This window comes from Moschus berezovskii, chromosome 21 (genome assembly GCF_049115385.1).
Source record: "Moschus berezovskii isolate FMDL1 chromosome 21, NW_MosBer_1.0, whole genome shotgun sequence".
Classification (NCBI taxonomy): domain Eukaryota; kingdom Metazoa; phylum Chordata; class Mammalia; order Artiodactyla; family Moschidae; genus Moschus; species Moschus berezovskii.
Window position 1 is genome coordinate 41,810,117 of NC_142480.1, and position 576,716 is coordinate 42,386,832.

Sequence of the window (576,716 nt, forward strand, 5' to 3'; positions counted from 1 at the left end):
TGCCAGTGCAGGGTGTGTAAGAGACATGGGTTTGATCCCTGGGTCAGGAAGATTCCTCTGGAGGTGGAAATGGCAACCCAATCCAGTATTCTTGCCTGGAGGATCCCATGGACAGAGGAGCCTGGTGGGCTACAGTCTATGGGATCACAAAGAGTCAGACACAACTTAGCAACTGAGCACCCATGCTTGGGCAGCTCAGAATACTATCTGTACCCTTATTGCAACAACAGGTCTTTCTCCAGACATGTGAATAATGGCTTTTTAGTGGCAAATCTGTATCACTTGTAGCTGTTGGGCAGCCAGCCATATATTTTGTGAAATAGTTTAATTGGCTCTCAGGTTTGCATTCTGGAAGGACTTGCTTCACTATCTGAAATGTCACTTTACCATTTGCCCCTGAACCCGATTGGAGGAAGTTCCTGATTTTAGGCAGCAAAGGAACTTTTTAGTCTTCCAGACAAGATGTAAAGGCCTCATTTATTCCCAGCTTCGTGTCCCGGGTCAGCACCAGTCAAATGGGAGGACTTCTACTCTGAAGATGCCTCTCCTTCTCATGGTCTCATCTCCCTTCTCATTACTCTCAACAGCAGAAAGTTCTTTCTAATTTTATCTCGCCTCTCTTATGCTGGGTGAGGAAGTGGAGAAGAGAGCCAGTTGGCGTCCGTCCTCACAGCACCTTGCAGGTGCTGGGAGAGTTAACCCTCCTCTCTGAGCAGCTCTATGCCTCTCCTAGTCTCCTCGGCTTTGCTTTCACAGCTACTCAGTTGTCTGTTCCTCTCCAGTGTCGTTGTAAACCTCAGACTGCTAATAAGAATCCTGGCAATTTAAATGGGACAGGGGTTACAGGAGGTGTGGTGGTTTTGGGCCAGCTAGATGCAGGATACTGTTCCTCACGGGACCGGGACAAAGTAAACCTGCAAAACTACTGAGATGGCAGAGCACCATGCTGCCTGTTACTGGGACTGAGCAAACAGTAGTTCAAGCTAAGACCAGCAGAAATACGGTTCCCTCCCCCCCCCCCCCCGTTGCCTTGGGGACGGGAACAGGCATTCTCAGCGAGGGGGAGGCCAGCATCTGCTCTGGGAAAGTCTCCTCCCCACTCCAGTGTGCCCCCCGCCCTTGTTCGAGCTGATGCTGGTGTTTGTGTATCAGAGCAAAGACATCCGCTCCTCCTGGGAGCAGACACAGAAGGAGAGGGGATGTTTAGGGAAAAAACAGCACCCTGCCCTGGGTGTGTCTGTTGTTGTGGCTGTTCAGTTGCTCAGTCCTGTCTCACTTTTGCAACCCTGTGGACTGCAGCACTCCAGGCTTTGCTGTCCTTCACCATCTCCCAGAGTTTGCTCAAACTCGTGTTCATTGGATGTGTTAGTGTATTAGTAAGCTTGGACTGGAGTAACAAAATATAGAAATAATGCCATTTGCAGCAATATGGATTGACCTGGAAATTGTCATACTGAGTGAAGTAAGTCAGACAGAGAAAGATAAATGTCATATTATCTCACTTATATGTAGAATAAAAAAATAATGCAAGTTAACTTATTTCCACAGCAGAAACACACCTACAGGTAGCAAAGCCAAACTTTTTGTTACCAAAGAGGAAAGGAGGGATAAATTAGGAGTTTGGGATTAATATGTATACACTACTGTATATAAAATAGGTAATCAACAAGGACATACTGGTAAAACACAAGGAACTCTACTCAATATTCTGTAATAATCTATATAGGAAAAAATTCTGAAAAAGAATGGATATTTGTATGTGTGTGTGTGTTAGTCGCTCAGTTGTGTCTGAGTCTTTGTGACCCCATGGACTGTAGCTCACCAGGCTCCTCTGTCCTTGGGATTCTCCAGGCAAGAATACTGGAGTGGGATGCCTTTCCCTTCTCCAGGGGGTCTCCCTGACCCAGGGATTGAACCCGCATCTTTTACATCTGCCTGTATTGGCGGACAGGTTCTTTACTCTCTGAGCCACCAGGGAAGCCCGGATATGTGTATATGCATAACTAAATCACTTTGTTGTATACCTGAAACTAACATAACATTGTAAATCAACTATGTTTCATTGTGTTAGTCACTTCAGTTGTGTACGACTCTTTGTGACCCCATTGACTGTATCCCACCAGGCTCCTCAGTCCATGGGATTTCCCAGGCAATAATACTGTTGTGGGTTGCCATTTCCTTCTCCAAAATCCGCTATGCCCCAACATAAAACAAAAATTAAACAAAAAATATCATAGACTGGGTCAACTAAACAGAACTGTATTTTCCTGTAGTTCTGGAGGTGGGAAGTCTGTGATCAAGATACTGCTGTGGTCAGGTTCTGTGGAGGGCAGGCCCTCTTGATGGCTTGTAGACAGTTCACGTCTCTGTGCCTCACGTGGCCTTTCCACAGTACGTACCTGTGGAGAGAGATCCTTTCCTTCTGTTCGTATAATCCTGCCATGCCATCATGAGGTCCCAGTGTAACCCTGATCACCTCCTGAAGGTCCTGCCTCCAGGTACCAGCACCTTGTGGGGTTTGGGGAGACACAGACACTCAGTCAGTAACAATTAATTTTCTTCTGCAGAGCAAATTACCGCAAAATTCACAGCTTAACATGACACCCGTTTATCATCTCACAGATCTCTAGGGTCAGGAGTCTGGACATGGCTTAGCAGGATCACCTGGCCAGGGTCCCACAAGGCTGTAGTCAGGGTGTTACCAGGGCAACATTATTTCAGGATGCTGTCCCTGGGGAGGGTCAGGGGATGGCATACCTTACTGACAGGAGGGGAGTGCTGAGTGTGAAGGGGAGATAGCCCACAGGGGTTCTCTTTGAGAAATGCTGTGATTTTGGTGCCCACAATGGCCAGGACAGGAGTGGAGAGTCCTTTTGGGCAGTGATTGTGGGGAATCAGGGACCGGACTGTGTGGGATTATCTGGTCCAGTCAGGAAGGTGACATACACCTGGTAAAGACATCCAGCAAGGTTCCAGTGAGTAGGGGGCAGAGGTAGGTAAGTGGTGGAGTGCCCCCATCCAGGTAGGTGAATCCTGAGAGCCAGCGCAGGCAGAGGGAAGAGGTGTTGAGAGGAAGAGCAGACCCAGCCTCAGGACAGCGGGTCCTGAACGCACGATGGCTCAGATGAGGATGGCGGGGTTGGCAGAAACGTGGACCCTCCAGAGGAAGGTTGGAGGTGGAGACAAGAGGTCAGGGTCTGCACTCTCGGGCATAGAGTGACAGTGAGTCTCAGCAGCATGTCCTTAGGAGGAATGCCAGCTTACCATCAGAACTTGACCTGGGGGAGTCGTGTGTCCATGGAGGAGGACGCATTGGGCACCAGAGCAGGTTCTGAGAGGTGGAGTGTGTGGCGAGAAGGGACGTGAGCGGCTTCAGAGGCACGTGGAGAGGCGTGATGGAGACCTGGCCTGGGAGAGCCTGGGGGACAGCAGCCAGCAGTTCTGTGATGGAGGGGGCTGGGCTGGGGCATCACGGAGTGAGGAGGTTCAGAGGCGGGAACACGGCTCTCGGTAATGTTTGCAGCATGGGCTGTGTGTGGAAGCGGCATGTGCACTGCAGAGAGGAGGCAGATATGACAGGCTTGGGAGCAGTGCACGCTGAAGCTCTTCAGTTCATCCTTATCTGTGTGTGTGGTTAAGGTTTAATGTTTTTCATGTGAGACCACTGGTCTGGGTGTTGCTGGACGTCTGAGACCAGCGTGGATGGCTGGAGGCTACTGGACATGAGATTTGGTTCTGCTCTGTGCCGAGGTGCCTGGGGTGAACTGGGCTCTGTCAACAATGGGACCTTGTGGGTCCATTCAGTTGCGTGTTCTCCTCCGAGCCTGTGGCTCAGTCCTTTTGGAATTCTAGGGGGCAAGTGCACCCTGGCCACTCCAGCCTGGCCCAGGCCCTCCGTGGAAAGTCAAGGAGGGACGGCCCATCTGTCCCATTTGGTGACCCCCCTGAAGGCAGATTGCAGTGGGTGAGGAGCAGCTGTGTCTCCATGATCTGGTGGCCTTTCCTGGACATAAGGAGACTGGGAATGTGGACAGCAGGAAGCGTGGGTCTAATGGGGGTCTGGGGGTCAGCCCAGGAGAAAGGTGGGCCAGGAGCTGAGGATGGTTCTCCTGAGAGACAGCAGACATAGGGGAGCCTGGGTGGACGGAGGGCTGCGGGGGATGTCCTGCGGGGACATGCTTGGTGGGTCAGGGGGCCAGAGAACGGGCGGGGCCAGGGGCAGGCAGCTCAGAGCCAGGGTGTGAAGTGTGGGAGTCTCCTGGGTGGGCAGAAGTGAAGAAGAGGCCCCTTCAGGGGCAGGGACCCAGGTGATGGAGGGCAGAGGGGCCTGCAGGCTTCCATGTGGGTGGCAAGTGACCAGAGAGTGGGGACATCACCACCATCCCCAAAGCAGTGTGTCCGGTGCCCTGTGTGATGCTGAATCACATGGCACATGTCTCTCAGGACTTGGGGAGAAGGCTGGGGAGGCTCGATCAGAAAGCCTGTCTTCTCTCGACATCCCTGTGAGCCAGTCACCTCCAGCCCTGAGCAGTGGCCTCAGGCATGACTGTAGGAGGGACAAACCCTCCACCGTGACTGCTCTGCCTGCGCTGTGCTCCAGACAAGTCCTGGTGGCTCCTCACGGCCTGCTCTCTCTTCCAGGTGCTGCTATCAGGCCTCATCGGCGTTGTCTCCTGGAAGCGGCCCCTGTCCCTCGTGGTAAGTGGCACCTTGTCTCATGTGGCCCCGGAGCCATGAGTGCTTTCAAGTCATCAGCTTCCCGCCTCTGCAGGTGCTCGCTCATGGGCTGTCCTCTTCTTGTTTGTCTGTGTTGTCGGGCCCTCTTGTAGGACATGTCACCAACACGGGCATTTTAAAGAGTGCGGACACAGGTGTTGTCTCTAAACAGGTAAACACACTCACACACATAAGTGTGATCACATGGCCAGACATAGCTCATCCGAGTTCCAGAAATGTTACCTTTCTGCATGTCTTGGTGATTGTGAAACTTTACCTGGTGATCATATTTATTTGCATAGGTGTTCCTTTGAATGAAAGAAGGAAGAAAGTGGTGCCCCTGGAGCCCTGTCTCAAGGGGGCTGGGGCCTTGTGCTGGGGAGGGGGCGTGCTACACCGGAGGTGGGACAAGGATGAAGGTTTTTCCCTCTGAAAAGTACCCAGAGCGAATTTGTGTCTATTGATCTGTGTGTGTGTGCTTCTCGGTGTGCACATTAATGTATTTATGTGTCCACATCAGGACTAAGCAAAGAGGTTTTCCGGCTTTTGATGGATCGTGAAAAAGACGGTCTCCTCTTTTGTAGTAATCAATTATTTAAAATCTCTTCTTTAAGTGATTAGACTTGGAGATAATGACATGTACTAAATATTAATGGAAATAGAAAAAAAGCCCACAAATCTTGTCTTTGTAAACACCTCCTCCTCCGTGAGAGGAACCATTAATCACATCCTGAAAAGGCGTTGGGAGGGAGGGGTGCTTTCCTTCTGGGGGTCTCCTCTCCTACAGAATATCGAGAAATTTCCCTTAAATTTTTATTTTGACATTTTCAGATATGCACCCAAGTAGAGAGACTATATAAGGACCCCAGTCCATCTCAACAGCATTGACACTGGCTGGTCCTGTTTCATCCAGGCCTGTTGCTGGATTATTTTCAAGTCAGTCTCAGCTTATATATCGAGATGCTAATGCTTTTGTGCAAAGGGAGGTGGCGGCAGACACTGGGTCAGGGGGCCGTGCTGTGAGTCCCCTTCAGGGACACAGGGACAGACTGCCCAGCCCTTCTGACCAGTCCCCTTTGTATGAACAGAGCAAACCCTCCGCCTGGCCTCTGAACAGAGGAAAAGCTGGCCTCCTTCAGGTGGGCGTGGGGGATGGGAGAAAGGCCCATCCTACCCCATCACCACCCTCACGCTTGCCTCAGCCCCGCCTGGGGACAGAGCTTCTCACAGGACTGGGCATCTCACCGTGAAGGATGCACATGCTGTGGGCTCCTGAGTGGTCAGGACTCCTTGTGCAGATGGCTGGGGTATGTCCTAGGTGCAGGTCAGCAGCAATAGGGTGGGTCTGGGGGCCTCATCCCAGGAGGGCGGCCCTAGTGGCAGCAGCCACAACTGAACCTTCCAGATGCTGGCTCCACAGCCTTGTGGGTCCAGCTGCTCTCCAGGTAGCTAAGGAGGAAGGAAGACGCCCCTAGTTTGACTGCTTCACCAACTCAAGGACATAAGGGATTGGATTAGGGTGGTACCAGCTGCTGTCACAGACCCCAGACTTTCAGTGTCTTAACGCCATGCACATCTACCTCCTGCTCCTGTCCGGAGGTGCCTCCCAAGCAGCAGTTTTTTTCTCCCACACAGTGATTCAGAGACCCAACTTGTTTCTGCCAGGGGCCCTACACTCTCCAGACCTATGGAGTCCCCTGCATTTCAGTGAAGGGGAGAGGATGACAGAGAACCATGTGCTTCTTGATTTCCGTGGCCTGAAAGGGACACTCATGTTTGCATGGCACACTATGGGGGTGTGGCGGGGGAGGGGAGGCTTGTCACAGAGCCCAGGGGGCATCTGGCTGGGGAGGAAGCTGAAAAAGATGGTCCCTCCCTGCACAGGTCTCTCCCAGAGGCACCCGTGACGTGGAGGGAGGGCGGAGTCTCGGTGGAGAGCGTACTGTCTCTGCTATAAGAACACTCGTCTATCTGTTGCCCAGGGCGATGAAATCTCTTTATTTATTAGCAAAAAAACTCACTCTCTGAACTATGAGCATTGATGTGATCTTAGCCCTCCTCCCTGCCCAGCCTCACCCCGACACCTGGACCCTCTGGGCTTTCCTGTGTGTGGTCTCCAACTGACACTTCCTCCCAGACCCCTCTGGCCTCTGCCGGGCCACTCATAAGGACTTGCTCGTTGCTACCCCTTGGAAGCCCTCCTTCCCCCCAGGATGTGGGGGTTCCCCTCCTCCAAGCATCTGAATTCAAGCCCCTCATTGTGCTCCACGACATGTAAGGCCCATCCTTAAAATACTGTTAACAGGGACCACGTACCAGGCATTTCCTACGTGCTAAGCCCTGCATGGGAGGGATACCCGAGCTTGTCCACACAGTGTCCCTGTGAGTACGATACTGTTTTTATCCCCATCTTCCAGAAAAAAAAGAAGACTTAGAAAGGTAAGTGCCTTTAAGTCTCAGCTCAAAAATCCTGAAGGCTTGATTTAAATGATTCATTTTTTTTTAAGATTTATTTTTATCAAGGTGACATTGGTTTATAGCATCATATAAGTTTCATGTGAACTCTATATTTGTACTTCCATGTACATTGCAATGTGCCAGTCACCAACAACCTAGTTTCCATCCATCACCACAAAGGTAATAATCTGCTTACCCTCTCTTCTGCCCTCCAGCCAGCCCCTGGAGTAACTGATGTGCTGCGGGGAGTAGGGGGCTTCTGTTGGGGAAAAGGCTGGGCGGGGGCAGCAGGCTGGCTGATGGGGTGGGAAGGAGTCCGCTCTTCCCAGCTGGTGCCTGTTATGTGGGGAGAGGAAGACGTTGTGACTTTCTGCCATTGCATCTTCTAGGAGCCTTTTCCAAAGACCGATGCCTCACGGGTGCTTCACCAGTAGTGTGTGTGTGTTCACACGGCTTTTTTCCACATTCGTTTTTTTCAATATGATGAGTGTCTCCTATGATTGAGATAATTGTCTTCCTTACATCCTTCCATAAAAGGTTTCTCATTGTGCTAGATGCCAATTAGGATTCAGATTATATAGCTCTGATTAGCTCATTTTTTCAGAGATTCAGTGCTATGTCTTGTGATTGCTTATATATCAATACTGGAAACAGTCTCACACATAATCACAGGAATTATAGGAGCCCCCCCATCCCGCCCCCATCCACTGTCCCACTTTACATGGTTTCAATTACCCATCCTCAACTGCAGTCAAAGATATTAGATTCCAGAAAGAAACAATTCAGAAGTTTCCAATTTCAAGGTGTTCTGACTATGGTGATGAAATCCCGAGCCTTGCCCTTGGGATGTGAATCATCCGTTTGTCCAGCCAATCTCACCCGTCCATCACTCTGCAGCTGTCTGGGTTATCATATGGACTGTCATGGTATGTCGGTGCTGTGTTACAGTGACCCTGGAGCGGTGACCATTTTACTTAATGTTGGTCCCAAAGCTCAAGAGTAGTGATGCCAACAATTGGATACTCCAGAGAGAAGCCATAAATTGCTTCTTTTAAGTGAAAAGGTAAAAGTGCTAGACTTCTTAAGGAAAGAAAAAGCGTCTGCCAAATTTGCCAAGATCCACAGTAAGAACAGATCATGTTCTATCTGTGAAATTGTGAAGAAGGAAAGAGAAATTCATGCTACTTTTGCTATCACACCTCAAACTGCAAAAGTTTTGGCCACAGTGCATGATGAGTGCTTAGCTAAGAAGGAAAAGGCATTAAATTTGCACAGTAAGACATTCGAGAGAGACGACAGTCACATAAATTTTATTATAGTACATTAATTTAATTATTCCATTTTATTATTAGTTATTATTGTTAACCTCTTACCATGCTTGACTTTTAAAGTAAGCTTTATCACAAGTGTATAGTGATATATGGGCTTCCCTGGTGGCTCAATGGTAAAGAATCCGCCTGCAGTGCAGGCAGGTTCAATCCCTGGATCAGGAAGATCCCCTGGAGGAGGGCATGGCAACCCACTCTAGTAGTCTTGCCTGGAGATCCCATGAACAGAAGAGCCCGGAGGGCTACAGTCCATGGGGTCGCAAAGAGTCAGACATGACTGAAGTGAATTAGCACACATGCAGGCATAGTGTTATATATAGGATTTGGTACTGTCTGCCATATCAGGTGTCTACCTGAGGTCTTGAGATGTATTTCTTTCAGATAAGAGGGGAGTGCTATATACTTAATAAAAAAAGAGCTTGAGTGGGTAGTATTGACCTGGCCACTAGTTTGTTTGTAATAACTAATACTATTGAGAAGCTAATAACCATGGGTTAAAAACATTTTTAGACTTTTGTTTTTATAAGTAACAAATTACACTTTAGTACAGTTCTTAAAAGTAAATTAGACATATTTTGAAAACTAATAATCTGTAGGAATATGAGTGCCATATCTAGACTGATGTGTTTTTTACTGTTTACATTTTACGTTACAGTGGTTGAGGAGTCTAGCTTTTAATCTACTCTGATAATGATTTAGCTTTATTGCTAAATTGTTTCAGCCCCAGTAGGAATGTATATTACTAGATTAGGGATCAGTCTGAGAGGCAGAGCCTCCAGGAGCTCTGTGAGCTTGACTCCTCGGACCCTGCTCTGACCTCACTGCTTGTCTCAAAACATGCAAATACCAAGGAATTGGAAGTGGATGATGAATGAGCTTCAACCGGCATGAGGATTTCTCTCTCTCACTTCATTGCTATGGTGATCATTTTCCAGTGAAGGGAAGCTTAAAATATGTTAGCTTCTTTTTTAAAGTATCTTTCAATTTTTATACTAGGAAAAATTTCCTGCTGTGCCCATCAGAAATTCAGTCCTGGGCTCACTGCAGATTTGTATGTTTGGCCATATTTTGTGGGGAAAAAAATGTATGAATCACTTTAACCTTTAATATGAATTATAGGAAGCCTGTAGGGCTTTCTTTCAAGCCCATTGAATTGAGCACAAATATAACTTTAATATGCTATTTAAAAATGTAGATGAGTTAAAGGTTAACGTGTTTAATATAAATGTATTTGGAGTCATCATTCATTCAGAAAATTCGCTATAAATTCACTTTGGGGCTTTCTCACAGTCAAGATCATGACCTTTTGAATACAGTCAGGAGAATGTATTTTGCTCAGTCACATTAAAGATGAAGCCTTCGTTCGTTGGTGCTGAGGACAAGAGGAAGTAGGGTATACCCATATTTATGAAGCAGTATCTTACTCTGCTAATAAAGCAGCTGAAGAATCTAAAGCCCCCATCTTGTTTATGAAAATAGACTAGCACACTTGTCTTTAAATTTATTGATGGTATTAAATTTAATCAGGGGAAGATAAGTCTAACCAGAAAGCTGAGACTGAAGTGAACTAATTAAATTATAGCATAATATAATGAAACCACTCAAGGCCAAGTGAAATTAGAAATGGTCATTGCAAAAAAATCATTTTTATTAAAACATGACATTTGTTTAAATCACTTCTTCAGTTCAGTCACTCAGTCATGTCCAACTCTTTGTGACCCCATGGACTGCAGCACACCAGGATTCCCTGTCCATCACCAACTCCCAGAGCTTGCTTAAACTCATGTCCATCAAGTCAGTGAGGCCATCCAACCATCTTACCCACTGTCGTACCCTTCTGCCTTCAGTCTTTCCCAGCATCAGGGTTTTTTCCAATGAGTCAGTTCTTTGCATCAGGTGGCCAAAGTATTGGAGCTTCAGCTTTAGCATCAGTTCTTCCAGTGAATATTCAGGACTGCTTTCCTTTAGGGTGACTGATTTGATTTCCTTGCAGTCCAAGGAACTCTCAAGTTGAGATCATGAGATCAAGAGTCTTCTCCAACACCACAGTTCAAAAGCATTAATTCTTCAGTGGTCAGCTTTCTTATGGTCCAACTCTCACATCCATACATGACTACTGGAATAACCATAGCTTTGACTAGATGGACCTTTGTCAGCAAAGTAATGTTTCTGTTTTTTAATATTCCAGGCCCAAGAAAGTAAAGTCTCTCACTGTTTTCATGGTTTCCCCATTTATTTGCCACGAAGTGATGGGACTGTGGTGTTGGAGAAGACTCTTGAGAGTCCCTTGGACTGCAAGGAGATCCAACCAGTCAATCCTAAAGGAAATCAGTCCTGAATACTCAATATTTTGGCCCCCTGATGTGAAGAACTGATTCATTGGAAAAGACCCGGATGCTGGGAAAGATTGAAGGCAGGAGGAGAAGGGGATGACAGAGGAGGAGATTGTTGGATAGCATCGCCAACTTGATGGACATGAGTTTGAGCAAGCTCCAGGAGTTGGTGATGGAAGGGAAGCCTGGTGTGCTGCGGTCCATGGGGTCACAAAGAGTTGGACACAACTGAGTGACTCAACAGACGGGACTGGATGCCATGATCCTTGTTTTTTGAATGTTGAGTTTTAAGCCAGCCTTTTCACTCTCTTCTATCACTTTCATCACAAGGCTCTTTAGTTCCTCTTTGCTTTCTGCCATTAAGGGTGGTATCATCTGCATATCTGAGGTAATTGATATTTCCCCCAGAAATCTTGATTCCAGCTTGTGATTCATCCAGCCTGGCATTTTGCATGATGTACTCTGCAAATATAAGTTAAGCAGGGTAACAATATACAGTCTTTCTTTCTTTTTTTTTCTGATATACAGTCTTGATGTACTTCTTTCCCAGTTTTGAACCAGTCTGTTGTTCCATGTCCGGTTCTAACTGTTGCTTCTTGGCCTGCATACAGATTTTTCAGGAGGCAGGTAAGGTGGTCTGGTAATTCATCTCTTGAAGAATTTTCCACAGTTTGTTGTGATCCACACAGTCAAGGCTTTAGCATAGTCAGTGAAGCAGATGTAGATGTTTTTCTGCAATTTTTTTGCTTTTTCTGTGATCCAGTGGGTGTTGGCAATTTGATCTCTGGTTCCTCTGCCTTTTCTAAATCCAACTTGAACATCTGGAAGTTCTTGGTTCATGTACTGTTGAAGCCTGGCTTGGAGAATTTTGAGCATGACTTTGCTAGCGTGTGAGATGAGTGCAGTTGTGTGGTAGTTTGAAAATTCTTGGGTGTTGCCTTTCTTTGGGATTGGAATGAAAACTGACCTTTTCCAGTCCTGTGGCCACTTCTGAGTTTTCCAAATTTGCTGGCATATTGAGTGCAGCACTTTCACAGCATCATCTTCTAGGATTCTAAACAACTCAATTGGAATTCCATCATCTCCACTACCTTTGTTTCTAGTGATGCTTCCTAAGTTCACCCTGACTTTGCACTCCAGGATGTCTGGCTCTAGGTGAGTGATCATACCATCATGGTTATCTGAGACATTAAGATCTTTCTTTGTATAGTTCTCATGTATTTTTGCCATCCCTTCTTAATATCTTCTACTTCTGTTAGGTCCATACCATTTCTGTCCTTTATTGTGCCCATATTTGCCTGAAATCACATTCTGGTGTAAATTATTTTGATCCATCAGATACGTTCTTTTTTTAAATTATGGTTTATCACAGGATATATTAATAGAATATAGTTCCCTGTACTATACGGTAGGGCCTTGTTGTTATCCATTCTAGATATAATAGTTTGCATCTGCTAATCCCAAACTCCCAATCCTTCTCTCCCCCGTGGTCCTCTCCCTTAGCAACCGCAGGTCTGCTCTCCGTGCCTGTGAGTCTCTTTTTATTTTGTAGAAAGTTTCGTTTGTGTCCTGTTTTAGATTCCACATATAGGTGATACCATGTGGTGATACCATCTTTCTCTGTCTGACTTACTTTATTTAGTATGACAATCTCTAGTTGTATCCATGTTGCTGCAAACGGCATTATTTCATTCTTTTTAATGGCCGAGTAGTGTTTCATTGTGTATATACACCACATCTTCTTTATCAATTCATCTGGTAATGGGCACTTAGATTGCTTCCATGTGTTGACTGTTGTAAATAGAGCTGCTGTGAACATTAGGGCACATGTATTTTTTGAATTATAGTTTGTCTATATATTTGCCCAGGAATGGGATTGCTAGATCATATGGTAGCTCTATTTTTAGCTTTTTAAAGAATCTCCATACTGTTCTCCATAGTGGCTGCAGCAATTTGCATTCCCACCAACAGTGTAGGAAGGTTCCCTTTTCTCCACACCCTCTCCAGCATTTGTTATTTGTAGACTTTTTAGTGACTACCATTCTGACTGATGTGAAGTAATACCTCATTGCAGTTTTGATTTGCATTTCTCTAATAGTTAGCAATGTTAACCATCTTTTTATGCACCTATTGGCCATCAGTATGTCTTCCTTGGAGAAATGCATCAGACACATTCTTAATTAAAAGTGTAATAAAGCTTACTTTTTGAAAGAGACAGTTAGCTTGGATAGGAAGATTAGAAACAAGGTAGGCAGAGATACCTAATAAAGTACTTGGATGCTTGAGAGCATAATGAATTAAATGCATCATTTCAAACTGCACCTGGAAACAACTATAATAGACTTTTCCCTGGCTGTTACCTCCAAATGACTGTTGAGAATCTTCTCAGAAAGAGTGAACTCTTACTAGTCTTGGGAATGTTACTTTCTCCCAATAGGGCAGAGATCAGAGAGCAGCAGGTTTGTTGGAAGGGCTCTGAGGACATGGGCCATTTTGGGGAGCTCAGGACCTTGTGGGGGGCAGGTTCCATCTGCAGGGGTTCCTGTGCCTGCCTTGGAGGGAGTCCTAGACCCTTTCTGTGTATCTCTACCTATGGCTGGGGGCTTCCACAATGGCTCAGCAGACAAAGAATCTGCCTGCAATACAAGAGATGCAGGTTTGATCCCTGGGTTGGGAAGATCCCCTGGAGGAGGAAATGGCAGCCCACTCCAGTTTCTTGCCTGGGAAATCCCTTGGACAGAGGAGCCTGGTGGGCTATAGTCCATGGGGTCACAAAGAGTCAGACACGACCTAGCAACTAAGAACACACACACACACAAAACATATGGCTTGGGTGGTTTCCTTGTAAGCTACATGCATTTTCAGTCACTTCAGATGTGTCCGAGTCTTTGCAATCCCGTGGACTGTAGCCCGCCAGGCTCCTCTGTCCATGGGATTCTCCAGGCAAGACTACTGGGATGGGTTGTCATTTCCTTCTCCATTGTAACCCATCTTCACGTGTAACTGGATATTCATGACCCAGATAATCATGATTATGTGATCACTCACCTAAAGCCAGACATCCTGGAATGTGAAGTCAAGTGGGTCTTAGGAAGCATCACTAGAAACAAAGCTAGTGGAGGTGATGGAATTCCAGTTGAGCTAGTTCAAATCCTGAAAGATGATGCTGTGAAAGTGCTGCACTCAATATGCCAGCAAATTTGGAAAACTCAGCAGTGTCCATAGGACTGGAAAAGCTCAGTTTTCATTCCAATCCCAAAGAAAGGCAATGCCAAAGAATGCTCAAACTACTGCACGATTGCACTCATCTCACACGCTAGTAAAGTGATGCTAAAATTCTCCAAACCAGGCTTCAGCAATACGTGAACCGTGAAATTCCAGATGTTCAAGCTGGTTTTAGGAAAGGTAGAGGAACCAGAGATCAAATTGCCAACACCCGATGGATCATTGAAAAAGCAAGAGAGTTAAAAAAAAAACATCTATTTCTGCTTTATTGACTATGCCAAAGCCTTTGACTATGTGGATCACAATAAACTCTGGAAAATTCTGAAAGAAATGGGATTACCAGACCACCTGACCTTCCTCTTGAGAAACCTGTATGCAGGTCAGGAAGCAAGAGTTAGAAATGGACATGGAACAACAGACTGGTTCCAAATAGGAAAAGGAGTACGTCAAGGTTGTATATTGTCACCGTGCTTATTTCACTTCTATGCAGAGTACATCATGAGGAACGCTGGGTTGGAGGAAGTACAAGCTGGAATCAAGATTCCCGGGAGAAGTATCAATAACCTCAGATATGCAGATGACACCACCCTTATGGCAGAAAGTGAAGAAGAACTAAAGAACCTCTTGATGAAAGTGAAAAAGGAAAGTGAAAAAGTTGGCTTAAAGCTCAACATTCAGAAAACTAAGATCTTGGCATCCAGTCGCATGGCAAATAGATGGGGAAGCAGTGGAAACAGTGGCTGACTTTATTTTCCTGGGCTCCAAAATCACTGCAGATGGTGATTGCGGCCATGAAATTAAAAGGCGCTTACTCCTTGGAAGGAAAGTTATGACCAACCTAGACAGCATATTAAAAAGCAGAGACATTACTTTGTCAACAAAGGTCCATCTAGTCAAGGCTATGGTTTTTCCCATGGTCATGTATGGATGTGAGAGCTGGACTGTGAAGAAAGCTGAGTGCCAAAGAATTGATGCTTTTGAATTGTTGTGTTTAGAAGACTCTTGAGAGTCCCTTGGACTGCAAGGAGATCCAACCAGTCCATCCTAAAGGAGATCAGTCCTGGGTGTTCATTGGAAGGACTGATGTTGAAGCTGAAACTCCAATACTTTGGCTACCTCATGCGAAGAGCTGACTCATTTGAAAAGACTCATGCTGGGAAAGATTGAGGGCAGAAAGAGAAGGGAACGACAGAGGATGAGTTGGTTGAGTGGCATCACCAACTCAGTGTACATGGGTTTGGGTGAACTCCAGGAGCTGGTGATGGACAGGGAGGCCTGACATGCTGCAGTTCATGCATCGCAAAGAGTCTGACATGACTGAGTGACTGAAGTGAAGTGAAGTGTAACCCACATCCAGTGATTAATATGTCTTGAGGGGAGTTGTAGGTAGCAGGAGCCTCAGACCACGGTCAATGTCTTGATTATGGTAAGACACTTAGTAGGCCAGCTTTTGGACCAGCACAGTTTGAAGATGTTTCCGGAAGAGTTTGTCCCATGGTGACCTTCAGGAGATGACCTTTATATGTGTCACCTGATTCTGACTTGTAGCTGATTCCTTATCATGTCTGTCCAGGACAAGAGATGTGGTCAGCACATAGGAGGTCTCAGAACCGTCCAGTGATGAGGCTCAGAGCCTGTGGTTGCAGTAAAATACCTCGTGCAAGCCATGGAGACTGAGCAAGGAGCCAGACACAAAGAAGCACAAGGTGATGGTCTTGTCTTCAAGAAGTTTAGATTCTGGGACCTTCCCTGGTGGTCCAGTGGTTAAGAATCCACCTTGCAGTACAGGGGACATGGGTTCGATCCCTGCTCTAGGAAGATCCCATATGCCATGGGGCAACTAAGCCCCACAACTCCTGAAGCCTGCTCCTCTTAGAGCCTGTACTCCTAAGCCGCCACAATGAGAAGCCCACCCACTGCAACTAGAGAGTAGCCCTGCTCACTGCAACTAGAGAAAAGCCACGCACAGCAATGAAGACCCAGCACAGCCACAAACAACGAAATAAATTTTTTAAATGTTTAAAAAAGCATCTGTAGTTCACAGGAAATGGAAGATGTCCTGTCCAGTCCCTTCTTGACAAGAACTGTCTGATGTCCATGTTAGACATTCCTGCTGCCTCTGAAGTGCCTCCTCCCTAATGGACTTACTCTGCCCCGGGGGTCTTCATGGTCTCCTAATAGAAAAATGTCGTTAAGGGGGAAAATATCTAATATGCTGAGGTAGCTGTAATATAAGGAAAGTAATAAATGAAGTGTCACTACATTCCAAACGCATATTCTTTCAGAAAGAAGGCAATTACTGTTATAAAGATACAGTGTTAGAAAAATTACGGTGGCTGAGAAGTATGTGGTGTGTCTGTCGGAGGCACAGTTAATTTTAAAAGTATTACCAAGCATACAAATCATAAGAAGAAAACGCTGAACCACATTAATTGAAAGTGAATTTAATATGCAATTCTGAGGAAGTATCTCCACTTACCCAGCTTTAAAGAATTGTTACGCATAGGCTATTAGTTATCAGATTTTCTTTCAAATGTCCAGCCTCTTTTAATGAAGAATATTACTCATGGACTTTATCTCTGATCCCTGAATAATTTTATGTGGTTACAGTAAGTGATGGTAATATTAGAACACCTATATTTTACCGATTTTTATGTGTGTTGAATCAAATTGCTGTAGGTTTCAATTTGTATTAAGATATAGAGATTCTGATTGGGAATGAGAAGAAGACTTAGAGGTTTCAAATTTAATTGTTTTGCTCTTCACTTTATGTGGTTCAAGAATTGGTTAGAAAAATGGATTGCTATTGATTTCAAATAGCACTGTATAGGCAGTATCATCTAATGACTAACAGAAGTTTTTATCAGTTGCATTGATTACTTGGAGATTGACTTTAGGAAGAAATTGTCTACCTGTCTTATATGTGTGGCATCATCACCAAACACAGGTCTCAGTGGTGCCTTTTGCCCTCTGCTGTGCCATGGAAAATTAAAAAATGCAGGGACACGACTGAAAAACACCCCGAGCTCTGTCTCCCCCCACCCCTCACCCACTGTCAGGCTCATCTCGTCTTCGTGTACAAACAGCCATTTGCTTCATGATCCACATGAATATCCTCCACTACAGCTCTGTCTCTGTCAGCTTCTTATTTCCATCACTTCTAACTCTCTTTGGATTTTATACCCTTAAATATACTAGTGTTCGTTATTTGTGGATCACAGCATCTGCTAATATAAACTAGTCTTGTCCCAATTTAATGTTTTATTTTCTTGAAGTCTGCTTCGTCTAAAATTGAAGCACCAAAGTTATTTTCCTTTTGATCAAATTTACCTGATATCTTTCCCTTCATTTTTACTTTAATTTCTCTGTGACATTTTTTATTTTAGGTATGACTCATAGAGATCAGTCTGCCTAAATGAGGGTAACTATTTATTGTGAAATCTCTTATTTATTTGTGAATTATTTGTTATTCTTTTGATCTTTCTGTTTTTAAATGTTTGCTGGTACTCCTGATTTTTAAGTTGTGTTTTTTCTAAAAATACTGCTTTCAGTGTGGTTTACTTTATGCAAATATTTAAAAGGTTCAATTCAGTTCAGTCACTCAGTCGTGTCCGACTCTCCGCGACCCCATGAATCACAGCTCGCCAGGCCTCCCTGTCCATCACCAACTCCCGGAGTTCACTCAAACTCGTGTTCACAGAGTCGGTGATGCCATCCAGCCATCTCATTCTCTGTCGTCCCCTTCTCCTCCCGCCCCCAACTTTTCCCAGCATCAGAGTCTTTTCCAGTGAGTCAACTCGTCGCATGAGGTGGCCAAAGTATTGGAGTTTCAGCTTTAGCATCAGTCCTTCCAATGAACACCCAGGATCGATCTCCCTTAGAATGGACTGGTTGGATCTCCTTGTGGTACAAGGGACTCTCAAGACAACACCACAGTTCAAAAGCATCAATTCTTTGGCGATCAGCTTTCTTCACAGTCCAACTCTCACATCCATACATGACCACAGCTCTTTTTTTTATTCTACTGGCAGTTGCATTTAAAATATTTTTCCATTTAAATGGTGAGATATTTATTAAATATTAACATTGATTTATTAATAAATAAAATGTATTAAATGTAATTAAACATGAATTTATGACCCATGCAATGGAATGTGAGGGAAGCTGTGAAACATAACTGTAATGAACATAAGAAACCTGAGTTGCCCAGGCTGGGGCCTCCCACATTTAATCTCCTGCTTTTCTTCAGAGTAGGGATTCCACATTCATCATTCTTTTGCCCTATATGTGCATGTTCCTAAATAGTATATTATTGCTATTTGTTTTTGAATTTTGCATGTGTGCTAAGTCGCTTTCAGTTCAGTTCAATTCAGTCGCTCAGTCGTGTCCGACTCTTTGTGACCCCATGAATCACAGCACGCCAGGCCTCCCTGTCCATCACCAACTCTGACACTATGGACTGCAGCCTACCAGTCTGTCCATGGGATTCTGCAGGCAAAAATACTGGAATGGTTGCTATTTCCTCCTCCAGGGGATCTTTCCGACCCAGAGATCAAACCCAAATCTCTTACGTCTAACCTGCATTGGCAGTCAGGTTCCTTACCACTAGCGCCACCTGGGAACTTTACAAAGGTGGAATCACAATCTGTATTCATCTATGACTTGCTTTCTTTCAGTTGTGGAATTGTAAGGTCATCCATGTTTGCATGTGCAGCTCTAGATGAATTATTTTGATAATTAATGGTACAGTATTCTATCGTGTTAATATATAACATGTCACAGTATATTTGCCTGTTCTCCTTTAGTGAACAAGTGGGCATTGACGTAATTGTTTGCTATTATGAATAGAGCTGCTGTGAATGTTTTAATACCAATCTCCTCATATATGTGGGCAAGGGTTCTGCTGGTGTATGGGCCTGGACGCGGAAGCACTGGTCAGGGGATGTATTTTCATTTTCATGGAATGACGTCAAATGGTTTTACCAAAGTATTTGTACTACTGTTGATGTCCAGCTGTGTTTCCCATTTGTTCTAGAATTTCCTAGGCCTAATTTTCTAAACAATTTTTTTAATTTATTCATTTCTGGCTGTACTGGGCCCATGTTGCTGGGCAGACCTTTTTCGAGTTGCACAGAGCGGGAGTTCCTCTCTAGTTGTGGTGTGTGGGCTTCTCATTGTAGTGGCTTCTCTTGTTTCAGAGCACAGTCTCTAGGGTGCACAGGTTTCAGTAGTTGTTGTTTCCAGGCTCTGAGCACAGGCTTAGTAGTTGCCCTGTACCATGTGGGATCTTCCTGGAGCAAGGATTGAACCCGAATCTCCTGCAGTGGCAGGCAGGTTCTTTACCACTGAGCCACCTGGGGAGCCTGTACTGAGTACGTGCTAAATTTAACTGTCATCTTCATGCACATTCTGAGTCACTCTGCATGGGGCAAAACCTAGCTGGGTTTAGTCTCATAGAAATAAAAGGTAGAATTCCAATGCTTATGTATTTTGAGTAATAAAATCCGAAAAGCTTCCAAATGACAAGGGCTGGATTGTATCATGTGATAAGAAACAAATGAATAAAATGGTTGTCCCAGGGGAACAAGAAGAAGAAAATCTCAGAAATAATCAAAGGCAAATTAATAAGGAAAAAAGAAGAAAATTATCTGACAAATGAGATCCTCGCAGCTCTCAGGAACAGTCCCGGTTTGTCTGGCAGACAGAGACAGGCGGCAGGCACATCAGGGTGAGTGGCAGCCGGGGTGTGGAGGAAGAGCACCTGAGGACAGGCTCGTAAATGGTGAGATGATGGGTGAGTTAGTAAATCTGTCAGATGATGAATGAGCTGACAGTACACATCGGACGGATGACAGAGGACAGGCCACAAGAAAAAGGCAGCCAGCAAAGACCACAAGGAAGGAGGAAGTTGGCATTCTGCAAGCCAGAGGACTTTGAAGTGTGATACCGTAAGCAGGGAAAAAAGCCATGTAAGTAATCACAGTAGCTGATCTGCTTTGGCAACTGTTAGAAACACAATAGGGCTCCTGTGAAAGATACTAGAACTCTCTACTTGATGTGCTCATGGCTGTTAATAAGTGTTTGCATTATACACCTGCCACGTGCTAGCTGTTACCATCTCCATTCGCAGGGATTCCAGCTGTAAAATGGGGATTATGATAGTAATACCTCCCTTTCTTCCCTGTGGGACCATTTGAAGAATAAATTTCATCTGAAATACTTAGAACAGTACCTGGAACATAATAAGTAATGAAGAAACTACAGTTCTTTGCTGTTGTTCGTGTTGTTGGTCATGTAACTGTCACTTTAAACTTTTACCTGACACATCCTCTGTGCCCAGGTCAGCATGTGGGTCACAGTAAAATTTCCCATGCTGGTAAAATAAGTGAAATTCTGATGAATTCCTTTATCTCTTACTGAATGTTACTAAGTATTGCAAACTTTTTGGAGGGCAGGGAAATTCTAGGTTTGTTTTTTCTTTTCATAGTTCGGTATTCAAACTGTACAAACACCAGAAATAGGTTTAAATTCCTGTCTTTTGTCTTGGTGAATCAGCTAAAGGTTTGTCAATTTTGTTGATCTCTTCAAAGAACCAGCTCTTGGTTTCATCGATCTTCTCTGTAGTCTTTTTAGTCTCAATTTCATTTACTTCTACTCAGATCTTTGTAATTTCTTTCTTCTACTAAATTTGGGCTTTGTTTTAAATTTTCTGTTTGTATTTGTTCATTAACATAAGGTCACAAAAAGAATAAGGTTAAAAGAAAAGTATTGAAATTGATATCCAAGAAATAGTAGTCAGTTGAAAACCCAAAAAATTCTTTGAAAAGAGCTATAAGTACACAAATCTCTGTTATTTTATAGAAAGAGATAAAAAGAGAAGAAACATGAGCAACAGAGGAAAAAATATGTAACAGTAACATAGGGATTTTAGACGTTATATGATTATTAGCGATCTTATGCCAACTATTTGAGAACTTAGATGAAATGACGAATTTTTATAAAAGAGAGTCAAAAACAATGTAAGTTGAAATGGAATAGAAATAGAAAACCCAAATAACGTAATAGCCATTAAAGATTTGAATTGAAATTCAGTACCTCCCTGTTCCCTGACAGTTGCCAGGCTTAGATACAGGTGATTATTAGCAAACCTTTAAGAAACAGTAATAGAAAAAGAGGGGGAAACTAGTCAAGTGATTTTTATTAATCTGGTTTAATGTAATAGCTAAACTAGACAAGGAATGTAGAGAAAAAGAAAATTATAAACCGGTTTCACTAATTAGCACAGATGGCAAAAAAAAAAAAAACAACTATAGCAAATTGTAGGAATTTATGTTAAAATGCATCATAACTGAAGTATAGTTGGTTTTATACATAGAAAATCCTTGAAAACCTCCAGACTACTAGAACCAGTAAGAAGAAAAGATATCAAATTATAAAACAGGAAGCATTTAGGCATAATAGCATAAAGCAATTTGAAAACTGTAACTCAAAAATTTAATAAAAACTTATGACTAAATTTAATAAAAGATACAGAAGACCTTCATTAAGAAATATACAAATCCTGATAAAATGAAGAGAGTGTATTCTAGCTAGGGAAGTTTGGTGTCATAATGATGGAAGTCCTTCTAAACTGACCTGTGATTTAAATACAATTCCTATCAAAATCTCAAGAGAGGTTTTTGTGTGTGTGTGAAACTTAACTAGCTGCTCCCAAAGTTCAGGAGAGTAAAAGATCTATGAATAGCCAAACCATTTTCGAAGTAAATTTAGCAAGTAGGACTCACTGTACCAGATATTGATTATGAAGCCATTATTTTCAAAACAGAAACAGACTCACATACATAGAAAAGAAGCTTATGGTTGCAAAGGGGGAAAGGGGGAAGTGATGAATTAGGAGTTTGGAATTAACAGATACTACTACATGTAAAATAGATAAACAGCAAGGACCTACTGTATAGCACAGGGAACTATATTCACTATCTTATAATAACCTATGATGGAAAAGAATCTAAAGAAGAGTATATATATAACTGAATATATGTATATATAGCTGATATATATATATGTGTGTGTGTGTGTATAGCTGAATCACTTTGCTGTATACCTTTGCTATATATTAGCACAGCATTGTAAATTAACTATACTTCATTTAAAAATGCAATTATAAAAAGGTGTAGTAATTTAAAACAGCATGGTGTTAGTATACAGATCATCAAATGGATCAGTGGAACAGCGTAATGAGTCCACATACACATCATGAATGCTGGATCTGATTTATCTCAGAAATGTTGCTATTTACATTGGCTGGACAAGGATGGACAGCTATTCAATAAAACCTCTGTGTACTGCTGGACATTCCTGTGAAAAAAGATACAGAACAATGTGAGACTCTGCCTTGCATAAGACATGAAATTAAATTCCATGTGAATAAAAGACAAATTTACACAGTAAACCAAGATAAAAAGCATAAGGAAAAGATACACGATGAAGGAAGCTATTAAAGCTGAATGAGTTCTGTGCTTCAGGAAAATACGATAAAGGTAGAAGATGCATCACTGATGGGGTGAAGATGGATGTCAGGAAAAAGTGAGCGGGCAGAATTTTCCAAATAGGACAGGTTAATAGAGAAGAGGCAAATAACGCAGTAGGAATAGTGAAAAAAGTGAAAGTGAAGTCGCTTAGTCGTGTCCAACTCTTTGGGACCCCATGGACTGTAGCCTGTTAGGCTCCTCCAACCATGGGATTTTCCAGGCAAGAATACTGGAGTGGATTGCCATTTCCTTCTCCAGGGGATCTTCCTGACCCAGGGATCAAACCCTGGTCCCCTATACCGCAGGCAGACTCTTTACTGTCTGAGCCACCAGAGAAGCCCACATTATAGACAGATTCTTTACCAGCAGAGCCACAAGGGAAGCCCCAGTAGGAAAAAGGCTGGAGTATCTGGTCCTGAAGAGCTAGCAGGGAGGTCACGTTTCTTGCTCCTTCTTTGCCTCAACTGCCTCTGCCCCTTGAAATGTTGATAATTTGATTTTAATTTTTCTGGTGAGTGTGTCCATGTTACCACATAATATATGACTATATTATCACTTCTTGATTTACCCTCTTTGTTCATTAATACTTTACTTTCTCGCTGATAGATGTTATCTTTTAATGCTGCTGTGTGCTATCTTTTACTTTCTGCTGGTTGGTTACATAACATAAAATACTATACTCGAGTCTCAATTTCTTAATCCCTCAACTATGGACAATATATCTTCACACTTGATTTTGTAAAATGAGTACATTAACTTGGTCTCTTAATTTGAAAAGTTGTATGAAATAATAAATAACCTACAGCTTGATTGGTAGTGTTTGTATTTCCACATGTGGGGAAACCTCAAACGGAGATATCTCTGGTCAGAGATAAGATGGTCTTCAGTGTCTGCAGACAATAGAAAACAGTTGATATTAATTTATTCTGCATTGGTGTGCCGTTTCCTCCCCTCTTGCCTTGCTGTGAGTTAATTGTTATCACTGTAAGTTTTTCATACTCGGGGAAGTTAAAACACTGCCTTCTTCCTGTATATGGCAGCTTGGGATGTTTCCAATTTGTGTTATCGTTTGTATTGCTAGTTTACATTCCGTTTGCCAGAGTGCTGTGTAAATAAGTCCCGTGCATGAAATATAAAATGCCAATATTCATGAATTCATGATGGGTGCCAATTTGCATGCCATAGAGCTTGTAACTTTCCCGATTAAACTGTTCTGTGTATTTCAATAGGTATGTTAATCTGGATTTCACAGGCTGACTCATGTTTTGTCTTTGCAATTGTCTGGGTATAAAACTGAATCTTCCTATTTTACTTTAATACGGGAGTATGGTAAGATTTTATTTTTATGTGTGCCATGTGAGAAGGTGCACACGTTTCTGGTATTTCCTGGTAGGGGCAGGTTTTGCAGGGCAGAGGGAGTTGTGCTGACCAATGTGAGCCCTGGAAAAGCAGACCCTGTAGTGGGACATCAGCCCCAGGCTGTTCTCGAGACTCAGAAGGGGTGCTGTCTAAGATGCTGAATGATCCTGTTTGCTAATGTTGAAGTAGTTGATAAGAACTGTTAGTTGACAATTAAGTGGAAAGGAAAAAAAAATGATTACACTTTTATTTATACCATTCAACTTACAGGAGGCATTTTTCTATCTTGTCTTTAGATTTATATATAATTGAGTTATTCTCCACTCCCAAATTCAATATCACTAAGAAGCGGGTTTTTGTATAGGATGAGATGTTAGTCAGGGTAAGCGTGCAGGAGTTTGTGAAATGGATCACGTTTCGTTCATTCGGCAAACCGGTGTTTTCACTGGAGATGCCTCTGGGCAAGACCCAGGTGTTAAGATGCAGGGATGGACAAGAGAGGTCAGCTCACACTGGGAGGGACAGCTGGGGAGGCCAGACAGAAAACAAGGACACCAGCTAACAAATAATCCCAGGCATGAAGCATGCTGAGGGGCAGAGGCACAGAAGCCCAGAGGTAATGTTGGTCTCATGTGTTTTAGAGAATTGGAAAGAGGCTCATCTGGGAACTTTGGTGTTTTCCAGCTGCTCTCTGCCCTGAGCTGTTCTAGGAAACAGTAAGGACTTAGTGTCACCCCCACCCCCAACACATTTTTCCTCCCCAGGCCCAAGATCTTGGCTCTGTTCCCTGACTCTGGGATCCCTCTGTTAATACCATCTCTTTTTGATTTTCTGGATTTCATAACTGATTTTCTGCTAGTCTGACCCCCAATGAAAATTCTTCTATTTCTGTTCATGTCCCGTAACCTACCTTAATCTACTGATTGGCAGCTACTGCTGCCGTTTAGTTGCTAAGTCATGTGCAAATCTTTGTGACCCCCTGGACTATAGCCTGCCAGGGTCCTCCATCCATGGGATTCTCCAGGCAAGAATACTGGAGCAAGTTGCCATTTCCTTCTTCAAGGGATCTGCACCCAGGGATCAAATACAGGTCTTCTGCTTGGCAAATGGATTCTTTACCACTGAGTTACCTGGGAAGCCTGATTGGCAGCTACTTCTTGGCAGATACATGTTGCTCTCCCAGCCTTTGGAAGGTCGATGTTACTTCTTGCTTGGGTTCAAAGATGACCTAAGTCACATCTCATCATCAATCAGCTTATAGTCTATTAGGCAGGATCAGAGAGACAAAGAAGTATAATTCTAATCAGAAGTCATAAGTTACAAACAAAATGGGTTTCAGTGTAGACTAGCGTAAAAGTAACCCTGATTTGATGTGGTGCTGTTGTTCAGTCTCTAGGTTGTATCGTACTCTATGTGACCCCATGGACTGCAGCACACCAGTCTCCTCTGCCTCTGAACTTCACTATCTCCTGGAATTTGCTCAAACTCGTGTCCATTTAGTCAGTAATGATATCTACATCTCATCCTCTGTCACCCCCTTCTCCTCCTGCCCTCAATCTTTCCCAGCATCAGGGTCTTTTCCAGTGAGTCAGCTCTTCGCATCAGGTGGCCAAAGCATTGGAGTTTCAGCTTTAGTGTCAGATCAGATGTGGCCTGCCCACATTTTCGGAGAAGGCAATGGCAAGCCACTCCAGTACTCTTGCCTGGAAAATCCCATGGACCGAGGAGCATGGTAGGCTGCAGTCCGTGGGGTCGCTGGGGGTCGGACACGACTGAGCGACTTCACTTTCACTTTTCACTTTCACACATTGGAGAAGGAAATGGCAACCCACTCCAGTGTTCTTGCCTGGAGAATCCCAGGGACGGGGGAGCCTGGTGGGCTTCCGTCTATGGGGTCACACAGAGTCGGACACGACTGAAGTGACTTAGCAGCAGCAGCAGCAGCAGCCCACATTTTGGAGGGTTTTCTGCCTTATTCAGAGTCCATTGACTTTACTCTTAATTACATCTAAATAATACCTTCACAGCACCATCTTGACTGGTGCTTGGCCAAAAAATTGAGCACTGTTGCCTAGCCACATTGACACATAAAATTCACCATCACAGTTTCTTTATGAAAATAGAAGCAAGTAAGTACACAGAGTCCCATTTTCTCTTATTTCTTACACAAAAAGTAGCATGCTATTTGCCTCTTTGCCTTTCCCACTTAACAATACATTTAGAAAACTGTGAAAGTATTAGTCACTCAGTCATGTCCAACTCTTTTGTGACCCCATTTCTCCAGACTCCTCATGGGATTCTCCAAGCAAGAATACTGGAGTGGGTAGCCTTTCTCTTCTTGAGGGCGTTATCCTTCCCCACCCAGGTATCGAACCCAGGTCTCCTGCATTGTGGGTAGATTCTTTACTGTCTGAGCCACCAGGAAAGCCCATTTAGAGATCTTTCTGAATCTAAGCCACATTCATTTTCACCAACTCAAATGGTATTCTGTGTAGCTATAAAAACTTTTTTTTTAATGTGATAACATAAAAATAAAAAGCTTTTGTGCAGCTAAATAAATAATTTTAAAAAGCAAGCACACTGAAAGGCAGAATATCAAACTGGGAAAAATATTTCTGTCTCAGATCACAAATAGATCTATCTTAGATCACAATGCTTCATAGACATTGATAAGAAAAGGACCGTGGGCAGAATTCACAGAAAAAAAAGAACATTATCTGCAGCATCAGCCCCAGAACTAGGACTCCTTGGGCAAAGAATGGATTAACCTACGTTGCTATTTAGTCTTTAGAGCTATCTGCACCTTCCCATCTGCGCTCCTGCTTCAGCCACCATCCTCTGCCACCATCTCCTAGGGTACGCAGCCACCACAGTCAGGAACTTGGTGTCCTACAGGAGGGCCCTGGCCAGGGGTCAGGTCTGGGGTCTGCTGCACGATATAGACCAGGGGCCCCCAGCGTTCTTGGCACCAGGCACCAATTTCATGGAAGACAATTTTTCCTCAGACTTGGTAGCGGGGATGGTTTCAGGATGATTTAAGTGCATTACACTTACTGTGCACTTTATTTCTATTATCATTACATCAGCTCCACCTCAGGCATTAGATCCCAGAAGTGGGGAACCCCTGATCTAGAGGAAAGGGAAGACTTTTCTACTTGCTAAGCCATCCTGTGATCTTGGACGCGTGACCAGTGTGCTTCTTTATGAATAAAAATGAGTTCCTATCTTCTGAGACCTTTGATGGTTTCTCATCACCTTGTTGAAGGAAGTCCAGCTCCTGCCCTTGGCCTGCGATGCTTTGCCCAAGCTACTGACTTCATCCAACAGTGCCCTGTGCACCAGCCCGTTGGGCCTCCTGACCATTTCTGGAAATTTCCAAGGACTGTCTTTAAAGTTTTGCTTCGTGTTTTTCCAGGGACTCGTGAACTTGAGGTTAGTTTAGGGGGGTGTGATCTGACTGAGCTTTCCCAGTGATGATGCAAACACATTTGACCAGAAAGCAGTGTAGCATCCTTCCAAACAGTCTGCCCATCACTGCCCGATCCATTTCCTCACTGTGGATCTGGTCCCTTTGCCACCTTGCTTAATGACCTCCTGAGCAGCCTTGCCCTTGTTTAAGGAGAACACCAAGTTTATCAGCAAACACACCCCTGACCAACCTAAAGCACCCTTGGTGTGGTGTTCCATGTCCAGGTTCCATGCATGACCCATTCTAACCTTGTCCAGTAATGCTTCCATGGTGTCAATCCTCTTGGAAAGCTCCTATTTATTCATCCCATAGAAGCCACTGAGACCTATTCCCTGACTCTCCAAGCAGACTTCCTGAGATGTTTCTTCATACTACCACAAAATCTAGTATGTGTATTGTTTTGCATATAGGGTGATTTTACCCTCATTCTGGGCAGGGTTGCAGAATTATGGCTATTTTACTATCTTCTTCTGGTCACTGTGATTATGTTGACTGACAGCTTCCTTCTTAATAATTTTTCAATTAAAAACCTTGAAGTGACCCTTAAGAGAAACTGTTACACATCAAAAGAGAATCTTAAATATCTTATCCTAATATAAATTGTAGTTTAGATATGTACCCAGCTGGAAAACCAGTACACAATAAAGTGAAATAAAAAATAACCTTTTATGGCAAAAATATTTATCTTGCAGCTACATCTAAATGCAAAGGGATGGAGACTTCCCTGGTCATCCAGTGATTAGGACTCTGCACTTCCACTGCAGGGGGCATGGGCTTGATCCCTGGTCAGGGAACTAAGATCCCTCATGCCATGCCATGCAGACAAATTATAATAATAATAAAATAAAGGCAAAGGGATTCGGACTTCCCTGGTGGTCCATTGGTTAAGACTCTGCACTCCCAGTGAAGGGGTCCTGGTTTGCTTCATGGTTGGATAACTAAGATCCCACATGTCACTCGGCATGGCCAAAATAATAATAATAAAATAAAGGCAAACGGGTGGCCATGGCCAAGGACATAAGGGCAGGAAGGACTGAACCAGTCACACACGACACCTTAGCTGCCTTATTCCATCTTCGGGGGATCCAGGACCTCATTGTACGCAGCCCATTGTTTAAAAGCTAATGTTTCCTTGTGTAAATGCCTGACTTTATTTTGATGACAGTACATCTTGACAGTGACAGTTCTTTATATCTGAAAAATCTTCCTAATTAGACATCTTTCTCTGCAAGTCAAAAGATGTCATTTATCTTGAAGTTTTGGGTGAATTGGAATGTGGCTGGGCACTGCTGCCATTGTCATTAAAACATTCTTTGGTAAATTAAATCTGTATTTAGTTCAGACCTAATGATTGAAATATTATCAGGACATGTGGCAGAAAAAGGGCACCGTCACCCCTGAGGTCACCCCCACGTTGCAGCCGCTAGTCGGTCCCTGGGCAGCCCTGCCCTCAGAGAGATTCTCCCATCACGTCCCGTGAAGTCCTTCCACCCCATCCCCCCGCCCCGAGACATCAGAGCCTATTCTTGTGTTTCCTCCCAGTTTTCCCTGTACTTTTCTCCCCTAACCTCATACTGATAACCTCTCAGAAGGCCTATCTCCCAGATCTCAGCAGCACCAGCCCCTTCCATCTACGTGGGATTTTCACCTAGTGCCAGGTGCCCAAGCATCGTTGTAATAAATCAGAGATATAGCCCCAGTTACTGAGGCTTCCGTAGGGATGGAGTCGAGATGGAGCCGGTGAATTAGGCATTGGCCCATTCCTGCTGAAGTCGCAGCACCTCACGGACCTCAAAACAATGACGTAAAGACCTCTGTGCCAGGTACTTCCATGGTCCCAGATGTGTAAGATGGAGCCCAGCTCATTGGCTGAAAATCTGTGTGCTCAGAATCAGTCATTCATTCTACCATTTAAGTTTTAAATATTGACTCTGCCTCTTACAACTGTTTTGTTTGGAAAATGGTATTTTAAAAATATACTGTAGTTAAAGAGGTGGGCATAAGTTTTTTTTGAAAAGCAAAACCATGTTGCTCTGCACAGGAAGTGAGCAGGTATTTAAAGGATATGAGTTCAAATGAACTTACCTGGAAACAAACAGACTCACAGATGCAGAGAACAGACTTGTGGTTGCTAAAGGGGAGGAGAGTGGAGGAAGGATGGACTCGGAGTTTAGGATTAGCAGATGCAAATTACTATATAAAATTACAAGGTCCTACTCTATAGCACAGGGAACTATATTCAATATCCTGGGATAAACCATAATGGAAAAGAATATGAAAGAGTGTATACGTGTGTATAACTGAATCACTTTGCTATACAGCAGAAACTAACACAACTTTGTAAGTCAACTATACTTGAATAAAATAAATTAAAACGAAATAAAATAAAGGGCATGAGTTGAGTGGTTGGGGTGCGGGCTAAGTCACCTGGACCTCAGGGATCACTGATGATTTGGGTACCAGTTTCCTGCAGAAGGCACTTACCGCCTCTGTCTCTGGGCCCCGTGTTTTTGCTCTTGGCCCCGAGCTGGGGGCCGGCGCACTCCACCTGCTCAGTCTGTGTCAGCCAGGCTTCCCAGTCTGTCTCCCACTCTAAGCCCAGTCCCACCTCAGAGCAACCTTCTCTGCACTCCTAATATCCAGAGAGGCTAGGCATGGCTCTCCAGTCTCTGAAAACCACCCTGGGCCAGGAGCTTTGGTGCCATGTTGCTTTACCCTGCTGCACTGGCGGGCATCCCTGTGGCACTGGGGGAGGTGTCAGCATTCCCAGTCCAGCAGCACCCCTCTGCACAGGCACCGTGAGATGCTTTCCATACAGGTGCCTGACAGCTCAGGGGGTTCCTGCAGGAGAAGGGGTGTTCTCACCCACACTTATCAGATGAGGAGAATGACATTCAAAGGGGTTGAATGATTTACTGAAAGTCAACACAACTGTTAGGGTCACAACGTCTTGTGTGTGCACACAAGCTGTGGGCTGACTAGTCACAGCCCCCCCACCCCCACCCCCGCTGACCACCAAGACTCTCGAGGACATTGCTGCTCTGTATGCGCCTCAGTTTATAGTCTGGGGAGGAGGCATGGGATCTGCTGGGGGTGCTGCTAGGCTGGCACGAGGTTGGCACCACCCAGACATTCTTCTCATGGCCTTTAGCATCTGGTAGACCTGACTCTTGAGTAACGTCCTGCCGGAGACCAGCTGCTGGTTTCCATCTCTATGGAAATGGAAATGACATTGGCTCAGTGAGAGGCCCAAGCTGACCGTGCAGCCTGTTTGTGAGCAAGGTCCCTCCAAGGGCAGTTGGACTCAGGCTACTGTTAGCATTCCATCATTTACTTTTTAAATGATTTTGGCCATGCCCTGTAGCATGTGGGATCTTAGTTCCCCAACCCGGGTTTGAACCTGCCCACTCCCTGCATTGGAAGTATAAAGTCTTAACCCCTGGACCATGAGGGAAGTCCCTCCATCATTTACCTTTAATGTTAAAACATATCAGTGGTGGCTCTGTTGTTCACTTGAAAACAATTGGTGCTGGTTATCAGCAAAGCACAGGGCACAAGTCCAAAGGGCCTCCCTGGTGGCTCCACAGTAAAAAATCCACCTGCAATGCAGGTTTAGTCTTTTGAGAAGCCTCCATACTATTTTTCCATAATGACTGCACCAGTTTGTATTCCCACTAACAGTGTAGGAGGGTTCCCTTCTCTCCACAACCCCTCCAGCATTTATCATTGGTAGATTTTTTGATGATGGCCATTCTGACTGGTATGAACTGATATCTCATTGTAGTTTTGTATTTCTGTAGTAATGAGCTATGTTGAGCATCATTTCATGTGCCTTTTGGCCATCTGTATGTCTTCTTTGGAGAAAAACGTATTAGATCTTCTGCCCATTTTTGATTGGGTTGTTGATTTTTTTTTTTTTAATATTGAGCTGCAGGAGCTGTTTGTATATTTTGGAGATTAATCATCGCTTAGTTTGCAAATATTTTCTCCCATTCTGTGGGTTGTGTTTTTGTTTGTTTCTGCTTTCCTCTGCTGTGCAAAAGCTTTTAAGTTAACTGGGTCCTGGTGTGATCAACAGGTCACAGAGGCTGGCCCCTATGTGTGAGGAGAAGGGTGAGCCTTCACTTCTCAGTCAGAGAAAACACCATCCCTAATTTAGTACAAGATGTCAATATGAAAGTATCCTAACAAACTCTATCAAAATTCAACGTAAAGCTCTATTTTAATATTTAATCTTTTGTTCAGGTGCTGAACATAATAGCACAGACTGTGTTAACAGCCCTTAGCATCCTCTGATGACAAAAGCCTGCCTTTCAGCATTGATTTCTCTGAGAAGGGAAGCTGGTGTAGAATTCTTTCCAGCTTGAGAGAGAAGCAGTGTCTGCAGGGGGCCTTTTGCAGCTGAGGGCTCATCAGCCCCGCCATGTGAGCCCTGGTGGGAGACCTGGGAGGGTGGTCGTGAGTACTGCACAGGCACCTTGAAGTGTGACAGTGACCAGGGCCCTTTGTTTTCTGGGTTGTCATGTCCCACAGAAGCTGTTGGAACATCTGTGTAAACCTAAAGATAACCTTGCAAGCTGTATCAGCTTGCTGGATGGGGCCCCCCTAACAAAGCCCTAAACTGGAGGGCTTAAGTAGCAGAAATTTAGAGCCTCACGGTTCTGGAGGCTAGAAGTCTGATATCAAGGTGTCAGGAGTCTTCATTCCCTCCAACAGCCCTGAGGGAAGAACCGGTCCAGGCGTCTCCCTAGATTCTGGGGGTTTGCTGGCATCTCTGGTGTTCCTGGGCCTGTGGACCCACCCCCCATCTGTGCCTCCCTCTTCTCACGGCCCTCTCTCTGTGTGCACGTCCATCTCTGTGTCCAAGTTTCCCCTTCCCTTAAGGTCATACCAGCGTAGGGCCTGTCCTTCTCCCAGGCAACCTCATCTGCAAAGAGCCTGCTTCCAAACAAGGTCGCATTCAGAAGTTCAGGGGTTGGGGCGTCCACCTGAGAGTCATAGGGTGACACAATTCAACCCGTAGCATAAGATAACCTCTGAAAACTAACGGTTTGCTCATTTTTTCATGGGGAACAAGAGAAAATGGGCAATTTATTTGACAAAACACACTAATACATATAAAATAGATAACTAATAAGGACCTACTGTATAGCACAGGCAACTCTATTCATAGTCTGTAATAGCCTACATGGGAAAAGAATCTAAAAAGAATGGATATATGTATAGCTGATTCACTTTGCTGTACACTTGAAACTAACACAACACTGTAAATCAACTGTACGCCAATAAAAATTTTAAAAAAGAGAGAGTAGGGAATGGGCAAAGCTGTAGGGAAAATGTTATCACTAAAAAGTCATACAAATCAGGAAACAGAGCCAAGTCTGCTGGGGGAGCGAGGTGAGATCCTGGTACCTGCAGGCTGCCCAATCCCCGCCCCACCCCACCCCTGCCCCGGAAGTCCACATGGGGTCGGCAGAGGGCGCCAGGTGTCTCCGAAGGAGGCAGACCACCCCCACCTGCCTTGTCTTAGGCCAGGGACTGGATGCCTCTGTACTGCCAGCCACACTGCACTGAGGCCCAGGGCTCAGTTTGCAGGGACCTCTTCTAAGGGTCCTCGTGGGCCCCTGCATGGACCCACTGCTCTCAGCTCAGAACATTGACTTCTTCCTGTTTCTGGTGGCTTTCCTGGTGTCCATTCTCGTTCTGTTCTGAAAACAGACTGTCCTGTGACCACTGTCCCAGGTTCTTCAGTTTTGGGGGGCCACACTGACCTGCATTTCATCTCATCACTCTGCCCCTCTGCCCCCCGCCCCGCCCCGGTCTCATCAGGCTCTCACTGCTTCTTTGGGGCAGTTTCCTAACAGGTGCATTTTTGGATGTTCTCTCCATTTTCTGGACTTCTCAGTTGGCTCAGTGGTAAAGAACCAGCCTGCCAATGCAGGAGACTCAGGTTCGATCCCTGGGTCAGGAAGATACCCTGGAGGAGGAAATGGCAACCCACTCCAGTATTCTTGCCTGGGAAATCCCAAGGACAGAGGAATCTGGTGGGCTACAGTTCATGGGGATCTGTTATGACTGAGCAACTAAAACAATAACAACAACCCCATATTCTAGCAGAGAATCCTGCCTTGTCCCCTGTACACCAAGTAGAATGAATTTTGGAAACTATGTTTTTAGAAAAATGTAACAGCTTGATTTTCTAAAGATGGCAGAAAGCACAGCGTGGCTGTGTGTGGTCTAGCCCTAGCAGCCCTCTGCTCACTGCGTTTGTGTATTTATCGCAGCATCACAGGCTGAAAGGGCTTGAGAAACCACCCAACTCATTCTCCTCCCTTCAGGAAAAACCATCTCAAAGCTCTTTAGCCAAATGAACATTTATTCCTTTCTTTTGCCCCTATTTAAAAAGTGTTGACTCCCACTAGAAGCTACCTGTAATTATCAGTATAAATCACCTAGTGTCAGTTGATCTAGAGGTATCCACAGATTTTGCATTTCAGATTCTTTATTTACATGTAAGATTATGGCTGTAGAATTACATTGGAGTCATGATGTCATCATTTTGTTTCATCTTCCGTTTGAAATTTCTTGTTTTTAGTTATGTCTTTGAGGATGGGATGTGAAATCCAGTGGCTTTCTCTGACTTCTTATATTAGCTGATATTGGTGTAAGTTTTATTAAGGTACATTTTGCTTTAATTGTTAATAGTTTTGCCTGAATGAGCAATCGTTCACTTATATCAGTATGAACTCATGGACATTTGTCTTATACTTTGGGTTAAGGACCAGCATGTCCCAGTTGGCTCCATGTTCCTTGTCAAACCCACATCCCTGTAAGGTTATTTTTGTGTGTGTGACTTTCATATTTTTGTCACTACAAAGTGCTCCAGGGTCTTTTTTTTAAAGACTTTATTGAATTTTTGTTGCAGTATCACTCCTGTTTTATATTTTGGTTTTTTTTGGCCCTGAGGCATGTCATATCATAGCTTCCCAAGCAGGGATTGAACCCACACCTCCTGCACTGGAAGGCAAAGTCTTAACCACTAGACCACCAGGGAAGTTCCCCCAGGCTCTTATACGTTCTTGCCCCAGTCCTAGAATCAGTGACTTTTCTAAGGAGCCCTGGTTCTGCTGACTGGAGAATGGTATTAGAAACCAAAATCAGGGCATGAGATTTGTCCTTGCTTCTCAGAGTCTTTGCTTCTTGGTCCTCTCAGCTGACAGAATGTTACTGAACACGAGTGTGCCTGACATCACACAGTGAGGCCAAATGGAAATGTTGGAGTTTGGAGAAGAGAAGGTTTTATTGTAGGGCCTTGCAAGGAGATGTATGGCTCTTGCTGTGAAAATCTCAAACTCCCCAAAGAGTTTCAGTAAAGTACTTTTTAAAGGCCAGGTGAGAGCGGGGCGAGGTCCCACCCTGGCAGTGACTCACTGGGTTCTCACCATCCAGTTACTGAATTGTTGGTGCCAGGACCCCTATTGCTTTCAGGACCATACCCCCTGGAAGCAACTCTGTCAACTAGAGCTAACATGACAGGCAGTTTCCTTTGCCTCTAGCTTTATAGGCTTCACTCCTTTCCAGCGTTACTCAGGATAGCTCCCTTCTCCCCCACCCCTTTCAGTGAGGTGGTTTCCTATTTTTATAAAACAGGTTGTTATGACCACGTTCTGCATTGCATTCTGGAATCCTCTTACTTCCTAAAAACTTTTTAAATTGTGCATATGTTAAGGCCCACTCTTTGTGCCCTACTGCTCAGCAGAGTATGACAAATGTGTAGTGTCATGTATCCACAATTACAGCATCCTGAGAGTGGTTCCACTACCCTAAAAAATCCCTCGTGGTTATTAAGTTACTTAACCCTCCCTGCTCCCTGCAAACTCCCAGCAATTACTCATCCTTTCACTGTTGCTCAAGTTCTGTCTTTTCCAGAATGTCGTGTAATTGGAATCAGTGTCTTAGTCTGTTCAGGCTGCTGTCACAAAATACGGCACACCAGGTGGCTTATAAACAACAAAAATTTATTTCTCACGCTCGGGAGGCTGGAAGTCTGAGATCCTGGATCCTGCATGATTGAATGAAGTCTCGGCTCCAGGACGCAGACTTCTTGTGTCCCAGCGTGGTCAGAGATCTCCTTTTTCATGAGGCTGGCCCCACTCATGGGCGCTTCACCTTCATAATTAGAGTCCCTCCCAAAGGCTCCACCCACTAGTATCCTCACATTTGAGGGTTAGGATCTCAACATATGAATTTGGGGGAGACAAATATTGAGACCACAGTATATAGTATTCATTTTTTCAGGCTTCTTTCACTTAGCAATATGCATGTAAGACGCATTCATATCTTTTGTGGCTTGATTGTTCATTTTCCTGCCAAATAATATAGCACTGTGTAGATGTGTCTCAATCTGTGAATCTGTTCACCTATTGATGGATATTCTTGGTTGCTTCAAGTTTTAGCAGTTATGAATAAAGCTGCTTTAAACATTCATGTGCAGATATTTTCAAATTAGTTGGGTAGATTCCTGGGAGTGTGGTTGCTGGTAAGACTATCTAGTTTTGTAAGAAACTTCTAAACGCTCTTCCCAAGTGGCTGTATGGTTTTGCATCCCCACCAGTAACATGTGAACTTCCTGTTTGTCTTCAGCAACTTACAGTGTTCGGTTTGGATTTTGACGATTGTGAAAGGTATTCTCTGCTATCTTATTCTTGTTTTAATTTGCAATTCCCTAAATAGATGGAAAAACAGTGGAAACAGTGTCAGACTTTGTTTTTTGGGGCTCCAAAATCACTGCAGATGCTGATTGCAGCCATGAAATTAAAAGACGCTTGCTCCTTGGAAGGAAAGTTATGACCAACCTTGATAGTATATTAAAAAACAGAGACATTACTTTGCCGACCAAGGTCCGTCTAGTCAAGGCAATGGTTTTTCCCGTGGTCATGTATGGATGTGAGAGTTGGACTGTGAAGAAAGCTGATCGCCGAAGAATCGATGCTTTTGAACTGTGGTGTTGGAGAAGACTCTTGAGAGTCCCTTATACTGCAAGGAGATCCAACCAGTCCATTCTGAAGGAGATCAATCCTGGATGTTCATTGGAGGGACTGATGCTAAAGCTGAAACTGCAATACTTTGGCCACCTCATGCGACGAGTTGACTCACTGGAAAAGACTCTGATGCTGGGAAAGGTTGGGGGCGGGAGGAGAAGGGGACGACGGAGAATGAGATGGCTGGATGGCATCACTGACTCTGTGGACATGAGTTTGAGTGTACTCCGGGAGTTGGTGATGGACAGGGAGGCCTGGCGTGCTGTGATTCATGGGGTCGTGGAGAGTCGGACACGACTGAGCGACTGAACTGAACTGATGAATGACCAGTGATGTTGAGCATTATTTCATATGCTTACTTTCCATCCATATATCTTCTTTTATAATAGGTTTGTTTGGAATTTTTGCTCAGTTTTGAAGTCAGGTCTTTTTGTTTTGTTATTGTTGGGCTTTAAATTTCCTCATACATTTCAGATACAAGTCCTTTATGAGACATGTGTTTGACAAATATTTTCTTTTAGTCTATGGCTTGTCTTTTTCCTTCTCTTAACAATATCATCTTCAAGTCTCAATTGTTTTCCTATTTTCAATTTCGTTGATTTCTGCCTCAGCTTTTATTTCTTTTCTTCTGTTGGCTTTAGGCAAAACTTGCTCCTCTTTCTCCAGTTTCCTAAAGTGTGCACTTAGATTACTGATTCTTAGATTTTTCTTCTTTTATATTGAGTGCATTTAACACTATCAATTATCCACTAACACTGCTTTAGCTGCAGTTGACAAATTTTGACAAGCTGTATTTTCATTTTTATTTAGTTCAAAATGTATTTTAATTTCAATTTAAGCCATATGACATTTAGAATTATGTTTTTAGATATATGAATATGTGAGCATCTTCCAGCTGCTTCTCTGTTATTGATTTTTCATTTAATTCCACACTTCGTATGATTTTCACCCCTTTAAATGTGTCCAGATGTGTTGTTTACCCCAGAGTGTGGCCTGTCTTGGTGGGTGTTCCATGTGAGCTTGAGAAGAACCTGGGTTGTGCCCTTTTGGATGAAGTCATCTGTAGATCAATGAGGTCAGATTGATTGATTGTGCCATTCAGTTCAGTTCCATCCTTCCCGATTTTCTGCTGGCCTGGTTTGCCCATAAGTGAAAGAGGGTCAACTGTAATAGCGGGTTTGTCTATTTTTCCGCTCAGTTCTCTCAGGTTTTGCCTCGTTTATTCTGACCCTCTGTTGTTAGATGCAAATAAAGACTGTGCTGTCTTCTTGGAGGACTGACCTGTACATCATTAAGTAATGCGCCTGTTTTTCCCTGACAGTTTTCCTTGTTCTGAAGTCCGCTTTGTCTGAAATTATTCTTGATCCTCCAGTTTTCTCTTAATTACCATAGCATGACATAACTTTCTCCATCCCAATTCTTTTAATCTACCTCAGTCTTTACATTTAAAGTGCGCTTCATACAGATGGCTAATAAACACGTGAAAAGATGCTCAACATCACTCGTTATTGGAAAAATGTAAATCAGAACTGCAATGATGTATCATCTCACGCTGGTCAGAATGGCTGCCATCAAAAAATCTACAAACAATAAATGCTGGAGAGGGTGTGAAGAAAAGGGAACCCTCTTACACTATTGGTGGGAGTGCAAACTGGTATAGCCACTATGGAGAACAGTGTGGAGATTCCTTAAAAAACTGGAAATAGAACTGCCATATGACCCAGCAATCCCATTGCTGGGCATGTACACCGAGGAAACCAGAACTGAAAGAGACACACGTACCCCAATGTTCACTGCAGCACTGTTTGCTATAGCCAGGACATGGAGGCAACCTGGATGTCCACCGGCAGATGAATGGTACATATACACAATGGAATATAACTCAGCTATAAAAAAGAATGCGTTTGAATCGGTTCTAATGAGGTGGATGAAACTGGAGCCTATTATACAGGTTGAAGTAAGTCAGAAAGTAAAACACTAATACAGTATATTAAATCCATATATATGGAATTTAGAAAGACGGTAATGATGACCCTATATGCGAGACAGCAAAAGAGACACAGAGGTAAAGAACAGAGCTTTGGACTCTGTGGGAGAAGGTGAGGATGGGATGATTTGAGAGAATAGCATTGAAACATGCATATTACCATATGTAAAATAAATGACCAGTGCAAGTTTGACGCAAGAAGCAGAGCACTCAAAGCCAATGCTCTGAGACAACCCAGAGGGATGTGGTGGGAGGGTTCAGGATGAGGGGACACTTGTGCACCATGGCTGATTCATGTCGATGTTTGGCAAAAACCATCACAATATTGTAAAGTAATTATCCTCCAATTAAAATAAATAATTAAAAAGCAATAAAGTGGATTTTTTTGTAGACCACATCCAGTTGACTCTGTTTTTGTGTCCACTCTGACAGTCTCTGTCTTTTAATAGGGATGTGTGGGTCAGTCTCATTTAAATGTGATTATTGTTATAGTTAGATTGATACAGTTAGATGCATATCTAACTAACATGATCCATATCTACCATGTTTGTAACATTTTTCTATTTTTTATTTATTTATCCTTTTTTCCCTATATCTTTTCCTGCCTTTTCTGGTTTTAACTGAGCATGATTCCATTTTACCTCCTGTTTTAGCATAAGAGTTATATGTCTCGTACAAGATTTTCAGTGGTTGCCCTAGAGTTTCCAATATACATTTTAAACTGATCTACATTCACCTTCAAATAACCTTATTCTGATTCACACCTAGCGCAGGTGCCTTATAACACTTTCCCAATGTCCTCCTTCCCTCCCTTGTGACACTGCTGTCAATCATTGCATTTATCCATAAACTATAATCACCCAACACTTTGTTACTATTATTAAAGAGAGAGTTATGCTCTTGATGAATTAAACATACAAAAAGTAAAAAAAATAAAAATTACTTCCCCTTGCATTTACAGGATAAATAAATAAAAACATGGAGAAGAAAATGGCAACCGACTCCAGTACTCTTGCCTAGAAAATCCAATGGATGGAGGAGCCTGGCGGGCTACAGTCCACGGGGTTGCAAAGAGTCTGACATGACTGAGCAACTTCACTTCACTTCCCCTTACATCTCCTTCAGTGTTCTTCTTTTCTTCATGTAAATCTGATCAATTTCATTTCACTGAGATGGGGGGTCAGAGTCCTTGCCATCCCCCACTGCATGCAGGCTGATCACTCCTCCTGGTCTTTCTTTAGCTGTACCTTGTTCACGCAGTTTGTTGACGAGATTACTGAAGGGGAAGCTGGGGAGGAGATCTGATAATCGGATAATTACTTATTCTTCATTTCAACCTCTTTGATCTGTGGAAAGAACCAACAAGTTGGGCAAAAAGTTTGGTGTGATCAGAAGATGTGAAAGGGGCAGGAACAGAGACACAGACATAGAGAACAGACTTGTGGACACACTGTGGGGAGTGGGGGCACGAATTGGGAAATTAGGATTGACATACATGCACTCATGTGTAAAATGGCTAGCTAGCAGGAAGCTGCTGTATAGCATAGGGAGCTCAGCGTGGTGCTCTGTGATGACCTAGAGGAGTGGGTTGGGGTGGGTTGGAGGGAGGCTCAAGAGGGAGGGGACGTATGAATTATGACTGATTTCACTTTTTGTACAGCAGAAACCAACACAACATTGTAAAACAATTATACTCCAATTTAAAAAACTTAAAAGAAGATGTGAAAGGTGTGCTTCGGCCTGAGATGAGTAGAGCACAGTGGGAACTGGTTGAAGTTCGTTCAGGAGACACAGGAGCCTCTTGCAGGAAGCTTGCTCTTGCCAAAAGCTGCTTACATCCTGCTTCTTCCTGCAAGATTCTCCCTCAGGTTGAGGATCAGCATGGGTGTAGAAGTGAGGAATAATTATTTTCAATCGCTTTAAACAAATAAAATAAGTATTTTTAGGTGGCGTATGGTTATAGTTGGAGAAGGGAATGGCAGTCCACTCCAGTATTCTTGCCTGGAGAATTCCATGGGCAGAGGCATCTGGTGGGCTACAGTCCGTGGGGTGGCAAAGAGTCGGCCATGACTGAGCAACTGACACACACACACGGTTATAGTTTAGGTTTTAATTTCACATGTGTCTTAGCACGATGGTCTCTCTTGGTATCAGTTTTGTGGAGGGAACAGTAGATGCATGTGGAGAAGGGAGCATCCATCACAGACATTGGTTTCCACCTGATCTTTGTGGGTTCGCAACTGTCGCACTGAGTCAGCCCACGGGCAGACATCATTACTCCTCGTGTGTGGTGGAGAACTTGTCATCAACGCATGAACAGCTGTCTGGAAACGATGAAACTTTACCCCTGCAATCAGAAGTCATGTGCTACTTTGAAAGCCAGGCTTAGGTAGGCATTTGGTATACCTAGAGAGAGCCCATTTTCAACAGAAGGCAGCTGGGAGGGGAGTTCACTGTGCTTTCAAAGTTACTCACCCTCCCAAGGTGAGAAAGGCATGCCCAACACAGCATCTTGGAAGGACACCGGGCCTGGTCCCCTTTACTCACTAGACCTCAGCCTCGGGTCTTTTCTGTGGGGCTGGCACCTTCTTTGTCTCCATGCCGTGCCAGTCACAGGTGTGGCTGTTCTGGACTTCGCTGTGTGACACCCTCTGTCTCTCTGAGTGGTTGCCTCTCAAGCAGGAGAGGAAGTTTTGCATGAATATGTAGCCTTTCCTAGGCTTCCCGGGTGACACTGGTGGTAAAGAAACCGCTTGCCAATGCAGGAGACTTTAAGAGACACAGTTTGATCCCTGGGTCAGGAAGATCGCATGGAGGAGGAAATGGCAACCCACTCCATTATTCTTGCCTGGAGAATCCCATGGACAGAGGAGCCTGGTGGGCTACAGCCGATGGGGTCCCAAAAGAGTCAGACATGACTGAAGCAACTTAGCACACGCATACTCTCCCATTGCCTTATGGTCAAACTCCATGTTTTCAGGGTTAAAAGAGAAACGTTATTGGAACGATATAATAATGAATTTTCCTCTGGTATGTCTAATGCACTTGAGCATTTTAACAAGCCAGCAGTTATGATAATTTTAATGGGAGGTTTGTGTTTCATTTTGCATAAGTGATGAGTTTAAATTTGATTGAGTCTTGGATCATAAGTCCCAGGAGTGTACAGATCTAGTTCCTTAATGCTTTGAAGTCTGTCCCTGACTGTTTTCATTAAAATATTTCTTCATGGTAAATTATTCTATTTAACTGGGTATTTTAAAAGGAAGAATGTTTTGTCTGTAGCTTTATAATTAACCTAATCTGATTACTGTGTTTTTGTTTTTGTTTTAAGGAAACAATAGAGCAGAATATGTCATCAAAGTTTTAGGCACATCAGACTTAGTGTAGCATCTGTGGTCCCAAAAATGTAATATTATTTATGGTAATAGTTGTACATAGTTCTGTGGATATTACTCAGAATTGCTGCATTGACACTGGTATTTTGGTTTGGCAATAATTGAGGGATACAATTGGGCATCAGTTTAGTCCTAGTCTAGCATTGCTGTTTTGTGTAATTATCAAAAAATGAAAGTCTCTCAGTTGTGTCTGACACTTTGCAACACTATGGACTATACAGTCCATGGAATTCTCCAGGCCAGAATACTGGAGTGGGTAGCCTTTCCCTTCTCCAGAGAATCTTCCCAACCCAGGGACCAAACCCAGTTCTCCCGCATTGCAGGCAGATTCTTTACCAGCTGAGCCACAAGGGAAGCTCAAGAATACCGGAGTGGGTAGCCTGTCCCTTTTCCAGAGGATCTTCCTGACCCAGGAAGCCACCCTTGTGGCTCAGCTGGTTAAGAATCCACCTGCAATGCGGAAGACCTGGGTTCAGGACCTGGGTTTGATCCCTGGGTTGGGACAATCTCCTGGAGGAGGGAAAGGCTACCCACTCCAGTATTCTGGCCTAGAGAATTCCATGGACTGTATATGTTGTAATTATCAAACCAAATGCTTAATTTCTTATTTCCCCTTGAAAGCATCCTTTGCAATCTTAATGATTTTGTGTTTAATAAAATATTTGGGGGCTTCTCTGGTGGCACAGTGGTAAAAAAATCTGCCTGCCAGTGCAAGAGACACAGGAGATGTGAGTTTGATCCCTGGGTTGGGAAGATCCCCTGAAGGAGGAAATGGCAACCTGTTCCAGTATTCTTTCCTGGGAAATCCCATGGACAGAGGAGCCTGGTAGGCCACAGTCCATGGGGTCGCAAAAGAGTCAGACACAACTTAGTGACTAAACAACAACAAAATTTGGCAGAATTATATATTTATGTTCTTAAAAATATAAAAAATAACTAGCCTTTTTTCAGTTCTTCTCCATAACTGGCCTTGGTTACATTAATTTGTCTCCTGACTTCATTTTAAGGGTCTTCTCTTAAAATTGAAGGAACTGAGGTTCCCAGAACATAGGATATTGTAAAAAAAATTGGCTATGTGACTAAGTAGCCAAGCTGAGATCTGAACCTACATCTTTCATGTTTTTTTAAATTTTTAATTGTGGATAATTCTGCACAGACATATGCACCAGTAAAGAATATAATGCATCGAACGTTTGCACACCCATCACTCAGCTTCAGCACCTCCTGGCCATTCATCTTTCCCAAGTGCCCCCACCATTGCTCCCCTGAATTATTCAAGCAGTCTTGAGAAGCATAGTGTTTCATTCAAAACACTGAAGTATGTTTTGAAAGAAAATGATTCCTTTCTGAAAATGACATAGTCACAATGTCAATGTCATACCTAATAAATACCAGTGGTGTGCTTTATCATCAACGATGTAACGTTCCTATTTCTTTAAGTGTATCTGTCTGTGTTCCTCTCTCTTTTTGTATATGGCTATTATGTCACTTAAATCTCTCTCTGTCTCTCTCTCTTATCTTTTCTTGCTGGACCAGATGGGCTGTAGGGCCCACACATCCCTTGATTACCCCTCAGGGTGTTTACCACTAGAGAGATAAAGTGAAATTACTCATTTTACAGTTGCTTTAAAACCACTCTCTGCATTTAAGCCACAAACCCAGTATATTGGTTTGCTCCATTTTGTTTTGATCTTTTAGAGATTTATTTTGTTAAGTCGAATTTCATTTCATGATTATATAGAACATTTGCTATTACAAAGTCAAATCTGTACAACGAGGAATTTTGGAAGAGTCTAGCTGTCATCCTGTGTCTCAAATTGTCATCCTGTTGTCATTTCTGTGTCTCAAATCAACCTCCCACTCACACACTGCCACCCTCACCCCTACCCCCAGAAAAGCCATTCTTAGGTTTTGACTTTATGCTTTCATTTTAAAATAATAAAGGTGTTTGTGTACCATCCAGTCTTCCCTGATGACACTAGTGGTAAAATACCCGCCTGCCAATGCAGGAGACATAAGAGTAGCGGGTTCGGTCCCTGGGTTAGGACGATCCCTTGGAGGAGGGCATGGCAACCCACTCCAGTGTTCTTGCCTGGAGAATCCCATGGACGGAGGGGCCTGACGAGCTACAGTCCATAGGGTCGCAGAGAGTCAGACACGACTGAAGCAGCTTAGCATGCACGCAGTCACGGGCATACACACTCATTGCATGTGTGCATGTGTGCTACGTACTCTGTCCTGGCCCTCACTTTGTAACTTCAGGTACATCCTGGGGTTGGTCTAGGGCCCTGTATAGGGACACAGAGCTGTGCAGTCCTCCTTGCACAGAGGACTGGTACTCTCTGGTCCATGATACAAGTTCCACCCTCCTCCCTAATGCATCATTTATCTTTTTTATTTCTGGTGGGTATTTGACATGTAAGGATTTTTATGTTATATAGTTAAATGCATCAACCTTTCCCTATTGCTCTGCAGTATGAATAACAGGACTGTTTCTCCATCTGTAAATCATAGAGGAAGAATCTCTCTCTCTCTCTGTTTCCACTATTTGGAATTAATCTTGCTATAATTTGTGCAAACTGATATATATATTTTAACCTTTCCATGGGGCTATCCAGTTATATCAGTTTGTTGTTGCTGCTGTTTAGTCACATCCAACTCTTTGCGACCCCATGGACTATATATAGCCCTTCAGGCTCCTCTGTCCATGGGATTCTCCAGGCGAGAATACTGGAATGGGTTGCCATACCCTCCTCCAGGGGATCTTCCTGACCCAGGGATTGAACCCTGGCCTTCTGCATTCAGGCAGATTCTTTTCTGCAGTGATTTTAAATGGCAGCTGACAAATGGTCTCTCTGTGAATATTTAGATTCCCTTCCGCTGGTCAGTCAGTTCACCCAGCATCACTGCACTGCTTTGATAATCAGTTCAGTTCAGTCGCTCAGTCATGTCTGACTCTTTGCGACCCCATGGACTGCAGCATGCCAGGCTTCCCTGTCCATCACCAACTCCTGGAGCTTGCTCAAACTCATGCCCATCAAGTTGGTAATGCCATACAACCATCTCGTCCTCTGTTGTCCCCTTCTCCTCATGCCTTCAATCTTTCCCAGCATCAGGGTCTTTTCCAATGAGTCAGTTCTTCTCATCAGTTGGCCAAAGCATTGGCTTTCTTTATAGTCCAGATCTCACATCCATATATGACTACTGGAAAAAACCATAGCTTTGACTAGACGGACCATTGTTGGCAAAGTTGGCCGAAAGTGAACAGAAGAGTGAAAAAGTTGGCTTAAAACTCAACATTCAGAAAACTAAGATCATGGCATCCAGTCCCATCACTTCATGGCAAATAGATGGGGAAACAATGGAAATAGTGAGAGACTTTATTTTGGGGGGCTCCAAAATAACTGCAGATGGTGACTGCAGCCATGAAATTAAAAGATTCTTTCTCCTTGGAAGAAAAGCTATGAGCAATCTAGACAGCATGTTAAAAAGCAGAGACATTACTGCCAACAAAGGTCCGTCTAGCCAGAGCTTTGATAACAGAGGCTTTATAAACACTACAGTATCCAGTAGGGTTACCCTTCCTCATTGTTCTGCTGTGTTTCATTAGCAATCTGGCTTAGTTGTTCTGCCAAAAGGACTGTATAACAATTTGCCTGGCTTCTATGGAAACAATGATGTGATTTTTTAAATTGCTGTGATATTAAATTTATAGATAAACTTCGGGAGAACTGACATCTTTGTGATGTTGAATCTTCTTGTGCAGGTACATGGCATATCTTCCCTCTTATTCTAACTTCTTCATGAGCATTTCACGGTTTTGTTTATATAGCCTTTAGACATTTCTTGTCAAGTTTCCAGTGACGGTGCTTATTTGCCTACCTTGCTTTTGTAAATGTGGTCTTCAGTTACATATTCCAGTTGTTGTCTTCGGTGTGGATGAACATTACTGACTTTATGTACTTACTTTACAACCTGTGGGTTTTGTTTTTTTTTTTTAAAAAAAACTAAGGTTTCTTCCTGTTTTGTTGGGGGTGGTGGTGCTTGTTTTGCACAAGGACTTGTGGCTTCACTCATATATTAATATAATCACATGCTCTACAAATAAGGAAGATTTAACCTCTTTGGGCTTCCCTGGTGGCTCAGTGGTAAAGAACCCATCTACCAACGCAGGAGACTAGGGTTAGATCCCTGGGTCAGGAAGATCCCCTGGAGGAAGAAATGGCAATCCACTCCAGTGTTCTTATCTGGAGAATCCCATGGATAAAGGAGCCTGGCAAGCTGCAGTCCATGGGGTCACAAAGAGTCAGTTATGACTTAGCTACTAAACAACAACTAACATCATTTCTAATAAACCTGGCAACACAGAAAATGACAATAGCAAAAGCAGTAAGCAGAGTTGTACCATCCAGAAACAGTCATTCTTTCCTGTTGGGTGGCTATAAATTCAGAAATCCCTTGATGCCTATACTGGTAAAGGCAGGAGCTATGGAGAAATGACACTGTGTATATTTTAAACAGTTATTTTTATGTGAAATTAGCAGAAGCAGCACTGACGAGAGATCAAAGTTAGTTCTCAACGTGAAGTCAGTGCTTCTTTCTGAAGACCACATTTACAAAAGCAAGATAGGCAAATAAGCACTGTCGCTGGAAACACTCTTGTTTCCAGAGTGAAGGGGGAAAGCTGTCCACACCCCCAGACCCTGCTCACTGTCATTCATCCCCCTCCTTCTCCCTGCACACGGTTTCTGTACTAATCTCACACTTTACCCCCGAGGCCATCACTGTGATTTTCACTCCTGTCTGCTCCATTCCTCACTTTCCAAGCTATTTATTAGCTGCATGGCGGGCGCAGGTCTATTCTCACCCTGGAATTGGATTCATCAGCTCTGACTCTGTCTCTTGTGATCATGGGCCCCCCGGATCAGCTCCAGTTGTCTTGGGGTTGGACTGATGCTCGGACTGGGGTCTGGGGTTCCATGCGGTGCTGCAGGAGCTCCCATTTCTTGGTCTTTGTTTTCTGGCTGGTTGTCAGGCTCTTTTGCAGTGTTTCTGGTCCTGTGTGTTTATCTGCGCTGCGGCAGGGCCGTGTCTGTTGCAGGTGCACCTGCCAGCACTCCATGGCGATGCTCTGGCGTGTGGTTCTGGGCTCCCGCAGGCTGACCAGTCGTGGTCCTCCACCAGCCTGCTCTCTACCCCCAGGAGAGGGTGGGGATGCCAGCAAGCCCAGGGCGCCCCCACAAAGTCCCCAGGGTCATATTTGCCTCCCAAACCCAACGTACTGTCCCTTGGCCAAGCTGGGCAGGCCCACCCTGCGAGCACTGGCCAGGCCTCCATCCTGGCCCCTCGGTCTCTGTGGAGCTCATAACTTGCAGGATATGAGTCTCTATTCCAAAGGCTTTTCCATCAAGTGACTTGCAGTGTTGGGAGAACTCTCAGGATGCTGCCGACCTGCCTTCGTCTCACGGACACTGTGGAAGGTAAGGGAGCGAAGGGGTCAGGAGCCTTCAGAATCTCCTAATTGTCCTCTGTCCCCGATCCCCTCTCAGTTCAGACAGAATGCTGTCTCTCCATCTTCCTTTTTTGATTTGACCTCTTGAGACATCTGCCCTGTAGGTTTCATGAGGAGCCAGGGGAGGGACTTGTGGGCCTATGTCCCACAGGGCAGACCTGGGGGAGGAGGGGTGTTTTCCTGGCACTTGGGTCACCTGCAGAAGCCAAGTGGACATCCATGGAGCTTCATTGTGCCAGGTTTGCTGAGGGCTGAAGGCTACTGTTTTCAGCTCCTCACGTTATCCTGTGTGACAGGCATTCCTACTAAACACCACGGACTGGTGAGTGGACTGAGCACAGAGGTTTGAACCCAGAGTCCTGGTCTAGAGCCTATGCTTTCTGCCTGACGCTGCCTCTGTGAGGAAGGGCGGGAGGGGACCTGGGGCCATGGGGACAAAGTACCGTGGTGGTGATAATGATAGCCCCACAACATGTGAACAGGCGCTGGGACACAAGAGCTGAAGACATTCTTTACAGAATCACTATGGGAACCATTCTTACATCCAGCTCAAATCCAGGACTTCTCTCCCATTGCATTTGCTGCTGCTGTAACACAGTGGGTCTTTGTAGAAATTGCTTCCTATTCTGTGCCAGGAACTGCCCCTGGTGCTTCATGTCTGTGTTGCTCACCTTCCTATTGACCCCAGGAAAGCTCTGACCCTCTGTTATGAGGAAAGGGGGTCAGAGAGAAAGGGAGTGACCCACTGAGTCAGCCAGCTGGTGGGGGCCCCCGGGCTGTGCGGTTTGAGGACGCTGCCTTGCCCAGGGTGATGTCACCGAGCTCCTAAGGCTGAGATGTGAATACTTCTCTGCTTTGCCTGTGACCGGCCTTCACCAGGAATGAACTTAGAAAAGGCGTCAAAACATGTCAGTTCAGTCAGTTCAGTTCAGTTGCTCAGTTGTGTCTGACTCTTTGTGACCCCATGGACTACAGCACGCCAGGCTTGCCTGTCCATCACCAATTCCCGGAGCTTGCTCAAACTCATGTTCATTGAGTCGGTGATGCCATCCAACCATTCCGTCCTCTCTCTCCCCTTCTCCTCCTGCCTTCAATCTTTCCCAGCATCAGGGTCTTTTCCAATGAGTTGAGTCTTCATATCAGGTAGCCAAAGTATTGGAGTTTCAGCTTCAGCATCAGTTCTTCCAATGAATATTCAGGACTGATTTCCTTTAGGATTGACTGATTTGATCTTCTTGTGGACCAAGACTCCTGAAAGTCTTCTCTAAACAGGTCCGGATTTCTGTTCGGGGGTAATTGTTGAGGGGGTAATTGTTGAGGTCATGGTATATAAAAGAAGTGATCTGGAGACAGGAATCTTGGGGAAAGACATTTACTTAGTATCCAACTGTTAGTCTCCCAGAAAAAATGACAGAAATACATGAAAACTTTGTTGCTCATTAGTTGACATTTAACCCAATATATTCTCTCCTAAAACAGAAAACATAAAATCTCCTTAGTGAATGTTGTGGGCAGCTGGGTGACCATAACAGAACACCACAGAGGAGGCAGGGGTGGGGCTTACAGCAGATAAACAGATTTTCTCAAAGTTCCTGTTGAGTTCCAGTGAGAGCCCGATCCCTGGCTTGCAGACAGCTGCCTTCCAGCTGAGTGGCCACACAGCCTGTCCTTGGTGCATGTGGGGAGGCCGTGCTCTCTTGCTCTTCCCTCCTGTAGAGGCCACCAACTCTACAAGGTTAGGGCCTTCCTCTGTGACTTATCTGAACTCAGTTACCTCCTGAAAGCCCTGTCTCTAGGAGCAGTCACAGTAGGGGTTAGAACTTCAATACAAGAATTTGGGCAGGACACACTTCATTCTGTAGCAACAAGCAAGTTGTTTTTTCCCTAAATATCATCTCTCCCTTTTATGTCTTTTTGCTGTGTTTATATTTCATGCAAATCTGGATTATAAAATCAGTAGGAAGAATCTGTGTCTAAATGTCTGACCTGCAGACCACCCAGCTTATTAATCAGTCTTTCATTGCCAAGTGATATTTCCTTTAATTTTTAATTGGAGGATAATTACTTTACAATACTATGATGATTTCTGCCATACATCAACATGAATGAGCCATAGGTAAATGTATGTTCCCTCCCTCTTGAACCTCCCACCCACCTCCCAGCCCTCTAGGTTGTCACAGAACACTGGCTGCCAAGTAATATTTCTGATGCAAGGTAGTGGGAGTGATGATTGGCATGTTCAGATTATTTATTTATTTTTAAGTGTTTTTGGATGTGTTCCATTTTTAAAGTCTTTATTGGATTTGTTACAATATTGTTCCTGTTTTATGTTTTGATTTCTTGGCTGTGAGGCATGTGGGATCTTATTAATAGCTCCCTGACCAGGGTTCAAATTCACAACCCCTGCATTGGAACATGGAATCTTAACCACTGGACCGCCAGGTTCCCTGTCCAGATTATTTAAATATTTCAGTATTTTATTCGAGTTTTATTTTATTCAACTTTCAGTATTTTACATGTTAGCTGAAAACCACATAGGATTAATTTTTACAAGGTGGCTGTTTAAATTTTCGTTTTATCTCATCAGGTAATCATCCTGTATTTTTTGTAGAAAAGAAAGGATAAGGTGCCCTGTGTGGTTTTAGGGATGAGACACATCTAATGTTCTCATTTAGTTACAGAAAGCTAGAGATAACTACTGCTTTAAACAGTTGGGTTCTCAGCAAATGGACTTAAAAATTAAAAAATAGTATTTGCCATTTTTTCCCTATCAGTCTCAGGTCCTTTGATATAACCTGCTCTTGGGGAAAAACATCAGACAAGTATTCAAAACCCGCTCTGTGTGATCAGAAGGGGAAATCTATCTTTTCTGAAATGTGCTGAATTCAGAAAGTTAATTAGAAAGGAGACATTGTCACATGGTATTCTACACTTATTATATTTAGCTTTTCCAGTGAAATAAGATACCTCCTTCTTCAGCTATCTTGGTATTTTCCATCTTCCAGCCATACAGGATCACTGTTCCTTTCACATTCAGGTGAGCAGGCTTCTGCCATAAGACCCCAGATTTGGGGAGCCTTGTGTGCTCTGTCCCCATCTTCAATCACCAAGGATTGCTGTAGTCCTAGAGGTTTTCCTGGTTACCCCGCTTCCAGTTTCTTATTGCACTGAATGCTTACGCTCCCTGAACCCTGGGCCTCCCACAACAGCCTGTACCCCACCACTTGCCCTAGGCCAGGTACCAATTTCTTCCCTGAAGCATCTCAGGCCCAGGTTGTGACAGCAGCTCACAGAGTCCCTGCCATACTGCCTGGCAGTCCTGACACTCTCCCTGGTCCCAGTGATCATCACATTGCCAAACCAGTTGTCATCTGGATGGATGGATGGATTGATGGATGGATGGATTTTTGGATGGATGGAAGGTGGATTGTTGGATGGATGGATTGTTGGGTGGGTGGATGGATGAATTGTTGGATGGATGGCTGAAAGGATGGATTGATGGATGGATGAAAGGATGGATGAGTGGATATGAAGTGTGGTATCACATTGGTGGGGAATCACCAGATGAAAGAGCTGAGCTTAAAGGTCCTGCTGCTGCTATTAGGAAGATGAGTTAAAACTGTTACTGTATGAACAATTACCAAGATTATTATGAGAAGAAGCAAGGTGTAGGGCAGAAACCAGCAAACCCCTTTCCTGTCCACTTAAAACATATCTGTATAGATGAATATGTGTAGACACATAATCATCAATGTTTTGTGGAAGGAGCCAAAAGACAGTGTTCATGATGGGAGTTTTAGAGAGCGGGATTAGAATACAGATAATACAGGAGACCTTGCCTTTTCATTTAGTATTTTTCTGTGAAGTTTGAGTTCTCTAACCATGCTACTCATATTTTTCTTTTAAAACTTCAGAAAGTTTTTTTAGTGGCAAGATTATGGACTACTTAGAGGGTTTTTTATTTGCAGTACTTGCCTCTAATAACAGTTGCTATAAAAATTTTACATAAAGGCGTTTTGTTTAGCAAAATTCAAGAAAAGCAGTGTTCATCTTTAGGGACTTACTTGGAGCACTAAAAGGTCTTGATTCAGCAAATAAAGTTTAGATGCTATTCAGTATTTCCTATTTGATAAGCCAGAAAAACCTTTACCTATGTCCCTAAGATTTTCAGCAACAAAAATCTCAGATAATCAGAGCACTTTGTTTCCCTGCTTTCCTATAATATTACTATAATTTACAGTGTAACAGATTGACAGACAAATTCTTAGTAGTAAATGGGCAAAGTGTTAACAACTGTATATAAAGTTTTATATCTGAGTTGGGCTCTGGGTGTTGCCCTGAACTCAGTGGCGGCATAGGTGTCAGTTGAACTACAGAGCCCTGGGGATCCCTGTGGAAGGAGGACTTTTGAAGCCCTGGGATCTTTGCTTAACTTTGTGTGTGGTGTTTAAACTGTAAACCTGGGTCTGTTTTCCCTGGGTTTTTCCATTTTGACATTTGCTCATATGTGTCATCTTCATTCTCACACTGCAGATATCTGGTATTATTCAGGGATTGCTAGAGGCTTCTTCTTCAATAAGAAAAGTGGAAAGACAAAAATAACTATTTCTGTGAAAACTGAAGAAAGCCATTTTATGACCAAGAAATACATTTGATTACCAACACAAAAAAGAATTATGAAATTCTTTATGATGAACATTTCATCTGTAATTTCATCTTAGAATTTGAGATGGAAAGTCTGCATTCACACTTTTTAAAGTAGAGTGATCCTGGCTTAGGGAGCAGCAGGTCCTAATTTTATTTTTGGTATGTGGGATCTTAGTTCCCCAACCAGGGTTCGAACCCTCACCCACTGCAGTGGAAGCAGAGTCTTAACTACTGGACCTCAAGAGAAGTCCCTTATTATTTTTTTTTTTCTAGTGTTTCAACAGACCTACACAGTTCACTTACACCAAAGACAAGTAGGAATATATTCTACAGGAAGTTGATTAAGTCCATGAACAGGCAGACTACTTCATATTACATTTTCAAATGGATGAGGAGTTAATGAAGATCTTTCACCATAGCTTCGGAATGGGCGTATTTATAACCCTATCCTGCCAAAAATAATTACTTCCCATTTTTTTCCTGCCAACCTTTTCAACACCTTTCACAGAAAATGGGAAAAGGGAGCTGGTGCAAATAGGGGCATTTCCTACAAGAAGGAAGGTAGGTTTTGGAATCTGAGTGGTGTGTACACCTTGTCTGTTCTGGAACATTCTGTCTTGGAATGTTCCCTGTTTTTATGTTGATTTATTTCACATCTCATTTATTCTCTAAGCCAGTTGCACAACATTCCTTTCCAAATACCACAGTTATTAAAGACTGGAGTGGCTCCTTATGGTACACATGGTTGTCTGCTGAGGATCCCCAGTGTGGTTCTGGAGCTGAGCTCATGACCCAGTGGGCCTGATCCTGGGTTCTCTGGGGAAGGAGCAGACCAGTCTGAGCAGCCTTGGGGGTGGAGGTGCTTCTGTTTAGAGCCCTCTTGCTCCTACTTCACCCTGAACCTCCAAGAGTCTCCTCAACCCTCCTGGTCCCCTCCCCAGGGGCTGTCTCATCTTGCCCCCTCCATGCCCCTGCTCCAGGGATAGGAGCCCTTGGCACTGGCTCTTTCCTTCTCTGCCCTCAGGGTAGCCTCTAAAAAGAAGGCAGAGAGAGTCCATTTTTAATGTTATTATTGTCCCTCATTTTTAATTTGTATTTGTGTACAGTTATTTCAGTTTTTCAGAGTTGTATTATGTGTTCCGAACACATATTACTATTTGTTTTTCAGCTCATGCATGGAAATGCTTCATGTTTCTCAGGGATGGTTCCAACTAAAACCGGTCTTTGACTTTAGAGTCTCAGAGTATTTTCAGATGAACTCTGGGCATTCCTAAATTAAGAAAACATGTCTAAATGAAAATAGGTTTAAAAAGAAATTAAAATTAATAACATGAGAAATAATTTTAAAAAGGTAAATGAGCTACCATTGTCAGAAACCATTGTGAATCACCAAAAACAACATACAAAGCAAAAGGGGTGGGTAGGGGCAGGGCTCACTGCATGGAGGACAGAGAGGAGGGAAATTTTATGTTTTGCATATAAATGACAATTTAGAAAGTATGGCTTTCTCAGCTTGGTAATCGAGTTGAAGAAATTGGAGAATATGAATCAGGGTATCCTTCAGAAAAAAATGATATCCGTGTACAACCTGGATCAAATTTCATATACATTTGTCTTTTGTGGCAAAGTATAATAATGTTATGGACACAAATTTTGGATTAAATGCAGCCACGAAATTAAGAGATGCTTGTTCCTTGGAAGAACACCTAGGATAAACCTAGACAGTGTATTAAAAAGCAGAGACCACTTTGCCAACAAAGGAGGTGTAACCAGTCAATCCTAAAGGAAATCAACCCTGAATATTCACTGGAAGGACTGATGCTGACACTGAAGCTCCAGTACTTTGGCCACCTGATGCAAACAGCTGATTCACTGGAAAAGACCCTGATGCTGGGAAAGATTGAAGTCATGAGGAGAAAGGGGCAACAGAGGATGAGATGTTTGGATGGCATCATCACTCAATGGACTTGAGTTTGAGCAAACTCCGCGAGATAGCAAAGGACAGAGAAGCTTGGCTTGTTGCAGTCCATGGGGTCGAAGAGTTGGACACAACTGAGCAACTGAACAATAGAATCATAACATTTGGTGAAAGACAATTTTGCTTCTTCCCAATCTTCAAAATTTTTCTTTCTTTTTATTCCACTGGCTGTGACCTCAAATAAAATGATGAACAGACATGGTTATGGATAGTTTTCTTTATTTCTCACCTCAGAGGAGACACTTTAAATATTTCACAATAAAGTGTGATGTCTAATGCAGACTGTTTGTAGTGACTGTTTAAGTTTCTATTTCAAGACTGCTAAGGTTTGTGTTTGGTCAGTTTTTTTTTTTTTTAATCATGACTAGATATTGACTTTTCTCTTATGATTTCTTGCTGTCTTTTGAGATGACCATATGAGAGATCTCCTTTATTCTGTTAGTATACTGAATTACCTGGATTTGAGTTCTCATGTTGAATCTCATGATTTTGTGTCTTTTTAATTCAGGGGTTTTGATTATTTATTTATGAGGGAGAATGGGCTTTCATCTTGATTTTTCAAAATGTCCACGTCAGATTTTTATGTTAAGTTTATGCTTTCTTCATAAAACACAATGGGAATAGTCCCCCATTTTCTTTTTTGAAAGTATTATCATTTATATTATTTCTGTTTTAAAGTTCAGTAGAATTCACTAGTGAAGGCACCCAGATCTGGGGTTTCCTTCGAGGGGAAGTTTCGAATCAGATTCATCGGCTCCCAGAACCAGTCAAACTCTTCTGTGCTTTTGTATCAGTTTTGATTGGTTGTGCTTTTCTAGGAATTTCCCCCTTCCATCTGTATTCAAAGGTCTTGGCAAACGTAGCAGAAATATTCTCGTTACCCTTTTCCTGTCTGCAGGGATGTACCCTGCTGTTGTTCACACCTTTGGGAGAGAACAGTGAGCTGGTTCAGGGAGAGAGTGGGGGCTGATGGAGGTCACTGCCAGGGCGGGGTACTGCTCGGACCATACTGACCACAGCCCCCACCTCACCCCCAGTCAGGCTTCCCCCATGGCCTCTCCCTGGAAAAACCCAGCAGGAAACCTTCTAACAAAAGAGAAACAGAGCTCCCAAAGACCCCACTCCAACATGAGGGGTCTGGAGCTGAGACATCACAGCTCCCACCTCGGGCTTCTCAGTGTCCTTAGGACCCCACCCCACCTGGAGGAGAATCTGTCTCCCCACTCTTCTTCTTGTTCCTGGGGCGAACTGAAAGTGTTTGGGCCCAGGCTCTTATCAAAATATCCCTTCTTCTGTTTCGAGAATCCATATGAACAACTGTGTTATAATTTACATTATCACTGTCCATTAGGGTTTTTAAATAAATATTACAAAATGTGCTCTCGCTGTTACTCACTTCAGTCTCCCCCTCCCGTGGATCCTTGTTTGATTGCGTTCTTCGGAGTGAGTGGTGGGAGTGTTTTCACAGCGGCCCTCAGGAGGCACACCCCCCAGCCTGCACACCCTGTAATCAGCTCCTTTGTGCTGATATGACAATACTTGGCCTGGCAGAGAACTCTCAGGGAAGAGTCCCATCTTTTCTCTCAGTTCAGTTCAGTCGCTCAGTCGTGTCCAACTCTTTGTGACCCCATGAATCACAGCACGCCAGGCCTCCCTGTCCATCACCAACTCCCGGAGTTCACTCAAACTCATGTCCACAGAGTCGGTGATGCCATCCAGCCATCTCATTCTGTCGTCCCTTCTCCTCCCACCCCCAACCTTTCCCAGCATCAGAGTCTTTTCCAGTGAGTCAACTCGTTGCATGAGGTGGCCAAAGTATTGCAGTTTCAGCTTTAGCATCAGTCCTTCCAGTGAACACCCAGGACTGATCTCCTTTAGAATGGACTGGTTGGATCTCCTTGCAGTCCAAGGGACTCTCAAGAGTCTTCTCCAGCACCACAGTTCAAAAGCATCAATTCTTCGGCGATCAGCCTTCTTCACAGTCCAACTCTCACATCCATACATGACCACGGGAAAAACCATAGCCTTGACTAGATGGACCTTGTTGGCAAAGTAATGTCTCTGCTTTTTAATATGCTATCTAGGTTGGTCATAACTTTCCTTCCAAGGAGTAAGTGTCTTTTAATTTCATGGCTGCAATCAGCATCTGCAGTGATCTTTTCTCTAGTCAGTAACCATTATCTACTAGTTCCCAAGACTGTGATGATGAGCTGATTGTTTCTAGAAAGAACTTGTTGTTTCTGTCTGTGTGGTTTCATGCTTATATGATTTCTGTCTCTTCTTGAAATTCAGAAAATCTGCCAGCACGTATCTAAAGTCTGCCTTTTCAGAACACTTTCAAGCAGAAAACCCGAATTGCTTCTCCTTTGATGTTTACTTCTGTCACTTTTTTCCTCCCCAAACTTGTAAATTATTTAAAATATAAATCATTTACTTGTTGTGCCTCCTGCTTCTACCCTTCATAACTTGATATTTCATTTGTGATTTTCATTTCGTTAACTTTTTGTTCTGTATTATGTGACATGTCTTTCATTTGAGCCTCCTAAAATAGTAATTTGGTTTTCTGCAGGGAATATTCTCTTTTATGGTGCCTCTACTGAAGTTTTAAATGAAAAAAATCAAGCATTATTCTGTTCTAGAAGTAGTTTGTTGTGCTCTAATAATATCTCCTTATGTGTTCTCATTATGTTTCCATTATATGGACTATTTGTTTCCTCCATTAGTTCTGCCCCATGGTAGCCATCTGTTCTAGAATTCAGCTCTCTCCTGCCTTCAAATCACTGTGCATCTTAGGAGATTTCTTTGGCTGATCATTTTTTTAAAAAAAAACTTTAATATATCCATTTATTTTTTATTTATTTTTGGCTGTGATCTTGCTCCACTACCTGATCTTCAGCAGCATCTCAAGCCTACATTCAAATGGCTACAGACCTCAAAGCCAGGTGGAGGGACTGGTACCTTGGGACTCCTACAGCTACAGGTGTCAGTTGAGGTGCTCTGGAGCTGCTTTTAGCCACAAGTGATATAAAAATGAATTCACAAAAGCTGAAACAGCAAAGTAGTTACTGTCTTAACTGATAAACCCAGAGGTGGACTGCTGTAGAGTTAGCTGGGTTGGTAGCCTGGCATAGTTTTCAAAATATGTGCAGGGAGCTGCCAGTGACAACCTTGTATTTTTAAAGCCCTGCCTCCAACTATATAGTCATTTCCAGTCCCAACCAGTCCTCACTTAACAAGCACCCTTGCTTCCTGCCACCGCTGATCCTAATTCTTGACCACTTATGTAACCTTGTCTTTTTCTGCCTTTGTAAAGCCTCCCTCATTTTGTCGTCTGGGGGAACACAATTCAAGTTTTTCTTGGATCTGTGTCTCCAGGCCTGCGGTGCCAAAAAATCTCCAACAAACACCTCTTTACTTCCAGTAGGTCTCCATTCTGGGAATTTTTGGTTACCATAGGTAACGATACCTCATTGAGTTCCGTTCCTATGAAACAAGGCTCATTCTTCAGCACCCTGTTTTCCCTGGCAGAATGGGTTTAGAATTTGCTCAGTTTCGAGTGAGGATAATCTGCTCTCAGGAAAGTACAGCAGATGGAGGGCATTTTACTTGCTTCAGTAACTAGCTCTCCCTGGGAGTCTGACCCTGAACTCCGGATCTCGGGATTCAGACAGCATTATGGGGACTGCTCCTCCATCTCTTAGGTCTCCTCTGAATTGGCTTGCACCTGAGACAGGTGACTCCCTAGCGAAGGCAAAGCTGGCTGGGCGTACATCACCCATCAGCTTGTTCACTAGGAGGAAAGAGAACCTGTGTGAACCCCTGAAAGGACACTGCTTGGACTCCTGACCAGTCACTGAGCCACGTGCAAGAAGGAGAAGAGGGCCTCCGAGAGGTGGAGGACAGATACAGAAAAAAGGGCAGAAGCAAGCAAATAAACAGCAACGTACTGGCCACTAATAAGACCTTATGTGTTTGTAACATTTTAACTTAATAAGCCTTGATGGTTTTCCTACGTAAAAGACCCTGGGTGATTGTAGGATGCATATCTCTTGAAAGTCCAAGAGGAGGCTTCTGGGCCCAATGGCTACAACACTTGAAAGACGCTGCCTCATTGAGCCCACCTCTCCACTCCCTTTCACCACCCATAGAAGGCTCTGTTGCCACTTAATATATTCTTTCCTGAGGGACACAGTGTTATTAGGTAGTCCTATCACATGATTTAACCAGGATGGATCTTAGTTACACGTGAGTACATACAAGGGGTTTCATTAAAAGCATGGAACTATCCGGATTGCTTTTCCTGCCATCTATGCACTGACACAGCATCTGCCTACCCACCCACTCCAGTTACTGTGTTCACATATTGTGCTCCATCCACTTCCTTCCATTGGAAAAGGCAGAGAGACTGCTTATACATGGCGCCTGCATGCTTTTCATTGCTTTTCTTCCCCAAAAGTCTCTACCTGCTTTTCTTTTTAAGTTGTGTTGGTTTTTGCTGTACAATAATGTGAATCAGTCATAAGTATATGTATCTCCCCTCCATCATGAGCCTTCCTCCCACCCTTCCAATCTCACGCCTGTAGGTGATCACAGAGCACTAAGCTGAACTCCCTGTGCTATACAGCAGCTTCCCGCAGGTATCTGTTTTACCCATGGTGGTGTATATATGTCAGTGCATTTAAATATATATATTACCTACCTGCTTTTTGCACTAGGTTGAAGCCATAAACTTTAAAACCTTCTTCTATTTCTGTAAGAACTTCCGCTGAATGAAGAGGAGAATCTAGTAGATAATAGAGATGATTAGAGCTTCTTAGCAGGCATTTGCTACCAAGGAGATGAAATAAAGCAATCAATTACTTAGAGGCATCTAAAGAGCAGTACGTACTAGGCATTTCTTTGTTCAATGGACTTGAAATCTCAGCTAGCTTAGTTTTTGCCTCAAAATTTTTTTTGGGGGGTCAAGTAATAAAAATACTAAGATCATTAACATAAAGTGTTTGCACATGTTTTTCTTTTTTAACCACTTGTTCTTATTCCTCCACTGGCTGAACAAAAAGTCGTACATATCATATTCACTTGAATTTGATGAATTTACTTACAACTTGAATGTATGCAACTTCTAAGGCATGATATCACAATGAAGTTAAAATCACTGAAAGTATATTTTTCATTTATCTCCCAGTCAAGAAAATCAACATTGAATTTCACTTTTTAAAAGAAAATGATTAGCACCTTGGTAATTTTTTCCAAACTTTTCCTGATTTCTGTGTACATGTGCTTCACTGCAGTAAACCTCTTTCTACATATAGCTTTGACAGCCCTCAAATACCGTTAGCCCTCCATAGCCACAGGTTCTGCATCTGTGGATTTAAACAATTGCAGATCGAAAATATGAGAAAAAAGAAAAATCCATAAAGTGCCAAAAAATCAAAACTTAAATTTGCTGAGTGTTGGCAACTATTTACATAGCAGTTAAGTTGTACTTATAACTGTTTGCCCAGCATTTATATCATATAGATATTAAAATAATCTAATGTTTGCTGACGTGCATGGGTTATATGGAGATGCTATGCCATTTTGTATAAGAGCCTTGAACATCTAAGTATTTTCATATCTAGGGGGTTCTGGCACCAGTTGCCAGAAGCCAGGGGAGGACTGTTTAACATAAAACCCCTGAAGGAAACACAGGCCCTGTGCTAGGTGTTTGGCAAACCTCTTACTCTTAGTCCCCTGAAGCCTGGACTAGTAGTCTCATTTTGTTGATTTGGAAACAGAAGGGAGTGTCAGCAGCTTTCCCTCTAATCTAGGTCCATCTGACTCCTGAACCTTTGTTTTTCAAGGTCCTGGTATCTGTGTTCTCTGTGTGCTCAGCATATGGTTGAAAGCAGTCTCTGGAGGTAGGCTGCCTGCCTTAGTTCAGATCCACAGCTTCAGCTTCCTTGCTACAGGTCCTTGTTACAGTTAACATTCTTCTCTGTGCCTCAATTTCTTCATCTGTGTGAAAAGGTCATAAAAGCATAGGCCTCGCAGGGCTGTTGTGGAGATTAAATGAGGTAATACCTAGTCTACTTAGAAGGTTTGATCCAAGATTACCTTTGTGTGATCATTAGCTGCTGCTGTTTATATTTATTACTGTTAATGTTATTACTACCATCCTCATCACAACAGCCTCCAGAGTCAGCCTGAGGTGGAATGTGGCCTGGGTGACATCTCCCTGCAGTGCTTAAAACATCACCCTAATCCTATTAATTTACGTCTCTATTTTCCAGACACTGTGTAGAGAGGTGTTTTAAGACTTAAAACTGGTTATTTTTTTCACCCATTTTAAGTATGACAATCTGTTATCCGGGTGAAGATGTTGGTGATGGACACTGCTGATTTTCATAGTCACAGGGGTCACTAGACCTGTGGGATTACTGGGTAAATAAAGTGACTACCTGAGCAAGACAAAACACTAAAAAGTACGCCAGCCCAGCTGTTGACAACGGCTTTCCTCTTATTTCGCATTTCTATCATCTTTTGGTAGATTTTTTTAAACTCGAGATACAATTGATCTTTCTGAAGGGACCTTTTTCAGGATTCTCAACTGTAGGAGGTTTCTTTGCACTTGAGTTTAAATTTTAATTTGCAAGGAAACTGAAGCAGATGGACTGTCCCATTGTGAAAGAAAAAAATGAGTGCCTTGATGATACATTTGTTTTTCTTAGCAGGCTGCTGCCATTAAGATTGATGCTTGGGGATATATTGTTAGATCTTGTGTGGAACAGAAAGTTATTACTCATAGTTTACCAGATTTTAGCATACTTGCATCACAACATAGAATATCATTTTACATTTAGTATTGCTTTTCCAGCACCATTATCAGATTGCATTTTCATAGTAAATTACAACAAAATTTTATGCTACCAACATTTAATGAAATTTTAATAAGGTTGTGTTTTGATGTTATTATTCAAATAATGTGTTCTGAATTGCTTTCCTTTTAATATATTTGCATTAAAGAGGAAGTCAACTTGATTTGGTTCTTTGAACAGTTTACCCACTTTCTGGTAGCTTTAAGACAAAGAGGGAAATTAAGTTTCGCCTTTGCAAGTCAGTAAATAGAAAAGGAACACATTTGCTAGAATCTGTGGATGTAATGGCAGCAGATTACAGATGGTTTGAGTTAATGAAATGACTCACGTTGGCTACTAAAGAGGCACAATTAACAATATAAAGTAGACATTTCACAGATTATGAGGGATGATAACCTGAAGTTCTTGCTTTCTCGTTGATCTCTAAGGCTAGAGACTCACATGTTAGCAATTCTTGATCAGAGATGCCCCAAATTAAATGGTAGTCTCTTGAGACCAACTTCTCTGTTGGGAGCATTCTCTTAGCCATTTCTGCCAAATTTGTGGTTGTGAGCCCAAGGCACATGCTTTCCATGAGCACGTGCTTCCAAGAGACAAAACTCCCAGGACCAAGCAAAAACCCTCCACTTATCATGCTTTCTGGGGTGACTGTGCCATACCTGTCCGGCTGACAGAGTTGATTACACAGAGTATCAATGCAGAAAGGTGAAGAGACAGGGAGAGCCCTGCTTGCGAGGCTGTGTTTACCATTGTTTCTAAACAGACTCGGGCTTTAGAGAAAGTAACTGGTGGAAAAGGGGGAGAAGGAGCTGGCGAAGGCAACCTACGAGTCCTTCTGCTGCTGCTGCTAAGTCACTTCAGTCGTGTCCGACTCTGTGTGACCCCATAGACGGAAGCCCACCAGGCTCCCCCGTCCCTGGGATTCTCCAGGCAAGAACACTGGAGTGGGTTGCCATTTCCTTCTCCAATGTGTGAAAGTGGAAAGTGAAAAGTGAAAGTGAAGTCGCTCAGTCGTGTCCGACCCTTAGCGACCCCACAGACTGCAGCCTACCAGGCTCCTCCATCCATGGGATTTTCTAGGCAATAGTACTGGAGTGGCTTGCCATTGCCTTCTCCGTACGAGTCCTTGGGGTCTTTTAATTCTCTTTACGCCCAGTTTTGTGTGGAAAGAAATTGCTCTTACTTCTTTCCACGCTCTTCGCCGTATTTTTCTCCCACGTTCATTCTGGGAGTTTCCTTCACCTACAAACAGCCCTGATTTCAGAGCTCTCGACTCTCAAGTTTCTCCAGCCCTGGCCTGGGTGCGATCCTGAGCCAAGCCGCACACTCTCTCAGGAGCTCTGCTTCCTGTTCGCCATCTGCAGGGTTTGGTAATAAGGACGACACTTAGTCATAATAAAACCCGCAAGGCTGCAAGGAGTACCGGCTTCTTACCACCGCCGTCCGCGGCCGCTGGCCAGACAGGAGCGACCCCTAGACCCGGCGCGGCCTCGATGACGCAACGCGCAGCCTCCGTGACGCAAGCGCGCAGCTACTGTGACACAACCGCTTCTTCTTCGGGCCCGCCCACGGCCGCACGGACTAACGGCTAACCGACCCTCAGTCCCTGTCACCGCCGCCAGTTACGGGGAGTCCGCGTTGTTGGGGTCCCGCCGCCGCGACATGTCGCAGAAGCAGAAGAGCCGGGGCCGCCCCAGCTCCCAGATCGAGCGGGAGCCGGGTGGCGGCGGCGAGGAGGCCCCGAGCACGTCCCGCGGGCCGGGCGGCGCCGCGTCGCAGCGGCGGGCCCAGGCCTCCCCCGCGGCGGGGCCGCGCTCGCAGAAGCAGCTGGAGCTGAAGGTGGCGGAGCTGGTGCAGTTCTTGTTGATCAAGGACCAGAGGAAGATCCCAATCCGCCGCACCGACATCCTCCGGCACGTGGTCGGCGACTACAAGGACGTGCTCCCAGAGCTGCTGCGGCGGGCGGCCGAGCGCCTGGAGTACGTGTTCGGGTACCGGCTGGTGGAGCTGGAGCCGCGCAGCAACACCTACATTCTGGTCAACACGCTGGAACCGGTGGAAGAGGACGCGGAGGTGCGCGGCGACCAGGGCACGCCCACCACTGGGCTGCTCATGATCGTGCTGGGGCTCATCTTCATGAAGGGCAATAGCGTCAAGGAGACCGAGGTCTGGGACTTCCTGCGGCGCCTCGGGGTACACCCCACCAAGAAGCACCTCATCTTCGGGGACCCCAAGAAGCTCATCACCGAGGACTTCGTGCGGCAGCGATACCTGGATTACCGGCGCATCCCGCACACGGACCCCGTGGACTACGAGCTCCAGTGGGGCCCACGCACCAACCTGGAGACCAGCAAGATGAAGGTGCTCAAGTTCGTGGCTAAAGTCCACAACCAGGACCCCAAGGACTGGCCGGCGCAGTACTGCGAGGCTTTGGCGGACGAGGAGGCCAGGGCCAGACCCCAGACCTCGGGCCCGAGTCCAGCCACTGGCCTTGCCCCAACCGCTTCTCCTGTCTCTTGAAATCTGAGACACACCCCAGGGCGCGCTCCCTCCCCGGGGGAAGGGCTGGAGGTGGGAGGGAGCATCTTGCTTGTTTAAATGCTGGTAGTTCCAGGACGTATTTGCAAACTTTTTTCCTTGTAATGTTGTAAGTCATTTTAATTCTAAAATTTCATTTAGAGGGTTACTTGTTTTGATTTGCTCCAGTGTCTGTGTTTTTTGGTGTAAAGATCTTGTTAGCTTTATAAAGCGAATTGGAAAACTTCCTACCCTGATCAGGAACTGCCAAGGAAATATAAGCGAACTGGGCCTTGTCCGACCTTTGAACTTCCCCAATCTGTAAAGGAAAAGTCTTTGTAAATTGAAAACGAAAATGTAATTGCCTGTATCCCCTTTTACCTTAACGCAGCTATTTAAAAAATCTGTTTTCTATGCATATAAGCATTTTGAGTCATTCTAAGCAATGTGCGTATTGTAGTTTTCCAAATAATTTTTTACATTGATAATTACTATGCTGTGTGGCTGACCATTTTGTTCAATTTTTTTTTGCTACTATCGTTATAATAAATACTGTATTTTTGAAGCAATTTAGCATTATGCATTTATTTTAACCCTAAGTCATGAGAAATTTCATGACTGAAAACCTGCATCGTAAGGAAAAAAGAAAATTTTTGCTACGTATCATTGAGGTAAATAGTGTTTTGTTGAAGTTGCTTTACTTTTATACGTGTGACATACTGGATCATGATGTAAAATATATTTCTATGGGTCATGGAAAAGTTGATAAGTCTTAGCGATTAAACATGCCTGTTTGGGAATCAGACTACCTCGGTTCAGAGTCTGCCTAACTTACAAATTTAAGAAGATTAAGTTGTACACAGACCTTTCCTCACCTATAAAAGGGGTTGATGCTGCCTGTTACTGTGTATGGTAGTGTGATAATTAGGTATGAAAGTTTATGTAGAATTATGGGCACAAATTTGCTTAAATTTGGCTTTTTTCCCTTGGCTTAGGACTTAAAATTTTTTTTAACTTTTTCTTTCATTCGCTTGTAAATCATGACTTTTTCTGGTACGACTCTACTGTGTAGTTTTTGGAAAAACAGCTCACCATGGAGCCCACATAAACAGAGCAGAAAGTAAGATCCACCCAGGCTTGGAGGGGATATCTGCAGCTTAGTGAACAGGATATGGGGTTTTGAGGTTGTCTGACATCTCAGGACAGTACAGAACCCACCTGCCAATGCGGGAGACCCGGGTTCAGTCCCTGGGTTGGGAAAATCCCCTGGAGAAGGGACTGGCAATCCACTCTAGTATTTGTGCCTCGGAAATCGGAATTCTAGCCTGGTGGGCTACAGTCAATGAAGTAGCAAAGAGTCGGACACGGCTTATCAGCTAAACAGCAGCAGCCTGAATGAACCTGAAAGTTAAAGTGCACGTCGCTCAGTCGTGTCCACCTCTATGCAGCACCATGGACCATACAGTCCTTGGAATTCTCCAGGCCAGAATACTGGAGTGGGTAGCTTTTCCCCTTTCTAGGGGATCTTCCCAACCCAGGGATTGAACCCAGGTCTTCAACATTGCTTTTGGATTTTTACCAGCTGAACCACAAGGGAAGCCCAGGAATACTGGAGTGGGTAGCCTATCCCTTCTCCAGGGGAATCTTCCCAACCAGGAATCGAACTGGAATCTCCTGCATTCCAGGTGGATTCTTTACCAACTGAGCTATCAGGGAAGCCCTAAGTGAACCTGAGGCAAAACTCATTTGACCTGCTTTGGTCATGTAACAGGAGAAAGTATTTCTGCTGTGTTAGGACACCAAGATTCTGGAGTTACTTGTAACCTGTCCTAACCTGAATGATTCAGAAGTTGAGGAAGCTAATACTGGGGACATTGGAAAGAAGTGTGATATAATGGAAAACCATTTGGTAAAAACCCTTTTTGTAGTGATTTGAGCAGATCGTACACCTGATGAACCCAATGACTCTGAAGTTAAGAAACAGTACATTGGTAGCAGAAGTGTTGGTGGCTGTGGCTGCATTTAGGAAAACAAACAGGAAAGAGATGAACTCAGAAAATATTTGACTGGTTTGTATCCAGGAATGAACAGAATACAGAAGTATGTTGATATGTAACTGCATCTGAACCCCCAATTGGTAAGTAAAACTGAGAGAAAAGGCTAATTAAATCACATTCTCAGGCAAAAATCAAATCTGTGTTATAGTTGGTACTCTCATTGTTAAAACATCTGAATGGATTCGAATGGTTTAGGATAAAGGTTAGGTAGGAATTGGATGCCCAATGAAAATTTTTAGAAGAACAATATGACTGAGAGAAGAAGAGTTGAAGTGTGGCCTGTCCACCGAAAGCATGAAGGTCAGAGGGGCACAGTCAAATCAGTAAGAGAAGGATGGAGAGGAGCACAAAGGGAGTAAATATGCTTAAAGCAAACCTGAGGTGTGTGTCTAGAAAAGAAGTACAGGTGTACCTGGTGGCATATGGCACCAAATGGAATCAAATTTTTTTCCCCATTATTTTATAATTTTTATTGGGGTAAGTTGATTTACGGTGTTGGTGGGGGGAGGGATAAATTGGAAGATTGAAATCAAATTGTTTTGAAGAGTTGATCTGTCAAAGAAAAGTTTGCCTGAACTTTCAGAGTCTGACTGCTTGAGGCCTAAATAACCCTTAGGTCTTCACTTTTTATGAGCCAGCACCTATAGGAGGTACTGCAAAGTGTAGAATCCCAGAGTGGGATCAAGGTACATAGCACCCCAAATGTCATGACCTTGCCTAAGTTTAAAAAAGGAAAAACAGGAAATTCCCTGGTGGTCCAGTAGTTACGACTCTGAACTTTCACTGCTGAGGGGCCTTGGGTTCAACCCCTAGTTGGGAAACTAAGATCACAGAAGCTGTGAAGCATGTCCAAAAAAAACTACCTCTAGGAGAAGGGAGGAAGTAGAATGGATAAGGGATGAGATAGAATAAAAGCCAGACTTATTTAAAACTCTTATGGATTTGACTTTAAGATTATTTTATAATTGCAAGCAATATAAACTTAGAAAACCATCCCTAACAAAAGAGACGATAACCCAGGTTCCCAGTTGGTAGAAAACCACACACAAGGGAACCACGGTGACTCTAGGACACCATAATTTGGCTACATATCCTGGTAGAATGTTCTCTAAGGATAAAAGGAAACAGAAAAATCTTTGTTTTCAATAATCATGTTTTTGGTGGTAGTATTAGCATTGTTACTTTGAGACTTGTGGGTATCATGAGATTAAATCAGATGGTTAATTATAATGAAAAGTAAGGTTTGGGGTGTGGTTGAAAGGAAGTGGAAATAGAAGGTTGATGTGATTAAATAAAAACCCTGTAGTTGTGAATTTGAATCCAAGATTGCAGTATGAACACATGATATGTTATACCTAACAACTGAAAACGCTTAAAACAGTGACCATTCAAGCAGCAAGAGCACCTTTAGCATGAAAACTGTGTTATCTAAATGTTCAGTTGATAAGTTGTGTCCAGCTCTGCAACCTCATAGACTGCAGCACATCAGTCTTCCCTGTCCTCCACTGTCTCCCAGGGTTGGCTCAAATACATGTCCATTGAGTCAGTGTTGCTATCTAACCATCTCATCCTCTGTCAACTCCTTCTCCTCCTACCCTCAATCTTTCCCAGCATCAGAGTCTTTTCCAGTGAGTCGCCTCTTCTCATCAGGTGGCCAAAGTATTGGATTTTCAGCTTCAGCATCAGTCCTTCCAGTGAATATTCAGGGTTGATTTCCTTTAGGATTGACTGGTTTGATCTCCTGACAGTCCAAGGGACTCTCAAGAGTCTTTTCCTGTACCGCACTTTGAAAGCATCTATTCTTCAGTGCCATTCTCTTTGAAAGGAATCAAGGCTTACTGGTTAAATGTCTGGTTTCAGGACTAGGGCAAGAAATGTATATGATGACCCTGGAACATGATAACTTTCAAAGTAAATTAGTATTGTGTTAACTTGAATTGAGTCTCTCTTGCTAATGACTCCAGTGACTGAAACATATCCAATGTGTTTAAGTTTATCCTTCATAATGATTCAAATACACACACATTCTAAACAAGCAATACCTTTGAAGAAAGCTAGGGACCCAACTAATTTTTTAATTGTGTGAAAAAGATTGTATTTCACTCATTCTTTAATGAAGGAACCAGTAAGATGTCACTACCTGTCTAAAAGAGAATTCACAGAATGTACACACATAGGCAATCAAGAATGCAGAAATGAATTTACAAAAGATGTAAAAGTGGTCAGCATCCATGGAGAGATAATCATTGCATTCCAACAGACAAAATTCAGTTATATTTCTGTTGTCAAAAATCATTGTATTAGCATGAATATTGTACATCTTATGAGTTGTAAAACAAAGACAGCAAACACAGGCAACTCAGAAAGGTGCACTAGACAGGAGCCAGTATTTTTTTTCCCCATTTCAAAGTATTTTACAAGTTTTCATGTACTCTACCCCTTCTTGATCATATTTTTTTGAAGTTTTGTTTCATTAGATTTAAGTGTGGCAAGAGTATTAACTTACCACATAGACCTGAGTTTATTTTGCAAGTCTGGCAACATATCAGCTAATTATTTTGAAGTCTGGAAGATAAATGAAAAGAATCTAACATGTATCCTTTCCCTATATGAACCTATACTTTAAGGCAAACAGTTGATGAGCAAGAGTCTCCTTCTATATCTTGATTTCCCCGAATAGAGTAGAAATGATGGCTTTAGACTAGCACTAATTTGGAAACCCTAATAAATGAATGGACCTAAGCAATCCTGAGATATGGCTGCTAAGGAATGGTGACACAGATGTAGAGAACAGACTTATGGATACAGCGGGTGAAGGAGAAGGTGGGATGAATCGAGAGGGTAGCATTGATACATATACTACCGTGTGTAAAATAGATCGCTAATGGGAAATTGCTGTATAACAGGGAACTCAACCTAATGCTCTGTGATGATCTAGAGGGGTGGGATTTGGGGGAAGAAGGTTCAAGAGGGAGGGGATGTGTGTATACTTATGGCTGATTCACACTGTTGTAGAGCAGAAACCAACACAACATTGTAAAGCAATTACCCTCCAATTAAAAGCAATTACCCTCCAATTAAAAATAAAGTCTTTTAAATGTATGCTAAGATCACAGAGAGATATTATTTACCATCTGTTAGTCTGAATTTGATCAGCCTCTGGATCTATCAATGAAATTACAAAATTTATAGAAGATGGAGAAACATTAAGTGATAGGAGACAAAGTGTAGGCTATAGAAAACTATAGGATTAGTGAACAGGTTTCAAGGAAGAAAAAGCCCATAGTGGGAGGAAAAGCACATTAATTTAAAAATATATAAAATTCAGAGCCACCAGTTTCAGTATGGAGCTCCTTTGTATCTTATGTAACCTGATTCAAACAAAATATGAAGAAAGGTTGAAACAAGTGTGAACTGTAAATATATTAATGCATTATTATCATAGATGTGATGGCAGCATTTTATGTTTTCAAAAAATTTTATTTTAGAAATGTACACTGAAATATTTAAGGATGAAGTCACATGCTGTCTAATATTTGCTACAAAGTAATTTGGAGGGGAGAGAGTATAAATGATAAAACTGATGGTGACTGGATTAATCACCCCTGATGCTGGATGATGGGTATGTGGGTGCGGTTCATTTTACTATTTTCCTTGGTTTTACAAGTGTATGAAATTTTCCATAATAAAAATTAAAAGACATAGACTTTCTAATAAATACACTTCTATCACTTGATTTTCTTTAGTAATTTATATATCACTTGTTACTTTTGAGAGTATGTATCAATAACACTATGTAGAGACCATGGAATGTATAGTATTTTCAAGTTTAGCTTCTAAAATATTTTTATATTTCAAATAAAATCATGGTTGCTGGTTATGGCTTTTCAGACACTACCTTTTCTATTTGATAGAAGGTAATGGAGATCCAACCAGTCCATTCTAAAGGAGATCAATCCTGGGTGTTCATTGGAAGGACTGATGCTAAAGCTGAAACTCCAATACTTTGGCCACCTCATGCGACGAGTTGACTCACTGGAAAAGACTCTGATGCTGGGAAAGGTTGGGGGCGGGAGGAGAAGGGGATGACAGAGAATGAGATGGCTGGATGGCATCGCCGACTCTATGGACATGAGTTTGAGTGAACTCCGGGAGTAGTTGATGGACAGGGAGGCCTGGCGTGCTGTGATTCATGGGGTCGCAGAGAGTCGGACACGACTGAGCGACTGAACTGAACTGAATATGATTTAAAAAATTTTAACAAATACTGCTTTCCTTGGAAACATAAAAATGTTATTCATGCGATTATTTGATGGTCTGAAAGTTTTTTGAAAGCCAAATAATTTTTCCTCTGATCTCTCTCAGTAAATGATCAATTTCTTATCCGGTTTGTTTCCAGATAACCTTTTTCATGCTGCTCTCGGCAGTGTGTGTGATGCTGAATTTGGCTGGTTCAATCCTTTCCTGTCAGAATGCTCAGCTCGTCAACTCCCTGGAAGGCTGTCAGTTGGTGAGTAATGAAAGGCAAGCCGTTTGATAAAGGTCATGGACTTCGATTTTACATGAAAGTGATTTCAAAACTAATTTTACTGTATCCTTGGGTTTATTCTGATGTTTTAGCATTGTCTAAGGAATTCATGATGATTCATTTCTTAAAAATTCTCCCAAATCAATATTCATTCTACTAATAAATCAGTTACTATTAGTGTAGTACTGTTTTAGAGGTCCAGAGTTTTGCCAAGAAAATGCACTGGTCATAGCAAACACCCTCTTCCAACAACACAAGAGAAGACTCTACACATGGAGGTCACCAGATGGTCAGCACCGAAATCAGATTGATTATATTTTTTGCAGCAAAAGAAGGAGAAGTTCTATACAGTCAGCAAAAATAAGACCAAGGGCTGACTGTGGCTCAGATCATGAACTCCTTATGGTCAAATTCAGACTTAAATTGAAGAAAGTGGGGAAGACCACAAGACCATTCAGGTATGACCTAAATCAAATCCCTTATGATTATACAATGGAAGTGAGAAATCAATTTAAGGGACTAGATCTGATAGATAGAGTGCCTGATGACCTGTGGACGGAAGTTCATGACATTGTACAGGAGACAGGGATCAAGACCTTCCCCAAGAAAAAGAAATGCAAAAAAGCAAAATGGCTATCTGAGGAGGCCTTACAAATAGCTGTGATAAGAAGGGAAGCAAAAAGCAAAGGAGAAAAGGAAAGATATAAGCATCTGAATGCAGAGTTCCAAAGAATAGCAAGGAGGGATAAGAAAGCCTTTCTCAGTGATCAATGCAAAGAAATAGAGGAAAACAACAGAATAGGAAAGAAAAGAGATCTCTCCAAGAAAATTAGAGATACCAAGGGAACATTTCATGCAAAGATGGACTCAATAAAGGACAGAAATGGTATGGACCTAACAGAAGCAGAAGATATTAAGAAAAGTTGGCAAGAATACACAGAAGAACTGTAAAAAAAAAAAGATCATCATGACCCAAATAATCACGATGGTGTGATCACTCACCTAGAGCCAGCATCCTGGAATGTGAAGTCAAGTGGGCCTTAGGAAGCATCACTATGAACAAAGCTAGTGGTGCTGATGGAATTCCAGTTGAGCTATTTCAAATCCTAAACGATGATACTGTGAAAGGGCTGCACTCAATATGCCAGCAAATTTGGAAAACTCAGCAGTGGCCACAGGACTGGAAAAGCTCAGTTTTCATTCCACTCCCAGAGAAAGGCAATGCCAAAGAATGCTCAAACTGCTGCACAATTGCACTCACCTCACATGCTAGTAAAGTAATGCTCAAAATTCTCCAAGCCAGGCTTCAGCAGTACGTGAACCGTGAACTTCCAGATGTTCAAGCTGGATTTAGAAAAGGCAAAGGAACCAGAGATCAAATTGCCAACATCCGATGGATCATTGAAAAAGCGAGAGAGTTCAGAAAAACATCTATTTCTGCTTTATTGACTACACCAAAACCTTTGACTGTGTGGATCACAATAAACTGTGGAAAATTCTGAAAGAGATGGGAATACCAGACCAACTGACCTGTCTCTTGAGAAACCTATATTCAGGTCAGGAAGCAGCAGTTAAAACTGTACATGGAACAACAGACTGGTTCCAAATAGGAAAAGGAGTACGTCAAGGCTGTATATTGTCACCCTGCTTATTTAACTTATATGCAGAGTACATTGTGAGGAACGCTGGGCTGGAAGAAGCACAAGCTGGAATCAAGATTGCTGGGAGAAATATCAATAACCTCAGATATTCAGATGACACCACCCTTATGGCAGAAAGCGAAGAAGAACTAAAGAGCCTCTTGATGAAAGCGAAAGAGGAGAGTGAAAAAGCTGTCTTAAAGCTCAACATTCAGAAAACTAAGATCATGACATACGGTCCCATCACTTCATGGGAAATAGTTAGGGAAACAGTGGAAACAGTGGCTGACTTTATTTTTCTGGGCTTCAAAATCACTGCAGATGGTGATTGCAGCCATGAAATTAAAAGACGCTTACTCCTTGGAAGGAAAGTTATGACCAACCTAGACAGCATATTAAAAAGCAGAGACATTACTTTGCCAACAAAGGTCCATCTAGTCAAGGCTATGGTTTTTCCAGTGGTCATGTATGGATGTGAGAGTTGGACTATAAAGAAAGCTGAGCACAGAAGAAATGATGCTTTTGAACTGTGGTGTTGAAGAAGACTTGAGAGTCCCTTGGACTGCGAGGAGGTCCAACCAGTCCAACCTAAAGGAGATCAGTCCTGGGTGTTCATTGGAAGGACTGATGTTGAAGCTGAAACTCTAATACTTTGGCCACCTGATGCGAACACCTGACTCCTTTGAAAAGACCCTGATGCTGGGAAAGATTGAGGATGGGAGGAGAAGGGGACAACAGAGGATGAGTTGGTTGGATAGTATCTCCGACTCAATGGACATGAATTGGTGATGGACAGATAGGCCTGGCATGCTGCGCTTCATGGGGTCCCAAAGAATCAGACACAACTGAGTGACTAAACTGAACTGATGTAGTGATTATATTCTAACATTTGTTGCATTGATTTTTCTCTGCACTAAAGTTTTGAAAATCAATTTTGTAAGTCTGTTCTAAGTGCCGAGATAACATATAAACTTGATAATGAGTGCATCCAAACAATTTAGTTCTCATTTTCCAATTTAAAAAGAGAATTATCTTTTCCGTCCTGGAAAATTGTTGATGGTGTGCTGTAGATCGTGTCTGGGGACTGAATTTTCGTTTATTGAATGAAACCATTATATTTTATCACGACTTGGCTTTTGACTTGGTTGTATTGAAATGTGCATGTGGTATGTGGTACGTGGCTGGGGTATAGATCAACATGTGTCCCGTGACATTCAGTGCAAGTGCCAAGTGACCCCTGATGTGACCCTGACGGCCGAGTATGGGGCACTGGCATTTGTTTCTTTAACTCAGAGCCATGCCTCTTATTTTCTTGGGCTTCAAAATCACTGCAGATGATGACTGCAGCCATGAAATTAAAAGATGTTTGCTCCTTGGAAGAAAAGCTATGACAACCTAGACAGCATATTAAGAAGCAGAGACATCACTTTGCTGACAAAGGTCAGTGTAGTCAAAGCTATGGTTTTTCCAGTAGTCATGTATGGATGTAAGAGTTGGATCATAAAGAAGGCTGAGCCCCAAAAATTAACGCTTTCGAATTGTCTTGGAGAAGACTCTTGAGAGTCCCAACCAGTCAATCCTAAAGGAAATCAACCCCAAATATTAATTGGAAAGACTGACGCTGAAGCTGAAGCTCCAATACTTCGGCCACCTGATGTGAAGAACTGACTCATTGGAAAAGATCCTAATACTAGGAAAGACTGAGGGCAGGAGGAAGAGGATAGCAGAGGATGAGATGGTTGGATGGCATCACTAACTCCATGGATGTAAGTTTGAGCAAACGCCAGGAGATAGTGAAGGACTGGGAAACCTGGCATGCTGCGGTCAGTCCATGGGGTTGCAAAGAGACAGACACAACTGAATGACTGAACAATAACAATGGCCTCACAGCTGCCCATGCACTGGCTGTCATTTCTGAGAGGTCAGGGGCTGTGCTGAACTGCTGCTGCCATTTTTATAACAATGTCCAGTGTTTTTAGTTGTTCTCAGAAGAATAGGGAAGGGCACATCTCTGTCATCTTCTTGGAAGCCAAAATGCGATTGATTTTTGTATCTTTCATATGTTGAAAATTTTTGTTGACTCTAAAAGTTTTCCCAAAATTATCTTTTAGGTGGACAGCCATATAAGCTAGGAAAATAAAAGTGCTTTCCCTTTGTTACAAATATTATAGAGCATATTTTTTCTTAACTTTTTACATTGATTGATATGGATTTGAATCAGTATTTAGTACCTTGTGATGCAACAGAGCTTTTCATTTTTTAACTGAAGAAAAATTGCCTTACAATGTTGTGTTGGTTTCTGCCGTACTGCAGGACAAATCAGCCATAATTATACATGTATCACCTCCTTCTGGAACCTTCCTCTCCTCCCGCATCCCACCCTTCTAGGTAGAACTTTTTTTATTCTTCCAGTTTTATTGAGATATAATTTATATACAACACTGTATCCATGTGTACAGCATATCAATTAAAAAATTTTTATTGGAGTCTAGTTGATTTACAGTGTTGTGTTAATTTCTGCTGTACAGCAAAGTGCATCATTTATATATATACATATATTGACTTTTGTGGCTTCTTTCCCCATACAGCATTATAATTTGAGTTACATCATGAGATGATTATCATAGTAATAGTAAGTTTTATGAACATCCATCGTCTCACATAGATACAAAAATTTTAAAATAGGAAAACACTTTTCGTGGTGGATAACGAATGAGTAAGTTGAAGCCTATGGACACAGAGACTTAGCAAGAATGGAATTTAAAAATCATCCATGGCCAGTCCTCTTATTTTAGAAATGGGTGAAGAGTGAAAGTCTGTATCAATCAGATAGTTTATATAAACCAGAATCCCAGAAGTCCTTACTTTTACATCCTATCTGTTGGATCTGAAAAAAATCTCTTCTCAAACCCATGTTAAAATGGATACAGAAACTTGTTTTTTATTTAATGCACAATGAACACCTATAGAAATGTCACCCCAAAATGCTTTTATTTCAGAACAGAAATGGAAGAGTTAGGATTCATATAAAATTTTAAAATTTTTCAATTGAAAATTTTTTGTTTTTACTGATATATTTGTGAGTTCACATGAAGTTATTAGAAATAATAGAAATCTTGTTGTTGTGTGTTGTTCTCAGTCCTGTCCAACTATTTGTGATTCCATCGACTGTAACCTGCCAGGCTCTTCTGTCCATGGGATTTCCCAGGCAAGAATACTGGGGTGGGTTGCCATTCCCTTATTCATGGAATCTTCCTAACCCAGTTCAGTTCAGTTCAGTTCAGTCGTTCAGTCGTGTCCAACTCTTTGCGACCCCATGAATCACAGCACGCCAGGCCTCCCTGTCCAACACCAACTCCCGGAGTTCACTCAAACTCATGTCCATCGAGTTGGTAATGCCATCCATCCATCTCATTCTCTGTCGTCCCCGTCTCCTCCCACCCTCAATCCCTTCTAGCATCAGACTCTTTTCCAGTGAGTCAACTCGTCGCATGAGGTGGCCAAAGTATTGCAGTTTCAGCTTTAGCATCAGTCCTTCCAATGAACACCCAGGATTGATCTCCTTTAGGATGGACTGGTTGGATCTCCTTGCAGTCCAAGGGACTCTCAAGAGTCTTCTCCAGCACCACAGTTCAAAAGCATCAATTCTTCGGCGTTCCGCTTTCTTCACAGTCCAACTCTCACATCCATACATGACCACTGGAAAAACCATAGCCTTGACTAGACGGACCTTTGTTGGCAAAGTAATGTCTCTGCTTTTTAATATGCTGTCTAGGTTGGTCATAACTTTCCTTCCAAGGAGTAAGTGTCTTTTAATTTCATGGCTGCAATCAGCATCCACAGTGATCTTGGAGCCCCCAAAAATAAAGTCTAACACTGCTTCCACTGTTTCCTCATCTATTTCCCATGAAGTGATGGGACCAGATGCCATGATCTTTGGCTTCTAAATGTTGAGCTTCAAGCCAACCTTTTCACTCTCCTCTTTCACTTTCATCAAGAGGCTTTTTAGTTCCTCTTCACTTTCTGCCATAAGGGTGGTGTCATCTGAATATCTGAGGTTATTGATATTTCTCCCAGCATTCTTGATTCCAGCTTGTGCTTCTTCCAGCCCAGCGTTCCTCATGATGTACTCTGCATATAAGTTAAATAAGCAGGATGACAATATACAGCCTTGACATACTCCTTTTCCTATTTGGAACCAGTCTGTTGTTCCGTGTCCAGTTCTAACGGTTGCTTCCTGACCTGCATACAGGTTTCTCAAGAGGCAGGTCAGGTGGTCTGGTATTCCCATCTCTTTCAGAATTTTCCACAGTTTATTGTGATCCACACAGTCAAAAGCTTTGGCATAGTCAATGAAGCAGAAATAGACGTTTTTCTGAACTTTCTTGCCTTTTTGATGACTGAACAGATGTTGGCAATTTGATCTCTGGTTCCCTCACCTTTTCTAAATCCAGCTTGAGTATCTGGAAGTTCGCAGTTCACAGACTGTTACTTTACTAGAGTGTGAGATGAGTGCAATTGTGCAGTAGTTTGAGCATTCTTTGGCCTTGCCTTCTTTGGGATTGGAATGAAAACTGACCTTTTCTAGTTGTGTGGCCACTGCTGAGTTTTCCAAATTTGCTGGCATATTGAGTGCAGCACTTTCACAGCATCATCTTTCAGGATTTGAAATAGCTCAGTTGGAATTCCATCACCTCCACTAGCTTACCCAGGGATCATCAAACCGTCATGTCTTGGATCTCCTGCATTGGCAGGCAGATTCCTTACCACTGAGCCACCTGGGAAGCCCAGAGATCTGCTGTACATTTTTTCAAATTCCTTCCATATCACATCCACAATATTAACACTGATGCAATCAGATTTCCCCATCTTTACTTATATTCATTTGTCTGGATGGGTGTGAGAGTGTGTCTATTGTTTTATGCGATTTTGTCACTCATGTAGGTTCACATGTCCACCACCACAGTCAAGACACAGAACTGTTTCAACACTGTGAGGATCCCTCATGCTGATCTTTTTATAACCACATTCATTTCCCTTTTGCCCACTCTTAACTCCCGGAGATCCCGAATCTGTTCACTATTTCTCAAAACAAAAAAAAAAAAACTCATTTCCAAAATGTTGTGTAAATGAAAACATGCAGTATGCAACCATTTGGAACTGGCTCTTTTTATTCAGCATGATTCCATGGAGGTTCATCCAAGGTGTTGTGTATATCGGTGGTCCGTTCCTTTTCATTGTTGGGTAGTACTGCGTGGTACGTAGGATGACAGCATGTTTAACTAATTACCTGCACTACCTCTGGTTTTGTCTGCTATGAATAAGGCTGGTGTGAACATTCATGTGTGTACTTTTGTGTGCGCATAAGTTTTCATTTCTCTGGGATGAATATCCAAGAACACAATTTCCGTATTATAACTGTATGTTTAGTTTTTTAAGAGACTTTTCCAGCCACACTTCCGTACATTTTATATCTTTATCAGAAATGTATGAGTGGTTCAGTTTCTCCACATCTTCATTAGCATTTGGCGTTGACTATATATGTATATATATATTTAGTCATTCTCAGAGATGTGTAGTGAGATGGTTTCATTTTGCATTTTCCTGATGCAAATGATGTTCAACCTCTTTTCATGTGTTTCATTGCCATCCGTATATATACTTTGGAGAAATACATATGCAGCGGCATATCTGAAAAAGGACTAGTATCTGGAGTATATGAAGAAATCTCAACACTGAACAAAGAAGTCAACTAGAAAATGAGCAACACACACGAACATTTTTCTTCTTTCTGGAAGAAATTATTTGGAATTGGTATTGATTCTTCTTTAAGCATTTGATAGAATTTTCTAGTGAGACCATCTAGGCTTGAAGATTTCTTTTGGGGGAGATTTAAAATTATAAAAATAACTTTCTTAATAGTATAAGGCTATTCAAATTGTCTCTTTCCTGTTCTGAGTTGTGGTAGTTTGTGATTTTTAATAAGTTGATTCATCTCATTTAATTGTCAAATTTGTATGTGTAGAGTTCATATTTTTCCGTTACCATAATTTTAATTTCAGCAGAGTCCAAGGCTTCCCAGTAAAGAATTCACCTGCCAATGCAGGAGACACAGGAGTTGTAGGTTCTATCCTGGGTCAGGAAGATCCCCTGGAGGAGGGCATGGCAACCCACTCCTATATTCTTGCCTGGAGAATCCCATGGACACAGAAGCTTGGCAGACTACAGCCCATGGGGTCGCAGAGTCAGACATAACTGAGTGACTAACATACATACAATGATATAAAGGCCAAGGGGACCATCTGATCCATGACTCCTTGAAAATATTCATCAGTCAAATTGTTTGGGGTTGCTGATATTTGAAGGATATTTAGTTATTTAGCAGATCTTGCATTTTTTTCATGTTTGTTATCTCTTTGGGCTTTGAATCAATTTTAATGCCATGAGTATAAATAGGAAATTTGGTGTTTCAACAGTAAAGAACTGCCTGAGTGCAGGAACCACAGGAGACGCAGGTTCAATCCCTGGGTCAGGAACATCCCCTGGAGTAGGATATGGCAACCCGCTCCAGTATTCTCCAGTATTCTGGAGAATCCCATGGACTTAGGAATCTGGTGGGCTAAAATAGTTCTTAGTATTCTTCCACAAATATTGTCTACTATTTTTAAAAGCTTATATTTCTCTATAAGAAAAGTTTTATCTATTATATCAATGGTAACAATGATAATAAATTCTAGGGGCCACTTACATCCTACAGATCCTTCACGAGTGTAGGTGTGGGGAGAACATCTCATCTTGATTTTTTTCTTGATTACATATGTGAGTTCATAATTAAGTGGCATTTTAATCAGCTTATAAAGGTAGAAGTCTTTTCTTCCCCCCCTTTTATTCTGTGGTAAAATACACATAACATAACATGTACCATTTTAACTGTTTGTAATCGTGAAATTCAGTGGCATTAAGTACATTCACACTGTTGTACAGCTGTCACCACCATCCATTTCCATAACTATTTCATCTTTCCAAACAGAAACTGTCCCACTAAGCACTAACTACCCACCTCCCCTCTCCCCCAGCCCCTGGAAAACACCATCTACTTTCTGCCTCTGAAACTTTTGATACCTCTAGGGACGTCACAGGAGTGAAATCATACAATATGTGTGTTTTTGTGTCTGGCTGATTTCATATAGCTTAATGTTTTAAAGATCTCTGTTTCCTTTAATTGGTAAGTTTAGCCTATTTATATTTATGCTTATGAACAATGTTTGGTCTTAATCCTGTTGACCTGTATTTTATGTGGTGTGTTGACATTTTTACAAGGTGCCTCAGAACTGCAGAAACACATTCTTCATTTTTTATACCTCCCTTTGACTTAGCCTATGTCCCCTGATATAGGAAAAATAAACATGACCCTTATCACTGCGTTGTGATATTGGTCTCTTACCAGCTGAGAACAGTCTTTCCAGGGTTAATGTTACCTCATTCCAGGACATATTCAGCACTTCTCCCCTCTCCATCTTCTACTTTTCCGTCCCTGGTGGCATCTGGGTCTGGGGGCCCAGACTGAGCATCACAGCAGTGGAAGTGGGAAGTGGGCGGGGTGGCACTTGCTCTATGCCAGCCCCTGGCCCACACTGCTGTGAGCCTGGGCTGACACTAGCTGCTGAGGTCTGAGATCCTCCCCAGGACCTCCCCTCCAGATCCAGCTGCTGAGGGTTCTCCTAGCTCTTCTAGGGACCACTTGGGGCACAAACGAATCCTAGAGCCCCTCGCACTCTGCATGTCCCTTACAAGTGTAGGCATGGGGATAGCATCTCAGACCCTCTCACCCTGAATGTGCCCTTCATCCCTTTCACCCCCTGGCAGCGGACCCACCTGAACTCCAGGCAACTTAAAGACCAGGCTTCAGACACAGGACACCTGTCCTCAGATGCTCACAGACACTTTGGATTCCTGAAGCCGGGTATCCTTATCTCAGCCTAGTGAGGGTGCTGGGCCTCTGCACAGGGACCAGATTGAGTTCTGAGCGTCCAGTCTGCTTCCTGCCTGCTCAGGGCACCACTCTCTCTTCTTTTCTGGAAACCTTTGTTCTTAGGCCACATCCCTTGTCATCCTCCCTTCTGCCAGTCCTCCAAGCCCTCCAGGACTCCTCCTGGGGTCCAGAATGAGGTTATGGAAGAGACTCAAAGAACGTTTACTGAATGCTGGTCCAAGCAAGGTCTTGATAGCAGACTTAACATTCTGTGTGTGACAGCCCAATTCATTTAGCTGAAGTCATCTAATTAATAGTTTCATGATTCAGTTTTTATTTTTTCTTACTTCTTTAATTTTTTTAACATCGGAAACATTTTGTTTTGTGGTATAGCCAATTAACAATGTTGTGATAGTTTCAGGTGGACAGCAAAGGGACTCAGCCATACACATGCATGTATCCATTCTCCCCCAAACCGCCCCCTCCCATTCCAGGCTGGCACATAACATTGAGCAGAGTTCCATGTGCTATACAGTAGGTCTTTGTGGTTATCCATTTTAAATATAGCAGTGTGTAAAAAGTTTTCTGTTATTTTTGCATGCTCAGTCTCTCAGTTGTGTCCAACTCTTTTGCGACCCCATGGACTGCAGCTTGCCAGGCTCCTCTGTCCATGGAATTCTCCAGGCAAGAATACTGCAGTGGGTTGCCATCCCTCCAAGTGATCTTCCCAGCCCAGGGATCGAACCCATGTCTCTGCATTGGCAGGTGGGTTTTTTACTAGTGAGCCACCTGGGAAGCCTCTACCATTTTATTTCTCATTACTCGGTTTATCAGGACCGCAGCTTGAGATCCTCAATGGTCCATTTTGCAGGAGGACCTTGATTCTATGACTATCTTATTCTTTCCAGAGCCTGTTAGAATTTTTTCATGATGCTTATAGCCGCATTTATTACCAGCACTCTAATCTCAAAATTGAAAGCACCCAGTAACCAAGCCAACACTAATTACGAAGCCACAGACCTCAGAGGAGCTCCACCGTAACCAGGGCAACCCTGATTCAGCTTCATCATGATGAATAGTAAATGAGGAGAGGATGCGGCCTTCGGCTGGGGTTGTTGGAAATGCCCGGCTTTAAAGATGAAAGAAAACTTAGCTGAAAGTACACAGGTTCACTCAGGGTCTCCTCAGCCACAATCTCCTTCCATGTTTCCATTGTTGCCGAGAGCTATAGATTTTATTCTACTAATCATGGGTCAAGAAGAGTCTCAGCTTCTCTTGGCTTCACAGGAAATTTGGTATTGGACTGTTCTTTGCAGTTTGTCATGATGACACAGAATTGTCCCCTCTAGAGTAACACAATTCTCTTTTTGTTTATCTGCCTCTGAATTTGTCATTATCATCAGCAAACGGATGTCATGGCTAACACAGCAATTTGAAAGTCAAGTCCAAATCCCAAAGTTCCCCAGCAAAGAAGAATTCTCAGCAAAACACGAACTGATATATTTAAAGTAAGCCAACAGTTGTTGTTGAGTCACTAAGTTGTATCTGATTCATTTGTGACCCCATGGTCTGTAGCCCTCCAGGCTCCTCTGTCCATGGGGTTTCCCAGGCAAGAATACTGAAGTAGATTGCCACTTCCTTCTCCAGGTGATCTTCCTGACCCAGGAATTGAACCCACATCTCCTGCACTGGCAGGTGGATTCTTTACCAGTGAGCCACCAGGGAAGCCCAGCCGACAGTGGTTCCATATAAATACTCACCTGTCCTGTGTCCATTTCCTCTTACATTGGTTGGATGATATATTTTCACAGAAACACAGAAGCAGAGCCCTATGTCTGAAATGTCCTGGGTGCTGTAACAAGTCAAATGAGTCCTGACTCTGTATCCTCTGTGTGACTCAAATTATAGGCAGAGAGGTGGGTGACAGAGGGGCAAACAGAAGAGACAGGTAACAGGAAGGACTACAAGAAAAGAAGCAGTCTGGTGTGTGGAGGTAGCCCAGTCTTCTCCGAGCAGGTGACAGGTGGGCTGGGGCCTGAGTGATGCTGGGGAGCAGGGGTGGGGGGCTTCTGGGGTGGAGGGCTTCTGGGGTGGGAGCAGCAGAGACCAGGTCTGAGGGTAACCGGAGTTTGAGAGCAGGAAGCCCGGGGGCATGCAGTGCACGGAGCTGGCCATCTCAGCCCTGGCTGTGTGCCCCCAGTCTCCGTGGACTTGGAAGGACTCCGACCCAGGGATTTCTTCCCGCTGGACTTGACACGTGCCTGGCGCTGTCTTCTCATGGTTCTGTTCATGTGACTTCATGGCGGGGACACTTGGGGACCTTTTCACATCCCTCCAGTCTCCAGCCACCACTGGATCATGTTGCCTCTTTCCTATACCTAGATCTGAGTGAAAGCCATGGGCAAGATTGATTCACTGCCCTGCCTCCCAGGACTGCTCATGGAAATGCAGCAGACTTGCTGCATTTCCTGGTAGCTTAACCGTGTCTGTCCTGACAATGGGGACCCTGATCTATCACCCAGCACTCCTCAGGAGACCCCCAAGTATCAACATAATGTAAGCTTCTTCTCCTGTGTAGACCCTTCTGTCTTCTGAGCTGGGGTTGCATGTGTGTCAGGGAACAGGGCAGGGAGGAAGCTGGGAGAGGCAGGTATCAGCTGTGATGAACCCCTCCGGCATCCTCCCCAGTGTGTTAGCCACACCATCTCCAGAGCATGTGCCCTCGGATGGAGGGGGCTGGCCTGGCAGGGAGCTGAGGTCCATGTGCTCCAGGGCCAGCCTCCCAGGTGACTCTTCTGTCCCCCACCCCTCACCCTGGCCCCAGGGGCACCTGCTGCAGCCAGGCCAGCTCAGCCAGTGTCACAGTTAGCAGACCTCTAATATCTGCTAGAGTTGATGCTTTCAAACTGTGGTGCTGGAAAAGATTCTTGAGAGTCCCTTGGACAGCAAGGAGATCAAACATGTCAATCCTAAAGGAAATCAACCCTGAATATTCATTGGAAGGACTGATGCTGAATTGAAACTCCAATACTGTGGTCACCTGATGTGAAGAGCCTAGTCATTGGAAAAGACCCTGATACTGGGAAAGAGTGAGGGCAGGAGGAGAAGGGGGTGACAGAGGATGAGATAGTTGGATGGCATCACTGACTCAATGGACATGAGTTTAAGCAAAGTCTGGGAGATGGTGAAAGACAGGAAAGCCTGCTGTGCTGAAGCCAATGGGATCACAAAGAGTTGGACACGACTGAGCCACAGAACAAGAATGACACCAATATCTGTTAGAAACGTGGTCTCTGGAAGGAAAAACAGTGCTTGAAACTGACCAATTCTCAAGGGTGTTAGTGACTCACCTGACAGGAGCACCAGTCACTCTGGTGACCGCATCCCCCAGAGCCCGTGAGATGCCCACTGTCAAAGCAGAGAGCTCGCCAAGACCAAGGGCATGGGCAACAAGGTGTCAGGTGAGGAGTCTGGCTGTAGCAGATGTAGAGCAGAGGAGAGGGCCCCTCACCTCACAGAAAGGAGAAAACACATCCCCCACCGCCAGCAACTGAGGACGAAGCCAGAAGCAAGCTCACTTCAGCCCAGGACCCAGGAGCCTTGGGAGCCCTGGGAAACTTCAAGCAAAGCCAGAAACTGAAATTGTTATGTGCTGTTCCCCAATTTCACCCTCACACTAAGTGAGTCTCCTCTCCTCCTTGCCCCCACCCCAAGATTAAAATGAAATTTGAAAACATCAATGTCCAGGTGCCCTGCTCATGTCCTCCCATCTTGGTTCTTGTCTGCCCCCGACAGATAAGATATTTTATCTCTACCCCTGTCTGTGGTGTGTTCACACCACTGAAACAATGAGCAGAAGTCGTTCCTTAAGGACTCACCGGGGCTCTGCTGCTGAGGGGAGCTTCCAGTTTCACCCAGAGAAGCACGGTGGGGCTCTGAGCAGGACTTTTTCGTAACTCTGAAGGTCACCACTGAAGGTCACATACTCTTATGTTGGACTAGAGACCAGAAAACAATGAAAATGCTCTTCTTGATGAATGGTTCGTTACGCTCAGAGAATGAACCAACACAAGCTGACAGGCATTTGTGTCTGGAAACACAGCGATCCCGGGGTGGGGGGCTGAGCCTGGGGGATCCCCACCGCCCTGTGGTCGCCCCCACAGCTGGGGCCCAGGAGGGAAAGCAGCCCCTCCACTCCTCCTCCCCCTTTTCTCCCGGTGGCTCTTGGGAGCATTTGGTGTGGACGATGTGACGGATGTTATTTTAGAAAGAAGGAGGGAGGTGGGGGGAGGGAGGACAGGAATGCAGGCAACCCGGGTCCCTGGTCCCCTCCCACGTGGTGGTGACAAGCAGGGGAAGATCGACAGACTGAGAAGACACACAGGAGAGAGGCCATTTCATTTTTGTTTTGTTTTTTAATATATTTATTTATTTATTTTGGTTGTACTGGGTCTTTGTTGCTGTGCCGGCTTTCTCTAGTTTCTGCGAATGGGGGCTGTTCTCTAGTTGCCGTGCACGGGCCTCTCACTGCTGCAGTTTCTCTTGTTGCAGAGCACAGGCTCTAGAGCACAGGCTCAGTAGTTGTGCATGGGCTTGGTTGCTCCGTGGCATGTGGGATCTTCCCAGACCAGGGGTTGAACTTAGCACTGAGCCACCAGCGAAGCCCCTGTTTCATTTTCTAAACCACTATTTCCGGAGTTAATTTGGCCCCAGAACCTCATTTTAGTTCTTTATAATGTTTCTGTTATTCCAAACATCCTCACTTGGGTCTCTGTGGAACAGAAATGCTAAATGTGCCTTGTGTTCCTGTTGACCGTGTTCCGCCCTCTCTCCGCTTCTGCAGGCCAAGTCAGGCTCTGCGTTGATTACAGTGCTAACTAATGACTTCTCAGAGTCTGGCCCCCAAAACACACTTCTGCATGGTTCACAAAAGGCAGGGAGGAGATGAAGTCCCCGCCCCCGCGGTCCAGCTGGCTCCAGGCCTCTCCTGTGGTGGGAACATCTCAAGACCAGCAGCCTCGTTTCCCTGATCAGCAGGGAGGCTGCTGTGAACATTCATAATTTATCAACTTCTGCCGCCCTTGAAAGTGTCATTTGAACAAAAAGATCTTGTAAAGACTCCTAGGATAGCAGAGATTGTTGCCACGTCCTATGGGGACAACTGGCTCCCTGACAGGAAGGTTCCAGTGGCCCCTTCAGATTCTCCACTTGTCGATTAGAGAGGAGATCGCTCTCCTTCTGTCTCTGTTGTCTCTTCTTCTCTGCTTCTGTCTCCCTTCCCCCCTTCTGTATCTCCCTGTCTGTCTCCATCTCTGTCTCTCTGTTTCTGTCTGTCTCTGCCTGTCTCTCTCTCTCGCAGAGGCACTCGTGTGATGAAAAATGTAAAGTCTGTGCCCTCTGTTAGATTTATTATTCCACAGATAATTTGAGCATCTGTTGCAGAGACAACAGCTAAATTAGCAAACAGATAAGACTGTGATGAAATCAAGACCGAAATAAAGGTGAAATGTCTGCTGATCTGAATAAAAAGCAGGTCCTAGTTTTCCCCGAAAGGTCAGGGAAGGTTTAAAGGCTTAATCGTATGATTTTTATAATAAAAGTTCTATCTTCTGGAATTAGATATTGTTTGCCTTAGATGTTTTATACACACACACAATTTTAAAAAACACACAAGAACCTTAGCTCCTCAACAGACTTGGGGTTTAAGGCAATTTTGTCAGTGGATGTTCCCCATTGACCCTGTGATGTGTGTTCTAAAGTGCAGTGAGAACCAGAGAACAGAGCCGCGCTTTGCTGTCATCAGCAGCGTGCCTGTGTTCCAGTGCGCTTAATTATGTGCAAAGTGGGATTCGGAAACATTGGTCCACCGTCACTGTCAAGCTTCCTTGACACAGGAAAGCAGCATCATGAAAGCAATATGAGGACAAAAAATCTGTCAGTTTAAAGATGAAATTTAAATTTTAATGAACTGGGAAGAACTCAAGGACTGATGCTGAAGCTGAAGCTCAAGTACTTTGGCCATCTGGCGCAAAGAGCCGAGTCATTGGAAAAGACCTTGATGCTGGGAAAAATTGAGGGCAGGAGGAGAAGAAGACGACAGAGGATGAGGTGGTTGGATGGCATCACTGACTCAATGGACACCAGTTTGAGCAAACTGCTGTAGAAAGTGAAGGACAGGGAAGCCTGGCGCATTGCAATCAATGGAGTCGCAAAGAGTTGGACTTCGCAACTGAACAACAACAACAGAAGAACAAGCCTAGTGGGAACTTTCAGGGTCCTGGCCTGTTTGAAGCCACAGGTGCTGGAGGAAAACTGGTCAAACCCAGCCTTGAGGACCCCCACCCCACTCAGTGTCAGGCTGGGCATGGCTGGAGCATCGCACACATGGGCCCCTGGGCCCTCCCTTTCCATTGGGCCCTTTCTCCTCCCTATCAGGCTGACAGGCCATTAATTAGAGGGGTGGGGAGGCCAGGCTGGCTTTTCAGTGCTGCAAAGAGATTCATGAGAAATCACCGCAAAGCTCTGTCATGTGGGTCCCGATGACCCGAGCACAGAGGGACATCCTGAGATAAATCTGCCAGCTCCCACACACCGAGACACCGAGGTCACGGACCTCATCAGAAGGCTTCCAGAATTTGTCTCAGAATTAATCATAGCCTCAGTGAAGTAACGGAAGGACAAGATTAATGTCAGCGTCCATCCCCTGGGGTTGATAACGGGTCACTCGATGTGCTGAACCGTCCTTCTCCCCCATCCCCCCAAACCCAGTCTCTCTCTTCTCCCTCCCCAGAAAGCTGTGTAGCCATTTATGTTAGCAGCCTCGGAGTCAATGCCAAGGTGGGGCCGTGGTCATGTGCAATCATTCCTCAAGGCTTTTGAGGTGTGGGGACACAGGCTCGCTCAGGAGAGCCAGACTTTGTCCCGGTGCTAAGAGCTCAAGGACTCAGTGCAGCCCCAGGCGCTGACCCCTGCTTGAGGGTTGTGGCAGGTGCCAGCTTCAGAGGGAGCTCAGGGCCTGTGTGTTTCCACGGGAAGGAGAGAGGAAGACACCTGCTTGGTGCCTTCTTTATGGCTTCATTTTAAAGTTATTTATTTATGTATTTATTTTTGGCTGCACTAGGTCTCTGTTGCTGCCTAGGCTTTCTCTAGTTTCAGCCAACAGAGGCTACTCTCTCATTGTGGTGCGCAGGCTTCTCATTGCAGTGACTTCTCTTGTTGGGGGGCACAGCTCTAGGGTGTGCATGGGCTTCAGTAGTTGTAGCTTGCAGGCTTAGTTGTCCCAAAGGATGTGGGATTTTAGTTCCCTCACCAGGGATTGAACCTGTGTCCGCTGATTTGCAGGCAGATTCTCAGTCACTGGACCAGCAAGGAAGACCCTATGGCTTACTTTTGTGGGTTGATTGGACTCTAAGCCAGAGTAGCTTTTGGAAGGATATTTGTCCTGTGTTCTTGGAGGCAGCTTACTTCCGCCCCGATGTGTGCATCATCATTGCTCAGCCAAGCTGTTCCAACTAGACTTTTCTCTCCAAGTCTTGGTATCTTTACCAGAGTCATCAATGGGTGAGAGAGACCAGGGACCTCAGTCCAGTTGAGCATCTGAAAGAGATGGCAGCTATTTCAAGCCACCTAGATATCCTCAGCTGAGCTTTATGTCTGTTAAGACATCTACTTCCCCGGTTACCATTCTTTCCCAATTTGAGGACTTAATTCTTGAATGTGTATTATTCCAAATAGTCTTTAAAACACTTTTGCACATTCAACCCCCTGGGACTCAGCTTGGATTCCAGAGTGGGTGAGTTCTCAGTCATGTCCAACTCTTTGCGACCCCATGGACTGTAGTTCGCCATGCTCCTCTGTCTATGAGATTCTTGAGGCAGGAATACTGGAGTGGGTTGCCATTTCCTTCTCCAGGGGATCTTCTCAACCCAGGGATCGAACCTGCATCCCCTGCATTGGCAGGCAGATTCTTTACTGCTGAGCCATCTGTGCGTCTCTGGCAAGGACCAGCATTTCGGAGATATCACAGATTTCCACGTGGGAGCCAACTGTGCCCTCCACGGATTCAGGCCGTATGTGTCAGTCCCAGTTCTGAGTTTCAAAGAAACAACTGGAGCTGTTATTCATCTGAAGGAGTTATTATGGAACCCCCTAAACTCAGTCTCCAGGATGACCAGAAATCAGATTTGGGGGCTACACAGCCAGGAAAGGAGCAGTGTTCCAAATCATACTGAGGAGCTGCTGTTGGGAGTGACCATGTGTTCAGCCCTGGGCTTGTGTCTGACCACGCTGACCATGGGCTCTGGATGCTGCCCCCAGAGCCCGTCTCCTGCCCTTCTGGAAGTGGTTCATGTCTCCTACTTACAGAGCCAGGGTGGAGCCGGTTCAGTGCATGCCTCAAGCTCCCACTTAAGACTGCCCTGTAGTTGTATCATGTCCTACAGGTGGAGCCTGGGACACCTGCCTGCTCTCTCTCTCGAGTGCTGGCCAGGGAAGCCTTTCTGGGAAGAGTGGAAGATTCACAAAAAGATTCTCCAGTCTGGGAGGAGGGCTCCATGGTATGGGTGCCAGATAGAATGACCCACATCTCCTGTACCTGAGTTTTTGCCATTTAATAGCATTTTATACATAGCTTCACATAGGTCATTAAATTTTCATGTTTAATCTTCTTGTCTTCTATTTGTTATTGTTACTTTAAATAGAATATTTTTACCATTTTTATTTTTAATTGGTTGTTACTAGTATCATATTTGGGCTTCCTGCGTAGCTCAGCTGGTAAAGAATCTGCCTGCAATACGGGAGCCCCCGGTTCGATTCCTGGGTTGGGAAGATCCCCTGGAGAAGGGATAGGCTACCCACTCCAGCATTCTTGGTCTTCCCTGGTGACTCAGACAGTAAAGAATCCACCTGCAATGCAGGAAACCTGAGTTTGATCCCTGGGTTGGGAAGATCCCCTGGACGAGGGCATGGCAACCCACTCCAATATTCTTGCCTGGAGAATACCCATGGACAGAGGAGCCTGGTGGGCTACAGCCCATGAGGTCACAGAGAGTCAGACAGGACTGAGCGACTAAGCACAGCACAGTATCATATTTATTATAACCAGTGCAACAAACACTCTTTAGTGAAACAAGTAAAGTGTTTGTTAGATGGAAAAAGAGTAGAGTTGTGGATAGACTCATAAGCAGACTCAGAAAGTCGTGCCCTCATGGTTGTTTAAATCACTTACATGGGGCATTTCTTCCGGGTTTTCTTTGAACAAATACTCTTCATTCCCATCATTTTTAGTGTAGTCTCTTAGATTGTTTTTAGATATTTGATCGCATTTGGAAGGACAGTTCTATCTTCTCCAGTATTTACACAGTTCGCAGTCATTTCTTATCTTTAAATTAGCGAGCACTCCTAAAACAGTGCAGAGTTGTGGCCATGGGTGTCGTTCCTGATCTTAGTGGAATTGCCTTCATGTTTCTCCAGTTAAAATGGTTTTTGTGGGTTTCTCTGGTGGTCCAGTGGTGAATCCACCTGCCAGTGCAGATGACACAGTTTCGATCTCTGGTCGGGGAAGATCCCACCTGCTGTGGGGCAGCTAAGCCTATGTATCACAACTACCGAAGGAAGCCTGTGCACAGCAGCAAAGGCCCAGTGCAGTCCTTCACAACAAAGAAATATTTTTTAAACGGTATTTGCTTTTGATATTTGCTGGGTAAAAGCCTTATCAGATTTAAGTCATTTTCTCCTATTCTTAAAAGTGACTGAGAGTTTTTACCATGAATGCCTGCTAAATTTGAGGCACTGTTTTTTTTGGGGGGATCTATTTATAAGCTCATATGATTTTTCTCCTTTGATTTGTCCCTGGAACAGATTTCCTTGATTGATTTACCGCTGTTCCAGAATCCTATTTCTAAAATGAAACTTGGATATTTTTCAGGGTAACCTAGGTTTGGGGCACAAGTAAATATATGATGTTTAAGAGAACTAAGTTTTTCTCTCTCCCTTGTGCTGCACGGCCAGCGAGGCCTGGGGCTGTAGCATTTAGAACACACACACTGACCACTAAGGCTGCTAAGCTTCCAGCTTTTGGACGTATTTTTAGAAGATTCCTTCCGAGCATACAGCCAACCCTAAGGAAAGGGCAGGTGGAGACTAAGAAAGCGCTGAGAATATTTCAGTACCTGCTTGCCACCATGCCTGAATTCCAAACCCTGTACTCTTTTGTTTTATGAATCTATAAATTCCCTTTCTTGTTTAAGGCATTTAGACTTGGGCTGTATAGTTTGCATTCAAGAGTACTTTTTAGTAGAGCAGTGGAATATAATTCCTTTACTACAGCTTTGGATTCAAGGAGCCACTGTTTTGCTTAGAATATTTTCATGTTTGAGAGGAGAAGCTGACCTTTTGGTTTGTGCTAAGAGTGGGGAGCTTTTGTTTTTCCTTTTCAGAATTGTGGGTAAGATTAAGCTAGCTTTATAAGGTAACTGTGGTATTTTCTTCTTTGTCTCTTGCTCTGAAATTGTTTTAAAATATAGGAATTATCTTTTCATTAAAGGTCAGAGCAAACTCAGCCTGAAATACCATTTTGGACTTTCTAATCTCTTTTATGGTTATTGATCTTTAGGTTTACTTATGGACTAGGTATCATAGCTTGTATTTTGCTAGGAAATTATCTGTGTCCTCTAGATTTGCAAATTATGGCTATAGAGCTACCCATATTCTTTTAATCTCTACTATGTGAGTGCACGCGTGGTAAGTCCCTTCAGTTGTGTCTGACTCTTTGCAACCTTATGGACTGTGGCCCACCAGGCTCTTCTGTCTATGGGATTCTTCAGGCACGAATACTGGACTGTGTTGCTGTTTCCTCCTGCAGGGGAATCTTTCTGACCCAGGGATTGAACACACGTTTCCTGCATTGGCAGTTGGGTTCTTTACCACTGCTGCTGCTGCTGCTGCTAAGTCGCTTCAGTCGTGTCCAACTCTGTGCAGCCCCATAGACGGCAGCCCACCAGGCTCCCCCATCCCTGGGATTCTCCAGGCAAGAATACTGGAGTGGGTTGCCATTTCCTTCTCCAATGCATGAAAATGAAAAGTCAAAGTGAAGTCGCTCAGTTGTGTCCGACTCTTAGCGACCCCATTGACTGCAGTCTACCAGGCTCCTCCATCCATGGGATTTTTCTAGGCAAGAGTACTGGAGTGGGGTGCCATTGCCTTCTCCCTTTACCACTGCACCATCTGGGAAACCCTAACTTTATAGCTTCAGTTCAGTTCAGTTCAGTCGCTCAGTCGTGTCCGACTCTTTGTGACCCAATGAATCACAGCACGCCAGGCCTCCCTGTCCATCACCAACTCCTGGAGTTCACTCAAACTCATGTCCATCAAGTCGGTGAGGCCATCCAGCCATCTCATTCTCTGTCGTCCCTGTCTCCTCCCACCCCCAATCCCTCCTAGCATCAAAGTCTTTTCCAGTGAGTCAACTCGTTGCATAAGGTGGCCAAAGTATTGGAGTTTCAGCTTTAGCATCAATCCTTCCAATGAACACCCAGGATTGATCTCCTCCAGAATGGACTGGTTGGATCTCCTTGCAGTCCAAGGGACTCTCAAGAGTCTTCTCAGCACCACAGTTCAAAAGCATCAATTCTTTGGCGATCAGCCTTCTTCACAGTCCAACTCTCACATCCATACATAACCACGGGAAAAACCATAGCCTTGACTAGACGGACCTTTGTTGGCAAAGTAATGTCTCTGTTTTTTAATATGCTATCTAGGTTGGTCATAACTTTCCTTCCAAGGAGTAAGTGTCTTTTAATTTCGTGGCTGCAAATTCTTCAAATTTATTTATTTTTTCATTAATTGCTTTTGAAAATAGGAATTTTAAATAATTCCTAATGGTATTTCCGGTGGGTTTTCTGTTAAAAAATTCATCTTGACTTTATTATGTAAAGAAAATGAGATAGGATGCTTGTCCCGTGTTCCTCATCGTAAGGAACCACACGCCAGGTTCTAACCTTGAGCTCTGTCTGTGTTCCATGTCCAGATCAAGTTCGACAGTGTGGAGGTATGTGTCTGCTGCGAGACCCAGCACCAGGTGTCTGGCTGCAGCAACCTCGGGGAGACGCTGAAGCTGAACCCGTTGCGCGAAGACTGCAATGCTGTGCGACTGACATTGAAGGTAACCCAGGCTTCACTCACTCCCGCCTGCCACCCTATCCCTGAGATTTCTCCTGCAAGTGTTCTTTTAATCGTGTTCTTTTCAATTCTTGGTCCCTGCAACTGGGCACATGCAACAGGGGACATCTTTCTGGAGACCATTGTAAACAGTTAGCGAAAGTCGCTCAGTCATGTCCAACTCTGTACGACCCCATGGATTGTAGCCCTCCAGGCTCCTCTGTCCATGGAATTCTTCAGGCAAAAATACTGGAGTGGGTTGCCATTTCCTCCTCCAGGGAATCTTACTGACCCAGTGATCAAACCCAAGTCTCTTGCTTTGCAGGCAGATTCTTTACCATCTGAGCCACCAGGGAAGCCCCTTAAACAATTAGAAAATTCCACTTTAAAGGTTTTGTTTTTTGAATTTTCCATTTTCACCGTTTTACTTTCTGCCTCCGATCTCTGTGAAGCACTGCTGAATGGTTGAAAGAGGTCGTCACAAATATTGATATGACATGTGTCACTGCTTTTCCAACGTTTTATTTTATTGAACTCTAGTTGACTTATAGTGTTGTGTTTAATTTCTGCTGTACAGCCAATTGACTTAGTTATAGGTACATTTTTTTTCATATTCTTTTCCATTATGTGTTTATCACAAGATATTGAGTATAGCTCCCCATGCTATACAATAGGACCTTGTTGTTTATCCATCTTATATATAATAGTTTGCATCTGCTAATCCCAAACTCCCAGTCCTTCCCCCTTCCCTTTGGCAACCACAAAGTTTTCTGTTTTCTATATCTGTGAGTCAGTTTCTAGATCACAGATATGTTCATCTGTGCCATATTTTAGATTCCACGTATAAGTGGTATCATTTGGTATTTGTCTTTCTGACTTACTTAGGATGATCATCTCTAGTTGCATCCATGTTGCTGCAAATGGCATTATTTCGCTCTTTTTTATGGCTGAGCCAACATTTTTACTATTATACCCATCAGAGAACAGATGGGTACTTATTTTGCCTTTTTAAAGATATTTGGAGCAAAAAATGTTATAGTTTGCCATGGCAGTCTATTCTTATGTACAGCATCTGATTTTTCTTTAATGGCATGGAAAATTGTTTATATCATTTCTTTCTTTTTCTCCCTACAAGTTTTTCCTGCTCCTGAAAAAACTGGCCACTTACACATGCATCTGAACAATGAACCGAGTTCTTCTGCTCTTTTCCCTGAAACTAAACTGCTAAACTTTTTTCTGAAAAATAAGGCTACAGTGCAAGGAGCCCTTGATGGGTGGTACTATGGTGCCTGCATGCTAAGTTACTTCAGTCATGTCTGACTCTTTGCAACCTCACGGACTGTAGCCCACCAGGCTCCTCTGGCTGTGGGATTTTCCAGGCAAGAATACTGGAGTGGGTTGCCGTGCCCTCTTCCAGGGGATCTTCTCCACCCAGAAATCGAACCTGAGTCTCTTGGCGTCTCCTGCATTGGCAGGCAGGTTCTTTACCACTAGCGCTACATTATATAATAGGGGCCCTGTAGTATGTGTATGGGGGACACAGTGTGTGGGGGTCTGGAGGTTCTGGAGGACCACCTAACACCTGGCGGGCACAGAGGGCAGTGTCACTGTCTGGAACAAGGGCCTGTGGTGGGTCCACTGTAGCAGACATTTCAGATGCCAGAAATGGTGGCCAGTCGGTCAGGGGAGCTCTCTGTGAATTCCCATGCTCTGGGAAACTGATTGGCAAAAAGAGCAGTGGCCACAGAGAGGGAGGAGGTGCCTGAGGCCCGATGTGGGAGGGACCTGGCCCCCAGCACCTGCCCTGTGTCACAAGGAGTGTGGTCCCCGATTCTTCTTCCAGTCTGATGAGGAATATCTCTGGAGCCCAGAAGATGATGGCAATGCTACTTCTCTGGTCCCTCAGATTGTTCTTGAGGGTTTGGAGGCTCTGAAACCCCCCTGCTCCCTGGGTCTCTTTGAAGCTTTCCCACCACATCTAAACCCCAGATCACAGGGAGAATTCCACAGACAGAGGAGCCTGATGGGCTACAGTCCATGGGGTCACAAAGGGTCACGACTAACACTCTCACTTTCTTTCATTTCCTAATAATGTCTAGTGACAAAAGATTAAGTGACAAAATAAATGATAAAAAGATGTTTTGGTAGGTTAATGGTGGTCTTTGCCAAGTCAAACCCAACACAAGATTGTGACATATTTTCTGATCAATATTAACAGAAGTTTTAAAAGGTTACAAAAATTGGAATCATAACTGATGGAATGACTCATCATGGGTTGATATATCCATCCCAACTTTATTCTTTGCTATATCCCCGGTTATCATTACAGTTATATTATAATGATGTAATTCTAATTGAAAACAGAGGTAAAGATCTTTGTTTGTTTGTTTGTTTGCTTCAAGTATCTGGTTTAATTTATGGAGCTGTAGTAAAACAAATTATCCAAAGAAACCTTATCAATGGATAAGAAAATAAAACTTTGCAGAAATCAATCAGTTACTGAGTTTATAAGCTTACTTCTCTTGAAGATTCTTTTCTTTGTCTCTAAGGAAGTTAAGGAAAAGGAAAAAAAATGAAACCCGGCAAGACAATTTCCTAAAAACCTAGGGACCTGAAAAATAGACTCATTGTTTAATCTTAAGTATGTCTTTAACCATGCTGAAGAAATAAAGATGCTCCTGAGAATAAGTGAACATTGATATTTTGTGACGGAGTGTGAAGACCGACAAGTCCAGAATGGTCAGGATGGGCAGCAGACTGGACATCAGGGAAGAGCTGATGCTGCAGTTCACCCACAGGCAGAACCCCTCCTCCTGGTGGGGAGGGGAGGAGGATCAAGCCTTTGCCTGGATGAATGAGCCCCTCTCCATCACTTGGTGTTTCTCCAGTCCTCAGACTAGAACAGCCCCCTGCAGTGGAAGCATGGAATCCAAACCCGGGACCACCAGGGATGTCCTGACAGTGGACATTTTTAAGGTCTAAGGCAACATGCTCGTCAAACACAGCTTCAAGATGCACACCTTTTCCTCCCAGACCACTGCCCTGGACCCTCCCCAAGTGGACACCCTGAAGCCATCGCCAGGGAATGTGCTGTGATGTAGCTGATGAAAGTTGTCTTTCTGTTAGCTGGGGGGATGGGGGGGAGGGTGGAGGCTGCAGGGCTTGCGTGCTGGGCCACATGGGTGGGCCCCTCACATGAGGACCCTAGCCTTCGGCACATTCAGATAAAGACCCACAGCAGGTGGTCCCCAGCCCTCTGCCCTCGACTGTGGGATCTTTCGAGGCTCCATGTCAGGGTCTGAGAAGAGGAGGATCATTAAGAGGGCTGGCACCACACTGTTTGGTCTGGGGTGGTCCCAGGATGAATAATAATACACCTGATCTTCACTCTACTCCCCAGACAAAACTCGGGGCTTCAGAGGAGCCCCATTGCCTTGAATGGGGGGCAGAGAGCAGGTTGTGGTTTTGCATACACAACCTGGAGGAGACAGCGCAGAGTCCACTCCCTGAGACCGGAGGTTGTGTTTAAAGCACTTAGTTGTGTTCAGGGCTCTGAATTAGCATCGATATGCTGGAGGGAAGAGGGCATTAAGAGGAAAGTATGCAGGATGGGAAATGTTTCAATAATAGTTGAATGATGAGACCATTTGAAAGAATGTGTAAAACCGGCAGAAGGGACTATGAAGGTAGAGAATTACTGTAACAAAGGAGCCGGAAGTAATCCTGGGGCCGTGGGTAGATTCTCTCCCTTGATCGTGATGGTGGCTGTGCAGGTGTGTACATGTGTCAAAACTCATTGGATTCTGTGTTTAAAATAATGCTCATTCTGTCATTCATCTGTTATACGTCAGTACCTCAAGCTGTTAAATGTCCATGTGACGGGTGGTGAAGACAGACGTGAAAGCAAGACCAGAAAGATGGAGACAGCCCCATGCAGGCGTTCAGAGATGCGTTTAGGGATCTGACTTCATTCAGAAATCAACACACGCTGGTTATAGAAGCTCAAGGAAAGGAGGAGATGACCATGGCTGAGCTGAGTATAACTGTCTGGAGGGGCTTACTGTCCCCAGGCCCTTGCAGAGAGGCCCAAGATCAGAGGGGCCACAGGACAGAATCTTGACTGAGGGAGCAGAATTCCTGCCAGAGAGACGACTCAGTGGAGGAGTGATATCTAACAGTGGTCTTTTACACTTGACCTCAGTGTGGCTTTTCTGGGGGCCATCCTTTCTGACCTACTTTGCACAGCCTTTTTATTTACTTATTATTTTTATTTTTTTGTTGAAGTATAGTTGATTTACTTGTTTAAGTGTATTAGTCACTCAGTCATGTCCAACTCTTTGCAACCCCATCGACTGTCACCTATGAGTCTCCTCTGTCCATGGAATTCTCCAGGCAAGAATACTGCAGTGGATTGCCATTCCCTTCTCCAGGGGATCGTCCCAACCCAGGGATCAAACCCACGTCTCCTGCATTGGCAGGCAGATTCTGTACCACTGAGCCACCAGGGAAGCCTATTATAACAGTGCTAGAATGATTAGTCATGCAATCATCAGCCTGGGCTCACATGCTCTGTCTTTTCGGTGGGCACACCTGCCAGGATGTGAGGAGGGTCCATCTTCCCTTTTACAAAACATCCCATTTCTCTACAAAGGGGTAACATTCTCATGGCCAGTGGAAGAGGTACCTTTGCTTCAGTCTCATCCTTGCCAAGAGTTCTTGCCAGAGATGCTTCTTGACTTGTCTTGTATTATCAATGTATTGGCCATTTGTGTTTCTCATCAGTAAGTCACCTGTTTTGTCTGTCTTCCTGTTGGGTTCTCTGTTCTAAACAATGACCTTAGTCATAAAAATCTCATGCACTCTGGGACTTGTCATTTAGTTTTGTTTGGGACATCATTTCATTTCATTTTGGATGTCATTTTTCAGAGACAAGTTTTCAGTTTCAGTGCAGTCAGATTCATTTCCTGGTGGAAGTGTCCTTTCTCTATTGCATTTAAGAAATATTTTCCCATCCTGAGGTCAGATTTCCTGGATTTTTTCCCCTAAGTTTTAAAACTTTGCTTTTCATGTTTAGTTCATTTATCCACCTGGGTCTTGGTTATGCTTATGGCGTGCGATATGACCTAGTTTTGTTTTTCACTGATAGATCCTTATCAGCTGTTACAGCTCAGGTTAGTGGTCATTTAGTCATGTGGTTATATATTGAGTATCTGTATTTAAAGACATTTATTTCTGGGGTCTCTTCTGTGTTGGTGTATGGCTTGACTCATTGTCAATAGCACTTTATGTTAAATGCTGTTTCTTTATTAAGCATGTGTTCGGTAGGTTCAGCCCCCACTTTGTTCTTCTCAAACTGATCTTGGCTCTTCTCTGTCCTTTGTGGACTCTCTCCTGGCTCCCCCTCCCCCTTCCCCATTTCTCTGTCTGTCTTAGACACACGAAGCCATTCATTTGTAACTGCACTGTATTTTTAGGTTAGTTTTCTGAGAATGGTCATTTTTGGTGTATCTTTCCATTTATTTATCCTTCTCTTGTGTTTTTCAAGAAAACTCATATAATTTTTTAGATACATACCTAGATGTCGTATAGTTTTGTCCAACTACAGGAAAAGTAGAGTTTTTTGAAGTACATTTTCTGATTTTAAAATGTTTGTTTAGAGAAACACATTTACTTCTGCTCATTGGTTGTGAGTCCAGTTACTGATAACTCCGTTTACTCTGACAGTTTGCCCATAGATTGCTTGGGGTTTTCTGTTTAGTGGGTTACCTTATCTGGGAATAATGGCAGTTTGCTTCTTCCCTTCCAGTCTTTATGTTGCTTATTGATTTTTCTTCATTTTTCCTATCTTCCCGAACTGGGAAGGACTCTTCAGCACAGTATTGAATAGGGCTTGAGCCAGACATCTTGTTTTCTTCCTGGTTTATTTTACTTTATTTTTATTGAGGTATAGTTTATTTACAATGTTGTGTAATGTAAATTACAATGTTGTATACAATGTAGTTTCAAGTGTACAGCAAAGTAACTCAAGTTCTTTCAACCCCTATAGGTTATTACAAGATGTTGAGTATAGTTTCCTGTGCTATACATTAGATCCTTGTTGTTTATCTGTTTTATTGCTTCCTAATTTTAAAGGAAGTGTATTCAAATAGTTAGGAATAATGTTTATTGAAATTTTGGGGGAATAAATAGTACTTTCCAGGTTTAGGGAATCCCATTTTATTACTGTTTTGCTTAGAATTTACCATTAAAGAGTCTTAAACTTTAGCAAAAATGCTACATCTATTGAGATGTGTGTATGCTAAAATTTATGTGTATTTATATATTTGTATATACATACATGTACGTACACATATGTGTATGTACAAATACACACATGCATACTTAATAGATGCAGCATTTGCTAAAATTTGACTATTTAATATATAAATATTTATGTATATGTACCCACAGACTTCCATGTACAGTGGTAAAGAATTCACCTGCCAATGCAGAAGACTAGTTCAATCCCTGGGTCAGGAAGATCCCCTGGAGAAAGAAACAGCAATTCCAGTATTCTTGCCTGGAGAATTCCATGGACAGAGGAACCTAGTGGGCTACAGTCCATGGAGTCACAAAGAATCAGACACGACTGAGCCAGCACAAGTTTTATATTTTATGTGGTTCCAAGGATCTCTCATTTTCATTATGATTCTCTTTTTAATCCCTGAGTTATCCCACCGTGTGTTGTGAATTTGTGGAGGTAGAGAGGGTTGTTTTCCTGTCATTCACAGCAAACGTAACTGCACTGTGGTTGGATAACCCCATACGCCTGTGTCTTAGTGTTAGTTTATTGACCTTTGCTTTGCATCCAAGTTTGCAAGCAAGTTTTGTTAAAGCCATGCACATCTTGTGAGTCCAGGTTCTGGCACACATCTGTGAGGCATGGTGTGGGGTTTGGCTCATCCCTGTCATCACTCATTGTCTGCTGGGCGTGTTGGGCCAGGGGTGTGGAAACCTCATTCACTGGTGCATTTGCCCATTTATATGCTTACCGCTCTGGTTTCCCTTCTCTCTGTTCATCCTCATCTAGATCTTCTTTATAGACTTTCTGCTCCGGAATTAGGACCCAGCTCTGGGTTCTCAGGGCTTCTTCTGGTGGCTCAGATGGTTAAGAATCTGCCTGCAATGCAGGAGACCCAGGTTCAATCCCTGAGTCGAGAAGATCCCTGGAGCAGGGAATGGCAACCCATTCCAGTATCTTGCCTGGAGAATCCCACGGACAGAGGAGCCTGACGGGCTATAGTCCACGGGGTCCAAAGAATCTGACATGACTGAACATTTAACACTTTCACTTCATTTTCTGGGTTCTGATTCAGACTCTCATCTCTCCTGGCCGAGCACAGTCTCGCTGGGCAAGTTCCGCTGCCTCCCTGGTGTTGTCCCCACCCCTGCAGTGGTGCCACGCCCATGTCCCAGAGCCCAGCCCAGACCCACGCAGATTCCTCCACGCAGAGAACCGCAGCCCTCTCAGACTCGATGGACCCCACTGAGTCCTTCCACTGTTCCCAACAGTTCCACACCCCATGCAGCCGCCCATCTCGGCTGCTTAGGCCATGGGGTGACTGTTTTCTCTCCTTTACTCCCTCCTGTTAATCACCAAGTCCCCTATCCATCATAGCCTTCTCTGCTTCTCATCCTCACCTGCCTCGTTCATGAAAGCCACCTTGCTGTTGTTGTTCAGTTGCTCAGCCGTGTCCAACTCTTTGCAACCCCGTGGACTGCAGCACGCCAGGCTTCCCAGTCCTCCACTATCTCCCAGAGTTTGCTCAAACTCATGTCCGTTGAGTTGGCGATGCCACTTGTGGCTCCTCAATCCAAATATTTACATATTCAAAACTCCCACAAACTTCTGTGTGCCTCCATTTATCGTTGAACAGATCCTAGAAGGCATTGTCCAGACTGTCTAGTCTGGGCTCATGCGGAAACGTTTTAATATAAGTTAAATGCAGATTGGAAATGTTACTTCTTATTATAAATAGTACCCAACTCCCTAGGTGGCTAAAGGCTAATAAGATCATTTAAATTACTTATGTATGTATTTCCTGAGTGCCTCTTCCTTCTTTTTGGCTTCATTCTTTATATTCCTGAGCTTTAATCAAACTACTGTCACTCAAACAAGTGGACAGAACCCTCCAGAGGCAGAGCAACAGCAGAGCAGTAAAAGGTACATGGACGTCAGAATTTTTCTCTCGCCTCAGCTGAACAGTAGGAGCAAAGATATAGAATTTGTTTAGGCCAGAGAAGGGCATTCTGGAGTGGGCATCCAGTCACTTCTGGGACTGTTTTCCTTAAGCATTTGTGGACGAGGCTTTAAAGCCCTTTACTGAATTCATCCTCCGGTATTTGTGAGCAGATGAAAGTTCCTGGGTGACTGGCCATCCGTCATGGGATCGTAGATGGTGTTTATTGAACCTCATTGTGTGCTGAGCCTTGCTCTGAGCCCTTCATGTTTGTGAACTAATTTCACCTTCACAGCCCTGAGATAGGTAGGTATTGCTATTCCATTTATTTATTTAATTTGACTGTGCTGGGTCTTCATTGCTGCTCAGGTTTTTCTCTAGTTGCAGTGAATAGGGTCTACTCTCTAGTTGTGGAGCCAAAACTCCTCATTGTGGTAGCTTCTCTTGTTGTAAAACACAGGCTAAAGGGTGTACGGGCTTCAGTAGTTGTGGCTTCCAAGCCCTAGAGCACAGGCTTAGTAGTTGTGGCGAAGGGCTTTGTTGCCCCCACGGCATGTGGAATCTTCCGGAATTAGGGATCAAACCCTTGTCTCCTGCATTGGCAGGTGGATTCTTTACCACTGGGCCACCAGGGAAGCCCTGTTACTCCATTTTACAGATGAGGACACTGAGGCACAGTGAAATGAGACAGCTTCCCAAAGTCACGCAGGTCATTACAGTGGATCAGAGATTCTTGGCCAGCTCCCACTATCATCTGCAGTGGACACATAGGCATGCTACCCAGGACCATGGCTTAGCCACAGGACAGTGGATGCACACATTCAGAACAAGCTGAAATCCAGCGAGAAAACGGTTATTAATACCTTCTGAATCACCAAAATTAAACTATATTCACTCTAATTTATGTTCAGTTCCTTTCCAAAAAAATTCTTAGAAAATTGATAAACCAACAATTTGTTGTTCGGTCACTAAGTTGTGTCCAACTCCTTGCAACCCCATGAACCACAGCAGGCCAGGCTTCCTTGTCCTCCACTATCTCCCCGAGTTTGCTCAAATTCATGCCCATTGAGTCAGTGACGCCATCCAACCATCTCACCCTCTGTCGTCCCCTTCTCCTCCTGCCATCATCTTTCCCAGCATCAGGGTCTTTTCCAGTGAGTTGGCTCTTTGCATCATGTGACCAAAGTATTGGAGCTTCAACATCAGCCCTTCTAATGAACATAATCAGTGGTGTGCTGTGTGTGCTATGCTGTATCACCTCAGTCGTGTCTGACTCTTTGTGACCTCACGGACTGTAGCCCACCAAGCTTCTCTGTCATGGGATTCTCCAGGCAAGAATACTGCAGAGGGTTGCGATTTCCTACTCCAGGGGATCTTCCAGACCCAGGGATTGAATCCACGTCTATTAAGTCTCCTGCATTGGCAGGCGAGGTTTTGTTTTGTTTTGTTTTGTTTTTTACCAGTAGCACCACCTGGAGAAGGAAATGGCAACCCACTCCAGTATCCTTGCCTGGAAAACCCCATGGACAGAGGAGCCTGGCGGGCTACAGTCCGTGGGGTCGCAAAGAGTTGGACAGGACTTAGCAACTAAACAACAGCAACAATGGCATGGATGGTTTTGCCATGAACAAGAATAAGGGCTCCTGGTTCCTTTGATCCTCCTTACTCCCCCTTACCCTTCCCATCCCTTTCCTCTGCTGGCTCTCCAGTAAAGTCCTACAGGGATGAACTACTGACACCTGGAACAACTTGGATGAATCTTGAGGGAATCAAGCTGGGTGAAAAGACTCAGTTCTGAAACGTCACATGTTTTATGCTTCCAGTTGTATCCTGGCCTTGAAATGACAAAAATATAAAAACAGAGATCAGTCTCGTGGTTGACAGGGTTCTGGAAAGGGAGGTTGAGTGGGAGAGAGAGGTGAGTGTGTCTATACAGGGCCACGTGGGTGGGGAGAGTGGATCCTTGTGCTCATGGAGGTGTTTTCTCCGTTGACTGTGTCACTGTCCTTCCTGGCTGTGATATCACACTGTACTTTTGTAAGATGCTGCCGTGGAGAAAACCAAGGGAGGGGTACCCAGGGTCCCTCTATGGTTTCTTACAACTGCAAGTGAATCTACAATTTTCTCAAGAAAAGAAGTTTAAAAAACTTGGAATGTTTTTCTTATCAAAATTCTGTTAGACTTTATAATTGACAGAGATGGCCCACCCACTTAAATGTTGGCACTTTGAAGATTTTCTTAGATGGTAACTACCTAATAATTATCAAAATTGTAAAATACATCATTTATTATCTAAATAGATCAACCATGTGGAAGAGTACACAAATGTGTCTATAAAAGACCAGTTTTGATGAAAACAAAAACGAAAGCCACACAAAACAGTTGGCCGCCCTTGTCCTGGACCTCAACGGCAGTGCTGAGGACCCTGCCGTGCTGATGCCCTCTGCGTCTTTTCCCACAGGAGCTCCTGTTCAGTGTGTGTGCCCTCAACGTCCTGTCCACCATTGTGTGTGCACTGGCCACAGCCATGTGCTGCATGCAGATGGTCTCCGCTGACGTCCTCCAGATGGTAAGTGGCCCCCTACCTCTCCCCCTCCCCCCAGCACAGTCAGAATGGTGGGCTCTGGCCCCCTCCCCAACCAGTTTAAGAGCAATGCAGCATGGACACCGCTAGCTTCCCACCAGGACAATGAACCCTGACAGCGCATGGGGCCTGGAGATCCTTAAAGGTCCCTCCATGCTACCCTCTGGAACACAGAAGCCCACACATTCAATGCCACCGATGTATTTATTTAGGTGCAGTTGGAGCTGCTTGCTGATGGGGTCCAGCTACCTCTAGGGAGCCCCAGGTTTGTGCCACTGAGTAACTGTGGTGACCATCCTATAGCCCAAGACATCCTCCCGAGCCATGCAACTGTCTCCAGGCTTCAGAATTCTCTTTTTTTTTTTAATTATCTATTTATTTATTTGGCTGTTCCAGATCTTAGTTGCAGCTTGTGGGATCTTTGATCTTCTGTGGGCTCTTTAGTTGCAGCATGCAAATCCTTAGTTACAACATGTGGGACCTAATTTCCCGACCAGGGATTGAACCCAGGCCCCTGCACTGGGGGTACAGAGTCTCAGCCACTGGACTGCCAAGGAAGTCCCCCAGAATTCACTTGTAATAAAGCAGGATTGTTAAAATATGAGCTCTTCTCAAATTGAAAAACTGCTCCACTGTGCCTTGCACACTTGCTCATTAACCCTCAGCTCGTAATCCAGCAGCAGGTCACTGGTCGGCTATCATTGAAGCCTCCAGCCAGGATCTTAGAAATGAAGAAGTGCTGGCCCCCAGGGGAGGGATGAGGCCAAGAGTGGAGGTCACATGCTGATTAATACACAATCAGTAATAGTGACGGCTCTTCGTTATTTGTGTGAACGGAACACGACCCACTGCTCAGTACATTACCGCTAAAGTCAGCAAGTCAAGAGAAGTGATGAAAAGATGCTGTTCTTCATGCTAAGGATAGGAACCCTCCATCCATACTCCCCTGCCTCCTCCCCAATGTTTCAAGCATCTTATGAAACAAAAGGCAAGTTGTTCTTGTAGGAGCCTGTGTGTTTTGTTCTTCCCCACCCACCCTGTAGCAATTCATCAGTTCACGACGCAGGGCCAGAGAGCATCATTATCAAGGTGTTAAAAATTCATCGACTCTAATCATGTGTGGCCTGTTCTTCCCCATGTACCTCCACACAGCTGTCACAGCCTGCCGACCTTTCTGAGAGGCCGCAGTTTTCCAAAAGACACCTAATTAAGCATTTCTTCAGCAGCAATGAACTCCTGGCCTCGCTCGCTGAGCCTTCGTGTAGACATTTCTCTCCGGTATGTTGTGTGAAGGAAGGTTAAGTGCTGTGGGGGTCCACTCACCTCACAGATTTTCCTGTCAATCTGGAAATATCACTCCAATCAGATCAAAATAACGGAACCACAGGGCTGGAAACACTAAAAGTTTGCGTTTCCTAGTTTTCAGAATTAAAATAGAAATTACCAACCAAATAAGAAAGTCTGTCATAGCTGTAACAGCATGCACACTGGATTGTAACGTACAGTTCAGTTCAGTCGCTCAGTCATGTCTGACCCTTTGCAACCCCATGAACCACAGCACGCCAGGCCTCCCTGTACATCACCAACTCCCGGAGTCCACCCAAACCCATGTCCATTGAGTCAGTGATGCCATCCAATGATCTTATCCTCTGTCGTCCCCTTCTCTTCCTGGCTTTAATCTTTCCTAGCATCAGGGTCTTTTCCAATGAGTCACCTGTTTGCATCAGATGGCCAAAGTATTGGAGTTTCAACTTCAACATCAGTCCTACAATGAACACCCGGGACTGATCTCCTTTAGGATGGACTGGTTGGATCTCCTTGCAGTCCAAGGGACTCTCAAGAGTCTTCTCCAACACCACAGTTCAAAAGCATCAATTCTTCGGCTTTCTTTATAGTCCAACTCTCACATCCATACATGACCACTGGAAAAACCATAGCCTTGACTAGACTGACCTTGGTTGGCAAAGTAATGTCTCTGCTTTTTAATATGCTGTCTAGGTTGGTCATAACTTTCCTTCCAAGGAGTAAGCATCTTTTAATTTCATAACTGCAACGACCATCTGCAGTGATTTTGGAGCCCAGAAAAATAAAGTCAGCCACTGTTTCCATTGTTTCTCCATCTTTTTGCCATGAAGTGATGGGACCGGATGCCATGATCTTAGTTTTCTGAATGTTGAGCTTTAAGCCAACTTTTTAACTCTCCTCTTTCACTTTCATCAAGAGGCTGTTTAGTTCTTCCTCACTTTCTGCCTTAAGGGTGGTGTCATTTGCATATCTGAGGTTATTGATATTTCTCCTGGCAGTCTTGATTCCAGCTTGTGCTTCCTCCAGCCCAGAGTTTCTATGATATACTCTGCATGTAAGTTAAATAAGCAGGGTGACAATATACAGCCTTGACATACTCCTTTTCCTATTTGGAACCAGTCTATTGTTCCATGTCCAGTTCTAACTGTTGCTTCCTGACCTGCATAGAGGTTTCTCAAGAGGCAGGTCAGGTGGTCTGGTATTCCCATCTCTTTGAGAATTTTCCACAGTTTATTGTGATCCACACAGTCAAAGGCTTTGGCATAGTCAATAAAGCAGAAATAGATGTTTTTCTGGAACTCTCTTGCTTTTTCGATGATCCAGTGGATGTTGGCAATATGATCTCTGGTTCCTTTGCCTTTTCTAAAACCATCTTGAACATCTGGAATTTCACGGTTCATGTATTGCTGAAGCCTGGCTTGGAGAATTTTGAGCATGACTTTACTAGCATGTGAGATGAGTGCAATTGTGCGGTAGTTTGAGCATTTTTGGCATTGCTTTTCTTTGGGATTGGAATGAAAACTGACGTTTTCCAATCCTGTGGCCACTGCTGAGTTTTCCAAATTTGCTGTCATATTGAGTGCAACACTTTCACAGCATCATCTTTCAGGATTTGAAATAGCTCAACTGGAATTCCATCACCTCCGTCGACTACCTTTGTTTGTATTGATGCTTCCCAAGGCCCACTTGACTTCACATTCCAGGATGCTGACTCTAGGTGAGTGAGCACACCATCGTGATTATCTGGGTCGTGAAGATCTTTTTTGCACAGTTCTTCTGTGTATTCTTGCCACCTCTTCTTAATATCTTCTGCTTCTGTTAGGTCCATACCATTTCTGTCCTTTATTGAGCCCATCTTTTATGAAATGTTCCCTTGGTATGTCTAATTTTCTTGAAGAGATCTCTAGTCTTTCCCATTCTGTTGTTTTCCTCTATTTCTTTGCATTAATCACTGAGGAAGGCTTTGTTATCTCTCCTTGCTATTCTTTGGAACTCTGCATTCAAATGGGTATATCATTCCTTTTCCCCTTTGCTTTTTGCTTTCCTTCTTTTCACAGCTATTTGTAAGGCCTCCTCAGACAGCCATTTTGTCTTTTTGCATTTCTAACGTACAGGGTCATTGTCACTCCTTCCTGGGGGACATGAGCCGCCTATGTATATTACTCTGTGACTTGATCCTATAACCTGAAACAATCATGGCTGTCCAGCTAAGTCAATAGAGAGAGAGATGTTTGAATGTCTGCATTGGTCCCTGAGATGGAAGTCATGTCAGTTATTTGGCCATCTCTCTGAGATGCTACTTGTTTTTTATTTGGGTCCGTCTCTGCCTTTGCAAATGGTTCTCCCCTCGTACATACAGATGTCTTGGGTCTGAGGTCAGCTGGGTCTGGGTCTGGTCCCCTGACTTCACCTGCGGACCTCCCTCAACCTCAGTTTCCTCACTCTGGAAAGGGCACTGATTGGATACCTAGAATGTGTCTTGAGTCTTAAATGCATGAAGGGAATGTATCCCAGTTTGCTGTCAGGACCTAGCAGCCGTGACCATGAAGGCAGTGGTCCCTGATGTACTTTATCAACCGGAAGTAAAGTAGGGTTGCAGTTACGACAGCTGCCACCAGAGCCCCCGTTTGTCTCCTGGCCAATTACTGGGCTGGTCAGTTTGCTTCAAAGTCCTGGCTTGGAAACAGAAATCCTTGATTCTCCTGCTGGTGAGTCCTTCTCCTTCTGTGACCACAGGCAATGGAACAGACCGGGCTCTGCTCCCCTTGGAAGGCCCACTACACCGCTGACCTGCAGAGCCACCAGGGAGCCCATGACCATGGTGCCCACGGGACCAATGCCTGACCTCGGGCACATCACGGCCTGTTGGGCCCACTTTTCTCTGCTCTAAATAAGACCATTTACATCCTACCATCCTCACAGGGCCACTGAGAGGATAAATCAGATCACACGTTGTCAATGGGCTTTGAAAAAGCTTGGTGGTGACTGTGCCAGTGGGCTGGACCACATGGGTCGTGGCTTGGCCAGGATGGTCACACAGGCTGCATCCTCTGAGAAGTGGGACAGCCTGAGGGGGTCCCAGTTACATTCTGACGGATGGAGGTGAGACTCCGTTATTCTTGAGGATGCCTCAGAAGCTCTTCTCAATTTTTGGAGATGTTATTTTTCCTCCCCACATCTTTATTGAGGTATAATTGACTGTAATTTTCTTACTTCATTTTGTCATATCTTTTCATTAAAGAAGTAACAGGATCATTGAAACAAGGAAAATATAGAGATAGATAAAGTTGACCATTTCCTTAAACCCACCGTATCCTCCTGAGGAGGCTTTGCAGTGACTTTTCCATTTCTTTCTTATTCCTTAGGACTTAAACATATGAGCTTCCCTGGTGGCTCAGCGGTAAAGAATCTGCCTGCCAGTGCAGGAGATGCAAGAGATGTGGGTTCAATCCCTGGATAGAGAAGATCCTCTGAAGGAGGAAATGGCAACCCACTCCAGTATTCTTGCCTGGGAAATCCTATAGACAGAGCAACCTGGTAGACTACAGTCCATGGGGTCACAGAGAGTCAGACAGGACTTAGCAACTAAACAACATGAAAAGTACATGAATATTCTCTCTTCTTTTTTCCTCCCTCCCTCCTCTCTTCCATTTCTCTCTCTTTCCTTCCCTTTCTTCTTTCATTTAATCCTTGTATTTTTGCCCGAACCGGCTCACACCATGTATATTACTCTGTGACTTGATCTTTCAACCTGAAACAATCATGGTCATCCAGCTGAGTCAACAGAGAGAGAGGTGTTTGAATATCTGCTTTGGTCCCTGAGATGGAAGTCACATCAGTTATTTGGCCATTTCTCTGAGTTGCTGCTCATTTTTGATTTGGCTTCTGCTACTGCCTCTGCAAATGGTTCTCCTTGTACATACAGTTACAACTCTCTGGACCAACCTGCACTGAACCACCTGGCCAGCCAGCATGGCTCTCCATCCTGCCTGGAAGATGCTCTGCCTGCTGCCCAGGGTTCCCTCTCCTTCCCTACCCCCTGCCCTGCAGCCTCTACAGTTCACCCACTCACCATTTCTGCTCCCAGAAGTTGGGTCCTCAGCTTTCCTAGGGGCAGTTGTTCAGTTCAGTTCAGTTCAGTTGCTCAGTTGTGTCTGATTCTTTGGGACCCCATGAACCGCAGCAAGCCATGCTTTCCTGTCCATCACCAACTCCCGGAGTCCACCCAAACCCATGTCCATTGAGTTGGTGATGCCATCCAACCATCTCATCCTCTGTTGTCCACTTTTCCTCCTGCCCTCAATCTTTCCCAGCATCAGGGTCTTTTCAAATGAGTCAGCTCTTCATATCAGGTGGCCAAAGTATTGGAGTTTCAACTTCAATATCAGTCCTTCCAATGAACACCCGGGACTGATCTCCTTTAGGAAGGACTGGTTGGACCTCCTTGCAGTCCAAGGGACTCTCAAGAGTCCTCTCCAACACCACAGTTCAAAAGCATCAATTCTTCTGCGCTCAGCTTTCTTTATAGTCCAACTCTCACATCCATACATGACCACTGGAAAAACCATAGCCTTGACTAGACAGACCTTGGTTGGCAAAGTAATGTCTCTGCTTTTTAATATGCTCTCTAGGTTGGTCATGACTTTCCTTCCAAGGAGTAAGCGTCTTTTAATTTCACGGCTGCAGTCACCATCTGCAGTGATTTTGGAGCACAGAAAAATATAGTCAGCCATGGTTGTATGTATCCCCAAATCAGTTTATAACAGGGGTATGTGGATTGTAAGTGCATATTCTACTACTGTGTGAACCAACAAAATATGAGTGCAAAAAGAGAATTATTTCTATTACAATAAAATTGAGTGCTCTTGAAAGATTCTCAAAAGATTTTCCAGTAAGCTGTTTTCCTTCACACTTACTTTACTGCCAGCCACCCAGCCTCAGGGACATCGTCTGCTATTACACGTGTCTCCGTTTGGCACCAGCTTGTTAACTTCGTCTTTTGTTACTGTCATTTATGTAAAAGAGGGTCACTAGATATATTGCCATCAATTTAAATGTAGGTCAGACAACTCTAGGGGGTTGAGATTAAAAACTAAAAAAAGTCTAGGGGTTGTCTGTACACACACTGCTACCCAAGTACCTTTAAGTTCTGACTCTGCTGGAAAAACACAGACCTAGAAAGTTAGAGAATGTTTTACAGGTGCCTTTTATGCAGGAAAAGCCATGGGGCACTCCTGTCAACAGGCTGTGACTCACAACAAGGGCCTTATCCCACGTTGAAGGAGCCCACAATTTTATTCTTATTTCTGTGGATCAACATTTTGGAATAATTAATAATTTGGGGAGAATTCATATAATGAAGACATGCCTACATGAGATGCAAATTGTTATGCCTGTGGTCAGAATTTATCTAATTGAATTCCTATAATACATTTGAAAATCGTGGACCGTTATTTCCAATAGACCATCTGATGATAAAATTCCATTTATTGATATAGTTTCATGGAGAAAGCATTTACCTCCATAGGCCTATAATTGCATGTTTTTAGTTTTATTTCCTACGTGTAATCTCAGTTTTCCATTTTTGCAGTAAGCTGTTTTCCTCCTCACTTGTTTTATTGCCTGCCACCCAGCCTTAGGGATATCGTCTGCTATTACAGGCATCTCCCTTCAGCACCAGCTTGTTAGCATCATCCTTTGTTGCTGTCAGTTATGTTCTCCACTTGTCCTATGCCTTGTTGAAGTGGAGCTGCTTCAGATGCGGCAGGCAGAGTACCGTGCCTTCACAGACGTGGTGCAGTGGGCTTGCCCACGGAGCTAGACAGGGGTGCTGGCCTCCATGTCGGAGGGATAGAGTGCCCGCAGGAGCTCCCAGGTCAGTCAAATTCACCCACCCGGCCCTCCTCAGACCCACAGTGACTTTCCTTGAGGTCTGGGTTCACCACAAAGATCTTCAGGTCCTAGGTGTTACTTACCTGTTAGATGAGGATCGGTGGGTGTCTTGACCTAAAAAGCCAGTTACAGCAGACTTACGCAAAAATGATGCATTTATACCATGGAACATTGTATTTTGACTTAAAAATACAAATGAGCATTTGTCACCCTGCTTGGTGTGGCGCCATGCTCTTCATTTTGACTATAGGTCTCTTAGGTGGATCAGGTTATTCGTGGAAATCACACCCTCTGTGATTTCCAGATTTAGTTCCTTTCAGCTGGACTCAGCCGTGTGAAGCCATCTGCATGGATGTTTTATGATCCTGATGACCGCTTGGCCAAGACCCACCTTGGCAGCAGTTTCTGCTTACCTATGAAGTCTTTTCCAAAGCCTCCAACTCAGTTTTCACAGAACAAGCAAGTTTTCTTGTCTGCATTCATATTTCACTGCAAATTAACGGTAGTAACTAAAACTGGTCTGAGCCTGTTTAGAGGAGGCGTCCTTGCTCACCTGAGGGAGGGGTAGAAGGACCAGAGAGCAGCAGGATGCCTGGGGGCTGTCACTTCTAGGTCCAGAGTGCAGGGAGGGAGAGCTCCAGCTTACTGACAAGAGGTCCATTCAGAAGCCTTTTCCATGGCAATAATCCTGCTTTTTCTACCAAGGATGTGTGTGCATGCTAACTCGATTCATTTCTGTCCAACTCTTTGCGGCCCCATGGACTACAGCCTGCCAGGCTCCTCTGTCCATGGGATTCTCCAGGCAAAAATAGTGGAGTGCGTTGCCATGCCCTCCTCCTGGGGATCTTCCCAACCCAAGGATCAAACCCACATCTCTTCTGTCTCCTGCATTGGGAGGTGGGTTCTTTACCACTCGTGCCACCTGGGAAGCATGTGCCTAACATGGGTCCTTCCCCAGAGCATACATACCCATGAGAACAGGCTTTTCTCCAGCAGAGACTAAAATGCAAAGTCCTCTTTTGAGGATGATGAGAGCTGGGCAGTGATGCTCACGCTAGGTATGTGAACACCACAGTCAAGTACCAACCTCACACTGCTCACCAGGCACAGGTACCCCTTTGTCGTCACACGGACCACCCAAGGCTTGCACAGGTGTCCCAGGGCAAGCAGAACCACATGGGAAGGAAGTGATTCTTCAGGGCTCATTTCCTCCCCAGCACACCCAGCTGCAGGATCGGCTCTGCACCTGGCCATCACCCTGCAGACTTGGGGCCACAGATGAAGTGGTGGGCAACAACCATTTCTGCACGTCCTGAGGATGACTGGGAGGTTGAGGGTGAAAGGAGAAAGGATCCAGGGAGAGAGAACAGACCTTGTTCGGTATTTAGGGTTGATTCAAAGGGCAGATGAAGGATTAGGGGGTACCCATGGGTTAGTGGGTAAGGAGGCTGGAAACCTGGCGGGATTCAGGGAGCAGAGGAACATAAAAGAGTTTTGAAAGGGGGTAACCTCATCTCATTGGATTAAATGTAACTTTTTAAAGCAGAACAAGAGGAAGAAAACCGAGGCAGAGAGGTGAGTTAGATGCTTTCGAAAGGAGAAGATAACCTAGGGGCTGCCTGGAGGTGGCAGCCGGGAGGTATTGTTCACCTGTGAAGTGGATGCTCATAGAGCATCTGCTGGGCCTGGGGTACCAGGTGAGGCTCAGAGATAATACACAGACTGGACCCAGGTCCAGGGAGGGGAAAAGACTCACTCTTGGGATTTCAGCACAGCTCCCACAGGGATCTGGTTACTTCCCAGGGGTAAACGGCGCAGGACAGGGAAGGAGGGGCAGGAGCAGTCTGAGGAACCCCTCCTCCCTGGCTGCATCTTTGTCTGACTTCCTCTCACGCCCCTGTGGGTAGAACCTAACGACACCAACTTCTGGGGAGACCGTGGGGTGCAGCTCTCCGCCCGCCTGTCTCAGAGCAAAATCCAGGGCCAGTGACCCTAGGCTCCCAGATAGACGCTGCCTTGGCAGACAGATCTGAGGTGTGTCAGGGAGATGGGGGGGTTACTCATGGGATTCTCACTGTGGAGGCCGAGGAGCCAGGTGACTGCTGCTAAGTCTGAGATACTTCCTTGAAGACAGGCCAACACCCCCTAGAAAGGCCATCTGGACTTTAGAGCAGAAATGGAGACCTCTGGTTAACCTTTAAAAAGCCTCCCTCGGATGACCACATTGACTCCTTTAAACCTGTTAATAGGATCACCTGGACCTCCTCACCTCTCTCATTCCTGGTGGAATTGGACCTTCCACGGGAAAGCACTTTGCCTTTTGCGTTTCATGCTTGAGGGTGTTGTTGATTTCTCTGATTCCTGAGTCTTCACCCCATGAGACCCCCAGGACCCTTGGCCTCATCCTGTCTGCTCAGCCTCCCACAGTGGCCGTGGGGCAAGTGGCTTTCCAAAGTCAAGGCCAGCAGACACATCCACGCTGCCCTTGACCATGGAAGCACCTCTGTCTCAGATGATTAAATGCACAACCCTTGGCTCACACTGGCTGGAGGGGCATTGACTGGGCTCTGTGTGTGGAGAAGGCAGGAGCCACACGCAGCCTGTTAGTGGCAGAGATAGGAGTAAAGTCTTCCCAGATTGTGCTTTGCCTCAGAAGACACATGTCTGTATAACAGCAGGGGAACGGAGCTCGATGAGGCTCCAGAGGGGAGGGGATCCTCACAGAGCCATCGTTTCACATGTGTGTTTAGCCAGTTCCCTTGAGTAAATAATCAGCCTGCAGTGTGGGCTGATCCCTGGGTCGGGAATGTTCCCTTGGATAAGGAGATGGCTACACACTCCAGTATTCTTGCCTGGAGAATTCCATGGACAGAGGAGCCTGGTGGACTACAGTCCATGGGGTCACAAAGAATTGAATACAACTGAACTAACACTGTTTGACAGGTTGAAGTCCCTGAGTTCCAACTGTGTCATTAAAGCTTCGGTACAGTTAGCTTCATGAGACACGGACCACACCGGCCGACCAATCACTTGGAACCTCTCTGTCTTCCAGTTCCTTCCACAAAGGGCACCTTCTGCCAGCCCGGCCTGCCTGACCCCCCATGGTACTGTGCTCCACCAGACCTTGGATTTCGATGAGTTTGTGCCCCCACTGCCCCCTCCACCATATTACCCTCCAGAGTACACCTGCACACCCACTGCCGAGGCCCACAGGTGGGTGTCTCCGGGGACACCTCCTTGAGGGATGCTGGGGCCCAAGAATGGGAAGCCGTCTGGGGATGGGGAAGGCATGAATTGCTCCTTGTCCATGCAGGTGAGCAGAGGGGAGGCAGATGAAGGCCTGAATGTTGGTCCCGACAGCAGAGCCCCGGGCAGGGTGTTGGTGGAGTGGGATGCTCAGAGACCTGTGTGCTTCCTCTGGCCTCACTGCAGGGTATCTGAGGGGAAACCCAGACAGGACCAGTCCTATTCCACACTCAGAAAACACAGTACAGCTCTCAGGTTGAACATGGATGCATGCTCAGTCGTGTCCGATTGTTTGTGACCCCATGGACTGTAGCCCACCAGGCTCCTCTGTCCATGGGATTCTCCAGGCAAGAATACTGGAGTGGGTTGCCTATTTCCTGTCAGGTTACAGTCACATTTAATTAAAGATGAAATCAGCTGTTAAGATGGTTTTCATTGTCACGGAAAAGGCCATAAAATTGGTGAAAGTACCAGTATCCTTTGAGAGCAATGAAAAACAAGAGTTAGAACCACCTAGTGAATGAGGCTTTTTTCACATACCCAAGAATTCTGCGTGGGAATTGTTCTGATTGCTCTGAGGGCAATGGGAACAGCTGCTCCTTCCCCAGAGGATGACCTTCCTCCTTCTGCTGCTCAGGGGCCTCCACCTGGACTTCGCTTCCTCCCCGTTCGGCACTTTGTATGGCGTCGCTATCAACAGCCCAGGCCTGCTGTACCCCGCTGAGCTCCCGCCACCCTACGAGGCTGTGGTAGGCCCGAGCCCCACCAACCAGGTGAGTCCCTGGCCCTCCAACAGGCCAGTTCCCTGTTCCCGGCCTTTCTGCCTTCTTTGGAATCTCTCCCAGCCATTCAGCAAACCTGTGGGCACTGGTGTCTCAGCCCTGTCTGAGCAGGAGGCAGGGGCAGGGAGCCCTGAGTATGCAGGGGGCTCTGTATCGGGGTCCAGCCCCGATATGACCCAGGGTATCCTCGGGATGAACGGCGTCGGCGTCAGAGAGAGAGAGAGACAGGGGCTGATGATTCCTTGGTTTACGCTGGAAACCAATAAAACCCCAGCACGGGGCTTGCTCTGTTTACATAGGCCGCAGGCGCCCTCTCGAATCACTTGAGGCACCCCACCAGGGCACCCCCTCGAGTGGGTCTTAGAAGCCCAGGCAGATAAGTAAACTCAGAGGGCCCAGCGCTCCAAGGATCTCAACCAGAAAAAGGAGAATAGAGAAAAGGATGGAAAAAGAGAAAGAACGACACGGGGAGACCAAGCTTCAGTGAGCAAGGCCCAAAACTTTATTTTCCAGTGCTGCTTTTATACCCTAAGTTGTGCACATAAAAAACAGAGAAAGAGAGGTATAGAGTCACGCCAAAATCACGCGGGGTCAGCAGTCTTGACCCTTATCAGGATCAGGGCTCATTTTTGTATGTCTCGTGATATACAAAAGTTTTGGGTGGTTTACATCATCTTCTGGCCAGGTGGCCTGCTAACAGTTTATGGCCCTCTCTCCTAACAAAGGTTAGTTAGCTAGAAAAAGGCTTATATTCTTTTAAGTTGATTTTCCTAAAGTCAGGTGCTATACACATGACAAGGTTACATTCCTATAAGGTACAGGTGTAGTGAGCTACAAGAAAGGAATTTATTAACTTAAGATCTGATGTGGTTAAATCAAAGGCTACTACTTATATTCTCTATATGTGATTAATATATTTCCAAGGATACAACAGATACAGGAAACTTTGCAGCAAGCATTGATTCAACAATGAAATCTCTTTTAGTACTATTCTAATGATTTTAACTTCTTCAACAGATTTCTGTATTTTAGAATATCAGACTTTCTGTCCTTGCATGGCTGGGAGGCTATAAACAGTCACACTCATAGTTGTAAGAGCCCGGACAAACTTGTCATGCAAGTTAGAAAGCTATCAGAGGGGCTTGGATTGGAACACTCCTATTAAGCCGAGGAGAACTTTTAAACTACAGCTCTGAATTAATGTTTTCAGAGAAAGGTGGTTGGGGGGAAACCCCCGTAAGTATTAGAGGACTTGGTAAGAGGCGTAAGATAGTAAAGCAGTCAGATTCCGGTTTTGTTTGGGGTAGATGCTCAGGTAGGTCCAGGGGGCTCCTCGAGTCCTGATTAGCCTTTGCCCGTCAGGCCTCTTCCCCAGTTGACCTTTGCCACGGGTAGGATTTCCCTCGCTGGCTCCCGGCAGCTCTGGCCTGTTTCAGCTACAGGCCACTGTCATGGTCAGCCAGACACATGACAGAGCTGGTTTGAACCCCTGCTCCTGCCAGAAGCCTGGTGGCTACAGCCAGAGTGGAACCTGAGCCCAGAAGGCGCACACTCAGAATGTGTGGCCTCGGTTTCCTTATCTGTGAAGTGGGATCATAATAGTACCAAGCCCTTCAAGTGGACCAGGACAGTTGTAATGGACAGGGCTGGGCACATGGCAGGGCCTGACTTGGCAAAAGCTACTTGCACTTCTTTGGTATTGTTATCACCATCCTTGTCATCATGCTGTCATTGCCGAATATCGAGGGTCACTGGCCAGGGCAGACACGTTGAACACAGGGAAGGGTTGCATTGGCCCAAATACAGATGCAGGGATTGGGGGAACTGCAGGGATTGGACAGTGTCTGATGGGGGACACACAGCCATCCAGGGAGCAGGCTGCAGCTACCCCTGGGACCCGTATACCAGGCAGAGGAGACACAGATGGTACCGGGACTTCCAGGGGGCACGGCTGTGAGGCCTCAGCAGCCATGGAGCCACCCCCACCCCCCCCAGAGGTGGTACAGGCTCAACCTCGCACTGTCACCCTGTGAGACGGGTCCCGCGCTGAGGAGCGGCCCTGAGGACCCCCTGTGCTGGGCTCAGCCTCCAGGGATGTGACTGGACACAGTCCTGTCTTCAGGGGATCAAGTCCTACAGGCCAGTGGCTGTGTGACAGGAAGAAAAGGGAAGAGGCTCGGCGCCTGGGGGGCGTCTCTACCACGGGCTGTCCTCGGACTCCTGGGGTGTGACTGCCATCCTCCCAGCCGAGGCAGAGGCTCCTGACACCCAGGGGCCTCTCGCAGGGCCTGCTCCCACCAAGAGGTCCTAAGATTGTCGGCCCAGCAGAAGGACTTGGCTGGGTCTCCTGGCCGTTTTCCTGTCTGGGGGAGGGACAGACTGGGGAACGGCCCCAGAGGGAGGAGGCAGCAGTGTGACGTGGGTGCCTCTCTAGACTCATTAACGACCGAATTCTCTGGCACTTTCCCTTTAAAGCAAAGCAGAGCATTCTGCCTTCCTGAAGTGGTTTATTTTTCTCCTCATGATAAAAATTGATCAGTCAGTATTGTCAAGGGAACCTGCTTCCTGTGAGAGTGGTCAGAGCCCTAAGCAGAGCTCCAGGTACTATGGGGCACTGGGCAGGGATGCTGGTCCCTGGGTGGGTCCAGGGATCCTGGGAGCTGAGGCCGCAGCCATTGGCAGGCCAGCAGGTCAGGGAGGAGGGATGTGCTCTCAGGGGAGGGGGCAGCTCCTTCAATGGCTCAGAGGGAGGGGCAAATGTGAGATTGGGGGACAACAATCTACTTGCTGGTCCTTGCTGGGTACCAGGATCATCAGAACATCCAAGGGAATGTCTGGCTGATAGGGTCTGGACTTAGGGCCTTAGAGAGGTTGGGGTTCGCTGCAGAGGTGGTCACTGAAGCCCTGGAGCCAGAGGGTGAGGGCCGAGGAGAAAGCATGGTTGGGGGTCCCAGAAGCCAGTGCTCAGGTAGGAAGGCACCAGCCAAGTGTTGCCCAGAGGTTGTTAAAGACTGAGCCCCGTCCACCTGGCTCACCATCCAAGAGCTACTGGTGACTTTGGCAGGACCAGCTGCCATGGGGGTGGGGGAGTGGGCAGGACCAGATAGCATCGGGGAGTAGGGGGATGGCATCCGAGGAGGGGAACTAGGAGTTTGGGTACTTTTTCTAGGCTCCAGGGGGCCTCCTGACTCTGTGGAGGGCTTGTCAGTCAAATGCAGATGCTGGGCTCACCCCCAGCGCTCTGGGGGCTGCTGAGAATCTGAGGATCAGCCTGGCTCCCAAATCCCCTCTGCAGCTGCTACACATTTGGGAACCAGGGTCAATGGCTCTGGCAAGATGCGCCAAGAAGAGGCCAGATAGGAAATAGTTGGGGGTGGGAGTGGGGTGTGGGAACAGGGTGAGGGGGGTTACAAAAGGGTTGTGCCAGGGCCTGGAGCATGGGGCCAGGGGCTCCCCAGGGCCAGGGGAGGGAGGGCCCTGGAAGGCAGGAGGGGCTGACCCAGGAGCAGACAGACAGCTCAGCCTGTAACCAGCAGGGGCACTGGGTAGGGTGGCGGGGAACTGGAGACCCCAGGAAGCCCACAGGACTGTGTGATTCTCCTCAGCCACCTTGGGGTGGGAGGGACCCCTGCCACCTCCCCCTCCACATCCCCCTTCGCACCGCAACCCCTCTGCCACACAGAGCTCTGGGCTTCCCTGGCCTACATCTCCATAGTCCCTCCATGTCCAGAGGAGAGGAGCTGAGCAGTGATTCTCAGGTCTGTGTGCACCACCCCGTGGACAGCAGCAGGGCAGGAGCCAGCGAGAAGCCCCAGCCACGCTCCTGCCCTGCTGGGCCTCCAAGGATCCAGTGGGCTGGGAAGCAGCTTCGGGTTTGAGGGTGACATTTGAGGCACCCCCACACTTGGACCTAGAAGGATGTTGAGTGTTTATCACTATTTTACTCTCTTTTTCCTGAAGAATAGACTATATCAGAGGATGATGATGGTAATACCTGTTCTAAGACCCATATGACATCATTTTCTACAAGTATGAGGAATTCTCTAAGTGGAGATTTCTTTCACAGGATCTTGGGGAGGAAATTTTCAAGGGCAAATAACCATCTTACATGAGCTTGCGTTGGCTCAGAGACTGCCAGATTACAAGTGCCCGCACAATTGATTGTTGTCACTGGATGTGGCCCCCCCTTCCCTGGGCCTGGCTGGCAGCATCTGTGATGAAAGGGCCACCGCACCCCTCCTCCTCTCAGTCCAGGGGCCGCTGGCTGATTCTATCTAACCCTGTGGCCTGGCAGCACTTTCCAATTCCACAGACGTCCCAGGAGAGCAGGGGGAATAGCGGGGGCTGGGAGTCCAGGAACCCCTCCCATCCATGGAAGGAACACTGCGCCTGCCAGTTGCCCCCTCTCCCAGGCAGCCCCTCCTGTAACTCGACAGTCAGGAGCAGCTCCCTTACAGCACGAGCTGTAAGAAGGTTAATTACACCCTTGTTAGGACAGATGTATATAAATTGCCTATTTGTGCTCCTTCGGATAAAGAGAGGAAGACAACCACCCCTGGAAAGACAAGCAGAGGCCGTGCAGATCTGAGCAGAGCAGAGGCTGTGCATCTCAATAGATTTTGACTTGGAAAGAAACACGCTGCTGCCCCCCCACTCCGGGCCGCCCCCCCCCCCCCAAACTCTGCATGTTCGTTTTGACGTGTGTTTTGGCCTCATTCAGGTTCCATTCTGACTTGGTCTGCAGTGAGCTCTCTTCTCCATGGCCTGAGCTTGGGGCCGAACTGGAAGCAGGGTTTTCTTTCTACAACAGGAAAGTGGGCAAATTTGCTAGGTTGATGTCCTGCGCGTGTTCCGGGGGGTCTGTAAGACCATGCACTGGTTCACAGTTTCCAAGATCCAGAGGTGAATGGGGTCCCCTTCCTCGGGGTCACAGGACAGGAACGAATGGACTTCTCTGTGGCCTCGGAGGAAGGGCCAGCTGGGCCATCGTGGGTGGATGGGGCTTATGAGCCAGAGCAGCTCCTCGTGGAGGTCTCGGGGGCAGGAAGAGGGTTCACGGGAATAATGTGGATGCAGATTGATGACCCTGAACACCACACTGTAGAGCTTCCTTTGAGCAGCTGGACATCTGGGGTGGATGTGACCCAGCACATCCTTTAGGGATTTTGGTGGAAATACAGTGGGTGGGGCCAGAAGTTGTGAGAACGGCGAGGGACATGACAGAGCTGTGTCCAACCCCAAGGCCTCAAAGTTATTATTTATATTTTCAGACAAAATGACTTTTACATTTGAAGACCTGTAAGTCAAGTATCTTGAAAGATTGTTTTGGAACATGAGCCCAAAACCTTTGTGCCCCTTTTCCTCGATTGCTGATAACTGCCACCCCCCCACCCCCGCCCCAAGGACAGCTCTTTGTGAACCTAGGATACAGGTGCCTGACCTCAGCCAGGAGTAGGAAACTTGTTACAGACATAGGGCAGAGTTGCCACACACGACGTCTTAGCCTCAACTTCCTACAAGAAAGGGAGATGGGGGAACTTGGCATATTTGCCTAAATGCCGATTGACTTTTCAGTTACGATAAGTGGTCAAAACAACACATCTGGGAATAAACAAATGCAGGCATTGGAGCGTCCACATTACGTCATTCATGCAGCCTCTCCTTTCCCAGCCCTTTCACCCTCTGTCCTGTGGGAGCTGTTATGAGCCTTTATTGCTAAACTCAGATTTCAGCTCCAATTCTATGCTGCAAATGTATTTCTTCCACTGCCTCTGTGTTTCACCGACAATGCTTGTTGAAGTGAGCAGCCATTCCCCCACAGCTGAGCTGCGGCCAGGTGGCCTTGGACATGGGGTGGTGGGGGCGGGGCACGTTCAAGTTCAGCCCTGACACCCTGCTCACCAGGGTGATGGATGCCCTGCTCCCAGGAGCTGTCTCCTCTTGACACCAGGTTTGACTGTGAGCCAGAGGGAAGCCGGTGCCGCTTCTGCAAAACATGACATGAATCCAATTTCCTCCTGACCTTGTCTTGCCATGTATTTTACTTCTCTTGTTTTATTTATATTTCTTTATTGCCAGAAGCTTTTTATTTTCAGGCCTGAAGTTGCCACCCACTCCTACAAAAAAGAAAAGAGAGTCAAAAAGGTTAGATACAGGCAAGAGTTAGGAAATGAACCTCTGGGCACTGTTTTTTTGTGATTTTGAAGGGGGCTGTTTTGATGTTGTTGTTTTTTTAATATTTATTTATTTGGCTGCACCCAGTCTTAGTTGCCAAATAAATAAATATTAAAAAAAAAAAACCAGCTTCCTGCAAAAATCACAAAAAAAGGTCTTAGTTGCCGAATGTGGGATCTTTGATCTTCTTTGGTGTCATGTGGAATCTTTTTGTTGTTGTTTCAGGGTGTGGAATCTTTAGTTGTAGCATGAGAACTTTTAGTTGCTGCATGTGGGATCTAGTTCGCTGACCAGGGATTGAACCCGGGCCCCCCTGCACTGGGAGCACTGAGTCTTAGCCACTGGGCCACCAGGAATGTCCCTGGCTGGAGATTCTTGACACAGATTTCCCACACAGGTTACCTGGTTTGGATGTTGTGAATTCACCCCAACCAACCTTCCCCAGCAGAGAGGGAGTACTGAGTGCTGGCTGGTATTATATACACATGGGATCCAAGGGGCCTCTGGGGCACCTCCCTGTCTGATTCCTGTGGGTGTGCAGCTCACCCCTCGTGGTGTGGAGTGGGGTGGGGGCCAGTAGCCCATCTCCCAACCTGCTTGACAGAGGAAAGGTGGGAGCCCACTATAAGCTTTCAATTGAGCATGAGGGAAACAAATGTAATTACTGAGCTGGAACCAGGCCCGCCACAGAGCCCGCCTGAACTTCCTGGCCTCCACCAGCCCATTACTGGCCAGCAGTCCTGAAATACCACGAGGATCCAGAGGTGGTATTCATGAGGGGCACAGGGTCAGTGCACACGGGGTTCACGCCTTCGGATGCATGGCTGGGGAGGGGAGAGGCTGCTGTGGCCTGAAGCAGGGAGGGCATAGATGCACTAGTCTGGGGCGGATCCCAGCCCAAAGGGGGCGGGCAAGGAGCAGATGTGCCCCATCCCTGCCCAGCAGAGGAGGCTGGTCTCTTCCCCCACACTCCCCAGGCCTCTCTGGGTGTAACAGTCATTCAAGAAGAAAACTGCAAAAGTGTGAGGACCATGCACCCTGATTCAAGTTTCACAGCGACCCCCTCCACTGGGCTTGGGGGCCTGCGTCAAGCTGGCACACACTCCGTGTGCACCTGGACCCCTGGCCTTGGGAGCAGCCTCCTGACCCCACATGTGGGCAGAAGGAGAGGAGAAGGCCGGGTGCATGCAGCCCTGGGGATTGCAGAGCGTGTTCAGTGTCTGCCTGTGTGCATACTGCTCGCCCAGAGCACTGCAGTGCCGTGAGTGTTGGTGCCATGGTCCTTCTCTTCCCAGGATGAGGGCAGGGAGAGAGGAGTGGGTGGGGGTGAGGGAAGGGCTGTCCTGTTGCCTCTGGTGAGGCAGGGACCCTGTGTGACCTCCATCAGTCCCAGGCAGTGCCTGTAAGTGGAAGGCGAGTGGGCTCAGGGTGGGCTCTCAGGGTGGGCACACGGTTGAGTGCAGAAGGTCCAAGGAAGGAGCTTCAGTCTTGGAAATGGCGTCTCCCTCCACCCACCCCACACATTCAGGGGAGAAGATTGGAACCCTGCTCACATGTCTATGGAAGACGAGCTCTGGAGTCAACCTGCCTTTCTAGAGGCGGCTGTGATGCACCCTTCAGACAGCAGACCACCCACATCCTGTTTCTCATTGCAGCTCCCAAGCACGGACCCACAAGTGACTGAACCTGGCCCCGGGGACCCCGACATCGCTGTGGGCTTCAGCTCACAAGGTAAGTACACCCTCTGAAAGTAAGTACACCAGTCTGAAACACTTAAGATGGTAGTCTTCCCAGGCGTGTCTCCTCCGCCCTTTTTCTTCTCTTCTCCTCCTGTTACATCCTCTGTCTCCTCCCCCTGAAGGGATGGGAGCTGCTGGAGCCACTCCTGCTAGGTACAGGGGAGGCTCCAAACATCCTCCTCTGTGGCCCAGTGGTCAGACTTGGGAACCTCGTCCTTTCTCCAGGGGACTTTGTCCACCCCCCTCACCCCAGCGCCCTTTCCCTCATTTGTTGTTGTTCGGTCTTTGAGTCGTATCTCCTCTCTTTGCAACCCCATGGACTGCAGCACACCAAGCTTCCCTGTCCTTCACTATCTCCCAGAGTGTGCCCAAACTCACATCCATTGAGTCAGTGATGCCATCCAACCATCTTGTCCTCTGTCGTCCCCATCTCCTCCTGCCATCCATCTTTCCCAGCATCAGGGTCTTTTCCAACAGGCTGGCTCTTTGCATCAGGTGGCCAAGGGATTGAAGCTTCAGCTTCAGCGTCAGTCCTTCCAATGAATATGCAGGATTGATTTCCTTTAGGATTGACTGGTTTGATCTCCTTGAGTCCAAGGGACTCTCAGTCTTCTCCAGCACCACAGTTGAAAAGCATCAATCCTTCAATGCTCAGCCTTCTTTATGGTTCAACTCTCACATCCATACATGACTCCTGGAAAAACCATAGCTTTGACTGTACAGACCTTTGTCAGCAAAGTGATGTCTCTGCTTTTGAGTACACTGTCAAGGTTTGTCATAGCTTTTCTTCCAAGGAGCAAGAGTCTTTTCATAGCCAATTTTGAATGAGTTCACCTGTATCTTGTTGGGATCTTGACAGGAATCACATTAAACCTGTGCAGTTATTTGAACAGAATCACCATCTTTTTTTTTTTTTAACAATATTATGTTAATTTCTGCTGTGCAGCAAAGTAACTCTGTTATACATATACACACATTCTTCTTTCATATTCTTTTCCATTGTGGTTTATCCAGGATAATGAATATAGGTCCCTTTGTCATACATTAGAACCTTCTTGTTTGTCCAGTCTCTGCATACTAGTTTGCATATGCTAATCCCAAACTCCCAGTCCTTCCCGCCTCTGACTCCCTCTCCCCCTTGGCAACCACAAGTCTGATGTCTATATCTGAGTCGCTTCTGTAGTGTAGAATAAGTTCACTTGTTCAGTATTTTAGGGAATCACCATCTTTCTAAAGCTGAGTCTTCCAAGGCACGAACACAGTCTCTCTCTCTGGATTTCAAACTGTGGTTTCACAGTATCATCTTCACCTTCAGATCCTGGGCAGGTTTTGTTGGTGTGCATGTTACATGTTTCATTTTCTCTGGAGCAACTGTCATCGGCACTGAATTTACACCTTTGGTTTCTGCATGTTCATGGTCAGTATGTGTGACTGACTGTGACTCGGGGGATTCACTCATGCGTTCACCTCAAATCGGACAACCTTGCTGAATGCATTTATTGCATGCATGCGTGCTAAGTCGCTTCAGTCCTGTCCGACTCTTTTTGACCCTATGGACTATAGCCCACCAGGCTCCTATGTCCATTGAATTCTCCAGACAAGGATACTGGAGTGGGTTGCCATTTCCTTCTCCAAGGGATCTTCCTGACCCAGGGATCAAACCCATGTCTCTTGCACTGCAGGCAAGTTCTTTACCTTCTGAGCCACCTGGGAAGCCCAAAGATACAGTCACACGACACAAGACAAGGAGTGGGGGATGGTGTGCAGAAATGAGAGTTACCAGTCTTGGACCATGAGTTCTTCCTGCAATGTTGTTCTAATTTTATCAGGTTTCTATTAACGACATATATTCAGAGATAAGTCACATTTGTCTCTCTGTGACTGCATGTCCTTGAGGAACTCAATCACTGGACTTTCACTGACATTGAGAAACTTGGGATCAATTTTTGTGCATATGTCCCATCTCATCAAATTATATACATTAAATAGATACAGGGCTTTTGCATATAAATTATACCCAGTAAAGTGGTAAAAGAGAAGGGGGGAATTGGGATCAAAGAGTACACAGGAATGAATACCATTCAAAAGACTTTTAACACTCTGCTGTGTAATCTTGAAAAGATTTTGATAGTGTTTATGTAGTAAAGTCATGCTCAAAATTCTCCAAGCCAGGCTTCAGCAATACGTGAACCATGAACTTCCAGATGTTCAAGCTGGTTTTAGAAAAGGCAGAGAGGAACCAGAGATCAAATTGCCAACATCCACTGGATCATGGAAAAAACAAGAGAGTTCCAGAAAAACATCTATTTCTGCTTTATTGACTATGCCAAAGCCTTTGACTGTGTGGATCACAATAAACTGTGGAACATTCTGAACGAGATGGGAATACCAGACCACCTGACCTGCCTCTTGAGAAACCTATGTGCAGGTCAGGAAGCAACAGTTAGAACTGGACATGGAACAACAGACTGGTTCCAAATAGGAAAAGGAGTACGTCAAGGCTGGATATTGTCACCCTGTTTATTTAACTTATATGCAGAGTACATCATGAGGAACGCTGGGCTGGAAGAAGCACAAGCTGGAATTAAGATTGCTGGGAGAAATATCAGTAACCTCAGATATGCAGATGACACCACTCTTATGGCAGAAAATGAAGAGGAACTAAAAAGCCTCTTGATGAAAATGAAAGAGGAGAGTGAAAAAGTTGGCTTGAAGCTCAACATTCAGCAAACTAAGATCATGGCATCTGGTCCCATCACTTCATGGGAAACAGATGGGGAAAAAGGAAACAGTATCAGATATTTTGGGGGCTCCAAAATCACTGTGGATGCTGATTTCAGCCATGAAATTAAAAGACGCTTACTCCTTGGAAGGAAAGTTATGGCTAACCTAGATATTAAAAAGCAGAGACATTACTTTGCCAACAAATGTCTGTCTAGTCAAGGCTATGGTTTTTCCAGTGATCATGTATGGATGTGAGAGTTGGACTATAAAGAAAGCTGATTGCCGAAGAATTGATGCTTTTGAACTGTGGTGTTGGAGAAGACTCTTGAGAGTCCTTTGGACTGCAAGAAGATCCAACCAGTCCATCCTGAAGGAGATCAGTCCTGGGTGTTCATTGGAAGGACTGATGCTAAAGCTGAAACTCCAATACTTGGCCATCTCATGCGAAGAGTTGACTCACTGGTAAAGACTCTGATGCTGGGAGGGATTGGGGGCAGGAGGAGAAGGGGACAACAGAGAATGTGATGGCTGGATGGCATCACCTACTAGATGGATGTGAGTTTGAGTGAACTCCGGGAGTTGGTGATAGACAGGGAGGCTTGGCGTGCTGTGATTCTTCGGGTCACAAAGAGTCAGACACGACTGAGCGACTGAACTGAACTGAACTGAACTGATGATGACAGTGTCTAGGTCTAAACTTTTCTAATGAAACAGGAAAGTGTTCTTTCTCTCCTACATTTATACACTCGATTTTGGGCCCTTGCCCAATTATTTTCTTGGGATAAATTCCAGCGAGGAAAATTGCAAAGTCCAAGAGAACATGTGTTTTAGACTTGGGGGTATTGACCACGCTGTGTCCTGGAAAGGTTTTATTACAAGTTCATGTTCCCACCAAGGGTGCTTGTGACAATGCCCCCCCCCAGACATTGTCACTCCTGGGGACCTTAACCACCCTTAAAGGTGAACTTGACACACAGGATTGGGTTTCTATACCTTTTTACATGTTTATCATCAACTTGTAGGTCTGTTTTGGGGTCCATTTTTTTCTCTAGAAGTTTTTTTTAGATTTATAAGAAAAATTGGAGAAGGAATTGGCACCCCACTCCAGTATTCTTTCCCGTGAAATCCCATGGACAGAGGAGCCCAGCATGGAGTTCTTGTTCATGGTTTTCCATGTTCCTGTTCATGGAGTCACAGAGTCAGATACAACTTAGCAACTAAACAATAGCAACAAATATTTGCTAAATAGAAAAGTGAGGAAATGTGTAAGAACAACTGTTTTCCTATTTATGACAGGCTTGCTTGCTTCCCCAGTTCAGGCTTTGTTTCTCAAAGCCTGTTAACAAGGCCTTTACCATACACAAGTTTGCCATCCCTTTTGTTGTCAAATGTATCAGGCTTTTCCTTTATGGTTTCTATCAATATGTTTATAAAATCTTTCTCCACCCCGTGGCTGCAGGTTTATTCTCACATATTTTCTTATTACAGTATCTTAAAGAGGGAAAGTGTTAATGATCCTAAAGAATTTTTTTTTTTTTTTGCATGTGATCTGTGAGGTATGGTTCATCTTTGTTTTTCCAAATGGACATGTGGAACTGATATTCTCAAACCACCTCTTGGGCGGCAGCAGTGGACAGTGGGGCACGGGGTGGCTGAGCACAGGTGCTGCTGGACGGGGTCGCTTCAGCCAGCTCCCATTTGACTGCCTGTCACCTCTTTGCAACCTTCTCTCAGCTGTGTGTCCTTGGCCAAGGACTGGGGGTGACTGGGTGGGCCCTGGGCACAGGATGTGCATGGATGCGGGGCACTTGGGACCTCTGGGAATAGAGAGGCTCCCCCAGCACCCACAGGAAGGAGAGGAAAGAACAGACCCCAAAGCCTCCCCTCACCTCCCTGCAGGAGTTCAAGCTGTTGTGGTTCTTATCACATGTCCCCCAGGTGGGCCACTCAACTTGAACATCCACTTCAGTCAGGAGGCAGGGCAATGAGCTAGTCCTCAGGCCCTGGTGCATACAGGTCTGCTGGGGACCCTGTTGATGGATCCTGGTCCAATCCCTCCTCAGGGCCACCTGTGGAGAAGCAAGAGGTGGAGCCTGGCCTGAGCAGCAGTTCTCACACTTGGGGCGTCAGGGCAGCTTGTTCAGTACCTGGTGCCAGGCCACCTTCAGAGTGGTCAGGGCTGGGCTAACCCCCTGCCTGATGAGGGGCTGCACTCTGGGCCTGTGTGGGGGCAGACAGGTTCTCAGACCCACTGGGACCTGGCTAGGGGTGCTGCTGCTGCTAAGTCACTTCAGTCATGTCTGACTCTGTGCAACCCCATAGACGGCAGCCCACCAGGCTCCCCCGTCCCTGGGATTCTCCAGGCAAGAACACTGGGGTGGGTTGCCATTTCCTTCTCCAGCGCATGAAAGTGAAAACTGAAAGTGAAGTCGCTTCAGTCGTGTCCGACTCTTAGCGACCCCATGGACTGCAGCCTACCAGGCTCCTCCGTCCATGGGATTTTCCAGGCAAGAGTACTGGAGTGGGGCTAGGGGTACTAGGGTCCCTCAACCCCCCACCTCTCTCTGCACAGGCCCTGCCCTTGGAGCAGGAGACCCTTCCTGTGCACCTTCCTGTGCTTCAGACTCCCCACCCCAGGATGCCCTGGATGGGAGGTGCAGCTGGTTTCTGACTTAGTCTCTTGGGGAGCCCATGCCCCTCCTGGGGTGATTCAGGTCCCCTCCTTCCCACACAGAGCACTATCAGCCTAACACAATGACAGGTTTTTTTCCAGGCTTGGGGTTTGGAGGGTGGGCTGTGCCTGACCCTGGGATGACTCTGGGGGACACGCTCCCTAATCGTGGGGAGCTCGGTGGTCACCAGCACTAACTCAAGTCCCTTTCTTTGCAGCACTGGCCAACAGCTCCAGCCTCCTGGCCTCTGAGGGCACCGCTGCTCCTGGCCTGAGCCACCTGTCCCCCGACGACCCCACGGGCACCCCACTGCCTACCCCACATCCCCACCACACGTCCCCTGAGGGCCCCCACAAGGGCACGCGGGTGCGGCCAGGTCCCAGGCGCGTGGCCCGCTCCATCAGTGACCCCACTTCATGCATGTCCAGGGCGACAGGTACAGCGGCCCCAGCCCCTGTGTCCTGGGGCATGCCCGGCTCTGCCTGGACCCCACAGGCCTCATGTCCCCTGAGAGTGGAGTCCTGCCTTGGGCCACGTGGGCAATGTGAACTTGATGTCTGAAGCCTGAAGGGGGATGGCCCGCCTGCAACTTCTGCTGTGCCCCCACTGAGCTTACTGCTCAGTCAGGAAGGAGGGCAGGAGGACGGAGGTTTGGAGAGATGACAGCCTTCTGGGCAGGTCTGCCAGTCTCGGCATTAGCCTGCAGGCTTCACACCAGCTCTGGGGCCCATGAAGGCCTCGGGTCAGGCAGAGCCCACAGTCTGTATACGTCTTTCAGCCTGGGTTATACTCTCGTGGGAAGTGCCTGCTGAGGGGTCTGGTGGGACAAGGAGCCACATAAGACCTGCCTGCATCTCAGTGACAGTGCCGGACGGGGGTTGTCTGCCAGCCAGTGCCGGCCCCAGAAGACATGTCATGGGCACCCTGGGTCGGGTCAGCATTGTCCACGTGACATTAGGTCCCCCAGGATGGGAGACCTGACCCCAGGGTCCTGCACCTTGCAGCCCAACAGCACACCCTAGGGAGTCTCGTACATCCCAAAGTTGGAGGACCCCCACCTCCTCCTGGGTCTGTGCCACTAAAAGTTGGGGGGCCCTTGACCACAAGTACCATCGCTGTGGGGACTTGTCCATACAGGGAAAGAAGTCGGAGGAGGCCAGTGGTGCCTGTACCGGTCAATGGTCTTGTCCAGCTGAACCCCAGGTGGATTAGATCCCATCCTGCCCCCAGGAAAACCCCATCCCTGCATGGAGCCGGTGTCCATCCAGGCCACTGCCTGAGGTGCCCCCACTGGAAAGTACAGGCTGTGCCTCGGCCACTCCTGGTCAGCACCCCTCCCCTCCCTCCCACACCACCCCGCCGCCAGCTCACACCCAGCGCCTCCCCCAGAACCTTCTCCTGAGGACGCACCAGCTGCTCACATACTCCTGGCTCAGATGTTTCTAAGCCCCTTAGGGCTACCACCACCCGATTGGGGTCCCTACTCCCCACCCCTCCAGTGAAGCTCATGCTCTGCAAACCCTGACATGTTAGGGATGGATCTGAAGAGCAGCAATGGCGTGCTTATAAGCTGTCACCCCTGTGTCTGCCTCTCCCTGCTGTCACCTCTGACATAAAGTTACTGTTTTGTTCATCAAAAGTACGTGCCTCCCAGGAGCCTGGACCCCTAGATGTGGATGGGGATTGGGATGAAGGGCTCTGGGCTTGTCAGTGGTGACAGCTGGCTGCCCTTTGCCGAGGCTGTGCTGAGGAAGTGATAGGCCAGGGGACCTCCTGCCCCGGGTTTATGTTCAGGGGTCTCCACTGCTGGCTGTACCTCTGATGTCCATCTTAGACACAGGAGGGTCTCTACAGTATTATCGGGAATTCCTTTCCCCTGGGCTGTGTGTTAACTGAACTCTCTTTGTGGTTAAGGTGATGCCTCTTCACACACCCCATCCTGCAGCCAGGACCTCGAAGCAGGACTGTCCCGGGCAGCACTGGGGACTGGTGAGACACTTTTCTGAAACCCTTTGATAACGTCTGTGCAGGGGGCGGAAGTACCAGTGGTCCTCAGCTGCCTTGTGTCTAAACCCAACCCACCCTGGTCCAGGCATGGACCAGCAAGCCCCAGTCCTCTGGGTTTGGAAGATGGGCTGCCCTCCACCGTTCCCTACTCTCTTGGTGGACTGTATTAGAGGCTACACCTGATTTATCACTGGCTTTAGTGTATTTATGAGTTTCCATTTGGAGGGGAGAGGCCCCCACCCGCCATGTGTGAGTCTTGTACAGTTTCTCATGCTTCATTACCAGGATTGCTCGCTGCCACAAAACACACCCCAGACCACCCAGAATGTGTTCTCTTGTGTGACCTGCGATACAGATGGCGCAGGCCAGGCCTTAGACTGGTCCTTGGCAACTCATCACAGCTGACTGCCTGGAGCTGGGTTTCCTTGACAGGGTTCTTTCTGTGGGTCATCCAGAAAGGCCACAACTCTGCTGGGAGCTGGTGTCATTTCCCCACCCTTGGCATGGGGTCCCTGGGCCCTGGGCTGGCTGCCTCAAGAGCCGTGGCTGCTGTCTGTCCTTGACATGGGGAGGGACTCTCACTGCCCTCTGCCACCCCCAGCTCTGCTCTCCAGGCAGATGTGTATCCAGATGCCATCCAGCCCTCAAGGGCAAAAGTCATGGAGCTGGGGAAGGCTGAGAAGGGGCATCACCCCCCATCCCCCCAGCACACACAATGCTTGCGAATTACAGCAGAGAACTGAGACCTCTGCCCAGCCCCTATCTCTCCAGCCAACTTTGAATCCCACCCTCCCATCCCCAGCCCTTCAGCTCCAGGAGGCTGCAGCCCCTCTAGGTTAACACAGGCTGAACTTAGGGGTGCGAGGGGGCCAAGGACAGAGAGACACAGGAAGTGAGGGCCAGGCTGGGACACGGGAATCTGGGCAGTGAGTTTGTCCAAAGCATCCCTGCGTTTGCTTTTCAGGGACTTCTTGGACGGCTGCCTTCTGTTTTGTGTCCGTTGTTCTCAGATTGTGTCTTTCCCCCAATTTTCAGCCACCCTGTCTCACTCCATCACGGCCGCCTGCGCCTGTCCGCACCAGCTCTCACCTGGGGAACCAGACGCCTGGAAAGCGGACCCACGGTCAACGCCAGAGGCCTTACAGACAGTTTCCAAAGAGCGGCTGCGCTCCTTAGTGGACAGCAAGGCCTTTGAGGACACCAGGGTCTTGGTGGCCAAGTTCTTGGAGCACTCGAGCAGCTCCCTGCCCATGGAAGTGAGGCACGTGGTGGGCTCTGCCCGCTCGACTGTGCCCCCCGAGGAGTGCCTCATGGAGGAGGCTGTCCTCAGCACCCGTGTCCTGGGCCAGCTGTGACAGCGCCTCCGTCTGGGCGTGGACACAGATGCTATTGAACTGGTACCTGAGTCCCCATGGGGGCACCGGGCCTGCAGGGAGAGGCTGCGGTCCAGGGTGGCTCAGGCAGGAAACAGCTGCTCTGCCCTGGACGGGAACCCTGTCCGCTGTTCTCTGGGGGTGACACTTCCTACCTAGCCCAGTGACACAGCAGATGACTCTCCCATGTCCCTCGTGAATCCTTGGTGCTGTCAGGCAGATGGCGCCTTGAATGAGCCGAGCAACAGGAATCCAGCGACAGGGTCATTCATCTAGCTGAACTGAAGTATCTTCAAGGTTGGGGCCGTGGAGGAGCAGGATCCTCCCACCCCTGACTTAATTTAGTGTTTAAGCGGGTCAAGCAGGGCATCAGGCAGTGAGTCCATTTTCCCTTGTGGTTTGTATCCACGATCTACCCAGTCTCAGATGCTGATTGTTAAGGAAATTAAGTAATTCTAGCCCAGATGGCATCCTGGGCTCAGCTTTCTGCCCGAAGGGCAACATGGCCACCACATCTGGTGAACACATACACAATGAGGGACACCATAGTGGCCTGGCCTCCCTGGGGGACAGACGGCTGTGACTAGGGACAGACAGATGGCTCTGAGGGACTCATCACCTTGTCTCCTTGGCAACCCTTCCCTGCTCCACCCCACCAACCAGAGCATCTTCCCTGCTTCCTCTCTGGCAGCCTCTTCGCTGTCTTTTTAACCCGCTTGGCACAGAGCACTTTGTCCTGGAATAGTAAGCCCCTGTGGATACCCCCGGGGCTCTCCCGCATCCGCCTTGGCCAGACTGGCCTCAAGGGATCTCATGACCCAGAGCAGCCCCTTCCCCAGCTGAGCAGCGGCCGCATCTGCTTTGGAAGATGCGGGCTGTCCATCCTTTTCCATAAACCACCCTGAGTGTGCAAAAGCCTCCTTGGGGGCCCTGGATCTTCTTGCCAGCTTCCCAGACCCCTGGCTCTGGTGACCTCAGCAGCAGCTACTTCCCAACCACGGCCCCAGGGCAGCACCATCCTCAACTTTCTGCAGCCACAGGGACACCTGTGTCATCCTGGACTGTAACTGGTGGCCCCTGTGGGGCAAGACAGCTGAATCCAACAGTCCTCAACCAGGAGCCTGCGGGCCCAACACGGGGAGTGTGGGGGTGGGGCCAGGTAGGCGCCCACCACTGCCAGGGGTCCAGCAGCCTGGGGCCAGTGTGCTGGGGTGTGTCAGGGTGTGGGGAGAGGGTGGCTGGGGGAGTGTTCACAGCCCAGACACCCAGAGGAGCCCCTGGACCCTGAGGTAGGAAGCCTGGGTGACGGTCAGCTGTGAACGCTTTGTTTCAGTCACATTATCATTGATCACTGCCTCCCAGAGGTAAAAACTGGACCAATATCTACTCAGGCCTCTGATGACAGCTGGAACTTCTCCACTCAAGACATCCCAGAGATGAATATATGAGCACTTTATCCAGACTGTAAAATGAAAATCTCTTAATTTTTCTCAGCTGAGGGCTTTTGAAGTCCCCAAAGCCACTCTCTCTGTAGGTAAAGTAAATTGATGGTTTTTCCAGGGGGCCTCCGCTGAGCCTCCAGCCTGCACCTCTTCATCTGGGCCTCTGTGGGGTCGCAGGCAGAGCTTTGCAGGCTGCAGGGGGCTCACCTGGGTGGGCAAGGGGGCCCACATCAGGCTTGGGGGCTCACACAGCGGATCCCCAGGCCAAACCTGCAGTTTCAGATGTGGCTGTGGCTCAAGTGAGGCTTGACCTTGTGGGCATTGGAACTGTCACTAAGCAGCCAGACAGGTGACCCCCCAGGAGCCTGGCCTGGTGCTCCGTGTCCTCTGCACCCCTCCCTGCATGGGGATACATCTCCTGCCTCTGGACACCTGACACAGCCTGTGCCTCCATCTGGGTGCACACTGGCCCAAAGCCCGTCATCCAGGTGTTCTCAATGCTCAGTCCTCAGACACATTCTCACTCCCAGTGTTTGTGGATGAGGACTCTGCATTGAGTCCTGCTCCACTGGACTAGCACCTCCTAAGGGCCTGGCGACCACGTGGGCTCCCACAGGGGCTGGCTTCCAGCTTCCAGGGAAGGTCCCGGGAAGAGAGCGGTACCTGGCAGCGGGCTGGGGTCTGACTCCCCAGCCCCAGCACCTTCAACCCCACTCTGCTCAGTGACATCCGGGAATCAGGGTCCCTGCATCGAGCACCCTGAGCCCCAGGCCATGTTGGTGCCTGGCCACAGGGAAAGCTGGATCCCCCGTCACTGTTGCACCTGCGCCCACGCGGCCCTGTGCTGCCTGCCCTAGTTATCGGCCAACAGGCGGGCCGCCAGGGGCTATGCTGGAAGCCGAGGCACAGGATGCCCTCTGCACAGGGTCTGGTGCTGCTGCTCCCTCTGACTCCCTGTCCTTCCCCAGAGGGCCGGCTTACCTCAGAGCCAGAGCCTGTCAGGACACTGCCATCAAACCCCAACCCCCAGAGACCACAGGGATGCTGAGATGGGGGTGTGCTGGACCCCAAATCTTTGTCAAATAGCAGGGAGCTTTCCTTCCCAAGGACTTATGGGCCCCTTCAGCTGGCAACAGTGATACAAATTAAATTCTCGTAACAAACCATGGAAAAGAAGTCTCATTTTAAATGGATGTTTTTCTCCCCTTGGCTGTACCGATCCACAGATGCTGCTATGAAGGCAGAATTTATAGGAAATTGTTTTCAAGCCTGTTTGTACAACTGGCAGGCTGTATTTAATGTACCTCAAGGTGTTTTCATAATGATCAGTGTTTTAATAAAAGCTATTTCTGGCCTCTGTGTCTCTGAGGTCTGACTAGGACAGACAGACTCTGAGAACCATGTGTCACCACTGGTGACCAGGTCCCGAGCCACGGTCAGGCTAGACAGCCAGCAAGGGCGCGTGACCACCCCTGGCCCCCTGACATGCATTTCCTAACATGCTTCTGGAGACATCAGGGACAAGACAGGTGCCTAGACACAGGTAGGTCCCACAGATGCTGGCCTCTAGCTGTCCCTCCGTGGGATATACCCTGGCTTCTGGGAGGGATTGAAGCTGGCTTAAACCCCTCTTTATTTTGTTTTTATGTGTTACTGTTTGATGGGGCACCTGTCCCCAAGTCATTTGCTAGCCATGGGTTTCCCTGCTGCAGCCTGTTCACCTACCTCATCCAGGGCACTGCAGGGCCGGCCCCCTGGGCCCCCTGAGCGGAGGCCTCTGCCCTCCAGCTCTCATTGCATACTGTGGTCCAGCCCCGGCTATCAGCTCACAGCATGGAGCCAGGATCCCAGTCAGAGAAGGGGCCCTGCTTGTCCAGTGTCCCCGGCTAACATGCGGGACACAGAGCAGTGCTTCTGACCAAAGCCCAGGCTCACCCTGCCTCCCCAAGCCACAGGACACCGGGCCCAGGACAATGACCACGAAGTGCAGTCAGCGATGGTCAGTCCTGTCGTTACGCGAGATGGGTTGCAAAGCAGCCGTAGGCAAGGAGCCAGGGCTGCGAGTAGGCCAGCTTCCTTCTCTTTCCACGCACATGCTTCTACAGAGGCGATTCCAATCCAAGCCAGGAGAAGCCCAAGACCCGCCCGTCCCTGCTCTCCCTTGACCAATTCATGCCCAAAGCCCTCACACCCAGCGAGAAGACCCCCTCCCAGAACTGGACAGAGGCGCAGTCAAAAGGAAGCTGGGCAGCTGCGTCCCTGTCAACAAACCAGCCACAGGACAGCTTTCCATCGTGACCTCAGGTTTATTAGTGGTATTAGCGAGTCTTCCCAAGGTCGGCAGCATGCAACACACAGGTCACCCTCGTCCAGTGGTCCTTGAGCTTAGTTACCACATGGTAAGGCTTCTTAAGTCACAGTGTTTTCTTCAAGGCCTGGGCCCAAGAGAGAGACTTCCAGACAGAACGACATCGGTGATTACTGAGCTCTGCAGGCGAGGCTAGACTACGCTGCACTTGATCTACACACAAGAAACGCTGCTGCTAACAGCGAAGAGACCAGACGTGTGGCCCCAGGGACCACAGGTGTCCAGGTGTCTGGTGTGGGTCTGGTGTCCGAGGCGAGAGCGCACGTGTGGATGCGTGTATGCAGAGATTGTGAAGAGGCAGCTGGCCCACAGTGGTGGGAGGCTGCCCAGGGGCATCCAGGGACCAGTGGACAGGTGAGCATGGACAGCAGGTGTGGTCACAGATCGTCGGAAAACCCTACTGTCTGAAGAGCGGCTTGTTGTTGGATAAGAGTCAAAACGGTGATATTGTCTAAGTGTGGAGTCTTGAGGTTGTGGACATCACCCTTTATGTAACTCGGGGATATCTCCTTTCTCAGAAACACGATCACCCGGCTTCAGTGACTGGTCACATCCTGAGATCTGGCCGCCCATGCTCTGCCATTGGGCACCCTCCCTACAGGAGCCTGAGCCCCTGCAGAGGGTGGGGGCACTGCCGCTGCCCCCAGCCTGAGCTCACTGTCCCCCCCGGGGCTCCCTGCACAGCCATGGCCAGAGGTCCCCACGTCCGCCATGCACACTGGCTCCGCACCACATGGAAGTACAGACAAGCCCTCACCCATCGTGGTGAGAAAACTCAGGATGTGGCAAAACACTGGACTGTTCTACAGAGACTGCTTCCTGGGACCCTCCTTGAATACAGACATACCCCTTTTAGTCCAAAAAATAAAAGTGGGTGGGGAGGGCATGCCCTTCAGCAGAGCTGGTGTCCTCGGGTGCGCTGTGGGGTCAGGGGTCAGGTCCTGGGTCTGGCTCCCGCTCATCAGGGTGCAGGCAGGCAGCCTAGATGTACAGCGGGGTCTCCTGGCCTGTGAGCAGTCTGAACATGGCAGCAGGCATGGTCTTCATGTGGATCTGCCGATGATAGAGAGAGGTGGGGGGCTGACCCGGCCCTCCCTGCCTCCACCTCTCCCTCCCCTCCATGCACCCCCAAAAACAAGCACCTCAAGGCCAGTGGTGCCCAAGCACCCTGAGCACATCCTGTGTAAATTGCCAGCAGCCAAGGAAAGGAAGAATGACCTGCCCAAGGTCACCACCCCAGACGGTGACTCAGAAAGGGTTTACTGCCCCTGCAGACGGTGATCTGGGCTCCCATCCGGGTCTTTAGAGGGTTTTCCATGAGGCCAAGGGCTGGTCTTCCCTTCACCTCAACCTGACACCGGCTGGGTAAAAAGCTGGACTTTGCCCACAGGAAGGGCAGGCCCGGGTGCCCAGACCTTCTTAGAAACTGCAAGGGGCGAGTTTTGCCTCAGCAGGAGAACCAGAGGCTCTCACACACAGAGCATGTGTGCTGGGGGTGGGGGGGAACCTGGCCTCAGTGGCTGGCACCAAGGAGGCTGGGCCACCTGCAACACACAGACAGCTGCCCAGGGAGGCCCACCGTGCGGGGCACACACCCCAACTCCCACCAGGGCCTCGGGCTCTGCTCTTGCTTCCTCTGAGCATCCTGCTCCCCAAGCCAGCCTGGACCTGGCTGTACTCAGGCCCCTGTGGGTGGCTGTGGCTCTAGAGGCCGGGCTGGCCGACCTCCAGGAGAGGGGCCAGGGGTGGAGTCCACCCCCAGGTTGGGCAAGCAGCTCTCAGGCCTCGCCTGAGTGACCCTGACAGGCCAACCTGGCTGATAGGTTTTCTGACCACAGACTCCCATCGTCATTGGATCTGTGTGATCCAATTAGCTGTTCCCGCCTTTGTCAGCCTGTGAGGATTTTTCCCATCAGAAGGTTCATTCTCTGCAGAACACCAGCTCTAGCCGATCAGCAGGTCATTTCCCAAACATGTTCAGCAATGATGGGAAACGCGGACAGACACTGTCACTCCCAGAGCCAGCCAGTCCAGCGCGAGGTCCACCCAGGCTGAAGGGCTTCCTGCCCCGGCCCCCGTTCTAGCCTCCTGCATAACCGTCACCTTGGGTCTGGAGAGGCGGAAGCGTTTCTCCAGCTGCCTACCCCACCCCCACACCTGCTCCCTGACCTGCTCCCCACCACCCACTCTCCCACACTCCTGATTCCCTGAGAAGCATAAGGCTGATGGCCGCCCCCAAGCATCTACTTAGGAAAATTGATTCTACTTTCTCCAAAGCCATTTGTAAAAGGCGGCCAGCGATGCCTACCTGGCCCCTCCTTCCTGAGATTCAGCATCCGCCCCTACTTGGGAAGGGTAACTGCCCACCCCAAGCGTTGTGTGCCTACTCCCTCAGTAATGTTTGACTCTTTGTGACCCCATGGATTGTAGCCCATCAGGCTTCTCTGTCCATGGGATTCTCCAGGCAAGAATACTGGAGTGGGTTGCCATGCTCTCCTCCAGGGGATCTTCCCGACCCAGGGGTTGAACCCACGTCTCCTGCACTGCACTCCTGATTCTTTACTGTCTGAGCCACCAAGGAAGCCTGAAGAATACTGGAGTGGGTAGTCTATCCCTTCTCCAGGGGATCTTCCTGACCCAGGAATCAAATCGGGTCTCCTGCATTGCAGGTGAAGACCCTGGTCTGATTGTTTGGATTGTTTACCAGCTGAGCTACCAGGGAAGCCCCCTCCCCCCAGCCCTGGGACTTTCACAAAACCTGAGTGAAACCTGGGTCCCCGTAGCCCCAGGAAATGTGTCCTGACCGATGCGATCTGAAGACCCCCAGGAGAGAGCACCCCACCCACCCACTTACCCCCAGGCTGTGAAGAGGAAGCCATGCCCCACACTGCCCCAGAGCCCTCCCTCCACACATGGCCCCAGGGGTCCCCACCACCCTCAGAATCAAACCCAAACTCTCCGCCCAGCACCTGCCTTCAGACCCGTCCCCTGTGCCACCCACCTCTCTGCTCTGTCTTGAGCTCCCCCTTGAGTCCCCCACCCGGTGCCTATCCTCACACCAGCCTCATGCCTATGCCAGAGAGCAGCAGAAAAAGGCAGGGAGGGATGAAGCCAGCAGAGTGGGAGGGGGCGATGCAGCAGGGCCAGCCTTCAAGTCTCCACCCAGTGCCCACCCATCCTGTTGGCCTCACAGGTAACCAGAGCGAGGAGAGGATGCTGAACCCTGCCTGCCACGGGCTCCCCCAGGAGTTACAGCCCAGCTCAGCTGACTGGCCCCTCCCCGAAGGGCTCTCAGAGGTCCCAGTGCACCTACATGCCCTCGGGAATTTGATGTCAGGTCCTAGAGACCTTTGGGTCCCAAAAGCCCAGTTCTGGCTTCAGGCAGTGACCTCTCACCTCTCCCACCGAGTTGGACAGTGCCTGGACGATCTTCTCGTGCGCGGTGGCCACCACGCTCTGCCCATTGATCTCGATGATGCGGTGGCCGACGCGGACGCCGCCCCGCTCCGCGATGCCCCCACGCATGAGGCTGCAGATCTAAGTGACATGGGTTGGGGTTGGGGTGTTCCGTCAGTTAAGTGTCCCCGCCCTGCCTGCCAGCCTCCTCCTGCCCCCAAAGGTGGGGAGAATTAACCACCGGAAGGGTGAAGCCCCCAGGACAGATGCTCCTACAAATGCTCTGCTGACTCACAAACTGAGAGATTAATGATTTAGAATGTGCTTGGAAATGGCTGTGGGAGAACCTGTCCCTCCATCCTGGGGCTTCTGCTCCTGGATCGCGGTGGGACTCAAGTAAAGCCCATTCTGGAAGATTCTCCAGCAGCCACTCTTTTCTTTCCAGTGAAGATAGTCACTGCTACCCCAGCCAACAAATTTACCTCCCCACACTCCTGCACCAGGTCGTGATGGGGGAAACTGTCTCCTTGGCAGTCCTCTTTCTGGGACGCTCTCCTGTTGTGTTCCTGGGGGGAGGGGACAAACACATCCCCCTCACCTGACACCATACACCCCACAACCTCCTCCTGGGCTGGCCTAAGCAATGTGGAAATGACCAGCTCCTCTCTTCCATCCTCTGTGGCGAAGTCCCAGCCTACTGGGACCTCTGCAGAAGGAACCACCCAGGAAACAGAACTGGTACAGATCAAAGAGAAGGTGGGACTCTGGAGGGAAGAGTCCTGGCTGAGGAACAGGCAGAGTTTCAGCCAGACCAACATTCATTCAACCTAGCCTCATCCCTCCTGTCCTGCCTCCAGTGGCTGGGGTCACGGCTGGCACAGTGCCAGAACGGCATGCGAAGCTCTGAATGGGCGCGTGGATGAATGAACACTGAATGAGCAGGTGTCTTTCGCACACCTGACTCTGACGCTGCCGTTGGCTGCGTGTGGGTCCCAAATGCAGAGGTAGGAGGGCTCTGGCCTCCAATCCAAAGCAGGGGTCGGCAGAGAATACCACCACCGGGACGAGGTGCCCCAGGGGGCTGGAGGGACCCATTCCACCCGCACGCTGGCCCACCCACCCTGCCTGGCCTGGCTGCTGGCCGGGACCTGCTCCATCAGACAGGAGCTGTTCTGGGCCAGGGGGTCGGGGGCACGCAGACAGCTGCCCCCGCCCCCTGCACCAGCCATCCACAGGCACAGCGGAGGCTGCCGAGGGCCGAGCGGACTCACGATGCCGTTCTGCACGCTGAAACCCAGCTGGTATTTGAGGTCCGGCCGCTTGATGAGGACAGTGGTGACTGGCGGGCAGCTGACGATGTTGAGCTTCACCTGTGTCTGGTTCTTCAGACCCTGTGAGCAGGAACATGAGGGTCTGAGATGCTGCTTGGAAAGACAAGCTCTGGGGCCCGGGCTGGGAGTGAGCTGGCTGCAAGGCAGAGTCCTAGGCACAGAGGGACTGACGCAGGTCCCTCTGGGCACCCACGTCCCCCTATGCGTGGATGCAGGCCTCACCCTGACCCGATGCAGGGGTGCCGGCCATCCCAGGTGGCAGTGTTTGTCGGGGCTCCATGTGCTCTGTTGTGCCCTTTGACCTGGGCAAGAATAAGCTGCCCCCAGGGCCAGAGGCCAGGCTCTGAGCACCCCTGTGTACAGCCAAAAAGCTGGCACCTGGTCACCCTCAGGGGTCACAAGAGGGGCCCTCACCAGGCTGCATGCAGGGAACTTCCTGTTTGCAAAGACAATGAGGGCCGCATCCAGAAAACAAAGTGTCCTCCGGAGAAGGACCCTTGTGCTGGGGGCAGGGCAAGGAAATCTGCCAGCGGGAGGCTCACGTCTGCACCGAGACAGGCCAGTTCAAGCCAAGGGCAACCTCAGGCCCCAGGGGACAGTGAAAGCTGTGGCCACAGTCCTGGGACTCAGCGGAGGGAGCGGGAGGGGCCTGGCCTGAACATGGCTGCAGGGAGCTCCTCCCCCATGCATATGCGTGCACACACGCATACACACAAGCCTCCATCGCAGCCCAGGTGAGAAACTGGCCCAGGAGCTTCAGCCTGCAGAGGGAGGGTCCTGGCCGGCCCAGCCTCAGCACCTCTGATGGAGGCCTCTTATATGTCTCTCTGTCTATTTAGCTACATGATACCCACTGGGTCCCCAGGTCCAGAAGCCAGCTCACAGAACTTGATCTGTGGGGGGTCCATCCTCCAGCCCCGAGACCATAGTGTATCATTTGATGAGACACCTGCAGGTCCTCCGGTCAGATGGGGAGAGCAACAGCCCCCTCAGATCCAGGCTGGGGACCCACCTCCTCAGGTGCCCGGGAGGTGTGACTGTCAGTGAAAAGTCCCAGGGAAACCAGGACAACCTGGTCACCTGACAGCTACAGGTCCTCAGGCCTTTCCTGGGATCACCATGGTTCAGGAGCCAGCTAAGTGAGAGCGGACAGCACCTCCCTCAAGATCCCCACTGTAGGGGTTGGGGGCAGGTCCCTCTTTGATGTGTCAGGGACGTGGTGCAGTCTTGGGTTCAAAGTCACTGGGTGGGTCTCTCTGGGCTAAGCCTCCCTATGGGTCAGTGGGGATTACAAAGCATCGAGGATAAAGCGAGGGGCCTCATTCCCACCTTGATGATGCCCTGGCAGGTGGCGAGTGGCAGCCCCACCAGGCTGGTGCCGTTGATGGACATGATCTGATCACCGATGCTCAGCTTCCCCGAGCGGGCAGCCGGGCCTCCATTCATCATGTTGGCCAGGATCACAGTGGGCAGGATAGAGCCCCAGCCCGACTCCACCACCACCACGCCCAGGATTTCACCCTTGTGCTTCTCCAGCTGCAGCTACAAGGGAATCGGCAGAGTAAGAGGGGCCTGCCTGAGACGTGGTTGGGGTAGGCCTCTGCCCAGCACTCACAGAAGGACCAGCCCCACCCGGGCCCTCCAAACCAAGGCCACAAATCCTGGCCCACCCACCATCCCCCTGGCCTCTCCCAGCTCCAGCTCTCAAGCCCTCTCAGGGCCTACCCCACCATCCTGTGAACCCAGAGCACAGACCACCCCCAGCCCCAAGCTTGGCTCCAGTGTCCAGGCTCCCCTCACCCTCCCAGACGCACAGAGGCCAGAGGCACATTCTCAGAATCCAGACGCAAACCCTGCCAGGCCTCCAAACTCATCTAGAAAAGTACTTCATTTTCTCTCCGCCTCTCGGATCACTCTCAGAGAGCTGCCTGTCAAGCACTCATTCACTCAGCAACAAGCCAGGATTGTTTACCGATTCACAAACAGGCAGGGTACAGGCCACCCCGGGATTCACTCCTCTGTCTCAGGAGAACTTTCTAGAGAGTCCTGAGCCTGCCAAGGCCCCACTATGGGAGGCTTCCTAGCCCACTCTCACATGTCTTCCAGAAACAACACCAGCTGCTGAGCCCCCGGCTAAGAGCAGCAGTAAAGGGCACAAGTTCAGAGTCATTAAGATGGACTGTCGGCAGCTCCTCTGCTGTAATAGCACCACACTCTTCACACACAAGTACTCGCTGCGAAGGCGGGAGCCAGAGGGACACTAGCCGCACACCAGCAAGGCTCGCCCTGGCCCCCTGCCCAAGAGCCCCTTCCCGTCCCCGGTCGCCCACCTCCTTGCAGTTCTCCGAGTTGGAGAAGTGGATGAGGTCGTCGTTGTACATCTCCTGGGTGTTGATGATGTCACTGTACTCCTTCTGGCTCAGGTCCTCGGGGTTGATGCCGTTGGCCCGCAGGAACTCCTGGTAGGCCACACTGAAGGCCTGGCCAATGGATTGGGCGATGAGCTGGGCCTGCAGGAGAGGGGAGGGGATGGAAGAGGGTCGGCCACTGGAGACAGGCAGGCACACAAGCCTGGATGGGCTTGGGAGGGGGCCCTGGCTGGGCTCCAAGGAGCTGCAGAGAAATGCGACCCAGGTCTCCGTGGGGGGAGCCCTTCTGCTGCCGGGCACCCTGCCTGCTCCTACCCGAGCTGCTCTAAACCTCAGACATCCTAAGACAAAGCCTGTGTCCAATAAAGTCTGAGGAGATTATGAATTATTTGCTAATGACCATAATTCTGTTGCTTTCCCTGGTGACTGTGTTGTATTTTCTTTCTACTCGTCTTATTCCAAATGCAGCCTGGAGATGCGTCCTGTCAGGGAGCATCAAAGAGGCTGTCAGTCATCCACCCAGTATTTATTTCTCACAGCAGCAGGACCCAGTCCATCGGGGCGGGAGTGGGGGCAGGATGTGTGCCAGTCGCTCTTGTGGAGGTGTGGATGGGCCAAAGTGAGGCCAATGAGAAGCCTGGGCCCTTGGGGACAGGGCACAGGGCAAGGCACAGAGCAACACCTTTCTACTTCTCTTTTTCTTATATATATATGTGTATATACAGAAGGACTGATGCTAAAGCTGAAACTCCAATACTTTGGCCACCTCATGAGACGAGTTGACTCACTGGAAAAGACCCTGATGCTGGGAGGGATTGGGGGCAGGAGGAGAAGGGGACGACAGAGAATGAGATGGTTGGATGGCATCACCAACTCGATGGACATGAGTTTGAGTGAACTCTGGGAGTTGGTGATGGACAGGGAGGCCTGGCGTGATGTGATTCATGGGGTCGCAAAGAGTCGGACACGACTGAGCAACTGAACTGAACTGATATATATATATACATATATATATTATGGCCATGTCACACAGCATGTGGGATCTTAATTCCCTGCTCAGGGATCGAACCCATGCCCCCTGCAGTGGAAGGGTGGAGTCTTAACCACTGAACCACCAGGGAAGTCCCCACACTCCTTTTGACATCGACCATTTCTATGGACTGGGTTGGACCCCTAACCCTGCAGAGGTCTGGACACTGAGCAGCACTGCACGGGTTGACCTGCCACCTGCTGGTGTGCAGATGAAGGGCCTTGAGAGGCGAGGGTAAAGGCCCAAAGAGCTGGGTAGCCAGCGGAGAGCACTGCGACCCTCAGCAAAACCTCAGGTCAACACGACCCAAAACGCGTGGAACTGAGGGTTGGGCCCAAGTTCCATTCTTGCTCCACATGCTGCACAATTCTCAGGCTGCAAACAAATAAGCCTTTGTGAAAACCCGGGCTCGGCCAGGTAACAGAGCCAGAGCTCGGAGCCCTCTGATGCAAGACCGCACGGCCTTCCCAAATTGGGCCCCGAACGGCCTGCAGGAGGGAACTCCATGTCCATTCAATAGGACCCAACCCTGCTCGCCCCTGGCAGTTTGTCCGCTCTGCTCAGGGGGAGGGCTGAGTGTGCTCAGTCGCAGGTGTGGAGCCCTGGGGCCACCAGGTGGCGCCACTGGCCCAGACGTGTGCAGAGCCCAGTGAACAGTGCTTGGCAGAGGCTCAGGCCAGGCAGAGGACCCTGGCCTCCAGGAGGAGGCTGGTCCATGGGTGGAGGGTGAGCCCGCCCCAGAGGCCCAGACCTGCCCTGACCCGCTGGGGTCTCAGGTTTGCCGACAGCGACCACCCCCAGGCCTCTGACTGGGGTCCCCTGACTAGGAAGGGGTTGAGCAGCACTTCGTGCTCCCCTCGCCCACTGCCCTGAGCCTGCCTTCTGAGCTTTACCTGGAGGGCCCCCCACCACCTGGGGAGCTTCTGGGGAATGAGGTGGTACACGCGTGGGCTCCATGGGGCTCACTCCGGGAACCTCAGCATCTTCCCACCAACTGCTGGCTGCAGTCTCCCATCCCCCGTCTGCCCTCGTCCTGGCAGCCCTCCCCCTGAGTCCCAAGGGCCCTCCTTTGTCCCGTCCCCCAGATCACAGCCAGGGCCATGAGCCCAGAAGGTGGGCAGGTGTCGCGGGCCTCCCCGGGGGGTGATGGAGGCTGGCACTCAGAGGGGCCTCCTGCAGGTGGTGAAGGTGGAGGGAGGCTGCCCTGCGCCTAGCACTCACCTCTGCGGCTCATCTGTGCTGGTTTCCACTTAACAGAGGGAAAACAGAGACTCTGAGGGGGATGCCAGAGTCCCAGCAGCCATGTTCCATTTCCCCCTTCCGCTTGCACGGGACCCTTGGATACTTCACTCACCCTGGCAGCCCACCTGCTAGGGCCATCATCAGGGCCCGACTCTTCAGAGGGCTGCTCTATCCTCTCATGCCCCTCCCAGTCCATCTTTCCCACACACTTTCAAGGGCCACTTGGAGCCCCACACACTCCTGCCCTTGCTCTCAGCCTCCTCTCCCAGTGAGAAACCAAGACCACAGCAGCAGCAGGACATGGCAGGCAGCTCGGACGCTCTTCCTGCTCCCGGCACAGGCAGGCTGCTCACCCCACTCACCTGTGTCCTGCCTCACCCTCACATAAACCCCGGCCCTTCTCCAGGACCCATCACAACTCCCCATGCCGAGCCTCTGAGATGCCTCAAGCCATGAGCCACACAAACATGTCCATGCAGGAGTCCACAGACATCTGTGTAAGGTGAAAGGAACACGAGTGTGCCCTAGTGCATCTGTATGTAAACTTCCTCTCCTAGCAACATCATGGCTTCAAAGCACTCACACTTGACTTCAACTTCTTAGCAGAAACATCACTGCCCCAACCCACTCTGCTCAAACCTGAAAACACCGGGACCCTACTCCACTGCTCCTGGTCCTAGACACACCCTCAAGTCCCTTGGTGACTGAGAATGTCCCTTCCAAGTGTCCACGGAGGAGAGAGAATTTATTAAAAATCGTACCCTGGCAACAGCCACAAAAACAGCTCAGCACTGCCTCCGGGGTGGTCCTGAGTCAGATCTGCTCGGGGCGTCCCAGAGACCACTCTCACCTCCTGCCCTCCTGTTCCCTTACCCCGTCCCTTTCTCCCTCTTCTAGGCTCAGAAAGATGCTCTCATCCCACCCAACACAGGAGTCAGTGGGGTCATGTTCTCTTAGTGAGTCTGTAGTATTTTAAACATCAGAATTAGAGTTGACCCCTGAACAAAACAAGGGTTACAGGCACTGACCCTCTGAACAGTCTAAAAAAAATCCATGTCTAACTTCTAGTCAGCTCTCTGTATCCAACCAGTCAATCCTACAGGAAATCAACCCTTAATATTCATTGGAAGGACATGGAGCTGAAGCTCCAATACTTTGGGCACCTGAGGCAAAGAGCCGACTCATTGGGAAAGACCCTGATGCTAGTAAAGATTGAAGGCAGGAGGAGAAGGGGATGACAGAGAATGCAATGGTTGGATGGCATCACCAACTCAGTAAACATGAGTTTGAGCAAACTCCACAAGATAGTGGAGGACAGGGAAGCCTGGTGTGCTGCAATCCACGTGGTCACAAAGAGTCAGACGTGACTGAGCAACTGAACAACAATTTATAATCGGCCCTCTATACCCACAGTTTCCCTGTGTCCGCAGTTTGGGATCCGAGGATTCAAGCAAAACGGCTTGAGCAGCACTGCAGCATCTACAGCTACAAAGGTCCCCGGGTAAGTGAACCCTCATGTTCAAGCCCATGTTGTGCAAGGGTCCCACTGGATTTTCCAGCTTCTTATGGTCTGAAACAGCCATGAGCAAAAGCAGAGATAACTTCCCATTAGCAACCCTTTCCGTGCAGGGGTGTGATCCTCAACAGAAAAGTGAGTTGGGGCTACTATATTTGGAAAGAACAAGATTTTGCTAAAGGACCTAGTCAGAAAGCTCCTCAGCCTATTTAACTAGTGTTCTGCTTACAAACTCCTCAAAAACTCATTTCACGAAGCGAAACAGAGCTGTGTCCATGGTCTCTGCAAATTCCAAGAGTGTTACAAAACTCACTGCTTCTGCTGGGAGTGTCATGATGGTGCACAGGATCCCCACCAGATACAAGGTTTCCTGGGACACTTCGGAGCCTGTGGGGCCCAGGCTGCTGGGAGGGAACATCACACCTGCACGTTTACTCACGTCCTCGGACTCGAACACGTGGCAGATCATCTTATACTGCTTCTTCCCCTCCTGAGCCCCAGGGGTGGTCTCGATACAGTCCTGGGAGGCGGAGCGCGGCATGCGGCGTCTGGCCATCAGCACCACGATGTTCCCGATGTCCGCGATGTAGGAGATGGTGCGCAGGGCGTGGTCCATCATGGTCTCCTGCCGGGAGAAGGGGAGAGGGCTTGCGTTATGGGGAATGAGCCCTAGAAACACCCAAGGTCGGGGATCCCATCATGGTCTCCTGCCAAGAGAAGGAAGGAGGGCCCGGGTTACAGAGATCGAGCCCTAGAAACACCCGAGTTAGGGGTTCTCAGCCTCCACACTCCTGACATTTGGGGCTGGACCATCCTATATTTTGGGGTGTCCTGGGCCTTGCCGGTGTTTAGCAACACCCCTGCCCACCCCACTAGACACCAGTGGCATCCCTGATTTTGGGGGCTGGACCATCCTGTATTGTGGGTGTCCTGGGCACTGTAGGACAATCAGAAACATCCCTGCCCCTCTGCCACCAGACACCAGTGGCATCTCCTCATCCAAAGCTGTGATGACCACCCAGATTTCCAGCTGTAGCCACTGGGCCCTAAGGGAGAGAGTCTCCCTGGTGGAGAACCACTGACCCCACGGACAGAGCACTTTAGTGTGGTGATTCTTCACAGTCAAGGTGATCTGCCTTCACCTTAGCCTCACAGCTTCCAAAATGATGCTCATGGGGGCGAGATGTGGGGGGAGGGGGTCCTGTTCAGGGGAAGAGCAACAGCTGAGGCCAGTCCCCACCCAACCAGAGGCTATCTCTGTCTGTTGGAGGGTCCCCTCCTCGAGAGGTGGGTGCCCAGCCTAGACTTCCTGCTGAGCCGAGGAGGAAGGCTTCAGAGCCAGTGTTGTCCAGGGACACTCCCTCCCATGGAGCTGAGCGGCCCAGGCCAGGCGGAAACCCTGAGGTAGCCCTCCTGATGCTGCTGGACAGGTCTCTGCAGCTCTTCAAGTCTCCTCAGGGCCCTGGAGGGTCCATCGCTCTTGATGGCCTTTGCCACCTGGCAGGAATCTCCATGTCCCAGTAAGGCTGCACATAGAAGCCCTGAGAATCTAACCAGCTGGTCTTTTATGCCTTTGTCCTCTTTCCATAAAAGAAAACAGGGTCCTTCTGTAGCCTCCAAGGCCTCTGACTTCCTCATAGAAGGAAGGCACTTTGCATACCTGCCTCCCTGGCGCCACTGTGATTTCTGGTCAAGGCTGTAGGGGGTAGGTTAAAACCATAGGAGCCCCCTTCCAGGAAGGGACGCTGCAAGGGGACAGGTGGGGGTGGTTCTCGGCATATCTCGATTTCTGGCCACTTTCAGAAACATCTGAATCAACCCCCAGGCATCAGAAATGTGCTCCCCCACCAACTCTGAGTGCATGTCAGCAGCCACCAGAGGGTCCTGTCCGGTCCCTGGGGCGGGAGTGTGACCACAGGTGTCTCAGTCAGCCCTCTGCAGAGTGTGTGGGCAGAGAACAGTGTGGGGTGAGCTGGAGGACAGAAGTGACAAAGCCCCATGCCCTCCGGACAGAGCCCCTCGCCCATGGAAGGAGAAGATGCCAGGAGGCCCACGGTGGCTGTGATGTGGCCAGAACACTAAAAGAGAACTCGAGGATCGACATGGAGAAAATGGGGACTCAGGAAGAGCACAATGGGACAAACATCCAGCAAAGACAGACACTCAAAACCACGGCATGGGCCTGCCCCTTACCCAAGAGGTGGGCCTGACCAACAGTGGTCTGGGCAGAGGCTGCACAGAGCATGGCTACGATGCTGTGGCCACCGGGATGGGGAGCCCATGTGTATTAAGGCCTGACCTTGAGTGAGCAGCAAAGGAAATCGCGACTTCTGGCCAGTCCACTCTCGGGAGCTGACGCCCCGTCCCAGAGCCCCGTTTAGACACCAAAGACCCAGCAGGAGGGAAGAGAGGAGGGATGAAAGGGAGTTCTGAGACTCCCCATCTGTCCTCCATAGGGCCCCGCACCAAGCTCTCCTCTGAGAGTCAACGGGGCTTCAAGATGCTCGGAAATGTGTCCAACCCTCAAGTTGTCAGGGATGGGCCCTGTTCCCAGTCTGCGGAGCTGCTGTCCCCTTCAGGAGCATCAGTGAGAGGATGTGTCGCAAAGAGGCAGACACGACTGAAGAGACTCAGCAGCAGCTTGATTTGTCATAGCTTTCCTTCCAAGGAGCAAGTGTCTCATTGTGGTGCTGGAGAAGACTCTTGAGAGTCCATCCTTTGGACTGCAAGGGGATCAAACCAGTCAACACTAAAGGTAATCAACCCTGAATATTTGTTGGAAGGACTGAAGCTGAAGCTCCAGTCCTTCGGCCGCCTGGTGTGAAGAGCCGACTCATTGGAAAAGCCCCTGATGCAGGCAAAGACTGAGGGCAGGAGGTCAGGGGCAAAGATAGGCTGACACAGCAGGATGGACACCGTCTGCAGAAAGGCCTGCCCACAGGGGGCCCTCGGCTCATCTGGAAACCTGGACTTCAGGAGGGCACCCCACCCAATGTGGTAAGAGGCTCACCACGCCTGAGGCATCTGGTCCAATGAGCTCCAGCCTGAACCCCACTGCTGTCCAGAGTCCGAGACTTTGGTGGGTGGCAGGCAGGACAGATGGCCATGTGACCAGCCCCCATGGAGGACCCTGGGAGCTGACGCTCTCTAGCTTCCTGACAACCCACACTTGACTCGTGCGGTCAGAGCTCGTGGCCAGAAAGTTCGGCTCTTCCTGAGTGACCCCACTGAGAAGGACTGGGGGTTTCCCCAGGCTCAGACCCCAGCATGCTCTCTCTGAGCCCTGGTGCTCAGTGAATCTCTGGCTTGAGTGCAACCATATGCCGAATGCTGGGAGGCCTCTTATCAGCTTATGGACCCCGTGGTGGTCTTGAGGACCCTGACAGGTGGGTGGATGAGGGATGGGGCCCGAAGGAGGAGCTAGCCCAGACCGTTCGCCCACGAAACATCAGGAAACAAAGTCCAAAGCGGTGAAGTGTCCTACACCTGACCCACTCAGGGAGCTCCCTGTTGTTGTTTAGTTGCCAAGTCATGTCTGACTCTTTGCAACCCCATGGACTGCAGCATGCCAGGCTCCTCTGTCCTTCACCATCTCCCAGAGTTTGCTCAAACTCATGGCCGTTGAGTCAGTGATGCCATCCAACCATCTCATCCTCTGTTGTCCCCTTCTCCTCCTGCCCTCAATCTTTCCCAGTATCAGGGGCTTTTCCAATGAGTCGGCTCTTCACACCAGGCGGCCAAAGGACTGGAGCTTCAGTTTCAGTCCTTCCAATGAATATTCAGGGTTGATTACCTTTAGTATTGCCTGGTTTGATCTCCTTGCAGTCCAAAGGACAGACTCTCAAGAGTCTTCTCCAGCACTACAATGAGACACTTGCTCCTTGGAAGGAAAGCTATGACAAATCCAGCTGCTGCTGAGTCTTTTCAGTTGTGTCTGACTCTTTGTGACCCCATGGACTGTAGCCCACCAGGCCCCTCGGTCCATGGGTTTCTCCAGGCAAGAACACTGGAGAGGGTTACCATGCCCTCATTCAAGGGATCTTTCTGACCCAGAAATCGAACCCGAGTCTCTTATGTCTTCTGCATTGGCAGTCAGGTTCTTTACTACTAGGGCCACCTGGGAAGCCCATGACAAACCTCGACAGTGTATTAAAAAGCAGAGATATCACTTTGCTGATAAAGGTCTAACTAGTCAAAGGTATGATTTTTCCAGTAGTCATGTACAGATGTGAGAGTTGGACACTAAAGAAGACTGAGCGCCAAAGAATTGATGCTTTCAAACTGAGTTCTCGCCAGGTGGAAAGACCCATGGGGAAACTTGGACTCTAAGGGCAGAGGGACAAGGCCCAGGTCTGGCCACCCGGGGACAGACCCATGAGGAGGAAGGGCCTCCATGATCAATCGGCAGGGGAGGGCCGTGGCAGAAGCCACATCATGGTGTCACTCCTGCTCAAGACACACAAGACACATTTCTGTCCCCAGACATCCATCAGGTTGTCCCACCCACTGGACCTTGAGAAGTTAAACCAGCTTATCCACTGTGTAAGAGCCATACTATGCCCCTCTCAGCTTCCCAGCACGGACATGGTCCACACTAGGAGAGAGCCTGAGGGTGTTGGGAGCTGTGATCCACACCGTGGACCGAGGCTGTGTGCAGAATCGGGAGCCAGTGAGCAGGACCCTATGGAGCTGGTCTCCAATATGAGGCACATGTGTAAACTCCTGGCTCTTAAAAAGAGTACTATCCAGCTCGGTTCATTTCCAGGGCCCAGGATCGATGGGCTCTCAGCATCGACAGGCACAGCCAGCACCCAGGTCTCATTTCTGTATGTCACTCCCCAGGGACATGAACCAAGGTTCCTTGGAGAGTGGCCAGTTCCAGGCCTAAAGTGGGAGCGCAAGGAGGCCTAAGAATATCTCAGTGGCTCAGGAATGCCACCCGAGACCGAGGGCAGGGCTCCAGGATGGCGCAGGCAAGCACCCAAGAGAACAACAACGGTGGGGTTATGTGAGGTGAAAGTGTTAGACACTAAGTGTCCGACACTTTGCAAACCCCATGGACTATAGCCCCCCAGGCTCCTCTGTCCATGGGATTATCCAGACAAGAATACGGTACAGAGTTGCCGTTTTCTTCCCCATGGGATCTTCCCAACCCAGGGATCGAAGCTGGGTCTCCCACATTGCAGGCAGATTCTTTATCGTCAGAGGCACCAGGGAAGCCCACGGGGGAGGGTGGTTATAACACACGTTTAAGAAAAGTTCAGAAGTCCACAGTGAGAAGAAAGAAAAGAGGGGAAAAGAAAAAGGAAGCTCTTACACACAGAGCACATTAGATAGCAAAATTCAGAACAGAGTGAGAAAATCACTAGTTTGCGTTTCCGACATTATAACCGAGTCCCACAAGGTCGTCACTGGATCCAACACCACCGGTCACAGGGAGCTGGGAATTGGCTGCCCACACACCTGGTGTCACCACCCGGACCACTTGCCAAGGGCAAGAAGCTGGGGGCCGTCACCCCGGCATCTGGCCAGCCTCTCCCGCTTGTTCCCAGAGTAAGCCGGGCCCTCCACGTCTGTCCACAGCTGCCACTCTCCCTCCCTCCCTCCCTTAGGCTCCACAAAGCTCATCCACCCATGGCCCCAGCTCCCCCAGCTCCCGGCCCCTCCATCTGGCTTTCCTGTTCCCACAACAGCAGGCTCATGCAAAGACTCAGGCACAGGAAGACTAGCAGAATTGAGTCAGACACAAGCTGGGCACAGGGTTCACAGGCAGGAGATCTCAGGACCCTCCCTGCTGGAGCACCGCCACGCTGGGGACCAAGGGTGGCCCATGTCTCCGCCCTCCAGCTTCATCTCCCAGCCTGGTGCACAGAGGCCACGAGAGGGCTGTTGGGAACCCCGAGGGTGAGCACAGGACTCCTGCTCCCCCACCCCCGGCTCCCCTTCATCATGTCTCTATTTCATGCCCGCTGCTGCTACAGCTGATCACCAGCCTGACCTGCCCAGCCCGAGGCTGCTGCCCACCCCGCAGAGCTCACTCTATATTCCATGGCAGGGGCCAGGGGACTGTTCCGGGGACGTGGTCTTAGCCCCGCAGAGAGGGTCTGCAGCTCAACCTGGCTCTCCTGGGAGTTCCTGAGTACGATTTTAAAGCCCCCCATCTCCTCAGGCTCACCTGTGTGTCCGCATTTAACACCTTGATCCTCTGGGTGGAGATGAAGAGATCCACTTCCGTCAGCGTCTGGGCATCTCCCTCAGAATTCTAAGAAAGGATGGTGGAGACTGTTACAAACCTTAGAAAAAAAACTAACTCAGACAAAGGCCTGACAATCTCATGCAGGACCCCGAGCGCCCCTAGAGGGAGAAGCTCGTCGGCAGAAGCAGCCATGGGAGTCTAAACGCGGGCTTCCGAGCCCATCTCCGCTAAGTGAGCTCTTGGGGCGGTTTGCACAGGATGGCGGGGGGACTGCTTCCAGGAGGATGAACAGGAGGGGGCTGGATGCCGGGGGGCTTGTGCGGTAGCATCCAGAGCACAGCCCCCCACTCCAGGAGAAGCGAGCCTGACAGCCCAACCTCTGGAACACAGCAGAAACACCAAATCTGGTACTAGAGCTACATTTCTTGGATTTGGGATTACAAGTTTCTCCAGGAAAGTGGGAGGCGTGCGGATTTTCCACATTGGTGGATCAGCATATCAGCGTTTCTTCTGGTTTAAAGGCACAGGCATGTCAATGACTGTGTCAACTCCCCCATCCTTCCCCCAGCATCTTCCAAAAACCCTAAGAGGGCAAGATCTCTACCGGACCAGGCGCTGTCCTCCCAGGACACTGGAGAAGCTGCCCCACAAATGCCCATCCTCTCCTGGGTATGCCTACTGTATGGCCGCTAGTGATGTGTAAAGAAATGTTCTGGAAGCTGAGTGCATGCTCAGGGGCTGGCCCAAACCAAGACAGCCGGTCACAGGGGATTCTTAATTACTCCTGTGCATGGTGACTACACTGGCAAGTCCCTGGGGTGGGGACTCTCTGCCGGGGATCCTGCTTCCTCACGGGGACCTTCCCGTTGTTGTTGGCCTGGCAGCTGCAGGCGGACCAGTGAAGGGGCCCTTGGCAATGACCCTGAGCATCTTCCTGGCTGAGAGAAAGAACAATCCTTCATGAAGGTCATCGCTGACCTTGGCTGGCCGCTGATGTCTGCTGTGCCTATGCCCAACCCCTCTGGGTTCTCTGAACCCAAAGAGAAGGCTGGGGTCCACACTGACCATCCTACTCCAGCTGCCCGGGGCGGGGGGCATCTCCTCGGGGGAAGTACATCCCACTGCAGGTCTTCAAGGCCAGGCCTACTCTGCTGTGCCCGGGGGGCACCCAGCACGAAGGCGGCTGGAGCAGAGGGGTATGTGTGAGGTCCTGCCTTTCCTGCAGCTGAAGGAACCCAAGGAGGGGTCACTGGGCAGACAGCAGGCATCACGGGGTGGGAGGGACAATGTCTCACTGCAGCAGAAGGGAGCCCCAGGCAGGGTCCTTGGCCATGTCACCAGAATGTGGCATCCAGGCGGGCACAGGGGACTGACTCTCCTGATGCCCAAACAGAGCCAGTGCCCAGTCAGCCCCTTGGACATTGAGCATGGGACACTTCCTGAAGTGGGAGGATGGTTAGAACACATCCAGCATTTACTAACCGACCAGACTGCTGAACAAAGAACTGAAGGTCGACCCGAGATTTTTAAAAGCCTGCCCACGCTCCAGAAACTTTCTCCATAGAGAAAGGGTCCCCTGGGCAGACAGCACTTCTCTTTATCCCGATTCAGTAAATTAAACTTAATGAGTCTTTAAATATCAGGGCGATTTAATTAACTCTGTACAGGGGGCCTAGGCACTAAACGCATCACACGGTAACATCAGAGCCACACTTTACAATGTCTACACAAACCAGCCACATCACACATGGCAGTGACCATGCTCTAGCTCACAGAGACTCGAAAAAGGGCAACAATTAAACGCTTCTGTGAGTGGGTGGTTTTTCATTCAAAAGTCTAAAGCTCTGACCTACCAAGAGAACAGAAAATGGGTTTGCCACATCATTTCTGCTCCGAGGGCCCCCCGCCCCCTCCCAGTGCCCAGGACAAGCCATAGACACACACGCAAACACCACATCCTACACACCGCTTTCTTCTTGATTTTGGCAGCCTTTTGCATCCTCTGAGCAGCATGAAAGAGAAAGAAAAACAGGTGGGCACAAAGTGAAGGGAAGCTGGGTTGCTCTGTCCCCTCCTGACCAGCACAGGGGGCTCACATCTGGAGCCCCTTTCCCTCAGTTGAAGAGCATGACCAGGATGGGGAGGGTGAGCTGCAGGGGCACAGACGTCCACAGACCCCCGAGTGCCCAGAGGGGAACGTCCTCAGAGCACCCCTCCTCTCTCCGGACCGCGTTATCTTTGTTGATGAGGTCCTTCCCTCCTGCCCCTGAGCCTGGCCACACCCACACTTCAAACCCAGGTGATCCAGTCGACGGCCACCCAGAGCTGCAGGTACATCAGAGCTTTTCTTGAGGACATAAATTTAAATAAAACATACGATTTTGTTTGTTTGTTCCCCTTTCTGCAAGGACTTTGGCACTATAGATACACAGACTATCAAAAAGGAACTAGAGGCTCCACACACACGTGACTGGAACACTTCAGAACAATCACATTTTACAAATCACACGTTCAGGGGGCCCAGTGGCAGGTCCTCGTTAAGGAGCCTCTGCACCCCCAGCCCCCATCTCCCTCAGCCTCGCCAGGCACCTCAGACGCTCCCGCTGTTGCACCCACGGCTGGCGGGCGGGTCACAGCTGGATAGAGGGCCATGTCGCCCACCCCCTCCAGTGCTCCCTGTAGGGAACCCAGCTGTCCTGGGCCTCCCATACCTTGACCCGGCTGACAGCCTCCTGTGCCTGCATCATTCTGATGTTTTTGGACGGGTTCCGCTCCGAAAGCAGCTGCGTGGAGCCCAGGTAGTTGGCTGCAAAGATGATTCCATCGATGAGGTCTTCTGGCTCACAGGGCCCTGGAACTGAGGGGGGGACAGCTGTCAACTTCTGAGAGGACACAGGGACAAGGCAGCAGGGCCAGGGGCCTTTGGGGGGGCAGGAGTCCTGACCCCATCATAGGGAACTGAGGGGGGACAGTTGTCAGCTTCTAAGAGCACACAGGGGCAAGGCAGCAGGGCCAGGGGCCTTCAGGGGGTGGGTGGGGGTCCTGCCCCCATCACCCCACAGCTCACAGAGCAAGTAACTACACCCCAGCCAGGAAACCCTGCATGCCCCAGGAGGACAACGCTGGGCCAGGCAGCTGTACCTCAGACACTCAGGCCTCCAAGGGGATAACGGCGTGCTACAACCCCAGGGCGCCCTTTCCCAAACATCTCCTGATCAGCCCCAGAGCCCTGGGACTCCAGACGGCCCACCAGGTTTCAGTGATGGGAATGCCCACCAGGCTCCAGTTGTGTGCCCTGGGGCTCCCACAAGCCTGCAGCCCCTCACAAGCCGGTCTGGCTCCTCCTTCTCCACGCACCCCAGTCCAGGCTGGGTGACGTGGTCTCTGTTTCACTGGCTGCCTCAAGACCAAAGCTATCAACAGCAAGATCTGGAATATTCCATCTCTGAGCTGTTTAATGTGGGAACCGGTGGACTCACCTGGCTCTTAAGAATTTGAACGTGTTGTCTACTGTGACAGAAGAACTGAATTTTAAAATCTATATGCAATCTGAATTAACTGACATGTCAACAGCCACAGGAAGCTGTGGCTTGCATCTGGGACAGGCCACTCCTGGAGGGGTTCCAGCTTCTGCCGGTGTCTCCACCCCAGATACCCAGGGGCTGTGGACTGAGTGCGGGGGGCACTGAGCAGGTTGTCATCCGAGACGAAGGTGCCACATCGCTGACCCGACCTCAGGCCAACATTGGATTCAGGGCAGGTCTCCACACTTACTCTCTGCAACGTTTGCTCTCTTTAAACTTAGGAGAAGAGCCTGCATGTGTATCTGGGATGCCTGGAGGAAACCTGTAAGTTTCATTCTCACTCCAACAAACCAGCTCCATGGGCTTGAGATCAAAGCTCCAAAACTGGTCCCACTGAGTGCCCACTGGCCTGAGGACCCATATCTAGGCTCACCCAGCTGACACACACACTGGGAAACCACGGATGAAAAAGGGACGACTGTCTCTTCACACCAGAGCAGCAGCTCCTGCAATAAGGCTGATTCTACGATGCACTTCAGAACAGGTGAGGGTTCTGAAGTCTAAGAGGAACCTAATGTTAAGAGGGGGTTTTCTGGGTGGTGCTAGAGGTAAAGAGCCTCCCTGCCAATGCAGGAGGTGCCAGAGATGTGGGCTCGATCCCTGGGTCGGGAAGATCCCCTAGAGGAGGGCATGGCAACCCATTCCAATATTCTTGCCTGGAGCCTCCCATGGACAGAACCTGGCAGGCTATAGTCCATGGGTCGCAAAGAGTTGGACATGACTGGAGCAACTTAGCATGCACACATGCAATGTTATTAGGTCCTGACTCAGGAATGCCCCAGGTCAGTTTCCATCCTGATGGCATAGAACTGGGGGCCCTGGCATCATGACACACCAGGGACCCCCTTTCTCCCACTGACCCTGACATCTTCCCCTCAACAGCCCCCAGAGGATGCACCTAGGGGCCCCCATGGCTTCCTCCAGAAAGCTCTGATTGCCTGTGTGGAAGCCTCAACCAGACCCTCTGAGAGCGGCTCCACAACCAGGGGTCAAATCAGGCTGCTTGTTCCATCTCAGGTGCCTTGGGCTCTACTCTGAAGTTGAATAACCTCCCAGATGGGCAGGCTGGGGGTTCCAGGGGAGGGGTGATGGGAGGGGGAGGGGTGGTGGAAGGGTGTGATGGCAGAGGGATGGGGAGATGGGGGAGGGGTGGTGGGAGGGGAAGACACTGGGAGAGTGTCCATCCATCAGGCACCATGGTCCTTGCTCTGCAGATGAACAACCTTCTCCCAGTTGGGCAGGGCTGGGGGCTGCAGGGGAGGTGTAAGGGGAGGGGGAGGCACTGGCATGTGGGGAGGACTCTTCCCTGTCCATCCATCAGCCACTGGGTCCACACACAGGCACATCAGGCCTGTCATGACCCAGGCAGAAGCAGAAGTCACTTCCAACAGAGGGAACAGGGCATCCAGCTCGGCCATTAATAGCAGCCTCCGCCCTGACCCTCAGTGCTCCTGACTGGGGCACTTCCGTTTTTACCACCTCATGCCTCCTGTGCCCCAGTAAGCATGGTCCCCAGGGTCCATCTTATGGGTGAGTGAAGTGAAAGTCACTCAGTTGTATCCCACTCTTTATGACCCTATGGACTATACAGTCCATGGAATTCTCTAGGCTAGAATACTGGAGTGGATAGACATTCCCTTCTCCAGGGGATCTTCCTGACCCAGGAATCGAACCGGGGTCTCCTGCATTGCAGGCAGATTCTTTACCAACTGAGCTATCAGGGAAGCTGGCGACCCCTCCCAAGTCACTCACACTCCCTGCAGTGACCATTGAAAAGTGAAAGTGAAAGTTGCTCAGTTGTGTCCAGCTCTTTGTGACCCCATGGACTATACAATCCATGGAATTCTCCAAGCCAAAATACTGGAGTGTGTAGCCTTTCCCTTCTCTGGGGGATCTTCCTAACCCAGGGATCGAACCCAGGTCTCTCACATTGCAGGCAGATTCTTTACCAACTGAGCTATCAGGGAAGCCCTTGCTGACCAGTAGATGGCATCACTCTGTTCTCAGGGAAAGTCCAGGTGGTCCCAGGAGCCCTGGGGTCATGCTTGGCCAACACCCTGAGACAGTGCTCAGGGTCTGGTCCTCAGCAAGTGTGGGGTGGGTGGGGGAATCACATGATACTCCATGCCCCCCCATCCCTGGAGACGGAGATAGACCTGAAGTCTCTGTCTTTAATGCTCCACTTGCCAGTTCCCCAGGGTGGTCAGCTCCCAGACCTTTTCTGTCTCACCCCACATCCCAGAGTAGCCTTATTAAACACTGGCCCCACCTGGGTGCCCACCAGATCTGGGGCCCATCAGGGGGCACAGACTTCTGATGTGAAGGCACCCCACTCCAGGCTGCAGGGTCCACCACCCACACCCATGGTCACCTGCTCCCCAGGAAAAGGCCAGTGAAGGACTGGGGGCTTTGTTACAAGGCCAGCAGACAGTCCCCCTCCATGAGGGGGGGTCATGTCACTCCTGCTCTTTCTTTGCTCTTTCTTCAAATAGGAAACACTACACACAACAGTGCCTCCCACACCTGCCCACTATTCAGACACCCACCCAGCCCCACACGCATTAGGAAGCATTAAGGAGTGACCAGTAGGAGGGGCGGTATTTCAGCTTCACAGACACAGCTCTCAACTCCAATCACCAAACGCAGGAGCAAGGATTAACCAGCTTCATTCCAAGGCTGAAGCAGCTGGCCCTGCGTGTTTGAGTATAAACTGTCCTTATTTTGTTCAACTCCTGAACGAATATGCAGCTGAGCCCACTAGAGGGAGACAGAACAACACAGGACCAGACAAAATCTGTGTCCCCAGAAGGAATTTCTCCTACTAACTCCCTTTGCATGACGCACACGTACACGGGTGTATCAGAATGCTGCTGCTCAGCCTGGATATGAGAACAGGTGCCCGTGTGCTCCCTGCTGGAGGGAGCCTTCGTGTGAAACACCCGCTGGGGAGCCAGAGGCCCCAGTGGCTTCTCTGAACAGGGAAGGGGTGGGAGGTGCCCAGAGCCATGTCTTGGAGCCCCTGGCCATGCTACCTTGGAGGGATTATCCTAAAGCGAGGGGGTGGACAAGGCTTCCAGGGGCATGGCCCCAAGATGTCTCATTCAGCTGTGCCTGCTGCCCCCGGAGGTCGTGGAGCGGGTGGCTGGGGAGGCCAGAGCACAGCCTCAGATGGGAAAGGGGGTGTGAGCACAAAAAGCCACCAAGTGCAGCCCCCAGCCCAACACACTAGATCCCCTGCTCCATCAAGCCCCCATCAAACCTGTGAAGCAGACTTCAGTGTTCTAGTTTTACAAAGGAGGACAGTCTACGTGGAGTCAATATTTTCCCAAGATCACTGTCACTGATCCGGGCACAAAGCATTTCTAAGTCCCTGTCCACAAGGCCCTGTGCTGTGACAGAAGACACGGAACCCACAGGCTGACAGCCACACAGTCACAAGGTCGGTGCCTCAGGATGGCCCAGAGGGTCTGAGGCAGCTTTCCTCTGAGTTGAGCTCTAGAGCGGGGGCGGGAATCAACAAGCCACAGAGGGAGAGGAGAGAGCTCCTCAGGTTGAGGCTAGAGCAGGTGCAAAGGCCCTGAGGTGGCAAAGAGATGTGCAAGTTGCTGGAGCAGGGGGTGGGCCAGTGGTTAGGACAAGTGGAGATTGTAGAGCAAGTACCAGCCAGACGTGAGACCTCTGGGGCCACACTCAGGACTGTCACTACAGGGTATCAGTCAGGGAAACTTTGCAGAGTAACTAAGGCAGCAGATAGGCAAACAGCAGAGGGGAAGGAGGGAGGAGAGCTGGGAGGTTACTGCAGGAGTTCTAGCAAGTAAGTGATGACAATGATGGTGATGATTATAGTGGTGATGGTGGTCCTGGTAGAATGAAGATGATGATGGTGGTGGTGGTGGTGATGATGGTGGTGTAGAATAGGACAAACGGACAGCAACAGACTGATTCACCCAGGAGGTTCAATCAGCAAGACCTGGAAGGGGCCTGGAGGAGGAAGGCTGGGAAGCTGGCTATAGACAAGGCTGGATGGATGGAGCTGCTATTACTCCACTGAGGAGAGAGCCCTGGGAGAGGGGAGCGGGGCTTCTGAGGAAATTTAGTGGCAGGAGCCCAGAGGCCCCGAAAAGAAACTCAGAAGTCCTGGAGAAGTGCATGTAAAGTGCTGGGGAAGTGCCAAGTTAAGCTGCAGGCATGCTCTGTCCAGAAGTCCTTCTCTATCTAAAGTAACACACACTTGATCACCAGGACACACCCACAAGACTGCTCGTTGCTGTGCCAACCATAAATCCCAAACTGAATAACCATCAATCCATCAATCCAGGGGTGCTGATTAATACCCCATCATACAGCCACATCACTGACATCCTGTGTTGCCACCTGAATAAGAGCTACAATTGCTGTCTCTGCCAAGAAATGAAATCTACCAAGAAGTGAGGGAGGAAGTGCAGATCCAGGTGGCCAGTGCAACATCTAATTTAAGGAAAAGGTCTTAAACTGGCAATCAACAACACGTCAATAAAATATTTTTTAAACTTCTATATATAGACTTACATGGGCTTCCCCGGTGATGCTAGTAGTACAGAACCCACCTGCCGACACAGGAGACATAAGAGATGTGGTTTCAGTCCCTGGGTTGAGAAGATCCTCTGGAGGAGGGCATGGCAACCCACTCCAGTATTCTTGCCTGGAGAATCCCATGGACAGAAGAATCTGGCAGGCTATAGTTCATGGGGTCGCAAAGAGTCAGACATGTTTGAAGCGACTTAGCACATAGACTTACATACACCCAGGAAATTTCTGGCAGGATTCATAAGAAATTTGACAGTGGCCTCCAGCACAGAGAGGGATTAGGGGTCTGGGACATACAGATAGAAATGGCAAAGGCACACAAGGATTTCCAGGGTAGAAACAATTTTGCATTCTTATGACACTTGGCATGGACCAAGCACTATTCAGAAAAAGCTTGACAAACCTCTACTAGTAAATAAATGTCCCAGTTTTAAAACATGTCCAAACCCCATTCACACTGACCAAACGGAGTCCCGGAGACAAGATGTAACATGGTTTTGTCTGTTTCTAACAAGGACAAGTCTTTTCGGTCTTCCTAAGCCCTGTCTAGGATGCTCTGCTCCCTCCTGACTTCCATCCTTCAGCCAACAGCACTCTGGACCAATGGGGCCCCCGTGTCCACCCAGGCCTGCTCTGGGCTCAGGAGCACTGCCCTGTCACAGGCTAATGGGGAGGAGGTGAGCGCTGCCTTCGGCTGAAGAGTCTTATCTGGAAAGGTTCACCCCAATTACTTATTTTAAGAGCAAATCAAGGCTCAGATCTGAAGTGCCCACTGTATGAAAACACCCAAATGGCTTTATCACCACCATGAGGACCCCTTCAGTTTCCCAGGATTTTTAGTTCTTTACTTAAAAAGAAAACCAGGATACCAAAGGTTTAAGTTATTTATTTCTGACAATCAATTAACCTTGCTCACATAAACATTCATAAAAATAAATTACCAGCTTATTGAAAGAATTAATAAAATTGACACCATTGATTGTAACCCTCTAGCAAGAGCAGGAATAGGCCTCCAGGCAAAGAGAAAGATCCTATTTTTAAGAGGTTCTTCATGTGGTTGGTCAGAGGGTATCCTAAAGGTGTTGCAAGGGGTCCCCTGATGCCCTTCAGACAAGAGCCAAGCAGGTATATTCCAAACATCAAAACTGACACAGAACAGATCAGCTGGGGGTTTTCATTGAATATTAAAATGCAATTGTAACCTCTTCAAAAGAGATAGGAGAGGAGAAGGAAATTAAGAGTCTTAAAAAAAAACAGCAGCATGAATTTGGATGCAATTATATCCACCCTAATCAGAGTGTTAGATCACAATTAGCTGCTTATAAAGACACATTTCAATCTATTAATTTAATCATCAGTGTCATGTGTGAGGCCATTACTGAGGGTGTAATTAAATGGGATTTTCTATGTGTGTGAGTGCTAAGTTGCTCAGTCATGTCCAACTCTTTGCGACGCTATGGACCCTAGCCCGCCAGGCTCTTCTGTCCGGGAGATGTTCTAGGCAAAAACACTGGAGCAGGTTGCCATGCCCTCCACCAGAGGATCTTCCCAACCCAGGGATCAAACCCATGTCTCTTACATCTCCTGCATTGACAGGTGGCTTCTCTACCACTAGCGCCACCTGGGAAGCCTGAGCTGTTCTACTGTTTCCGAACCAATTGGACCTCCCACAGATGATGTGGGCCCTCGCACCTTGCCTTGTTACAGAACTGCTCCCCTGGAAGGGGTCCTTTATGCACAATCTTTGTAGGAGAAATCCAGAAGTCAAAGTCCCATTCACATGGACATAAAAATGCAACCACCCCCTCAGAGAGAAAATTCAGTCACTTACCAGCCACAAAACTGGGAAATGATGCCACCTTCTTTGTCTGTTAGGAAATATGAAAACACACACACACAACAGTTGTAAGCAGTTGGCCCATAAAATCTAAGCTGACACCATAATGTGACAAGTTTGATCCCATGAGTGACCAGTCTCCCCAAGAAATTAGCTCCTTATAGCAAAGCAGTGTCTTTCAAGCTCTATGATGTTTGAGTGGGGTGCCTGTTAACAATTCTCATGGGAAAACCTGGGGTACAAAAGGCCATCAGCTGAGACCTAGGGACCCCCAGACTAGCACATCACTGCTAAAAGGAAAACACCTAGTGGTTCTCCAACTGGTGGGCATGAGAATTCCCAGACACTTCTGTTTATCTTTTGGCCACATCACACAGCATGTGGGATCTTAGTTCCCTGATCAGGGATCAAACTTGTGCCTTCTGCAGTGGAAGATCAGAGTCTTTACCACTGAAGGGAAGTCCCCACAGGCACATCTTTAAAAGCAAGATGAACGAGGGACTTCCCTGGAGATCCAGGTTAGGACTCCCCACTGGCATCAGTGACTCAATGGACTTGAGTTTGAGCAAACTCTAGGATAGTAAAAGACAGGGAAGCCTGGTTGGTGTGCTGCAGCCCAGAGGGTTGCAAAGAGTTGGACATGCCTTAGTGACTGAACAATAACAACTTCCATTGCAGGGGGCGCACGTTGATTCTTGGTTGCGGAATCCAACCAAGAATGGCTTGGGTGGAGCAGCCATAAATAAATACATACTTAAAAAAATTCTTTTAATAAAAGCAAGATGAAGGAGATCAGATCCCACTGCATGAGTGACCATAGTTATTTCATCCAAGTTACAAAACCTCATCCAAACCGTGCTTTCCAGATAAGGGAAACAACTTGCTTGAGGCCTCATTCTAACAACCTCCCCAACAGGGCAGTGGGAGTTTACACAGGATTGTTTTTAAAATCCACATAGTTGGTTTAGAACAGTGCTTGTGGCGATTTCTGTAGACATTTCTGGTTCTCACAACCTGAGGAAGAGGGTTACTACCAGCACCAAGTTGGGAGAGGCCAGGGATGCATCTAAAGATCCTGTGGTGCCAGGGACATCCCCCCACAACAAAGAAGGATCTGGCCCCAGATACCCATCCCTTGAGTAATCCTGCTTTAGAACGTGATGGTCAGTGGGGTGGACTGAGCCTCCATCAAATTGGGGAGCACCAATGAGCCCCATGCACCAGAAGCAACACAGGAGCGCATGGTGGTGGGGGCCTGAGTCAATAGAAAAGGGACTTCCCTTCCTCCCCCGGGGCCGCCTCCTCCAGCAGGGCCACCTGGCTTTGCTTGTCAGGACCCCCTTCTCCTAGGCACTGGGTGGGATGAGAGCCCTGTTCCACCCACATGGGATGGTGAGCCCATGGGGACAGGGCAGGCAGCTCCCATGTCAAGGTCCCCAGTCAGAACTCTCACCTCCGGGATGTTGTTATTGTCAACCGGTCCATTGAGATCAGAGCGCTGTTGTTTTCTTGGCTGCTCCAAACCATTGCAAACCTGGAAACCGGGAAGTTAAAGATACAGATTAGGTCTTCACATGTTAGAAAAAATTTTAAAATGGCTTTTAAAATACTTGAATAAAATAAATAATTTTTAAAAAAGAAACCAAAATTCAAAACTGGAGATATGATACAATTTTGTAAAATGTATGTGTACATAGGTATGTGTGGGTGCACACAGATACAATTTAACTTTTGTCAATAACATGTAGACTGTCATACATCTCAAAAGTTATGTGAATCATAGTTTCTAATTTTACTGTTTATTATTCTTTTCAATTGTGGCAAAGCGCATATGACAGAAAATTTGTGACTGTTCAGTTCAGTTCAGTTCAGTCACTCAGTCGTGTCCGACTCTCCGCGACCCCATGAATCACAGCATGCCAGGCCTCCCTGTCCATCACCAACTCCCGGAGTTCACTCAAACTCATGTCCACAGAGTCGGTGATGCCATCCAGCCATCTCATTCTCCGTCGTCCCCTTCTCCTCCCGCCCCCAACCTTTCCCAGCATCAGAGTCTTTTCCAGTGAGTCAACTCGTCGCATGAGGTGGCCAAAGTATTGCAGTTTCAGCTTTAGCATCAGTCCCTCCAATGAACATCCAGGATTGATCTCCTTTAGAATGGACTGGTTGGATCTCCTTGTGGTATAAGGGACTCTCAAGAGTCTTCTCCAACACCACAGTTCAAAAGCATCGATTCTTCGGCGATCAGCTTTCTTCACAGTCCAACTCTCACATCCATACATGACCACGGGAAAAACCATTGCCTTGACTAGACGGACCTTGGTTGGCAAAGTAATGTCTCTGCTTTTTAATATACTATCAAGGTTGGTCATAACTTTCCTTCCAAGGAGCAAGCGTCTTTTAATTTCATGGCTGCAATCAGCATCTGCAGTGATTTTGGAGCCCAAAAAAATAAAGTCTGACACTGTTTCCACTGTTTTTCCATCTATTTCCCATGAAGTGATGGGACCAGATGCCATGATCTTCGTTTTCTGAATGTTGAGCTTCAAGCCAACCTTTTCACTCTCCTCTTTCACTTTCATCAAGAGGCTTTTGAGTTCCTCTTCACTTTCTGCCATAAGGGTGGTGTCATCTGCATATCTGAGGTTATTGATATTTCTCCCAGCAATCTTGATTCCAGCTTGTGCTTCTTCCAGCCCAGCGTTCCTCATGATGTACTCTGCATATAACCATCTCTAAGTGTCCCAGTTCAGGAGCAACTAAGTACTTCCACCTAAGTGGGCAGCATCACCATCCATCTCTAGAACTCTCCTCATCTGAAAAAACTGAAACTCTGTCCCCATCAAACACTAACTTCCTATTCCTGCCTCCCCCAGCCCCTGGCACCCACCAGTTATCTCCATGAATGTACTCAAAGGAACTCATATAAGTGGACTCATACAAGATTTGTATTTTTCATGACTGGTTTGCTTCACTGAGCATCATGTCCTCAAGGTTCATTCCTGATGAAGCAGGTGTCAGAATGCCCTTCCTTTTAAAAGCTGAATAATATTCCACCTTTTATAAAGACCACAGTTTGTTCATCCATTCATATGTCCATAGACACCTGGTTAGATTCCATCTTTTGACTTATTGTGAATAATGATGCTACAAACATGGGTATACAGCTACCTCTTAGAGTTCCTGCCTTCAGTTCTTTATGTATATGTGTGTATATATACACACACACACACACACACACCCCCAGAGGGGCTTCCCAGGTGGTGCTAGTGGTAAAGACTCTGCCTGTCAATGCAGGAGACGTAGGAGATGCAGAGACACAGGTTCAATCCCTGGGTTGAGAAGACACCCCTGGAGAAGGAAGTGGCAACTCACTCCAGTATTCTTGCCTGGAGAATCCCATGGACAGAGGAGCCTGGCGGGCTACCGTCCATGAGGCTGCAAAGAGTCGGACACGACTGAGCCTGGGCATTAGATGTGACAGATTAGGTACCAGCAGTAGGGACTATAGGATCATACAGCAAATCTAATCTAATCTTTGGAGGAACTACCATATTGTTTTCCACGGCAGCTAAGCGATTTTATATTCCCAGCAAGTGTCCAAAGGTTAAAATTATGTTTCTGAAAAAACCTTAATTCTTAGTTCAATGCAAATTCTAAAACCCAAATTCTTTAGTTAGAGCAAAATAATCTACTGCTGAAGGGCAAAAAATGCCCCAAAGACATGTCATAAGTCTTCTCTTACAGAAGACACCCATCCAAAATTCCACTTAGTTCAATGAACAAAATTTAAAGTTGAGGTATATTTTCTCTACTTAACACCCTGTGTTTACATGTGTGCTAAGTCACTTCAGTAGTGTCCAACTCTTTGTGACCCCATGGACTGTAGCCCACCAGGCTTCTCTGTCCATGGGATTCTCCAGGCAAGAACATTGGAGTGGGCTGCCGTTTCCTACTCCAGGAGATCTTCCCGTCCCAGGGACCGAACCTGCATCTCCTGCATTGGCAGGTGGGTTCTTTACCACTAGCACTACCTTTGGAAGCCCTTAGTGCCCTGTACCATCCAGAAAATCTCCCCAGATCCAAGAACTGAAACGGCTGTCCAAACCCCGAAGCATGCTCTTGTGAGCCAGCGTCACAAGTCAAGTTCCAGAACTTTCCTGAAATAAATTAACAAGCATCACTTCCCTGGTGGCTTGGCAGTAAAGAATCTGCCTACCAGTGCAGGGGACATGAATTCAATTCCTGGTCCAGAAAGGTCCCACATGCCATGGAGTAACTAAGGCCCGTGCACCACAACGACTGAGCCTGTGCTCCAGGGCCCGTGCTCCACAAGAGAAGTCACTACAATGAGAAGCCCACACACTGCAGTTAGAGAGGAGCCTCTGCTCGCAAAAGCCTGCACGCAGCAACAAAGACCCAGCGCAGCCAAAAATAAGTATCAAGCAGTAGCAATATCATGACAAGACAGTAATAAGTTTATTTACAAATAAATTTATACTATGAACATACACATACACTATACTTACATTTATTTCTGAATAACTATCTTCTTTTTTTTTTTTTTTAAAGGAAGACGGCTGTTTAGGAAAGTGGGTTCTCGCCAGACACCTAGCCTGCCTGCATCTTCATCTTGGACTTATAGCCTCAGTCTCCAGATCTGAGAGAAATAAATGCATGTTGTTTCTAAGCCCCCTGGTTTATGATACTCTGATTTAGCAGCCTGACGGGACTAAAAGATAACACTTCTTCCATGAATGTTACAGTTTGGTCTAGAACCTAATTTTTCTGGCAGGAAGAGGACCATCATGTGGGGTAATAGACTCTCATCAAGGTGCCAGATACATGGTGGGGAAATACCTCCAGGACTGCTCCCCGCCTTGTGTCGGGTGCCTCTGAGAAATGGAAGAGGTCTCCATTCTGGGGGACGCAGTTTGGGCTTGGCCAGGGAACCCAGGCTGCCTGGACATCAGTGCCTCACACCATCCCACCTCCACCCCAACACCTAAGCATGGGGCCACAGCATGTGGTGACCACAGGCGACACGAGGTCTCAGGTCCACGTCTAAGGGCAATTTCTCCCCAAAGCTTCCGCAGCCTGGACCCTTCCCTCTGGAGTAACATTTCCTTTAACTCCCTTGGACCTCTCATCACCATGGCAACCGCATCTCATGGAAAATAGCCAGAGTTGTTTCCAGAGAGGCAGGGGGTGATTTCTGCTGCTTCTCCTTGGGAAAACCCATCTGGTGCTCCTATCATCATCTCATGGCAGGGGTGGAGGGCTTGGCAGCAGGTGACACAGCATCCGAAATGAGCATGGTCAGAGGCCCACGTGGATGTGGGGTCCTGGAATCTTTGAGGAAGATGCTATTCAATTCTTTGTGCCTTTCCCATGGCAGAGAGTCAGGTGCACCTCAAAATAAAATGCCAACCAGGGTTATCTCTGACTTTCACAGCCAACATGGACAGCTGGGCCATATCCCTCATTAAGTAACTCCAGTGGGCATTCTTTGTGCCACCCTCTGGAACCCCTACCAGTCATCGCTGATGAGGAGAGGCAGGTAAACTGAAACATGCTAATGTAGCAGGAACCCCCAAACATGTCCATGGAGACCTGAGAGCAGAACACTATCTGGTGGCACAGGCTGGGCACAAAAATGCCAGGACCAGGACCAGCTTTTCAGGGCAGAGACAACTTGCTTGTAAGAAGAATACACTCATTTGAATAAATGAATAAATACACCCAGGCTTCCTGGGTGGCTCAGGGGTAAAGAATCCACCTGTCAGTGCAGGAGACATAAGAGATGAGAGTTCTATCGCTAGGTGGGGAAGATCCCCTGGAGAAGGAAATGGAAACCCAATCCAGTATTCTTGCCTGGACAACCCCATGGACAGAGGAGCCTGGTGGTCTACAGTCCATGGGGTTGCAAAGAGTCGGACATGACTGAGCACACATGCATGCAAACAAAAAACATCCTGGCTCCAGTTGGTGAAACTAAAGCTAGAGCTTTTTAAACGTGTTAATTCTGATTGTGCCTGCTGGATTAAACTGAAAATCTGGTGAAATAACCCACGTGACGTCGGATGGAATAATGGCAAACAAGCACACACCCACTCATTCTCATGTCATCTGGAACAAAAGCCAAATGTCTCCAAACGTGGTCCTGGATGACACGGTATGGGAGACATGGAGGGGAGATCAGTCAGGGACAGAGAGCACTGACACAAGGCCAAGGAAGCCACTGCTTCCCACTGGACTGTCCCATCTCCCCCCAGACAGGACTCAGTGCCAGAGAAACCCCAGTGCTGCGCTCAGCGAAGGGAGAGCCTTCTCCAGGAATCCTTTCTTCTTTTCAAAGGCATCGGTCAACTGACTCATCAGTCATTCCATCCAAGACATGCCCTCCTCCGTCCTGCTCAGGAGAGTGGGGGAGGTGCAGCTAGGACAGCAACACTGCAGATGCTCCTGTGGGGCCAAGCTGGGGGCATAACCCACAGGGCTGCTGATGGTCTGATCACTGACGGTCTCATCAGTGCCCTCATTTTCTCTCAGAGGCCCTTCAATCCATCCCCTGACAAATGGTGGCTCAGAAAAATAACAATCTGGTTCTGTTCCTCCCATTCCTCTCAGCATTCGGGCCACTCCATGATCTTCACCTGGAGGAGGAGAAGCACTTGGATAAAGTCTTCACTCTTATCTCACTTATCCCTCCGCGGACGATCACATCTTCTCAAAGCCACCATTGCTACCTCTTAGTTGCTTTAGTCGTGCCCAACTCTGCACCACCCCAAGAACTACAGTCCGCCAGGCTCCTCTGTCCATGGGATTCTCCAGGCAAGAATACTGGAGTAGGTTGCCATGCCCTCCTCCAGAGGATCTTCCTGACCCAGGGATCGAACCCAGGTCTCCCGCAGTGCAGACGGATTCTTTACCATCTGAGCCACCAAGGAAGCCAAATCTCTGGCTTAAGAGAATCATGACGAGATCCACTGGGGAAGCCACTGGGGGCCTGGCCTTACTCTTTGCCACTTGTCTAATAAAACTTCCTCCACCACCAACACTGGGCCCCTCTGGCACTTCTCCACTCCATCGTTCACTCTCCTTTCACAGGTGCCCCCAGGAAGGGGTGGAGGGTACCCTGGGGACAAGACTTTCTGAGCAGAACCATGTTTTCCTAAACTAGCCTCTGTGTCTCCATCCTCACTACTATTTCAAAAATACACTTTGTGAGGCTGCCATAGTGATTTCTCTGATTGATCTGGGCAAAGTAGATTGAAACAGTCTGTAAAGGATTCACCATTCTAGATGCCATCAAGAACATTCATGATTCACAGGAAGAGGTCAGAACATCAACAATGACAGGAATTTAGAAGTTGATTCTGACCCTCATGGGTGACTTTGAAGGATTCAGACCTGAGTGGAGGAAGTAACTACAGATGTGGTGGCAACAGTAAGAGAACTAGAATTAGAAGTGGAGCCTGAAGATGTTACTGAACTACCGCAATCTCATGATACAATTTAAATGCATGAGGAATTTGCTTCTTATGGATGAACAAAGTGGTTTCTTGGGAAGGAATCTAATCCTGGTGAAGACACTGTGAAGATTGTTGAAATGACAACAAAGGATTTAGAATATTACATAAACTCAGTTGATGAAGCAGTGGCAGAGTTCCAAAATTGGATTGGATTGACTCCAATTTTGAAAGAAATTCTGCTGTGGGTAAAAATGCTCTCAAACTGCATTGCACGATACAGAGAAGTTGTGAAAGGAAGAGTCCATCAATTGAGGTAAATTTCACTGTCATCTTATTTTAAGAAATTGCCATGGCCACCCCAGCCTTCAGCACCCACCAGGCCGACCAGTCACCACCAGCCATCCACACCGAGGCCAGGCCTTCCGCCTGCAAAAAGGATGACAACCTCAGAAGGCTCAGATGATGCTTAGTATTTTTTTAGCAATAAAGTACTCCTTTATAAAATAATTTTTAAATTTTACTTATTTATTAATTTTGGCTATGCTGGGGTTTCATGGCTATGCGGGTCTGTCTCTAGTTGAAGCAACGGGGGCTACTCTCTAGTTGAGGTACTCGGGCTTCTCACTGCAGTAGCTTCCCCTGTTTCAGAGCAGGGGCTCTAGAGTGCCATCTCAGGAGCTGTGGCACACAGGCTTAGTTGCCCCAAGACATGTGGGATCTTCCTGGACCAGGGATCAAGCCTGCATTCACACGAGGATTCTTATCCACTGGACCACCAGTTAAATCCTAAAGTACTCTTAAAGTATGTACATTGTTTTCTAAACGCTATTGCACACCTAATAGATGACAATATAGTGTAGATATAACTTTTGGATGCACCAAGACATCAAAAAATGTGTGCGACTCACTTTATTGAGATATTCACTTAACTGCAGTGGTCTGGCATCAAACCACAATATCTCAGGGGTCCGCTAACACAGAAAGAGAGCAAATTTGTTATTACCAGGGGCTACAGGGAGGGGAAATTGGGGGCTGACTGCTTGGTCCAATGGCTAAGACTCTTCACTCCCAATGCAGAGGGCCCGGGTTTGATCCCTGATCAGGAACTAGATCCCAAATGCCCCAACTAAGACCCAGTACAGTCAATAAATACAAATGAATATTTAAAAAATAATAAGCATGGTCTCCTTCAGGGTTGAGGAAAATGTTCTAGGACTGAGTGGTGGTAGTTGTACAACATTGCAGTCGATGTCACTGAATTGTACCCTCTAAAATGGTCAAATCGGTAAATTTCATGTTATCTACACTATTAAAGTAACAGGGAAAGAAGGATTAAACAGAGCCCTCAAATGATCAAAAACACACTGACTCTGCCTTTGACACCCTTTCAACTCAGCACTAGATTCCTGCATGGCGGTCACAGCCAGCTGGTGCAGGACTAGCCTTCACCAGGGACACAAGGGCCAAGGGGAGGAGACGGGCACCCCAGATACAGTGACAGGATCACAGACACTTCTCCCTCCCAGACACCTGCCCCCGACCCTGGATGTCACAGTTGGATTCCAGATTCCTTCCTGGGGAAGGAGGCGTCCCAACACTCCAGGCAGAGTTACAGGACCAGAGAGCATCACATGTGATTTAGCTCAATTCTAAAAGGAGAAAAGCCCCATGACCCCCAGGGGCCAGCAGGCTGCTTCTCCCACAGGTTTCATAAGTTTGCTACAAACACATGCCTCCCTGCCAGTAACTGTAAGGTAAGGAGCCCTGTGTGAGCAGTTTAATGACAGCTTAACGACAGCAGTTTAATGACAGTTTAATGACATCAGTTTAACGACCCTCCAGGGTGAAGAGCAATCTTTTGGTACTACAGCAGGTTCAGGCCAGGGGTTCTAGTGAGCCTGGAGACCCTCCCTGCTCCCCCAGCCACTCCCCTTTCAGCATAGAGCCCCTCACACATCCTGGGAAAGTGAATGTGGCATCAGTTAAGCGGATGAAACCAAGGCACCCAGGTCAGAAGAAAACCAGATGAGGATGCTAAGTCAATGTTCAAATTCCAGCTCCAAGACACCTCCCATATTTAACTCTTGCTTGTCCGTAGAGACTGCCATTCCCAGCCTAGAAGTGCCCAAACCAGCTCTCTGTTCTCAGAACACGAGAAGGAATTCTCTGTTCCAATCAATACTTTTAGTCCTGGACTTTCCTGCTGGCCTGCCAATGTAGCAGATGTGAGTTTGATCCCTGGTCCGGTAAGATCCCACATGCCATGGAGCAGGCCATGGAGCAGCTAAGCCCGTGTACCGCAACTACCAAGCCTGTGCTCCAGAGACCGTGCTCTGCAACAAGAGAAGCCACCACAGTGAGAAGCCCATGGACCATCACTAGAGAGTAGCCCGCACTCACCACAACTGCAGAAAAGCCTGAGCAGTGATGAAGACCCAGCACAGCCAAAAACAAATAAATAAATAAGTCCTAAATAATACTGTTGGCATGTGTGTGTTCAGTTGTGTCCAACTCTTTGCAACCCCATGGACCTTAGCCCGCCAGGCTCCTCTGTCCATGGAATTTTCCAGACAAGAAATACTGGAGTGGGTTGCCATTTTCTTCTCCAAATAATACTACTAGTCCTAAATAATAAACAACTCAATGGAACTACCTACAGCTACCTATACTAAATCCTGTGACTCCTAATTTGAAAAGCAAGTTTAACCAGGATATCCCAATGATCTAGTAAACTTCTATTAAATCTACTGTTATGAATGTGCTGTACAGAACATGTGGTTTTCTTAAAGTTGAGGATGAGGAGACAGTTTTCATAGTAAATTTGATAACATATTTTTCTTTTAATGATACCAACAAGGTACGACCTCAATCATTTCATGTAACCCAGTGGTCTGCATGATCTATGTGAAAGCCCAGCAGGAATTATAATCTGGGGTCCACCCCTCCTCTGCCCTTCCACCCCTGCCAAGGTGGGATCACGTGTTACTGGACAAGACCCCAGAAGGAGAGAAGGGAAGATGCCCTTCTCACTCAGGATGTGGTTGTCTACTCATGGTTCATCTTAATCCTGAATATCCTGACACCTTCCAGAGATGTGCAGATCCAGCCGGTGTCCACAGGCCCACATGAGTGTGGTCAGCTATTTCTCCTGTGGTTCCACTGGTCCTTCGGATAGACAAAGAACGTTTTGTTTGTATGATACAGGTTACGGTGGCTCAGATTGGCTCAACTTGGTTTCAGGTGATTCAAGTTGGCTCGGGCCAGTGAATGGGACAAGAGCCTTTTCTTGTTAGATATACATAAAATAAAATGTATCATTTTAACCAATTTTAGGTGGACAATTAAGTGGCATTAGGTGTATGCACACCGAAGTACAATCATCACCACCATCCGGCCCCAGAACTTTTCATCATCCCCAATGGAAGCTCTGTCTCCATTATACACTAACCCCATCCCCTCCAAATCCCACCAACCCCCAGGCTGCCTCCATCTCTGTGAGTTTAATTAGTCTAGGTACTTTACTTGCATGGAATCATACAGGATTTGATTTTTTGTGAGGCTATTTTCACTCAGCACAGTGGCCTCAAGGTTCATCCCTGTTGTAGTATTTCCTTTCTTTTTAGGGCTGAATAATATTCCATTGTATTGTATGTAAAAGTCTTTCTTAGATAACTGTAACTGTGGCTCAGAAGATAAATCAATCTTCCCACAAATACTGAAAAGAATGACCAAGCTGAGATCTCTGAATTGGTGCCAAGCAGCCCATATTTTAGGTGACTTAGAATCCTTTGGCTTAATTCCCTGTTTCATTTTTCCTCACATTTAGAAAGGGGGTTGTAGATTAAATAAGGTATCGGGCAAGAAAAACCTCAGGCAGCAAGTCCACTTCATGACATCTCCCATTGCAAATTTGCAAATTCAATGCAACAAGAAAAACTCTAACCCACCACCACTCTTGTGTCTGGAGTAGGTTTTGAAGACCAGTGAATGACTACATTACCCTCTCATTTCTTGAAATTAACATTCACATTTCTAAAAGTGACCAGCATGCTATGTTTTATATTCATGGGTCCCCATGAATGAACAAACAAATGAATGAATGCAGAAGGGAATCAACAGATCACAGCAAGGAAAAGCATCTATTTTCAATGGCTTGCCTGGTGACTTAGATGGTAAAGAATCTGCCTGCAACGTGGGAGATCCAGGTTAGAGAAGATGTGGGCTGGGAAGATCCCCTGGAGGAGGAAATGGCAACCCACTCCAGTATTCATGCCTGGAGAATTCCACAGACAGAGGAGCTGGGGGCAGGGGTGGTTACAGTCCATGGGGTCGCACAGTTGGACACGACTGAGCTGACACACAGAGAAGGAAGAAGCAGCCTCAGTGGCCAGAGTTCCCCAGAAGCACCCGGAGACCTGGCTCAGGTAGGAGTAGTCTGGGTCTGAGCCCATCTGAGGAAGACCCTGGGGTGGGTGAGTCTTCAGCAGAGTATAAGCGTCCACAGTCAGAGATCCAGAGGCTCCAAGAGTCAAGGTCAGGGACATGAGTCTCCCAGCTGGCACCCAGGGCTGCTTTGAGGGGAAGCCTGAGACCCAAAGACTAAGAGGGAGGGGTCAGGGTGGGGCAGGGCTGCACCAGCAGTCAAAATGGGCAACGGAGGCAGAATCTGAGGCCATCTTCAAGTGTTCGGGCTGATGAAGAGAGGACTGACCAAGGAGGCAGTCCCCAACAGCAACGTCCCCAACAGCAACTTCCCTCCAAGTTGATGTGGTGCCCCCCCAACACTGTCCTGAGCCACAGACCCTCGTCCAAAGTCTAGCTCAGGCTCTCTGACCTATCCAGCCTGGCTGCACCCAGCACAGGGCAAGTGGCCAGCAGAGGGGCAGACCCGACATTTGCGTCAGTACCAAGGACAGCGCATGATCAGCTCAGTCACCATTCCTGAAGGACTGTCTGTTTGCTGCTAGAACCAACCAGAGGGACCCGACCAGCCCAGATCCAGGCATCCGTTCACTCCAGCAGTCTGGGCCTGGGCTTGGTCCCCGGTGGAGAGACCAGCTTCTTTCCTGTGAAGGCTGACGGTGGTCTTGGCAGGGTCTGGAGTCCATTTTCGGTCCTGAGGCGCCCTCCTATGCCACACCCCTTTCTCAGCCTTTCTGAGCTGTGCTGAGTTCTCCTGAGTTGTCCATGGCATGTGCTAATGCAGGGCTGGGAGCTATTCTTGGTTAGCTTCCTATCACTACAGGGCCGTGTCTTTTTTAGTCACTGATTAGCACTGACCACGATCTGAGTGCTTTGGGGTGCAAACCCCGTGACTGTCTCTGCCACGCTGTTCCATCTCCAAATCTCATGCTCGGCAATGTGGTCTTTCTCCCTGAACAGAAGCTGTTGTTATATATTCTCCTATGGAGCCCTGCACTTCCTGGGGGATGTCATGAGAATAACGGATCCCCTGGGATGTGTCTTGAGTTCCTGGAACTTGTAGGGGATCCTGACGGTGTTTAGGGATGGAAGTTGCAGGAGGGCCAGCACCCTGCCACAATCCTCCACCCAGTTCTCTGTTGCTGAAATCTGCCCTGGACACATACTGCTGGCCCATCTATGCCATTGGAGTCAAAGCAGTGCAATTCCAGCTCCACACATGGCAGGCGCCCTCTTACTTGGCACCTGTTCTTATAGATGCTGCCAAACCCTCCCCTCTGTCCCTTACACAGGAGCATCTGCCCTGGCCATCCCCACCTGAGATGCTCAGGGCCTTCCCGACATCCTGCCCCTTAGCCCCCTAGAGGCTCCCAGCCCCCTGATGGCCCAGCTCTGTCCCTCTCACACCACTGTCCTCAAGCCAGGTCCTTCACTTCCACTTGTCCTCCTGGCCTCGTCACAATCCCCGACCCTGCTGTATGCTGAGGATACCCACGACCTCTAGGTTCAGCCCTTCCTGGTCAGCTAGTTTCCCAAAGCTCCCCTCTAAGTCCCAGGGCCACCCCACTTATCACCCACAAGGGAGCCTGTCCCCAGGAAGCCTGCTGGGACTCGTGGGCTGGGCGGGGACTCTGCTAGGCTCCCAGTCACACCCAGATGGACAGAGAGTCTCTCCCTCTAGAATGAGGTTCTCCATGCAAGCTCAAGTCACTTTCGTCTCTGCACCCCAGGGCCTAGCATGTGGCAAGGGCAATTTTCTTGCGCCATGTGGGAGGGTTTGCAGATGCAGCCAGCCCAGATCAGGACTGGCCTTAGTGGGAGAGTAGGCTCTGAAGGAATGCCAGTTTGGAAATTCCAGAGCCGGCCTCTCATGGGGGGGCGGATCCCCCACATCCGCTAATGCAACAACAGTTTCTTTACAGTCCAAAGCCCACAGTGAATACACAACTGCCTTGAATGACAGGGACACTTCAAAAATGAAGTCAAATTATGCTTATCCATCTTTAAAAAAAATCAAAAGGCATCAAAGGGAAGTTCTAGAAACTTAACAGTGAGTCAATAGGACATTTTGCCCAAACACAAGCTCTCACTTTATATATTTCTCAAATGCATGAACTCTTCTGGGGAAAAAATATTAATGAGGGCATTAAAAATATGAAAGCATATATACACAATGGAGTATTACTCAGCCATAAAAAGGAAAAATTGGAATAAAAAGCCAAAAATGGAATATTACTCAGCCATAAAATGTCATAATAAGGAACTCTTTATTATCCATAATAAGGGGTTCATGATCTGAGCCACAGTCAGCTCCCGGTCTTGTTTTTGCTGACTGTATAGACCTTCTCCATCTTTGGCTGCAAAGGTCCATCTAGTCAAGGCCATGTTTTTTCCAGTGGTCATGTATGGATGTGAGAGTTGGACTGTGAAGAAAGCTGAGCTCTGAAGAATTGATGCTTTTGAACTGTGGTGTTGAAGAAGACTCTTGAGAGTCTCTTGAACTGCAAGGAGATCCAAGCAGTCCATCCTAAAGGAGACCAGTCCTGAGTGTTCACTGGTAGGACTGATGTTGAAGCTGAAGCTCCAATACTTTGGCCACCTGATATGAAGAGCTTACTCATTTGAAAAGACGCTGATGCTGGGAAAGATTGAGGGCAGGCGGAGAAGGGTACAACAGAGGATGAGATGGTTGGATGGTATCACCGACTCAATGGACATGGGTTTGGGTGAACTCTGGGAGTTGGCGATGGACAGGGAGGCCTGGCGTGCTGCGGTTCATGGGGTCGCAAAGAGTCAGACACAACTGAGTGACTGAACTGAACTGAACTGAAAAAGGAATGAAATTTGGTCATCTGTAGATAGAGATGTGGATGAACCGAGACAGAGGCATACAGGGCGAAGTAAGTCAGAAAGAGAAAAACAAATACTATATATTAACACATACATGTGGAATTGAGAAAAATGGTACAGATGAACCTATTTGCACAGCAGGAATACAGATGCAGACATAGAGAACAGACTTGTGGACACAGGGGTAAAGGAGAGTGTGGGATGAATTGGGAGACTGGAATTGACATATATACACTATCATATGTAAAAGGGATAGCTAGTGGGAAGCTGCTGTATAGCACAGGGAGCTCAGTTCAGTGTTCTGTGATGACCTAGAGGGGCAGGATGGGGGTAGGGGGAGGCTCAAGAGGGAGGGGATATAAGTATATGTATAGCTGATTCACTTTGCTGTACAGTTGAAACGAACAACAATGTAAAGCAACTATCAGTTTAGTTCAGTTCAGTTCAGTCACTCAGTCATGTCCGATTCTTTGCAACCCCATGACCTGCAGCACGCTAGGCCTCCCTGTCCATCACCAACTCCCGAAGTCCACCCAAACCCATGTTCATTGAATCGGTGACGCCATCCAACCATCTCATCCTCTGTCGTCCCCTTCTCGTCCTGCCCTCAATCCTTCCCAGCATCAGCAACTATATCCCAATAAAAAATATATGAAAGCAATTCATTTTCATTTGTCCACAGAATTAGCCAAATAGAAGTTCCTTTACATGTATCTAATAATCACGTCTTTTTATATACGCAAGGTTTTTTTGAAAGGCAGCTTTTCAAAGGTGTTTATTACAATATAATTAAAAGGAAATACAGTTACGCTTAAATCCACTGGCCTCATTAGCATGCATTTCTTCTCCACGTCTCTGTCAAACCTTCAAATAATTATTTGCAAAATGGTTATTTACAGCGAATTTCCGATTACACCAAGGCCCCCAGGTTTTCAGAGAAGTGTCACCAGATTCAACTGCCCCTGTGAAATGCACTTGGGTTGCTGCCCCTTGCCACTGGTCTGTCCCAACCATTGGCCACAGCTGTCTGCACTTGCCGGCAATACTAGATCCCTGTGACTGACCAAAACCACCCAGGGAGGGGCAACAGTCTCAGGGACCACACCCACACACGCAGATCCAGAGCAAGCCGGGAAAGGACCCAAGCTCTGCTGGGGTCTGGGTGTCTGCTGGGAGCCCTGGTTGCCAATCAGCCTCAACAAGATCTCCTTGGCAATTACTACAGTACCTGATGGGTGAACAGGAGTGGCTGGGAAGTCCACGCAAAACTGAACACATGGAGAGCTGGCTCATATTCTGACACCTTTGCTCTCAGCCCCTCCCTCCGCTTCCCCAGGGCCAGCCAGAATCTTACCTCCTCTTGGGGCCACTTGGGCCTCTCCTCCGGGGTCCTGGTCTTGGTCTTGAAGCTCCTCTGAGGTTCGGCGGGGTGCTTGGCCTCAGGAGGGAGGTTCAGCGACTTGGGCCTGCCCTCGTGTCTGCTGGGGCCGTGGCTGGCCTCAGCTGGCGGGCAGGCCTCAGGGGAGTCCCCGGGCCCCGGCTCGGGCCCCCGCAGCGCACGCTCGGGGCTGGCCTCGCAGCCGCTGGTGATGCTGCTCATGCTCAGGCTCATCTTGATCTCAGCCACGATCTGGTCGATGTCCTCCTCCTGGTCCTCTGGGTCCCTGTCCCTGCGCCTCGGGCGGTAGGGCGACGTGCTGCCTGCATTCCCATTGGCCTCGGCAGGGTAGTAGTCCTGGTAGGCCTCCTCGCCGGGACAGTAGTGGACACCCTCTTCCTGGTCCCGGGAGTCCAGGACCGAGGCCTCGTCCTCGGGGACAGAGAGGTGGCCATCCCGGTAGCCAGGGCTGCCCGGGTCGCTGTGGCCATGTGCGTGCGGGCCCGTGGGCTCCGTCCACTCCTCCACCGCCTCCTGGCACTCGTCTGTCTCCAGGTGGCGCGTGTCGTGAGCCAGGTAGCCCTGCCCGTCGCAGTCCGAGCCCTGCAGGTAGCTGTCGTCCTCAGGGCAGTAGCGGATGTAGTAGGTGATGCCCTCCTCCTCCTCGGGCAGCCCCTCATCATAGTCCTCCTCCTCTGAGGTGTTGTTCACGTAGTCGGAGCTGGAGTCCCCATCAGGGCTCTGGTCAGGGCCACCCTGCTCAGCAGGCGCTGGGCTCTCGGGCCGCAGGGCCGCCAGCTCCAGGTCGGTGGGCACGTACTCCTCCAGGGCCAGCTCCGCATCCTCACTCTCGGGCTCTGGGCCCGGCCTCGCCCTGTGGTCCAGCAGGCTGCTCGCCACACTCTGACGCTTCCGATGGGCCATGGTGGGGCTCATACGGCCATCATCACCAGGAGGCAGCCACTGCAGGGAGGAAGGGGGACAGGAGAGTCAGAACCCGGTCCGAGGAGCACGCCCAGGAGATGTAACTCGTGTCCGTACAGATGACAGGACACCCCACCTCAGCTGACTCCGGTGTCAGGATCATTGCAAGCCCTGCCAAAGAAATAGGAGGGCACCAGGGCTGGAGGAGGAAAAGGGGACCCTGGGGACTCCCCAGGACACCTGCTGCTTCCCCCCAACTCACCACTCTTGATTTCTCTGTTTCATATAATTGGAGTACAGTTGATTTACAATGTTGTATTAGTTTCTCGTGTACAGAAAAGTGAGTCAGTTATACATGTATAAACATATATATATATTTTTTTTCAGATCCTTTTCCATCATAGGTTATCACAAGGTATTGAATATAGTTCCCTGTGCTATACAGTAGGTCTTTGTTGATTATCTAGATTATATATAGTAGTGTGAATGTGTTAATTTCAAACTTCCAATTTATTCCTCTCCCAACCCTTTCCCCTTTGGTAACCATAGTTAATTTTCCATGTCTGTGAGTCTGTTTCTGTTTTGTAAATAAATTCATTTACATCATTTTTTGGAGAAGGAAATGGCAACCCACTCTAGTATTCTTGCCTGGAGAATCCCACAGACTGAGGAGTCTGGCGGGTTACAGTCCATGGGGTCACAAAGAGTCGGACAGGACTGAGTGACTAAGCACAGCACAGCACATTGTAAGACAATTATGCGGCAATTAAAGTATTTACAAAGAGTTTATTGCATAAAATGAGATGCTGCAATTTATTCACCACCCAATAAGCAGAATAAACTGTGAAGAAATGCATTTAAATCCCAGCAGAGGTTTGATTTGAGGGATGAGACAGTGTTATTCACTTCCCTCCTTTATTCATTTTTGAGTATGATATTTCTGGGGCTTCCCAGGTGGTGCTAGTGGTAAATAACCCACCTGCCAATGCAGGAGACATGGATTCAATCCCTAGTCGGGAAGATCCCCTGGAGGAGGGCATGGCAGCCCACTCCAATATTCTTGCCTGGGAAATCCCATGGACAGAAAGCCTGGCATGCTATAGTCCACAGGGTCGAAAAGAGTCAGATACGACTGAGCAACTTTCACTTTCACTAAAGTGGCATTTACCTGTGTCGTGGGACACAGGAACACCTAAAGACCTTGCAAGCCCCCCGCCCCAGAGTCTCGACAAACCCAATGGAGAAACCACCCAGGTGATCATTCACACCATCAATCCTTCATTCACACCATCCTTCCTGCAGTTCTCCCCAGGCTGTCTGCCAGCCCTGCCCCCCACCCAGAACATTCTGTGACTTTCTGCAGGTGGGGGGTGGGGGTGGGCACACCCTCCAGTGATGGCAGCTGGAAGGGTGTAAAAGGAAACTCCAAAAGCTGAAAGGAAACTCCTGAGATAAAGGGCAGGATGCTCCATCACTCTGTCAAATGATTATCTTCTGAATAAAAGATCTCTCTGGGGATTTCTTTGAATAGCCAGCCTCTCCTGGCTTATTTAAAATGATTTAACTCTACTTGCATGTCACTTCCTCACAAACGTTTCCTCTGGGGGAAGCATGGAACTCTGGGGTATTTAGTGGGGTGGTGGGGGCGGAGGAGGGATTACAAAAGAGAAGACGCAGGAATTACCTGTGGCAGCACCCCCCTGGAGCAAACCTGGGTCTCTGTACCCCTGAATTCCCCACACACAGGCTCCCTCGTCCTTGGCTGGGGAAGGGCCAGCCCCTGCTAACGGGCAGCTCCCCACCGCCCCTGGGCTCAGCTATGTCCTCCCCACTGCTGCTAACAGTATGCACAATTCTCCTGGCAGGAGACCTGGCTGTGCACACGCACGCATTCAAACACACGCGCGCATGCGCGTGCACACACACACACACACACCCTCCCCTTCGCCCCTACATCCCCATCTCCTAGAAACCTAGAAACCTCTGACCCTCGAAAAGTCTGAGGGGATACACTGCAGGTACTTAACAAATGAGGGGTCCTTGACTTCTCAAGACAAAAATTCAAAAGGATGCTCAGGCTGTCAGCTGGCAATCGCTGATGTGTGGCTGGCAGCTGACGGAGAAGTGGGGAGCGGGGTGCCCCTGTGCAGACTGAGTGAGGGATGAGACCAGGCAGCCTCTGGCAAGGATCCCTGGGCACTTCTCTAGCCTCCTGGGGCCTCACCTGCCCCAGAGGGTGTGGCCAGCGCCAATTTTGGGGTGGGTTGGGGTGCTGTCACCCACAGTCTCTGGTCTTGGCCTCCAGCTGAGGACAGAGATCCCAGAGCTATCTTGGGTCCAGGGTAGGGACCCACTTAGGGCCCGGTTATCCATAGTCAGTCCCAAGGCCCTGGCCCTTTGGTCCCCTTGTGGCATCTCTGACTGGCTTTGCATCTGGCAGGTCCTTCACCAGTCAGTCCCCACACTTTAGAGCCTAGAGCTCAGAACTCCGGGCTACGCCCTTGGAGCTTCTGATTCAGGAAATCTGGGTGGGGCTGAGGGTGTGCTTTTCTTCTCTCTTTTTTTTAGACCAGTTGTTTATTTTTTCTCATTTTTCTGAGCAATTGTCTGATTTTATTATTTTTTTAATTGAAGTACAGTTGCTTTACAATGTTGCATTCATTTCTGTTGTACGATGTGAATCAGCAGTGAAAGTGTTAGTTGCTCAATTGTGTCCAGCACCTTGTGACCCCATGGACTGTAGCCCACAAGGCTCCTCTATCCATGGGATTTCCCAGGCAAGAATATGGGGATCTTCCCAACCCAGGTCTTCTGCACTGAAGGTGGATTCTTAACTGTCTGAGCCACCGGGGAATCAACTTTATGTATACATACATCTCCTCCCTGTCGGCCCGCTCCCCACCCCTATCCCGCCCCTCTATGTCATCACAGAGCACCCAGCTGAGCTCCCTGTGCTATACAGCAGCTAGCTTCTCACTAGCTCTCCATTTTACACATGGTAGTATATACGTCGATCCCAATCTCTCAATTCATCCCACCCTCCCCTTCCCCCATTGTGTCCACTCGTCCATTCTCTACATCTGTGATTCTAACAGGTGTCAGAATTGGGCCGCTGCTGCTGGTCTGAGATCAAATGTGGACCACCACATTGGACAGGGAGCCAGCCACCTGCCCACCCTCCAGCCATCATATCTTTGGAATCAAGAATAAAAGTCCCAGGACTTCTTGGAAAAACAGGTTTTCAGGTTTCAGATCTGAGAGACTAAACACAATTCATCGCAGCTGCCTTGAGGCCCCTTGATGGCCCCCTCAGTTCTTTCATGAACAGGGAAGAGAAAAGCAGATTTCAAGGCCAGATCTGAGCAGGATGGCTTGGATAAAGATGGAAAATGCTCCGTCCAGGAACTGGCAGGTCAGACCTCCTCATGGTCCCACCTCATCACAGCAGCTGCAGAGTGCCCACTGCCTGTGTTATGGTCGGGCATCTCTCTGCGGGTGCTGTCTAACCTCTCTGCAAGGCCCACTGCAGGGTGAGCGGGCTGCCAACCCAGGGTCCCTGACCTCAGGGCTCCAGATCTGGAGATGAAGAGCCTAAAGAGACAGATGGTTGGTCTCTGAAAGTGAAGTTGTCCCAACACAACATTGTAAAGCAACTATACTCCAATAAAAATTTTCTTAACATGGCCATTATGGGCTGACAATGAGTTTGTGAAACTCACCATGTTTCCTCTCTGAGTAGACATGTATGATGGTGGGCAAGGGAGACCCTAAAGAGAGAGAATACACCTGAATTTCAACAAGACACATGACAAGTCTTTCCTAACTTTCCTGTGGCTCAAACTGAAGTATGCTGAGTTGGATATGGCAAAACGAGATGGATTAGTGGCCAACTGAATGATCAGACTAAGAAGTCATCAATTCATGGATAAGCATCCATCTGTGGGGATTTTCCAATGATCTGGTTGTGTTCAACCAGGGATGATAACGAAGACTGCAGCTCTTCAGAACTTCAGTTGACAGAAACCTCGAAGACATCAAAAGTATAGGGGTGGCAGAGACGAGGTTTAGCTATATCACACATGGAAGATCTTACATATCCTGCTCGATCCAGTTAAAGCTGTGCTTTCACAGCCAGACATGCTTACATGAATCACAAAGCTCAGCCCTGAAGCGGTGCTCTTCTGCAAGCCCACTCTTAACGAGGCAGAGAGGCTTCATTTCTCTAAGGAAAAAACAAAATCTTGCACCAATAATTGCACTGGCCCTCTATCCCCAAGACTGAAAAGCCCATTTCACACAGTTCTCCCATCTGTTCCTTTCATCACAAGCTTATAATAAAGGCTATTTTCTTCCAAGATCATTATTTTTTCCCTTGCCTTGAAGAGGAGGTGGAAGACAATCCTTTTATAGCCCTTGTGACAAAGGATAAGAATGAAGGAAAAGCAAAGAATGATTTATGACATATAAAATATGCACTACAGGGACTTCCCTGGCAGTCCAGTGGTTAAGAGTTCATCTTCCAATGCAAGGGGCACAGGTTCAATTCCTGGTAGGGGAGCTAAGATCCCACATGCCTCATGGCCAAAAGAAAAAAACCCAAAACATAAAAATAGAAGCAATATTGTAACAAATTCAATAAAGACTTTAAAAGTGCTCCACATCAAATAAATAAACCTCTTGAAAAAATATAAATAGATAAATAAAATGTGCATTACTTGGGATATCTGATGTATGGCTACAAAGCATGTTTCAAGATATCATCACCCATGACACAGTAGGGAGAATAAAAAAATGTTGGGCCCGAGAAAGTCTACTTCTGATGATGGTGCACCAGCTTGTACCAGTCTAATCCCCCCACCAGTAACAACTAGTAACTTTTGATGTTTTGTTTTTTTTTTTATTTCTATGGAAGCATCAGAGAACTGCCAAAGCAGCTAGGACTTGAGGGGCTGAGATCCCGACAAGCTAGAAAAAACACTGAAATCATCTCAGCATCCTGTGTGGCTTTTCTCTCCAAGGCAGCTGTGCACCCATAAATGGTTGAAAACTAGCAGAAAATGATGGTTGCCAGGCAACAAGGCCAAGCAGAAAAGAAAGTGAAAGTCGCTCAGTCATGTCCAACTCTTTGAAACCCCATGGGCTGTAGCCTGCCAGGCTCTTCTGTTCATAGGGATTCTCCAGGCAAGAATACTGCAGTGGGTAGCCACTCCCCTCTCCAGGGTATCTTCCCAACTCAGGGATCAAACTCGGGTCTTCTATACTACAGGCAAACTTATTGCCATCTGAGCCACCAGAGAAGTCCTACTCCACGCTCTGTGGTGACCTAAATGGGAAGGAAATCAAAAAAAGAGGGGATATATGTATCCATACAGCTGATTCATTTTGCTGTACAGCAGAAATTAATGCAATGTTGTCAAGCAACTATACCTCCAAAAAAATTCATTAGGAAAAAAGAACTTGAGGTGCCAAATTCCTGGAGAGAAAGGAAACAAGAATCTGACATTTTATATTAGACAAGAGTGAAAGTTGAAACAATCTGAACAATAAATAAAATAGTACTGTATAATCCGAAGTATAAAATAAATATCCTTGAGTTCACACAATGTAAACAATAAACAAGAGAAAAAGCAGAAAACCCCTGTGCAGAATTCCTCCACATAGTTTGTGCAAACACTGCCCCCTACTGGAGATGAGGCATAACTCCCAGGTGATCAAGGCTAATATTAACAGTGGTCAGCTGCACTCTGATTTGATAGAACAGCACTGCTCGCTATGCAGTCTCCTGACCCAAAGTTTATAAGCCCTGCTAACCAGAAGGAGAGTATCAGACAAACCTGAGCAGAAAGATAGTCTAAAATACCTGACGAGTACTTCTCAAAACTGTCAAAGTCATCAAAAACAAGGAAAGCCTAAGAAGCTACCATAATCTAAAAGCACACTGCTATACTTAAAATGGATAACCAATAAGGACCTACTGTATAAACACAGGGAACTCTGCTCAGTGTTACATGGCAGCCTGGATGGGAAGGAAGTTTGGGGGAGAGTGGATACATGTATATGTATGAGTGAGTCTCTTCATTGTCCACCTGAAACTATCACAATACTGTTAATTGGGTATACTCCAGTACAAAATAAAAAGTTCAAAAAAATAAAATAAAAACTAGATAGTCAACAAGGACATACTGTAGAGCACAGGGAACTCTGCTCAATGTTATGTGGCAGCCTGGATGGGAGGGGAATTTGGGGGAGAATGGATACATGCACCTGTACAGCTAAGTCTCTTCACTATCCACCTGAAACCATCACAAAATTGTTAATTACCTATACCTCAGTACAAAATCTCTTGTTTTTCCTGTTCTGTTGTTTTCCTCTATTTCTTTGCATTGATCGCTGAGGAAGGCTTTCTTATCTCTCCTTGCTATTCTTTGGAACTCTGCATTCAGATGTTTATATCTTTCCTTTCCTCCTTTACTTTTCGCTTCTCTTCTTTTCACAGCTATTTATTTGTAAGGCCTCCTCAGACAGCCATTTTGCTTTTTTGCATTTTTTTTCCATGAGGATGGTCTTGGTCCCTATCTCCTGTACAATGTCACGAACTTATTATGCAGAGTACATCATGAGGAACGCTGGGCTGGAAGAAGCACAAGCTGGAATCAAGATTGCCGGGAGAAATATCAATAACCTCAGATATGCAGATGACACCACCTTATGGCAGAAAGTGAAGAGGAACTCAAAGGCCTCTTGATGAAAGTGAAAGAGGAGAGTGAAAAGGTTGGCTTGAAGCTCAACATTCAGAACACAAAGATCATGGCATCTGGTCCCATCACTTCATGGGAAATAGATGGGGAAACAGTGGAAACCGTGTCAGACTATTTTTCTGGGCTCCAAAATAACTGTGGATGCTGATTACAGCCATGAAATTAAAAGACGCTTACTCCTTGGAAGGAAAGTTATGACCAACCTAGATAGCATATTAAAAAGCAGAGACATTACTTTGCCAACAAAGGTCCGTCTAGTCAAGGCTATGGTTTTTCCCGTGGTCATGTATGGATGTGAGAGTTGGACTGTGAAGAAAGCTGATCGCCGAAGAATTGATGCTTTTGAACTGTGGTGCTGGAGAAGACTCTTGAGAGTCCCTTGGACTGCAAGGAGATCCAACCAGTCCATTCTAGAGGAGATCAATCCTGGGTGTTCATTGGAAGGCCTTATGCTAAAGCTGAAACTCCAATACTTTGGCCACCTCATGCGACGAGTTTACTCACTGGAAAAGACTCTGATGCTGCGAGCGATTGGGGGTAGGAGGAGGTGGGGACGACAGAGAATGAGGTGGCTGGATGGCATCACCGACTCGATGGACATGAGTTTGAGTGAACTCCGGGAGTTGGTGATGGACAGGGAGGCCTGGCGTGCTGTGGTTCATGGGGTCGCTAAGAGTCGGACACGACTGAGCGACTGAACTGAACTGAACGTACAAAATAAAAAAGTTTTTTAAAAAGTACCTAAAGAGACATGAAGATTAAATTTAATTCGGTATCTTAAATAGAACAATGGAACAGAAAAAGGACAATAGGTAAAAATTAAGAAAAACTTAATGAAGTATAAACTGTGGCTAATAATTATGTACTGATACTGTTTCATTACTTGCTGCAAACATACCATGTGAATGTAAGATGTTAACAACAGGGAAAAGTCAGAATAGGATATATGGGAACTCTCTCCACTATCTTTTCTACTTCTCTGTAAATATAAAAGTATTCTAAAGTAAAAAAATTTACCTAAAAAAGAAAGTTGGTGTAGTTGCATTAATATTCACAGTAAGAAAAGAGGCATTATTAAAGGAAAAAAATTAAAAATCTTGATAAAAAAGGGCAACCTGCTAAGAATAAATTGTAAGTTTACATTTTAAGTGTATGCATACTACATACATATACATTTAAGCTATATGCTCTCAAACTTTATAAAGGGAGAAGAAAACCAAACTCAAAAAGACTAATCTGAAATCACTATGGGATACTTTTTAATATGCTTCTTTCAATAAATGATTTAAAATAAACAAACAAAAATCAGAGTAGAGTTAGATTTGAACACCATAGTTGCCAAAAATGTCCTCATTAACAGGTAAAACTTACTGCAATGAGGAAATACATACAAGTGCACATATAAAATTGTGTCAAAATTAATCACATGGTAGATAAGACTAAAATGAGTCTAAACAAATTTCAAAATGTTGAAATCACAAAGAATATGTTTCTGATTACAGTGTAATTACACCATAAATAAATAAAAATATAACTAGAAAATATGCAGATATTTGGGGATGAACCACTTCAAAATAACCTATAAACAGAACAGAACATAATAGATAGAACATAGGAAATGGCTACCCACTCCAGTATTCTTGCCTGCAGAATCCTCTGGACAGAGGAGCCTGGTGGGCTGCAGTCCACAGGGTCACAAAGAGTCAGGCATGAATGAGCAACTAACTAAAAAGAACATAACTACAAAACTTAAAAACATTTTGTACTGGTTAATACTGAAAATGCCACACGTCAAAAAATAGTTACACACTCATATTCACGGCTGGACTATTCACAGTATTCAAAAGGTGGAAAGAACACCTGTCCATTGATGGATGAATGGACAAAGAAAATGTGGCATATCCTCACAATGGAATATTATTCGGCCTTTAAAAAGGAAGAAAATTCTCATCCAAGCTACAATATGGATGAATCTTGAGGACATCATGCTAAATAAAATAAGTCAATCACAAAAGGACAAATACTGTTATGATTCCACTCATAGGAGGTTTCTAAAATAGTCAGATTCATAGAAACACAAAGTAGAATAGTGGTTGCCAGTGACAGGGAATAAGGGGGAAAGCGGGGAGTCATTTTTTAACAGGTACAGTGTTTCAGATCTGCAGGAAGAAAAAGTCCTGGAGATAAAGTTTCCAACAACGTGAATATAGTTTACCCTATTGAACTGTACACTTAAAATTTTTTAAGATGGCAAATTTTAATGTTTTGTGTTTTACCACAATTTTTTTTAAAAAATAGGTTACTGTTAAAGGAGGCTTATAAGGGAATGTATAAACTTAAATTCCTTTTAGAAAACAAAAAACACTGGAAAAATAAATAATCTAGATATCCATTTACTAGGGCTTCCCAGGCGGTGCAGTGGTAAAGAATCTTCTTGCCAATGAAGGAGATGCAAGAGACACGAGTTCGATCCCTGGGTCAGGAAGATTCCCCTGGAGAAAGAAATGGCAACCCACTTCAATATTCCTGCCTGGAAAATCCTATGGGCAGGGAGCCTGGCCGGCTATAGTTGATGGGCCACAAAGAGTCGGATGCAACTGAGAAATTGAGCACACAGGCACTTTGAAAAGACCAACAAATTAAGCCTCAAATAAAGGTAAAGGAAGAAAATGAATGCAGGGCAGGTAAAAAATAAAATAGAAAACAAATGTGCAACAGAGAAAAATCAACCAAGCCCAGATGATGACTTTTGAGTGGGGAGATTAAATATATAACGCCTTAGCAAGACTGATAAAAGGTGAGAGAGAGGGAAAGTACACAAATTACAGTATCAGGAATGAAAAGGTGGATACCACTTGTAACCTATAATAATGGATATTATGAACAACTTAACACTAATAACTGCGACAATTTTTATGAATGAACAAGCTACTGAAACAGAACTTAGCAAATCTGACACTAGAAGAAACAAAAATCCAAACGGTCCAGTATTTACTAAAGAAATTGAATCTGCAATTTAAAATCCTCTTTCCGCTTATCAAATAACTTCAGATCCCAGTGGATTCCCAATTGAATTCTTCCAAACAGTTACACAACAACAAAATCAAACAACAACAACAAAACACCAGTATTAGCCAAAATCTTTCAGGGAACATCAAAGAAGATTCACTTCCCAACTCACTTTAAGACAAACATGACCTTGATACCCAAACCTGAACTTGATGTTACATGAATACAAAATGAAAGGCAAGTCACTTTGAAACAGTTTACAAAGAAACAATAAAAAACTGTCAAATCAGTTTATATATAAAAATCATATGTCGCAATTCAGTTGCATTTAGTCCAGAATGCAAGGTTGGTTTAATATTCAAAAATCAATCACATAACTGAACAGTGACACCACACACATATCAAGAAGATGTGAACTCAGAGAACTCAAACAGGGGCTCGGTATCAACCTAGAGGGGTGGCATGGGGAGGGAGGTTCAAGAGAGAGGGGACATAAGTACACCTATGGCTGATTCATGTTGATATTTGACAGAAGACAACAAAATGCTGTAAAGCAATTATCCTTCAATTAAAAAGTAAATAAATTTTTTAAAAAAGAAGGTGTGAACGAAGGACAGTTGCACACACACACCTATACACACATACACACACACACACACTCCATCCCTGTAAAACTACCCTAGACAGCAGCTGGGCCAGACTGGAAGGACAGAGACAGTGACAATGACACTGGGGGAGATGAGCAAGAAGGGCTGGAAGCCAAGTCCCAGAGAGGCGGGGGCGGAAACTCACAGCATGAACTGTGGGGAGAATCTATACGCACCGACGTCTCCATGGCCGGGCCTGTTCCACGAGTGAGTGTTTACTAGCTACGTGCTGTGTTCTTTCTCTCTTTTGTTTTTCAAACTGTGGTTAAATAAACACAACATAAACCTTACCATCCAGACCACTGTCGAGTACACAGCTCAGTGCCATGAAGTGCATGCACACCATTGTGCTACCACCACCCCATGCATCCCCCGAGCTCCCTTCATCTTGAACAAATGAACCCTGTACCCACTAAGTTTCCCTGCTGCCCTACCCCAAGTCCTTTACAGGATGAGAAAACAAAAATGCTTCAGGGGGCAAAGCAACTTTCCATCAGAGCAGGGCTGGACCCCGGATCTCTCTGGGCCCCCTCCCTCCTAGGAACAGTAACCGTGACCTTGGGCAACCATAGTTGCAGGTGTTGGGTGCCTTGAAACCCACCTGGGAGGCCTGCTGCAGGCTCCCCTCATTACGCCACGCCCGCAGAGCCAGCTCAGCCCGAGTGTCTAAGACCTCATGTCCATGAGCCATCTTCCTTTCTGGAAAGCAGGGATCAAGACCTCCACTCACAGAACTGAAGAAGCTCTGATTAAGCCTACTTCTCTGTCTGCCTGGCACAGAGCTATGCCCAGGAGAGGGGCGCACTGGCTGCCTCTGGACCAGCCAAGGGGAGGAGGGAGGAAGAAACAGCAGAGAGAAGGGGAATCACAGCCAAGGGGGCTGCTCCCAGGCTGCTCTGTGCCCACATAGGACCTCACGGAGGAGCAGAGGCCATGAGGGCTTCCAGAGCCCAACAGAGTCATTGCAATTAACATGGGCACAGCTGGAACGCTGCAAACTCCAGCCCAATCTACAACCACCCCCCCAACCCCCACAGAAACTTGACAGAAGGAGAGGAAGTCAGGATTTGTCCCTAAGCTAACCAGTCCACATAGCTGATGGATTTTTCTGAAGTGCACTCTCACAGTCTCCCAGGCGAGAGTTAATTTTCTTTGGCAAGGGACAGGTCTCAGGCTGGCAAGCTTCGCTGCACTCCCACCACGCGATGCCTCTGCTTGGCTGCAGGACCCGAAGTGGGGCTGGCAAGACTGGGTATCGACAAACAAAAAACAGACACACTTCCCAAAGAGCGTCGCTCTTCCTCAGCCAGGACTTGGGGAGGTCGCACAGATACGCCGGGATCTTCATGGCCGAAAATAATACTGGCGGTCATCTCTGGGGACAACTCTCATGAGCAACCCAAGGTGAGTCACAGCACTGTCCCAAAATGCCCTGGCCATGCCTGGAGACATTCATTCAAAAGAGGAACACAGGTGCTGGATGTATTTGCATCTCAGGGATTCCTTTCTGCTGTCTTGGGCTTAGCTCTACTTCCCAGAGAGAGGCAAGATCACAGCTAGAAACCCCTGGATTCTCTCCTCACCAGTCTCCTCTCCCTCCACCCTCCTCACCGTGTCCTTGCACCCACCACTTCATCCCTGGACCACACTGAACATAATCTTCCATCCTCACTGAAGAATATCTTGTTCCCACTGTTCACACTCTCTCCCCTCCCCGGCTTCTTGGGCAGTTTCCATGCAGAAAAAAAGCCTACATTCACTGTGTTTTTTATAATCCTCCTCAGTCTCCGGGCAGCCACCACCCGGACACAGCCAGAGAGTCCCAAGCCCCCTCCTCCCTCCTGGTTTCCTTGCACTTTCTGGTTGGTCCCCTCAGGCTCTCACTGAGACCACCCCCACTCGTGGCCTGACTCTCTGCTTCCACCCACCCTTCAGAAACTCCCCCATCCTTCCTGAAGCTGGAATCCAACAATCCTGTCCCACCTCCAAGGTGACCTGCTTTCCCTTGAGGTCCCACCACCTGCCCTCACTGACCACTCTTTCCCTAGGACCCTCCGCACACTCCTCCCCAAGAGGCTCCCCTCGGGCCCTTCCTCCACCCCAAAGCCTTTCTTTCAGCCACGTCGTCTCCCCCCGGGGCCACAAGAGGCGTCTCTAGGGCCAATTCACCCTGGCTCCCGTATTCCATACTCATCACAAGCGTTGGCTCCTGGTGAAACCCTGTCAGGTTCCGTGTCCATCTAAATAGGGCGGTCTGCCCTGCTATCTCACCTTCCTGCTCCTCCGTCCTGTCAGGCCAGGTTCTGCTCCACCTTCCTCCCTCTCTGTCCCAGGAATGTGCTCTCACCCTTCAAGAGGAGCAATCAATAGGCACTTCCTCCTGCACAACCAGCTACACTGACTGGTCACCTCCCCAGGGGTCCTCCCCCGGGGTCCCTTCTTCACCTCCCTAACACAAAGGCGCATGGCCACCAGAGCACCAGACATGTCCCCCAGCAGTTGATCACCAAACAGAGGGCAGGGGCTCCCTTTGCCTCTCCCAGGAGGACCTCCCCAGGAGCTGAGTCCCAGCTCTGAGCCCCGAGGCCAGGGCATGGTTAATGACGTGGCCTTCCCTGGAAGTGAGGGTCTCTGCCACAGAGGGGCCCAGGCAGGAGTGGGGAGGCACATCCAAGAACTACTCTTCATCTTGACAGCCCCCATGAAGGGCTGATGTGCCATCCCCACATCCCCACGTTTCCCTGCACATGTGTACACAACTGAAGGACAGTACATGACAGTCTTAGATGAGTCTGTGGCAACCATGACTGTATGAAAACACAGCTCTTTGCAGGACAACCTGCCCCACGGGAAGACCCCAGCAGTGTTGGTTGGGGAGACTGAAGGGTTGGCTCCATAAGCATACACACTCTGGGGACTTCCCTGGTGGTCTAGTGGTTAAGAGTACTCCTTCCAGTGCAGGGTACAAGGGTTCGATCCCTGGTCGGGGAACTAAGATCCCACATGTCACGGGGCATTTAAACCCTCGTGACACAATAGAGAGTCCGTGTGCTCCAGAGCCTGTACACCACAAAAACAGACGTCTGCAAATAGAGAAAGCCTGTTTACTGCAATGAAGACCCTACATAAACAAAATTTTAAAAAATATAAAATAAAAAACTTAAAAGGAAATTAAAACAAAAACCAAACAACATATAAGTTATCAAGCAGTCTGAGCCCAAGCTAGGGTGTTAGAATTGTTCTGACTTTAAATAGCATTTTCTGGTGGATCTAGGAGTGCAAGTGGTATAAATAAGTTTGGAAAATGATGCATTAGGCAGAATTTAATGAGTTGCTTTCTTGCAAGACTAGTCAAGGCTTTTAATATGGCTCTCTGGGACCCGGGGCGGGGGCAGGGTAGGGGTAGGGGCATGGTACACACACAGTGTGTCCCCAGTCAGATCTGAACATGGGCCACTATTTTGGGGACCATCTCCTGGGACTCCACTAAGCACAATTAGAGAAGGCCAGTGCAAACACTCATGTAATTAATTAGAAGTGGATATAATTAGCTACATCTGAACATCATTAATAAAAATTACATACAGAAATGGCTAACTTCCTTTCATTTAATCACACAAATTATGTTGGGCTCTGAGTAGCGGCTCAGAGTGCTGTTTTCTTGAAACATTTTTCATCTTTTAAAAAAAGGTGTTGATGAATTATCTCCTAACGTGCAACTTAAAAAAAAAAGGTTGGTGTCAGAGCAGGCATTTCCAAGTGCTTGAGAACACACACACCAAGCCGGGGAAGCAGTCGTAGCGGCTGCTCTCTGCCTCCTCTGAGGAGGAAGTGGCCGCAAGGGGAGCTTTCATGGGCTATGCCCTCCCCATCTGTCATGCGGTTCTTTCTCAGGACTACGCCCCCAAGTCATGAGTCCTCACTGAACAGATGAGGACAATGAGCTTCTGAAAGTGTCAGAGACCAGAGCTACATGCAATCACAGACTTCCTGACCATCTATGATCCACGAGGAATTGGGGTGGACATTGCAAAGGGTCAGACCAAGGGTTACTCTGCGGTGAGCAAGCCCACAGAGAGACCAGCGGTCAGGCGGTAAAGCGCAAGGCAGGCTTCAATGTGGCTTAGGACTTCCCTGGTGAACCAGTGGTTAAGAATTTGCCCGCCAATGCAGGGAACAATGGTTTGATCCCTGGTCTGGGAAGATCCCACATGCCTCGGAGCAATTAAGCCCATGCACCACTATTATTGAGCCTGTGCTCTAGAGCCTGGGAGCCGCAACTACTGAAGCCCAAAAGCCTAGAGCTTGTGCTCTGCAACGAGAAGCCACCACAATGAGAAGCCCTTGCACCACAATGGGAAAGTAGCCCCCACTTGCCTCAACTAGAGAAAGCCCTCTCAACAACGAAGACCCAGTGCAGCCAAAAATAAATAAAGAAAGAAAAATTTTAAAAAAACTTTAGTGCCAATTCTCTTAAAGAAGTTGCTAATATTAATGGTCTTTTCTGACGGACCTGTGCACACATGTGTCTTACCTTTTCCTACCTCAAGGGCCTGTTGTATAAGTATCATAGGAATAGTGAGGCCCAGAATGTAATTCTCCAGGGGAAAAAAAAATAGAACACAGCCCCTTCTATTTGAGTGGAAGCACATTCACAAAGATATCTGTGAAAAGACAGCAGGCATGCTCTGAGAAGTAGTATTCTAAAGTTACAGACAGGATGGTTCCCTTGCAGTAGAAAAGTAAATACACCCAAGTCTCTTCTCTCTACAGATCTCCTCCCAGAAATTAATTCTGGTGTAACTATCAGTTAAAAATATCCATCTCATTGTACTTTTCTCTCAAAGAAGAAATATACTTTTCTGCAAAGAACACTGATCAGTCAATTCACTTAAATGACTGTCCTGCACACTGCAGGTGGGGGAATGCAATCGCTAAGAGAGCTCAGCTTCCTGTCAATTGTCAATATCATCGATATTCTAATGATATTTCAAGATACATAAATATTCTACTAGGTCATTTATTTTCTTCAGTTCTCCAGCACTCAGAAGGCTGAGCACCGAAGAATTGATGCTTTCGAACTATGATGCTTGGCGAAGACTCTTGAGAGTCCCTTGGACAGCACAGAGATCAAACCAGTCCATCCTAAAGGAAATTAGTCCTAAATATTCATTGGAAGGACTGATGCTGAAGCTCCAATGTATCGGCCACCTGATTTGAAGAGCCAACTCATTGCAAAAGACCCTGATGCTAGGAAAGATAGAAGGCAGAAGGAGAAGGGGGTGACAGAGGATGAGATGGGTGGATGGCATCATGGACTCAATGGACATGAATTTGAGCAAATTCTGGGAGATGGTGAAGGACAGAGGAGCCTGGTGGACTACAGTCCAAGGGGTTGCAAAGAGTCAGACACAGCTGAGGGACTAACACTTTCACACTTCACACACAGACCCAGCTACCCAGGAAATGAAGAACCGGACAACTGTACAGCCCCACCTGCAGCAACCCTTCAGTAAAACGACTCGGTTTCACACAGATCAGAAGCCAAACCCCACACACACCATGCCAGGTAACCTCTCAATTCTTACCGAAAACAAGTGGTTTGGTAAGGTCCTGAAAACCCTCCTGGTGATGAAATGTTTCTGGAATAAAACAGAAGAAAAGAGAGGAAATTACTTTGGTTTCAGAAATGACATGGGTGCCCCTACAGAGCACTCCTTTGGATATAGAAATTTAAATGAGTGAGAGGCTTTGAATACCTGGGAAAGTGAACTGATTCTAATTCTAATGAGATGATCAGAAATCACCCTGAAACAAATAATTAAAATGTTTCTTTGGCCATTCATCACATGATCATTGCCTTAACATCGTGTTGGACAAATAAAGCGATGGCTTATGTATCGCTCTGGCTGGAGAGGCTGTCAGCATTTCAATGAAGCTCCTCAAAGCCCTCATGAATATGTATTTTCCCACAACAAAGCTTGACCCCACTAGTTGGCAGAAGCAGTATTCTGGGACACTCTCAGAAGAGGTGGGTGTGCAAGTGGGGGCTGGAGGGGGATGAAAGGAGATTAAAGGAATAAGAGAGAATGCAGGCCACCTCTCCTCTCCCCTGCCCGGCTTCCCAGCCCACCCTTCCTCCTAGGCAGCACAGTTTCAGGAAGAGAACAGGAAAGAGGACTTCAGGTTTCACGGTCTCCTTGAACAGAGGGTGCTTTGCAAGTGCGAGCTGGAGAAGAAATCCAAAGAGTCAAAGGCGTCAGGACTGCCAGGCCATGGGTTGGATGGGAGTTCATATGGGGCAGGAGATGGGGAGCCTGGGGTGGGGCAAGAGGACGGGTTTCCCAGTCTGAAATGTCACATCCAAATGTCTTTTCTCCCTCTCATTTGGCTGAAGACAAAGTAAGTAATAAAGGAATTTTTTTGTTCCTTCCAAAACCATGGCAATGGCGGCTTCCTCCCTGGCACCCCATCTCCGGGTAGCATCTTGTGAACAGCTGTGCTGGTCAGGGAGTCTACCTTCACCTTGACCCCAGGTCTGCAGTCAGGGGATAGTGTCCTTCTTTGGGGAAAACAGAAGGTCTGGTCAATGGCTAACTGGGGATTCTGGGGGTCACCCAAAACTGGTCCAGTGCAGATGCCTTGGTCTAGATGTAAAAGAAAATGATGGGCCAGCCCTGAGAAGGGTGCAGATGCTCCAACTGTGACCAAGATCCGCAACGTGACCAAGCCACACGGTGATCAAGTCACATGACCATAAGCTGCTAGCCTCCACTCTGTGCATGCATGCATGCTAAATCGCTTCAGTCATGTCTGACTTTTTGCAATCCCATGGACTGTAGCCCACCAGGCTCCTCCATCCATGGGACTCTTCAGGCAAGAATACTGGAGTGGGTTGCCATGCCCTCCTCCAGGGAATCAACCTGACCCAGGGATCGAACCTGCGACCCTTACATCTTCTGCATTGGCAGGCGGGTTCTTTACCACAAGCACCACCTGGGAAGCAAGGATGTTTGCCTCCCTAGTTTGTTTCTTCCCAAGGGCAAGTGCTTCTGCTGCCTCTCAAGTCCCTTCACAGTGTCAGCCTCAGCTCCATCATGTGTTAAATGGGGGCAGTGGGAACCACCTTACAGGAGGGATGAAGGTGAAACCCCACAAAACCTGGAGAACACCACCTGGGGCCACGGAAGCCTCAACAGCCTGCCCTTCCTTCTGCCAACCCCACCATCCAACCCCTCCAGGAGGAAGGGACTTGATGGTTGGTGCTCGTACTAAAGGTCATGTCCAGGGACTTCCCTGGTGGTCCAGCGGTTAAGACTACACTCTCCCAACACAGGGACCCTGTGTTCAATCCCTGGCCAGAGAACTAAGATCCCATGTGATGCATGGTATAGCCAGAAAAAAAAAAGTCACTATATATTATGTCCAGCAGCAAGAACCCTCCCTGGGAGTCAGGAGAGGGGCCTCAATTCCTTGGTGTGTTCCAGGTTTGCTGTGTGACCACAAGCAGGTCACTCAGAAAGGTCACAGTCCTCCCTGGGCATCCCCCACCCCAGCTCTGGGCAGTTGTGACCAAGGAGGACAGAGAAGCGTCCAGAAGCCTCCAGCACAGGCTGGAGTCCCCTGCACCCATCCCTCCCTCCCTTCCCTCCTCCAGCCACCACCATCCCTGACACCACCGGCCATGGAAGGGCCCCTCACCCAGAAATCCAGCATCTCCTATCCCTCCAGGCCCAGAAGTGCCTGGGGGACCCCAGAGCCCAGCTCTCTCTCCACTGTACCCCTGCCTCCCACCTGTGAGTCCCTCGAAAGAGCAGTGTCATCCACCTGTAGCCTGAGCACCCTGCCTGCTCCCCAAGCTTCCCTACAAAGACACCCAACCATCAAAGCACTTTGGAAGGACAGTCGCGGCACCCGGCTTCTTACGTAAGGAAGCAGGCCCACATCTTAGCTCAATTTAGCATCCAGTTTTAACTATCTATTTATAGGCCTCACGCGAGTACCCCTCGCGGATGGTGGGGTGTCAGGGCTCCGGGCTCCCAGCCACCGCTATTCATTAGCATTCCTTTCATGTTTGTCTTCTCTCATTTTCCCAGCAGCATTGTAACTCAGCAGCAAGGTCACCTATAGCCTGGACCCAGAGTCACGTCTCATCTTCTCTAAAGAAAATATGAATTTTCTTTCCCCTGCGGCAGTGCCCTCTTCCCACCCTCCGGGGGCCCCTGGCTTGTGCCGGATATAGCAGAGCTGTGTTATTTTCATGACCTGCATCTCCCGACAGACAGCTCATCTCAAAGACAAGTCCAGCAAAGTCGTGGGTGGGGGCATCCAGGAAGGCCTCAGGCATCCACTGTCGCCTCCCTGGTTTGCTCTTAGTCCACCCATCAGCTGGCCAGGCACAGCAGCCAGAATGAACCCAGAGGTTTGGAACATTCAGGCTCTCCTCAGCCATGTATGTATGAGCCGGCCACTCCTCCTTGTACCAAACACATGTCCCGGGTCTCTACCCATCCCCTCGAGATGCAGCCAGCGCAGGTCACCTGCTCTGTCCCTTTTGGTCACACGTGACTGGACAGAACTACCAGAATCTGCTATTCTGGTAACTCACAGCCATTCCTGGAATAACCACCTCATCCTCTCATGTCACCAACCTCCAGGCTGGGAACTCAGGACACAGTTCTGGGAACTCCCCATGAGATTAAAACACGCAGCCACTCACTGTCTACATGGTCAGTCCAGGCACAGGCTGGTGGGTTTTTAGGTCATCCGGAGCCCAGCTTCCCTGGTGAGACTGGAAACAGGAAGTCCCAGGAGACTAGGAGACTCTGCGGAAATACTTCCTGTCCACATGCTAATGACCGGATCCTCTGGGGCCAGGCCCCCTGCCCTTGGAACCAGTGCAAAAGGAAAGGCAGGCCCTCTGTCCACCAGCTCTAAGCCCACAGCAGAATTCAGGCACAGACAACACTGCCAACCAAAGCCCTTTAGCCACCTGACTTCAAACACCACGAGATTTGATCCTCCGTGAATACTGGGGCTGCAGCCATTGGTATCTGGTTTGAGAAGTAATTAATTTTCTCACAGATGCCACCTCACTGCCCTCAAAGGGTCCCCGTGATTCCACGTGCACACTTCTGATAATAAATTGGATCTCTGATCAAACAGGGCATATGAAATGTCACGTTTCCAGATGCTAGGGAATAAACAAATTCTAAATATTCCTGAGACTCGATGGTTCACAGATTTGTTGATGAAGGTGATCAGCCACTTTTGATAATACGGCAGGGGAATCAGTGGGAGAGTCCGGGTCCAGAAAGATCCTGGAGGCCTGCTGCTGGCCCAGGCGGTTGGGAAAGGGGATCTGGAAAATGGCCATGGCCCTAGACAGGCCTTCTCACAGGAACCTCCCCACCACAGCAGGAGAGGCTGCCTTGGGAGCCCTAGAAAGGGCAGTGCTGGTGGGAGAAGGGTCAGAACCAACCTTCATAAGCTTTTTCTTGCAAAGTTAACGCAAATTCCACAGCTTCACAGACTCCCAGAACTGGGAGCTGTCCTGAGGCGCACCTGGGGACAAGGAGCAGGAGACGGAAATCACCTGTCCACAGCAGAAATGAGAAGTCTGCCTGGAAACATCAGCACAGCAGAACCACTGACCCACCACTGCTGCTGCTGCTGCTGCTGTTGCTAAGTCACCTCAGTCGTGTCCGACTCTATGCGACCCCATAGACAGCAGCCCACCAGGCTCCACCGTCCCTGGGATTCTCCAGGCAAGAACACTGGAGTGGGTTGCCATTTCCTTCTCCAATGCATGGAAGTGAAAAGTGAAAGTGAAGTCGCTCAGTCGTGTCCGACTCTTAGCGACCCCAGGGACTGCAGCCTACCAGGCTCCTCCGTCCATGGGATTTTCCAGGCGAGAGTACTGGAGTGGGTGCCATCGCCTTCTCCAACTGGCCTATCTACAGACCTCTTATTCGTTTGAAATTTCCCCAACTTAAAATGGATGCAAACAAGCCAGGTGTGATTCCAACAAAAGTGATCCTGCTAGTCCCTACTGACTTCTGCCCAGAATCAAATTTCTTTCTCCAGCTGACCCGTGAGCTATGGTTGAATGAATTTCCTTGAGTTAAACTGGCAACATTGGGCTTTGTAATGGCACCCCACTCCAGTACTCTTGCTTGGAAAATCCCATGGATGGAGGAGCCTGGTAGGCTTCAGTCCATGGGGTCGCTAAGAGTCGGACACGACTGAGCGACTTCACTTTCACTTTTCACTTTCATGCATTGGAGAAGGAAATGGCAACCCATTCCAGTGTTCTTGCCTGGAAAGTCCCAGGGACGGGGGAGCCTGGTGAGCTGCCGTCTATGGGGTCGCACAGAGTCGGACACGACTGAAGCGACTTAGCAGCAGTAGCAGCAGGGCCTGGGCACCCAGGTGCAGGGAGACCTGGGACGCTGTGGGGAAGAACAGGTGGGATGTGATGAGCAGCAATAACTCAGGCTCCAGGAATCACTTGCTGACGAAGGACTCCGGCCACACTGAGCGGAAGCCCTGGGTGGGGGATTGGGAGGGGTGTGTGCAGACCACCATGGCCACGGTCAGGTACATCAGAGGCAGCACACCACTGTCAGCTCAGGTGTGACTCCTGCGATCCCAGCCTGGTGACTGCAGCAGCCCTTAAACTCAAGTGTTTGTAAGACTAGCAGGACCTTTGCATGAGGGAAAGCCTGGGATGGAGGTTCACACTTGCATTGCTGTCTCAGGCCAGCCCACGTGAACACAGGACTTGCCTATACTCAGCTTCCTCGAAGAGCCGACAGTCAGCTGGCAAAGATTAGCATCTGGCAGGTAAGCCATGGCTCAAGGTAGCCTCTGGGACCTAGCTCGGCAGCTCAGCTAAGCTGCCCCGGGGTAAGCAGCGAGATGGCCCATGTTCCCTTGGGTGTGACTGGAACCACAGGATGGAATTGGGAAGTGGGGCCCGGGTGGGACCCGGGGGTCTGCTGCTTCCTGGGGGCAGTGTCAGTCGAGCACAGCAGTCTCATAACAGGGTAGGGAAGGAACTGGGGCCCCAAGAACCAGCCACAGACTAGTGGCTGTGGGGAAATAGGGGACAACCTCAGAGAGGGGCTCCAGGTCCTCTAAGCCAGATGGACGCAGGGGACATGGCCCGGGTCATTGTACAAAGAGGACTCAGGGCTGGGAGAGAGTGATGGTAAAGTTGAGATGCTCCATGGATGGGCACCAATGGGATGTTCACAAGTAAAAATCTTAAATTGTAAATTACGGAGTCCTCTAGTGAGATGCAAGGGAAAGTCTTCAAATGCTAATAATTCTATTTATTGATATAAACACCCACAGGTATTACTTTGCTCCTTCTGGGCAAGAAGTTGTGTCTTTAGAATCAAAGTTCAAACCTTAAGATTCTCATTTGTACAAATGTCTCAGGAAGAGACCGGCTTTGAAATTCAACTTCGATGGTCTCCAAGTTTGAAAAGCAATTGTTTTGTTTGAGAAGGTGGCTTCTAAACACCCTCTTAAAATACTGAATTAAGGATAACACACAAATCAATACCATTGAAATAGTCACACCCTCCACTCTTGAAAGTTTAGTTTTCGAAGCCTGGAGATGGCAGGCATCACGGATGCTAACATTCTGTCCCCAGATTCCTTACTTCCTGCTCCGGATTCCAACATGGAGACTTTCTATGTGATGAGAAGGGACTGTTCTCTCAAGGGGGCTCTTGTTTCCCCTCCTGGGGCCTGACAGACCACCCCAAAGGCAGAGGTGGCAGCAAAGATGTGTGGTGGTTCTATTTGTGTCAAACTCCAGAAATCTGCAACAAACCCAAACTGGCTCTGATGTTCAGTATCTCTTTCTCTATGTTTGCTTTATGTAAAATCCTCCCTCGGGGTTCTACTAAATAAACCTGGGGGCTCCTTATAGTCTCGAGCTAACTGGTTAACATTGGGGTTGAATCAACATGTCCTGACCCGACAGCACCGTCATCCTCCATAAAGTTGGCCTTAAGCAGTAGATGGCGACCTGAGGACTGCTCTTCATGGTAGGGGTGTTTACAACTCTGTAATCCTGACACGTTTCCCTAGTGATGCTTGATATTAAACCAGTCCTGTGTCATGGATTCCTTGCCTGGCTTTGGGGAAGGAAAGGACAATTGGACACTAAGGTATAAAAGACCAGAACTCAGTGCCAAGGCAGAAAGCAGTCCGCCAGGTCTGCACAGACCCTGGCTGGCGTAGGGTGGGAGCAGGGGATTGAAACAAGCCTTCCCAGCCTGTGTCAACCTGGCCCTCCTCACTACTATTCCTTCCTAAGCAAAAGCGGCTTCTATTTTTGCTGCAAGGCGCTTGATGCCTTCCAATCCCCTGACAGCAGTCCCCTGGAGGGATGCTGGGATTTCATTTTCTATTCAGGCAGCTCAAGGATGCTGGGCGGGTGGGGGTCGGGGGTGGTCATCCAGACGCCAGGAGCCAGAGACAAGCACTGCCTGCAATCATATCAGAGGACACAGCACTCTGGAGGGCTCCAGGCAAGATGCTGGGATGTCCACACGGTCCGCGGGGCCTGGCGCAGAAAGGGTTATTCCATCCATCCTACGCTCACCAGGACAGGCATTCATGCTTCACAGGTGGGGACCTTTTAATCCTCCCAGCACCAATGCAAGGTAGTGAACATGATCATCAGCCCCATTTTACAGGTGGGGAAACTGAGGCTCATAAAAATGATTGAGGTCACACAGGAAGTGCTGGGGCTGGGGTTTAACCCTGGCACTTAGCCCCCGAGTCCATACTCAGCTCCCACATTATGTCAGCAGGAAGAAAAGGGGAAGACATTTATAATACATAAACCCAAAGAAGAATCATTAAGAAATCAGTAAGAATCCAAAAATGGGGACTTCCTTGTTGGTCCAATGGTTAAGATTCTGCCTTCCAATGCAGCAGACCCAGGTTTGATCCCTGGTCAGGGAACTAAGATCCCACATGTCATAGGGCAGCTAAGCCTGTGAGCTGCAACTACTGAGCCCATGTGCTCTAGAGCCCACACGCCACAACCAGAGAGTGGCCTGAGTGCCACAACGAAGAGCAAGTGCACTGCAACTAAGACCCAACACAAACAAATATTTTAAAAAGAATTTGGAAAATGAGTAAATGGCATGAATCAGTAATTCACAGAATAAAAATACATGAAACATACATATATATATATATATATAATTTCACATAAGTATATGAAAAGATGTTCAACCTCACTGGCAGGCAGAGAAATGTAAACTAAGACCCTTTAGAGATACGACTTTCCCCACTAGACTGACAAAGATTAAAAACATCTGACAATAGTAAGTGTTGTCAAGGAATAGGACAAGCAGGATGCACGCACACACATGCAAAACTGGCCGGACTGCTCAACAGGAGACACTCTTCAGAAAACAAATTTTGCTGCTTTCAAAAAATAGGAAGACTCGTGTACTGTCTCCTGAAATAATTACCAGCCTCGCTAAATATCCTAGGCAAATCTGGCTCATGCTCATGTAGAGACACACTGGGTATTCTTAACAGCCTTGTCTGTAACAGCAAGAACCTGGGAAGCACCTGAACATCCACCAATGGAGAACAGACAGGTTATATCACGTTCCTACAATGAAACTCCACGCACCATTGAGAAGGTCCAAAACGACAGCTACACGTTTTCCCAGGGATGAATCTCACACACATAAGATGCGGCAGAAAAGGCAAACTACAGAAAAAAAACACACACTTTGATATCAGTTACATCATACTGCAAGACAGGAAAACTCACAGGCATGGCTGTGCTGACAAACACAGTGAGTGTAAACATCTAACTCTCACAGCAGTTACCTCTGTGTGGGACAAGAGGGTGCCAGCAGGGAGGGGCTCTAGTTGCACAGCTCATTGTGGTGGATTCAAACATTCCACAAGTTCTTGCACAATCTCCTCAAAAGGTGGATCCCATTTCACCTTCCCTGGGCTGTCTCTAGTGAACAGGTCCTGAAAGGCATGCACTATTCTTACATCATTCACTCAGGGGAAAACCGGTCACCATTAATACTTTCCATCTTAAGCTGTGAGGTCATCCACACAGCACCACAGACAGGGCCACACGGCAAGGAACTGAGGATCCTGCCAATAGCCACATGGATCCTCCAAGGACTGCAGCCCCAGTCCACATCTTGATCTTGACCCTGAGCTCAGGGACCCGAGCCCGGGGTCTGAATTGCTCCCAGATCCCTGACACACAAACTCTATGCAGAAGATAGTAAATTGGTGGGGGGAAAAGGGGGTTGACATGGAAAAGAATCACTTTACTGCTTTGCCAGGCAAAAGGGGACACAGCAGGTTCATGCCCTCAAAACTGTATGTCCCAACCCGGGGAGGATCTGGTGAGGAGTTTTATAGCAGTGTTTCAAGGGCAGAGTTGCTGATAATGAACAAGGTGTGTGCAGGACCTGCGTTCCTTCTTTTTTAAAATTAATTTTTATTGGAATACAGTTGTTTTATAACGTTGTGTTAGCTTCTACTGTACAGGAAAGTGAATCAGCTATATGCATACATATATCCCCTCCTTTTTGCTTGTTTTAAATTTCTTTTTAATTGGAGGATAATGGCTTTACAACGTTGTGTTGGTTTCTGCCATACAACAACATGAATCAGCTACATGTATACATATACCCGCTTCCTCTATAGCCTCCCTCCCACCCCCTCACCCCACCCCTCTAGGTCATCCCCTCTTTTTTGGATTTCCTTCCCATTTAGGTCACCATAGAGCACTGAGTAGAGTTCCCTGAGCTATGCAGTAGGTCTCATCAGGTAACCATTTTATACATAGTGAAGATAACAAATGTTTATTGTTTTATACCACTACATGTTGGCATGAATGTTAACAGAAATAGATAATTGATACAGTAATACTTTCCATCTTAAGTTAAGTAGGTTGTGGGTATACAGGTGTTCATCACATTATTCTTTTTTACCTTTTCGTATGCTGAATGCTTTATAAAAAAAATTTAATACCAAAGACTTGAATTAAGTCAATGTTGGTTAATAACTGCAAACGATGAATCGTAAAAGACAGGAAACCATGACAGGCACACCCTTCTTCCTTTTAGGTGACTAAGGAAAGGGGTATCTTCTGGGGAAATAAGTGTTAGTTGCTCATCTCCAACTCTTTGTGATCGCATGGACTGTAGTCCACCAGGCTCTTGTGCCCATGGGATACCCCAGGCAGAATACTGGAGTGGGTAGCCTTTCCCTTCTCCAAGGAATCTTCCCAACCCAGGGATCGAACCTGGGTCTCCTACATTGTAGGCAGATTCTTTACCATCTGAGCCACTAGGGAAGCCCACTCTGGGGACATAAGGAACTTACAAAAGCCCCCTAGAAGGGGTGGAGAGTCACGGGAAGTCGTGACTGGGCAGGGGAGGAAGGGGCTAAGGATGTGCTCTATTAACATATTAAAATAGGGAGACGTTTTTAGCTAAGAGAGTATGAGCCTGAGCCTAAGAGATTACGCCAGTGGGAATGAAGGATCAGGGATGTCGGCAGCACTAGAGGTGGCCCACCCCCTCACCTGCTCTCCCCACACCTTTCAGCCATCAGAGGACAGGGCTGCCAGAAGCCAGGATCTGGTCATCAACACACCCTCTCTCCCCTGTAGGTCCTAGATAGCAGGACACTTCGCTTCTTAGACATGGTTGAGCTGGTCAAAGTCAACTGGTACAGTTAAAGCATCCAGACCAGTCATGTCCAGCAGACCCATTCTGTCCCTGAAGGACCACCATAGAACTACTTGAGACCACTTATTTTATTTTTATTATTTAACTCATTAATTAATTTGGTTGCACCAGGTCCTAGCTGCAGCGTGTGGGATCTAGTTCCCTGATCAGATTGAACCTGGGCCCCCTGGATTGGGAACTCGGAGTCTTAACCACTGGACCACCACAGAAGTCTCAACACCATTTATTTTAATCCTAATATTTAAGGGCTTAAATTCAAAATCTCACACATACTCTCTTCCTCAATTTGCTCATTCAAAGAAGAACTATGTCCAAATCCATTTAAATTGAAACAACCACTTTTCCTGTCATAAAGTGATAGTGGAAGCAACAGTAATGCCTCATATATCCCGAGCTTGCTTTCCTCTTTCGAGAAAACACTCAGTTGAGGTGACAGAATAGGTTAAGCTATGCTTTTAACGTTCTCCTTTTGGCTCTGACGTGTCAGGAAAATGACCCCTGAGAATTTGGATCATTTGTGTTTGCTCTCATCACTCATGCTCTCTGGCTGGCCCCTGAGGACAAGAGGAGGAAAAGCACAGGATGAGAAAAGCAAATAGGGAGGGGGACCGTGTGCAACATCGGGGCTCTGCAACAGCACCAGAGGTGGTGCAGGTGAGGCAGAAGCCCCGCCCCTGGCGACGCTCTGTCCTCACCTTGCAGGGCAGGGCCCAGACAGCCACACTCGGCCACTGGGGACCAAGATACCTGACCTCAACCAGTCAGGGTCTCCCAGCCAGTCAGAGCCCCCCTCGGACACAAACCCAAAGGACGTGATGTCGGCAGACTTGCTTGCCGTGGTCACCTGAAGCTCGGACAACGTAGGTCCTAGAGAGCCAGGACAGGAGGCAGCATGAAGCTGGACGGCACCCCCCCACCCACCAGCAGTTCATCCAGCCCTGGAGATGGGGTATGCTAACAGAAATGCTGGGCTTCCCAGGTGGCTCAATGGTAAAGAACCCACCTACCAATGCAGGGATCGATGTGGGTTCGATACCTCAGTTGGGATGATCCCCTGGAGAAGGAAATGGCAACCGGCTGCAGTATTCTTGCCTGGGAAATCTCATGGACAGAAGAGCCTGGTGGGCTACAGTCCATGGGGTTGCAAACAGACACAACTTAGCGACTAAACAACAACTAAAGCCAAAGAAAAAATGAGAATGGTAAACAACAGCCAAACTCACTTCTAAACAGATGCAGAAACCCTAAATAATACATTAACCAAATGTACCCAGCAGTTTCTAAGCAAACACATCACAATGAAGTAGGGGTATATCCCAGGGATGTCAAGTTGGTGCCAGAATAGCTATTAAAGCAATTGTTTGTCAGCACGTGAACAGATTATCTCAGTTGATGTGGAAGAATCACTTCATAAAATTCAACAGGATTCATAACTAAAGGGAGAGGGACTTGTGAATGGATCAAAGAAGGATGCCTAACCGACAGTGGGCATCTACCACAAGCCTGCAGTCAACATCCTCCTGTCTGGGAGACCACTAGATACTCCACAGGAAGGAACAGGACAAGAACTCAGAGCACGGCTGCTTCTGCACCGAAGCTGTTCTGTCTACCCTCAGCCAAGAAATCAGAAAACAAAAAGAAATCAAAGGATGATAATTGGAATCGACAAGTTCCAACTGGCATTATTGCAGGGGACACGCTGTCCCCAGAGAAAATCCAAAAGATTCTACAAACAACCCAGCAAGAGATTAAGACACAAATTCAACTATCACAAAGGGTCATTTTCAAAGAGACACCCCCTGGATGGTAGCCAAAAATAGACACCAAGGAATCAATCTAATATTTAAAAAAAAAGCAAGACCTTTTCAGAAAAATACTCCATGAAGAAGACTCCATAAAAAACTCAAACATGTGGGGTTCCAAGAGGTTCCATGTACCAGGAGGGTGATGTACCGCCTTTACAAGAAAGGAAGCTCCTGCACTCAGGACCCCTCATACCTCACCCTACACATCCCTTCATCAGGCCATTCACCTGCATCCTACATCATATCCTTTAATACACGGGTAAATGTAAAGATGTATTCCCCTGAGTTCTGTGAGTGGTTCTAGTAAATTAATTAAGCTCAAGAAGGGGATCATGGGAACCTCATATTTATTTACAGCCCATTAGTCAGAAGCACAGGTGACAACCTGGACTTGGAGCTGGTGTCTAAAGTGGAGTAGGAGCAGTCTTGTAGGACTGAGCCCTCACCCCATGGGATCTGATGCCCTCAAGTAGATGGTGCCAGAACAGAATTAAATTGTACGTCACCCAGCTGGAGTAGCACAGGGTGGTTCGGTGTGGGGACACTGAACACATCTGGTATCAGAAGTGCTGTGAATGTGGCAACAGCGTGAAGGTAAAAGAGAAACCAGTTCAGCCATCAGCTGTCCCAAGACAGCTTTTTGTGTTGTTTTACTTTTCGGCTGCACCACACGGTGTGTGAGATCTTAGTTCCTCAACCAGGGATTGAACCTGCAACCCCTGCAATGGAAACATGGAGTCTCAACCACTGGACCATTTTTTAAAAGGTTCTCCTTACTAACATTTTATTTAGGAATTTTCCATCACTCTTCCACAGTGAGATTGGCATGTAGGTTTCTTTTATTGAATAATCTTGATGTTTCTATCTCTTTCTATGCTCCACAGTAATTGAAGTAGCATTGAGAGTATACATTCTTCACAGATTTGATGGAATTCTCCTGGGAAGCTATAGAGGTTTGGAGATTTTTCTATTTGTTTCCATGGAAATTGGTTTGTTTACACTTTATTCATCCACTGGGGTCAGTTTGGGTAATTACATTTTCCTAGGAAAGTACCCCTTTTTAAATCCAGATGCATTTATTTGCACAGCAATGTAAAAGGGGCTTCTAATGATTTGTCTAACAGGCTCTGTTTTGTTGGTTATTTCCCCATTGTCATGTTTTATTTTGTGTCTTTGGATTCTCTCTCTCTCATAATTAGGATAGTGGTTTGCCCACCTGATTTTTCTCCTAAGAATCAGGATTCATATGTTTTTTAATAAGTTTTTTAATGTGGACCATTTTTAAAGTCTTTATTGAATTTATTACAATATTGCCTTGTTTTATGTTTTGTTTTTTTGGCCCCAAAGCATGTACAATATTAACTCCCTGACCAGGGATCAAACTCACATCCTCTGCACTGGAAGGCAAAATCTCAACCACTGGGCTACCAGGGAAGTCTCGGGATTCATATATTTATCAGTTCTGTTACTTTTCTCTGTTCTAATTCACACATTTCTGCCTCTGCTCTCAGCCAGTTTACTGGGTTGTCTCGTCCAACATTTTGAGTTGGATGTTGAATTTATTCATTCATTTATTTTTTATTTCAAGGCCATAACCACAGCTGTTCAGCATCCCCTAGATGGATGTATTTATTTTCATTATCATCATATTCTAGAAATTATGCAATTTGGTTTTATGTATTTCCTTTTACCCAGGAACATATTGAATAGACTATAATGCTCTAAATTCCCAGGCTGAAGGGGCTTTGTGTTCTCTATCATATGTTAACAGTGAGTTTCAATGCATTGTGGTGACAAAACGTTGTTTGCACCGTTCCATGTTATGGAACCTATGGAGGCTCTCTTTGTAGAGGAATCCACGTCAACTTTCATAAACGTTTCACATATTCTGGGAACAAGGGCTTCCCAGGTGGCACTAGTGGTAAAGAATCTGCCTGCAATGCAGGAGACGAAAGAGATGTATGTTCCATCCCTGGGTTGGGAAGATTCCCTGGAGGAGAAAATGGCAACCCACTCCTGTATTCTTGCCTGGAGAATCCTGTGGACAGAGGAGCCTGATGGGCTACAGTGCTTGGGCCGCAGAAAGTTACAGAGTCTGGTGTGCTGAGGGCATGTTTCACATGTCTCCATGGTGTGTCTGGGATGAAGAGTGGCTGCCTGGCCTCTGGAAACATACACATTTCTCTGCATGCCTCCTGCCCCATGTGGTCTCCACTTCAGGGACAGTCTGTGAAGCCCTGTATCAAGGGCTTCCCTGGTGGCTCAGATGGTAAAGAACCTACCTGCAGTGCAGGAGACTGGGTTTGATCCCTGGGTCAGGAAGATCCCCATGCCTGGAGAACCCCATGGACAGAGGAGCCTGGCAGTCTACAGTCCATGGGATTGCAAAGAGTCAGACACGACTGAGCGACTAACACTTCCACTTTCACCAAGGTCACAGGACAAAAATCTCTGGAACTGACCAAGCCACATAGTACCTGTTGGAATGAGCCTCTGGAGCTAAGCTGGCCAGTTCCTTGACACCATATTAGGTAAAATATCCACACTAATAGCCACCCTCTAGCATCCTAACCTGGAGAAGGCAATGGCAAGCCACTCCAGTACTCTTGCCTAGAAAATCCCATGGATGGAGGAGCCTGGTAGGCTGCAGTCCGTGGGGTCGCTAAGGGTCAGACACGACTGAGCAACTTCACTTTCACTTTTCACTTTCACACATTGGAGAAGGAAATGGCAACCCACTCCAGTGTTCTTGCCTGGAGAATCCCAGGGACGGGGGAGCCTGGTGGGCTTCCGTCTATGGGGTCACACAGAGTCGGACATGACTGAAGCGACTGAGCAGCAGCAGCAGCAGCAGCAGCATCCTAACCAATCACTAATGCTACCCTTCCGGTAAGAATTTTCCTCTTTGTTTATTTCTAAATCTACTATTTATTTATTTTAATATTTATTTTTATTTATTTATTTGGCCAGGCTGGGTCTTAGTTGTGGCATGTGGGATCTAGTTCCCTGACCAGGGATTGAACCTGGGCCCCCTGCATTGGGAACATGGAGTCTTACATTGGACTGGTCTTACATCCACTTACAGTGGACCAGCAGGGAAGTCTCCAAATCTACCATTTAAATGCAGGAATATGTAGTCCCACAGAAGGAGCCTGTTCATGAGAGCAGCTTGAATGATTCTGAACTTCCCTGAACAGTGATGAACTTACTCTCCAAACATACGTGTACTTTAGTCTATATATATCGAGGATGACTGTGAAAATGGCAGTTATCCAAGTTCACTACCCTGTGGGACTCAACGTTCACTAAAGCATAAGTAAATGCTGGAGGAGGACACTGAGAAGATGTGGCTGCCAAGAGACCCAAGAACTGACCTGGGGCAAACACCCAGCTCCATACCCCTCCCCACTGTTCCCACCTGGGAGCTGTTTCAAGGACCCAGCCTTGAGATGGTAGTTTCTGTTGAGACCATCTGGTCCGTACCCTTGACTGAACTCCTCGAGGGCCCCCGTACAAACTTGAAGGTTCTGGTGGACGAGCGTGGAGATCTACTGATTTTTGGCTGCCCAGGACAAAGGACAAAGGACAAGCCTTCTGTGTCAATTCCCTTGTCGTTAAACCTGCCTCCTGCACACCTGAAGTGTTCGCCTCTTTCTTGGTCTCTCCCCGTGTGCAAGGGGAGGCTGGTTTCCCCTTACACCTCGGGAGCTCCCAAGGTTATGAACTAATCATTGTCATGTCAGCCAGGAGATGGAAGAAATGGGTCTCAGGAAAGAGGCATGAGGGGGTGGGAATCCCAAGGTGGGTATGTCCAGAGGTCTCCAGGTCCAAGCTGAAGACACTTCCACTGGCCAAAGCTAGGACCATTTGAACTTCAACGAGGATCATGACTACAATGGTTTGAAATCTGTCAAGTATGTTCAAGCCCCTGAGTTCACAATGAGGGTTTAAATTTTAAAAATCGTACTGGAGGATCATGGGAAACACATTCATCTTTGAAACTGATGAGGTAAATGAAGTACAATAAGGATGTGTTTGCCTGCCTTTCCTCTGTGAAATGTTGCCCTGGGAAACCCTACAGGAGGTGCAGAAAGCATCCATAGAAGCATTCCAGTTGATAAGTGGAAAAAAGAAATGACAATCAGAATATCATTTCATTTTTTAAAACTTTTTAAAAATTAACATCTAGGGGAAAGAAAGTCGCTCAGTCGTGTCTGACTCTGTGAGCTCATGGACTATACAGTCCATGGAATTCTCCAGGCCAGAATACTGGAGTGGGTAGCCTTTCCCTTCTCCAGGGGATCTTCCCAACCCAGGGACTAAACCCAGGTCTCCCACATTGCAGGCAGATCCTTTACCATCTGAGCCACCAGGGGAGCCCAGGAATACTGGAGTGGGTAGCCTATCCTTTCTCCAGAGGATGGACCAGATGGACCAGAAATCACCATCTCAAGGCTGCGTCCTTGAAACAGCTGCCAGGTGGGAACAGTGGGGAGGGGTATGGAGCTGGGCAGTTGCCCCAGCTCAGTTCTCGGGTCTCTTGTCGGCCACATCTTCGGTGAGCAGCATTTACTTATGCTTTGGTAACTGTCATGTCCCACTGGGCAGTGAACTTGGATAGAAAAGGCTGGGATAAGCTGGGAGACTGGGATTGACCTTCATGTAAAACAGCCAATGAGAGCCTGCCGGATAGCACAGGGGGAAGAAAAGAGAAGGCACCATCTGTTTGCAGGACATACACTGTTGTTGTTTTAGTAGCTCAGTCGTGTCTGATTCTTTTGTTGACCCCATGGACTGTAGCCCACTAGGCTCCTCTGCCCATGGGATTCTCCAGGCAAGAATACTGGAGTGGGTTGCCATTGCCTTATCCAGGGGATCTTCCCAACCCAGGGATCAAACCTGCATTACCTGCATCTCCTGCTTGGTGATGGATTCTTTACCACTGAGCCACCTGGGTAGCCCAGACACATATTAAGTCAACCTTAAAAATGCATTCCAATATATAGTAGGTACAGATGAATACTGTTTGATTCCACTTATATGAGATACCTAGAATAGTCAAATTTATAGAGTCAGAAAGTACAGTGATAGATGTCAGGGGCAAAGGGAAGCAGGTGGTGGGGAGAAGGGGGAGTTGGTGTTTAATGAGCACAGAGTTTCAGTTCAGGAAGATGGAAAATTCAGGAGATGGACGATGGTGAGAGTTGCATAGCAACAAGAATGTACTTAGTGCCACTGAGCTGTACAGCTAAACATGGTTAAAATAGTATGTTTTCTATTACGTGACTTTTACCACAATAAAAAAAAAAAAACATTAAAGGATAAAACAAAAACTTATGTCTGAGATCTACCCAAAACTAATTCTATTCAAGTCTTCAGGAATGGGTCACAGACTTCTGTGTTTTAGAAATGTTCTCCAAGAGGCAGGAATGGGCAGCCAGGGTTGAGAATTAGTGAGTATTCCTTCAGTGTCCTTATGTTCTCACCTGCAACAATCTCCTTCCTTCCATCTCAGCCACCCTCCCGCCCCTCCCCTAGGATGGTCGGGGTTCCTCCAGTTGGAATTCCCTCCAGCTGGAATCCCCTCCAGGGTGGAAGCCCCTCCAGGGTGGTCTCTCCAAGGTGGTCCCTCCTTAACCAAAGGAACTCCATCCTTCACATCCAGCTCAGAGCCTACTTCCTCTGAGAAGACCCCCATGGATTTCCATGGTGCTGAAATGCATGTTTTTCTACAGCTTCATGGAGGTATAATTTACATACCACACAATTCACCCATTATAAGCAGTGAGGATTTTCAGTGAATGCATTCAGATGCTCAGCCAGTGCCACAATGCAGTCTTAGAACATCTCCATCACCCCCAAGCAACACTGCCCTTCCAGCCAATCCCCACTTCCATCCCCAACCCTGGGCACCACGAATCTGCTCTCTCTCCCTATAATTAGGCCTTTTCTGGAAGAATCATATAAATGGAACTGTACAATATGTGTCCTTTTGTATCTGGCATCTTTCACTCAGCACAGTGTTTCTGAGCCAGCTGGGTATTTTTAAACGTACATGGGGATTTGGTATTTAAAGGAATGCTGGCTGAATCCAGCCATAAGCAAATGAATCACTTCTCAATGTGACTCCTCCTCCCCCTCAAATCTTTATCTTGTAAGAACGGTGTTCGCATCTTGGTCCTCTCCAGCCAGGCTTGCTCTAGAAGTGGCCTGACTCCCCAACTCTTATGCATGTGACACGTTTGGCTTGACTCTGCCATACTGCATTTTTTTTTTTGGTAGGTTTTTTCTTCCTATAAGTCAGATGCCATAAACACTCAAATAACCCACCTTTTTAAAAGCACGTTTACAACGTCAGAAGAATTCAGATGAAATGTAAACCCTTCTATTTACAATGTTTATACACAGAAACCAAATCACAAATACCACAAATAAATGTGGGCTTCCCTGGTGGCTCAGATGGTAAGGAATCTGCGTACAATGCAGGAGACCCGGGTTCAATCCCTGGGTCAGGAAGATCCCCTGGAGAAGGAAATGGCTACCCACTTCAGTATTCTCACCTGGAGAATTTCATGAACAGAGGAGGCTGGTGGACTATAGTCCATGGAGTTGCAAAGAGTCGGACATGACTGAGCGACTAACACTTTGACAAATAAATGTTGTTGTAGCAATACATCGAATAAACAGATGCTTAATAAAATTTTACTTTATTTGTTGTTAACTTACCATTATACTAAGTAATCTATGTAGAGTTTTGAGGTACAGTACTTCCATTTTCCTCCATTTACACAGACCTATCTCATGCCTAATGCCTTGGACCCAAAACCAGGAGCCCAGGGGCACAGAATGATCCAAGGCTCGGAGAAATCACCCACTTGCCCAGCACTGTTGGGGGACTGATTGTGTTACGTTTCCAATCCTGATGTGCACAGAAGCCCTGGGTCTTGTTGACACGCAAGTCACCAACAGACAGAACCACCACTCACAAGGTTCTGTCCCAAGAACACCAAGCAGAACAGGAATGTGACCCGTGCCCACCAGGGCCCCACCCTTGGGGCGCCATGTGGGAGCTGGCCCAGAGTCACACAAGGACAAGCACCCTTCCCCAGGCACCTGGGGGGTGCTTTGGTGAATACCTCTTCTAATTCAGATCATTCATAGGCCCTGGCAAATAGAACTAGCTTCTTTATTTAAATTCATTGTTATCTACAGTTAAATCAGTGACTGTAAAACTGGCTTCTCAGACCTTCTTAATTACCCAGAAGAAATCCCACAAAAGATGCATTTCCGTGAATAGAGCAGGTGGGCAGCCAGAATAAAATTTCTCTAATAGAGGTGATGTTCCTCCTGGGGTAATTTAAATAAGCCACAATGGTACAATCATTAAAATTAATTATGAGAGCTTTAAAAAAAAGCCACAGGATGGGAATCAGAGGACCGAGTGCTCATCTTGGCCCTTTGGCGAGTTAACTGATACAACCTTGGCTAGACCTGTAACCATCTACGGCCCAGGCTCCTGACACGTAAGATGTCATGCATGTTGCAGAGAACTGTGGCTTACCCATTGCTGGGGACTCACGGGCAGACCCTGACTAGTCACCAACCAGCATTTTAAAAACAAAATAGAATACTATAAAGAAGGCTGAGTGCTGAAGAATCGATGATTTCCAATTGCAGTGCTGGAGGACTCAAGAGTCCCTTGGACAGCAAGGAGATCAACCCAGTCAATCCTAAAGCAAATCTATCCTGAATATTCACTGGAAGGACTGATGCTGAAGCTGAAGCTCCAATACTTTGGCTACCTGATGCAAAGAACTGGCTCACTGGAAAAGACCCTGATGCTTGGAAAGACTGCGAGCAGGAGGAGAAGGGAGCAACAGAGGATGAGATGGTTGGATGGCATTGCTGATTCAATGGACATGACTCTGAGTAAACTCTGCTGCTGCTGCTGCTAAGTCACTTCAGTCGTGTCCGACTCTGTGTGACCCCATGACGGAAGCCCACCAGGCTCCCCCGTCCCTGGGATGCTCCAGGCAAGAACACTGGAGTGGGTTGCCATTTCCTTCTCCAATGTGTGAAAGTGGAAAGTGAAAAGTGAAAGTGAAGTCGCTCAGTCGTGTCTGACCCTTAGCGACCCCACGGACTGCAGCCTACCAGGCTCCTCTATCCATGGGATTTTCTAGGCAAGAATACTGGAGTGGCTTGTCATTGCCTTAAACTCTGAGAGACAGTGAAAGAAAGACAGGGAAGCCTGGCGTGCTGCAGTCCATGGGTTTGCAAAGAGTTGGACACGACTGAGTGACTGAACAACAACAAAAATACTATACAGAATGCACCTCCTCAAATGAGGGTAAAAATTGTTTCCTGGAACTTCTGTTTGAGATTTATTTTATATATATATATATATGTCTTGAGTGGTGATGTAAAATGTCTTCTTTACTGTGATTTAAAATCAAACTGTCTGGACTTCCCTGGTGGTTCAAGGGTTTAGAATCCGCCTGTCAATGCAGGGGACATGGATTTGATCCCTGGTTCAGGAAGATTCCCCCATGCTGTGCACCAACTGAGCCTATGAGCCACAACTACTGAAACCTGAGTGCCCTGGAGTCCCTGTTCTGCAACAAGAGAAGTCAACACAATGAGAAGCCCACACACCCCAACTAGACAGTAGCCCCCACTCACTGCAACCAGAGAAAGCCTGTGTACAGCAACAAAGAACCACAGCAACCAAAAATAAATAAATTTTAAACATCTTTAATACTTTTAAAAAATAATAAAATTAAAAGGTCTGAGAAAGACCTACAAGTCTACGTTCTGGTCAATGCAACAAACATTCACAGAGAAGGCCAGCGTGAGGAAGGCCTGGGGACCATGTCAACCATTGGTGACAGGGGTTGGTGGTGGGTGGCAGTGCCTATGGCCCATCTGTCTGGAGAAAACCAAGCTCAGCATGCCACCCTAAAGCCAGAATGAGACCCTTTCCCGGTACAAACCCAGAGAGGTCAAGCAATCTAGACTTGGCAAGGTCCTGGGGTCCTGAGGACATGGTGGGGAGGTGTGGCAGAAAGTTGCCTGATTTTGCTCCTGGTGGGGCCAGGACTCGAATCAGTTCTAAGTGGGCCATCTGCAACAGTACTGCAGACAGAGTATGTGTGGATCAACATGTGAAGCAGGTGATGATATTGACAGGTATGTTCCACAGGGAAGAGTTTTAGGAGGTAAAGTCAGGTAAGAAACAGGCGAGGAGGGGCCTCTGGCTTTACTCAGTAAGACCAAGGCAAGGGGGAGAGGGCACTGGAGGGTTCTAGAATGAAGTGACATGATCTAAATTAAGTTTTAAAGCAATCATTGTAAATCAACTATACTCCAGTAAAAGTTTTCTAAAGATAAAAGGATGGAGACAGAGATTATCATATTAAGTGAAGTAAGTCAGAGAGAGACAGATATCATATATCACTCACATGTGGAATCTAATTTTTTTTTAAATGATACAAATGAACTTATTTGCAAAACAGAAACAGACTCACAGACATAGGAAAAAAAACTTATAGTTACCAAAGGGGAAAGGTGGCAGCAAAGGATAAATTAGAAGTTTGGGACTAATATATACACACTACTATGCATAAAATAGATAACAAACAAGGACCTACTGTATAACACAGGGAACTATACTTGATATTCTGTGATAAATATGGGAAAAGAATCTTAAAAGAGAATGAATACGTGTATATGTGCAACTGAATCACTTTGCTATACACTTGAAACCAATACAGCATTGTATATCAACTATACTTCAATAAAATTTTTAAAAAAATAGCAGTAACCCAGCTACTATATGGACATAGACCTGGGTGGAAAGGTGTAGGTCAAGGTAGAAAGGGGAAGCGTGGATGTGGGAAGCCAATCCAAAGAGGAGATGACGGGGCGGTGTGGGCGGTGACCAGGGAGGGGATTCCAGAAGATCAGATGTAGGATTTTCGAGGAAGAGAAGAGACAAGGCTGACTTCAAGATTATGATCCCAGCACCTAGACAATGGGGAACAAGTTGGCACCTGTTGTGTGGGGTTCATTGGACCTCACAGGGAGATGACACACAAGTCTAGTGTTCAGGAGAGAAGTCAGAAGGAAAATATGAATTTGGAATGTTTCAGCACATGATGGGTTTAGCACCACAAGACTGGGTGAGGTTAACAGGGAGTAAGTGTGGATCAAGCAGAGGAGAGATCCACAGGTGGATGACAGGACCCTCCGGCACTCAGAGGTCAGCAGAGGGACTGAGTCAAGTGGGAAGAAAATCCTGGCCAGATGGCGCTCTGGGAGCCAAGGGAAGAAGCAATTCCCAGGGAAGGGAGAGGACAAATGCGTGACAAGCCTAAGGAGAGGGGACTAGGAGGTCCTTAGTGACTGTGATGGGCAGTTTCATCAGAGTTTGTGGAGGCGTCAGCAGAGCTGGGAACGTCGACCGGGGCAGGTTTCAGAGAGAAAGGGAGGGGAGGAACTGGGAAAAGCCAGTGGAGATGACTCCTCCCAGAATTCTCCAGGAAAACAAAGCAGGAAAATAGGACAGAAGCAGGAAGAAGAAGTGGGAGCAGGAGATATGCCTCTTTTCTCAAATGGGTGATAAAGCAGTGTGTGTGCACGTGCAGAAGAGGATCCAGTGGAGAGCAGGAAGCAAAGCTGGGGGGCAGGGGGAGTTCCAGGGATGGCATCTGGCACTAAAACAGGGAGGGGGTGGCTCAGAGCCGGATACGTTATTTCCAGTTTCGGGAGGAGTGTGAAGGATGCAGGCACAGATGCTGGCAGGGAGTGATGTGATGCTGGCGGGAAGTAATGTGAACTACGTAAGTCCTCCTTTCTTCAGAAATTCCGGAGCCTGCAAAACCTGAATGAGGGCTGGGATTCCAGGCTGATGAAGAGGTCAAGTCATCCAGGCCAAGGGAGGTAATGGGGTCGTGCAGTGACCAAGAAGACTAGTTCATCTCCCCTTTCCCAATGAACCTCAACATCTGCATTAGGAAAAGACCACAAACTTCGGCTCTGACAATAAAAATTGAGTCCTTATTTTTAAAAATTGATTTCCAATGTTGTGTTAATTTCTGCTGCATGGCAAAGTGATTTGGTTATACAGATACGGCTTCCCTATCAGCTCAGACAGTAAAGGATATGCCTTCAATTCAGGAGATCTGGGTTCAATACCTGGGTTGGGAGGATCCCCTAAAGAAGGAAATGGCAACCCACTCCAGTAGTCTTACCTGGAGAGTTCCATGGACAGAGGAGCCTGGCGGGTTACAGTCCATGGGGTTGCAAAGAATTTGACATGACTGAGTGACTAACACATACATTCTTTTTTAATATACTTTTTCACCAAGGTTTATCATAGGATATTGAATACAATTCTCTGTGCTATACAGTAGGAGCTTATTGTTTTATTATCCATTTTAATATCCATTTTATTATCCATTCTCTACTTAAAAGCTTACATCTGCTAACCCCAAAGACCCAGTCCATCCCATTTTTATTAGCTGCTTAAAGTTGGAAAACAAATCATATAATTGCTGCAAGTTCTCAGTTTCTCTATCTGAACACCACAAGGAGTTACTTTTGCTTTTACTTTTGTATTTTCTATAAATACATATAGAAGTTCTCAGCTAATGAAAATTCAAGTTTCAGGGACACCATAAAATATAATTTTTATAGAGTTAGATACCATGCAAAACAGAGTAAAAATACTAACACGTGCCCCAAATACTAAACAATAAGTTTATTCTGACAGGTTTTACCAGTATGATTGGGAAGGCCATTTATGGCAGCTTGAATCATATTTGTAGATCTTACTTCTTAAACTGGTGGTAATTACCCAGATTTTCCTCTTGTTGATGTCCTATGTATTTTCTGTATACCTTGAAAATATTCTTTCACCCTTTTGAGTCTTTTGTTGCATCCTGCTCTACACACTCAAGTGTCCAATTTTTCCTTTCTACCCTGGAACATGTAGGGCTGGGTCTCCTGAGTGATCAGGGGGCTGGATCCAGGGCTTGGCTATCAGATGGGGTCACATGAAAAAAACCAAGGAGATGGGGATTTCCCTGGGGGTCCAGTGACTAAGACTTTGCCTTCCAATGCAGGGGGTTGCAGCTTTGATCCCATAAGCCTCATGACCAAAAAACCAAAATATAAAACAGAAGCAATATTGTAACAAATTCAATAAAGACTTAAAAAAAGGTCCATATTAAAAAAAAATTTTTTTTAATCAATGGGAAGATACATAGTTGTACATGGTTGATATACATTCTGCTTCTTGAGTCCATCTCCTGAGGGTCTATCTAGAAACAGTGCCACGTCAATCACAATAAGCACTCTCAGCACACAGACCTTGGTCTCTAAACACCATTCTCTAATAAAAGGAACCAGGGATTCTTGGAGGAACAGTAGATTCCAGGGCTGGGCAGGGAAAATCTAAGTTGAGCCTGGAGCATCTGGTTGTAACAGAAAGTAAGGAAATACTCAAAAGACTAAAGGCTGGGGGCATGTCAAAGAAACACAGGAGCCAACTGAAAGAGCTTGCAATGATCAAAGCTCAACAATTTAGGCAGCAAAATAAATAATGTAGGACTGTATTATAAACCAAAGTATAAAATAAACATTCATGAGTCATACTAATACAAATAAAATTTGAATAAATAAATCAGTGAGGGAAAACAGACAAGTCTCTGATACAGAAAAGTTCTACATAATTCATGTAGATATTCTCCCGTCAAGGAGGTTGAATATGACTGCCCACTCCTTAATGTGGACTGTTCATCTGACTGCTTTCCAGAGCAGAGTATGGAAAAGGCAACCTTACAGAAGAGAAACCGGGCAAAGACTACATCAGCCAGTGATCAAGGCCAAGGTCAACAGTGATCCATCATGGTGACAGCTATACCTCTGCCATAGGTTGAGAATGGCTCTTCACTTCTGTGGTCTTTCTCCCCAAAACCCCAAATCCAGTCTAACCGTAAGTAAAACATCAGATAAGCTGAAATTCAGGGAAATTCTACAAAATACCAAGCCAGTCCTCCTCAAAATTATCAAGGTCATCAGAAACAAGGAGAGTCAGAAACTGTGCCAGTCCAGAGGAGGTTAAGGAGACAAGACGAGTAAATGCAATGCAGGTTCCTGCGTGGGATCCTGAGACAGAAAGAGGACATTAGGTAAAAACAAAGGACGGAAGAGGGCTTCCCAGGTGATGCTAGTGGTAAAGAACCCACCTGCCAATGCAGGAGATGTAAGAGATGCAGTTCGATCCCTGGGTTGGGAAGATCCCCTGGAGGAGGGCAAGGCGATCTACTCCAGTATTCTTGCCTGGAGAATCCCATGGACAGAGGAGCCTGGCGGGCTACAGTCTACAGAGTCGCAAAGAGTCAAACATGAATGAAGTGACTTAGCATGCGTGCAATAAGGACATAACAGCACACGGGGGTGGCCTGTGTGATGAGTAGGGTCTCCGGGTAAATCTCTGAACCTCTGCAAGCCTCAGGCTCCTGCTGTGTTCAAACCAACCCAGGACTGTTGTGAAGTGGATTCAACACTCAAACACCACAAACACAGGACAATGCTACACATGGAAACCACCATGTTATCACTTCTCCCCAGCGTGTAGAAACCCAGATTTCCATGCACCCATCCAGAGAACTGTGCTCCCTGGCACCTCATTTGGCCATGCAACTCATTGTACTAATTATTCTTTAAATCTGCAGATGTTCCTTGAAAAGCTGCTTTATTTATAAACAAGTTGCCTGACAGCAAACCTTGGAGCGGAAGTATTAGCTTCAAAAGCCGCCAATTCAAATATCAGCACTTCAGAGGAAAAACCCATAAATGGCCTAGCACCTAATCCCAGTGCTGAATAATAAATCCATCATTAGCTCGCAGCAATATCTACGACCAAGCTTTCTAATCTCTGGAGGCAAGTTTCAAAGGCAAAAACAGATAGGATTTTAAGGCAAATTTTATGACGCTATGGAGCCAGGAGGTCTGGTCCCAAGGCGGCTGTGAGGCCAAGTCTTTCCAGCCTCGATGGTGGGGCCAGGCTACCGGACACATTGCTGCCCGGCCACGGAGGTGGAGCTGGTTGGAAGAAGTAGAGAAGCCTGCAGAGCCCAGGCTCAGGGCAGCTGGCTCCTCTCAAGGCTGGGGGGCAGTTCCAGAGGCCTGGGTCTGGTGCAGGAGAGATAGCGGAGGGGGAGCGATGACCACTCCCTGATGCTCTAAGGAGAGAGCACAGCCCCTCAGGAATAGCCTGGTCCTCTCTGCCTCTGCACACACACCGGGCCATACCCTTGAGGATGGATGGGCAGTCAAATCCCCGGGGCGAACACACAAATGGGGTGCCCACTCATCACTCCCTGGGGAGCTGCCGTGCATTTCAGCAGATGTTTCCTGCTAACAGTACCGTGTGGATTGTTCCCAAAGAGCAGCAGGCAGAACACTTACCTCCCAAAAGCTGCCAGCACGCTGAGCCAGGGAAGAGAAGGTCTGGTTCCCCAAACAGGCTCCCATTATTCACCACAGCGCCCCCAACACCAAGTGGGTGAGCGAGGCAGGCAGAGGAGGCCAGCGGATCCATAAAGAGCCCATGGGCTTGCCAAGCAAGGCCTTCGGGTTTGGAATGGGAAGCAAGAGAGATGGGTGGATGGAGTGAGGGGTGCAGCCACGCCCAAGGAGGGGGTGAGGGAGGTTGGGAAGCAGATGAGATCTCTGGAAAAGCTCCTGACTGGGATGCAGGGAGCCTCACCCGTATGCCCAGCCCTCCACCAGATGGATGCTCTCGGGTCAGGATGCAGTGGACTGTTTGCAGTGCTGTTTGCAGGGCTGGACGCTCACCTCCCAGCTGTGACCCCCAAAGCCTCCCTCCCATCAGGACTCCTAACCCATCAGACAGGACTGATGGTGCCACCACTAAGGTCTCATCTGGAGAATTCACAGGACACGTGGTCCCTGTAAGACACCAAGACCAGCCACAAAGTAGTAGGGGCACCTGATCCAGAATGGAGCCCGCATGAGAGGTGTTCCAGCCACCGAGCGTCCACCTGGCCACATGGGCAGGCCGGTCGTCTCCTTTGGAACTGAAACATCTCAAAACTCGAGGAGAAGCGAGAGGGAGAAGAGGATGTATACATTCTTGATTCCATTAGCTCTGCACTATAATTCTGGATGAGTCACAATATTTACAAATTTGAGAGCTGAGAATGGTGCAGAGACTCCAGCAGCAGCAGCTCTGTGTGATGGGTCCGAGTGCCCCGTCCCCCTCCCCCACCACCAGTGTTCTGGTGGGTCCTTCAGCATCCCTGTGCCAGGCTGAGCCAACCCAGGCCCACTCAGCTATCCGACATGCCCGGGGCCACGCAGCCAGGATTCCAACACACCACCTACACCACGACCCAGGGGGAGTTTCTGAAAAACCTCACCATGAGCAAAAGTCTACCCACCCACCCAAACCAGTGTCTCAGGGCCTCACGCTCAAGGTGAGAATCCACAGCACGTCCAGGGGGCTGAGAGCAGCAGGGACTCTGATGCAGACCCCACCCTCCCTGGGAGACACGGGCCCTGCGTGGGCACCTCCAGGCAGCTCGGCCTTCCTTGTCGTTGCTGCTGTTCAGTCACTCAGTTGGGTTAGACTCTTTGCAACCCCATGGACTGTATGCAGCACGCCAGGCTTCCCTGTCCTTCACCACCTCCCAGAGTTTGCTCAAACTCATGTCCATTGAGTCGGTGATGCCATCCAACCATCTCACCCTCTGCCTTCCTCAGGCTGCACCTGAGGCCTCCTCCCAGCCCCTCCCTCCCGTCTGACACTCTCCCTCCCCAGCTTCCTTGCAGGCTGCTCCCTCAACAAGGTCCACACATATTTAATCCAGACTTAGGTCTGCTTCTCAGAAGACCTGACCTAACCCAGTTCCTTACAAGAAAGAAAACAGAATAAAACACACACACACACACACAAACCAAACTCCAGTGCACCCTTTAGAAAGCACAGAGCCAAACACACAAGTCTATTTATAGATAAATTTACAATAAAAGTTCTAAGAAAATATGAGAGACAGACACTACTGCCGCAGGAAGGGGAGAAGCTTACACCCCTAGGACCAGGCTGGCTGCTCACTCTCATGGCTTCTACAACTTCTTTTAATTTTTATTATCAAAATAACCTTCATACAAAACAGCAAAGCATAAGCAAATAATTGAGCCTAATACATGACTATTAAACACCCTGGAAACCCCAGCTTGGTAAGAAGACAGACTGTGCCAGCCACCCCTGAGGCCTCCTCGATGCCACTCAGAGACCAAGCACCCACTGTGTGCACCCTGAACACCTCGACTGTGTGGTCATCACCGCCTCACTTCTCCTTAACCATTTTCCACTGAGCACCCAGCCCTCAACATTGCGTACATCACTTTCAATCCATCGGCTTCTACTGCTCTTTTTGTGTGTGTTAGTCACTCGATCGTGTTCAACTCTTTGTGACCCCATGGACTGTAACCCACCAGGCTCCTCTGTCCATGGGATTCACCAGACAAGAATACTGGAGTGGGATGCCATTCTCTTCTCCAGGGGATCTTCCCGAGCTAGGAATAGAACCCAGGTCTCCAGCATTGCAGGTGGATTCTTTACCATCTGAGCCACCAAGGAAGCTCCTTTATAGCCTTGCAATTTATTAACCACAGACACTGAATCATTTGTTGGAGAGCACTTCCCCTAACTGAGATTTTGATGACTGTCCCTACAGCTGAGGAGAACATCGTCCTCTGTCCTCTGCACTCCAGCAGATTGGTGGTGAGAAATTGGATTCAGGTTAGAATTTGGAGGCAAACGACTTCCCTGGCAACATGGTGCCCTTCCTCAAGAGGCAGGAGCTCCAGACGCCACTTTCTGCTACGTCACCTGGCATCAGTACCACCACCCAGGCTGTCCGTTCATGCAGCCACGTGCTGGACCCCTTCTGAAACTCCCTCACCTGCCACTGGGCTGCCCTGCTATAGCTCATACAGGGAAGCAAGATAAACAATTGTCTTTTCTGTTATTTAACAAAGTTCAAAAAAATCATTCTCCTAAGGTGAGCAATTAGGTTGTTTTGTCTTTCTTAGTATCATTCAGAAATCACAGAAAACTCGAATTAGAAAAGATACACGCACCCCAGTGTTGACTGCAGTGCCAGTTACAAAAACCGGGACATGGAAGCAATGTAAGCGTGCATCAACAGAGGACTAGATAATGAAGATGTGGTACATACGCACAATGGAATATTACTTGGCCATAAAAGGAATGAATAAATGAAACTTGGAACAACATGAATGGACCTAGAGATGATCATACTAAGTGAGATCAGACAGAGAAAGAAAAATGCCATTTGATATCACTTATACGTGAAATCTAACACATGGTTCAAACTTACTTACAAAACAGAAACAGACTCAAAGACACAGAAAACAAGCGTACGGTTACTAAACGGGAAAAGGAAGAAGGATAAATTAGGAGTCTGGGATTACTACTTAGACACCACTACTCATAAAATGGATAATCAGCAAGGACTTCCTGTACAGCACAGGGAACTCTACTCAATATTCTGTAATAACCTATAATGGAAAAGAATCGATGTACGTACATGCAGAACTGAATCACTGTGCTGTACACCTGAAGCTAACCAACACTGTAAATCAACTATACTTCAGTTTTTCAAAACAAAGAACTCCAGATTTAAACACCTTAAATGCATTTCCATCTGCTGCAGTCTTTCCTCTTACTGATGTTCAAACTGTCCCATCTTTGGTCTCTTCAAATCCCAGGTCCTTTTAATACCATCCCAGTGGGTCTAAAGGTTCCTCTGCTCTGACAAAATGTTCCAGGTACAACTTGTACAGTTTCTATCCTTGACCCAGAATCTGCCATTTGTCCAACGAGTCCTAGTTTCTTTTAGTAGAAAATTGAATTTCAAGACCACCATCGGGGGCCTGGGTATCTTCCTGCTGTTGGCAAGGCCACCATTTCCAGGCCTCTCTGGGCAACACAGCTGGTTAGAGGAGCTAATGTTTAATGGGAAGAGAGTCTCAGTTTCACAAGATGAAAAGAGTTCTGAACATGGATGGTGGTGATGGCTGCAAACAAGATGAATTACTTAATGTCACAGAACTGAACACTTAAAAATGGTGAAAAAGGACAATTTTATGTTGTGTTTATTTTACCATAGTTTTTTTAAAAGCACTGAATATAACTGATTTATACAATTTTCACACAACAGTAGGATACAAATTCTATTCAAGTTCCCACAGGCTATAAACTAGGAGACACTGGAACATATCCAGGGGCATAAGACAAAGTGCAAAAAAATTATGCTGAATTGGTTCATAGTGTTTTTTAGGTCTACTATATCCTTCTACTTCTCTGTATATTCATTCCACTAATTATTAAGAGTTTGATATTGAAACCCCAGCTAAAAAATCTTAATTTATCTACTTAAAAAATAATTGTAATATATAGTAAAACTATATGTAACTTGGCTCTGTATTTTCCAAGTCCCCTGTAAATGTGTTATCATATTTTCATAATTTAAAAATTAAAAAGGAAAGAGAGAAAAATAAATAAAAAGCATTGAAATTTTTTTTCAATAATCAAGTCCCACACAAAAGTCAACACTGACCAGGAAATCGGATGTACATAAACACTTCTAACAGACTCTTGTTCACTAGTGAGCAACTGTGGGTGAGGATGAATTAAACCTGTTTCAGTGTTATTTTTCAATCAACTTCAAAGATTTCAGGACATAAATACATCATTCAGCCCTAACTATTTAATATGCAGAGCTAGACACTGTGAAATTAAGGCAACATTAAGTGTGCTATGATCTGAGAAAGTTTAGAAACCTCTAAACTGGTGGATCCTCAGGAAGGTTCTGGTTTCTTCTAATCACAACTAACTCCATGGCTGTATAATCTAGCAACCCCACTCCTGGGCATATATCTAGAGAAAACCATTCTTCAAAAGGATCCATGCACCCCAATGTTCACAGCAGCACTATTCACAACAGCCAGGATATGAAAGCAACCTAGATGTCCACTGAGAGATAAATGAATAAAGAAGATGTGGTACATATACACAATGGAATATTACTCAGCCATTAAAAAGAAAGAAATAATGCCATTTGTAGCAACACAAGGGATCTAGAGATTATCATGCTAAGTGAAATAAGTTAGAGAAAGACAAATGCCACATGATATCACTTGCATGTGGAACCAGGAAGCAACAGTTAGAACTGGACATGGAACAACAGATTGGTTCCAAATAGGAAAAGGTGTACATCAAGGCTGTATATTGTCATCCTGCTTATTTAACTTATATGCAGAGTACATCATGAGAGATGCTGAGCTGGAGGAAGCACAAGCTGGAATCAAGATTGCCGGGAGAAATATCAATAACCTCAGATGACAGATGCAGATGACACCAACTTTATGGCAGAAAGTGAAGAACTAAAGAGTCTCTTGATGAAAGTGAAAGAGGAGAGTGAAAAAGTTGGCTTAAAGCTCAACATTCAGAAAACTAAGATCATGGTCCCCATCACTTCATGGGAAATAGATGGGGAAAGACTGAAAACAGTGGCTGACTTCATTTTTCTGGGCTCCAAAATCACTGCAGATGGTGATTGCAGCCATGAAATTAAAAGACGCTTACTCCTTGGAAGGAGAGTTATGACCAACCTAGATAGCATATTAAAAAGCAGAGACATTACTTTGCCAACCAAGGTCCATCTAGTCAAGGCTACGGTTTTTCCAGTGGTCATGTATGGATGTGAGAGTTGGACTATAAAGAAAGCTGAGCGCAGAAGAATTGATGCTTTCGAACTGTGGTGTTGGAGAAGACTCTTGAGAGTCCCTTGGACTACAAGGAGATCCAATCAGTCCATCCGAAAGGAGATAAGTCCTGGGTGTTCATTGAAAGGACTGATGTTGAAGCTTAAACTCCAATACTTTGGCCACCTGATGCGAAGAGCTGACTCATTGTTAAAGATCCTGATGCTGGGAAAGATTGAGGGCAGGAGGAGAAGGGGACAACAGAGGATGAGATGGTTGGATGGCATCATCGACTCGATGGACATGGGTTTAGGTGGATTCCGGGAGTTGGTGATGGACAGGGAGGCCTGGCGTGCTGCGGTTCATGGGGTCTCAAAGAGTCAGACACGACTGAGTGACTGAACTGAATGGAACTGAACTAATCTACAAAACAGGAAACGACTCACAGACATAGAGAACAAACTTGCGGTTGCCAAGTGGGAGGAGGAGGCAGGGAAGGTATGGAGTGGGAATTTGGGGTGAGCAGAGGCACACTATCATATATAGGATGGATAAACAGCAAGATCCTACTATACAGAATAGGGAATTACATTCAACATCCTATGATAAACCATAATGGGAAAGAACATGAAAATAATGTATCTGTATTAATATAACTGAGTCACTATGCTGTACAGAGAAATTAACACAACGTTGTAAATCAAAAAATACATCAATAAAATTTAAAAATCTTAATAGTAATAACTCCCTATCCTCTGTGGTTTCAGGACAGTGGCTCAGTTTTACTGAGATTTATGTGCGGGACCCAGGACAGTGTAGCTCCAGGACCTAGTGCAGTGCCCTCTGGGGAGCAGCCCTCCCGGGGCCCCCACGCTTCATCCAGCCAGCCAGCAGTGGGCAGAGCCAGGAAGCAAACCCACTGTGTGACATGTGAGTCCAGCCATGGCAGAGTTGCCTGGAGGGGCTGCCGTCCTGTGGAGGCCAGTGCACCTGAGCTTGACCATCTGGACGCAGCCTCAGACCCCAGCCCACGCAGCTGGGGAAGGAAACAGAATGTACCAGACAGATCCCAGCCCAGGTCCCCCACACCCCTTGTGACACCCCTCCAGGCAGGACCCAGCTGTCCCCTTGGCTGGACACACTGGGCACAGGCTCAGATGGCCTCGAGGCCAGTGCCCGGCACACGCAGGTGTGTCCTATGCACACCGGAGCTTGCTCTCCTGCAGGCATAGCCAGGAGGAGCTGAACAGCACTTGGCCGTTGATCAACTGCTTCCTCTTTCTGCATAAACATCCCTGTCAGATGTACACTGCCATCATGCCCATTTCACAGGCAGGAAGGAGGGGAGACTGAGGTTCAGAGAGGTGGAGGCTCCCAGGGGTCACCAGAATCAGTAGCCTGACAAGTCAGGATCTGTCTCCATCTCTGGTCCCCCCATTCTAGCTCTGCCACCAGTTCCCCACCCCCGCTGCTACCTGCCCAGACTCATCATCACCTGATCCCCAACCTGCCCCCACCCAGGTCCCTCCCTGCTTCTCTTTCACTCCCCTCGGCATCCACCCACCAGCCCAAGGGCTCTGTGAACACCGGCCACTCCCGCCCCCTCTCTGCGCCCTGGCTCTTGTCCCCAGGCACTGAGCTGTGGAGAGGAATTCAGAAGGCATCGGGTGCCTGCATGTGCTGACCCGTGGGTGTGATTACCTTGTGCTGGGAGCCACTTGGGACCCCAGGGGACGAGGTGGCCTGTGCGCTGAGCCAGTCACCCACCATGTTGACACAGTCCCGGGACCGGCTGGGGTGCTCTGCTCTCCAAGACACAGGATCCTTCTCCTGCATGGTTTTGTGTCCCAAGGGAGGGGAACCCCAGCCCCCAGCCCCCAGCACAGAGCCGACATGGAAGGTAATAGAAGGCCAGCTGCCTGGGGCCCAGACCCCATGGCTTCTACCTGAAGCATCTTCCTCAAGAAAAAACTGCACGGGGACGGTGGGGGGAGGGGTGCGGGGCGGGCGGCGGTGGGGGTGGGGGGTGGGTGGTTGGTAGAAAGACAGCCACATGGCAAACTTGGAGGGGCCCAGTCAGGACACTGCATCCCCGTCTTACATGGGGAGGCTCCAGCAGACCCACAAGGATGGGTCTGCTGCCAGAGATGCCAGGATCTCTACAAAACCAAGTTCTCTATTTCCAACTAGACTGAAACACCTCCCAGGAGGAAAGCACTTCCCTTCATTTCCCTACAGGCAATCAGATAAACAGACAGCAGGCCAATATCAAGACCTCCAAACTGACCTGAATGCATGCCATGCACAGCAGATCCTGGTCTGGGAACAGAGGCTCCCGCATCATGTGGGGTTAACAGAGCCGTGCTCGGCGTGAACTAACGAAGCTTTAAGATTACACAGGGAACTTACTTACAAAACAGAAGCAGACTCAAAGACTTAGAGGATGAACTTATGGTCACCATGCAGAAGGGTGGGGTGGAGGGACAGATTGAGAGTTTGGGACTGACAAGTACACATGGCTTTATTTAAAATGGATAAACAACAGGACCTATTGTACAACACAGGGAACTCCCCTCAATGTTATGTGGTGGCCTAGATGAGAAAAATATTTGAAAAAGAATAGATACATGTATATGTAGAACTGAATCACTGTGCTATACACCTGAAACTAACACAACAGTGTCAATAACTCTACTCCAATGTTAAACAAATTTTTTAAAAAATCCTATGGCAAACCATAATGGAAAAGAATGTAATAAAAAAGAATACATGTATGTAGAACTGAATCACTTTGCTGTACAGCAGTAACTAACCCAACATTATAAATCAACTATCCTTCAATTAAAAATTTAAAAGCTATTACATTTTTTAAAAAACCATATGATCTAACATGGTATCAAACTAAACTAAACAGAAATGACGCTCTTCTCTTGGATAAGTGGGGGGACCTGAACAAGAAACACCTGGCAGGCTCCCACCCTCAGCAAAGACCATCAGGGTCTCCTGCGGGGGCCTGTCCACATGGGAATCTACCTGAGCTGGACAGAGGCTGTGAGGACTGCTGACTCCCCCACATCTCCACTCCAGCTCCACCTTCAAGACCCTGTACTGCAGCCTTGACCTTCAGCCCCCTCTGCTAATGACCCCCAGGAAGGCCTCCGCCTGTGCCCAGAGAGGGTCACAAGGTGCTCCTAAGCTTTGCTGGCCCTAGAATCCCTCAGGGACGATTTCAAAGCCACCTGCCTGCACCCCAGGCTGCAGGTTCCCAACCTGACTGTGCAAGCGAGACATTATAGAGTCTACAACCAGCAGGGCCGGGCACCATCCACACCACACCTGCCAGAGTCCACAGATGAAGGTAGGCAGGCTTGGAGGGCAGCAGGGCCACAAGGCAAGTCAGATGACAGAAGCCCCAGGAGTCCAGGCCACCACACAGAGCTCTGCTTTCCTTAAGGAGACACTGATGTAGGGAAACATCAACCAACATAAAGGGTTTCCCTGGTGGCTCAGACAGCAAAGAATCTGTCTGCAATGCAGAAGACAAGGGTTCGATCTCTGGGTGGGAAGATCCCCACCCAGAGAAGAGAATGGCAAACCACTCCCGTATTCTTGCCTGGAGAAGTCCATGGACAGAGGAACCTGATGGGTTACGGTCCATGGAGTCACAGAGTCAGATACAACTGGATGACTAACACACACACACACACACACAAAACCAACATAAAAGTTCAAAGCAATACAGAGTTGGAGACCTACGTCTTCCTCCTTCCAACTCAGCCTGCATGGGGGAATAGAGAAATACTGCTTTCTTCCTTGATGATGACAGTGCTGGGACTGCGTGGGGCACGGCCCTGGATGACCCACTCGACACCTACCGTGCCCTGTTAGGACCTCACTGTGTGAGCAGCTGTCAGCGCAACAAGGAGGTCACACCCCCATCTTCAGCCTCCACCCTGTTCAGAGGCCTGCCTCCCCGCCACCTGTTTTTCTGCTGGGGACACACCATGGACCAGCCACAGCAGCATCCAGGTAGCAAAGCAGGTGTGAGCCAAGCCCATGGGATCCGTGATTCCTCTTAGTCATATTCATCTGTGACTGCCATTCCCAGTACATGTCTGGGGAAGAGAAGGGGAGGAAGAAAGGCAAGCAAACAGGCTGGCTTGCTCCAGAACCCACAGCACAGCCAGGCAAGTGTTCTTGAAAGGATTATTATTGCGGGGACTGCTTCCCCATGTCCATCTCCACTATCTTCCTTACAAACAGAACTTGGATTTTAAGGTGAACTACACCTCCTCCCATTCACCTAGTTGGGGCAGTGTAACTAGCTTCTGACCAAAAAGATATAAACAAGACTCCCCAAAACAACCCTTAAAGGCAGCTTGCTCAAGTTGGAGACAGACCCCTTTTGCTCACCTTTCCTCCTTCTGCTGCCTGGAACACAAATTTGATGGCTGGAGCTCCAGCAGCCACCTTGAGCCACAAGATGCTTTGCAATGAAAGCCATGTCTTAAGACAGTGGAGCAAAAAGATACAACAGGTCACTATCAATAATAATCTCATGAAGCTGCCCATCTCTGGGATTCTTTTAAGTGAAACATTAACTTCCTTCCTGTTAAAGATACTGTTACTTTGTACCCAGATTTAATCCTAAGTGATATAACAGAACAAGCCTTCTATTTCCCAGAAAAGGTCCTATTTCCCAGAAAAGTAGGTTAGGGCACTCTGCTTGGACATTTCTTTTCCCTTTCCTCTGGCCTCACTCTCTGATAGAAACACTGTGACTGGACAGCCCTTGGCAGCTCATCCACCAGGTGCAACTTGGAGCAGTCCTGCAGGTGTGACCATCTTCTACAGTTCTGGGGGTGCCTCTGGGGACAAAGCCCTGAGGCTGACAGGTGACAGCTCTGAGCCACCATGGGTCCCAACAAAAAGACTCCCTGTCAAGGATGAGCCCACACAGGTACCCAAGAGACCATGCCCATCTGGGCCCTAGGGACTTCACTGGTCACTGCATGGCCTTTATTTTACCTCAGAAAAATTTCCTTCTTCCTTATCTCATCAAGATCAGCATTTCACCCACCAGTCCTTAACAACAGGGTCTACAGAGCAGACAAGGATGGCTGGACTCCAAGTATGTGGGCACCTGCTTTGCACAATTAGAGCCAATCACTAACCCCCGGTCCTCCCCTGTGGAGGGCTGTGCATGGCTTCTGGTACACCTCCTACCCCATGTGTGTTCCCCACACTCAGAATCAAAGGGCAAGCTTCGAACAGCCTCCCCCTTGCCCAAAACACTGCCAAGACCCCAGTGCTCCAGGACACAGTCCAAGCTCCTTATACAGAGCTGGCCACCTGCCTGTCCCACCTGCCTCCACTCCCTCACTTTTCCTCAGCACTGACTCTTCCCAAGTTCATGGGCCCTGCCTGGTCCCAGCACACAGGTACATCTCTGCCCACCCAGAAGCCACTGCGTCCTGCGTCCCTCCAGGCTGGTCTCCTCCTGCATATGCCTCCGTGCATAATCAGCTCTTCCAGAACCTTCCCTAGTGCCCTGTGCTGCAGCCCACATAGGACCCCCTCCCTGGGCTCCAGCATCAGATCCCAGGTTTTGGGCTCCCTGGGGGCGGGTACTGTCTGTCAGTATTACCTCCTGTGCAGAAGATGGGCTGATACACAGCTGGGAGGGGCAGGTATGCTGGAGAAAAGGGCCCCACAGGCTGACTGTGTAACCTGTCAGCCCCACCACGGGCCCCAGGCCAGTGATCTGTGGGCTCACAGACTCCTGCAAGGTCAGCAGACATGAGGTCTTCACAGCTGAGGCTATGGGCAGGGCTTGCGTTGCTCCAGACACCGTTTCCCAGCAGACAGGGCTGCCCCAGGCATCCCCTCGCCATTCCCTCTCTTTCTTTGTCTGAAGAGGCTTCATTTTCATTCCTGCTGCAAGCAGGGGGTGCCTGGCCTTACTGTCCAGTACCGAAAGTCACAGCTCTGCCCCTCAAGGATGTCAGTCACTGCTGCTGGGATGTCCACTGTCCTCCACCTCCAGGGAACTCTGGTCCTCCTGCCATAGGCCCCTTCAAGAAGCTGAGGCAGGTCTTCCCTGAGGGATAGAGAGAGTGTCACAAAGCCCAGGTGCACTTCCATGGCCATAGCGGCAGGCCCCGGACCTTCAAGGTCCCAGATAGGCCCTCTGCCATCACCGCTGCACGCTACATGGTCCAGCTGCTGTCACAGCCGTCCACATCTGCTCACCTGGGGTAGGAGCATCTGCGCTTTGAAACCACCCTCAGTGCGACGGGGCTCTCAGCCTGCAGCAGGGAGGCAGGGGCCTCTGCTTCACCCTCCATGACTCTCAGGCTCCTACCCAAGAGCAGAGTCCACCTGCCCGGATCACTAGGCTCCAGACATGGGCAGTATCTCTGTGCCTGGCCCAGCTCAGCCTAGATGGCCCGTGAGCCGAGGTGCATCCTCAGTGATGCTGCTCATCAGCGTGTCTGATAAAACACCTTGTGCCCGGAAGTGCCACAGACAAACATCTGCAAGCGTTACTCTGAGTCCTGCCTGGGCCACCGCAGCCTCGGGAAGGACCAAGCAAGTCTTGCCTCAGGCTCGGGCAGGGGCCTCCCCTCGGATGAGCTGACCCTGCCCGGTGCTCTGCAGGATGGAAGGAGGAGGGATGGGCAGAGACCCCCCCAGGATGGCCAGCTGGAAGTCAACAGGGACACTGGGGAGAGGCCCACTGGGAGGCTGCAAAGGCCCTTGGGTCACTCCCCCACCGCAGGACAGCAGACCCCGTGCATGCTGGTCACGGTAGCCACTCTCCCTCATGCCTGCCCACGGCTGGCAGGTACCCACAACCAAACCTGCCCCAGGGGCTAGTTCTTTCTCCACCCAAATGACCCTTCAGGGAGGCCGTGAACTTTTTGCTGTTCCAAGACAATAACGTGTTCTTGGTGACTTTTAGCACTAGGAGCTGTCTCATTTCAGGAAGAAAAGGGAGTCATCTTGGGCCCTCTGGAGCATCTTCCATCTCTCTGGAGCCTGATCTGTCGTGGGAGTGGGCAGTGCAGGGAGGGCCAAGTGTTCCCTTCCCACAGAACTGTTGCAGGAAGGGGACCCCTTCCAGTGTCCGAGAACAGACTCTTGTCCAACACTCGGAAAGGCATCATCTGAAGGGTGGATCAGAAGAAGCATGGTGCCTCTGCTCAGTGACACGGACCAAAAGGGGTGACCTCGCACCCTTGTGTGGTCGGGTTCAGGTCATCACCAAACAGCAGCACTGCTGCTTCAGGAGATGACTGGAGAGACACCCTCACTTTGCAAAGTTGGACAATTAAGACAGTTTCTGGAGTTTGCTGAGGGAGTATCATGCATTCCAGAAGCTGTTGCTCCCTGTGAGAGGCCAGAGTGGTCATTTCTGGGGTCTGGTGGTGCCTAAGAGTCAATTGGGATGTTGTTGTTGGCTTGGAGATGAGAAAGCTTTGTGTTTCTTCAAATTAGCACTAATTTAAAATTACAATTTTAGTCTTAATTGTATGTATTTGGGGATCCCATTTAAGCCTCTGGAAATAATTGCAGGGTAATATTTTGGGAAGTCATATTAAAATGCACAGATGTTGTCTGGAGACAGGCCTCTGGGGGCTGGCAGAGCCCTGGTAAAGAAGGGTCCGGGGCAGCTTTCACGGCTGGTCCATGCCCCCTCCCCCCTCCCCAGTCTGGCTCTGGGAGGGGCTGCAGGTAGAGCCCTTCTGAACGCAGCATGAACCGAATCCATCCCTCCTCACTGAATCTGGCACTGCCAGGACCCAGAAAGCCAAGGCCAGGTGGTCACCATGCCACACCCTGAGCTGCTGGCATCAGGGTTGGGGGAAGGGCTGGAGGGATGGGCCGGCAAGGTCCTGGAGCATCCCCTGCCCACAGGGTGCAGAGGTGGTGCTGGCAGGTGTGGGTGTCATATTCACTAGGAACCCTTCCAAACCCTGGGGCTCTGGGTAGGCCCCATGTGAGCCCAGGCTCTGTGCCCAGGGTCGGGCGTGCAGGGAGGGGTCGAACCATCGCAGAGGGGTTTATGATCTGAGAGTGGTCCTACCTGCCCCCCAACCCCGGGAATGTCTGGAAAGAGCACAGAGGGCCTCTCCCCTCTCTTGCAAAGGATGTGGGCACCTGCCAGCACTGCATTTGTCCTGAAGACATACCCTGAAAGCCCCTTTCCTCCTGTGCTGGTGGGGCTGGAGGCTGGGCCCTCAGAGAGGTGGGGGACAGGGTCTTTCGGGACACTGTAGCACTTCCCCCTCCTCCTAATTCCTTGTTCTACAGAATACAAGTGGGCCAATATTACCCTGTAAGTAAACAGCCGACATAAATGCTTCCATTTGAGCAAAGACGCAACATCATCTTTAGCGAGTGGGTGGTGGAGCCAGGCTGCCTTGTACAAGAACTCCGGTCTTTAGGAATACATATTTTTTCCCTTCCCCTGATGCAATTAGGAAAATAATATTTTTTTACACTTGCAATTAAGAGCAGAACAGATGGCAACGGTTTAAAAATCTGTTCATGAGACTTGATACTGAGGCGGGGGCGTTGTTGACAAGACATAGAGGACAGGGCGACTTTGTTTTTCTTGCTGCATGGAAGGCCCACTATTGTGATCCCCAAAACAAAGTACCGGGGACTTAAGGAAAGGGGTGAGAAAGAAGGTTCATCCATAGTAAGAGGGCAAAACAGCTAGCAATTTAGAACTGACAGCAGGAAAGCCCACCTGCTTCTGTGCAGCTGGGCCTGCCCTGCTGCCCAGCAAGGCTGCAACCCCAGGACCCCCACAAGCACCATTATCACCTGGTGTTCCTCATGGCAGTGCTGGGCCATTTACTCCATCCACTGAGGATTTGCAGAGCCTCCTAGACATGGCTTCCCTCGTCTGTGCTTCAAATTCACCAAGACCACGACACATGAGAGAAACCCTACAAACTAGCAATCACTGTGGCCAGGTGACTTGGCCTCTTGGTCACCTTTGGTTTATTCATTCAGAACCTGCTGAAACCAAACTGGATCCTGTGGGGCTCCTGGGCACGGAAGACTTGCTCTGTCCCCCATTTCTTGATTATAGGAATTAAGCTTCATTCAGCCCCCATGACCTTCTCTGGGTTCCAATGGACAGGTTCAAGCAGTTGCTAATTAGGGATGGGAGGGGAAGAGGAGACAAGGGAGAAGCAGTCAAGAAACAATAGTGCAGGGCCTTCTCTGGTGGCCCAGTGGCTGACTGTGCTCCCAAAGGAGGGGGCCCAGGTTCAATCCCTGGTCAGAGAACTAAGATCCCACAGGCCACAAGTCAGAGTTTTCATGCCATGACTAAAAGATCCCCCATGACACAGCAAAGACTGAAGATCCCTGTGCTGCAACCAAGACCAACACAGCCAAATAAATATATTTTTTAAAAGAATAAGAAAGCAGATATTAAAAAAAAAATAAAAGAACCAGTAGTGCAGCCTTGGGGCAGGGTCCTGGTTCCTCAGGGGATACACATACTATTACCCCTTTGAGTTCTGCAGGAATTAAGTTGCCCCCCACCCAGATGGGGGATGCAATGAGGATATGGACCCTCGTGACTTCAGTTAACTAAAGCTTGGACTCTGTTGATTTTTTGCCCCAATTCTATGCTGGATTCCCCTCTGCTCAAGCTCCCTCATGAATATGCATGTACCCTTAGCTTAAAGCTTCCCGTTTTATGGAGATGCTGCTTTGGGAAAGATCCCCGGGGTTCTCCTCGCTCGCTGCAGGTAATAAGTCCTTCCTTCTCTCGATCGTTGGCTTGGTTGGGCCTATTGGCTCAAACCCACCAAGAGGTGAACCCAGTTTTGGGGTGACACTCCCCCTCCCCCACACCTTCTCACCACACCAACAGGCTTCCGCTGATAACAGTGGGTTCCAGCTGAAAGAACTCCAAGACCAGATTCTCTCTGAGACGCAGGGCTAAGAGAAGCTCAGTGTCCAGAGGGGAGGCCAAACCTAGGCCTCTGTCACCTACAACGTCAGGAGATAGGACACACAGCCCAGCTCCTACTGCATACTCAATCACTAAGTTGTGTCTGACTCTGCGATCCTTTGGACTGTAGTCCACCAGGCTCCTCTATCCATGGGATTTCCCATCGAGAATACTGGAGTGGGCTACCATTTCCTACTCCAGGGGATCTTCCCGACCCAGGGACTGAACCTGCATCCTCTGCATCTCCTGCACTGCAGGTAGATTCTTTACTCACTGAGCCATCAGGGAAGCCCCAGTTCCTAATGAGATTTACACAAACTCGCACAAGGAAGTCCTTTTACCTCAGTTCCTATTTTCCATTATAACATATCTGACTTTCAACAACAAATTAGAAAGCATGTCAAAGGCAAAAAAAAACAATTTTTTAAAAACCCATACTCTAAAGAGATAAAGCAAGCATCCTATCCAGACTCAGATACGATACAGCCTTTGGAATGAATAGACTGGAAATTTAAAGTAACTATGATTCATATGTTACAGGCTCTGATGGGAGAAGACAGCATGCAAGAACAGATGGGTAATATGAGCAGAGCTATGAAGAATCTAAGAAAGAATCCAAAGGAGATGCTAGAAATTTTTAGAAAACTGGTAATAGAAAGGAAGAATGTCTAACTGGTAATAGAAAGGAAGAATGTCTTTGATGGGCTCATCAGCAGAGTTAATACAGCTGAGGGGAAAATCAGAGAGCTGGAAGACAGGCCAATAGAAACTTCCCAAATTGAAATTTTGCAAAAAAGGACAGTCCAGGGGTGAAAGCAGAGACAGAACAGAGCATCCAAGGATCATGGGACAATATTAAAAATATAACATACATGTAACTGGAAGGCCCAAGGGAAATAAATGAGAGAATGAGGAAGCAAACATATCTGAGGTAATAATGGCTGACAATTTTTCTAAAATTAACAGATACCAAACCACAGATTCGGGAATCTCGAAGAACACCAAGCAGAATAAATACTTTTAAAAGAAAAACAACATGTGATTAACAGATGCAAACTATTATATATAGGATCGGTAAACAAGAAGGTCATACTGTGTAGCACAGAGATCTATATTCAATAGTCTGTGATAAACCATAATGGAAAAGAATATAAAAAAGAATACACATATAACTGATTTCACTGTGCGGTACGGTAGAAATTAACACAACACTGTAAATCAACTATACTTCAATAAAATAAGTTTAAAAACAACAACAACAAAAACTACACCCAGGCATATCATACTCAAACTGTAGCAAACCACAGACAAAGAGAAAATCAATACATCAATACCTGTTTTAGGAACTTCCCTAGTGGTCCAGTGGTTAAGAATCTGGATGCCAATGCAGGGGACATGGGAACTAAGTTCCTGGTCTAGAAACTAAAATTCCACATGCCATGGAGCAACTAAGCCCGTCTGCCACAACTACTGAGTCTGCACGCTGCAACTGCTGAAGCCCAAGCACACTCGAGCCCGTGCTCTGCAACAAGAGAAGCCACTGCAATGAGAAGCCTGCGCACTGCAACTAGAGAAAGCTTGAACACAGCAACAAAGACCCATCGCAGCATAAATAAATAGAATAAACAGAAGACAGAATTTGTCAGAGCGAATAAAAACACAAGACCTAACTGGATGCTGTCTATAAGAAACCCGTGTTAAATATAAAGACTCTGATAGGTTGAAAGTAAAGAGATGGAAAAAGATATACCATGCTAATTACAGTTGAAAGAAAACTGGAGTATCAATACTCTTTTCAGACAAAGCAGACTTTAGAACAAGGAAAACCATCAGGGATAAAAAGGAGGCATTACAATGAGATGCATAATTCAATTCAGTTCTCCAACAAGAGATCAAAATCATAATGGCTATGCACCTAACAGAGCATCAAAATATATGAGGCAAAACTGATAGAACTGGGAAGAGAGATGGGCAAATCCATTATTATAATTGGAGACATCCACATCCCCCATCAGTAACCAATAGAACAAGTAGGCAGAAAATCAGCAAGGATGGTTCCCCTGGATAGTACTACCCATCAGAATGGAATTAAACTAAAAATCGATAAAGGAAGATGGGTGAAATCCCCAAATATGTGGAAATTAAACAACATCATTCAAAACAACACATGGGTCAATGAGGAAATACCAAAAGAATTTTTTTTAGTTTTTTTAACTAAATGAAAATAAAAATACCACTTGTCAAAATTTCCATAGTGTAACAAAAGCAGTGCTTATCAGAAATATATAGCATTAAATGTACACATTAGAAAAAAGAAAGTATAAAAATCAATAACCTAGGCTTCTACCTCAGGAAACAAAATGAAGGGAAAATGATGCCTAAAACAAGCAAAGGAAATATCATAAAAATTAGAGCATAAATCAATTAAGGTGAAAACAAGAAGAAAAGAAAGAAAATCAATGAACCTGAAATCTGTTTTATTGACCAGTTGCTTAGCAGCTCAGTCGTGTCTGATTCTACGCAGCCCCAAGGACTGTAGTCTGCCAGTCTCCTCTGCCCATGTAATTTTCTAGACAAGAATACTGAAGTGAGTTGTCATTACTACTCCAGGAGATCTCCCCGACCCAGGGATCGAACCCATATCTCTGACGTCTCCTGCACTGGCAGGTGGGTTCTTTACCACTGTGACACTGTATTGACCAGGCTAACTAAGGGATACAAGATACAAACTACCAGTACCAAAAAAGGAAGAGGACTCATCAACACTGATCTCATAGAAAAGGATAACAATATAACATTAAAAGGATGATTTGATTACATAAAAGAGTACTACAAAGAACTCTGTGCCCCCAAATTTGATAATCTGGATAAAATACACCAATCCCTTAAAACACATGTACTGGCAAAACTCACAAGAAGAGAAAGAGACAAAACAGAACAGCCATATGCATTTTTTAAATTTAATAAATAATTAATAAGCTTCTTAAAAGAAATCGGCAGGCCCAGATGGTTTCTCTGCTGAACTGTATCAAATGTTTAAGGAAGGGATGATACGATTCTCTGCAATCTATTTCAGAAATCAGAAGAGGAAGAACGTGTCCTAACTCATTCTCTGAGGCCAGCATTCCCCTAATATCACAACCTGGCCCATCACCACCCTAATAGTAAGGAGGCAGGCAGCAGTGCCACTCAGACAACCCCACCAGCGGAAGAGGACCCAGCGGGACTGAAAGGAGAGAGAACAGGTGACAGGACATGCGTGTCTGCTCTGTGTGGCCTGTTCTCTGGGAACGCCCAGAACTCGTCTTTCTCATCAATATGTCAAAACAGAAAATAGTGAGAAACAAGTGTCGCTGTCCTGGAGCTTTTGCTGGAGAAAGACGGCAGGGAGGAGGCACCTGGCTATCCCCCCTGCCCTCAACGGGCACATGAGCACAGACACTCAGATGGGCTGGCACGTGGGACCTGGCAGGCAGCGTGGTGACCCTACTGGTCCTACTCACCGAGAAGCTACAGGCACCCCTGGACCCTGGGCCATCCGCAGGTTGGTCCTGGCCTCGCCGTGGGCTCCCCCCACGAGATGCAGAGACGATGGATCCTCTGGAGACTGAAATGGAAGAGCACATGGGCATCAAACGGCTAAGCGCACACACAGACTGCTCGCGTGTAAACAGAAGGAGGTTCTCCAACGTGGGTGCCAATCATGACCACACACTCGATAAAGCGCCCTGTTGTTGTTACTGCTCAGCTGTGTCCAGCTCTTTTCGACCTGACAGACTGCAGCCCGCCAGGATTCTCTTTCCATGGGATTTCCCAGGTAAGAATACTGGAGTGGGTTGCCATTTCCTTCTCCAGGGAATCTTTCCAACCCAAGAATTGAACCCATGTCACCTGCATTGCAGGTGGATTCTTTACCACTGAGCCACCAGGGAAGTCCTCCAAAGGATACTCCTTAAAACAGGAAGAAGCCAACCAGACATGGACACAACCAATGAACCAGTAAAATAAAAGGTTGGTAGTCTATGTCATTATGCTTTGGTCAAGACCCACAGAATGTACAATGGAGAAAGTGAACCTAACTCTAATTCAGTTAATAATAATAATAGTGCATAAATATCGGCTCATCAGTGGTAACTAACTCACCATACTAACGTTAAGATGTTAATAACAGGGGAGATGAGGGGGGTAGGCATTACAGGCCATCTGGAAACTTTCTGCTCAATTTTTCTATAAAACTAAAACTGCTGAAATAATTATGCCTCATTGGAAGGACTGATGCTGAAGCTGACACTCCAATACTTTGGCCACCTCATGCGAAGAGTTGACTCACTGGAAAAGACCCTGATGCTGGGAGGGATTGGGGGCAGGAGAAGGGGATGACAGAGGATGAGATGGTTTGATGGCATCACCGACTCGATGGACATGAGTTTGAGTGAACTCCGGGAGTTGGTGATAGACAGGAAGGCCTGGCGTGCTGTGATTCATGGGGTCGCAAAGAGTGGGACACGACTGAGCAACTGAACTGAACTGAACTGAATTTTTAAAAATATGCTGGTTGATGGAAAGACGGATATAACTGAGCAGCCAATGGGTAAACTGGAAGATGGAGCTAAGAGATTTTCCCAGAATGCAGTGCAAATAGACAATGGGCCGCAATCCCAGGGCATGTTTCTCCTGACTTTGATGACAGCCACTGGGCTCCAGGAGCATCCTTCCCTACTCCCAAGGGCTCTCTTTCTCTCCAAATTGGGGAGCTTTAGCAAATTCTCAGGCTTCGGTTGTTCATCTCATCTTTCCCCAAGACTGCTCTGGGGGAGGCGGGGGGACAGCACAGGAAACCTTAGAAACCACGTCAACCTTTGCCTGGGTCCTCCGCCTCTCCCAGGCTTCCCTAGTGATTCAGATGGTAAAGAGTATGTCTACAATGAAGGAGACCCGGGTTCGATCCCTTGGTCAAGAAGATCCCCTGGAGAAGGGAATGGCAACCCACTCCAGTATTCTTGCCTGGAGAATCCCAAGGACAGAAGAGTCAGATGGGGTACAGTTCAGAAGGTTGCAAAGAGTCGAACATGACTGAAGGACCAACACTTTCACTTTTGACTGCTCCCAGACTGTGGTCTTCCCAGTTCATGGCCTGAGGGAGAACCACTCTCTCTTTATTTAGTTATTGGTGGTGAATTATTTCTTTGCTGGTTTTGACTTAAAAAAAATTATTACTTTAGAAGGAGTCCTAGTAAAGTCTTTCAAAAAAGCAATTCTGCCTTCTCTATCAAAATTTAAATATGTATATCCTTTTACCCAACAACTTCATTCCAGGAGGACTCATATATATATGAAATATGTGAGTATAGGGATTTTCCCTGCAGCAATCTTTTTAAAAACTGGAAGCAACCTAAATGCCCATAAACAGGAGAATGGTTAAATAAATTAGAGCAGGGCCCACAAACTGGAGTACTCTGAGACTTTTTTTAAAAGAGGTAGCTAATATGCACCTACCCAGAGAAACCTTAAAAGCTTAGAACTGAGTGAAAATGGCAAGTTAACTGAAAAGTATGTGCTGTGTGTGTGTTTCTGTTTGTGTCTGCATGTGTCTGTGTGTGTGGGTCCCAGTTACAGATGCAGCAAGCCAGCTAGACAATGTATGCACATCTGCAAGTCCAGGTATGGACACAAAGGCAAACAGAACAGCCCAAAAGGGCTTCCACCAATGCTCGCCAGCACTTCCTCTATGGGCAGTGGCATGGACACAGGAGACGAGGCCATATTGGCATCGCTTTTACTCTATTATACACATGCTTCCTCGTTGGGTCTTTTACCAAGACGCATTTCTCATCCAGAAGCATTCAGAGTCTGTGCGTTTGAGAGTTTCATATTCTAGCTGGGAGGTGCTGGCACCAAGAAAACCGACCTTGGGGAAGGGCAGCCAGGAGGGAGAGAAGGAAGCAGGACTTCCCAGGGGGATGGGCGAGGAGCACACAGGCACCCAAGATTTCTCGGGAAGGAAGGTCACCCCCTGTCAGCAGGGATGAGAACACACACAGCACAGAGGCCGGGAACAGAAACACAGGGCAGGCAGGTGGGGACCGAAGATAGGCAGCATCCTCTACCGCTCTAGATCCAAGCACCTGTAGCCCTCACACACCAGGCCCATCATCCTGTGCCCTGCCCACCCTTCAGCGTTCCCCACAAAGGGCAGAGATGCTGTCCCAGGAGGGGTGGACCCATGGGATTTAAGCCTGGCCTCTGAGCAAGTGAGCAGAGCCCAACCTTATGTCTGGAAGGTCCTGCCTTCAGTCCTGACCCATAACACAGCAAACCATAGTGTGAAGCATCCAATTTATACGGGATGAAACTCAGCAGTCCTGCCCCCAACAGTGCTGATGTGCTAGGTACCAGAATACTAGCTCCATGGCGCATGGCAGGTGGTGGCTGTCACTGTGGAGCGTAGTGTATGGTAGGTGTTTCAGAAGCACTTGCTGAATGATGGGTTAATGGATACATGGATGGATGTTACATGTCTTTGAAACCTTACAAAATACCTAACATATATTTTAAAAGTAAATGCACACACAAGATACTCAAGTACCTCTGAGCAAAAAGAGAACAATGGATAAAGATCCAGAGACACTGGGACCGAGGGCCCATCCTCTGACATCCCTGCAAACTGGGAGGACTGCCCTGTAACCGTATGAGGGTGCCCAGATGAAGTGAAGCCGCCCCCCAGTCCCCAGAAATCGGAAGAGTAAAGAGAAACAGCCTCCAGAGGGTCCCAGACAGGAGTACCCCACCCACCCAGCTACCCAGACTCCTCACCCACACCTGCCTGGGTCACTAGCCGTCAGCTGGAACTCGGGCTTCTTATGCAGCTTCACCTCTGCGATGCCGGGCGGTCTAGGGTCGGACGTGAGTTGTGAATGAAACCGAGAGCCTGGCCTGCCCCCTCCCAGGTTCCAAATCCTTGTGTCCCTGAGGCCACAGCTTCTCCCTTCAGACTTCAAAGAGCAAAGGACAGATCTGTGCATAACCCATGCTTCCTAATCTGGGGATGTTCTCAGAAATAGCAAGCCTCTTCTCTGGCCTTTCCTGGAAACAGCCTGGCTCTTACATGTGACAAAAGGATGCAAAGTGGTGTCTCCGTGATCTGAATATGAACACTGGAAATACTTCCGGGTCTTCCAAATGGCAATAAAAAATATTTTAAATAATTTAATGTCAAGTCCATTTAACAGAATTCGAGATAGCTCAGGCAAATACATGAGGAGAGGAAAGAGATAAGCAATGAAAAATTCTAATGGATAGAGCGATATAAGTAGGACTGAGGGGAAAATCACTGCATAGCCGCAGAGGATTCCCAAAGATGACACCCTTGAAATCTCTTTTAAAACAGTATGATCCCAGCATCCCATGACTCCAAAATACTCTAGCAAGGCCTGTCTTCAGCAACTTGCAGAAAACATACATGCTTATTATCTTCCTTGGAATGGCAACAACAAGGGAGCTCTGATTCTCTTTCCAGCACGGGAACTGCCAGGAGTCTCCCATGCACACCGCTGACAGCTCCCTTTCACATGAGAAGCAGCTGCTGTTGTTGTTCAGTTGCTCAGTTGTGTCCACCTCTTTGCGACCCCATGGATTGCAGCACACCAGGCTTCCCTGCCCTCCACTATCTCCCAGAATTTGCTCAAATTCCTGTCCATTGAATTGATGATGCCACCCAACCATCTCACCCTCTGCCACCCCCTTCTCCTCTTGCCTTCAATCTTCCCAATATCAGAGTTTTTTCACAATGAGTCAGCTCCAGTGAGAAGCAGACTCACATCCAGATGAGCTCAGGGCAGCAAGCAGACTGCCCACCAAGCTGCAACGGTGTGGGGTGGGCAAGGGGACCATCGTGGCAGCCATCTTTTGCTTTATAAAGTGGGAAACATTTCTGAATGGCTTAAGCAGGATGTATTCTGATGTTAAAAGCTCTATTAAATTGAAGAAAGAGAAAGAATCCATACCCAGCTCTATACAGAACAAGGGAATATCACTAGCCCCCAGATTGTCGATGAATTAAACTCCTTCCTTGATCCTGCAGAGCAGCCCTGAGTCTGGGGATCTTATCTCTGTCAAGCAGGCCGATGGGCAAGCCGCTGCCACACGGCCCCACATGAGCTGCAGATGTCAGCAACGCGCTATCTTCTTTGTTCAGGGGACAGAAAGCAGTCCAGCACTGGTGGCTGTGTTCTTTCTTCCCAACAGGACCTAATTGGCACTGTCCTTCTCTGGTGTCTGGTCTCCCTGGACAGAGCAGGAATGCAGCCAACAGAACCCAAACTAAGCAGCTCACAGGCTCCTCCCTGGCTCAGTCAGGCCTCAATGCACTAAGCTCCCAGCTCAGGATGCAGAACCTGGGCACAGAGGGTCTTCTGCATCTAAAGGTCTTTATATGAAGTCATAATTTTTATTTTTTTGGCGGCACCACATGGCATGTGGGATCTTAGCTCCCCGACCAAAGATCAAACTCACATCTCCTGCATTGGAAGGCAAAGTCTTAACCACTGGACCTCCAGTGAAGTCCCTAAAGTCAAAATTAAAATCACATCTTTTTACAGTCCTATTAAAAAAAAGTCAGTGATTCTCACTGAAAAACCAGAAAATGCAAGTTATTCATTTAGTGACTTCGTTTTTAGAAAAGAATCACATATATGAAACTTGAGATAGTCCCTAAAAATCAACATATATGATCCCTGAAACTCTAAATATCTGAATTTGAAATCATTTCCTCTCAAACCCATTCAATAGAATGCAAACTATCTCAAACATATACACTATTGTTAGTGTATAACAGATAGAAGGAATATGAAACTAAAATTTCAAATACATGCAGTTCTATAAAAATGAAAAGAGAAACATTGTTTCATTGCTATATGCAGAATCTCCAAAGATGATGTTTTGGAAACCAGACATGGTTTGACATTTATGTAAACAAATCAGTGATTTCTGTGGTAGTCCAGTGGTTAAGACTTCACATTTGCAATGCAGGGGGCCCAGGTTCAATACCTGGTCAGGGAACTAGATTCCACATATTGCAACTAAGAGTTCACATGCTACGCTAAAAAGATCCTGCATGCTGCAGTTAAGACCTGGCACAGCCAAATAAATAAATAAATAATTTTTAAAAAAATAAAACAAATCATTGTGATGTATTGGAACAAGGTCTATGAGAAGATAACGATGGAAAAACACAAGACAGAAAAATAAACTTGGAAGACTCGTGCTGCCTGGTTTCCAGAGTTACTGTGAAGCTACAATAATCAAAACAGTGTGGTGCTGGTGAAAGAATAGACAGATAGATCAATAGACTAGAACAGGGAGCCCAGAAATTGCCCCATATAATAATAATCTACTTATCTTTGACATAGGACCAAAGGGAATATGATGGAGAAAAGATGTAGTTTTTTCAACAGACAGCGACATGCAAAAAAATGAACCCAGACACAGACTTCAGATCCTTCACAAAAATCAATGGATCCAAGACCTAAAAGTCAAAAACCAAAGCTCTAAAGACTCCTGGAAGACAATGCAGCAGAAAAATCTAGATGAACTTGTGTTTAGCAATGACTTTTTTAGATATGACACCAAAGGCATGATCCATGAAAGAAGGAATTAATAAACTTGACTTCATTAAAAGGTAAAGTTTCTTCTCTATGAAAGACAGTTAAGAGAATGAAAAACAAGCCACAGACTGAGAGAAAATATTTGCAAAAGACACATCTGATAAGGGATTTGTTATCCAAAATATACAAAGAACACTTCAAAGTCAACAATAAAAAAAAAAAACTCAATTATAAAATGAATCAAAAATGTGAAGACACCTCACCGAAGAAGGAAACAGCCAATAACCATATGAAGAGATGCTTTTAATTTGGGCAATGCAAATTAGAACAGCAGTGAGAAGACACAGAGAACAGACTTGTGGGTGCCAAGGGGGAGGGGTGGAGAAGGAACGAATTGAGAGTTTGGATTCAGCAGATGCAAACTTTTATCTATAGGATGGATCAACAACAAGGTCCTACTGTGTAGCACAGGGAACTATATTCAGTATCCTGTGATAAACCATAATGGAGGGACTTCCCTGGTGTTCGGTGGTTAAGAATCCACCTTCCAATGCAGGAGACATGGGTCCAATCCGTGGTCGGAGAACCCACATGTCACAAGGCAACTGAGCCTGCATGCCCCAACTACAGATCCTGCACACCAGAACTGGAGAGAAGCACGAGCGACAGATACAACAGAGATCCTGTGTGCCGCAGCTAAGACCCGACGCAGTCAAATAAACAAATATTTAAAAAACAAAAAAAGAATGTGCGTGCCAATGCAGGAGACACGGGTTTGATCCCTTGTCTGGGAAGATCCCACGTGTCACAGAGCAACTAAGCCCGTGCACCACAATTACTGAGCTTGCGCTCTAGAACCAGAGGATCGCAACTATTGAGCCCACATGCCACAACTACTGGACTGCGTGTGCTCCAGAGCCTGAGCCCCACAACAAGAGACGGCACCACAGAGAAAAGCCCTTGCATCACAGCTAGAGAGTAGCCCCCGCTCGTCACAGCTAGAGAAAGCCCACACAGCAACAAAGACCCAACACGGCCAAAAATAAATGAATGGATAAAATGATTCTAAAAGGAGACAAAAGCTGTTGTTAAATGAATAAATCACTTTTACCACCGCCATCAACAAAAAAAAGCCAGCAACGAGATACTGCTGCATATCTAACAGAATGGCCAAATCCAGACGCTGACGACACCAGGTGCTGTTGAGGATGCAGAGCGACAGGAACTCTCCGTCACTGCTGGTGGGGATGCACGATGGTGCAGCCACTTGGGAAGACAATGTGGCAGTTTCTTAAACAGATGAACTCACTACTCTTACCACAGATCTAGCAATCTTACTCTTTGATATTCTACTTCCCAAAAGTTGAAGATTTATGTTCACACATGTGGTGGTTTACAGCAGTTTTATTCGTAACTGCCGAATGTGAAAGCAAACAAGATACTTCGGTAGGTGAGTGGATAAAGAAACTGAGGTCCACCCAAGGCAATGGAATATTATTCAGCACTAAAGAGTAATGAGCCATCAAGACATCAAGAGCTTCCCTGGTGGTTCAGCGGTAAAGAATTCACCTGCTATGCAGGAGACCTGGGTTCAATCCCTGGGTTAGGAAGATCTCCTGGAGAAGGGAAGGGCAACCCGTTCCAGTATTGTTGCCTGGAGAATTCCATGGACAGAGGAGCCTGGCGGGCAAGAGTCCATGGGGGTCACAGAGAGTCAGACTCAACTGAAGTGACTGAGCACACAAGCACGTAGCTGAATCACTGTACTATACACCTGAGACTAACACAGTGTCAGTCAACTACACTTCAACTAAAAAAACAAACTAATACATGTATTTTTCAAAGCCAGACCTGAAGGGAAAAAAAGACTGGTAACTCTCTTTCCCAACCAATGTGAGTGGTGTGCTGTCGAAGACTAGAGCGCAGTCCAGGTGTCCCTGATGGAAAGTTCCTTCACAAGCAGCTCTGTGGACAAGGAAGAAACACACACACACACCCAACCCTCTTTCTTTTGACACAAAAGACACTGATGGCTGCTGTTAAGATGCAAGTCACATAGGCCGAGGCAGTACTTTAATTTACTGCCTACCATTAAGGTTTCAGCGGGAATTACCGTGCCAGACACTGTTAACCTGCCACTGTTAGCTCTTCTCATTTCCTGCCGGGTGTCATTGGACACTTTCTGCTGCAGCTGCCACCCCCGCCCTGCTCATGGGAGGACAGACACCTCCAACCCCACCTATCACATAACTACACAGATCAGTCACCAGCTGCTGCCAAGCCCTGAAGAAATGAGACGAGTCTTTCACTCAGACTGAGTAATACACTACTGCAGGGGCTTCAGATGAAAAACCACATTCCCTGACCCTGACTTCCTCATGCCACTGCCCAGTCTTTTTCCTTATTTCTGACTTTAATCTTTGGGTGAGGACTTACCTGGTGGTCCAGTGGTTAAGAATCCACCTTGCCATGTGTGGTATGTGAGTCCAATTCCTGCTCAGGGAACTAAGATCCCATGTGCTGCAGGGCAACTAAGCCCGTGCAGCCCAACAAGAGAAGCCACCACAATGAGAAGCCCATGTGCCATAACTACTGAGCCTGCACACCACAGCTAGAGTCTGTGCGCTGCAACAAAAGATCCCACTGGATGAAACAAAGGTCCCCAAGTGCCACAACGACGCAACACTCTATAATAACCTATAAGGGGAAAAATCTGAAAATGATGGATTATATACATGTATAAGTGAATCACTGTGCTGTACGCTGGAAACTAACACAACACTGTAAATCAACTATACTTGAATTTAAAAAATAGGACAAACCCGGTAGGATTCTGCTTATACAAGGTCTCTAGAGTAGTCAAACTCGGAGAGACAGGATGTAGAACCTTGGATTCCAGGGGCTGGGGGTGGGGAAAATAGGGAGCTGGTGTTTATGGGGACAGGGTTTCAGTTTGGAAAGATGGGAGCAGTTTTGTAGGTAGATGGTGGTGATGGCTATATAATAAAGTGAATGTACTTAATGTCACTAAACTGTACACATAAAAATGAAGTGGTACTTCTATGTTATGTATATTTTATCACAATATAAAAAACCAAAACAATAGATACCTTTGATGTCAGAAGACAGAAAGGGCCCATCAGCCATCTCATCAGCTGATTCTCACAGGATGCTTCTTCTGCCCATGGAGAAGCCCCAGGCCGGGGGTAACCCAAACAGAAGCCTCTGTCTAAACAATAACTTTGGTGGAATTAATACCAAGCAGGGCCCTGTGGGGCCCCTGGACACAAAGACTTTCTGTGTCCCCCATTTCCTTGATTATAGGAAACAGCTTTCATTCAGCCTCCATGACCTTCCCTGATTTCCAAGGGGCATATTCAAGCAGTTGTTAGTCAGGGAAGGAAGGGGATGCAAGACCAGGAAGAAACAATCAAGAGAAACAGTAGTGCAGCCTTGGAGCAAGGCTCTGGTTCCCCATCAACAGATACACATGACAATATCTTTGAGCTGTTCTGCAGATACTGAAATCCCTCCAGGTGGGAGAAGTTAACAGTTAATGATGGTACACTGCCCACAAAAGCATGTAAACTCCAGAACAGTTGGGACCTAAAGGCTGATGAGGCTGATTCCTGCTTACCTCACCACCAGCCCATCAGAAGAATGTCCAGGAGCTGATCACACCATCTCTTACTATAAAACTTCTCACTCTCCTCTCCAAGTTGGGACACATGGTTTTGACAGCATGAGCCTGCTGTGTCCCTCTTTGCCTGACAAAGCAATAAAGCTCTCCTTTTCTACTTCACCCAAAACTATCTCCAAGACTCAATTCAGCACTGGTATACAGAGAAGCTGAGTCAAGAAGCATCACTGTCAATGAACAAGGAGCCAGAGTCATTCCAGGAGGATGAGGTGGGAAGCAGAGCTCTGAATGGTGAGGAGCCAAATTTCTTGCCAAAATCAGGAAGAACTAAAGAATCTCACAGGAAGCACCATGCAGGGTGTTCCAGAAAATCCAGGAGCTTCAGCCTCATTCAGGGGCACAGTCCTGCACTCACGGGGCACCTGAGAGAGGCCAGGCATGTAATTTATTTATTTTTCATATTTATTTTTATTTACTTATTTACTTGATTGCTCTGGGTCTTAGCTGTGGCATGAAGGATCTTTAGTAGAAGCATGAGTAATCTAGTTCCCTGACCAGGGATCAAACCTGGGTCCTGCATTAGGAGTGCAGAATCTCAGCCACTGGACCACCAGGGAAGTCCCCAGAGGCATAACTTATGAATGCACCGGAGGATATTTTTACCAGTAGTAAAGTGGATTTTTTTAACAACATTAAGAATTTTTTAACAGACTTGGAAATGAAAGGGTTCCTGTCTATACAGGTCAAGACAAGATTATCTTTCTGACACTTCTGAGGCTCCATCAGGATTGGTTCAAAGAGAAAACCACCACCGTCTCCGGCATCTGCTCCTCAGGAAAGGCAAATTTTATGGCTGAAAGGGCCACAAGGCTCTCCTAAGTTGAGACACCAGGCAACTCATATATGCTTTAACCCTGGAACATTTCACGAGCCCGCTATGGGGAGAGACGGCGACCACTGACCATGGGATCAACGGTTGACCATGGGATCCCTATGCCCCAATGTCAATGAAAGAAACAGTTTTGTTACAGAGAATGGTCAGGCCCTGCCAGCTTCTCTGGGACCTGTGCCTCCATCCCACCTTGCCCCCGCCTGCCTCCGCATCCCCACCAGCATCTCTGGCCATCACAGCAGCCCGTGAAATACCGCCCTGCCTGGCCAAATCAAAACAACTTGGCCCTGCACACAAAATGTTTCTGGACAAAATGCAGCAAAATAAAAGCTGCACAGGTCCCAAGTCCAACCCAGGCCCCTCCTTCACCCTCCTTGCCTGGGCCACGGTAGGCCTTTCCCTCAGAGCACACAGGTGGCTTCAGACCTAAGCCAGGATACACCATAGGGCCAGGAACATGAAGCAGGCTTCAGCGACACATTTTCCATTAAGTGAAAGAAAAGTGGGCAATTGTGAGCAGCCATATGAATGTAGTGAAATGCTGTCACAGTCCAATCATTGGAAATAAAACCCATCCTGTTAGGAGCACTGTAATTGCAGCCCATTCTGCTCCAGATAAGGCCAATCGTCAGAAGATAAGGGCTTAAAATTGAAAATCAAAGAGCTGCTCCTCAGTGATTCCCAGGAAACGAGGTGCATACAAGAAGGTTTTACACCCACCCAAAGACCTGTCCCCAACCCACACACAGAATCCCAAAGTCACCTTAGATTTCAAACTTTCAAGTAACACACAACGATACAAGTAAGTCCTTAACAGTATTGCACTAGCTGAGTTGCTGTCATTCAGTAGTCCAGTCATGTGCAACTCTTTGCAACCCCATGGGCTGCAGCTCGCCAGGCCTCCCTGTCCCTCACCATCTCCCAGAGTTCACCCAAGTTCGTGTCCACTGCATCAGTGATGCCATCTAGCCATCTCATCCTCTGATACCCTCCTCTCCTTCTGCCCTCAGTCTTTCCCAGCATCAGGGACTTTTCCAATGAGTTGGCTCTTGGTATCAGGTGACTAAAATACTGGAGCTTCAGCATGAGTCCTTCCAATGAATACTCAGGGTTGATTTCCTTTAAGATTGACTGGTGTGACTGAGTTACCACACTTTAAGGACCCCACCTCTTCAGGTCAGGGGGGGATCTAACAATAACCCCACCACCATGAAAAGCTGCCTGCCCCTTTTCATCACTCAGAATACAAGTTCCAGGGATTTCCCTGGTGGTCCAGTGGTTAGGGCTCTGCACTTTCACTGCAGGGGGCATGGGCTGGATCCCTGGTCAGGGAACTAAGATCCTGTAAGCTGAGTGGTGCCGCCAAAAATAATAATAACAGCTAGAATACAAATTCCAGAACCCATCCTAAATTGGAAAGATCCCAACAAAACAGAACTCCTATCCCACTAAGCAGGGAAACACACTGTTCTCAAATAACTAAAGATTCCACACCCCACAACTAAGACCCAGCACAGCCAAATATATAAAATAAATGAAAACAAATAAATAAATGGAGAAAATAATTATTTTTAAAGAATCTTCGAAGTGACAGAGACGCTCACACTTGTTTACACACAGTGCCACAGACCTGGAGGAAGGGAACCACGGCAGAGAACAGCAGGCATCCTCAGCCTCCCCCATTTGGACTGGACCTCCATCAGGCAAATTCTTTAGGTCTTTTAAGACTCTCAGGATTTGAGAATGAGGCTGAGTAGATGAGCACTTTAAAATTCATTACCAGGAGGTTCCCACAGACTTTGCTTTCATACACAGGAAACAGTCCACTTTTCCAAGCCCTTGCCTAAAAGTCCAGTTTGGGGGAACTGATGTAGATTGTTCCATTTTGGGTTCTTCAACCGGAGGAAATTTTAAAATTCTTCCTTCCAGCTCAACAGAGCGAATCCAGGAATCTGCTGCCTCTGAGAAACGAGGACAAACAGCCCCTGGAGCCTCAGAACTGGGCAGAAGCCTCTCCCCGGATTCTCAGGGCGGCCAACAGCATCCGCGGGGACAGAGCATAGGCCAAGCATCTCGCAGCGGTGATCACCCTGACCCATGCACTGGGCCGGTCCCGGGTGGTTCAGGAAGAGGGTATGGCATCAATCCAACTCGCCAAATCAACAGAAAAATAAGACTTTCTTTTTTAAATTTTTGGCCACATCCTGCAGCACTGGGGAGCTTAGTTCCCAGACCATGGATCAAACTCACACCCCCTGCACTGGAAGTGTGGAGTCTTAACCACTGGACCATCAGGGAAGTCCCCAAAATAAGATATTTTAAACATAAATAATGACTTGTGGACCCGGAACAACAGGCTAGTTCAAAATCGGGAAATAAGTACATCAAAGCTGTATATTGTCACTGTGCTTATTTAACTTAGTATGCAGAGTATATCACGAGAAATGCCAGGCTGGATGAATCCCAAGCTGGAATCAAAATTTCTGGGAAAAATATCAACAACCTCAGATATGTAGATGATACCACTCGAATGGCAGAAAATGAAGAGGAACTAAAGAGCCTCTTGATGAGGGTGAAAGAAGAGAGTGAAAAGCTGGCTTAAAACTTAACATTTATAAAACTAATCACAGCATCCAGTCCCATCACTTCATGGCAAATAGAAGGGGAAAAAGTGGAAACAGTTACAGATTTTATTTTCTTGGGCTCCAAAAATCACAGAGGATGGTGACTGTAGTCATGAAACTAAAAGATGCTTGCTCCTTGAAAGGAAAGTTGTGACACTTCTAGACAGCATATTTTAAAAGTAGAGATATCACTTTACCGACAAAGGTCTGTATAGTCAAAGTCATGTACAGTTTTTCCAGCAGTTATGTACGGATGTGAGAGTTGGACCATTAAAGCAGGCTGAACACCAAAAAATCGATGCTTTCGAACCAGTGTTGGAGAAGACTCTTGAGAGTCCCTTGGACAGCAAGGAGAGCCAACCAGTCAATCCTAAAGGAAATCAAACCTGAATGTTCATCGGAAGGACTGATGCTTAAGTCGAAGCTTCAATCCTTTGTCCACCTGATGCAAAGAGTCGACTCACTGGAAAAGACCCTGATGCTGAGAAAGATTGAGGGCAGGAGGAAAAGGGGTCGACAGAGGATGAGATGGCTGGATGGCATCATCAGCTCAATGGACATGCATTTGAGCAAACTCTAGGACAGTGAGGTCTTCCCTGTAGCTCAAATGGGAAAGAATCTGCCTGCAACACAGGAGACCTGGGTTCAGTCCCTGGGTTGGGAAGATCTCCTGGAGAAGGGAATGGCAATCCACTCCAGTATTCTTGCCTGAAGAATCCCATGGACAGAGGAGCTAGGAGGGCTACAGTCTGTGGGGCTGCAAAGAGTCAGACACGACTCAGCGACTATCACTACCACTAGGAGACAGTGAAGGACAGAGGAGCCTGGCGTGCTGCAGTCCATGGGGCCATAAAGAGTCAGACAGGGCTTAGACACTGAACAACTGCCACAACTAATGGCTTGTAAGCCCAGGGTTCCAGTCCCTGCCTATGGGGTCAGCGCCCCAGCACCCCCTGCCTGTGGTGAGGAGCTCCCAGGGAAGGGATTTCTCTCCGGAAGAACATCGTCACACCTCAGTATCAGCCTGCATGTCCTGGGGAAGCCTCTGAGGTTCTCCATAGGCTTCCCCCTTGGTTCTTGGTTTCCTCTCAAAACCCACAAGCAAACCCTGGACAAGGGTCCCCGGGGAGCCTGTGAGCTGGGAGGCCCCAGACAGGTAGCTGGCGCGGTATTTGCTGGATGCTGCTTAATGGGGCAGCATCACAGGAGGCAGCAGGGATGGGGAGGAGCAGTGTGAGGGCAGGGGTCGGGGGAGAGGACAGAAAAGGGGGAGGGAAGGGAAGCAGGCCCCCCACACACACCGTCTGTGGGCATCCAAGCCTTTCTAGAGGTCAGTCTGCAGTCTTCACCTTCAGCCCAGCCATTCTACCTCTGGAAACGTATCATAAAGAATCAGGGATCTGACAAAAGAGAAGAGCAGAGCTACAGGGTATTTATCCCAGCATCCTCCAGGGCAGAAAACACCCTAAACAAGCCCAGTGTCCAAGTAAGGGGCTGGTCAGTGCCTGATGGACAAACTCCCATTGCAGCAGGTGGAAGAACAGCCGAGAGGGAGGCGCGTGCCAAGCTCATGGAAGAATCCCTCCCCCATCCCCACCATTAAAGGTGCTGTCTGTATCACAAACACCTGCCACGAGACCAGTGAGAGGCTGACCACAGCCGCAGAGCCTGCTGTGCCAGGCCAGCTCCCAACAGGCCCAGAGGGTGAGGGCAGCACCGATGCACCCATGCCCAGACCACAGCCTCCGCCTGGAAAAACACACCCCTCAGAGCACACAGGAGAAACCGGCATGCTATCCCAGCAACAGGTCAGGGATGAAAGTCCATCAGGGTGGAGCCAGAAGCACGCCCAGAACCGCTGAGGCCACATGGTGCCACCCCGCCCCCTTTGCATCTCCATGGACCACCTCGGAAGAGACCACTGTGCTGTGGATCTCATCTATTTCAGACGGAGCAAGAGTAGAGACCACACGGGCCCAGGGCAGATGTGATGACCACACGCAGGATACAGCCCATGAAGCCAAGTGGTCACTGCGTGGGCAGCTGATGGACAGTCTCCCAGCACAGCTGGAGGGGTGTGAGGGGCCGGGGAGAGTTGTGGGCACAGACAGAAAGACCTCTAGGATCTTGGGCAGGGTGGCCTGAAAAGTGCCAGGCAGGGGGCCCACAGAACACCCAACTAAAATTTCTGGGCTGACCCAAAGAAGTTGTACACACACACACACACACCGCTGACCCAAAGGAGTTGTACACACACACACACACACACACACACACATCCTGGTCTCTTCCTAAAACTCTGGTTTTCCACTCACCACAGAGCACGTGACCCTCAAATGTTCAGGCCGTTTGTGTCCGGTTTTCCCTAAGGGCTCAGCTCCTTCTTTATGCATAAGGAAAACTTTCATGGAGAGAACGAATCCGCATCAACTACTTGAGCGGAGATCTCAGCATCCTACTTGCGTTTATGAACTCTGATTTCATTTTGAAAACACAGTGTGCATATTAATAAGCACTTGTTGGAATGGCCTCATTTAATCATCTCACATTAAATTAAATATAATCTTGATTTTTATATTATTGTTCCAGCAGTAAAAGGAGCCATGAGTCAGTCAATTGAAAGTTCTCCTTGAAGATTCCAAGATGCTATACTGCTCTTTTTTCCCCACTTTTCACTGAAGTTTAATGAAGGTACTGAAAAGGTCCTTATCATAAATTTGAACCAACTCAGGCAAACCACACACAGAACAAGAAATGAGACACTGTTTTTGCAGCAATACAGATGATCACACTAAGTCAGAAAGAGGAAGACCAATACCATCAGATATCACTTACACAGGCTCACAGACATGGAGAGCACACTTGTGGTTGCCAAGAGGGAGGGGTGATGCAGGGAAGGATTGGGAGACTGGAATTTGCAGATACGAACTAGTATACAGAGGGTGGATAAACAAGGTCCTACTGTACAGCACAGGGAAATATATGTGATATCCTAACTGCTATATTTAAACTGGGTAACCAACAAGGACCTACTATACAGCACAGGGAACTCTGCTCAAAGTTATGTGGCAGCCTGGATGGGAGGGGAGTTTGGGGGAGAACGAATACATGTATATGTATGGCTGAGTCCCTTCACTGTCCACCTGAAACTATCACAACATTGGTAACTGGCTAGACCCCAACACAAAACAAAAAGTTTTAAAAAGATTTCTATGTTCTCTTCATATGATCATAAGTAAAAAAAAAAAAAATCCTGCAATAAAAAATAATGGAAAAGAATTAAATAATTGCATCACTCTGCTGTACAGCGGAAATTAACACAACATTATCAATCAACTCTAATAAAATTTTCAAAAAAAGAAAACAAAGAAAAAAAGAAATGGGACATTGTCAGCATCCCCTAGAAGTCCTCTGCCCTCATGGTGCCCCTCTAATCACCATCTCCCAAAGGGCACCCCGACTTCCCACCCCACATGGATAAGCAGCCTGCTGTCCTTCCCATCAGTGGAGCCATGCGGGAGGAACTAAGGGCTCTAACGTCTGGGGTTTTGGCTCAGCGTTATGTGGCAGGACTCCTTCAGGCCACTGAACACGTGCAGGTCTGCAGGACGGTTTCGTGTGTGACAAGCCTTGGTGCAAGGGGAGCAGCTGCTGGGGGACCTCGGATTGTCTGCAGCTTGGGGTGACAACTACCTGCCTTGGACGCTCTGGTGTGCGTGTCTTGATGGCTCTGTTAGCCTCCTGTGGCCCCTGGAACAAACGGGCCCCAGATACATGGCTTTAAACAACTCAAGTTCAGGAGACTGGGACTCTGGAAGCAGATTCAATGGCTGAGGTCAAGGCGTCGGCAGGGCTGCTCACCTCCTGGAGACTCCAGGGGTGATCACCTCTGCTGACAACCCTTGATGTGTGGTCACAATTTTTGACAGTCTCTGCCTCCGTTGTCCCCACATTCTCCTCTGCTTCCACTCTCCTCTGCCTCTCTCTTAGAAGGACCCTTGTGGGAAATTCCCTGGCAGTCTAGTGACAAGGATGTCAAACCAGTCAATCCTAAAGGAAATCAACCCAGAACATTCACTGGAAGGACTGAAGCTGAAGGTCCAATCCTTTGGCCACCAGATTCGAAAAGTTGACTCACTGACACAGGAGACCTCATGACTGATGCTGGGAAAGACTGAGGGCAGGAGGAGAAGGGGGAGACAGAGGATGAGATGGTTGGATGGCATCACCAACTCAATGGACATAAGTCTGAGCAAGCTCCAGGAGAAAGTGAAGGACAGGGAAGCCTGGCGCGTTGCAGTCCATGAGATTGCAGAGAGTCAGACACAACTCAGTCACTGAACAACAACGAACAATAACACACACACACACACACACACACACACACACTATTGGTTCTGGTTCTACAGAGAATCCTAACACAGTTACAGTCTATATACATTTCCCTCCTTGATGACTAATGGAGTTGAGGACTTTCCATATGGTTATTGGGCCTTTTTAAGGGGTGAAATGTCTTTGGGCCCTTTTTCTATTTGGTCGTTTCCTTTTTCTTGGACGGTGCATTATTTTAAAACGAGTAATCTGTTAGAACATTTTCCACTAAATACGTGTGTGGAGAAGAAACGTGTTTTTGGTGTCAGGCCATGAGACGTGAGGTCCAGGTGGGTGCGAGCGACAAGTGGCCATGAATTCTGGACACTGAACACCCACCACAGCCTCCAGGCCCCTATCAGCCTGGACGGTTTCCAGAAGGAAAGCACACGAGAGCCTGAAAACCACTGTCAGTAACCGGGACGAGCAAGACAAAATTCAGTCCCAAATTAATGTGCTATGCCTCCACTCACTTCCTTAAAACAAGAGCTAATGTCATTTCAAGGAAGTGCTCATTACTTGGGACATTAAATACTATTTATATTTATACAAATGCACGTGTTTATGGATTCTTCTGCATTGGTCAGCAGCAGCTGCTGACCAGGTCTGCACAGTGACGGCCCGTCGATGGCTATGGGCACCACACGTGGCTACCATGGAGAGGAAGCCATGCCAACAGCATGACCTCTGGCTTTCTGCCATGAAATACTGGATGTTAAATACACCAGGGACTTCCCAGGGGACTCAGTGGTAAAGAATCCACCTGCCAATGCAGGAGACACAGGAGACGTGGGTTCAGTCCTTGGACTGGGAAGATCCCCTGTAAGAGGAAATGGCAACCCATGGACAGAGAAGCCTGGCAGGCTACACAGTCCATGGGGGTCACAAACAGTCAGACACGACTGACTGAGCACACAAACACACACACACACCCACAAATACACCTAAGTCTGACTTCTCTTTATCACTGTAAAGGAAGAAAGCTGGTTTGAGACATCAGTCAACACAAACTGCAGCATACTCTTGGTATTTGATGAAAACCACCAGGAGAGCTAGCGCGAGACCTGCTCCTCCTGCAGCAGCAACCCCCACCTATAGCAGCCACATGGGCCTTGAAGGCAGAAAGGTCAGCACACAGAGAGCACCCCTCCACAACAAATGTATCTTTCTCCCAACAAATCTTGACTCCTACAATAACTGCCCTGCAACTAGCAGGCAGTTTCCACTGCTGGCGCAGGGCAGTAAGCCATGCAAAAGCCATTCGCCAGCATCTCAGCTGGGTCCCCCCACAGCCAGGAGCCCTGGAGAGGGAATGATACCTACCCCGACCTGTGCCAACGCAAACAGCAGGCTGACTAGAAAGGGGAGCAGCTTTAAGACATGTTTTCTTTCTTTCTTTATTTTTGGCTGCCCTGGGTCTTCGTTGCTGTGCAGGCTTTGCTCTAGCTATGGTGAGCAGGGGCTGCTCTCCAGCTTTGGCGCACAGGCTTCATTGCGGTGGCTTCTCTTGGTGTGGAGCACAGGCTAAGTAGTTGTGGCACACATGCTTAGTCGCTCCGCAGCATGTGGGATCTTCCCAGACCGGGGATCAAACCTATGTCTCCTGCATTGGCAGGCAGATTCTTTACCACTGAGCCACCAGGGAAGCCCTGAGACTTTCTTCTGACCCTTCATTACCCAGAGGATGAACAGCACATCAGAGTCCAAAAGAGGAAGAGAAGACAGGAGTTGTGAGTGCCCTGGGTTTCTGGGCCCCACAGAGAAGCCCTTCAGGACACCCCTCCATAAGCTCACCAGCCTGCAGAGGCCCCTGGAGCCCAGCTTCCTGACCTGCAGCCTGGCTCCCCCCTTCTTCCCCCTGCCCTTGCCCTCTGCACAGCTGGTGCAGGACTCGGTCCCCCTCCCTACAGATGTCAGAAACTCCCCAGAAGCCTTGGCAATGGGACGAGGACAGTCGCCTGCTGGGCAGGACAGCCCCGTTACCTCAACCTGGGTCCCTCACTTTCACACTTGCCAACAACTGGACAGAGGCCTCCCAGCCATCCATCTCTTGTCCTTCCAAATAAGTCAGCGGGGCCATGGAGTTTAACTCCATGTGAGCAAATTAATAACATGACTTATGGTTTGTCAGGGATTTTGTTGTTCTTATAGAGGAACAGTGGCAATTTAATCTAGAAAGTCTATAAATCTCTAAAGGGTAAAATTAAACATCCGAGCTAGCAAGGCCGGGATGTGGACACGGCAGCCTCTGCCCACATCAAGCAGGGAACTCTGTCCTTTCCCACTCCCCAAGCCTCCCCCACCCATCCCAGCTCTCAGCACACCCCCCTTCCTCATCCTTAACCACCCCTCCCATAGTCCACTGGTCCCGAAGCTGAGTGATGGAAACACCTCCTAGATGTTTCTAGGGGTAGAGTACGTGTCACCCCACCTGTTCTGCCCCCAACCACAGTGAGATGCCCCCACACATCCAAGGCTGCTCAAGACCCAGATGGTCAAGACCTACCATCTCCTGCTCTGACCTGACCAAACCACGTTATCCCACCACCAAACACTCAGCCCCCACCCCCATATTGGGTACTCTCTCCAGACTGGCCCCTCTGGCCTGAGCCCTAGATGTGCAAATCCACCCACTCTTTCAGGATGGGGTGCCTAACCCAACTCCCCCCTGCCCCATGCTGGGTGCTCACACCTTCCAGCCTGGGCTACTCTGGGGGCACTCTCGGGCCAGAGTCACACTCGGCATCTGATCCCCCCATAGCCTCCAGTAGCTCCCCTTCACTCCTCTCCTGACTACATCCAGCTCTAGACAGGGATCAGAATAATGGAACAGAGCTGGCACTCAGGAAATACCTGTTGGATGGGTGGAAGGGTGGATGGATGGTTGGATGGAGCCCCCGGCAAAGGGGCTCAGGAGTAACTGAAGAGAAGGCACCTGTCCCTGCACTAGCACTGCAGAGACCTCACAGATGAGAGGTCTGGGAGGGAATGCTGCTGCTGCTGCTGCTAAGTCGCTTCAGTCGTGTCTGACTCTGTGTGACCCCATAGACGGCAGCCCACCAGGCTCCCCCGTCCCTGGGATTCTCCAGGCAAGAACACTGGAGTGGGTTGCCATTACCTTCTCCAATGCATGAAAGTGAAAAGTGAAAGTGAAGTCGCTCAGTCGTGTCCGACTCCTAGGGACCCCGTGGACTGCAGTCTACCAGGCTCCTCCATCCATGGGATTTTCCAGGCAAGAGTACTGGAGTGGGTTGCTAGGGGCTGCCATTTAAGTGCCTGGCACCCATTGTTTCCATTATCAGACAAGTCATCTCATAATGGATGAAAGGAGCAACACATGCAGAGTGAAGGAAGGGTTCCCAAAGCTGGGAGTGGAGAGAATGCTGCCATATCCAGGAGCTCCCAGGGCAGCTCCCTCATGAAGTGGATGCAGCAAGAGATGTCTCTGCCTCTGGGGGGCGGGGGGGGCGGGTGTCACAGCCACTGAGGCAGCACTGTTCTCACTGTTGATTAAGCACAGACCAGCCTGTGATCAAGAAGAAAACCATTCCTTGAGGAAATGCAATTAATTGAAAAGCCGAAACCTGCAAAAGCCCAAAGGAGGCACACAATCAAGAGTTCTCGGTCTGGAGGGGCTCCTGCTCTGAAGAGTTTCAGCTCAGGGACGTCCCCCCAAGAGCAGAGAGCTGACAGCACGTCCACCCTGCCACACGCCAGCTCCCTCCTGTTTGCCCCTCAAAGGGCAGGGAAAGGTCAGGGGCAGAATCTTTGCTGCACACGGATACAGAATCTTTGCTGCACACGTCCAGGCAGGGCTGCGGTCAGACCTGCCTCAGGGACTCGCACTCAAGCGGTCAGGCCAGGCGGGCAGCACCAGGACCAGCTCTCCAGTGGTCAGCCGCCAGGGCTCACTGCAACCAAGAGGGGTCCAGCTAGAGACCCAAGGTAGCACCTGGTGTCTAGGCCTGGCAGGTGAGCTGGGACACACACACACACAGAGCACACCCGGCGACTGGCACCAAGCGGGCACTCTACTATAACAGACGCTCACACACACACACATCTGGTCTCGCTCCATCCTTGCCGCAGTGGCCAGCTGACGAGGAAGAAAGAGCAGGCCTTGATGTGCCCCTCTCAGGAGGAGGCCCTCGTTGGCCAGCAGCTGCTGGAGGCTTCCTGGACCTCCCGATTCCCCACCCCTGATAGCTGTCACAGGCTCCGGGTGACACGCACAGATGTCAGAGCACACAGCCCGTCATCACACCGGAAGACCCAGGAACACAAACCGAGTTTCACTGGAGCAACTTGCACACCTGCTGCCTGGCTGGGGAGGTGGGTGAGAAATCATCATCACTAAACACAGGCACCTGCTCAGCAAACAGGTCTCCTAGTTTCCAAAGAATGGATTCTTCCAAGACTTTGACAGACCAACAGGGGAAAGCTACACAACATTTCTTTTTCAAACTTTAAACTTCTTATTTTAGATTAGGGTATAGTGGTTAAAAATGTTGTGATAGTTTCAGGTGGACAGCAAAGGGACTCAGCCATACATATACATGTATCCACTCTCCGCCAAATTCCCTTCCCATCCAGGCTGCCGCATAACATTGAGCAGAGTTCCTTGTGCTATATAGGAGGTCCTTGTTGGTTATTCATTTTAAACTACATTTTTAAAATGAAAATTAGCGATGCACATGACAGCTCAGAGGAATTCATGTTTAGAGCTGCCTTACCGGAGAATGAATTCCATGAATGTAAAACCAAATCATGAAGAAATAAATAAACACATATTTTAAAAAAATACTATCATATATAGGGTTATGAACAAACTCAGACACAAGTGAGCAACTGGACAACAACAAATCACACATAGATACATATCTATCTCCCAACTGAAAATTCTAAATGCCACTAGTGGTCTCCTACTCCCTGACTGTTGACTAATTAGAATTTGTTGAGAACAAGTGCCTAAGTATTTCACAGCTAAGTATCTTTTAGCTGAGTTTAGTCCAGGGGCAGAAGTGCAAAGAACCCATGGTACCTCCAAGTGCAAAGAGGAAAACACCTTACAAACCCAGCAACGACAGTTGCGCTGGGCGGCAAGCTCCCAGACCCTCTTGCTATCCCCATGAAGGCCCCTGGGTTACCCGTGATGTGTCCATAACTCTCCAACCTCCAGCCAGAGCTCAAGGTCCACGGTTCACCACCACCAGATTATCTAAGCACAGGCTGAAAATGAGCTCCTGAACTGTATCTATCACACAGGCTTCCCTGGTGGTTCAGCAGTAAATGTGCCTGTCAAAGCAGGAGACACAAGTTCAATCCCTGGTTTGGGAAGATCCCCTGGAGAAGGGAATGGCAACCGATGCCAGTATTCTTGCCTGGAGAATCCCATGGACAGACAAGCCTGGCGGGTTACGGTCCTTGGGGTTGCAAAGAGTCAGACACGACTGAGCGACTGAGCACATGTGCACGCCGATCACATAAGCGGTCTCAAGTCCTAGTCACGCCCACCCAGTTTAAAGACAAACCTGATGCAAACTGGGCTCCAGTGAGATGTTGAGGGGGGAGATAGGGAGGATGCAGGTGATAGGGGATTGTGGGGGAGCCGCATCACGGGCTCTGAAGGCTCACCAACCAATCTCAGCAATGCCTGAAACAGCAGCAGACTCAAGCAAGTCACCACTGCCTGGTCCTAGGTCACCTCGCTGCCAGGTGAAGACGTGCCTCTCACGCTTGGCGAGGAACTATTTAAACAGCACATAGAAAGGAAGAGAAGGCAACACACAGAAGTGCCCGATGAGGGACTTCCCTGGAGGTCCCTTGATTAAGACTTCACCTTCCAATGCAGGGGGTGCAGGTTCAATTTCTGGTCAGAGAACTAGGATCCCACATGCCTCACAGCCAAAAAACCAGAGCATAAGCAACAGAAACAACATTGTAACAAATTCAATAAAGACTTAAAAAAATATCTCCACAACAAAAGAATCTAAAAAAAATAAGAAGCGCCCAGTGATGTGTATTTCATCCCAGTCAGTTTCTCCATCCAAAACCACCTTCGAATGCCAGAGCACTTCCATTTTCAGAAAACCCACAAGATGCAAATATCTGTGCGGTCAGGAGACGCCCGCATCTCAAGCCTGTATTTTTTCTCTTTAATTTTGATCCTTCATGCACAAAACCACAGATGCAGCCCCTTACATCAGAACAGCACCTGAGAGTGTAGCAAGCATGACAGTCTCCCACTAGGCTACATGTAAAGCCAGCAAAGCCGACTCTTCAAACTCCCAGTAAAATGAAAGAAGCCACAGCCAGCCTGTGGCCGCCGGCATCCATGAAGCTCTGGCCGAGCACCAACCTCTCAACTCAGTTCAGTGCTGGACCTCTTCTGGGATCAAAACCAGCCCAGCAAGTGCTATCAGGAACCTGTGACAGAGGCTGAGAAAGGCGCCCAGGGCTGGTGGCTCACCCAAGGCCCCAGAGATTAGTGACAGAGTTTTCCTCCTTATAAAACCAGTGGCCCCCTCCAGTGGGGCCAGAACACAGGTAGGGAGAATCAGGTAGGGTGGGGAGGCTTCAGGAGAGGCAGGCTGGCACACAAGGACAGGAGGAGTGGCCAGGAGCCTGGAGACACGAGGTCCGACATAAGGGGAAAGACCAGTTTAGAAACTTCCAGGTGAAGAAGGTAGGGAACCTGAGCCAGAGGAGGTCTTGTTCCCAGCACATCCATAACCGACCAAGGTGAGCACAGGCACTGCCTGAGAGCCGAACATCCAAACAACCGAGAATCCCAAAGCAGTTTCCGTGGAGGATCAGAACACCCACTCCCGGGGCTGGATGGACTTCCGGTCACGTGACATCTGGCCTGCCCGCCCCACCTCCATCACTCTCTCCTGCCGATCCAGTGCAGGCAAGGTTCTGCTGAAGGTCTGGGAGGGACCAGCTGTGAATGCAGCTGTTTTTAGGTGTGGGGTCTGGGGAAGGGAGCAGCAGGGCACCAGGCTTGTACTGGAAGGAAGCACGATGCTCCTGGGGTTTCATTCATTCCTTCATCCATTTAACAAGTTGGGCTGAGGCTCAACCAGGTGCCAAGCACTATTCTTGTTCCAGGGACACAGAAGTCAACACAGTCTCTATGTTGGAGTGGTAAGAGACAGAATAAACAAAGTATATAAATCATAAATTGTGTTAGGTCCTAAGAAACACAAAGCAGGGTTAACATGAAAGGCAAAAATGATGCTAATTTATGTAGGGAGCTGAAATACAGAGAAATGAGTGAGAGAGCAAGCCAGGTGGGCATATGGAGGAGGCACATGCCAGGGAGATGGAAAGCAAGTGCAAAGGCCCTGAGGCAGGCAGGAGCTCAGCAAACTTGGCAACTGACAGAGAAGAAGGGAAAAGTCCATATTCATCTGGGATGATCAAGGATGGACACGGGCCAAGGTGGCAGGTGGGGATGGGGTGGGGATGACACAAAGCAAGCCTGGGCAATGAGCCTGCCTGACGGTATGGCTGGGAGCGAGGAAAAGAACCTGCAGAAATAAAAATTAGGCTGAAGGTGTGGAGAGGGCCCTGGGGAGCTACTGCGGGCTTGAGTGAGGGACACCAACCCAGCCCAACCCGGGACACCCTGCAGCTAGCACAGAAATCACAAGTCAGGCAGCAACAGCACCTGACGAAACTGGGTTGGGGGGTTCCCAAGAAGACTCATGAATCTCAGCCCCACCGAGACAGCCTGGCTGTGTGATAACAAGGTTGCTGTCCTCCCTGGCTCCCTTGTGCATCCGAGAGGACTGGGAGAGTGGAGGACTGCCCACAGGAGAGGCAGGGAAGAGGCGCCCACAATGGCTGAGTCAGCCCATGCCTGCAGGCTGCTCTGAGGCACCAGCTGGAGCCAATCCAGGTGGCTGGCAGAGCCTCAAAAGGGGCCAGAGAATCCCCCTGTGGGCACACAGCCAACTACCAACCACCAACTGAGCACCTGGGCCCCACTTGGTGAACAATAATCTCAGACATGACCAACGGGATGGAGTCACCCAATCGTCAGTGTCCATGTCACTCCCCATCCCAGCCAGGTCAGGGCTCAGGGACCCCAGCTCTCTGCCACTCTCTCAAGGCAGAACACTGCTTTCTGCCACTTGTTCTGGAAGGAAGCCCTCCATGCCAGCTCAGGGCCTCCCTCTATGGCCACCTGCTCCCAGTCCTCCAAATTTCCCCAACACAAACGTCTCTTCAAGACTTCAGACCCCAGTGTGACCAGAGGCCCTGACCTGCTGAGTCCCTGGATCAGGTGGTCAGGGCTTAGGATGGGGAGGAGTGCCCAGGCAGAGCTGAGGCCTGGGGGGGTTGAGCTTGTGCCCCAGGGCTCCTGTCTCTCCACAGGCCTCAGGGCTGCCCAAGTCAAACAAAGCCCAGCCCGAGGCAAACCTCCCATCACATGAGCTTTTCCTGAGTTCCTCAGTTGTGTCTAGGAAACATTAAGGTGTTTTGGCACTCCCTCTCAGCTCCAGGGGTGCGACTGGTGTCTTTTACAATTATCTTTTATTTTTATCCCGCATTTCTTAGCTCAGGTGGCAAATTGGATTATTTATGCGCCTCCATTTCACAATCTATCCCCACCAATTATCCCTGTGAAACTAATTTTTTTTAAAGGGTTAGAAGTACCAAGGAAGAGCCAAGTTAACAGACCACAAGTCCAGCCCAGGGCAACCGAGATCATAAGCAAGAGGCCAAAGATTAAGAAAGTGACCACACAGGCTTCGTCCTCCGGCCAGTGCTCACCCCACCTCTCATGCTCACACAAGCAGGCAAGCGCACGCACACACACACACACACACACACACGCACGCGCGCACACACCCCATCTGGTTCAGCCCACACTTCTCCCAGGCAGAGAAGCCCAGTACCCTGGAGATGAGAAGGCAGGCAATGGGGGAGGGGCCCGACCATGCTCCCCAACCAATGAGCAGAGGTCTAGAGAGCCAGGCCCCACAGCAGACTCTCAGGGCGCCTGTCACTAGGGCCACTACCCAGAACTAGTGCAGCTCTAGAGACCCATCCAAGGGTCTCTCTGCCAGTGCCACGGGGCCCACCCAGGAGGCGGCCCACTCAGCAAGCTGACTCCTCAGCAAGCTCCAACTCGCTCACTAACACCCTGGACACCATCCTGAGTGCCAGCAGGCTCCATGCCAGGGTCATTTGCTGCTCAGGAGCCACCAACCCCCTTTCTTGAGTGCAGATGGAGGCAGGACGGACAGCCCCCAAGCAGTGATGGCACAGGGCAGGGCATCCTGGCAGGAGGACCCTCAGTGTCCCCTCAAGAATGGAAGCCACCCAAGAGAAGGCAAGACCCTCCCCCTCACCTCACCTCACCAGAAGGACCACTAACCCAGAGGCTTGAGAAAGGAGCCACCCACCAGGCTGTGGGTACCCTGCAGAGCAAACTAAACATGCACCTCAGGAAAAGCTGTGTGGTTCCCACCCTGGAAGCCTTCAGGTCATTATTCCCAAAACCACTATTTTTCTCAAAGAGAAAGAAGGAGGGCACGTGGGGGCCGGGGCGGGGGCGGTATTCTCAGAAAGGGGACAGAGGCTGAAGAGGTCAGGGACAGCTCAGCCCACGGGATGAAGGGCACAAAGGAGATTCCCCACTTTGGGGTTGACCGTCCCCACGCCATTTATGAGTTGGCTTAACCACCAGATTTGAGGTTGGCCCCTATCAGGCCGGATCCAAACATATGTGAAAAAATTAAGTCTTCCTTCTGCAAGTAAATACTAAGTTGAGACAAGCAGGTACAATCTCAGCCTCCATGCTCGGCGAGGCTCAGGAAGGGTGGGCCCCTCGCGACCTTCCCTCGGCACCGGGTCCAGGGCAATTTCGACCCCCAAGCCCCCAGCCCCGCGGCCTTGGCACACCGAGGCCCGCTGCCCGGCCCGCCCGGGGCACAGCCCGGCTCGGGGGCGGGGGCCTCGCCCTTCGCATAGACCATCAGTAGCAGCCAGGCCAAGGGGAAAGGGGCTGGGACGAAGGGGCAGGTTTGCGCCGCGCCCCCAGCCCAGCGCCGGCCGCCCAGGGGAACCCGACTGTGGAATTTTTAACTGAGGAGTTTCTCCCGCTGGGCCTCGTTATAAAAGGGTGGAGGGCTAGAAAACCGGGGCTCAGCTTCCCGGGTGACAGGGAACCCAGAAAAGACCCCAAACTCGGGAGTTGCCGCCCCTCACAGGGACTCAGTACCAGCGCCGAGAAGGGCCGCGCAACACTCCAGCGGCCCGGCCAGCCCGGCGGGACCCGAGCGGGCAGCCGCCGCGGGTCTCCGTCCCTGGTCTGCGCCTAGTCGCCCCTCGCCGCCGCGCCCCCGCCCGGGATGCGCGAGCCACCAGCTCGGCCCCGCCGCGCCCGCCCGGTCCGTACCCCTGATCCCCGCGGCGCCCCCCGCCCGCAGCGCCGCCCGATCGCGCCCCCCGCGCCCGCCCCGGCGCCCCCAGGCTGCGGCCGCTCTGGGGAAGGGTCGGGCGGCCCGGACCCCCGTTTACCTGGCCCGAGCTCCGGGCCGTGCGGGTGCACGGCCGCCGCCGCTGTGTCCCCAAGGCCGAGCGCGGGGCCGCCGCCGCAGCTCTTTGTGAGCCGCGCACCGAGATGCTGCCGAGCCCGGGAAGCTGGATAGCGGCAGGCGCGCCCCGGACGCGGCGTAAGGCACGCAGGGCCGCCCCAGCCCGGCCCACGCAGCGGGGCCCGCGGGCGCACCCCGCACCGGCCTGCGGCTGGACGCCCGCGCCCCGCCCCGCCCTGGCCTCGCCAGCGCCCCTCGCCGGGCGAGAGCGCGCGGCGGGAAGACCAGGAGGAGGACAAAGATGCGTGCGCGCCCAGCCCCCTCCCCGAGCCCTCGCCCCGACTCTCGGCGGACTTGCGGGGGGCGCACCTGGGGCCCAGGTCCTGCGGGGCCGGCCTCGGGGCTCTGGGGAGCACAGATTCCCCGGCGCGCCCGGCACCTGAGGATGAGGAGACGCGGGGGTCTGGTCCTCCGGCGGGTGGAACAGGTGACAGCTAGGTGCCCCTGCGCCCGCACCTGCCCCGGACGCCACGCTGCCCCCTGGCGGGCTCCCGAGCGCATGTGACCGAAAGTCCTGCCCACCGCGCCCTGTTCGGCCCTGCGCAGAAGTCGCGGGGAGATCGCGGCCTCTGAGAGCCCCTTCTGGAGGGCAGGCCCCCCAGCGCCTCCCCGCCACATATCGCTGGCTGCGTGCCAGGCCCCTGGGAATCATCCCATCACCCGGTTCCCAATATCCTGTGCTGCCCTGGCCTGACCACTGGCCTCCCCTCCCCCAGGGCCTCGCCCCAGCCCTTTCCCTCCTTGGCGTCCTAAACAGAGGACCTAAATCTATATACTATACTCTAATAAAATTGAAAAGAACTCGAGTGACTCGATTCTGTCCACCCAGCGACCCTTCCCCACATCTACGAAGCCTCTTTTTCCTGTAAGGTGGATATTCAGTGTCCAGAGGTTAGGATGTGGGCATCTCGGGGTCATTGTTCTGTCTAACAGACGTCTGGAAACGTCTGTTCCGAGGAGCAGTGTGCATCGTGGCTGAGGATCCCAGCCAGGCCCGCGCTCAGCCGGGGCCTCTGACCTGGGCTGGTGTCTCTCCTCTGCACAACTCACTTTCCTCCACTGTTAAGTGGGGAAATACCATGATTTGCCTTCAGGGATAGTCACAAGACTTGGTGGCACGTGCACACCTCTGAACCCAGGGTGTAAAACGCGCCAAATCATGCTGGTCACCATTTCGATCACAGATGCTGTAAGATGTTGACGTTCTCCAGTGACGGCTTTTGTCTGCTTGGTGTTCTCTGGAAATCTCCCACCTAACCCCAGCTCCATCCACGTGGTTCAGGTGAGGCTGAGATGTCCCAACTGACAAACCGGATCCTTGCTTCTTCAGAAAGTGGTTGTGAGAACTGATTTCATCATTAATCATTTATCTTTTTAAAAAAAAAACCCTGTGTCAGACACTGAGAAAACTGTAATTCAATGCACCCCAGTGTTCATTGCAGCACTATTTGCAGTATCCAGGAGAGGAAGACAACTTAAATGTCCAACAACAGAAGAATGGATAAAGAAGATGTGGTACACATACACAGTGGAATATTACTCAACCATAAAAAGGAACAAGACAGGGTCATTTGCATATGTGATGGACCTAGTCTCTCATACAGAGTGCAGTAAGTCAAAAAGAGGAAAACAAACATCCTATATTAATGCATATATGTGGAATCTAGGGAAATGGTGCTGATGAGCCTATCTGCAGGACAGCAGTAGAGACACAGAAGCAGAGACTGGACCTCCGGACACAGCAGGGGAAGGAGAGAGTGGGACAAAATGAGAGCATGGCTCTGACATAAATACATTACCACGTGTGAAGTAGATAGCTGATGGGAAGCTGCTGTATAGCACAGGGAGCGCTGCTGGGTGCTCTGTGCTGACCTAGAGGGGTGGGCTGGGAGGATTGGGTGGGAAGGGAGGGACGTCTGAGAGAGGGGATATATGTATACAAAAGACTGATTCACTTTGCTGTACAACAGAAAATAACACATTGTTAAGCAACTATATTCCAATTTTTTTTTTAAGTAAAAAGAAAAAAATTCCAGTGGCAGATGCTGACCTGGGCCCTGGGCTGTAGCAATGGCAGACTGGTTGGAGCCCCGCTCCTGGTTCATAGGCAATAAAGGCCCTTGTAGGGCAGACAGAGGGGCAGCCTGCACTGTCAGGGTCACTGGGGGAGCAGCCTGGGAGGGTGGGATGAGACTGGACTGAGCAGGTGAGACATGATAACACCAGTGCCCTCGCCCAGAGCTTGGCCACAGCCGCAGATATGATTTAATCATCAGCTAGTTTGGCTCACTGAGTCCTCCGATCCTGCTGAAATAATTCTGTGTTTAAATCTCTCTGTTTGAAAACAGCCAGTGTGGATTGTTTCCCCGCCTGGACCCTGATTCACACAGCACAGGTACCAATCATGGTCCCTGGAAACAGACCTTCTTAGATAGATTCTGGGGTAAGTGTGATCATGTCCTGGGCCCTGGATGCAGTGCTGAGCTCTTTTTTTCTTTTTTTCCCCCACTTTTTAAAGATTTTTCTGTTGTGGACCATTTTTAAAGTCTTTATTGAATTCATTACAATATTGCTTCTGTTTTATGTTTTGGTTTTTTGGCCACAAGCATGTAGGATCTTAGCTCCCGGACCAGGGATCAAACTCGCATCCCCTGTGCTGGAAGGCAAAGTTCTAACCACTGGACCACAAGGGAAGTCCCACGCTGAATTATTGATAATGGGAAATGAGCTGCCAATAATCCAGGCCACAGGGCTTGCCCGGTGACTCAGCAAGGGAAGAATTCGCCTGCCAATGCAGGAGACATGGGTTCAATCCCTGGGTCAGGATGATCCCCTGGAGGTAAGCATGGCAACCTACAGCAGTATTCTTGCCTCGGAAATCCCATGGACAGAGGAGCCTGGCGGACTACAGTCCTTGGGGTTGCAAACTGTCAGACATGACTTAATGGCTGAACAACAACAACGATCCAGGCCACGCTGGGCATTACAGCTGGTCAAACTGCCACCTGCAATTGCTTTGGACAACGTCCTTACTAAAGCCAGAACTCAGGGCAGGGCAGGGGATGAGTTGGGGAGGGAGAGGCAGGCGACTTCAGCCCTTAAGGTCGGTAAGGGTGACATCAAGGACTGTGGGGTGGGTGGCCAGTTCCTACTACACCAGAGACCCGGCAGAAAGAAAAACTACATATTCCAGGTTAAAGCTTGGAGCTTACAGAAAACCAGAAAATTTTCATCACCCCCGCCCATAGAATCTTTTATTTGCCGTAGCCATAGAGATAACCTTGCCAAAAGTCAAACGCGGGCTTTGTGAATATGGCAGAATTACAATTTCATTTGAATTCACAGGCTTTACAAGTGTCCTATGTGGACATGCTTTGGAAAGGAGCAGGACCCTGAGGTCTGGGATTCACCATCTGAGTAGAGGCCAGGGGCATTAGGAACCTTGACCCTTGAGTCTGTCTGGAACGGGTTCTGTTTCTGGCTGATGGGAACGGCCAGCCGGTCTGGGTCTCGGAAGACCAGCAGCCTCTCTTGCTTAAAGACCCTGTGCACGTTCTCCTCTGCGGACTGGGTCTGCCACTGGGAGAGGTCACTGTTGAGTTGATCCTGGTGTCCTTGGTGATGGTGGGATTTCGTGGTGGTAAAAACCAAGTGGCGTGTTTCACTGCCAAAGACAAGGGGGTGCCTGTATTGTGATGAGCAGGAAGACGGGTGTAGCCAGAATGCTTTGATCCATGTGACCTCTGGTAGTGGCTAATGGACCCCAAAGAATGAAATGAGCAGCAGTCACATTTCCAGACTGAAGTCAGTTTCCAGACCCAGAGGCCCTTGATGAAAGGGGAGGCTGGGTATTCTGAAGATGGGTCCTGCAGAGTTGCTGCAAATACATGCTGTAAATCTTCCTTTGACTCCTCCCCAGAGGAGCCCTGGAAGGTCACATATGCTCTGGGAAAAAGGAAATGCCGAGACCTTTGAAGATGGCTGGACGTTGTCTCTGAAGTGACGTCCTTTCCTAGGAAATTTTTAGAAAACCCTTAAGAAGCAAAATATCCCTGGGCTCTAGAATCAAAGTGGGGGCTCGTGGTCATCAGGAGAGGGAAGTCTGGGCCTGAATCTGGCCGAGGTGGGTCTAACAGGCCTGCAGACCCACCCTGTGGCTCCTCCCAGTGGCACAGACACCCAGGGCCCCTCGCAGAGTCCCCAGATGGGCTCCCCGACACAAGGGACGAGCACTGTCATCAGAGGAAAAGCTAAGGAACTGACCCTCACTCCCGGGATGGTAATCAAGAAGGGATGCTCTGTCCAGGGGGAGCTGCGGAGCCTGCAGCCCCCGTCACAGCCTGCAGGGAGGTGGAGGGCACAGCTGTGCCGGCCCCTTTTGACTTGCCTCTTGGGCCTGTGCAGGTGGCGTTTGAATCTTGGGAAATGACAGCTTGTCATAAACGTAATCTGGTGGCAACTCCAGTTGCAGCTGCTCCCCCAGATGTGGTTGAGAAACACTGCAGATGTGCATCCACACAGAGGCAACTAACACCCTGCTGGCATCTGGTGTGCTTCTCACTCAAACACTCTCTCTCCCCAGTTTTCCCCAGTTCTCACAGGAGCAAAGCCGGTTAATGTTTTCATTTCCAAGTGAGACCATGACTGAGTGGACATGATCATGCACTAAGCTGGTGGCCAGCAAAGGACAGGAGGAGACTGTGGGCAGCGTGGGATGAGCCCCACGTCCCCATTCGCCCCTCGACCCACCCTCCAGCCTCTCCCACTGGGCTCTGGGCCCAGGAGCCTGGTGTCTGTGGACCATCTCTGTGGGCTCCCTGGCTCCCGGTTCATTTGCCCAACAGAAGGTACTGGCAGGAGCCTGAAGGGATGAGGAGGGCAGTGCTGGTGGATCTTTCTGGGTCCCTTCCCCACACGATGCTAAGAATGGCCATGTCCTTCCAATGAAGCCCACAGCCTCCGCCTCACTGGATTCCAGCAGTCGTCCCTTGACTAGCCTGGAGGTGCTAACAGTCCTCCTACCCATGCGAGGCTGTTGATTTCCCCTCACTCTGCCCTACCTCTGTGAATAGTTCTTTTCCTGAACTCTCCTCCTTTACCTCTTTGGAAAATATCCTCTGCTTCTTGCTGGGACCCTGACTGATTCAAGGAAAAGGATGACTTTATCCACCTACTCTGTATTGAGCAGTTACCATGTAATCAGTGTCTGGTGTTACGGAGAAACCAGGGAAGCAAAACCAGACATACTCAGGTAGAAGCTGTCAGAGCTTCTGGGAGATGCAGGCATTCGACCATCAGTCACACAAAGAGACTGGACAAAGGCTACAAAAGCTGCTAGTTGGGGAGGGAGCTGGGCTTCCCTTACATTCCAACCAATGTTTCAGGTGGTGGGAACAGCATGTGTGGAGGCTTTAGAACTGGCAGGAGCCCTATGTGTTTGGGGAACTTAAGAAAGGCTTGTGCAGAGCCTTTATCATAGATGGACATTGGATTTTATCGAAAGCCTTACCTGCATTTATTGAGATGACCATATAGTTTTTAATCTTCAGTTTGGTGATGTGATCTATCACACTGATTGATTTGTGGATATTGAAAAATCCTTGCATCCCTGGGATAAACCCCACTTCATCATGGTGTGTGATCCTTTCCATGTATTGTTCGAGTCAGTTTGCGTGTACTTTGTTGAGGATTTTTACATCTATGTTCATCAGTGGTATTGGCCTGGAATTTTCTCTTTTTGTGGTATCTTTGTCTGGTTTATGGATCAGGGTGATGGTGACCTCATAGATTGAGTTTAGAAGTGTTCATTCCTCTGCACTTTTGGGGAATAGTTTCAGAAGGATAGGTGTTATCTCTTCTCTAAATGTTTGATCGAATTCTCCTGTGAAGCCAGCTCGTCCTGGACTTTTGCTTGTTGGGAGTTTTTTCATCACAGTTTCAGAAGATGTGGTACATATATACAGTGGAATATTACTCAGCCATAAAAAATGGATGAAATAATACTATTTGCAGCAACATGGATGGATGGACCTGGAGATTGTCACACTAAACGAAGTAAATCAGGAAGACAAATATCATATGATAGCACTTATATGTGAAATCTAAAATCTGACACAAATGAACTTACAAAATAGCAACAGACTCATAGACATAGAAAACAAACATGGTTACCAAAGGGGAAAGGTGAAGGGGAGAAATAGATTGGGAGTTGGGGATTGACATAGGTACTACTATATTTAAAACAGATAATCAGGGACTTACCTGGTGTTCCAGTGTTTAAGACTCCTTGGTTCCAATGCAGGAAGTGTGAGTCCCCTAGTTGGGGACCAAAGATCCCCCCTAAAATAGAAAACAAATAAAAAATTTAAATAAAGTTAAAAAATAAAATTTTCATACAGCCAATAAATAGAGGAATTAAAATAATACAGAAATAAATAAAATTATTCCAAAATGAAATGTTTAAAAATAAAATAGATGATCAACAAGGACCTACAGTATAACACAGGGGACTGTACCCTTGAAGCTAATACAACATTGCAAATCAACTATACATGAACATTAAAAACAAGTTATTTAAAAAAGAAAGGCCTGTGCAGAGGAGATTGGGGGGTGGTGTCCAGGAGCGGGTGTTCAGGCTTCAGGTCAGCCCTATGAGGCCTTGTCGGAAACTATTTAGGATGAAGAAAGGTGAAGCCATCGGAGCGCATGCAGGTGGCCTCTCAGCCTAGAGGACACACACCTCCTAAGACTCACACCCGCTGTGGTCTTGTCCCTTTGCGCGTGGACTGGACTGGCTGACTTGCTTCTGATGAATGGAACTCAGCAGCCATGATGGATTTCAGCTCGGAGACTGGAGCACAAAGGCCGTGGCTTCCACCCCAGATGTCCTCTTTTGTTCTCTCTCTCACCTCAACAGCTGCCTATGAAGTGGCCTGAGCAGTGAGGAATCACGTCCACATTCATGAGACCGCAGCAGGTGCCCCAGTCCCAGCCAAGCCTTTGGGGAACTGCAGCCCTGAGAGTTCAGTGACAGCCTCGAAAGAGGCCACGACAGGGGCCCACAACTAAGCCATCTGCAGACTTCTGATCCATAGAAACTCGGGGGAGGGGATAAATGTTTGTTATTTGAAGTCACCAAATTTTGAGGTAACTTGATCAAGCAACAGGTAACTAATTCAGAGTGTACATTTTAGGGGGCTGGCATGTTTAATTTACTCAATAAAGAATAAGGAGCTACTATATGCTAGGTATGTTGCAGGTGCTGACATAATGTACTTTATAAGTTTTTATGTAGTTATTTTTTGGGTGAGTAACACTGCAACATGATTTGAAACTATAGTTTCAAAACAGAGGATAGAGGGGAGAGCCTCTCCTCACAGACACCCAGTCCCTCACCAAGGGCTCAGAGTTCAGTTTGGGGGAGGAGTACAATTCCAGAGAGACCGTGAGGCTCATACAGACAATTGCACACAGATCCACAACACTGTTCTGCAACTTGTTTTTGTCACACAATCATTTTCCTTAAAAAAAAATTCTGTGTCTGTACAGAGAGAATTTCCTGTTTTTCACAGTTATATACAATGTCATGATATGAATATACCCTTACACATCTTAAAAACCTGTCCCCTATTGATAAGCCTTTAGGTTATTTCCAATCCTTTGCTGATTATCATCTGATAATTATTTGTTGCTCCACTGTCAGCAAGAGCAAAGGATTGGAAATAACCTAAAGGCTTATCAATAGGGGACAGGTTAAGATGTATAAGGGTATATTCATATCTTGACAAAGAATCGGACACGACCAAGCGACTGAACTGAACTGAACTGAACACTTGGCTGGCCCTCTAGGGTACTTCTCTAAAATTGGTCCCAAAGTATGCAAATGTACAACTTTGACAAACATTGTCAAACCACCATGACAATGGTTACACAGACACTTCCTAATGTCACAGCCATCAGCAACAGAGGAGAATGCCTGCTTCCCCCCGAGCTGTCACCAGGTGTTATCAAATGTGTTTGTCTTCCAGGACGACCTGGGGCCTGGAGTTACCCTTCCAGTTTGATGAGTGTGCTTGCAACTCTTTTGACATGTTCAATGGCTGTTGACACAATTACAGGTGTGGTTGTAAAATAATAATAATACAAGTAAATGAACAAACACATCCTCTGGCTGCCAAGTGTAGAATGGACAGTGGAGATCAGAGACCAAAGCCCAGGCGAGAAGCACAGACGAAGGGGATGGAGCATAGCAGATGGTCCAGAGCTGTTTAAAAGACTCAATAAAGGAGCCTTTGTAAGGGCAGTGAGCGCGCGCGCACGCGCACTGGGGAGCCCGCGGAGAAGGGGTGGGGTAGGAGGAGGTGCCAGGATTTGTCTTCAGGCTCCGGCTCCCGCAACTTGAGGAAGATGCTGCCCTTGGCCAAGACAGTGATACTGAAGGAGGACCAGGTTTGTGCCGGAAGTACGAAGGTGGTTTTCACCGTTGCTAGGAGACCATTAACTTCTTGCGCTTACTCTACGCTGTGCCTTCCTCCCACACCTTACCGGAGCTTTACATTATAACATGTATCTTGGATTTCACATATTTAAAATACCACGGTAGTAAATCGCATATGCAGAGAGCTCTGTCAACCCATCTATGAAACGTTACTTCTTCCTCTGAGCGTCTGCAGCGTGTTGAGGGATCACGTGGGCCAGCAGGCAGCTGGAGTCGCGTGTTCAGGCTTGAACACGTGTTCCCTGGACGCGGCTGCAGGGAATGAGGGTGGACAGGGCTCCCGGAGACTGGCTTTCTTCCGTCTGTCAAGCCAGTGGAGGGGGGCATCGGAAGTGCTTCAGCTTTCTGCTCCGGGGGCGGCCCTCTGATCCAGGGTGTGTCGTTTAAATGTTCTCCAGGTGGCTGTGGTCCCAATCGGTTCTCAGAGCCTCGCACAGAAAGGAAGGAACAACTATGATTCTTTACCACTAGCATCACCTGGGAAGCCCTAAGAAAGAGAAAAACGAGTGACTTTTGAAGTTATCTGTGTGCATAGCTTCTTGGAGAGAAAAAGACCAGCACTTTAAGATACCAACGAAATAGACAATTTGCCTTCACCCGGTTACCCTACCCTTCTCCCAGCGCTTCAGTGGTGACTCCTAGCTGAATTGTACCCAAGCCAGCAAAGTCAGAGGAGAATTCAGCCGCATTCCTGGCTTTAATACTTCAAAATCAAGGTCTGGGGCAGGAGAGAAAGGGGAGCACAGCCCCTGCTCTCTGTCTGGGGCCATGACTCTCAAATTGTGGTCTCCCACCAGCCTGACCCGGAGAAGGCAATGGCAACCCACTCCAGTACTCTTGCCTGGAAAATCCCAATGGGCGGAGGAGCCTGGTAGGCTGCAGTCCATGGGATCGCTAAGAGTCGGACATAACAGCGACTTCACTTTCATGCACTGGAGAAGGAAATGGCAACCCACTCCAGTGTTCTTGCCTGGAGAATCCCAGGGACGGAGAGCTTGATAGGCTGCCATCTATGGGGTCGCACAGAGTCGGACACGACTGAAGCAACTGAGCAGCAGCAGCAGCAGCAACCAGCCTGACCTGGTTAAAAGTGGAAACTCTCTGGGCCTCACCCAGACCTGCAGAATTGGGGTTTCTAGAGACAGAGCCAAGAAACCTGTATTTTAACATTCTACAGGTGATCCCTTTTTTTAAAAAAACTTTTAATTCTATATTGCAATGTAGTCAATTAACAATGTTGTACACAGCAAAGGGATTCAGTCATACATAAACACATATCCATTGTCCCCCCGCCAAATCCCCTACCATCCAGGCTGCAACATAACATTGAGCAGGGTTCCCTGTGCTGTACAGTAGGTCCTTGTTGGTTATCCATTTTAAACATAGTGGTATGTACATGTCCATCCCAAACTCCCTAACTATCTCTTTCTTCCTTCCTTCCCCCTTGGTAACCACAGTTCCTTCTCTAAGTCTGTGAGTCTCTTTCTGCTTTGCAAAGAATTCATTTGTATGTTTTCTGTGTATAAGGCTGTCATAGGATATTTCTCCTTCTCTATTTTCCCTTCTCTGTCTGACTTACCTCACTCAATATGACAATCTCTATGTCCATCCATGTCACCATTAGGTGATTCTGATGCACAGAGAAGCTTGAGACCTGCCAGCTGAGGGGGTCCCCAGGCCTCGATGTGCAGCAGTGAAAGAAGGACAGGTGAGGGGCTTCCTAGGCTGAAGGGCTTCACAAAGCTCCCTGGGGGAGCAGGTCTAAGGGAGGCAGACAGTGCACCCAGCTAGGGGACCTGGGCCTAGGACAACCTGAGCTGAGACCTGGAGATTAACCAGCGATCCAGGAATCACAGGCCCCCCAGCAGACGCCAGTTAGGGGGAGTGGAGAGCTGAGCAAATATGTACGAGAGGAGACCCTCAAGGTGGTGCCATCCTGAGACAGAGCTCCCCTGCCCCCATGAGGCCGGGACGCCGCTCCAACACTGCCATCCACACTGCTGTCTGCAGCCAGGTTTGACTCCTGGCCTCTGAAGTCTTACTACTTAATGGGTTCAACAGACCAAAAAAAGTCTATTGTCAAGACAGCAGCTTGACCACATGCTAGAATCTCAGCTCTACTAGTTACAGGCCCGCCAACTTTCTGTCGTTCAAGTTGGATGTCTACCAGTACTGCGGCTGTAAGGGCTTCCACGACACTTACTTTTCAAGCTCTCTCCCTTGAAAAATCTTATGGAGTCTGACTGATCACATGCATGTGCCCTGGATGCAAGGGAGGCTGAAAATGTGTGTTTCTGATTTCTCCCTTGTGGGGACATGAGCTCAAAAGATGAGAAATTCCTCCAAACTTAGGAACTTACGAAAGGTGTTAAGAAGATGCTGAATAGCACCCCCAAAGCATGAAAATGTTCTGCTATGGGCAGGAAAAGAAAGTTTAAGAAGAAAAAGACAAAGTGGAATAGAAAACACAAAATAAGATATCAGAAGAAAGTCCGAACATAACTGTAATCACAGTAAATATGAATGTGTTAATCCACCTGTTACTACATATCACAGGAAAGATATGCAAATGTTAAAAAACGTGAAAGAATATACTTCCAATTATATTAAAAGTAAACAAGATATATAGCTACAATGTAAAAGATGTTTGCCAGGATGTGAATCCAAAGGAGCGCTCATACACTGTTGGTAAGAGTATAAACTTGTGCAGCAATTTTTGGAAACCTTTTGGCAATACCCACTAAAGCTGAAGATTCACCTTGTAACTCAAAACCAAAAACATGTGTAAGGATGTTCATGGTAGTACTATTTATAATAGATATTATCTAACAGCAACCTAAATGCCCATCAGAAGTAGCACAGATAAATAAATTTTAATATATTTATACAATAAAATATGATAAATAAAAATAAACAAGTTATAGCTTCACCTGATAACACCTGAAATTAATGGGAGATGAGCCCCACAAACATATTTATGACCAAATGAAGCCAGATCCAAAATGGTACATCCTGTATAATTTCATTCACATAAAGTTCAAATTTATGGAAATCTAACTATAAAGAAAGCTGAGCACCGAAGAATTGATTCTTTTGAACTGTGGTGTTGGAGAAGACTCTTGAGAGTCCCTTGGACTACAAAGAGAGCCAACCAGTCCATCCTAAAGGAAATCAGTCCTGAATATTCTTTGGAAGGACTGATGCTGAAACTGAAGCTCCAAAACTTTGGCCACCTGATGCTGGGAAATATTAAAGGCGGACGGAGAAGGGGACGACAGAGGATGAGATAGTTGGATGGCATCAACGACTTGATGGACATGAGTTTGAGCAAGCTCCAGGAGTTGGTGATGGACAGGGAAGCTTGGCATGTTGCAGTCCATGGGGTCACAAAGAGTCAGACACAACTGAGGGACTGAACTGAACTGAGTGTTTTAAAACTGTAAGACAAAAAGCTGTCATTCGTAGCCTGAGATTAAGTTTGGATCAGGACTGAGTTTTGTGGTCTCATTTTCGACCCACTTTAACCATACCTTCTGCTACAAAATCTTAGACAAATACAATTACTGGCCAGACTCAATCGCTGGGTCACTGATGCTAGTCTCTGATGGTCTTTAAAACAATGCAAGAGGAAGAAATCAAGATCCTATCCCCTTTGTTCCTCATCATGGACTCCTGACTGTGACCCCTTGCCTTATATAAATCCCTAGACTCCTCATTAAGGGTGGGCACAGTTCTTGAAGCATGAGCCTTCTGTGTTCCCCTCTCCGCCGACTGAGAAAGCCACCTTTCTATTTCCTCATATTTTTTATTCGGCTTTGGTGGGCAGAGAAGGGCAAGATTTTGACCAGTAGCAATTTGGGGGGCTCATCCGGGATCTGATCATGGGCAAGCAGCCCTGCAGGGACCCTTGGCTTGATGGAAAGCTCAGGATCTCTCCCCATGCCAGCCTCCTTTGGGAGAGCAGAAGGTTGAGGGATTTCTCTAAGGCTGTGACGCATCAGACCCAACTGCTGGCTCAATTTCAGAACTCTGGGCTGTGACAGAGAATGGGAGAGAGGTTACCGTTTGCAGCTGCCCAAAATCTCTTTCACCTGGAGGACACCTTTTTCTTCTCTCATCTGCACTAGCCTGAACTTCTACTCTGAGAAACACTAAATACTGAAGGATCAGGAAGACAGCGTCTGGCCCATCGTCTTGACACCTGCTAGCATTTTAGTAAGTCCCCCTCTCGAGGCCTCAAGTTTTCCATTTGGGGAACAGATGCAGTTCCAGTTTGGGGGTTTCTCCCCTATGGAAGGGGCGGGCCCAGTTTGTAAGGCGCCGATTTAGAGAAGCGTCCCAGGCTTGATGGTACTTGGAAGTCACTTCTGGGGCGGTCTTGCCATTTGGTTTTTGGATTTCTGTGCATCTCTTTGCCATTTGCTTTGCTTTTGGTGACTTCCTGCTAGCATGGTTTGATTTGGTTTGTGCACACAGACTTCTGACAATAAGTACTCAAGCTAGAATAGGAAGTACTTCCTCTAAAGTTCCATCTCAGAGTCCCCTAGGGAAAATCCTAGGGGACTGGTCAACCTATAATTATGACAAGTATCTACTTAATTGGAAGTTAAAGATGATCACATGTAAAATATATTTTTTTTTTCCAGAAAGCTCTATTTTGTTGCCTATGCAATTAATTACCGATGTGATTGACATGAGTTTGAGTAGGCTCTGGGAGTTGGTGATGGACAGGGAAGCCTGGCGTCCCTGCAGTCCATGGGGTTGCAAAGAGTCCGACACGACTGAGCGACTGAACTGAACTGATGTAATTAATTATGGTGATGAGAAAAAAAAAAAGCTGGCTTGGTAACTTTAAACAAAGACCTCCAAGGGGGAAATTTACATTTCTCTGTGTTTTTGAGATGTGAATGTTCTATCTGATCTACCTAAATTGTTCTATTTTGTGTTTGTTCGAGTTAGGCCTATAAGAGGTCCTTTTGTAATTTATTAGTGGCCAAGTGATGGATCCTTCTAAAATTAGAGAAACTAACAAATGATTAAATCTAGAGCCTTCTCCTTGTAAACAACTGGTTTTTTTTCCCGTACCTATCAAACTGAAGTTAAGTTAACCTGAGAACAAGAAAAACTGGTGTGGGAAGCCTCACTGTGATCTTCCCCTTAATGTCTCTTACAGATGCTAATAACAATTAAGAATATCGGCAGGAAAAAATCTGGAAGGAAAATCTAGCTATTATTTCCATGAGGTAAGTTTTCTTAAAAAAAGAAAAAGAATATATTTGCCTCAAATATATAAATTTTTAAAAATCTTTGGATGGTTATTTGAAATGGGATAAATATGGACATTTATGCGATTAAAGTAAGATTTGACATTACTACAGTACTTTTTTTTTACACTACTTAAAGTTAATGAGCCAAGAGGGATTCCCTTGGTCGTTCAGTTCCTCAGTCACGTCCGACTCTTTGTGACCTCATGGACTACAGCAAGCCAGGTTCAACTCTTCCATCCCTACAGGACTACTGGAAAAACCATAGCTTTGACTATACAGACCTTTGTTGACCAAGTAATGTCTCTACTTTTTAACACGCTGTCTAGGTTTGCCATAGCTTTTCTTTCAAGTAGCAGACGTCTTTTAATTTCATGGCTATAGCCACCATCTGCAGTGATTTTGGAGCCCCCCAAAATAAAATCTGTCACTGTTTCTATTTTCCCCCTCTATTTGCCATTAAGTGATGGGACCGGATGCCATGATCCTTGTTTTTTGAATGCTGAATTTTAAGCCAGCTTTTTCACACTCCTTCACCTTCATCAAGAGGCTTAATTCCTCTTTGCTTTCTTCCATTAGAATGGTGTTGTCTGCATATCTGAGGTTACTAATATTTCTTACAGCAATCTTGATTCCATCTTGTGCTTCATCCAGGCTGGCATTTTCACATGATGTTCTCTGCATAGAGTACATTTTTCCACCTTCTGACTGGTGGGATTTGAGTTCTCATTTTGATTGTTATTCCTGAAGTAATTACAGATGCTGTCTTCTCCTGTGGTGGAAATATGGTTGTTTTTTCTTTTTTTCCTCAAATTGTATAAGGAAAATTTACCTGTCCCAAGTGGCTTCTAGAAAGTTGGTTGTGTTTAGAATTTATTTCAGAAATACCTGCCCCAGGACATTTCTTGAGGGCAGCTGTAACGAATAGCCCACCAGACTTTCTAAATTGGAGGAGCCAGTAAGCACTGGTGGTCAAGTTGAAGTTAGAGGAAATGTCCGCAAGGGGGCAGCCGTTTTTCACACCCACCTCTGGACCCTAGAGAAAGTTGCCTTCCTGGGATGTGAACTGGAGTGGACTGTTCCTGACGAAACACCTAAGGGCTGGTGGCTCAATACTTCTCCCTGCTAAAGCTTCACAGCCCTCCGTTCACACTGTCCCATCCGGGGCCACAGCAGCCTGCTGAGGGTGCTGAGGTACCTAGGAGGCAACACTCTCAGGAAGGAGGCTTGATTTGGGAATCCTAGCACCAGGAAACATGGAGGCTAGGTGTCTGTTGCCTCCAAGGTCCTCCAGCCCTTGATCCCACTCGGGACTCTGGTCTTAGCCAGAACACAGCAGACAGTAGGCTTTTAAAAAGGGTTCACTGAAGGGTACCATGCCAGGCTGTGTGGACCCTACCCTAGTCCAGCAGTAAGACCCAAGCCTGCTCAGCCTCCCAGGATGAGATAGCATCCCAAGTTGAGATAGCATCCCAAGTCAGGGAGGTCAGAGATAATAGAGTAGGCGCTGCTTTTCTTTCCTTTTCTTTAACATCTTGTTGATGCTACCTTGCAGTATAATTGATTTACAGTGTTGTGATTGTTGTTAGTGTACAGCCACCTGGTTCAGGGAGGATGGACGTATGGAGAGTGTACTTGCTGTTTTTTGGATTCTTTTGCCACATAGCTTATTGCAGAAGGTCGAGCAAGGTGCTGAGTATTAAGTCCTTGTGGATTATCTATCTCACATGCAGCTGCTGTGTATAGGAGGAAGGACAGAGATAATCCTTGTGGAGTATCTCTTAGAGATACACATATCTGTGTAGGGGTCAGAGACAGAGATTTCTGTGTGTATGCAGAAGGAAGGAAGCTGATAATCCCTCTGGATTATTGATTACAGATACAGATTTGTATCTGTATTAGTCAGACAATAATTAGGGAAGTTTGAACCTTCAAACATCACTGGTGGGAATGTGAAATGGTGCTACCATTTTGGAAAACATTCTGGCAGATCCTCAAAATGTCAAACTTGGAGTTAGCACATGATCCAGCAATTCCACTCTTATGTATAAACCCAAACACTTGTGCACACATGTTTACAGCAGCACAATTTCCAGCAGCCGAAATGGGGAAACCACCCAAGAGACTATCAACAAGCGATCAGAGAACTGATACATACAATGTGGTCCATCCACACAGTGGAATATGACTCAGCCATGAAAAGGAGTGGAACTCTGACACAGGCTGCAGTGTGGATGAACCTTGAACACACGACACTCAGTGAGAGAAAGAGACACAAAAGGATACACAGTGTGTGATTCCATTTATAGGAATCGTTCAGAACAGACAAATTCACAAAGAATGAAAGTGTGCTTGGGGTGTCTAGGGGATAGGGGAGGGGAGTGGGTGGATGGATGACGGATGGGTACATGGTTGGATGGATGATGGATGGATGGATGATGGGTGGATGGATGGAAGAATAGGTAGCAGAATGTGGTCCATGCTCACAGTGGACTATGATGCAGCCATGAAAAGGAGTGAAGCTCTGACACAGGCTACAATGTGGATGCACCTTAAACACGTGATGCTCAGCAAGAGAAGCGGATGCAAAAGGACGCACTGTCTTAGTCTGCTTGGGCTGCCATAGCAAAACAGAAGCAACAGATATGCATTTCCTACAAATCTGGAGGCCAGACATCTGGGATGAAGGTGTCAGGATGGTCAGGTTCTGGTGAAGCTCTGTTCTTGGTGGGGGGCGGTGTCTTCACTGTGTCCTCACAAGGAGGAAGGGCTGAGGTGGTTCCTTGGGGGTCTCTTTCGTAAGAGTATTAATCCCATTCATGAGGTCTTTATTCTCATGACCTCATCACCTCCTCAAGGCACCCCCTCTTCACACCATCACCTTGGGGGTTAGGTTTCAACAGGTGAATTTTAGAAGGATACCAACATCCAGCCCAGAAAAACCACAAACTGTATGATTCCATTTAAAAGAAACATCCAAAACAGTCAAACCCCGAGACAGGAGGTGGGTGAGTGGTACCAGGCGCTGGGGGAGGGGAAGGGCAATGGGAGGACCTGAATAAACCCTGCGCCTTAGGATGCTCAGGAGTGCGCCATTCCTGACTCCGTGTTGGAGCTGTGTCTCAGAGCTGCCCTCTGTTCCTTTTGTTACTATCGTCACACATAACGGCCCGCCTCAGAGAATCCTGCCCCTCTGCCTGACTGTTAAACTAAGGTGCCTTTGTTCAGAACCCTGTCCACCTGTGGATAGCGTGAAGGAAGACATTAACACATCCCCTGCCTAAGGCTTGCCCTTGTTCTACAAGATATTTGTAAGATTAACAGCCTTTTTTGTTTGTTTCCTTACCTCCTCCATCTCTAATTCATAAAAGAACCTGGCATCCAGGCCCCGACAAGATGGTTATTTGGAGACATTAATCAGCCATCTTCTTGGTCAACTGGCCCTCAGAATGCAGTTGTATTCCTTGCCTCAACACCTCATGTCATGCGGGAAGCATAGCAAGGTTGGACTTCTGTGTGTCCACACCCAAGGGACCCCGATCCTGCTCCCGACCTCTACCCTCGGCCGATTTTAATCTGCATCCTAAGCAACTCTGTGCCAGCTGCAAAGAGACGTAGCCTATTCAAATACCCCTCCCAGGGCACGGGGCTCACATGGGCAGACCCCTCTCAGGGCAGGGGACCTGTCTGGGCAGGACTCAGCACACAGGAACTGTGCACAGAGCCCTCATTGCAGAGCACCCCTAGCCCTCTACCTGGTCAGAGTTGGCCTGAGCATCTCAGAGCAGGATCTGGACTAACACTCCTGGACAGGTCAGTGACCCTGGACTTCACACTATGCACCCTCCCTCCACCAGGTCTTCCAGAGGCTTCCACTGCACCCAGGCACTGGGCCCCTGTCTCCGCCCACCTGACTCCTGGATTTGTCTCCTTAGGAGGTCTTCTTGAAATTCTCTCCCACTCATGGGTCAGAAAAAATTATTAGAATTCAAGCCAGAGCTGCAGTTCCATGTCCATCCTGACCCTCAGGACCATACTTCTATTCCTTGCACCTGGTCGGCACAACAAGGCCCATTTCCTACAAATTTGAGCCACTAGTGGGTGAGGATTGGCTGACCTGGACGAGCCGGTCAGCCCTTCCCAGCAATGCCTGGTTGAGGTCTTTATAAACACCAGCCTCCAAGCAGCAGGGCTTCCTTGGCAGCTCAATTGGTAAATGACTCTACCTGCAATGCAGGAGACACAGATTCGATCCCTGGGTCAGGTAGATCCCCTGGAGAAGGGAATGGCAACCCATTCCAATATTCTTGCCTGAGAAATCCCATGGACAGAGGAGCCAGGCAGGCTACAGTCCATGGGGTCACAAGAGCTGGACACAATTTAGCAACTAAACCACCACCATCACTCCCTCCAGGCAGCAAGAGTGCCTGCAGCTGCACCTGACACCATCTTCTCTGCCCCTTAGGAGCACAGCTGGGCTGGTGACAAGAAGTAAGGGGGCCACACTTTGTGAACTGATTTCTTATCTTTGGTTTGTTTTTTTTCCCCACTGTTCTAAGAGGTGGATCCTAAAAGAACTTGCTGCGATGAATGGCAAAGCTTCTGCTGCCTATATTTTCCTCAAGAATTTAATAGTATCCAACCTTACATTTAGATCTTTATCTTGAAAATCTGTTGCTTAGTTGTGTCTGACTCTTGCGACCCCTTGGACTGCAGCTCACCATGTTCCTCTGTCCATGGGATTTCCCAGGCAAGTATACCGGAGTGGGTTGCCATTCCCTTCTCCAGGGAATCTTCCCAACCCAGGGATCCAAACCCGAGTCTGTGGCATTGACAGGCGGGTTCTTTACCACTGAGCCATACTAAGATGGGGTCTTTATCTTATTTGGAGTCTATTCTTGTGTATCGTATTCGGGAATATTCTAATTTCACTCTCATTTTCACTGTTCAAGGAACCAGTAAGGGCTCCAGGTTGGAAATTCACAATCAGCCAGCCTCCTCTCTGCGTTTCCTGAGGCAACATAGGTGGGTTCCAGTTGAGGAGTTTACAACCAGCCCCATTTGCTCTCAAAAATTGAAGTCACAATAGAAACAGAGTAAGTAGCCAGCCTTTGTCTCCTGTAAACACCTCAAGGGAATAATCTTGGCAAAGACAAAGAGAGGCAAAACCCTGTCTAAGTGAAGGATTGGGGAGAACACTACACATGCGCAGAAAGGCTCCTTGGAGTCAAAAGTCAGAGGATGATTCCAGGCTATAAAGAGTCTTGCTCCTCCCAGAAGCCTCCCACTTCAATATCCATCTTGGCTAAGGTTTGTGTGTGCACCCCAGGGGAGGGTCCTGAGACAAATAACCGGTGGGGGGTTGGTTATAAAGGTTACAAAGCGAGATGATTGGCCTGAGGGAACACAAAGCCCTGAGAACTGGCCTCTTGTAAAGGATACGAGCTTCCAAAGGCTCGGCTCTCTCTGAGCTCACCTGTGCACCTTTCCGCATGTGCTTTTTTTTCAATAAACTTTTTACTTTACTCTTTACCTTCTGCCTCCTCACCTGAATTCATCCTTGACTAGGCAGGCAAGACAAGGGACCTTAGCCCTGACTGCTGGCTCCTGTGGTCAGTGGTTAGGACTCCCGGTCTGGAGAGCTAAGACCCTGTTTCCAGCTACCGCTCACTGCCGCTTAGAGCTGGGCACATCGGGAATGACCAGCACACTGTCCTCCAGAGTGGCTGTCACCAGTTTGTATTTCCAGCAGCAAAGGAGGAGGGCTCCCCTTCCCTCACAGCATCTGCAGCATTTAACATTTGTGGAGTGTTTAACAATGGCTTCTCTGACTGGTGTGAGGTGATTCCTTCTTGTAGTTTTGATTTGCATTTCTCTAATATTTAGCGATGGTGACATCGTGTGACTTTTCTTAAAGGATGGGAGTTAAAGGTACCTGCTGAAATCGGCTCCCTGGACATCTCCCCAGTTTTGAATTCTTTTTTGGTGACCACCCCCCGGGGACTTCTGGAGGACACTTGTTTACTTCCAGCCCCAGGTCCTTGGGAATATAAAGGGCCAATCAGTGCAGCTTTTATAGTTGCTGTTACAAACAACAGCACAAGGAGGTGGCATTTCTTCATGTTCCACTTTCCTTTTTCTTTTTTCTGGACATTTATTGTTATTTTACTTTGGAGTAGAATTGATTTCTGTTACTGTGTTTGTTTCAGGTGTATGGGCGCTCGATTCACTTAGACACAGATGTTTATCAGTTCTGTTGAGGTTCTCTTTCTCATATAAATGATTAAAATGTGTTCCATAGACTGCCCTGTACTATTCAATGGAATAGTTGATTGTATGAAACAACTATATTAATGATATATAGTTTGATATATATTAATTAGCATAGGTTATTAGCAAGTCTTAATTTATCCCTTAATTCTAAGATTTTTTTCATAATCATACATTTGTTTTCTAAGTTTGTGGGTCTGTTTCTATCATGTAATATCCGACATTTGCATTCAAGAATACAACTGTCAGTGATAGCCTGTGATATTTGTCTTTCTCTGTCTGACTTCCTTTACTGAGTGTGGTGATCACGCTGTGCATCCACACTGCTGTCAATGGCGTTATTCTGTTCTGACTCGCGGCTGAGTAGTGTCAAGTGCAGAGGTGCACCACTTGGTCCTCGTTTTCCTGTCGATGGATTTCTTGGTTGAATTTGTTGCAGTGAAAAGGGAAAAAGGAGGAATGACTTTTTTTCTCTCTCTTAGGAACAAAGAAGATGAAGAAACAGTGAGCAGACCTGAACGTTCCTAGTTTTTTACTTTAATGCTCCTAACTCTGCGTGTCTGTGACTAAGTTTGCTCTTCTGCCCCCTAACTCTGCAGGAGCTACACTTTGCACCCATTTTCCTTTGACTCTGTGCTAAATACACCCCCTATCTGGTGTTTACTCTTACAACACCCTTCGCCTTGTAGTTACACATCAGGAAGAAGGCCATCGAACTGCTGACTCAATTACTGGGTTACTGATGCCAGTTTATGACTGTCTTTGAAACAGTGAAGAGGAAGAAATCAAGATCCTATCACCTTTGTTCCTCATCATGACTGCGAGCCCTCATCTTATATGAGCCCCTGAACTCCTCATGGGGGACACAGCTCTTGAGGCACGAGCCTACTGTGTTCCCCGCTTCACCAGCTGAGAATTAAAGCCACTTTCTATTTCCTGCAAACTCTGCCTCCATATTTTTTATTTGGCTTCACCTGGCAGAGAAAGCCAAGATTTTGGCCAGCAACAATTCTAGTTCTTGGCCATTGTCAACCGTGCTGCCCTGAAAACAAGGGTGCATGGGTCATTGTGAATTCTGATCTTCTCTGGGTCTAAGCCCAGACGTGGGATTGTCAGATCTTACGGTTTCTGGATGTTTAGCTTATAAGGAACCTCCTTGCTGGCTTTTATACTTTCTACACCCGTTTACATCCACACCAAGAGTGTAAGAGTATTCCCTTTTGCCTCCATGCTCTGCCAGTCGGATTCTCTGTAGATGTTTTAGATGGTGGCCATTCTGATCTGTGTGAGGGGACTTCTCATGGTAGTTTTGATTGGCCTGGGCTTAGTAGTTAGTGTGGAGAAGGCAATGGCAACCCACTTCAGTACCCTTGCCTGGAAAATCCCATGGATGGAGGAGCCTGGTAGGCTGCAGTCCATGGGGTCGCACAGAGTCGGACACGACTGAAGCTACTTAGCAGCAGTAGCAGCAGCAGCAGCAGTAGTTAGTGAGCAGAGACCCTTTCCCGGCGCTTTTTGGTCTTGTGCAGCGTGAGTACAGTTTGCCTCTTGAAATCGTCTTCTTGAAAGATGGCCCTGTTTGAATTCCTTTCCCATGTCTTCCAATATAGGGCAGGTAACTAAAGGGCAGGTGTCATTTACAGACCTCCAGGCCTTGTGAATATTCAGAACCTGACAGCACCTGTTTTAAAGTTGTCTGGAAAGCAGTCCTGAGGAAACAGCATTACTTCGTGCAGAACTCTGGTACTTAGCCAATGAGTCTTATGGAAAACTCTGCTCCTGGATCATCAACAAAGGGGAATGTGCCAGAAGAAACACCCAAGTCTTAGGTCTCCTTTCTCCTCCCCCTTGCCCTTTATCTCCAGGACACATTCCAGTGTTTGGAATACCACTCTTCAGAGGATGCTATCGTCTGTCAGTGGGGCAACCCTAAGGACAGAGGCTGGAGTTGGGAAATCCAGCCTAGGGGACATATGGTGCCCAGGGGACCATGCAAAGCTTTTCCAGTCCAGAGGCTCCACCATTTTTGGGGTGAAGTAGGTGTGGTTTCTCTGCAGGTGGGCCCGCCTGGATCTGGAGATTGGGTGCTCATGCAGATGGCAGGAGGCCCTCCAGGTTCATTGTAGGAAACACGTTTCCTGCCACATGCTCCCAGCTCTGTCTGCCCCGAGACCCTCCAGTCTTGAGACCAGAGCCTGCTCTAAGGGATGTGACACCAGGCCAGGTTACTGTAGCCTGAGGACAAGAGTCACCATTCTTTATTTCTTTTCTTTTTTGTGTTTTTATTCCCTAATTTGAATTGGAGTATATAGCTGAATGACAAGGTTGTGGGTTTTTTTTTCCTTCCATTTTGGATCTACAGCAACTAGATTCACTTACACATAGATGTACATATGTTCTTTTCCGTGTTCTTGTCCGGTGCAGGATATTACAGAGTGTTGAATGGGATTCCTGTGTTACCCAGTGGTTCCTGGTGGCTTCTTTTTATAATAATAGAGTCCCTATATTAGACTGAAACAGCTCTTTTCTCCCTGATCCACACTTACCTTTTCTGGGGACCGTTGTTTCTTTTCTCAATCTGTGAGACTGATTCTCTTTGGTAAAGAAGTTCATTTGTATCCAGTTTTAGATTCAGCTAGAAGTAATATCATATGCTAACATGTCTCCCTGTGTCCCTCACTTCACTTGGTGTGGTCATCTCTGCTTTCTTCTCTAAGGCTGGACCTAGCATTACGCTCTGCTTCCTTGTGGCTGAGTGACATTGCTTCGCGTCTGTGTTCTCCCCTCTGCCTTACCCATTCATCTGTCCTTCCACTCCTGGGCTGCTCCTTGTCTTTGCTGTGGCACCTAGTGCCGCCACAATCACAGGGGAACCGCTGTCTTTCAGAATTTGACTTTCTCTGGATGGATGCCCAGGCGTGGGATTGCTGTGTCCTCAGGTAATGTTATGTTTATATTTATTAAGAACCTCCATGGTGTTTTCCCTGTTGCATGTACCATTTCACATTCCCAACAGCAGTGTAGAAAGGGTCCCTTCTCTTCACACCTTCTCCAAACTTATTTTTGGAGACTGGTGTAAGGTGATACTCATTGGACTTCTGATAGGCCTGTCTGTAATAATTAGTGATGCTGAGTATCTTTTTATATGCCTAATAGCAACTTGTATGCCTTCCTGTAAGAAAGAACCATTTTGATCTTTGGCCCATTGATTTGTTGGGTAGTTTATCTTTTTGATATTAAGCTACTGGGCTGTTTCTATGTTTTGGACACTAATTCTTTGTGGATATCTTCAATTAAAAATATATTTTCCTATTCTGAGCGTTGTCTTTCTCTTTTGTTTAGGGTTTCCTTTGCTGTGCAAATGCTTTTAAGGTTAACTTGGCCTCATTTTTCTTACATTTTGGTTTATTTTTCATTATTCTGAGAGGTGGATCCCAAAAACATTTGGTGGAATTGATGTCACAGCATGCCCTGCCTATAATTTCCTCAAGAAGTTCATAGTATCCATCCTTACACGTAGATCTTGATCTTATTTGAAGTTAATTCCTGTTTATGGCTTGAGAGATGTTCTAATTTCATTCTTATTTTCATTGTTCAAGGATCCAGCAGGCTATCCTCCATATTGGCGCTTACCTATTTTCATTTGTAGAATCAGAGGAGAAGGGTTCCCATTTCCCCACAGCATTTAGTGGATTTAACCGTTGTAGAGTGCTTGATAACGTCCATTCTGACCGATTTAGGGTGATACCTTGTTGCAGGATTGAATGCACTTCCCTAATATTTAGCGATGGTGACATCTTTTCATATGATTTTTTTTTTAAGATGTGAGTTAAGCGTACCTGTTAAAATCAGCTTCTTGAAGGTCTACCCAGTTATGAATTCTTTTCAATGACCAACCCTAGGAGACTCCTGGAAGGCAGTTGTTGTTTACTTACACCCTCCTCCCCATCCCAGACCTTGTGAATATTAAGTACCAGTCAACACAACTTTTATAGTTGTAGTTGCCAATATGGCCACAAGGCGGCAGTATTTCTTAGTGCCCCACTTTCTTTTTTCTATTTTTTTAACCTTTTCCTGTACTTTCATTGTTATTTTATATTGGAATAGGGCTTCCCAGGTGATGCTACTGGAAGACCCTGTCTGCCAATGCAGGTGACATACCTTTTTGTAGGTGTTTTGAGATGGCCATCCTGACCTGTGTGAGGTGATACCTTGTTGGATTTGCTTTGTGTTTGTGTAAGAATGAGTGATGCTGAGCATGTTTTCATGTGCCTAATCACAATCTGTGTGTCTTCCTCCAAGAAACTCCCATTTCTGTGTTTGGCCCATTTGTGTCTTCGGTTGTTGTGTTTTTGATACTGAGCTGTATGGGGCTCTTTGTATGTTTTGGAGATGAATGTCTTGTAGGTATCTTCATTTGCAAATATTTCTTCCCATTCCATGTTGCGATTTTCTTTCATTTTGGGTTTCCTTTGTTATGCAAATGCTTTTAGTGTTAATTAGGTACTGTTTTCTTTATTTTTTGTTTATTTTTCATTCATCTAAGTGAAAGTTAAAGTCTCTCAGGTGTGTCTGACTCTTTGCAACCCCATGGACTATACAGTCTATGGAATTCTCCAGGCCAGAATGCTGGAGTGGGTAGCCGTTCCCTACTCGAGGGGGATCTTCCCAACCCAGGAATCAAACCCAGGTCTCCCACATTGCAGGCGGATTCTTTACCAGCTGAGCCACAAGGGAAGCCCAAGAATACTGGAGTGGGTAGCCTATCACCTTCTCCAGTGGATCTTCCTGACCCAGGAAGCCAACCGGGGTCTGCTGCATTGCAGGCAGATTCTTTACCAAATGAGCTGTCAGAGGTATACCCAAAAAGACCTTCCTGAAATTTATGTTATCCTGTGTCCTCTCTGTGTTTCCTCAAGATTGTCAAAGAATTCATCCTGACATTTAGATCTTTTGTCTGTAGTTTACTTTGTGAATGGTGTTAGGGAGTACTCTAAGTGCATTCTCCTTTTCCTTGCATCAGTATCCATCACACCATCCTTCGCAGTGTCTGTCACCAATTTATATTCCCAGCATCAGTGGAGGAATGCTCCCTTTTCTCCACACCTTCACCAGTTGTTACAGTTTGTCAAGTTTCTAGAAATGGCCATTCTGACTGCTGTGAGGTGATACCTGGCTGTGGTTTTGATTTGCATTTCTCTGATGTTTAGCCATGTTGACATTTTTTCGTGAGATTTATTTTAAAAGGTGTGAGTTAAACTTACCTGTTGTGGTGGGCTTCTTGTATGCCTTCCCTGTTTTGAATTATTTTTTGATGACCATCACGAGGACATTTCTTGAAGTTAGTTGGGTTTTACTTACGACAAAGGTCCAAATAGTCAAATTTATGGCTTTTTCAGTTGTTATGTATGGATGCGAGAGTTGGATCATAAAGAATGCTGAGCACTGAAGAACTGATGCTTTCCAATTGTAGTGCTGGAGAAGACTCTTGAGAATCCCTTCAACAGCAAGGAGATCAAACCAGTCAGTCCTTCAGGAAATCAAGCCTGAATATTCATTGGAAGGACTGATGTGGAAGCTGAGGCTCCAGTACTTTGTCCACCTGATGCAAGGAGCTTATCATTGGAAAAGACCCTGATGTTGAGAAAGATTAAGCGCAGGATGAGAAGGGGATAATGGAGGATGAGATGGTTGGATGGCATCACTTACTCAGTGAACATGAGTTTTGGCAAATTCTAGGAGACAGTGAAAGACAGGGAAGCCTGGCATGCTGCAGTCCATGGGGTTGCAAACAGTGGGACACCACTGAGCCACTGAAAAACAAGGACCTGGTTGGTGAATATTAATTAACCACCAGCCCATTTTTTCAAGTTGTTGTTACTGACAATGGTCACAAGGTGGCAGCATCGCTTCATGTCCAACTTTTTTTTTTCTTTTCTGTCCTGTGTTTCTTTTCACTTAGTATTGCAACAGAGGTGATTTCCCATGTGGTGTTTGTTTCAGGAGTAAAGGAACTTAATCCAGTTATATATATATAGTTTCTTTAGGAATTAGTGATGCTGAGAATGTCCTCATGTGCCTAATCACAGTCTATATGTCTTCCTCCAAGAAACACCTATTTCTGAAAGAAGCATCTATTCTCTTTCTCGTTCTTTTTCACACCTAGGTTACTACAGTCTGTTCAGTTAACTTCCCTGTGGTATTCAATAGGTACTTTTTGATAATCTATTGGATATGTATCAATGTATATATATTAATTCAAAACTCTTAATTTTCCAACCTTTGTCTGGAGATTAGGGGCTCATGCAGAGGGCAAGAGGCACTCCAAGGACATCATGGGTCACCCTGCCTGCCACATCCTCCCAGGACGCTGAGCCCCACCACAGTCCAGCCTTGGGAGCCACGCCTGCCAGTCTCCAGAGATGTGAAACCAGTCAAGGTAACCATGGGATGAGGGGAACAGAATCAATTTTTGTTTTTTCTTTTCTTCTTTTGTTTTTATCCTCTAATTTGCACTGTAGTGTACAGCGGAATTGGGGTTTCCCTGGTGGCTCAGACAGTAAAAATCTACCTGCAATGCAGGAGACCTGGGTTGGAAAGATCCCCTGGAGGAGGGCATGGCAACCCACTCCAGTATTCTTGCCAGGAACAGAGGAGTCTAGTGGGCTGCAGATGGCAGGTGTACCCGTGTCTTTTAAAATGGTTTTCTCTGGATGTATACCCAGGCATAGGATTGCTGGGTCTGAAGGTACTTCTCTATGTTTTTTAAGAACCTCCATACTGGTCTCCCTAGTGGATCTCCATTGTACATTTCCAACCACAGTGCAGGAGCATTCTCTTCTCTCCACACTGTCTAGAGCATTTATTTTTGGACATATTTTGAGATGGCCGTTCTGACCTGTGTGAGGTCATACCTTGTTGGATTTGCTTTGTGTTTGTGTAAGAATTAGTGGTGCTGGGAATGTCCTCATGTGCCTAATCACAGTCTATGTGTCTTCCTCCAAGAAACACCTATTTCTGTGTTTGGCCCATTTGTGTCTTGGGTTGTTTGTGTCTTTGATATTGAGCTGTATGAGCTGTCTGTATGTTTCAGAGATGAATTCCTTGTCGGTATCTTCATTTGCAAACATTTCTTCCCATTCTGGGTTGCATTTGTCTTCCATTTAGGGTTTCCTTTGCTATACAAATGTTTTATGGTTAATTAGATCCCCTTTTCTTACTTTTGATTTTTCATTCATCTAAGAGGTGTATCCTTAGAGACCTCACTATGTCTGTGTGTGTCCTGCCTATGTTTTCCTTAAGTGTTCACAGTATCCATCCTCACACTTAGATCTTTATATTCTTTGGAGTTTATTTTGTGTATGGTGTTAGGGAGTATTCTAACCTCATTTTCTTTGCCTCAATAACCACCACACCATCTTCCACACATCCTCTGTTACCAGTTTATATTCCCAATATCAGAGGAGGAACATTCCCTTTGCTCCACACCTTCACTGGCAGTTAATATTTGTAGAGTTTCTGAGAATAGCCACTCTGACTGGTGTGAGGTGATTACTTGCTGTGGTTTCGATTTACATTTCTAATATTTAACAATGTTGACATGTTTTCATGTGACTCTTTTTAAAGGGCCAAAAATTACATTTGACATTCTATGAAAAATGGCAGAATGATCTCACTTCATTTTCAAGGCAAACCATTCAACATCACAGTAATCCAAGTCTATGCCCCAACCACTGATGCCAAAGAAGCTGAAGTTGGACAGTTCTGTGAAGACCTACAAGACTTTCTAGAACTAACAGCAGAAAAAAAGAGGTCCTTTTCATCATAGGGGATTGGAATGAAAAAGTCAGAAGTCAAGAAATACCTGGAGCAACAGGCAAGTTTAGCCTTGGAGTACAAAATGAAGCAGAGCAAAGGCTAACAGAGTTTTGTTAAGAAAACACACTGGTCATAGCAAACATCCTCTTTCAACAACACAAGAGACAGCTCTACACATGGACATCATCACATGGTCAATACCAAAATCAGATTGATTATATTCTTTGCAGCCAAAGATGGAGAAGCTCTATACAGTCAGCAAAAACAAGACCATGAGCTCCTTATTGCCAAATTCAGACTTAAATTGGAGAAAGTAGGGAAAACCACTAGGTCATTCAGGTATGACCTAAATCAAAGCCCTTAGTATTATACAGTGGAAATGACGAATAGATGCAAGGGATTAGAGCTGATAGGTAGAGTGCCTGAAGAACCATGCATGGAGGTTCATAACACTGTACAAGAGGCAGATCGAAACGACCCCCAAGGACAAAGATATGCAACAAATCAACATGGTTGTCTGAGGAGGCCTTATGAATAGCTGAGAAAAGAAGAGACGCAAAAGACAAAGGAGAAAGGGTAAGATACACTTAACTGAATGCAGAGTTCCAGGGAATAGCAAGGAGAGATAAGAAGCCTTCATTAGTGATCAATGCAAAGAAATAGAGGAAAACAATAGAATGGGAAAGACCAGCGATCTCTTCAAGAAAATTAGAGATACCAAGGGAACACTTCATGCAAAGACAGGCACAACAAAGGAAAGAAATGTCAAGGACCTAACAGAAGCAGAAGATATTAAGAAGAGGTGGCAAGGATACACAAAAGAACTATAATACAAGAAAGATCTTAACGACTTGGATAACCACGATGGTCTTGTCACTCACCTAGAGCCAGACATCCTGGAATGTGAAGTCAAGTGGGTCTTAGGAAGGATTACTATGAGCAAAGCTAGTGGAGGTGATGGAATTCCAGCTGAGCTACTTCAGATCCTAAAAGATGATGCTGTTAAAGTTGCACTCAATATACCATCAAATTTGGAAAACTCAGCAGTGGCTACAGGAGTGGAAAGGGTCAGTTTTCATTCCAATCCCAAAGAAAGGCAATGCTAAAGAAAGTTCAGACTACCATACAACTGTACTCATCTCCCACGCTAGCAAAGTAATGCTCAAAATCCATCAAGTAGGGGTCAACAGTACGTGAACCAAGAACTTCCAGATGTACAAGCAGAAGAACTGGAGATCGCTAACCTTCATTGGATCATAAAGAAAACAAGGGAATTCCAGAAGAACATCTGCTTCACTGACAGCACTAAAGCTTTTGATTGTGTGGATCAAAACAAATTGTGAAAAATTCTTAAATAGTTGAGAATACCAGACTACCTTACCTGCCTCTTGAGAAACCTGTATGCAGGTCAAAAGCAACAGTTAGAACTGGATATGGAACAATGGACTGGCTCCAAATTGGGAAAGGAGTATGTCAAGGCTGTATATTGTCACCCTGCTTATTTAACTTATATGCAGAGTACATCATGAGGAACGCTGGGCTGGATGACTCACAAGCTGGAATCAAGATTGTCAGGAGAAATATCAACAACCTCAGATATGCAGTTGATACCACTCTAATGACAGAAAGTGAAGAAGAACTAAAGAACTTCCCGATGAGGGTAAAAGAGGAGAGTGAAAAAGGTGGCTTAAACTCAACATTCAATAAACTAAAATCATGGCATCTGGTCCCATAACATCATGGCAAATAGATGGGGAAAAAGTGGAAACAGTGACAGACTTTATTTTCTTGGGCTCCATAATCACTGCAGATGATGACTGCATTCGTCAAATTAAGAGACACTTGCTCCTTGCAAGACAAGCTATAACAAACGTTTCTTCAGTCATTCAGTCATGTATGGCTCTTTGTGAACTCATGGACTACAGCACGCCAGCCTTCCCTTTCCTTCACCATCTCCCAGAGTCTGCTCAAACTCATGTCCTTTGAGTTGGTGATGCCATCCAACCATCTAATCCTCTGTTGTCCCGTTCTCCTCTTGCCCTCAATTTTTCCCAGCATCATGGTCTTTTCCACTGAGTTGGCTCTTCGCATCAGGTGGTCAAAATATTGGAGCTTATTTTCAGCATCAGCCCTTCCAATGAATATGCAGGATTGATTTCCTTTAATATTGACTGGTTTGATCTCCTTGCAGTCCAAAGGACTCTCAAGAGTCTTCTCTAGCACCACATTTCAAAAGCGTCAGTTCTTCACTGCTCAACCTTCTTTTTGGTGCAACTCTCACATCCATATATGACTGCTGGAAAAACAAGTAGCTTTTACTCTCACATACGGGATATCAAATTTGCTTCACACATTGTCTGCTATATTTAGACTCTTGGTTCATACTCCATGTAACCACATACTGTGGTAATTAAATACAATTAGAAACAAAGCTTTATTTTAAGGATATGGTTTGCCTACCAGCAGCATAGGAATGTTCCATTTTCTCCAGACCCTGTTACCCTGGTATGACATCTCAAAACTCAGAAACTTACTTGTTGATATGATTATCAATTTTGTTTTAGCTCAGTTTGAACAGAATAGCAAAAAATGAAGGGGCCAGTTTTATCAGGTTTCTTTAGGGAGAGAAAGGAAATCTATTAGAAGACAAAGTACATGCAGCTTGTGGGCTCTTTGAGTCACTCATTTCTTGCAGGAATTTTCTTGTATTTGTTTTCAAGTATGATCTTCATTCATATAATAACCAGTAACAGAAGAAACTAATTTGAAACGATGGCTTCCTTCTACTCAGAAAATCTGAACACAAAGGAACCAATGTGAACTGCAAAGATCAGGGTGCCAAACTTTTAAGAATATTTTAGGTTTGAAAATAATAACTAGTATTGTTTTTTCAAGAGTATATTTTTACCCTAATAAATAATCTTTTCCAGAAAGCTTCTAGTGTTGCCACCTCCTGCTGGAAGCCTGGGATGCTGGAATCAGGCAACTTCCTGTCTGTCTTTACAGGACACTGGGCTGCACTCTAAGAATATCTTGGCTCTCCCCAGGATCTGGACCATCACAGCATAGAAATTGGTAACAGTTTTGTTTTGCCTGTTGAAACATTTAATGACAAAAGTTCCTGATGTGGCTGAAGTGTGGAGCCCAATGATGATTTCTTTAAGAAATGTGCATCCTAGTTCCCCACATGAAGGTGAGCCCTCAGTCCAACGATCAGAGACCCTGCATGTGTGTGGCCTGGGCCTGCTAGGAGAGCAGCTTTCAGCTAGTTTAAACCTGACCAAGTTCTGTCTACATGGTAGACTGAGACCTCTCCAATTCCTGTCTAGGGGTTCCCTTGTGGCTCAGATGGAAAAGAATCTGCCTGCAGGAGATCCAGGTTTGATCCCTGAGTTGGGAGGATCACCTGGAGAAGTGAATGGTTACCAACTACCAATGGACAGAAGAGCCTGGCAGGCTACAGTCCATGGGGTCACAAGTGTCAGATGCGATAACGTTTTCATTTCAATTTTCAAGTCCTGTCTACATTGATTATGTTTAGACAAGACCATGTGGTTTCTGCAGTGAGAACATTTAGACCTGACCTGTACTCTGTGCACTGGGACGTGGAGACCCGGGTGGAGACCTGGCCTGGCCTCTGTCCTGGAAAACTCCGCGCCTGCGTCTGAACGTCAGTGCTCAGATGCCTGGGGCTGGGGCTGGGGTGGGCTTCTCTGGGTACCGTGATCCACTCTGAGTGGGCTCCATGGTCCTCCCGGGGGTCAGTGCTGCGGTGGGGCTCCTAGTCTGTCCCCTGCCAGGTTCACCTCCCTGGGGCTCCTGGAGACCCCTCAGGGGGCTTCCTGGTAATTGTTCCAATTTTCCAGCACATTCAGGTTGAGTAGGGAGGCAGGTTCACCTGGTAAATTGGTTCCAGGGCGCAGGGATCGGGCAAAAAGTCAGTGGGCAACAGGCAGCTGTGGTCTCCTCCAGTCGACTCTCTCCTCCGAAGAGAATGGAGCTGCCCCTCGTCTCTCAGCCCAGCTCCCCTGTTTTCTCAGCACCTCAGCGGGACAAGAGAGACAGAGCCTGCCAGAACCCAGGTAGAGTGTTCACCTCTAGCATGAGCTTTCACACCAGCAAAAAGTCACACAGAACCACAGTGAAATCAGGAGGGGCCTGACTTCTCAGGGACAATTGTGGGGAGAGGAAATGATCCCTACACTTCTTTCTAGGATCCTTGGGGGTCCCAGAGACCTGGCTTGTTTACATATTGGGGGCCCTCTGACCACAGTCATGGTTTCCTTGTCCTGACTGAGGGAACGTGTGACCCCAGGTGGGAGCGTCTAGGGACTGTGTGAGTCTCACGCTAGCTACATGGGTCAGGATCACGTGTATGGGGAGACCAGACACACACAAAGCTAAGAAAAAGGGAAGAATACATGAGAGCTTCACTTGCATGCAAGAATTAATGCTTTATGGTGTTCACTTTACACAGGCCTGTGCCGTTTGCCTGTTTACCCCTGCGAGGTTCACCCTCTGTGGGGCTCCTGGGGCTCCCTCAGGTGGCCACCTGGTAATTATTCCAATTTTTCAGCACATTCAGGTTTAGTAGGGAGGCAGGTTCACCCTGGTGAATTGATTGCAGGGCACATGGATCCAGCAAAAAGCCAATGGGCAGCAGGTGAGGTCGCTGCTGTGATCTTCCAGTCAACCGTCCATCCTGAGCAGACAGCAGACCTGCCCCTCATTTCCCAGCTCTGCGTCTGGCATGTTTTCTCAATGCCTCAGTGGAACAAGAAAGGACCAAGCCTGCCAGAACCAAGGTAGTATGTTCAACATTATCATGACAGCTGTAAAAACAGTTAATATCACGCAGAACCAAACGGAAGAGAGGAGGACTTCTCTGGGAAAAGCATCGGGAGAGGAGACCAACCCCACACTTCTTTCTACCATCCTAGGAGATTACAGGAACCCACTTGTTTTCACCTTAGGGGCCAAGCAGAGACCTGGTGTCCTAACCAAGGGTCATGCTACCCCAAGTGCAGGGTCTGGGGTCTGTGTGGGTCTCACCCCATCCACATGGGTCAGGATCCTGTGTACATGGAGGCCACATATCTGCTCTTTGCCTGCAGTGTGTCCTGTCCCCTCGGAGATTCCCAGCGTCTGAATTGAGGGTGCTGCCCTGACTAACCTGTGGTCCTTTTGCTTCTCTTCACCTTGTCGCATCCACATGAGGTCAGGCAGGTTGCTGCTCTGTGTTCTGCCGAGTGAAAACCTTTGGTAGTGTCATATTAATATCAGCATATCCCGAATCTAATCATAGGGGTCACCACTGTCTGGTGTCCCCTGGACCGAGCTCAAGTAATTTAATTTGTTATCTTTTATTGGAGCAGAGTTGATTTCCGGTGCTTTGTTTGTTTTAGGTGTACATGAACTTCCTTCAGTTATACATAGACATATATCTATCCTTTTACTGGTTTTTCCCTCATATAGGATATTGCCATCTTTTTCAGTAGAGTTGCCTGTTCTACTTATTCCATAGGTCCTTTTTCATTATCAACTTGCTATATATCAGTGAGTATATTTTCACACCAAACTCGTAATTTATCCCTCCCCTCTAACTTTGTTTTGATAATCGTAATTTGGTTTTCTCAGTCTATGAGTCTGTTTCTGTTTTGTACTCTAGTTTATTGGTGTGAATTTAAAGATCCCACCTGTCTGTGATATCTTAGGATAGTAGTCTTTCTCCCTGACTTACCTTACTTAGTATGAAATGTCTTGGTATATCTATGCTGCTGCCAATATCATTACTTTTTCTGTTTTACGACTGAGTAGTATTCCAGTGTATAGACGTACCATGTAGTCTTCATTTTTCTGTCACTGGACATTTTGGTGGATTCCATGTCTTGGCTGTTGTAAATGGTGCTACCTTGAAAACTGGGGTGCATGTGTCATTTCAAATGATCTAAGTCTGGGAAGGGATTGCAGGATCATATGATACCTCTATGTTTAGTTTTTCAGAGAACCTCCTTGCTGTTTTCCACAGTGGCTTCACCATTTACATCCCCACCGAGACTGTAGGATTCCCTTTACTGTACATTCTCTGCAGTGTTTATTCTTTGTAGATGATGGCCACTGTGACCAGTGTGAGATGATACCTCATTGTAGTTTGATTGGCATTGATTTAATAATTGCTGATGTGGAGCATCTTTCCTTGTGCTTTTATTATTTTATACCTTATGAGTACAATTTACCTCTTGAAACTGACTTCTTCAAACTTGGCCCTGTTTGGAATTCTTTTCTCATAACTTACCCCAGGACATTTCTTAAGGTCAGATTTCATTTACAGCCTTGTCTGACTTGTGACTAGTAAGAGCCCTTCAGCATCTGTTTTATGGCTTCCTAGGTGGCTCAGTGGTAAAATATGCGCCTGCAATGCAAGAGACTTGCAGGAGACACGGGTTCAATCCCTGTGTCAGGAAGATCCCCTGGAGCAGGAAATGGTAACCCACTCCAGTATTCTTGCCTGGGAAATCCCGTGGACAGAGTAGCCTGATGGGCTACAGACCATGGGGTCCCAAAGAGTTGGACACAACTGAGTGACTAAACAACAACAGCACCTGTTTTAATGTGTATATATTGATCTGAACCAGCTAATTACTCCCTGCTCCCCCTTTCCATTTTGGCACCTATAACTTTCTTTCCTAAGTCTGTGATGTTTCTCTTTTGTAATGAAGTTCATTTGTATCTATTTTCAGATTCCACCAGAAAGGGTATTCTATGATATCTGTCTTTCCCTGTCTCACTCACTTCACTTAGTATGGTTACCTCTGGTTTCTTCCCTGTGACTGGAAACGGCATTGTTTCATCCTTATGTATGTCTGAGTAATGCTGCACTGGCTATATGTGCCCCGTTTCCTGTATCCTTCCATCTGTCCTAGTATACTTGACTTGCTTCCTTGTCTTGGCTATTGTACCTAGTGCTGCCATGATTTGGGGTTGCAAGTGTGTTTTTAAATTTTGGTTTTCTCTGTATCTAAGCCTAGGTATGAAATTGTTGTATCACTTGGTACTTCTATATTTAGTTTTTTAAGACCCTCCATAATGTATTCCCTAGTGGGTGTACCATTTTATATTCCTACCAAAAGGGTAGGAGGGTTTCCTTCTCTTCACACACTCTGCAGAATTTATTGCTGTATGTTTTTTGATATGGCCATTCTGATCAGTGTTACGTGACACCTCGTTGTACATTTGATTTGTTTTTCTCTAAGAACTCGTGACGCTGAGCATCTTTTTATATGCTTTATGGCCATCTCTATGACCTCTCTGGAGAAATGTGCATCTAGATCTTTGAGCATTTTTAATTGAGTTTTTTGTTGTTGTTTATGCTGGGCTGTACTAGTGATTTGTATGTGTTTGTTTCAGGTGTACAGGAACTTGGTTCAGTTATATTAATACGTGATATATATCTATTCTCATTTGGGTTCTTTTTTCATATAGGTGATTAGAGTGTGTTCAATAAACTTCCCTATGCTATTCTGTAGGTACTTGATGATCATCTATTTGATGTATATTAATGTGTATATGATTTCTGTTCATTTCCAAGGCAAACCATTCAATATTATAGTAATCCAAGCCTATGCTCCAACCAGTAATGCTGAAGAAGCCAAAGTTGAACGGTTGTATGAAGACCTACAAGACCTCTTAGAACTAACACCCAAAAAGATGTCCTTTTCATTATAAGGGACTGGAATGCAAAAGTAGGAAGTCAAGAAACACCTGGAGTAACAGGCAAATTTGGCCTTGGAGCACGGAATGAAGCAGGGCAAAGGCTAATAGAGTTTTGCCAAGAGAACGCACTGGTCATAGCAAACACCCTCTTCCAACAACACAAGAGAAGACTCTACACATGGACATCACCAGATGGTCAACACCGAAATCAGATTGATTATATTCTTTGCAACCAAAGATGGAGAAGCTCTATACAGTTAGCAAAAACAAGACCAGGAGCTGACTGTGGCTCAGATCATGAGCTCCTTATTGCCAAATTCAGACTGAAATTGAAGAAAGTAGGGAAAACCACTAGACCATTCAGATATGACCTAAATCAAATCCCTTACAATTATACAGTGGAAGTAAGAAATAGATTTAAGGGACTAGATCTGATAGATAGAGTGCCTGATGAACTATGGACAGAGGTTCGTGACATTGTACAAGAGACAGGGACCAAGACCATCCCCATGGAAAAGAAATGCAAAAAAACAAAATGGCTGTCTGAGGAGGCCTTACAAATAGCTGTGAAAAGAAGAGAAGTGAAAAACAAAGGAGAAAAGGAAAGATATAAGCATCTGAATGCAGAGTTCCAAAGAATAGCAAGGAGAGATAAGAAAGCCTTCTTCAGCGATCAATGCAAAGAAATAGAGGGAAACAACAGAATAGGAAAAACAAGAGATCTCTTCAAGAAAATTAGAGATATCAAGGGAACATTTCATGCAAAGATGGGCTCAATAAAGGACAGAAATGGTATGGACCTAACAGAAGAAGAAGATATTAAGAAGAGGTGGCAAGAATACACAGAAGAACTATACAAAAAAGATCTTCACGACCAAGATAATCACGATGGTGTGGTCACTCACCTGGAGCCAGACATCTTGGAATGTGAAGTCAAGTGGGCCTTAGAAAACATCACTACGAACAAAGCTAGTGGAGGTGATGGAATTCCAATTGAGCTATTTCAAATCCTGAAAGATGATGCTGTGAAAGTGCTGCACTCAATATGCCAGCAAATTTGAAAAACTCAGCAGTGGCCACAGGACTGGAAAAGGTCAGTCTTCATTCCAATCCCAAAGAAAGGGAATGCCAAAGAATGCTCAAACTACCGCACATTTGCACTCATCTCACACGCTAGTAAAGTCATGCTCAAAATTCTCCAAGCCAGGCTTCAGCAATATGTGAACCATGAACTCCCAGATGTTCAAGCAGGTTTTAGAAAAGGCAGAGGCACCAGAAATCAAATTGCCAACATCCGCTGGATCATGGAAAAAGCAAGAGAGTTCCAGAAAAACATCTATTTCTGCTTCACTGACTATGCCAAAGCCTTTGACTGTGTGGATCACAATAAACTGTGGAAAATTCTGAAAGAGATGGGAATACCAGACCACCTGACTTGCCTCTTGAGAAACCTGTATGCAGGTCAAGAAGCAACAGTTAGAACTGGACCTGGAACCACAGACTGGTTCCAAATAGGAAAAGGAGTATGTCAAGGTTGTGTATTGTCACCCTGCTTATTTAACTTGTATGCAGAGTATATCGTGAGGAACTCTGGGCTGGAAGAAGCCCAAGCTGGAATCAAGATTGCTGGGAGAAAAATCAATAACCTCAGATATGCAGATAACACCACCCTTATGGCAGAAAGTGAAGAGGAACTCAAAAGCCTCTTGATGAAAGTGAAAGAGGAGAGTGAAAAGGTTGGCTTGAAGCTCAACATTCAGAAAACGAAGATCATGGCATCTGGTCCCATCACTTCATGGGAAATAGATGGGAAAACAGTGGAAACAGCGTCAGACTTTATTTTTTTGGGCTCCAAAATCACTGCAGATGCTGATTGCAGCCAGGAAATTAAAAGACGCTTACTCCTTGGAAGGAAAGTTATGACCAACCTAGATAGCATATTAAAAACAGAGACGTTACTTTGCCAACCAAGGTCCGTCTAGTCAAGGCTATGGTTTTTTCCGTGGTCATGTATGGATGTGAGAGTTGGACTGTGAAGAAAGCTGATCGCCGAAGAATTGATGCTTTTGAACTGTGGTGCTGGAGAAGACTCTTGAGAGTCCCTTGTACCGCAAGGAGATCCAACCAGTCCATTCTAAAGGAGATCAATCCTGGGTGTTCATTGGAAGGATGGATGCTAAAGTTGAAACTCCAATACTTTGGCCACCTCATGCGATGAGTTGACTCACTGGAAAAGCGTCTGATGCTGGGAGGGATTGGGGGTGGGAGGAGAAGGGGATGACAGAGCATGAGATGGCTGGATGGCATCACCGACTTGATGGACATGAGTTTAAGTAAACTCCGGGAATTGGTGATGGACAGGGAGGCCTGGCGTGCTGTGATTCATGGGGTCACAAAGAGTCAGACACGACCGAGTGACTGAACTGAACTGAATGTGTGTATGTTAATTCCAATCCCTTAAATTATCCCGCCTGCATCTGGAGGACAACAGGCACTCCAGGTCCATCGTGGAGGCACATGGCCTGCCACATGCTCCCAGCTGTCTCAGCACCAGGACACTCCAGCCTTGGGAACCAAGCCAACCAGGCTCCAGGGATGTGACACTAGCCTTTCTTAAAAAAAATTTTTGACCCTTTCCTACTTAAAGTCTTTTTTTTATTTTTAAAAATTTTTATTAATTAATTTTCGTTGGAGAATAAGTACTTTACAATATTGTGATGGCTTTTTACATACATCAACATGAATCTGAGTTGTCCCAGAGTACCAGCTTTGGGTGCCCTGCTTCATGTATCAAATTTGTGCTGGCTGGCTGTTTTCCATGTGCTAATGTACATGTTTCAATGCGATTCTCTCTCTCAAATCATCCCACACTTTCCTCCTCCCACTGAGTCCAAAAGTCAGTTCTTTACATCAGTGTCTCTGATCAGAGTCCGCGTTTCTTTTTAGTTTTTTCTGTTTTTTCCATCATTTGAAGTGGAGAATGTAGGTGAATTACTATCTTGTGTGTGTTTTTTTTTCCTTCTACCACAACTTGTTTCACTTCTATTAATACAAAAATGTGTATATATTTTGGGTTTTTTCCCATATAGGTTATTACAGAGTGTGGAGTAGGTTCCTTGTGTTATATAGTGGGTCCTGGTCATTTATTTTATAAGCAGCATTGTGCATATATTAGTCTGAAGTTGCTCATTTCTCCATGCCCCACATCTTTATAGCTTGGTGACTGGAAATTTCTAAGTCTATGAGGCAGTGTCTCCAGGCAAGAAATTCATTTTTATGCATCTTTAGATTCCACCTAGGAGCAATATCATAGGATACTCATTTCTCCCTGTCTGCCTTAATTCACTTGGAATGATCATCTCTACTTTCTCTCCCATGGCTGAACGTGGCATTATTTCCTACTTCTTTATTATTGAGAAATATTGTATTATGTATATGTACCCCATTGTCTGTATCCATTTATCTGTTCTTCTACAATTAACTTGGTTCCCTGTCTTAGCTATTGTACGTAGTGGGGCCAAAATTGCAGGGTTACCCATCTCTTTTAAAATTTTGGTTGTCTTCACCTGGCATTGTCGATGCCATCCCAGTCCAGACATGAGACACAGCCTGCTCAGTCTCCAGGGATGGGATAGCAGCCAAGAGAGGGAGGTTGCAGGGAATAAAGTAGGCATTGCTTTTTTTCTTTTTCTTTTCCTCATGCCAATCCTGTGTTGGAATATAGTCAATCTGTAGTTTTGTGTTTACTGTCAGTGTAAAACATTTGATTCAGTATTGACATATACATAGAGGATGTCTGTTCTTTGGCTTCTTTTTCCATAGAATTTACTGCAGAAGGTCGAGTGAAGTTCCATGTGCCTATATGGACCGCATCTTCCTTAAGCTTTAATCTGTCAGTGCACATTTTGATTGTGTGTCTCAGCTATTTTAAGTAGTGCTGCAGTGAACACTGTGTGTGGGGGGGTGTCATTTTGAATGATGGTTTTATCAGGATACCAGGCCCAGGTGTGGGAATGTCAGGTCCCAGGCGTAGTTCTCTTGAAAGTGTTCTTTTTTTGGCATGTCTGTCCCTTTCTAGTGACTATTGCCAATGTCCCTTCCAACCAATGGTGTAGGGAGGTTCCCTCTCCTCCTGGCCCTCTCCCCCATTTATTGTTTGTGGACTTCTGAGGGTGGTCATTCTGACTGATGGGATTTGATTTCTTGCTGTTGTTTTGACTGGCATTCCTCCTGTAATAATTCGGGATGCTGAGCATCTTGTCCTGCGAATGTATGGTTTTTTACTTTTTTTTCTCCTTCATGGTTGTGTGGAAAATATACCTGTTGCAGTTAACGTTTTGATAGTGGGTTGTGCTTGTAATTTATTTCTGGAATATTCCTAGGACCTTTCCTGAAGGCAACTGTCATTAACAGCCCCTGAAGTCTTGTGAATTGGAGCTGCCAGTAAGCACAGGTCAGGCTTCCCTGGTGGCTCAGATGGTAAAGAATCCAACTGAAATGCAGGAGGCCCAGCTTCAATCCCTGGGTCTGGAAGGTCCCCTGGAGAGGGGAATGGCAACCCACTCCACTATATTCTTGCCTGGAGAATCCCACGTTCAGAGTAGCCTGGTGGGTAGGCACAGGTGGTCAAGATGTAGTTACAGAAAATGTCCACATGGGAGCAGCAGTTTTCATTCCCGACTGGTTCTTGGGGCAACCAGAACCTAAGAAAGAGTTGGCTTCCTAAGCTGGAGTGGAATGTGCCTGAGCAAACTCCCAAGGGCCTGTGTCTCACAACTCGTTCCCCCTAAAGCTTCACCCCTTTCCTCAGACTTTCCTTATCTCAACTGGGGCCACAGCACCCTGCTGAGGTGCTAGGAGGCTGCACTCTCAAGAAGGAGGCTTAAGCTGGGAACCCCAGCCCCAGGAGAACTGAAAGCTAGGTGGCATTTCCAGGTTCTTGAGGCCAGACGGTCGTCACATCCTTTGGGTGCACTAGGGACTATGGTCCCTGTCAGAGCAAACCAGAAGGTGTAAGTTTAAGAGGGGGCTCAATTAAGGGCACCCTGTCTGGTGGTTTCAATTCCACCCCAGTCCAGCCTTTGGACCAAAGCCTGCTCAGGCTGCAGTGATGGGATAGCAGCCAGAATCAGAAAAGCCAACAGGAATAAACTAGGCAAGGTTTTTCTTTTTTTATTCTTTTCTTTAATTTCACGCCTATGGCATGCTAGAGTATAGTTGGTGTGCAATGTTGTGTGTGTTGTCAGTATCCAGCTACCTGATTGAATTATGACATATATGTAGAGCACATTTATTCCTTTTAAGATTCATCTGCTGTAAAAGTTATTGCAGAAGGTGGAGTAAGTTCTCTGTGCTGAATATTGTGTCCTTGTGGAGTATCTATTACATGTACAGATTTCTGTGGATATGGTAGAGATATGGATTTCTGTGGAAGGAACAAAGGGGAAGGAGATAATCCTTGTGGATTATCTATTACAGATATACATTTCTGTGTATATGTTAGTCGTGACTTCCTAATTCATCTTTGGCCCTTTGGGCTTTTTACGTTGTAATTGAATTCCTTTGTATCTTTTTTCTTTTTTGCCTAGAAGGGATATCAGTTGCTGTACTCTTCCTCTGTCTGTCTGACTTTAGTGCTTGATCCTCCAAGATATATCCCTGTGGCCACCAGTGGCATAATTTCATAATTTCAGTAGTAGTTTTTCATGGTTGAGTAATAGTTCATTTTCATCATTCTTTTTAAGCTTTAATCTGAAGGTGAACATTTTGCTGGGTCTGTGTTCAGGATATTTTAACTAGTGCTGAAGTGAACGTTGGGGTGCATATGACTTCTTGAAAGATGGTTTTCTTGGGATATAGGCAAATGTATGGAAATGTCAGATGGTAGGCTTAGCTCACATTTATTGTTTGTAGACTTTTGAGGATGGCCAGTCTGGTGAGTTTCTTGTTGTCATTTTGGTTGGCATTCCTCCTGTTATAATTAGGGATGCTCAGCATCTTGTCCTGTGGCAGTAAGTTTTTCTTTTTTTTTTTTCTCCTTCATGGTTGTGAAGAAAATTTACCTCTTATTGTTGATTTTTTGAAAGTTAGTTGGATTTGTAATTTTTTCTGCAATACTCGCCCCAGGACCTTTCGTGAAGGCATGTGGTGAGGAAGTCGTTCAGTTGTGTCTGACGCTTTGTGACCCCATGGATGTAGCCTCTCAGGCTCCTCTGTCCATAGAATTCCCCAGGCAAGGATACTGGAGTGGGTTGCCATTCCCTTCTCCAGGGATTGAACCCGGGTCTCCTGCATCGCAGGCAGATTCTTTACCATCTGAGCCACCAGGGAAGCCTTCCTGAAGGCAGCTGTCATTAACAGCCCCCAAGCTCTTGAGAGTCCCTTGTACTGCAAGGAGATCCAACCAGTCCATTCTAAAGGAGATCAATCCTGGGTGTTCATTGGAAGGACTGATGCTAAAGCTGAAACTGCAATACTTTGGCCACCTCATGCGACGAGTTGACTCACTGGAAAAGACTCTGATGCTGGGAAAGGTTGGGGGCGGGAGGAGAAGGGGACGACAGAGAATGAGATGGCTGGATGGCATCACCGACTCTGTGGACATGAGTTTGAGTGCACTCCGGGAGTTGGTGATGGACAGGGAGGCCTGGCGTGCTGTGATTCATGGGGTCGCGGAGAGTCGGATAGGACTGAGCGACTGAACTGAACTGAACTGAGGTCTGTTGAATTGGAGGGAACAATAAGCACGGGTGGCCAAGTCGCAGTTACAGAAAATGTCCACAAGGGGGCAGCACTTTCCCACACCCAACTCAGGCAACCAGAGCGTAAGTTTGGGCTTCCTAGGCTGTGAATTAGAGTGGAATGTGCCTGAACATGGAACAATAGACTGGTTCCAAATGGGAAAAGGAGTATGTCAAGGCTGTATATTGTCACCCTGCTTATTTAACTTATATGCAGAGTACATCATGAGAAACGCTGGGCTGGAAGAAGCACAAGCTGGAATCAAGATTGCCGGGAGAAATATCAATAACCTCAGATATGCAGATACCACCACCCTTACGGTAGAAAGTGAAGTAGAACTAAAGAGCCTCTTGATGAACGTGAAAGAGGAGAGTGAAAAAGTTGGCTTAAATCTCAACATTCAGAAAACTAAGATCATGGCATCCGGTCCCATCACTTCATGGCAACTAGATGGGGGAACAGTGGATACAGTGGCTGACTATTTTGGGGGGCTCCAAAATCACTGCAGATGCTGTTTGCAGCCATGAAATTAAAAGACGCTTACTCCTTGGAAGGAAAGTTATGGCCAACCTAGACAGCATATTGAAAAGCAGAGACATTACTTTGTCAACAAAGGTCCGTCTAGTCAAGGGTGTGGTTTTTCCAGTGGTCATGTATGGATGTGAGAGTTGGACTATACAGAAAGCTGAGTGCCAAAGAATTGATGCTTTTGAACTGTGGTGTTGGAGAAGACTCTCGAGAGTACCTCGGACTACAAGAAGATCCAACCAGTCCATGATAAAGGAGATCAGTCCTGGGTGTTCATTAGAAGGACTGATGTTGCAGCTGAAACTCCAATACTCTGGCCACCTGATGCAAAGAGCTGAGTCATTTGAAAAGACCCTGATGCTGGGAAAGATTGAGGGCAGGAGGAGAAGGGGACGACAGAGGATGTGATGGTTGGATGGTATCACCGACTCAATGGATGTGAGTTTGGGTAAACTCTGGGAGCTGGTGATGGACAGGGAGGCCTGGCGTGCTGCAGTTCATGGGGTCGCAAAGAGTCGGACACGACTGAGTGGCTGAACTGAGCTGTGCCTGAACAAGGGCGTAGGCTTAATATTTCTTCCCCCTCAAGCTTCACTCCTTTCCTGCAACTAATCCCAGCCTGGATCACAGCACCCTGATGAAGTGCCTAGGAGGCTGCACTCTCAGAAAAGAGACTTAAGCTGGGGACCCCAGCACCAGGAGATGTGGAAGCTAGGATACTTTTCCAAGGTCATTGAGGCCAAAGTGTCAGGACACCATCAATTGTGTACCCTAGGGACTGTGGTCTGTGCCACATCAAACCTGAGTACAGATTTCAGAGGGGCCTTAATGAAGAGCAACCAGCCTGGTCGATTTGACCCCACCACAGTCCAGCCATGAAAACAACCTGCTGAGGCTCCAGGAATGGGATGAAAGCCCAAGTCAGGTGAATATTTCATATGTGAAAATAGAATTTTCTGTATATACTATATGAACACATGAGTGCAAATTTAATTAATGAAAATACAATTTTCTATATTTCATATATGAAAATATATGTGCATATTTAATGTACAAATATATAATTTTCTATTTCTTATATGAAAGTGATACATGTGTGAATTTTCATGTATCAAAAGATGAGTGCATATTTTATGGATGAAAAGTAGAATTTTTGATATTTCATATATGAAGAGATGGGTGCATGTATTACAAATGAAAATATACTCTTCTATATTTCTTATATAAAAACATGGGTGCATAGATGAAAATGGAATTTTCCATGTTTCATGTATAAAAACACATGTGAGTATTTCAAAGATGAAAACAGAATTCTCTATACTTCATATATAAATCATGGGTGCATACTTCAAGGATGAAAATAGAACTTTTATGATGTCATGTATGAAAACATGGTGCATATTTCATGGGTGAAGATGGAATTTTTAGTATTTCATATATGAAAACATGGGTACATAGTTCATGGATGAATATAGAATTTTCTATATTACATTTATGAAAACATGGATGCATATTTCATATATGAAAACATTTTTGATAGTTCATATATGAAGCTATGGGTGCATATTTCATATGAAAATAGAAGTTTTTATATTTCATATATGAAGCTATGGGTATGTATTTCATATGAAAATAGAATTTTTTATATTTCATATATGACACTATAGGTGCATATTTCATGTATGAACATAGAATGTTCCATATTTCTCATATGAAAATATGGGTGCATGTCATACATAGAATTTTTTATATTTCACAGATGAAAATATAAGTGTATATTTCATATATGAAAATTTTCTGTATTTCACAGATGAAAATATGTGCATATTTCATATATGAATAGAGAATTTTCTATATTTCACAGATAAAAATATAAGTGCATATTTCATATGTGAAAGAGTATTTTTCTCTATTTCATAAATGCAAAGATAGGTGCAAATTTCATACATGAAAGTAGAATTTTCTGCATTTCGTATAGGATAGTATAAGCCCAAGTGTGGTAATGTCAGATCCTAGGCTTGGTGTCTTGATAGCTTTTATTCAGGTGTGCCAGCATCGTCCTTAATTGTGGTTGTTGCCAGTGTACGTTCCCATCAACAGTGTGGGAGGTTTCCATTTACTCCAGACTCTCTCGTTTCTTGTTTGTAGACGTGAGTATGGCCATTCTGACTGGTGGGATTTGATTTCTCTTTGTCAGTTTGATTGGCATTGCTCCTGTAATGATTAGGAATGCTGAGCATCCTGCCCTAGGTGGAGGTATGGGGTTTGTTGGGGTTTTTTACCCTTTAAGGGTGTCGGGGAAATAGACCTGTGGCAACTGGCTTCCTGAAAGTCGTTTGTGTTTGGAATTTATCTTGCAGTACCCAAGACAGGACATTTCCTGAGGGCAGCCGTCAAGAACAGTCCCCCAGCCCTTGTGAATTAGAGGCGCCAGTAAGCACTGGTGGTCAGTTGTAGTTACAGGAAATTTCCACAAGGCGGCAGCACTTTTGATGCCCACCTCCGGCTCTTGAGGCAAACAGAGGCTTCGGGAAAGTCGGCTTCTCAGGCTGTGAAAGAGTGGAAGGTGCCTGAGCCACCAGTGAAGGGCTTGTGTCTCACTGCGTTTTCCTCTTAAAGCATCACACACACACCCTTCTTGATAGCATCACTTTTTCCACCTTTGCCCTCTTGATAGTTTTTTGTGAACATTCAGAGACTGTCCACATACTGGTTGTAGTCATTGTGTATTTCCACCCACAGCTTAGGGGATTCTTTTCCTTCCATGCTGTCTCCCATAGTTATAGTTTGTCAAATTTTGACAGTGGCCTTTGTGAGTGGTGGGATCTGATTTCCCGTTGTCGTTTTGATTGGCATTCCTGCAGCCATTAGGGATGCTGAGTATCTTGTCCTGTGGTGGAAGTTTGATTTTGTTTTGTTTTGTTTTGTTTTCTTTAAAGGGTGTGAGGACAATTAACCTTTGGCAGTTGGCTTCCTGACAGTTGGCTGGTTTGGGAATATATTTCTCCAATACCTGCCCCATGGCATTTCCTGAGGGCAGCTATCATTAACAGAACCACAGCCTTTGTGAATTGAGGTGTCTGTGTGCACTGGTGATCAAGTTGTAGTGACAGAAAATGTCCACAAAGGCCACAGCACTTTTGTGTGCCAAAAGTTGGTTCCTGGTGCAACCAGATCCTTAGGGCCCGTTAGCTTCCTGGGCTGTGAAATAGAGTGGAATGTGCCTGAGCAAGCAGGAAAGGGCTTGAGACTGACTACTTCGTCGCCCTAAAGCCTCACACAAGCTAATGTCCAGACTAATGCCTTCCAGGTCCAGAGCACACTGCTGAGGGCACTTAGGTGCCTAGAAGGCTGCCCTCTCCGGAAAGAGGCTTGAGCTGGGAACCCCAGCACCAGGAGAGGCCGAGGCTAGCTGAATCTTGTCTTCAAATTCCTGGAGGCCTTCATGCCATGTGGGACTCTGGTCCCAGCCAGAACATAACAGATAGTAGTCCTTTAAAAACTGTTCAACAAAGGGCACCGTGCCAGGCTGTGCCCACCCCTCCCCAGTCCAAAGTGGGACCCAAGCTTGCTCAGCCTCCAGGGATGGGATAGCATCCCAAGTCAGGGAGGTCATTTATAATAGAGGAGGCCCTGCTCTCCTTTCCTTTAACGTCTTGTCAATACTACATCGCAGCATAGCCGAGTTACAACACTGTGATTGTTGTCAGCATACAGCTGCTTGATTCAGGTATTTCATATCTATGGGGAATCTCTATTGTGTGTTTGGACTTTGTACAATAGCAAGTTGAGTGGAGTGCTTAGGATCAGGTCCTTGTGAAAACCCCCTATTTCCTGCAGCAAAAACATGAGCTCTGGTTCTCCTGCATGAAATACAGAATTCTCCATATTGCCTTTTCCCTGCACCTTCATCAGCAGTTATTGTTTGTCAAGTTTCTGATGATAGCCATTCTGCCTTCTGTGGGGTGATACCTTCCTGGGGTTTCAATTTGCTTTCCTAATATTTAGCGATGTTGACCTCTCTTCATGTGCTTTGTTTTCAAGGGAGAGTTCAACTCACCTCTCCAGATTAGCTTCTTCGAACTCAGACCTATTTTAAATTTTTTCTGATAACCACCCCTAGGACATTTATGGAGATCAGCTGTTTTTTACCTCCAGACTCTCTAACTCTGAGAATACTCAATGCCCAACAGCATAGCTTTTCAAGTTGTTGTATGGAAAATGGCCTCAAGGTGGCAGCTTTATTCAGCCCCACACATTTTATTTCCATGTAATTTCCATGTTATTTTATTTTAGAAAAGAGATGATTTCTGAATTTATATGTGTTTCAGGTGTACAGGAACTTGATTCGTTAGTGTTTAGGCGTTTATCTCTTCTCTTTCAAGTTCTTGCTCCCATCTAGGTGATTACAGTGTTGAGTAAACTTCCAACTACTATTCAGTAGGTCGTTTCCAATCATCTGTTTGATACATATATGTTTGTCCACGTTAATTCAAATCTCTTAATCTATTTTACCTATGTCTAGGGCTGGGGACTCGTGCAGAGGGCAAAGGGACTCCAGGAGCATCGTGGGGTCACATTGCCTGCCACATCCTCCCAGGATCCTGAGTCCCACAACAAGCTGTGGGCCCTCAAGCCTGCCCAGTCTCCAGAGATGTGATACCAGCCAAGGTAACCATGGGATGAGGGGAATACAGTCAGCATATATTTCTTTATTTTTTGTGTTTATCCAGTTATTTGAACTTGATATATGGGTTAATTACAGCATGGTGAGTTTTTTTTAATTCATAGTAATTTGATTCACTCATATATAATGTATATTTGTTGTGTTTTGAGTTCTTTTCCTGCGTAGGTGTTACAGAGAGTGGAGTATCATTCCTTTTGTGGGTCCTTGTGATTGATTTATTTTCTAAATAGTAGTGTGCATATGTTAGTTCAAGTGGCTCGTTTCTATGGACCCAATGTGTTTCTTCTCTGCTAATAATAAGTTCTTTTTTCTAAGTCTGTGGACTGTGTATCTTTGCTCAAGGAGCTCACATGTTTCCATTGTTAGATTCCACCTAGAAGTGATATCATATTATATTTGTTGCTCACTGTCTCTCTTACTTCAGCCGCTATGATCATCTCTACCTTCTTCCCTGTGCCTGAAGATGCCATTGTTTTTGCTCTTTATGGCTGAGTAATAAGCATTGTGTGTGTGTGTCCCATTTTCTTTATTCATTTCTGTGTCCTTCCACACTTAGGTTGCAGCAGTGTCCTTGCTGTGGAAACCGGTCTGGCCAGGATGGCATGGGTACCCTTTGCCATCTTTGAAAATGTCGCTTCTACCTGACTGTCCCAGGCATGCGACTGCTGTTTCTGAACACAATTTTATTTTTAGTTTTAAGGAACCTCCATATTGTTTTTTGCTAGTGGATGAACCATGAACATTTTTAATAATCTCCAGATTAATTTCTAGACAGGATCTTTATTTTTAAAACTTTCCCATTTCAATTTTACTGGTTTCTTCTTGATTGTTTTCTGTGTTTGTAGCTATCCATTCATTATTTCTTTTCAAACTGAAGTACAGTTGATTAATATTACTGTGTTTACTGAACATAGAGATTCAGTATTTTAATGGAATACACTCCACTTAAGGATATTACAAAATTGTGGCTATATTTTCCTCTGCTGCATACTATATGCTATTAGTTTACTTACATTATTCATAGTGTTTTTATCTCTTAACCTCTACCCCAGTCTGGCAATTCCCACAAACAAATCCCCACAGGTGTCCATTTATTTCTCTATTTGTGATTCTCTTTCTGTTTGGTTTTTGCTGTTGTTCAGTCATTCAGCCATGTACGACCCTTTGCAATCCCATGGACTGCAGCATGCCAGACTTTCTGTCCTTCACCATCTCCTGGAGTTTGCCATCCAGCCGTCTCACCCTCTGTCATTCCCTTCTCCTCCTGCCTTCAGTCTTTCTCAGCATCAGTGTCTTTTCCAATGAGTTGTCTCTCTGAATCAGGTGGCCAACGTATTGGAGCTTCGGTAACAGTCCTTCTGATGAGTATTCAGGGTTGATCTCCTTTAGGATGGACTGCTTGGATCTCCTTGCAGTCCAAGGGACTCTCAAGAGTCTTCTCCAGCACCACAGGTCGAAGGCATCAGTTCTTCAGTGCTCAGCCTTTTTTATTGTCTAGCTCTCATATCTATACATGACTACTGGAAAAACTACACAGACCTTTGTGGGTAAAGTAATGTCTCTGCTTTTTAATATGCTGTCTAGGTTTGTCATTGTTTTTCTTCCAAGGAGCAAGAGACTTTTAATTTCATGGTTGCAGTCACCATCCGCAGTGACTTTGGAGCCCAAGGAAATGAAATCTGCCAGTTTCCTTTATTTCCCCATCTGTTCTCCATGAAGTGATGGAACCAGATAGCATGATCTTCATTTTTTGAATGCTGATTTTTTTCACTCTCCTCTTTCACCTTCATCAAGAGGCTCTTTAATTTCTCTTCGCTTTCTGCCATAAGGGTGGTGTCATCTTCATATCTGAGGTTATTGATATTTCTCCTGGCATTTTGCATGATGTACTCTGCATAGAAGTTTAATAAGCAGGGTGACAATACACAGCCTTGACGTACTCATTTCTCAATTTGGAACCAGTCCATTGTTCCATGTCTGATTCTAACTGTTGCTTCTTGACCTGCATACAGGTTTCTCAGGAGGCAGGTAAAGTGCTTTGATATTCCCATCTCTTTCAAAGAATTTTCCACAGTTTATGGAGAAGGAAATGGCAACCCACTCCAGTATTCTTGCCTGGAGAATCCCTTGGACAGAGGAGCCTGGTGGGCTACAGTCCATGGGGTCACAAAGAGTCAGACACGACTGAGCGACTACACTACACTACTGCTACTAGACTGGGGTTCAAACTACAGTCAACTCTCACCTCCAAGGGTAGAGGAGAGAAAAGGTGGAGCTCAAATGGGCAATCAGCTAACAGTGCAGACATTGCTTGAGATTGGACTTTGGAGTGCAGGGGCGCACACTCAGGTGTGTGTACATACACACTGCATGCACGTCCACAGTGACTTCCTTCCGGACCCTTACTGGAAGACAAGTTTGGTTAATTGGCAAATAATTAGAAAGTGCTTAGAACATATGTTCTGCTCACTCCAAGAGACCTAAATGTGTTACTAAAAAGTAATGAGGCTGGGACTTCCCTGGTGGTCCAGTGCAGGGGGATGCAGGTTTGATCCTTGGTCGGGGAGCTAAGATCCCACATGCCTCTTGGCCCAAAACATAAGACAGAAACAATATTGTAACAAATTCAATAAAGACTTAAAAAAAAAAATTTTCCACAGTTTGTGGAAATTGATTTTCCACAATCAAAGGCTTTACTTCTTTGAAAGTTTTTAACTTTATGAAAGTTTTTAATTTTATGATTTAAAAATATATACCTGTATTTTATATATGACATATATACCTCTTTTTATGTATGAGCTATGTACCTATATTGTCATATAAGGGATATATACTGATATTTTCATAATACATATGTATTTATATTGCCATATATGAAATATATACCTCTATTTCCATATATGAAATATATATTTAATACTACTGAGCAAAATAGCAAGTGAAAATTGGAAAGTTTTAAAAATAGAAGATTCTATCAAGAAAAACTGATTTTGAGATTTTTAAAATCACATTAAGTAGTTTTACTCTTTTAATTTATGCTTTACAAAGAACTTATCAATGAAGTCAACGCAACTAATCTAAAAACAGGATAACCTTCTTATTTTCACTTAAGATGCTTCTGTCAATGTTCTCTGACAAAACATTTTATTTTCATTATTTCTGATGTCTACATATTGATTTAAGTTTACAGTTCCCTATAAATAGAAGTCATTCAGCAATCGTCTAGTTTCAAATTAAAACTTTTGTATGTATAAAGATGTAAGACTGTGTACTTGATTAGAAGGATTATCTTAAGTCTCTGAAAGCATTACTTAAAAGGCACAATGATTTTCATTATGGTCCATGGACTGGTATTTGCAAATCTACTAAGTCAGAAGCTCTGGAACTGCCATCTGATAATTTTAGTTAATAAGCCCTCCAGGTGATTCTGAAGCACTGAAGTTTTAGAACTATAGCCCTGGAAGTCCTGGCAAAACTCACATTTTACCAAGCCCAGGTTGTACGAATTAGTATCATTATATGTCACAGTAAAATTTTCATTCTTTTAGTTAAAGAACAATTGCAAATGAGTGCATTCTGCAAATATATATGTATATTTTCATATATGAAATACATACCAAGGTTTTCATATATGAAATAAATGCTGAACACTACTCAGCCATAATAAAGATTAAAATATGGCATTTTCAGCAATATAATCCTAGAGATTATCATAAGTGATATAAGTCAGAAAGACAAAGAGAAATACCATATGATATCACTTATATGTGAAATCTGAAGTATAACACCAATGAACTTATCTATGAAATGGAAACAGACTCACAGATACAGAGAATTAGTGTTTACCAGTGGGGATAGGCAGTGGGAGGGTCAAGATAGGTGTAGGGGATTAAGAGATAGAAACTACTTTGTATAAAATCAATAAGCTATAAGGATATATTATACAGCACAGGGAAATATAGTCTTTATTTGTAATGCCTTTCAATGGAGCATAATCCATAAAAATAGTGAATCAATAATGTTGTATACCCCAAACTAATATAGTATTGTAAATAAACTATACTTCAACTTAAAAAATTGTTGATGGCTATCTACACAAACAATAAAGTAATCAAAAAGAATAAAAATAAGCAAAATAAAAATGTAAAAATTTTAAAAATAGAAGATTCCATCAAGAAACTAATTTTGATGAGAATTTTTAAAAATCACATAAAGTAGCTTTACTCTTGTAATTTTTGCTTTCCAAGAACTCATTAGTCAAGTCAAGCCAACTAATCTAACTAACATTAAACCTTACCAAGCTGAGGGCACTAAGCACATTTTGTCACCAAATTTTTCCAAGATGCCTCTCATTGGCACAGGTTTCTTTAACCTTTCTTGTCACTGACAGCAACATCACGTGGTCTAATAGGTCCTAAGATCACATTACCAAGGGTTTTCTTTTTAAATGAGCAATTAAAAAAAAGTCATGCTGTACTTCATCTTGTCAATGTTAAATTCTCATTGGAGAGGAAGTCACTTGTGAAGCTCTTCGCCCCAAAGCCTTCTATTCTCAACCCAAGATGCTCCTGTCTTGCATTATTAGGAATTTGGGAACTACAAAATGAAGAGATTATTGTGTTGAAGGAGCTGGGAAGTGACCAGTTTGAAGCAGTCTCTCTGGGCAGGTGGGAGGGGCAGTATGATGTTCTGTTAAGATGATCAAGGAGGGCTCCATGCCAGATGATTTATTCCAGGAAGCCCAGACCATCAGGTAAGTTTCTTCTGGGGAATCGTGGTTTAGCCCTCACCATGAGAGGACATTCATGCTAACAGGTCTGTGTGTAACATCTGTAAGGCCTGAATCAAGAATCCACATATCATAGAATATATAATGGAATATTACTCAGTCATAAAAATGAAATAATGCCATTTCAGCAACATGATTGGATGTAGAGATTAGCACATTAAGTGAAAACCCAGAAACACAAGTATCATAGGACATCACTTATGTGTGGACTCCAAACTGTGATGCACATGAATTTCTTGACAAAACAGAAATAATCTCAGAGAAAACAAACAGAACATTTCCAAAGGGGAAAGAGATGGGGGATTAATTAGGAATTTGATATAAACAGATAGATAGATACTGAAGTAAAGTTGCTCAGTCCTGTCCGACTCTGCGACCCCATGGACTGTAGCCTACCAGGCTCTTCCCATGGGATTTTCCAGGCAAGAGTACTGGGGTGGGTTGCCATTTCTTTCTCCAGAGGATCTTCCCCCCCCAGGGATCTGACCCAGGTCTCCCGCATTGTAGGCAGACGCTTTACCGTCTGAGCCACCAGGGAAGTCTAATTAGATAGATACTACTATATATATATATAAAATAGATAAGTCCCTCCTGTATAGCACAGGGAGCTATATTAAATATTTGGAATCACCTAATAACCTGAAAGCATGTATGTGGGTATGTTTTTATGTATTATATATGTTTATATATAATAAACATAATGTACATTATATACTATATACATGTAATATATCTAACTGAATCTCTTTGGTATACTCCTGGAACTAACACAGCAACATGAAACAACTATTCTTCAATTAAAAATGTACCCATTTTTAATAGAAAAAAGAAGAGTCCGCATATCATTGATACAAATATTTGAAGTTTATATCAATTTAAAACACCATTACAAAATGTACATCTTTAAAACTGTTTAAAGATGCATAACTGAGCTTATCGCCTTGAGTAACATGGTAACACGTGTCGCTATATTAGACTAAGAAGAAAGGAAATAATTAAATATCTAATAAATCCTTATCTGTGAAAAAATTGTCAAGTTGACATGTTAATTTATTTTATACATCTGAAAAGTAAAGAATTTATCCTGTAATGCTCCTCGTTGTTAATTATTTGAGAAGTGCAAATCAAAACTTCAATGAGGTACCACCTCACACTGGTAGAATGGCTGTCACTCTTCAAATAACAAGAGTTGCGGAGGGTGTGGAAAAAGGGGAACCCTCCGACACTGTTGGTGGGAATGTAAATTGGTGCAGTCACTCTAGAGAACAGTATGGCAGTTCCTCAAAAAACTAAAAATAGACAGCACATGAGCCAACAATCACACTTCTAGCCATCCTGCTGCTGTTAAGTCGCTTCAGTCGTGTCTGACTCTGTGCAACCCCATAGACGGCAGCCCACCTGGCTCACCCATCCCTGGGATTCTCCAGGCAGGAACACTGGAGTGGGTTGCCATTTCCTTCTCCAATGCATGAAAGTGAAAAGTGAAAGTGAAGTCACTCAGTCGTGTCCGACTCTTAGCGACCCCATGGACTGCACCCTACCAGGCTCCCCCACCCATGGGATTCTCCAGGCAGGAACACTGGAGTGGGTTGCAAAGCTCTAGTTCAAAAAGATGCGTGCAATATTCTAAAGAATGTGTGCATACCAGCTCCAGATCTGACAAGAAACCTTATTCTCACATCTGAGAAATGAAATTTGTTTTCACATATTGTCTACTATATTTAGATTCTTGGTTCATACTCCATGTAACCCCATAGTGTCATCAGTTCAGTTCAGTTCAGTCGCTCAGTCGTGTCCGACTCTTTGCGACCCCATGAACCACAGCACGCCAGGCCTCCCTGTCCATCACCAGCTCCCGGAGCTTACTCAAACTCATGTCCATCGAGTCGGTGATGCCATCCAGCCATCTCATTCTCGGTCGTCCCCGTCTCCTGCCACCCCCAATCCCTCCCAGCATCAAACTGTTTTCCAGTGCGTCAACTTGTCGCATGAGGTGGCCAAAGTATTGCAGTTTCAGCTTCAGCATCAGTCCTTCCAATGAACACCCAGGATTGATCTCCTTTAGAATGGACTGGTTGGATCTCCTTGCAGTCCAAGGGACTCTCAAGAGTCCTCTCCAGCACCACAGTTCAAAAGCATCAATTCTTCGGCACTCAGCTTTCTTCACAGTCCAACTCTCACATCCATACATGACCACGGGAAAAACTATAGCCTTGACTAGACGGACCTTGGTTGGCAAAGTAATGTCTCTGCTTTTTAATATGCTATCAAGGTTGGTCATAACTTTCCTTCCAAGGAGTAAGCATCTTTTAATTTCATGGCTGCAATCAGCATCTGCAGTGATTTTGGAGCCCAAAAAATAAAGTCTGACACTGTTTCCACTGTTTCCCCATCTATTTCCCATGAAGTGATGGGACCAGATGCCATGATCTTCATTTTCTGAATGTTAAGCTTCAAGCCAAACTTTTCACTCTCCTCTTTCACTTTCATCAAGAGGCCTTTGAGTTCCTCTTCACTTTCTGCCATAAGGGTGGTGTCATCTGCATATCTGAGATTATTGATATTTCTCCCGGCAATCTTGATTCCAGCTTGTGCTTCTTCCAGCCCAGCGTTCCTCATGATGTACTCTGCATATAAGTTAAATAAACAGGGTGACAATATACAACCTTGACGTACTCCTTTTCCTATTTGGAACCAGTCTGTTGTTCCATGTCCAGTTCTAACATAGTGTCATAATTAAATCCAATTTGAATTTTAGCTTTATTTTTCAGATGTGGTTTCCCTCCAGCAGCATAGGAGCACTCCCTTTTCTCCAGGTCCTGTGTCCCTGTTATGACGTTTCAGATCTCAGAAACTCTTACCTGCTGATATGAATATCAATTTCATTTTAGCTTAGTTTGAACAGAGAAGCAAAATATCAGGGGGCCTATGTTTTCTGTTTTCTTCTTGGAGAAAAATGACACTGTTAGAAGAAAAAGTCCCTGCAGCTCATGTACTCTTTGAGTCACTAACTTTTTGCAGGAATTTTCATATATATATATTTTTTAAGTGTGACCCTCGTAGCTCAGTTGGTAAAGAATTTGTGTGCAGTGCAGGAGACCCAGGTTCGATTCCTGAGTTGGGAAGATCCTCTCAATAAGGAAATGGCAACCCACTCCAGTATTCTTGCCTGGAAAATCCCACGGACAGAGGAGCTTGTCTGGTTACAGTCCATGGGGTCACAAGAGTCAGACGGGACTTAGTGACTAAACCACCACTAAACCACTGTCATAGAGCTAATTACAATTTTGTGGGTGGTTTGTTTTTCCCTCCTATCACAGCTTGTTTCACTTTTACATAGAGGTATAAATGATTTATTGAGGTTTTTTCTTTGTAGGTTATTGCAGAGCATTGAGTAAGTTTCCTGGTGTCGCACGGTGGGTCCTGGTCACATACTTTATCAATAGCAGTGTGCATGTCTTAGTCCGAAGCGCTCATTTCTCCATGCCCCACATCTTTATATCTGGCAACCAGAAGTTTGCTTTCTCAGTCTGCGAGGCTGTGTCTCAGGCAGTGAGCTCATTTGCATCCATCTTCAGTTTATACCTAGAAGTGATGCCATAGGATACTTGTCTGTCCTTGTATCCCTTACTTCACTTGGGATGACTCTACTTTCTTTCCTGAAGCTGTACTTACTCATGGTTGGAAATATTGCATGTGTACATGTGCCCCGTCCTTTGCTTCCATTCACGTGCTTCTGTAATTAGCTTGCTTCCCTGTCTTGGTTGTTGTACCTAGTGGGGCGAAAATCATAGGGTCACCCATCTCAGTGAAAATTTTCTTTGTCATAACCCAGCTGCCTGGAGCCCAGCCTAGTTACAGGCATGAGACCCGAGCCAGCTCAGGCTCCCGGAATGGGAGAGCAGCCCAAGTCAGGGAGGTCAGAGGGAGTAAAATAGCCGTTACTTTTCTTTCCCTTTTCTTTAATCTCATGCCGATGTTCTGTTGAAGTTTAGTCAACTTGCAGTTTTGTGCTTCTCAGTGTCCAGCCAACTGATTAAGTTATGAAATATATATACAGCATATTTTTACTTTTTATCTTTTGACATAGTTTATTGAACATGGTCGAGTAGAGCTCTTGGTGCTGAATATCAGGTCATTGTGGAATATCTATTACAGCTATAGATTTCTATGTATATTGGAGAAAAATATTTCTGTGAATATGTGCATGAGGGAATTATCTAAATCAGATGTACATTTGTGTTTGAATCTCAGAGTCTCTTTTTGTGTTGTAAATTACTTCCCCTGTATCTCTTTCATTTTGCTTAGAAGGGACATCATCTGCTATTTTCTTTGCTGTTGCTGACTTCGCTTAGTGTATGATCCTCCAAGGTCATCCTTGTGGGAAAAATTGGCGTAAATTTATAATTTCAGTGGTGGCTTTTTATGTCTGAGTAATAGCCCATTGTATATGTGTACCACATTTCTTTAAGATTTCACCTGTCAATGAACTTCTTGGGTCTGTATCTTGAGTATTGGAAGTAGCACTGCAGTGAACATTGGATGCATGTGTCATTTTGAATGGTGTTTTTCATAATACAGGCCCAGGTGTGGGTATTAAAACCTTAGGTTTAGCTCTCTTGAACTTTTTTGTTCTTGCCTGTGGAGGCTTTCCTTTCGAGGGCCTGTTGCCGATGTCCCTTCCCACATAGTGTCTAGGGGGGTTCTGTCATCTCCCGGCTCTCTCTACCATTAACTGTTTTCAGACAGTATGGCCATTCTGTCAGATAGGATTTGATTTCTTGTTGTCATTTTGATTGGAATTCCTCCTGTAATAATTAGGAATGCTGAGCATCTTGTCCTGTGGCTGTTTGCAGGGTTGTTTTTTTTTTTTGTCTTTTCTTTTGGCTTAAACAATGTGAGGAAAATTTACCTGTTGCAATTGGTTTCTTGAAAGTTGAGTATGGAATTTATTTGTGCAATACAGGCCACGGGACCTTTCCTGAGGGCAGCTGTCACTAACGGCGCCCCAAGGCCTTGTGAATTGGAGTGGAGGTACCAGTAAGCGCCTGTGGTCAAGCTGCAGTTATAGGAAATGACCACAAGGCAGCACTTCTTCATGCCCAACTCTGGTCCAAGCAACCTTAGAAGTAGTTGGCTTCCTGGGCTGTGAATTCGAGTGGAATGTACCTGAGCAAACACCCAAGGGCTTAAGTCTTACTACTTCTTTCCCCTAAAGCTTTACCCCTCCCCTGCAGACTCATGCCTACCTGGGGCACTGCTCCCTGCTGAGGTGCCTAGGAAGCTGCACTCTCAGGAAGGAGGCTTCAGCTGGGGACCCCAACACCAGGGCCCGGGATACTTGGTGACTTTACCCTGGGCCTTGAGGCCAGAGGGGTCAGGCCACCATCGTTGGGTGCACTAGGGATTCTGGCTCCAGCCAGAGAAAACCCAACAGCACCAGTTTAAGAGGCATCTCAATGCAGGGCACCCTGTGCGGCTGTGTTGGCCCCACCCTAGTCCAGCCCTGGGACTCAAGCCTATTCAGGTTCCAGGGATCAGAGAGCACCCCAAGTCAGGGAGGTTGGAGGGAATATACTAAGTCTTACTTTTCTTTCCTTTAATCTCAAGCTGATGGTATATGTTGAAGTATAGTTGATTTGCAATTTTTAGCTTGTTCTCGGTGTACAATGGACTGGTTCAGTTATGCATGTGCTGTGCTTAGTTGCACAGTCGTGTCCAACTCTTTGCAACCCATGGACTGCAAACAGCATATTTGTACTTTTTAAAAATATGTTTTGTCATAGAGGTTATTGAACAAGGTGGAGTAAATTTCTCAGTGCTGAACATCAGATCCTTGTGGAGTATCTATTAGAGATACAGATTTTTTGTATATGTGCAAGAAAAGAAGGAAGGAGATATTCCTTTTGGATTATCTATTACAGCTACAGGTTTCTGTCTATATGTTTGAGATAAAGATTTCTTTGTATATGTGCATGGAAGGAAAGAAGAAAGAAAAGGAAGGAGGAAGGCAGGAGATAATCCTTGTGAATTACCTAGTGAAGATTTCTGTGGGTATGTTAGAGATAGATTTTAGTGCTTATGTGGAAGGAAGAAGATAATTCTTGTGGATTATGTATTACAGATACTGATTTCTGTGTATACATTAGCACCAACCTCCTAATTCACACCTGGCCCTTTCCTTTTTTTTTTTTTTTTCTGAAAGCTTTGTGTTTGAATCTTAGTGTCTCTTGTTGTATGGTAAATTACTTCCCCTGTATGTCTTTTTTTAAATTTTGTGGGGAAGGGACACCATCTGCTATGTTTTGTCTATGTTGCTGACTACACTAAATATATGATCCTCTAACATCCACCCTTGTCTGGACCAATGGCATAATTTCATGGTGGTTTTTCTGTCTGAGTAAAAGCCTAATGTATATATGTACCATATTTCTTTAAGATTTAATCTTTCAGTGGAACATTTCTTTGTTCTGTGTCTTGGCTATTGGAAGGAGCACTGCAGTGAATGTTGGGGTGCGTGTGTCATTTGAATGATGGAGTTTTGTAATACAGGCTCAGGTGTCAGTCTTAGTATCTTAGACTTAGCTCTCTTGAAATTTTTCTTGGTTGCCTGTGGAGGCTGTCCTTTCTAGGGGCTGTTGCCAATGTCCATTCCCATGGAGCATGTGGGAGTTTCCATCATCTCCCAGCTCTTTCCCCAATTTACTGTTTGCATACAGTCATGGTGGCCATTCTGTCAGATGGTATTTGATTACTTGTGACTTTGATTAGGATTCCTATGGTACTCATCAGGGATGGTGAGTATCTTGTCCTGGGACATTTGGGGTCTTTTATTTTATGTTTTTCCTTAAATGGTGTGTGGGAAATTTTATCTGTTCCAATTGGTTTCTTGACAGTCGGTTGTGTTTGGAATTTATTTCTACAATACTGGCCGCACGTCTTTTCCTGAGGGCATCTGTCATTAAGAGTTACACAGTCTTATGAATTGGAGGTGCTAGGAAGCATGCGTCTGCCTGCAATGTGGGAGACCTGGGTTCGATCCCTGGGTTGGGAAGATCCCCTGGAGAAGGGAAAGGATACCCACTCCAGTATTCTGGCCTGGAGAATTCCATGAACTTTATGGCCGAAGGAGTCCCAAAGAGTCAGACAGGACTGAGTGACTTTCACTTTCAGGAAGCAAGCATGTCAACATATAGTTACAGGAATTGTCCACAAGGGGGAAGCACTTATTCAGGCTCAACTGTGATTCCATGCAACCAGAGCCTTGAGGAAAGTAGCCTTCCTGTTGGGTGAATTAGAGTAGACTGTGCCTGAACAAACACCCAAAGGCTTAAGTCTCACTATTTCTTCCCCCAAAACTCCATCCCTCCCCTCCAGACTCATCCCACTTCTCCCTGCTGAAGGACCTGGGAGGCTGCCCTCTCAGGAAGGAGGCTTCTGCTGGGGACCCCAGCACCAGGGGCCCTGGATACTTGGAGACTGTACCCTGTATCCTTGAGGCCAGAAGGTCAGGCATCATTGTTGGAGTGTAGTAGGGATTCTGGTTCCAGCCAATGCAAACCAGGTAAAACAGTTTTAAGAGACATCTCAATGAAGGGCACTGTTCTGGCCCCAGTCTAGTCATGGGAGTCAACACCACCCAGGTTCCAGGGATCAGATACTATCCCAAATTAGAGAGGTTGGAGGGAGTCAACTAGGCTTTTCTTTTCTTTACTCTCGTGCCGATGCTATTTTGAAGTATAGCTGATTTGCCTTTTTGTGCTTGTCCTCAGTGTATGATGGACTGATTTAATTATTACATATACATACAGTGTATTTGTACTTTTTTAATTCTTTTGCCATAGAGGTTATTGAACAAGGTTGAGTAAAGTTCTCTGTTTTGAACCTCAGTTTTCTCTGGAATATCTATTAGAGATACAGATTTTTTTGTACATGTGTAAGTAACAAAGGAAGGAGATATTATTGTTGGATTATCTATTACATATACAGATTTAGATGTATGTGTTAGAGATAAGTGTTTCTGCATATGTGTATGGTAGGAAGGAAAGAAATCAAGAGATAAACCTTGTAGAAAACTCATACACATACATATTTGTGTGGGTATGTTACGGATATAAAATTTAGTGCCTGTGTGGAAGGAGAGTGAAAAAGCTGGCTTAAAACTCAACATTCAAAAAACAAAGATCATGGCATCCAGTCCCATCACTTCATGGCAAATAGGTGGGGAAACAATGGAAACAGTGACTTATTTTCTTAGGCCCCAAAATTACTACAGATGGTGACTGCAACCATGAAATTAAAAGTCTGTTGCTCCTTGGAAGAAAACTATAACAAACCTAGGCAGCATATTGAAAAGCAGAGACAATACTTTGCTGACAAAGGTCCATCTAGTCAAAGCTATGGTTTTTCCAGTAGTCATATATGGATCTGAGAGTTGGACCATAAAGAAAGCTGAGTGCTGAAGAATTGATGCTTTTGAACTGTGGTGTTGGAGAAGACTCTTGAGAGTCCCTTGGACTGCAAGGAGATCAAACCAGTCAGTCCTAAAGGAAATCAGTCCTGAATGTTCATTGGAAGGACTGATGCTGAAGCTCCAATACTTTGACCACCTGATGCAAAGAACTGACTCTTTAAAAAAAGACCCTGATGCTGGGAAAGATTGAAGGTGGGAGGAGAAGGGGATGACAGAGGATGAGATGGTTGGATGGCATCACCGACTCAATGGACATGAGTTTAAGCAAGCTCCAGGAGTTGATGAAGGACAGGAAGGCAATGCTGCAGTCCATGGGCTCACAGAGTCAGACATGACTGAGCGACTGAACTGAACTGATGTAAAAGGGAAAAAGGAAGGAGATAATCTTTCCAGATTATCTGTTACAACTACAGATTTCTGTGTATACATTAGTACTGACCTCTTAATTCACCCCTGGACCTTTTGTTTTGGGGTTTTTTTTGGAATTCTTTGTGTTTGAATCTCAGAGTCATTTTTTATGTTGTAAATTACTTCCTGTGTATCTCTTTTTTTTTTTTTTTTATTTTGCCTAGAAGGGACATCATCTGCTATTTACTTCCTCTGTTGCTGACTTAGCTTAATTTATGATCCTCAAAGATTCCTCCTTGTGGGAACCATTAGCATAATTTCATGGCAGTTTTTCAAGTCTGAGTAATAGTCCATTGTATATATGTACCATATTTCTTTAAGATTTAGTCTTTCAATGGAATGTTTCTTTGGTCTGTGACTTGCCTATTGGAAGTAGCCCTGAAGTGAACGTTGGGGTGCAAGTGTCATTTGAATGATGGTTTTTCATAACATAGGCCCAGGTGTGGGTATTAAAATCCTAGGCTTAGTTCTCTTGAAATTTTTCACTGTTGCCTGTGGAGGCTGTCCTTTCTAGGGGCTGTTGCCAATGTCCATTCCCATGGAGCATGTAGGGGGGGTTCCATCATCTCCCAGCTCTTTCCCTCATTTACTGTTTGCATACAGTCAGGATAACCATTCTCTCAGATGGAATTTGATTTCTTTTTGTCGTTTGTATTGGTATTCCTCCTATAATAAATAGGGATGCTGAGTATCTTGTCCCATGATCATTCAGTAGTTTTTCTTTCTTTTTTCCTTAAAGGGTGTGAGGAAAATTGACCTTTGAAATTAGCTTCTTGAAAGTCGGTTGTGTTTGGAATTTATGTGTGCAATACCTACCGTAGAATGTTTTCTGACGGCAGCTATCATTAACAACCCCTTGCGCCTCGTGAATTGGAGATGCCAGTAAGCACCAGCGGTCAAGTTGTAGTTATAGAAAATGTCCACAAGGCGGCAGTACTTCTTCATACCCACTCTGGTTACATCTGCAACCAGAGCCCTAGGGAAAGTAGGTTTCCTGTTGGGTGAATTAGAATGGAATGTGCCTGAGAAAACACTCCAGGGCCTGTATCTCACTACTTCTTCCTCCTAAAACTTCACCCCTCCTCTCCAGACTCATCAGTACCTGGGGAACGGCTCCCTGGTGGGTCCCTAGGAGTCTGCCCTCTCAGGAAGGAGGCTTCAGCGGGGACCCCAGAGCCAGGGCCCTGGATGCTTGGTGACTTTACCCTGGTCCTCAAGGCCAGAGGGTTGGGCCACCATCGTTGGGGTGCACTAGGGATTCTGGTTCCAGTCAGATCAAACCAGACAGTATAGCTTTAAGAGGAGTCTCTACGAAGGGCCCTCTGCCAGGCTGTCTTGACCCCACCCCAGTCCAGCCCTGGGACTCAAGCCTACTCAGATTCCAGTGATAGGATAGCAGCCCAAGTCACGGTGGTCAAAGGGAATAAACCAGGCATTACTTTTCTTTCCTTTAATCTCATGCTGATGCTACGCTGAAGTATACTCGATTTGCAGTTTTGTGCTTGTCCTAAGTGTACAATGGACTGATTCAGTTATGACGTATATATACAGCATATTTGTACTTTTAAAAACCCCTTTCACCATAGAGGTTATTGAACAAGGTCTATTAAGGTTCTCTGCTGAACATCAGGTGCTTGTGGAACATTAAAGCTTTTTTTGTTCATGTGCAAGGAATGAAGGAAGGTGATAATCCTTGTGGATTATCTATTACAGCAACAGATTTTTATATATATGTTAGAGATAAGTGTTTTTGTGTACATGCGCATGCAAGGAAGGATGGAAGGAAGGCCGCAGATAATTCTTGTGGATTACCTGATACAGATGTTGATTTCTCTGGGTATGTTAGAGACAAAGATTACTGTGCATATGTGGAAGGAAGGAGGTAACTATTTTGAATTATCTATTACAGATAGAGATTTCTCTGTGTATGTTAGAGACAGAAATTTCTGTGTATATTTGGAAGGAAGGAAAGAGAGAATCCTTCTGGATTATCCATCACAGATACAGATTTCTGTGTGTGTGTTAGCATTGATCTCCTAATTCATCCTTTTACTCTCACTTTTTCTTGGAACCTTCTGATTGTGTTTGAGTTTTGAGTCACTTACTGTGTTGTACATATGTTCCTTTGTATCTCTTTTTTAAAATTTTTCCTAAAAGTGGCATTATATGGTATTTTCTTTATCTGTCAGGTTGACTTCACTTAGTCTATAGTCATTCAAATTATGATAGTTGCATAATTTAATAATTTCAGCAGCCATTTTTCATGGCTGAGTAAGAGTCCATTGTATGTATGTACCACATCTTCTCTAACCTTTCATCTTTCAAAAGGCGTCTTGCTGGTTCTGCTTCTTGACTGTTGTAAGTAGTGCTGCAGTGAGCGCTGGGGTACATGTGAATTTTTGAATGATGGTTTTCTCAGGATATAGGCCCAGGTATGAGTATGTCGTGGCTGAACTCTCTTGAAATTTTATTTTCTGGCCTACGGAGGCTGTCTTTTCTATGGCTGTTGTCAATGTTCATTCCTACGACCATTTAAGGGAGTTCCCTCTTCTCCCATCTCTCTCCCACATTTAATATTTGTACACTTGTGAGGATGGCCATTCTGACAGGTAGGATATGATTTCTTGTTGTCATTTTGATTGGCATTCCTCCTGTAATATTTAGGGATGTAGAGCATCTTGTCCTGTGGCCAAATTTTTTTTTTTTCTTTTCATTAAAGGGTGTGAGGAAATTTTAGCTGTTACAGTTGGCTTCTTGAAAGTCAGTTGTGTTTGGAATTTATTTCTGCAATACCCACCCCAGGACCTTTCTAGTGGGCAGCTGTCATTAACAGCCCCACAACCTTGTAAATTGGAGTTGCTAGTAAGGGAATGAAGGGGTGGAGCCAAAGCAAAAACAATACCCAGTTGTGGATGTGACTGGTGATAGAAGCAGTGTCCAATGCTGTAAAGAGCAATATTGTATAGGAACCTGGGATGTTAGGTCCATGAATCAAGGCAAATTGGAAGTGGTCAAACAGGAGATGGCAAGAGTGAACATAGGCATTCTAGGAATCAGTGAACTAAAATGGACCGGAATGGGTGAATTTAACTCAGATGACCATTGTATCTACTACTGTGGGCAGGAATCCCTTAGAAGAAATGGAGTAGCCATCATGGTCAACAAAAGAGTCCAAAATGCAGTACTTGAATGCAATCTCAAAAACAACAGAATGATCTCTGTTCATTTAAAAGGCAAATCATTCAATAATACAGTAATCCAAACCTATGCCCCAATCAGTAATGCTGAAGAAGCCAAAGTTGAATGGTTCTATGAAGACCTACAAGACCTTTTAGAACTAAAAGATGTCCTTTTCACTATAGGGGACTGGAATGCAAAAGTAGGAGGTCAAGAAACACCTGGAGTAACAGGCGAATTTGGCCTTGGAGCACGGAATGAAGCAGGGCAAAGGCTAATAGAGTTTTGCCAAGAGAACGCACTGGTCATAGCAAACACACTCTTCCAACAACACGAGAGAAGACTCTACACATGGACATCACCATATTGTCAACACTGAAATCAGATTGATTATATTCTTTGCAGCCAAAGATGGAGAGCTCTATACAGTCAGCAATAACAAGACCGGGAGCTGACTGTGGCTCAGACCATGAACTCCTTATTGCCAAATTCAGACTGAAATTGAAGAAAGTAGGGGAAACCACTAGACCATTCAGATATGACCTAAATCAAAGCCCTTATGATTATACAGTGGAAGTGAGAAATAGATTTAAGGGACTAGATCTGATAGGTAGAGTGCCTGATGAACTATGGACAGAGGTTCGTGACATTGTACAGGAGACAGGGATCAAGACCATCCCCATGGAAAAGAAATGCAAAAAAACAAAATGACTGTCTGGGGAGGCCTTACAAATAGTTATGAAAAGAAGAGAAGCGAAAAGCAAAGGAGAAAAGGAAAGATATAAGCATCTGAATGCAGAGTTCCAAAGAATAGCAAGGAGAGATAAGAAAGCCTTCCTCAGCGATCAATGCAAAGAAATAGAGGAAAACAACAGAATGGGAAAGACTAGAGATATCTTCAAGAAAATTAGAGATACCAAGGGAACATTTCATGCAAAGATGGGCTTGATAAAGGACAGAAATGGTATGGACCTAACAGAAGCAGAAGATATTAAGAAGAGGTGGCAAGAATACACAGAAGAACTATACAAAAAAGATCTTCACGACCAAGATAATCACCATGGTGTGATCACTCACCTAGAGCCAGACATCTTGGAATGTGAAGTCAAGTGGGCCTTAGAAACCATCACTACGAACAAAGCTAGTGGAGGTGATGGAATTTCAGTTGAGCTATTTCAAATCCTGAAAGATGATGCTGTGAAAGTGCTGCACTCAATATGCCAGCAAATTTGGAAAACTCAGCAGTGGCCACAGGACTGGAAAAGGTCAGTCTTCATTCCAATCCCAAAGAAAGGCAATGCTAAAGAATGCTCAAACTACCACACAATTGCACTCATCTCAAGCTAGTAAAGTCATGCTCAAAATTCTCCAAGCCAGGCTTCAGCAATACGTGAACCGTGAACTCCCAGATGTTCAAGCAGGTTTTAGAAAAGGCAGAGGAACCAGAGATCAAATTGCCAACATCCACTGGATCATGGAAAAAGCAAAAGAGTTCCAGAAAAACATCTATTTCTGCTTCATTGACTATGCCAAAGCCTTTGACTGTGTGGATCACAATAAACTGTGGGACATTCTGAAAGAGATGGGAATACCAGACCACCTGACCTGCCTCTTGAGAAACCAGTATGCAGGTCAAGAAGCAACAGTTAGAACTGGACATGGAACAACAGACTGGTTCCAAATAGGAAAAGGAGTACGTCAAGGCTGTATATTGTCACCCTGCTTATTTAACTTACATGCAGAGTACATCATGAGGAATGCTGGGCTGGAAGAAGCACAGGCTGGAATCAAGATTGCTGGGAGAAATATCAATAACCTCAGATATGCAGATGACACCACCCTTATGGCAGAAAGTGAAGAAGAACTCAAAAGCCTCTTGATGAAAGTGAAAGAGGACAGTGAAAGAGTTGGCTTAAAGCTCAACATTCAGAAAACTAAGATCATGGCATCCGGTCCCATCACTTCATGGGAAATAGATGGAAAAACAGTGGAAACAGTGTCAGACTTTATTTTGGGGGGCTCTAAAATCACTGCAGATGCTGATTGCAGCCATGAAATTAAAAGACGCTTCCTCCTTGGAAGGAAAGTTATAACCAACCTAGATAGCATATTAAAAAGCAGAGACATTACTTTGCCAACCAAGGTCCGTCTAGTCAAGGCTGTGGTTTTTCCCGTGGTCATGTATGGATGTGAAAGTTGGACTGTGAAGAAAGCTGATCAACCAAAGAATTGATGCTTTTGAACTGTGGTGTTGGAGAAGACTCTTGAGAGTCCCTTGGACTGCAAGGAGATCCAACCAGTCCATTCTAGAGGAGATCGATCCTGGGTGTTCATTGGAAGGACGGATGCTAAAGTTGAAACTCCAATACTTTGGCCACCTCATGTGAAGAGTTGACTCACTGGAAAAGACTCTGATGCTGGGAGGGATTGGGGGCAGGAGGAGAAGGGGACGACAGAGAATGAGATGGCTGGATGGCATCACCGACTTGATGGACATGAGTTTGAGTGAACTCTGGGAGTTGGTGATGGACAGGGAGGCCTGTTGTGCTGTGATTCATGGGGTCACAAAGAGTTGGACACGACTGAGCAACTGAACTGAACTAAGCGCCAGTGCTCAGCTTGTAGTGATAGGAGATGTCCACAAGGTGGCAGCACTTTTCATGCCCCATTCTGGTTCCTTAGGCAGTCTGATCCTTAAGGAAAGTCAGCTTCCTGTGTGTGAATTAGAGTGGAATATGCCTGAGCAAACCCCCAAGGGCTTGTGTCTCACTACTTCTTCCCCCTAAAGCTCCACACCTCCCTTCCAGACCCATCCATACCTGGGCCAGAGCACCTGGTAGAGGTGCCTGGGAGGCTGCACTCTCAGGAAGGAGGCTTGAATTGGGATCCCAGCACCAACAGACTTGGAGTCTAGGTTAGGTTACTTTTCCAGGGTTCGAGGCCAGATGGTCAGGCAACCATCCTTTGGTTGAACTAGGGACTCTAGTCCCAGCAGGTGCAAACCAGACAGTACTCAATTAAGGACACCCTGCTCAGCTGTTTGACCCCACTCCAGGGCAGTCATGGGTTCAAAGGCTGCTCAGACTCCAGGGATGGGATAGCAGCCCAAGTTAGGGAGGTGGGAGGAAAATAACTAGGCTTTGACTTTCCTTTTCTTTAAATCCAATGCTATATGGTAATATAATTGATTTGTCATTTTTTGCTTGTCATCAGTATACAACCACCTGATTCTGTTATGATGTACAATTATATAAAGCATATCTGTTCTTTTTTGGATTGTTTTGACCTAGATATTATTGCAGAATTTCAAGCAAAGTTCCCTGTGCTGAACATCAGGTATTTGTGGAGTATCTGTTAGATATATAGACTTCTGTGTAAATATGGATGGAATGAAGGTAGGAGATAATCCTTGCAAATTGTCTATTACAGATATAGTTTTCTCTGTATATATTAGAGATGCAGATTTTGCATTTACATGGGAGGGAGGAGCAAGGCAGGAGATATTCCTTGTAGATTACTGAAGATACGGATTTATGTGTATATGAGGAAGGAAGGAAGGCAGAAAAGAAGATAATCCTTGTGGATTTTCTATTATGGATACAGATTTCTGTGTCTGTGTTAGAGATACAGATTTCTTTGTATGTATGGAAGAAAGGAATGAAAGCAGGAGAGACTTCCTGTGGATTATCTATTACAGAGTCATATAGCTGTGTATATGTTAGTCACGAATTTCTAATTCATCCCCGGCCCTTCTCTTTTTTGTGGCAGGGTGGGGAACACTTTGTGTTTGAATTCTCAGAGTCTCCTTTTGTGTTGTAAATGAGTTCCTTTGCATCTCTTTTATCATCTTGCATAGAAGAGAAAGCACTGGCGACCTACTCCAGTACTCTTGCCTGGAAAATCCCATGGATGGAGGAGTCTGGTAGGCTGCAGTCCATGGGGTCACTAAGAGTCGGACACGAGTGAGCGACTTCACTTTCACTTTCATGCATTGGAGAAGGAAATGGCAACCCACTCCAGTGTTCTTGCCTGGAGAATCCCAGGGACGGGGGAGCCTGGTGGGCTGCCGTCTATCGGGTCACACAGAGTCGGACACTACTGACGCGACTTAGCAGCAGCATTGTCTTCCCTTGACTGGCTGACTTGGTTAGTGTAAGTCAGACCTTCATCATCCATCCCTGTGGCAACCAGGGGCATAGTTTCATAATTTCAGTGGCCGTTTCTCATGGCTGAGTAATAGTCCATTGTGTACATGTACTGCATCTTCTTGAAGCTTTAATCTGTCAGTGGACATTTTCCTGGGTCTGTATTTTGTTGTTGTAAGTAGGGCTGCAGTGGATCTTGCATGAGGGTGTTTTGAATGATGGTTTTTCAGATATAAGCCCAGGTGTGGGTATGTCAGAATTTAGGCTTAGGTTTTTTTTGAAGATCTTTTTCTAGCATGTGGACTCTGTACTTCTCGGGCTATTGGTAATTTCTATTCCCACTGACTGTCAGGTAAATTCTATCACTACCTGACTCTCTCCCACATGTATTGTTGCAGGCTTGTGAGGATGCCATTCTGATAGGTGGATTTGATTTCTTGTTGTCATTTTGATGGCATTTCTCCTGTAACAATTGGGGATGATGAGCATATTGTCCTGTGGTAGTCTGGGTGTTGTTTTTTTTTCCTTAAAGGATGTGAGGAAATTTTACCTTTTCCAATTGTCTTCTTGACAGTCTATTGTGTTTGAAATGTATTTCTGCAATATCCGCTGCAGGACCATTTCTGAGGGTGTGCATGAGTGCAAGGTAAGTCACTTCAGTTGTGTCTGCCTCTTTGAGACCCTATGGACCATAGCCCACCAGTCTCCTCTGTCCATGGGATTCTCCAGGCAAGAATACTGGAGTGGGTTATCATGCCCTCCTCCAGGGGATCTTCCCAACCCAGGGGTCGAACCAGCACCTTTATGTCTCCTGCATTGGCAGGCAGTTCTTTACCACTTTTGCCACCTAGGAAGCCCCAGTAGAATCGTAAAAAGTCAGTAACAATTCACCTAGACATACAGAAAGAGGTCAAGCTGTATCACCAGGGCAAACTGTTACACCTCAAATGGAATGGTCAGACTGAGGCCTGAGATGTGGGAAGCATCCATTGACGTGGTGGTCTCACCATGTGCCCCCTTGGCTGTGACTGTATTGGCTCAAGGAACAGCTTTTATTGGGTAGTGGACCTTGGTCCCACCAGAAGCCTTCCCTTTGAAGGGAGCAGTGCACATCTTTAAAACTGCTCAAAGATGCAAAATGGAGCGCATCGCCTTGAGTAACATGATATTGCATGTCCCTGTAGTTAGACTGAGAAGAAAGGGAATAACTAAATATTTAATAAATCCTTATCTGTGAAAAAACTGTGAACTTGAGATATTAAACCTAATTTACTTTACACATCTGAAAATTAAAGAATCATCCTATAATGCTCCTCATTGTTAATTGTTAGAGAAATGCATATCAAAACTTCAATGAGATACCACCTCAAACTGGTCAGAAAGGCCATCATTTAAAAATCCCCAAATAACAAGTGTTGCAGAGGGTGTGGAGAAAGGGGAACCCTCCTACTCTGCTGCTGGGCATGGAAACTGGTGCGGTCACTGCAGAGAACAGAATGGCGGCTCCTCAAAAAACTGAAAGCAGAGTCACCATATGATCCAGCAATCCCACTTCTAGCCATACATCCAGACAAAGCCATAATTTGAAAAGATACATGAAGTATGTGCATACGAGCTGCAGATCTGGCAAGAAACCTTACTCTCACATCCTAGATATCAAATTTGTTTTCACATATTGTCTGCCATATTTAGTCTCTTGGTTCATACTCCATGTAACCACATACTGTCATAATTAAATCCAGTTTGAATTTTACCTTATTTTTAGGATGTGGTTTCTCTCCAGCAGCGTAGGAAGATTCCATTTTCTCCAGGGCAGCACTTCTTCATGCCCAACTCTGGTTCCACCTGCAACCAGAACCTTAGGGGAGTCAGCTTCCTGGGTTCTGTATACGTGCATGAGGGAGAGGAAGCAGGAAGGCAGGCAGAGGAGAATCCTTATGGATTAGCTAATAGAGATACATATTTCTGTGGGTATGTTAGAGATACTGGAGAAGGAAATGGCAACCCACTCCAGTAGTCTTTCCTGGGAAATCCCATGGGCAGAGGAGCCTGGCGGGCTACAGTCCATGGGATCACCAAGTGTCAGACATAACTAGCGACCGAACAACAACAAGCATGTTAGAGATACAGATTTTAGTGCATAGATGAGGGGAAGGAAGGAGATAATCCGTGTAGTATATCTATTACAGGTACAGATTTCTGCGTATGGTTAGCAGCAACTTCCCAACTCACCCCTGGTAGTTTCCTGTTATTTGTTTTTGGCTGGGAGGAATCCTTTGTGTTGTAATGTCAGCCTCTCTTTTTGTGTTGTACATTACTTCCCTGTACCTCTTCATTATTTTGCCTTGGAGGGACATCATCTGCTATTTTCTTTGTCCATTGCTGGCTTCGCTTAGTGTTTGATGCTCTAAATTGCATCCTGCGGGGATCATTGGCCTGATTTCATAATTTCAGTGGCGGTTTTTCAAGTCTGAGTAATAGCCCTTAATATACCACATTTCTTTAAGATTTCATCTGTGGATGGACCTCTTCTCACGTCTGTCTCTTGGCATCTGGAGGTCCCACTGCAGTGAATGTTGGGGTGCATGAATCATTCTGAGTGATGGTTTTTCGTAACAGAGGACCAAGTGTGGATATTAAATTCCTAGGCTTAGCTCTCTTGAAATTTTTAGTTCTGGCCTGCAGAGGCTGTCCTTTCTAGGGGCTGTTGCCAATGTCCATTCCCACAGCACTTTTCGGGGGTTTCCAACATCTCCCTGCTCTCTCCACCGTTTACCGTTTGCCGACAGTCAGGATGGTCGTTCTGTCAGATGGGATTTGATTTCTTGTTGTCAGTTTGATTGCCATTCCTCCTGTCATAATTAGGGTTGCTGAGCATCTTGTCTTCCGGCTGATTGGATTTTTTTTTTTTCCTTAAAGGGTATGAGGAGAATTTACCTGTTGCCATTGGCTTGTTGAAATTTGTCTGTTTTGGGAATTTATTTCTGCAAAACCTGCTGAAAGACCTTTCTTGGGGGCAGCCATTGCTAAGGGCATCAGAGGCCTTGTGAACTGAAAGTGCAGATAGAACCGGAGTCACGCTGTAGTTAAAGGAAATGTCCACAGGCGGCAGCACTTCTTCCTGCCCAACTCTAGTTCCAGCTGCACCCAGAAACGTAGGCGAGTAGGCTTCCTGGGCCATGAATTAGAGTGGAATATGACTGAGCAAACACCCAAGGGCTTGTGCCTCACTACTTCGTACCCATAAAGCTTTACCCTTCCCCTGAAGACTCATGCCTACCTGGGGCACCACTCCCTGGGGAGGTGCCTAGGAGGCTGCACTCTCAGGAAGGAGGCTTCAGCTGGCGTTCCCAATGCCCAGACCCTGGATGCTTGGTGACTTTACCCTGTATCCTCGAGGCCAGAGGGTCAGGCCACCATTGTTGGTGTCTACTAGGGATTCTAGTCCCAGCCAGAAAAAAACAGACAGTACAGGTTTAAGAGGCGTCTCTATGAAGGGCACCCTGCCGGGCCATCTCGACCCCACCACAGGCCAGCCCTGGGACTCAAGTTTCCTCATGGTTCAGGGATGGGATAAGAGCCCAAGTCTCAGAGGTCAGAGGGAATAAAGTAGGCATCTTTTTTCTTTTCCTTTTCCTTAGTCTCATCCCTATGCTCTGTTGAAGTCTAGCCGATTTGCAGTTTTGTGCTTGTCCTCAGTGGACAATGAACTGATTCAGTTATGACAGATACATTCTGCATATGTATAGTTGTTTTTATTTTTTTCCATAGAGTTTATTGAACAAGGTCCGGTAAAGTTCTCTATTCTGATCATCAGGTCCCTGTGGACTATTAGAGATACAGATTGTTTGTACATGTGCAAGGAACCAAGGAAGGAAATAGTCCTTGTAGATTAGATATTCCAGTGACAGATTTCTATGTCTATGTTAGAGATAAATATTTCTGTGTATATGTGCAAGGAAGGAAGGCCAGAGATAAGCCTTGTGGATTAGCTCATACAATAGCAGATTTCTGGGTATATGTGGATATACAGATTTCAGGAAGCATGGGAGGAGGAGATAACCCATGTGGATTATCTATTACAGACACAGATTTCCATGGACACATTAGTACTGACCTCCTAATCCACCCCTGGCTCTTTCCCTTTTTATTCCCCCCTCTTTGGAATTCTGGGTTTGTGTTTGCATCTCAGAGTATCTATGTTGTAAATAACTTCCTCCTTTTTTCAATTTCTCCTCCCACAACATCTGCTATTCTCTTCCCTTGTTGCTGATTTCTCTTCGAATACTTTCCAGCAAGGTCCATCCCTGTGGGGACCGTTGGCCTAATTTCATAATTTCAGTGTTGGTTTTTCAAGTCCACTTTAATAATGATATATTACTATATAATAATAATATAAAAATAGCCCATTTTATATATGTACCACATTTGTTTAAGATTTTATCGGTCATTGGCCCTTATCTTGGGTCTGTGTCTTGGCGAATGGAGGTACCACTGCAGGGAACGCTGGGGTGCATTTTTCATTTTGAATGACGTTTTTTCATAATATAGGTCCAGGTGTGGGTATTAGAATCCTAGGTTTAGCTGTCTTGAAATTTTTTCTTCTTGCCTGTGCAGGCTATCCCTTCAAGGGGTTGTTGCTCATGTCTGTTCCCAGGGAACATGAAAACGGGTTCCTTCATTTTGTCTCAGGGAGAAAGCCAATTCTGACTCCATGTTGAAAACTGTTTTTTTGACTTGCTTTTCATTCTTTTAATTATTATAATCTTACTCAATGGCTTGCCTGGAGGTCCCTATCCCCCTGATTGACTAGAAAGTGTCTTTGCTCAGCTCAGGGAGAGATACTTTGTCCCTGCCCACCTGGAAATAGAAGAGATTAGCACACCCCTTCTGAAGGCTTTTCATTCCCTTTCGCAAGACTGAACACCTTCTCACTTTACTTCCCCACTGCATCTCCCTCTCCTTCTGGCTTTTGACGTTAATTCCTCATTGCTTCTTTCTCTCTGATCTATAAAACAACCTGGCATCCAGACCCCAGAAGATGGTTAATTTGAGGCGCTAGCCTGCCATCCTTTCCATCTGCTGGCTTCCCAGTTAAAGTCCCTTCCTGGCCTCAACACCTCATCTCTCGGATTCATTGGCCTATTGTGCGGTGAGCAGGATGAGCTTGGACTCAGGAACAATTTGGCTTAGCCAGCCAGGAGCCTTGCTGCTTGTGGCTAGCTGGCCCCAATCAGGGAATATTGGGGTAAGACCCTAGCAGCTACTGGGACCATTTGTTGTCCTGAAGTTCTTTCCTTCAGGATTCCCTGAAGTGGCACCGGCTAACCCCAGCACTTGGCAGCTGAGACAAGGAACCGAAAAACTTCTAGAGTCCAGGGACTCAATTTCATTTTAGGGTAAGTATATGCAGTTCGATAGCTGGTTCAGCCAGTACGATGTTTCATGTGTCCTTCTGTGTTAAGAGCCGACAGGCTTGATTTTGGAGGGCAAGTTGCTCTGGGGTGCACATGGGAACATATTTCCCCTTCAATCTGGGCTTTCCCTTTATGGGATAGGAAAATTTGGTTGGGCACCCATTTGCAGAGAGGAGGTGGTGGGGGACTCTACCCTGAACCAGTTCATTGGGAACTAGTCCTAGTGGGGCATGCCCACCCTAGTTGCAGTTAGCTCAACTGTATGGTAAATTATAGGGTAAATGGGCTTCCCTTGTGGCTCAGCTGGTAAAGAATCCGCCTGCAATGTGGGAGATGTGGGTTTGATCCCTGGGTTGGAAAGATCCCCTGGAGAAGGGAAAGGCTACCCACTCCAGTATTCTGGCCTGGAGAATTCCATGGACTGTATAGTCCATGGGGTTGCAAAGAGTTGGACACGACTGAGCGACTTTCACTTCACAGGGTAAATTTATTTACCTGATTTGGGAACTGGTCTAGTTGGAACGGGTTCATTTGGGAGGTAACTCTTGTTGGGGTGGGTAGCCTAGTTAGAATTAATTCATTTGCTTTATAGGGTAAATTGATTTACCCAATCTGGGAATCAGTTCATCTGGATGCATCAATGCTGAAATCTGTCTGGATCTTCTGTGTTTGGCATTATACAGCTGATAAAAGTGGGAAAATTAGATATGTTAAGATTAGAAGAACAAAGTCCCTGAATGATTCAGGATTAAACAATCTGGCCTCATAGTCACCCACGAGCTGAGCATCTGCCTAGAGGCCTCATCTCCACACAAGTGGAATATCTCTCCAGAGGCCCAATATACACACAGGAGCTGAGCATCTGCCTAGAGGTGTTTAGATATACACAAGCTTAGCATCTGTTAGAGGCCTCAAAGACACACAGGAGCTGAGCATCTGCCTGAAAGTGTAAAGTGTAAGTCGCTCAGTCGTGTCCAGCTCTTTGCAACCCCATGGACTATATACAGTCCATGGAATTCTCTAGGCCAGAATACTGGAGTGGGTAGCCTTTCCCTTCTCCAAGGGATCTTCCCAACCCAGGGAATGAACGCAGGTCTCCTGCATTGCAGGTGGATTCTTTACCAACTGAGCTATCAGGGAGCGACTGCCTAGCAGCCTCATAGACACATGCAAGCTGAGCGACTGCCTAGCAGCCCGACACAATTGAGATGAGTGTCTGACTAGAGGCCTCATAAACATGTGAGCTGAGCGACTGCCTAGCAGCCCCATAGACACAGAGAAGCTGAGCATCTGCTTGGAGGCCTCATAGACACACATGAACCAAGTGTCTGCCTAGAGACCTCATAGACACACTGAGCTGAGTGCATAGCCAGAGGCCTCATAGACATAAACGAGCTGAGCATCTGTCTAGAGGCCTCCTAGACACAACCTGAGCATCAGCCTAGAGGCATTTAGATATATACAAGCTTAGCATCTGTTAGAGGCCTCAAAGACACACAGGAGCTGAGCATCTGCCTGGAGGCTTCCTAGACCCCCCAGAGGTCATATCCTGTCACAGCTGCCCTCAGGAAAGGTCTTGCCACACATATTACAGAAATGAACTCCAAACACAACCAACTTTCAAGAAACCAATTTCAAAGGTCAATTTTCCTCACACCCTTTAAGGAAAAAAAAAAGAAAAAGAGAACCCAAATGGCCAAGGACAAGATGCTAGTGTCCCAAATTATTACAGGACAGCTGCTGATAAAAATGACAATAAGAAATCAAATCCCGTCTAACTGAACGGCCATCCTGTCTGCCAACAGTACATGGAGGAGAGAGCCAGGAGATGATGGAATTCTCCTTCATGTTCCCTGCAAACAGACATTGGCAACAGTTGCTTGAAGGGACAGCCTGCACAGGTCATAACAAAAAAATGTCAAGAGAGCTAGGACTCTGATACCCACACCTGGACCTATATTATGTAAAACCATCATTCAAAATGACAATACGTACGCCAACCTTCATTGCAGTGGTACCTCCAACTGCCAAGACACAGAAAAAAGAAAAGGTCAACTGACAGATTAAATCTGAAAGAAATACGGTACATATATTCAAGGTGCTATTACTCAGACTTCAAAGATCGCCATGGAAATAATGAAATTATGCCGATGGTCTGAACACAGATGGACCTTGGAGGAAAATACACTAAGTGAAAGTAGAGGAAGAAAATAGCAGGTGATGTCCCTTGAGGGTGAAATTGAAAAAAGGATACAGAGGAAGTAATTTACAACAGAAAAAGTGACTGAGGATTAAAAAAAAAAGTGCCAGGGATGAATTTGGATGTTGTTACTAACCTATACATGGAAGTCTGTAATAGATAATCCACAAGGGTTATCTCCTTCCTTCCTTCCCCATATGCACTGAAATGTATATCTCTAACGTCATTGTTGTTTGGTTGCTAAATTGTGTACAACACTGTGAACCCCACGGACTGTAGCCTGGCAGGCTCTTCTGCCCATTGCATTTCCCAGGAAAGTGTACTGGACTGAGCTGCCATTTCCTTCTCCAGGATCTGAACATACACACCGAAATATCTATCGGTATTAGCTAGTACACAAGGAGTATCTTCCACCATCCTTCCATCCACATATACAGAAAAACATTTGTCTTGAACATATACAATGAAATCTGTAGCTGTAATAGATAATCCACAAGGATTAACTCCGTTCCTCGTTCCTTGCACATGTACAAAGAAATTGTACCTCTAATAAATGTCCCATAGGGATCTGAGGTTCAGCAGAGAACTTTTACTTGACCTTGTTCAATAACCTTAATGGCAAAAGAATCAATAAAGAGTATTAAAGCCTGGATGCGTATGTCACAGCTGAATCAGCCAATTGTACTCTGTGGACAAGGACAGAACCGCAGATTGACTAGATTTCAACATAGAATTGCCATGAAATTAAAGGGAAGAATAGTAATGCCTAGTGTATTCCCTTCAACTGCTTGACTTAGGATCCTATCCATATCCTGGAACCTGGTAGGCTTGAGTTTCAGGGCTAGACTGGGGTGGAGTTGAGACAGCCGAGCAGGGTGTCCTTCATAGGAGCCCTCTTAAACCTGTACTATCTGGTTTGCCCTGGCTGGGGCCAGAATCCCTAGTGAACCCCAATCTTAATGGCCTGACCCTCTGACTTAGAGGAACATGGAAAATCACCCAGACCCCCAGTCTCTTGTTACTGGGGTCCCCAGCTGAAGCCTCCTTCCTGAGAGTGCAGCCTCCTAGGCACCTCCTCAGGGAGCGGTGCCCCAGGTAGGCATGAGGCTAGAGGGGAGGGAAGGGTGAAGCTTCAGGGGGGAAGGAGTAAGTGAGACACAAGCCCTTGGGTGTTTCCTCATTCAAATTCCACTCCAGTTCACAGCCCAGGCTCTGGTTGCAGGTAGAACCAGGGTTGGATATGGAGAGGTGCTGCTGCCTTGTGGACAACTTGCCCACTGGGGCTGCCTGGCACCTCCAATTCAAAAGGCCTCTGGGGCAGTGAATGACAGTTGCCCTCAGGAAGGGTCCTGCCACAGGTATTGCACAAATGAATTCCAAACACAACTGATTTTCAAGAAGCCAATTTCAGAGGTCAATTTTCTTCATACCCTTTAAGGAAAGGAAAAAAGAGATAAAAAGAACCCAAATGGCCCCAGGACAAGATGTAGACAAGAGCCAAGAGTCTTTCTAGATGCCCAAAGTCTCACACAAGTTGAGCAAGAGCCCTGAGGCCTCTAGACAGACAGGAGCTGAGCGTCCACCTGGAGGCCTCATAGACACACACAAGAGGAGCATCAGTCTTGAGCCCTCAAGATAGACACGAACTGAGTCTCTCCATACAAGCCTTATAGTCAAACACAAGGTGAGGATCTGCTTAGAGGCCTCATACACACAAACGATCTGAGCAACAGGCTTGAGGCCTCTAGATAAATACGAACTGAGTTTCTGCCTAGAGGTCTCATAGACACAATGAGCTGAGCTTCTGACTAGATGCATCGTAAGCACACACAAGCTGAGCGAGAGCCTTGAGGCCATAGACATGAGCTGAGCATCTGCCTAGAAGCCTTATAGTCAAACATGAGGTAAGAATTTGCTCTGAGGCCAGTCACATATGAGCTGAGGGTCTGCCTAGAGGCCTCAGGCGCATACAAGCTGAGCATCAGCCTTAAGGCCTATAGAGAGACATGAGCTGAGCGTCTGCCTGGAGGTGTCATAGATACAAGGAGCTAAAAGTTTGCCTCAAGGCCTTATAGTCACACATGAGCTGAGCCTCTGCTTAGAGGCCTCATAGACACCATGAGCTGAGTGTCTACCTCGACGCCTGTTCTTGCCTGGAGGCTTCATGGAAAGAGGATCCCAGTGGGCTTCAGTCCTTGGGGTCCCATAGAGTCAGAATAGATACTTCAGGACTCCCTGTTCAGCACATGGAGTTTACTGGACCTTGTTTAATAACCTCTCTGGCAAATGATTAAAAAAGAACAGATATGCTGTATGTATATAAGGAGCCTGTATACAGCATATCTGTTCTTTTTCAAGGTTGGGGGCGGGAGGAGAAGGGGACGACGGAGAATGAGATGGCTGGATGTCATCACCGACTCTGTGGACATGAGTTTGAGTGTACTCCAAGAGTTGGTGATGGACAGGGAGGCCTGGCGTGCTGTGATTCATGGGGTCGCGGAGAGTCGGACACGACTGAGCGACTGAACTGAACTGAACTGATACTGACAATAAGAACAAAACTCCAAGTCAAATATCTGGCTACATTGTATCAGCGTGAGATTAAAGAACAGAAAAGAGTGATGCTTATTTTACTCCCTCTGATCTCCCCGACATGTGCTGTTTGCCATACCTGGAACCTGAGCAGGCTTGGGTCCCATGACTGGACTGGAGAGGATTTGAGACAGTAGGGCCAGGTATCCTTAATTTTGAGCCCCCTCTTAAATCTGTACTATCTGGTTTTCCCTAGCTTGGACTTTAGACCCTAGTGCATCAAAAGAATGGTAGCCTAAGCCTGTGACCACGAGAACTTTTGAAAAGTCACCTGGCCTCCAGGTCCCCTGCTGAAACCTCTTTTCTGGGAGTGCAGCCTCCTAGGCGTTTCAGCAGGGAGCAGTGCCCCAGGTTGGGATGAGTCTGAAAGGGAGGGGTGAAGCCTTAAGGGGAAGAAGTAGTGAGACACAAGGCATTGAGTGTTTGCTCAGGCAAGTTCCACTCTAATTCCCAGCCCAGTAAGCCAACTTTCTCAAAGGCTCCGTTTGCCTGAAGAACGAGTTGGACATCAAATAGTGCTGCCACCTTGTGGCCATTTTCTGTAATAACACCATGAGGAGCTGTGTTGCTGCTGCTGCTAAGTCACTTCAGTCGTGTCCTACTCTGTGTGACCCCATAGATGGCAGCCCACCAGGCTCCCACGTCCCTGGGATTCTCCAGGCAAGAACACTGGAGTGGGTTGCCATCTGGACATTTAATATTCACAAGGATCTAGGTAGGGGCTGTAAAAATATAAATAAAACACATGCTCTCAAGAAGTGTCCTAGGTGTAGTCATGAACAAAGAACTCAAAACAAGGCAGGCATTAAAGAAGCCAATTTAAAGATGTAAGCTTAACTTCCGTTCCGTTCCGTCGCTCAGTCGTGTCCGACTCTTTGCGACCCCGAACTTACACCCTTTTAAAAAAAAAACACCACGTGAAATGATGTCAACGTCACTAAACATTGAGTTCAGTTCAGTCGCTCAGTCGTGTCCGACTCTTTGCGACCCCATGAATCACAGCACGCCAGGCCTCCCTGTCCATCACCAACCCCTGGAGTTCACTCAAACTCATGTCCATCGAGTCGGTGATACCATCCAGCCATCTCATTCTCTGTCGTCCCCTTCTCTTCCCTCCCCCAATCCCTCCCAGCATCAGAGTCTTTTCCAGTGAGTCAACTCGTCGCATGAGGTGGCCAAAGTACTGGAGTTTCAGCTTCAGCATCAGTCCTTCCAATGAACACCCAGGATTGATCTCCTTTAGGATGGACTGGTTGGATCTCCTTGCAGTCCAAGGGACTCTCAAGAGTCCTCTCCAGCACCACAGTTCAAAAGCATCAATTCTTCGGCGATCAGCTTTCTTCACAGTCCAACTCTCACATCCATACATGACCACGGGTAAAACTATAGCCTTGACTAGACGGACCTTTGTTGGCAAAGTAATGTCTCTGCTATTTAATATACTGTCTAGGTTGGTCATAACTTTCCTTCCAAGGAGTAAGCGTCTTTTAATTTTATGGCTGCAATCAGCATCTGCAGTGATTTTGGAGCCCCCAAAAATAAAGTCTGACACTGTTTCCACTGTTTCCCCATCTATTTCCCATGAAGTGATGGGACCAGATGCCATGATCTTCATTTTCTGAATGTTGAGCTTCAAGCCAAACTTTTCACTCTCCTCTTTCACTTTCATCAAGAGGCTTTTGAGTTCCTCTTCACTTTCTGCCATAAGGGTGGTGTCATCTGCATATCTGAGGCTATTGATATTTCTCCCAGCAATCTTGATTCCAGCTTGTGCTTCTTCCAGCCCAGTGTTCCTCATGATGTACTCTGCATATAAGTTAAATAAGCAGGGTGACAATATACAACCTTGACGTACTCCTTTTCCTATTTGGAACCAGTCTGTTGTCCCATGTCCAGTTCTAATTGTTGCTTCCTGACCTGCATATAGGTTTCTCAAGAGGCAGGTCAGGTGGTCTGGTATTCCCATCTCTTTCAGAATGTTCCACAGTTTATTGTGATCCACACAGTCAAAGGCTTTGGCATAGTCGATGAAGCAGAAATAGATGTTTTTCTGGAATTCTCTTGCTTTCTCCATGATCCAGCGGATGTTGGCAATTTGATCTCTGGTGCCTCTGCCTTTTCTAAAACCTGCTTGAACATCTGGGAGTTCACGGTTCACATACTGCTGAAGCCTGGCTTGGAGAATTTTGAGCATGACTTTACTAGCGTGTGAGATGAGTGCAATTGTGCGGTAGTTTGAGCATTCTTTGGCATTGCCTTTCTTTGGGATTGGAATGAAGACTGACCTTTTCCAGTCCTGTGGACACTGCTGAGTTTTCCAAATTTGCTGGCATATTGAGTGCAGCACTTTCACAGCATCATTTTTGAGGATTTGAAACAGCCCAATTGGAATTCCATCACCTCCGCTAGCTTTGTTCATAGTGATGCTCTCTAAGGCCCACTTGACTTCACATTCCAAGATGTCTGGCTCCAGGTGAGTGATCACGCCATCGTGATTATCTTCGTCATGAAGTTCTTTTCTGTACAGTTCTTCTGTGTATTCTTTCCACCTCTTCTTAATCTCTTCTGCTTCTGTTAGGTCCATACCATTTCTGTCCTTTATCGAGCCCATCTTTGCATGAAATGTTCCCTTGATATCTCTAATTTTCTTGAAAAAATCTCGTTTTTCCTATTCTTTTGTTTTCCTCTATTTCTTTGCATTGATCACTGAGGAAGGCTTTCTTATCTCTCCTTGCTATTCTTTGGAACTCTGCATTCAGATGCTTATATCTTTCCTTTTCTCTTCTTTTCACAGCTATTTGTAAGGCCTCCTCAGACAGACATTTCGCATTTGAGCATTCTTTGGCATTGCCTTTCTTTGGGAATGGAATGAAGACCTTTTCCAATCCTGTGGCCACTGCTGAGTTTTCCAAATTTGCTGGCATATTGAGTGCAGTACTTTCACAGCATCATCTTTCAGGATTTGAAATAGCTCAACTGGAATTCGATCACCTCCACTAGCTTTGTTCGTAGTGATACTCTCTAAGGCCCACTTGACTTCACATTCCAAGATGTCTGGACTACTCAGTCATAAAACAAAATGAAATAATGACATTGGCAGCAGCATGGATGAACCAAGAAATTATAATTGTGTGTGAGGTAAGTCAGAGAGACAAATATGTGATACGTACAGGTGGAATCTATAAATTCATACCAGTGAACTAATGTACCAAACAGACTCACAGCCTGAGAAAACCGAATTTCAATTATCAAAAGAAAGTTAGAAGAGAGGGATAAATTAATAGTTTGGGATGAAAATATATGCACTAATATGTATCAAGTTGATAATATATCAAGTTTTCTGAATAGAACAGGTAACTGTACTGGAAAAATTGTAATAACCTATATGAGGAAAAAAAGCAGAAAAAGAATAGATATACATCTAGGTATAACTGAATCAAGTTCATATATACCTAAACAAACAAAACAACAGAAATCAACTGTGCTCCAATATAAAATAACAATTAAATTATGAATTAAATTATCTGAGCTCAGTGCAGGGGACACCAGGCAGTGGTGACCCCTATGATTAGATAAGGGATATGCTATGATATTAATATGACACCACCAAAGATTTTCACTCAGCAAAACACAGAGCAGCAATCCACTCAAAGGTGCCTGACCTCATGTGAATGTGACAAGGTGAAGAGAAGGAAAAGGACCTCAGGTTAATCAGGTCAACACCCTCAATTCAGACGTTGGGAATCTCCGAGGGGACAAAACACACTGCCGGTAAAGAACATATATAGGGTTTCCATGTATAGGATCCTGACCCATGTGGATGGGGTGAGACCCACACAATCCCCAGACCCTGTACCTGGGGTCACATGACCTTTGGTTAGGGCACCATGTCTCTGCTGGTTGGGCTCCTAAAGTGAAACTAGTGAGTTTCTGTAAATTTCTGTGATGGTAGAAAGAAGTGTAGGATCAGTCTTCTCTCCCCACAATTTTCCCAGAGAAGTCCTCCTCTTCTCCCTTTTGTTGTGTGTGATAGTAACTGTTTTTATAGCTGTCATGATAATGTTGAACACACTTCCTTGGGTCTGGCAGGCTCGGTCCTGTCTTGTTCCACTGAGGTGTTGACAAAATACACACCAGGCGCGGGGCTGGGAGACGAGGGGCAGGTCTGGTCTCTGCTGTGGAGGCATTGTCGACTGGAAGGAGATCACAGTAGCAACTTCACTTGCTGCCCATTGGCTTTTCACCCGATCCGTGTGCCCTCCAATCAATTCACCAGGTGAAACTGCCTCCCTTCCTGCCATGCTCGTGCTGGTGAATTGGAGTAATTCCCAGGTAGCCACCTGAGGAACCTCCAGGAGCCCCAGGGAGGGTGAACCTCCCAGGGGTAAAGAGGCACAGGCACAGGCCTGTATAAAGTGAATACCATAAAGCATTAACTCCTAAACACAAGTGAAGCGCTCATGTATTCTTCCCTTTTTCTTAGTTTTGTACATGTGGTCTCCCCATACACATGATCCTGACCCATGGAGATGGGGTGAGACTTGCACAGACCCCTGACACCCCACCTGGGTCACATGTCCCTTCAGTCAGGACACCATGGCTGTGGTTGGTGGGCCCCGAATGTGTAAACAAGCCTGGTCCCTGGGGCCTCTGAGACCCTAGAAAGAAGTGTAGGGACCGTCTCCTCTCCCCAAAACTGTCCCTGAGAAGTCAGGCCCCTCCTGTTTTCACTCTGGTTCTGTGTGACTTTTTGCTGGTGTGAAAGCTCATGCTAGAGGTGAACACTCTACCTGGGTTCTGACAGGCTCTGTCTCTCTTGTCCCGCTGAGGTGCTGAGAAAACAGGAGAGTTGGGCTGAGAGACGAGGGGCAGCTCTGTTCTCTTTGGAGGAGAGAGTCGACTGGAAGGAGAGCACAGCAGCAACCTCACCTGCTGCCCGTTGACTTTTTGCCCGATCCCTGTGCCCTGGAACCAATTCACCAGGTGAACCTGCCTCCCTACTCAATCTGAATGTGCTGGAACATTGGAATAATTACTAGTGAGCCCACCTGAGGGGTCTCCAGGAGCCCCAGGGAGGTGAACCTGGCAGGGGACAGACTAGGAGCCCCCCCGCAGCACTGACCCCCGGGAGGGCCGTGGAGCCCACTCAGAGGAGAGCATGGTACCCAGAGAAGCCCACCCCAGCCCCAGCCCCCAGACTTCTGAGCACTGACGTTCAGACGCAGGTGCGGAGTTTCCCAGACAGAGGCCAGGCCAGGTCTCCACCTGGGTCTCCATGTCCCAGTGCACAGAGTACAGGTCAGGTCTAAATGTTCTCATTACACAAAGCACATGGTCTCGTTTAAACATCAGTTTAGATGTTTAGACTTGGAGAGGTCTAAACCTACCGTGTAGACAGAACTTGGTCAGGTTCAGACTAGTCTAGGGCTGGTCTCCCAGGAGGCACAGGTCACACACATGCAGGGTCTCTCATCATTGGATGGGGGGGCTCACCCTCTTAGGGGAGCAAGAATGTAGATTTCTTGAAAAAGAAATCATCACTGGGCTCCACACTTCACCCACATCAGGAAACTGAAAGAATCTGTGTCATTAAACATTTCAACATGCAAAACAACAATGTTACCAATTTCTCTGGCCACATGATGGTCAGGTCCAAGGGAGATCCAGAAACTTCTCACAGTGCAGTCCAGTGTCTTGTAAAGACTGACAGGAAGTGGCCTGATTCCAGATCCCAGGCTTCCAGCAGGAGGTGACCAAAATGGAAATATTCTGGAAAAATATATTATCAGTATAAAAATATATTGTTGAAATTGCAAGCATATTAACTATTATTTGCAAACCTAAAATATTCTTAAAATCTTGATCTTTGTGCACCCTGATCTTTGTGGTTTCTATTGTTTCCTTTGGTTCAGATTTTCTAGGTAGAAGCCAGCCATCATTTCAAACTACTTTCGTCTGTTATTTCTTATATGAATGAAGAATCACACTTAAAAATAAAATTCCTGCCAACAATTAGTGGCTCAAAGAGCATATGAGCTGCAGGAACTTTTTCTTCTAACAGTTTCATTTTTTTCCATGAAGAAAACAGAAAATATAGGCCCCCTGATTTTTTGCTTCTCTGTTCAAACTGAGCTAGAATGAAACTGATATTCGTATCAACAGGTAATATTTTGGAGGTTAGAAATGTCATACCAGGGTAACAGGGCCTGGAGAAAAGGGAATGCTCCAATGTTGCTGGAGGGAAAGCCTATCCTAAAAAAAAAAGCTAAAACTCAAATTGGACTTAATTATGACAGTATGTGACTATATAAGAGTATGAACCAAGAGTTTACATATAGCAGGCAATATGTGAAAACAAATCTGATATCTCAGATGTGAGAGTAATACTGCATGTATCTTTTCAAATTATAGCTTTGTCTGGATGTATGGCTAGAAGTGATATTGCTGGATCATATGGTGACTGCAGCCATGAAATGAAAAGACACTTGCTCCTTGGAAGAAAAGCCATGACAAACCTAGACAGCATATTAAAAAGCAGAGACATTACTTTACCAACAAAGGTCTATCTAGTCAAAGCTATAGTTTCTCCAGTAGTCACGTATGGATGTTTGAGTTGGATTATAAAGAAAGCTGAGCAACGAAGAATTGATGCTTTTGAACTGTGGTGTTGGAGAAGACTCTTGAGAGTCCCTTGGACTGCAAGAAGATCCAACCAGTCCATCCTAAAGGAAATCAGTCCTGAATATTCATTGGAAGGACTGATGCTGAAGCTGAAGCTCCAATACTATGACCACCTGATGCAAAGAACTGACTCTTTAAAAAGACCCTGATGCTGGGAAAGACTGAGGGTAGGAGGAGAAGGGGATAACAGAGGATGAGATGGTTGGATGGCATCACTGACTCGATGGATATGAGTTTGAGCAAGCTCCAGGAGTTGGTGATGGACAGGGAAGCCTGGCTTGCTACAGTCCATTGGGTCGCAAAGGGTCGGACACGACTGAGCAACTAACACACACACATGTGCATCTTTGAGCAGTTTTAGAGACCTGCATTGCTCCCTATAAAGGTCCCATTGTGTTGGGACTAAGGTCCACTTCCAACTAAAAGCTGTTCCTTGACAAATTCAGTCACTGACCAGGTGGCTCACGGTGAGACCATCATGTCAGCTGACATTTCCTATATCTCAGGCCTCAGACTGACCATTCCATTTGAGGTGTAACAGTTGCCCTGGTGATACAGCTTGACCTCTTTCTGTTTGACTAGGTGAGTTGTTAATGAAGTTTTAGGATCCTGTTGGATTAACAGCCCTCTGATAGCAAAATATATGTCTTAAAGTTACACCAGGACACGGGGATTACACCATGAGCCTAAGGGAGTTTTTCATGAAAATTACTTTCTTGATGGAATCTTCTGTTTTTAAAAATTTCCCATTTTTATTTTGCTAATTTTTTTGATTATTTTGTGCAGATAGCCATCAACAATTTTTTTTAAGTTGAAGTACAGTTTATTTACAACACTATATTAGTGTTGGGTGTACAACAGAGTGAATCGCTATTTTTATGGATTATACTCCATTTAAAGTTATTACAAATCGAGTACATTTCCTTGTGCTGTAGAATATATCCCTATAGCTCACTGACTTTATACCTAGCAGTATCTGTCTCTGCCCCCGACACCTGTCGTGCCTCTCCCTCCTCCCTCTCCCCACTGCTGACCATTGCTCTCTTTATCTGTGAGTCTGTTTCTGTTTCATGGGTAAGTTCATTGGTGTCATGTTTTAGATTTCACGTAGAAGTCATAACATACATGGTACTTCTTTTTGTCTTTCTGACTTACATCACTTACTATGATCATGTCTAGGGTTATATTGCTGGAAACCCATTATTTTAATCTTTTTTATAGCTGAGTAGTATTATGTATCTCATATATGAAAACCTATGAAAGCTAGGTATATATTTCATATATGAAAATATGAGTATATATATTTGGAGTATGGAATCCTTTGCTATTGTTCTTTAACCAAAAAAATCAAAATTTTACTATAACTTATAATGATAATAATTCTTACAACTTGGGCTTGGTAAAATATGTTTCACTGGGACTTCTACGGCAGTAGTTTTTAAACTTCGGGGTGCTTCAGAATAGTTGGAGGATTTGTGAACCCAAATTGTCAGACTGAAGTTCCAGAGCTTCTGATTTAGTAGACTTGCAAATACCAGCCCAGGGACCATAAAGAAATTCACTGTCTTTTGAGTGATGTTTTTAGAGACTGAATATAACCCTTCTAATTCAAGTATACTGTCTTACATCTTAATACGTACAAAAGTTTTACTTTGAAACTAGAAGATTGCTAAGTGATTTCCATTTATAGGGCATTGCAAACTGAAATCAATATGTAGGTATCAAAAATAATGAAAACAAAATGTGTTTTCAGAGAACACTGACAGAGGAACTTAAGTTTTAAAAAAACATATTTATCCTGTAATTAGATTCATTGGCTACACTTGACTGATAAATTCTTTGTGAAGCAAAAATTATGTGATTTTTAAAATTCTCATCAAAATTAGTTTCCTAATGGAATCTCCTATTTTAAAAAATCTCGCCCACCCTCGTACAGGAGCCAGTCCTGAGTAGCCCAGGAGACAGAACCCGGAAGCGAGGTTCCCGGCGGCGATTTTCCGACTCTGAGATCTTGATGAATAAAATAAAGCAGACATAATCATCTCTGGAGTGATTATTTATATCTTGATGGTTGAAATGATTTATATGTAAAATAGTAGTAAAAATGGAAAAAGAGAAAGTAAATGATGAAAAATCAGACTCAGAGAACTCCTTGGACTTTTCCGAACACTTCAACCAACTTGAACTGTTGGAAACACATGGACACCTTATTCCCACTGGTACCCAAAGTCTCTGGGTAGGGAATTCTGATGACAATGAAGAGCAAGATGAAAAAACTGAAGAGTGGTATCAGCTGCAAGAAAAAACAATGGAAAAGGATCCAAGCAAATTGCTTCTTTGGGCTGCTGAAAAAAATCGGCTGACCACAGTGCGGAAACTGCTTTCAGAAAGGGCTACCCACGTGAACACTCGAGATGAAGACAAGTACACACCGCTCCACCGAGCAGCCTACAGTGGGCACTTAGACATGGTCCGGGAGCTGAATGCACACGGGGTGGATGTCCATGCGGTGACCGTGGATGGCTGGACACCCCTGCATAGTGCCTGTAAGTGGAATAATGCCAGAGTGGCTTCTTTCTTACTGCAGCATGATGCAGATATCAATGCCCAAACGAAAGGCCTCCTGACCCCCCTACACCTTGCTGCTGGGAACAGAGACAGCAAAGACACCCTGGAGCTCCTCCTGATGAACCGCTACATCAAGCCAGGTCTGAAAAACAGCCTGGAGAAAACGGCATTTGACATCGCCAGGAGGACCGGTATCTATCACTACCTCTTTGAAATTGTGGAAGGCTGCACAAATTGTTCACCTCAGTCTTAATAACAGTTCTAATAATTTTCTTAAGTTTTTAAGTCCGAGTGCCTGCTTTCTGTGAGATGTGAAATATCCCCATTGTACAAAGTTGACATCAGAAGTCTTAGGACAGTAATTCAGTGGTACTCACGATACTATCCCTCCAAGTGAATTGCCTGACCTTGATGTCAAAATGTATTTGAAAGTTGTTTGGATTTATCTTTAATGATTTCCATGGTGTTTGTGATTTTTACCAAATCATTTTAAATTGTCTATATTGAAAAACTTGTCCGAGGTTGTACAGAAAACTAATGATATTTTTGGTGCTGATCCAAGAGAAATGTATTTTTACATTTACAATATCCCCCATCCTAGAGCTTTGTGGAGTATTTAGTATATCAATATGTATTTTTATAAGGTCAGGTAACTCAGAATTTTATTTAAAAATCTTAAATATACTGGTGCAGTTCAGCTGTCTTCTCTGCATCACCATAGCCATTTGCTTTCACTGTAAACTGTAAGAATGAACATATTAATGACTTGAATCTTCATAAGTTTAAAAAAAATTGAGAAACCTAAAAAAAAAAAACTCCAACTTTTATTTTGCTATTTACTGAGTAATATCTATATATCTGTCATATATGAAAAGAGGTATATATTTCATATATAGCAATATAGATATGTATGTCTTATATGAAAATATAGGTATATATCTCTTATATGACAATATAGGAACATATCTCATATATGAAAATAGAGGTATATATTTTTATATCATAAAATTAAAAACTTTCATAAATTAAAATTTTTCAAACAATTAAAGCCTTTCATTGCATGGTTCCCAACAAACTGTGGAAAATTTTTAAAGAGATGGGAATACTAGACCACCTTACCTGCCTCCTGAGAAACCTGGATGCAAGTCAAGAAGCAACAGTTAGAACCAGACATGGAACAATGGACTGGTTCCAACTGGGAAAGGAGTACATCAAGGCTGTATATTATCACCCTGATTATTTAACTTATATGCAGTGTTCTTGTTGTTCAGTTTCTCAGTCGTGTCTGACTCTTTGCGACCCCATGGACTGCAGCACACCAGGCCTCCCTGTCCCTCACCATCTGCCAGAGTTTTCCCAAGTTCATGTTCATTGCATTGGTGATGCCATCCAGCCATCTCATCCTCTGATGCCCTCTTCTCCTTCTACCCTCAATCTTTCCTAGCATCAGGGGCCTTTCCAGTGAGTCATTTGTTTGCATCAGATGACCAAAATCCTGGAGCTTCAGCTTCAGCATCAGTTCTTCCAGTGAATATTTAGGGTTGATTGCCCTTAAGATTGGAGAAGGCAATGGCAATGTACTCCAGTACTCTTGCCTGGAAAATCCCATGGATGGAGGAGCCTGGTAGGCTGCAGTCCATGGGGTCGCGAAGAGTTGGACACGACTGAGCGACTTCACTTTCACTTTCATGCATTGGAGAAGGAAATGGAAACCCACTCCAATGTTCTTGCCTGGAGAATCCCAGGGATGGCAGAGCCTGGTTGGCTGCCGTCTATGGGGTCACACAGAGTTGGACACGACTGAAGCAATTTAGCAGCATCAGCAGCCCTTAAGATTGACTGGTTTTATCTCCATGCTGTCCAAGGAACTTTCAAAAGTCTTCTCCAACAGCCCAGTTAGAAGGCATCAATTCTTTGGCATTCTGTCTTCTTTACAATCTAGTTCTTGCAATCATATGTGACCACAGCCTTGAGGTCCATTGCCTTGACTGTACAGATCTTTGTCAGCAGAGTTAATGCCTCTGGTTTTCAACACACTGTCTAGGTTTGTCATCATTTTCCTGCCAAAGCAATCGTCTTCTGATTTCATGGCTGCACTCACCATCCACAGTGATTTTAGAGCCCAAGAAGAGGAAATCTGTCACTACTTCCACATTTTCCCTTTCCCTTGGACTGCAAGGAGATCCAACCAGTCCATTCTAAAGGAGATCAATCCTGGGTGTTCATTGGAAGGACTGATGCTGAAGCTGAAACTCCAATACTTTGGCCACCTCATGCAACGAGTTGACTCACTGGAAAAGAGTCTGATGCTGGGAGGGATTGGGGGTGGGAGGAGCAGGGGACGACAGAGAATGAGATGGCTGGATGGTATCACCGACTCGATGGGCATGAGTTTGAGTGAACTCCGGGAGTTGGTGATGGACAGGGAGGCCTGGCGTGCTGTGATTCATGGGGTGGCAAGGAGCTGGACACAACTAAGCGACTGAACTGAACTGAATGGGGCTGGATGACATGATCTTAGATTTTTAATATTTAGTCTTGCGCCGGCTCTTTCACTCTCCTCCTTCACTCTCATCAAGAAGCACTTCTGTTCCTCTTCACATTCTGCCATTAGAGTGGTATCATCCACATATCTGAGGTTATTGATGTTTCTCCCACCTATCGTGATTCCAGCTTGTATCTCATCCAGCCTGGCCTTTCTCATGATGTGCTCAGAGTACAGGTTAAACAAACAGGGTGACAGCAGACAGCGCTGTCATACTTCTTTCTCGATCTTGAACCAATCAGTTGTTCCATACAGGGTTGTAACTGTTGCTTCTTGACCCACATACAGGTTTCTCAGGAGACAGGTAAGATGGTCTGGTATTCCCATCTCTTTAAGAGCTTTCCACAGTTTGTCATGATCCGTACAGTCAAAGGTTTAGCACTGTTGATGAAACATAGGTAGATGTTTTCCTGAAATTCCCTTGCTTTCTCTATAATCCAGTGAATGTTGGCAATTTGATCTTTAGTTTCTCTTCCATTTCTAAACCCAGCTTGGACATCTGGAAGTTCTTTGTTTGAATAATGCTGAAGCCTAGCATGCAAGATTTTAAGCATGACCTTACTAGCATGGGAGATGAGTTATCTGATGGTTAGCACATTCTTTGGCACTACCCTTCCTGGGAACTGGAATGAGTTTTTTCCAGTACTGTGGCCGTTGTTGGGTCTTCCAGATTTGCTGACATAATGATTGAAACCTTCATGGCATCATCCTTTAGGGATTTGAATAATTCTGCTGGAATTTCATCACATCCACTAGCTTTATTAACAGCAGTGCTTAAGGCCCACTTTTCACACTCCAGATTGTCTGGCTCTGGGTGACTAACCACACCATCGTAGAAATCCAGTTCATTAAGATCTTTTTGTATACAGTTCTTTCACGTATTCTTTCCATCTTTTCTTGATCTCTTCGGTGTCTACTAGGCCTCTACCATTATTATCCTTTACTGTGCCCATCTTTGGGCAGAATGCTCCCTTGATGTTTCCCATTTTTCTGAAGCGATCTCTTGTCTTTCCCCGTTTGTTGTTTTCTTCTGTTATTAAGCACTGTTCACTGAAGAAGGCCTTCTTATCCCTCCTAGATGTTCCTTGGAACTCTGCGTTTCATTGGATGCACGTTTCCCTTTTCCCTTGCTTTTCGCTTCTCTTCGTTCTTCCTCTATTTGTAAAGCCTCCTTAGATAATCACTTTGCCTTCCTGCCTTACTTTTTCTTTGGGATGGTTTTGTTTGCCACCTCCTGTACAGTATTATGGACCTCTGTCCATAGTTTTTCAGGCACACTCTTAACTAGATCTAGTCCCTTGAATCTATTCATTACCTCTACTGTGAATCCATGCAGGATTTGATTTAAGTCATATCTGGCTGGCCTAGTGTTTTTCCTAGGTTTTCTTTCATTTAAACCTGAATTTTGCTATGAGAATCTGATGATCTGAGCCACAGTCAGCTCCAGGTCTTGTTTTTGATGACTGTATACAGCTTCTCCATCTTCAGCTATAAAGAATGTAATCAATTTGATTTCAGTAATGACCATTTGGTGAGGTCCATGTGTAAAGTCATCTCTTGTGTTGTTGAAAAAGGGTCAACAACATGAAGGATCCCCTTCATGGATCACTGTCTTGTCGTGGCGAAGGGGCTTGCATAACTCAATGAAGCTATGAGCCATGCTGTGCAGGGCCACCCAAGATGGACAGGTCATAGCAGAGAGTTCTGACAAAACCATGATCCACTAGAGGAGGGAATGGCAAACCACGCCAGTATACTTGCTGTGAGAACCTCATGAACTGTTTAAAAGGCTATATGCAGAGTACATCATGTGAAATGCCTGGCTAGATAAATCACAAGCCAGAATAAAGATTGCTGGGAGAAATATTAACAACCTCAGATATGCAGATGATATCACCCTAGTGGCAGAAAGTGAAGAAGAGCTAAGAGCTTCTTGATGAGGGTGGAAGAAGAGAGTGAAAAAACTGGCTTAAAACTCAGCTTAAATCATGGCATCCAGTCCTATCACATCACAGCAAATAGATGGGGGAAAAATGCATGTTTGGCAGATTTTCATCTCTTGGGCTCCAAAATCACTGGGCTTCAAATTTCATGATGACTGCAGCATGAAATTAAAAGACATTTGCTCCTTTGAAGAAAACCTATGACAAACTTAGACAGCATATTAAAAAGCAAAGACATCACTTTGCTGACAAAGGTTTGTAGAGTCAAAGCTATGGTTTTTCCAGTAGTCATGTATGGATGTGAGAGTTGGACCATAAAGAAGGCTGAGCACCGAAGAACAGATGCTTTTGAACTGTGGTGCTGGAGAAGACTCTTGAGAGTTCCTTGGACAGAAAGGAGATCCAACCAGTCAATCCTAAAGGGAATCAACCCTGAATAGTCATTGATGCTGAAGCCTCATCCACCTGATGCAAAAAGTTGACTCATTCGAAAAGACCCTGATGCTGGGAAAGATTGAGGGCAGGAGGAGAAGGGGGTGACAGAGGACGAGATGGTTGGATGGCATCACCAACTCAATGGACACAAGTTTGAGCAAACTCCAGAAGAGAGTGAAGGACAGAGAAGACTGGCGTGCTGCAACCCATGGGTCACAAAGAGGTGGACACAACTTAGCTACTAAACAGCAACAGCAAAGTATTAAAAATGTTCATAAAATGAAGATGTCTCTGAAAATTTAAAACCATGAAATAAAAAACTACTTCATCAAATTAAAAACTTCCTCATAATATTAAAATTATAAAATTACTTATAAAATTAAAATTTTCTACTCCATGAAACACCTGATTCAGAAAATCAAAAGATGAACCACAGACTGGAAGAAAGCATTCCAAAACACATATTGAATAAAAGATCTGTACTCAAATTAGACCAAATTTACATTTGGTAAAGACTGAAAACAGAGAAGGCAATGGCAAGCCACTCCAGTACCCTTGCCTAGAAAATCCCATGGATGGAGGAGCCTGGTAGGCTGCAGTCCGTGGGGTCGCTAAGAGTCGGACACGACTGAGCGACTTCACTTTCACTTTTCACTTTCACACATTGGAGAAGGAAATGGCAACCCACTCCAGTGTTCTTGCCTGGAGAATCCCAGGGACGGGGGAGCCTGGTGGGCTTCTGTCTATGAGGTCACACAGAGTCGGACACGACTGAAGTGATTTAGCAGCAGCAGCGAAGACTGAAAAACACATCTTGCCAAAGAATATAAACAGATATGTATATAGATATTTTTATCAAGATACAACTTTTTATATCTCTGTGTTGATGTTAACATCTCTGGGTAGATAGATATTTATATATCTCAGTAGATAAATATATATATGTAGATATCCATAAAATTAAAACTTCCATAAAAATAATAGTTTTCATAAACTGAATAACTGGTATAAATTGAATAACTTTCATAAAATTAATTACTTTCATAAATAACATTCATATTACTCACTTCTTTCAATTACTTTCATATGAGTAAAAAGTTCCTCAGAAAAATAAAACTTTTAAAATTATTTATAAAACTAAAAACTTTTACTCTATGAAATACCTTATTCAGAAAATCAAATAATGAACCACAAACTGAAAGAGACCATTTCCAAAACAGATAAAGGATTTATACTCAGATTATACCAAACAGCTCCATTAAAACTTGGCAAGGATTGAAACACAAAACCAGGGGAAGAAAGATAAACAGATAATAAATAAGGAAGGAAGAAGGACTAGGGTGGGATAGAGACTGCCCCTTGAGACAGCTAACCCTAGGATCTGATGTTCCCTTACCTGGGTCAATGTCCTGAGAAAACCATCATTCAAACAGGCATGTGCACCCCCACCTTCATGCTACTGCTACTTACAATAGATTAAATCTTAAAGAAATGTGGATATATACAATGGGCCATTACTCAGACATGAAAACTGCCACTGAAATTATGAAATTATGCCACTGGTCGCCACAAGATTGAACCCTGGAGGATCAAACACTAAGTGGAGTCAGCAACAGAGGAAGAAAATAGCAGATGATGGCACTTCTAGGGAAAATTAAACAAAGAGATACACTGGAAATAATTTACAACACCAAAGGAGACTCAGAGCTTCAAACACAAAAAAAGAATCCAGAAAAAGAAAAGGGCTAGGGATGAATTAGGAGGTCAGTACTAAAGTAAACACAGAAATCTGTTTCTGTAATAGATAATCCACTAGGATTATCTCCTTCCTTCCTTCCTTCCACCTATGCACTGAAATCTGTATCTTTAACATACCTGCAGAAATCTGTATCTGTATTAGCTAATCAATCCACAAGGATTATCTCCTGCCTTCCTTCCTTTCTTCCATTTACATATACATAGAAATACTTATATCTAACATATAAATAAATACCTGTCACTATAATAGATAATCCACAGGAATATCTCCTTCCTTCATTCCTTGCACACATAAAAACATTTGTATCTCTAATAGTTCCTCCACAGGGACCTGATATTCACCACAGAGAACTTTACCTTGTTCAATAACCTCTATGGCAAAAGAATCAATGAAAAGTACAAATATGCTGCATGATTACATCATAACCGAATCAGTCTGTTGTACACTTGTTGCAGTGAAAGGGAAAAAAAGGAATGAGTTTTTCTCTTTCCCTTTCCTGAGAACAAAGACGATAAAGAGAACAATGAGCAGCCTCAACATTCCTACTTTTTTTTTACTTTAACTGCTTCTAACTCTGCATGTCTCTAAGTTTGCTTTTCTGCAGCCTAACTCTGCAGGCGTTACAATTCACATTTTTCTTTAGACTCTATGCTAAATACATCCTCTATCCACTTACAACACCCTTGCCCTTGTGTTACACATCAGAAAGAAGGCCATAGGGCCACTGAACGGCCAGACTCAATGACTGAGCTACTGACTCCAGCCTGTGACTGTCTTTGAAATTGTTAAATGAAAATATCTCCTGGCATATTAATGAACAAGAAATGTCACCGCCATCAGTGACTTCTGGCCTCCAAATGTGAATGAAGGCTCCCCAAATTGTGATCCAGGGGATGCTGCCACCCCCCCGCCATAGTGATTGCTGAAGAGCTGGGGGAATGCAAGCAGCAAAGGTGAACAAGGAAACAGGATTGGCCCCAGATAGCTGAGGTGCATGTGAAGGGAATGAATTCATTGAGCCCAGAGGCTTGCATCTTCCCATATACAGATTGCTAAATTCCTTAACTTGATACCTGATCTCTGATGTGCAGACTGCCTGCTATCTTTGTTGCAAACTTGTATATAGCCTGACTTACCCTCTGCCTCCTTGAAGCAGTTTTCTCAGAGCTACTGAGATGCTGTGTCCAGAGCTTGGGGTCCTAAACATCCGCACCAAATAAAATAACTCTCTATTTTCAGGCTGTGACTATATTTTATAGTTGACAAAACAATGCATGAGGTAGAAATCAAGATCCTGTCACCTTGGTTCCTCATCTTATATAAGCCCCTAGGCTCCTCATGGAGCGGGGGCACAGTTTTTGAGGCATGAGACTATTGTGTTCTGCTCTTTGCCAGATGAGAATTAAAGCCACCTTTCTATTTCCTGCAAACTCTGTCTCCATATTTTTCATTCAGCTTCAGTGGGCAGAGAGGCCAAGATTTTGGCCCTCAACACCTTGAGGACAAGCACAAAATTGCAAATTGACTAGACTTCAAAGTTGCATTGGCATGAGATTAAAGAAAAGAAACTAATGTCTAATTTATTCCCTCTGACCTGCTGGACTCAGGATGCTATTTGATCCCGAGAACGTGATTAGGCTTGAATCCCAGGGCTGGACTGGGGTGGGGTTGAGACAGCCAGGCAGGGTCCCCTTCATCGAGATCTGTTTCAATCCTGTACTCTGTTTTTTTCTGGCTGGGACCAGAATCCCTAGTACACCCCAACGATGGTGGCCCGACTCTCTGGGCTTGAAGGCAAGGATAAAGTCACCAAGTATCCAGTGCCAAGCTAAAGCCTTCTTCCTGAGAGTGCAGCCCCCTTGGCACCTCAGCAGGGAGCAGTGCCCCAGGTAGGCATGAAGCTAGAGGGGAGGCTGAAGCTTCAGTGGGAAAGAAGTGGTGATATATAAGCCTTTGGGTGTCTGCTCAGGCGCATTCCACTCTAATTCACAGCCCAGGAAGTAGACTTTCCTTAACACTGTTACAGGTGGAACCAGAGTTGGGCATGAAGCAGTGCTGCCATCTTGTGGACATTTCCTGTAAGAACAACTTGCCCACCGGTGCTTACTGGCACCTCCAATTCAAAAGGCCTGTGGGGCAGTTAATGACAGCTGCCCTCAGGAAAGTCCTGTGGCAGATATTAGAGATAAATTCCAAACACAACCGACTTTCATGAAACCAATTTCAAAGGTCAATTTTCCTCATACCCTTTAAGGAAATAAAAAAAGAAAACAGAAAAAAAGAACCCAAACGACCACAGGACAAGATTCTCAGCATCCTGAATTATTACAGGAATGATGCATATCAAAACGATAACAAGAAATCAAATCCCATTTGACAGAACGGCCAACCTAACAGTCTGCAAACAGTACATGGAGGAGAGAGCTGGGAGATAATGGAATCCTCCTTCAAGTTCCCTGCGAACAGACATTGGCAACAACCCCTTGAAGGGACAGCCTGCACAGGGCAGAATAAACCAGTCGAGAGAAGTAAAGCTAGGATTCTAATACCCACACCTGGGCCTCCATTACAAAACACCATCATTCAAAATGACACAACCATCCCAAACTTCGCTGGAGTTGTACTTCCAATTGCCAAGACAGACCCAAGAGAAGGTCCACTGGCAGATAAAAACTTAAAGAAACGTGGTACATATATACAAGGAGCTATTACTCAGATTTCAAATATCGCCACTGAGATTATGAAATGATGTTAATGGTTCCCACAAGGATGGCCCTTGGAGGAAAATACACTAAGTGAAGTCAGCCACAGAAGAAGAAAATAGCGGATGATGTCTTTTGAGGGCAAAATTGAAAAAAGATACAGAGGAAGTAATTTACAACATAAAAAGAGACTCTAAGATCAAACACAAACAATTCCAAAGGAAAAAAAAGGAAAGTGCCAGATATATATTAGGAGGTTGCTACTATCTTATACACAGAAATCTGTATCTGTAATAGGTAATAAAGGAGGATTATCTTCTTCCACATATACAAAAAAATCTATATTTCTAATAGATATTCCACAAGGACCTGATTTTCAGCACAGGGAATTCTACTCAACCTTGTTCAATAGCTTCTATGGCAAAAGAGTTGATAAAAAGAACAGATATGCTATATATATATATATATATATATATATTTTAACTGAATCAGCTGACTGTACACTGAGAATCACAAAACTGCAAATTGACTACAACATAGCACTGGTATGAGATTAAAGAAAAGAAAAAGAAAGAAAAGTAATGCCTATTATATCCCCTCTGATCTCACTGACTTGCACTGCTATCCATCCCTGGACTCTGAGTAGACTAGAGTTCCAGGACTGCACTGGGGTGGGGTCAAGACAGCCGAGCAGAGTGCCCTTCATAGAGACTCCTCTTAAACCTGTACTGTCTGGTTTACCCTGGCTGGGAACAGACTCCCTAGTGCACCCCAATGATGGTGGCTTGGCCTCGAGGGCCAGGGTAAAGTCACCAAGTATCCAGGGGCCTGGCGCAGGGGTCCACAACTGAAGCCTCCTTCCTGAGGGTGCAGCCTCCTAGGCACCTCAGCAGGGAGCAGGGTGCCCCAGGCAGGCATGAGTCTGGAGGGGAGGGGTAAAGCTTGAGGGGGAAGAAGTAGTGAGACTCAAGCATTTGGGTGTTTTCTCAGGCAACTTCCACTCTAATTCACAGACAGAAAGTCGACATTCCCTAAGACTCTGGGTGTAGGGGGAACCAGAATTGGGCATGAAGATGTGCTGCCACCTTGTGGACATTTCCTGGAACTATACTTGCCCACCAGTGCTTACTGGTGACAGCTGCCCTCAGGAAAAGTCATGCAGTGGGTATTGCAAAAATCAATTGCTAACACCACCGACTTTCAAGAAGCCAGTTGTAACAGGTAAATGTTCCTTGCACCCTTTAAGGAGAAAAAAAGACCCAATCAGCCCAAGAACATGATACTCTGCATCCCTACTTATTACAGGAGGAATGCCAATCAAAACAAGAAGTCAATTCTCATCTGACAGAATGGCCATCCTGACTATCGGCAAACAACAAATATGAGAAAGACCCTGGAGATGATCGAACCCTCCTCCATATTCCATGGGAATGGACATTGACAACAGTCCCTAAAAATGACAGCCTCCACAGGCCGGAAAGAAAATTTCAATAGAGCTAAGCCTAGAATTTCAATACCCACACCTGGGCCTGTATTACAAAAAACAGTCATTCAAAATGACCCATGCACCCCAACATTCACTTCAGTGCTATTTACAACAGCCAAGACACAGATCCAAGAAAATGTCCCTCAACAGATTAAATCTTAAGGAAATATGGTACATATATACACATATACAATGGGCTTTACTCAGACATGAAAAGCTGCCACTTAAACTATGAAATTCTGCCAATAATCCCCACAAGGATGGACTTTGGAGGATCATACACTAAGTGAAGTCAGCAGCAGAGGAAGAAACTAGCAGATGTTCCTTGTAGGCGAAATTTAAAAAAGAAATAAGGGGGAGTAATTTACAACACAAAAAGAGAGTCTGAGAATTGAAACACAAAGAATTCGAAAGGGAAAAAAAATAAAAGAAAACCCAGGGATGAATTAGGAGCTCAAGAAGATAATGGCAACTTACTCCAGTATTCCTGTTACGAGAATTCCATGGGCAGAAAAGCCTGGTGGGCTACAGTCCATGGATTCGCAAAGAATCAGACACAGCTGAGCGACTAATGCTTAACACTAAAATATATCCAAAAAGCTGTATCTGTAATATATAGTCCACAAGGATTATCTCTTTTCTTCATTCTTCCACATTTATACAGAAATCTGTATATCTAACAGATACTGCACAGACACCCAGTGTTCAGCACAGGGAGTTCAATTCAGTCACTCAGTCATGTCTGACTCTGCGACCCCATGGACTGCAGCACCCCAGACCTCCCTGTCCATCACCAACTCCTGGAGCTTGTTCAAACTCATGTCCATTGAGTCAGTGACGCCATCTAACCATCTCATCTTCTGTCGTCCCCTTCTCCTCCTGCCTTCAATTTCTCCCAGCATCAGGGTCTTTTCAAATGAGTCAGTTCTTCGCATCAAGTGGCCAAAGTATTGGAGTTTCAGCTTCAGCATGAGTCTTTCCAATGAATATTCAGGACTGATTTCCCTTAGGATTGACTGGTGTGATCTCCTTGCAGTCCAAGGGACACTCAAGAGCCTTCTCCAGCACTACAGTTCAAATGCATCAACTCTTCAGTGTTCAGCCTTTTTTATGGCATTTTTATTGTTTAGCACAGGGAACTTTATTTGAAATTCTGCAATAACCTCTAGGGCTGCTGCTGCTGCTAAGTTGCTTCAGTCATGTCCAACTCTTCGCGACTCCATGGACTGCAGCCTACCAGGCTCCTCCGTCCATGGGATTTTCCAGGCAAGAGTACAGGGGTGGGTTGCCATTGCCTTCTCCGAACCTCTAGAGCAAAACAACCCAAAAAAGGACAGTATGTTAATACATGCTAAGTCACTTCAGTCATGTCTGACTCTTTGCAACCCCATGGACTGTAGCCCACCACGCTCCTCTGTCCATGGGATTCTCCAAGCAAGAATACTGGAGTGGGTTGCCATTGCCTTCTCCAGCGGATCTTCCTAGAAGATGTTAATATATGTCATTTTAAATCAGGCAGCTGTATACTATAATACTGATGACAAGCACCAAATGGCAAATCAGCCATATTCCCGTATAGCATCATCGTTAAATTAAAGAAAACCAAAGCCTAGTTAATTTCCTCCCACCTCCCTGACTTGGGCTGCTATCCCATCCCTGGAGTCTGAGCAGCCTTGGATCCTATGAGTGGCCTGGAGTGGGACTGAACAGCTGGGCAGGGTATCTTTAATTGAGTCCCCTCTTTAACCCATACTGTCTGGTTTGCTCTGGCTGCGACCAGACATCCTAGCTCAACCAAAGGATGGTTGCCCGACCCTCTGGCCTTGAGCTTCGAAAAGTAATCTAGTTCCCAGATCAGTCCTCTTTCCTGAGAGTGCAGCCTCCTAGGCACCTCAGCAGGGTTCTGTGGGCAAGGCAGGGATGAACCGAGATGTGAAGAGTGAAGCTTTGGGGGAAGAAATAGTGGGACACAAGCCCTTGGGTGTTTACTCAGGCACATTCCACTCTAATTCACAGCCCAGGAAGCAGACATTCACTAAGGCTGTGATTTCTCAAGAAACCAGAGTTGAGCATGAAGCTACAAGTTAACCAGCAGTGCTTACTCATACCTCCAGTTCACAAGGTCTGTGGCGCTGTTAATGAAAGCTGCCCTCAGGAAAGGATCTGGGGCTGGTACTGCAAAAGAAAATTCCAAACACAGTTTTCAAGAAGCCAATTGCAAAAGTTAAATTTTCCTGACATCCTTAAAGAAAAGAAGAAAGGGAAACAAACAAAAAACTCCCACCCTGCAACAGGATGAGATGCTCAAGATTCCTAATCATTACAGGAGGACGCAGATCAAAATGACAATGACAAATCAAATCCCACCACTCAGAATGGCAATTCTTACATCACAAAAAATAATGCTGGAGTGAGTCAACAGGAGAGAGAACCCCCCCTACACGGGAATGGACATCAACAACAGCCACTAGAAAGGACAGCCTCCCATGACAGGAAAAAAAAACAAGACCTTTCTGACATTCCCACATGTGGGCCTGTATCCCGAGAAAAACCATCATTCCAAAACACACATACACCCCAATGTTCACTGCAGCACTACTTATAGTAGCCAAAACACAGACCCAGGTAAATGTCTACTGACACATTAAAGTTTAAAGAAGATGTGGTCACACATACAATGGACCATTACTCAGCCTTGAAAAACCACCACTGAAATTATGAAATTATTCCACTGGTTGCCACAAGGATGGACCGTGGAGGATCATACACAAAATAAAGTCAGGCAGACAGAGTAAGAAAATAGCATATGCTGTGAATTCCAGGCAAAATTAAAAGAAGAAATAGAGGAACACAAAAAGAGACTCTGAGAACTGAAACACAGAGGGTTCCAAAAAAGTTGAAAGAGCAAGGATGAATTAGGAGGACGGGACTAACATATAAACAGAAATCAGTATCTAAAATAGATAATCCAAAAGGATTCCCTCCTTTCTTCTTTCTTTGCCCATTCCTCCCACAAATGGGTTTTCCTGGTGGCTCAAACCGTGAAGAATCTGCCTGCAATGCAGGGGACCTGGGTTCAATCCCTGGGTCAGGAAGATACCCAGAGAAGGAAATGTCTACCCACTGCAGTATTCTTGCCTGGAGAATTCCATGGACAGAGGAGCCTTGGTGAGCTACAGTCCATGGAGTGGCAGAGAGTCGGACATGACTGAGTGACTAGTACTTTCACCTTTTTTTTTTTAACTTTCCTCCCACAAATACAGAAATCTCGGAATCTCTGAAAAATACACAGAAATGTATATCACTAACATATACACAATTCCAATACTTTGGCCACCTCATGTGAAGAGTTGACTCATTGGAAAAGACCCTGATGCTGGGAGGGATTGGGGGCAGGAGGAGAAGGGGACAACAGAGGATGAGATGGCTGGATGGCATCACTGACTCAATGGACATGAGTCTGAGTGAACTCCGGGAGTTGATGATGGACAGGGAGGCCTGGCGTGCTGTGATTCATGGGGTCGCAAAGAGTCGGACACAACTGAGGGACTAAACATATACACAGAAATCTACATCTGTAATAGATAATCTGCAAGGACTATCTTCTTCCTTACTTCCTTCCTACACATATAAACAAAAATCTGTATGTCTAACATATATACCAAAATCTGTATCTTTAACATATACACAGAAATCTGTATCTCTAATAGATACTTCACAAATACCTGATGTTCAGCACGGCGAACTCTAGTAGACCTTCAGCAATTACTCTGTGGTAAAAGAATCCAAAAAAAAGAGATATGCTGTATGTATATGTTATACTAAATCAGGCAGCAGTACACTGAGATAAGCAAAAAACTGCAAATCAACTATACTCCAACATAGCACTGGCATGAGATTAAAGAAAATGAAAAAAAATTCAATGACTGGTTTATTCCCCCTGACATCCCTGACTTAGGCCGCTGTCCCATTCCTGGAGCCTGAGCAGGCTTGGGTTCAATGACTGACTGGGCAGGGTGTCTTTCATTGAGTCCCCGCTTAAACCTGTACTGTCTAGTTTGCTCTGGCTGGGACCAGAGTCCCAGATGCACCCAAAGGATGGTGAGTAGACCATCAAACCTTGGAAAAGTAACCTAGCCTCCAGGTATTGTGATACTGGTATTCCCAGTTCAAGCCTCCTTCTAGAGAGTGCAGCCACCTAGACAGCTCAGTAGGGAGCAGGACCCCATGGTAGGAGTCTGGAGGGCAGGGGTGGACTTTTAGGGGTAATAAGTAGTGAGACACAAGTCCTTGGGTGTTTGCTTACATTGCACTCTAATCCACATTCCAGGAAGCCATCTTTCTCTAGGCCCTGATTGCAAGGGGAACCAGAGTTGGGTATGGATAAGTGCTGCCACCTTGTGGACATTTCCTGGAACTACAACTTGCCCACCAGTGCTTACTGGCACCTCCAATTCAAAAGGCCTGTGGGGCTGTAAATGACAGCTGCCCTCAGGAAAGGTCCTGCGGCAGGTATTGCAGAAATAAATTCCAAGCACAATCAACTTTCAAGAAGCCAATTTCAAAGGTCAATTTGCCTCACACCCTCTTAGGAAAGAAAAAAACAACCCAAACGACCACAGGACAAGATACTCAGCATCCCTAATTATTACAGGAGTAATGTGAATCAAAACGACAACAAGAAATCAAATCCAACCTATCAGAATTGCCGTCGTCACAAGTCTGCAAACAATAAATGTGGGAGTGAGCCAGAGAGTGATGGAACTTACTGATATAGTCAGTGGGAATGGAGACTGCCACAGCCTAGAAAGTACAGCCTCCACATTCTAGAAAAAATCTTCAAAAAACTAAGCCTAGAATCTGACATACCCCCATCTAGGCCTACATCCAAGAAAACCATCATTCAAAAAAGCATGTGCACCCCAGCATTCACTGCAGCACTAGTTACAAGAGCTAAGACACAGAACCAGCAAGATGTCTTTTGACACTGAAGGTTAAAGAAGATGTGGTGCATATATACAATGGACTCTCATTCAGCCATGAAAAAAGGCTATTGAAATTATGAAATTATGCCACTGAAAGTCACAAGGATGGAACTTGAAGTATTATGGACTAAGTGAAGTCAGCCAGGCAGAGAAAGAAAATAGCATATGCTCTCCCTTGTAGACAAAAAAAAAAAAAAAAAACAAACAGATACAAAGGAACGAATTTACAACACAAAAAGTGACTCTGAGAATTCAAACACAAACAGAAGTTTCCAAGAAAAAGTGAAAGAACAAGGATGAATTATGACATCAGAGCTAACATAGACACAGAAATCCGGATCTGTAATAGATAATTCAGGAGGATTATCTTTCCTTCCTTCCTTCAAATATACATAGAAATTTGTATCTCTAACATGTACAGAGAAGTCTCTATCTGTAATAGATAATCCAAGATCATTATCTCCTTCCTCCCTTCCAGATATGCTCTGAAATCTGTATCTCTAATACACTCACAGAAATCTGCATCTGTATTAGGCAATCCACAAGGATTATCTCCTGTCTCCCTTCCTTTCTTCCAGCACAAGTACACAGAAATACTTCTCTCTAACATATACATGGGCTTCCCTGGTGGCTCAGAGGTTAAAGCGTCTGCCTCCAATGCGGGAGACCTGGGTTCGATCCCTGGGTCGGGAAGATCCCCTGGAGAAGGAAATGGTAACCCACTCCAGTATTCTTGCCTGGAGAATCCCATGGACGGAGAAGCCTGGTAGGCTACAGTCCACGGGGTCGCAAAGAGTCGGACACGACTGAGCAACTGAACGGAACGGAACATATACATAGAAATCTGTCACTGTAATAAATAATCCAGAATGACTAAGCCTTGAGTAAACAATGTTTAAGAAATAGAGGAAAACAATAGGAAAGACGAGATCTCTGCAAGAAAATTGGAGATACCAAGGGAACATTTCATGCAAGTTCAGTTCAGTTCAGTTCAGTCGCTCAGTCGTGTCCGACTCTCTGCGACCCCATGAATCACAGCACGCCAGGCCTCCCTGTCCATCACCAACTCCCGGAGTTCACTCAAACTCATGTCCATCGAGTGGGCACAATAAAGGCAGAAATGGTGTGGACCTAACAGAGGCAGAAGATATTAAGGAGAAGTAGCAAGAATACACAGAACTATACAAAGATGGTCTTAATGACCCAGATAACCACGATGGTGTGGTCACTCACCTAGAGCCAGACATTGTGGAGTGCGAAGTCAAGTGGGCCTTAGCAAGCATCACTACGAACAAAGCTAGTGGAGGTGACGGAATGCCAGATAAGCTATTTCATATTCTAAAGAATAATGCTGTCAAAGTGGTGCACTCAATATGCCAGCAAATTTGGAAACCTCAGCAGTGGCCACAGGACTGGAAAAGGTCAGTTTTCATTCCAGTCCCAAAGAAGGGCAATGCCAAAGAATGTTCAAACTACCACACAACTGCACTCATTTCACATGCTAGCAAGGTAGTGCTCAAAATCCTTCAAGCTAGGCTTCAGTGATACCTGAACCAAGAACTTCCCGAAGTACAAGCTGGATTTAGAAAAGGCAGAGGAACCAGAGATCAAATTGTCAACATCCAATGGATCACAGTATAAGCAACAGAATCCCAGACAAACATCTACTTCTGCTTTATTGACTATAGTAAAGCCTTTGACTGTGTAGATCACAACAAACTGTGTAAAATTCTTAAAGTGATGGGAACACCAGACCACCTTACCTGCCTCCAACAGTTAGAACCGGACATGGAACAACAGACTGGTTCCAAATTGGGAAAGGATTATGTCAGCTGTATATTGTCACCCTGCTTATTTAACTTATATGCAGAGTACATCATGTGAAATGCCAACCTGGATAAAGCACAAGCTGAAATCAAGATTGCTGGGACAGAAGCAGAAATATAGACCAATGGAAAAAAAGAGCCCACAGATAAACCCACTAACCTATGGGTACCTTATTTTTGACAAAGGAGGCAAGAATACACAGTGGGGCAAAGACAGCCTCTTCAATAGGAAAACTGGACAGCTACGTGCAAAAGAATGAAATTAGAACACTTCCTAATGCCATACACAAAGATAAACTCAAAATGGATTAAAGACCTAAATATAAGACCAGAAACTATAAAACTCTTAGAGGAAAAACATAGGCAGAACACTCAATGACACAAATCAAAGCAAGATCTTCTATGACCCACCTCCTAGAGTAATCTAAATAAAAACAAGAATAAACAAGTGGGACCTAATTAAACTTAAAAGCTTTTGCAGAACAAAGGAAACTACAAACAAGGGAAAAGACAACTCTCAGAATGGGAGAAAATAATAGCAAATGAAACAACTAACAAAGAATTAAATTCCAAAATATACAAGCAGCTCATACAATTCCAGAAAAACAAACAACCCAATCAAAAAGTGGGAAAAAGACCTAAACAGACATTTCTCCAAAGACATACAGCTAGCTAACAAACACATGAAACAATATCACTCATTATTTAAGAAATGCAAATCAAAACTTCAATGAGATATCACCCCATACCAGTCAGAAAGGCCATCATCAAAAAGTCTACAAACAATAAATGCTGGAGAGGGTGTGCAGGAAAGGGAACAGTCTTGCACTACTGGTGGGAATGTAAAATGATACAGCCACTATGGAAGACAGTATGGAGATTCCTTAAAAAGGTAGGAATATAACCACCATATGACTCAGCAATCCCACTCCGAGGAAACCAAAACTGAAAAAGACACATGTAGCCCAATGTTCACTGCAGCACTATTTACAATAGTTAGAATATGGAAGCAATCGACATGTCCATTGACAAATGAATGGATAAAGAAGCTGTGGGTGTGTGTGGGTGTGGGTGTGTGTGTGGGTGTGGGTGTGTGTGTGGGGGGGTGTAATGGAATACTACTCGACCATAAAAAGGAATGAATTTGAGTCAGTTCTAATGAGGTGGATGAACGTAGAGCCTATTATATAGAGTGAAGTAAGTCACAAAGAGAAATATAAATATTGTATACTGATGAATATATATGGAATCTAGAAAGATGGCACTGATGAATTTATTTTCAGGGCAGCATTGGAGAAACAGACATAGAGAACAGACCTATGGACATGGCGTGGGGGGAGGAGGAAGAGGGTGAGATGTATGGCGAGAGTAACATGGAAACTTACAATACCATACGTAAAATAGATAGCCAATGGGAATTGCTGTATGACTCAGGGAACTCAAACAGGGGCTCTGTGACAATCTAGAGGGGTGGCTGATTCTTGTTGATGTTTGACAGAAAATCGCAACATTCTGTAAAGCAATTATCCTTCAATTAAAAAAAAAGACTGCCAGGAGAAAATCAACCACCTCAGATATGCCGATGATACCACCCTCATGGCAGAAAGTGAAGAGGAACTAAAGAGCCTCTTGATGAAGGGGAAAGAGGAGAATGCAAAAGCTGGCTTAAAACTCAACACTGAAGAAACTAAGATCATGGCATCCGGTCCCATCACCTCACGGCAAATAGATGGGGAAACAGTGACAGACTTTATTTTCTTGGGCTCCAAAATCACTGCAGATGGTGACTGCAGCCATAAAATTTCTTGCTCCTTGGAAGAAAATCAGTGATGAACCTACATAGCATATTAAAAAGCAGAGACATTACTTTGTCAACAAAGGTCCATATAGTCAAAGCTATTGTTTTTCCAGTAGTCATGTATGGATGTGAGAGTTGGACCATGAAGAAGGCTGAGTGCCAAAGAATTGATGCCTTCAAACTGTGGTGCTGGAAAAGACTCTTGCAAGTCCCCAGACAGCAAGGAGATAAAACCACTCAATCCTAAAGGAAATCAACCCTGAAATTTCATTGGAAGGACTGATATTAAAGCTGAAGCTCCAATACTTTTGTTAGGGGAAGCACACTGGCTGAAACCACCCACCCTGACCAGGCACCATAGTAACTATTTGCAAGGGTTGTTTTATGACAGGAGGTCCTGGTAAAAAACATGGAACTAATAAGCTACCACCAACAGGGAGAACTCAGGAAAGATCAAAACGTGACACCACATGTTCAACCACCTCCCAGAATCCTTCTCGCTGGCATCCATCTTAGCTGAACAAGGTGTGCACCACGAGGAAGGACTCTGAGTCAGAATAATTGGCTAAAGACAACCTGGAAACTAATCCCATCACCATAAAAACCGAGACTGTAAGCCACGTGGCAGAGCAGTTCTCCTGGGTTCCCTTATCCTACAGCTCTCCGCCGGGTGCCCCTTCCCAATAAAATCTCTTGCTTTGTCATGTGTCTCCTCAGAAAATTCATTTCCGAGTGTTAGACAAGAGCCCATTTTCAGGCCCTGGAAGGGGTCCCCCTTCCTGCAACATTTTGGTCACCTGATGCGAAGAGCCAACTCATTAGAAAAGACCCTGATGCTGGGAAAGATTGAAGGCAGGAGGAGAAGGGGACAATAGAAGATGAGACAGTTGGATGGCATCACTGACTCAATGGACAGGAGTTTGAGCAAACTCAGGGAAACAGTGAAGGACAGGGAAGCCTGATGCTGCAGTCCATGGGGTCACAGAGTCGGACACAGCTGAGCGACTGAACAACTGTTGATAAAACAAGTGACCAGGACCCACCATGTAACAAAAGGAAACGCACTCCACACTCTGCAATAATCTATAAAGAAAAAACCCCAACAAATCACATATACACCTACATAGATGCGAGACAATTTGCAGTAGAAAGAAAAGGAAAAATCAAAACACCCACAGGGTTGTAATTCACTGTGCACTCCAGTTCAAAAGATGGGATTAAAACAGAAAAAACTAAAGGAAATTCTGATTCTATTCCCATCAGGACCTACTGGTGTCACATCCCTGGAGCCTGACTTTGGGTCCCAAGTGGTGGCTCAGATGGTAAAGTGTCTGCCTACAATGAAGGAGACCTGGGTTCGATCCCTTGGTTGGGAAGATCCCCTGGAGAAAGAAATGACAACCCACTCAAGTACGCTTGCATGGAAAATTCCATGAATGGAGGAGCCTGTAGGCTACAGTCCATGGAGGCGCAAAGAGTTGGACACGACTGAGCAACTTCACTTTCTTTCTTTCTGAGGGGCTGAGGGAGCTGGGAGCATGTAGCAAGCAGTGTGCCTCCAAAATGGACCTGGAGTGCCTGTTGCCCTCTGGAGAGCCCCCAACCTCCAGATACAGGCAGGAGAAATTAATAGATTGGAATTAACATATGCATATTAATATGTATCAAACAGATGATAAAAGTACCTACTGAATAGTTTAGGAAAGTTTACTGATGCTGGGAAAGGTTGGGGACGGGAGAAGAAGGGGACGACCGAGGAGATGGCTGGATGGCATCACCGACTCTGTGGACATGAGTTTGAGTGAGCTCCGGGAGTTGGTGATGGACAGGGAGGCCTGGCGTGCTGTGATTCATGGGGTCGCGGAGAGTCGGACACGACTGAGCGACTGAACTGAACTGAACACACCGTAATCACCTACATGCAAAACAGAATTCAAAAAGAATAGACAGACATCTATGTGTAACTGAATCAAGTTCCTCTACACATGAAACAAACACAACATCAGAAATTCACTCTATTTCAACAGAAAATAACAAAGAATTTACAGGGGGAAAAAAAAACTGGCATGAAGTAGTGCTGCCGCCTTGTGAGCACTGTCTGTAATAACACTATAAAGAGCTGTGCTGTGGGAATTTAACATTCACAAAGGTCCAGGGGCTGTAAGTAAAACACACCTGCCCTCCAGAGATATCCTAAGAGTGGTCATCAAAAAAGAATCCAAAACAAGGCATGCATTAAAGAAGCCAATTTCAAGATGTAAGTTTAAGTCACACATTTAAAAAAATCACATGAAAAGATGTCAACACTGCTAAACATTCAGTTCAGTTCAGTTCAGTTCAGTCGCTCAGTCGTGTCCGACTCTCCGCGACCCCATGAATCACAGCACGCCAGGCCTCCCTGTCCATCACCAACTCCCAGAGTACACTCAAACTCATGTCCACAGAGTCGGTGATGCCATCCAGCCATCTCATTCTCTGTCGTCCCCTTCTCCTCCCGCCCCCAACCTTTCCCAGCATCAGAGTCTTTTCCAGTGAGTCAACTCGTCGCATGAGGTGGCCAAAGTATTGGAGTTTCAGCTTTAGCATCAGTCCCTCCAATGAACATCCAGGATTGATCTCATTTAGAATGGACTGGTTGGATCTCCTTGCAGTATAAGGGACTCTCAAGAGTCTTCTCCAACACCACAGTTCAAAAGCATCGATTCTTCGGCGATCAGCTTTCTTCACAGTCCAACTCTCACATCCATACATGACCACGGGAAAAACCATTGCCTTGACTAGACGGACCTTGGTCGGCAAAGTAATGTCTCTGCTTTTTAATATACTATCAAGGTTGGTCATAACTTTCCTTCCAAGGAGCAAGCGTCTTTTAATTATTAGAGAAATGCAATTCTAAAATACAATGAGGTATCACATCACACTAATAGGAATGGCCATTGCGAAACACTCTACAAACAATAAATGCTGGAGAGGGTGTGCAGACAAGGGAACCCTCCTCCACTGATGCTTGGGATGGAAATGGGTAACAGCCACTCTGGAGGACACCGTGAGGATTCCTTCAACCATGAAAATGAGAATGAAATTAGAAAATATCCTAATGCCAAACACAAAATAAACCCCAGAGAGTATAAATATCTAAATGTAATGATGGATACTATGAAATTCTTGAGAAAATATAAACAGGACACAACTTGACATAAAATACAGCAAGTTCTTTATAGATTCACCTCTTAGAATAATGAGAAATAAACCATAAATCACAAAGTGGGACTGAATTAACCATAAAAGCATTTGCATACCTATAGCAAACCCTCAAGGACAATCGTCAGAATAGGAAAAAATATTTGCCAAGATACCCACAAGGTATTCATCTCCAAAACATACAGACAGCTTGCACAACTTAATATCAACAATACATACAACCAAGAACAAAATGGGCCAAAGATTGAAACGGTTATTTCTCTGAGGAAGGTCTACAGATTCACTTAGGCACATGAAAATGTGATCAGCGTCACTAGTTTTAGAAAAACACAAATCAAAGTCCAATGAGCTAAGCACTCACATTGGTCAGAATGGTCATCTTGAAACATCTTAAAGAATAAATGCTAGGACTTCCCTGGTGGTGCAGAGTTAAGAATGCGCCTGCAAATGTAGGAGACATGGGTTGGAACCATGGTCTCAGAAGATTCCACTTAAGTAGGGCTACAAAGCGCCACAACTACTGAGCCTGTGCTCTAGAGCCCTTAAACTACAAAAATTGAGGCCTCCCACCGCAACTCCTGAAGCCTGGTGCTCTAGAGCCTGCGTTCTGCAACCAGAAGCCACCACAATGAGGAGCCTCATTCTGACAGTGAAACTAGAGAGTAGCCCCAACTCACTGCAGATAGAGAGAGCTGGATTTCTGCAACCAAGGCCCAGTGCAACCAAAGACAAATGATTAAAGAAAATTATTTAGAAAAGAATAAGTGCTGGAGAGGGTGTAGAGACAAGGAAACCCTCCTGCCCTGTTGATCACAATGTACGTAGCTTCATCCAGTAGGGAGAACAGCATGGAGGGTCATTTAAAAAAAAAACCACAGAAGTATCTTGGACTCAACAATCCCATGCCTGGGCATAAATCCAGAGAAAATTTAAAATGTAAAAGACACCCCTGCAATCTTGGCCCACAAGGGGCAATAGCCAAGTCTGGGAAGCAAGCTAATTGTATAAATTTCAGATGAATGGATACACGATCAGGTACAAATACACAATGCAATATTTCTCAATATTTCTCATAAGGAAGTAGGAAATAATGCCAAGACCTGTCACAGAAAAGTTGAGATGATCATTCAAAGTAAGGGAAACAGAGACAGACAAGCATCATACAATATCACTTCTACGTGTAATCTAAAAATGGATGAAAATGAACTTTTTTCTTAAACAGACATAGCCTCACAGACTTAGAAAAGTAACATCTGCTCACCGACATAGAAAGCTATGGGTGAGGGAGAAATGAGTTGCTTCAGACTACTACTCATAAGTCACCAGGATCTACTGTGTAACACAAGAAAACTTATGAAACACCGTGTAATTACCTATACAAAAAAACCCACACATACACTCAAGCAATGTCTTAGGAGTGGTCATTGGAAAAGAATTCAAAACAAGACAGGTGCTCAATTTCACCTGTCAAATTGGTGGCCAATTTCAGGTGGTAAATTTAACTCATATCCTTTAAAAAAAATCACATTAAAAGATGTCACCATCACTAAATATTAGAGAAATGGAAATAAAACTCCAGTGACATATTTCTTCACATGATTCACAATCACCACTGTGCAAAAATCGACAAACAGTAAGTGCTAGAAGGAATGTGGGAAAAAGGGAACCCTCCTACATTAGCGAGAAGGTAAATTAGTAACAGCCACTATGGAGAATAGTGTGCAGGTTTTTAAAGAAATGATAATGAGAGTGCAATTAGAATACTCCCTGATGCATACACAAAAATAAACTCCAAATAGATTAAGGACCTAAATAAAAGGATCAGTCAGTTCAGCTCAGTTGCTCAGTTGTGTCCGGCTCTTTGCGACCCCATGGACTGAAGCACACCAGGCCTCCCTGTCCATCACCAACTCCCAGAGTTTACTCAAACTCATGTCCATCAAGTTGGTGATGCCATCCAACCATCCCATCCTCTGTCGTCCCCTTCTCCTCCCACCTTCAATCTTTTCCAGCATCAGGGTCTTTTCAAATGAGTCAGTTCTTCCATCAGGTGGCCAAAGTATTGGAGTTTCAGCTTCAACATCAGTCCTTCCAATGAACACCCAGGACTGATTTCCTTTAGGATGGACTGGTTGGATCTCCTTGCAGTCCAAGGGACTCTCAAGAGTCTTCTCCAACACCACAGTTCAAAAGCATCAATTTTTCGGTGCTCAGCTTTCTTTATAGTCCAACTCTCACATCCATACATGATGACTGGAAAAATCACAGCCTTGACTAGGCGGACCTTTGTTGGCAAAGTAATGTCTCTGCTTTTTAATATGCTGTCTAGGTTGGTAATAACTTTTCTTCCAGGGAGTACGCATCTTTTAATTTCATGGCTGCAGTCACCATCTGCAGTGATTTTGGAGCCCCCCAAAACAAATTCTGACACTGTTTCCCCATCTATTTGCCATGGAATGATGGGACCAGATGCCACGATCGTAGTTTTCTGAATGTTTTCAGTTTCATCAAGAGGCTCTTTAGTTCTTTGCTTTCTGCCATAAGGGCAGAAATCCATAAAAGTAGGAATACAATGAAACTCCTGAGGAAAAGCAGAGAACACACTTTGACATAAAATGCAGCAAGCCCTTTTCTGACCCACCTCTTAGTTAGTTAGTTAGTTCAGTCGTTCAGTCGTGTCCGACTCTTTGCGACCCAATGAATCACAGCACGCCAGGCCTCCCTGTCCATCACCAATTCCCGGAGTTCACTCAAACTCATGTCCATCGAGTCAGTGATGCCATCCAGCCATCTCATTCTCTGTCGTCCCCTTCTCCTCCCGCCCTCCCACCTCTTAGAATCATGAAAAATAAAACAGAAATAAATAAATGGGACCTGCTACTAAGTCACTTCAGTCGTGTCCGACTCTGTGCGACCCCATAGGGGGAAGCCCACCAGGCTCCCCCATCCCCGGGATTCTCCAGGCAAGAACACAGGAGTGGGTTGCCATTTCCTTACCCTTAAAAGCGTTGTAACAGCAGAGGAAACCATTAACACACAAAAAAAGACAACCCTCATTATGAAAGTAATATATGCAAAAGAAGACACCCTCAGGAATTTATCTCCAAGATGCACAAATAGCTTATGCACCTCAATAACAAAGAAACAACCCAATCAAATAGGGGCACAAGATTTAAATGGACATTTCTCCAAAGAAAACATAGAGGTGGCCATGAAGGACATGAAAAGATGCTCAGCATCTGTAAGTATTAGAGAACTGTGGACCAGTTGTTACAATGTGGTGTCGCCTTACACAGGTCAGAATGGTCAGCATCAAAAAATCTACAACAATAAATGCTAGAGAGGGTATGGAGAAAAAATAACCCTCCTCCCTGTTGGTGGGAATGAAAGTCAGTAAATCACAAAGGAGAACAGGACAAAGGTTCATTAAAAACTAACAGAGAAGCAATCCCATTACTGGGCATAGATATCTGTCAGGGGAAGCACACTGATTGAAACCGCCCACTCTGGCCAGGCACCATAGTAACCATTTGCATGAGTTGTTTTATGACAGGAGATCCTGATAAGGAATAGGGAACTAATAAGCCACCACCAACCGGAAGAGTTCGGGAAAGGTCTAAAGGAGACACTGGGTGTCCGGCCAATTCCCAGAATCCCCCTCGCTAGCATCCATCTTGGCTGAGCGATGCCTGCGCCACCAGGAAAGACTGAATTAGAGTGATTGGCTAAAGACCACCCAGAAACTAATCCCATCACCATAAAACCCGAGACCGCGACCCACGCGGCAGAGCAGTTCTCCTGGGTTCCCTCACCCTACTGCTCTCCACCCGGGTGCCCTTTCCCAATAAAATCTCTTGCTTTGTCAGAACGTGTCTCCTCGGACAATTCTTTTCCGAGTGTTAGACAAGAGTCCAGTTTCGGGCCCTGGAAGGGGTTCCCTTTCCTGCAACAGATCCAGAGAAAACCATAATTTTAAAGACAGGTGCCCCCCAACGTTCATGGCAGTACCATGTACAATATCCAAGACTTGGTAGGAACCTAAGTGGATAAGGACAGACGAGTAAACAAGATGGGGTGCACGCACACGGCACATTATTACTCAGCCATTAAAGGATGACATCATACCACATCCAGCAGTAAGGAAGTGGAGACCATCATAGTAAATGAAGTGAGACAAAGAAAGACAATCATATGATATCACTTAGTGGTGAAGTTCTAACAACGGATACAAATGAACTTCTTTACCAAACAGAAATAGCCCCAGGCATAGCAAAGCACCTTATGGTTACCAAAAAGGAAGGGTAGTGGGCAATGAGAAATGAGCAGGTGTTGATGAACACACACACACAGTACTCTTTATAAATAAACAACGAGGACCCCTAATCAACACTGCATAATAAACTAAATGGGAAAAGAACCCAAAAAAGCACATGTACCCATCTATGCATAAGTGAATCATGTTGCTGTCCACCTAAAACAAAAAAAAATAAACAGACCCTACAACACTGTACGTTACCTATACACCAATATAAAATACAAATTACAAAGAGTGAATGTCAACTCTATTCCTCTCAGGCCTTGGTGACCTGGGTTGCTGTCACATCCCTGAAGCCTGGGCAGGCTTGTTTCCCAAGGATGGACTGTCATGAGGGTGACGGAGCTGGGGAGGGTGTGCCAGCCAATGAGCCGTGCCCCATGGACCTGGTGAGCCTGCTCCCCTCTGCTGCAACCCACAACCTTCAGATCCAGGTGGGTCCTCCTGCACTAAAACTACGCCTACTGCACCCAAAGGATGTGGAGCCTCTGGGCTGGAAGAGCTTTGAAAAGCCCCATGGGCGCCATGTCTCCTGGTGCTGGGGTTCCCACCTTCAGCCTCCTTCCTTAGGGTTATCCCACCTCTGGATGAAAGCACCCTTCCCAGAGTGGTGTTGCAGGAACTGGGATTTGTCTAGAGGACAGGGGTAAGGAAGGAAGAAGGAGTGGGACACAAGCCTTAAGTGCTTCTTCTGACACTTTCCACTCTGACAATCCAGGAACAAGACTTTACCCAAGGCTCTGGTTCCTTCGGGAGAAGGCGATGGCAACCCACTCCAGTACTCTTGCCTGGAAAATACCGTGGATGGAGGAGCCTGGTAGGCTGCAGTTCATGGGGTCGCACAGAGTTGGACACAACTGAAGCGACTTAGCAGCAGCAGCCGCTGGTTCCCTCAGTAACTAGAGTTGGGCATAAAGACATGCTGCCACCTTGTGGGCATTTCCCATAACAACAACTTTGAAATCAAGGCTCCTGGGCACTTAACACTCACAAGGCCTGAGGGGCTTAAGGAAAAACACACCTGCCCTTAAGAACTCTCCTAGAGGAGGTCATTGGAAAAATATTAAAACAGAGAAGTCACTCAAGAAGCCAATTTGAATAAGTAAGTTTAACTTACACTGTTTAAAAAAAAAATTTATATGCAAAGATGTCAACACCACTAAATATGAGAGAAATGCAAATCAAAACTTCAACAAGGTATCACCTTACATCAGTCACAATGGCCATAGGCAGAAACACTACAAACAATAAATACTGGAGAGGGTATAGTGCAAAGGGAACCCTTCTACAATGATGTTGGGGATGGAAACTGGGAGCAGTCACTGTGGAGGACACCAGACAGATTCCTTAGCAATGAATATGAGAATGAAATTAGACTATTCACTAACACCATACACAAAAACAAACTGCAAATAGATTAAATGTCTAAATAAAAGAACAGATACAAGGGAAGTCTTGAGGAAAAAAAGCAGAACACACTTTGACATAAAACCCAGCGAGTCTTTTTTGATCCACCTCTAAGAATCAGGACATAAATAAAAATAAACAAATGGGACCTAATAGACATTAAAAGCATTTGCACAACAAAGGATACCATCAGTGGAAAAAAAAACACAACCAAGAATGGGAAAAGTTCATGCAAACAAAGATAGCCACAGGGAATTTATCTCCACACATACAAACAACTTGTAAAACTCAGTATCAAAAAGCGGAAACTATAAGCAAGGTGAAAAGACAGCCTTCAGAATGGGAGAAAATAATAGCAAATGAAGCAACTGATAAAGGATTAATCTCCAAAATACACAAGCAGCTCCTGCAGCTCAATTCCAGAAAAATAAATGACCCAATCAAAAAATGGGCCAAAGAACTAAGCAGACATTTCTCCAAAGAAGACATAAAGATGGCTAACAAACACATGAAAAACTGCTCAACATCCCTCATAATCAGAGAAATGCAAATCAAAACCACAATGAGATACCATTTCACACCAGTCAGAATGGCTGCTATCCAAAAGTCTACATGCAATAAATGCTGGAGAGGGTGTGGAGAGAAGGGAACCCTCTTACACGGTTGGTGGGAATGCAAACTAGTACAGCCACTATGGAGAACAGTGTGGAGATTCCTCAAAAAACTGGAAATAGAACTGCCATATGATCCAGCAATCCCACTCCTGGGCATACACACCGAGGAAACCAGAATTGAAAGAGACACATGTACTCCAGTGTTCACTGCAGCACTGTTTATAATAACCAGGACATGGAAGCAACCTAGATGTACATCGGCAGACGAATGGATAAGAAAGCTTTGGTACACATACACAATGGAGTATTACTCAGCCATTAAAAAGAATGCATTTGAACCAGTTCTAATGAGGTGGATGAAACTAGAGCCTATTATACAGAGTGAGGTAAGCCAGAAAGAAAAACACCAATACAATATACTAACGCATATATATAGAATTTAGAAAGATGCAAATGATAACCCTGTATATGAGACAGCAAAAGAGACACAGATGTATAGAACAGTCTCTGGCACTCTGTGGGAGAGGGTGAGGGTGGGATGATTTGGGAGAATGGCATTGAAACATGTATATTATCATATGTGAAACGAATCGCCAGTTCAGGGTCGATGCATGTTACAGGATGCTCGGGGCTGGTATGCGGGGATGACCCAGAGGGAGGATAAGGGGAGGTGGGAAGGGGGTTCGGGAGGGGGAACTCATGTACACCCAGGGCGGATTCATGTCAATGTATGGCAAAACCAACCAATATAATATTGTAAAATAATTAGCCTCCAATAAAAATAAAAATTAAAAAAAAATCTGTAAAAAAAAAAAAAAATTGGCCAAAGATCTAAATGCACTTTACTCCACAGAAGGCATAGAGATGGCCATAAAGTAGAGGAAAAGATTCTAAAATCACTCGTTCTTAGAGAAAGGGAAGTCAATTGTCCAATGACATATCACATCAATCAGAATGAGCATCTCAAAAAATCGACAACAATAAATTCTGCAGAAAGTGTGGAGAGAAGAAAATCCTCCCACCGTGGGTGGGAATGTAAATGGGTACATCCACTAGGGAGAACATTATGGTGGTTCTTTAAAAAACTAAACACAGAGGTACCAAGTGACCCAGCAATACCATACCTAGGTGTAGATCCAGAGAAAACCAAAATATAAAAAGACACCTGCACCCCAACAATCACAGCAGCACTAGGTACAAGAGCAAAGACAGGGAAGCAACTTAGGTGTACGAGGACAGATGAATGGACACAGAAGATGTGATATATACATACACACGACGCAACATGACTCAGAAATAAAGAGGGATGAGATGACGCCATTTCCAGTTACAGGGAAGAAACTAGAGATGATCATACTCAGTGAAATGAGACAGGGAAAGACAGGTATCATAGGATATCATTTCTGGTGGAACCTAAAGATGGATACAAATGAACTTTTTACAAGAGAATCAGCCTCAGAGACTTAAAAAAGAAACCTGTGGTTACCAAAGAAGAAAGTTGAAGGCGGCAGGGGGCAATTAGCTGGTTCAGATTAAAATAATACCATAAAAAATGTGCTAAATAGCCCAAAGTCTGACAGGGCTGTAAATGATACCTGCCCTCAAGAAATGTCACAGGGTAAATCATCGGAAAAGAATTCCTAACTGGGCCAACTTTCAAGAAAGCAGATTCAAGTCATAAATTGTACTCACAAGGTGTAAAATAACAAAAGCACATGGGAAGATACTCCACATCTGTTAATTATTAAATCAATATGAATCAAAACTACAATGAGGTATCACCTCACACTGGTCACAATGGCCATCATTGAAAAACTCTACGAAGAATAAGTACTGCAGAGAATGTACAGAAAAGGGAATCCTCCCATAATCTTGGTGGGAATGTAACTGGTGAAGCCACTATTGAAAACAGCATGGAGTTTCCTTGAACACTAAACATACAGCTATCATATGATCCTCCAATCCCACTCCCAGGTTTAGATCTGGATAAATTTATCATTCGAAATGACATGTGTACCCCAATTTTCAGGCTAGCACTATTTACAACAGCCAAGACATAGAATCCACCAAAATGTCCATTGACAGAAAAATGAAGACTATGTGCTATATCTATATACTGGAATACTACTCAGTCATTAAAGTGAATGAAATAATGATACTGGCAGCCCCATGACTGGACTGAGAAATTTTCATACCAAGTAAAGTAAGTCAGAGAGAAAAAGACAAATATCCTAAGGTACCATGTACAGGTGGAATCTATAAATTCATACCACTGAACTAATATACAAAACAGAAAAGCCTGAGAAAACCAAATTCTGATTATCGTAAGAAAGTTAGAAGGGAGGGATAAATTAAGGGTTTGGGATGAAAATATACACACTAATATATATCAAGTTGATAATTAAAAAGGATCTATATAATAGAACAGGGAACTCTCCTTAACAAACTATAATAACCTGTATGAGAAAAAACAAAACAAAACAGAAAAAGAGTAGATGTCTATGTATAACTGAATCAAAACAAAACACCTAAAACAAAACATCAGAAATCAACTCTACTCCAATATAAAATAACAATTCAATTACAAATTAAGTTACCCGAGCTCGGTCTAAGGGAAACCAGACAGCCGTGACCCTGTGAATTATGCATGTGATATGCTATGATATTAATGTGACACCACCAAAGATTTTCATTCAGCAGAACACAGAGCAGCAACCCACACAAAGGTGCCTGACCTCATGTGAATGCAACAAGGTGAGAGAACAAAAAGGACCACAGTTTAAACAGGGCGACACCCTCAATTCAGATGTTGGGAATCTCCGAGGGGACAAGACACACGGCAGGCAAAGAATAGATACGTTGTCTCTGTCTACACAGGATCCGGACTCAGGCAGATGGGGTGAGACCCACACAATCCCCAGACTCTGCACCTGGGTCCCATGACCCTTGGTTAGGACACCACGTCTCTGCTGGTTGGGCCCCTAAGGTGGAAACGGGTGCTTGCCTGTAACCCCCGGGATGATAGAAAGAAGGGTAGGGTCAGTCTCCTCCCCCCATACTGTCCCATAGAAGTCCTCTTCGCCCTTTGGTTCTGTGTGATATTAACTGTTTTTACGGCTGTCATGATAATGTTGAACACACTACCTTAGTTCTGGCAGGCTCAGTCCTTTCTTGTTCCACTGAGGTGTTGAGAAGACACGCCAGAGGGCTGGGAGATGAGGGCCAGTTCTGGTCTCTGCTCAGGATGGACGGTCGACTGGAAGGAGATCAAAGCAACAAACTCACCTGCTGCCCATTGGCCACTTGTCTGATCCATGTGCCCTGCAATCAATTCACCAGGTGAACCTGCCTCCCTTCCCGCCATGCTTGTCCTGGAAAATTGGAATAATTACCAGGAAGCCACCTGAGGAGTTTCTAGGAGCCCCAGGGAAGGTGAACCTCACAGGGATAAAGAGGCAAACAGGCAAGGCCTGTATAAAATGAATACTGTAAAGCATTAATTACTAAACATAAGTGAAGTTCTCATGTATTCATCCCTTTTTCTTAGTTGTGTGTGTGTGTGGGGGTCTCCCATGATCCTGTCCCATGAAAATGGAGTGAGCCTCACACAGTCCCCAGACCACCCACCTGGGGTCACACGTCCCCTCGGTCAGGACACCATGGCTGTGGTCAGCAGGCCCCCAATGTGTAAACAAGCCAGGTCCCTGGGACCTGCTGGGACCCTAGAAAGAAGTGGAGGGTCCATCTCTATTTCCAGTTGTCCCTGAGAAGTCAGCCCCCTCCTGTTTTCACTCTCGTTCTGTGTGATTTTTTGCTGGTGTGAAACCTCATCCTAGAGGTGAACACTCTACCTTGGTTCTGGCAGGCTCTGTCTCTCTTGTCCTGCTGAGGTGCTGAGAAAACAGGAGAGCTGGGCTGAGAGACGAGGGCAGCTCTGTTCTCTTCCGAGGAGAGAGTCGACTGGAGGAGAGCACAGCAGCAACCTCACCTGCTGCCCATTGACTTTCTGCCCGATCCCTGTGCCCTGGAACCAATTCACCAGGTGAACCAGCTTCCCTACTCAACCTGAATGTGCTGGAAAATTGGAATGATTACCAGGCAGCCACCTGAGGGGTCTCCAGGAGCCCCAGGGAAGGTAAACCTGGCAGGGGACAGACTAGGAGCCCCACCGCAGCATTGACCCCCTGGAGGGCCATGGAGCCCACTCAGAGGGGAGCACGGTACCCAGAGAAGCCCACCCCAGCCCCAGACCCCAGACATCTGAGCACTGACGTTCAGACGCAGGTGCGGAGTTTCCCAGGACAGAGGCCAGGCCAGGTCTCCACCCAGGTCTCCATGTCCCAGTGCACACAGAATGCTGCTGCTGCTAAGTCACTTCAGTCGTGTCCGACTCTCTGTGACCCCATAGATGGCCTCCCACCAGGCTTCCCCATCCCTGGGATTTTCCAGGCCAGAGTACTGGAGTGGGGTAACACAGAATCAGTTCAGTTCAGTCGCTCAGCTGTGTCCGACTCTTTGTGACCCCATGAATCACAGCACGCCAGGCCTCCCTGTCCATCAAAAACTCCCAGAGTTCACTCAAACTCATGTCCATCGAGTCGGTGATGCCATCCAGCCATCTCATTCTCTGTTGTCCCCTTCTCCTCCTGCCCCCAATCCCTTCCAGCATCAGAGTCTTTTCCAGTGAATCAACTCTTCGCATGAAGTGGCCAAAGTATTGGAGTTTCAGCTTTAGCATCGGTCCTTCCAAAGCCTACTTTTTCACTCTCCTCTTTCACTTTCATCAAAAGGCTCTTTAGCTCCTCTTCACTTTGTGCCACTAAGGGTGGTGTCATCTGCATATCTGAGGTTACTGATATTTCTCCCGACAATTTTGATTCCAGCTTGTGCTTCTTCCAGTCCAGCGTTCCTCATGATGTACTCTGCATATAAGTTAAATAAGCAGGGTGACAATATACAACTTTGACATACTCCTTTTCCTATTTGGAACCAGTCTGTTGTTCCATGTTCAGTTCTAACGGTTGCTTCCTGACCTGCATATAGGTTTCTCAAGAGGCAGGTCAGGTGGTCTGGTATTCCCATCTCTTTCAGAATGTTCCACAGTTTATTGTGATCCACACAGTCAAAGGCTTTGGCATAGTCAATAAAGCAGAAATAGATGTTTTTCTGGAACTCTCTTGCTTTTTCCATGATCCAGCAGATGTTGGCAATTTGACTTCTGGTGCCTCTGCCTTTTCTAAAACCAGCTTGAACATCTGGAAGTTCATGGTTCATGTATTGCTGAAGCCTGACTTGGAGAATTTTGAGCATGACTTTACTAGCATGTGAGATGAGTGCAATTGTGCGGTAGTTTGAGCATTCTTTGGCATTGCCTTTCTTTGGGATTGGAATGAAAACTGACTTTTTCCAGTCCTTTGGCCACTGCTGAGTTTCCCAAGTTTGCTGGCATATTGAGTGCAGCACTTTCACAGCATCATCCTTCAGGATTTGAAATAGCTCAACTGGAATTCTATCACCTCCACTAGCTTTGTTCGTAGTGATGGTTTCTAAGGCCCACTTGACTTCACATTCCAAGATGTCTGGCTCTAGGTCAGTGATCACGTTATCGTGACTATCTTGGTCGTGAAGATCTTTTTTGTACAGTTCTTCTGTGTATTCTTGCCACCTCTTCTTAATATCTTCTGCTTCTGTTAGGTCCATACCATTTCTGTCCTTTATCGAGCCCATCTTTGCATGAAATGTTCCCTTGGAATCTCTAATTTTCTTGAGGAGATCTTGTTTTTCCTATTCTGTTGTTTTCCTCTATTTCTTTGCATTGATCACTGAGGAAGGCTTTCTTATCTCTCCTTGCTATTCTTTGGAACTCTGCATTCAGATGCTTATATCTTTCCTTTTCTCCTTTGCTTTTCGCTTCTCTTCTTTTCACAGCTATTTGTAAGGCCTCCTCAGACAGCCATTTTGCTTTTTTGCATTTCTTTTCCATGGGGATGGTCTTGGTCCCTGTCTCCTGTACGATGTCACGAACCTCTGTCCAGAGTTCATCAGGCACTCTATCTATCAGATCTATCAGATCTAGTCCCTTAAATCTATTTCTCACTTCCATTGTATAATCATAAGGGATTTGATTTAGGTCATATCTGAATGGTCTACTTTTCCCTACTTTCTTCAATTTAAGTCTGAATTTGGCAATAAGGAGTTCATGATCTGAGCCACAGTCAGCTCCTGGTCTTGTTTTTGCTAACTGTATACAGCTTCTCCATCTTTGGCTGCAAAGAATATAATCAATCTGATTTCAGTGTTGACCATCTGGTGATGTCCATGTGTACAGTCTTCTCTTGTGTTGTTGGAAGAGGGTGTTTGCTATGACCAGTGCGTTCTCTTGACTTCATTCTGTGCTCCAAGGCCAAATTTGCCTGTTACTCCAGGTGTTTCTTGACTTCCTACTTTTGCATTCCAGTCCCCTAGAATGAAAAGGACATCTTTTTTGGGTGTTAATTCTAAAAGGTCTTGTAGGTCTTCATAGAACCGTTCAACTTCGGCTTCTTCAGCATTACTGGTTGAGGCATTGGCCTGTATTACTGTAATATTGAATGGTTTGCCGTGGAAATGAACAGAAATCATTCTGTCGTTTTTAAGATTGCATCCAAGTACTGCATTTTGGACTCTTTTGTTGACCATGATGGCTACTCCATTTCTTCTAAGGGATTCCTGCCCACAGTAGTAGATATAATGGTCATCTGAGTTAAATTCATCCATTCCAGTCCATTTTAGTTCACTGATTCCTAGAATATCTATGTTCACTCTTGCCATCTCCTGTTTGACCACTTCCAATTTGCCTTGATTCATGGACCTAACATTCCAGGTTCCTATGCAATATTGCTCTTTACAGCACCGGACCTTGCTTCTATCACCAGTCACATCCACAACTGGGTATTGGTTTTGCTTTTGCTCCATCCCTTTATTCCTTCTAGAGTTATTTCTCCACTGATCACCGGTAGCATACTGGGCACCTACCGACCTGGGGAATTCCTCATTCAGTATCCTATCATTTTGCCCTTTGATACTGTTCATGGGGTTCTCAAGGCAAGTATACTGAAGTGGTTTGCCATTCCCTTCTCCAGTCTAAATCTACCATGTAGACAGAACTTGGTCAGGTTCAGACTAGTCTAGGGCTGGTCTCCCAGGAGGCACAGGTCACCCACATGCAGGGTCTCTCATCGTTGGACAGGGGGCTCACCCTTCTGTGGGAACTAGGATGTACATTTCTTGAAGAAGAAATCATCACTGGGCTCCACACTTCACCCACATCGGGAAAGTGAAAGAATCTTGTCATTAAACATTTCAAAACAACAACGTTACAACAATGTTACATATTTCTCTGGGCACATGATGGTCAGGATCCAGGGGAGATCCAGGAATTTCTTAGTATGCAGCCTAGTGTCCTGTACAGACAGACAGGAAGTGGCCTGATTTCAGCATCCCAGGCTTCCAGCATGAGACAGCCACAGTGGAAACCTTCTGGAAAAGTATATACTTTATGAGAATAAAAATATATTGTTGAAATTGCAAGCATACTAGTTATTATTTGCAAACCTAAAATATTCTTAAAAGCTTGGCACCCTGATCGTTGCAGTTGTCATTGGTTCCTTTGTATTCAGATTTTTCTGGGTAGAAACAAGTCATCATTTCAAATTAGTTTCTTCTAATTATGTTATTTATTCTTACATGAACAAAAGGTCACAGTTGAAAAAAAGTAAGAATTTTCAATACAAAAAAAGTATTGAATTTGCAAACAGCAGCCTGGTAGGCTGCAGTCTGTGGGGTCGCTAAGGGTCGGACACGACTGAGCGACTTCACTTTCACTTTTCACTTTCACACATTGGAGAAGGAAATGGCAACCCACTCCAGTGTTCTTGCCTGGAGAATCCCAGGGGCGGGGGAGCCTGGTGGGCTTCCGTCTATGGGGTCACACAGAGTTGGACACGACTGAAGTGACTTAGCAGCAGCAGCAGTGACTCAAAGAGCTCATAAAGCTTCATATCCTTTGTCTTCTAATAGTTTCATTTTTTTCGCTGAAGAAACCTGAACAAATAGGCCTCCTGATTTGTTTGCTTCTCTGTTCAAACTGAGCTAAAATGAAATTTATATTCATATCAAAAAGTAACAGTTTTTTAGTTTTGAGATGTCATACCAGGGTAACAGAGGCTGGAGAAAATGGAACGCTCCTATGCTACTGGTAGGCAAACCACCTTCTTAAAGCTTTGGATGTTTGTTCAAGTATGTGCCAGAATATCTTCTGAAGTGTTATTCGTTCAGTTGTGTCTCTTTGTGACCCCATGGACTGTAGTCCACCAGGCTCCTCTGTCCATGGGATTCTCCAGGCAGGAATACTGGAGTGGGTTGCCATTCCCTTCTCTAGGGGATCTTCTCAACTCAAGGATCGAGCCTGGCTCTCCTGCATTGCCAGCAGATTCTTTACTGTCTGAGCCACCAGAGAAGCCCAGAATATTGTATGGACCCAAATTAAGGCTGCCTGAAGCTTTCTTTGGCAGGGTCACCACCTTTGGGCATGATGATGTCCTGCAGTCGTCTGGCAATTCCCCACAACAGCAACCTTAAAGGTTTCGCTTTCAAGTACTTAATATTCACCAAAATTGCTGGGCTCTAAATGACATTTGATGTCAAAAAGACTCCAGAGCTAAAGAATAAAAGATGCAAAAATGGTCAAACTGTCAGAAGAAGATATCAAGAGGTAAATACAGTCTATTAGGTTTTCTTAAGAAAGCACAGGAAAAGGTTCTCAATTAGGTGAATAATTAGACACAGGACAATCAAAATGACAACGATGTATGGCCATAGAGAAGTCCAAAAGACCACTCTCAAAAACTCTAAGAACGCGAGAGTGGGGTGAAGATAAAAGACCCTTAGATAGCGCTGGTGAATATTTATTGGTAACTGTTGCTATGAGGACATACTGAGATGTGTATTTTAATGGTTGAGATAGATGAACCATATAATCTGGCAGTCCAACTGCTGAGAGTGTATGTGGAGAAAATCAGATTTTGGAAAACCCATGCATACAAGCATGCACCACAGCAGATTGCAAAATAGCCCAGATATGGAAGTAGCCAAACATACATGGACAGATGAATGGATAAAGAAAAAGGAATACATGCAAAGAAATATGGCTCTGACTTTAAAAAATGAGACAATGTCAACTGCAGGGACACAGATAAATATAGAGGTAATATCATTAGGTAAAGTCAGTTAGATGGAGAGAGAATTATTATATGATATCATGTACAGGCAGGAAAGAGGTACTCATTGCGTGCGTGTGTGCGTGCTAAGTCGCTTCAGTACTATGAGCTTACTGATGTGAAATAAATAGTCTTAGGCAACAAAGTTATGGTCACCAAAGAGGAATGGTGGGAATAAGGCATAAATTAGGAGGAAGGAATTAACTCATACCCACAAATACATAAAAAATAAATGATCAATATGGGCCTACTTGAGAAAGGGTGTTGGACTAAACACACTCTAATAACCTACATATTAAAAAAAAACCCAAAAGATGAATAGATATAGAAGTAAGTATAACCGAACAAGATTTTGTACACCTACAACAAACACAACCTTGTAAGTCATTTTTACTCCGATTAAAAAATACGTATTACTAGGAGAAACAAAAGTATTAAAGAGACACAAGCTTTGGGTGGCTTCTTCTCACATACACCACTCTAGTTTATAACTGGGCTCTAAGGCTACAACTCAGGCCTTGGATCCCATAGTAACAAGACTTGGGCATGAAGGCGTTCCTCTGCCTTGTGCCCATTTTTCAAAATAGCAACCTAAAAATATTGCTCTAAGTTACTTCGTATTCACAAGCAGTGCTGGGGTCTAAATAATACATGAACTTAAAAAACTAACTCTGTGTAAAGCCCCAAAGGTCTGTTACTTATTTTTTTTTTGACATCTTTTTTTTCTCTTTTTTTTATTGGAGGCTAATTATTTTACAATATTATATTGGTTGGTTTTGCCATACATTGACATGAATCCGCCCCGGGTGTACATGAGTTCCCCTTCCTGAACCCCCCTCCCACCTCCCTCCTCCCTTTATCCTCCCTCTGGGTCATCCCCTCACACCAGCCCCAAGCATCCTGTAACATGCATCGACCCTGAACTGGTGATTCGTTTCACATATGACAACATACATGTTTCAATGCCATTCTCCCAAATCATCCCACCCTCACCCTCTCCCACAGAGTCCCAAAGACTGTTCTATACATCTGTGTCTCTTTTGCTGTCTCATATACAGAGTTATCATTTGCATCTTTCTAAATTCCATATATATGCATTAGTATACTGTATTGGTGTTTTTCTTTCTGGCTTACTTCACTCTGTATAATAGGTTCCAGTTTAATGTTACTTATTTTTATTTTATATTGTACTATATTTCATTTACAGTGTTGTGTTTGTTTCAGGTGTATAGCAAAGTGATACAGTCATATATATATATATATATATATATGAATTAACAAAAGCAGTTCCCGTCTTTTGATGGGGTGCTCATGGTTTATAATATAAATGGCATTATTTTGAGAGAGGGATAACTTAGGTATGGCATTGGGTTTTTTTTTCTTTTTGCAGCCTGAGGCAGTTGTAAAATAACTTAATGTAGCTTTTTACAACTGTGTATTCTATAGTAGTTTTTATTTTGGTGAAATTTTAACTGTTAATGTTTTTGGCATTGTGTTTTGTACCATTTATTAAATAAAAATTTTAGAAAAATTTTAAAAATAAAAAACTTTCAAGGGAATCCCATCAAAACAATTTAAAAATTGGCAGACTCTCAAGAAAAATACTTTCAACCAAAAATTCTCATCACGCTGTTTAAAAAAATAGCCAAGGTGCTGAACATCATGATTTATAAGAGGCATGAGAATCAAGAGCACAATGAGGGATCATTTTGCACCAGTGTGAAAGGCACCCTGAACATTTTGCAGAGACGAAACGGTGAAAATGCACAGAGAATAGGGAACCCATTTATGGTGCTCATAGCATGTAAAAGATAAAAACAGTATAGAGATGAAAATGGAACTGCCTTAAAGAAATAAGGGAGCTTCTCTGGTGGCTCAGACAGTAAAGAATCTACCTGCAATGTAGGAGACCTGGGTTCGATCCCTGGGTCAGGAAGATCCTCTGAAGAAGGAAATGGCAATCCAGTCCAGTATTCTTACTGCAGAATTCCATGGACAGAGGAGTCTGGCTGGCTACAATCCATAGGAAGGGTCACAAAGAGTCAGACACAACTGAGTGACTAACACACTTAAAGATATAAGATTTTGCGGAAGTACTCCAAGGAATATTTGAGAAGACACACGTGCAACCAAACATTCACTGGATGACACTGCAATAGCCCCGAAATGGAAATAAACATTGTTTATGGGGAGATAAATGAATAAAGAAAAAGAGATCCATGAACACAAAGGAACATGACTCTACCAGAAGAAAATGAAATAATGTGATTTTCAGGAGCACTGATAAAACTAGGGATGATCAAACAACATGAAGAAAACCAGGAAAAGATATATATCTTTAGATATCATTTATGCTGGAATTGATAAACACACAACAATTTATTCACTGAGAAACATGAAGACCTGGCAACCTAGAAAACAACCTTCTGATTATTAAGGAGAAAGCAAGTGCAAAGGGATAAAATAAAAGGTTCAGTTCAGTTCAGTTCAGTCACTCAGTCGTGTCCGACTCTTTGCAACCCCATGAATCTCAGCACACCAGGCCTCCCTGTCCATCACCAACTCCCGGAGTTCACCCAAACTTCTGTTAGAGTAAACAAATATAATAATTCCATGTAAAAAAGGTAATCATCAAAGACCTAGGTATAACAAAGGATTTCTGTGAACACATTGTAATGAACTCCACATGAAAATGCAAATCTGAATACATGTATATATATGTATATGTAAAACTGAAAACACATTCGGTTCACCCACCACACACAGCACATTGTGTATCAGTGTTACTACAATACGGAATAAAGATTAATTTAAAAAAGAAAGCTAGGGAAGAACACACAAGCTTTTGGGTGTTTGATCAGGTACATTCCACATTAAATTTCAGTCCTGAATGAAAACTCTCTTAAAGCGTTCATTTCCAGGGTAACCACAATTGGGCATTTGAAAATCCTGCAGCCTTGTGGCCATTCCAGCAACAGCAACCTGAAGCTTTCCTTATGAGCACCTTGTTGTTCAGTCGCTAACCTGTATTCAACTCTTTGCAACCCCATAGCCAGGCTTCCCTGTCCTTCACTGTCTCCCAGAGTTTGCTCAGACTCATGTCCACTGAGTCGGTGATGCTATCTAACCATCTCTTCCACTGTCAACCCCTCCTCCTTTTGCCTTCAATTTTTTCTAGCATCAGGGTCTTTTCCAATGAGTCTGCTCTTGGCATCAGGTGACCAAAGTAATGGAGCTTCAGCTTCAGCAACAGTCCTTTCAGTGAATATTCAGGGTTGATTTCCTTTAGGATTAACTGGTTTGATCTCCTTGCTGTCCAGGGGACTCTCAAGAGTCTTCTCCAGCACCACAGTTCGAAAGCATCAATTCTTCAGCGCTCTGCCTTCTTTACTGTCCAGCTCTCACATCCATACATGACTACTGGAAAGACCATAGCTTTGACTATACAGACTTTTGTCGGCAAAGTGGTATCTTTGCTTTCTAACACACAGTCCGGGTGTGTTATAGCTTTCCTGCTAAGAAGCAACTGTCTTCTAATTTTATGGCTGCAGTCACCATCCACAGTGATTTTAGAGCCCAGGAAGAAGAAATCTCACATCCATGCATGACTACTGGGAAAAAAAAACATAGCTTTGACTATGTGGACCTTTGTCAGCAAAGTAATGTCTCTGCTTTTCAACACGCTGTCTAGGTTTGTCAAAGCTTTTCTTCCAAGGAGCAAGCGTCTTTTCATTTCACACCTGCAGTCACCATGATCTTAGTATTTTTTAATATTGAGTTCTAAACCGGCTGTTTCACTTTCCTCCTTCACCCTCATCAAGAGGCTCTTTAATTCCTCTTTGCTTTATGCCATTAGAATGGTATCATCTGCCTATCTGTGGCTGTTGATATTTCTCCTGGCAATCTTGATTCCAGCTTGTAACTCATCCAGCCAGGCATTTCTCATGATTTTCTCAGCATATAGGTTAAAATAAACAGGGAGACAGCAGACATCCCTGTGTACTCCTTTCTCAATCCTGAACCAATCAGTTTTTCCATACAGGGTTCTAACTGTTGCTTCTTGACCCGTATACAGGTTTCTCAGGAGACAGGTAAGGTGGTCTGGTATTCTCACCTCTTTAAGAATTTTCCATAGTTTGTTACAATGCACACAGTCAAAGGCTTTAGCGTACTCAATGAAACAGGTGTTTTTTCCTGGAATTCCCTGCTTTCTCTATGATCCAGCGAATGTTGGCAATTTGATCTCTTGTTCCTCTGCCTTTCCTAATTTCAGCTTGATTGTCTGGAAGTTCTTGGTTCACATATTGCTGAAGCCTAGCGGAGGATTTTGAACATAACCTTACTAGCATAGGAGGTGACTTCAATTGTCCAGTGGGTTTGAACATACTGCCCTTCTTGGGGATTAGGATGAGGATAGACCTTTTCCAGTCTTGTGGCCACTACTGGATTTTCCAAATTTTCTGACATATTGAGTGCAGTACTTTAATAGCATCATCTTTCAGGATTTTAGATAAATCTGCTGGAATTCCATCCCCTCCACTAGCTTTACTGGCAGCGGTGCTTCCTAAGGCCCACTTGACTTCACACTCCAGGATGTCTGGCTCTGAATGAGAGACTACACCTTCCCGTCATGGTTATCCAGGTCATTGAGATATTTTTTGTACAGTTCTTCAGTGTATTCTTTCTATCTCTTCTTGATCTCTTCTGCTTCTATTAGGTCATTACCAATTCTGTCCTTTATTGTGTCCATCTTTGGATGAAATGTTCCTTTGATATTTCTAATTTTCTTTGTCTGCCAACTTAAAAAAAAATCACTTATCTGTGTACCCACTAGATTAGGCACCAACTTTGCCATGAAACTTCCTGTTCATACTCCAGCACTAGCCCCCAACATTAAGGAAATAATGAACATGTGCTACTGCAGAAGAACAGAAATTCTGAGGTCAAGACTCCTTATCCTTAAACAGTTTGCTCTAAAAAAACTCTCCGTGACATCCTTAGGAAGCCCTTCGTCCCAGATACGTGGCCCAGAGGCTGTCAGCTGTCCTCTATGCTTCATCCTGCCCCCACTTCCACACAGCAGGCACATTGTACTCAACCACCCCATTTCAGAACAGGAGTAACTCATTTCTACGGATATGATTTTAATATATTCAGTAAGTAGTCAATAATCAAAGCTTTCTCTAAATCAGGAAAAAAGAATCCAAAGCAATCAGCAAATATTTTGTGTGTATATATATATATGTATATACACACACATAATTTTTAAAGTCTCTTTCCATAATTCAGTTCTGACTTCTAAGTGACGGAAGCAGTGAAGGACTCGATGTTGAAGCACCCTGTGATAAGGTTTTTGCAGGGTGATCAGTTTCTTGTGAATTATTCATCATGCTTGCTCCAATTCCATGAGGACTCCACCACAGTCACTAGGATGGAGAAAGATCACTGGTTTTCCAAGTCCTTCTATTTTGGCCTCTTCACTTAGAATATGAATCTTCTTTTCTTTCAAATCCATCACAGCTTCATTTATATTATCTGCCTTGAGAAAAGGAAATAAACAAGAACACTTCTGAGATCACAAAAAACACCAAATTATAGTATCATAAGACTTAGAAGAAACTTTGCAAACTCATGTGTCTAACTCCTCTGCTTTTGGGCAGAACAAGTCTTTAACCATCACAAAAATCAGCTTAACACTTCTAGAGACCAAATAAGAGGTTACTAAATTTTCCTAGGTGAGAAACCACAATGCTTAAGAATTTTCTCCATTAGTAAACATTTTTCCTTAGGACCTAAATGATGTCTGCTCCACTCCATAGCATGTTCCTGTGGCAGCACTATTGATGATTCTTCACAAATTATTCTTCCTAAGAGCCCTGGGTTCCTCATTTACAAGAGGGAGATGGGGCCTGCCATATAAATGGCCAAGAGATCAAAACGAGATAACGGATAAGAAGTTCTTAGCACAAGGTACAGAAAGTACTCAACAAATATGAGTGCTTCCCTCATCTCCAAACCTCCCTTCTGCTCAACTGTCTGATTATTACTCTTATTTTGGCTGTGCAGTGCAGCATGTGGGATCCTAGTTCCCCGACTAGGGAACTGTGAGCATTTCTAGGGAGTTACTGAGCATGAGGGTGGGTTTGGAAATCCCTAAGTTTGCAGATGGTACCGAGGGAGGATGGTCTTTGGAGGACTGTCTGTCCTCTAAACCTGAATTCTGTGGTTGTTGTTCAGTCACTCAGTCATGTCCAACTCTTTGCAACCCCATGGACTGTAGCACGCCAGACTTCCCTGTCCTTCACCATCTCCCAGAGCTTGCTCAAACTCATGTCCTTTGAGTCAGTGATGCCACCCAACCATCTCATCCTCTGTCACCCCCTTCTCCTCCTGTCCTCAATCTTTACCAGTATCAGGGTCTTTTCCAATGAGTCAGCTGTCCGCATTAGGTGGCCAAAGTACTGGAGCTTCAGCTTCAGCATGAGTCCTTCCAATGAATATTCAGGATTGATTTCCTTTAAGATTGACTGGTATTGATCTCCTTTTAGTCTAATGGACTCTCCAGAGTCTTCTCCAGCACCACAATTTGAAAGCATCAATTCTTTGTTGATGGCTGACTTTGCAGCTAGCCATCTGACTGCAGTCTGACTAACAGGCATCATATTAATTAAAGTTTACATATATATGTATGCTGCTAAGTCACTTCAGTCATGTCTGACTCTTTTTGACTGTAGCCTGGACTACAGGCTGTAGTCGACTGTAGCCTTGCAGGCTCCTCAGTCCATGGGATTCTCCAGACAAGAGTATTGGAGTAAGTTGCCATGCTCATATATATATACACACACATATATACATATATATGTGTATCATATGTATATATGTGTATGTGTGTATATACATATATACATACACATACATTGTGTGTATGTACAGGTGCACATGATGTCTACTGTATGCATTATTTGTGTTTCCTTTTTCATTTAAGATGTCTTAGCAATTTTTCCATGTCAGTATATACAGGTCAACAACTTTTAACCTACTACATAGTATCCTAAATAATTATTTTATAGAAATACTAAAGGTGACCTAATCCTTCCCATACTAATAAACCTTTGGGTTATAAGAAGGGAAATGGGCTCTTCTCAATGGTTAGGTGATAAACTATTTTTCCCTGGTGTTGCCTGTTGAACAAGAGTTTGGTGCAAGTTTGTGGACAACACTCCACTGGCACCTGAGGCCACATGCACACAGCAGGGATTGGTGGAGACAGAAAAAATATACTAGAATGAAATTAAGTGATCTGGTGTACAGCTTCAGATATTCTAACAAACCTGAGGTAAAGAAAAAGGGACCAGATGGAGTAACAGTAGAAGTATTTGAAGAGATACTTAATAATTCTACATAATCAAAGAGAGATATGAATTCTCAAAGTAAAAATGCACTTGAGAATGAAGCAGAATAAAGACAAATCAATACCAATACACATAGTAGAGAAACTGAGTAACATCAGTGATACAAAGAATATCTTAAGAGCTCTGCAAGGCAGGAACAGAGGCACAGACATGAGAATGGGTTTGTGGACACAGGTAGGGGAGGGGAGGGTGGGAAGAATTCAGAAAGTAGCATTGACATTACACACCACAATAGCTAGTGGGAAGCTGCTGTGTAACACAAGGAGCTCAGCTCCGTGCTCTGTGATGACCGAGAAGGGTGGGATAGGTGTGGAGGGTCAGAGGGAGGCTCAAGAGGGAAGGGATACATGTATGCACACAACTGATTCACACTGTTGTACAGCAGAGATTAACACAGCACTGTAAAGCAATTACATTCCAATAAAAAAAGGAAAAAACCTATATTTAAAGCAGACATTTTCCCAATTGCTGATGAAAAAGTACAGCTTAAGCTTGTTGTTGTTCAGTCACTCAGTCATGTCCAATGCTTTGAGACCCCATGGACTGCAGCACGTCCAGCTTCCCTGTTCTTCACTATCTCCCGGAGTTTACTCAAACTCATGTCCTTTAAGTCAGTGATGCCATGCAACCAACTCATCCTCTGTCACCCCCTTCTCCTCCTGCCTTCAATCTTTCCCAGCATCAAGGTCCTTTCTAATGAGTCAGTTCTTCACATCAGGTGGTCAAAGTATTGGAGCTTCGGCTTCAACATCAGTCCTTCCAATGAATATTCAGGATTGATTTCCTTTAGGACTGACTGGTTGGATCTCCTTGCAGTCCAAGGGACTCGCAAGAGTCTTCTCCAGCACCACACTTTAAAGCATCAATTCTTCAGTGCTCAGCCTTCTTTCTGGCCCAGCACTCTCATCCGTATATGACTATGGGATAGCTTGGGCTGGCCGAGTCAAATCTTTGTGCATCCCTTCATGTTGTTCACATGTGGACCTGATCTCAAGGCCTCTTTCAACATGCTTACTTGTATGTTCAGGATAACAGTTGTTGTTCATTCACTCAGTAGTGTTCGATTCTTTGTGACCCCATGGACTGGAGCACACCAGACTTCCCTGTCCTTCACCATCTCCTGGAGCTTGCTCAAACTCATGCCTATTGAGTCAGTGATGCCGTCCAACCAACCTGTCCTCTGTCATCCCCTTCTCCTCCTGCCTTCAATCTTTCCCAGCATCACAGTCTTTTCCAGTGAGTTCAATCTTCCCATTAGGTGGCCAAAGTATTGGAGCTTCAGCATCAGTCTTTCCAAGGAATATTCAGGGTTGATTTCCTTTAGGATTGACTGGTTTGATATCCTTGATGCCCAAGGGACTCTCAAGAGTCTTCTCCAGGACCACAATTCGAAAGCATCAATTCTTCAGGGCTCAACCTTCTTATGGTCCAACTTTCACATCCATGCTTGACCCCTGGAAAAACCATAACTTTGACTATATGAGCCTTTGTAGGTAAAGTGATATCTCTGCTTTTCAATACGCTGTCTAGGTTTGTCACTGCTTTTCTTCCAAGGAGCTAGAAATTTCATGGCTGCGGTCACCATCCTCAGTGATTTTGGAGCCCAAGAAAATAAAGTCTCTCACTGTTTCCACCGTTTTCCCGTCTATTTTCCATGAAGTGATGGAATTGGATGCCAAGATCTTAGTTTTTTGAATGTTGAGTTTTAAGCCGGCTTTTTCACTCTCCTCTTTCACCTTCATTAAGAGGCTCTTTAATTCCTCTTCCGTTTCTGCCAGAAGGGTGGTGTCATCTGCATATGTGATGTTATTGATATTTTTCCCGGCAATCTTGATTTCAGCTTCTGCTTCATCCAGTCTGGCATCTTGCATGATGTACTCTGCATATAAGTTAAATAAGCAGGGTGACAATATACATCCTTGATGTACTCCTTTCCCAATTTGGAACCAGTCCATTGTTACATGTCTGGTTCTAACTGTTGCTTCTTGACCTGCATACAGGTTTTTCAAGAGGTAGGTAAGATGTTCCCATCTCTTTAAGAATTCTCCAGCTTGCTGTGATCCACACAGTCAAAGGTTTTAGTGTAGTCAATGGAGCAGAAGTAGATGTTTTTCTGGAACTCTCTTGCTTTTTCTATGATTCAACCAATGTTGGCAATTTGATATCTGGTTCCTTTGATTTTTCTGAATCCAGCTTGTACATCTGGAAGTTCTTGGGTGACATACTGTTGAAGCCTAGCTTGAAGGATTTTGAGCATTACCTGGATAGCATGTGAAATGAGTGCAATTGTGTGGTAGTTTGAACATTCTTTGGCATTGGAATGAAAACGGACCTTTTCCAGTCCTGTGGCCACTGCTGAGTTTTCCATATTTTCTAGCATATTGAGTGTAGCACTTTAACAGCATCATCTTTAGGATTTGAAATGGCTCAGCTGGAATTCTATCACCTCCACTAGCTTTATTCATAGTGATGCTTTCTAAGGCCCACTTGACTTCACACTCTAGGATGTATGAATCTAGGTGAGTGATCACACCATTGTGGTTATCTGGGTCATGAAGATCTTTTGTGTATAAGTCATCTATGTATTCTTGCCACTTCTCCTTAGTATGTTCTACCATTTCTGTCCTTTATTGTGCCCATCTTTGCATGAAATGCTCCCTTGGTATCTCTAATTTTCTTGAAGAGATCTCTGGTCTTTCCCATTCTATTGTTTTCCTCTATTTCTTTGCATTGTTCACCTAAAAAGTCTTTCTTATCTCTCCTTGCTATTCTCTGGAACTCTAAATTCAGATAAGTATATCTTTCCTTTTCTCCTTTGCCTTTTGCTTCTCTCCTTTTCTCAGCTATTTGTAAGACCTCTTCAGACAACCATTTTGCCTTTTTGCATTTCTTTTTCTTGGGGATGGTTTTGATACCTGCCTCCTGTACAATGTTACGAACCTCTGTCCATAGTTCTTCTGGCACTCTATCAGATCTAATCCCTTGAATCTATTTGTCACTTCCATTGTATAATCATAGGGGATTTGATTTTGGTCATATCTGAATGGCCCAGTGGTTTTCCCTACATTCTTCAATTTAAGCCTGAATTTTGCAATAAGAAGTTCATGATCTGAGCCACAGTTGGCTCCCAGTCTTATTTTTGCTGTCTGTTTCGAGTTTCTCCATCTTTGGCTACAAAGAATATAATCGATCTGATTTTGGGATTGACCATCTAGTGATGTCGATGTGTAGAGTCACCTCTTGTGTTGCTGGAAGAGGGTGTTTGTTACATACATATACATTATACCTACACTTACTTATAAATAAGTAACATTATTTTTAATATATTATTTTTTTAAAAGGAAGATATCTGTTAAGGAAAGAGGTTCTCACCAGACACTTCATCTGCTTGCACCTTGACCTTGGACTTAACAGCCTCCAGACCTGAAAGAAAGAAATACTTGCTGTTTCTAAATCCCCTGGTTTATGATACTCTGGTTTAGCAGCCTGAAAGAACTAAGAACTCCTTCCACAAATGTTACTGCTTGGGCTAGAACCTAATTTTTCTGGCAGGAAAAGGACCATCACGTGGGGTAACAGACTCTCATCAAAGTGCCAGAAACACTGTGGAGAAACAGTACCTCCAGGACTGCCACCTGCCTTGTGTCGGGTCACTCTGAGAAATGGAAGAGATCGCCCTTCTGGGGGACGCAGTTTGGGCTTTTTCAGGGGAACCCAGGCTGGCTGGACATCAGTGCCTCATACCATCCTACCCCCACCCCAACACCTAAGCTTGGGGCCACAGCATGCAGTGACCACGGGTGACACAAGGTCTCAGGTCCACATCGAAGGGCAGCTTCTCCCCAGAGCTTCCACAGCCTGGACCCTTCCCTCTGGAGCAACATTTCCTCTAAATCCCTTGGACCTCTCATCACCATGCAACCGTATCCCATGATAAACAGCCAGGGCTGTTTCCAGAGAGGCAGGGTGCAGCTTCTGCTGATTTTCCTTGGGAGAACCCATCTGGTGCTCACATCTTCATGTCACGGCTGGGGTGGGGGGCTTGACAGCAGGCGACACAGTGTCCAAAATGAGCATGACTGGGGGCCCATGTGGATGTGGGATCCTGGCATCTTAAAGGAAGATGCTATTCAACCCTTTGTGACCTCCCCACAGCACAAAAGCCAGGCACACCTCAAAATAAAATGCCGGCCAGGGTTACCTCTGACTTTCACAGCCAACACAGATGGCCAGGACACATCTCTCATTAAGTAACTCCAGTGGGCGTTTTCGGTGCCACCCACTGGAACTCCTGCCGGCCATCACTGGCTGGGGAGAGGCGAGTGAAATGTGTGAACTGAAACATGCTAATGCGGCAGGGACCCCCCGAACCTGTCCTTCATGGAGCCCTGAGAATAGAACACTATCTGGTAGCACAGGCTGGACACAAAACACCAGGAGCAGGGAGCACTGTTGAGAACAATGACAACTTACCTGTGAGAAAAATACACTCATTTGAATAAATTTGTTCTAATAAATGGCCTTCCCTGGTGGTGCTAGAGGTAAAGAACCCACCTGCCAAAGCCAGAGACATAAGAGATAAGAGTTCACTCCTTGGGTGGGAGGGCATGACAACCCACTTCAGTATTCTTGCTTAGAGAATCCCATGGACAAAGGAGCCTGGGGGGCTACAGCCCATGGGGTCCATGGTGTTGCAAAGTTGGAAACAACTGAGCTGACAGACACACACAGGAGGAAGAAGTAGCTGCAGTGGCCAGAGAACACCAGGAGCACCAGAGACCTGGCTCTGGTGGGGGTGGTCTGGGTCTGAGCCCTTCTGAGGAAGACACTGGGGTGGGTGAGTCTTCATCAGAGCATAACCATTCACAGTCAGACCCAGAGGCTCCGGGAGTCAAGGCCGGGAACACAGGCCTCCCAGCTGGCACCAAGGGCTGCTCTGAAGGGAAGCATGAGACCCAAAGCCTAAGTGGGAGGGGGCAGGGGCAGGGCAGAGCTGCACCAGAGGTCAAAATGGGCAACGGAGGCAGAATCTGATGCCGTCTGCAAGCGTTCAGGCTGATGGAGAGGAGGACTGACCAAGAAGGGTAAATAGGCAATGCCCCCAACCCTGATTGTGAAGTCTCTCAGTCATGCCCGACTCTTTGCAACCCTGTGGACTGTAGCCTATCAGGCTCCTCGGTCCATGGGATTTTCCAAGCAAGAGTACTGGAGTGGGTTGCCATTTCCTTCTCCAGGGGATCTTCCCGACCCAGGGATTGAACCCAGGTATCCCACATTGTAGGCAGATGCTTTACCGTCTGAGACACTAGGGGAGCCAACAGCAACATCCCCCAAGCTGACCTGGTGCCCAGGACTGTCCTGAGCCATAGCCCCTCATCCAAAGTCTAGCTCAGTTTCTCTGACCAATCCAGCCTTGCTGCACCCAGCACAGAGTGGCCAGCAGAGGGGCAGACTCCATGGTGCATTAGCATCAAGGACAGCGCACGGCCAGGTCAGTCACCATTCCTGAAGAGGACCATCTGTTCGCTGCTGGAACCAACCGGAGGGACCCGGCAAGCCCAAATCCAAGCATTTGTTCACTCCAGCAGTCTGGGCCTGGGTTTGGTCTCCGGTGGAGAGACCAGCTTTTCTCCTGTGAAGGCTGGCAGTGGTCCTGGCAGAGTCTGGAGTCCACTCTCATCTCCTGGAGTACCCTCCTGTGCCATACTCCCTTCTCAGCCTTTCTAGACTGTCTGTGGCATGCTCTAATGCAGGGCTGGGAGCTATTCTTGGTTAGCTTCCTATTGCCACATGGCTGTGTCTTTCCTAGTAACCGATTAACACTGACTGTGATCTGAGTGCTTTGGGGTGCAAACCCCATGACTGCCTCCACCATGCTGTTCCATCTCCAAATCTCATGCTCGGCAATGTAGTCTTTCTCCCTGAACAGAAGCTGTTGCTACATATTCTCCTATGGAACCCAGCACCTCCTGGGGAATGTCATGTGAATAACCAATCCCCTGGGATGTGTCTCAAGTTCCTGGAACATGTAGGGGATGCTGATGGTGTTCAGGGATGGAAGATGCAGGGGGGCCAGCACTCTGCTCCAGTCCCCCACCCACCTCTCTGTTCCCTGAAATCTGCCCTGGACATACACCGCTGACACATCTGTGCTGTTCAAGCCAAAGCAGTGCAATTCCAGCTCCACACACAGCAGGCACCCTCTTCCTTGGCACCTGTTCTTATAGACGCTGCCCACTCACCCCCTGGTGCTCCCACTCAGGAGCCTCTGCCCTGGCCATCCACCTGAGATGCTCAGGGCCTTCCTGACGTCCTGCCCCTCAGCCCCCTCAAGGCTCCCAGCCCCCTGATGGCCCAGCTCTGTCCCTCTCTCATCACCATCCTCAAGTCAGGTCCTTCACTTCCACCTGTTCTCCTGGCTCTGTCACAACCCCAGACCCCGCTGCACACTGAGGACACCCATGACCTCTATATTCAGCCCGCCTGATTGGTGGATTCCCCAAAGCCCCCCTCAAAGTCCCAGGCCTCCCTGTTTATCACCCACAAGGGAACCTGTCCCCAGGAAACCTGCCTGGGACTCATGGGCTGGGCGGGGGCCTCCACTAAGCGCCCAGCCCCACCCAGATGGACGGGGAGTCTCTCCCTTTAGAACGAGGTTCTCCATGCAAGCTCAAGTCGCTTTCATCTCTGCACCCCAGGGCTTAGCACGTGACAAGGGCAACTTTCTTGGTCCACATGGAGGACTTGCAGATGCAGCCAGGCCAGGAGATCAGGAGTGGTGTTGGTGGGAGAGTGAGCTCTGAAGGAAGGCAAGTTATGTTCAGAAACTCCGGAGCCACCACCCTCATAGGGAGGGGGTTCCCCCACACCCACTAATGCAACAGCAGTTTCTTTACAGCCCAAAGCCCCCAGTGCACACAGAACTGTCTTGAATCACAGGAACACCCTGAAAGTGAAGTCAACTTATGCTTAACAGTCTTTAAAAAAAACCAAAAGACATCAAAGGGAACTTTCAGAAATCTAACAGTGAGTCAACAGGGCTTTCTGCCCAAACACAAGCTCTCACGATCTAAACTTCTCAAATGTACGAACTCTTCTGGGGAAAAATAATATTCATGAAGGCTTTAAAAAATACGAAAGCACATATATGAAATGGAATATTACTCAGCCAATAAAAAGTGATTAAATTGGGTCATTTGTAGAGATGTGGATGGACTTATAGCCTGTCATACAGAGTGAAGTCAGAAAGAGAAAAATAAATATTGTATATTAATGCATATGTATGGGACCTAGCAAAATGGTACAGATGAACCTATTTGCAGGGCAGGAATAGAGACAAGGATGTAGAGAACAGACATGTGGACACAGTGGGAAGGGAAAGGTGGGACAAACTGAGAGAGTAGCACTGAGGTACATATGCTACCCTGTGTAAAACAGCTAGCTGGGGGAAGGTGCTGTACAGCACAGGGAGCTCAGCTCCGTGCTCTGTGATGACCTAGAGGGGTGGGATGGGGGATGGGAGGTTCAAGATTGAGGGGGATACATGTATACGTATAGATTCACTTCATTGTTCAGCAGAAACTAAGACAACATTGTAAAGCAACTATACCCCAATAAAAGGAACATGAGAGCAGTTCATTCTCATTTGTCCATAGAATTAATCAAATAGAAGTTCCTTCACACACATATAATAATCATATCTTTTTATACACATGTAAGTTTTATTTTGAAAAGCAGCTTTTCAAAAGTGTTTTATTACAATACACACTTACTTTGCTATAATTAAGAAAAAGCACACTTAACGCTTAAATCTACTGGCCTCATTAGCATGCATTTCTTCTCCAAGACTGTCAAACTTCTAAATAATTATTTGCAAAATGGTTATTTACAGCGAACTGCCAATCACGGCCCCCAAGCTTTCAGAGAAGTGTCATCAGATTCAACCGCCCCTGTGAAATGCACTCAGTCACTGCCCCTTGCTGCTGGGCTGCCCCAACCACTGGCTGCAGCTATCTGCACTTGCCGGCGGTACCAGATCCCTGTGACTGACTGAAACCACCTGGGGAGGGACAACAGTCTCAGGGACTACCCCTACCTGAGCAGATTCAGAGCAAGAGGGGAAAGGACCCAAGGTCAGTTGGGGAGCTGGGTGTCTCCTGGGAGCTCTGGCTGTCAATCAGCCTCAACAAGATTGCCTCAGCATTTATACAAGCATCCAATGGGTGAACAGGAGTGACCAGGAAGTCCACGCATAACTGAACACGTGGAGAGCTGGCTCGAGCTCTGACCTGCAGGCTGCACAGACACCTTTGCTCTCGGCCCATCCCTCCGCTTCTCCAGGGCCAGCCAGAATCTTACCTCCTCTTAGGGCCACTTAGGCCTCTCCTCCAGGGTCCTGGTCTTGAAGCTCCTCTGGGCATCGGCAGGGTGCGTGGCCTCAGGAGGGAGGTTCTGCAACTTGGGCCTGCCCTCGTGTCTGCTGGGGCCGCGGCTGGCCTTGGCAAGTGGGCAGACCTCCGGGGAGTCACTGGGCCCTGGCTCCGTCCACTCCTCCACCACCTCCTGGCACTCATCCATCTCCAGGTGGCGTCTCCGGGTGGGCCAGGTAGTCCTGCCGGTCGCAGTCCATGCCCTGCAGGTAGCTGCTGTCCTCGGGGCAGTAGCGGATGTAATAGGTGGTGCCCTCCTCCTCCGAGGTGTTGTTTATTCTAGTTGGAGCTTAAGTACCCATCGGGGCCGCCCTTCTGGGCAGGCAACGGCCTCTCAGGCCACAGGGCCGCCAGCTCCAGTCCAGTGGGCACGTACTCCTCCAAGGCTAGTTCCTCCACGTCCTTGCTCTTGGGCTCTGGGCCCAGCCTCATCCTGTGGTCCAGCTGGCTGCTCACTGCGCTCTGATGCTTCCAGTGGGCCATGGTGGGGCTCATACGGCCATCGTCACCAGGCGGCAGCCACTGGAGAGAGGAAGGATGACAGGAGAGTCAGAATCCAGCCTGAGGAGCACGCCCAGGAGATGTAACTCGTGTCTGTTCAGATGACAGGTCACCTCACCTCAGCTGAGTCTGGTGTCAGGATCATTGCAAGCCCTGCCAAAGAGACATGAGGGCACCAGGACTGGAGGAGGAAAGGGGACCCTGGCGACTCCCCAGGACACCTGCTGCTTCCCCCCCGCTCTGGTCTGGCAATTCCAAATCTAGGAATGTACACTAGGTAAACAATCGTGTATATGCACAAAGATATAGCCTAAAAAGGATGTCTATCTCACCATTACATTGTTTAAAATAAGGAGAAGCAAAATTATTTAATGTCCAATAACATGTAATTTGTACATTACAATAAAATAGTTTGATGAGTATTACAGTCATTAAAAATATTACAACCATTTCATGAAAAATACAATAAGTAAAATACACAGGTTGTAAAATACTATACTCATTTATGAAAATACATATCTATATTAAATAAATGCATTTGTGTAAAAAACAAAATGAATCAAAGTTACAGATGGTGGCCAGACCTACCCACTCCAAGGGGACACGTCCAGTTCCTCTCATGGGGAGTTTGCATTCCTGGCAACTGGGGCGGTGGCGCAGCTCACAGGCCAGGGAACTTCCGACTGAATACTTCCTGCCCCCCAGGTGGTGTGCACATTGTCCCCTGAAACAAAGAGATGTGGCCTAGAACAGTCCACCTCTGCCCACATTTAAAAAATAGAAGCTCCTTCCTTCTCCTGCCTCAACAAAGAAATCCAAGTGGCCAAGTCACTGCAGCCAGTCTGCTGAAATATCATCCTGCGCCCTACTTCATACTGCCCAACAGTAATGGCATTTTATACACATGACATCAGGTCTTTTCACTCCAGATATGTCTCCCTGTTTATTCAAGCCTTAAATGTCAACAGCACTGTGAGTTTCTACATAGCTATAGACACAGGAAGCTTATTCTAAGACATGTTTTTGTAGCCATGGGGAATGGATTTTTCTCTTATATACCTGTTGCTGGTACATAAAAAAAAACAACAACAAAGAAAAACTCTGATCTTGTATCAGTCTTTTTATTTATTTATTTTTGACTGTGCTGCATCTTACTGCGAGGGCTTTTCTCTAGTTGCAGTGCATGGGCTTCTCACTGCATTGCAGTGGCTTTGTTTGCTGGGGAGCACGGGCTCTAGGGTGCATGGGCTTCACTAGTTGAGGCATGTGGGCTCATTCGTTTTGATTTCCAGGCTCTAGAGCACTGGCTCAGTAATTGAAGAACATGGACTTAGTTCCTCCACAGCATGTGGGATATTCCTCGATCAGGGAACAAAGCCATGTCTTCTGCAATAGCAGGCAGATTCTTTACCACTGGATCACCAGGGAAGCCCTAAAAGCCCATTTTGAAATTCTGATACTTATAGTTGACCATTTCTCTTTTCCAGCATTCTGTCTGGCTGCCCTGACCTTTCAGTTACATGATGGAGGTACTGGGGCATCCCTGACTTTTTCCCAATTGTAATGAAAATGCCTTAACTTTTTAAAAATTTTCATTGTAGTTGCTTCACAGTGTTGTTAGTATCTGCTGTACAGCAAAGTGAATCAGCTACACGTTTACATATACCCCCTTTTTTTGGAATTCCTTCCCATTTAGGTCACCACAGAGCACGGGACTGTCATACAGGCTTCCCAGGTGGTGCTAGTGGCAAAGAACTCATCTCCCAGTGTAGGAGACATAAGAGATGGGAGTTCGATTCCTGGGTCAGGAAGATCCCTGGAGGAAGGCATAGCAACCCACTCCAGTATTCTTGCCTGGATAATCCCATGGACAGAAGAGCCTGGCTGGCTGCAGTCCACACAGTCAGAGAGTCAGACATGACTGAAATGACTGAGCACTCACACAGAGTGAAGTGAGTCAGAAAGAAAAAAACAAAAATCTATTAAGGAAAATGCCTTTATTTTTTAACCAGGGCTGGTCCATGCTAAGGTAGGCATGACCCTCACCTTGGGCGCAAGATTTAACAGGGTGTCAAAAAAACTCAGGAATCAAAACAGATACAATTTTAATGCAAGACTTTTTAAAAAAACTAAAAATTAATGCAAAAACATCCATGATGAACAAGATATTAAAATGTTCAAGACAAGATTGATTATTACTGATTTGTTTCTTTGGGCCTCAGGCTCCAATAGGGCTTGGCTGGCCTCTGTGAATGAACCTATTTTTTTTTTTTTTTTTTAAGTTTTCCCCATTACAGACTTCCCTGGTGGTTCAGTGGTAAAGAATCTACCTGCACAATGCAGGAGACACAGGTTTGATCCCTGATCTGGGAAGATCCCACCTGCTGCAGAACAGCTAAGCCCAGAAACTGCAACTACTGAAGCTTTAATGTCCTAGAGCCAGTGCTCTGCAACAGGAGAGGCACCTGCAATAAGAAGCCCTCACACCGTACTGGAGAGTAGCTCCTGCTCATTAACAACTAGAGAAAAGTCCATACTGCAATGAAGACCCAACCCAGCCATAAATAAATTACTAAATAAATAAAAGTATATACAAAAAAAGAACCCACCTTCCAATGCAGGGGACTAGGGTTCAATTCCTGGTTGGGGAACTATTAATAAGATCCCATATGCCAAGGGGCAACTAAGCCCGTGCCCCACAACTAGAGAAAGCCCATAAGCTGCAACAAAGACCTGTCACGGCCAAAATTAAAAGCAAAGTTTTCCCCCATTAAATACAGTTCTGTTGTCGGCTTTTCCAGTGCTTGATGGTGCAAACCATTCTCTTGTCCATGGATACAAATGGAAGGACCCAGGCTGGCTGCCCATGACGGAGGTCGCATTGTTGAAGGTCTGCAGAATAAACCTATGGCACACTTGTGGTGTAAAAGAAAGTCTCCTATTAAAGACGAAGACAGGAGGTGCTTGTTTCAGTTCAGACTTCCATTTACTGTCAGCCCTGAGCATTATATTTAATGAACAAATGGATGGCCTTCCCATCCTGGGAAACTGGAAAAGATGGTCCTGACTGCTGGGCTTGAACAGGAGTGAACAGGAGAGCAACCCACACTGGCCTCAATCCCATGAACGCTTTTTTTTCCTACTATATACAAGGAGGGGAGAAACTTTTTTTTTTTAAATCTCTCAGCCGCACCACATGGCATATGGGATCTTAGTTCCTTGACCAAGGATTGAACTCAGGCCCCCTGCATTGGCAGCACTGTCTTAACCATTGGACTGCCAGGGAAGTCCTGAGAAACATTTTAAGTGAAACATGAAGAAAGAGAATGCAGTAGAAATCCTCTATTATTTAATGGCTACATAATGTTTCCTGCCCCAATAAATGTTATCTGACTCTTCCCCTATTAAATACATGAACTGTATTTTTGTGTAATAAACAGTGTCTTGGTGTTTCCGTAGGGATACGCTCCAGGCCTTTCGCTGCCCTCCAGGACTTTAACCAGGACCCTTAAAAAACTTTTTTTTTTTTTTCAATGCAAGGTCCGGTCCTCAGAAAAGGCCCAGAAGGTATGGGGCCAGGAAAGTGTTCACCACCTCTGTGGTGGGGGCTGTAGGCTAACATGTCGAGGGTCTCTACTTATATATATAATTGAAATACACTTGATTTACAATGTTGTATTAGTTTCTGCTGCACAGTAAAGTGATTTAAGGTCTACATATATTTTTTCATATTCTTTTCCATCATAGTTTATCACAGGATATTGAATACAGTTCCCTGGGCTATTCTGTAGGACCGTGTTGTTTATCCATCCTAGATACCATAGTTTACATCTGCTAACCCCAAACTCCCAACCCTTCTCCCCCCACCCTCCTTGGCCACCACAACTCTGTTCTCTGGATCTGCGAGTCCATTTCTGTATTGTAGATAGGTTCATTTGTATCACAGTTAAGATTTCACATATACGTGATATCATATGGAATCTGTCTTTCTGTCTGACTCACTTCGCTTACCATGACAATCTCCAGGTTCATCCATACTGCTACATGCCCATGGGCCCTGTGTGGGCACATTCAGGCAGCTCTGCCTTCCTTATTGTTGTTCAGTCGCTCAGTCTGGTCCAACTCTTTGCAACCGCACGGACTGCAGCACGCCAGTCTTCCCTGTCCTTCACTATCTCCCAGAGTTTGCTCAGACTCGTGTCCATTGAGTCAGTGATGCCATCTAACCATCTCAGCCTCTGCCTTCCTTGGGCTGCAACTGACACCTCCTCCCTCCCCCTCCCTCCCTTTGGACACTCCCCCTCCCCAGTTTCCTTGTAGGCTGCTCCCTCAAAAACATCCACACATATTTAATCCTGCCTTGGGTTTGCTTCTCAGAGAACCTGACCTAACACAGTTCCTTACAGGAAAGAAAACAGAATAAAAGTTACATACACAAAAGAACAAACTCCAATACCCTTTAGAAAGCACAGAACCAAAGATACAAGTATATTTATGGGTAAATTTACAATAAAAGTTCTAAGAAAATATGAGAGGCAGTGACTACTGTTGCAGGAAGGGGAGAAGCTTACATCGCTAGGACCAGCTGACTGCTCAACCTCAAGACTTTCTGAACCTCTTTTTTTTGTCAAAATAATCCTCAAACAAACAAACAAACAAAAAAACAGCATAAGGCAAATAGTTTAGCCTACTATGCTACATCACTTCAGTTGTGTTAGACTCTTTTGCAACCCCATAGTACATAGCCCACCAGGCTCCTCTGTCCAGGGGATGGAGTGGGTTGCCATGTCTTTCTCCAAGGTATCTTCCCAGGCCAAGGATTGAACTCATGTCTTTTTATGTCTCCTGCACTGGCAGACAGTTTCTTTACCACTAGCACCATCTAGGAGTCCTGATACATCACTATTAAACACCCTGGCAACCCCAGACAGGTAAAGAGATAGACCTTGCCGGCCACTCAAGGCCTCCCCAATGCTGCTCAGACACCAAGACCCCACCGTGTGTGTCCTGACCACCTTGACTGTGTGGTCATCACTGCCTCACTTCTCCTTAACTATTTTCCACTGAGCACCCAGCCCTCAACATTGATTACGTCACCTTCACTCCGTCAGCTTCTATTTCTCTATTTACCCTTGCAATTTATTCACTGCAGACACCACATCATTTGTTGGGAGGGCATTTACCTTGATTGAGATGATGACTGTCCCTACAGCTGAGAACACCATCCCCTGACCTCTGCACTCCAACAGACTGGTGGTGGGAAATGGAGGCTGAGTTGGGTTCAGATTAGAATCTGGAGGCAAACAACTTTCCTGGCAATGTGGTGCCCTTCCTCAAGAGGCAGGAGCTCCGGACACCACTCTCTGCTACATCCCCTGGCATCAGCACCACCACCCAGGGTGTCCGTTCATGCATCCACATGCTGGACCCCTTCTGAACACAGAAACCCCCTCACCTGCCACCGGGCTGCCCAGTGCTGCAGCTCGTACAGGGAAGCAAGACAAGCAATTCAGTCTTTTCTGTTATTTACCAAAGTTCAAAAAAATCATTCTCCAAAGGTGACCAATTAGGTTGGTTTTTTTTTCCCTCAGTATCATTCAGAAGTTACAGATACATGCACCCCAGTGTTTACTGTAGCACTAGTTACAAAAGCCAGAACAAAGGAGCAATGTAAGTGTCCATCAACAGAGAAATGGGTGAAAAGATGTGGTACATATACACAACGGAATATTACTCAGCCATAAAAAGAATGAACTAATGCCACTTGCAGCCACATGGATGGACCTAGAGATGATCACACTAAATGAAGTTAAGTCAGACAGACAGTCAGAGAAAGACAAATACCATATGATATCACTTATACAGGGCTTCCCAGGTAGTGCTAGTGGTAAAGAACCTGCCTGCCAATGTAGAAGACATAAGAGACAAGGGTTTGATCCGAGTCAGGAAGATTCTCTGGATGAGGAAATAGCAGCCCACTGCAATCCACCTGCAAAGCAGGAGACCTGGGTTCAATCCCTGGGTTGGGAAGATCCCCTGAAGAAGGGAATGGCTACCCACTCCAGTACTCTGGCCTGGAGAATTCCATGGACAGAGGAGACTGGCAGGCTACATACAGTCCATGGTGTTGCAAAGAGTCGAACACAACTGAGCAACTTTCACTTTTCACATTTTTCTAATATTCTTGCCTGGAGAATCCCATGAACACAGGAGCCTGGTGGGCAACTATCCGTAGGATTACAGAGAGTCAGACATGACTGAAGCAAAGTAGCATGCACAAACACATGACTTATATGTGGAATCTAAAAAAAGTTACAAAACTTATTTACAAAACAGAAACAGACTCACATACATAGAAAACAAGCTTATGCTTACTAAAGGGGAAAGGGAAGAGGGATAAATTAGGAGTCTGGAATTACCATATACACACTGCTGCTGCTGCGTCACTTCAGTTGTGTCCGACTCTGTGTGACCCCATAGACAGAAGCCCACCAGGCTCCCCCATCCCTGGGATTCTCCAGGCAAGAACACAGGAGTGGGTTGCCATTTCCTTCTCCAATGTGTGAAAGTGAAAAGTGAAAGTGAGTCGCTCAGTTGTGTCCGACCCTTAGCGACCCCACGGACTGCAGCCCACCAGGCTCCTCCATCCATCGGATTTTCTAGGCAAGAGTACTGGAGTGGCTTGCCATTGCCTTCTACTATATATAAAATGGATAATCAGCAAGGGCCTCCTGTATAGCACAGGGAACTCTACTCAATAATAACCTACAATGGAAAAGAATCTGAAACAAAATAGATACATGTATAACTGAATCACAGTGCTGTACACCTGAAACTAACACAACATTGTAAATAATCTATACTTCAATTAAAAAAAAAATCAAACTCCAGATTTAAACTTCTTAGATACATTTCAATCTGCTGCAGCTTTTCCTCTTGCTGATGTTCAAAGTGTCCCATCTTTGGTCTCTTCAAGTCCCAGATCCTTTTAATACCATTCCAGTGGGTCTGAAGGTTCCTCTGTTCTGACAAAATATTCCAGGTACAACTTGTACAGTTCCTATTCTTGACCCAGAAACTACCATTTGTCCTAGGAGTCCTAGTTTTCCTTAGCAGAAAATTGAATTTCAAACCCACCATCAGGGGCCTGGATATCTTTCTGCTGTTGGCAAGGCCGCCATTTCCAGGCCTCTCTGGGTAACAGAGCTGATTAGGGGAGTTAATATTTAATAGGGAGAAAGTCTCAGTTTCACAAGATTAAAGAGTTCTGAACATGGATGGTGGTGATGGCTGCAAACATGAATGTACTTAATGCCACAGGTATATTATATCCTTCTGCTCTGCATGTTTATTCTATTAATTATTGAGAGTTTGATATTGAAACTCCAGCGAAAAATCTTAATTTATCTACTTAAAAATTGTAATATACAGTGGAACTATATATAACTTTGTTCTGTATTTTCCAAGTCTCCTGTAAATGTGTTATCATACTTTCAAAATTTTTAAAATAAAAGAGAAATAAATATAAAGCATTGAAAATTTTTTCCAATAAGCGAGTCCCACACAAAAGTCAACACTGACCAGGAAATGAGAGTGGTACCCAAACACTTCTAACAAGATTCTCCTTTACTAGTGAGCAACTGTGGGTGAGGATGAACTAAATTTGTTTCAATGTTACTTTACAATCAGCTTTTTAGGACAAATACTAAATCATTCAGCCTAACTATTTAATAAGCAGAGCTGTTAGGTATTTCTTTTGTCCTGAAGACTATGTGAAATTAAGGCAAAATGAAAGGTGCTGAGATCTGAGAAAGTTTAGGATCCTAAGGAAGGTTCTGGTTTCATCTTAACTAACTCCATTGCCATACGATCCAGCAACCCCACTCCTGGACATATACCTGGTCATAACAGCACTATTCTCAATAACCAAGACCTGTATAGCACAGGGAACTACATTCAACATCCTGTGATAAACCATAATGGAAAAGAATATGAAGAGAATGTATACATTTGTATAACTGAGTTACTCTGCTGTACAGCAGAAATTAACACAGCATTTGTAAGTCAACTACACATCAATAAAATGGAAAAAAACCCAACCCCATACCCTATGTGGCTTCAGAAAAGCAGCTCAATTCTACTGAGATTTATGTGCGGGACCCAAGACAGTGTAGCTCCAGGACCTAGTGCAGTGCCCTCTGGGGAGCAGCCCTCCTGGGGCCCCAACACTCCAGCCAGCAGTGGGCAGAGCCAGGCAACAAACCCACTGTGTGACGTGTGAGTCCAGCCATGGCGGTCACCTGGAGGGGCTGCCATCCTGTGGAGGCCGGTGCACCTGAGCTTGACCATCTGGACGCAGCCTCAGACCCCAGCCCATGCAGCTGGGGAAGGAGACAGAACGTGCCAGACAGATCCCAGCCCAGGTCCCCCGTGCTGGCCACACCACTTCTGACACCCCTGCAGGCAGGACCCAGCTGTCCCCTTGGCTGGACACACTGGGCACAGACTCAGATGGCCTCGAGGCCAGTGCCCGGCACATGCAGGTGTGTCCTGTGCACACCAGAGCCTGCTCTCCTGCAGGCACAGCCAGGAGGAGCAGAACAGCACTTGGCCGTTGATCAACTGCTTCCTCTTTCTGCATAAACATCCCTGTCAGATGTACACTGCCATCATGCCCATTTCACAGACAGGAAGGAGGGGAGACTGAGGCCCAGAAAGGTGGGGACTCCCAGGGGGCGCCAGAGTGAGCGGGAAGACAAGTCAGGATCTGTCTCTGCCTCGGGCCCCCCTTGTCCTCGCTCTGTCACCAGCCCTCAACCCCTGCTGCTACCTGCCCTTGCTCATCATCACCAGATCCCCAACCTGCCCCCGCCCAGGTCCCTCTCTGCTTCACTTTCACTCCCCTTAGCGTCCACAGCCCACCTGCCCAAGGGCTCTGTGAACACTGGCCACTCCCACCCTCTCTTTGCATACTGACTCTCATCCCCGGGGGCTGAGCTGTGAAGAGGAACTCATTGGCTCCTGGCGTGCTGGGCCATGGGTGTGATTACCTTGTGCCAGGAGCTGCCTGGGACTGAGGTGGCCTGTATGCTGACCCGGCCACCCACTGCATCCACACAGTCCCAGGACCAGCCGGGGAGGCTCTGCTCCTATGCATGTGTGACCCCATGGACTGGAGCCTACCAGGTCCCTCTGTCTGCAGGTTTCTCCGGGCAAGAATACTATAGTGGATTTCCGTTCCCTCCTCCATCTTCCTGATCCAAGGATCAAACCTGAGTCTCTTGCATCTCCTGCAATGGCAGGTGGATTCTTTACCTACACTAGTCATCTAGAAAGCATTTACTTAAATATGGATGTACATGTGGTTTTTCCAGGTTCTTTTCACATTTAGTTTATTATGGAGGGCTGCACAGGATCCCTTGTGCTATACAGTGGGTCCTTTTTTATTATAATTTTATAAATAGTAGGCAGTGTATGTTAATCAGAACCAGCTAATTTCTCCCTGCTCCCCCATCATTTTTCCTAAGTCTGTTAGGAAAGCCTGTTTCTGTTTCTGGGAGCATGTTTCTGTTTAGGAAATTTGATTTATATCTATTTTTAGATTCTATCTAGAGGTGACAGCATCCTTGCCTCTCCTTCTCTTACTTCACTTAGTATCATCTCTCTAATATGTTCCTGTGGCTGGAAACGGCACACTTTCATCTTATTCATGGCTGAGTAATACTGTATTGTGCACACGTACCCCATTTTCTTTATCCACTCATCAGTCTTTCTACTCTTAGGTTGCTTCCGTATCTTAGCTAGTGTACACTGCTGCCATGATGGCTGGGGTGCAGGTGTCTTAAAATTTTGGTTTTCTCTGAATCTATGCCTAGGTGTGAGATTGCTGGGTCACACGGCACTTCATGTTTAATTTTTCAAAGAACCTTGGTATTGTTCTCCCTAGTGGATGTAAATTCCCACCAACAGTGTAGGATTCACTTCTCTTCACACCATTTCCAGCATTTATTGTTGTAGATTTTTTGAGATGGCCATTCTGACTGGTGTGAGGTGACACTTCATTGTACTTTTGACTTACCTTCCTCTAACAATTAGTGTTACTGAGTATCTTTTCATGTTTTATGGCCTTTTTGAGATGGCTGGATGGCATCACCGACTCGATGGACATGAGTTTGGGTGAACTCCGGGAGTTGGTGATGGACAGGGAGGCCTGGCGTGCTGCAATTCACGGGGTCGCAAAGAGTCAGACACGACTGAGTGACTGAAGTGAACTGATGCCTTCTTCGGAGAAATCTTTGACTCATTTTTTAAATTGGGTTATTTAAAGAAAAAAATATATTGACCTGCACTAGCTGTTCGTGTGTTTTGGAGATGAATTCCCTGTGGGTATCTTTGTTTGCAAATGTTTTTTCCCGTTAGGAGGGTTGTCTTTCTCTTTCAATTATGATCTTTCTGTGCAAACGGTTTTAAGGTTAATTGGGTCCCAAGTTTATTGCATTCAGAATTTGCTATTTTTATCAAAGCATGTTCTGCTTGTTTTTGAGTTTCATGGTATCCATTTTTCCATTTAGATCTTTAATTTGGAGTATATTTTTGTGTATGGTGTTATGAAGTATTCTAATTTTATTCTCGTTTTCCTCCTAGAAAGAACCTGCACACTATCCTCCACAGCGAGTTGAAAGTCACTCAGTTGTGTCCAACTCTTTGCGACCCTATGGACTATACAGTCCATGAAATTCTTCAGGCAGATTACTAGAGTGGGTAGCCTTCCCCTTCTCCAGGGGATCGTCCCAACCCAGGGATCGAACCCAGGTCTCCCACATTGCAGGCAGATTCTTTACCAACTGAGCTATCAGGGAAGTCCTCCACAGTAGCTGTTCCCAATTTCCATTCCAGGAATCAGTGTAGGAGAGTTCCCTTTTCTTCTTCCCCTCTCCAACATTGTTTGTAGTTTTTCAGTGGCCATTCTGACCCATGTGAGGTGATACCTTGTTGCAATCTTGAGTTGCATTTCTCTAATATTTAATAACGTTGACATCTTTTCATGTGATGTTTTTTAAAATGGTGTGAGCTCCATCTACCTCTTGACACTGACTCCTTGACCATCTGCCTTGTTTTGAACTCTTTTCTGCTGACCCCCACTAGGATGCTTCCAGAGCAGGTGTTTTTTTAACACAGCAGGGGGAGCCTTTTGGGCTGCCGTCTATGGGGTCGCAGAGTTGGACAAGACTGAAGTGACTTAGCAGCAGCAGCAGCAAAGGCCTTATAAGTACTAAGGGCCCATCAGCACAGGCTTAAGTTGTTTTGGAAAGTGCCCACAAGGTGGCAGCATTTCTTCATCCTCTTTTTTCTTGTAATTTGTTATTTTATATTGGAGTAGAGTTGATTTCTGATGTGTCAGTTTTAGGTGCACAGAAACTTGATTCAGTAATCTATAAACATCTATGCTTGTTCGGGTTTTTCTTTTTTCCCATATAGGTGATTACAGTGTGTTCAGTAGAGTTCACAGGGCTATTCTTCAGGCCCTTTTTGATCATCTATTTGATATGAATTAGTATATATGTCAGTTTCAAACTCTAAATTGATGCCTCCCCACTAACATTTTCTTATGAATTGGTTTCCTACATTTGAGCCTATTCTGTAAGTTAGTTCATCTGTATGAATATACAGCTTCCACCTGTAGTAATACAATATTTGTCTTTCTCTGACTGACCTCCTTCTGTTGCTGGCCAACACCTTGGCCTTCTCTGCCCACCGAAGCCGAATGAAAACCAGAGAGGCAGAATTTGGAAGAAATAGAGCGGTGGCTTTTATTCTCAGGCGGTGGAGAGGGGAACACAGTATGCTCCTAGGAGCCTCAAGAGCTGTGTCCCTGAGGCAGGTGCTCACAGTCAGGAGCAGTCAGGAGTCGGTGATGAGGAAACAAAGGTGATAAAATCTTGATTTCTTCCTCTTGCATCATTTCAAAGACAGTCATAAACTGGCATCAGTAACCCAGTAACTGCATCTGGCAGTCGGGTGGCTCTGAGGCCTTCTTTCTGACATGTAACTGTAAAGGTAAACATCAGATAGAGGATGTATTTAGCATAGAGTCAAGTGAAGTGTAGCTCCTGCAGAGTTAGGGGGCAGAAAAGCAAACTTAGTTATAGACATTCGGAAGCAGTAGCAGTTAAAGTAAAATAAACTAGTAATGTTCAAGCCTGCTCACTGTTCTTCTTTATCTTCTTTGCTCTCAGAGAAGTGAAAAAGAAAAACTCATTCCTCTTTTTTCCTTTTCACTGCAACAATTCCCCTGTCAGTTTATTCCCTCCTAATAGTGGAGGAAGGGAAATACATCATTCTTATCTGGCTGAGGACAAACTTCAGTTTTGCTCCGTTTGAAAATCACCAGCTATTCAGCCCAGGGACCATCTATCTCCTACTTCAAATTTTCCTTGAGACATGAACCCCAAGAAATCTTTATTGGGGTGATGAGGGACAGATGGTCAGTCTTCTGTAACTTCTTTAATGCTGACACGGGACTCATAGACCCTACCTAGTTGGGGTCATGGAGCTCTCACCCTGTTCTATTAAGGGGCCCCAGGGTGACTTTTGTGGTTATTCCCGCTGGATCTGTTTGGAGGAGTGGCTGTAATCTCTTTGGGGGCATGGGTTTTCTTTGCACATGATCTTTATCTTGATGTTAATATGTGTCATCTGGATAGACAAAACGAAACAGGCATTTAGAAAAGAAAAAAACAAAAACAAAACAGAGGCACAGATCAGTAAAAGTGTTACTGCAGCTAGGGATCAAAATAGAAGGAAGAACCAAGTCTTGCTTGATGACAATTCTGATTGTGGTCCAGGCAGAATCAGTGCTTGGGTCATCCTGTCCAAAGGAATGGAGCCATTTGGACTCAGAAGTAGTTGGAGAAATGACAACCTCAACATTAACAGACAAAATAGAAAAAACTAAGCTGAATCCTAATTTAGATTTAACACTTCAAGGAGACTTGTAGCCAGGTAGCCGGTTGTCTAGGTTTATTTAAGTAGGTCTTAACCTTTAAAGTGGCTATTGATCATTACACAAGCATTTTTTTCTGTGTAACATACGGTCCAGAGCAAGTTCTCATTCTGCACATGTAAGAGTTAAAAGAAGAGACCTTTAAAAAGTGGAGTGCTTCCCTGGTGGCTCAGACAGTAAAAGCGTCTGCCTGCAATGCAGGAGACCCGGGTATCAATCCCTGGGTCAGGAAGATCCCCTGGAGAAGGAAATGGCAATCCACTCCAGTATTCTTGCCTAGAAATTCCATGGAGGAGCCTGGTGGGCTGCAGTCCATGGGGTTGCAAAGAGTTGGACATGACTGAGAGACTTCACTTTCTTTTTCTTTCTTTAAAAAGTAAGGCTGTAGTTATCTGCTGCTTTTATTTTTCGAATGGCTGATGGTATCCTAAGTCAGAAAACTCAAGTTGTTAACAATACAAGGACTTGTCTGAAATCACACCATAGTGTCACCTAGTCAGTTCCATAACTACTCTATGTTGATTTTAACAATAATTTTTCCTTAAATAACCAAAGCGACTGTCACTCTCAATGATGTTAATGCTTCTCTAGGTACAAGAAGATGCAAGACTCAGGGCTTACAAAAAATCTCCTCCTGAAAGTATTTAACTATCTGAAGGCCTCTTCTGCCAATTTTTCCAGAGCACAGAGTGCCTCATTCCTAATTTCCACCCAGGAGGTATTGAAGGTCAGCAGCTTTAGTGGCCATGATTTAATTTCTGTAGAGATAGATGGCAAGTGCCAATTGGCTGAGCCCCTTCAGGTTCATGACCATGGTTTGAGGGCATTACATGACCATTTTGTCCCTTGGTGCTAGGAATGCTCATTCCCGTCTTATGAAGATTTTGTTGATAGGTCACTAAATGTGGTGTCACTGGACTAGGCCATAAAACAGGATTCAAAATTCTCTGGACTACCCTCGCTTCTGAATCTCTTGTGGTCCAGGAAAATATTCCCCTTTTGTTCTTTTCCCATATCTAGAGTTACACTGTTGCAATTACTGACCTTATATGGGACTGTATACTATCTTTTTATCAGTGACACAGTCGAATACTTGGTAACGTAAGGGACAACATGTTATGAAACAGGCAATACACCAAACAATATGAAACAAAATAGCTAGCAGTTAATAGTAAGGCCATAAATAAGAACTTAAGAACTTCCATTAGGTGTAGCCCAGTATATACCAAAGTCATCTGACTTAGTTTGTTCTGTACCAATCCTTATTTCTTAGGGAAACTATATATATTGGCATTGTCCATGAGGCACCCAGCCTGTTTTCTAGTATTACTAGACTGATTATCCTTAGTATGATTTAACTGTTCCCAGCATAGAGGAGGCTTTAAAATGTAAATTACCATAGCCTGATGTTAATAGCCTCATGGCTTCATTTAAATGCTTATTTATGAACCAGGTATTACAATATAAACTTACTAGTTTATAACCAGTTGGTATGCATCTTGTTCAGATGACCAAGGCCTGCTATGTGTAAGTCTGACTGACAGACCTTTACAGCATTTAGATTTAAGAGCCTCAGACAGTTTTCTGTGTCCAAGTTAGCTATGCTCGCTGCATGACAGGCCAGTGAATCTGAGAGATGAGGTGTTGAGGCAAGGAAGAGAATTAAATCCGAGAGCCAGCTAAGAAGAGGCTAGCACCTCAAAATAACCACCTTCTCAGAGCCTGGTTGCTAGGTTTTTTTATTGGGTGGGGGGAGGTAAAGAAACACAGTAAAGTGAAAAAGACCATTCAATGCTTGCAAATATGTTCCCTAGAATGGGAAGGTAGGGGAATGTGTTAAGTTTCACTTCTTTACAGTCCTTCACAGGTGGGTGGCTCAGGCTGCAGGCCATACATAATGCTTACAATAACAAAAAGGGTTAAAGTCACAGAAGCAGACCCAGTATAAATTTAAAATTAACCCTTCCAGGTTACAATTCCCCCTCTCAATGTCCATGTCACAATCTTGTGGGAGAAGGGGGGCCATTTTGCTTGCCAGATGGATCTTGCTGGGAGTGCCTGCCATTAGTGCTGGTGTTTTTAAAGGTCAAGACTAGTCTTCCTTTGTTCCTCTTGGAAAAGAAAGAGAAGTTTACACCTGCAAATTTAGAAATACTGAACTTCAAACATAAAAGGCAGCACCTCAAGCTAAGAAATTTAGCATCTTTCTATGCATGGGAAGATGCAAGATTCTGGGCTCATTAAATCATATTTTATATACCTTAAGTAACTGGGGCCTGTAATCCTGCATTCTCAGTTTCCTCTAGGTTCACCATAGGGAGTGGCTGGAGTGGCTGTAGCCGAATGAAGGCCAGGGGGCAGGCATTCCCCTTTCTCAGGGCTTGCTGACTCACACTGAAGGGTTGCAATCGCTCATTCCATGTCTCAGGTCTTTCCTTCTTGGTCATGAATGACCATTATCTGGAAAACATTTCATGATCAACTTTTGTCCCAAGGCACTGGAAGGTTCATCCCAATCAGTAAAAAAAATTCTTGATGTCACACCAGGTGTTAAGTTTTGGACCAGGCCCAATCAATAATTAAAATTTTCTGGATTCTAACTGTAATCCAAGAGACATCATCCCTTGCTGTTTCTTCCCATACCTAGAATCACACTATTACAATTATTTTCTCAAAATGTTTAGTCATATTAGTTTTGTTGGAGGCCTGATTTACACACTGGTTACTGTTAAGAGACAATCTTACAAATTAAACAGGATATAAGTCATACAGACAATGACACAGTACAGCATAGACACACAAAGCACATTCTGAAAACAAAGAACAAATTTCACTAATGATTGGTGTAACTAGTTATAATCCAGTTATAATTATTGAGTGACCAAAGGAGCCGTAACTGATTTAATGAGCTATCTGCAATTTCACTGTACTGACCACGCACGCTTATGCACGACTTAATCTCTGAGACAAGCATATGTTACTAGCACGATCAACCAGGTACAGAGAAAAAGACAGATGTTCCAAAAGGTATAATCTACCAAACTACTGCAAGTCATAATTAATTGAAGGAGTTTTACATACACCTGGAAAACACAGATTTAAACCAATAATTCTTTAAGATAGAAACCATATACAACCGTATTTAGCAGTTTACTCAGTTCTATGTAACTAATCCTTTTCGTTAACAGCTTTATGAAATCATCAGTTTTCTCAATAGAATTCTTCAATTACTTTTACTCAGTTCACTAGTATGTTCTAAAAGTCAGAAACTTGTAAAGTCCTTTTTATATGAAGAGGAAACATTTTGCAAAGACATTAGAGTAAAACCATAACTGTGTATATTAACAAAAGACTTAAGGAAGCAAGTTTAAATCTGATTACTGCTGTGACACACAACACCTTCATAACAAAAATTATGACTAATAATATTTTATCAGGACATAACAGATTCTTAGGAACTCCATACAATCTCTAGAATATCTGTACCATTTACCATAAAACTTATTATTATTTATTGGAAAACATTTCCTTTATAGTTTAACATACCAAATGAACTTGATTAATATCTCCCTTTGGGGTCCCTCAGGGGCCATTTGAAGCACCCCAAATATAGTTAGAGGTCAAAGGAACTTTATTATAATTTGATCTTGGAAGCCCTGTCAAAGGAATACCCAAACATTTTAAAATACAGCAGGGCCATAGGTTACTGTGAAACTTAGCCAAAGTGACAATAAAAGATCTCATAAGCAAATACAGATTATTTAAAATGTAAATAAATTTGAAATCTGTTATCAAAGGCAGTTTAGTATCTTCAGAAAACTTGTCTGTTTTAACAGAGAAAAACCGAATTTCCGTTTTACACCAGCTTAAAGGTTCATTTTCTGGAACACTCTTGCTTTCTCCATGATCTAGCGGATGTTGGCAATTTGATCTCTGGTGCCTCTGCCTTTTCTAAAACCTGCTTGAACATCTGGAAGTTCATGGTTCACATATTGTTGAAGCCTGGCTTGGAGAATTTTGAGCATGACTTTACTAGCGTGTGAGATGAGTGCAATTGTGTGGTAGTTTGGGCATTCTTTGGCATTGCCTTTCTTTGGGATTGGAATGAAGACTGACCTTTTCCAGTCCTGTGGCCACTGCTGAGTTTTCCAAATTTGCTGGCATATTGAGTGCAGCACTTTCACAGCTTTCAGGATTTGAAATAGCTTTCAGGATTTGAAATAGCTCAATTGGAATTTCACCACCTCCACTAGCTTTGTTCGTAGTGATGCTCTCTAAGGCCCACTTGACTTCACATTCCAAGATGTCTGGCTCTAGGTCAGTGATCACATTATTGTGACGATCTTGGTCGTGAAGATCTTTTTTGTACAGTTCTTCTGTGTATTCTTGCCACCTCTTCTTAATATCTTCTGCTTCTGTTAGGTCCATACCATTTCTGTCCTTCATCGAGCCCATCGTTGCATGAAATGTTCCCTTGATATCTCTAATTTTCTTGAAGAGATCTCTTGTTTTTCCTATTCTGTTGTTTTCCTCTATTTCTTTGCATTGATCACTGAGGAAGGTTGATTGCAGCATATTAAAAAGCAGAGACAGTACTTTGCCAACCAAGGTCCGTCTAGTCAAGGCTATGGTTTTTCCAGTGGTCATGTATGGATGTGAGAGTTGGACTGTGAAGAAAGCTGATCGCCGAAGAATTGATGCTTTTGAACTGTGGTGCTGAAAGAAGACTCTTGAGAGTCCCTTGGACTGCAAGGAGATCCAACCAGTCCATTCTAAAGGAGATCAGTCCTGGGTGTTCATTGGAAGGACTGATGCTAAAGCTGAAAGTCCAATACTTTGGCCACCTCATGCGAAGAGTTGACTCACTGGAAAAGACTCTGATGCTGGGAGGGATTGGGGGCAGAAGGAGAAGGAGACGACAGAGAATGAGATGGCTGGATGGCATCACCGACTCGATGGACGTGAGTTTGAGTGAACTCCGAGAGTTGGTGATGGACAGGGAGGCCTGGCGTGCTGTGATTCATGGGGTCGCAAAGAGTTGGACACGACTGAGGGATTGAACTGACTGAACTGAAAGGTTCATTTACTGAATTAATAACTTATTTTAGGCTTAGTCAATCCTGACTGATCACCTACAAATTCCTTTCTGGGGTCCATTTTCTACAAACCTTTCATCACTTATTTCAGCACCACTTTAAGTTTTAAGTTTTAGAATATCTGGAAAGACCCTAAAACATATTTCTAGAAGTTTTTTTTTAACATTTAAATTGGGCCTCCACCCACTTGTGGGTGTATCACTTAGCTTGCTGATGTGTTACAAAGAGTGCATTGAGGCTCAAGGTCTGTTGGAAACTGACTAGTCCACCATCCTGAACCTATTTGATTATATTCAGCCTGTGTAATGTCCTTGGATTATGTCCTTCTTTAAAAGATTGTGCCCCACCCCTTTTCTTCTGTTTCAATTTCCCCCTCAGATTTTATTCCCATATTCTCATGGGAAGCAAAGGGGTGAAGGGCTACCTCCTGTAATTGCTTTAAAGCTGACTGACCCCCAGAACTCTTCTCTAATGGGGGCCCGCCCTCGTGTCCATGGTGACGGCCTGTAAGACCTGTTAAGACCAGTAAACCAGAGGAAGAGGATAGTGAAGAGGCTTCCCAGGAGGAATGTATTGAAGGGGAAGGTACCATTCCTTCCAACCCTTCTAAGGAGGCACTCTCAAAAGCAGACTATAATTCCTTTAGGAATGGAGTTCCTTTATCCATCGTACCAAGAAAATCCCAAAGAAAATCATAACCCCACCTGAGCCAGATGATTCAGAAGGTGGGAGAAGAAAGAGAAGGCCAAAACACAGGTAACCATCTCCTTGACCCCGTCACTTGCCCATCTCCAGAGGGTAACCCTCTGCCCTTCTGCAGCTGGGCTGGGATTCAAAGTCTTCTCTTTAGCCAAGGAAAGAGGACAGGAAACAGAGATCATTAGCCTTTTGGTACAACAAAATCCAGAACCATTTGGGCTGGCTTGGTTTAGTATTTCAGCACATTTTATATCATCCTGGTCTTTCCCAGGTGGTGCTAGTGATAAAGAACCAGCCTGCCAATGCAGAAAACACAGGTTAGATCCCTAGGTCGAGAAGATCCAGCGGAGGAGAGCACGGCAACCCACTCTAGTATTCTTGCCTGCAGAATCCCATGGACAGAGATGAGCCTAGCAGTCTATAGGGCTGCAAAGAAACACAACTGAAGCCACTTAGCACACAAGGTCTTTCCTTTCAGTGGTTTCCAGAGAACATAAATTGCACTGTTCATCTGTGCGTAATCTCTTCATCTGGGTGCCTGGCACCCCAGGGTCCTTTTCTCCCTCTGCCTCCATTCCACATAGCTGGCCATGAATCTGAATAACTGCAAGTGTGAAAGTGGTAAGCATCTAACTCATCACTCACACCACTGGGCATCAGAGGATATTTTGGGCTGCAGCTTTCACTCAGAAGATGTCCTCACAATTTGTGCCCAGCCCCTAGATCTCGTTAGGCTGACTTATGACCTGGACTGAACCGCCTGGCTCAGTTACCAACAGCTGAGACATCACTGTTCCAATTACTCTCAGCGCTAGAGTGGGAACCTCCAGTTAGCCGACAGGGAAAAATAACAAAATCACCATCGCCCCCACCCCCTTCATAGATTTTATCAGCGATGCAACAAGACCAGGTTAAAACTGTGTTTTCAAGTCAGGTTTTGTGGGGGCTTCAGCAATTAAAAAAAGAAGAAAAATCAGTCATAAAAAATTAGTCATGTCCTCCTCCGTTTATCTCCAATGGCATCTGGGCAAGGAGTCCCCAAAGTACTAGGCCACTAGTGTGACCCCTTCCAAATGTCAGCTCCCCAAGCCGGAAACCCTCTTACTTGAGAGAACTGACAGAACAGAGAGCCAGGCTCTAGTTTTCAGAACAGATTTTGGAAGGGCCCCAACAGCCTCACGAACTTGGAATTGTCACAGTGGTAACTAAACAGCAGAACTGCGATAAGAACTGCCTGCCCTGTTCATCCCGCTCTCCAGTCAGGTCTGTTCCTTCCCTGAGCCAGCTACATTCCCACGGCTTGCTGCCAGCAGCCAGTCTAGCTCCACTAACCTCCCTCTCTCCATAGTGTGTTGGGCAGTCCAAATGTGTGGTCTCAAGGAGGTGGGGAAGGACGAAGTGTGGCCTGTGTGCTAAATAGACTGCTCTGTCTCTGGAACGATTCATGGACATGAGGAGGTTTCAGGTACAAGCTCCCTAATCAGTACTTTGAATCTGACCTTTTGGAGCAGGAGATGCAAAAGTAGACAGCAAAGGGAACCTTCCATAAAGGTCAGGGACAGGACAGAGGCAGAGGGGGCAGGATCCTTGCAGATGACAGGGGACTCATCCATGGAGATCCGGCATTCATCTTTCATGTACCTCATAGCTGCTACCAGTACACCTGGACGCTATGGAGTTGAAAGAAACTGAGGAAGAGGAGGAGCTGGAGCACAGGAAGGCCCTGCTTCAAAGGGAAACTCTCATCTGGGGAGTGTACAGCAGCTCGCCTGCATGCTGCACTTCAGGCAACAGGGCCAGAAAAAAAACCCCGAGTGTCCGGTGACGGTCCCTGCACAGGGTCTCCCAGGACAAGGGAACAAGAGCTGTAGCAGCACATAGTGGTGGCCACAGTCGAGGAAGCTAATGGGATGGTTTGGCAGTAGAGTCCAGGAAAAGCCGTGTATCCTGGGCCTTGCAAAAGGGTTTCTTGGCTCCTTTTGCATCTGTTCCAAAGCGCGCTTGTTTCTAGTTAATGACATCCAGCCAAGGGCTGTCTCACTTACAAGACACAAGCTCTCTATATTCCTAATCTTGCAACAACGCCAAACTCATGACCGACAACTAGTATGTTCAAACTACCGCACAATTGCACTATTTCACACACTAGAAATGTAATGCTCAAAATTCCACATCACTCCAGGTGCCATCTGCAGAATGTCACCTGGCTAAGAGATCCAGCAGCCATCGATCCCTGCTCACTGTCAGTGAAGACATCTGGACATCTGAAAGCCGGAGTCAGGCTCCCAAGCCTTAAGTATGCCAAACCAGCCTTGGTCACTCTGACCTGGGTAAAGTCCCACTAGCAAACATTACAGCCGGGGTGCTCCCCAAATACTCTATGATGCTGCCAACACTGTGGGTACAGGGGAGGGAGTGGAACCATTTATTTACCTCCTTCTATGTACTAACCCTGGTGATGTAAATTGCAGAAAGAATCCTAGCAGTCAACACATGTAATGGGGACATGGACAAGTAAACACACCAATTACAATACTAAACAGTAAAGACACTGGGGGAACGCATGTGATGGCATTCCTGTGTTGGTAATTGGGCAAAAGGTTGGGAAAGAGGTGATTGTGTCTCTGCGAATACCAACTCAGGGGGGACCCATGTTTCCACTGCAGAAGGCCAAGCCAGCAGAAGGCCAAAGCCCAAATCCTGGCAGGATCTGTGCCACCCTCTTTAACCCTGAGCCAGGCTATCTCCGCAACAGGAAAGAGTTGTTAAGTGGCTCGTGGACTGAATACACTTTGTCCTCCATGCTGGACTCTGGACACAGAGCAGCCGAGGTCCGAGCTCTCACTCTCTGCCCTGCCTCTGCACGCCTGCTGCAGCACACACCCCTGTGCTCCTTGCATCAGGCAGCAGGAGTGACTGCAGCAAGGAAGGCCAGCACTCAAGCTCTCCTGGAGAACCACCCCACCTCGGGTTTCCAAAGGGGCAAGCTCGCTCTGCTCGCCTAATGACAGGCCAGTGAATCCGAGAGACGAGGTGTTGAGGCAAGGCAAGGAAGAGACTTTAATTGGAGAGCTAGCAGACCGAGAAGATGGCAGGCTAGCGCCTCAAAATAACTGTCTTATTTAATACGTTGATGATGAGACATGTCTATATTATTATAATTAGATCAACAAATGTATATCAGGTACTAATTTAAGATTAAGTACTTCCCAGTTCACGTGAACCTGAAACTCCTTTAATTTCTCTTGTATTTAGAATTGTTTGGTTTATAAGCATTTATTACTGTTACTTAAGCCAATTAAACAGAGCTCTTTTTACAGATGAACCGCACCAATGTTATTCAAATATACATATATATAAAAACACACAAACAGTGAGGCCTCCAAACTGGCTTGTCCCGTAAAGGAAAAGCCCAGATTGAAGGGGGAAATGTTCCCAGTGTGTACACTGGGGCAACTTGCCCTCCAAAATCGAGACCCTCGGTTCTTAACACAAAAGGAAACAAAACAAGCAGACTGGCTGAACCAGCTATTAAATTGGGCAGACTCATCCTACAAAATAAATCGAATCCATCAACTCCAGAAGTTTGTCCGTTCCTCGTCTCAACTGCTAAGCACTAGGGGCGGCCAGTGCTGCTTCAAGTGTTATGCCCTGAGTCTGGTCCCCCCATACTGGTAGAATAAGACACTCGCAGCAATGCAAAAGCAAGAATGGGGTTTATTTCTAGCTCGAGCTAGGGCTCATGCCTCCTCCAGCGCAGTGGAGTGGGACAAGAGCCCCGAGCCCAGGTCACAGCAGTTTTTATAGTCTTAGATTACATAAGCACCTATTTTTGTTCAAAAGATCAAGCTGGCAGAAGCTCATTGGCCAGTTCATGTGCACGCAGAAGCTCATTGGCCAGTTCATGCGTGCACGGGGTTTTCCTGGGGGATTTCCCTTTTTCCTCTGATTGGCCCGATTTTTGGCGCCAGCGGGACTTTTCTAGGGAGGAGTTTCTTATTTTTGGCGCCAGCAGGATCTTCTTAGGGAGGAGTTTCTGTGAACTTAGCCTCCACCCTGTCTCCAGGAAATCGAAACTTAGGCCTAAGCAAGGTCTCAGGCCTATCCTGGCTACTCAGATGTTAGGGCTCCTAACATCTCCCTCCTTTTCTGTTGTTCAAACGGAGGAATCTTCCTCCGTGGATAGAGTTTGATCCAAGGATCGTTATACAGCCTTACTCAAAAACAATTCTAGGAATCTTTACTTAAAAACAACCTTATCTAAAATGGAGTAACTTTGGTTCTATGAGCAGCAAGCAAAGTACAGAAGCAAAAATGCATTACAGGAGCATTAAGTTCTACATTACGTTACAGCGTCTAATCTGAAATCACACCCATAATATCATTTTTCAGGATATCTGGGAAATAGTTATTTCCCAGGATGTCTGAACCATAGCTACTCTATTTTGACTTTTAATTGTAAAAAAAAAAAATTTTTTAATAGCCAAAGCAGATGTCACCATTAATGATTCAGTATTTTTCTAGGTATGAGAAGATGCAAGAATTGGAACTCATAAAACCTTTTTCTGAAAAGATCTGACTATCTGAAGGCCTGTTCTGCCAGTTTTTTCAGAGCACAGAGTGCCTCATTCCTGATTTTCACCCTGAACTTCTTTCAGGGGGTGTTGAAGGTCAGCAGCTTGCAATGGTCATGATGTAATCTTTGTAGAGGCAGCTGGCAAGTACCAACTTCCAGTCAGCAGGGTCCCTTCATAGCCACATATCTGACCCTGTGACACCATTTTATGGCCATTGTGTCCCGTGGTGCTGGGAAGGCTCATTCCCAGGTCTAGGAAAGCGATGGGCCACTCAGTGTGCTAAAACTGGCAGGCCTTGCAAGTAGCAAAAGTCTCTGGACCACTGTCTTACTAGCCTCCTGGTCCAGGAAAATATTCCCTCTTGTTGCTTTTTCTCATACCCAGAGTCACAGTATTACAATTATTGATCTCATATGGAACTGCATATCAGCATTATATCACAGGCTCAGTAAAACAAGTGACATAGAAAATAATATAGCCATAGCTAGCAGTTATTAGTAAAATAAGAATTATAAGTCAAGAACTTTTATTAGATAAAGCCTTATTTTTGGGCTCCAAAATCACTGCAGATGCTGATTGCAGCCATGAAATTAAAAGACGCTTGCTCCTTGGAAGGAAAGTTATGACCAACCTTGATAGTATATTAAAAAGCAGAGACATTACTTTGCCAACCAAGGTCCGTCTAGTCAAGGCAATGGTTTTTCCCGTGGTCATGTATGGATGTGAGAGTTGGACTGTGAAGAAAGCTGATCGCCGAAGAATCGATGCTTTTGAACTGTGGTGTTGGAGAAGACTCTTGAGAGTCCCTTATACTGCAAGGAGATCCAACCAGTCTATTCTAAAGGAGATCAATCCTGGATGTTCATTGGAGGGACTGATGCTAAAGCTGAAACTGCAATACTTTGGCCACCTCATGCGACGGGTTGACTCACTGGAAAAGACTCTGATGCTGGGAAAGGTTGGGGGCGGGAGGAGAAGGGGACGACGGAGAATGAGATGGCTGGATGGCATCGCTGACTCTGTGGACATGAGTTTGAGTGAACTCCGAGAGTTGGTGATGGACAGGGAGGCCTGGCGTGCTGTGATTCATGGGGTCGCGGAGAGTCGGACACGACTGAGCGACTGAACTGAACTGAACTGAACTGATACCCCAAGTCACCTGACTTCATTTGTTAAATGACTATAGCCTGGTGTTAATCTCCTGGTTGTACATTATGGAGCATCTGACCTTTATCTGAAGATTGGTTACTGAGATAAGCGTTAGAAACTAACCTAGAGTGTCCTTTTTAATAACTTAATTAAATCTTTTAGCAGTATCACGTAACAAGGAACTGTCTTAGCAGTGAGTCTTAGTAAACACTAGACCTTAATTAACAAAACTAGAAACTTAATTTAACAATTTACAAACTTAATATTCCATGATTTTTCATTATGGAGGCATTAACCCTGTAGCCAGGAAGGCTTTAACCCATCAAATAAAAAATGAGGTTTGTCAGGGAGCTGGGAAAAGCCAAGCAGCCATCTTGGATTTCCCATAGCCTTGACTCTTGATTTCCAGCTATTTTTTTAATTTTCCAATTTAGAAGCAGACTGTTGCCATGGTTTAAGGACATCAGGATGGCACAAGTCTAACAGAGTTTTTGTATAAGCAGAATGAGCTTTTACATGTCTACAAACCCGACAATTGGATTAATTTCTAAAACTAGCACAGGATCAGGCCTATGGTAGAAAAGCATTTGATTTATATGCAGAGGTCTAAGAAGTCAAGAAAACATTATAAATGATCATACGAGTCAGGTCCAGCATCTTGGGCAAGCTGTCTACCTCTGATGTTGTCATCTTCTCATCCTGGTGTAGTGTAGCTTCTTCTGAAAAAAGTCCTTCCATCCAGGTTGGAGACAGTCCCTTAAATTATGTCTTTTTCTAGTCCTGGTTGCAGGTCATGAGGCATCTGATCTTCATCCAAAGATAGATCACTGAGACAAGCTTCAGAAACAAACCTAGGGTGCTCTTCAAGAACTCAACCAAATCCTATATTATTATCACATAACAGCAAAGATCCATTCAGGAAATGAGTCTTAGTAGAAACAGACTTCCATTAACAAACTGGGATTTAACACTCATTGAAACATCATTTTTTCCCCAAAATTACTCTCATTTTTATCAAATATAACCAAATTAAGACTTGTTTACAAAATAGATCTGTTCTCAATAAACTTGACCTGATTATTTATATAACCATAGACTTTTTTTTTTTTTTTGCTTTGCTGAAACTTTTATGGAGTCTCAAACTTAACTTTAAAACCTTTCAGGGCTAGGAAAGTCATCTCAAAGGCTTATCACAGATTTTGCCTAACAGATGTGAGTGAATTCCTCCCTTTCTTAAGGTCTCCAAAGCTGAGATTTCTGTACCTGTTAGTGAGATAACCTTCTTAGTTTATCTGATAAACTTACTGGAAGCCTAAGAGTTTCCAGTCTCTGAAGGGGTCAGATAGAGAAAAATGTTAAATGCTTCAATTTGTCTATTAAATACCATTTTACCAAATTACTGTTAAGTCATAATTAGTTTGAGGGGAAGGCTTCCTAAAATCTGGAAAACACAGATTCAAACCAGTAATTTTTCAGAAACCATAAAAGTTATAAGCATATTTGCCAGTTCATTCGGTCCTTTTGTTAACCTTTGTACAGTCATCAAGTTTCTCACTAGAATCTTTTAATTTCTTACCCAGTTCAGAAACTTGTATTTATCCAAAAGTCCTTTTTATAAATCTTCTGGAAGAGGAAGCATTTTCACAAGAAACTTGGTTAGTGCTGTGACAACACTTTAAGATAGTAATCAGAATTACGGCCACATTTTACCTGAATATATCAGAATTTATATATAAATTGTTTCTAGGATATCTGTATTAGTAACATTTACCATACAATATACCCGAGACTTATTATTCACTTGACAGTACTTCCCATGTAATTTAACATGGAAGTTGAACCCAATTAGTGTAATATCTCCCTTTGGGATGTTTCAGGGGCCCTCTGAAGCATCCCAAAGTCAGCTAGAAGCCAAAAGTGCTTCATCAGATTGATTTAGGAAGTTTTGTCAACAAATATCAGAAAGGTTTAGAGCACTCGGTCAGATGGGATTATAGGTCACTGTGAAACAATAGCTATTCACTCAGCCATAGTAACAATATAGGATTTCAGAGGCAAATATAGAACAGACCACTTAAGAGGCAAATAAACTTAAATCTATTGTCAAATGAAGTTTAACATCTCAAGAAAACGTTTATTTATACACAAAACTCTTTCCTTGGGGTCCACTTTCCACAAAACCATTTTATCACTTTCTGTACCCATTTGTTCTCCCATTCTGGAACAGCCAACTGTAAGTCAGACCTACTACCTTTTTCCTTCATAAAGTGTAACTTCATTCTTCATACCTTCTTTACTGAACACACACATCTTACTTCCCTTAAGCAACCAAGAATTGACCTTTATATTAGCATTCTATAGATTGGTGAACATAAATACCACTGATAACTTAAAAAATTTTAGTGAACATCTCAGGGTGGCATCAAACATTATTTATTAATAGTCTAAAATCTTTTTTCTGTAAGTTAGTATTCAGTAGTGAATGTTTCAGAATCTTATTTTATTTGGAAATGACCTAGCTATTCAATAAACTTTTGTTACTTAATTTAGCACAACCTTAGAAATTCAGGTTACCAAAATCTAGAGAAACTGTTTTAGACAGACATTTTTAATCTTAATAGAGTTTATCTAAAAGCTCATGTCTCATTTATATTTCTTAGAAGTTTTTTTTTTTTCACTCAAGGTAATTTCTTTGTAGACAAACTTGTAACAGATATGATATTTAATTTATATTGAACCTAGGTGCAATGAAAATATTCTACTTAATGTTAATTACTCTAAGACATGTCTATATTAGATAGATCAACAAACATTAATATCAGGTATTTAATACTGAATATTTTCCAGTTTACTTGAACCAGGAATTTATTATTTAATTTAGAATTATTTGATTTGTAAGTGCTTACATCTTGGAATGTGAAGTCAAGTGGGCCTTAGAAAGCATTACTACGAACAAAGCTAGTGGTGGTGATGGAATTCCAGTTGAGCTATTTCAAGTCTTGAAAGATGATGCTGTGAAAGTGCTGCACTCAATATGCCAGCAGATTTGGAAAACTCAGCAGTGGCCACAGGACTGGAAGAGGTCAGTCTTCATTCCAATCCCAAAGAAAGGCAGTGCCAAAGAATGCTCAAACTACCGCACAATTGCACTCATCTCACACGCTAGTAAAGTCATGCTCAAAATTCTCCAAGCCAGGCTTCAGCAGTATGTAAACCGTGAACTCCCAGATGTTCAAGCAGGTTTTAGAAAAGGCAGAGGCACCAGAGATCAAATTGCCAACATCCGCTGGATCATGGAGAAAGCAAGAGAGTTTCAGAAAAACATCTATTTCTGCTTCATTGACTATGCCAAAGCCTTTGACTGTGTGGATCACAATAAACTGTGGAACATTCTGAAAGAGATGGGAATCCCAGACCACCTGACCTGCCTCTTGAGAAACCTGTATGCAGGTCAGGAAGCAACAGTTAGAACCGGTCATGGAACAACAGACTGGTTCCAAATAGGAAAAGGAGTGCGTCAAGGTTGTATATTGTCACCTTGCTTATTTAACTTATATGCAGAGTGCATCATGAGGAACGCTGGGCTGGAAGAAGCACAAGCTGGAATCAAGATTGCTGGGAGAAATATCAATAACCTCAGATATGCAGATGACACCACCCTTATGGCAGAAAGTGAAGAGGAACTCAAAAGCCTCTTGATGAAAGTGAAAGAGGAGAGTGAAAAGGTTGGCTTGAAGCTCAACATTCAGAAAACAAAGATCATGGCATCTGGTCCCATCACTTCATGGGAAATAGATGGAAAAACAGTGGAAACAGTGTCAGACTTTGTTTTTTTGGGCTCCAAAATCACTGCAGATGCTGATTGCAGCCATGAAATTAAAAGACGCTTGCTCCTTGGAAGGAAAGTTATGACCAACCTTGATAGTATATTAAAAAGCAGAGACATTACTTTGCCGACCAAGGTCCGTCTAGTCAAGGCAATGGTTTTTCCCGTGGTCATGTATGGATGTGAGAGTTGGACTGTGAAGAAAGCTGATCGCCGAAGAATCGATGCTTTTGAACTGTGGTGTTGGAGAAGACTCTTGAGAGTCCCTTATACTGCAAGGAGATCCAACCAGTCCATTCTAAAGGAGATCAATCCTGGATGTTCATTGGAGGGACTGATGCTAAAGCTGAAACTCCAATACTTTGGCCACCTCATGAGACGAGTTGACTCACTGGAAAAGACTCTGATGCTGGGAAAGATTGGGGGCGGGAGGAGAAGGGGACGACGGAGAATGAGATGGCTGGATGGCATCACCGACTCTGTGGACATGAGTTTGAGTGTACTCCGGGAGTTGGTGATGGACAGGGAGGCCTGGCGTGCTGTGATTCATGGGGTCGCGGAGAGTCGGACACGACTGAGCGACTGAACTGAACTGAACTGAACTGACCCTTTTTTAAGCCAATTAAATAGAGCTCATTTACAAATTAACTTCAAAAATATTACTCAAAGACATACCAAGACATATTAAGACAGACACAGTGCGAGTCTTTAGTCATGAATTAGATATTACAATATAAAATTTACTAGTTTATAAAAACAGTTGGACCGATTCTATAGGAGGTCGGCATAAACAATAAAAGGGCATAAGGAAGGAGAGTTACCCAGTCCCCGCCAGTCTCTATTGCCAATTTTGCCAATGTTTCTTTTGGGGTCCGATTCATCCTTTTTACTTGACCCGAGCTCTGGGGATTGTATTCGCAGCGTAATTTTCATTTAATCTCCATAGCCAAAACCAATCCCTGAACAACTTTATCTTAGCCAAATTCCTTGGTCTCCGGGCAGCTGCTCGGAGGCCTGACATAAGAGTCTGGTGGTACACTCGGAGATGCTTCCTACCTTCTGCGCGCTCGAAGTCCCACTGGGGCCGGGTCAATGAAAATCCCTCATCAATTAGGTTCGGCTGCATGGTGTGCCTCCCATCCACACCCGGGACATGTTTCCGAGCTTCCGATAGAATCCGCTCCAGTTCTTCCGTGGTGAAGAGCACCTGTAACAGCTACTGACAGTCATCCCAGGTGGGATTATGGGTGAAAAGGATAGAAACAAAAGGCTTTATCCATGCTGGTGGGTTTTCCACCAGATCTTGCCAGACCAGGATATAGGGCATCTGGTACAGGTGGCCGGAAGGGCTGGGCGTGAGAACCTTCCCCCAACAGCCCGGATGGTGGGCAGGCTGAAGGTTCCCTCTCTCGGCCACCCGACATGAAAAGTGGGCCACTCCGAGGAGCAGAGCTTCACCAGGTTATTCCTCTTCACTAGCAGAGATAAGTCTCGCACCCTAGATTTAAAGTCAGAGAAATGATCCATCATGAGGGAGAGCGGGGTAGAGTTTCCTTGACCCAGGACCACAGAATAGATTTCGGGAGAGAAAAGACACAGGAGAGAGACAGAGACGATGCCGGCACACACGATAACACGACAAACGGAGGACAGACAAACGTCGGCCGAAAACACACTACTAGGTCTCTGAGACCTCTGAGGCTTCCTGCAGTTTAAAGTAACCTTACCGAAGGGCGTCCACTGCCCACCAGATTCCGGATCGGGAGAGACCTCCTCTCTCCCACAGAGCCAGCTGCCTTCCAGCGCGAACGCTGGGCCTCGGCCTTACGCTGGCTACGGCGATCAATTTGCCCCTGATCAGACCTGGCACCGGTGCTGTTATCAGCCCTCCTCCGGGCTGATGAACTCCTTCTTCCGAGAGAGTGTTATTCTCCCCAGTCAGAGGTATCCCGGACGAGCCCCCAAATGTTATGCCCTGAGTCCGGTCCCCCCATACTGGTAGAATAAGACACTCGCAGCAATGCAAAAGCAAGAATGGGGTTTATTTCTAGCTCGAGCTAGGGCTCATGCCTCCTCCAGCGCAGTGGAGTGGGACAAGAGCCCAGGTCACAGCGGTTTTTATAGTCTTAGATTACATAAGCACCTATTTTTGTTCAAAAGATCAAGCTGGCAGAAGCTCATTGGCCAGTTCATGTGCGCGCAGAAGCTCATTGGCCAGTTCATGCGCGCGCGGGGTTTTTCTGGGGGACTCTGATCGGCAGGATTTTTGGCGCCAGTGGGACTTTTCTAGGGAGGAGTTTCTGTGAACTTAGCCTCCACCCTGTCTCCAGGAAATCGAAACTTAGGCCTAAGCAAGGTCTCAGGCCTATCCTGGCTACTCAGACGTTAGGGCTCCTAACACAGGGAACCTTGAAGCAGAGAACCTCAGGACAACAAATGGTCCCGACAACTGCTAGGGTCTTACCCTAATATTCCCTGATCGGGCCGGCTAGCCACGAGCAGCAAGGCTCCTGGATGGCTAAGCCAAATTGTTACCAAGTCCAAGCTCCTTCTGCTCTACGCACCACACGCCAATCAATTCCAGAGACGAGTTGCTGAGGCAAGGAAGGAACTTTCATCGGGGAGCCAGCTGGACAAGAAGATGGCAGGCTATTGCCTCAAAATTATCACCTTGTCAGGGCCTGGTTGCCAGGTGCTTTTAAGGATCTGAGATGGAAAGGTGGTGGAGGTGGGTGAGAAAATAAAAGTAAAAAGACTATTCAATCCTTGCAAATGTCCCCAAAGTGAGATGCCTCAGGCAGGAAGTTTCACTTCCTGACAGTCTTTCACAGGTGGGTGGCTCAGGTTGCAGGCCATTATGAATGTTTACAGTAACAAAAAGTGTTGAAAGTCATAGAAACAGACCCCAGTGTAAATATAAAAATTAATCCTTCCAGGATACTCTTATTCTCCCTGGGGAACATTCTCATGGTCCTTCCTTGACTCACCCGGAGCTTGCATTCCACAGGTGAGAACATACCCACTCGATGACGCTGCACCAACAATGCTATGAGGATTCCCACCTGGGGTGATATCAGCGGATCCACCTGGGGATCTACCCACATACACGGGAAATTCAACCCTTCTTTAAGCACATTGGCTCCCTCTTCCAGAAAAGCTGCTTCCAAGGCCAGGGAGTAGTGTGCCAGGTACTGTGCCCGACCTCTGTCTGCCTTGTTGGGGCAGATCCCAAATCTGAATTGCTCCTCAGAAGGGTAGAGGGGAAGCCCAACACTTGAGGAAAGAGGAAATGAGGTTATCAATTCTACCAGACTCTTTTTTTTTCACATTTTGAAAAACCAAAGTTTTTTTTAATTGAAGTATAGTAAATTATAAAGCTGAGACACCACACCCTCCCCCCCTCCCCCGGCAAATGTCACAGCACCAAATGTCAGGTTGGTTTAATTCTCTTCCTTGGTTCTTGTCTAGTCGCCACAAAAATTGAGAGCTATGAACCAAAAGGTGTAGAACAACAAACAGATTATAGCTCGGTTCAGCTCAAGCAGACAGATCTTTTATTAGTCCAACACAACCAAAGAAGTCCTCCTCAACCTTCCTACCGATCCCTCTTGGCTTCCCCCTTTAACACTTCCAGTCTCCTCCTGTTTATGCACAGTGCCAATTACAAGTTATATAACTGCAAGTAATGTTGTTTATGTCTTCCCATAATTCCATCTGTTATAATTAGATGTAGGATATTCATGTCCCACTTCTATCCACCATGTGCTTAGGGTGCCTGTGCAAGAGTCAAAAAGTCCCTGTGGTTATTTTGCAGCATATCTGTGAGCTCTCCTGGGTGTGTCTGGGATGGAGTTTAGAGATGGGTTTGCATCCCTTTCAGCCAGGCCTCTCCTTGTTGCTTCTACCTAACTTCCTACCTATGAGTTCTCTCCCCAGTGCCCTGAAACAACGGAAAAAAGCCAACCAGTTCCAGAAAATTCAGAGATGAATGGAGGTGCCAGGTGCCCTGCCCAGGACCCAGTCGTGGGAAGCCATGGAGCAGCTCCAGGACAGGCTAAGTTTTTTGTTTTGAATACATAATACATTACATATGGCTCAAAATTAAAACAGTATAACAGGGCATATGCTTTGAGAAGTGTTAACACTCCTAGTGTCCTATGGATCCTCTTTTTAATAATTTTTTGGTGTCACTTTCTAGGTTTCCTTCTGCAAATACAAGCAAGCTCATAATATAGAATTTTTTCACTTTCATAGTCTGAAACAGAATCTATAAATACTTTTCTATACTGTGCTTTATTCACTCAATGTATTCCATTCCACTTCTCCAAAGAGCGCTCCTCATTCTCTTTTGTAGATGGTTAACAAACTGTAGTTTATTTTCCTGGTCTTTTATGGAGGGCACTTAAATTGTTTCCACTCACTCGCTGTAACAAATAGTGCTCTGGTACATAACTGTGTACACAGCAATCTACATATCTGCCAGAAGCATCTATTATTCACATTCCCAGAAGTAGGGTTGCTGAAGCCAAAGGTAAATGGATTTGCATTTTGACAAATATTGCTAAATAGTCCTCTTTAGGTCATGTTCCACTTTTCATTCTCATCAGAGTAACTTTGGGGTTGAGATTTGGAATAAAGGGTGTTTCAAAGAGATGATCAAAATCTTATGAGCCTGTAACACATCTCTTCTATCAGCTTCCTCTTGTGTACTGAATACCAGCCTTTTCAACTCTTCCAACTTCTTACCTGTCAACTCCCCTTTGGGGATCAGTAGATAACTTTTTCTTTTGGCAAAAAGTCAGGCCATTATGTAAAAAGCTATTAAAGCCTCTTGACCTCCTCCTTACCTTCCACTCTCTGTCTTGTACTCTGTCCACATCACTGGGGAAGGGGCAGTCCTTCACTTGTCTAGGACCTGTCCTCTGGGTGCTCTAGGTCAAACTGCTAACTAATTTCTCACAGACCTCCATCTGTCAACTTAATGTTGTTGGTGTTGTAGGTTGGGCTTAGTCTATCAATAACCAGTGCTGTGGCTGGACCAGCCCTTGTGGGTCTTAAGATTATAAGATGCCCTTCAATAACCATCATGAAACTATGGTGGTGGGTGGGGGAAGTTTTAACTTACAGGACCTGGAAATTACATGGCAAACCTGAGGCCACACCGCACGGTCATGGGTAGAGAGAACAAGGGCCTGGAATTCTATTTTTATTGGGGTCAATCGCTGGGCCTGGAGGTTGTTATTTTGAGGGGTGGGTCCTATGGTTTTGAGGCCTCACTCTTTATTGGTGAATTTAACAGGAATTTAAGGCACAGGAAGAGAAAAAGCAAGTGGCCCAAGTAGTTAGTGGTTATTGTAGTCAACCATAAATCTCTAAAACAAAGCTGCCTCAGTGTGTGTGTGGAGGAGGTGGGCGCAGCACCCAGTCTTTTATCTGTCGTATGCCTGGCAGTGTATTTACTGAAGACAGCCATCTTCGAAGAGCAGGCAGAGCTTGCAAGCAAAGCTGAAGTCAGTCACTTGGATTACAAAAAACAAAAATGAAACCCAGCTGTCAAGGCTACACCATACTCCCTCCTTTAGTTCCCTCTTGGCTGCCTGCTCTCATTTTTGTTTCATCATGACAATGAAACTGCTCACAAATATACCAGTGACTTCCTCAATGCTAGGCATAACTGACTCTTAACACCTGAACTTGCCTAACACTTCTCAACATTTGACCTTGTTGGCATTCTTGAAATTCTCCCTTAACCCAGGGGACCACTCACCTATTTGTAGGACTGGTTTCCTGTTTCCTCCCTGGGCTTCCCTTCTTCCTCCTATACCTGCAGTTTTTTCAAGCTGTGTCCTGGGTTGTTTTATCTCACTCTGCCTGATGTCAGGTGGCTTCAACCACCTCTGCTGTTGGCTTATTGTAAGGTCGGACCCTGGTGGCCTTCTTGGCTTCCCCTTCCCGGTGGCTATCTTGGCTCCTTCTTCCCCTCTCCAGTAGGGAAAAAGTCTCGCCAAACCGCTGAGGAATTTCTGACATAATAACCCTCTGCCGAGATCTATCCCCCACTTCCTGATCTCCAGAGTGACCAACCTGGTCTAGCTGACCATTCACAATCTCGCATTCCCGAGCTTTACCTTATCTTAGGCCTGTCCAGGTTATATGATACCACTTCCTGCCCCGAAGGCATAAAAATCGCACCCTGCCTTTGTTCGGGGCAGAACTCCTCGTGGCCATTCTTGCGGTCAGTGGGTTCTGCCCGGGAGCGCACTGCCAAATAAAGCCTGTTACTTTCCCTTGGTGTCTGGGTTATTTCCTTACAGCTTGAGACGCCCGTTTCCGCGACCTTACACTTATGACTTCCAGATCCGTCATGTCCGGGCCAAGTTGTTCTGAATCTACAGTCAGCTGTGCACTAGACATCACTGTTTGGCTGTCACACAAGTTCCTCATACTCAACGCGTACAAAAATAGAAATCATTCTTGTTTCCTGACAATTTCACTCTGCTCCTGTTTTTGCTATATCCCTGAATGGTCCCACCAATCACCCACGCTAAAAATACTGACTGTCAGCCTATTTCTTAACCCAATATTTAGTTCCTTACCAAGTACAACCATTTGGTCTTCCTAAAATATTTCTCAAGTCTCTTTTTTCCTCTGCTTTTCTCCTCTCTCCCGCCTCAGTTCAGACTGCCTGAATTACTGACAGCCTCTTGCCTGATCTTTCTGAAAGGTTGTTGCTGAATCATGCAAAGACACCAGGATCCTTGGCCTCCGGAGGAGAAGAATTCTGATCACTCAGAGCTTTTGTGTAATGAAGTTTTATTAAAGTATAAAGGAGATAGAGAAAGCTTCTGACATAGACATCAGAAAGGGGTAGAAAGAGTACCTGCTTGCTAGTGTTAGCAATGGAGTTATATACTCTCCAATGAATCCAAAGAATGTCTGGAGGTTGTAAAGACCAGACCTACTCCCATAATTTACATTTTAAGATAACAGGATTAGCTAGAAGGTTTAATCCAGAGACTGCCTTCAGGCAGGATACATTATTGTTATATAATCCTTGTAAAGACCAGACCTACTCCCACAATTTACATTTTCAGATAACATGATTAGCCAGGTTTAATCTAGAGACAGGTTTAATCTGTGTGGATCACAATAAACTGTGGAACATTCTGAAAGAGATGGAAATACCAGACCACCTGACCTGCCTCTTCAGAAACCTGTATGCAGGTCAGGAAGCAACAGTCAGAACAGTACATGGAACAACAGACTGGTTCCAAATAGGAAAAGGAGTGCGTCAAGGCTGTATATTGTCACCTCGCTTATTTAACTTATATGCAGAGTACATCATGAGGAATGCTGGGCTGAAAGAAGCACAGGCTGGAATCAAGATTGCTGGGAGAAATATCAATAACCTCAGATATGCAGATGACACCACCCTTATAGCAGAAAGTGAAGAGGAACTCAAAAGCCTCTTGAGGAAAGTGAAAGAGGAGAGTGAAAAGGTTGGCTTGAAGCTCAACATTCAGAAAACAAAGATCATGGCATCTGGTCCCATCACTTCATGGGAAATAGATGGAAAAACAGTGGAAACAGTGTCAGACTTTATTTTTTTGGGCTCCAAAATCACTGCAGATGCTGACTGCAGCCATGAAATTAAAAGACGCTTACTCCTTGGAAGGAAAGTTATGACCAACCTTGATAATATATTAAAAAGCAGAGACATTACTTTGCCAACAAAGGTCCGTCTAGTGAAGGCTATGGTTTTTCCCGTGGTCATGTATGGATGTGAGAGTTGGACTGTGAAGAAAGCTGATCGCCGAAGAATTGATGCTTTTGAACTGTGGTGTTGGAGAAGACTCTTGAGAGTCCCTTGTACTGCAAGGAGATCCAACCAGTCCATTCTGAGGGAGATCGATCCTGGGTGTTCATTGGAAGGACTGATGCTAAAGCTGAAACTGCAATACTTTGGCCACCTCATGCGACGAGTTGACTCACTGGAAAAGACTCTGATGCTGGGAAAGGTTGGGGGCGGGAGGAGAAGGGGAGGACGGAGAATGAGATGGCTGGATGGCATCACCGACTCTGTGGACATGAGTTTGAGTGAACTCCGGGAGTTGGTGATGGACAGGGAGGTCTGGCATGCTGTAATTCATGGGGTCGCGGAGAGTCGGACACGACTGAGCCACTGAATTGAACTGAACTGAATCTAGAGACTGTCCTCAGGCAGGATACATAATCCTAAGAAATGCAGAGGGAAAATAAGTTTGTCCTTTTCTCCTCCTTGAGAATTCCAGACCCCTCTCTCCTTGGGGACCCCTAGACTTCTTATCAACCTGCCTAGAAAATGACTCTCTCATTTCCACCTCTGGTCTTGAACAAAACAAAAAAACAAACAAACAAAAAAAACCAGTTACTAAACCAGGTAACTGAACCACATTCGTTTGCCTGATGCACGGTTATTCATAGGCAACCAAGCAGGGAGACAGGAGAACAAATCTTAAATTGGCCTCCCTGAAGGGAGAGGCTTAGGATATTTATGGGGTAAAGAAGCAGCGTGCAGGGGCTTCCTGGTGGTCCAGTGGCTAAGACTTCACGTTCCCAATGCAGAGGACCTTGGTGCAATTCCTGCTTGGGGAACTAGATTCTGCATGTCACAACTAAGACCCAGGGCAGTCAAATAGATAGATATTAAAAAAGAGAAACAGGGTGGTTTGAAGTTTCAGGAAAGGTTATTGACATTGATAGGTCATTCAATGGACACTTGTGCAGGCCCAGGTGAATGGTCAGTGGTCTCAACTAGTTTGAGCTGGGCAACACTAGCCCCGTGTCCTGAATAACAACTTAAGCAACTATTACTACATCGACCCCTTGGCTGAAGTGCTGTCTACAGGGGGCAGTTAGAGGAGTTGTGTGATATATTTTCTAGTCTGTGAAGCTAGGAGGGTATGCAGTTTGTAAGAACAATTAAAGCACTCTTGGTCAGTGAAAGCAAGTTACAGGTTATTATTACTCATTAATATACAGATTACAGTTCAAGGAATCTAATTAATGACCACCCCCTATTTGACTTCACTGGGTTGAGCTTCAAAATGAAAATTTGCTCATGGCATTCTGCTGCTTAAAATTCTTCCTTTGTTCACTGTTGCTCTGAGATAAACTCCAGAATGCCTAAGCAAGGCATGGTCTTCCTGTGGCTCCCACTGTCACACAGATTGAGCTCCTTCCAGCAAAGGTGATGTGCTTCACTGGATTTCACTTGCTGCCTACTCTACCATCAGTTCCTTTGACCCCCTGTTCCTCTCCTCCCATCTGCCAGCTTTTTACAACTACTGGTTTTCAGACCAGCTCTAGCGTGGACTTCCTGAAGCAATTCTTGGGCCACCATGCAGGTGTGGTGCTAGCTTTTCCTTCCCCAGTTCTCTCACAGCATCCTCTGCTGGGATTCTTCTCATAGTGTTGCCGTGTGTTAATACATCTGTCTCCACCACCAGATTGCATGTTTTTTTTGGAATGTCTACTTAGGGGTAGGCCCTGGGCTGGATATTTATTATACATTGTATCATTCAATCAACACAGCAGTCTTTTTTGTGTTTTTGTTTTTGGGTGCTTAGTGGGGCCGGCAGGCAGGATCTTAGTTCCCCAACCAGGGATCAAACTCACCTGCACTGGATCTTCCAGCTCCCTGCATTGGAAGCACAGAGTCTTCATTACTGGACTGTCAGGGATGTCTGAATCATATGTTCTTTGAAGGGACAGACCATCTTCTTGCATCCCCAGGCTCTAACTGGACCCTGCCATGCAGTGAGAGGAATCCAGCTGATATGAAATGAAATGAATAGGAGTAGTGGGTGCTGCTGTCAGCACAGAAGAATGGACTTTAGCCATTTAGTGGCACAAGACAGAGACAGCATTTGCAGTTTTTCCAAGAGTTCTTCTTTTCATGTATTTATCACAAGTGTCACATTATTCGTTAACTGTTCTGATAGTGGACGTCTTCACAGATGGAAAACCTGCTTTTTTTTTACACAGGTATTTACACAGGGAATCTGCAGTCTTGGTCAGTTCCCAGACTGGGTGAAAGCTGTGATATCAGCACCATTGTGATCCAAAGGGTTTTAAAAAATAAGTTTCTACCCACATTCGAACAGAAACTGAAGCAGGATCAAAATGTTCTCAAGAAAATCGGACTTGCCCACTTGCTGTGGTAATTCCCAGGCCCAGAGGATTGCTCCAAACTACTTTCTGCAAGCCAGTCTATATTGGGGCTCTTTGCTGATGCCCAGGGATGAAGCCTCATCCAAGGGCCATGGTCACAGCACAGCTTTGAAAGCTATACAATTGAACACTCAATGATCACGGAGACAGAAGGAAAGGAATAAAGGAGTCCAGGGCCTGGAGGAGAGAAGAGCTTTATGCCTGTTGCTGTTGCTCTAGGTCACCCCACCAGTGACTGTGGGGGTACCAGAGGAACTGCCCAGTGACAAGAGGTTGGAAGAGCTGATTTCAGGGGACCAGATCTTCAGCAACAGAGTCGTGCAGAGGAGACGAGAGTTCTTTGACAGCAACAGCAATGGGAACTTCCTGTACAGAATCTGAGTCAGAGACGTGCCACGTGACATACAACCAGGCAAGTATATTTGGTCTGCCTGGGTTTCTGTGTATGGATTATCTACCTTGGAAGTGGGGGAAACGATGAGCATGAAATGTGGGATGAAAGGTTTGAATGTGACAAAGGGCAGAGGACTTCACAGGGCAGATGTGCCTGGGAATGGGGCAGTGACCGGCCAGGTAGAGTCCAGCCTACTGGAGCACAGCCCCTGCTCTGATCCACATGGATCCTCAGGACTCACCCTTCTCCCTTGGGCTGTTTGTTGAAACCAACCTGTACTGCACCTGTTGTTACATGTTTCCATGATACCCGCAATATGTTTGGGAGGAGATCACCTCTTCTTCTTGATTAATGAACACTGACAGTTCTGGAACTGCTTAGTCAATCGGTTATCTTCATTATGTGCAAAATAAAGCAAAATGTAGCAGTCTGTGTTGATTGGTACTCTGTGGGATTGAGAGGGTTTACCTGGGAAGGGAAGGGAAGAGGCACAGAGTCCCTAAATGTAGGGTGAGAGATGGGGCCAGAGGAATCACCAAAAAAGGGCTCTGTACTTATCAGCCTGCTCAGTGACGGACTTTGACACCTAAAAACTGGGTATTAGGCCTCCCCTAAACACCCAGTATAAAGCTGATCCTCCTTTAATTGCTGGGGCTCTGAAAAAGATTTGGGTGTGGGAGTCTGTCCAAACACAAAAATTACAGGGCAGGCACAGGCTTTACAGATTCTCAGCATAATCTCCTGCTTCCAAATGCTTAAGCAGAATCTTATTTTACAGTTTTTATCAGATTTTTACAAGGCTCTTGTGATCGAGGCAGAACAGATAATAGATTACTTTTACAAATTCAGTCTCAAGGGTTTTTGGATATACCCACAGCCATGCAACTGTGAGTGTGTGACAGCACTGAGACTTGAACCCAGGTCTCACTCTTAATTTAAGGCTTTTAAAATTCCAGGAATCTTGGAGTAATTTCTGTTAATTTACTGATTCTTTTAGAAATACGTAATGAATATAATCATCAGAAAGTGATTTATCAAAAGACAAATAGAGACATATTCAGGCAACATAAGAGTCCAATGACAGTTCTCAACAATGTCTCATTTTAACAATTTACCAGCAAAAACAGGCTAGTCAGAATTTAATATATATGCATTAAATATATGCAGAATGCTTTCTAATGAAAACACTGGTATCCCAACCCTGTCACTAATAGTCTGTTCATGTATCTTGTTGCTATTTCAAATGTCATTAATAGCAATTATATTATCACTGACTGCTGTTAACTGGAGCATTTGCTCAGTGTAAGTGGGCAAGGCCCTGTAACATGCCAGTCAAAGGAATTCAGGTTCTGGTAACAGAGCAGTAGCCACACAAGGCCTTTGTTCTCACCACTCTGCCGCTTTCATGTAACTTACAATAAAAACAACAGTATTTGTATGATGTTAGAATGTAATCTGCCATTAGAACCTTAGAGCGGCAAGATGCTATTTGACTGCTTAAATAGGCATTTCTAATTCCTGCACATCATTTAACTTGCCCTTTCCTAAGGGACTACAAAAAATAGAAGCCTTTACCACTACCTTAGATATGTTTTCCATTTACCTCATCCCCTACCATCCTAATGCTCACTAGCTTAAATCTTTTGTTCTCCAGCTTCCCTGGTGGCTTAAAGGGTAAAGCGCCTGCCTGCAATGTGGGAGACCCAGGTTCAAACCCTGAGTTGGGAAGATCCCCTGGAGAAGGAAATGGCAACCCACTCCAGTACTCTTGCCTGGAAAATCCCATGGACGGAGGAGCCTGGGAGGCTGCAGTCCATGGGGTCACAAAGAGTTGGACACGACTGGGCAACTTCACTTTCACTTTCTTATAAATGCTTATCTCAGGCTTTTGCATTACTAGTTTGTTGTTCTCAAATTTTCACTTGGCTGGGTCCTTACCACTCAGGTCTCCGATCAAATGTTACTTTCATAGGCCTTCCCAAGTACACCCTAGTCTAAAACAGCTCCCTTCATGGTCTTAACTATCACCACACCCAGATTAGTTTTTCCCAGTATTTGAAATATATTAGTAATGCATACGGAGAAGGCAATGGCACGCCACTCCAGTACTATTGCCTAGAAAATCCCATGGATGGAGGAGCCTGGTGGGCTGCAGTCCATGGGGTCGCTAAGGGTCGGACACGACTGAGCGACTTCACTTTCACTTTTCACTTTCACACATTGGAGAAGGAAATGGCAACCCACTCCAGTGTTCTTGCCTGGAGAATCCCAGGGACAGCGGAGCCTGGTGGGCTTCCGTCTACGGGGTCACACAGAGTCGGACACGACTGAAGTGACTTAGCAGCAGCAGCAGTAGCAGTAATGCATAATTCATCATCACCTTCCTTGCCCCATTAGAAAGTAGATCCCAAAAGGGCAGGAGACCTGTTTCGTTGCTGTAGTTCCACCCCCAATATAGTTGTGTTTGTTTTTTTTTCCCCCCATCTTTAAGAATTTTTTTTTTTTTAGCTAAATGGCCAGTGGGATCTTACTTTCCTGACCAGGGATTGAACCCATTTCCCCTGCAATGGAAGCATGGAGTCCTAACCACTGGAGCTCCAAGGAATTCCCCCAACACAGATTTCAATATTGGTTGAGTGAATGAAGAAATGGCTGGGAAACCTGATGTGTGTGCTCAGTCACTTCAGTCGTGTCCTATTCTTTGCAACCCTATGGACTGTAGCCCAGGCTCCTCTGTCCATGGCGATTCTCCAGGCAAGAATATTGGAGTGAGTTGCAATGCCCTCCTCCAGAGATCTTCCCAAGGCAGGGATCCATCCCATGTCTCTTATGTTACCTGCATTGGCAGGCAGGTTCTTTTCCTCTATCTACACCTGGGAAGCCCAACCCACCAGCCAATCCACAATGGCAGAAAGCCCTGCCTTTTACCTTTGCCAGTCAAGGTGGCCTACACTTCGTGCAGGTTGACCCGTCCCTACTCTATACGGTCAGAGTCTCAGATCCTAACCCACTGGCACTGAGGTGTTGGGGATACTGTCATTCTCTCCTCCCTGGTCCCCCACTGCCCCAGCCCAAGCTGGGAGGCTGGACAGGGGGATAGGGACTCACTAGGCAGGGGTCAGAGGACTCCATGGTGCCCTATCCCCATCACTCCTAGTTCCTGACACCATGAAGGACTTTCACATCACACTGGATGGGGCTCAGCCGAATTAAGAGGACACAGGTGCAGCATCTGCTGGAGGAGGCAACAGATGACAAGATCACCGAAGCTGGAGTGAAAGTGACTCTGGACGGAATGGGCAACTCACAGCAACCTTGGGGCCACACTCAAGAGGCTAGCAAACTTAGTGACAGAAGGGACTCAAGTACTCAAGTCCCTGTGATCTGGAGGATGTATATGTTATTCATCTGCAAATCGCAGCTTCTTCCTTTCTGTGCAGGTGAGATTTGATCTAACTAAAGGGAAGAGACATAAATTGTGGAGAATTCTGAAAGAGATGGGAATACCAGACCACCTGACCTGCCTCTTGAGAAACCTATATGCAGGTCAGGAAGCAACAGTTAGAACCGGACATGGAACAAGAGACTGGTTCCAAATAGGAAAAGGAGTACATCAAGGCTGTATATTGTTACCCTGCTTATTTAACTTACATGCAGAGTACATCATGAGAAACGCTGGGCTGGAAGAAGCACAAGCTGGAATCAAGATTGCCAGGAGAAATAGCAACAATCTTAGATATGCAGATGACACCACCCTTATGGCAGAAAGTGAAGAGGAACTAAAAAGCCTCTTGAGGAAAGTGAAAGAGGAGAGTGAAAAAGTTGGCTTAAAGCTCAACATTCAGAAAACTAAGATCATGGCATCTGGTCCCATCACTTCATGGGAAATAGATGGGAAAACAGTAGAAACAGTGTCAGACTTTATTTTTGGGGGTTCCAAAATCACTGCAGATAGTGACTGCAGCCATGAAATTAAAAGATGCTTACTCCTTGGAAGGAAAGTTATGACCAACCTAGATAGTATATTAAAAAGCAAAGACATTACTTTGCCAACAAAGGTCCATCCAGTCAAGGCTATGGTTTTTCCAGTGGCCACGTATGGATGTGAGAGTTGGACTGTGAAGAAAGCTGATCGCCGAAGAATTGATGCTTTTGAACCGTGGTGCTGGAGAAGACTCTTGAGAGTCCCTTGGACTGCAAGGAGATCCAACCAGTCCATTCTAAAGGAGATCAATCCTGGGTGTTTATTGGAGGGACTGATGCTAAAGCTGAAACTGCAATACTTTGGCCACCTCATGCGACGAGTTGACTCACTGGAAAAGACTCTGATGCTGGGAAGGATTGGGGGTGGGAGGAGAAGGGGACGACAGAGAATGAGATGGCTGGATGGCATCACCGACTCGATGGACATGAGTTTGAGTGAACTCCGGGAGTTGATGATAGACAGGGAGGCCTGGCGTGCTGTGATTCATGGGGTTGCAGAGTCGGTCACGACTGAGTGACTGAACTGAACTCCTTGGAAGGAAAGTTATGACCAACCTAGATACCATATTAAAAAGCAGAGACAGGGGAGACGCCCGGCTCCGGCGGCGCAGATGCGGGAGACGCCTGGCTCCGGCGCAACCGACCACGTGCAGAATCGTGGCTGAGATGAGCTACCCCGCGCCCAGGGTTAGGGCGGTGGCCCAGAGGAGCTGTACCACGTTCAGGAGGCGGTGGCTGCTTGGGCACCGGAGGGCCGAGAGGAGCTGATCTACATTCAAAGCAGGAGGCGCGGCCTTGAGGAGATACCCCTCGTCCAAGGTAAGGTACAGCGGCTGCGCCTTGCTGGAGCAGCTGGGAAGAGATACTCCACGACCAAGTGGAATATAAGAATCCAGTGTTCTGGGGAGGAAGGAACAAGATGGCGGAGGGATAAGATGGCAAGACCACTTTCTCCCCCACAAATTCATCAAAAGAACATTTGAACGCGGAGTAAAGTCCACAAAACAACTTCTGAATACTGGCAGAGGACATCAGGCTCCCAGAAAAGCAGCCCATTGTCTTCTAAAGGAGAGAGAAGAAATCCAGCTCCACCCACCAGAACACCGACACATGCTTCCCTAACCAGGGAACCCGGACAAGTCACCCGTCCAACCCCTGACACAGCGAAGAAACTACATAATAAAGAGAACTCCACAAACTGCAAGAAGAGGGAAAGGCCACCCCAAGCAAAGCAATATAAGCAAGATGAAGAGGCAGAGAAATACCCAGCAAGTAAAGGAACAAGATAATTGCCCACCAACACAAACAAAAGAAGAAGATATAGGGAATTTACCTGATAAAGCATTTCAAATTTTGATGGTGAAAATGATTCAAAATCTTGAAAGCAAAATGGAGTTACAGATAAATAACCTGGAGAAAAGGATTGAGAAGATGGAAGAAAGATTTAATAAGGACTTAGAAGAAATAAAAAAGAGTCAATATACAATGAATAATGCAATAGATGAGATCAGAAACACTCTGGAGGGAACAAACAGTAGAATAACAGAGGCAGAAGACAGGATAAGCGAACTAGAAGATAGAATTGTAGAAATAAATGAAACAGAGAGGAAAAAAGAAAAACGAATTAAAAGAAATGAGGACAATATTAGAGACCTCTGGGACAATGTTAAACGCTCCAACATTCGAATCATAGGAGTCCCAGAAGAAGAAGACAAAAAGAAAGACCATGAGAGAATACTTGAGGAGATAATAGTTGAAAACTTCCCTAAAATGGGGAAAGAAATAATCACCCAAGTCCAAGAAACCCAGAGAGTCCCCAACAGGATAAACCCAAGGCGAAATACTCCAAGACACATATTAATCAAATTAACAAAGATCAAACACAAAGAACAAATATTAAAAGCAGCAAGGGAAAAGCAGCAAATAACACATAAGGGGATTCCCATAAGGATAACAGCTGATCTTTCAACAGAAACTCTTCAGGCCAGAAGGGAGTGGCAAGACATACTTAAAGTGATGAAAGAAAATACCCTACAGCCCATATTACTATACCCAGCAAGGATCTCATTCAAATATGAAGGAGAAATCAAAAGCTTTACAGACAAGCAAAAGCTGAGGGAATTCAGCATCACCAAACCAGCTCTCCAACAAATGCTAAAGGATCTTCTATAGACAGGATACACAGAAAGAGTGTATAAACTTGAACCCAAAGCAATAAAGAAAATGGCTACGGGATCGTACTTATCAATAATTACCTTAAACGTAAATGGGTTGAAATTTTCAAAAAGGCTAGGAAACAATTCTCATAGCCATCAATAGTTCAGTGTTGAGTTCATGAATAGTTTTTAAAGTTTGGGACAAACTGTAGTATTTGCTATTTGAAGTACTATTTGTAATTGGCATATTACGATGTAACATTGGTCTTCATTTCCATCTTAAAACGCCTAAAAATGCCTAACAGGTTTTTAGATTTGTGAATTTTAGTTGAAATGTATTTTACGATGTTACTAAACCTGCAGAAATATTGAAATATTTCAGAGAACTTATTCACTGTACATTTATTTTATTTATAAAAGTTATGAACTGTAAAAAAAAAATAAAAAGCAGAGATATTACTTTGCCAACAAAGGTCCATCTAGTCAAGGCTATGCTTTTTCCAATGGTCATGTATGGATGTGAGAGCTGGACTGTGAAGAAAGCTGAGCGCCAAAGAATTGATGCTTTTGAACCGTGGTGCTAGAGAAGACTCTTGAGAGTCCCTTGGACTGCAAGGAGATCCAACCAGTCCATCCTAAAGGAAATCAGTCCTGAGTGTTCATTGGAAGGACTGATGTTGAAGCTGAAACTCCAATACTTTGGCCACCTGATGCAAAGAAGTGACTTATTGGAAAAGACCCTGATGCTGGGAAAGATTGAAGGCAGGAGGAGAAGGGGACGACAGAGGATGAGATGGCTGGATGGCATCACCGACTCGATGCGTATGACTTTGGGTGAACTCCGGGAGTTGGTGATGGACAGGGAGGCCCAGCGTGCTGTGATTCATGGGGTGGCAAAGAGTTGGACACAACTGAGCGACTGAACTGAACTGAAAGGGGAGGAAGTGAGAGGAAGCTCAGTAAAAAATACTCGATGAGCATAGAAGGTTTGTTGTTTTGTTTTTGGTTAATCTATTATAGAAGTTTTCAAACAATCAAAAGCAGATTATTGGAATGCAATGAATCCCTGTGTACCCATCACCCAGCTTCAATATTTAACAAATGGCCAATCTTTCTTCTTAACATGAATCCTAATCAACTCCCATATTTCCCAAAGGTCACTCAGGACTTTCTGGAGACATACCATAGACTCCTCTGCCAGGACCTCACTAAAAAGCAAAAGAGAAGACAGCTACAGAAGCCACTGTCTCCAGTCTAAAAAGCAGTATTTACAGAAACCAAAAGTAGTTTCTCAGTGGGGTCAAGCCTAAAAAACCTGGAAACAGCATTCAACTTAACTCATCTTTAATTACCCCCCTATCGTTCCCTCTCCAACAAAACAACCCCAGCAAAGCAAAGTATCATGTTATACTGTGGAAATTCAGTATTTTGAATAACACTCAGAATCTGGACTTTAATGATTCTACCTACAGCAGTACAGTACAGAATTTTAAATGCTTTTATTAAAGAAAACACTGACAAAAATGTCAGTGCCTATAAAACAGCTGGGAGTTTCTTGTGATTTGTTATTCATTCTTTTCCCTTCCAGTTTTATTGCACTCTGATTGATATACGGCACTGTGTAAGTTTAAGGTATACAGCACAGTGATCTGATTTACATACATCATGAATGTATCACATGTTTAGTAAACATCCATCATCTCATCTAGGTAAAAAATTGAAGAGATAAAAAATTACTTTTCTTATGATGAGAACTCAGTATTAATCTCTTAACAACTTTCATAAATAACATACAGTCATGCTATGTTTATCATGTTGTACATTATATTCTTATTACTTATTTATCTTAAAACTAACTTATCTGAACTTCCCTGGTGGTCCAGTGGTTAAGAATCCGACTGCCAATACAGGGGACATGGGATCAGTCCCTGCTCTGGGAGGACTGCACATGCCATGGGGCAACTAAGTCTGCGCACCGCAACTACTGAGTCCACGAAGCCTAGACCGCACTTTGCGAGAGCCCGTGCTTCTCAAGAGAAGCCACTGCAGTGAGAAGTCTGTCCACTGCAACTAGAGAAAGCCCACGAAGCAACGAAGACACAGGGCAGCCAAAAATAGATTAAGAATTAAATTTTAAAAACTTTCAAAACTGACTTAAAACATTTTGACTGCCCTCATCCAATTCTCCCTTCTCCCCACCCCCAGCCTCTGGTAAGCTAAAACCCTAATCTCTTTGAGTTTGTTTTTGAAATATAATTGACTTATAACACTATGTTAATTCTTGCTAGAGAACATAGTGAATATTAGTGAACATATTTCTATACATTTCAAACTGACCACCAGCATAAGTCTAGCTACAGTATGTCACCATACAAAGGTATTACACAGTTAATGACTACATTCTGCACACTGTAACTCATTTGTTTTGTAACTGGAAGTTTGTACTTTTCTTTTTTTTAATTTGGCTGCACTGGGTCTTAGCTGCTGTGGGATCTTCGTTGCAGCATGCAGGATCTTTCAGTTGTGGCATATGGGATCTCAGTTCCCCAACTAGGGATCAAACCCACAGCCCCTGAATTCCAAGGCAGATTCTTAACCACTGGACGAACAGGGAAGTCCTTCGTAGTTCTATTTTTAATCTTCTGAGTGATCCTCAGCTTTTCCATTGTGGTTACTCCAACTTACATCCCCACTAACACTGCAGAAGACGTCCCTTTTCCCAGCATCCTCACCAACACCTGTTATCTGCTGTCTTTAACAACAGCCATTTTGACAGTTGTGAGGTGATTATTTCATTGTGGTTTTGATTTTCACTTCCCATTTGATTAGTGATGTTAAATAAGCATCTTTTCATGTGCCTGTTGACAATCTGTATGACTTCCTCGGAAAAGTGTCTATTCAGGTCCTCTGCCTATTTTTTAGTCAGGTTGTTTTCTTAATATAGAGTTGTGTAAGTTTTTTGTATATTTTGATTAACCCCTGATCAGTGTTGGTGATACAGAAAAGCCAGGACCATCATATACTACTGGTTGGAGTGAAATAGTACACCACCTTGAGACTGCTGGCAGCATCTGCTAAAGTTAAACTCTGACTGTGTTTTGCTACCAGTCAGCCAGGAGGCCTAGAACAAGTTACTGAAGCTCTTCGTGTGCAATAGATGAGGCGAGAAGCTCTCACTGGCCCCCTATTGCAGCATTTTCAGGGGTTCTGAATCACCAGCCTAGATCTATAGGATCATCAGTTTCTGCAAAGTTTTAATATACTCATTTCCAAGACATTTTTTCCTAGCTAAGAAATCCCAATGTAAAGGCTGCCTGTCCTAGCTGAAGAAAAACTTTTACACAAATACTAGTTACCTATACCAGACGGCAATATCAATATCCACATAATCAAGAGTGTTTAAAAGAATTTACTGAGACTTCCCTGGTGGCTCAGTGGCTAAGAATGTGCCTGCTAATGCAGAGGACATGGGTTCAATCACTGCTCTGGGAAGACTTCACATGCCATGGGGCAACCAGGCTCGTGCGCCACTACCACTGAGCCCACGCTCTAGAGCCTGTGCTCCACAGCAAATCATTGCAATGAGAAGCCCATGCACCACAACCAAGTAGCCCCTGCTCACCACAAGAGAAAGTCTGTGCGAAGGAATGAAGACCCAGTGCAGCCAAAAATAAATAAATAAAGCTGCATGGTTCTCATGATGCCTAAGTGCAATCATTATGCCAGAGAGTTAAGAGGCATTAACTCTCCCAGACTTCAGACAACACTGCAAAGCTACAGTAATCAAAACAGCATGGTACTGGCACAAAATTAGACACTTGGATAAATGAAACAGAATACAGAGACCCAAAACAAACCCATACATCTATGGACAATTAATCTTCAACAAGGGAGGAAAAGACAGTCTCCTTCAGTAAGAAGTTGAGAAACACTTCCTAGATATGTCACTGGGCAGTGTGTGTCACCCCACCTGTTCTGCCCCCAACCACACCAACACGCCCCCATGTCTCCAAGGCTGCTCAAGCCCCTGACAATCAGGACCCACAATCTCTGGCTCTGACCTGCCCAAACCACATTATCCCACCGCCAGACATTTGGCCCCCACCCCCATACCAGGTGCCCCCGCTTCAGACTGGCCGCTCTGCCTGGAGGCTCTTCTGGCCTGAGCTCTAGATGAGCAAATCCACCCACTCTTCCGTACCAAGTCCCCCTGCCCCATTATAGGTGCTCACACTTTCCAGCCTGGGCTCCTCTGGGGCCAGAGTCACACTCAGGGTCTGATTCCCCCCACACCCTCCATCAGCCCCCCTCCACTCCTCTCCTGACTCCACCCAGCTCTAGACAGGGATCAGAATGATGGAACACTTGGGAAATGCCTGTTGGATGGATGGATGGTTGGGTGGATAGACAGGTGCTGGATTGATGGATGGATGGATGGATGGATGGAAGGGTGGACAGATGGCTGGCTGGATGGTTGAATGGATGTGTGGATGGTTGGATGGATGAGTGGATGGCTAGATGGATGAACGGTTAGATGAGTAGACGGGTGGATGGATGGATGGATGCTTGGATGGACAAACAGCTGGATGGATGGATGAGTGAAGGGGTGGATGGACAGATAGATGGATGAGTGGATAGGTAGGTAGGGGGATGGATGGATGAATGGACGGATGGATGAATGGATGGATGGAGCCCCTGGCAAAGGGGCTCAGAAGTAAAGAGAAGGCACCCGCCCCAGCACTGGCACTGCAGAGACCTCACAGATGAGAAGGCTGGGAGGGAATGCTAGGGGCTGCCATTTAAGTGCCTGGCATCCCTTTTTCCATTATCAGACAAGTCATCTCATAATGGATGAAAGGAGCAACACATGCAGAGTTAAGGCAGAGTTCCCAAAACTGGGAGTGGGGAGAACATTGCCATATCCAAGAGGCCCCAGGGCAGCTCCCTCATTAAGTCAACACAAGTGAGAGATGTCTCTGCCTCTGGCGGTGGGGAGGTGGGGGTGTCACAGCCATTAAAGCCACACCATTCTCACTGCTGATTAAACACTGACCAGCTTGTGATCAAGAAGAAAACCATTCCTTGAGGAGACGCAATTAACTGAAAAGCCGAACCTGTGAAAGCCCAAAGGAGACACACAATCAAGAGCTCTCAGTCTGGAGGGGCTCCTGCTCTGAAGAATTGCAGCGCAGGGACATTCCCCCAAGAGCAGATGGCACCGTCCACCCTACCACACACCAGCTCCCTTGTGTCTGCCCCCTGAAGAGCAGGGAAAGGTCACGGGTAGAATCTCTGCTGCACAAGGACACGGAAAAAGGCACGTCCAGGCGGGGCTGAGGTCAGCCCTGCCTCAGGGACTCACGATCGAGCAGTCAGGCCAGGTGGGCAGCACCAGGACTCGCTCTCTAGCTAGAGATCCAAGGTAGCTCCTGGTGTGTGGGCCTGGCAGGCAAGCTGGGACACACACACACAAAACATATGACTGGCGGGCACTCTACTGTAACAGACGTTCATGCACATATTTCTGGTCTTGCTCCATCCTCACCATAGCGGCTGGTTGGCAAGGAGGAAAGAGAAGGCCTCAATGTGCCCCTCTCAGGAGGAGGCCCTTGCTGGCCAGCGGCTGCTAGAGGCTTCCTGGACCTCCTAATTCCCCACCCCATAGCTGTCACCAGCTCTGGGTAACATGCACAGATATTAGAACACATGACCCATCATCACACTGGAAGACCCAAGAACACAAACCGCGTTTCATTGGAGCAACGTGCACCCTTGCTGCCCAGTGGGGGTGGGGTGGGGTGGGTTGAGAAATCCATCACTGCTAAACACAAGCATTGGCTCAGCGAACAGGTCTCCTAGTTTCCAAATAATGGATCTTTCCAAGACTTTGACAGACCAACCTGGGAAAACTACACAACATTTCTTTTTCCAACTTTAAACTTTTCTTTTGTATTGGGGTATAGCCAATTAACAATGTTGTGATAGTTTCAGGTGAACAGCAGAGGACTCAGCCATACATAAAAATCTCTCACAGTAAATGTTACAGGCTACTCAATTACAAACACCAAAAATGAGTAAATTATCAGATGTGGTATTTGTGGGCCCCAAGAAGAAAGACCCATCACAGACAAAGAGCTCCACAAGCTGAATATCATAGACTATGTTCAGCCTACAATCACTGTCGACACCCAGCAACATCAATATACCACTGCTTTATTAAAAAAAAAAAAATAGCTCTTTGGAGTGGAAAATTAGGTCTGGAATTAAATTTCTGTACCTGTGTTGAACAATATGCTAAGAGTGAATTTTGTAAGTATTTAATTATGCTTCCAGAGTTCAAAACCTGAGTTGGTCAATACATCTGTCAAACAAATCAGGCAATTTTTAAATCTTTCCCCCCTTTCTTGGCAGGAAAACCCACTGAGGTTTGAGTATCAACTGCTTGAAATACCATTTTTAGTCACTAACTTTGTGTTAAGGCAAAAAACTCAATCTGTCATAAAATGTACCAAAACCAGAAAATAGCTGGGCTAATGCCTTATTAGTCATGAGTTTGAGCAAGCTCAGGGAGTTGGTGATGGACAGGGAAGCCTGGCATGCTGCAGTCCACGAGGTCACAAAGAATTGGATGCGACTGAGCAACTGAACTGAATAACTATTACATATTATACCAGAACACAAGAAATATTCCAAAGAATGTAAAACAAAACAGCTGTATACCCTAGTTTCTATAATACTTTCATCATACTCAAACGGTTCAGCTTTGCTCCAATATGTATTTACATTACAACTGTGCAATAACTAAGAAGCATATGCTTCTATCATTTTATGACACAAAGCCACCTTGTAAATTATAAATAAAAATTCCTTTAAAAAATCTAGTACTTTTTATTCCAACCACTGAAATTTTAAAAGTATTTCACTTGTTTATCCTTTACGGCAACCTTTACAAACGGAAATAAAAAAGAAAAAGTTAACTTAGAAATACTGAAGAAAAAAAAAAAAGACTACCCAAGTACAGTTATCTTTCAAAGACAAGCTCTACACGGAAACTCTTTTGTGGCCAAAATGAACCTAATGAGCCTCTTGAAAAGAACATCATTTAAGCCTTTAGACCACTTTAGTATTCAAAGTTATACTGCCGAACAGTCATAACGTCACTTGTTGGGAGTTACTCCAACAAATCTGAAGAACCATAAGCATAGAAGCTCACCCTAAACCTTAAATCGATGGGCTAGATAAGCGATCCAAGAACAGCTAACAAAAGTTGTAGCTGTGCTTTCTCAAAGTCCAACTAGTCAAAAGCTACAATGCAAAAACAAATTCAGTTAAAGAAAAATACTTATACCACATTATTTTAAAAGTTCATTAGTTTACACAAGGCAATAAGCTATTCTGCTGCAGATTATCAGCAACTAGCAAAGTGACAGATGAAAAACATCTTGTCTTCTTCTCATGGGCTAAGTTGTTTCAGTCGTGTCCGACTCTTTGTGACCCTATGGATCATAGCCTGCCAGGCTCCTCTGTCCATGGAATTGTCCAGACAAGAATACTGGAGTGGGTTGTCATGCAGTTCTCCAGGGGGTCTTCCCAACACAGGGACCTAACCACATCTCACATCTCCTGCACTGGCAGGCAGGCTCTTTACCATGAGCACCACCCGGGAAGCTCCATGTTCTTAAAAGCAGCCAAACAAATTAAACTAAATTAATAGAGGAAGTCATTAACCATGAAAAAGTGATGACCATCTGGTTTTGGATTTTAAAAGTTTTTATCAGAGGCAGACCAAGAGAACCACAATAGTTTAAGTTATTCCAATCGCTATTTAAAATTGTTCCCCAGTGTGTTTCTGCTGCCAGAGCAGAAAAAAGTTACCAGTTTAGTAGAGCCTGCCAGGAGCTGGCAACAACAGAAACAACTTTTAACGACACAAATGATCGATGGGACTTAAAATGCATTTATAAACTATACTGGTATTATACCATTAAGATATATGCACATACACATAAAGTTCTTGACCATCTCCATCAATCCAATTTCAGCCATTTTAAAACTTTAAAAACATACATCTATTATGTATTCAAAATAAGTAAAATGGTTAGCAACACTGACACTTTACAATTAAGACTATTTTTCACAAAAACTATTCACCAAGCACACATATAGAAATTGCCTTTAACTAAATATTACACTGTTTATTATACCGCTTATTTTTTAAAAAACTACAACTGTCAAATATAGTTTACACGTCTCAAATATCTGTGCCAGAAGTTAACAGAAACAAAATACTAAGAATATTAAATAGTAATATTTAATATTAGCCATTTATCTCTGGCTAAATGTAAAATCAGCTTTTATTACCTGAACATAACATCAATACACAGAAAAGGAACCTCCCAGGATTCAAACTTTGCCAGACAATCCAACAAATAAAAGTTAAATGTACTCATTTTAAATGTTAGCTTTATCTTTAACGTAATTACTCAGTGCTTACTCAGCAAACTATCAGGCAGTTAGTTCAGTCGCTCAGTTGTGACCCCACGGACTGCAGCACACCAGGCTTCCCAGTCCATCACCAACTCCCAGAGCTTGCTCAAACTCATGTCCATCGAGTTTGTAACGCCATCCAACCATCTCATCTTCTGTCATCCCCTTCTCCTCCTGCCTTCAATCTTTCCCAGCATCAGGGTCTTTTTCCATGAGTCAGTTTTTCGCATCAGGTGGCCAAGGTATTGGAGCTTCAGCATCAGTCCTTCCAATGAATATTCAGGACTTATTTCCTTTAGGACTGACTGGTTTGATCTCCTGCAGTCCAAGGGAGTCTCCTGAAACACCACAGTTTGAAAGCATCAATTATTCGGCGCTCAGTTTTCTTTATAGTCCAACTCTTACATCCATACATGACTACTAGAAAAAAACCATAGCTTTGACTCGACGGACCTTTGTTGACAAAGTAATGTCTCTGCTTTTGAATATGCTGTCTAGATTGGTCATAGCTTTTCTTCCAAGGAGCAAGCGTCTTTTAATTTCATGGCTGCAGTCACCAGCTGCAGTGATTCTGCAGCCCCCCAAAATAAAGTCTGTCACTGTTCCCATTGTTTCCCCATCTATTTGCCATGAAGTGATGGGCCTGGATGCCATGATCTTAGTTTTTTGAATGCTGAGTTTTAAGCCAACTTTTTCACTCTCCTCTTTCACTTTTATCAAGAGGCTCTTTACTTCTTCGCTTTCTGCCATAAGGCTGGTGTCATCTGCGTATCTGAGGTTATTGATATTTCTCCCAGCAATATTGATTCCATGCTTATATATGTTGTACCATTGTTTAACAAGAGAAACTTTCAAGTTTAAAAAAGAATCAAGAAAAAAGCTTTCCCATCATTCATATTTTCACCATTACAGAAGCTCAATTCTTCTTCAGTGTTTTAATAAAATTGTTAGTTTCAAAAGAAAATTCCTTTTTCCTTACGAGAAAGGAACTAACTAACTTTGCGATCCCACGGATTGCAGCACGGCCAGGTTTCCCTGTTCTTCACTATCTCCTAGAGTTTGCTCAAATTCATGTCCACTGAAGTCTGTGATGCTATCTAACCATCTCATCCTCTGCGGTCCTCTTCTCTAATTCACTGCTGCAGCAGCACATGGATACACCTTTATTTCCTCTCCCACTAACATTCTGCCAGTTTAGAAGTAAAACACTTCCTCCAGAAAGCCATCCTTAACTATCCCAAATCTGTACTATCATTTTCCTTTGATGTTCTACAGTGAGGACTAACTTTTTGTGCCATGGATCCTTCACAGGTTGTCTTTGGGCATTTACCCAGAATTTTTCTACAAACATGTAAAACAGTACTACAAAAGAAACCAACTGTATTGAAAAAGTTATAAAAACATTTAGAATATCATGTGCTGTGGTATTCTATGAGCTCCTTAATTGCTACAACATTTAGCTGTTGATCCACCAACTACCACAATTCTGAAATAACAGCATATATTACACCTGAATGTATCTCCCACAACTTTATGCTGAGATGTGAAAACATACAGCTAATACTACTGTGGGAGGGTTGTTTTGCTTTTTTGTGGGGGAGGAAACCTGGTCATAACTGAACCACAAATTTTAGTTAGAAAAGAGCAAAAAACTTTCTCCCGTCAAAGTTCAAGGTGTGTTCTGAATTATAAACACCGTACATCAAGAATCCTTGCTCTAAAACATCTGGTTTAAAAAAAGCAATCCACAGAAAAGCTCTAAAACATCTGGTTTAAAAAAAGCAATCCACAGAAGTAGTCACATAGCTTCTCCGAGTGGGAGAAAGCTGAACTGAACTGAACTGAACGGGGGAAAACACCCTCAGCAACCTCTTAAATATTCCATAGTTACAATACGCTTGGGTTTTGTGTATATGACTAAAAGTAATTCTAACGCACATCAAAGTATGAAAATCCCTACAATTTTTTGCAGACATCTTGACATCCGTGGTAACTAACACGTACAGCCGTAATAATGAAGGAGAATTTTAAAGTTGCTTGCCTTACAAAACTTTACTTCCACTTTAGTTTACTGTTAAGTCTCCACTTCAACGTAAATTAATAGATGCAGTAATTGTGAAAATTACAGAGCTGTCTTCCCCTGGAAATCAAGCTCTCTACAGGCAGCCTACACGTTGATCGGAGACAGTAAAAACTCACCTTTCAAATCACTGTTGATCAAATATTACCGCAATTAGCCAAACCACTGCCGTACTTAAAAGGCTGACATCAAGGCAACGGGACTTCTAAATGAAAACATATTAAGGCAGTTTTCAGTTATTGTTTTACAAGCCACAGCGCGCCGAGAGCGCGCTCTCGTTCCCATAGGACCTCGGCACTCGGCTTCTCGGACAGCAAAAGGATACCTTCGGGCGACACAAAGCCGACTTGGACGCTCGCGCTTTTCTCTCCTGTCCCCACGGCCCCCCACCCCCGCGGCCACTGCGGAAGAGCCGGTTCCCGCTCCGAGGCGCGGGAAGGAGGCACTCCTCTGCTCTAAGGCCGCGTGTGCGGCCGCGAGCCGGGCACCCCGGCGCCGGCGCCCATCTTACCCGCAGCGCTCCCACCCGGGGCGCAAAGCTCTCGCGCCCCGCGAGGGACCCCGCCTCCCGGCTCCCGCCGCCCCGGGGCGCCAACCCTCGGGCGCCCACGCGGACGGGGCAGCCTCGCGCGGCGCCCGAAACAGCCGCCGCCGCCTCCTCTCCCCCACGGCACATCCCTTCCCCGGATGGCCGCCGAGGCGCGCCCGCCGCCTCCCTCTGATAGGTCAGCTTCTCCGCGCCCTCTTCCTCTCAGCGACAACCGGCACCAAGGCTGTGCCCCGCGGCAAGGGCTCCCTCTCCCACTCTAACGCCGGCCTAACGCTTTCGCCTCCCAAAGTACTGTTTTCCTCACGACGCACAGAAATACCCCGCCGCGACGCGCTTTCCCCGCTCAAAGCCCTGCCCGCCGCGCCCCAGAGCGCGACCCCCGCCATCCCCGGCCCCGTCTCTCTCCCGCGCCGCTGAATGCCTTTCCCCAGCGGTTCAGACTCACCCTCCTGAATTTAGTCTCCAGGTCCTGCTTAGGACTCATTTATGATTCACCGCCGCGGCCTCCTTCTCCCACCTGCCTGCAACGACCGCCCTCTACTCTCTACCCCACCAGCTTCGTGTCGGAGGCGCAGTCAGGCACCGCCAACTGCCCGGACTTGCCGCCGCCCGCGGAGTCCATCTCCACAACCCAGGCAACCGCCGGTCCAGCCAACGGCTGCCCGCCGCGCACGGGCCCCTGCGCCCGCTCCGGCCCGGGGCACGCCGGGATTGGTAGTTCCCACGGCCTCGAGGCGCCCCGGGGGGCGCGGGCGGGTCCGAGGCCTCTCCCACCACCACCCTTAATGCCCAACCCCCACCCCCGCCCCCGAGACGCCGGCGTTTTTCATTTCAGTTCAGCTCAGTCGCTCAGTCCTGTCGGACTCTTTGTGACCCCCATGGACTGCAGCACACCAGGCTTCCCAGTCCATCACCAACTCCCAGAGCTTACTCAAACTCATGTCCATGGAGTCAGTGATGCCATCTAAGCATCTCATCCTCTGTAGTCCCCTTCTCCTCCTGCCTTCAATCTTTCCCAGCATCAGGGTCTTTTCCAGTAAGTCACTTCTTTGCATCAGGTGGCCAAAGTATTGGAATTTCAGCTTCAACATCAGTCCTTCCAATGAACACTCAGGACTGATTTCCTTTAGGATGGACTGGTTGGATCTCCTTGCAGTCCAAGGGACTCTCAAGAGTCTTCTCCAACACCACAGATCAAAAGCATCAGTTCTTCCTTGCTCAGCTTTCTTTACAGTCCAACACTCACATCCATACATGCTGCTGCTGCTACTGCTGCTAAGTCTCTTCAGTCGTGTCCGACTCTGTGCGACCCCATAGACGGCAGCCCACCAGGTTCCCCCGTCCCTGGGATTCTCCAGGCAAGAACACTGGAGTGGGTTGCCATTTCCTTCTCCAATGCATGAAAGTGAAAAGTGAAAGTGACGTCGCTCAGTCGTGTCCGACCCTTAGCGACCCCATGGACTGCAGCCCACCAGGTTCCTCCATTCATGGGATTTTCCAGGCAAGAGTACTGGAGTGGAGTGCCATTGCCTTCTCCTCGTCCATTAATGACTACTGGACATACCATAGCTTTGACTAGATGGACCATTCTTGACAAAATAATGTCTCTGCTTTTTAATATGCTGTCTAGGTTGGTCATAACTTTTCTTCCAAGGAGCAAGAGTCTTTCAATTTCATCTGCAGTGATTTTGGAGCCCAAGAAAAGAAAGTCTGTCACTGTTTCCATTGTCTCCCCACCTATTTGCCATAAAGTGATGGGCCTGGATGCCATAATCTTCCTTTTTTGAATGTTGAGTTTTAAGCCGGCTTTTTCACTCTCCTCTTTCACTTTCATTAGAGGCTCTTTAGTTCCTCTTCACTTTCTGCCAAAAGGGTGGTATCACCTGCGTACCTGAGGTTATTGATATTTCTCCCAGCAATCTTGATTCCCGCTTGTGCTTCATCCAGCCTGGCATTTCGCATGATGTACTCTGCATATAAGTCAAATAAGCAGGGTGACAATATACAGCCTTGACATACTCCTTTCCCAATTTGGAACCAGTCCATTGTTCCATGTCCGGTTCTAACTGTTGCTCCTGACCTGCATACAGATCTCAGGAGGCAGGTAGGGTGGTCTGGTGTTCCCATCTCTTGAAGAATTTTCCACAGTTTATTGTGATCCACACAGTCAAAGGTTTTGGCGTAATCAGTAAAGCAGAAGTAGGTGGTTTTCTGGAATTATCTTGCTTTTTCAATGCTCCAAAGGATGTTGGCAATTTACTCTCTGGTTCCTCTGCCTTTCCTAAATCCAACTTGAACATCTGGAAGTTCACGGTTCATGTACTGTTGAAGCCTGGCTTAGAGAATTTTGAGCAATACTTTGCTAGCTGTGAGATGAGCGCAATTGTGTGGTAGTTTGAACATTCTTTGGCATTGCCCTTCTTTGGGATTAGAATGAAAACTGAGCTTTTCCAGTCCTGTGGCCACTGCTGAATTTTCCAAATTTGCTGGCATATTGAGTGCAGCACTTTAACAGCATCATCTTTTAGGATTTGAAATAGCTTTGTTCATAATGATACATTTCTGTCCTTTATTGTGCCCATCTTTGCATGACAGTTGGGGGCTGTTTGTGCAAGCCCCCAACTGTCCCTCCAGGCTTTATTCTTATCCTCACAGTTTTCTAAACGTACCTGTGAACAGGCTGTGCACCCCATGAATTCCAGACCCCTCTTCATTTATCTGACTCCAGTTTCTCCTTCAACTTTCCCGTAATACAACTCCGACCACAGGAAACCACAAAGAACCCTCACTCCCTTTTTCTGTACTGCATCTGCTCTGCACTACTGAGAATATCTAAAAGAGACAGAGGCCTCCTTGCAACCCCACCACCACACCAAAACTCTGAGGTGCATGTCTTGTTTTAACATTTTGAATACAAAATATTTTAAAATCATTGAAAAAGTGAAAGTTGCTCAGTCATGTCCGACTTTTTGAGAACACATGGACTATACAGTCCATGGATTTCTCCAGGCCAGAATACTGGAGTGGGTAGCTGTTCCCTTCTCCAGGGCATCTTCCCAACCCAGGGATTGAACCCAGGTCTCCCGCATTTCAGGTGGATTCTTAAACATTAAACACCTTCCTATTCTCCCTCTGCCCCTGGTAACCACCATTCTACTTTTTAAATATTTATTTAATATTTATTTATTTGGCTGCACCCAGGGCTTCCCTGGTGGTTCAGCAGTAAAGAACCCGCCTACAATGCAGGAGACCTGGATTCAATTCCTGGGTTGGGAAGAGTCCCTGGAGAAGTAAATGGCAACGCACTCCAGGATTCTTGCCTGGAGAATTCCACGGATAGAGGAGTCTGACAGGCTACAGTCCATAGGGTCACAAAGAGTCGGACATGACTGAGCAACTAAAACCATCACCACCTATCTGGCTGTGCCAGGTCTTAGTTGAGGAACACAAGCTCTTCCATCTTTGTTTCAGCATGTCAAATCTAGTTCCCTGACCAGGGGTTGAACCCAGGCCCCCTGCATTGTCAGCATGTAGTCTTAGCCACTGGACCACCAGGGACGTTTCCTGCTTCCATCTTTTGACTCCTGTGAATCATGCTGCTCTGAATGTGGTGTACAGATATCCAGTCGATTCCCTGCTTTCAGTTCCTTTGGGTGTCTATGCAGAAACGGAATTGCTGGATCACGTGGTAATTCTATTGTAATCTTTGGAGGAAGTTCCTTTGGAACTTTACCCTCTATTGTAAGTCACCTCCATAGTGCTGGCCTCTGTTTCTTCTACAAAATATGAGGCGGAGGGGAAAGATGAGATGAGAGGGGAGGCTGAGATAAGGCAGGGCTTAAGGAGGTCTAAGAAGCTCAGGGAGGGGCTTCCCTGGTGGCTCAGAGGTTAAAGCGTCTGCCTCCAATGCTGGAGACCCAGGTTCGATCCCTGGGTCGGGAAGATTCCCTGGAGAAGGGAACGGTAACCCACTCCAGTATTCTTGCCTGGAGAATCCCATGGACAGAGAAGCCTGGTAGGCTACAGTCCACGGGGTCGCACAGAGTAGCGACGGAATGGAAGAAGCTGAGGAATTCGTGAACATCTGGGAAAGTGAAGTGAAAGTGCTAGTTGTTCAGTCACATCTGACTCTTTGTGACCCCATGGACTGTAGCCCACCAGGCTCCTCTGTCCATGGGATTTCCCAGACAAGAATAATGGAGTGGGTTGCCATTTCATCCTCCAATGGTACCGATCCAGTGATTGAATCCAGGTTTCCTGTATTGCAGGCAGATTCTTTACCGTCTGAGCCACCACAAACATGCTGGTTGCCCTTCCTTGAGTCTCACTGAGTGTAAGGAGGAAAGCTTTCCTTATTACAAAAAAGCACAACTTGGTTTCCACTGGATATTGGGCCTGGGGACCCCTAGAGTTAGAGAGTGGAGGATGGGTGGCCAAGGTTGCAACAGTTGGCCTGGCGGCATGGCTGGAACCCATATGCTTCACTGTGTCCCAGTCCAGCATTTCCTTGTCTCCTTCCTCCAATTCTCAGTTTGCCTGTCTGTTCAGAAGAGGGTGAAGCAAGGGTTGAGGTGTGTCTGCAATCCAAACACTCTTGAAATTGTAATAAGGAAATTGCCTTGAGAAGAACTGTAGCGTCTTCCAGTGTCACCATGGAGATGGCTGCGATGAGCACTCTGAAGACCCTGGTACTCCCATCTTCTTTTCTCCTCCCGCTGGGTGTATCAGCCAAAGCTAAACCCCACTCCTTAGTGGTCTCTCGAGATCTTTGTAGCCAGCACCATCATCCTGCTATTTCCTTTAAAACTCTCCAAGGTCATCCACTGCCTCAGGATCAAGCCTCAGGTGCAAACACCTTAACAAGACCTGTCTGGTCCTGACCTGATCTTGCTTCAGTCTACCTCTCTGGCCTTGATTACCCATCCCCTCCTGCACTAGATGCTCCAGACACATTGGGCTAGAAAGAGCAAAGCCCAGTGCACTTTCAAGCTTCCAGGATGCCACGTGCACTTTTTGTTTTTCTTCTTTTTTTCTTGGCCATGCTGCTCAGCATGCAGGATCTTAGTTCCCCAACCAGGAATCAAACCTACACCCCCTGAAGTGGGAGTGCAGAGTCTTAACCACTGGACTGCCAGGGAAGTCCCTCACAGTTAACGTGTAAAGACACTGAGAGAGATGGGAGGTCCAGAGATGATGGCCCAGCATCATCCTCAGTCTTGGTTGGCTGAAAAGGAAATAAGTATCATCGGAAGAGCTTGGTGCTCCAGGGCCAGGTAGACATATGAAGGGACCAGGGCTGCCTGAGACACTAGAGGTCTGACCTCAGGGGAGCCGCTGCTGGGCAGGCAGGCCCAGCACCACCAGCTCTTCCGACTTTATGTAAAAAGGAACCAGAAATCTGGATTTTAAGCAGAAAGGCCTGATTTACAAATGTTGACAACTCTTTTAAAATGCTAAGATGTGTCAGCTGAATAAAACCCACCTGTGGGTCACTTGTAACCTGCAGACTGCCAGTCTTCACCTCTGGAGTGGACTGAGTCAGTCCCTGAACCTTGCAGGATAGGTTCAGTGCATGGGGACAGGCCTCCATGCCCTACTGCTGTCTCAGATCTCGTGGGAAGAGTCCTGCCACCAAGGGTGAGAGCAGGTGCCATGCCTGTCACCAAAGACACTCTTCCCTGGCAGCCAGCACCTCCCACCCTGAGTCCCCCATTCCTCAAGGAGTTAGCACCTGATCTGGTGGATCAGACCAGGATGCCAGGCTAGGACATAATGAGGGTGGTGGCTCAGGCAGTGATGGGAGGCGAGCAGGTGGCAATAGTGAGGGCAGAGTCAAGTCTAGAGTCCAGCCTCATGTCCCCGTGTCCCTGGGGGTTATTCTGAAGCCCTTACCCTTTATCTCTGTGGCCAATGTTTCTCATAATAGTGTCAATTTGATCTCTTGTGTCTGAAATTCGTAGTGTATGTTATTGACACTTTTATCTGTTTTCTTTTTTACAGTATGAAAGTGAAAGTGTTAGTCACTCAGTTGTGTCCGACTCTTTGAGACCCCATGGACCCACCAGGCTCCTCTGTCCATGGGGTTCTCCAGGCAAGAACATTGGAGTGAATAGCCATTCCCTTTAGGGGATCTTCCCGAACCAGGAATTGAACCTGGGTCTTCTCATGGTAGGCAGATTCTTTACCATCTGAGCCACTAGGGAAGTGTCTTTTACCAGGGAAGAGTCTTTTACCAGTCTTTTACTAGGGAAGAGTCTCATTTAGTTTTCCAAGTGAACATTAAAGTCAGCTTGTCTGACTGCAAGAAGAAAATAAAGTGCTTCTATTTCTTATGGGATCATGTTAAATCTACAAACGAGCTTAGGAAGAAACAATGAGTACAAAGTCTTCCACATTTAGGACATAGTGTGTGAGGTTCTACTTGTGTGCCTTTGGGGGATAGTACCATTTTCCCATATATGTGTTTCACACATCTCAAGTTCACTTCTCAATACTTTTGCTTTAATTAACATTATAAATGAAATATGCTCTTTCATTATGTCTTCTAACTTCCTTTTGTTTCTTGTCATTGTTCAGTCATGAAGTAATGTCCTACTGTTTGTGACCCCATGGTCTGCAGCGTGTCCATATCCTTCATGTCCTTCACCATCTCCTAGAGTTTGCAAACTATGTCCATTAAGTTGGTGATGCCATCCAACCATCTCATCCTCTGTCATCCCCTTCTCCTGCCCTCAATCTTTCCCAGCATCAGGGTCTTTTCCAATGAGTCTGCTCTTTGCATCAGGTGGCCAAAGTATTGGCCAATGAGTCTTTTAGCATCAGTCCTTCCAAAGAATATTCAGGGTTGATTTCCTTTAGGATTAACTGGTGTGATCTCCTTGCCAGTTCAAGGGACTCTCAAGAGTCTTCTCCAGCACCACAATTCAAAGCATCCGTCTCTCATTTCTGCATGAAGGCTATTTTTCATGTATGTCAATTTTACATCCTCTTTGTTCATGCTGTTCACAGACTATGCCTGGCCGTCTGCCTCCACCTTGTGGGTACATGGGTGTATTGCCCATTCTGGCCCCTGTGGTTGGATGCACCCTTTGTCTCAACTGCCTTTTAATAAAACTCCATTCGTTCTTGACTCACCAGAACTCATCTTCTAGTAATCTTCTCATGAAAGATCCATCCATTTGACTAGTACTCCCAGAACTCATACATGTTTTTCAATGATGTGTCCGTAGCCTTTATCCATGAAGAAATAGCCTCAGTTCAGTTCAGTTCAGTCGCTCAGTTGTGTCTGACTCTTTGCGACCCCATGAATCACAGCACGCCAGGCCTCCCTGTCCATCACCAACTCCCGGAGTTCACTCAAGTGTCCATCGAGTCGGTGATGCCATCCAGCCATCTCATTCTCTGTCATCCCCTTTTCCTTCTGCCCCCAATCCCTCCCAGCATCAGCGTCTTTTCCAGTGAGTCAATTCGTCGCATGAGGTGGCCAAAGTATTGGAGTTTCAGCTTTAGCATCAGCCTTCCAATGAACACCAGGACTGATCTCCTTTAGGATGGACTGGTTGGATCTCCTTGCAGTCCAAGGGACTCTCAAGAGTCTTCTCCAACATCACAGTTCAAAAGCATCAATTCTTTGGCGCTCAGCTTTCTTCGCAGTCCAACTCTCACATCCATATATGACCACTGGAAATAGCCTGCTGCTGCTGCTGCTGCTAAATCACTTCAGTCGTGTCCGACTCTGTGCGACCCCATAGACGGCAGCCCACCAGGCTACCCCGTCCCTGGGATTCTCCAGGCAAGAACACTGGAGTGGGTTGCCATTTCCTTCTCCAATGCATGAAAGTGAAAAGTGAAAGTAAAGTCGCTCAGTCATGTCCGACTCTTCGAGACAACATGGACTGCAGCCTACCAGGCTTCTCCATCCACGGGATTTTCTAGGCAATAATACTGGAGTGGCTTGCCATTGCCTTCTCTGAGCCTTTAGTTTGTTACTCTTCTATTTTATTCACTTTACTAATTTTCATTTTTTACAGTCCTTACTTTGCTGGCTGTCCGCGTTCTTTCTCTGCTCCCTTATAACCGAATTTCATCTCTGAAATTATTTTAACCTTTTTTTTGTTTGCTTTTCCCCTAAGTTTAGTCAACTCTTGTTTCACATCTCTTGTGGGCTCATACATTTCTGCTTCAAGGTTTTCCTTCACGGATAGGATGCTTAAGTGTAAATTAAAGCATGATATACCCCTTTGAGAGACAAATCAAAACACATTGTTTAACTTGAGGTCGAACCCCCTTGATGTTCCTTTAAAGACAATACAAAATAAAATAAAATAAATTAGAATTTTAAAACACGCCACTAGCAAACTGTGCTAGAGGGTAAAACTTGTACCTGCTGCCCCTGGATCACCTGCCATGCATGACAGTCACAGACCCATGTGGAACCCACAGAAACTGCTCCTAACAGATGACTGTTCTAGAACAATGTTTCCCAGATTGGCTTGATTTGAAGATCCATGGAGAATGCTTATTTAGAGTACTTGGCAAGGAACTCTGCTCAATGTTATGTAGCAGCCTGGATGGGAGGGGAGTTTGGAGGAGAATGGATACATGTATATGCAAGGCTGAGTCCCTTCGCTGTTCGCCTGAAACTGTCACAACATTGTTAATCGGCTAGACCCCAATACAAAATAAAAAGTTCAAAAGAAAAAAAAAAAAAGAGTCCTTCGGTCCGTTTCCTAGACACTCTGGTTAGGTTGTCTGCTGCCTGCAGTGGGCGCCTTTACCAAGCGCTCCAGGGAGCCATGCGCCCGGTCTACAGAGGGAGCCTCTACCCCCTGCTCCCACGCACGGGTGGGATGCTGGGCCAACCCTCTGTGTTGTCCTGTTGACTCTTGGAACTTTGGGAGTAGCTCCTGGGTGTGGTCCAAGGGCGGCTGTTTGGGAGCCAGCCCGCAGTCTCCCTGGGTGTTGACTCGCCGCAGCTCAGCCCTGGGAGGGGCAGCCTGTGTGTCACACCACACCAAGGCAGGACCTAGCCAGTCTGCGGCCGAGGAAGGGCAAGCCGCCCTTGTCTCCCAAACCTGAGCACAGTGCTGCCCAGCTCCATCCACCTGAAAAGGAAAATCCAGGGGCAAACCGGTTTTTCCCTTATGGGGGGAGGGGCGTGGGGTGGGGATGAATTGGATGGAGTTGGTGAAGAGGATTATCTGTGTACCTTTGTCAACACTAGAGGGCAGCACTGAGCCAGTGTTTCCGATTTACAAGAAAATCCACTGTTCATGGTATTCGATCTTGGATTTTTATGTATTTATTATTTACTGATTTGCCTTTTTATGCTATGACACCCTTGCCATGAATCTTGGGGAAATAACACCAGACTCAAGGTTAGCCCCTGGGGGTGGGGAAGGGGAGGAGGAGTAAGGAAGAGAGCCCTGTCTCCGGCTTCCTGGAGGGTGCCTGGAGGCTCTGTGTCAGAGATGGGGTTCTTGGTGCCAAAGCAAGCAGCATGCAGGAGACCCCAGGTGCTCAGTCAGGATGGGAGAGAGGTGCTCTAGGGCAGGAACAGGTGAGGGTGAGCCCGAAACAGGGAGTCCCCCTCCACCAGCTGTCAGCTCCTCATCCACTCCCCCAGTGATGAAGGGGCCCAGCCACACCTGCCGCCTGAGCCAGTGGGACAGCAGAGGTGAGACCTCCTGGTGGAGGTCCCAGCAGGGTCTGTGTGAGACTGCAACAAGACCCTGCACCCACGTGTACCATCCCCAGAAGAACTTCACACCCAGTTCTCCCTCCACCAGTGACTGGCACAGAGCTGGGAAGCCCGCCTCCAGCAAACCAAACAGTGGCCCGGCCAGGCCCCGGGCTGTGCTGCTCTGCTGGGGCTGTCGTGCAGGGGGTCTGCAGGGCATCTTAGTGCAGCCTCCCCCCCATGCCCCAGCGAGGCTGCCGCTCTGTCCGAGGACAGAAATGGGGTGACTCCCACTCTCTCTCCCCATTCTCTCTGCCCCTGACAACAGGGGTCAGCACATCACTAGGGTGCTGATCTCACCAGGCCCAGAAGCACCCCGCAGATCCCAGACAAACCTGCAAACCCGGGCCTCCGCCCCAGCCTTTCTGGTGTGGGCCCAGATTCCTCCCTCCAACCTAAATCAATCCATCGCGGCAGAGAGGGGCCCATCTCTTGTCATCACTGCCTTGTCCACCTACACATTCTCTCATGGGAAGGCTTGCTGGCTGGCCTGCCCTAGAAAGGCTTGCCAAAGCTCCCTAGGTCTGCAGTTTACCACCTGACAGCTGAGCAGTGTGCCACCTGTCTACCCTGTCCTGGGTACAGGATGTGAGCTCCTCTCGCCAGGGTCCCTGGATCCCTGGGTCCTGCACCGACACACATTTGCTGAATGAATGAATGTAGGAGCAGGTGGGCCGCCAGCCCTCTCTCCCCTTCTTTGGGAGGAGATAGGCAGGCCTGGCCCCAAGCCCCCTCCTAGGTGACCGTGTGTGGTACCCCATCTTTCCCAGGTCCTTCCTCAGAAACTGCAGCAGCAGTAACAGCTTTTTTGATCTGCTGCTCGAGGAGGGCACCTGCTTTTCAGCCCACGTCTCAGCCAGGTGATGTCTCCAACTGTTCTTTAACGTCCACAGCAAAGAGGAAATACTTAAAACTGTTCATGGTGGTTTTGAAAGCTCCAGCCACAATGCCCCTATGCGTGCAGAGGTTCTGTGTACACCTCCATTTGGTTTCCTTCTTATTCTTTTTATTGGCTGTGCTGGGTCTTCCTTGTTGCACAGGTTTTTTCTCTAGTTGTGGCAAGCGGGGGCTACTCTACTTGCAGTGGTAGGGCTTGTCATTGTGGTGGCTTCTCTTGTTGCAGAATACTGGTTCTAGAGCATACATTCAGCAGCTGCGGTTTGGGCTTAGTTGCTCCACTGCATGTGGGATTTTCCCAGATCAGGAATCGAATCTGTGTTTCCTGCATTGGCAGACAGATTCTTTACCACTGAGCCAACATGGAGGCCCTTTCTAGGCCTTCTTATCTTCTGAGATTGAGCAATCATTCAATTGGAAACCTAGCATCACTTAATGAAATTTCCCCTTTAAATCAGTGTGTGTGTGTGTGTGTGTGTGTGTGTGTGTGCACTGTTCAATCATGTCTGACTCTTTAGGAATCCCTGGACTATGGCCCACCTGACTCCTCTGTCCATGGGAAATCCAGGCAAGAATACTGGAGTGGGTTGCCATTTCCTCCTCCAGGGGATCTTCCCCACCCAGGGATTGTACCTGTGGCTCCTGCATTGGAGCTTCCTCCGGAAGCCCTCCATACAGTTTTGTTAATCACGGAGACATCTGGTCCCTGTGGCCCTTTCCTGTCCTCGGTGAGGGTTGCAGGGTCTCTGAGTCTCCGTCTCCTCCCGGACCACCTGGCACAGGTCTCTCTCTTTTGCGTTCCAGCCGGGATCCCTCTGAGCGACTCTGCACTTTGCAGTGGACCCTGGGAAGGACTAGGGGTGGGATAACGCCCGCTGGGCGGGCCTAGTAAGATCCTACACTCTGCCGCCTCCCCGAGCGCCCTGCAGGGCCGCAGGCTGTCGCCGGTTTCCGTGTAGAGGCTGGGGGCGGTGCCTGGGGCTGGCCGTCCTGCGGGCGGGCGGGGTACACGCGGAAGAGCTGGGCTCCTTCTCACTCGGTGTGCCTCTCTACAAACACCGATCCTGATCCTGTCGCTAGAAGCTAAGCTGGACCTTCTTCGCAGCTCCATGAATGTGACTCGGTTATGGATTCCTTCCGAGACCGGGGAAGCCTGGCGCGCGCCGGGACGGACCGGCGGGCGGGGCGCATCCTCCTCCACGCGGGGCCTCCCAGGCCTGCCCTGGGCCGCCGCCGCCCGGGCTCCGTCTGGAACACGTGCCTGTGCGCGTGTGTGCCGGCGGGTCTGGACGTAGGCGCGCTCTCCGGCGAGGGGAGTTTTTGTCCTCTTAATTTCTCCAGAAGGAGAGGCATAAACACGCCTCCGCAGAAAACAAACCGTAGGCAAGTCACAACACAAAACTCTCTCTGCCGAGATCGGAACACGATATGCTGCCACGGAGAGGAATTCATTATAACACTGTGTGGGTCCTTGGGAAAAGCTGGGAACCGAGGGAGTAGTTCTTGGGCACACCTTCTCTTCTCCTCCTCCCTGGAGGGGAGGGTAGTGAGAAAGGTGCCTCCCACCCCCCTGCACCTCCACCCCTCTACCCTCAGGGAGGACCCATGTTCGATCTGCCTCCCGATGCTCTAAGTACCTGACTGATTGTGTGTGTGTGCGTGTGTGTGTGTGCGCGCGAGCGCGAGCGATCTCAATAGTAAAGTCCCAGGAAAAGGGATTTACTTAAAAAACAAACAAAAAGGAAGCTTACAAATAATTGGTCTCCTACCCAATGTTTTTAAAAATATTTATATTTGGCTGCACCGTGTCAAATATAAATGAGATGATGTGATGGTTGGATGGCATCACCGACTCTATGGACCTGAGTGTGAACAAGCTCCGGGAGTCTGGGATGGACAGGGAGGCCTGGCGGTGCTGCAGTCCACGGGGTCGCAGAGTCGGACACGACTGAGCGACTGAACTGACTGACTGCGCCTAATCTTAGTTGCAGCAGGCGAGATCTAGTTCCCTGTCCAGGGATCCAACCAGGGACCTCTGCACTGGGAGCTCGGACCACAGGGAAGTCCCACAACCAGTACTTTTTAAGTTTCAAGAGGAAAGCAAGTGAGGGGCATGGCTGGCACATAGTCAGTACCCAGGACAGGTTGGCACTTCCCTGGGGCGCTTTCCTCCTTAAGCATTTTCGTGTATCTCGTCTTCACAGGCTCCCAAGGCAGGTCCCCGTGTTACTGATGGCACAAGTGTCAGCCGGTGGCAGTGTGGCTCCAGAGTCCAGACCTGGGCTATATCGTTACGTGGTCGTGGGTGTCCTTAGAGAAGACCGCGCCGTCGCCCACATACAAGGCGACGGGCCTCGCGGCGACAGCTGCAAATACAGCATGGACGTAAAGCTGAGCTCAACATCCTGCGCGCCGCGGTGCAGGGCGAGCAGAGGTTCATCTTCGCGGGCCTGCTGCTCACCAGCCACCGGCACCAATTCCACGAGGAGGTGATCGGCCACTACCAGATCCGCGCGCAGGAGCGCTTCAGGAGCAGCGGCGCCGCGAAGCCTCCCCCGCTGCATCCAAGATCAAGAGGCTGCCAGGTAGGCCAGAGGCCAAGGGCTCGCGGGGCCCGCGGCTGCCCACCGAGCCGGTGCTCAAGCTCAATGAGTGCGCGAGCCTCGGGCCGGCGCGGGCATTCGGGCAGCGACGGCCAGGTCCCCATCGCAGCCTCCGGGCGCCGGGGAGCCAGAGCATCCCTTAGGTGCAGGCGGTGGGTGCGCTGCGGCCGTGCGCCGCGTACCGGCAGCAGAATCGCTTGCAGCCAAGCACCCGGGCGGGGGTGGCGGGGGCGGAAGAACCCAAGTCGCAGAGCTACACCTACGGCTTTGGCGGGGCGCTGGCCGGCCTGGAGTTCACCGATGCCAACGCGCCGGCAGCGCACTTGAACGGTGAGGGTGGCGGGGGTGCGGGGTCGGCGCAGCGGCGCTGCCAGGGCAAGGACTGCTCATTCTGCTGGCACCCGAGATCCTGCGCTGCTGCTCGCACTGCTACCGCGGGGAGAGGCGGCGGCGGCGAGAGGAGCCTGCGGCCCGGATCCTGAGCGCGCGCCGCGGCCCGGCCTGCCCGGCTGTCCTCTCCACGCGATCAATGTCTCCTTTGCGGTCTGGTCCACCCGAAGGCCAGCGATCCTCCGTCCGTGCTGTGTATGCGTTTGGTAACGGTTCCTAGTGCTGCTGGAACCTGCACTGATGCCAGCCACCCAGGTACTAAGTACACAGATAGGACGCAGTCATGCTGAGGGAAGTAGTGTGACAGCTGGCTTCTGCCTCGTGCATGTGGGAACTCAACAGCCATTGAATGGGTAGAGAAATAAAAACATTTACAGCCCTTTGCTTTTTGATGCATATGTTTTACATACTTGGCGGGGGGGTGGAGCTTTTCCCCCCTAACCTTGACAACTGACCTCTTCCATGGAGCGGTCACCTGCGTGCCATCGGGCCCACTCAGGGTTTTGAAGCGAACTTGCCTCCCTGGGATGCTGGTGGCGGCTCTGCCCTGGCCTCCCACCTGTGCCCCCACCCCTCTCCCCCCTCCCCTTGAGGAGAGGGCGCTTGGATGCCCACTAGCGCCCTGGTGGTCCCGGTGGCCCCTTTAGGAGCACTGGGTTCCATCTCATAAGCAAAACCTCCTCCCACACCCTCAACTCAACAGCGACACTCACACAGCATCAGAACTGCCAGCGACTGCAGAATGGGCACCTCCGGACAGCCTACCGCTCAGGTTGAGGGCCTCTCAAACTGTAGGACGCACACAAGTCCCCTGGAATCTTTAAAGCAGATTCGGACTTAGGCGTGGGGCAGCCTGACATCTCTGCATTTCTTTCTTTAAAAAAAAGAAAAAAGAAAAGAAATTGGCCACCTGGGCTTGTGGAATCTTAGTTCCATGACCAGGGATGGAGCCTGAGCCCCCTGCACTGGGAAGTCAGAAGTCTTAACCCCTGGACCACCAGGGAAGTCCCTGAATGAGGTATTTCTAATGAGCATAAACATGGGACAGGATATCTCCATATGCTAAGAGAGCTGTCTACAGACATCTTCCTTTGTCACCACATCTCCTGGTCACAGATCTTTGAATCCTATTCTTTTCAAGTTCCTGACCATCCCGTAAACTGTTTGCCCCTGCCCATAAATCAGTGTGGATTGGGATTTCTTTTTTCTCTCTCTCTCTCTTTTTTAAACCTTATTTTTTTTTAACACCAAAAACATTTTCTATTGGGGTATAGCCAATTAACAATGTTGAGTTAGTTTTAGGTGAACAATGAAGGGACTCAGCCAACATATATATGTTGAATCAGGATTTCTCTACAGTGGCGCTAATCATATTTGGGGTTAGACCATCCTTTTTTTTAGGGGAAAGCCCTGTGTGCATTATAAGAAGTGCAGCAACATCCCTGGCTGACCTCTACCCCCTAGAGGCTAGTAGCTCCCTCCACCTAAATAGGACCAACAAAAATGTTGCCAGACATCGCCAAAAGTCCCCACAGTGGTAGGGGAAGGGAATCACTCATGTAGGTGAATTCTTCTGGCCATCTTTCAATCCAGAAAAGCAATAATCAGTCATTCTCCTCAAGCGCCATCCATGGGGATGGTTTCCCTTCCCCACTGTCTTCCAGGGACACTCGACATTGGAGCTGTCATGCCCTCATAGCCCGCTCTCAGCAGAACCAGTGCATCACGGAGAACAATCTGAAATCAGGCTGCCTTGACCATCTGGTTCCTGGGAATGTCCCAGGAGGTGTCAATAGAGGGAAAGGAGTTCACAAGCAAGAAGACATGTTGCAGGGTCTGAGCTACCTGTTCACTCAGCTGACATGTGCCTTCTGGGTTTTCTCAGGCTCCTACACATCACCTCCGTGAGATGACAGAATACAGCCATGTAGACCCGACTTCATGGAAGGGTGGGCCAGCTCACACTCAGTCCATCATGCACTGAGATGAGGACTACACTTCGCTGACATCCCAGACAGCTGTTCAGTCCCCACCAAGACCCAGTAGTAGCCAGGAGCTGTTTCTTGGAAAGAGGAATTGTCACGTGCAGAGAGGAGGGCTTGGCTTTGTCCAGAACCCTGGCTCTCTGCTTTGTGCTCTGCCCCCTGGGCTCTCTGCAGCCTTGCTACTGGCCTCAAACACTGAGTGCCATTGGGTCTGTTAGGAGATGAGGTCAGGGCCCCCCGCCCATACCTGGTGGCCTTACAGGTTCCTTCTTAAAGGCTTTGGGAGGGCACAGCCAAGTGGCCCACATGCATGTGTGTGTGCTAAATTGCTTCAGTTGTGTCCAATTCTTTGCAATCTCACAGACTGTAGCTCGCCAGGCTTCTCTGTCCATGGGATTCTCCAAGCTAGAATACTGGAGTGGGTTGCATTGCCCTCCTTCAGGGGATCTTCCCGACCCAAGGATAGAACCTGCTGTATTGGCAGGCAGATTCTTTACCACTAGCGCCACCTGGGAAGCCCAAATGGCTCACAGGTTGCCTTCAAAAATCCCAAAAATGGGGACTTCCCTGGTGGTCCAATGGTTGAGACTTCACCTTCCAATACAGGAGGTGCAGGTTAGATCTCTGGTCAGGGAGTTAAGATCCCACATGCCTCTGGACCAAAACAAAACAAAACAAAAAACAGAAGCAATATTGTAACAAGTTAAACTACAGTTGGGCACAAATGTCTACTTCCTGGACACTACCTGGATAAGCTCTTATCCAGGCTGTTCTAGATTTGCTCTGTCCTTACAAACACACAAAGGGAATCCAAATATGTCCTGTTTGGGGCCAGTTCTCATTTGTCACATGGGTTTTGGGGATTCACCCAGACTGGTGTGGGCCTTGGTTATTTGTCGCTGTTTTATTGCTGGACAATGTGACTGTACTACAATTTGTGTATCCAGTTTTCTGTTAGTGAGCAGGTTACTTCCAGTTTGGGATATTATGAATAAAGCCACCATGAGCTTTTGTGAATGTTTTGTGAACACTAGGTTTCATTTCTTCTGGATGAATACAAAAGAAGCAAAATTCCTGGCCCACAGAATAAGTATATTTTTCACTTTATTAGAAATTTCCAGGGACTTACCTGGTAATCCAGTGACTAAGACTCCACGCCTCCAACACAGGGCGTGTGGGTTCAATCCCTGGTTGGAAAACTAAGATCCCACATGTTGCAAGGCCAAAAAAAGAAAAAAATTCCAAACAGTGTTTCTAAATACGTTTATTGGATTTCCAGTCCCACCGGCAATGGTTTTGGTTACTTGAGACATGAGCATACCCTGTCCATCTTTTCTGGCTCCCTGTGCAATAGCCCCCTCGACCTTCCAACCAGCCCCCATCCCTGGAGTAGCCCGGGTGGACATGGACTTTCCTGGTATATACAGACTTTTACACACCTGAGTGGGCATGTGTGTAGAAGCACAGGGCTGGGCAGGCCCCGTGGTGTGTTTGCACAGAGCTGTGCCATCTGCCTTTCCTGCCTCTGCCCTCTCCCCATGGCTCCCTTTCTCCTGGAAGCTGAGCTCCGTCTGTTCTCTGCCCTGGCCACACTCACACAAACGCATCTCCTTGCTTGCATGTTTGGCTCTGGCACATCAGGACTTCTGTCTGATTTTTCCTGATGCCCAGGGGGCACAACCCATGGATGTAATGGCACCTTTCCCCTCTATGTGAAAGAGGAGCTCTCCCCTGTGTGCCAGGTGAGCCCAGCAGGCAACTACCCAGGGAATGGGACTGAGGACCTTCTCTGCATTTCCCAGCGCCCGGCTGGGCTCCAAGCAGGAATCTCTGGCTAAGGAGTGGAGCGTTGCATCAGATGGAGAAGGAGTTAAGGGCATTCAGGCAGGTGGAGTGAGCATTCCTTACAGAAACACTGACCTGACCTGACCGGGAGACTGCTCTGTGCTGGGCACGCCCATGCTGTGGACCCACCTGGGAAGAAGACAGACCAGCTTCCTGCCCCTGGGGTCAGGAAAGGGGCAGTAACCGATTACTGTAGAAGCTCCTGGCAAGAGGATGGACAATGACAATTGCCTCATGGCAGTGGCCACTTCCACCCTGGGTCCCAGGACCAGGGGAGGCTTCAGGGAGCCCCTGCAGGAGGCTTGGGGATGTCCTGGCATGGCCTGGCCACTCTTACACCACTACAGAGGATCCTCATGGCAGCTTGTTGACCAAGAAATCGTGGGCCAGTGAGAGTAACAACATCCACCTTGGGCTGCACACAGCGCCATCCACCGGCCCTGAGTTCCACATTTGTCCCAGACGTGCCCACAGGGAGAGGGGAACCTGGGGGTCTCAGACAGGCCATGTGCCCAGCAGCTGGCGGTGCTGGCCTGCACTGGAGGCGGGGGCCAAGAGGAGCATCCTCTCTGGGCTGATGGATCTCCACCTGTCAATGACACACCTGCTTGGGGACCCCAAAGGCAAGTCTTTGCCCCAGCCCAGGCTGCCCCCAGGAAGACAGCATGGCCCATCCTGCACTGAACTCCACTGTCTCTGCCCCACGCCTGTCCGAGCAGAACACACACTATTATGCATAGCGCTGTCTGCACTCTCTACCAAGAGCCGGCACATGGTCCCATTCTGGCAGGAGAGGTGCCTTAGAACAAGCCCCAGGGAAGTGGTCAAGGCCCCCTGGCAAAGTGATGGGGATAGTCCTGCCTTCCAAGGCCCCCTCTGCCCTGGCAGAGCCTTGATATCCAGTAGGTCCAAATGTGTGGTCTGAATGCTTGGACTTGCAGATCTCAGTAAAAGCAGCACAGCTGGTGGAATGACTGCTCAGTGTGGAAACAGGGTCAGGAGCGTGTGGGACTCAGGAATGTACGGGATTTGTGTGTGCCCTTTGCCTCTAGAAGCCTGGCCACCTGAGGAGGGACGTTGGGAGGAGAGGACAGAGAGCCCAAAGGACAAGCAAGCGACTCAGAGACGGTGATGAGTCCTACGCATGCTGTACTAAATCGCTTCAGTCGTGTCTGACTCTTCATGACCCCATGGACTGTAGCCCACGAGGCTCCTCTGTCCATGGGATTCTCCAGACAAGAATACTGGAGTGGGCCGTCGTTTCCTCTCCTCCAGGGGATCTTCCTGACCCAGGGATCAAACCCTCATCCCCTACGTCTCTTGAATTGGCAGGCAGATTCTTTATCACCTGTGACACCTGGAAAGATTTCTGGTAAGTGTAAATGACACTGCCCCAACAGGGGGCTAAGGTATCTTTTGGATTGGTGACTAATTCTAAATCTGTTGGTTGATCATTTTAAACATCTACAGTAGTAAACGTATTCATTCTGCCCTTCACAGGTGACCCAGCTGGAGATTACATGTGAGTTTTGTATTTGCTTCTAGGAAAGAGGGAAGGTAACCTGCCAGCCTCCCTGGGGACAGACTAGGTGGCGCATGCCCAGCCCTGCCCCCTGGTGGTCAGGACCTGAGGCTCCCGGGAGGCTGTGAAGGAGGGTCTCTCAGGCAAAGTCTCCTTTCCTGAGACATCAGGCCTGCCAGAAGATCCACAGCAGGCTTTTCATCCTTTTTGTTTCCTATACACAGAGGGGGACAAAAACCTCTGCAAGTTGTCTTTAGCAAACCAACCATGCACTTCTTTCAAACCTAATCTTTCGGCTGGTTAATTCTGTAGGTCTAGATTTTGCTGCTGTTTGTGCTCTGTGATCTGAAATATGTAACGGATTGTGGTGCACCCAACAGTAGTTAAATCAGAAGTTTGGACTCAACACACAATTTTTTAAAGATTTTTTTTGATGTGGATTGTTTTTAAAGTCTTTATCAAATTTGTTACAATTGTTGTTTAGTCTGTAAGTCATGCCCGACTCTGCGACCCCAGGGACTGTAGCACGCCAGGGTTCCCTGTCCTCCACTATCTCCTGGAGTTTGCTCAAATTCAGGTCCATTGAGTCAGTGATGTTATCTAGCCATCTCATCCTCTGCCGTCCCCTTCTCCTCCCGCCTTCAGTCTTTCCCAGCATCAGGGTCTTTTCCAATGAGTTGTCTCTTTATGCTTCTGCTTTTTATGTTTTGATTTTTTAGTTGCAAAACATATGAGATCTTAGCTCCCTGACCAGGGATCAAACCCCTACTCTCTGCAATAGAAGGTGAAGTCTTAACCACTGGACCACCAGGGAAGTCCTCAGCGTTTTGTTTATGATAAAACAAAAACCAGTCTCTTTGCCACCAACAAGAGGGTTGGGGGTATTCCCGATCCATTTATTTCCCTGCTGAGAAACAAAATGAATAATGACACCAAGCAATCCACTTCAAAAACAACTTTTTATTTAAAAATGATCAACACCATCAGTTAGATTTTTTGATACCGTGTGTTTAAAAGTTCTTCTCTGGGTGCCTGAAAGAGAGATGCAATAGATATAATCACAAATCACTGCTTCTAAAGGAAAAATGTTTTAAAATTAGCTTTAACTTTTGAATATTTTTTGAAGGCTCCTCTCCACCACTTCCACCCTCCATAAAAACCCCTAGGTCCCTTTCCCACTTGGCCAATGCTTGTGCTTATTTCCAGCTGCAGGTATTGTGATTCTGGCAGCCATATGGCAGGTGCTTTGTGACCGTGGATGAAATCCATTGGGTTTTATCTCTTGTGGATGCCCTGGGCTCCTAGATGCCCAAGGGTGGATGGTGAAAATCGTGCCTCAGGAGAGGGCAGTGGGTCCCTGGGCAGAACCTGGCTGTGAAGAACGTTTGCTGGGGATCCCTGTCCCCTGAAAGTGGTCGGGTAATAGTTGCGATGCTCCTTTGTCTTTGCTTTCTGTTACAGATGGTGATGAACAGAATATTTGGGTCCCCATCAAAATTCATATGTGGAAATTCTATGCCCCAATATGATTGCATTTGGAGGTGGGACCTCTGGGGTGATTAGGTTATGGGGGTGGGGAGCTTGTGATGGGATTAATGTCCTTATAAGAAGAGGCCAGAGCTGCTTCTCTCTCTCTCTCTTTCCACCTCCCTCCACCTCTCCCCTCCCCCATGTGAGAACATAGCAAGGAGAAGGCCCTCTGCAAACCCTGTAGATGGCTTGGGCCCTGGAGTCCTGCTTCCCCGCACTGCTCCCCCACTCCACTTGGCTGAGATACTGCTCGGTGAACCTCTGCTGGAGGAGAGGCCCAGAGAGGGTGGAGGAACTGGAGCCAAGGCCAGGGGACAGCGGGGACAGAGGGACGGCTAGGGTGCACACCTTTCAGGAGCACTGGAGGCCAGTCCCCGGAGGCTCAGGGCGGGAGTGGGTGAGGAGGGCCAGCTGGGCAGAATGAAGAACAGCAGGGCTGGGAGGACTGACGAAGGGGGAGGACCCACGAGGAGCAACCCCTGGCAGGGCAGAGGGCCTGCGGGAAGAGGCCTGCACGCATCCCCCAGTCAGCTGCTTCTTGAAGGAGAAACAAGCCTGACAGAAGGTCTGGGTAGAGTGGCCAGATTAGAAAGAAAAAATAAAATGTGGGATACCCAGTTGAATCTGAATTTCTGATCAATGATGAAGACAATATTTAGAACATACACTAACAACAACTTTCCGTTGACTTTCCACTCAAATTTAACTGGTGTAGGAGTCTGTTGGGGCTGCTAGAATAGAATTCCAGAGCCTGAGCAGCATATAAACAGCAGAGATTTGTTTCTCATGGTTCTGGAGACTGGGAAGTCCCACGATCAAGGTGCTAGCAGGTTCATGTGTGGTGAGAGCCCACTTCCTAGTATTTTATTTATTTATTTATTCTTGGCCACGCCGCACGACATGTGGCATGTAGGATCAAACCACATTCTCTGCACTGGGAGCCAGATTCTTAGTCACTGGACCACCAAGGAAGTTCCTCTGGGTTATCCTTAAAAGACACCAATCCCATTCATGAAGACCCCACCCTCATGACCTCACAAAGGCCCCCACTTCATCCCATAACCTAGGAGATTAGGGCTTAAGGTAGGAATTGTGGGTGCAGGGTTGTCACAGCATGTGGGCATCAGGATTTTCTCTGGCAAGCCCAGCTTAGTGACCTGAGGGACAGGTGTCCCCTTCAACTACCCAGGCACAGAGGTGGGAGAAGTACCATCTCTGCTTATGTTGATGTTAAACCATCATGAAAACTCCGTTCCTAGAATTCATCTCTCTTCCTGTCTGAATCCTCTGAATCTTGGGACTTCTCTTGAGATGGAAACCAACCTGGGAGAAAGGAAAGAATTGAAGAGAAACTGCCACTGCTGATCACCCATCACTGGACCACTCAGCTGGCCACAGGCCTGTGGGTGAAGTGAGTTTGGTGGGACTGGGGGCATGGGGGACCCAGGACGCATGCTGGCTGAGAGCCCTGTGGCTCCCTGCTCCGAGGGACTATCTACCTTCTGGCCTCCGCAGCCCTGGACTATGGAGGCTGCTCCCTCCTGACTGTGGAATTACCTGCTGAAGTCTGAGAAATAGCAGAGCAGAGCAGCAGGGGCTCAAAATGGGCTCAGAGGCCACAGGCAAGGGGAGGGGCAGCAGCAGGGAAGGGACCAACCCTCCCTGCAACCCTCTCCCTGCCCCCAGGTGGATTGTAGGGGTGAGGCTGGCATGTCTAATGGTCTTGCCTGCAAGCCTCCGAGAAAAAAGACTCCCAATGTCAGGCCTGGCAGGGCAGTCACAAGCCTGGCTGTGATGTGGCCTTCACGGAAGGAAGAGGAAGTCAGTGTACAGGAGGCCTTGGCTGAGGGGAATGAGCGCCACTGTGCGTGCGTGCGTGCGCATGTGCCTGTGCATGTCCATGCCTGGTAGCGTGTCTGCCCGGGGAGCTGTCTCTGGGGATCTCCTGTGCACACATTATACCCATCTCAGGGGCACGTTTCTCTTTTTCTCCTTTTTTAAATTATGAAAGTATGATAGCATTTACAGGAAACTTGGAAAATACAGAACAAAGTCACATATAGTTCCACTACATGTTACAATTCTTTTTTAAGTAAATAAATTAAGATTTTTAACTGGATTTTCAATATCAGACTCACAAAAAATTAATAGAATAGAGAAGTAGAAGTATATAGTTAGATTTGAAAAGCACCAGGAACCAATTCAATATAATAAAGATCTATACAATTTTCACACAACAGCAGGATACAAATTCTATTCAATTTCCCATAGACTATAAATCAGGAGACACTGGAACATATCCAGGGGTGTAAAACAAGGTACAAAAATTTCCTGGTCTAAAGGTGATGAAATCATACAGAGTATGTTTTCTTATCACAGTGGAATTGTATTGGAAATTAATATCAAAAGATATTTGAAAATAACCCACATATTTTCAAGTGCAACGTGACTGTTACCAAGAGAGACCGCTGACTTAGTCATTGAAAGAGGGTCACAGTCCTTCCTCCACAGCTACCCCCAATTCTGCTGGAGGGAGGACAGAGGGGGACAGGCCTGCTCTGTTCCAGGCTGAGATCCGGTTGTCTCCTCTCTCTTGCTGGAAGGTGTCCTGCGGGCGTTTCCCTCTGGTCCCAGGTGCCCGGAGCCTCCATCTGCTGCAGCCCACGGTGGGCAGGGGCCGCTGGGGTGGGCAGGGTTGAGGTGAGTCACTCTTAGCTCCCCGGCCCAGACATCTCCTTGCGCCAAGTTGATTGCTGTGGGGGGAGGCGGGGCCGGAGTCCCGGTTTGACTGGAAGTCTGGGTAAATAAACAGGAAATTCTCAAGCAGCTCGTGAAAATGACTCTGCGTCCAGTGGGGGGTGCAGATGGAGAGTCTTTTGGAAAAACAGGACTCAATGTTCACACTTTCTTCCCCGGGCTCACTTTTTCCCAAAGAGATGTTTTGATTAAGTTGTGAATAGATTTTACATATGCATGATAGAAGGACGTAGAAAGCAATGTGAAAAGGGGTGGAAACCAGATTTAGGTAAAGGGAACAGTGAGGCAGGGAACTGGGGTCTGGTCACCCACACTCCAGGGCAGCATCCGCCGGCCTGCAGAGTGTGTGTGTTGTTTGGGTGTCCCGGCTGGTGTGAGCCTGGATGAAGATACCCGGTGAGAACTTCTGCACCCATGGGAGCTGACTGTGTGCATATCAAATACAACATCAAAAGCAGAATTCTGGGAACTCCCTGGGGGTTCGTTGGTTAAGACTGCCTTCTGGGTGTCCCTGGTGGCTCAGTGGTAAAGAATTCGCCTGCCATTCAGGGAATATGGGTTTAATCCCTGGTACAGGAAGATCCCATATGCAGCAGAGCAACTAAACCTGTGTGCCACAACTACTGAGCCTGTGCTCTAGAGCCTGTGCTCTGCAACAAGAGAAGCCCATGCACCACAACTAGAGAGTAGCCCCTCCTTGCTGCAACTAGAGAAAAGCCTGAATAGCAATGAAGACTGAGCGCAGCCAAAAATAAATAGTAATAAAAATTTAAAAGACTTCACCTTTCAATGCATGGGGTGCAGGTTCGATTCCTGGTCAGGTAACTAAAGTCCCACATGCAGAAGAAATATTGCAACAAGTTCAGCAAAAACTTCTAAAATGGTCCACATCAAAAAAAATATCATTAAGAAAATGAAGCAGAATCCTGCTTTCCGGCAGCAGACATGGCCCACTGTGTGAGTGGACAGCCCTAGCCTGCAATTGTGCTTCTTGATGAGCGGTAGGTGTTTCTTTGGCCACAAGCCCTCCTTTGTCACTTGCCTTCTCTGTTTTGAGTCCCTTTGCAGGATCACATCCTCAGGAAAGAAGCACTGCATCAGGTGTGAGCAAAGAGCTGTTGAGTGATGCTGCTGGTGCCATAGGATGTGGAGGTGGGCAGAGCCAAGAGGGGCTGGACACCAGCCACACAGTCACTGACCTCAGCCACATGCCCCAACGGGGACCAGAGGAGAAGGGCCAGTGTGCCCTGAGAAAGGGACAAGTGTCGCCATACCTCCAGAGGCTGAGGGGTGGGGGCTGGAGAGGCACTCGGCATCCGGATGAGGTCACATTGATGCCCACTGGGCTCTGCTCAGCTGAGACTAGGCTGAGGGGACTGGAAAGGACCTGGATCTCATCTCCCTGCTGACCCACCGGCCTGAGGAGGATGCAGTTGCTTAGGGTGGGAAGAGCAGCGTTTCCCTGCACTTAGAAACCAATCAGAATCAATGTGGCGCCCGGTTCAAGTGTGATTCTTCAGCCTCTGTGTTTTTCCCCTTGAGCTCTGCTTCATCCCCCCCAAAGTGGGCCCCAAACCGACCCTGTCTCATGTTCCATACCTCTGCCTGGGCCAAGACACCCAGGACAGGGGTGGCCATGAGTGGGGGTCCTAGGCCATCAGGGTGTGGGACCCACCTGCAGACCTAGAAGGTTGTGGAGGCCTCCAGCCAGGACCAGAGTGCCTTCTGCTGCCTCGGGGCCTATGGGTGGGCTCCTCCCAACTACCGACCAGGGTTCTTGGCCTCCTTAATCAATAGAAATTGATTAGAGGCCAGACAAGAGATTTAAGCAAGGCTTTACTAGGGTCTCTGCTACAGCAGTGGGGGGCAGGTAGCGGGCAGTGAGAATAAACAACAGGTTCCCTTACTTGCTCCCTGAGGTGTGGGTGGTGGTGAACTGGTTTCTTATATGGGATGAGGGTCAGGGTGGGTCCAGGGGTGGGGCCGGAGTGGGGCTTAGGTGATTTATGTTGAGTGGTGCTGTGTGTGCAGGGGGCATGTACAGTACCCTGCTTTGCTCCAGGCTCTTCCGAAGTAGCAGTTGGGCTTTTTTGTTTTTTATATCTTATCTGTTGTCCATAATTTGCCCCAACTGCTTAGGCACACAGTATATGTGTATATATATATATATGCATATGTGTGTGTGTATATATGTATGGGGGCTTGATATATATATATACATATATATAGGCTTCCCTGATGGCTCAATGGGTAAAGAATCCACCTGCAATGCAACAGACACGGCAGACACGATTCAATCCCTGGGTTGTGAAGATCCCCTGGAGGAGGGCATGGCAACTCGTTCCATTATTCTTGCCTGGAGAATCCCATGGATAGAGGAGCCCAGCAGGCTACAGTCCAAAGGGTCTCAAAGAGTTGGACACAACTGAGCGACTAAGCACACACACACATATGTATATATATGTGAATATATTGTTTAGATGTGATTAACATTTGAATCAGTACACTTTGAGTAAAGCAGATTATCCTCTGGAAAGCAGGTGGGCCTCACCCAACCAGTTGAAGGCCTTTTGGTTGTTGAGGTGTCACACAGTATACAAAAATTAACTCCAAATGAAACATAAATCCAAATGAAATACCTAAGACTATAAAACTCTTAGGAGGAAATAAATCTTCATTACCTTGGGTTAGACTAGATACAGCACCAAACACAAAGACAACAAAAGTAAGAAGACAACCCACAGAATGGGAGGGAAAAAAATGCAAATCGTGCATCTGATAAGGAACTTTCATTCAGAATATACAAAGAACCATGACATCTCAACAACAAAAACTCAAATAACCCAATTAAAAATGGGCAAAGGATCTGAATAGATATTTCAACAAAGAAGTCATAAGATGTTCAACATCATTAACTGACAGGGAAGTACAAATCAAATCCACAATTGGCTACTAGTTCACATTTACTAGACTAGATCCAACTAGAATAAAAATCAAATTACAACAAGTGTTGGCAAGGAGGTATGCCTGACTGCATGGAGTGCAGGTGCCAGGGGATTGGGTACGGGACTATGAGGCCCACCAACACAACCACTTCCCTTTCAGTGCTTGCCAACCATCGACACATCAATTGTGATCACTAATGCATGGACACAGTTCAGTGGGAGACAGCTGGCAGAAAATGGGGTGGATCACACATCAAGTGTATCACACACAGGGCGAGTTGATGTCTCCTAAATTTTGCATCAGTTACAGATTCACATTTGTGTTTGTGTGTGTGCAACTATACAGAAAATGTGCATGTATCACCAAGAGGGTGAGTGTAGGGCACACACAGCCAGTGTTTCTTGTGAAAATTGTCTCCGTTATAGATAAACATTTGTCTACACGTGTACACATGTTTATACACACATGCATATATACATGTGTACAACTGTGTGTGTTTGTGTGTGTGTGTGTGTATGGGGTTGCCACGTGAATTGTGTCATCTCCCGTGAGTCACAGCCAAGGATGTTGGAGAAACCCCTTTGTATTCTGTTTACCTAAAGAGAAAGGAACACTAGCAAGCCAAAGTTCCCTTGATCTCAGGAAACCATTAGCAGACACATTTAGCAGAGCGGGGCCAAGGGGTGGGGGAAGACCGGGTGCCCAGCAGTACAGACACTGGAGGGAATGTTGACATGGCCCATGGATGTCCAGGAGCAACTTGGACTTAAGATGCAGGAAACAGTGGCTCCAAGATGCGACCACAGCTTCCCTGGTCCTCACATTCCTTACCTGTCTTACCTGCATCTTGAGGCCGATTTGAGACTAAGCATGATGTCACCTGTGAAGGTCCTTACCTTTGGCCCTCCTTCCTTTTCATTCTCACAAGCAGAGGCTTTTCACTTGCAGAGAAAACCCAAGTCATCTCCGACATCCGCTTCAGTGACAAAGGCCTCTTAGGACCAACCCCACCCCTCTCGCGTGCAACTCAAAAAGGAACAAGACGGTAGACATAAACTTAAAAACAAGCAACAACAACACACCCTGAACCCGCCCGGTCCCCCAGCCAGTGTGCGTAAGACACACACAGGAAGGAAGTGGCAGAGTGATTCAAAGAGTCTGAGCTTCGATGTCTCAGGAAAGGAATATTTTCCGACCAACCCGCCCCATCTGTGGTTGGGAACAAGGTCTCAGATGTAGCTTTGGCCAGCGTCCCTTCCCCCACCCCCTCCAGCACTGTAGACAAAACACAAAACAGTGAGGCCAGGTCCTGCAGGAAGGCACCCTGCGGCCTAGCAAACCTGCTCCCACTGGTCCTTGGGTCACTGTGGTCCTGGCCGTCCAGAAAGCAGGCATGGGCGGCCACCCGGTCTGCAAGAGCTGAGGGAAGACCTCTAAGATGCCTATTTCTCTGTGTGTTCCCAGCTACTGACTCACCCATAAACCTGTTTTTGATTTCTCTTCATAACCAGCTTCAGGCCCCGGCAGGTCTAGCCCTATGGAGGGAGTCACTACTTAGCAGAATACCTTCCACACCCCTGCGACCTGGGGTGGGGGCGGTACCCAGATCTGAGCCCATCCTGCCCCTGCCACACACCCCAGGGCCAGGCTCAGTGGATGGCCAGCACCCTGATTCGTCTATGACCTTTGTTCTCTGCCCTTCCTCTCTGTTCTCCATCTGGAAGCCCAGCCCCGGAGCCTAGGTCAAGGCCACCTCCTCTGTGTACCCTCCCTGTCTCTTGCTGGAACTGATCTGGCATTTTACCGTGTCGGCCGGCACCCGTCTGGCTGTGTGAGTCTGAGCAAGCGGACAAACCCTCTGAGCTTCCTTCTCCATCTGCAGAACGGGGATGATCAAGATGCCAGCTGGGACAAGATCACAGCTGCAAGGTACTGAGCCGACACGCGGTACCCCAGGCTCCAGTACCAGCCGTCAGGAGGATACTGGTGTTCCATCCTCTGACAGGCATAATCTCCTGCAGTAGGACTCATTGGGCCTCATTCCATCTTCCCTTAGTGCCTATAGCATCTTCCCTGCATGCAGCAGGTACTCAAAAGAGAAAGGTGAGGAGCTGTGTCTCCTAGCTGTCTGGGGCCTGGGAACCCTGCAGGGTGGAGGGCAGCTGAGAGGCAGATTGTGGTGAACAGCACCCCCCATGGAATGGGAAGGAGCAGCTGGGGTGGTTGCATCCCTAAGAGACTGGCTCCGGGCCGAAGATGACAATCAGCGTCAGCCCTCCTCCAGCCAGGCCAGCCTGCATCCAGACTGAGGGCTTGGGAAGACCTCTCAGGCTGAGCATCCAGTGTGGCGTGTCTTAGCTGATGATCCCTGGGGCCCTCAAGGATTCTAGAATCCAAGCATACCCAGCAGCAGGGAGAAGCCAAGCACACTCACCGGCAGAGGCCAGTGCTGACTGGGACACTGGGCTGTCACAGCCCCAGTGAACATGGGGCGGCCACCATCGGCAGAGGAGCCTGGATGCTTGTCTTCGTCCTCTGGAGGCCAGCGAAGGAAGGAGGATGGAAGGCCGGCATTCCTGGACCCTGCAGTATGCTCAGGCCAAGGGAAACCCCAACAGGGAGGCAGTCTCGGCCTGGCATGGTGGTCTAAGGAGACCAACAGCCAGACACATGTGTCCAGGGAGAATAGGGGCTGGGCCCTGTCCCATGTTATGGAAGCACTAGGAAAGAAGCCAGGCCACCACCAGCAGAGGCTGAACTCCCCTGTGGGCCAGACTTCTGCCTCAGCACAGACAGCCCTGCACGTCCTGATGAAGTTCAGAGAAAGGTGGGGGCCGGTGGTCTGTGTGGTTCATTTGAATATCCTACTGGTGCTGGGGGGCTTCCCTAGTGGTAAAGAACCTACCTGCAGGAGACATAAGAGACCCAAGTTTGATCCCTGGGTAGGGAAGATTCCCCCAGAGAAGGGAATGGTTGCCTACTCCAGTATCCTTGCCTGGAGAATCCCAGGGATAGAGGAGCCTGGCAGGCTACAGTCCACGGGATCACAAAGAGTTGGACACGACTGAAGCGACTTAGTGTGTATGCACGCATTGGGTCGAGGGTTTCGTTGCTGAAGTCACTCAGATTTTCCAGGCAGAGGCTCAAGTTAAAAACAAACATGTTCTTCTTGAGAATTTCAGGATAGAGAATTGTTGAGGGTTTATGGCTTTACCCAAACAAACGGACTGTTCTCAGGCTTGTGAACTAGAAAGGTCGGCAGGACCAAGGCCGAGAGGCTGGCCTTGGATGGATTGACCCAGCCCTGGGGCCTGAGAAGAGGGGTGCCTTTGAAAGAAGGGTTATGGAGGGGAATCTCAGTGGGGTGGACCCAGGGAATCATGCTTCCCTGGTGACCAAAAGCGAGGACCTGGTCACCCCACTTAGGCATGGACCACAGCCTGAATGCCTGAGCTGTGCTGGGGCTTGCCTCACCCTCTGGTCAAGGGGCTTCTGGGCCTCTGTGCTGCTGACATCACGCAGGGTCCCCTGATCCTCTGGCTCTCCTCTCTCCCCTGCACTCTCTTCTCTCCTCAGGCCTCCTCCCTCCCCAGCTCCTTCCTATGAAAGAAGGCAGCAGAGAGAAATTCTGAGACCCCTGCCTGCCCTGTGCGCAGAACCTTCTCTCCTGTTCCACCCGTGGTACAGCCCACCCCGCCATGGGTGCACCCAGGATGGAGCTGCAGGGGCCAGATTTACCCTCCCTCCCAAAACTACCAACACAACCAGACAAGCTTGTGAACAACAGGACATTGGTCAAGGAAGGACGGTGGTCCCTGGGAGATGGGAAATGGATGGGTGAGCCCCATGGTAGCCCCACTGACTGCCCGAGAGGTTTATGGGCTGCAGAGCACACAAGGGGCCTCCTGGATGAATAGAGAGGGCTCCCCAAATTCAGAAGATGGAGCTGGACATCCAAGGAGTTATCTCTAGGCAGCTAGAGGTTTTAGGACAGAGGACCCCAAGGGGACTGCTGCTGAGACAGAGCCCTGGGGGTGTGCAGAGTGCTCCCTGGAGGCATGCGCACATGCCTGTGAAGAGCACTGTAAGGAGCAGAGACCAGGGCCGGGTGTTCACACGGGGCTTCACCCCCACCAGCCAGACTGGAACCTCACATTCACTGAGTAACGGATTCACTGAATAGCGGGGGTGGGAGGGGTGCTCAGGGTTAAACCAGACTCTCCGGTCTAGACTGAGCTCAGCTCTAAACTCACCTGACAAATCACAAAAGCAAGACCAAAAAAGATCAAAAAGTTTCTGAGTAACTTAGGTGCATCTTAGAATAAAAACCTCAAGAATATTTCTCAAAATACAAAAATATCAAGCCTCCATTATGGTAAAATCCACACTACCTAACATCCAATTAAGATGAACTTACGAAAAAAATTTTTTTTCAATTTTAAAAACCAAGGGAAAAAAAAAAAAAAACAAACAAGCAAAAAAACCAGGATGACTTTGCCTGAGAAGAGGCCGGAAGACGTATGTCTAAGGAGGACAGCTGGGCATGGTTGTCCGGCCAGCACAGAACGTCTTGTTTGGGTCAGAGGCTGTGTCTGCCTGGGCGGCAGTGATGTACAACCAATGTTTAAGGGGACCCCCTCTCCTGGGGGATGATGATGATGAGGTGGGTAAGGTGGGGAAGAGGTCTTCAAATATGACCACGAACCAGGGAAAAAAGTCTCAACTCCACATCTGCCTCCAATAACATGGCATGGAAGGGTTTCACACTTGCTCTCATCTCTCTCCTCCTATTTTCCCTCTTTATTGTGAATATAATATAACATCCAGAAAAACACTTAAAATGTTAAGTGCTCAGGGACTTCCCTGGTGACCCAGTGATTGAGACTAAAGACTTCCATTGCAGGGGGCACAGATTCGATCTCTGGTTGGCTAAGATCCCACATGCTACATGGCCAAAAAAATAACCCCCAAACAAAACAAACAAAAAACTATAAGCGATCAACACCAGTCAGAGGCATCCCAGCAGTCTCTCCTCCCTCCCTGGATTTCTGGCCCCACTTCCCTTGATTTCTTTCCCTGGCATTCCCAGGAAGCACTTCCTGAAATGGTTTTATGGTTGACCAGGCATTCTTATGTCCAGTGATGACAGCTACACAGCTCGGTCTCCAGCACACTTTGAATAAACGTGGCAAAAGCAGTCTTGGTCCTGATCTGAGGAGTAAGGGTCCAGTCTTTCACCAAGTACGATGCTACCTGTGGGTGATTCACAGATGCCTTTATAGGGTGGAGGATATTTCCTTTTGTTTCTTAGCTTTGTGAGTAATTTTTATCATGAAGGGGTGTTGGATTTTGGCAAATGATTTTTTAATAATTTTATTTATTTATTTTTTGGCTGTGTTAGGTCTTCGTTGCTGCGAGGGCTCTTCTCTAGTTATGGCAAGCCAGGACTACTCTTTGTTGCCATGCTGGGGCTTCTCATTAATGATGGTGGCTTCTCTGGTTTCAGAGCACGGGCTCTAGAGCACAGGCTCAGTAGTTGTACGCACCTTAGTTGCCCTGAGGCATGTGGGATCTTCCCAGACCAGTGATTGAACCTGTGTACCCTGCATTGACAGGCGCATTCTTAACCACTGAGCCCTCTGGGAAGCTCCATCTATTTCTTTTTAAGTCAGTTTTGGTAATTGGTATCTTTCTAGGAGTTGGTTGATTTCATCTAAGTTTTCTAACTTGCTGATATAGAACCGTTCATAGTATTCCTTTACGATCCTTTTTATTTCCATAAAGTTGATAGCAATGTCCTCTCTCTCCTTTCTGAGTCTAGTAATTTGAATCTTCTCTCCTTTTTTTAGTCAATCTAGTTAAAGGTTTGTCAATTTTGTTGAACTTTTCAAAGAACCAGCTTTTGGTTTCACTGAATTTTCTATTGTTTTTAGATTCTCTGTTTCACTAATTTCTGTTGTAATCTTTATTATTTTTTTCCTTCTGCCTTGTTAAGATTTATTTCTCTCCTTTCTTCCCCCAGTGTTTTTAGTTGGAAGATTAGATGTTAGATTATTCATTTGGAGGTTTTTCCTCTTTCTTTTTTTTTTGGCCTCTTGGCATGTGGGATAGAACCTGTGCCTCCTGCACTGGAAGCACAGAATCTTAACCACTGTACCACCAGGGAAATCCCTCTCTTTCTTAATGTAGGCATTTAAAGCTATAAATTTCTCCCTAAGCACTGCTTAAACTGAATCCTATTAGCTTCTGAACTTCTATTAGACATATTTTGGATATCCTGGACTGATACCACACAACTCTTAACTGTCTCTCATATTTTTCATCATTTTGCCCTAGTCTGGGAAGTTTCCTTAACTCTGTTTTCCAGTCCTTTTCCTGATTTTTTGTATGACAATCACATTTTTAATCTCTCTGAACTTTTTCTTGTTCCCTGACTTTTCCTTTTTCTGGCTACCTGTTCTTGTTTTGTGAATGCAGTACCTCCTCAAACATCTCTGAAACGTTAACTATGATTTCTAAGTTCTGCTCGTCGCCTTTATTATCTGTCTTCCCGAGATGGCTCTTACTTGGTTAATCCAGGTCCTTCTCTCTTGTGGTGACTATTCCTCTCAGTTGCCAGTTTGCACATCCGAGACCGAGGCATTTGGACAGCCAGCAAGTTTCCCCCTGTGGTCTAGGGCTGTTTCCTCAGCAGGCCTCACCCCTTCCCGGGAAGGTTGGCTCCAGCTCCGTCCAAAGACAGACTCATTGGTAATATGTTATCCGTAGCCTTCAGTGGAGGGGGTTGGGCCTCTCCACCCCAGAGACCTGGCCAGTGATAACCCCAGGGTCACTTCCAAGCCCAAACCAGACAATGCCAGCCTTCTGGTGGAACTTCCAAGCAAGCGGAGTGCTCATCCCGAGGCTCTGTGGACAGTCCCTCCACCATCACTCCCCTTCCCTGCAGGAAAACCCCAGCCAGTCCTGTTCATCAATTGCAGACTCTGAGCTTGCAGCCTCCCCAGGTGCTGGGGAGCCTAGCACATCTACCCGGGCTGCCTCCTGCACTCGGGCTGAGCTGCAGTCTCCTCTACCTTGGCTTACAAATCTATACAGTCATGTCTGTTTTTATTTTCTGAAAGTATGTCAGGCAGGAGACCACTGTTACTCACCTGTGCACCTCGCCCATCCCTCGGGTCTGCTTGGGATGGTGCTCAGTTGCCATTTCCGGGGGGGGGGGGTGGAGAGGGGAGGAGAGTAAAAGGGTGCTTCATCTCCCCCTGGACACCTGAGCTGGTTTCCTTCTCTTGAGCACCTGTAAGTCCCAGAGTTGGACCATAAAGAATTGATGCTTTTGAACTGTGGTGCTGGGAAATACTCTTGAGAGTCCCTTGGATTGCAAGGAATTCAAACCAGTCAATCCTAAAGGAAATCAGTCTTGAATATTCATTGGAAGGACTGATGCTGAAGCTGAAGCTCCAATACTTTGGCCACCTGATGCGAAGAGCTAACTCATTGGAAAAGACCCTGATGCTGACAAAGACTGAGGGCAGGAGGAGAAGCCTTATCCTCTTGACAGAGGACAAGATGGTTGGATGGCATCATCGACACCATGGACAAGAGTTTGCGCAAAGTCTGGGAGATAGTGAAGGACAGGGAAGCCTGGGGTGCTGCAGTCCATGGGGTCACAAAGAGTTGGACACGACTGAGTGACTGAACAAGACACAGACACACACCATTGTCACCACAGTCATGGTAACATGGCCATGTGTAGGAGGCCTTGTCCCTGACAAGACCAGGGTCATCCCTAAGTAAACTGCCTGAGCTTAGCTACGGTGCTCCTGTGCAGTGAGCTCACTTGTAATCACTGGCTGACTTTTTTCATGAGAAATGTAATTCACTCTAAAATCTCTGAAAGTGGTATAGCAGCTAGGACTGTCTTCAGCTGTGAGTGAAAGATATCCTAAAACAACAGTGACTTAAACAAGACACCAGTTTCTCCATGTGTGAGAAGGAAGGTCTGTGAAGGAGGCTGCAGCATATTGAGGCTCTGGCTCCACCATTCCCAGCCTCACCTATGTGCAGCTTCCATTCCTAGGATTATCTCATGGCACAACGTGACGGCTTCAGCTCCAGTCATCATTTTGACATTCTAGCAGCAGAATTCCTGGAATGGAAGTTATTCTTGGTGATGCCACTCATACCCCATTGGTCAGAATTGGTTCAGATAGCCATGTGCCACTCTCAAAATCAAAGGTTCCATTATTAGAAAAGAGTAGATATAATGGGGCCCACTGAGGGAGCCCAAGCAGGCAACACATCGCCACCCTGAGTTTACTCTCCCAGTGGCCTGCATGCCCCGGGCACTTGGGAAGACAGCCAGTCTACTGTCTGTAGCTCAGGTGGCCCAGTCACCCCCCACCTCTGCTATGGTCTGAGCATCGTGTCCCCCACATGTTGGAATCTGTATACTCAGTGTGATGCTTTATTTGGTGGGTGCTTAGGTCGTGAAGACCACATCAATGGGTTTAGAGATTGTTCATTAGAGATTATAAGAGCTCCTTAGACTGTCCCTTCTGCCTTTGTGAGGACACAGTGAGAAATCTGTCACCCAGAAGAGGGCCCTCACCCAACCCTATAGGCACCTCAATCTCAGACTTCCAGCCTCCAGACAGTGAGAAGTATATTTCTATTGTTCATCAACCACCCAGTCTGTGCTGCTTTGTTACAGCAGCTGGAAAGCGTGATGACACCCTTTCTGGGCCTGTCATTCTCTGTCTGGAGACAAGAATTCTGGGGCCAGGGTCTTCCCTGGTGGCTCAGTGGTAAAAAAAAATCCACCTGCCAGTGCAGGAGACATGGGTGTGTTCAGTCCTGGATCCAGGAAGATCACACATGATGCAGAGCAAGTAAGCCTGGGTGCCACAACTACTGCGCCTGTGCTCTCGTACCCAGGAACCACAACTACTGAGGCCCGTGTGACCTAGAACCCATGCTCTGCAACAGCAGAAGCCACCGCAATGAGAAGCCCACGTACCACAACCAGAGAGCAGCCCTAGATCTCAGCAATTAGAGAAAAGCCTGCACAGCAGTGAAGACCCAGCCCAACCAAAATAAATAAATTAATTAAAAAATAATAATTATTATAGGGCCAGAGTTAATGAGCCATCACTTGCCAGGCACCAGGTTTCATTGCAGCCTTTGAAGCTTTGAAGACATTACCAAGCCCGAAGCGGAGGCTCTCCCCCAGGGTGGTTCCCAGCAGAAGAAGCTCTAAGAGAATCAGGGACTCCTGTATCCCCAGACATCACGGGGGCCAGGGGAGGCCGTCCGCTGGAGTTGACGACAATGCTGTGCAGAGAAAATAAACGGAAAACCACCCACAGCCACCTTTCCTCCCGTCCTTGGGGTCTGGGCCCTGTGCCTTGGTTCTGGTGGAGCTGGACTTGCAAGGGCCCCCAAGAAAGAAGGGATGGGTCACGGGGATGCTGGCCCGACCCCCAGTGCAAACTTTTTCCACAGCAGCTTCCCCACATTTCCCGTCCCTTGTTTGGATGAGGCCCTGTCAATGCTGTGGGCTGGGCTAGAGCGTTTCTTCCTTCCCTGGGAGGCCTGCCCTGCAGAGAATTCCAGATAACATGCTGTCTGGTGTCTGCTTCCCCAGCTCCACCCTGGGCTTCCTGCCGTGGGGGGTACAGCTCCTATCCCAGGCTGATTGTCTGGAACATGTGCTTGCTGGCTGGGGGAGGGAAGCACTGAGTCCTGCTGCCTTTGTGCTCAGCCCCCTCCACCCCCAACTACCCCCCACCCCGTACTGAGCCTTTCCACCTCCTCTGACTGAAGCTGCCTTTCCAGGGCCTTTGTTATCTGTGGCTACCTAGGGGAACCTGGGCCCGTATTGTCTGCCCAACATCTCTGTCTGTACCACTTCCCTGGTGGCTCAGACAATGAAGAATCCATCTGCAATGCAGGAGACCCAGGTTTGATCCATGGGTTGGGAAGACCCCCTGGGGAAGGAAATGGCAACCCACTCCAGTATTCTCGCCTGGAGAAGCCCATGGACAGGGGAGCCTGACGGACTACAGTTCATGGGGTCACAAACAGTGACATGACTGAAACAACTTAGCACGCATGCACAGGACTGTCCCAGAGGCATGGGAGGCAGTCAGCTCTTCAGAAGACTCAGTCCCAAGCCCAGGGTCCCCTCCCATGTGCCAAGCAAGATGATTGGCCAGAGACAACCCAGACCCTAACCCCATCACCATAAACCTTAAGACTGGGAGCCACATGGCAGAGCAGTCCTCCTGGGTTCTCTTAACCTCCTTCTTTCTGCCCAGGAGCCTCTTCCCAATAAAGTCTCTTGCTTTGTCAGTATGTGTATCTCCTTGGACAACAGCCTACTCTTGGGCCCCGGAAGGGGTCCCCCTTCCTACAACAAATTTAATTCCCTCCTGAAATCATCTACCAGGAGAGAGCACCAGATGCCACAGGTTAGGGGTTCAGTCCTGCAAGACAGCCCCTACTTCAGACACTCCCAAGCCCAGGTTGTCATCTGTGCTTCTGACCAACTAGCTATAAATTGGAGGGGCTCGAAACCTGCTCTTCAGCTTCAATTAATTTGCTACAGCTGCTCACAGAATTCAGAGGAACACTGACTTACAAGCACCAGTTTAATGTAAATGGCGTTTAAAGGACACAGGTTAGGAGGTACATTGGGGGAGGTCTGGAGGGGTCCAAGAGCCAATGTTTCTGTCCCTGTGGAGCTGGGCTGCATCACCCAGCTACGTCCACCCCGACAGGTGGACATGCTCACTCACCCTGAAGCTCATCTCATCTCCTCGTTAAAGAGTTTTTATAGAGCTTAATCTGTAGCCCCAACCCCCTTCCCAGGCTTTCCTGATAGCTCAGTTGGTAGAGAATCCGCCTGCAATGCAGGAGACCCCGATTCGATTCCTGGGTTGGGAAGATCCCCTGGAGAAGGAAATGGCAATCCACTCCAGTATTCTTACCTGGGAAATCCCATGGACAGAGGAGCCTGGCATGCCTTTGTCGATGGGGTCACAAAAGAGTGGGATACAACTTAGTAACTAAATAACAACAACACACATAGATGATGATGCTGTTTCTTGCCTTCTTCCCACTCCTCACCCCGCATCATCCCACCCCTCTAGGTCATTAGGGAGCACTAAGCTGAGCTCTCGGTTATACAGCAGCCTCCCACTACTTATTTTACACATGGTGGTGTGTATATGTCAATGCTATTCTCCCAGTTTATCCAACAGTCCCCTCCCTGCCCACGTTCACAGGTCCATTTTCTATGTCTGCATCTCTATTTCTGTTTCACAAATAGGTTCATCAGCACTATTTTTCTGGATTCCACATATATGGGTTAAATATACATTATTTGTTTTTCTCTTTCTGACTTAACTTCCCTCCATGATAGTCTCTAGGTCCATCCACAGAGACTAAGTCACGAGTCTCTACAAATGACCTAGTTTTGATCCTTTTTATGATTAAGTAATAGTCCATTGTATGTATGCACCACATCTTCTTTATCCATTCCCTAACCCTAAGACCAGAAACATTTCTTCTTAGCCCATGGGCCTCGTCACCCTCTGCCCTCCTCTCACCAGCCTCATCAACCTCTGCAGCTTGCCTTTGCCCTTCTCTATTTGGAAACTCTGCCCAGTCATCTGCTAGGCTCCTTAGCTCACCTGGTCCAGGTCCTTATTTAAACATCCCGTGTTGAGGGAGGCCTTCCTGATCAACCCCTTTATGGCTGCTGAGCCCCCTCCACTCAGGTCCCCTTCTCTTCATTATTGTTTCCTTTTCATCCTAATCACCACCTGAAATGCAGGCTTAGAGGTTTACTGCCCCTTCCCCAATTAAAATACAAGCATGAAAGTGGAGGTAGGGGACTTTCCCAGTGGTCTAGTGGTTAAGACTTTTTACCTTCCAAGACTGAGGGTGGGGTTTCAATCCCTGGCGGGAGCTAAGATCCTACATGCCTTGTGACCCCCCCAAAAAAAACCCATAAAACAGAAGCAATAGTGTAATGAATTCAATAAAACCTTTAAAAATGGTTCATATTTTTTTAAGAAAACTTAAAAAGAAAAAGTAATGGGAGCAATTAAAAAAAAAGTGAAGGTGACCCTCACTCCAGCGATGCTGGGAGAGAATGACTGTGAAGACATCCCTTTCTCAGTGAGAAACCCCAGGCAGAGGGAGGGGAGGGTGGCCTGGGAGTAGGACCACCCCTGGTAGGTACTGAGAACCACTTGAGCGGTCTGTGGGTCCAGGCCACACCGATGGATGCTCGGTGGTCTGAACCACCCTCTCCACAGGCAGCACAGTAGAACACAGGGATAATGAAAGCTGTGAAGGTCATCCAGGAAAAGGCCCGTTGAGAGGACCAGGCAGGGAGGTATGGGGCTCAGAGCCAGGCTCTCAGCTCCTCCCAGCCTGGTGTGCCGGGACAGGCCAGGCCTGAGGCCTGATGATTGCCTGGGCCACAGGACCCTCCCTTCCAGTGGCCAGCACCCCTGGGCCGTGCAGCCGGCACACCCCGCATATGCACAGAGGTGAGCCACTCTGACTCAGAGCTTACCCCTGTCTGGCACCCAGCCCGTGGACGGCAGTTAGTCTTCAGCACCTTGGGCCAGGTCTGGGTATAAAGGCAGCAGGCCTGGGCCTGGACCTGGGGCGGCAGTCCTGGTCCAGGACCTCCTGGGGCCAGCCCGGCACCTGTGTGGGCCTGCTTCTCTGATGGTTTGGCACATGGACTCCAGAAAATGCAGGGGAGCAGACACCCAACCTGGTGAGCTTTCCTTCTCAGGAGGGGCAGGGCTGAGGGATCCCTTTCATTTCCAAAGGGAGCTCTGCCCTGTCGGAGGGGGATTGGGTAAGCCAGGCCAGGGGGGGCTTGGTGCCACCTCCTCCTGGAAGGCTGCGAAGGGGAGCAAGCAGGGCTTTGCCCGGGACACACAGGCTGCTTGGGGTAGGGCTGGGGGTAGGGCTGGGGCTGTCTCCCTCAGCACCGTCTCCATGGAAACCTCTCCACTGATGCAGGCCCGCCCAGTGGGGTGGATCAAAGAGCCCAGTGAGTGAGCATGTTGTAGGCATCTGGGCTGGCCCTCTGCTTCCCAGATCTGGCTACAGGGCCCTTCTGCCCACGGGGGCATGTGTGGCTGCCCTGGGCAGGCGGGGAGATGGGCACCATGGTGAGGTCTCTACCTCCTGACTCGCGGCTTCTAAAACTTGGGCTTTCTGCTTGGTCTCTCCAGTGTCTGGAGACTGCGGGCAATGTACCTTACACTGTGACCCCATGGCAAAGGTGGCTCAGAGGGTCCTGGGTGGGCACTGGGGATGTGAGCAGCCCCCAGAGGCACTGGCCACTTGCACAGCACATGGGCACTGGCTATTACCTCCAAGGCCATTCCTGTACCATTGTGAGAAGAGGGGAAGCCACCCTGATCACGTGCCCAGAACAGGCACTGGATGGGAGTCCAGGTGCTGGCTGAAGGGCTGACCCCAACACCGGGCGGCTCCCCACCTCCCCACCTGAGCAGACCAAAGCCAGCAGCTGGCTCCGCGTTAGGGGGCGGCTTCTCCCCTCCGCTTGTCACAGGTCCTCACAGCCCCGTGCCCTGAAGCTTATTCCCGGGCGGAAACGGCCCTGCCCGTGGGGCTGGGCTCTCACACGCGTGGGGGCGGAAGCCTGGAAAATAACATCATTACCGCCCCGCCCGAACCTGGCTTGGTTAGTGGTGGGACCTGTCCAGGCAAAGGCCTTAGTCGAGCGGTCTGGCAAATTACCGGGTAGCTGTCGGAGCGGAGCCCAAGCGCAGACGTGCGTGCAGCAGGCTCCTTATTAGGCTAATTACGGCTCTGCGGCCCCATACGGCATGAAACGAAGACAATCTCAGCTCTAGCCAGGATGGCAGATCTAAGGTGGTGTTTGCCCTGGAAGGAGTCTTGCCAAAGGCAGGAGGGAAACAGACGGAAGAGGGGGTGGGGACCCCAGGAAGAGTCGAGGAGTCTGCAGACCCCACACTCTGCCCCCCCTTATTCGTCTGTCAGGTTCATCCCTCTGCGTGTATGAGGTGCCAAGAACCGGGTTTGGTCCCTAATAACGTTTTGCAACCCACTCCAGTGTTCTTGCCTGGAGAATCCCAGGGACGGGGGAACATGGTGGGCTTCCGTCCATGGGGTCACACAGAGTCGGACACGACTGAAGTGACTCAGCAGCAGCAGCAGCAGCAACGTTACTAAGAAAACTGGCTTCCAGCTGTACACATATCAGTTCATTTAATCCTGGCAACGAACCCATAAAGATGCGGAGTCCGAGGCCTGGGGAGGTCGAGTGACTGCCTAGCTAGCTGTCAGAGCCGGGAACCCAGAAGCAGTGTCTGCCGGGAAGGGGGGCCAGGCCCAAGAACCTGCCAGAACCAGAACAGACAAGCGAGTGGGATGTGGGATGTGGCCTCGGAGCCGCCCCAGTGCCCCTCCCTGGAGGGCCGGGCCCGGGCTTCCGGCCTACTGGACTTCTCAGCCCCGAAGCCAACGCGGCGTCCCGTGGGGAGCGGAGGTGCCGCGCCCCAGGCCTTGCTCATCGAGTCCCCGTGGGCGCGGTCCAGCAGCTCGCTTGGCTCCTGTCTGGTAATTACGGTAATTACGTAATTACGCCGGGCGTGGCCTGGGCCCAATGCCAGGTGACCTACCTGTCTGCCAAGCATGCCACTGCCCTAACCTGACCTCCAGGCCCTGGCCTCCCTCAACACCCTCCCCCACCCCAGGCAATTTCTAAATTTCGACTCCGTGGGAAATGACCCCGGGCTGTCTGGGCGGCAGGGTCAAAGGCAAGACATGGACTGGAGGAAGGAGGAGGCCCAGTGGGTTCACAAGGTAGGGGTGAGGGGTGGGGGGGAGGGTGACACTGGCCAAGTGAGCTCAGGAGCCTGTTTTCTCACCTATCAAGCAATGCTTCCAACACGGTCCTTTACGGTCCAATATGTGCACTCGGTGAACTTGGGTGAATTTGTATTAGGCACTTACTCCCATAGTTTCAGCAAACTCCGGGAGACAGTGGAGGACAGGGAAGCCTGGCATTCTGCAATCCATGGGGTTGCAAAGAGTCGGACTCGACTTAGCGACTGAGCAACAATAACAAACAACTTACTCCTGTATCAGACGCTGCCCCAGGCACCCAGAAGCCATCTGCAGACACTCGGCAGGAGGCTGGGCTGTGCTTAGTCACTCCATCGTGTCTTTGAGACCCCATGGACTGTAGCACACCAGGCTCCTCTGTCCATGGGGGTTTCCCAGGCAAGAAAACTGGACTGGGTTGCCATGCCCTCTTCCAGGGGATGTTCCCAACCCAGAGATCAAACCCAGGTCTCCTGGATTGTGGGAGGATTATTTACTGTCTGAGCCAGAGGGAAGCCCAAAAATACTGGAGTGGGTAGCCTATCCCTTCTCCAGGGGATCTTCCCGACCCAGGAATCGAACCGGAGTCTCTTGCATTGCAGGCGGATTCTTTACCAACTGAGCTACCAGGGAAGCCCAATGGGGGAGGCAGGGAACATCAAAGAGAGAAAAGAGAAGGGTGATGGCAATGAGGAGAGAAGGAAAAGTAGATGCAGGGGCCACCTTCAGACTGGATGAAAATGATCTAACCTTGTAGTGATGGTTGCATGTGCCTGGGAATATACTAAAATCCTGTGAACTGTGTACATCAAATAGGTGAACTGTATGATATATAGATTATATCTCAATAAAGTTGTTATAGGAAAAAAAATACACCTAGAGAAATCTTGCTACCACGCGAATCCCCTCTGCCCACAGCCACATGGCTTCTTTTTGCAAAAACTGATATACAAAAAAAATTTTAATATCCTCTACTTTCTACCTATAAGAGGTAGTATCTTATAGGTTCTATCTGACATTTTACCTTTAAAAAAAAACAAACCACAAGACTTAGGACCCTCTAATGCTGGCTGTTCCCATCTGTGCCCTGTTTTTTTTTTTTTAATGTTTATTTTTTTTGGCCGTACCACAAGGCATATGGGATCTGACCAGGGATTGAACCTTTGTCCCTCTGCATTGGAAGGCAGTGTCTTAACCACTGGACCACTGGGGAAGTCCCTGTGCCCTGCTTTTTGATGGATACACAATACTCCCTGGTGGGGGTGAACACCCAGGCCTGCCTGTGGCTTGATTCCCCAGGGAAGTTGCCCTGATCTGAGAGTGCGCTCTCCCCACTGTGGCCACGGAACAGGCTTGCTCTCCTTTCAGCCATGCAGATGGTGTTTTGACTATCCAAAGACAACTCTATCTTCTCATCTGTAAACTGGCTATTGTGGGAATCTAGCTTGTTGGCACAGGTCAGGGGTGTAGAACAGTGTCTGGGACATAATGAACATGATTTGAGTGGGATTCCAGAGGGTAAAAATAAAATGTTGGCTGCAAAGGAGCGAGAATCAGAGAGGGACCAGACTTCCCATCAGAAGCACTGGGTGTAAGAAGATAGTAAGTATTTTGAACCCAGTTTTCCATATAGGCAGACCTTGGAAACACTGAGCATTCAGAGCCAACCACCACAGTAAATACTGCAATAAAGTGAGTCACATGAATTTGGAGATTTCCCAGTGTCTATAAAACTTATGTTTATACTTTAGGAAGTGTGCAGTAGCATTGTCTAAAATTGTACACACAGTAATTAAAAATTGTTTGTTGTTTAGTTGCTCAATCATGTCCAAATCTGTGCAACCCTATGGACAGACTGTATGTAGCCTGCCAGGATCCTCTGTCCATGGGATTTTCCCTGTAAGAATACTGCAGTGGGTTGTCATTTCCTCTTCCATAATTAAAAACACTTCATTGCTAAAAAAATGCTGTCATCTGACAATGCAGCATTGCCACAGACCTTCAACTTGTAAAAATCAAAATATCTTTGAGATGCAATAAAACAAGGTCAGCTTGTACTCGGCCAAATTACCAGTCACGTATGCGGCAGAACGTCAGTATCGTCACACCTTCGAGGATTTGAAAACATGCAAGCCTCCCACACATCCTTTCCTGGACAGTTACTCAATTCAGTTCAGTTCAGTTCAGTCGCTCAGTCGTGTCCGACTCTCCGCGACCCCATGAATCACAGCACACCAGGCCTCCCTGTCCATCACCAACTCCCGGAGTTCACTCAAACTCATGTCCGTTGAGTCGGTGATGCCATCCAGCCATCTCATTCTCTGTCGTCCCCTTCTCCTCCTGCCCCCAATCCCTCCCAGCATCAGAGTCTTTTCCAGTGAGTCAACTCGTCACATGAGGTGGCCAAAGTATTGCAGTTTCAGCTTTAGCATCAGTCCTTACAATGAACACCCGGGACTGATCTCCTCTAGAATGGACTGGTTGGATCTCCTTGAAGTCCAAGGGACCCTCAAGAGTCTTCTCTAGCACCACAGTTCAAAAGCATCAGTTCTTCAGTGATCAGCTTTCTTCACAGTCCAACTCTCACATCCATACATGACCACGGGAAAAACCATAGCCTTGACTGGACGGACCTTTGTTGGCAAAGTAATGTCTCTGCTTTTTAATATGCTGTCTAGGTTGGTCATAACTTTCCTTCCAAGGAGTAAGCGTCTTAAGCACCTGCACTGATTTTGGAGCCCCCCAAAATAAAGTCTGACACTGTTTCCACTGTTTCCCCATCTATTTCCCATGAAGTGATGGGACCAGATGCCATGATCTTTGTTTTCTGAATGTTGAGCTTCAAGCCAACCTTTCCACTCTCCTCTTTCACTTTCATCAAGAGGCTTTTTAGTTCCTCTTCACTCTCTGCCATAAGCGTGGTGTCATCTGCATATCTGAGGTTATTGATATTTCTCCCAGCAATCTTGATTCCAGCTTGTGCTTCTTCCAGCCCAGCGTCCCTCATGATGTACTCTGCATATAAGTTAAATAAGCAGGGTGACAATATACAACCTTGACGTACTCCTTTTCCTATTTGGAGCCAGTCTGTTGTTCCATGTCCAGTTCTAACTGTTGCTTCCTGACCTGCATTCAGGTTTCTCAAGAGGCAGGTCAGGTGGTCTGGTATTCCCATCTCTTTCAGAATTTTCCACAGTTTACTGTGATCCACACAGTCAAAGGCTTTGGCATAGTCAATGAAGCAGAAATAGATGCTCTTCTGGAACTCTCTTGCTTTCTCCATGATCCAGCGGATGTTGGCAATTTGATCTCTGGTGCCTCTGCCTTTTCTAAAACCCGCTTGTACATCTGGAAGTTCACGGTTCACATATTGCTGAAGCCTGGCTTGGAGAATTTTGAGCATGACTTTACTAGTGTGTGAGATGAGTGGTGTTTTTCAACAAAGTGATAAAGAAAACAGAAAAACATGGTATTTGGATTCCAAAATTACTGTCCTGGGGCAGGAAAGAAAGTCCCGGAGTTGACAGCTCTGCACAGCCAGGTAGGGATGAGAGTAGGGAAAGGGCTGGGGAGGAGGTCTTAAAACAGAGAAGCTGAGGCTCAGGCTGAGGCACCTTATTAGTTTGCTAACAAGAAGGAAGAAAGGCATTAAACACTACAGAGAGGGACTTCCCTGGTGGTCCAGTGGTTAAGAATCTGCCTGCCAGTGCAGGGGATATGGGTTTGATCCCTGGTTCAGGAAGATTCCACAAGCCACAGAGCAACTAAGCCTGTGCACCATTTTCTACTGAGCCCACGCTCCAGAGCCGGAGCTCTGCCACCAACAGTAGCTCCCACTCTCAGCAACAGACAGTGAGACTACATGAGCAACAAAGACCCAGCACAGCCAAAAATTAAGTAAATAAGTTAATTTTAAAAAATGAAAACTACAGAGAAAAACAGGTATAAAATTAAGTTCCAGATACAAGGCAAACTAAAATGAGATATGATATTTAACTACTGTTGGTGTGTAAAATGTGCTCACCCAGTTTGCCCTGGATGCTAAAAATATCTTCCTGGAATGATCCAAGATGAGGATGACTGTAGGTTCACAGAGAAGACTCTGCCTTCATATCAGGAAGCCCGTTAATCATAAAACCCGAGGACGGATAAGTGTTCCCCTGAGGCTTTAGGGAATAACCAACAAGATATTTAAAAACAGAAATGATATAAAAGGCTTATCCCTGGAATGGTGGAACTTTCCGGGGGAGGGCCAGGGGTGAGTAGGGGAGAGAGAAACATTTTATCACTACGTTTTGGGAGGGTATTATTTGTTTTTTTAGGTGGCTCAGTGGTAAAGAATCCGCCTGACAATGCAGGAAACACAGGAGATGTTAGATTTGATCAGTTGAGAAGATCCCCTGGAAAAGGGAATGGCAGCCCACTCCAGTATTCTTGCCTGGGAAATCGCATGGACAGAGGAGCCTGGAGGGCTAGAGTCCATGGGCTCACAAAGTGTCAGACATGACAGCATGCATGCACACACGTGTGAGCACACACACGCACATTTGGCTGTTTAATCTTGTTCATATGTATTACTTTGATTAAAATTCATAACTGTTAAACAGGAAAGCTATGATCATATGACTCCCAAAGTTCACCATGCCACGATCCACAGAGTAAATACAGTTTGCTGTTTTACTTTTACTTTGTAAAGCATTTTCACTGGCACTTTCACAATTAGTTTTACAGTCCATGTGTAAGGAACATGCATCCTGTATACCCTATTGTATACAAGTAGGGGAAAAAGACCAGTTTCAAATATTTACCTAACAGCACAGTGCCAGAGGGGCTAGGGGTGGGGTGGGTGAAGAATAAGAATAATGACAAGTATAACAGCTCCCCCATCCCCCAGGTGGATGCTTCATGGTACCAGAGCAGGTAACAGGACCCCTTCCTGCCCTCAGGGCCACATCCTCCATAGTTTCATATCAATGAATATTTCTCTTGTTTCTGAGGATCCCAGTGCCTGCCTCCTCTCCTCACAGTTCTATTTTTATTTTTGGTCACTGCATATGGCTTGTGTCCCAGCCAGTGGCTGTGCTCCGGGTGCCAGCCCCCCTGGCAGGACCCGTATTTCAGGAGCAGAGCTCCTCCTGGGACAGGCACAGCCTGCTGACCTGGTGGAGGAGCCCAAATGACACACACGGGTCCCATCCGTGGACAGTGTAAAATTGTCCAACATTTCACACCTGAAGCAAATATGGAGAAGGAGACAACCTCAGAGCTCCCACCACCCAGCTCGAATCCTAAATAAATGCTGTGTTGAAGGTACCCGTGAAAGCCCCTTGGGCCCTTGAGCCTGCCCTCCCCACATCCTCTGGACTCCAGGATATGGGTACCAATGTTGATGCTCGAGGAATAGGGTCATGGCTTCAGGTGCTTTCCAGATTTCACAAGCCGGCCACTACAGCAGTCTTCCTGTTTGCAGCTTGCCTTCTTTGTTCAGCAGTGTTTCTGGATATCCTAAGGTTAAAGTCCTTGATTCTGCATTGGTCACTGCACAGATGCCCAGACAGTGAGTGGACATGTCCCTCCTTATGTGGATGCATGAGGGGGCCTTGGGTGTGTCCAGGTTTTGCTCTCCTGGAAGGCACTGCTATGAAAGCTGGTGGACCTCTCCTGGGGATGGGGTAGGTGCCCCCAAGTTAGCTTGGGCAAGTTTTTAGCCTCACAAAACTGCTATTGAAATATTTTTAATTATGGTTTTAATTGGAGGATAATTGCTTTATAATATCCTGTTAGTTTCTGCCATACATCAACACAAATCTGCCATCGGTATTTATATGTCTTTCATTCCAAACATTATACCTGAGTAGTTTTGAAATTTAGAGAATTAGCCAAAATAAGTAAGCAAAAGTAACCTATGCTTTCCACTGCTTAAAGATAGCAAGTGCTTGAGCTTTGTCTTTTACCAGTATTTTTTCTGTGCTTATAAATATGTAATCACAATTACATAGCTATAGAGAACACTTTTAAAAATTAAAATGTGGGGACTTCCCTGGTGGTCCAGGAACTAGACTCTACTTTCACTGCTGGGGTCTAGGTTGAGTCCCTGGTTGGGGAACTAAGATCCCACAAGCTACATGGCGTGGCCCAAAAGAAAAATGTGATTATACTTTGCATGTTGCTTTATAACCTGCCTTTTCACTTAATAATACAGTGGATATGGAACATACTGGATGTTACATGGTTCGTTTAACTAACCCCAATTCCTATTTATGCTATTTAAAACATTTTGGTAATTTTAACAAATAACTTTAACTTTTTATTATTTAATATTTGCTGCATTCATAAGAGTATGTGTAATAGAGGGGACTTTCCTGGCAGTCCAGTGGTTCAGAATCTGCCCGCCAGTGCAGGGGATATCGGTTTGATCCCTAGTCCAGGAAGATCCCACACATCTTGGAGCAACTAAGCCTGTGCGCCACAACTCCTGAGCCTGTGCTCTACAGCCCGTCCCCCACAAGAGGAGAGAAGCCAAGGCAATGAGGAGCCTGAGCACCACAGCTAGAGTAGCTCCTGCTCACCACAGCTAGAGAAAGCCCATGTAGCAATGAAGACTCATCACAGCCAAAAAAAAAGGAATATCTATATAATGGAAGTTTCGACCCCCACCCCAGCGAGATCTCATCTCTGACACTTGCTGTGTATACCTCCCTACCCCATGTCCCCCGCCACAGAGGATTTGGGGTGTGCACTTCCACTGCAGTCAAAGTGGAACACTAGCAGCTGTGTTCCCGAATGGAAAGTTCACAGAAGAAATCCCCCAGACCGTGGCTGGGAGAGAGCTGGCGCAGTCCTGGATGAGCCACCCTCCCAGCTCTGGGTTCAGGCAGTTAACCCTCTGGAATGCGCTTACGGTTGCAAAGAGCAGGAGACAAATGGCCAGCATAAAAAATCTACAAATAATAAATGCTGGAGGCTGTGTGGAGGAAAAGGAACCCTCCTACACTGTTGGTGGGAATGTAAATTGGTATAGCCACTAAGTAGAGAAGTTTGGAGGTTCCTCAAAAAACTAGAAATAGAGCCCATATGTCCCAGGAATCCTACTTGTGGGTATATAACTGGAGAAAACCATAATTCAAAAAGATACACATACCCAACCGTTTATTGCAGCACTGTTTACAATAGCCCAGCACATGGAAGCAACCTAAATGTCCATCAACAGAGGAATGGTTAAAGAAGATGTGGTACATATACAATGGTATACTACTTAACCATAAAAAATAATTAAATAATGCCATTTGCAGCATCATGGATGGACCTAGAGATTTTCATCAAGTGTTAAGTAAGTCATACAGAGAAAGACAAATATATGCTATCATTTTTATGTGGAATCTTAAAAAGTAGATCAAACGAACTTATTTATAAAATAGAAATAGAGTCACAGATGTAAAAAACAAACATGGTTATCAAAGGGGGGGAGGGATAAATTAGGAGATTGGGATTGACATATATACAGTACTATACATAAGATGGGGCTTCCCAGGTGGTTCAGCAGGTAAAGAATACACCTGCCAGTGCAGAAGATGCAGGACACTCGGGTTCTATCCCTGGTTCAGGAAGATCCCCTGGAATAGGAAATGACAACCCACTCCACTATTCTTACCTGGAGAATCCCATGGATAGAAGAGCCTGGAGGGCTACAGTCCATAGGGTTGCAGAGTCAGACATGAATGAGGACCCATGCATTATATATAAAACAGATAACCAACAAGGACACACTGCATAGCACAGGGAACTACACTCAATACTCTGTAATGACCTATATGGAAAAGAATCTAAAAAAGAGTGGAGAGATGTATATGTATAATTGAATCACTTGGCTGTACAGCAGAAACTAATAACATTATAAAATAACTATACACCAATAAAAATTAATAAAAAGGAAAGAAAGGAAGAGCAGGAGACAGAGAGGTGAAAAAAAAATTAATAAAAAGGAAAGAAAGGAAGAGCAGGAGACAGAGAGGTGAGTAGCTAACATTCATCAGGGCCAGAGTTTGGTATTCATTTTCCCAGAGCAATAATGGATCACCAAGCAGCAGCCCTTGTGTGGCTGGTGTGTGTGCTGATGACTCTTCCTGTGAGGTCCAATGAGAAGTCTATTGACTGTGTAAACCACATTGATAATTATTGCTGGTACTCACGCAGGACTCCTGTGGAATTCACAGATAGCTTGTTGCCCATTGTATTAATAGGTGTTGGGAATGGAAGACACCCTGAAGGGGGCAGGGGTAGAGGACTCACCCCAGGGGCCACTCACTCCTGTGGAGCTGCATTCCTAAATGAGGGTGACCACGATGTGAAACTACAGTGGTCCCCACCTTCTCGGTCAACACCTGCTGATCCGGGGGCTGCTACTGCAGGATCTCCGATCCTGGCTGTCACCAGGTCAATATGCTTTCCTCCTGGAAGGCCCTAGGTGTGGTGCTGATGGCAGAAAATTCCCCAGAGAACAGAAGAGGCTTGACTGGGGGGCTGCTTGAGCCACCCACATGCCTGGAATAAGTTGCACAGTCTAGCCTGCACCTCAAGACCCTCTGCCTAGAACCCAACTCAGCAAAGGCCAGTCCACACCCCATCAGGATTGCCAAGGCCATGAGGAGATAATTTTGGATTTTCCCCGAAATACACTGTTTTTGCCTTATTCTGCCTCCCGATCAGGCTCCCCTGCAGAATGCAGTCCTGGCAGGCTCTGCCTGTGCCGGGAAACCCCCTCTCCCCGCCTGTGGGGTGCTACTGCAGGCCAGTGCCAGGAGGCGGGAAATGCTCAGCCAGCCTCTGTCCTCCCAGTTGACACCCCCTCCACCAGACACACCCCCCGCCTGCTCAAAGACAGCTCTCTGGTCAACCTCCTGCACCAGAGATCCGCAGGCAGCAGGCCAGCAGGCCAGGCTGGGTCCCCCCAGTATTTGGTTGGGTGAGATGGGTCTGTCCCAGTCCGGAGTGACACATGCAGTGGGCTCAGCTGCAGTCACATCCTCGCTGACATCCTGTTAGCCTGCTGGTGCTAGAATTCTCACTCTGGTAACCAAGTCATTGCCCAGTACCTCTGTGCACACTTCCCCCACACCCTCAGCACTGCCCCTGACTGCCTTCAGTTTGATCTTTTCACCTGATAAAAATGCAGAGGGAGAGGGACCCAATGCTGGGGTCCCATCTGTACAGCCTCTTCCCCCATGGTTGATGTGCTGTGTTTGTGGACATGCTGCTGCTGCTGCTAAGTCACTTCAGTCGTGTCCGACTCTGTGCGACCCCATAGACGGCAGCCCACCAGGCTCCCCAATCCCTGGGATTCTCCAGGCAAGAACACTGGAGTGGGTTGCCATTTCCTTCTCCATGTGTGAAAGTGAAAAGTGAAAGTGAAGTTGCTCAGTCATGTCTGACTTGTAGCGACCCCATGGACTGCAGCCTACCAGGCTCCTCCGTCCATGGGATTTTCTAGGCAAGAGTACATATGTGGACATAGGCTAGTATATTTGCTTTTCAAGCAACTGGGAAAACCTATTTTTCCCCCCTTCTTCACCACTGGAGACCTCTTGGGGGTCTCTGGGGATCCCAGGTTCTTGAGATGGGGGCTATCTGAATGCCAGGCCCTGCTTGGAAAGGACCAGTGTCACAACATATGGCTGCTTTTTTTCCCATCGGTATTTTTGAAGCTTTCAGGCTCTTAGCACATGATTATTTATGGAAGTGGCTCCATCTTGCTTGCTGCTGTCTGGGGAGTTGTGAGCAACCAGGAACTGTCTCCGTAAGGCACAACCACAGCCGTCCAGGGAACATGATCCCTCCCACCGAGACTGCGCTCCAGAAAGACTTTTGTTTGAAAACGAGTGGATGTTTTCCTGACAGTTCAGTGTATGCAGGGGGCTTCCCTCCCCACCCCTCCTCCTACTCTATGACACAGAAAACAAGCTCTCATCAGGAAACGCCTGGCGTGTGTGGATGGAGCTTTAGGAAAAGGTACCTTTGGTCACCTGCAAGGCCTTCCTTTGTTATTGCTACTTTACGTCTGTTCATGGTTTGCATGTAGCCTATGGAGAATAAGGGTGATCACAGAAGAACCCCAGTTCTGGGTCTGCACCTGGTGGGCTGGGACCATGGGTTGGAAGCACAACTTCAGTCCAGGACCCTCCCCTGCCCCTGCCTGGCATGGACCAGCCCTGTTGCAGGGAGCAGCTGGGCAGTTCATGACCACAGATTCAAGTGGGCTCTGGAATCAGCTGGGCATCAGGGCTTCTCTGATAGCTCAGTTAGTAAAGAATTCGCCTGCAATGCAGGAGGCCCTGGTTTGATTCCTGGGTCAGAAAGACCCCCTGGAGAAGGGATAGGCTACCCCCCTCAATATTCTGGCATGGAGAATTCCATGGGGTCGCCAAGAGTCAGACATGACTAAGCGACTTTCACTGGCATCAACAGGTATCACCCTGCACCCCATATTCTGGGCTCCCTGTCCCCATGGTCCTAGGCTGGCCCCTTCGGTGTGTTTCAGGATCGGCTTCCAGGCTGAACTAGGGGCCGAGCTGGCTGCATACAGAGCGCTTTTTGGAACAAGCACTGCACCCTGCACGGGAACCTGCCTTCTCAGAGCTCCTGGGGACTGGATTGGTGAGGCTGAGCTTTCTGGGGTGTGGGGAAGGTGATAAGCCAAGGGTACCAGGGTAGTGGGCCACCAGAACAATTTGTGCTTATTGTTCAGTCACTCAGTTGTGTCTGACTCTTTGTGACGCCATGGATTGCAGCACACCAGGCTTCCCGGACCATCCCCCGGAGTTTGCTCAAATTAATGTCTATTGAGTTGGTGATGCCATTCAACCATCTCATCCTCTGTCGCCCCCTTCTCCTCTTGGCTTCAATCTTTCCCAGCGTTAGTCTTTCCCAATGAGCTGGCTCTTCGCATCAGGTAGCCAAAGTACTTGTCCCCTGCAAAGCCTTCTCCCCCTCTCCCATGTAAGACCTGGCAGTTCTGAGCTGGTGTCTACCCCTTGGGCCGGTTATATCCAACTTCTGAAACTGGGCCATTTTGGTTTCCTCCCCTTCCAGGGCCTCGCCCATCAAAGAAGCAGTTCTGGCAAATAATGAATCATAAATTTTATTTCAAAATGTAAACGTCACTAAACATGCATACACGTTAAAACAATAAAATTTACAGTTTCGTTAATTTTTTTTTCTTTTTGCATAGGACATCATTACAATATAGAATCTATGCCTTACAAAATACATACAAAGTTTTATCCGAGCAAGCCAAGGCCAGATTGGGAACTGTACAACTGTAATACTTCACTGTAGTGATCCGGGAAAGACGAGACGTGGCCTTCGGAAGCATGGTGTGGTGATGGTTAAAAAAACAAAACAAAACCAAAAGTTCCTACAGAAAAGTGTGCTCGATGGAAATGGTCTTGGACCCTTGGAGTCTACCATGGGGTTTGGCAAACAGTCCCAGAGAAGCTCCATCAATGGCTTTGGGAAGAGCAGGGGCCGTCTGTGAAGTCCAGGGTGGCTGAGACCCCTAGTGCACGCAGCACACAGAGATTCCTGGGTGGATTCCTGGCCTGTGGGAGCCACAACAGCCCTGCCCCCAACAATGCACAGCTGCTCAGCTACCCTCCAGCCCTCAGGGTCCTCGGTGCTTGGCACAGGGACTCTCCAAAGTGAACCTCCTGCCCACACGCCCAGAGACAGGCACCCTGATCCAGGAATGGACCCTGGGAGGTGGCCCTGTGCTCCAGGGATGGCAGGCTGGCCTGGGACAGGCGCTCCTGGGCTGAGTAGGGGAGACAGCCTTCACCCAGACCTCTGGTTGCCGGGCAGGCATTCGGCTTGGTTTCCAAACAAATGTGTGCAGCATCCTGTCATCATATCACCAGGAAGACATCCTGGAGCCCTGGGAGAAGCTGCTCGTGCACCCCTACCCCACCTCCCATGTCTCCTGTGTCCCCCACAGGGAATGCAAGGTGTTCAGGGCAGGGGAAGCAACTTGCTCTCATCTGTCCCTCTTTAAATAAAAGTAGTAGGTTTTAAAGCTGCACGAGAAGGGGAGAGGCTGGGCGGGGCCAGGGGGCACACTGCAAGTCCCATATGGCAAGAAGGGTTCAGTAGAAACCAAGTACGGCCCTGGGCTCCTGCCTCCCACCACATCCAACTCTTCTAACTGATGAGACAGAGTAGCGGGCAGGAGGAAGGGCTTCTCCCTGAACGGTGTTCAGGCATTTATCAGTAGTAAGCTGGACGGTGCATCTGAGTTCTGATACAAAATTCTCTGGAATGTGTCTGGGACAAACCTTTGAAGCTCAAGTCTTGGAGTCAGGAGAATCATTTATAGGACCCGGCTTTCCCCAGGGCAATCCTGAATTCAAGAAAAGTATCGGCCCACACCCTTGGTTTTAGCTTTGGAAGATATACGGTCACCAGAATTGAATGTGGGATCTTTGGACAGCAAAGATGTGGGTGACCTGCAGAGCATTTCTTACTGGCTGCAGTGTGACCAACCCATCAGTCTTCAAACGCTTCAGCACTGAGTCTTTGAATGACTTTGTAAAAGGGTTAACAAAAAAAAAAAAAGTGAACGCTGTTAGAAGTAAAAAAAAAAAAATCAGGTAGCCTTGTAAACACAGCTGAAACCAGGAGCTGAGCATCAAGGGGACGCTATTGCTCAGGTCATGCTGCCCTGCTGGGTGGTCCTTCACTCGCTGAGTTCAAGGAGTGAGTCCCTTGGCGTGCTCTGACCTTGCAGCCACCTTAGCCCTGCTTCTGGCAAGAAAAGCAGCCGGATCTTCTGGGGACAGTGGGCTGGGGGGCAGGAGACTTGAATGAAGACCCCGCTTCTGCCACACTTCACTTGGACCCCTGAAAGCCACCAGCCCTGTCCGTATGTCCCAACAAACGGGGGCTGGGGGCTACTGGGGGCCTGCTGTCTGTCCCTGCCTCTAAGTTGCCTCCCACCCCGCCACCCCGGTCTAAGCTGTGACCAAGAGCGTGGGGAGGTCTGGGGATCCCAGTGCTGCTGCTTAAGTGTGCACCTGGAGGCCGCACCCTGGCGAATCCTGCACCTGCCCGGATGCCTGGCCTCAGAGTAAAGGGGTTGCCCTGCACCTCAAGTGCGATGCATGGGCTGCAGCAGGTTGCAAGGCGGGCACCTGCAGGATCACATTCCCATCAAGGGCATCACTGCCTATCCCCACACAGCACCCCATGGCCCGCTCTGGAAGGGACTCATCTTTCCTCATGGTTATAGAACAGGGTAGGCGTTTGGGGTGCTGACAACCCTAATATGGCTGACACTGAGGGTTTCCTTGTTTGGGACAAGGGCCAAACACCAGCCCCCAGGTTGAGCCCAGGGTCGCTTGTAGACCTTCTTGGAGGGGAACCTCTCCCTTCACTTGGGCAACCTTCATTTTGAGATCTATGCCCCCTTGGCCTACAAGAACTAAAGGCAGCACACAATAACTGTTGGCGTTTTCACTACTGTTTCTAGGAGTTATCACACTGAAGCCAGCAAGCATGGCCATAAACCAGAAAAATGAAAGACCCTGAAACAGACCTGGGCCGGGAAGACATTCTACTTCTTAGGAAAAAAATGCAGGCTGTTCAGCAGGGTCCTCCGCCCATCCCCACCACCGTGCAGCCACTTCCCACGGGGGTCTGAGCGAGGGAGGCCCTGCAATCCCTCCTTCCACATGTCGTGATGATGAGATGCTAGCAAAAGCCCATTCGAATCTAGCCTGAGATGCATGGATTTTCCCCACTCTTCAAGTGAGATGAATTTTAGCCTCAGATGAGCCAGGATGGCCTGCTGGCTGGAGCTCCAGGCTGAGAGCTCCGGGTGCCAGCCAGTTCTCTCTAGATGCCTGAAGGCAGAGAAGCAGCAGCCCGTGTCCCAGGCCAGGCCCACTTCGGAAGGTCCGCACCCTGCCATTAGACCAAAACTGCTTTGGGAACGAGGACACACTCATCTGCCAAAAATAGCCCGCGCCTGCATTTTTCTGTTTTAAGGCAATATTACCCTTCCATCTAGCAAACGGAACAGCCCTGGGTCACTTAGAGGAAAAATTAAATTAAGTGCTCTCTTTGGGAACAGCAAAGGCCCGCTTTCCCTCCCTCCCCCTCCCCCCTCCCCCCTCCAAAACAAACCAGCTCTTCTTTTATTCCAAGATGACAGGGTTTAGAGTCCTTTCCCCTCTTCCTATGTGCAGAGAGACGTGGGCTCTGAAACCGTCTTTCCTCGGCAATGCCACAGCCAGGTCGCGAGGAGACACCAGGCTCCCGCAGGGCACGTGGCCCCCCTCCCTGACTTTGGGGACCGCGTGGGCAGTGAGCGCACCAAAGGACTTTGGAATAAAATTCCTGAACCTGGAATGTGAGTTCCTGAGACATGAAATGTATTCGGAGTGTGGCTTTCTCGGCCCCACACAGAAACGGCTTTGGGAGGGACCTCCGAGGGCCTTGCCGGCCTCACTTGGGGACTGGGCGTGAAAAGCTCTCACCCCCAGTGCTCAGGGCACTGCTCTGTCCAGGTGTCCAGCACATTCTGTTCTCTGTCCTGGACCAAATGTGAACAGGGCTGTCACCCAGCCCCAACAGAGGCCAGGGTGAGGCCTCACCCCATGCCACTTCTGCCCGGTTCCCACGCACAGAAAGAGCGACACACCTGCCCACCTCGAACCTGCCACGCTCTCAGAAGCCACCCTCACTCCACTGGCTGACCCCAGCTGACACAGCAGAGTTAGAAATGGGCACCCGGAGCGCAGAGGACGGCAGTTGCTAAGGACATGGGGCGCCCATGCGCTCTGGAGCCACCCAGGGCCCATGAGCACCAGCTGGGGCTGGGTCTCCGGGGCTCCTCCGTGCTGTACCCCTCATTGTGATCAGGTGGGGGCAGAAGCAAAATGGCCACAACCAAGGCACTCTGGGCTCAGGGAAGCCCCTCTACGGCCCTCTGAGGTCCCAAGGGTCATTCCTCCTCATCAAAGTGAACAGAGGTTTCTGCAAGATACCCCAAGTCCTTCCCAAACCCACACCCCTGCCCCAACACACACACACATACACACACACACACATACACACACTGTCCTGGGGACTTGTATTTACAGGCCCTGACTCCCTGGAGGAAGGCCAGGGACGTGCCTGGGTGGGGGCTGCCCCAGCCCTCCACAGGGGAGCATGCTGGAGCCTGCCTGACCCACCTGCCCGGGTCAGGGCTCCCGGAGAGATGTTCCCAGCTCTCTGCTTGGGAAGGCTGGCAATGGGGACCCTATACCCCAGTGCCCCAAGGCTGGGGGTGGGCTGGGGCCTCCCAGGTGGGAGGGGGAGACCAGGGAGGGAGGAGTCCAGGGGACACAGCTCACGGAGAAGCTGAGTGTTGAGTCTCAGCTGGGGACATGGTGGGTCTGAAAAAAAGCACTTCCACAACTTCTGTCCGGTGCTCCCCGGGGAGGAAAGAGAATGTATGTTCTCCGACTGCATTTCCCATAGCGTCCGCCTTGCTACCCCCCAAAGTTCCAAGTCACAATGTTCCGGTCTCTTGCTACCGAACAGTCTCCGTGGAGTGCTACGCAAGGCCACCGCAGGCCACACGCACAGAGCCCCGCTTTACCCACCGTGTCAAACAAAGGCGTCTCACGAGCAGGGTCAGTCGGGGAAACTGTAGGAACTGGACGCACCGGTGACACCTTCGGACATCCTTGTAGGAGGCCAGTCAGAGGATGTGGTATAATAGTGGAAGGTCCTCGCGCCTTCTGCGGGGACACAGCATCGCACAGCCGTGTGGACATCAGACGGTGCAGACGGTGCATCGGTCTGCCCAACCCAGGATTGCATCTCTGCTTCCAGCGCTTGAGAGGGACCTGGGCAGGGTCCCCGAAGTGAGGACTGCTCCCCTTGCCCATCACGGCTTGAGGTCTCCCTCGGAGCCCTCTGCATTCTTAGCCCACTGCCGCTGGGACGAGCCTGAGGCTGGGCGGGGACAGGAAGAGGGAGCCATGGGTCCTGCTCAGGGGTGTGCCCTGAAAGCACAAGTCTGGTGACCACCGCTCCATCCGCCGCCCGCAGGAAGCTCCACCTGCACTGCTCCGCCCCCAGTGTGTGCCCAAACCTTAAAGGAAACTCCAGAGTGGAAATCTATGTACAGAATAAGGCGGCAGGAAAGGGGTGTCCTCACTGACCTCATGGAACATGTCCATCCCTGAGAAAGGAGGGGGGGCTCAACACCGCTGAATCTCACCTGCGTGGGTATGTCTCTTGTGCAATTGTGGATGGTGTTTTTTGGAATTTTTTTCATTGTGTTTTTTTTGTTTTTTTGTTTTTTTACAAATTTGACACCTGAGGTGAATAAAATTGTTTTTTGTTGTTGTTGATGTCGTCGACTTCATAAAGTTCTTTTTTTCCCTTTCTCTCTTATTACAAAAGGAAAAAACACGGAATCACGAGAAGTGAGAGCATCTGCTCATGGCTGTGGTAAGGAGGCGGGGCCTCGGGGCGTGGCATGGCCTGGGTGGGGGCGTGGCTTGCCACGGGCCCCGCCCCCCGCAAGGCGCTCAGGGCGAGCTGGCTGGGCTGATGGTGGGGCTGCTGGCATCCGAGCGGCTGTAGTCGCTAAGCGAGCCGGTTCGCGAGCCCCCGCCGCGCCGCTGCAGCATCCCCGGGTGGAAGTTGGCATGGCGGCGCGCGTGCTTGGTCAGGTGGTCGCTGCGCATGAAGCGCTTGTCGCAGATGGGGCAGCTGAACTTCTTTTCCCCGGTGTGTGTGCGGTAGTGCCGCGCCAGCTCATCGGAGCGCGCGAACTTCTTGTTGCAGTCCTGCCAGCTGCAGGCGAAGGGGCGCTCTCCTGCGGGCAAGAGGGCTTAGGGTCAGTCTCAGCGCACACCCTGGGCTGCCCCGCCCTCCCTGCGGCCCTTCCTTGGCGCCCCATCTCCAACCTCCGTGTGGGCGCCAGCACCCTCCTGTCCTGTCTCATCTGCTTCCATCCGACCCCTCCCGGGAGGAAATGACAGGATCCCAGGTGCTGCGGCCCCCTCAAGTGCATGCCACCCAGCAGCCTGTGTTGGGTCAACTGTGCCTGAGCGGCGGGAAGCACAGGCTGGTCCCGGGGCTCTAAGAATGGGAGCTGGGATCACGGAAGGCTCCGGGAGAGCTTGCAAGCCTGCATGTTTGGCCACATCACCCTGACCCCACAGATCACCCTAACCCCACGGAAGCCCTAACTCCAGAGCCTCAAATCCTGCAGGATCTGCAGACAGTTTGCCGACCCCAGCACCCAGCCATTCAGACCCTCTGCAGTCTCCTCATCTCTATTATGAACAGGTCAGGACAGACAATCTTCTGGGACTAAGAGTGTTTATGGGCTTCCCAGGTGGTGCAGTGGTAAAAAGAGTCTGCCTGCTAATGCAGGAGATGCAAGAGATGCAGGTTAGGTCCCTGGGTCAGGAAGATCCCTTGAAGGAGGAAAGGACAACCCACTCCAGTATTCTTGCCTGGAACATTCCATGGATAGAGGAGCCTGGTGGCCTACAGTCCATGAGGTTGCCAAGAGTCGGACATGGCTGAGCACGCAGGCACTGGCCAAGAGTCTGTTTGCCTGCAGCTCCAACTAGAGTCTGCTGCTGTTCCTCTCTGAGAAATTCCAATCCAGCTAACAGTCAGCAGAGGAGACTGGGGGTGACACCCAAGAGAGGAAGGTGAGGACAGCTCAGAGCAAGAGGCAGGCCAGCCTTCACCCAAGCAAACTCTGAACCACACACACACACGAGACATTAGCTGCACGGGGAGAACCAGCAGGGAGTTCCTGCACCCTAGAGGGCAGCCTCTGGTACTGGGGGTGGCCACAGAGTTCCCCTTCCTGCTGCATTTCTCCCCCTCCCTCCCAGACTCTGGCCCTTAAGCTGAGAGCTGGTCTTTGAAGCCTGTCCATCAGGGCCCAGGAAAGGAAATCAACACCGCCCACCCGCAATGAGGTCATCAACCTTAAATACAAACAGACACCTAAAGATGGCCAGGCAGTCAAAGAAAACCAGTGGCACAAAAGGGCAAGGCCAAGAGCAACAAAACCACTGACTCCAGAGGAAAAAGAGTGAAGCCAGGAAACAGAAGAGAATATTAACCTAAAAATTCTGACTAGCATTCTCAAGATATTTCAGACAAAATTTTATGCGTAAACAGGATACCATAAAAAGGAAGTTCAGGGTACAGAGAATAAGTGTTTAAAAATTGAAAGCACTGTTGCCCAAACAAAAATCCCATAGAAAAACTAGAAACACACTCAAGGAACTATCCCAGGAAAATAGAAAAAACAAACAAAAAAACAAACAGCTCTAGAAAATATGTGAATGTTGCAGTGTTCTCTGTCTCCTAGCAGTGCTCAATCTAAGAGCTCTGCATGGCTCTGTATGCTCTCCTTACTTTGTTTTGGGTAGAAGGGTGTGTGGGCAGGGGGGTTCACAATCAAGTAAGCAAGCAAACCACTTCCCATCTGATAGTTATAAACAGCAGGAGGTCACAGTTCAGAGTTACAGGGAATTGATCCTGTGGGTGCAACATCTAACAGAAGACACAACTGAGTAAATGAACAGAAAAGAATGGAGGACAGGAAATTACCAAAGAAACAATAGGATCTCTCAGCTGATGCAAAGAGTCAACTCACTGGAAAAGACCCTGATGCTGGGAAAGACTGAGGGCAGGAGGAGAACAGGGCAACAGAGGATGAGATGGTTGGACGGCATCATCAACTCAAGGGACATGAGTTTGAGCAAACTCTAGGAGATGGTGAAGGACAGGGAAGCCTACTGTGCTGCAGTTCATGGGGTTGTAAACAGTCGGATACTAATGAGCAACTGAACAACCACAGCAATCTGTTACAGTAAAAAAAGAAGACAGGAAACTAACATGGAAAGGGTTAGCAGAGGTGGGCGGAGTAGTGAATAAAGGCTCCTGCCAAGAGTATCTGCAATGTCACACTAGACGAGACCGCAGAACTTAAATGAGAGAAAGGGGAGAAGCAGGTCATCCAAGAGGGAAAGAGGCTGGGGCAGACAGCAGCCGTCTTATAAGCCACACTAGATGACAGAGCAACAGATCCTCCCAAGGGTTCCTCTCACACACTAGCAAAAATAAGAAGAAAAGGAGAAGCCAGGGAAGAGAGTGAACAATGAAGGGTCATCTCCGGACAGGAGTGAGGGGAGAGACCTGATGGGGCACTGGAGCTGTGGGCCAGGAATCACACAGGGAGGTTTACAAGAAAGGGAGTTCCACACACCAGAGAGTATAGTCAAGAGGCTGAATGAATTTCAGGATGCAGTGAAAGCACACAGTATTCTTTGGTTAAAAGAAAAAAAGAGGCAATTAGAAATTCCAGGAAAAACAGAAGGCATGCAAGAAAATTGTCTAGAAGTAAACTAAAATGTCAAACGAGGGGACTTCCCTGGTGGTCTAGTAGTTAAGACTCAGTGCTTCCACTGCAGGGGATGCAGGTTCAATCCCTGGTCGGGGAACTAAAATCCCACATGACACATGGAGAAAATATTTTTAACTTAAAAAAAATTCAAATTCCATCCTAGCACAATTACAGCACACAGTTGTTATAAAGTACTTGGAAAGGTCCAGCACAGGATATGGTGCTGTCCTTTCACATGACCAGTGCTGAAAATTGTCTAAATGTGTACTGCAAGAAAATTTCTTATTCTCCACTGTGTACTGACTTGAGGCCTCAGACAAGCACCTCACTGCCTGTCATGGGGTAAAGAGTGGCCCCACCAAAGATATATCCAAGTCCTTACCCTGGGAAGATGGCAATGTGACCTTATTTGGGAAAAATGTCTTTCCTGATACGATAAGGTACAGATCATGGGGAAGAGATCACAAAGACCAGGAGAGAAGGAAAAGGACTCCAGGGAATGATGGGCCCATAAGCCAAGGGACTTGGTATCTGGGGTGGCCACCAGTCACAGGGGGAGAGAACTGACACTGCCGACACCTTGATTTCAGACTGCTACCCTCCACAGGGAGAGAGCACACTTCTGCTGTGGGTGTTCAAGCCACCCAGTTTGTGGTAACTGGTTACAACAGCCACAGGAAATGAATACAGTGAACCCCATCTTCATAGTGAGGTGGTGATTCTACAGGACTGCACTCAAGCAGCTCTTGGCACTGGGCCTGGTACATGCCCAGTGATGACTCCTGAGATGCTATTGTCACTTTTATCTATTATTCTTATCAACTAGTCTTCTCAGATTTGGGCCTGCTTGGAGGAGCCAGGGGTGGGGGGCGGGGCACAGAACCAACCCAAAGTCACACTCAGCCTTGCTTCCTAATAAGCCCTGTGGCCTCACTGGGAGCTTGTCCTTTCCAGGGTCCTTCTGCTTGCAACTCTGGGAGGCTCCTTAGGTGGATATAATTAGAGAGGGTTGCACGATCCCAGGGCAGCAGGGAGGGGCAACATTCAATAGGACAGAGTGCTGGTGCCTGGCAGCCTGGCGGCAGCAGGTGGAAAGGTTCAACATTACCACTCAGCCAGCCAGCAGCCCTCAGCCTGCCCAGGCATCAGCAGCACGACTCTTTTATGGAGCACAAACATAATGCCTGGCCTGGGGACGTGGGTGTGATGCCCGCAGACAGAGCTCTCCCTGCTTCCTTCTCTATTCCTCCAGCAGGCTGTTCTCAGCAGCCAATAAACTGGTCCATAGACAGACGGATAAACCATTCAGAAGTTATGATTCATGCTGGCAAAGAGTGGCACTGGGTCTGGCTCAGCTGGCCTCTGAGTGGTGACAGTCAAGCGGCACCCAGGAGGTGGACCAGAAGCGTGGGGCAAAGGCAGCGTGGACAGGAGTCCTCCCCAACAGCGCTGCTCACCCTTTTAGGAAGGGTGAGAGGGGCTTCCCTCCCAGGGAGGGAGCTTTTGTTCACCTGGGTTATGTCCATCGACATATATCGCAGAAATTAAAACAAAGAAATTTAAACTCAAGGACACATTCCAGTAGCTGTCAGAGGGGTGATATCACCATACATCACACAGCCTCTGGGATATTCCACTGTATTCTTTTGAATAAAGAACAAATAATGTTACTGTTATGAAAATAGTTCTGACCTTACAGCTCCCTGGAAGGGTCCGCAGTACCTGCAGGTGTCTCTGGGCCTCATTTTGAAAACCTCTGGAGGATGGGGCTCCGGAGACTGGCCCCAGGTGGCATGGTAGCTGAGGTGTAGGGGTGTGTGTGTGTGTGTGTGTGGTGTGTGTGTGTTGTACCCAGAGTCGGGCGGGAGGTCGGGCGGGGTGGGGGGGGGGTCACCCATGCATTAAGTAAAGCTGAGAGGAAGCCAAGCTCAGGTTCTGCACCTGCCTTTTCCTAGGATGTAATCAGGACACAGGAGCGGTACCGCGAGCTACCACCGGAGGGCGCTCGGCCCAGAGCAGAAAGGACTCAGACCCCAGACCCCTGAAGGGAGTCCAGGTCTCCTGAAGCCTCCCTGCCCACCGCCCCCAACTTCAGAAGCCAGGAGGGCGGCAGGTGTGTGGGCCGAGGGGCCCACGGGACAGGACAGGATGACGAGAGACCTTGTGAAGAGAGGCAGGGTGACAGCAAAGGGACTGGATGCTCAGGGAGGACGGGGGTAAACTGGAGGAGGGCCAGGGTCACAGTGACGGGCCTTGGAGATCCACGGACTGGGGTAGGGGCCTGCCACGCTGGAGGAGTGGGTACCCGCGAGTGAATGCTAGGCCCCAAGGAGCCAGGACTGAGGGACGAGGGTAACGGTGGGGGCAGGCTGAGGACCCGCGGGTGCTGACCCTTGGGGATGTAGTGTGGGGACGAGGTGGGGGGCCGGGCCTGGCGCTGTGCAGTTGCGGGGAACGCGGTCCTGCGGGCAGCGGGTCGTGGGGGCGGGGTAGGGGCATGCGGGGCAGGGTTTACATAAACGTTCCCTGGCGCCCTGCGAGGAAGCCGAGAGCGGTTGCCTCATCTTATCAGGGAACAGGGCGTCCCACACTCTTGCCCAAGCCGCAGGCCTGGGCGGGGACAGCGTGTTCTTTCTGAGAAGCCACAAGAGGCCGGGCGGGAGCCCAGGGCGCCCCTCGCCCAACCCCCGCAACGGCGCCCCGCCCCGGGGCCCGCCTCGCGCAGGTGCAGCCGCGCTCACTAGTGCGCATGCTCCGTCCAGAGACGGCCTCCCGTTTGCCCTCGGTCAAGGGCGTGTGCTCCCGGTAACCTCACTCGGCCCGTGCAGCCTCGGCCAAACTTGCCAGCCTCCACGGCGTGAGGGAGGTGCTGGCTCCAAGAGCAACTACGTCGTGGTTCTTTTCTGTATGTGAGCCCCTGGTGGGCAGTCGAGGCAGTGGTGGTGCCCTGAGCTAGGACCGGCGCCGCGCCTGCAGACCAGGGCCCCTTCTGGGCAGTGAGTGCTGGGCTTTACCGGCCCCAGCTCCGGGAAGCCTGGGGAAGGGAGAAGGGAGGAGCAGTCTGACCCGGGGCCCCGGGACAGAAAAGCAGGTGGTCCAGGGGTGCCCAGATCCACAAGGGCACACCTCGGTGAGCACACGGCATCCGTGTGGGTGTGTGGAGGATGATGGGGGAGGGGCAAGGCTGGTCCAGTCAGAGGGAGGCACGGGCAGAGGCCTCCATAGAGAAACAGCTGCTCCCAGGCTCCAGTTACTGGCTGCCAGCAAGCGGCCTGCCATTCATCAATAGATCGCTCCAATCTGTGGTCTCCGGTATGCGTCCGCTTCCAGTTCCTAACCTCAAAACGGCCACGTTCTTCACTCCTGGGAGGCCTGCTTTCCCTCTCACTCCGGGCATCTCGGCAGATGGCTGACCACTGGGGCCAATCAATTGCCAGTCTCCGAAGAAAGCCAGACCGGCAGCCTCAGGGTCAACAGAAAGACCTGTTCTCTGAGGGGGAAGCTGACTTTTCTATTTTCTTTAGGAGACCATTCTGCTCCTCTGCTGGTGACTTACAAACCCACATGGAGCTGACACTTGGATGCCTGTGTCCTGGGGAGTCCAGGCTGGAAGCTCTTACCCACCACTGTACAGGTGAGGGAGGTGAGGCCCAGGAGAGAGAACTGCCACCGGTGGGATCCCCCTTGCCCTGGGACTCAGTGGGCAGAAGCAGTAACTTCTGCCTGGAAGCCACCCCTGCAGAAGTCAGTGCCTGCCCCTCTCCCGCACCTGCACTCCTGCTCATTTGTCTTGGCTGCATCTCACAGTAACTGTGAAGGTTTAGTGTGAGAACACACACGTGTTCAGAGGAGATAGGCGGTTATCACGGGCAGAGCTCCTGGGAGCGTCCCTGGCTAGACACCAGCCAGTGCTCATTTCTGCCGAACCTGCCTGGCCCTGCCTGGGGTGCTGTCCTTCAGCATGCATGTGGTGCATGCATGTGGCTCATCACATGCTCCTATGCACTCTTGCACATGCCAGGGCTGGCAGGACATGAAGGGCGGTGGTACCTGGCTGGAGACTGCTACACAGCCTGGGGGCTGGAGTTAAACAAGCACATCTGTCTTCTGCAGACCTGTGTGTCTCCACGTTTGTACAGTGGGTGCAGGTGTATTTTTTAAAAATATGTATTTGGCTGTGTTGGGTCTTAGCTGCAGCTCGAGGGCTTGCCATGTGGGATGTTAGTTCTCTGACCAGGGATCGAACCTGCGTCCCCTGCATTGGACAGTGGATTCTTAACCACCAGACTCCCAAGGAACTCCCGATGCAGGTGTATTTTTAAAGTAGGCATTCTGGGTTGTTGCTTTGTCTTGCTTTGTTTTGGAATAGGGTAACTTGTTCCTAAAATTCATGTAGAAAAATAAACAGAAAAAAAAAAAACCCTCTGAAAAATAATATTGAAGTGGGGGGACTAACCACCAGATCTACCATGCTATTCGTTGCACAGGCTGCTGACTGGCAGTAAAGCACAGCAGAAATGCCTGGACCAGATTCTAGGACCATGGGAACTATGGAGCAGAAAATGACATCTAAGGCAGGGTTCAAGGGATAGGGCCCAAAAATGTCTTACTCAGGACAACTAAGTAACAATTGCCTCTCCCTTCAAACCATAAACCAGGATAAACTGTGAAAGGGTCAAAGATTTAAATGGGAAAAGTAAAACCACAGATGTTTTAGGGGAAAACATGAGAGAACATTCCTTTTAAATGCTAGAAGTTCTTTATATAAATCAAAATCTAGATGCCATAAATGAAAAGACTGATACATTTGACTACAAAAGTATAAAATACATCTCCATAAACAAAGTCACAAGGAAAGGCAAAAAATAAGTAACAAACTGAGAAAAATGTATCTGCAGCTCTTGCTACAAAGGACTAATTTCCAATACTGGAAGAGATGACAGAAATTAAAAGGAAAACATAACACCCAATAGAAAAATGGGCCAGGGCTCTAACTGACAGTTCATAAACAGGAGGTACAATGACTATTGAACATCCAAAAAGATGCTCAATACTGCCCATCAGGAGACAGATACAAGCGAAACCCCACAGACACGCCCCTTCTTACCTATCAGGGTGCTGAGATGGTGGGAGCTGGCACACCCACTCTTTACTGATCAAAGTACATACTGCCACCAGCTCTGCAGAGGACAGCCTGGCAATGACTACTCAAATGACAGACCTGTGTATCCTTTGAACTCACAATGCAACTTGGAGCTATCCTGCAGACTACACTCACACACCTACAAAATGGGATGTGAGCTTGCTCATGCAGTGTGGCTGCTGCTGCTGCTGCTGCTAAATCACTTCAGTCGTGTCCGACTCTGTGTGACCCCATAGACGGAAGCCCACCAGGCTCCCCCGTCCCTGGGATTCTCCAGGCAAGAACACTGGAGTGGGTTGCCATTTCCTTCTCCAATGTGTGAAAGTGGAAAGTGAAAAGTGAAAGTGAAGTCGCTCAGTCGTGTCCGACCCTTAGCGACCCCACGGACTGCAGCCTACCAGGCTCCTCCATCCATGGGATTTTCTAGGCAATAGTACTGGAATGGCTTGCCATTGCCTTCTCCGTGCAGTGTGGCGAATGCCTCAAAACAACTCATGCTCTTCTAGGCTTTGTTACATACACTTAACAGACTCTCACACCACAGACTCCTATGAAGAAGGAGCTGAACACCCGGGTTCTTACTAAACTGAGATGGAAAGGTCTCTGGGGGATGGCACTGAGTGAAAAAAGCAAGCTCCCAAGCAGGACGCTCAGTCTGGAGGCCAAGTTTCACGTGCATGCAGGTCTGCCTGGATCTGAGATGTTCTGGGTGGGCACCTGAGGACGCAGGACCAGCAGTCAGTGGGGGCAGAGAGCTGGATGCCTGGGGGCAAGGACTTGGAGAACTTTCCTTGAAAAGGGACTTAAATGCCCTGGATTTTGAAACATACGGTGTGTTTACCTAAAAATTAAAAACAGAAATCCATAGCAAACTCGGAAATGGCAGCCACAAATTCTACCTTTCTACAAGTTCCCAGGGCAGGACTGGGACTCCACCCAGACTCCACAGCCCCTGCTCACATTGCAGACGGCTGGATGGAGGACTCTCCCTGATAAACAATGTGACAGACCTGGTATGGCTTAAAAGACAGCAGAGACGCATTCCAACAGCAGCAGACCCGGGGCTGTAATCACGCCTGGAGGCCCCCCAGGTTCCTGCCATAAAAGTCGCTCTGTCCACTCTCCCACGACTATTTAGCACCAGCCTGGGTGGATGGGGCAGGCACCGGCTGCCACCCATCCTCCTCTTGCAACCCAGGAGAGTTCATCCCACTGCCAGGATGAAAACCCCAAGTTCAAGGCAGGAGAATGGGGGTCCTCTGCCAGGGCCAGGAAAGAGGGAGGGACTGGGTGTCCTGTGCAGGCTCCTGGGAAAGGTTTTTCCTCCGGACCAAAAAAACCAGGATGAGGGCAAGGCGTGTGTGGGATGGGGGAGCAGGAATGGCATGGAAAAGCCTCTGAGGCTCGGAGGTGGGGGAGACCCTGGGGTGACAATAGTCACCAGTAGCTGCACAGAAGTCCTTGGAGACTCCCACGGGGGCCAGACTGCTCCTTGACACAGATGAGCCCTCAGCCAACATGGGGCCCCACACTACCCCCACCCCGAAAAAGCCAGCTCTACGTGGTCACCACGGCCCCTGGGAAAGGGCTTGGCCCAGGGGGCGGGGCACGCCACCCTCTGCTCTCAGGCAGAGGCTATGCAAGCACTCTGGCCCTACTTCCTCTTCCTGTGTCCCCGCCCCCAGCCCTCAGGTTCCTCCCCCTGTGCCTCCCGGGTGGGCCTCTCAGGCAGGGAAGCAGTCCCTATGGTGCATGGGCGTGCTATTCAGGACCGCACCCACCCCAAGAGGCAGGTGGGGGGTCAGGATGAACCATCTGTAAGATGGGGCCTGAGGTCAAATGTCAGAATGGCCTCACCCAGCTCACACGAAGGGATGGCATGTCAGGATTTCCTCCCTCCCCACCACGGACCAGGCTCGGCTATGGCCAGCTGCCCATGCTGACCTTGGCCACTAACATCCAGGGTGACAGCAGAAGAGGAACCCTGGAAGCCACCGCCCATCATCCAGACAGCCTGGGGAGCCACATCTGCCCCAGCGCGACCACCTTTCCCACAGAGCCACAAGGCCCCCCTCGGCTCCTCAGGGTAGGGCTGGCAGACCCCCAACCCCGGGCAAGGGCATCCCTGTCGCCACCCACCATGTGGAAGGAGCCAGGCAGCTCTCTTCCCTGAGAGGCTGGCCTGTCTGTCTGCAAGGCCTGAGCACCCAGAGGCTGCACCCTCAAAACCTGAGCCCGGGCTCTGCCTCCAGGCCTGGTGCCCACAACCAGCCTATTCCAGCGACAAGAAGTAGGCCGTTTCCCTTAGAGAGAAAAAGTCACGAGGCTCGAACAGAACAGAGCTGAATGGTGGACTTTTCAGAGCTGACGTCATAAAACAAGTAAATCAGAATAAAAACAAGTAAACCATTTTACTATCATCTGAAAATGCTTTTGGCTTTTGAGGGAGCAGGTGCAAAAAAAAAAAAATCCTGTCACTGACCTACTTCTGCTAAAACAGTTGGGAGACGCAGAGGACCTACCTGAGATGCTCAGGAAGGAGCCCAGGTCACCAGACTCGCCAGTGTCTGGCTGGCCTCGGCCACATGGGGTAGTTACACCCAATTCTGTTTGCTGGAGCAGACGCTATAGCAGGAACTCAGGGCCATCACCCTGCTGCAAGCCTGGGTGCTAGTCAGCACATCAGGCTGCACACACAGAGGGGGAAGCCACCCGTTTCCTGCCCCCCCCCCACTCCCCTTGCCTTCTCTCTCCCTGAAGATATACATGTTGTCTGGGGAGAAGTGCCCTCCTGGGAGCCTTCAAGATCCAGGGACAAAGGGTGGCCCTTCTCTGCACACCCTGCCTGGCCCTCTGCCTTTCTCTGGCCCAGCCTGGAGCAGGTTTCCAAGGGTCCTGGGCCAGGTAGGAGAGCAGAAGCCAATCTGCAGCCCCCACTCCCGGCAGTGTCCCCAGAAGCTTTGGACTGGGGTACCCCCTTCCTCTATGGCTTGGCAGGGGACTGACGCTGAGGATGGCCAGTGAGAGCTGCCCCAAGGTGGCACTCCTTGGAGTCACCCCCCAAGGTCCCCACAACCAGGATTCATGTGTTGGGTGGGGCGCCGGCCCAGCTGTGTCTCAGATGCTCTCACGGACCACAGACGGGACCACTCACATGCTTCTGCCCCACCGGCTAACCAGGAACACAGAACCCCGAGCAGTCAGCCCCACTGTCCTGTGCACGGGGGAGATGTACGTGCCCCAGAGCTGTCACTGCGGGGAAGACCCACTGCTATCTGGGATGACCTCATCCTGCCATCACTATGGTTTTCAGTTGCACTGCTTTCTACAGTCAGAATGCAACACAATGTTGACGTACACACATATTTACACTTATCAACACGTGTGTGCATGCTCAGCCGCTCAGTCGTGTCTGACTCTTTGCCACTCTATGGACTATAGCCAGACAGGCTCCTCTGTCCATGAAATTCTCCAGGCTAGAATACTGGATTGGGTTGCCATTTCCTCCTCCAGGGGATCTTCCTGACCCAGGGAATCCAACCCAGGTCTTCTGCATTTCCTGTACTGCAGGCAGATTCTTAACCCAATGAACCACGGGGGATCAACAAACTTAACAGAGATATTTCAGACTTGGGCCTGTCTTCTTGGAAGCCAGCACCCAGGCCTCTGCCAAGGCAGCAGTGCTCACCGACACACATGGGTGCACGTGCCTGTGAAGGTCAGAAGGACTACACACCAGGCATTTCAGAAAGGTCTTCTCCCTGCTTTTGCTAAGGGTTACAAAACACATATGAAAATTTCTGTACCCAAGGTCCCCTTTCTAACAGCAAGAATAAAATACCAATGGTTCCTGCCAGCTGGCGGCCAGCAGCCACTCCAGACAAGGGCTTGAGTCCATCTCTGTGTGTCACACACACACAAGCAACTCACATCACCATACTTTTCCTGAAGGGACAGGCGGGGTGAGGTGTGTTGCCTCCCCCGCTCCCCCAAATGCTTCCAGACCCCAGACTGCTCCACACAGGGGATCTGCTCCAGGGGACGGAATGCCATGAGCTGAACCCCGAGAACAGAGGATTCCATCTCCTTCCTCTCTTATCTGGGGGTCACATCACTAACTGCCTCCAAAGGGAGCTCACCAGTGTCTTCCCTGAGCTGAGGGGAGCAGCTCCGTCAAGGCCCGGCCCTCTCCCTGCCTTCTCAGAAGGAGAATCCTCCCGCCTCAGGAGCAGTGTGCCGTCGACAGCCTTGTCTGGGAGTCTGTGATTGGTGGCACCCCAGCCCGGGAATCACATTTTAGTCAGTTTCATTGGAGATCTTCTCAAACACCCCAGAAAGGTGAGGACATGAGTTCAGGATCCACAAGTAAAGACCCAGCTTTACTCACTTGATAAAAATAATCATGTAAGGCTAATCAAAAGTAAAGTGGGACTGGGGCTTCCCTGGTGGTCCAGTGGTTAAGAGTCTGCCTGCCAATACAGGGAACACGTGTTCAATCCCGGGTCCAGGAAGAGCCCACACGCTGTGGCGCAACTAAGCCCGCGAGTCACAACTACTGCCCGTGCTCCACAAGAGAAGCCTCCTCTTGCCGCAACTAGAGAAAACCCGCTCGCAGCAATGAAGACCCGGCGCACCCCCTGAAGGTAGATAAAAATTAAAAGTAAGTAAAGGGTACTCATACCCAAAATACATAAAGAATTTTAAAATCTCAACAATAAGCGAACACTTGACTGTACAATAATATTGATGAGAGACCCAAACTCAACTATCAAAGATGCACAGATGGCAAATGCTATGTGAAAAGTGCTCAATATCATTTGTCATCAAGGAAACCAAAGTAAAACAAGAGGATGGCACCCTACACAAGTGTGTGTGTGTTCAGTCGTGTCTGACTCTTTGCAACCCCCATGGACTGTAGCCCTCCAGGCTCCTCTGTCCATGGCGATTCTCCAGGCAAGAACACTGAAGTGGGTTGCCATGTCCTTCTCCAAGGGATCTTCCCGCACCTCTTATGTCTCCTGCATTGGCAGGTGGGTTCTTTACCACTAGCCCCACGTGGGAAGCCCATATACAAGTGAGAGCAGCTAAAATTAGAAAAAAAAAAACTGATCCCGCTGGTGGAGCAACTGAAACTCTTGTTTGCTGCTGGTGACAATGCAACGTGGGATGGTCATTTTACAAGATGGCTGGGAAGTTTCTTAAGAAGTTAAACACAGACTCACTAGACAAGGCAGCAGTCCCACTCCTAGGCATTCATCAAGGGAATTCGCCATCAGCCAACATTGTGGGTGAGGGGGTGAACATGAACTGTGTCCACACAGTAGAGCACAATTTAGCCACAAAACAGAAGCAACTACTGGTTCCTGAACACACAAGTAGATGCATCTGAAATGCATCTTGCTACGAAAAAGAAGCTAAACCCCTAAGTCTATACATTGTATGACCACTCATATGACGTTCTGCCAAAGGAAAAACTGTAAAGACAGAAAATGCACCAGGGGTTGGAGGGCTGTGGCTGACCACAAAGTGGAATTTTTAGGGCGATGGAACTCTTCTGCCTGGTACTGGGAGGGTGGCTACAGACTCTCTGCTTTGCCAAAACCTATAGACTGGACTTTACCAAGAATGTACTGGAATGTTTGCAAATGTTTAGCCTGGAGAGAAGGCTGGAGATCCCAGGACGGGGGCTGGCTGGGACAGTAGACATCAGCCATATCACAAACACATGACATGGTGTCTGGGCGGGTGGGGAGACAGGGACAAGGAAGGAGCCTGCACTTCAACAGAGCTCCAGCCTCTTAGAGGAGAATCCAGGGCAGACCATCCCAAAGTGCTTCACATGTGCTCCAGGGCTGAACAAACAGGTGGATCTAAGGCAGGGGGAGGGAGCCTGGGTCTTACTGTCAGAGAGTCAACAGCCTCTGGACCAAGGGAGGCAGTGAGTCCTTCCTGGGGGGTGGGGGAGGGATGGCCCCAAATCTGAGATGGTGTGAACTCGTGCTCAGTCCTGTGTTCACACAGAGAGCTAAGTGAGTGAAGACTGTGGGCGAGGACACATCCTGGCTCTGTCCACCAGGAAGAGCAAGAAGCAGTGACACCCCCAGGAACAAGGAACACCCGTGGCACCTAGATCTTGGTCTCTAAATACCACTTTACAAGCAACATAAATGGGATCCTTGGAGACATGGCTCACTCTGGGACTGGAGTGGTAAACATACAAGATGAACCAGAAGCAGCTTGTAATGCCAGACAGTGAAAAAGTGCACAGAAGTCAGCATGACAGGGGCAAGGGACCCAGAAGCCAACCTGACCTGGCCCTGGCCAAGGCTGGAATGTTTGAGTAACAAAGTACATACCAGCAGTCACTCTCCTACCAATATAAAGTGACTAGAAGAACCCTTCTGGGAAACGGCAGCCCACTCCAGTATTCTTGCCTGGGAAATCCCATGGACAGAGTCTGAGCCTGGTGGGCTACAGTCCATGGGGTTGCAAAGAGTCAGACACGAGTGACTGAGCACAGAAGAGCACTTCTCCTCTATGGTGTTTTCCCCCCAAAGCCATAAACCCAGTCTCACTCCAAGAAAAACATCAGACAAATGCAAACTGAGGGACATTCTACACAATCCCTGGCCACCACCCCTCACAATGGCCAAGGTCAAGGGAAACAAGGAAGTCTGGGACCCTGTTCCAGTCGAGAGAAGCCCAGGAGAGCTGACTACTATAGTAGTCAGACAGTGAATTACAGAAAACTCTGCAGTAACATTGTGGGATCATGACAGCAGTGACCATGTGGCTTCTTTCTAAACTTTTTATTCTGTGTTAGGCTTGGCTGATTAACAACATTGTGATAGTTTCAGGTGGACAGCAAAGGGACTCAGCCATACATATACATGTATCCATTCTCACCCAAATTCCCCTCTCATCCAGGCTACCTGGCTTATTTCTGAGAAGTCAGTCAGTACTTCTTAGATAGTGCAAAGGGCTAATACAGCCCCACTTGTTGGGGAAAAAAGTAAATGCTGGTTAAAGAGAGAGATTTCCAAGGTTCCTCAGATGTGTTAGGAGGACTGGCTCACACAGTGGCTACCTTTGCCAGTCAGATACTTCCCTGCTGAATGCTTGCCCATTCCAAGGATGAATGTGCAGGAACTGCCAGTGGTGACTGTGGCAGAAACAGCCAAGTGCCCAATATCCCAGCATCTGCTATCTGGGTCTTCTTTTCTCTAGATGACACGACTTTACCTTCTGCAGCAACAATGCACCAGGGGAAAATGCTTCCTGCCCGACTCCCTTGCAGCTACAATGGGCTTTGGGAACTGAGTCTGCCCAATTTGTTGTAGTTGTTCAGTCACTAAGTCAGGTTCAACTCTTTGCGACCCCATCGACTGCAGCAGGCCAGGCTTCCCTGTCCTGCACTATCTCCCTGAGTTTGCTCAAACTCATGTCCATTGAGTTAGTCATGCCATCCAACCATTTCATTCTCTGTCACCCTCTTCTCCTCCTGCCCTCAATCTTTCCCAGCATCAGGGTCTTTTCCAGTGAATTGGCTCTTCACATCAGGTGGCCAAAGTATTGGAGCTTCAGCTTCACCATCAGTCCTTCCAGTGAATATTCAGGGTTGATTTCTGGTGATTGAGTTCTAGATAAACCACTGGGTGCATTTTCATGATAGAGGGGGTACATGCACTCTGCCTTTCATACTTGCCTGGACCATGTCCTCCCTACATGGATTGAGTCCTCCCCACCCACAGTGTAGGTTAGAACATTGCAGGACCACCAGGGTCACACCATCACCCGCCTCGGGCAGCACTCTCCTCTCCCTGAATGGCTGCCTCCTTATGCACCCTGAGAAGACTTCTGGCTGGGGCTGTAGCTGTCCCTCCTGGATAACATCTCTGGACAAGAGTAAAAGGAGGGCCCTAGCTGACCGGCTGGACATTGCGGCCCAAGGCAGCAGTGGCAACTGTGAGGGGAAGGGGTTGTCCTGCCCAGTGGTGTGGCAGGTACACCCCCAGGCAGCTCCCAGCCTCTGGGCAGAATCACCACTGGCCACTAGACACATGAGAAGAGCCTCTGACGTGCATGGGCAGGCAGGCCAGGGGGAAAAAGGCAGCCTGGGGGATTCAGGCGTGAGGAGAAGCAACTTCCAGAGCTGTCACTGGTGTTCAGAGGTAAGATACGACATCTGTGAAGCAAAAACAGGATGCTCCTTAAGGAGAAGAGACCCAGAAACTGAGTCTGAAAGCAAAGACACACAATATGGGGATGTGGCAGAGATTAAAATCCAATCTCAGAGTTGTCAGAGAACATGGAGACAGCACCACAAAGAGCTAAAGATGAGAAAATGGGTGACAAGTGGGCAAAGCTAAGAAAATGAAAGGATCCAGGTACGGAGCCAGAGAGCCAGAAGACACAGGGGTGGGTTGTCACCCGGGGTGAGCAAGAGCAAGGCCAAGTTCAGGAACAGAGCCTATTGTGGGGGTGGGGAGGAGGGTGCACCCTCCCCCCTCCATAGAGACCCCTGACAGAAACCACACCCACAGTTCCAAGGACAGGGGAGCGTGTCAGGTGCCAGGAGTCAAGTGGCCGCGGCCTTGCCAGCAACCACAGCAAAGGCCCAAGACTGAAAAGCAAGGCCCCCTGAACCCCAAGCTGATTAGGAGACCCAGGACCAGACATCCAGCCCAGAGGACTCAGGTGTGAAGCTAGTCAGGAGCAAAACACTGCAGACACATGAGTCTCCACAAACAGCCTCTTGCGCCTTTCTTGGCTCCACTGAGGAGCAGAGGCTCCAAGAAACAGGGCCTAGATGGCAGCAGGTTCCGACAGCAGCACCACCAGTCCAGGGCCTCAGGGAGCTGGAGAGGAGTCCCCTAGAGGACAGGCTTCATGTCCCACCCTGTGGGAAGAGCCACATGGCCAGGGGCGAGGGGACGAGGCAGTAATAGCAGCTCTGAGAAAACCAGGCAGAAGGGCAACTTTATTTCTCAGGAAAAGAAACGCGAGCAACACCTGGGATGCCTGCAGCCTGCGTCTTAGTCCTGAGCACCTCTGAAGGTGAGCAGGATAACACCCCAAACTGGGGGGCAAGGTGGTCACCACCAAAGAGGCCACACGGCTGCCTCTGGATGGGTCACAGCCAGAATGCAGATGCGAGCCTCGGGTCCTGCCCACTGCCCCCCCGAGTGACTCTGATAATACTGGAGGGACATGTCCAGCGTTCCTGGCAGCCCAGCCTTTCCTTGGAGAGTTGCTATGCTAGCCTCATCACCCGTCTGCAAAAGCCATGGCCTCCATGGCACCAGGTGGGTGGACGCAGTGCCTGCCCCACCCCACCAGAGAATATGCCCACCAGCCCGCATCACCCCACAAGCTTGCGGCTGTTTCAGTCATTGCTCCTGATTTCTGTAAAACTCCGTGTCCAGAGCAGCTCTGACAGTGTGCTTGTCTTGGGAGCTGCTTGCTCCCCCCACGCAGCTCTGTCAGTGGGTGTGGGGTGGGGGGGTTCCCCACTCCCCAGCTCCATGGTCACCGGAGGATGGGGGGCTTTGGGCTTCTGTGTCTTTATTCCATCTTACGGAGCACTACTCTAGCCCAAGACATGCCAGACTCTGGTCTCCAAATCGGGGCCCTGACATGTTAGGGGTGCCTGGAGACCCTGCAGAGAATCAAGGGCTGAAGGCTCTGCTGTCTCCTCCAGCAGGCCTGGCTCAGAGGCCAACCTGCTCACTGGACCTCGTCCCTCCTCCAGTGCCTGAGGCCCACTTGCCGCATCCTAGGCTTGGGCTTTGGTTAGCGGCTCCAGGTCCGCCCTATGGAGGCCAGGGTGGCGGCCTGCAGGCTGGGCGGGAGCCCTGGCGCTGGGGCGGGGGTTGAGCCTTCCCTGCCAAGCGCCACATGGGCCCCTGGACTGTGCAAGTCCCCTCAGCCCGGAAGTGGGGAGTGCTATGGAGTTGCTGTCTCCAGGGGTCCAAGAGCCAGGTCGGGCCATGGGGGAGGGGGACTTCCCAGAAAGAGCTTGGTTTTCTGTTTAAAAGGAAAAACAGACTCAGAAGAGTCCTCCTCCTCTTCCTCTCATCCAAGCCCTGTGGGTGCAGGATCCCCACCAAGAAGACCTGGGGGTCCTGCTGCAGGCCCCGGCCACCCCCGCTTGCGGCCAGATGGCTGTGGGAACTCTGGCCGCAGACACCGCCCCCCTTCCAGGCGCTATTCTTGGTGTGTGTCTCCCTTTGGGGGGAGGATGAGGGTGGAAATGATCAGAAGCTAAAATTAGCAAATGGCAAACAATTGAGGCCAGGGAACTGAGGTCGACTGAGGATAACAGTTTGTTTCTTGTGGCCCTGAGGTGGTTTGAGCAATAAAGGGAATTGAAAATGAAAACAAATCTGGACGCCACCCAAGCCCTGCTGGGACCAGCCAGACAGGGGGCACCCGGGGGTGGGCGGCCAGATGGCAGGGCCTAGCCTGGCCCCTCCTGGGGCTCCCCTCCTCCCGCCCACGGGGACTTCCTGCTGCTGCTGCCCTACGAGCCGGCCTTCTCTCCCACGGCTGCAGGGACGGCCTCCCTGGCACTAGCCTGGCTGACTTCTGCTCCAGGGAGGGCTGGTATAAACCCCTGTGACTGTGCCCTGAAGCCAGGCCTACAAGCCCCTGCCCTGGTTCCATGGGGAGTGCCGGTGACACACCAGGAAACCAGGCCCAAGGGTCTGTGACATGCTGGGTCACACGGTTGGGCTGGCAGAGGCCCTGAGCACACAGCCATGGCTGGGAGGTGGGTGCTGTGACTCCTGACTGCCCTGAGAGGGGCGGGCTGCATAGCGGCTGCAGAGCCCGGCCTTGTTGCCGCTTGGCAGTCAGGGAGCTCTGCTCCCCTAGAGGTCACGCCCAGTGCTCCTGGGAAGGGGGAAGCAAAGCCCCACTTGGCTCCTAACGGTGCTCGGCTTGGCCTGGAACATGAGGCCATGGGGTGGCTGTGGCCCCAAGGATGGGGTGCCCACTCCCAAGTCAGAGCGGCTGCTGGAGGCCCTTCCCCAGGGCCAGCCCAGGGCCATGAGCTTGAGGCACCACAAGTGACTCCACCACCACAGGTGGTGCCTGCTGGCACCACCACAGGTGTGCACATTTCAGTCCTCAAAGCCGCCACAGGGCGAGTGCTGGCCCACACTTAGCCAGGCTGGCCTAGACCCACACCCGCCCAGCACTGACCTCAGTGCCCTTTACATCTCCAGAAACTCTGACCAGGGCTCGGCTAGCCGCCACCCGGGCCACCAGGTCCATGTGTACTGAGCAGGGAGCCCAGGTAATTCGAGGAGTGGAACTGGAGTCCAGGTGGAGGGTCTCCTGTGGAGACCAGTGTTGAGAAGAGATGGACGGCTGTGGGTGTGGCCTGAGCCAAAGATGAACACAGATTCCATGGCTGCGTCCCAGGGCCAGGAGATCTCGGCGTCCGAGGCCAGACCACACGCCCTCCAGCCCTGAGGGCCCAGAGGTGGGGTGTACAGCAGAGCAGTCTGAGGGGCCTGGGGTAAAAAGCAAGTCTGGGGCCTCCCCTCCCAGCCAGGTCAGCTCACTGCAAAGCCCGTGGACGTCTAAGAGCACCGTCCCTCCTGCCTGCCCCCATGCATCACGGGCAGTGTCACTCAGTCTTCCTCTCTAGAAGGCAAGCTGCCCCTAAGTGCGCGTTCCTGTGCTTGCTCCCAGGATGGCAACAAGGACAAGCCCACCATGGGTGACAGTCAGTCACAGGCTCTCCAGGAAAGCAAGTCACTGGAGGGATCAGAGCCCCCGACTCAGGGCCTAGTGAGGACACCAGGGACGTAGAGATGAGGATGCACAGGGCAACCATGAGAAGCCAGGTCCAGGGGCCTGCTGGCACTTTGGAGACGTGACCACCACAGAAGGTCACAGTGGGAAAGGGCCAAACGTAAAATGACTGTGTGGGATGATCCCACATTTCACGTTAAAATAGATACAGGCAGACGTGTTAACACAGCGTCTCGTGGGAGGTGGGATTAAAGTTACTGCTTTTCCTCTTTTTCTTTTAATGCTTTTCCATTTCCCAAATCCTGTTTCATGAACACACTTGGCTTTTATAATCAGAAATAAAAACAAGAGCAATGCGCTGAAATCACAGTTTCCAGTAAAGCTACTTCTTACGAGAAACAGGAACACATCTGACCCAGTCCCAGAGCACCAGGAGCAAGTCATAAATGGGTGGAGCACACGTTCTCCAACTGTTGATGGGACCCGACTCAGAAGCTGCCCTCGGGTCCATGGATGGTGGATCTGGGTCATCTGAAAAGACACATCTTTCTGGGAGATGCTGTGGAGTTCTCCGCTTGAATGTCCACCATCCCCAGACTTGGAGAAGAGACCTAAAGGTGAGGACAGAGCCAGACAACCGCTCTGAAGAAGTAAAATGGGTATCACATAACCTCTTGAGTTTTTCTAAATTTTCCAAAATTGTTTGCAGTTAATGTATCATTTTCAATAAAAACGTGTGTGTGCACATGCATGTGGGCATGCCACAAGTGGCCGCCTCTTCTCAGAGAGCACCAGGCTGGGCTGACACAGTCAGACCTTGGGCTCTGCTGTCACTTGAGCGCAAAGCCAAGTCAGAGGTGACAGAAGGGGCTGCGGAAGCTCCCATATATGTCCATCATGTCCTTGTCTGTTTTCTAGACTGGCCCCTTCGGTGGGCAGCCTGACATCCTGCCATGTCCTCTCCATTTTCCACTTTCCTCCATCAGCAGGAAACCTAGGGTTTGGGTTCTGTCTTCAGTAATAGACGAGGGGCACCCAGAAAGAGCAGGAAGAAGCTGCCAGAGCCTTCCCTCCTCCTGTTTCTTCTTTCAAAGATACCCTTGGAGGGGAGGGGTATGCATGCAGCCCTGGCGGACATGAAGGGCATCGTGAAACCCACTTCTCCTTTCTTCTTCCCTGGCCTCCAGAGTCACCCACCCCTTCCCTCAGGGCCCCGATGCACTCTGCTGATGAAGACCCCCACAAGACTCCCCTCTTCCCACCACCCCTTCTTGGCTCCTGGATGCCCACACCCTGAGCCTGGCTCTTATCACCAAGGCAATGCCTCTCCGGTCCAGACTTGCCTCTGGATTACCCCCAGAGATGGGGCAGTGCCTCTCTGCTCCCACAACCCCACAGTCCAAACTCAAACCCCGTACCCCCGCTTACAGGAGACTGGTTCACAGCTTTGCAAAGACCCGCCTTTCCCCTCTCCCCACACACAAGGGCCAGGAAGTGCACTTCCCAAACTGCTGTCAGCCCAGCAAGGTCTAGGCACAGGGGCCAGTGCCCGTGACCTTGGCCTCCCAGGTGGTCCCCAGGGTGGGCCGCAGGAGCCTTCTCCTCAGAAGCCTTGGTGCCACCAGCGGAGCTCCAGGGGGGTGCCTGTGATGCTGGGGAAGGGGGACACCAAACCCTAGCTCCATGCCTCCCTGGCGGGTTTCTCAGCCTCCAAGTTATCATACCTACTGAGGATGGTGCCTGTCACAGATGCCCCAGGTCAGTGGTGTCCATGACGCGAGGCGCCAACCCACCTGTGCCTGGGGTCTCAGTGTGGCCTCATGGCCTTGGCACCCCCAGCCAGGCAGGTGCTGCCCAGCAGGGACATCAGCCTCACTCAGTTTCCCCACTTTCCAGGCTCCATCTTCTCCTTCCCCTCCCCCCAGTGCCTCCTTTCACCCTCAGGGGTCCCGTCACCACACCCGTGCACAGGGCCCCACAGTCGGGGAGGGAGGAAATTGGGGGGGCACAGGTCTCTCTCACCAGCGGGAGCCAGGGCCTTCACGGCACGGACAGCAAAGACCCCCCTGCCCTGGCACCGTCCTGTGGGGCACACCCCACACATGTGGCTTTACACTCGGGTCCGTGTGTGCCACTGGCCAGGCCAGCCCCTCGCTTCAGCCCTGTTGCCTTGACCTTGGTTACAGTGTGGTCGGGACCCCACTGCCCGAGGACGTGGGACCTCACATGACTCCTGGCCAGCCCACCCTGCCCCTTAGTGTGGTTGGGTTCTCAGTGCAGCCTCTTCCAGACCCATCACCCTAGCCAAGTCTGTGAAGGTCTGGGAGGACGCAGATCCCCAGCCCAGAAGCATCTTCCCAAGACCACAGGCCCCAATCCCCAGCCTGGCCCCAAGGATCGGTGCAACCCACTCATGGCCTCGGGGGTTGAAGCCTGTCATCTGGGTGCCCACCGTGTGGAGGCAGGAGCCTGCCCAGTCTTGGGGAGACTGGCACTGTCCTCCAGGGGTGTGGAGAGCTCCTGGCCGCAGCCCCTCTCACCACCCCCACCCCTGCCCTGCCAGCCATCCTTTGGGCTCTTTCCTGTCCTGGAATCCACTGAGATATTGTTGACAGAAAGGATCTACTGCTTTTAGGGAAAAAAAATCCATAAACCTCTGAACCAGAAGTCATTCTCCACATTCTTACGACAAATCCTGTGATGACAAGGTTTGGCCCCAGGGAGGGGTAGAAGGACAGCCCAGGCTTCCCTGAGCTCTCCCTGCTGACCTCTGGAAACAGGCCCCCCAGGCTCGGCCCCCGAGTGCGGGGTGGCGCCCACAAGCTAGGCCCATGTTGGTGGGGCACGGGTAGGCCACCCCAACAGCTGAGCACCCGGCTGTTGCCAGTTCCCAGTGCCCTGGCACCCCTGGCTGAACTCAGGGACACGTTTTGACCCTGGCCTGATAGCAAGGATGAGGGCGGTGATGAAGATGCTCAGGAGACCATTCTGCTGTCCCCCCAGCCCTGCCACAGGTATGAGAGAGGGGACCAGAGGTCAGCACAGACTGGTCCCGTATGCAGAGCAGGCAGGGAGTGAGGCCAGCCTCCAGACAGAAGTGATAGGCTCCAGGCATAGTTGGTGGGGGCCCCCGAGGGATGGATGACTCCAGCCTCCAGGAAGAGGGAGAAGCAGACACCTCCCCGCTCCCCAAGTGATTCAGGAACTGGGACCAGGAAACAGCAGGCCCGGCCTGGGAGCCAAGGCGCCCTCTGGCCACCTGACCCAGGGTTTGTAAGACTCCATCCTCCATGGGGTTCACGGGGCCACCATCTAAGCCTACAAACCAGAGTGTGTCCCAGGACCCAGCTGGCCAGCTCCCAGAAGCTCTGGACTGTGTGAGCAGTAAACAGTTCCTAGTCGTTTCCTGTGCTGAGAAATCGTACCCTAACACAAGAAACCCAGTTGGCACCACTGTGGCCCATGGTGCTGCTGACGCAAGGAGCTTTTCGCTGTGGAACCCGCAGAAGGCTAGACCCCACTTGGCCTCCTCACCATCTCCAAGCAGGTGAGCATCCAGAGGGCAGAAGCAGAGGCGGGGCCGTGCAGGTACAGGGCTGCTGGAGGCATCTGGCTCGGGGACCTCACACACCGACGGCCTGGTCACTCAGTGTCCTCCTCTGTCCAGTGACCCCGTGGAACAGCCCCTGCCCCACCTGGATGTCCACAAATGTCCTCTGAAACAACCAGATACAGGACAGAGGAAGGACGGCCACGCAGGTGCCCAGGTGTCACTCAGCACAGAGGTGCTCCTTCCACGTGGCCTCTCAGACCACACAGGAAGCACCTTGATGCCAAATGCACTGATGCAAGGGTGAGAGCCTCGAGGAGAAGGACAGAACTGTGGTTCCGCAGCTGACGAGCTGGCCTCAATGAGGCTCCCACATTTCCCTCTAGGACACAACTCTTGAATCTGCAAACAGAGAACTGCAGCCCCAAAAGAGAGAGAAGAAAGTGGAGAAAATCCCCAGATGGCCCGGAATCCATGAGAATAGTCACCCCAGAAAACACTCCAGGTGTTGCTCAGACCCAGGGCTCAGGAAGCCCATGGTCCTGAGGGGGCTCCCCTGGCCGTGGGGACAGAGTCCTACACCTGCAGGGGCCACAGCCCCTGCCAACGACACCTCTGTCCTTCCGACTGAAGAGGCTGCGGTTTACAAAGGGGCCTCCCCGAGGTGAGTCCCTCTCCCAACACGGCCGGCTTCTGGAAGCCCCACCCAGAGGGCCCATCCATCCTGGTGGAATGCCCTGGCAGGACTGGCACTGCTACTCATCACCATGAGACGATCAAGACCAGTGATACACAGAGGCGGGGAGGCAGAGGATGCCACCCTTGTTCCTAGCCTGGCCTGGGCATGTTCAGAGCTGCTCTGGGGACAGGGACCTGGGCTTCTACCTCAAGGCTCCAGTTCGGCGGCTCCTGTCTTACAGTGTGTGGTCAGGGCTGAGTGCCTGGTAACCAGTAACCAGTGAGGCTCACCTGCCGGGGTGCCACTCCCCAGACTGAACACAGACTCTGGGCAGCGCAGCACATCTCCATAGCAACAGGATCTCCACTGCCTTTCTGTGGCCCAGAATGGATGGAGGGGCCCTTGACAGACCCGAGTTGAGGTTGGGACACAGCTCACCCACATGATGAGCCCTGGGGTGGTTCTGGGAGGCCCTGATGCACGAACTGAAACCTACTTCAAAAAGTCATTCTAAGTCATCTGTCTCTCCCCAAAAGAGAAGTCAGCAAAAACGTCTGTTAATTCAGGTGCCCAAGAGCAATGCAGCATTGGGGGGGGGAATCCTGCTCTCATGGGGCAGACACACACACACACACTTATAGACACACGTGTACTCATGGACACATATGCACTTGTACACACACACACACGTAGAAACTCATAGATACACATGCACTTCTACACACACTTGTAGACACACACAAACTCAGAGACACACACACTCACAGACGCACACACACCCTTCACACCACCTGCCTTGTGCACGCTCTCAGGGGTCAGTGGTCAGCACGGCCCAACCTGCTGCCAGTTGAGAATGTGGAGCCAGGCTCCATCTGTTCTCCCTCCCAGGCCAACACCGTACCACACACTTTGCGTCCGTTAAAATGACAGCACATAATCAGACAAAAAGCCCTTCCTCTGATGAAAATAAAGCGTTGAGAGGCTCTTGACCGAGGTTACTAAGACACAGCGCATGTGCAGTCAAGCTTCGGTAGGGCCGGGACCAGAGATACAGCAACAACATGGTTCCAAGTCCACAGCCCAGATGGTCAGGACTTAGAGATGGCAGGACCCTCAACACACTGTCCCTGCAACCCCAACAGCCACCTCCGCAGGGAGCTGCTTCTCATGCAGGAAAGCCAGGTGGGGGGCCCACGAGGCAGCCCTGTCTTGTGCTGAGGGAAGGGAGCCAAGGGGCCTGCATACCTACTACTAAGACTGGCCCTGGACACAGGCCTGGCCCGACTCTCTAGACGGCCACATGGATCTGTTCTATGTGTGATAAAACCAACAAGGTCGGCGTCCTTGCAGACTCACCCGGCACCTCCTCAGGGGGGGTGGATAGAGCAGGGCAGTGCCAGGTAAAGGGAGAGGCCTGCAGGAGAGCCTGTCACGGAGTGTCACCCAGCGAGGTGCCCCTCCTGGCCAGACCCTCTCAAGCCCAGGGATACCCAGCCCAGCCACCTGAGAGCAGCAAGGTTTAAGAGCAAACACCAAAGTACACCTTGTATCAAGGTGTACACGAGCTCCTATCTTGGCCTCCCAGGAGAGCCTGGCCTCTGGGGGGTGTGGGGGGGAAGGCACTGTTTGGGCTTAGTCAGACTTCTGGATGCATGTTATGGGGGCTCTGAACACCCTGAGATGAGAGAGGTATCTCCCCAAATATTTCCAGGGAGCTTCATCAACCTCAAAGTCAACACAGTCCTTGGGCAGTGCTGAAGCAAGCACTCGTGGGCCAGGACCCTGCCATCACACCCCCCCCACCCCTTCCCTGGCCATGCCAGGGCCTCTCCACCATTTAAAACAAAAAGCCTATGAATCATGGGAAGAAACATGCCTCCTATAAAAGAAATATAAATGTTTATTAAGAAATTCTAGGAACCAGGTCAGGCATCTTGGTATCTTAGTCACTCCAGCTAATTAAAGGAAAAAAAAAATCAAAATAGAAGCCCATCCCAGAAACTTGAGACAATGAGAGCTTCTCTCACCACAAGCACTCTGAGCCCTGGCTCAGCCAGTTGCCAAGGCAACCCAGTGTTTACCTCTCCCTCCGCTGTGTAGGAGGATGCTGACCATTGACTGGGAACAGCTAGGCTGCCACCTCCAACACCTCACAGGAAAGGCCGCCTGGGTGTCCCCAGGGGCCCAGAAGACTGAAGAGGAAGCTACAGCCCAACCCCAGCCCTCTACCACTCTCCCAGGCTGAGCCAGGCCACAGAACAAAGGAAGGGCTTCTCCAGCGTCCTGGGCCTGCTCCCCAGTGCACCCACCCGCCTCTGCCCAGGACTGGAAACCCTTGGCAGTGTGCGTAGATCCCAGGCTGGGGGGAGAGGAAGGGAGGGAGGAGGTGAAGGAAAGGGAGGAGAGAAAGGAGGAGGAAACATGAGGACCAGGCTGGCCTTGCTGCTTAGCTCAGGTCAGCCACGGCCAGACCCCCATACCAGGCTTCCAGCCCAGATCAGGGCAAAACAGCCCAGAACAAGTGACCTACTGGCGCCCAAGGAGTCACATTCTCCAGCACGGCTCCAGGATCCCTGCTGCCCCTGCAGCCACTCTAGATACACTGTGCCTTCCCCAGGCTCCTGCAGGGTGACGCTGGGCGTGACGACACACCTGCTGCAGCCGGAGCCACCTGGCCAGAGGCCTCCTGACAGGCCTCCTTCCAAAGAAACAACTGCCCTGAGCTTTGGCGGGAGGCTGACCACATTCACACACATCAGCATGCACAGCACGTGCACACCTGTGTCAGTGTCTATCTCCCAAGGCCCTGTGCAGAGCTGAACACATGATAGGAGGAGTTGAACACGGAAAAAGTTAAAACAACTGGCTCACAAGTTAGGGAGATGATCAGGGGAAGGGAGATCAATACTGACGTTTCTCAAAGGCTCAAGTGAGTGAACTGAAGGCTGATGCCACCTGTCCAAAGCAGGATGTGAGCAGGTAACACCCAGTCCAGTGTTCAGGAAGGAGAGCATATCAAGGAAATCAACCCTGAATATTCACTGGACGGACTGATGCTGAAAGCTGAAGTTCCAATTCGGCCACCTGATGCAAACAGTCGACCCTGATGCTGGGAAAGACTGAAGGCAGGAGAAGGGGACGAGAGGATGAAACAGCTGGATGGAATCATCGATTCACTGAACACGAGTTTAAGCAAACTCTGGGAGATGGTGAAGGACAGGGAAGCCTGGCGTGCTGCAGTCCATGGGGTTGCAGAGAGTAAAACACGACTCAGCAACTGAACAACAACAAAGAAGACAAGGCTGAATCTCCTGCAGACCCCAGAGGCCTGATGGTAACTCAGGGCAACCGCTTCGATCACCAACACAGCAGCACGACGCCTGTGCAGTGAATGCTCAGGCCCCACCCAGAAGAGGGCTCAGAGAAAACACTGAATGACATTTCACGATCATAAAAGATGGCATCCTGCAAAGTCCCTCAGACTATCCCAGGGAATACCCTGGTGCCTTAGGCCAAACAACAAGGCAGTGTTATTATTTTTTATTTTTTAGCTGCTCCATGAGGCTTGTGGGATCTTATTTCCCTGATCTGGGATTGAACCTGCCACCCCTGCAGTGGAAGTGCACAGCCATAACCACTGCGCTGCCAGGGAATTCCAAAGGCCACAGAATTTGCAGGCAAGCAGCCCAAAGGGGTTCTCTCGAAAAGACAAGGAAAACTGAGTCACGGCCCTGAGCACCCAGGGCTGCGGGAGTGGGAGTCCTGAGAGGTCCTCCTGACCCTACACTCCCTGTCCTCGGGGACAAAAATGACAACTGATGAACAAACAGGGGGAAGTCCTTCCAGAATGGGAACTGGGCGAGACCTCAGTGACGGATGGAGAGCTGCCTGAGCCCCGCCTGCCTGCCCCACCATGCTCACGCCCAGTGGGAGAGGATCACCCACGATCAGTGGGCAAACCAGAGTGGCCCGAAGAGGGAAGGAGGACAAAGGGCAGAAGTCAGGGAAAAGGGCAAGGCCCCTAAGTGGCCAGACTGCCATCACTCACCATACAGCTTAGATTAGTATCAGTGCCAACTGTGTAATTAATCCACATTTACTACTCTCCCCCTAGTGAAAACCTGTAGGCTTGTTACTATAAGATGCTAACCCGCCAGCTCCCAGACCCTCCCCCCATCTCAGACGAACAGCTCAGCCGGCCAAAGGCCCAGGCAAAACACCACTGTCCGCCAAGGACATGCCTGGGCCTCCCAGGCCCCGGTCGGCCCCTCCTGGCGGCTGAGTGCTGAGGTTTGTGTGTGCCTTTTATGGTTCCTGTTTCCCAACACTTTCTTGCAAAAACCTCCACTCTTGATCTGCCATTAACTTTAGCTTCTTCCTCTAGCCCCCAAACACTTTATCCTTTTTTATTTAGTGAAAGTGTGTTAGTTGCTCAGTTGTGTCCGACTCTGTGACCCCATGGACTGTAGCCTGCCAGGCTCATCTGTCCATGGTATTTCCAAGGCGAGAATACTGGAGTGGGCTGCCATTTCCTTCTCCATTTTTTAAAGTGAGTGGTAATATACTAAGAATTAAAAACAAATGAAGAGCTCAGAGAAGGAATGTACAGGGGAAGGAAGTTCCTGTCCTGCTCCCATCGGAGGAGGACGACCTCCAACTTAACCCAAGGGTGTAAGGAGCCCCATCCTGGGCCCCAGACCCCCTGCCAGGCTGCCTAGCTGTCACCTTGCTGGGGCCCCAGGTGGGGGCCATGAAGCCCCCCCAACTCCTAAGCCCCGTCCCTCTCCCACACCTGTGCTTCCTTCCAGCTGGCCGTGTCTGCAGGACACGGGCCTTGCCAGAAGCTCCTTCTGAGACAGGACCCGGCACAGGCCAAGCCTCATACCCCCCGGTGACTGCCAATTTGGGCCCCAAACTATTTCTTGCAAAGCTCTTTCTCCGGCTCCAGGAGGCAGGCTTGTGCTCAGGGACCAAGGGCCACCCACCCGTGCAGGACAGCCCACAGCACAGGGACGCTTAATCCAAGGCCTCAAGTCTCAACACTTTTCCAAACAGGTCACCTTGGGACAGACTGGCCGATGGCCACGGAGGGTGGCCAAGTTCCTGATTAGCAAGTGTTTTTGCGTGATGAACTTGAGAAAAGGAGAACAATCAACAGGTCACTCCCAACCCTACCCCCTCTGCATACAGTAAAAACCTGGAGTGTGGCTCCCCAATCCATGCTGCAGGTTCAGAATGACGTCATGCAGATGCCGCATTGGGCCAGGCTGCCCTCACTGTACACACAAGGCCCATGGTGAACAGGGAGGACACCCACCCCATCCGCCACACTGGGCCAGGTCGCACCCCTACTGCGCACACAAGGCCCATGGTGAATGGGGAGGATGCCCTGACCCAGCTGACACAGTGGGGACAGGGAGCAGGTGGAGGACACGGGACAGCCAGGCCACCGGAGGACCAGGGAGTGCTGTCTCCCCTCCAGGGCCCACTCGCCCACTGCAGAGCCTCCTTGCTGGAAAAGGGATGGGGGCGGGTGTGGGCCCCAACATGTAAAACAGACAACCAGGACCAGAAGTCATGGGTTCCATAGAAACAGGTCCCATGGAAACACGCTGCAGGCTGGGATACTCAGGCCAGCTACAAGGGACAGAATACTTTGTAAATGGCAGAATTCAGGGTTGGGTGAAGGGTTCTCCTGTCCTACACTAAGTGTCTCACGTTAGATCACTGCCCTCAGAGTAAAAACTCAGAGGTCCAGCCTCCACTGTTAGGGCAGGGACCGAGGCCTCTGAGCCCAGTGCTCGGCTCCAGGGGACTCTGTCCTCTCCACCCGCTTCCAGTCACACAGGAGCAGGTGCTCCTGACTTAACTAACAAGTTTATTCCCGTCTTGACAGGACACAGACTTCAAACTTGGGGCTGTGAAAGGAACGGAAAGCAGGCTCAGGAGTGTGGACTTAGATCCAGATTTGCTTTTTTTCTGGAAAGTATGTCGAGACCTACCAGGACATTAAGGGTGCCATGAGCTGCAGGACCCACCCACCCAGGTCTGGGAGACGGGTCACTTTGGGCACAGAGTCGGATGTGAGTGCGCTGACCATGACGAAGACCATCCAGAAACACCTGATTCAACCTGACATTAGGGGACTCTCGAGTTGTCCTCTGACTTTAAAAGACTTCCAACAACAAACCGGAAAAATCAGCACTGGTCCAGGCAAGGAGGCTGGGGGATGCACAGAAGCCAGGCAGGTGGACCGGGCAGCAGGGGCTGAGTGCAGGTGAGCAGACGGTGCCCCAGCACGGCACCTGGCTTCACGCAGGACCAGCGGGACCCTCTGGCAAGCCACGGTCTCAGAGTGGTACTTATTGCTGAGAGCAGGACATTCCTGTAGAGCGGGGCAGCCTGGCAAACACCCCTTCACTCGCAACACAGAACCACACGTCCCCCTCTGGGGCACCAGCACTGCCTGTGCTGTAGTTTTGACCAAAGATGGTTTACATGGGATCTGATCATGAGAAAAACGACGAGACAAGTGCAGATGGAGGGATCGCTCTGGAAGGCAACTGGCCTGGGTCCTAAAATGCCAATGAACCAAAGACCCAATGATGCAGGGAGTTTTCAGACTGAGGGACGCTGAAGAATGAGAACAACCAAATGCAACGTGTGATTAACCACATCCTGGCTCTTGTGTGGGCCACCTTGGGCGGCGGGGAGCGGTTATCAGGGAAACTGAATATGGACTGTATGTTACATAGAATAGCATTTTGAGAGGCAAAGAAGGCAGAAAATATAATATTTAGAGAGAGGAGGCAGGAAGGAGGGAAGAAAGACATTTTTTTAAACTGGGAGAGAATATTAACTACCGACTAGGAGAATATATGCAAGTACACTGTACCATCTCTTAATGTTTCAGAAGTAATAAGGACTTGCGGGGGAAGCAGTGTGCGAGGGGCACATGGGCTTCTGACACCCTGAGGTCCTACTCACCCGCCATCCCCAGGTTCACATGGGCACAGCTGTCACACACGCAGACACTCCCACACTCTGGAATGGGGCTGCCTGGCAGAGGTCCCAGCTCCATCCTCACCTGCTCTGCAACCTCCAGCATATTTCTTAACCAGTCTGAGCTTGGCTGTCCTTTAAAAAGGAGTAGCAATGGCAAGGCCTGTTCCATAGGGTCCAATTGCAAATGGAAGGCCTGGCCCCTGGCGAGCAGTGTGGATACGCTGGACACAACCTGAGAGCTGAGTGTGCCATTCTACAGGTTTTTTATTTTAAAAACTCTTTTCACCGCCTTCTCTCAGCCAAACCAGACACATCTTAACTATGCCCTGAAAGCTCCAGATCTCTGTTGGGAAGATCAGGTGTCCCGGGGCACAGACTCTGGGGATGGCGGGGAGGATGGCATGGCTTCTGCAGACACCCTGGGTCTGTCTGCTCTAGTGCTGTGGGGTTTCTCAAGTTATACATTTAAACACATTACTACTACATGTGAATAAATCTTTGGTTTCCTTTTTCCCAGGCTTTTAGCCACCAGCAGTGCATAGCACCCTTGCCCTTCCGATGCACTACATCCAGGAGTTAGACAACCACCAGCATTCAAAGTCATGTTGGGGCAGACAAGTCCTGAGAGCCAGGGGTCCCCACAAGTCCCCTTCAATGAGTGGACTTGGCAGCAGCACCTGCTCTGAAGGGGGAAGTCTCCCAACCCTGTTGGTTTCAGAGGCCACACACAGACAGGGCCTCTGATTAAGTGAAACCTGGTCCTACCAGCCGCTCACATGGAAGCGGGTATGTGTGTGTGTGTGCGGGGTGGGGGGGGGGTGTCCAGTCTGCTTTCAGGCAGGGGAGTGAGGAGCAAATAGCTCACGTGACACTCCCCCATCAGCACAGGCTGTGCCAGACAGCCCACGGGGCATAACTCACTGCAGCAGGGGCTGAGCGCCAGCGGTTAAGCCATGTCAGGATAGCATGATGGCTGGTCGTGAGGCATGGCTAACATGGGCTTTGTTGAGGTTGCTTCAAAAAATGTTCTCGATGTTTTGCTTTCACATGTACAAAAGGAGAACTGGAAGAAGTTTTTTGTTTTGTTTTGTTTTTAGAAAAAAAGAAAGGGCAGCCAGCAATATAGCAGGACCCTCAGCCCTGGGGAGACCAATATCTTTTGGTCTGTTTCCTTACAAAACATAACCTGTCCTTTAAGTCAGCAGAGTAGCTCCACCACACAAGCGCCACCTATGCCATCACTAATACCACTAGGTCTCCATCCCCCACAAATGCCAGGTGGACACCAAGACACACACCAGAGTCCCCTGCTCCATGGTTTCCAACAGCAAACAAATGAGAAAAGCAGCACAGTTGTGCCTGCAGCAGGTAAGAGGCTGCGTGACCGACAGTACCACCACAGAGCTGCACCCTGGAGTATGAGGCAGCCGGGAAAAAGAATGAAGCTGCCTCCCTAAGCAAACACACAGGACAAAAGCCTTGACTGGATGTGTTCTGTGGACCCTACATGTGAGTTTTTAAATCACCTACTCCGTGGATAAACATGCAAGTGTACATACACAAAAAGGCATTAAAAGAGTCTGGAAAGAGCTATATCTATAACACAGAGTAACAGTGGCTAGCTGGGGGAGGGGAATGCTCGTGAATTCTGCCTGCACACTTCTGCATTGTTTGAAGAGTTTCACAACCAGGCCGACTGGCAGGCTAGGACTGTGGGGGAGCAGGGGCGGGAGATGCTGGCCTGGCTGTGGCCCAGACAAAGTGCTGGCCCTCTGCCAGCGTGGCTTGCTCTGGGTGAAGGAGATCCTGGCAGCCACCCTCCACACTGACGGGCTGCCTTCCCAACACAGCTGCCTGGGGAGCACCTGCCAGGGGTCTAGGCGGGCAGTGTGCTTGGAATACCACATTCTAACGCCAGAGCTCAAATCAGGGGAGAGTTAGGAATAAATCCTGGCCCCCATAACGGCCCTGGGGATCAAATCCCTTGTTCAGGGGGTCAAGATAAATTTTAAACAAACCCTGCCCCAAGTGATCACAGAAAATGGCTGAGACAATGCAACCTTCTCTACTTTCCACCCCATACAGGCCAGGTGAGCAGGAGCAACTAATTCTGGGACCGCGGGAGGTGGGGCTGGATCCACCTTTACAGCAAGGCCCCCAGACCTACTGAGATGGCCCAGCCCAGGGTGCAAGGAGAGGTTCTGGCTGCTGGTGCTAGAGGGCGAATAGGGTACAAAGGTGATCTGAAAACAACTGTTTGTGAGAACCCACTGGGAAGAATGGATCCAGGATGTGTCTTCCAAGAAAGCCTGGGCCCACTCTGCCTGAGCTCCACCAAGCCCAGAAGGCAGGAACCCTTACATGTGGGACTTTGCCAGGTAGGGGAGCTTAGGGGTGTCCTCAGAGGGATCCACTGCTTCCCTTCTCCAAGTCCTTGAATTTTCAAATCAAAGCCCTTCAGCCTCCAAGAAAATCTGCTCCTGGTCTAGGGAGTGCCCAGAGTGAGGTTAAGCAAACTTCCCAGGTCTGGGTTGGGAAGTTATGATCAACCAGACAGTAAGGGGATTCAGTTGCAAAAATGTTCATGTGTTTTGTTCTATCATGCGCATGCTCTACCACCAGATACCTAAAGGTGACAGAGGGTCACCAGTCCCGAGGATGACCAGTGGGTGATGTAACAGGGGACCACACTGCCACACAGCTAACCAGGACAGGACCAGCACGCAGCTGGTTAGGGTGGTGGTGGGAGATTGAAGTCAAAGCTGACCTTAGGACCTCCCAAAGGATTTTCACATATGCACACCTGTTTCCTGCAGACCTTCCAGGTGGTCAAGGGAGGCATGGGAATCAGTCCCTGGTCACAGAGCTAGGCAAAGCAAGCTTCCAACTGCCTCCTTGGCTAAAGTCATATTAGTATTCACGCCCCCCACCATACAGTCACTACTGGGGGGGTTCCCTAACAGTTTGAAAGGCCTGGCATGACCTGAGTCACTGCCTGCAGAGACCCTCCCCACCAGAACACTCTGGGAGCCCACACAAACCAGAGTCTGCCTCCTGGGTCTTCGCAAATCGCCTCTGGGTCAGCTCCTGCAGCTAGCTTGCCTAGCCTCTCCCTTTTGTGGGCTTCCCCTATGCCCTCTATGATCACCAGTTACTCATGCTCTGCACACCTGGGCTCAGGCTTCCTGAAGGTGCCCTGGGCCACAGGTAGGTCTTTAATTCATAAGCAGATGCACCTGGAGGTACCCCTTAAACTGCAGTCAGCATCTGGGACCTAGGAACCTACATTTCCAAAGGCCCCAAGGAACCCTGTGCACTCCTGACTTGGAATTCTGCTCTGGAGGCAGAGATTCGAGTTTCTGCACACCTGGAAGGCTGAGCCGGCTCCCTGCTCTAAGAATGAACAGACTAGCACACTACAGGCCAAAGAATGGATTCATCCTGTTCTGGCTTCCAGGCACGCCAGAGAGGCTGGCTTCCGCCTCACTGCGAAGGCGCGGGTTCCCAGCACCCTGGCCCTAAACATCTAGCCATCTTGCCCCGTGCCGGGCAGGACACAGGCAGCCTGGACCAGGGGGGCTGAGGCAATCCGGAAGGCAGCCCCAGCCGGAGGCCCGGGCGAGCCCCGCCCAGGGACCGGTCCCTCCGCAATTCGCGAATCTGGCTACCCGGTGCTGCCCGGTTGGGAAAGAAAGAAAGAGAAGTCGCTCAGTCGTATCCGACTGTTTGCGACCCCAAGGACTGTAGCTGACCAGGCTCCTCCGCCCATGGGATTTTCCAGACAAGAATACTGGAGTGGATTGGCACTTCCTTCTCCAGGGGATCTTCCTGATCCAGGGATCGAACCCGGGTCTCCCGCACTGCAGGCAGACTCTTTACCGGGTTGGGAGGCCACAGTAACACAGGGTTCAGAAAGCTTCTCCAATACAGTCCCCTGCTCGGTACTGGCCTGGCTCTCAACCGAGTGCTCAACTGCAGCCACAAACCAAACGCGGCCCCGCGACTGGGGGACAGGGTCCACCTCGCTCAGAGTCCAGCGTGGCCCCTCCCCCACGACCACACCCACTCTTGCAACAACTTCCCTACCCCCGAGTCCACACAGACCGAATTCTGACTCAGCCTAGAAATGGCCCCGCCTTCACCCGCGACCCCACCACCTGCCAAGCGGTTTGAGCGGTCACAGCGCGGGACCAGAAATGCGGGGCCGGCGTGAGGGGTGCAGTTCGTGAGATACGCGGTTCCTGACACCTGAAGACCGTGGGGCGGTTCATTTGCAAATTTATCGGGAGAAAAAGCTTTTCAGCTCTAGGTTCTTGAAAACTGCGGCTTTTAAATCATTTAATCAGCTTGTGATCTGTTTGACAAATGAGACACCTCAACTTTTGAAACAAGGTTAACGGTATGAGAGTTTTGAACCGGTCCCCAAAGTGGAAGACTTGTGTCCAGAAGAGTTCGCGTGGGCGCAAAGAAAATACACAATTATTTAAACCAAACTGGGAGAGAAAGCATGCCGTCCATTGAAAGGTTGTTTCCACTTTTGTGTTTAAAGACAAAAAACCACCACAGAGCAATCTATGACAAAGTCCTGGGCCCGCGAGAGGAAAATGCTGCCCTGGGGTGGGGGGCGGGCGGCAGTCAGGGGATCCTAGAATGTCGGCTCCCGCCGCCCGCCCCCGTGCAGGTGCTGCCCGCCCGCATCCGGCCCCGGCAGGTGAGAGCGAGGCCGGGAGGAAGGCGGCGCAGATCCGCGGCCAGAAGGTAGGGCGCTCCTTTCGGGAGAAAGCGCGGCGGCCCCAAGGAGCCCCTCCGGTCCGGCGCGCCCCCGCCGGCCGGATGGGCGGGGCTCCCACAAAGAACCCCGGGCGAGGACCCGGGACCGCCCCCCGCGTCTGCAGCCTCTGGCTCTGGTTTCGACAAATTAAACCTTAGAGCGCTGGAAAAATTACAGGAAGAGGAGAGCGAAGAATGTGCCGAGTGGCTGGAGAAAGCCCTGTCCCCGCGTGAACTTCGCCCGCCGCGCGCCCGAGCCGGGCCCGCCCCTGCTGAGCGCGCGCCCGACCGGCGGGGGAGGGGCCGGGAGAGGACACCCGTTCCCCGCGGCTCCCGGGCGTCCGTGCCGCCAATCTCCCCGGGTGCCACCCGCGACCCCCACCCAGCTCGCCCGCACCTGCCCGCGCGCCCCCGGGCCTGGGTGGGGTCCCCGCCCCCGGGCCCGATGACGACACTCGCCCCCGCGGCCCCGCCCGAGCGCGCCGAAGGAGGGGGCGTGCCCGGCGGGGGCGCGGTCGCCGGGCGGGCGCCGGCTCCCAGCGCACGGACCCGCCTCGCGCTGCACGCAGGGTCGCCCGCAGCCCGGAGCCACAGGGAAAGGGGCGAGGCCCCGACCGTTCCCGGCCCGATCGCCCTCGCACCCAGCTGGTGGCTCCGGGGGCGTGGCCGGGCGACTAGCACTGGCCCCGGGTCGCTTGCTCGGGGCTCCCGGGCCGCCCCACTGACCTGTGTGAGTTCTCAGGTGCGCCTTGAGGTGCGAGGATTTCCCGTAAACTTTCTCGCAGCCCGCGTAGTGGCACTTGTGCTTTCTCTGCGGGGACTCGAGGTCGGAGCGACTTCGGCCCCGCCGGCCCCTTTGTCTGAGGCCGGGCTCGCCGCTCCCCGCGGGCCCCGGCTCTCGCTCGGGCTCCAGCCCCGCCTCGGGTTCGGGCTCGGGCTCGGGCTCGCTCCACGCCGGGCTGAGGGGCGCGGCCGCCGCGCCACTGGCGCCGGGGGAGGCGGGCTCGGGGGCGGGTGGCGGCGCGGGCGGCAGGCGGCAGGGGGTCCTCGCCTTCCGGGCCGCGGCGCCTTCTCTGCGCTCCGCCGGGGCGGGCGCCGGCGCTTGCTGGTTAAGGTCCGCTAGGATCCGCGCCACTACGAAGAGAGAGGCACTGTCCTTGCCGTCGCGGCGTTCTTCGACGCGGGGCAGCGTGGCGGCGACAGCGGCCGCGCCCTCGGGTCCCGGCTCCGGCCCCTCCCGCGGCCCGTGCACGACCGCGCGGTTCGACATGGACACGAGGCACTCGGCGGCGAAGTGGTCCACATAGGCGGCGGCTGCCATGCTGCGGGATCCAGCCGGCGGACGGGCGGCACTGCTAGTCGCTGCGAGTCGTCAGCCGCGCATCCGCACCCACGGCCTCCGGAGAGCGGGCGGGGGGCGGGGGCGAGGCGCGCCCTCTCCGCGAGCTGGGCTGGGCGCGCAGCCGCCTCTGCCGTCACCCGCGCGGCTCCGCGTCTGCTAGGCGCCCGCCCGGCTGGGCTCTGAAGAGTGAACGCATGGGGGGCGCGGGCGACTGGGATCCCCGCGCGACGTCAGGGGCAGCCTGTCCTAAGGATGCCGAGCGGCGACGTTAGGGACGACCGCGCCAAGTCGCGGCCGCAGCCTCGCCGCGCATTGTGGCAGGCGGGACAGCAGCCGTGCGCGCCGCGACTCGGGGTGGGCGGCCCGGCCCCGGGGGTGGGCGGGGCCGGGGCCACATCTGGACCCGACGTCAGCCCCCAGCCACATCCTGGCGGCGCAGGTTACAGGCGGCGGCCGCGGCCGCGGGGAGCCGCGCACGCGGAGGGGGCGGGGATCCCGGAGCGCGCACCGGCGGGATGGAGCGGTCGCGCGCCCGCCTCTGGGGAAGGGGCGTGGCCGAGGACAAGGACTGGCGCCATTGGTTCGCGGGTACGCGGCCCGGCCAATCCTCACAGTGAGAGACTCCCACTCGGCCTAGGGGCCTGCGCGTGCCAATGGGCGTGCCCCCTTGGCGGGCGGGAGGAGGGGCGGAAATTAGAGCCGTGAGCCCGGCACGCTGACGCACCACGTCCGAGGGCGGCAGGCCGGGGCGTGGCCGCGCGGGTCTCTCCCCCACCCCTCCGCGGCTGGGACCCCGCGGGGTATTTTCCTGCTGGAGCTTTTGTACGGTGACAGCCTTGAACCCCGGCGCGGAGGCGAGCGCTCAGGAGGGCGCCCCTTTGTCCCTCCCGCCCCGCCTCTGCTGTGCGCCGGGTGGGCGCGCCCTGCGGGGCTCGCCTCCGCTTCTCCCTCTCCCCTCCCGAGCGAGGTGCCCAGCGAGGAGGCGTGTCCGCTCCGGCCAGCTCGGAACAACCCCGCCGCACCCCGCCGAAGCTGGGTTCCTGGGCGGCGGCGCCCCGAGACTCAGGCCGCTCGCCCGCTGTAAGCTCCTCCCCGGCCGAGCCCGGTGCTCGGAGCGGCCCAGCAGGGAGCGAGGTCTCGGGAGGGGCAGGGGATGCACTGACGGGAGGGACTCGGAGCTTCCCATCGTCCCGGGCAGCCGGGAACTGGGCCTGGCCGCACTGCCCTTGAGCCTGGGTCAACCGGAGGCGGACTGGCACCAGGCTGGTGGTTAGCCTGGCAGCGCGGGTGACGTGCCCACAGCGTCCCATGCTCGCAGAAGTGAACTACGTGCCGGGGCGCCGGCGCCGCTGCTCATGGAACGCGGGGCCCCTTCCTCCGCCTCCCCTCCACAGGCCCGCTGCCAACTTCTCCCGGCTGCCCCTCTCCCACCCGGCGGGGGAGGCTTCCGACGCCACCAACTGCGCGGGCCCCGCCCACAGCGCCCCGCCCACCCGCTGCCCTGTCTGGCTGAGGAAACGCTCCCTGCCCTGCCCCGCCCACTTGCCCTTGGCTCTCCCCGGCGCCCTCTCTCTCACTGTCTCCGAGACCACCCTACCGCCCTTCTCCAGGCCTAGGCCATCAGCGTAGAGGTTAGAGGCTGAAGCCCAGCGCAGCAAGCCCCTGGCCCGGAGAGACCGGCCGGGGTCTGCAGCCCTTAATGGACATTAAAACGTGTTAGCTGCCCGCTCCGGGAGAGTGGAAGGAGGGCAGCCCAGGCACTGGATCCCTCGGACCAGAGAAGAGGGGTGGGTGGGACAGAGTCGTTCTGCGCACAAAATTAAGAGCAGCCATTTCACACCAAATTATCTTGGGGCCTGGGTAGAAAAAACTTTCCAGGTCACCAAGGACAAACGCGTTTTGGGTTGCATGTTGTGCTGACCTGTGAACTGGTATGGACGTCTGGGCGCCCTGGGAGTCTGTGACTAAAATCCTAAAGTTCCACGTCACTGGTGGGCACCCCCTGCGAAGACCACACAGTGTGCTCTGCAGGGGTGGATCTCTACTGGGCCACTGGGTCAGTCTCCTCCTCTAAGTGGGTCTCCTACTGGCAGGAAGTAATCTCTCTTCTTCCAGCCAAATTGTATTGATGACATTTAAGAGATTTGTGTTCTGACCAAATAATGATTCAGAATGTTCCTGCAGTCTCACCACATGTCACAATCAGTCACTTCATTCAGGATGGAGCTGGCCCTGTGCTGACTTACCAGCCATCCACCCCCTCCCCACTCTCTCCAGCAAGCAGGATTCTGTTCAGTCTCCAAGGTACTACTGGCTCCATGACCCCCCTTGACACACCCCAGCCTGGGCACACCCTGGCAGGTCTCTTAGGAGTAGGCACCCTTCTAGGTCTGCTCTGGGTGAGGGAGGTAGGCCTGGGTCAAGGGTCCTCCGCAGGCACACACACCCCACCCCCATCCACAGCCCTGAGCAGTCCCAGGTCTCTGCATGGATGCAGCCTCCCTGAGTGTTTTGGCTGCACTCAGAGCATCCTGGGGGCAAAACTCACACCCTTGGCCTGCTTTTCAGGCCTTTAAGGGTTGTTCATAGAAGGAAGTCCTGGGGCCCAGCAACCCTCATCCCAGCCCTACATGGGAGTGTCGTCCAGATACATACATTCTCTTCCTCGGAGAAAATCTCACCATAACCGCTGGCCTGTGTTATTCTTGCTTCATCAGATTTTGACAGATGTGGCTTCTGTAAATCTGAGGGTGGGTGGGGATCAAGTGTCAGATGGAAGAAATGGAATAAACAAAAACAGGAGCTGCTGGAGACCCAGGTTCTATCTCTGGGTGGGAAGATCCCCTGGAGGAGGAAATGGCAACCCACTCCAGTATTCTTGCCTGGAGAATCCCAGGGACGGGGGAGCCTGGTGGGGTATATGGTCTGTGGGGTTGTAAAGAGTCAGACACGACTGAGCACACAATTCAGGGTGGGAAAGACCAGCCCAGAGCAAGTAAATGGGGATGTGTCTGGAGAATGGAGAGGCTGGGCTGGAAAGGGGGCTGAGGTTTCCATTGGAGATGGCAGATGGATGGTGTGTGTTGACTCTGACTTGTGGAACCTCTTTGCACAGCAGTGTTTGCCTGTTGTCAGAAAGAAACTGGCAAGAATAGAGCAAGCAAGGGAACAAGTAACTGCAACACAGTTGTTGAAGCTGGAATACTATACAGACCTGAGACAGTGAAGTTCTTGAAATGGTAGCGGGGTGGGATAGGGTGTGGGGAGCCAAGAAAAAAAACTCTGGAGTCCCCAAAAGGTCCACCAATGGATGGCACTAGGCACTTCTGGATGGGGGTTTGAATGGGGGCTAAAATAACAATTGACTGAAAGTCTGAGGGAGTTGGTTATGGACAGGGAGGCCTGGTGTGATGCGGTTCATGGGGTTGCAACGAGTCGGACACGACTGAGCAACTGAACTGAACTGAACTGCTTAAGAAGCACCCAGACTGTCTCAGCAGATCTGTGCTGCCTTCCCTGTCCTGACCAAAGATGGGATGTCTGTCATCTAAAGAAGTTTAAAGGGGACTTCCCTGATCGATCCTGGGTGTTCATTGGAAGGACTGATGCTAAAGCTGAAACTGCAATACTTTGGCCACCTCATGCGATGAGTTGACTCACTGGAAAAGACTGATGCTGGGAAAGGTTGGGGGCGGGAGGAGAAGGGGACGACTGAGAATGAGATGGCTGGATGGCATCACTGACTCTGTGGACATGAGTTTGAGTGAATTCCGGGAGTTAGTGATGGACAGGGAGGCCTGGCGTGCTGTGATTCATGGGGTCGCGGAGAGTCGGACACGACTGAGCGACTGAACTGAACTGAACTGAACAGCAGTTAAAACTCTGTGCTTCCAATACTGGGGTCATGGGTTCAATCCCTGTTCAGGGAACTAAGATTCCACATGCTGCCCGGCATGGTCAAATTTAAAATAATAATAATATAAATAAGGTAAATGGAGGCATCTTGGGCTGAGAGATACCATGCACAGTGAAGGGCAGAGGTGCCATAATAGGAACAGAGGAGTTAAATGAACCTGTAGATATTAGATACTGAGACCATGTTCCAGCTTCCCTTCTGGGTTTTCAGAACGCGGGCAGCCAGGAGGCTAGAAGGGTCTTTCCTGGGGCATTAAAACAGGCCAAGGGGAACACCTTAGTTTCCTTACATCTGCAGTTGCCCAGTGGAACCACCCACCAGACCACACTCCAGGGAAGGCTGCACTTTCCTGAGCCCCCACAGATACAGAGCCTCTGATCCAGCTTTCACAGGTGGCCAGAGCTGATCCGGCCTCTCAGAAAATCCTGTGTCATGAAACCTAAAGCCCCAATAGATTTTTTAACAGCAACTTGGAGGAAACAGAGACTGTGCAGAGAGAAGTACACGGCAATGTAATCATCAATCGAAATCATGTTGTCAGAGTAACTGAAGAAAATACAGCAACCCATGAAGGGAGGCCATGTATAAAGAAATTTTCGGTGGACAAACAAAAAGTGTTCATGGAAATTTGAAGTAGTAGAAATAAAGGGCTTCTCAGGTGGCTCAGTGATAAAGAATCTGCTTGCCAGTGCAGGAGACACAGGTTTGATCCCTGGATCAGGAAGATTCCCTGGAGGAAGAAATGGCAACTCACTCCAGTATTCTTGCCTGCAGAATCCTATGGACAGAGGAGTCTGGTGGGCTACAGTCTGTGAGGTCTCAAAAGAGTCAGACATAGCGACTGCACATGCAAAATTAAAAAAAAATACTGCCAGGAGGGATTGGAAGATGAAGAAATCTCTGTGAAAGCAAAATGAAACCTCCAAAATGGGAAACGGGAGAAAAAACAAAGGTGGACCATCCAGAAAGTCCATTAATGAAATAATAGGAACCCCAAAAGAGTGATCAGAAAAACACAGGGACGGGTGGAAGGGAGGAAATCATCAATGAATTCGTCCTTTAAAAAAATCTCCCAAACTCAAGAGCATGTGTTGAAAGACCCACAAGAAGCTCAACAAGGAAAAAAATAGTTCTTCCCAAAGGCATGTCACTGTTGAAGTGCAGAATAATGGGGACAGAAGTGTTCTGACATTAGAAGCAGGTCACAGATAAATGGTCAGGAGTCAGAAGGTGAGGGGCAAAGCCTTGGGGATCGAAAGGAAAATTATTCTCCAGTCATCACCCAGCAAAAGTATAAATCAAGTACTTTGAGATGAATGAGGTTTCAAAATTTTATTTCACCAAAATAAAGAAGCCAACAGAGAAAGAGGGAGGCGTGTGATACAGGAAAGAGGCATTCAACCCAGGAGGAAAGGGAGGGGCATAGAGGCACCAGGCCAGGCTGGAGCAGGGCAGAACTGCATGGACACTTCTTCAGGAGGTGAAGTAGACAAGATCTGTGTACCTGTCGGGATAAGCTGGGCCATGCTGCAGGAAAGACTGCCTGTAAATCTCAAATGTTAATTTCTGGCGATGCTACACTTCCTTTGTGAGTTGCCTGGGGACACCCAAGTTGACGGAGCAGCCTCTGTCTAGAACGTGCTGGTTGCCATGGCAGAGGGACCCAGAGTGTCCCTCACGCCTTCTTTTCTATACACAAAATACACTGTCCCCCTCCCCTGGTGGGAAACCTTATAAATCCTGACCTAGAGATCAGAGACAGGCAGGAAGACAGAGATTCAAGCATCGACTGGAGATCCATTACCTCTGTAGGCTGCTGCACCCCACCCCCAGCCCCAATACACAACCCCAATGTGCAGCGATGGGAAGGGACAGAATACACAACAAACAGACCAATTCAGAAAGGGGAGGGGGGGGGCGACCCCAGCACACAGTGTTCACAGTGATTCTGAACACTGCTGAGCAAATTTTGCCCTTCATCCTGGAGTGAGTGTGTGAACAATCCAGCCCCCCTCCCTGGGAGGCCAGGTCACCATGGGGTGTTCCTCCACTTTGAGAGGATCCCCCTCCACCATCATCCTCCTTGGCTGCCCTGGGAGGTGGGCAATGGGAATCTGCCTCCCTTAGGGGGCTGAGCACTTTCCCCATCCTGCTTCTAGCCTATAGGAGGTTAGAGATGAAGGGTTATCTCAAGTTCCAGACGCAAACTCTATTAATGCTTGGACACAGTTTCTTTGGTCCTATTAGGTTCCTCAAAAATCTAGTTAATAGACACTGGATATGCTGATAACCTTGATATTGGGCTTGCAGCCTCCAGAACTATGAGAAATAAATATTTGTTGTTTATAAGACACCAGATATTGTGTTTCAGCAGCCCAACTGGCCTAAAATATCCACAAATCCATCCCCACTTTCTACAGCAGTGAGCAACCATACTTCCCACACACCTGTGCAGTGAGGTGTGACCAGGTGACTAAGTCCCCAGGGTGGGACTGTGAGCAGAGGGGCTGGGGGCTTTTAGAGAGTGGATCTCTCCTCTCCCTCTGCCCAGTGTATCTTCTCTTCTCCCTCTGCCCAGTGGATGCTTATGTCAGCAAAGCCCTAGGGGTTGGGGGATGATGGAGTCACAAAATAGAGCAGGCTGGAACCCAGAAATCTAGCCGAGGGTGCTCGCAGATAGCCACAGTGTTTGAGCCATTATCATCCAGGGCCTACCTATTACTGCAACTTAGCCCACCTTCATGAATACAAAAGTGGGAGGAGGTGACTGAAGGGGAACAACAGAACATGGTTTATAGAGAGAAGCTTGGTGGCAGGTGGAGTGAGGTCTGTGGTTTGTTCTATAGCATTCTCCTCTGGGGCTGGCTTCCTGGTGGCAGCCAGGCTGTGGGGTGACAACTCTGGGCATCGTCCCAGGGAGTCACTGATGGCTTGCCATGGTAGTAGGGGAACAAACCATTCTCTGCTGTATGACATGGGGGTGGGAGCAGAAAACTGTCTTCACGTCCAGTCTCCCAGTGGTGCTGGAGGGCAGAATAACCCACTGGGACCTGAACAATGAGAGCTAGCCTCACATCTGGTACAGATTTACACGGGGGAGAGATGAAAACAGGAAATGCTTCTGAGACTCCACTATCCAAAGACTTAAGAGATATCTACAGGGTCAGCAACAATGTGTGAGGAAGGCACGTTAAAATGATGGATGGTCTCTTCCAGGCTTTCTGGAGCAGATGGCTTCCACACCTGAGCACAAGCGACATGGGACCTGCCCTCCTCCATGATGATCTGGGAGGGTCTCTGATCTCAGTGGAGATTGTCTGTTCTTTTAGGGACTGTCCACCCCCACCCCCAACACACACCCGAATGGCCATTCATAACTTGTAATCCCCTCCCCCAGGAGAAGGAAATGGCAACCCACTCCAGTATTCTTGCCTAGAGAATCCCATGGACAGAGGAACCTGGTGGGCTTTTGTCCATAGTGTCACACAGAGTCGGACATGACTGAAGCGACTTAGCATGCATGCATGCATTGGAGAAGGAAATGGCAATCCACTCCACTATTCTTGCCTGGAGAATCCCAGGGACGGAGCAGCCTGGTGGGCTGCTGTCTATGGGGTCGCACAGAGTCAGACACAACTGAAGCAACTTAGCAGCAGCAGCAATCCCCTCCCCGTTGGGTGTTCTGAGCCAAATGCTGCATTTAATCCTTTTGAATTGATTCTGAGGTTATTGCTCAGCACCCATCAAGGTCAGTAAGTCCCAGCCTCCAGGGAATGCTTCAGAGCGCCCCTGACATGTTGATTTATTGACTCGCTTGGAGATGGCACAAGAAAGGGGCCAGGCCTTCCCACCCTACAGGTAGGAAAACCAAGCCTCAGTCAGGTCCAGAGACTTCCCGAGGCCACATCTAGCAAAAGGCTAAGACCAGGTTCTCTGGCCTTGTCCTGGTGCCTGCATCCCCAGCCTCTGGGAAGCTAGCTAATTAATGTGAGAATTTATCAGATCAATTCAATAAGAGCCAGGTTAGTCCATTCTGGGCTCTCAGGGGAATCCTGTCTGATGAGTATTTCTGTTGACAGGGTTGGGCGGATTTGCCGTGAACAATGTAGGATAAAGACTTCTTAATTCTTGGCTGTTTGCTTGTAGGTCTTAGGGAAGGACTAAAGGATGGTTGACAGGATACAGGGAAGCAGTATTTTTTGTTGTTGTTAGTTCGGAAGGGAGTTAGAAAGTGGGGTGGGGTCGTGCCCAGTCAGGTGGTCTCTTTAGTATGGGCACCAGGGTTGTGTGGTCACCTTTAATATCCATCCATCATTCACATCCTCACATGCATGTCTAGTTTCCTGGATTGTGGGCTTCCTATGTAGGACAGTACATTGAGAGTAGTTGTTCAGTCTCTCAGTCATGTCTGACTTTTTTGCGACCCCATGGAATGTAGTCCACCCGGCTCCTCTGCCTATGGGGTTCTTCAGGCAAGAATATCCGAGTGGGTTGCCATTTCCTTCTCCAAGGGATCTTCCCATACCAGGGATCGAACCCACATCTCCTGCATTACCAGGCGGATTCTTTAACACTGAGTCATCAGGGAAGACATTAAGAAAGTCAGTAGCTATTAGACCTGATTTTATAGTTAAACTGGTTGATTTAAAATATTCCAAATGTAGTATGGGCTGGTTGTTTTTTATTCGAGGGTCTTTGAACCGGAGTTTTCTGGTTTGGGATTTGGATTTGGTCTTTAGTATGAAACTTCTTTCGTGCATAAAGCAGAGAACTGCACAGCCAGGGATATTGATGTTTCAGGGTGACAAAAAAAGAAATATTTTCCCCCAAGGAAAAGGAAAGGAGAAGTTGAAAATGAATTAGTTGTTGTTGTTGTTGTTGTTTTAATGTATTGATTTTTATCTATTTGGCTGTACTGGATCTTAGTTGCAGCATGCAGGATCTAGTTCTGCTACCAGAGATTGAACCTGGGCCCTCTGCATCAGGAATGTAGAGTCGTAACCACTGGACCACCAGGGAAGTCCCATGAATTCGTTTTAATTACATTTCAGGTAACTCGAGAGCAGCTAAGAGGTTGCCATCTCCAACCAGAAGTCGGTTCCTCGAATAGCAGAAATAGTTCCCACTGGAAACAGCTGACGGAGGCCCTTTGAGTGATCTGTGTTGGCTCTTGCAGGTCACTGGGAGGCAGGCCCTCCAAAGATTCCTCTCCAAGGGGACACGGATGCCCACTGCTCTGGGCCAGCCACTGGACAGTGCTATGCCACATACAGTGCCTCAGGGCGTGCAGCCCCTCCCAGACGAGTCCTCAGTGAATGGGGATGGGTTCTGCTGTGTCCTTGAAGTCTCACCTTAGAGATCTTTATCAGCCCACGCATCATTATGAAGCCATGAAGCCGTAACTCCTGGGGTGGGAGGACCCGACTCAGAGACTGCAGCCCAGACTCGTGGGTGGGTTGAAGGGGAGGGAGCCAGGCTCATCATCTGAACCATCCCAGTGATACACACAGTTCTACTTACAGCAGCTTTACCTGCGCTGCCTGCGGGAGCACTCTTCGAGGGAGAAATTGGTGCAAGATTGCAAGGTGCTTTAAAATATTGTTGCAGTGTTGTCGCAGTTTTAAAAAATGGCCATGAACATTTTGACACTGGTGACTGCTTGAATCCACGGAGCCCATGAAAGGGAGGTGTTGTGACTTCCCTGAGCTTCCATGTAAGACGTCCTACCACCCTGACCTGGATGAGTGTAGAAGAGTCTTAGCAGCCATGAGGCCCAAGCATCAGTGGTGCAGAAACAAACCATCTCTTCTAGGCCCTTTTGAAATTCCTGATCCATGGAATCAAGGGTTGTTGCTGTAGGCTATTACATTCAGGGTTACTTGTTATGGAGCAAAGTGTGTTAGTCGCTCAGTTGTGTTGGACTCTTTTCAACCCCGTGGTCTGTCCATGAATTCTTCAGGCAAAAATACTAGAGTGGGTTGCCATTCCCTTCTCCAGACGATCTTCCCAACCCAGGGATCAAACCCGATTCTCCTGCATTGCAGGCAGATTCTTTACTATCTGAGCCACCAGGGAAACTAAAATAAGTTAGCTGAAATAAACATGGTCCCTATAAACCAAGAAATGCCTGACCTAGTGCTCATTCAAGGAAAAGGTTTTTGTTGTTGTTGTAAATTTTATAAAAATTTGATCCTGTAAGCAACATAATATTCCATAATGAGAAAGATCCAATTCATTTAAGTATTTCTCTTTGTGTGGTGATCTGGTTACTTTTTAATTCTGTTTTCTTAATCGAGGTAGAGTTGATGTACGATATTATATAAGTTACAAGTGCACAACATAGTGATTGACAATTTTTGAAGATACTCCATTTATAGTAGTATAAAATGTTGATTGTATTCGCTGTGTTGTACAGTAAAGAGAAAGGAAGGGAGGGAGGGAGGAAAGAAGGAAGGAAAAGGTTTTCTTTCCATCTTGGTGAGGGAAAAGCCAAGATCGTGGACTTGGGTCTGAGGTCTGGACTGTATGTGTGAGCTGTGGGATTTTCAAGGGACTTGACCTCTTCTGTGTTTGACTTAGGGACTGACTTGAGACTCACCTCATAGGTCAGGGAGAGACCCCAGTGGCGAGCTCCCTGCCTCGGACCCTCCTCTGACAAGCCAGGTGAAGGTGATTGTGCGGACCCCTATCCATGCCACACCTCTGGCACCTGACCCGTCTGGGGGTATTTACAGCCCAACCCCCTCCTCCGGAAGGCGACCAGACTATGACTGTCCCAAGACTGGCCCCTCTGACACACACTCTAAAATTCCAGGCTTCAATAGCATCCTTAGTGTAACACTATTAAATTTGAAAAATATTCAAAAGCTTAAAAAGTAAACATTGCCAATAATCTCCATTCTCTCCATGAAAAGAACCACTTCTTTGCTCCTTTCTCCCGTCTTTTCCAATGACAGACCAGTTTTCTCTACATACTTGTTATGACAGTCATTGATAATTGTTTATTGTCTTAGCTACTGCTGCATAACAAAATGCCTCGCAACTCAGTTGTTCGAGATAGCAATAAACATTTATTGTTGGGACTTCCTTGGTGGTCCAGTGGTCCCTGCTCCCAAAGCAGGGGTGTATGCATGCATGCATGCATGCTAAGTCGCTTCAGTCGTGTCCAACTCTTTGGGATCCTGTGGACTGTAGCCTGCCAGGCTCCTCTGTCCATGGGATTCTCCAGGAAAGAACACTGGAGTGTGTTGCCATGCCCTCCTTCAGGGATCTTTTGGACCTAGGGATCAAACCTGCATCTCCTGTGGCTCCTACACTGCAGGCAGATTCTTTACTGCTGAGCCACCAGGGAATCCCCAATGCAGGGGACCTGAGTTCAATTCCTGGTCAGGGAACTAGTTCCCATGTGCCACAATTAATACCCCAGAGCAACCCCCACCCCTCCCCCACAAAAAAGCCTGGCACCCAGAAGTCACACAGGAGTGTTTCCACAGGACTCTCTGTACCAGGGCAGTCACAAGGCCTCCCTGCTTCAAGGGGAGGACACCTCTTGGTGGGTGAGTGGCAAGGTTCTCCAAGAGCATACGGGGTGAGAGGTATTGCTGTGGCGTTCTTCAGGAAATGAAACCTGCCACTGGGAGCAAGAGTGGAGGCGTTTCCATGCGGAAGCGGGATGGTGTCTTATTCTTCTGCAGCTTATAAGGATATGGCTGCTGCTAAGTTGCTTCAGTCGTATCTGACTCTGTGCCACCCCATAGACAGCAGCCCACCAGGATCTGCCATCCCTGGGATTCTCCAGGCAAGAACACTGGAGTGGGTTACCATTTCCTTCTCTAATGCATGAAAGTGAAAAGTGAAAGTGAGGTCGCTCAGTCATGTCCAACTTTTTGCGACCCCACGGACTGCAGCCTACCAGGCTCCTCCGTCAATGGGATTCTCCAGGCAAGAGTACCAGAGTGGGTCGCCATTGTCTTCTCCAGGAAGGACATGGCAGAGGCCTGAAAAGTGATAGGAAAAAATAGATACAGTATCCCTTCTTTCCTTCCAGGAAACCAAAGTCTTTTTCTAGAAAAAGAGGTGTTATTTCCCTTTAAAGATAAACTCTCATTTCATCAGTGTCAAGGAGAGGTAGGTCTCCACGACAACCTGTGGTCCCTGTGGAATCTGAGTCCCAGCGGGAGAGGGAGAGAGATTTCAGCTGTTCAAGAGATGGTTCCAAGGCTGCTTCCCAAAGGATTGTGCTGAGAGTGACTCTGGCAGAGACCCACTGTGCCCCGGATGGGTCTCCCCAGGGCCTCTGCATTAGAGGGGAAAATGAAGTCTCTGGTCTTCCTGGCCTCCCTCAGACCTGGGCATGCCTCTGACGCCATCTGGACCAATGAGATCTAAGGGGACCACAGAGATTCGGTGTCTCAGAAACCCCAGGATGGGGATATGTGGACACTTGTTGCCTTCCACTCCCAGTGTACCACTGCCTGGAATCTAGGGCTCTGGGAGCAGCCAAGCCTGTCCTGCCCCAACTTCTGGGCTGCTTCCCTAGGGGAGGAATCAGGCCAGGCTGGGCTTTCTCCCGTGTAATCAGCCTGCCGGCTCATGGCCTCTCTCCCACAATGCTTGGAGCGGGCGTAGTCCCTCAGCCAGGAGAGGATGCCTAAGCAGAGCCTGCTGGGCCCTGGGTGTTTTCTGTAGGATTGGCCTGGAGGGCCCAGGCCTGGAGAAGCAAAGCAACGGGACCTTTGGACAAGAGAGCTGCCGTCTGTCCATCCTTTGGGTTCTTCCTTCTGAGGGCACTGTGGCTGCCTCTCTCCACTTGTGCACATCAGCTCCTGCACCCTGGCTTCCTCTCTCAGCTGTCTCCAGGCAGCTTGGCTTCAGCACCTTCTGCTGCCCCTCTGAGGCTCCAGGGACAGGTCCACCAGGAGGAGGCCCGATGGACAGAGAGACAGCCCTGCTGGTGGGTGGCTCACACAGCAGGTGTCCCCAGGGCCCTGGCCAGCAGAGCAGCTGCCCTAGGTGAGTATCTGAGACCTGCCTGCTGCAGGGGGAGGACGGGGAGAAGTGTGCAGCTGGAGCCAGGGAGTCTTAGCCCTGCTGTGTCTTAGCAGGGACATGCAGCCAGCAGAGGGGAGTGAGGTCTGTCTGGGTTGGAGTCGCAGCTGGACCACCTCTACCACCTGGAGTCCTCATCCTAAAATCCTAAACATCCTTCTCCATCACACTATAAACACCTCAGTGTTAGGAAGGGCTCTGGGTGATGCTTGGCCTATGAGGGACGTCCCTGGTGGTAGCAGGAAGGGCAAGAGGGCAAGATGTTCCAGGATTCCTCTAACTCAGGGGGCACTGCAGAAGGTCAAATGCCTTTTGCTTTCCTCTCTGACACTTAACTTTGAAAGTTTTCTCCCTGAAAGAGAAGTGAAATGAGCATCTTTTATGCAGACTCACCAGTGGTTGAGTTTTTGCCATCCTTTTCTCTCTTTCTCTCTCTCTCTATTTCTATATCTATTTTTTCCTGAATCATTTGAAAGTACAGTGTTGACACCTTACTCCTAAATATTTCTTGGCTTTGAGAAGCCAAGAAGCCATAGTTGCACTCAAAATGTTCACCATCCTTTAATGATGATTACATAATATACAAACCATATTTAAATCATTTATAATGGATTTTAATCTCTTTTCTGGCCACAAGTCTCTTCTTTATCAACCAGACTGAGAAAGCTCCCAAACACACCCTACTACAGGTGTTTCTATGGAGCTTGCCCATTGGGTGGGGGGCGCTAGGAGGGAGTCACCAGGGACCAGGATATCTCATTGTCCACCTGCCATCCTCATCTGGCCCTAAAGGAATGGAGTTGAGTCTGGATAAAGGTGTGGGGTTTTCTGCTTTTAACTGGCTTGGTCTCCAGCCCTGGGACTTTGTCCTCATCTATCTCAAGCTACAGGGCTGCCCTCAGCCCCTAGTCATCTGTACCCCTGTCCCCACCTGGTCACCATCTCATTTCTTCTCATAAAGACATGTTCCCCAGGTGGCACTGTGGTAAAGAATTTGTCTGCCAATGCAGGAGACACAAGAGATATGGGTTTGATTGCTGGGTCAGGAAGATCACTTGGAGAAGTAAATGGCAACCCACTCTAGTATTCTTGTCTGGGAAATCCCATGGACCGAGGAGCCTGGTAAGTTACAGTCCATGGGGTCACAAAAGAGACAGACATGACGAAGAGACTGAGCACACATGCACGCATGAAGACTGAAAAGAACTCACATCCCCTTCAGAAGAAAGGGGATCATGCATGGCAGAGAGCAGTGACCACTAGCAAATGGGCCGTGTTTATCCATCCATGGATAACACCGTGCACTTGTATCTGGTCCCTGAAATGACTCCATTGTATGGGCTGAATATTTTTGTCTCCTCCACATCCATCTGTTGGAGCTCCAACCTCAATGGATTAAGAGGTAGGAGGTAATTGGGTTTAGAGGAGGTCATGGGTGGGGCTCCCAAGATGGGATTACCGCCCTTAAAAGAAGAGGAGGAGACATAAAAGACCTCTTTCTCTCCACCACATAAGGACACAGCAAACCAGAAAGAGAATTCCCACCAGATCTTGAATCTGCGCCACCTGGAAAATCTAGCCTCCAGAACTTTGAGAAATTCATATCTGTTTTCTGAATCACCTAACCTACAGTATTTTGTTATAGCAGTCGGAGTTGACTGAAACAGCCTGTTGTTGTTTAGTTGCTGAGTGGTGTCCAACTCTTTGCAGCCCCATGAACTGCAGTATCCCAGGCTTTCCTGTCCGTCACCATTTCCCGGAGCTTGCTCAGACTCATGTCCATTGAGTTGATGATGCCATCCAACCATTTTATCCTCTATCGTCCCCTTCTCCTCTTGTTTTCAATCTTTCCCAGCTTCAGGGTCTTTTCCAGTGAGTAGACTCTTCACATAAGGTGGCCAAAATATTGGAGTTTCAGCTTCAGCATCAGTCCTTCCAGTGAATATTCAGGGCTGATTTCCTTTAAGATTGACCGGTTTGATCTCATTACTGTCCAAAGGACTCTCAAGAGTCTTTTCTAGCACTACAATTTGAAAACATCAATTCCTTTTCTTCCAAGGAGCAAGAGTCTTTTAATTTCATGGCTGCAGTCACCTAGAGGCAGAGTAACTTTCCGCTGCACAGGGAAGCCCACCCAGAGAGGCACAGAGGCTCAGGAACACCCAGGGCCCTCCTGTCTGGATTCCAAGCCCAACTGATCAGTTAGAGATGCTTTGAGTTATAAGTAACAGAACCCAGGCAATTGTCACGTAAATAAACAGGGGTATCCCATGAAAAG

The 576,716-nt window shown here is 47.2% G+C and overlaps 4 protein-coding genes, 5 long non-coding RNA genes and 2 pseudogenes across 11 annotated transcripts; 4 read left to right on the top strand and 7 right to left on the bottom strand.

The window, feature by feature from the left end:
- The first annotated feature begins 4,640 nt into the window (after window positions 1-4,640).
- ENTREP2 (endosomal transmembrane epsin interactor 2) lies at window positions 4,641-133,211 on the top strand. The gene is made up of 10 exons (XM_088829568.1): window positions 4,641-4,698; window positions 69,809-69,919; window positions 91,575-91,709; window positions 102,386-102,493; window positions 112,758-112,918; window positions 113,589-113,724; window positions 121,563-121,638; window positions 127,260-127,478; window positions 128,957-129,031; window positions 130,085-133,211. Exons 2-10 carry the CDS (start codon window positions 69,821-69,823, stop codon window positions 130,402-130,404), a joined length of 1,329 nt encoding a protein of 442 aa, XP_088685694.1. The 5' UTR covers window positions 4,641-4,698; window positions 69,809-69,820; the 3' UTR covers window positions 130,405-133,211.
- Window positions 61,829-63,925, top strand: NSMCE3 (NSE3 component of SMC5/6 complex). Its single transcript, XM_055417988.2, has one exon. It carries the CDS (start codon window positions 62,498-62,500, stop codon window positions 63,353-63,355), a length of 858 nt encoding a protein of 285 aa, XP_055273963.1. The 5' UTR covers window positions 61,829-62,497; the 3' UTR covers window positions 63,356-63,925.
- Window positions 133,212-135,044: 1,833 nt separating the features above from the next.
- On the bottom strand, window positions 135,045-239,739 carry APBA2 (amyloid beta precursor protein binding family A member 2). Its single transcript, XM_088829788.1, has 14 exons — window positions 239,647-239,739; window positions 194,351-194,404; window positions 177,401-178,387; window positions 162,753-162,833; window positions 161,294-161,330; window positions 154,024-154,169; window positions 153,279-153,314; window positions 151,292-151,378; window positions 145,556-145,741; window positions 141,290-141,469; window positions 140,289-140,501; window positions 138,900-139,019; window positions 137,629-137,769; window positions 135,045-135,285 (listed from the first exon to the last, which is right to left on the bottom strand). Exons 3-14 carry the CDS (start codon window positions 178,358-178,360, stop codon window positions 135,214-135,216), a joined length of 2,259 nt encoding a protein of 752 aa, XP_088685914.1. The 5' UTR covers window positions 178,361-178,387; window positions 194,351-194,404; window positions 239,647-239,739; the 3' UTR covers window positions 135,045-135,213.
- A 58,595-nt stretch (window positions 239,740-298,334) lies between these two features.
- On the bottom strand, window positions 298,335-338,569 carry LOC148774542 (uncharacterized). Its single transcript, XR_016035705.1, has 4 exons — window positions 338,147-338,569; window positions 300,905-300,973; window positions 299,630-300,522; window positions 298,335-298,824 (listed from the first exon to the last, which is right to left on the bottom strand). It is a non-coding gene; the product is annotated as an uncharacterized LOC148774542 (long non-coding RNA).
- Window positions 338,570-355,256: 16,687 nt separating this feature from the next.
- On the top strand, window positions 355,257-356,103 carry LOC129550117 (ankyrin repeat domain-containing protein 49 pseudogene; annotated as a pseudogene).
- A 43,463-nt stretch (window positions 356,104-399,566) lies between these two features.
- LOC129550379 (uncharacterized) lies at window positions 399,567-410,612 on the bottom strand. Its single transcript, XR_016035707.1, has 3 exons — window positions 409,894-410,612; window positions 404,908-404,958; window positions 399,567-399,662 (listed from the first exon to the last, which is right to left on the bottom strand). It is a non-coding gene; the product is annotated as an uncharacterized LOC129550379 (long non-coding RNA).
- Window positions 410,613-422,268: 11,656 nt separating this feature from the next.
- On the bottom strand, window positions 422,269-478,245 carry LOC148774543 (uncharacterized). The gene is made up of 4 exons (XR_016035640.1): window positions 477,948-478,245; window positions 439,872-440,031; window positions 425,729-425,928; window positions 422,269-422,514 (listed from the first exon to the last, which is right to left on the bottom strand). It is a non-coding gene; the product is annotated as an uncharacterized LOC148774543 (long non-coding RNA).
- On the top strand, window positions 448,814-449,408 carry LOC129550380 (neugrin pseudogene; annotated as a pseudogene).
- Window positions 459,762-467,395, bottom strand: LOC129550381 (uncharacterized). Its single transcript, XR_008684822.2, has 3 exons — window positions 467,124-467,395; window positions 466,248-466,333; window positions 459,762-464,386 (listed from the first exon to the last, which is right to left on the bottom strand). It is a non-coding gene; the product is annotated as an uncharacterized LOC129550381 (long non-coding RNA).
- An 8,339-nt stretch (window positions 478,246-486,584) lies between the features above and the next one.
- LOC148774544 (uncharacterized) lies at window positions 486,585-493,954 on the bottom strand. Of its 3 annotated transcripts, none has more exons than XR_016035643.1 (4): window positions 493,789-493,954; window positions 489,618-489,985; window positions 488,400-488,512; window positions 486,586-487,756 (listed from the first exon to the last, which is right to left on the bottom strand). It is a non-coding gene; the product is annotated as an uncharacterized LOC148774544 (long non-coding RNA). The 3 variants fall into 3 exon arrangements; XR_016035642.1 differs by having other exon boundaries at window positions 486,641-486,691; window positions 487,538-488,512; XR_016035641.1 differs by having other exon boundaries at window positions 486,585-488,512; window positions 493,789-493,952.
- A 24,960-nt stretch (window positions 493,955-518,914) lies between these two features.
- KLF13 (KLF transcription factor 13) lies at window positions 518,915-561,924 on the bottom strand. The gene is made up of 2 exons (XM_088829569.1): window positions 560,859-561,924; window positions 518,915-524,660 (listed from the first exon to the last, which is right to left on the bottom strand). Exons 1-2 carry the CDS (start codon window positions 561,451-561,453, stop codon window positions 524,371-524,373), a joined length of 885 nt encoding a protein of 294 aa, XP_088685695.1. The 5' UTR covers window positions 561,454-561,924; the 3' UTR covers window positions 518,915-524,370.
- Between the last annotated feature and the right edge of the window lie 14,792 nt (window positions 561,925-576,716).

Coding starts and splice junctions, on each gene's coding strand:
- KLF13 (XM_088829569.1), bottom strand. CDS start 561,453: ATGGCAGCCGCCGCCTATGTGGACCACTTCGCCGCCGAGTGCCTCGTG. Junction 524,661..560,858: donor GCACCTGAGAACTCACACAG/GTCAGTGGGGCG, acceptor TCTTGCCCGCAG/GAGAGCGCCCCTTCGCCTGC.
- ENTREP2 (XM_088829568.1), top strand. CDS start 69,821: ATGCTGCTCTCGGCAGTGTGTGTGATGCTGAATTTGGCTGGTTCAATC. Junction 91,710..102,385: donor CTGTGCGACTGACATTGAAG/GTAACCCAGGCT, acceptor CTTTTCCCACAG/GAGCTCCTGTTCAGTGTGTG. Junction 127,479..128,956: donor ATGCATGTCCAGGGCGACAG/GTACAGCGGCCC, acceptor TTTGTGGTTAAG/GTGATGCCTCTTCACACACC.
- APBA2 (XM_088829788.1), bottom strand. CDS start 178,360: ATGAGCCCCACCATGGCCCATCGGAAGCGTCAGAGTGTGGCGAGCAGC. Junction 154,170..161,293: donor ATTTCCCAGTTTTGTGGCTG/GTAAGTGACTGA, acceptor TCCCCCCCTCAG/TTCCAGGGCCCTGTGAGCCA. Junction 153,315..154,023: donor AGGCTGTCAGCCGGGTCAAG/GTATGGGAGGCC, acceptor CATGCTGCTCAG/AGGATGCAAAAGGCTGCCAA.
- NSMCE3 (XM_055417988.2), top strand. CDS start 62,498: ATGTCGCAGAAGCAGAAGAGCCGGGGCCGCCCCAGCTCCCAGATCGAG.